This window comes from Aythya marila (genome assembly GCF_965140915.1).
Source record: "Aythya marila genome assembly, chromosome: 25".
Classification (NCBI taxonomy): domain Eukaryota; kingdom Metazoa; phylum Chordata; class Aves; order Anseriformes; family Anatidae; genus Aythya; species Aythya marila.
The window spans coordinates 2,932,666-3,412,347 of NC_139066.1; the positions used below are offsets into that span (position 1 = coordinate 2,932,666).

The 479,682-nt window shown below is 47.3% G+C and overlaps 7 protein-coding genes across 26 annotated transcripts in view; 6 read left to right on the forward strand and 1 right to left on the reverse strand.

Moving 5' to 3' along the window:
* The window catches only part of MRC2 (mannose receptor C-type 2), a 22,568-nt gene extending 967 nt beyond the window's left edge, over nt 1-21,601 (forward strand). The window contains exons 2-30 of the mRNA XM_082779035.1: nt 7,645-8,043; nt 8,732-8,905; nt 9,072-9,236; nt 9,451-9,564; nt 9,971-10,114; nt 10,528-10,716; nt 11,302-11,456; nt 11,680-11,787; nt 13,687-13,802; nt 13,913-14,061; nt 14,161-14,378; nt 14,556-14,698; nt 15,085-15,187; nt 15,402-15,540; nt 15,847-15,882; nt 16,381-16,541; nt 16,894-16,961; nt 17,221-17,321; nt 17,429-17,574; nt 17,725-17,839; nt 17,922-18,085; nt 18,384-18,492; nt 18,856-19,094; nt 19,183-19,351; nt 19,564-19,713; nt 19,978-20,097; nt 20,385-20,564; nt 20,782-20,808; nt 21,350-21,601. Of these exons, the coding sequence (XP_082635161.1) occupies nt 7,645-8,043; nt 8,732-8,905; nt 9,072-9,236; nt 9,451-9,564; nt 9,971-10,114; nt 10,528-10,716; nt 11,302-11,456; nt 11,680-11,787; nt 13,687-13,802; nt 13,913-14,061; nt 14,161-14,378; nt 14,556-14,698; nt 15,085-15,187; nt 15,402-15,540; nt 15,847-15,882; nt 16,381-16,541; nt 16,894-16,961; nt 17,221-17,321; nt 17,429-17,574; nt 17,725-17,839; nt 17,922-18,085; nt 18,384-18,492; nt 18,856-19,094; nt 19,183-19,351; nt 19,564-19,713; nt 19,978-20,097; nt 20,385-20,564; nt 20,782-20,808; nt 21,350-21,570 (4,322 nt within the window). The 3' untranslated portion in view covers nt 21,571-21,601. The remainder of the gene's footprint in view (nt 1-7,644; nt 8,044-8,731; nt 8,906-9,071; nt 9,237-9,450; nt 9,565-9,970; nt 10,115-10,527; nt 10,717-11,301; nt 11,457-11,679; nt 11,788-13,686; nt 13,803-13,912; nt 14,062-14,160; nt 14,379-14,555; nt 14,699-15,084; nt 15,188-15,401; nt 15,541-15,846; nt 15,883-16,380; nt 16,542-16,893; nt 16,962-17,220; nt 17,322-17,428; nt 17,575-17,724; nt 17,840-17,921; nt 18,086-18,383; nt 18,493-18,855; nt 19,095-19,182; nt 19,352-19,563; nt 19,714-19,977; nt 20,098-20,384; nt 20,565-20,781; nt 20,809-21,349) is intronic.
* A 44,039-nt stretch (nt 21,602-65,640) lies between these two features.
* On the forward strand, nt 65,641-345,625 carry TANC2 (tetratricopeptide repeat, ankyrin repeat and coiled-coil containing 2; the record flags this gene model as incomplete). Of its 17 annotated transcripts, XM_082779045.1 has the most annotated exons (32): nt 97,795-97,953; nt 98,991-99,095; nt 118,558-118,660; nt 118,772-118,878; nt 129,152-129,214; nt 136,877-136,976; nt 187,475-187,546; nt 193,471-193,650; nt 219,106-219,216; nt 236,689-236,837; nt 242,679-242,865; nt 254,445-254,708; nt 265,404-265,529; nt 275,070-275,351; nt 277,612-277,745; nt 288,833-289,064; nt 292,138-292,304; nt 294,337-294,944; nt 308,919-309,027; nt 313,738-313,860; nt 314,575-314,811; nt 316,452-316,637; nt 318,600-318,693; nt 324,810-324,943; nt 325,325-325,448; nt 329,289-329,464; nt 329,725-329,857; nt 330,389-330,418; nt 331,386-331,477; nt 333,121-333,267; nt 335,726-335,826; nt 337,905-345,625. In XM_082779045.1, exons 6-32 carry the CDS (start codon nt 136,910-136,912, stop codon nt 339,862-339,864), a joined length of 6,225 nt encoding a protein of 2,074 aa, XP_082635171.1. In that variant the 5' UTR covers nt 97,795-97,953; nt 98,991-99,095; nt 118,558-118,660; nt 118,772-118,878; nt 129,152-129,214; nt 136,877-136,909. The 17 variants fall into 17 exon arrangements, with proteins under 17 accessions (XP_082635174.1, XP_082635173.1, XP_082635172.1 ...); XM_082779047.1 differs by lacking the exons at nt 97,795-97,953; nt 118,558-118,660; nt 118,772-118,878 and adding an exon at nt 65,673-65,688; XM_082779046.1 differs by lacking the exons at nt 97,795-97,953; nt 118,558-118,660; nt 118,772-118,878 and adding an exon at nt 86,088-86,141.
* Nucleotides 345,626-345,794: 169 nt separating this feature from the next.
* On the reverse strand, nt 345,795-348,170 carry CYB561 (cytochrome b561). The gene is made up of 5 exons (XM_082778767.1): nt 347,913-348,170; nt 347,577-347,675; nt 347,391-347,494; nt 347,139-347,296; nt 345,795-346,449 (listed from the first exon to the last, which is right to left on the reverse strand). The coding sequence occupies exons 1-5, from the start codon at nt 348,112-348,114 to the stop codon at nt 346,254-346,256; spliced, it is 759 nt and encodes a 252-aa protein (XP_082634893.1). The 5' UTR covers nt 348,115-348,170; the 3' UTR covers nt 345,795-346,253.
* A 9,776-nt stretch (nt 348,171-357,946) lies between these two features.
* Nucleotides 357,947-377,235, forward strand: ACE (angiotensin I converting enzyme). The gene is made up of 25 exons (XM_082779203.1): nt 357,947-358,886; nt 361,760-361,927; nt 363,126-363,213; nt 363,494-363,637; nt 363,872-364,063; nt 364,190-364,287; nt 364,802-364,974; nt 365,227-365,450; nt 367,176-367,320; nt 367,612-367,710; nt 367,932-368,054; nt 368,546-368,757; nt 369,271-369,407; nt 369,680-369,838; nt 370,247-370,334; nt 370,536-370,679; nt 370,906-371,097; nt 371,318-371,415; nt 371,710-371,882; nt 372,342-372,565; nt 372,787-372,931; nt 373,138-373,236; nt 373,661-373,783; nt 374,324-374,511; nt 374,792-377,235. The coding sequence occupies exons 1-25, from the start codon at nt 358,674-358,676 to the stop codon at nt 374,989-374,991; spliced, it is 3,849 nt and encodes a 1,282-aa protein (XP_082635329.1). The 5' UTR covers nt 357,947-358,673; the 3' UTR covers nt 374,992-377,235.
* A 5,183-nt stretch (nt 377,236-382,418) lies between these two features.
* Nucleotides 382,419-413,394, forward strand: KCNH6 (potassium voltage-gated channel subfamily H member 6). 2 transcript variants are annotated; one of them, XM_082778910.1, is made up of 16 exons: nt 382,419-382,716; nt 385,585-385,815; nt 393,140-393,295; nt 395,827-395,936; nt 397,698-398,010; nt 399,499-399,710; nt 404,014-404,442; nt 405,223-405,622; nt 405,863-406,062; nt 407,744-407,996; nt 408,471-408,664; nt 409,099-409,198; nt 409,485-409,772; nt 410,155-410,335; nt 411,476-411,674; nt 412,037-413,394. In XM_082778910.1, the coding sequence occupies exons 1-16, from the start codon at nt 382,641-382,643 to the stop codon at nt 412,322-412,324; spliced, it is 3,630 nt and encodes a 1,209-aa protein (XP_082635036.1). In that variant the 5' UTR covers nt 382,419-382,640; the 3' UTR covers nt 412,325-413,394. The 2 variants fall into 2 exon arrangements, with proteins under 2 accessions (XP_082635036.1, XP_082635037.1); XM_082778911.1 differs by lacking the exons at nt 395,827-395,936; nt 397,698-398,010.
* Nucleotides 413,395-414,057: 663 nt separating this feature from the next.
* On the forward strand, nt 414,058-430,046 carry DCAF7 (DDB1 and CUL4 associated factor 7). 2 transcript variants are annotated; one of them, XR_014319065.1, is made up of 8 exons: nt 414,058-414,401; nt 419,477-419,635; nt 420,036-420,147; nt 421,220-421,338; nt 421,975-422,184; nt 422,773-422,890; nt 423,469-425,159; nt 428,322-430,046. XR_014319065.1 is itself a non-coding variant. In XM_082779184.1 (7 exons), exons 1-7 carry the CDS (start codon nt 414,264-414,266, stop codon nt 423,639-423,641), a joined length of 1,029 nt encoding a protein of 342 aa, XP_082635310.1. In that variant the 5' UTR covers nt 414,058-414,263; the 3' UTR covers nt 423,642-430,046. The 2 variants fall into 2 exon arrangements, 1 of the variants encoding a protein (XP_082635310.1); XM_082779184.1 differs by having other exon boundaries at nt 423,469-430,046.
* Nucleotides 430,047-436,739: 6,693 nt separating this feature from the next.
* Nucleotides 436,740-478,851, forward strand: MAP3K3 (mitogen-activated protein kinase kinase kinase 3). 2 transcript variants are annotated; one of them, XM_082779208.1, is made up of 17 exons: nt 436,740-436,897; nt 443,987-444,108; nt 444,458-444,547; nt 447,678-447,718; nt 452,491-452,590; nt 453,885-453,998; nt 457,466-457,586; nt 461,530-461,663; nt 462,325-462,398; nt 464,148-464,215; nt 464,477-464,569; nt 465,392-465,583; nt 467,429-467,577; nt 469,436-469,567; nt 470,441-470,570; nt 472,218-472,395; nt 474,840-478,851. In XM_082779208.1, exons 1-17 carry the CDS (start codon nt 436,894-436,896, stop codon nt 475,066-475,068), a joined length of 1,971 nt encoding a protein of 656 aa, XP_082635334.1. In that variant the 5' UTR covers nt 436,740-436,893; the 3' UTR covers nt 475,069-478,851. The 2 variants fall into 2 exon arrangements, with proteins under 2 accessions (XP_082635334.1, XP_082635335.1); XM_082779209.1 differs by having other exon boundaries at nt 462,325-462,386.
* Nucleotides 478,852-479,682: the final 831 nt, after the last annotated feature.

A 479,682-nucleotide genomic window follows, 5' to 3' on the forward strand; every position in this document is an offset into this window, starting at 1 on the left:
CCCGTTGGGTTGCTCCCTTCGCTTAATTTGTCTGTATCGAGAAAACTTTTTTTTTTCTCGTTTTTAAAAAATGAAAAAAATTCGAAATTGGCTACTTCTGCCCGAACAACAACAAACATAAACCCTTGGCCTATTTTATTAGAGTACGCTCAGCAAATCCAAAGCAGATTTGGAAATGGCAGGAGGGGAGGCGCTGCTGCCCTCCTCCCCCTGGCCCCCCGCTCTCCCCCGTGGCGTTTGCCAGCAGGGGACAAGGAGCAGGGACAGGGATGGGGGACAGGGAATGGGGACAGGGAGCTGCTACCTCAGCCAGGGGCAGAGCAGGGTTTTTGGTCCCGTTGTGGTGCAGTGTTTGGAGGCAGCTCGGTGCCAGGGGCAGGATTTGGCCCAGGAGCGTAAAAAAGAGGCACAGCTGGGAGAAACGGCCTAAAAACTGGGGAAAGGGACGGGGCGATGGGGAAGAGATCCTTGTAGTGCCGGAGCACTCAGTAGAGGTTCTGCTGCTGCGTGGGGACCATCTCCAAAGAACTTTCCTGAGCCGGATCCCCGTTAACGCTCCTCTTGTCCCCGCAGACGCCTTTTCTCGAGGTCGCGAATCCCTCCTTTTTGCAGTGTCCTGGGGGGGGGCTGCTGGATTTCTGCAGGGCTCAGCCACCCGTCGGGCCCGATCCCGGCCGCTTTGCCACTGGAAGCAGCCAGGTCTGGCGCGTTCCCTTCGCCCGCGTGACGCCGAGGACAGAGGCAGCTCTGTCCCTGCGGTCGGTGGGAGCGCAGCGAGGTGGGAGCGCGGCGGCGAGCGGCGGTCCCGCGCCGGGGCCGGGGAGGAACAAGGAGGCTTTGAGCTCCCCCAGGCCAGGTTTCGTTGCTGGTTGGACTGGGGTGCGAGGCTGCTGCGGGGCTGGGAACGCCATTTATTATTGTTTATTCTGTAGGGGATGGGATTTCAGGGCGTTTGCCGGTCCTCCAGGGAGCCCCGCAGAGCCTGCGGGTGCTGTTTGCCTTTCTGCACCTCTCTGTCCCTCCCTGCTCATTTTCCCTGGGGTCTCTCCATGCTCATTCAATTCCCTCCACCCTATTCCCTGTTTTCCCGCTGTCCTCCCCAGCATCTTTCCCCAGCTGGAACCTGGGATGGGGACAGGGGACGGCACTGACGGAGCTGCCACGTCCCAGGTGCCTGCTGCCTGCAGGCAGACACTGAGGTCTCCAGTGCTGAGCGTGCAGCTGGGAAGGAGCCTTGCTTGGGTTTGGGGATCAGTCCCTGATGTCCCCTTAGCGAGCTGCCTTTGGAAGGATGCTCTCCGCATCCAGGTCCTTGCTGGGGTCCTTGGGGACCTCGCTGGTTGCATCGCTTTTCCCCTGCTGGTGCAGAGCCTCCCCGTTGCACCGGGAAAGGCTGAAAAAAATGTAAATTTTGGGAAAACTTCTCCGCCCAGCCAAACCGCGCAGCTCCCCTGCATGGGGCCGAGTGCCTGTGGCTGAAGGCAGGGGCTGCCACGGCGGCTTCGCGGGGTGGGGAGGGGGCGGAAGGGACCCAGGGAAGAATTTACAGCCTTTAAAATAAACACGGCAGGCTTCGTGCGAAGTTCTCCCCGTTTTCCTCTTTGCAATGGAAATAGCTTATTGCACGGCCAGTGTGGCTCCGAGAAACGATAACCGGGATTATTTGGGAGCAGGAAGGGGGAACGGCGGTGTTGGATTTGGGGTAAAAGCCCCACAGCGTGGTGCTGGGCTGGGGGAAGCCGGGAGCTCGCCTGCAGCCTCAGCAGGCAGCCGGGCCGAGAGGAAGAGGCAGGCAGAAGAAGGGATTGCTTGCGCAAGAATTAAAAGAATGACAAGCAAACGAGATTTATTGCTTAATGCAAAGCTGCCCCCTGCCCCCGAAGCCACCCAGAACCATGCGATGCCCAGGGATGTTTCCCATGTGCTCGACGTGAAGGTGCTGCCCCCATCCTGGGCTGGCTCCCACGGCGAGGGTCGGGATCAGCATTTGGGGTGACCCCAACTTGCCCCACGCCTTCCTATGTGCAGCCGCATTTTTATTTTAACCCATAAACCGCAAGCAGACGTTCTCGAGCCGTTACAACGTAGCCTGGCCTCGCGGCTCCTTGTGCAGTCCTTCCCATTCAAGATTTCTCGGGGAAAAATGAGCCGTGAAATCAAAGCAAATGGCTGCTGATGGCTGGGATCGCTGCCGGGGGGATCCGCTTTTACAAACCCGTAGCAGCAGATCCCAGCTCTGATACCCTGTGTTGGCTGGGGAGGGGCAGCGGGCGCTGCTCAGGTCGGGTTTGGGGCGTGCAGCCAGCGACGATTTCGGGGTGGCGACACGGGCGCACGCGTGGCGGCCGCGCTCTGCTCTGGCGAGCCGCAGGATTCCTGCTGCTGCTCCTCACGTGCAGCCGGGGAGCAGGGTTTTAATTAATTTGAACCGTGCCGAGCCCGCGGAACATCACATTTTTCTCATTCTTCGGATTGCTTGGAGCCCAAAAGGGACCCACACAGATGCTCCTTTTCTTAAAGGACCCATCTTTAATTAATTAAGGGTTAGCAAATGATTAGTGGGTTGACTTGCAGATTCTTGAGCGAACTCTCGAGCCCGGGAGGGGAGGTTTGGGTGCTTGCAGGGGGCACGAGGCACTTTTCGGACCTGATGCTTCTCATGTCCCAGTCCCAGGGAGAGCTGAGTGCTGCGTTGTGCCTTGTGCTGTCACAACAGGAACACAAATGGGATTTTTCCTGTAAATCAGCATGTCTGCAGGATGGAGATGAAAATGGGAACAGGGAGATGGAGAGCTCCTGTGCTCCCTGCGTGAATCCCAACGCAGCGACTTTGTGCTCTGCAAAATGGCCCCATTAACCCCAGCACCCTCTGTGAGCATGGGACAAGCAAATAGAAGAAAAACTTCATTTCAACATCTTGTCCATTTAAAAAAAAAAAAAAAAGTAGATATTTCTTTGGGGCACCTGGAGCCTGATCTGTGCCGTGCAAGCACGCCTGGTTTTGCTAAAATGGAGGTTAATGGGCACTGGTGGCCCAGGTTGGGGTGTTAGCGTGAGGAATGATGCTGGAGAAGCAAGGAAGGAAATAATTGTGCATGACTATCAGTGTTTGTTATTATTGTGTTTAGTAGTGTTGAAAAAAAGTGTTACTTTTCAGGCAATTGCTACACCCCGTTTACGGGGATGTGCATCGGGGCTCTCTTGCCCGGCCCATTGCTGGAGCCTGGAGCCGAACTGGGGGAAATTTGGGGGGAAAATCCAGGTGCTAGGCACGGAGGGCTGATGCTGGGACTTGTCCCCTTCCACGGGTGGGTTAAGTCGCTTGGCCTGCCCACGGGCAGCATCCCCCAGGGAACAGGGTCCGAAGCTTTTGTCTGCATCCCCGGCCAGGTGCGGGGAGAACGGACCTAACGCCTGCATGGCCCTGATCCGACAGCTCCCCGAGGCAGCAGAAAATGAGCAGGGTGGTGGGTGGCCTCCTGGGGTCGCAGCCAAGTCCGGAGCTCGTCCCGGTGGGCTCCCACCCCATAAACCACCGGTGGCTGTTTGCACCGCCGCGGGCTCTGTGCCGCTACGGGTGCGGGTCCTGGTGCTGCACGCCCGCATCGCGAGCTTTGCTGTCATCCCTGTGACAAGGGACCTGGCCTCTGAGGTTTATTAGAATTTAAAAACCACCACCGGCAGCAACAGAACCCCTTTTTTATCCTGGTGCTTGGCTTTGAGCGCTCAGAGCTGCATGCTGCTGCGTCCCAGGGATGCCATGGGCCATGGGTACTGCAGCTGCGTTTGTCAATGCTGCATTCCCAGCCCTTGGAGGGCTCCTTCCTTGGGCTCCCTTTGGCCAAAAATTGCTCTTCATGACCATGTTTTTGCTCTTCTCCATGCTAAAACCTTGGGGATGTCTGCAGGGGATGGCAAACTATGGCAAAAGCTGGGCAAACTACTGGGGTGCAGACATGCTGGGCTTTTCTGGGGCTAACCCAAACCCACACAAATTAAGGTGGAGCTGGGGGCCCTCCTGTGCTACTACTGGAGTGCAGCTTTGGGATCCTGCATCCCTAAATGTCACTGGGGGTGGATTTGGGGACTGGGTCTCTCTCCTTGTGCCTGTGGTTCCCTCCCCTCCTGTGTGTCCGTGGGTCTGGGCACAGAGGTGTCACTGTTGGGTGAAACCTTCCTGTGTCTGATGAGAACAGTTTGGGGTTCTTCTTTTTTTTTTTTTCTTGGTTTTATTCCAGTGTTTTAGCTTCTCTGTTGGTTATCTGCCCCCTGGGCTGGGTACATCCCTGTGGATGTTACTGTGAAGGAGCTGCTGCTTCCCATGGCTTCTCCTCCAGGTTTGCACCCTGGGGTTCGGGGCCACTGCTCAGCTTTGGGCAGCAATAAAGGATGAAAAAGCAGCAGTTTGGAGAAGGGGGCTTGAGGGCTTCCATGCTGCTTCCCACTGGGACAGCAGGGGAACAGCATGTGAGCTGGGCTGGGCTCGCCAAGCCATCCGAAGCCTTCGGCCTCACCTGCATCCCCGGGGGGCTACGAGGGACCTGGCTCCTGGGGCTTGGAGCCGTGACCCAGCCCTGGTTGCTCCCACAGAGCCGATGTTAATCGTCAGCCCTGCTCAGGGCCACCTCCGTGGCCTCTCATCCTGTGCTGCCCACGTCCCCAAATTGCAGGTTGCGCTGCTTTCCTTAATTGCCCTGCGGTGGCAAAGCCGTCGTGGGAAGGGCTGCGCTGAGATCCTTCTGGTTCGGACTTTTTGGTGGCTAAAAGCTTTTAAAGAGGCAGAAAAACAAACAAACAGGAAAATGCCGCGGGCAGGCAGCAGGACAGGGCTGCTCTGAGCTGCCCCGCCAGGAGGATGCAGGATGAAGAGGCACAGGGGCAGCACCCAGCCCTGGCTGAATTTTGGCCGTTCCAGGCAGAGCGTCAAGCTGGTGCCCTGCTCTCCAGTTCCTTCATCTCCAAAACTGGGTGCAAAAACCCACAGAACATCACTGAAAGGAGTCATCTGTAGCTGCTCCGTTGCTGCTGAGGGTGGTGCTGGTGATTTTTGTGCACGGACTTGGAAGAGGTTTTGTCCCTGCAGTGTCCCTGTTGGACGGTGATTTAAGGGCACCGGGTGAAGTTGTGGTTTGCAGAAACCTTCAGTTCTGCTCAAGTTTTCCTGCAGCGTGGACCAGGCTGGGGTTTTACCCCAAGAGCATCGCTCCTCCAGGGCTGACCCCTGCGAGGGCCGGGTTTATCCCGCGGGATAACAGTGTGGGAGAAGGCGTTTGGCCGGACACCCACGCCCCATGCCCCAGGCACTCCGCCGGCAGCACCGCAGAGCGCCGGGCTCCTGCTGCAGTGCTCGGAGCACGCTGTGCTCCCGTGCCTCTGTACAGAACTCCCGTCGTCCTTCATAGAAACGCAGCTCCAGCAGCTCTATTTCCAAATCAGAGATTTCAAAAAATCAAAGATTTCAAATCAAAGATTTCAAATTTTTTTCCAAAACAAAGATTTCTGGCACCAGTGAAGCTCCCCGCTCCTCCTGCGAGCCTGGGCGTGAGCTCGTGCCCCAAACCAATGCCCCAGGAGGCAGCAGCTCGGCCAGAGCTCGCTCCCTGTTTTGCCCAGGTGAAAGCTCTCAGCAGCACACCCCGGGCCCATGGCTCTGAGCAGCTTCTTGCTGCACCTGTAGCATTGCTCTGGTGCCTCCAGGAGCTTGCTGAGGCCATCGCGGTGTCACTGGGACGAGCCTGATGCCAGCAGGTAACATCCTGTCCTTTCTTTAGCCCCAAAGCCTTAGGCTGTAATTTCCAAGCTCCACCTTGTCCATTTTTAGAGCTTTTTGGTGCCTTTCCGGCCCTGGGCTTTCCCTAGAGTCTGGACAGCTTCCTCCAAGCCCACGCAGTGCTGTGGGTGCAGCCTTGACAGGCACGGATCCAGCACCTGACAGCAATGGGGACGGGATCGTGGGGCGCTGAGCACCCCAACACCCCTTCCCGAGGGTTTTTTCCTCCTGCTGTGAATTTTCAGGGCAGCTTTTTGCAAAACCGGGTTAAGCAATAAGCAGAGGAGGGTGTCCCGTTGCTGACCCCTGCTGCTTACGGCTGCTGCGGGGCTCACGGCGCGGAGGATTTGTTCCCAGCACCAGCGTTCGGCTCCCCGCACAGTGCTGCAGCCACAGCCCATAACCCAGCCCCAGCAGAGCTTTTGCTTAGTTGGGAGCTTGCCGGGATTAAAAAATGTCTCCTGAGAAATGAACGGGCTTCTTCTTCTAGTCCTTGGCTTTTGGTATTGTGCGCGCACGGAGCCTGCGCCCCCCTCACCCCCTGAGAGCTGCGCGCGGGCAGGCTCCAGTTTTGTGTGTTTGGGGCCAGCCGTTCTCTGGAGCGAGGTCAAGGTGCACAAAGCTTTGTGCTGAGCCTCCCAAAAAGCCCTCTGATCGTTTTCTCCTCCTTCCTCCATTTCTTCCTCCTCGTGGAGACAAGTCAGCAGAGCTGGCTGAGCCCAGCCACTTGCCAGAGCTGCCTGGAGCAGCGTGGCTCCCCCAGGGCAGGGGGGAAGCTTTGGGTGGATAGGAAACGAAAACCTTCTCAGACCAAAAAATTCATATAGTGGCAAAAAAACAAAGCAAACAAAGCTAAATATAGCCAGGCCCGTGAGTAGGCTCTGACTTCTCGTGATGTTTGTAGTGAAAAAATTGGTTGAATTTAAAAAAAAAAAATAATTAAGGAACAGTTGTGTTCTCAACGTGCTGCTGGTCGCTGGGCCGTGGGGGCAAGAAGCAGGTGGAGGTTTTGGAAGCAAGGCATCAGCTGGAGCAGAGCTGCCTGGGGAGTCATGCCCCAGTGCAGATCCTGGTGGTTTTACTGGTTTATGTTGGTTTTGAGATGGGAAGGAATGAGGTGGCCTCGGAGATGGGTTCCTGCGAAGGATGGTGCAGGAAAATGCCAGGGGGTGGAAGTTCGGGCCATGGCGAGTGGGGATGGTGGTGTGGGGGTGCTGGAGGCCAGCATTCAGCACCCGGGCTGGGGTTTTGGAGGGTCCCAACACAAGGCTTCGTGTTTGCCCTTGGGGCTGTGCCTGTGCAAGCGTTGTCCATCGCGCCCTGCCCGAGCCGGGGGACACCTCCCTCCCAAACCTCGATTGCTCCGCGGTTTTTTAACACATCCCCAGGCACAGGTGAAGATGCTGGCTGTGCTCTCTATTTTCCTGCTCTTGTTTCCTTACCTGGAGCAGATGGCTGGTGCCAGAGCTGGTGGTTTGGCTCCTCTGGTGCTGGCACAGGGCTTGTTTTGAGCACCGTTGCCTTGGGGCGCTGCTGATGGGGTCTCAGTTTTGAACAGCCCTGAGTTCTTTGTGCTGGCTCTGATGCCCGAGAGCTGCTTGCTGGTGCTTTGTGGGGGTGCCAGGAGGCTTCAGCTCGGTGCAAATGCCTGTTGGGGCTCCCAGGGCACCCATCACCCCAGGGCAGGCACTGGGGCTATTCCTAGAGGGCAATGGTGTCCCGCAGCCTGCTGGGTGCTGTGCGCAGGGCTGCACCCCAAAACTTGCCGTGCATAGAAAGGGAACTGAGACGGGGGTGGGGGCGAAGCGCGGTGCCAACCCCTCGGCGGTGCTTTAACCCTTTCCCCACGCTTTTTCCTCTCTCTTTCCCCCCAGACTCCAAAGTCTTCCTCATCTACAACGCGGGCGCTCAGGGCTGCCTGGAGACCAAGGACTCGCTGGTGCGGCTCGCCAAGGGCTGCAACGCCAGCGCCCCAGCCCAGCAGTGGAAATGGGTCTCGCGCAACCGCCTCTTCAACGTGGGGGCCATGCAGTGCCTGGGGGTGTCGTGGCACGGGGCCAACGCCACGGCCGGGCTGCACCCCTTGGCCACCTACGAGTGCGACCGCGAGTCCGTCAACATGCGCTGGAGCTGCCGCAGCCTCGGCGAGCAGCTCTCGCAGCACCTCGGCGCCCGCCCGGGCAATTCCTCGCTGGACAGGGGGGACCAGGCACGCAGCTCGCAGTGGAGGACGTACGGCACCGAGGAGGATCTGTGCTCCGTGCCCTATTCCGGTAATGCCTCGCCGGGTGCCGGGCTCGCACTCTGCACCCTGGGTGCTTCCCAAGTCCCCTGCTCCTCGTCCCCGTTGCCTTGGTGCTCAGACCCAGGAGGTGTTAGCAGTAGGGTTAGCCCCTAAGCAAAAGCAGCCCCAAAATGGAGGGGAGGGGGAGCAGCCCCAAATCCTGATCTTGTCAGGCTCGCTGGGGCTGCAAAACCAGGCGGGAGCAGGGCGATGGGATCAGCCCCGCGGGTGGGATCATGCCCTGCCAGTCCCCGAGCAGCCGCCGTCTCCTTGTCAGCTGCCCCCTGTTTTATCGCTCAGTGTAACGCCACGTGTAGAGCATCCCTTGGGCCAGTCCGAGTCAGCTCTCCTGGCTTCATCCCCCCACCCAGCTCCCTGTGCACCCCCAGCCCCTCACTGGAGGGGCAGCACCCGAAGCGGTGACATCCTCGGCTCAATGTAAGCACCGCTCATCGACAGCCAAAGCATCGGGTGTTATCAGCGTTACTTTCCTCCTAAATCCCCCACACAACCCCATTCTAGCTGCTAGGAAGAAATTCACTATCCCCTCCAAAACCAGGACATCTGTGCATCCCAGGAGCCCCCCTAGAGGGGGAAAAACCCACACCCCTCACCCCGACCTCCCCCCAGCTGCCCCCTGGCCGCAGCCTCAGGAGGGGGCCCCTCTTGTCCCGCAGAGATCTACACCATCCAGGGCAACTCGCACGGGAAGCCCTGCACCATCCCCTTCAAGTACGACAACCAGTGGTTCCACGAGTGCACCAGCACGGGGCGGGAGGACGGCCACCTCTGGTGCGCCACCACCCAGGACTACGGCAAGGACGAGCGATGGGGTTTCTGTCCCATAAAGAGTAAGTGGGGGCAGCGCGTCCCCTCCCTTCTCCCGGTGATGCAGGAGCATCCCCAGGCTCCCCAGCACCTGGGTTTTGTGGGATATGGGGTTTTAGGTGGGTTTTTTTTTGAAGTTTGGGTGGGACGTGCTGGGTGCTCGCCCCTGCCAACTGCTTGTCCCCATAGGTAACGACTGCGAGACGTTTTGGGACAAGGACCACCTCACCAACAGCTGCTACCAGTTCAACTTCCAGTCCACGCTGTCGTGGCGGGAGGCTTGGAACAGCTGCGAGCAGCAAGGAGCCAACCTGCTCAGCATCACCGAGATCCACGAGCAGACCTACATCAACGGTGAGCGCGGTGGCCCCGCGATGGCACCCAGGCGCTGGCTGCCCCCATGTCCTCGCCACCCGGGGCAGAGCTGGTGGCCCCATGGCCATCCGTGGCCCCAGGTTGGGCTCCCTGTCCTGGCCAGGGGGTCTGGGGATGGTTTCGGGCTGGGGTTGAGCTTGGCCTCGCTGGAGCTGGGGGACTGATCCTGCTTCTCTCTCTGCCTTGGTGCCAGGGCTGCTGACGGGGTACAGCTCCACGCTCTGGATCGGGCTCAACGACCTGGACATCAACGGGGGCTGGCAGTGGTCGGACAACTCGCCGCTCAAGTACCTCAACTGGGAGAGCGGTGAGCTGGGGGGCTGCGTGCGGCCGGGGGGCTGCGGTGGGGCAGGACACGCGGCGTGGGGCAGGGAACGGGCAGGTAGCAGGAATTGGCCTGGGCTGCCCAGGGGACCGGGTGTCCTGGGCTGAGCATCCTTGTGCCACGGGGCACTGCAGGCCACTGATGGGCAGCTCGGTGCCGGAGCGTGACGGAGGACATAGGTGGTGTGAATTTCTCTGCATCCATCTCTAGCCCCAAAAGGGTGTTTGGGGGCAGGAGGACTTACTGCAAGGCATGCCCTGGCTCTGTCCAGTGCTGTCACCCAGAGGCACTTGTAAGGACAGAGATACCCCGGGAAGAGGGCTGGGGACAGCTGCACCCGCCCTGTGAACCCCCCATCACCCTGTCCCCCCCTTGGCCCCTTTTCCAGACCAGCCCGACAACCCCAGCGAGGAGAACTGCGGTGTGATCCGCACCGAGTCGTCCGGCGGCTGGCAGAACCGCGACTGCGGCATCGCCCTGCCCTACGTCTGCAAGAAGAAGCCCAACGCCACCGCTGACCCCTTCCTGACGGGTGAGCGGGGAGGCTGAGTGTCCCAGGGAGTAAATCCAGGGCGTCCCAGGGTGGGAACAGGTTTGGAAAATCCCAGAGCAGCCCCACCTCGGTGCTCGGTGCCGTCACAGGTTGGGTGTTAGGGGAGGGCTCAAGCGACACAGGAGCTCTGCGGTGCTTCCCCAGATCTCTGGGCTCTGCTCTTGCATCGAATCTGTGCAAACAGAAGGGATTTGGGATGGTTTCCAGAGCTCTAAAGCTACCGTTGCTTGCACCTTGCTTGGTTTTGGCCGTGGCTTTCCCACACCTTGGCCTCTTGTCCGGAGCACAAGGCGCTCTCTGAGCGCTCGAGCAGCCCCGTGGGACCGCGGTGCCCCGCAGAGGAGAGGGTTGGGGAGCGGGACGGGAGCCCTCAGCTGCTCTTCTCCTGCCAGACTCGTGGTCGGAGGTGAAGGTGGACTGCGAGCCCAGCTGGCAATCCTTCCAGTCCAACTGCTACCGCCTGGTGGGAGAGAAGAAGAGCTGGCAGGACGCGAAGAAGACCTGCCTGCGGAGCGGGGGGGACCTGGTCAGCATCCACACCCTCTCCGAGCTGGAGTTTGTCACCAAGCAGATCAAACAAGGTACGGGGAGCCCCGGCCCTGCCCAGGGGAACATTGGCATCCTTTAAGGTTTGCATTTTGCAGCACCAGAGCTTGTAGGTTTGCTCTTGGGGTATTTGGGAGAGCCAAATGTGGCCCCAGCTTCCACTCTGGTGCCCTGGGAGACGTTGGGCAGGACAGCACCTGTCCGATCTCTGCAGCCATGCAAAGCCACTTCTCTGTAATGGAAAATTAAAATTAATTAGTGGCAGTGAACGGTGTGGAGACCCCAGGCTGGGAAGTGGTGGGTTGCTCAGCCACATTCTCCATCCAGCAGATGTAAAAGCCATTCACAGGAGCCTGCAGCACCAGGGTGAAAATAACATGGCCCCATCACTAGTCCTCTTTGATTAATGCAGAAATAGGGGGAAAAATAAAAATTGCTGACAAATTTAGTTCTGTTTGTTCCTTTGTGGGGAGAGACATCCTTGCTCCTCCTGATGGCGTGGGGCTGAGCCCTGCAGCCCCTGCTGGGTAGGGGTTTCGGGAGGTGTTTTGAAGCCTTTTTGGGAGGGTTTCTGCAAGATTTCAGCCAGGCAGAAGGGATTTTGCCTCCTGTTTTGGCAGACGTGGAGGAGCTCTGGATCGGCCTCAACGACCTCAAGCTGCAGATGAACTTTGAGTGGTCGGACGGGACGCCCGTGAGGTTCACCTACTGGCACCCCTTCGAGCCCAACAATTTCCGTGACAGCCTGGAGGACTGCGTGACCATCTGGGGACCGGTGAGGGCATGGGGCTGGGGACGGATCCTGCACCTCCACAGCATCCCCATAGGGACAGGGATGGGGCACCCAGGGGAGCCTGGGTTGAACCTGGCTCGGGAAGGGTCCAGCACAGCCCTGGGGGCTGCTGCAGGGAAGGAAAAATGTATGGAGCATGGATTGAGCTGGGAAATTCCCCAGGCTGTCAGCTGGGCTCAATCCTGCTCTTCTTCACCCTTTCCAGGAAGGGAGGTGGAACGACAGCCCCTGCAACCAGACCCTGCCCTCTATCTGCAAAAAGCCCGGCCGGGTGAGCCAGGAGAAAGAGGAGGATGACCACGGGTGCCGAAAGGTGAGGGGGGCGCAGGGCTGTGCTTTCTTGGCCAATTCCTTGCAATTCCCAAACTGCAGCCCCAAAGCAGCCTTGGCATCCCCAGAGCTGTGGGTCTGTGCCCAGGGGGTGCCGAGCCCCTGCTTCCGGGGTTGTATGAGGCCATGGGAAGAAATTGGGGCAAAAAAATGCCTCCGCCATCCAAGATCCTCCCCCTTGGTCTGGCACGAGTTTCCAGCAAGGAAGTTTTATTTTTATTTTTTTCCTGCTTGCTCGCCTTGCCTCTCGGTGTGCCAAAAGGCTGCAGCAAAGCGGCTCCATGCAGGAGCAGGACGGGATGGGATGGAGGAACCTGGTGCATTGGTGCTGGTCGCCTTCACCCCATGGCCCTGGGCTCCTGGCAGCTCTCTGGGCTGGCATCGGGCTGCACCCAACGGCTCGAGGATAAAGGGAGCATCTTGGCTTTGAGATGCACAAAGCTCAGGGCTCCTGCAGGGGACCGTGGTGCTGCCATCATCAGGATGGGGCTGACTCTTCCTGGCCCTTATAACACCGTTCTCGCTGCAAAACTGGTGCTCTCGGTCTTGTTTTCCCCATGTCCACGGGGATGTTGGCATTTGGGACACACCGACGGCTGTGCCACCCCAGCGTCTCAGCCAGCTGCCTCAGTTTCCCCAGCTTGGCGGGGACGAGGCCTTGCAGCTCCTGAGCCTGCTGGAAGGGGTTTTTGTGCCTCAGCTTTCGCGCAGGGAGCCTGGCAGCGCTGCCACCCTTGAACTTCTCCCAGTGCTTCAGAGGCAGCGCTCGCTCACACCCAGCCCGGCAAACTGACCTCGAGGGGCTGCTGGGCTGTGCAGGTGGCTTCGCCCAGACCTTTCCTTCATCCCAGCAAAGACAAACCCCAGCAGATGGCTGGTATCTGCGAGGGCCCGGGGACAGGGTGGCAGCCAGGCAGGTTGGCACACCGGGCCAGGTCTGGTGGCACCGGAGCAGGAGGACCCCCAGTGTCAGCAGGAGCTGGGGACGAGGTGCTGGTGGCCACATGCCACCATGCTCAGCCCTGCCAGCTCCTGACCACATGCAGTTAGAGCACGAACCCTTTATTTTTGGAACGGCCTTACAGAGGGGCCATGCTTGGCTTTGCCAACTTTGGAGACAGGAACTCGGGACAAAAATGGGATTTGGAGTCATTTTCCTCCCAAAGGCACCCTCCCGCATCCCTCCCTCTGCTTCCTCCCCGCTGTGCCGATGGCACGTGTCCCCCAGTGTCACTGGGGACACGGATAAAACCCCGGTGATGCTTCCTACTGTATCAGAAAGGTTTCTGAGTTGAGGCCACCTACCTGCCCGGCCAAGCCCCTTCACCCTTCCCACCCTTTGCTTTCCCACCCCGTGCACATCCCCTGTCCCAGCGCAGCTGAGCCCCCGCGTCCCTCCCCGTGCTGCCGCCCCGCTCACTGCTCTGGCAGAAAACAGGCACTATTGTGTCTCCAGCCCCGGAGAGGCTCCAACATCAACAAGGCGAGCGATTAAAGCAGGCTGCGGTGGGACTCGCTCTCCGCTTGGCCCCGCCGCATAAGCAGAGGATTGTGCTCCCCTCCCCGCACCCCGGCGGGGCCGAACGCTGGCGGGGAGAGCGATTTCTGCTGCTTTGAAGCTGCCCCGGGTGTTTGTTTTCCTCGCAGCCCTCTCCTTTGCGAGAGCTCTGGAGCAGAGCCGGGGCACGCCGGGTCGGCCGGGGGCAGGAGACCTCCCAGGAAAAGGCGGAGGTGGCAGCAGGGGACGTGGGACCTTGCTCCCATCCCACATCTCCCACAGCGGGGAGCTCGGCCCCTGCCTTTGGGGTGGTTTCGTGGAGGAGGTGCAGGGACTGGCACGGAGCTGACCGGGTGACTGATGTCTGCTGCCTCCTGTCCCCAGGGCTGGAAGTGGCACAGCCCCTCCTGCTTCTGGCTGGGCGAGGACCGCGTCACCTACAGCGACGCCCGCAAGCTGTGCTCCGACTACGGCTCCACGCTGGTCACCATCACCAACAGGTCAGCCCCAGGAGCCAGCAGCCCAAGGACGGGGTTTGCTCCAGGGCAGGGTTTTTTTGTGTGGGATGGGAGGGGGCGAGGGGGCTCAGCCAGCAGCTTGTGCCCCCCAGGTTCGAGCAGGCGTACGTCAGCAGCCTCATCTACGGCTGGGACGGGGAGTATTTCTGGACGGCGCTGCAGGACATCAACGAGACGGGCGCTTTCCGCTGGCTGAGCGGCGACGAGGTCATGTACACCCACTGGAACCGCGACCAGCCCGGTAAGGGGACGGCGGCGGCGGGTGGGATGGGGACGTCCCCTTCCCTGCTGGCTCTGCCCCCGGGGAAGGGACCGGCAGTGACCCTGAGGCTGGCTCCAGGTTACAATAAGGGCGGCTGCGTGGCCCTGGCCACCGGCAGCTCCATGGGGCTGTGGGAGGTGAAGAACTGCAGCACCTTCAAGGCCAAGTACATCTGCCGGCAGAACCTGGGCACGCCGGTGAACCCCGAGCTGCCCAGCCCCTACCCCACGCCCAGCCTCACCGGCGCCTGCCCCCTCGGATGGAGCGCAGACCCCAAGCTGCGGCACTGCTACAAGGTGAGGGGTGCTGGGGGTTGCGGCGAGCCCTGGCTGTGCCCTCCCATCCTAGGAGCGTGCATTGGGGCTTGGGTGCGTGCAAAAGGCAGCCCGGACCCCGCTGTGGGCTGGTTAGGGGCTGGGGGGGGTCTCTGAGTGGGGTCCTGGGGCTGAGCCCCTCTGCTCCTCCCTCGCCAGGTGTTTAATTTTGACAAGCTGCAAGAGAAGAAGACGTGGATCGCGGCGCAGGAGTTCTGCCGGGAGCTGGGGGCTCAGCTGCTCAGCCTGGGCAGCTACGAGGAGGAGCACTTCATCGCCAACACCCTCAACAAGATTTTTGGGTGAGGGGCCAGCGCATCCCGCTGCGTGGATGTGCTCGGTGTGAACCCACGGGGATGGGGACCCAGCGGTGGGGTTGGCCTGTGCCCATGGCTCTGTGCCACCGTGTGTGCAGAAAATGCATCGTTTGGGGCCATCGTACCTTCTGTGTGATAGAAGTGCTTGAAATTTGGGGAGGGATTTGGATTTAAAACTGTTCCAGCCCTGAGCCTGCATGCACCAGGGAGTCTGTTACCTGGGGTCTTTCCTTTAGGCATCACGGGGACAGCAGGTTTAAAAAAATAAGCGTAAAAAGGGCCAAAATATAAATATATACCAATGTACACATATAAAAACCTCTGTTTTGGAGGCTGGGCATGTTCTCACCACTTCCCCCCGGCTCCCATAGCGAGTCGGAGCCAGAGATCCACGAGCAGCACTGGTTCTGGATTGGCCTCAACCGGCGGGACCCCGCGGGGGACCGGAGCTGGCGCTGGAGCGACGGGCTGGGGGTGAGTCGGCACAGGGCACCCCCTGCCTGGGTGCTGAGCCTGGTTCAAAGCTGAACCTCAGCAGCAGCACCACAGGCAGCAATTATTGCTGCCACGGGGGGGATTTTGGCAATGTACTGCCCCAGTTGGCAGTTGGGGTGCAGGGGACAAATCCAGCGCTGGTGGAAACCCAGCCTGGGAGCCCCAACCCCGCCTGTCTCTCTCGGCCCCCCAGTTCTTCTACCACAACTTTGACCGCAGCAACTACGACGACGACGACATCCGGAACTGCGCAGTGCTGGACCTGGCGTCCCTGCAGTGGATGCCGATGCAGTGCGAAGCCCAGCTGGACTGGATCTGCAAACTGCCCAAAGGTAGCGCCGGGCAGGGGCTGGGATTGCAGATACCTGGGGGCCAGGGAGCAGGGACGGCGCTGGAGCATCTTTTTGGAGCAGGAAGCTGTGCAAGAGGAGGGGAGGGTTGGTGGAGCTTGTGGGGGTGCGTCTCCTCTGCAAGCTGTGCTTTTGTGGCAGGATGAGCCTTAATTTGGTGGTTGGGGGGTGAAGGGAGCTGCTGCCAGGCCTGGAGGGATTTGGGGCATCTCTGCCCCATGCAGGTGGTGTCAGTGTGGAGCATCCCAGCCCCACATCCTGCTCACAGCCTCTCCTTTCCTTCCCCAGGTGCTGATGTGAAGGAGCCGGAGATCACAACCCAAGGTGCGTTAGCAGCTGTCTGTGGCCATGTGTCCGTCTGGGACACGCTGTCCTCCCCGGGCATCTCCCATCCTGTAGCAAGCACAAAGCGAGCTGCGGTCTCACAGGGCACCGGGAAGGGGCAGCGTTATCCAGAGGAGGAGGGACCCTGTGTAGGACCGTAGAAGGGGTGGGAGGTGGGATAGGAGCCAAGGTGTCCCCACAGCCGTGGCACTGCATGGTGTCCCCGTGCCAGGCAGAGCATGGAGGCCCCAAACCTGCCCTCACCTCCTTGTTGGATGCTCCATGGGGCCGGTCCCCCCGACTCAAGCTGAACAGCAAGGAGGAATTGCTGCCTGCAAATGCACGGCAGGATCAGGCCCCCAGTTGGAAGCTGGCCCCCTGCGCTTGCAGGGAGGAGCCCAGAGGCCAAACCCATGCAGGGCAAAGGGACAAAGGGACGGGGACGCGGTGGCAGCATGGGGGGGACGCTGCAGCATGGTGCCGGGTCCCCTCCTGCAGGCAGCAAAGAGTGGGTGAAGTACCAGGAGGCTGAGTACAAGTTCTTCGAGCACCACTCGACGTGGGTGCAGGCGCAGCGCATCTGCAGCTGGTTCCAGGCAGAGCTGGTGTCAGTGCACGGCGAGGCCGAGCTGCGCTTCCTGGGCCAGAACCTGAAGAAGGTAAGAGGTGGCGGTGACCTCCCTGGGTGCAGGCATGCTCGGCTGGGTGCCCCCTGCAGCTCTGTGCCCCCTGCAGCCCCTCCTGGCACGGCTTCTTCCGTCCTTTGCCTGAAGGACGTTATCTGGGGACAGCCTGGCTCCAAGCTGGTGGCCGGGTTTGGTGCTCAGTGGCTCCGTCGTGAAGCTCGTCACCAGCAAGGTGCCACCACGGGGCACTCCCAGAGCACTGCGAGCTGCAGGGGGGCTGCGCAGCCCCCACTGTCCTGCCCCATGCCCCAAGTGGCCGTGGCTGTCCCCAGGGAGATGCATACAGGGCCCTCCAGGCACTGACGTCTCTGCTCTGGTCCTGCAGTTCTCCAGGGGCCAGGAGCAGCACTGGTGGATCGGGCTGCACACCTACGAGAACGACGGGAGGTTCAAGTAAGTCAGGGTCAGGCTGAGCCCTCCGTGTCCCTGTGTGTCCCAATGCCACCAGCCCCAGCCTGGAGAGCACTGCAGCTCAGCGCTTGCTGCTCAGGTTGGGCCCATCCCGGGCTGGTGCTTTGGGATGGAGGCTGCTGGTTCCTCACCCAGGAGAGGGCAGTGGTGGTGCACGCTCCCAGTTCAGGCATGGGACTGGTCCCATTGCAGCCAGCTCGTAGCATTCACCAAGTCACTGCCCAGCCTCGTGCTTCCCCAGGTGGTCCGATGGGTCCCTCCTCAACTTCGTCTCCTGGGCACCCGGCAAGCCCCGTCCCATCAACAAGGACAAGAAGTGCGTCTACATGACGGCCAGCAGAGGTGAGGGGCTGGGTCCAGCGGCACCGGAGGGGCAGGGGGCTGCAGGCAGGGCTGAGGTACCCTGTCCTGGTGTGACGGGGGTGTCATTGGCCTGCCTGTCCCTGCAGAGGACTGGGGGGACCAGAAGTGCCTGACGGCGCTGCCCTACATCTGCAAGCGGAGTAATGCCACCGCCGTGAAGCCCTCCCCACCACCGATGCCCGCTCCCACAAGCGGGGGCTGTCCCCAAGGCTGGTTCCCCTTCCTCAGCAAGGTATGGTGGGGACAGACCCCGGGGAGAGGATCATTGGGGAAGGATGGGGCTGGGGAGGGTGTGGGAGGAGGTTGGGGGTTCTGGGACCGGGAGCGAGGCCTGTGGGGTGGGAGCACCCCCAGACCATCCCATGCCCTGCTGCCCGTGCAGTGTTTCAGCTTCAACGGCCGCGACAAAGCCGAGATCGTGAAGTGGCCGGAGGCGAAGCAGGCGTGCGAGAACCAGGGCGCCGTGCTGGCCACCATCTCCAACCCCCTGGAGCAGGGTAGGTCCCCCCGATCCACCACCACTGCCACCAGCCCCACAGCTGCTCGGGGTGGCCCTCAGCACCTCGCCATCCCTCACAGCTTTCATCACGTCCATGCTGCCGAACATCTCCTTCGACCTCTGGATCGGCCTCCACGACGCCAAGAAGGAGTTCCAGTGGGTGGAGGGCGAGCCGCTGCGGCATGTGAGCTGGGCGCCTGGTGAGCCCTCAGGGTGCAGCGCCTCCAGCCCCAGTGACAAGCCGGTGAGCCCCCCCTGCTGCCCCACACTCTGCCCCATAGCATTACCCTGCCCCATAGCATCGCCTTGCCCTGGGAAGGAGAGTGGTCAAGGCACCTGCCACCCTGAGAAGGCCTCAGCATGGTGTCCCACTGATGGTGGGCTGGAGGTTGTGGGGCTGAAGGTTGTAGGGTGTTGGGGGGGCTCTCTGAGGGCAGTGCAGGATCTGGTCCTGCAGCGTGGGGGTCCCTGGGCTCAGGGCGGGGGGTGTGGGATGGGACATGCGCTGGGGGCAGTGCTGATTTTGGGGCTTGGCTGTGCAGACCAACTGCGTGGTGGTGTGGCACGGCTCCCCCCCACACTTCACGGGGCGCTGGGACGACCGGAGCTGCGTGGAGGAGAAGCACGGCTACATCTGCCAGCGGAGCATAGGTAGGGGGGGGTGCGGGGGTGATGGGGCCCTCCCGAGCGGAGCTGGGGGCTGCCAGCCTTACCCCAGCACCCCACAGCAGGGGGGTGCCACAGCCAGGGAGACTGGGGCGATGGGGTCAGCTTGGAGGGAGCATGGGGCAGTGGGGAGGGGGCAGGAGGATGGGTTCGGCTTGGGGGGAGCACTTGGCCCCAGCGGTTTGTGGGGCACCCCCAAACCTGCGTGCATCAGCCTGGCTTCGTGAGTCCCCAGCCAGCTGCACGTGTCCCATGCATGCACAGCGCTGCCTCGTGGACACCCCAGCGAGGAGGCGACCCCCCCGATATGCAGGAGCAGCCTCTGACCGTGTCTCTTTACTCCCCCAGACCCGTTCCTGAGCCCCGCGCGGACGCCGTACCCCCCCTCGCCCACCGGCACCCTCTTTTACCACAACAGCACTTACCGCATCCTGCAGAAACCCCTCAGGTGGCACGAGGCCCTGCTGCTCTGCGAGACCCTCAACGCCACCCTGGCCACCATCCCCGACCCCTACAGCCAGGCCTTCCTCACCCAGGCCGTCAGCAGCCTGCGGGCCCCGCTCTGGATTGGGCTGGCCAACAACGAGGTGAGGGGACGGGGACAGCCCCCCCGGCTTGGGGGCCATTTGGGAGGGGGTCTCAGCAGCCCCCCAGCCTCTCCCCTTGGCTCTGCAGGGAGGCCGGAGCTACTCGTGGCTGACGGAGGAGAACCTCTTCTACGCCAACTGGCAGGACGGGGAGCCCCAGCAGGTCGCCGGCTGCTCCTACATGGATGCGGACGGGAGCTGGCGCACGGCCGGCTGTGACACCAAGCTGCAGGGCGGCATCTGCCAGCTCCGCTCAGGTACGAGGGGGGCGGCCGGGGGGGGCTCTGCAGGCCCCACAGCGGGAGCTGAGTGGTGTTGGAGGTGGCATCCCACCAGGAGCTCCGGTCCCGTCGCTGTGGGGCTGGGTGGCCCAGGGTGCTCCGACGTGCTGTGGGACCCCGAGCACCCTGTGCCCCCCACCCCAATGCATTGTGTGTGTGTGTGTGTGTGTGTGTGTGTGTGTCCCCAGGTGCCACCCGCACGCACAAGTGGAGCTACAGCGGCAGCTGCCCCAAGTCGCTGGAGGATTCATCCTGGATCCCCTTCCGGGACCACTGCTACACCTTCCACATGGAGATCACCCTGGGGCAGAAGGACGCCATGCGGAGGTGCCAGAAAGGTACGGGGAGGCTGCAGGAGAAGAGAGGTCCCAGGTTGCCCCTGGGTGCAGCACAACACCCTAAAATAGAGGCCCCGGCCCTGTACCAGGCCACCTCTGGTCAGTCCTCGTCTCTCCCCAGCGCTGCTTTGCGTTGGGGCTCCCCGTGCACCACAAGGTTCATGGTCAGCAGTGGTTCCTCGGCTTTGTCCTCGCTGTTGCTGCCACTCCCATGCTCCATCCTCCTGGCCCTGGGCTTCCCCCTCACCCCCCTTTCTTCCACAGTCGGAGGCACGGTGTTGTCCATCCAGGACGAGACGGAGAACGTCTTCGTGTGGGAGCATCTCCAGGCCTATGAGGGCCCATCCAAGGGCGCCTGGCTGGGCATGACCTTCAACCCCAAAGGTACAAAGGAAGGAGGGAGGCTTTAGACCCTCCCTGGGCAACCCCATGGGTTCCCACCAGGTCTGCATGGAGCAGAGGAAGCCCTCGGTGGTGGCACCATCTTGGGGGTGGTTGTGCTATGGTGTGACCAAGAGCATCTCAGGCTGTGCGGGATGTGCCACATGTGTCCTCCCCTGGCTTTGTGGGCCCTCCCCATCGCCCCCTCACGCCTCCCCCTGCTTTCAGAACCGGGGCACAGACAGGGCATCCCCTTCGGCCTCCCCAGACCCAGTTCTTCCACTTCTCAGGTGGCACCTTGGTCTGGCACGACAACACCGCCGTGAACTACTCCAACTGGGGCCAGCACGACACGGGGCCCAGCATGCTGAGCCAGAACAGCTGCTACTGGATCCAGAGCAGCAACGGCGTCTGGCGCCTGGGTTCCTGCACCAACGTCACCATGGGGGTCATCTGCAAGATCCCCCGAGGTAGGGACCCCCCTGCAGAGCCTGGGCTGGTGTGGGGTGAACCAGGAGTCTGGGCACGGTGCTGCAGGGCAGGGCTATGTCCTGCTGGCAGGGTTGGCCACGTTTTGGGGAATTCCAGTGCAGCGTGGTGGTGGTGGGGGGTCTGCAGGTCCCAGTGGGATGGTGGGAAGAGGGGAGAGTGTTGTCATGTACTCACCTCTCTGTGTTGCCATTGCAGTGGAGGAGAGCAGCTTTTCCAGGGCAGGTGAGTGGCACCATCAGCAGCATCACTTCGCACTGAGCCCAGCAGTGGGAGCATGACCTGGTCCTGTGGGCCCGTGCTGCAGCCGAAATTGCATGAATAACAAGAGGAATGGTGTTTGTGGGTGGGAAATCCCATCCCTGGGCAGCTTTCAGTCCTCCTCTGTGGAGAAATGTCTGGCCAGCCCTTTGTGGGGCTCCCTTGCCCCTTCTGGAGGGGTTTATCCAGAAGGTGCCACATCTTCTGGTGGGATCCTAAAGATCCAGCCCAGACAGCAGTGGATCCTAAAGATCCAGCCCAGGAGTTCACATTCCTGATGTGAATGTACATCAGGAACAACCCAGAGAGGCTGTCCTGCACCAGGAGCTCTGCCGTGGGCCTGACATCCCCAAAATGCTGCGGTTCTGTCCCTCCCTGACCCATCCTACCAACCCACCCATCCGGAGAGCCACCACCTGAAGCTCCTCATGCGCCAGGCTGGGGCTCGGGCAGGACATCAGGAAGTGGCAGCCTGCATTTCACCGGCCTTTCCCCCTCCCTGCAGCTCTGCCGGAGAACACAACGGCCATCGCGGTGGTGGTGCTGTCGACACTGGTGCTGTGCGCCCTGGTGGGCATCGCCATCTACCTGTACAAGCGTCGGAGGAGCTCGGAGCGAGGCGCCTTCGAGAGCGCCCGCTACAGCCGCACCACCTCCAACCCCAGCGAAGCCGCCGAGAAGAACATCCTGGTGTCGGACATGGAGATGAACGAGCAGCAAGACTAACGGCAGGAGGGACGCTGGGGACAGGGGGACAGGGAGGGGGGGATGGAGAGCATCACACAGACGATCCCCAGGGCGAGCACGGCAGGGGCAGCAGCGGGGCAGGGAGAGGGGCTGGGGTCGGGGTGTCCCAAGGGTCACTGCCACCAACTCCAGGCTCGTCCCCGGCTGCTGGGCGTTTGTCTGCAGCAGCCGCGGAGGCAGTTTCAGGGCTAAAAAGTTGAGGGGAAAATTGCCCCCTGCTTCAAGAGCTTTCCCTGAACAGGCTCCGAGACACCTTCCCCTTGGGAGAAGGCAAGTGCGGGCGTTCAGGGCCCTGCAGTGGGCTCTTTCCCCCCAGAAAATGAGCTGGTGTCTGAAGACATCCTCCTGGGCAAGAGGTCTCCAAAGCCAATCTACCTCCCCTTCCCGTGCGCGAGGAGGGCCAGCCCCACGGCCCGGTCGGTCCTCTCCTCCTCCTTGTCCTCATCTCCCACTTCCAGCAGCAGAGACGTCGCGGTGACCCCTGCAAGGACACCCCCGCCCCAACCCCGACAGCTCAGCGATGCGACCCCTTCTCCTCCCCGCTGCATCTCTCGGGCTGCGGCCGGCCGCGGCGAGGCAGCTGCTGCTGCTTCCTGCGGGCCGGTGGCACAATCCTGCCCCGCTCGCTGCTCCATTGGTCCCCATCCCAGTTAGCACAGAGCAAACCTCCCCGGCGGGAGCATCCTCGGCACCCCAGGTTTTGAGCAGATCAGAGAACTGGAAGCCCCAAGCATCCTCCTGTTGGTTAGGCGCAGCGCTGGTTGGCGGCCCCGCTCCCCGAGCCGCTCGGCACTCGGATCCCCCGAGAGATTTGGCCAGTTTCTGCCCGACTGCAAAGTGCGTGGAGGAAGGAGCAAAAAAATAAAGAAAAGGCTCGGGGCCGGGCGCTGAGAGCCGGAGCCGCCCTGCGTCCCCCGCGCCCACCCGCTCACCGCCCTTCCTTGCAGGGCAGGGACAGCGCAGGGCTGGTTTTGCTTGTTCGGGCCAGGAGGATGAGCGTGAGGGATGTAGGGTGGGCACCAATTTGGAATTTTTTTGGTGGTAATTTTGGAGGTTTCGTTGTTTTTTTTTTGGTTTTTGTTTTGTTTTGTTTTTTAAGGAAACGATAGCTTTTTTTGCTATACTGTATTGAGTGCGTGCTGAATATATACGTTCTTTCACACAGCTGGCTGGGGTGTGTGTGGTTGCCTGTTTTACGTGTCAGGTGTAGGTGAGGAGGAGGAAGGCGCTGCATGGCTGAGCCCCCTGCTCGCTGTCGAGCTGTGCAATAAGGAGCGCGCGTGTCCCGGGGCTGAGCCGTCCTGCTCCTGCAGCACCCCCTGCGCTGGGGTCGGGACAGAGGATGCCCAGAGACAGTGAGAGATGCTCAGGCCCTGTGGGGGGGGGTCCCTGCTGGGAACGGGACCCGAAAAAGCCCCCATAACCTCTGAAGCAAGGCGGCAGAACCCCCATAAAAAGACATTTTCACGTAGCCCTCTGCCTCGAAGGCTCACATTTTTTTTTTTGTTGTGAAGACGACGGGAACTAGCTAAGTTGTGTTACTCTCATTTTTGACACCTGTGTGGATTTTAAAATCTGTTGATTTCACTTAAGCTGGACATTAAGTGTTTAAGGAACTGTTGGGGGGTGGGACAGGGGAACAAGGGATCCTTTCATTTTGTTTACTTTTTGGCAACATCCAAAAGCCGCCACGACGTTTCAGGGCGAGAGCAAGCCTGGAGCTGCCCCGGGTCCAGTTCTCAGTCTTGGCTTTGTCCACATTCATTTCCTGAGGTCCTTTCTGGCTTGGAGCTGTTGGTTTTCTTTCCTGATGTGGGTGCTGGATCCTGGAGAGCTGAGCATGAGTCTGTCCCCATCCCCGTCCCCAGCAGGAGTTCAGCTCCTCCAGCACCTGGGCTTGTGGGGGATGCTGCGCTGCGTGTCCTCTGCGACTCCTCCCGCTGGTGGAAAGTCCCAAAGGAAAAGCTGAGGTCAGGTTTGGTGGGATGGAGTGGGGAAGAGCGGTGCTGAGGGCAAGAGGTGCAGCTGGGCAGGACTGGGCTCATTTAGGGAATTGCACAAAGCCCTGGGCTCAGCAGGGGCAGCGCGGCGCAGGGTTCTCTGTGCTCTGTGACTTTCACCCAGCCCTATCCAGGAACACTTTTTAAAAAGATTTTTCTTCTTATTTTTTTTTTATTAATTCCGTTCTTTATCCTCCTTCTTCTCTACCTTCAAGCAAAGAAGTCTGTACAATATAGGGGAAATTTTGTACAAGAATAATTTGTCAGCTCTCGGCAGTGATCAGGATTACAGGAAAACTGCATATACGGTTAAGTGGTATCGCCTATCACCATTAGAATAATGTGAAGAATTGCTTAAAAGGACCCTGTCAATTATATATATATATATATAATATATATATATAGTTTTGCATTTTTTTACTCTCTGTGGTTTGTAAGATCCTTTTAGAAGCTTGGAAATAAAATTTCCTTCCCCACCTATTTTCTTCCTTTTTTTTTTTTTTTTTTTTTTTTTCTCCTTCCATTTGGGGAAAACCAAAATTTGTCTTTCCGTGCGTTCCAAAGAAGCAAAGCTGAGGGTGAAACGGCACCTACCAGCCCCGGGCCAGGGGAGCAGGTAGGTGGGCGAGGGAGCATCATCATGCTGCACGTCCCTGGGCATGGTGGCTGGCCTTTGCTGGCTGTTTTTTGGGAAGAGTCAGCTGGAGAACGGACAACCTTCCCTTTTGGACACCCAGCCCTCCGGAGTTGGAGAGAGACCTCAGTTTGAACAGAGCCCTTTGAAAAGCGCTGAAATTTCTGTTTCTCACTAAGGCTCAGGCTGTAATCCAGCACTTTTGGAGCACTTCACACGAGAGGTGGAAGAGAAGCCGAGGAGCTGGCAGGAAGGTCAGAGGGGGCCGCTCTCGTTAATTGCAAACAGCAGTGGAAATAATTGTGCTCATTGCAGCAGCTCAGGGAGAGGACGCTCGAGTCACCCTTGCTCTGGTCTCAGGGTGCCTGGTCCCAAAGCCAGGTGGGCAGTTTGTTTTCAGAGGAAGCCCCGTAAAAGTTGCACTGCTGACTTTAGACCGTGAAGCCCACAATGTGCTTTATTATTTAATTTAAAAGAAATGGAGCCTTTGGGGAACGTAGCCGTCTGGAGTGACCGAAGGCCCTTTCTCATGGAGGCGAACGATCTCCGCCTTCTGTCAGCTTTTCCCAGCCTGAATCGAGCAAACCCATTTTAAGGGAGTCGTTACAAAATTCCATGATGTCTGGTTCAGGCTGGGCTCAACTGGAAAAGGATATGAAAGAGCCTTGTTATCTTAATCCCCTTTAATTTCCCTACTGACTCCTTACGTAGCAGTAGGAAGGCAACACCTCCTGGGGTGGCAACGGGGGCCGGCTACAATTAGTCAGCAGCCCCGTGCTTCTCACCAGCCCCTGCTCTGCGGATGAGGGGCAAAATTTTTGGAGAAGAACTTCAGCTTGACGTTCAGAAGCATTTCGCATCGGGAAGCCTTATGGTGCTGCTCGGGAGCCTTATGGTATGCCCCGGGCAGAAGTGGTCATCCTGTCCTGGCTTTGTTCTGCCTGCAGGCTATGGGGAGCAGCGCACAGCCAGGGTGCGGAGTTTGCTGGGCTGAGCTCTCTTCCCCAGGCGGCTCTGACACAGCTGCATTTGCAAAGGTCACAATTGAACATTAAATGATCAGGAAAAAGCAAGTTTTCAGTGGCCGCAGCGAATTGAGGACCGGGGATCCCTGGAGCTGCAGCACTCGTGCAACGCGCGGGGGCTGTGGCCAGCGGACGCTGCCCTTTTGAAGCAAACCACAGCTGGCAGCGGTTTTCATTTCACCCCATGGTAAAAACCGCTACTCTGAAAAGAACCAGTTTGTGCAAAACAAGCGACCACAAGATCTTTGTTTCCTCATTCCCAGAATCCAGCCCTAAGTCTGACTCAGAGGTTATTAATCTTTGCTGGATAAAGGAATGCAGCCTTCTGTGAATACAGTGTCTGCTTAGTAAGGAATTTTATTCCTGGATAATGACAAATCTGCTGGGTACTCCTCGCTGCAGGTGGTTATTGGTCATAGTATAATGCATGGTTCGTGTTTAATAATTCCCCCGTTTCATGCAGTTATACGTAGTTTATAAGGACCAACTTGGAGACGGGCGAGCACAGCCATGCGTCTGGGTCAGGTTTCCAGTGACCAACAATAACCAGCACGGGGGATATTAAGCGCCTTAAAACTTGCAAAATTATACCCTCTCATCACACACAATAAAAAGAATTACAATTTATTCAGTAATATATTTCATGTTTACGTGGAACTGAGAAGTTAGGAAACGTGTTAACCAGACAAGAATTCAGAAGGTTCCTGCACAAATCTGTGTATAGCTTAGAAGAATTTCTTCAGCAAACTTGTGCCAATCAGTCCAATATTTTGCTGAGCTACAGATACTCCAGGCTTCTTGCTGTACTGTACAGTGAAGCCTTCAGTCTCCTTATCTTCGCTTCCAAACAACAGCAGTATTTACTAGTTGCTTCAGGTGGATTCAGCATGGTATTTTTGCATGTCACCATTATACTCTAATTCAAGTCAAGATCTGAGTTAACTGTTTTTTTTGTTTGTTTTTGTTTTTGTTTTTGTTTTTTCATTCTCCCTTCTAAAATACAGAAGGACCCTCTTTGTTCAGGCTGTGCTATTTGCTAGAGAATATTAAATATTAGAACTTTACTGAAAGCTTTATTCCAGCTGAAGGCGATGCACTTGATGGTTCATTGTTACATGCCTTAAATCAACGGATAATAAAAACATGCTTTGGACCTTTTGGCTGTAAGCTGTGGATAGGATCACATCGCTTTATAAGCTTGAGCTCTAATCAGAAGAAAGCTCAGAAGCACCGAATGTCGGTATTATATGTGACTCACAACACACAGTAAAGGAACCACAGGCATCTCCATCACTTGTGATTTTAAAGGTTAAAGGAGGTCAGTTAAAAACACAACTTGCCAGCCAACTGTTTGCAATTAGGCGAGGCAGTTTTAGGACATAATCAGCAGAAATGCTATGTTGACATCACTACTAGTTACCTTGACCTGTGGTCTTTTAGAGCAATTAGCAGGCAGTGTTTGGACTTTTTAAGACATCAGATGGACTACAAAAAGGACTGTGTGACACAGACACTCTTGTTTTGGCTTTAATTAGAGTAGGACAGAATATAAGGGGTATAAAAGACAGGGACAAGGGTACAAAGGCTTCTTGGTGGACTTCCAAAGTCATGAGATTTTTTAATCTGATTTTCTCAGAATCTGCAAATGAAAAAAAAGAGTGTTTCAGGATACTTTTCTTCATCAAGAAAAAACAGTAACTGAATAGAACAAAGCAAAATGTCTTTGCTTTCTTTTAAATTTGGAAGTAGAGAACAATCACTGAATAATTATTTTGATTGCCTATTATCTGCACTACTAGCCTGCTCTCAAAACAGCAGTGCAGTGCTTTCTGAACTCAGTTTTGCTGCCCATCTGAAGAGAAAGTTTCTCCAACATTCAAAATAAATGTGTCATTCGATGCAGCCTTCAGATTTTCACCATTTTGGTTACCATGGGAAAGTATGGTAAGGCAGAAAGTACAATCCCTCCTTCTTGCACATAAACATCTTCTAAATGCTGTGGAAATCGTTTGAGCTCACTGCTTCAGCATCTTTTTTTCCTAGAATGAGATTTTTTTTGTGTTCCTTATAGCATTGTTGTGAAGTTTTAATAGGTGGAAGACGCGTTCAAGTCACTGGTTTTAAATTATGCAAAAGCTACTAAGTCCTGCTTTCTTAATTACCTTGGTAATTTATTTATTTCAATTTATTGAAAGTACAGCTGAAAATGCAGTTTTCTGTCCTGATGGGATTGTCAAACCTACAGTATTTGAATTATTGTTTAACTCTTACATATTATATAAGAAGTAAATCTATCCTGGTTAGCTAGCAGATGTGTTTCTTCTGGGGCATGAACTGCTGGCATAGCAGCCATATGGAGGATGATGCAAAATGTAGAAGGCATGCAAGAAGGTCTCCTTAGAAGTGATACTATATCACTAATTAATTAAAATGGATGATTCTAAGCATGATTTTATATTGCAAGGAGTGTGTCAGCATAAGCAAGTAATTGCTGCTTCTCAGTGGTTTAGACCATGCAGCTCTGAGCACTGGCTCCGGGAGGTGCTGGTAGCGCAAAATCCCTGCTGGGGATGAGGAATTTCTCACCGCTGGAGCCAATAGGCCAGATAGAGGCTGGATAAAAGCAGCAGGTCGCAGAAAACCTGAGCTGTAATTAGCAAAGCAGTTACTAGGTGTCACTGTAGCCCCAGCTGACAGAAGTGAAAGATCCCTCCTTGGCAAAAACCCACGGCAGGGGAAGCAAGTCCAACAAAGAAACTCAGCTCGCTCCAACTGCAAGAGGTTTGCTATGAGAATATTAGCTGTGTTATAAACACAGAGATCTGCAGTCTTCCTCTAGGATGAAATAACTCATTTGGCATTTAGCATTGTTCCCGGGCATTACAAGTCTTCAAAATCCTGTTTATATGTGGTATTTTTCCTGCAACTGAAACGTTGGGATTCAGAGAAACCTTTCTGCAGCAGCAGCATTATGATTTCATTGCTCATCAGCACCTCCTCAGTAAACTGATCTTCAAGACAACAAATACCTGTCATTCACTGGTAAAACATGCATTTAAAATATGCATTCTCATTTCTCTGTTCAGTAATCCTGGACAATGACATTGTAATAGAACTTAGAAGGTGAGGGTGAAGTGGCTGGCTTGGCCAACGAAGGCAATTTCACGTCTCTGGAGAATATTAACATGCCAAGGTTAATAAATGATTTGCCAGAGAAAACTTCCTTACCCTTTTATTTCCATTTTATTTCTACCGTTGAGACAAAAACAAGTCCTCCCTATTGGCTGGGGGAGAAGAGTCCCTGTTCTGTAACGGGATTCAACAAGCATTTACATCAGAAATGGGGAGTTAATCTCTTCTTAGCCCATAATCATTGTCTACACAACTTATCTAAATATGAAATGTACTTTGTTTAAATGCCCATTACACAATCAGAGTTTAAACAAAGCAAAATATCTTTGTAATGGAAAACGGATAAAATATTTTTGTAATAGATAGTATATCTTAGAGGTCAAAGACAAGGTTATAGCCAGACACTTTGGAGGCAGTACTTTTACAATTACAAGGTAAAGTACAAATGTAAACTGAATTACTCTCAGCTGTGTGAATTGAAAGATTTCCTAACTTACCAGGTGATAGCAAATAAATATCAACAAGCAAATAAGTTCAAATAAGTGTCTTAACTAGCTTTTAAAATTGTTCTTTACTTCTCATTAATTCATTAAAAAGAAAAAAAAAATGTTCACAGAAGATACCCTAGGGTAGAGCTTGCAATAAACTCAGCAGTACTGTGGACTGAAGAGGAATTTCATGATTTATTTTGACTAATGGTTGTATTTAGGAAACAGCTGCCAAGATGATATGGAGTTTGAAGGGGTCGGAGAAGGGGATACACTTTAGAAAACAGTTTTTGTCTCTGCTGAAGAACAAAACTGTTTCAGACTGCTGAAGATGGTGTTTTGTTTTTGTTTTTTTAATCATTAGTGCTAGCACCTCTTTAAAATTTCTGTCCGGAGTGTTTCGCTAAGATAAGAAAAATTTAACTTGGGAGTTTTTTTTTTTTTTTTCAGCTAGTCAGTAGAGTCCAAATTTCCTTCAGTTTCTGTTCTGATATCCTACGCTCAGCAGGGCTGGCCACCCAAAATCCGGTGTTATAATATGGTTCTAGACCTGGAACCCTGAAACAGCAGAAATAAATGCAGAAAGCTTGCTCGGAGGACTTGGCTTCATTTGCTGTTTGTTCAGACAGTGATCTGAGTCTGGAAAACAGCTTCAGGCTCCTCCTCAATATTTGATGTAGATGTACTCTTTGACATCACAGGGACCAGCTGCATGACTAAGCGCTCACTCTTCTAACCCATAAAATCCCAGATTATTTTGCAAGTAAAAGCAAAGCCTTTTCTTAGAGTTTGTGATTACATCTTAGCAAATAATCCGGTTCGTTGCCCTGTTTTACATCTGTCAGTGTCTCCCTCTTAGTGTTTCTCTGTTCAGACTGGATGGGTACGTCAAATTTCCTGATCGGCTCAAAGGGAAGAGAATGCTGTGACTATGCTAAAACTAAATGAAAACAAAGGCCTTATGAAACGAGTGGAGTCTTTAACCAGTAAGATGCCAACCTTCTTTTTGGATGTTTCCAGAAAGCTCATAAAAGTTCAGAAATTGCTCATAAATGCAATTTAAAATCTCATTGAATCAAATAAGGAGGAAGAGTGCTAGCACAGCACGGGTGCAACAAATCAGAGTTTTACAGCAATAGACTCTTAGAGAACCAAAGGACTAAAGCCCGCTGCCTGGACCTTGTACACTGTGGGTTTTTTTCTCTTCATATTTTATTGGGAGCTTCAGTTAAATATATCTACTGTACACTTGGTGTCATGTAAATTTTCCTAATTTCCAGAAGTTGTATTTCCTGAATTTTTTCCTCCCACTTTTTGATGTTTAATGTGTCTCTTATAACTGAGTCCCTCTTGCCAATACATGAGATCTTGCATATTTAATGAGAACAATTAAACAAGAATGTGGTAGAAGTGTTTTAAGCTCCAAAGCTTACTTTCATTTTCCCCTGCTCTAGGCTGCCTTGAGCACTAGGAGAAAGGCAACCAAGATTAATAAACCTTTTCTGTTTTGACACTGATTAGACATGCAATTTAATAACACTAGAGACAGCAAGGAGAATGCTTTTATTTAAAAAAAAAAAAAAAAAAAAAAAAAAAAAGCATGGAAATGCCTAAAAGCAAGAGAAGTAAGAAAATTACAGAATCATTTAATAGCTAGGGTTGGAAGGGAGCTCTGGAAATCATCTGGTCCAACCCCACTGCTCATGCAGGAACACCTAGAGCAGGCTGGTTTTTGAAGAGCTCCAAGGAAGGAGACACCACAGCACTAATGGGCCACCCAGACAGTAAAGAAGTGTTTCCTGATGTTTAATTTAAACAGAACCTCTTGTATTTCAGTCTGTGCTCATTGCCTTTTGTCGTGGCAGTGGGCACCACTGAAAATAGCATGGCTCCAACCTCACTGCACCCTTCCTTCAGGAAAGGTTTTTTGGTTGTCGACGAGGATGGGATTCGAACCCACGCGTGCAGAGCACAATGGATTAGCAGTCCATCGCCTTAACCACTCGGCCACCTCGTCTGTGGAGCTTTAATCTTTAAAATACAGCACAACTCTGAGTTAGTGTCAGTATGAAAACGATTGTAAATACACATGGCTGTCTGAACCTTTATTCAAGTTATCTATAGTATACTTTATTTTTAAAGACTTATTTTATTTATGCAGCTAGTCCTAAGACGAGTTTTAAAATTATCATTATTATCATTATTTCAGCACTATTGATAGCATTAAGAAAGTCTAAGGTTGTAGCTTTGTTTTATGGTTTCTGATTATATTTTTTAATGATTAAATCCATTTAAAGAGTTTTTATATGGATTTAATTAAATTTTGTGCTAATAACACTCCAAGTTTCAGAACTATGATTGAACTCAAGCCTAGGAGTAATACGTTTTTCTGGGATACATGGGGCAGAGAGTTCAGTATCTGGATTTGGTATTTTTCTTTTTCAAGTCCAATCCGAATTTAGACTTTAAAAGAGAAGAGATGCAGGAACACAGCATCTCACTGATGCAGCTCTGTGTGGTCACTTTAGCTAAATCTCCTTGGTCTCTTCATGACACCTAGATTATAGGAAAACCTATGAACCCTGTCCCTTTGAACTTGAGTGACACAGGGGAGGGAGCAGGATATTTTTTTTCAAAGCCCGAGGGTCTCACATAGCCAGAAGCTCATGTGTTGTTCCACTTGCTGTTCCCCATCCAAATTGTTTTAGTGCAGACCTGCATGGGAGGGAAGGTTAAACGATGGAAGCAGCCCTACAGCAGAATAGCATTGATGGCAATCATTGGAGAAAATAGCATCAAACATTTATTAATTGTCCATCACTGACGTAACATGTGCTACCTCTGAGCCACCTCTGGGGGACTGCTCCTTCAGTTTTCCGGCTCTGATCTATTTACTTCGAGCAGGCTGACTCAGCTATCGGAAAGCACACACACTTCAGAAATGAATATACGTGATTCTGTATCAAAATATTTGAGTGACTAACCCATGAATAGTAGTGAGAAGCTTCACTGAACTGCTCCCGTGGGTCTCTTGTTTTAATTCGGTATTCTCTCTGAAGTGTTTGTCTGAAAGTGGTTTCTCTTTCATGTTTGTCTGTCACTGATAGACTTCTTTATGAGCGCTTTTAACAAGGCCATCTGTAACCTCTGACTGCTGCAGCATTGTATTATTTGACACTAAAGCTGTCCCTTCAGGTCCTGAAGGTTTTAGGGAAATGATGGTAAATAAAAATTTTCAGCATTTTGGGCTATTTATCCTGCTTGCAGTAAATGTCCCACATCAGATGAGCTTGGCTTCTATTATAGGAGAGGGAGTTAGACTAATTTAGAGCACATTTGACCATGTAATGTTGGGCCATTAACAGATAATTGAGGTTGCTCAGAAACCAGAATCATTCCAGTTGTAATTCTGTCCTGCTGCTGCACCGTGCCACAGGGACATGCCCATGTTCTGCACCTTGTTGTCTCGCCTGTTACAAGATTTGGTATCTCGCACCTGAACCCAAGTTTTCAGAAATTGAAAATTCTGCCTATGGGTCTGCCAGTGTTGTTAAATGACTCTCTTTGACTCACTCTTCCAGTAATCAGCATGAACCACCTTGACTGTGGTCTGTCTGCTCCACTTCACAGCTGCACCCTAGGTATTTATATCCAACCCACTCATGCCTTTACAATCCAGAGAAAAGACAGAGGTCTGGAGAGTGAAGCTCGTGTGACCAGCTTCAGGCATCTTTCCCAAGGAAAGATGAACCAGATCTCAAAACTCGCCTTTTTCTCTACACAGACTGTAACAGGAGCATGGCCAGCTGCTTGAGATGTTCCCTTTGTACTGGGAATGCCTAAAATGAGCAGAAAGTAATCCCCCCCTCTTTTGCCTGAGTTTTCAAAGTGCTGAATTCTTCACCAACTTCAGCTGACAGTGCAGCTGCATCCAGCTTTCTGAATGTCAAACAGAAAGGGTTTTTTTTAATGATTCCTTACAATAGATATTCAAAATGAGAGGTAACCTGTGGAAATGCCAAGTCCTGATGCACAACAGACAGGTAGTTTATGTGCTACATCTGAAAGTATTTTTACGTTATGTTTTCTCATCCAGACTGATGATTTGTCAGGAGAAAACTGTGAGGTTACTCAGTTCTTTGGTTTGGGGTTTTCTGACTTCTTTTGTCTTGTCTTGTTTTTAATGATGTGCAGCCATAACTAAGCCAGAAATACCGACTAATTGTAAGGGTGAGCATGCCATAACAACAACAATAAAAGGCCAAGAATTATTCTTATCACTGTGTCAGTATTATTTGAGGCTGGACATTTCAAAATGGCAAGACTAGAAAGGAATCACAAGAATCCAGCATCCCATAGACTGGGTTCTAATTAAAATCCCTCCCAACCTCCAGAAAGTCAGGACTGAAAATCAGTATTCATTTGTACAGCTTCAAGACGACTGATGAAAGACTTCAGACAAACCACAAGAGGCCACAGGATCAGTTGATGTGACCTTTTTTTAGACCAGCTCAACTGCATTCATATTGCTCCAGTGAAATGATGTTCTGTGAATTTAAAAACATCAAAAATGTCATTCCAGAGAGCTTTGGAAGGTACAGAACACACGGATAGGTTCACGTAGAGATCGTGTGACAATTAACTGGAAAGTTGCATCTGCAGCTTTGCAATTCATAACAAGCACACCAAGACAAGGGAAACGCATTTTCATGTGACGTGTCCATAGTGCTGACTTGGTAGCAAATAGCAATACCACAAATGTATTCTGTTTTCTGGTCTGCCTACCTAAAATGGGTAGAATTATGAAGTATCTTTAAAGATGATGGCCACAGTATTTACCTACAGCCAAGAAAACCCTTCACATGGGTCTGGATGCTTACCATAAAGGAGTGTTTGCAAAAAGGCCTCATCAAAGCCCTTATTTTAACCCTTAGTTTAATTAAGATTCCCTAATCCATTACTAGCAAAACTACTCGAAGGAGTTGGTGACTAGTTAACATCAACCAGTGAAGCTGGTGGGGATACAGTTGTAATCATTTAAGTTAGTATTGCTGAAAAAGTTAGTTCTCATTCCAGGTGCATTTCCAGGCATCCAATCTCAATAGTGACTTAGGTTCTCTTCTAACCTTTTTTTTTTTTTAATGCTATGACTGATGAGCAGGGCATACACAGGTGTCTTCTGTGAAGCTGCCAAAAACACTGTGAAGATCATTTAAATAAGTGGAAGACAACAAGGAAATCAATCCCCTTGCATTAGGATGTTGAGGAGGATATGAGGATCAGGTGTGATTATAGTCTACACCTGAAAGGGAGCACGTAAGAGAAGTTTACTGGCTGGTTTTTGGAAAGGAAGGTGTGCTTGGAAATGCTCTTTTGGTTCTATGCAGATTGAAGAGCTTGAGGACAGAAAAAAAAAAAAAAAAAAAAAAAAAAGTATGTTAAGTTGTGCTGTAACTCTCAGAAGAAAGTAATGAGGGTAAGGCATAGTTACAAGGTAACTGGAAGCATTGCTGTTTTCAATACTTTTCTTACCCTGTTTTTGGTGACTAGGATGTCATTCAGTCTTATAAATTCTGCAGAATGGTCTTTGTAAAGACCATGTAGTCCAAGCTAGAGGCTTGAATCTGTTAGTTCACGTGGTGCCTATATGCTTACAAATCTGTATTTTTACTGAAGTGAATTCTAATGAACTTGGTAAATAGATCAAACTGCACAAAGATACTTCAACTTATTGTGGGTTTTGGCAATGTTACAGTAGTGATAAACTGTCTAGTGGCTGGGAAGGCTGTATAATTTTTTATGTCTACATTCCAGTGACTTCTCTTAAGCTACTTGACTGAAAAGCAGATGTCCTGCAGTTATGTGCTAAGTGTGCATGTAAGAAGTGCTGTGCAGGCTGACCTGCCTGATGGGCAGCTAGCCTGCTCCAGCAAGTGGTTGGAAAGGCACGATCAAAGGGAAGGCACTCCATTAAGGGTGTCTGAGTGACACCAAGTTATGGATGTGCATGGGTATTTCTGTCACAGCTCCGCATGCGTGGCATGATTTTGCTTTTTATGTCCAGTACTGTAATGGGAATGGACTATGAAAAAAGAGGTTAGGATGGAGGGGGCAACCAGAACAACTTATTTAATATGTTGCTATTCCTTATTGATGTCTGAGGGGTTTTCAGAAAGAAGGAAGCTTGCATATAATCTGTATTCACCTGGAAAAAAAAAAAAAAAAGTTATTTGTGGGTTGAGTATCTTGGATTTGCTGAATATAACTGACTTATTAAGTCTGGATTGTTTTCACAATTAGTGTTATATTTGCTAATCATTCTTACTAGCAGTGCTCGCAGCTGCATAGCCTGTTGTGAGGATTCAGCACTGGTACTAAGGGAGTTAGCTTAGATTTTTGAGTCCTAGCCTACAAAAATGCAGGGTTGCCAGTTTTGCTGAAAGGATATCCTGTTACAAAGGGAAAAAATGAAGGTTTTGAATGTAGGTAACTAAAAGGTCAACATTTAGTCTGGTCTCAGGAATAAAACAGCTAAGATGTAGCACTGTGTGAATGTTAGGACACGCATTAGCTTGTTCAGAATGTACTTTGAGTCCTAGTGGAAAAATGGGACGGATCCAGAGAACACTCATAAAGATTGGTAAACCTCACCAGGAAGAAAACAACGGTGAGGTACTGACTTGACACAAGCAATGGCAAATACCAAGCAGTAATTAAACGGGAAAAGGATAGTGCAATTAAAACCACAGATATACTATCCAGAGCTGTGGGGTGGGGGAAATGTTTCTAGGAGTAGGTGGCTATTTTCTTTTTTAATCTAGATAACGTAGGTAATCACCATTGGTATGAAAAACAGGGAGTGAATTTTCTGCCTTCCTAGTTAGAAGGTCTCTGAGGACAATCCTGGTATTGTGGGGAACCAGGTGCAGAACTAGATGGCATAACACATTCCTAAAACAGCTCCTGAAACAGGGATAACCTCAAAAAGTGTCAATTCTCAGTGAATTCAGCTAGAGATTTTGACCACCTGTAGGTATTGAAGACTTCATGGCGCTTGTACTGTCATAAACTAAAATGCAGGATCCTGGCTGCGTTCTGCTGAGGGTAATTGATTTTGCCTCCCCAAATTTCCATTTTATAGTTCTAATTGAATACATTTTTTTACAGTGAATCTAATCAACCCGCAGGACAAAACACTTATTTTGCTTCGCTCTTGACAAACAAGTGTTTTGTTTGCGTTTTGCATCTGTAATTAAAGTACCAGCTGCCAATGGTGAAAAGAACTATAGAAATTAATAATTATTTCCCCTGTAAATACACGGTACAATATTGCTGGCAGGGAAGAGTAGCCCTCATTCCAAGGCAGTATGGCTGTATTCCACTGATTAGAGACAAAAAAAAATAATAATAAAAAAATGATGTGCATATGTTAGTGTATTTGGGGGGGGATGGGGGTGGAGGAGAGTGGTAGAGGAGGGGAAGGGATAATTGTGTGTGCTTCCAGAATGTACATGCTGGATGTAAATCCACGCATGCCGTAAGCTGCCTCGGTAGTGTTGCTGAAAAGTACTGTCATCTCCTTCAGAAGTGTCAGCAGGAATAGGCAAGGACCAGCCAGCTTGTGAACAGAAAGAGCATTGTCCTTAACCTTAAACTGATCCTGCTCCTCAGAGCTTTTATCAAAATACCCACTTTGTTTACTTGTTTGTTTTGGGGCTGGGGGGTGTTGTAGATCAGCTGCTCTGGTATACCTGGGAAAGGCTGTGATTGGGTTGGAGTCACTTTGGTGCTACAGTATTATTGCTCTAGCATGTTTATAAATTCTCTTCAAACTGTTCTTTTAACTGTTGCATCTTTTTCCACCCTTTTCTCCTGCATTTCTATGTTCCTCTTAGAGATCAAGCCATGATGTTTTCCTTTAGGCTTCCAATAAGTGTATGACAGTCACGACAGTCTTAGTATAAGTAAAAGGCTTTACACTCACATCTACATACATGTATGTATAGATGTATGTGTTTTACAGCATAGTGCCAAATCAATCATTTAGACAATAGCTTGCTGATGAACGCTTCTGTCAAGGCATTCTGGGAAGTCATTTACTTTTTTTTTTTTTTTTTTTTTTTAAATGTGTTATTGAGGCCTGGAGGCATGCAGATGGGGAAATATACACTGTTTACTGCAAATAATTTGAGAGAGACTCTTCTACCAGATTGTACATCTTCTCCAAGTTGATAGGAAAGACTGGTGTGGTAAATTATTTATTTAGATTAGTAGAAACATTGAGAAGGGCATCTAACCATATGTTTTAGAAGCTTTTGGTACCCACTTCATTAGGTGGGCATTACAAATAATACCCTAAAAGTACAACAGTATAATATGATGTAAACCATCTCAAGGAAGCACTACAACCTATAATCTTGATTACTCTACACACTAGCAATTACCTTTGCAATTCATCCTATTTCTTTAAAATGCCGGGGGGAGGGAGGGGTACGACACACAATGAACTTGGCAGTTTCTCTTTGTGTGTAATGTGTAAGTATGATGAGCTGAATTATCAAACTAGACTCTGATACCACCATCAGTTCAAATTCTGCAGAGTACTTGAAAGCTTTAAGACTGAACTCTGTGTGTGTGGTGCACATGCAAGCCTTGTTCCTTGACGGCTAGTACCACAAAAGCTGTGTAGACTGGGGACTGAAACTCCTACCAGGCACTCGGAAGCAAGCCAAGACATTTGCAAGACTTCTGGAGAAGGCAACTTCTATTGTAATTAGCTAAAAGGCTGTGTCATAAGATCTTATTTACTTACAGCTTGCATAGTGGGGTTCTGTCTGCGACTTGAGCTCCCTAGGGTCATGGAAACTTGTCAATAACAATGAAGTAACAGAATTTGTGCATTAACATTCAAGAACAGTGTTTTGAAGTCTTACCAAGAAGATAGGCTTTGGTTGCTGAGGCATGTTAATCTCTTTCCTCAATGCTAGCAACATCTTATGATGAAATCAATACATCATGCTCTGGCACAATTAATTCCTCTGAAAACAGGGTATCCTTGGTTATCATTAAATTAGCAGGGCTCTCCGTTTCAGTATTTCTGACCCTCATTCCTGTATTTCTTGCTTTAAAAATGCATTTTTTTTTTTTTTTTGGGGGGGGGGGGGGGGCGGGGGGAGTGTAACAGATGTTAAATTATTCTGTTGCTTAGTTCACTAAATTTCTCATCTTATATAATATTGCGAAGGACAAACAATGAAATCCTTGGCTGCTCTCCCTCAATCTGATTCTCTACTGTAATGTTGTATCTACACAACAAACAATTTTTCCATTGCCATACTTAATTACAGGTTTTCTCTATGCAAAGCTTCCAGATATTGAGCAGTTCTGTGAAATGCTCTGGGATTATAAAATCTAAGCCAAAGATGAATAAAGTCTCTCTACATTTCTTGAAATCTGCATAAGTAAGCATATCTCTCTCACACAGTTTAGCAGGTTTCAGTTGATGTTGACATTTCACGACACACTGAAATATTGCAAGGCAGCAATACCAAAATAGGATTATGGACTCATCTGAAGTGATGCAGTTTCTTAACCATGACTTCTGGTGATTTCTGTAATATGCATTCACATTAAAATTGTCCGTATCAATTATCAGGTTCTGCTTGCACAGCTCAAAGGCTTTCACAGCCCCCAGATTAGCCCCTGCAATAAGACCAAAAAATTAAGCCTTTAGCTTTAAACTATGTTGTGCCTGTTATAAAACCAGAATGACATTTTTTATTATTATTACTTTCTTTAAAGCCATTTTCTACAGATCTTTGTCTTTGTATTGGAATTCTGAATCACTTGAAACTATGGATTTTTTTATAAGCACATGTAATAGCGGTGATAACTGAACAGTCTTCTGTTAAATTCTGTGTGGCGTGACTGCTCTGAATTTTTTGTTTGCTTTTAAACAATAAAATATGCAGCTTTTAGGGAATAAAACTGAATCACGAATGGTACTGATGTAAGATGGAGTAATTGATTTCATCCACAAGTTTCTGTCGAAGGTCTTATCAATAGCAATAGAGCCAATGAGTGCCTGGAATTGTTTATTAGCCATCTCCCCTTGCTATTTTTAAGACAACAATGAATATCATTTGAGTGCCATAAAATGAGTGGATATACTCCTACTCTATAAACCGATTCTGCTTTCTCTTTTCTTCTGAAGGATTATGTGGAATTAAAAAATGTTAGAGGAAAAAGCCCTGTTCTCTATGTGCACAGAGGGCTTATGTTTTAAAAAAAAAAAAAAAAACAAAAAAAAAAACCTCTCCTTACTCTTCAACAACCAGATGCATAAACCTCTGCTTCCTAAGGTGGATTTCTTGTCATACGTGCTTCTTGGGATACTGTGCCACTTCGTTCTTTCATTGCTTAACATACCACCTCTTGCTGGCTCCTGGACTCTCGAAGAAACTCTCTCCGAACACGATCACTTCCTTGTATTCAGTCAGCTAGCTCTGAGGGGAAACTTCAATTATTCTGAGGACAGGATTCAGGGAAGGTTTGGGAAATGTGACTCACTTCCCTAATCTGGGTGCAAGCCAGGAATCTAAATGAACAAGGCCTGGCAAGGAACCAAGTATGCAGGATTCAACTGATGTATCATCTGCCTTTTAAGACTGAAGAAACAAAGCTGGCACAAGCTATTATCTTCCCACGTATGGGATCAGCATTTTACACCATCTACACCAGGTTAGGGTGTGTGTATATGTCATAGACCCACTTACATCCTTTCTGGAGGTTAATTCTTTGGTTACTATCTGTTGGTGGCTTTTTTTCTTTGCGTTTAAGTGCTTACGTACAAGAAGTAAATTGGAAATTACATTATTCATTTAGGAACTTCAGAAGTCAGAATACATCCAAGTGCTTGACAAACACTGCAGAATGTATCTTAGAAGGTACCAAGCTGTGTTGTGATTACCTTCAATTTCTTAATAAAGATATAGCCCGTATTGTGAAAACATGCACTTACGTTGCTGTAAGTTTAGCTTATAACGTCACTGATAATTTCCGCTCAGAATGGAACCAGTACAACAAGAATAATACTTGTAGGAAAAAATGGGTGCTGACAGAAGTCAGGCTGAAATTGAAGCTCATGCAGCAGTGCTAGCAGGGCTCTCTTCTAGCTGGGAGTCACCTTCCCAAATGCTACAATCTGTCCTGCCAATATTTGTTCTCCCCTCCCCATCTGCATTCTTCTAGCACTTCACACATGTCACCTCTCTTTATGGATTTGTCTTTCAAACATTTTTCTTACCTGCTAGACTTGCATGTGCAGCTTATGATCCCTACAAAATTTGATGTTCATCTGATACTACTAATTGCTGTAGATTGGCTCATTAAATCTTTCAGCACTTGACATCAAGATCTTGTTTTAATCAAAACCAAGCACTAGAAAATTGTTTTTGGTCTTGGTGATCTGCTTGCTACATACCAGTGGCCTTGTCAAATACATGAATATCTACAGTTAATTTACTGAGAATTGTTGTGCTAAAGAAAAACACTGCCATGGTGATCAAGCTTTGAGTTAAAATTATCCTTTGAGTAAATTTAAAGATTTGACAGATTCCTCTATACTAATAGAATTAAACAAGATTAAGAGGTAAATCTGGTGAGGTATCTCAACCAAATGTTTGTGGGTTCAACCGAATATCTTGTGGGTTCCTCTCTCACCTGACTTTACTTCAGCTTTGAGCCTTTCTTTTAGATGTTCCTGCCAAAAAAACTGCGTGCTTCCCACGCAACCACATGGCCTCAGCAGTGGATTTGTAGAACCTCCACCAACTTGACAAATATGACATTGATCTTCCTTGTCTGAATCTTCTGCCAGAAGATGATTAAGACGTAACAGAAGAAATCAATAACTGTTCTTGGCGAAGTCTACAGCTGAATAATGGACAATATCTTTGCACTAATATTCTAGGATTTGGAGAGATTTTACTAAGGTTACCATCACGTGATAGAAATCCTGAAAGTGTAATATCCAACAGTTCAGAGTTAACGCGTACCTTAACGCTGATAACTGGGCAAAGGAAAAACCTTAGTCTCTAAATCTGTTGTTTTTTTTCCATGTAATCCCAATCCAATGTGCCGCTGGGAATTACACAGTCACTGTCCTTTAGGAAGAATTAGTGTGTCTCAATTCCACCTATAATGAATGTTAGGACGTATGCTTCTGTTGAATGTTCTTCTCCCTTGCCTGTGTTGGCACTGCGTGCATTTTAAATGTTTGTCTAAAGTGACTTGCTTTCTAGAAACCTTTCTAGATTTGCAGTGGTACATGGAAAGTTCATTTCTTGGTTAACTGGAATGAATTTTAACTAAACAGGAAAAAAGTAATGTTACGTAACAAAACACTTTAATGCTTTTCTATTTATGACTGACGGATGAAAACATGTTAAGTATTTACTGATTAACAACTAGTGCTCTTTGCGTGCCATCTGATGAGCAGATTGGGTTCCTGTTTAATAAATAGAATTCTAAACGAAAAACACTGAGACTTGGAATTGAACTCTAGATTAGCTAATACTGTAAAAATAAAAATCTGAAAATGAAAAAGCAATTTGTGAATCTATCACTTCACACATTCAAACTCAAACCACATGGATTTACATCTCTGGCCTTAATTTTGACTGCCTACAAATACCCCTAGATGCTACACATATAATGCCTCAGAAAACCAGACTCTTCTAATTAATGTCAGCAGCAGAATGTTTGTGTGTTTTTGTTTTGTGGTTTTCTCCTTCTTCCTTTTCCCATCCTCTTCTAGCTGTGGTTTGGTTTGCCTAAATGTTTTGTGTTAGGAAAGAAGGACAAGGCTTTTGCCTGAAAACAGGAATAAAATGAAACCTGATTACCCATAGAGCTTTTGGTTTATTTCTAATCTGCACTCTTATTCTTTCCTCCCATTTCTGGCAGTTCCACCCCCTGAACTTCTTGGACAAAACAGGTACTGTTACCAATTCCAACTAAGGTCAGCAGGAGACGGAGGAAACTCAAGAGAAGGGAGGCTTCCTGTTGGCATAGCAGGAAGATGAATATTTACAACCCTTCAACACAAGATAGGAAAAAACTCTGGATGTCCATGTTGTCCCTTAGTTCTGAATTTCCTTAATTTTTAAGGATAAAAGTTGAGTTTTGAAGCTTCTGTCTAGATGTCTACCATGTCCCCTGGGATAGATGACAAACTTCAAAATATAGACAGTTGGTTTATTTCCAGTGAAGCTGAGAGTAGAAATGTTTTTCTTGATGGCATCTCTGAATCTAATTGCTTAAGCAGTTTCTTGAGACAGAGTGAGCAGCTTGTTGATTACAATGAGCAGCAGGGAAACCTATTGCTCCTTCATTCTGCCTTTATTTGAAAGTCTCTGCAGTCAAAGATTTTACTGCATTTAGACCACAGATAGAAAATAGGACCAGCAAAAAATTAAAAATAGCTTTGACAAACAAAGCTGTGCCTCTTAAAAATTGAGCTTCTGATTATGTTTGGAATACATAAAGAAGTTGAGCTTAAAGGGCTCAGCACTGGTTAAATGGGATCTATCCCAAAGGGAAGCCTTATAAAGGAAAGAAAGGGCAAGTTTTATGACTGTGTTATGAGCCATGTATACCAGTGCTCAAAAAGCATGCTTGTGGATTGTGGTGGATGCTGTCATGCTGAAGAATCTTTTTTTTTTTTTTTTTTTTTTTTTTTTTTTACCTCCAACTCTGTAACAATAAAGCCCACAAATCCCCATCGTGTCATTGCCAAAGAAGGCTTGATTTAAGCTTCAGTGATATTAATTAATATTTAGGAATAAAGCAAGTGTGTGTGTGTGACTTGTAGAAGTTTCAGGCAGCAAACATCATCTCCTCGCTGAATGGCTTTCAGTGCCTCTAGTAGAACCTACTAAAAGTCACAGCTGCTGGAAGGTTAAGGAAGGAGATATAGATGGAAGAGCTACTAACTTATTTCAATATGCTTCCAAATGTAGAGGAAAACAGAGCCCTTTCTTTACAAAGCAAGTCAAATATCAAGTCATCCTATGACTTTAATAATGAAAAAACAACCACCTTTACACGTGTATTAACTATACCTTATATGTTGCTTAAGTTTCTCTTGATCTGCCTGCAGCCTCTTTCTTTCCTCTGTGCTTGTTTAATGAAAGACTCTGGTCTTTGATTTTGTACATACCAGGAAAGTGAATGGGAACTGATCACACAAAGCATAAGCCATACAGAGATCAAGAGAGAATCTTGTCTGAAAAAAAGATGGGTTGGAACAATTCGTTTTATTTTTATTTTTTTTTTAACTTTTCCCTGTCGCATGAGCTGCCACTGGAAGATGAAGTTTTGTTACTGATATTATCCTCCAGAAAGCTGCTGTCTTCGGATGTATTGTTGGTAGGCAGTGAAGGATTCTGGAGAATTCTGAGTTCTGGAGTAAAAAGCCCCTATAATGTGTAAGGAATAAGGCTGTATGCTTAATGGATGTTGACCTATTGTTCAAATCCGGCGTTTGTCGAAAACCTGTTGCTGAGCTCCAGCTTGTTGAGGTCTTAGGTTTATGTGCAAGCTGAGTTGAGGATCCTGGGCTACTGGGTGCAGAATGCAGCAGTGGCCTGGGAACTGCTGAACTAACGTAAGGAAGCCACCGTGACGCTTTTCATTGCAGAGAAAGGCATTCTTAGGAAAGCAATAAATGTGGGCACTAGCCCTGTCTCTGGAGTTAGCTTTACTATATTTTGAATAGATGAATTACTTGGCCTATTTTCAAGTTCAAAATGATCCCCATCTTCCATGCAACTCCCACATGGAGGGTACAACTTGTTACTGTCCTGAGATTCTCTGATGTAGTTCTCCATCAATGACTATTGTACTGTGTTCTCTTAATGTTCTCTTAAAGGCCAATGGGCAGATTTATGCCCTCTTGAAGATGCATTTTTATCATTTCCACCTTGCTTCAAGCTACATCACTCACTTTGTGCTAAATATAATTTACTAAACTTGTTCTGTCCCAGCATACTAGCAAACTGGCTAATGGTCTGGGAAAGACTTTTCTTTAACTGATTGTTATCTTCAGTATCTTCCATTTCTTCAAAAGAATCTTTGATAGTTAAACACTGGACAGGATAACAGCTTTTCCCTCTCGTCCTAAATGGGGCTATTTTATAGCACAGAACAGATGAACTGCTGAATTTGTTTGCTGTGTAGGAACCACTGGTTTCCCAGGAGGTCGTTGTGGATGACTGAATTAGAGAGGATTCAGCATGTGTGTGGACTGGAATAGTTCCTTTTTTTTTTTTTTTTTCCTCTCAAGACTTCTGCAATCTAGACTGAGATTGGAGGACTGTGTTAAACTCTTTCCTTGAGATCGCTTCCTATTCTCAAACACACTTTCACTTCATTTTCTTGCATAATGCTGTGGATCTCCAAGATGTGTGTCCAGTACAAAAAGCGACTATCAAAAAAAAAATTACTTTTGTGTTGAGTGTTTAGAATGTTTGGGGTGGCTTACAAATATTCTTTTGGTATTGATGTTATGGCACAGTCAGTTATTGGCAATTCTAGTTGTAGCACGCTTCTTGTTAACAATATGAATTTATTCATGAGCTTCGCTGGAACGCAGACAGAAAAATCAATATTGCTTGTCTGGTAGGACATGTGGAGGAATATGTGGCGAAAGCTAATAAATACTACTAAATGATGCAATGGTACCAGACAGCCAATTACTATTTACCTTTTCCCTGAAATGCATTCAGACCCACCTTTGCTTGCTTTGTTGAATATGTAGGGTCAGAAGAAACTGCCTCTATGTAAGCAACAGGAATTGCATTAGCAACTTTATTTTTTTATTATTATTATTATATAATGTAAATGATGGAGTTTTCAATTTCAAGAATTTTATCTTGCTCATTACACAGTAATATAAACTTCCAGTGAGTGCTTTGATCTGCCCCAGTTTGCAGCTCAGCTGATTTTTTAGTACGTACTCTGGGGGAGGCCTGCTGTTTGTTCTAATCCTCAAGGGCACCCTGCAACAGAATTCTCTGCCTGTTAACATTTATACACAAAACCATATGTTACAGTAACAAAAAAGAAAAGTAGCTTTAGAGATTCTAGTGATTATCTTGGGGAAAAAAAAAAAAAGTCACATAAAACATTAGGAATTTATTAAATTTCGTGTGATGACTGCAAGTCCTGCCTTTTTTGGTGCAAAAATATCAGTTGGCTGCATAAAAATCTTGAGCTATATTCATTCTTTGGCACCATGTGAGGACGGGAGGTGCTGAGAAAAGGTGCTCATAGCTCAAAATAGCCAGAAGGGATAGAGAATAGGGATTGGTTGACCTTTAGAAAAATAGGAAAAAATGTTTTTAAAATGCTATTACTAATCCATATGAAGAGAAGCTATGTGCTAATAAAACACATATAAAGACAGGCCTGGAAGTGTGAAGTCTCAGCAACAGAAACTTCTACTAATGACATTGCTTGATGTACCTTAGTTTCATAAAGGTGACCCAGCTAACAACAAACTTCACCACCTGATTGCAGCGAGTGACCCTGCTGGTGTACGACTAGCTCTGTGCCACCCTGCTGTAGCACACTGTGAATGTGACATGCATTGTGACCGATCAGAAATACAGAGTGTGACTGGGCTAGCGGTTGTGGAGCTGTCACTTCATGTCATTGTATGCTGTCTGCATGTCCAGATCAGACATGAGGGGTTTGTGTGTGTGCTCTGCTTTGTGACTGAGGCTTCACAGCAGTTGGATAGCAGCTAGCAGCTAATGGCTTAGCTAGAGATCTTTGTGCAAGGATATTATGAAAGAAGCAAATTTATAGGTGTAAATTGTAATACGTAAGGAAGATGAGCCTTTTAAGAATGATTAAATCAGAACGCTATTGGGCGCCTATAGGAAACTGAGTGATGAATGCCACTGTGTACTAACACTTCAGTCAGTGTCATGTGTAGATGAGGATCTTTGGTCCCATTTGACACCTTGCACAATGAAAGGAATTTGCACCCACGATAAAATTTTTAGGGCATTATGCTGAAGCAATTCAAAAAGTAACATGACTGAACCCAACGTATTCATATAGTATTGGTAACACCTGACTGCATGTGCTTCACAATAGACCACTGACTTATTAACAGTGTGTCTCCTTGTGGAATTGCCTTGTGCAGTACAATCTTTAAACCACTGGGAAGACTGGACACTTACAGGTAGAAGAAACAAGCTCTCTGTCAGACTGATTTAGCTGTGGGCTTGATCACTCAGACCTACCCTGGCAGACAGTCCTACTACACTTGCTGGTGTGGGGCCTATGGGGCTCTCCCAGCAGTGCTTCTAACCTTGTCTGTTAAATGCATGTTTGTTTTTTATCCCAAGGAGATGTTTGGACTGTTGCTCTGGTTGTCCTGTCTGCTCATTCATACAGCATATTTTTTAATTGCTTGGGGCTGCGTTATTGTATTTTTTTTTTTTTCTTGCTATGTGGGTGCACTTGAATGAGTTTATTTCCAATTGTAATGCACATTGAAAAATGTGTCCTCTACCTGTGGATGCCATTCCATTCTTTACTGTGGCAATGTCCTTCCTTGTGTCAAGTAACCTGCTTTTACTGTGAGACGCTGGGCAGGTTTTACTAAACTTAAGAGAAGCATAAGAATTCATTAAGACACGGTGCAGCAGGTAACATTACCCATTATATTTAATTTTTCTTGTACTATTTTGGTCTACTACATACTAAAATATGATCTAGATGACAAATATTTCAACTCTAACTCCAAGGCATAATTTAAAAATGAAATAAAAAATGTAAACTGGGGCCCTAGCAATCCCATTAGTTTTGAGAAGCTCGAGTATTTTCTTTTCCTTCTTCAAAACAAGATGTTTACTCTCTAGGTAGCAATTTGAGAGCTCCTGAAGTTGATGAAAGTAGTAATTCCAAGGTGGTGACATCAAAGAAAAAGCAATGGTTGTGTTATTTCACATAGCTGCTTTGTTGCCCATGGCCCCAGCAGAAACAGCTCTCCTAGCCTCAAAACAGAAAGTATAATCTGTAGTCAGGATCTTCGTACAAAAGATAAGATGTCTGGATTCAGTTTTGTGCTCTGCTAAAACTTATCCTATATAAATCACTTACTATGTCTTAGCTTCTCAAACATAAATAAACAAGCGCAAGGGTGCTGCGAAGATAAACTCATTGAAATGGTAGAAGACAGTCAAAAACAAATTGTGAGGGACAGATAAGTATGTGAAATAATCAGGCAAGCATGTCTGCATGCATGTTAAGGATATCAGAAATAAAAGATATTACATATTAGGAATGTGGTGGGGAAGTAGTAGAATATACCCTCAGTCTAATGTGGTATGAAGAGAACAGACAGGAGGGCCGCTGGGGTAGGGAGGCCTTTAAGATAAACTTCCCTTTGAACTACATGTTGCTGATAATTCAGAGGAAAGCTTGAGTTTTTTCCCCTACAGACAAACAGCAAGTTACATGCATAAAGATATGACATAGTAATGCTGCTCTCTATTTACTCATTTTTTTTCCTGGCTGGAAGGACAGGAGAAGAAGACTGGTCCTACTCTGTGAATGCCTGCCTGCTTTACTCAGGAGACCACCACACTGATACAAGTGAAGCTTTGAATGGAAATAAGATTTTTGTCCTTCTAAGATCAGTGCAGTAGTTAATTTTGACTATATTTTTTCCCCCAAATACCTGAGGCCTATTTTCTGCTCTAAATTAAGTCAGAGACATGAAATAACACTGATGTAAGGAGCATTACCTCAGACCTACATGAATGCATAATTGAATGGGTTTAACCTTAATTTTAAAATACTTATTTTTGCTGAATGATGTTTTCGAGTAAGAAAATGCTGTTAATATGTAATAAATCAGAATTAGCAATAGATCTATCCTATTTCTTCCCTAAGACTTGAAAGGAGAAAACACGTGCACACACAAAAACACACTTAGGAGTCCTGAATATGCAATGGTATTCTTGATTGTGTGGAGAGCCCTTGTGCAATCATACATGTCAAGAACAACATCAAAATAGCTTTATGGTTATGCAAGCTATTTCTACAATGATACAAAACTGCAAGGACAGTCAAACTGCTTCTCTGTCTGTATGGGCCTGGTTTTTGTCTCCAGAGATGTAGCTGTGTTCTCACAGTGCCTCTCAAGAAACGAGAAGCCATCCATCTGCTATGATATTTAGCGAATAATCTTTGTTCTATAAATATTTGAAGCTTTGTGCTCAAAAATGGAATATCACTTTAAAAAGCAACTTGCTGGCATACATGCTAGCTGACTTCACCGAAACAATAAACTGATTAGCTAATCCTGGCAAACTTCATATTGTTTTCTGAGAATTTACTCATACACATTGTTAGGTCGGAACTTGTTTAACGTCTGCTATTTAAATTATGGAGGATTTATTTGTCGTTTAGATACAATTAACAATGATAAGCAGAGGTAACTTCACTATTTTCTGTATTTTAAACTCAAATAATTTATTTTAAATTACCCGTCTTATCTCCACCAATTGCAAAGTTGGATGAAATAAAGACTTGATCCTGTGCTCATTAAAAGCCTTGTGAACATGCCTGCAAAACTTTGCCTGCGCCCTGGAGGAATAGGGAGATTAGAAGACATGCTTTATCTCTGGCCTTTGATCCCACATTTCTAAAAGGCATGTATGCATATTCTGTGATTCCTTATTCTAAAATTAATTTCAGGTGTGCTGAATAACACCACTGAGACATTTCATGTAGTTCTCAAAGTTTATCATTATAGGCGTAATTCCAGTTTAAAAATTTCCACTGTGTGACAGTTTAAAACCAACCAAAAATGTAAGTATGAGCTCTGCTTTGAAGGTACATTCTTATTAAACTAATGTGTTTGTATGAAAAAAATAAAGCAAATGTCTATTCACGGCAGTAATACAAGCGTGATTAACTTAGATTAACATCCATCCAGTTTGCAATGTCTAGCATCAGGACAAATGTCTCGATTCCATGTAGACAGTACTCACCTGAGGTGGCTTTATTTGGGTCATGCACCCCTTTCTCTTTTTTTTTTTTTCTATAGGTTATGTTGTGTTTCAACTTCTGCTTGACTGATAGGTTGTCTATAACAGGAAACTTAAGGCCATGTTTGTTTCTAGATTTGGTGACAGATCCACATTTCCTTCCATAACTGTTTTTTGAGGAGGTCTAGAAAAACAAAAGAGGTGACTGAACTTCACCTACTCTTAAGAAAACAAAAAAACACACAAAAAAACAACTGCAGTGCAAATTTATCTGTGTGCGAACACCAGAAAGAAAACAATCCTGAAAGCCCCTTTCTCCTCCTCCTCTTTGATCTTTCCCCTGAGTTGCATAGCATTCTGAAGACAGATATTTCAATAGTATGTTTTTTCAAATTTTCATTTGTATTTTATTCAGAGATCTTTTTTTGGACTATGTGACTCTTCCCTATACAAATCAAGTCCTTCTCTTCAAAATCTTTATTCTGTTTTACAGATAACTTGCCAGAGTGATCTCACTGTTACAAGAATAAGACTGAAAGCTGTGATTCTATTACCTAAGAAAGTACAAATGCAACATAAACAGCTATGAGTGACCGTTTCCAGTTAATCTATTAACTTGTAAGTCTAATTTGGACTTGTGACCTTTTGCATGTTAATATCACCAAGGGAACTACAATGTGAGCCATTCAAATCACATCATGGTTGCTCAATTATGAAACACTTTGTATGTTCCTATTCCACAAAACAATCCTGCCCTCTGTATTCTAGAGGACAGCCATGACCTTTGTCATTATGATGTTAGTATTTTTCTCTTATACATATCCATTTACCATTCACGCTCAAATTAATTCTAGTCTTTAGAAATTCCTTGCAAAGAGATAAAACATGGTGACTTTTTATGTTAATGGATGCTCAAATATGAATAAAAATATTGAGAGCTCAAGACTGAAAATTCTAATTCTCAAATTAGACATCCCAACAACACTTGCGTAGTTTAGAGAAGGAATATAACAAACTCTTAGAGATAATACAATTTAATTCTTGGAGTTGCTACACTTGAAGCATCAACTCTAGACTAATGTGTAAAGAAAAGCAGAGTAGCTAATTAACCAGACATTCAAATTTTGAATTTTAAAAGCTATGTTAATAAAAATGATATAAACTTGAAAATAATGTAGTAAACTTTCATGCATATCCAACTTTTTATCCCAATCACAGACAAAGATGGCTTAATATCTTTGGATGCACAGGGAAAAGCTGAAAGAAGAGACGTCACATGTTGAGACAAGGGCTTATTAGTGGAATTGTGTAAATATTTAGCAGATTACGTCTGATTACATTTACCTGCTTTGTGAGCATGACGCTTATTTGTTCACAAAAGCTCTTATAAAGGTAGTAACCTAACATTCTCCAATATAAGCATACTTAATCTAACTTATATTAATCAAATGCTACTGGGAAAACCTAAAGCCTTTTTTCTCATGCAGATTCAAAAAGTCCATGCATAGCACTGGTTAAAGCTTACATTTATATTCACTTCCTAAGTGATCATGGGTTTAAATAAAAATTTCTCTGATTGCATGTGTATGTGTGGGGAAAGAAGATCATAAAGACGACTCAATTACAGAAACTATGGTGTCAGTCTGAATTTTAAGGCAGTAAAGGGTTCCTTTCCCAACTTCTTTGAGATCTTTAGTACAGTGAGTTGGAATAAAACATCTAAGAGGGGGCTTGGGGTTTTGTTTATGTAGAGCGAGCCAAAGAAACGTAGCATGTACCAACAGATATATTAGTCACAGTCTGGCAACTTCTGTATAAATGTAATCTTTTTACATGGTATACAGAAAAGATTGCTGAACCTTCATTAGAAAGAAAGAAGGAAAACTTCCATGGAGGAAGAATAATGCCTAATGATATAGCTAGAAGGCAAGAGTATTAGCTGAGACTAATGACTAGAGAGAAACATCTTAGTGTTGGGCCGCCGTCAAAGTGGTGATAAGTACAAAGTAGTTGCAGAATGATAATCAATATTATTGTTAACTTTTCCTGAAGTACCGTCTCCTAAAACCTCTCTGAACTGATTCTGCCAAGTACTTTCCTGATTATAATTGTCTTCTGTACTAACTTGCACACTTTAAAGAAGATAATTTCATTAAGCTGTATCACAATGTTGTTGTACGTTCTACACGTTGCATCATCTGTTAGTAGTACAGCAACATTCAAAGTCAGAAATAGAAATATTTTGTCATCCAACTTAGTGAACTGTTTCTGGTATGTTTTCTGAAAATGATATGACACACTGCAAAGTTAATTTTACACGTTTAAAGTAAAAACAAAAACAAAAACAAACAAACAAAAAAAAAACCACCTGCAGTACAAAAGATTATAAAGCCAATATTGTTATGAAATTAGAAACTGAGACAAATGTATATGCTCTTTTAGTTTAACAATTTCCACCTCACTGTATCATTGACAGGAGATAATTCCAGTTTTCTTAATAATATTCAGATATTCCTCTTGGAGTGTTTGTTTCTCCTAATAATGAAGGGATATTATTTTATTCACCAGTTGCTGCTTGTGGGGAGGCAGCACGGCAATGGAGGAGTTGACCACCTAGTCTTCTGTCCCACAAAGCATCCATAGAGCTCAAAGCACTGCAGCTGAAAGCTGAAGGGACATGTTGAAAAATATCACTCTGTAATGACAGTAGAACGTAAATACAAAACCTGTTCAAAGTAAATGGTATTACTGCTATTGATTTCACAGTCGCTGCAGTCTAACTTTGCTTGTGGATAATTCACGTAGTATGGTGTTGCTTTGCTTGGACAATATTTTATTTATGTGGAGTTTCTGTGGTCTAAATACTCTAACTTAGCAAGATAGTCACGTCTTCATCACATACTCTGAAAGATGATGTGTTCACATTGTTAACAACTTATTCAACTATCAGGTGCCTATCATAAAAATTTCAATTTAGAAAAGAAAAAAAAAATTTTGTAAATTAAGCTTTCAACCAATGCTCTTTGCAAATAAAGAAGCTTATCTTTACTTAGGTTCTCCATAAACTGCCATGCTAATCACAGGATCAAGCCTGGTGTGTCAGGACCAGAGTAGGCCTTCAGTACATCCTACCATAGCTTCACTTTTCTTTTTAAACACCCTAGGAAGGTCTAGACTTACACAGGTGCTTGCTATTCTACTGTGGGACTGGAGGTCTCCTTCAGAGTGTTGGATGCTGTTTCAAAGCTCAGGACAGTGTAGCTGTATGATTGAACACTGCAATTTACTGTGCTGTACGGCAAATGAGGAGCAGAATAAGGATAAAAAAAAAAAAAAAAAATCCTGAAAGTTACATGTGCTCAGTTGCTATCTTGGAGTATAAGCTTTAAACAGTAAAGACAAATAATTATGTTCTGCATCCCCAGATTACAAAATATGAGCCACATTATTCAGTTTTAAAACAATTTAGGTTCTGTTCTTACAGGCATTATAGTTTCTTTTATTTTTAACCAGATATTTTTAATATTTACTTAGGCTGACACCATAAAGTGGGCGTAATGTTCTAATCTCACAGTCCATTGTAACATACTTAGTTCCACTGTTTTAATTCCATTTGGCTTTCAATTTAGGTTAAAGATCATAAACACTGTATTGCAGAATCTAAAAGCAAGACACCAAGATCTATCTTTGTGTTAGGGAGAGACTTATTCTAGTTTCAACTCCCTGTTGGCACCAAACAGAGCAGAACAAAAACTAGAGGGAGCTGTTGTTCACAAAAAAAAATCTTTAAATCTCCATTATCCTTTATTTTGAAATAAATCAGAAAGATACTCTTTTCACCTGATTTAAAGGAAGCATACATATTCCCTGTATCAGGGACAAAGAGAAGGAAGAAAACATGAGGATAAGCAAAACATGGAATTTGTCTGTCTTCTGGTTTAAATGTATAGATATATTTTCATTCAGTTAGCAATGCACAAAACAGTCTTATTTCACTTTTTAAACAAATACCTTGATATACTATACACTGAAAATTAAAAATATTACAGATTTGATGAAGAAATGATGAACTAGTAGATTCATTCATTATGAGGCTAGTGAATTAGCTCAGTAACTACTAAAAAAATTTTTAAAAAAAAAAGCTTATTAAACAAAAAGAAATGTTTCTTCTGGAAATAGCTATTAAATAATGCAAACAAACTGAATCCTCACCAAATAGTTTCAAAGTTAAATAAATCGAAATATCTGTAGGGTAAACTTGTTTTCATTAAAAGCTGCATGAATGTAAAAGAATTATCATGTAATATAATACATGACATATGTACAAGCCAAATATATTTGTTGGCACAAAAGTCATGTGGCAGATTGAAATAAAACACCCACATATTTTAGGGGCTGCCTGGTAAGACTGTTGTGAAACTTGTCAGTCATCAGATCATTTTGGACCACTGTCTTCATTCTATTCTAATTGTAAAACAACTGTGAATTTGCTCAGTTCACCACCCTTTCCTGTGAAAGACTGAGGAAACATAACATTGTATGTTGACACAGTCCTTTAGGAAAAATAGGCTCGAACTACCAGATACTCAGCCAAGGTGGTTTCACTTGCTTGTTTCCCTAGAACTAAGTTCAGTTACACTAGAATGCTTCTTTAAAGTTCTCAATCCATAGAACTCCACGAAATAGCATTTGCAAATATTTCTTTACTTCTTACTGGAGAATCAATCTTCATGGATCTGAAAGAGGCTTTAAAGAGATTAGTGGCCTAATTATGAAATTTGTATTTTATTAAATTGTAAAATTATCATATTTGAACATTTATGCATTAAATATCAATCTGGTTGTTGTCAGCATGTAAATAGAACAACAAACCTGCTGCATATCTCTTCTTTGTATGCAATGTGCACAGGGCTGAAAAATATTTCCAGTCAAGCTACATGAATAGATGATTGGTATTTAGCAAATAATTTACGCCATGAGTGATGTTTTCCTCAATGAGCTATTGTGTATTGTGTGCTAAACAGACAGGTGGCCTTAATCCGTCCTACACCCAAATGAATACCAGCAATACTGCTTTACTTGGGAACCACCCACGTGAATTTAAACAAAACTAAGGGGCTGACCAGTGGCAAGGAAAAATCATCTAGGTAAAGATTTGTCTTCAGTTGTCTTCAGTTTTTAATTGATTGTCGCTCAAACACACCTGTAAAAACAACAAAAGCTTTATCAAGTGCAGCTTAGGGGAGTCATTGAGAAGACAAAGGGTGCATCTGCAGTAGCATTTTGTCCAGGCTTAAGACTTGTACTTTTGGAACACTCCGTAGTCTCCACTAACTGTGGAGCAGACTGGGACAGCACATACTAAAATTCCTTTTGGATGAAGCTTGACTGGAAGACAGACTCCAGCTGGTAATTAGTATTCATCCATATGACCAGCCAAGCGATAGTCAGAAGTGGAACCTTCTAAAATGTGTATAATGTGGATGTCAGGTCCTTGGCTTCAACTCTTACTCTGCTTCTGTTGAGCTGCATTACTGTCTGATGAAGACGTTAGCCAGAGAGTAGTCTCAGATGGTATAATGAACTTCCAGGAAGCTAGGGCCCATCACAATCCCTTTACTGACCCAACAATAACACTTGAATGCACTTTTTTGACTTGGTCTTCTCTACTATGGATGTGTTGTACTACAGATTTTTTTTTTTCTTTTTTTTTTTTTTGGGGGGGGGGGGTGGGAAGGTAAAACCAAAGCATGCAGTGTGTTATTTTCTCACTGGAAAGATGATGGGGGAAAAAGATAGTCAAATAATGATTGTTCATTATTTTGTTCATGTAGTACACTGATGATGGCAGTATAACAACCAGAATAGATGTGAGGTTGGTAATTGAGCAGCATATTCAAATTACTATCAGAAATATGCATCGAAAACTGAATATAACTATTGCAAAAGCAGTGTCACTTGAAAGAAAAAGTGTATGGGAGAGGCGTGCACACACAGCCAAAACAGTCGCCCATTGCATGTTTTAATGTTTGCCAAGTTCATGGAAGATCACTTTGCTTTGTAGAATAGGAAAGCCTGAATGCAGCCAAGTCAAAGTAATATCCTCTGCATTTGCCAGTACTGTGCATGTTAGGGAAAGACTCTGACCTAAATGTAATGACCTGATTTGAGAACAAACCCAACCACATAAGAGAATGTTTACTCTATAGACTTAATTTCACATTGTAGAAGACAGATTTTTTTCCATATCTGAAACTCTGTGACTCACACTCTCTCTGGGGACATCCATATTTTCTCCTATAACACAGGAAGCATGGAAGCAACATCCCATCTTTTTACTAGTATTTAGAAAGTTCACTTATGCTGTAGGAGAACTGGATTTGTTTCCCCTCCATATGAATGCTCTAGCTACTAAACTATTGTCTTTAGTGGGAAGGTTCCTGAGGCTTTCTCACCTACAGCATTTACTTTGCATGAGTGTGAACAAATACTGGTGAGGAGGAAGTCCATGCAGTTGTGATCTTGCTGTTGGGGACTGGCAAAGTATCACAGGGATTTAAGTTCAGAACAGCTCTTAGTGAAGCAGACTGGAACCAAGATTTCCTCCAACTTTTTCTGCCTCATTGAAATTTCATCTTTGAAACTCCTTTACCCAGACGTGTAGGCTACGGGGAATATGTAATGTCTGTAGCTCTTGAGAGAGCTCAGGCACGAGTGAGAAATCTAACTGTACTCAGTGCCTGAGTTCCAGCTGGGCATGGCTAGTTTTGCTCTCCTGGGAACCTGACTAGAAAATTTAGCAGTTCTTGACTTTTATTCTCTGGATTCCTAGCTGGTAAATCAATAAATAAAATGTTGATTTCCTTTATTAAAAAAAAAAAAAAAAAAAAAAAAAAAAAACACAAAACAAACAAACAAAAAAAAATCACCAACAAAAAATAACACCTCCAAAAAACCACCTCCCTCTGTTAATATGCTTTGACTGTTTTTCTAATGCTTAAAGTGTATCACAGAACTTTTGGGGTATTTTGGATTAAGACAAGAGTTCAATGAAACTACCAAATGGTGTTTTGGAAAACAGATTAACCTTTGTGATGAGCCATGTCTGTTTTGAGAAATATCATACTCTGATGAGAGATGCAGCACTACATTTTCATGTTTAATACATTTTAACTCTGAGAATATCCTTATGGAGATGACAGCAAATGGAAAACAGACTATGAACAGCAATAAGCACAGATATCCTGATCTCAGCATATTAAAGTTATCTGGGAAATAGCACAACAATTGCAGCAGCAGACTCTGTTCTTATGATGTTCTTAGGAAATTGGGTACCTGGTGAGATACAGTCATCAGATGTGGTAGGTTGTAGCTGATCCTCCTACACGTGGATTAAGCAAGTGGAAGTTTTGGCTGAGGGAGAAGCAATTCAGTTGGCAACTCAACCCGTTTATGGCCATCAAATTTTGAGATGGCATTAACTTTTACTCATTGGGCTCCTTTGTGCATTTTCTAGCACTGGTATAAGATTTCCCTAGATTTTCTATAAGGTGAAGACTTTTCTGAGACCAGAGAATTTCCCTACCTTATTTTGAATCCTTAAGGAATCTATTTTTCTGTAATTTCTAGACTGTGAAATGTTATAAACTGGCTGGGAAGACTTGCACAAAACCTGCATTAATGCACTTCTGAGTTCAACAGCCCCCTCCACCCTCACTTGTTTTCAGTTACACTCAAACAAAAAAAGCTTGCTTTTCCTTTAGAGAGAGGCAAATATTAACACAGCTTAGTATGACATAATTATTGGTCTTTGTCACCTGGAAAACTCAAGAACAGTTTTTGGTGTGTGCTATACTGTTGAAGAACTTTGGATTTACTTTTTTTTTATTATTATTTTCTAACTACATTTATAAAGGAACCAGTCCTTGTGTGACCATAGTGTTTTCCTTAATGTCAATTCAGTCTTATTCCAACTTTTGTATTATGGATGAGCAATTGTATAGGGTAGAATATTCAAAATAATTAAATTTTGATGAGTGTTGTTCCAACAGATGGCTATGGATGACTGAAAATTCATTAAAACCACACAAACAGTAGAATATCTGAGTTATTGGTGTCTTACACTAAAAATAAGTTCAAGCAAAAACATAACCAAACTTCTTTTGATGATCAGTGAGATCTCATCCCATGATGCAGCTATTATGAACCGCAGTTCTGGTCTGCAAGACGGTGAACAACTATTGAGTGAATAACATAATTTGGGGAGCTCTGTATCACTGCTGAATTACTGTGGTCCCTTGGACTTCTGTGAATATACAAGCCATTACACAAGTACTTTTGCATCATGTAATGTACAACAGTTCCTTGTTTTACTGAGTATTAAGGGGTTTAAATGAATTTTATTTCTTCTTCATTCTGCTGTGGAAGCACAGTACAGCTTTGTCATGAACAAGAATCTGACCCCTCTAAGAAACTGAAAGATGCAGTGGGTGTAGGAACAGCTGAAAAATGTAGTTGTTAACTGAATTAATTTTTCTTAATTCAGTTCTTGTGGCTTTTTTATTCTTTTTCTTTTGGATTTTTAAGGCAGGCGCTGTAAAATGGAATCTTTTGCATTGGCAGCTCTGTATGACCACAATGTAGTTAGTTACCTGTGTGATGACTGGTAAGCTTGATGGCCACGGTGTGTCATAACAACCTGTAGCAAAGATGGAACTTCAGATTTCCTTGCTTTGTTTTTCCCTTGCGTGGAGTTTTTGTTTCTTTCAGCTTGTTCTCTGTTCCGTTTCTGTAGTTTCAGACTTGCCTAAGGAGCAAAACACATTATTTTCCTGGAATGAGAGAGATTTTTCTACGTTATGCACCTGGATGAGATGATCTCATGTCTGAGTGTTCAACATTCATATTCTTTGAGGTACATCACGTGATAAAAGAGTTAATCCACAGAATGACTAAACCCGCCACTGATGGGAATAATTATCTGACCTAGTAATGCAGTAATCTTGGTAAATGTAAACAAAAAAACACTTCAGTGATTTATTGCATTCAAGGATGCTCATTGTTAAACCTGAAGATAAAATCTGTAAAATGAGGGGGCTAATGTTTTCCATGGAGTTTTCTATTCCTTTCCTTACTTGTGTGGAAAACTCATCTTAGACAATAAAAAATGCTTTTATTTGTTTTCCAATTATTCTTACGCTGAAATGCTGCAGAAGTACTGCTATCAATGCAAGTGGTCTTGCTGTGCAACTACAGAGTGGTCTTGATGATCAGTCTGATTGCGCAGCTGTTTGTGTTTTTCTTTTTTCTTGTTTTTTGATTTTCCTATTCTAATGCTGTCATCATTAGTTTGAGCAGGTAGAATGGCCACAAACATTAGATTCACCTGCTTATGCCTATGAATAAAGGAATCCCTGGCTAATATCAGCATCATACAGCAGCCTCTATCCTCCACAAATTTGGCATACTGGAATAAAGGGGGATAAAAGCAGCAGTGCCTTGCTGATATACACTCTGCTGTGTATAAAGCTGTCAGAGTGGCCTATAAAACCGAACTGTTACGTGCCAGAATCAGAAGCGTTGTCCTGCCAACTGTAAAAGGTGTAAAGACACCTTCTGCTTCTGTCCTGTTAAACTTCCCCCAAGAGCTACTTGACCAGCCTGTAACACGTGACTGGAAATTCAGTGCCATACGTCCCTGCTTGACACTGAGCACACTGAGAATTTGCACAGTAAACAAACCCACACTTTCTCTATTACTGTGAGTATCCAACCAGAGTTAAATTTTAGTATAAAATTGCTAGAAAAAGTATTCTAGAAGTTAAAAAACACTGTTTCTACCAATAGTCATAAAGCTAAAATACTGCTTGACTTAGAAAGCAAGCAAATTCTCATGGTTTGGGTCTGAAAGACATATATTTGTATGATGCATAATTTGTTTAGCCTTTGGACTAGGAGGACTCGCAGCTGTATCCTAAAAGAAATGAATAAAAGAAAAAACTTTTTTTCTCAGCGGGTCTTTATTTTAATGTATGCAACAAAGTTTGCCCTTGTGGCATTTAGTCAGTAGTCTAGCTTCATCAGAACCAAGTGTTCCTGAAGTTAATGGAAACACTTAAATTTGATCTAAAGTCTTCAAGAAATGCTAATTCCTGCAACCCTTATTTACGTGCAAAACTTTCTGCCAAAAATTGTGCAATCAGACTCAGATTGCAAGTCCCTTAGAGATGAGCAATTGTTTGTGTAGAGTGAACAACCATAATGAAGTTGGTGGTAACAGGTACACCATCTCAAAAATATAAGTAATAGATTCGCAGTCTTGTCCATAAATATTACAGTTTACACCTGCTCAAGTGAGTAGACTTGCCTGCCAAAGAAACTATCTTAATTTATGGACTAGAGACAGATTGTATAGTGTGCTGTTTCTAACAAAAGCTCCTACGCTGCTCCGTTTTCCCCTCCTCCCCTTTAGGCTTTTAAATTATTGACAATAAGATAGCAGCTGCAAACAGATACATTTATTTCAGTATAGCAATATCATATTCCAGCAGTCTTTCTGGATGTTTCCTTTATTACTTTAGTTTTCCCATTTTAGTTAGTTTAAAAATCTATTAAATTGTAACAAGTCAATGGAGTGACTGTATGAACAGCTTTGCAGAGTTCTAAATTTACTTGCAGTGACTCCACATCAAACTGGCCCAATCTGCAAATCAACAGATGATATAACTGCCATCTTTACAAATTTCGTCTTGGCTCTAAAATTCATTATGTGATCTCTCTGCCTCTTACATAATTACCAGTAATAAAGACTAGCATTCAGAATTTAGCTGAGAATTATTCTGATGATGCATGAAGCAGAAGAGGCTCCAGATGCTCTCTTGAATAGCTATCGTTGCTTAGTAAGCAATTAGGAGTAGTCACAGTCTTCTACTGTATTTAAACAGCAAGTGGGCTACTGGGGCCTAAACCTTATAAAGGCTTGTAAGTGTTACTGAAATGTTAATAATATTCTAAAGCCAGGAGTAGAAATTCCACTTGTGGTAGTGCAGTAAGTAGACATGACTTAAGGATACATTTGAAACGTATGCTAAAATATTAAAATATTATTAAGCCCTGCAGAAAATAAATGCAGAACAAAGATGCTGATGGAAATGTTGCTGCATGACTCTTTTTTTTTTTTTTAAACTAATGATATAAACTAATGAAATAAAAGGTATGTAATTCAGAAATAGCAATTTTAGAAGAACTACTCTCAGACAATACAAAGAAAAAGTAGAAATAACGTTTAATATATGCTGCAGTCATCTCTTGCTTTTCTATGCTGCTTTCTGTCCTACCTGAGATTCTGAATCTGTCCTGTATGGCATCTTGCTCAAATATCGTGCATTGCTGATGAACTTCTGAGGCTGTGCTTCATATCTCCACCAGGTAACCAAAACCTGTACACAAAGCAAGTATGTTTTCTTTTTTTCTTAGAGTTGATTCTACTAAAATGTAATGTTGTTTTGCTATTGGTGGCAAATTAAAGCTTTGACTTACCAATTCCAACAACAGTTACAAAATTCCTTACTACTGTAAAAAAGTTTGGTCTATTCATTAATATGAAATTAGAGGCATTGGGATTCAACAGAGCATTAGTTTCATAGACAGGAAACTAGGAATCTGATCACAGGAAACTTCAGTAATATTGGGATATTGTCAGAATTTAAAGTACACTGTGGACAGTATTAGTGTTCTTTCCTGAGCAATCTCTAGGCCCTATGGTAATTCATCAAGTTTTTACTAAAATAATAAAACATTCTAGGATTAGTACACTAACAGATGTCTTCAGCCTTGCCACGGTAATACAGGGAGCAAGCTATGAGTACAGAGCCATAAAGTCCGCTTGCTTAGACTACTGTGTTCCTGCTTTATGGGATAATCCTACTTGTTTTTTTTTTTTTTTTTCTTCTTTTTTTTTTTTTTTTTCTCTTTACTCATTTTCACACTGTTCCTCTTCAGAGTGATAAACACAGCCTGGTATTTGTCATCCTGGACTGGATATAAAGATTGTTTTAAAAATATATTGTTATGCCAACACAATAATTTCTGCAGTTGGGTTTAATTCTAACCATAAAAGGAATATGTGTTCTGTGCCAAATACTATTGAAAGCTAAATCTTGTCTTAACATGTCTGAGGATGACATTACAAGGTAAGTACAATAACTGGATGACTCAATCTATGTAGAACAAACCATGTTTCTGCCTATAGGGAAGAGTGCGGAAGAGGAGAGAGAAGGTACTGCCAGACATTTTCCATGTGGTTGTTTGAACCCTACAGAAATAGTTTGGCAACTCCGTGGTTTCATATCATGACGTCACCTGTACAGGTTACAAAATTGGTTTTAATATCCCTGATTTAATTGGGATATTTTAAAGTTGCTAATACCAAAGCACTGTATTTTTAACTGAAAAATCTGATCAACCTTAGTGCTGCTCTACCCGGCTCTCTATTTGGAGCTGCATGTTAAAGAGAGAATCCATCTCTGTCTGCTTAGAAGCTCTCCGCACAGCTGCAGATTTATTTTCTCCCCCAAACAACATGTTTTGGGGAGCAAATACTACCTTCTGTACATATCCAGAAGGTTCTTCATTTGATTTCAACTAAATCTGAAACAAAGGAGAGGTAATGTGAGAGAAGATAAAGCAGCTTGATCCAAGGAGCAGTATGCAAATTTCTGGTGATCCAACTGGCCTGTAAAAATAGATGTGTTCCATGCACCAGAGGAGATAATGTGAGCTATATTCACAGAGAATTAGAGAGATAAATCAGAAGTGCTAAGAGCAAAGCTCATAGACTGTGGAGCACAAGGCAGTCTTTAAGAAAGTACCATGACAACATTTTTCTGAAAGAATCCAAGATATCTAAGGGGATGTCAAAATCAAAGTTTCTTAGATATGAAATAGATGTTCTGAGAATGTATTTCAGAAATTCTTATCACAAATTATCAAAGGAATTGAGAAAGGTGATAAAAACGTGCTAGCTACCATCCTGAACTACTTCTGATGTCTTAACTACTTAGCATCTGTCAAAGAAAGCAATGAATCTTGTTATAGCCAGTGCAAACTAGAGATGAAGAATAGTCAGGAATTTGATATCCAAAAATCTTATATAGATTTGCCAATAACTCAACAGATTGCCAGAGAGAGATTGTTATGGAAAATCAAGTTACTTATTTTCAGAGAGAGAGCAAGATGTGATTAAAAAAAAATAATAATAAAGGACATAGATACTGGATCATTAATGACATACCTGCAGCTCCTGCTGCATGAAAGTCATGATTTAGTCCTAACACCTCCTCTTTCACTGTATACAGCGATCACATGCAGTCTGTGAGAATATCTCAAACATCACAACCGGTGCAAGTTTTGCTTTCAAAATTTCTATCATAAAAACGCACAATGCACATTTGTATTTTCACTGTTCTCAAGCAATAAACTGCACCGTCACCCATGTAAAAGGCCAATGTAACATTGAAAATGTGTCAGCTAAGCAGTAGCAGACAAACAAAATACCTCTCCCTGTATGGCATAAATTGATTGTTGGCAATCTCAGGAAATGAAAACAATGATTAAGTGAGATGTGAAGAATGACCTTATGCTTTGCTTTTTATAACATGTTGGGAAGATAGCATGGGCAAAATTCCACTGATGCTGATCATGTCCTACATCTTTAGTAACAGAAGATTTGGTGTTTTCTGCAGGACTGATATTTAAATACAAATTAATGATGACTCTAGAATTAGAAAAATGGAAAGACCTGTTTCCACGAAATGAAAATCATGCTGTCTAATTGTAAATGTGTCATTTAGTGGTTATGCTGGCAATACATAACACTTATTTCTGCAATTCATCAACTTCTTTGTCAGAACAAAAAATGAATTCAGAGTTGTCCTTATTGCAGGTACTAGTCCATGATGGGATTACCTACCCCCTGTAAACCAGAAGATAGGCTTTATTTGCAAAGAAGAAAGTGAGGGAAGAGGTGAAGAAGGAAAAAAAGAAAGAGAACACAGGACGTTGGAGGCTCCATGGTTACTTAAGAGCAAGAGACTCTGAAGCCAGTAGCTATGATCCTTTCCTTACACACTGTTTACGTAGGCATTTTCAGTGACTTAGTATTTTAAGAACTGTGACACACCAACGCTTGAGTCTATTTTCCATATCAGATAGCGTAAGTCAACCTGCTAAAGTTATTCCCCAAGGGCCAAACTCTGTCCTGTTGCATCACTAAAACTCTGCTGTAGTCTGCATGCTGGTGTTAACGAAAGTGGGGTAGAGCTCAGAAAACACAAAGGCTTTCAATTTTTTCTCTTTTTTAAGCTGATGCTGAAGACTGCCTGGAATTTGAGAACTGTCCGTGTTTAGGCCACATCCTGCAAAACACTAAAGCATAACTTCATGATTTTAATTTGTGAACAACAGAATTAGAAACAAGTGTTTTGTGGGATTAAGGTCTTTAGTTAGGTTTTAATAATCTATAATCATATTTTTGTGGTATTTTAATAATATCAGCTCTTAATATTTAGCATAAGTCTTCAATATTTGGGATTTTTTATTAAAGCACCTTTTATTAAGGAAGCTTTCAGTAGCTGTTTAAAGCCTGCAAACAAGTTTGAAAATAGGTCCTAAGAATGTCATAAGTATATCTTTAAAGATCAGAAATCATCAAGCATCATAAAAAAATATAAAAATCTCTATTTTAATGTCACGGTTATAAAGACATTATTATGCTCATAGTACTGGGTATTTCCAACAACAACAACAAAAAACAAACAAACAAACAAGCTAGGTCTGTCAGTTGCCTATGGACTTAAATAACACTTTGTATTTATATTTTTCCTTATTTATCTATTGTATTATTTCTTACAAGTGTAAATCCCACAATCCTATATGCGCACCAGTACTGTACGTAGGGATAGAAATGAAACTACTCAACACCAGAAAATAAAACAGAAGAGAATGCAGATCGTATGGGTCATTTTCTCTCCCTCAAATGACTGTGAACTACTGGAATACGTGTTTCCACTATGCCCACTGCATGTCAAGCAGAGAATGAAGAGTGCTGTACTGAAAGAAATTAAAATCCTCTCTGTAATATGCTTCTACCTCAAAAAATAAACACAAAAACACTAAAATGAGTATCAATTAGTTTCCCCCTTCTCTTTTGCAGTGAGTTGGTGAGGACAAAAGGCGAGAGCACAATCTATCTGGTTTTCATCCCTTTTCTTAAGAAAGGATGTGGAAATAATAAAGTTCAAAGGAGGGCCACAGAAATGATCCAGGTCCTGGAAAACAAGCATTACTGATGTAAGGCTTAAGGAGCTTATCTTACTTAGCTTAATTGAAAAGAAGGTTAAGAGGTGACTTGATCACTGTGTGTATCTACACACACCTTTAAAAAGCACCTGATAGTGAATGGCTTTGCAACTGTAGTGACAAAAGCAGAACAAGATTTACTGCCTTGCAGAGTTGGCAGGCGAGTTTTCGAACAACCACAATCACACGATTACCCCAGTGCTGAGGAGAACTGGGCAGTGGAATAGCGTACCAAATGGTGAATTTGCCATCACCTGAAATATTCACAATTAGTTATCTGCTTAAAAGGCACTGTTCTGTCCAGCTTCTGAGCTAAATCGTGTAGTCTGTGAATGCAAGGAGATTGATTGGACTGGATGATTTTTGAAGCCCTTTCTGATCTCAAATCATGTGAATCTATTAGTTTTCCTGCTTGTCCTTTAATTCATGGATGTCATCAGGACAATGACATTGCCAGCAGCTGCAATCAATAGGCTCGTAACACTTGCAGCTTTGTATTAACACAATTCAAATCTCTTGTTTCAGAGCATCATCTGTTTAGCTATGGAGCTGAGCAAGATTTATGCTGGCCTCACCCTTTAACATGTGTTCCTAGGACGATTTCCCTTCTTCTTAAGCACCGAAGAGTGGCTAAAAATGAAGGGGTGGCGCAGGATGGGATGACAGAGCACAAGAAGTGGCAGGCCAACTCATCTTTTTTGATGTCTGGCTAATCTTCCCACTTTGTATGATTAAGGTCAAACTGATTACCCGGTTATTTTTCTTCAGGCAGATTATTGTAGGGAGGCTTTATTCTTCCCAGGAGCACAGGGCATGGTTTCCAAGCTGGGCTCATTGGGGTATTCTCCCTAGGGGATATTATCAGCACCCCCGGATGACTGTTTTATAACCTGTGAGGCGAATTTTCTGTAGGACTGAAGTGTTTAACTGTGATGATATGAGGAAAACATATTGTCGTGCAATATCCGCACGAGGGAACAAAGCAACTTCTGTTCACCTCAGCTTTGGGTACGGCCAACTCCAACGGGGCCGCGCCAACCATCACCTGTCCTGCTGCCAACTTCCCGCAGAGGTTCCTCGGCGTTAATTACCCTGTTTAATCACAGCCAGCTGTTACAACAGCCAGACATCGGTGGCAGTTCCTAGCAGGGGGGGCTCCCCACCCTACAGCAGCTCTACCTGCCTGGGGCCGGCGGGGGGGCTCAGGGAGCACCTGAGGCAACCACGGAGGAGGAGGAGAAGGTGAAGAGGAAGGAGGAGGAGAAGAAGAAGGAGGAGAAGGAGGCGCTCGTCTCCTGCCACTGGGGCTCTCCCAGCGCCGGGGAGCCGCGGGAGGAGTTACCTGGCCGAGCTGTGGAGGCCATTTCCCGGGGAGAAACGCGCCCGGGGGTGAGTGAGGGGGGTGCGGGTGGCTGGGTAGGAGCGAGGAGCGCTGCGGGGGTCGCCCTTTGGCCGCCCACCCCGCTGAGGGGAGCGGCCCCGGGCCGGCGGTGGCCGCCTGTTGCCGCGGTAGCCGGGGCCGCTGCCCCATCTCCCCCCCCCCGGCCCCGGCTCCTTCCCCTCCTCGCCGGCCCCTCGGGGCGGCGCCGTCCCTGAGGAGAGCGGGGGATGGAGGCGCCATGCCCGCGCCTCAGCACGGGCAGCCCCGCGCTATCCCCCCCGTTTTCTTCACCCCCCCAGTCTGTCCTTTCCTTCAGGCCCCGGGGCCGGGGGAAGGCTCCTGTAGGGTTTATGCTCCCCCTCTAGTCTCAAAGCCCAGCGGTCGCGGCGTTTCCCGGCGCTGAGGAGATGGCAGCGCCTCTCCCCTTAGGCGCTGAGCGAGGGGGAAAGTCCCTTCTTCGGGTCCCAGCCCTCCCACGGTGTTCGCAGGCTCTGTGGAGATGGCGGTCCCTCTCCTGTCAGGCACTGAGCTGGGGGGTGTCCCTTCTTCCCCCCCCCGGCATTGCCAGGCCCTAAGGAGATGGCAGGGTGGCTCTCCCCGTGGTGCCAGGGTCTGTTTTGGGGTGTTCCCAACCCCTTTCTCCATCCCTGGGGAGCACCCAAGGGCCGGTCCCTGGACCCTCACCTTACTCTGAGCTGCCCTGAGGGGCTTGGGCCTGCTGCAGCCCCAAGGGGTGTGTGAGGGGTGGGAAGCGGCATGTCCTTGGTGTCAGAGCCCATTTTAGTGCTCATTCAATACAGGAGCATGGTCATGTCATGGGATATTCCCATGATGAGCCTCCCCGAGGATGTTAGACACATCTACACCTGAGCAAAAAGCATCAGGTGCGACTGCTGTTCGTGTTTCAGGCATCACGTGTTGGGTGTTTTTGTTCCTGAAGAATGCTTCCTGCAAATTAGCCACACAGCCGCTGTGTTTTTAATTCTAACCCAGGCATAACTTTTGTTTGTTTGCTTTTCGTCTTGTTCATCTTCCAGAGGAAAGCAAACGTTCAGTGCAGCGTCAAGCTTGTGACATGCAAGCACGGATGGAACTACACATGTTCCCAAAGTCAGTGCATGTTATTATTTTGCAATCTAGAAAGGAATTTTATTAATATTTTGATATGCTTAAACTCTAGTGACAGCAACACAACTTCTCCAGTGTTTCTATACGTGTTACAGCATATGCACCAGAGATTGCTCTGGGACTCTGCCTGGCACATTCCAACAATTTGTGTTTCTGTCCTACTAACAAGGACAAAAAGAGTAAATGGACAAAACAGACACCAGCAAAGAATAATTATATTTAAAGCCTTTACTTTGCCCTTAGTTCACCCTCACTGTTCTTAATATTGTCAGGTTTCCAGAGCTCAGTGGTATCTCTTAATTTGGAATTTCCTTGTTTGTTGAGGTCAGGCTGCGAGGATTATTCTAATGATTTTCTTACTGTTCATGCAGTCTCTTATTGCAAACAGGAAAAAAACTTCAAAATGTTGGAAACTATTAATTAGAAAGACAGTGAATATTGCCCAAGAGTATCATGTTTCAGAGTAACAGAAATACCTTACTTGTGTCAGCATAGCCGTGGCTATTTCTTTCACTTAATGGGATCCTTATTCTGGTTTTGGTGCCTGTGCTGCATGTGAAACATATGAAAGTAAAGCAGTCATTGCCCTGAAGAAGTTAAAGACAGAACCTCGTGAGGATCTCCACCAGCTATTGTAATATAACCTAAATAAGGGGTGTAACCTTGTTCGGCATTTCTGTAGATCCCATGTGACATGTAGTAATATGCTTAAATCCCCAAATAGTGTTGTAAATCTGGCCCATAATCTATAGTGCACAAGCAGCAGGGATCTGGAAGCAACATCTGCTCAGAGTGCATATGAACTACATCTTAATATATTATGGTACTGAGTCAGGGCCCCACTCTTTTTTTTTTTTCTTTTTTTCCCCCCCCCACTGAAATCAGACTGGCTTTAGTAATGATTTAAGCAATCACAGACTCAGATCCATCGTGGATGTCGAACTGACCATTTAACCATTAATTCAGTGTGTTTGGCTTTTTAAAAATTGAATCTTCAGATGCTTTTTTTCTTTTTTCATTTGACCTTACCTTCCCCTTACTGTCTGTATTGTTTCAGGAATGATTTTTTTTCAGTGCTGACTTTCTTGCTAATATAGCAGTTGTGCTGGGCAAATGACAAAGGCAAAGAGCTAGCAGAAGATGAAAGCCAACTGGTGTTAGCCATATGATTTAAAGTTGCATTTTCTTTATGTAAACAACATGCCTGAGGTTGCTGCTTCAGCTTGCTTTATCCCACCAATGAATCTCTGGATTTACATGTCAGTCTGTGTTCTGCATTATATCTTTTTTTCCGTTTCTTTTTTTTTTTTTGGTATGTGTGTGATTCATTATAGTTTAGCATCATAAAAAGAATCTCTGGTGTACAACACATACAAGCCAGAGATACCATTATAAAATTGCTGTCCTGCAGTTCATGTAATCAGGGATATGCCCTGCGAGGAAGCTTTAGCTTCCCTAAGATGGTTTTAGAATTCTTGTGTGGCAACATTTCTCCTGCATGCCCCTGAGTGAGTGGTATCAAGTGATTTTTCAAAGCCTGGGTTCCTTGTTTTATGCAGTTTTATTTTAGGAATAAATACTGCAAAATCCAGCTCAGGGCTATGAAAATGGGAAGGTCTGAGCCTTATTGGCCCCTGTGGAGTGACATGGATTTAACATGTCATATCAGGATAACAGTTGTGAGACTCGTGACCTTGTCTGCAAGGGTGTCCTAAACAAACAGTCGGCAGCACCTCACAAACAGTTATAATTTTTGATTGTAAAGAGTTATCAAAGCAGTATAAAATCTTTCAGAATAGCAACAAACCTCACCTGGCTCACTGAAGAGTTACACTTGAGTTCAGATGGTTCCTGAAATTGAGTAGTCAGAGTAGTGTTTTTTGTTTTTTTTTTTTTCCCCAAAAAATTACAGTGTGGCCACGACAGGAACTTGAACAAAGCTGAGAACAGTGGTATTTGGGAAAACCAGAATATCGTGCTTTTTGCACGCCTGCAGACTGCCTAGGGGAGAAATCTGTTAAGAGCTAGACCTTCACATGGAGATCTGGTTCCTCCCCCCGCCACCATCTGGGAATTGATTATATTCTTAGAGGATCGTGAGTTGTTTGTTGTGTTCTAAAGATGGATCCTCTTGCATGAAAACTGAAGTACAGATACGTGTGAGAATAGACTGACTTCAGAAACAATGAAAATGAATGCTAAATTGAACAGTAACACTTTGGTGGAAGACACTTTTTGTTCTGCTGACTAAACAAAATTACATCTTGGTGGTTTCACTGTGCTACGCTTAAAAGTCAGAAACAAAGCAAAGAAAGAACAATCAGAATACAAGGCGCAGTCTTTGGAAACACACTTCATGTAGATCTCAAAATTCAGTAGCTCGAGTACTGATTCGCTTAAATTACATTATTGCAACAGTTTTTGTTTGTTTTGATGAATATATTAATGAAATGCCATCTAATTAAAATGTGGAAGTAGTCTAATGGAGGACAAAAGTATAGGTAGAAGAAGGGATGCTACAACTTAATAGACAATAGCTCCATCAGTTACTACTGAATAATACAATGGTCTTAATGTGCCACTCAGCTCAGGAAACCTAACTGGGTGTTGCCAGAAGCGAGGGTGGCAGACGAGGGGGAGAATCTTTCTGCACGCTGTAGGATCTCTGCTTTCTGCAGATGTCAGTAGCTTTTGCTGCTGGCCATAAACAGGGCAGCGGGCTAGGTGTGTGTGCAGGAGCCCCTCAGAGAAGCTGAAGTTGTCATAAACAGTCTTTATTTGCCAGCTCTGTATCCCTTTAGTGTAATAAATGCCATTTGCCTTAGTTTGATAACACAACTGTAGTATAACAAGATCGAAGAAGTGAGTTTTTTTTTGTTGTTGTTGTTATTTACAGCCAAAAAATGTATGTGCTTCAATTTAAATGGGTGACATCTGGCAGGTCTGAGTTACGCAGCTGGAGGAACTCCAGCATTCTCGGACTCCTAGATATGGGCTAGTAATTGCCTCCGGTCTGAAACTATTTTTTACCAGGCAAAGCACATAATTTGGTGCTGTTTATTATAAGCTATATTTTACTTGAAAACCACAACAATCCTTTGTCCTCTGAGGAATGTGAAGTTGCATTTGGGCCCTTTTGATGGGGTTTTCTGTTTTAGCCTCTGTTCTTGGATTTGCCGTGCAGGTTAATGTCTATTTTGTGAAGATGGGCTGGCCCCAAGCACCCAACGGCCCATATTTGTGTAAACCTGACATGGGATGAGGAATCCAGCTCAGACCTTCAGTCTGTCCTCTGGTTAAAGAAAAAAATATGTACGGTCAGCCCTCTGTAAGTAGCTATTACAACTGGAAACTGAAATGCAGAACCATCTCTACTTCTTCCATTCTCACTTGCCCTCATAGGGGTCAGATGGGAAGCAGAATTTCTTCAGAGGCCGTTTTCATCTCTACGCTGTTTGCTGTGATGAGAATCATTGATGCAAAGAAACATTGCTCTATAGGCCAGGACTTGAGTCTGGTGGGTACAGCAAGGCCCCATCAAGGAATTAAGGATGCTGATGGTGCAAGACCAAAGTGAACTTTTTTTTTCCTAAGGCCTTAACTTATGAATTACATATTCAGGATGTATATTTGAATGGCCTTGTTACCCTGCTCTGATCACTGGCAGATGCTCTACAGCTAATGGTGTCATTTCTGTTACTACATCAGTTGTTAACTGGGCCAGAAAACAGCCTTTAAGATTAAAGTTTAATCAATCCAAGTATTTGGAGAGTGAGCAAGTATAGCCTTTATTCTTCTCGAGAATTATGGTCTACTTCTTTGAAATCCCTGGCAGAGATAGAATGTTCTGTCAGAAAATGTCTCCAGTGAGAAATTGCAGGCAAAGAATATTTTCTGTGGGATGGCATGAGCAACCTTGTACTTTAAAGCTTGTATATTAATTGCTTGTTAATGGGCAGCTTTTGGCAGAATTTCTTTCTGCTATGGCCTCAAGAATTTTAATGGAGCATCAGTCAGTGCGTGGAGAAAATACACTTTAAAAACAATAAGCAGGGCTCTTGGTGGTTGTGTCAGTAGGTGACATTGGCTAAATCAGTCATGTTCTACTTCTGGTCAGTTGTAAACTCTGCGATAACTTCATTAGCAGGAGGAAGATGCGTTATATCCTTCCAACTCTGGCGCAGTAAGTTTTTCTGGAGCCCCCCTCCCCTGGCACCGCTGTTTTCAGAAGGGTTCCAAGTGTCAGACAGGAACGCTGAAGCCCCTGCAGATATTATGTTAAGGAGTGCATTTTTATGTGGCATGTTCAAAGGCTTCTGAAAGCGATTCCCCAAATGTTTTCAAGCTCGCTGAACGTTTCGTATGCGATGTTTTCACAAGCAGGGAGGCTCTTACAAGCATGAGCCTAATAGGTACACCAGCAGATATTTCCATATGTGTAAATATGCACACTATGTCCTCTGGGGATAAGAGAGGTCTGGTTTTCCTCTGCTCATGAAAAAAACAGTGCTGCTGAGGTGATTGAGCCTCTCAATTTTCATTCCTATGCTTCCTCTTCTTTTGGTGGTTATTAGTTGAAATTTCCCATAAATAGCGTGTATTTCCCAGAAAAAGGGGTATTCTTCCCAGCAAAAAAGGAAAAGACCTGTTTAACAACATAAAATTAAAACAGCCAAAGGTAACATGAAAACAATCCAGTGGGAAAACTGCAAAGTGCAGGAAGAGCCTTCAGCTTACACAGAGCGCGATCCTCGGTTTGAGAAGAGGAGTGTTGTGCACCTGAAAGGTTTTGTGTACCCGGTCGCTCCTTGTGGTGTCACCTCTCTTGTTCCTGGTCACCAGGTTTGACAGGAGGAAGGGGAATGCTGAACTGCCTAACCCTAACCCTGAACTGCCCCTCCTTGAATGAGCTTCACGTTCCACCTGACACACTGGCTGCAGTTTTGGGTAACTGAAAGGGAAGGGCATACAGCAAGCTCTCCTTCGCCATGGCCTGGCACGTTCCCTTTCTAGCTTGCTGAGCATCGTTCGCACACAAATTTTGGGAGGAACTCTCCCTGTCGAACAAAGGAGGGCTGGTTCTTCACTTTCCTCACCTTCTGTAGCTTTGCACCTCACTGCTTCTATTTCCAGGCAGTAGATGTAGTAGCAGTATGTCAATGGGGTGCGTGTTGTAACAGGGTTTGGCAAATTTCTCTGGGAGAGAGGAATGACTCCAGCCTGTCTTCCTTTCTTCTTGTTAGATGTGTTGTGAGAAACAACGGGAGCTTAGAGGCAGCCTCTTCTGGAGAGGGAAGATGGTACCTGTCACCTTACTGACGGTTTCTTGCGTTTCGTGGAAAGCAGGGTGTCCCTGCTGCTGGTAGGGTTCAATGGCAGCCCAAAAATGGGAGCTGTCGCCCCTCAGAGATGGGATTCTGCACTTCTCAGGTCCTAGTCCACCTTTCAAGGCCTTCCGTATCAATGCCAAAAACTACCACTCCTTTTTGGTCCCCTCAGTACAGCACAGAGCTTCACAGTATGGGATCAGTAGACAAAAAGGTAGTGGAGCCTTTAGGACTGCTGTATCCCAAGCACAGTGACAGTAGCAAGGAACTGGAGAGTTAAACGACTCAGCAGATCCTGCTTTTCACCCTTAAATACACACCTTATTGTATAAACATAAGTACTGTACACACAGCGTGCTCTGCAACCTTGATTCTGCCGTGTCTTTGTCGTTCTGGGGACCTGTAATTGCTGGGCTGTATTTTCTTTAAGGCCAGGACCTCTGCGTGCCTAGTACAGAAACGAGCTGTTGGAAGATCGGCTTTAACAAAGGTTTTCATGCAGAGTGGAGCTGAGAGGAGTTAACATCTTCAGGCAGCAAAGATAATGCTGTAGTCAAGGCCTTAATCTGTAACGGGGATACTGCGCCCCTTGAAGAGCCTTTGAGGTACGGCCATCAGCTGTGTGCGTATCCCACTCGTTCTGGGGGAGGGACACCATCAGGTTAGTGAATATACAAAATTAGTCATGCTTTTGCACAGGAGGCTTCCGTTAAAGCAGTCTGTCTGTGTGGCACACCAGCTTTCATTTAGGACGTGGAAAAATAACCTGAGAACAACCTGGAGCAGAATAAATCTGCTTGTTGCATTGTATCCGCCAAGGATCTTCTCTGTCTACGTTTAGTGCTTGGGAGATCTTCTTAAGTAGTGAAGAGTATGACAGGCAAGGCTAAATTTTAAAATTTTAGCTCAAAAATAATTCAAACACTTTAAGAAAGCAATGCAGAGAGGAGGCAAAACACAGAACCCCCCCCCCCCAAAAAAAAAAAAAAGTGGAAGTGAATCCTGTAAGACTAGCTGTATAAACCCAAACGGCCATGCTGCTGCTTTATTTCAAAGTCCCATTTAAGAGCATGGCTTTAAACTCCCGAGTCACTGTTGGGTATGTCTGTAATTCCAAATGCAAAGCATCTGCCAGCCGTGCCAGGGTTTGCTTCACTTGGGCACGATGCCTCTTGTGGGGCTTTTGTCACCACATTCAGGTTCTTGATCCGCTGCAACCTCTCTGAGGTGCATTGGGTGCTCTCTCCCAGCTCAGCACCCAACCTCTGTCAGTGGCCCAAGTCCCGTGCGCTTCATGATCCTCCAGGCCCCCCATGCACACACCCAGTGCTCGCTTTGTGCCTTTTCCTTTGTTCCGAGCCCTTCCATGTGCTTGGAATGGCTGTCCAGCCTGACTTCACAAAGCATCCTGTGTTTTCCTAAAAATGGTTCTGAAAATTGAAGGTATTTCTCACCCCTTTCCAACTCAGAATGCCACGCGTCCTCCTGTGTACGTTTTGTATTGATTTGTGTGCTCCTTTGGTGCCGTTAGACTGCAAATTTGTGGAGCTGACTCTTATCTGTGCAGAACGTTTTCACCTAGTGCGCATTGCTCGGCTCATCTAAAGCTCTATATAAATAATGAAAACGTACAGGGCTTGCTGGCACAAGTCAGTAGAGAGCTGCATTTCCTGAGGCTCTGCTTCAGAGCTCTGCTTTGTTTCTGGGAGCTCTGCTTTGTTTTTGGGTCTGTTGTGCAAGTATTTTACATAAAGCTTCATGCGAGGCTCGGCGCTGAGGCTCCTCCGTCTTCCACATGACGTAAGGAACACGCAGCCCTGTGTTGAACCAGTGTGCGCACAACGCACAGAAGGCGTAAAGCCAACTTCCTTTCCACTCCCAGCTCTCCCTCAAGTGCAGAAATAACCGAGAAACCTGCCTGGAGCATGGGAGTGAATGCTGCTGTCCCGAGAGCACGCTGAACTGCACGAGGAAGGTGCGTCACCGATCCACACAACGGCTGGGCTTGGCCAGTGGAGAACGCCACGGGAACGAGCTCCCCCCAAATACCTGCTTAGGATGACTGGGGTTTCAACTCCAGGATATCAAGTCAACATGGTTAGAAAAGGTGTACGGTGATTTAGGAACACCTTAGCCATACGGATAGTGTCTTAAGGTATGGTCAGTAGCAGTGGCCCTCCTGGGATTTTATTGAGTTATTTTTGCATTGTAAAGTGTCCCTGGATAATTTTTCTGAAGGGCGCTATATAAATGGAACAACTGCCTGATTGATTTAAAGCAAATCTCTTAGATTTTTGGCTTCCGTTTCTACAAATTGCACGTCTATATTTCCCTGCTTCAGAAATTAAAGCAGATATATCATGGGTGGAACGAGATCAATTTTATTACGCACAATAGTTCATTAGTGAAGTAGGAGCAATTTCATGTATTTATGCACAGCCTGCCCAGGTTTTTTTTTTTACTGCGGCTCTTTCAGATGTAAATAAAAATATAATGCTTGTCGAGTTCCTTATTAGACAGCATACAGGAATGGAAAGCGTTTGTGGGATTGCGCTGAGGGTTAGATTTTGAGATTTACAGCCTGCCACTGGCGTTGGAACCCACGAGTGATGGCTGACATTTTGGCCAGCAGCGTGGGTTGACCAGAATAATTCCAGAAGCAAAACATTGGCTCACAGAGTCAGAGAGAGGCTTGGGTTGGAAGGGGCCTCAAAGATCATCTAGTTCCAAGCCCAACTTGCTGCACCCTACATCCAGGCTCTGTAGCGTGCTGACAAATGCCTTGCACGCACCCTGCGGAAAGCAAAGGCTTGAAGTCGGTGCTGGAAACCCCAGGAATCCAAAGAGGAGCTGAGCTTTTGTAGCCACCAAGCACTGTGGGGGCTTCCAGAGCTGAAGGCACAGCTCTCTGTCTTTGTCTTGTGCTCAGGAACCAGCATTGGTACCCAGAAACTGCAGCAGGCTGGGTGCTGGATGCAGAGAACGTGGTGCTGCGTTAATTCACGCTGAGCGGTAGCCGTGTGTCCGTGCCTGCGTCCCGAAGCGTTTGCTGTTCGAGCTGCATGATGTTTATGTGCCTGCATCTGTTTTTGTCGAGTAGGTACCATATGTGAACACACTTTTTTTTTTTTGACGCCACAAGTAGCTTTGTACCCCAGTTTATTCCTACATACATAAAAGCAGCTGGCAGCTGGATGAGACTAGCAGACCTGTTAATGTCAATCCTGAGTCAGTCAGCAGGATCAATGTTATGAGGCAGTTCTTTCTCCCAGGTGGCTGATCACAGGAGCTGCACAGACATCTCTGCTTCTGGAACCGAATTCTTTTTTGTTATGCAGTAACATAATGTTGCAATACAATTAGAGGAGCTATTCCTAATCCTGCCTGCCTTTGCTCTTATTTTCAGATCGCTATCTGCTTGGTAATAAATACTTGTCGTCTTAAAAGACACGCAAATGGTGACGATGAAATTGTATATCTTCAGCTAATTACAGCACCAACCTGCACGGCTTTGTCTGGTTTGGTGCAGTTCTCATTCTGTTCTGCTCAGAACGGTTCTGACTCTGCAAGGTGACCTCTGAAGCAGTGCTGAGGCCATCAAACTCAAGCCATGTTCGGCCACGAAAGAAATTCATCTGTATGTTCAGATGTCATTACTGGTCCTGCTAATCCCTTTTGACTCAGTGGAACACTTCTGTAGGTCATTTATAAAGTTGATTATTTTCCTTTTTTTTTTTTTTTTTTTTTTTTTTAAAGTATATTTAAGGAATAAAGTGGACGTTATCTTCCTAAGAGATACAGCTAGGGAATGGTTAAGGCTTTTAATATCCCTAGGTGGGAATTAGGGAACAAGAATGGATGCTTTGTAAGGAATTGCTGGTTATTATTACAGACTTCTGAAAAACAGACGTGAAATTAACAGTTGTGTGTCATTTCATTACTGCTTTGGCAGTCTGCTTTCTTTTTCTTTAAGGGTAAGATGGTTGCTAGGGCTTTGTAGTGAATAACCTTTTTGTGTTCAGCTCAAGGCAGAGTATAATTATTTTATAATTTTGGTTTGTGAGGCCGTTTTAGACATTTTCAGGAAGAAAAAGAGCTCAGCTTCTGCGAGCCCCCCTCTTTCTCAGCTGCCCATCATTGGCATGTCACAGCACCAGGAAGGGAAGCTCTGCGTCTGCCCTCATCATCCCCACGAGGTGTTTGCCTGAGGACCTGGCCACCGCCAGTGAGATGAATGTGGCCTTGACATTGGTACAAGCTGGAGCTGATTGATTTTGAAAAGTGAAGTCCCCTGTCAAGGTATGTGTCTGCTGTCACGGCGTAATCACCGTGCCGAAAGGAGGTGGTGGGCAGCAGCTGCTGGAAGCGAAGGAGCAGTGCCTCAGGTTAAAGCTGATGTCTAACTCTTTGGCTTCAAGGGGCAAATTTGCTTTTAGGAGTCAACAAGCTTGCTTTTCCATGTGGTACCAGTGAACTTTGTCCCCATTGAGAATTTTTTTTTTAGGACTTGACAGGTTTTTAGTCTTTTGTGTCGGGCAGTCTGATACTGCCGCATGCAGCGGGATGCCGTAAGGACGGACTGGGGTCTGCAGGACCCAAAGGGGCATCAATAATACGGACATCTCTATCTGAGCCACCTCTCCTGGGTCGCTCCATAGTCCTGGAGAGCAAGTTCACAGTACACCACACAAAGCTGGGACGTGCCCCATCTGTCTGTCAGGCAACCCTTCTTGGAGAGCCAGGCCGTGCTCTGATCTCCGGGCCCTGTGGGCTGTCCTTCTGCAGGCTGGAGCCGTGGCAGCGCTGTGCTCGGATGGAGACAACTCACAGGGCAGATCCCTGAGGTTGGACAGATCCCACCCTGCGACCTGCCTGCAGCAGCACGGGTGAGCCTGCAGCACCGCTGCCCAAACCTGGCATTCCTGGACTCACAGCCCCACTGCTACCCATTCCCACGGCCTCGCTGCAGTCACGCCGTGAGACGCAGCACCCTCCTCTCTGCTTGTTAATGCACTGCGAGCGCACATACACGTCTGTGAACGTTTTACCTTCGTGTCTGAGGAACTGCTTGCAATTCAGTGCTGCAGTATCATCTTTTTTCCCTGCTAATTGCTTTGCTACATGTGCAAAGCCTCAAACGATGTGAACACCACCACCACCACCAAATATTAGCCTTGCTGGGAGCCATTTACAGTTGCACCCTCCGTGTGTTTAGGGGTTGGAAAATATTTAAAACGAGAGGAAACATATTCTTGCTTAAGGTGTGCCTCTAACTTGGGATCCATCACTTCTGCACGTTGCCCTGGCAACGCTGCAATAGCAAGGGAGTTCCTTTTATGGCTGATTTCCGAGCATGGCCGAGCTGGAGCCGGCAGCCTGGGTTACCAAGCAACCCCGGCCGGTGCTCCAGGAGCTGGGAAATGCAGCCACCGCTTTTGGATAGTGCCCGTGATCGTATGCTCATTCCGTCAACTTTGGTCTTTTTGCTGTGAAAATAATCGCTAGGGAGTCTGTCTGCATCCTGGTTCGTGGGGCTGCTTTCCCCCACTCTGCTTTCTCTCGCTTGAGCGTTCGATGTGGGAACGCTCAGAGGAAGGAGGATCCAACCGTCCATTTATTTGGGAAAAAATCAGAACGTTCCATTCAACGTCTGATGCTGAAGGGTAATTAAAGTGATGCCATCTGCACAGTGTGAAAAGAGAGGCATCCTTAGCTTCCCAGGTCTGCAGCTGATCAGACGTCATGTTTGAGGACAAGCCTCACGAAATGCAGGTGTTGAATTGCGTGGTGAAAGTTTCCTCCAATTCCTGCCCTGGTGCTGCTTTCTTCTGTGGTTTTATCTTCCCTCCACTTCAGAGGGCTTTTGATAATAAGCTGCCTTGTGGAGGAGGATGCGAATTAGGAGAGCTTAGGAAATCATTAAAAGACTTACGATGAAATAACAACGTAAAGTTGTTGTGTTAAATATTTATATTCCAGCCATATCCTACCTGCGGTTGCCTGTTGGCCCCCTGCTGATAAACAAACACCTTACAAAGGCCTGGCCCCTACTGCCAGGAACCTCGGCTCAAAAGGAGGGGAAGCTGTTTTTGCAAGGGTTGACCTGAAGCACACAACCCCTCCTACGGAAGCTGAAGGACCTAGGTGCGAGTTTCACGTTAACTTTCACCATTTTGTTTCAGCCCCCATGTCACCTCCCCTGTCGAGGGGCGGTGTGACGGGTGGCAGGTGTCACAGCAGGGGTCTCCCAGGACCCCACTGAAACGTGCCCACCAGAGGTGGGATCCCACAGACTGGGACGTGCAACATGGTTCAAAGCAGCACAACAGGGCTGAGCTGGCATCAGGAGAATCGCCTCGATTTACCACTTCTGAATAATTTTGCAGATTTCTGTGTATCTTGTGGATCTTCTCAGCGCTGGCAGCTGGAGAGGAGGACGAGCACATGGCGTGTCATCCACAGGGGCTGCGAGCTGCCAGCGTCTTGTTTTGAGTCAGCTCCTAAACAGCCACAGGAAGGCTGATTGCATGCTTCTTACAACTCCTTTCATATGGGATAATGCATTCCTCCTCTTTCGCAGGCAACCAGTGAGCGCATAGGATCTTGAAAGCCACAAGGGCCTGTATTGCAGCCTCTCGGTGAGGTTATTAAGCATGCGAGGTTCCAAGAAAGTAGTTAATGACCTATTGTGGTGGCAATTCTTTCCATCCTCTAAACGGGAAGAATGAGCAGCGAGGGCTTATTTGATGTATTTGGTGTTGCAGAGAACGTGTAGCTGCTCATCTCTGGTAACCTTCCTGTGATGTATTTCAGCAGACAGCACGGGGAGGTGTTCAGCGTGTGCTGCCATTTGGGTTGCGGGGTGTTTGTCACGGAGGTCAGAGGTAGTCTGTGAGCTGCTGGATCTGGCATCGTGGCCGTCTCTTCTGGTTTGCTTCCTCTGGCACTGGTCAGTGCTTTTAACTGGGGTGAAAACAGGCGTGCAAACTAAACCTAAAGCTAAAGCATCGGTTCCAGTTTTCAAGGGCAAACCCGCTCCTAGCTTTGGCTGCAGTCTTCATATACCCCAAACCTTGGGATTAATTTGTACTTGTACTTCTAGAAACGGAGGCAAACAGTTTTGGTTGCAGTTTTTATTGGTTTGGTTTTTATTTTATTTTAGACAATCCATAAGAATTAATCTGGATACAGTGAGACAAATTCCCAGGTAGCTTAATTTAGCATCACTCCAATGTCTTGAAATGGGCAGCACTAACTTGTTACACCAACTGTAAACATGGCCCTTCATGTCTTGTATCAATTTTCTTTTAAATAACAATCACACCAGCCCACAGTGATATTTAGCATTACTCAATCCTTGTAAAAATGACAAACTTTACCTCCCCGCGAAGTTGCCTGTGATTAGTCACACGTGGCAGTGTTAACAAGAGGCGACGCTGAGAAGTGCCCCGTGAGCTTCACTTAAATCTGGCTGTTATGTCAGGCTGTACCTGTGCTATCCCCCCGAACCCTTATTGTCAAGGGAAGCAATTTCACATCCTGCCTACTTAGTTAAGAGATTGTGAAAGTTATCTTTGTTGTTTTGAGAGAACAGAATTTATTCCCTTCAAAACAAGTGACCAGCATTGCCTTAATCAAGCGCACGTACCCAGCCTTCAGCGAGGCAGGCCAGAGCCGAAGCCTTTCTGTTTCATCCCGTTTCAATCCGGTGTGTTGTCAGCTGAAACTGGCTCTTTTTAATCTTTTGTAGTAAATGTCAGGTGAGGAACTGACAGTTGTGAAGGTAACAATTTTCCATTTATCCGCAGCCTGTGTAATACATGAGTGGATACTTACTGCCTGTGAATGACCATTGCTGTCAATCCAACTTAAAATCCGTTCTCTTCTGTGCTTCTGGAGGGACGCTGCCTGTGTAATTTGTCTGTAGCTTATAAAGGAGGGAGCAGCCGTGAATTGAAGTCAGCATTCAGTTTATTAGTTGTATTTTAAATATTTGATCACAGTGAGGCTAAAAATTCAACACCACTGTAATGTGGTATGATGCCTTAAAATGCCTGTAGTATTTGAGGTAGATCAGATGGAAAAAAATAATTGTTTGTGAGAAAATGATAATTGCACGTATATCGCACTTCAAGCCGAAATATCATATATTATTTACAGTCTGGGGAAGGAATGTGAGACTCCAGATAAGAGGGAGAGGAGAGATTAATTTCATCGCTTTGGTAAACACCCGCAGCAGCTGGGTGAGGCGTAAACGGGGGCCGTACCTGGCCAGAAGCAGCGCCTGCCGTGTGGACAGACGAGGGGTGGAGACGGCAGCTGGGATCTGCAGCAGAGAATCTGCACCTAGATGTGCACCTGCCTGCGTGGCTCTTCCTTCCCTGCGTGCTGCTGATGGGATGGCAACGGCCACGCTCTTGGAACACGAAGGTACAGCTCAGGGTTGCTCTTGTACATCAGGCTCTTCGGCTGCTGTCAGCTCTCCTTCACAAAACGAGGATTTTAACACTTAATTCCCTTTCTCGCTCACCTTTCTGCAGGTGTGTGAAGAAACAAAGCTGGAGTAAGGGCACGAAAAGGCATCCTGGGGGAAATAGGTCAGTCCTTTATTTACCGTAGTGCTTTAGCTCTGATTATGCAAGGAGCTTAATGCTGCTTCAGGTAGAGTGGGGCCTTGTATTTCTATGCAACACCTGCAGCGGCGGCGTGCTCTGCCATTCCTCTGCCCGCGTTCCCATTGAATAATAAGAACCAGGTTTTGGAAAGTACGCCAAACATCTGGTAAAATCAGGGCTCTACAAGTTTATTCGAAAATATTCGTGAGCGTCACAGATTTGCCAGGTGGTGAGCACTGTTGAAAATCTGTCCCTAATTTACTATGTAAATTAGGCCATTAGGTTAAATTGATCTGCTTGTAAGTTAGCGTGCTACCCAGTATGAGCTACGGGGGTAGAAGCCGTCCTGGTAAGACATACACATTTGACTAAATTGTATTTACATTCCCTGCTCTCTTTATGTGGTGGTCATCCCCCTGTGAGTCATCCCAATACGCTCCAGGTTATGTGGGAATCTCGTCGTGGCAAAATGTTGATTTAATGAGCTTGGAACAAGAGACACACAACATCAAAAGCTGGGACACCCAGGGAGTATGTGACTGGAAATGAGAGTACATCATCTTAAAAACAAAAACAAACAAACAAAAAACCAGGACAAATATTTATCTGCTGTTTTGTTAAAGGATTCCTCTTCTCAGACACGAAGAAATCACTGCAAGACAAACATGCTAGCAGCTACTGTCCATGTTAGCTCCTTTTTGTGCTCGGTATGTCAAGGAAAGAAAAAAAGATTTATGACTCATTGTTTTCCAAGGTTGCTGCTTCCTCTGCAGATATTTACAGGTTGGTTTTTAGAAAAACAGTTTACAAACTGCCCACTGAATTTCCATTTTTATTGCAGGGTCATATTATTACTGCCTAATCCATCATATATCACACAGGCTCTGCACTTAATGCTCGATTAGGGAAAAAAATGCATGGTTAGCTACTCGTAAATTATTGTGTCTTCTTACCATATATCTTCAAGATAATGCAGACGATACAACCTGTGTGTTGGTAAGGCTTGCGTTATTCAACCCCACTGCTCACTTGGGGACACTTTTCTCTAGGTGTTAACATCCCCTAGTGTAAACAGGCTTCTCTTTTCCCTTCTAGAAACACGGCTGTTGGTCTCAGAGAGCTCTAGAAGTCTTCTTTGGAGCAGGAACCTGAAATTTTGTAACCGTTTTTAAATAGCCTAAAAGCAGCCTCAGGGTCATACTGTCACTTTTTAAAATATCGCATTGAACATTTAACACCTGGTAAGTACTGAAAGTGTCACTTTGAAAACAGAAAGTTATTTTCATTTGGAGAATGTTCCAAAGCTTGACAGTGTTTCCCACACATTCGTACTGTCTTCCAACTGGAAAAACTTGGAAAATAGTAGTGAAGTGCATGTGTGGAAAGCTCATTCTTCAAAAGCCTGAAAACATGTTTGGAAGCAATCTTTTTCCAAGTACAGTTGAAATTAAACACTTATTTTTCTAATATAAAAAATACTTCTGTGAAAACTTCCTGACCTCTTCAAGTTCTCCTACCAATGATGAGACACAGAGGGGAGAGAAAAATCGCTTTTCCCATTTCCTCAAACAGCAAGCGAAAAGGCTATAGGAAGTGACATTAAAACAGTGAACGTTTCATTAGAATTGCAAAGACATGGATTTAAACAATAGGAAACGAGGGAACTGAGGCTCCCATTTCGTTTTATTCATCACTTATGCCTCAGCTGTCTTTGCCATGGGCCCCATTTTCTTTTGCATTGCCTATTGCACAGGTACTTACACCAAGGATAAGTATGTGTAAAATACATAAAACATTGCTGCTCTGCCTTAGAAGCATTTTAAGTTGACTGCAGAAGGGTGAGTAACTGCATAAATCTTAGGGAACAATGAGGTGGGCTCCTGTGTTCCAGCTGTTATTTTTTTTATTGTATTTTTAACTTGTTTGCCTGCAGTTGTGTGTTTACACCATGCTGTCAAAAGGCCCAGCAGTAGAGCGGTGACGTTCTCAATGGAGCTGTGGCAGACGTAGCTAAATTACCGGTGTCGAGAACTTTTTTGGCTTTTTACAGTACTGAATGCATTTGTCCTGAGCACTTAGCAAAAATAGCATCTGGGAGGCCAGTTGGAAGCAAGGAGGAAGGGGAGGACCTTTACTGCATGTGAATAAAATTGGTAGCTGAAAGGCAAAAATCACATCAGATTGGCAGCTCCCACCCTCCACGACTGTCCCAACAGCTCAGCGACGCTCGTCTGCCCAGCTCTGCTCCAGAAGCCGTGGTTTTGGGTCCTGTTGTTGCTGGTGAGGTTAATGTATGGTTGGTGGTAATGGGAAGTGAGCTCTTGAATGTTCCCCGGAAGGTTTAGCATTTGTTTTCAAAATAGAGGGAAAAACAAAAGGGAATGCTGCTAAAATTATCCCTTGTATTATAAACAAATGCAAACAGCTGTGGGAGCTCTCGCTGGCTTTGCTGGCTGGTCCTAGCTTCAAAAGCGGCCTCATTCGCTCCACCCTTGACTATAGGTGTCACTGCGGTGAGTTAAACAAGCTCCAGGAAATGTCAACAGCATCTGAACACACAAGCTGTGTTGGGAACAGTGTTTGCTGAATAAATGACTAATTTAATGGCATCCACTGGAGAATGGTTTTATTGGTAATGGTGATACTCCAGTATTGCAAATAAGTGGAGTTTAGGGCTGTAGTATTAGCATTTGTTGTCTTATGTTTTTTTCCTGTATTGAAAGGGAATATTGAAGAACCATTTTGATGCAGAACAATTACAAGGTGGTTTGCATGGCTGGGAGGCAGGTGATGGGGAGTGGATTTGCATGGTGTTGCCTTTATCATCTGAAAAAGGCAGAACCACGTTGGGAAGTCTGGTGCCTGACCGTAACCCATGGGGTCTCCGTCCCTCCTCCAGGAAAATCACCTCTGGGGTTTTGTGGCTGGCTGTAAATGTGGGTTTGAGAACTTACTTTAGAGAAATGTCCTTAATTTTTGCAACTTGCCTGTGGGGAAAGAAATGATCTTTTATTTTATTTAGTCATTATTAAGCCTATTTATAGGCTGGTCATTAAAGTACCCCTACCTGCTATCCAGTCGATGTTCTGAAAGCTAATTAGCTAAGTAACTAGAGCAAATCCACTATTAGGTATGCAGGGAAGGTAGCACTGACACAAACCAACAACAGGGGCCAACAATTAAGCAGATGGACAGTTCTCCAAATGACTCTGGAATTTATGGTGTGAAATGACCTTTGGAGGCAAGGGAGTTCTGCTGGTTATTTGAATGGCACCAGGATTTCGGCTTAGCTTCTGAGGCCAACAGGGGCCATGGACGTATCTAGAGATGGCTCTGGAAAAGCTGCAGGGTAGAAGAGCTCACCTGTGATACAACACCCACGGAGAGAAGAGTTCAGAGGATGCAAAGCCGGGAGACCGGGCTAAGGTAGTCAATGCTTCGGGTCACCCACCCTTTGTTCTTGGATGGTTTTCCTTGCTCCTGTCTGAGGGTGAGGGGAAGGTTATGCCCTGCCCTTACTGTAACGTGGCTGAAGCTACACGAGCTGTGGGAAAGGTTAATTTGAACACGATCATTCTTCTCTGCGCTGTGCTTTTTAAAGCTTAAACGCTTATTTTTAGGGTTGACAATACACAGCTCTCTTTATTGGCCCACAGAAGAGTAAAAATAGATGGATGGGGATCGTGCAGATGTATGTGAATAATTCTTGGCAAAACCTGTTATATATTCCTCAAATGCTAAATTTTAAGACATTTTATTCTTTCTCTTTTTTTCCCCTTTCATTTGCAGTTATACATTTTGCTGAATTTAATCTTTTTTTTTTTTTTTTTTTTTTTTTTTTTTTTTTAAATGAGATCATTATCAAATATGGCAGTTTGCAAATATTTTTCATGCTGCTGGGCCTTTTTCTTTTTTCCTTCTCTTTTCTAAAGCTTCTTGAATGTCATAAATATTATTTCTCTAGTTGAACATCAGATGGATTGCTAGGCTTAACGAGGTCTGTGTCCTCAGCCATTTGCTGCTGTTCTGCTGCTTCCGTACTGGTGGCCTGTGCAGAGCACGTTTGAGGAATGTTCTCTGCTTTAGCTTGCTCAGATATCTTTCTGTTCGTATACCCAGGTTTCATAGCTGAAACTTTGCAGCATGTTTTAAAGGCAGCCAAGAGGGAAGCGTAATGGCTCTCCTGGAAGTTGTTCAAAAGCCACTCCCATCGACTGCATCGGACACTTATATAAGGCGCCAAAAGCAATTTCCAGTCAAGTACAAGGTAAGGGAAACTAATTGGAATACTGTAGGCTGTAGTGAGAACACCTTTGGAAGCTGAGGTTAACACTTTCAAATGTATCTTTTTCCCATACAAGAAATGTGTCTAACTCATAAATTTTTTGGGGTCTGACACTCTTGTTCTTTTCTTTATTAGCTGGAGCTCCAGCACGTCCTGTACCCTGCTCTGGGGCTTGCCAGAAGTTCTGGTAGCCCAGCCATTAGTTTGGATAGTCCCTTTTCCCCAAAGTGTAAGAATTCAGTCTTACACTGAATTAATAATTAAAGAAATATTTTGAACTGCAGCAAAACTGGCCCTGGGCACCTCTCAACAAATCTCTTCTCTCCCGTAAATCCAGCTTGGGCTCTCTGTAGCTCCTGCCAGGGTCTCGCTGGTCCTCTTCCACCAAAGAAAAAAAGTCCTGCTGCATCAACAAATGACTAATTCCCATTAAAGCCGTTCAGACACTGAGGCTTTTTTTAACCTTTGTTTACTTTTCCTATTCTAATAATCCAACTTTGATCAATTTATCTCACCAAGCTACAAGGGTTCTCTATTTATTACCCACATGTAAGGCACAAAGCACAAATGGAGATAATCCTCCACCAGGGTATATTGAAATCACAGCTTATTCACACTAGGACAATTTGGTTCCTGCTCACATCTGAATTCTTAAGTGCTATTTCAGGCTTCTTCCCTTCAGGACTACTGTAACTTTGAACTCTTGAATGGTTTGATTTTTGGAACTGTAATTTCTCTTACGCAAATGTCTCTCACCTTTTATTTAACTTTCAATCTTCTGCACCCAAACTTTTCAGCACGCAAATCCTAAAGCTATTGTTCCAAAACCTGGCCTACAAGGTTACTTTTGCCTTCCAGGCCAGACTCTTTTGCAGGTTTATTAACAACACATCCTCAGGTACATTTAAGGAGTCAATCATTAACTTGATACTAGAACGTACGCTGCCTCTCCTGGAAATTACCGTCTGAGGGTAGACAGCCTAGGAGGTAGTACAGAGACAAACTTCAGTGGGGTTGCATGCTCTCAGATCTCTGGATGTAAGAACTCATCTCCAGTTTGGGGTGACCTTTGTCACCCACCAGCACACCTGCACATGTGATGTAATGTGAGTATTTGACATTTCCCTAATATGAGTAGTTGAAAAATTTCCTGTTTAACCTTACTTTGGTCTTGTCTTTCCCCTGGTTCCAGGTTCTGCCTCTGAGCTGACCATATTCTTGTTGTGGTCTTTCTTTTTTGTTCAGCCAACGCTACCCGAGCATCCTAATAGTGGGTATTTGTAGTAACAACTCAGACAGTCCTCCTGCCCTTAATACCACTTGCCTGGCTGCCGTATTTCATTCAGCAAAAGTGTGAATGCTCTCCATCTCCTATAAAAGTGAATAGAATTCAGGGTGTGGGGAAAGTGAATCTACAGGAAAAACAGGCTGTTTTCTTACTGTCTTTCTCCTGATTCTGACTAGAACAAACTAGTCAGGGGTGTTTCTTGTCTGCTTGAGCTTCAGATGAAGAAATGATGTTTATTCTCTCTTCACACACAGCTTAGTCAAGGGAAGTGTCTTACTCGGCAAATGGCAGAGCAAAGATAATATCTTCTCATTTTGCATACAAGGAGGATCCTTGGCAGAACAGGAATTGTTCCCTTGGATAATTTTCATCTCCGTGTGCTTAAAACTCCCTTTTACCATGTCTCATAGTCTACCCAACTCTACTGCTTCTGTGCTATATACCCTGTTGTTTGTGTCCTTTGCTGTGATTCTTACTATTCCAGTCTCATTTAGAAAATACTTCTTAAACTGAGAGGCCAGAATGCTGTTGCATGAGTGTTTTTTGCACCTCTGGAATGACCTCTTTGTGTCATGTGGGCTTCAAAATCCAAGAAAGCTCTTGATAATGCTTTGTGCTTGTGGTCTGTCTTTATAGACTTGTGGGGTATATTTGTGCTAGCTCTTTTTACAGCTCTCCATACCTTCCTGGTCTTCTACCGACATTCTCAAGATTTGTTTTTCCTCTCAGAGGCAAGAACTAAATAGATCTACAAACTGTGCTGACATTAAAAGAGGAAGTAAACACTGAGCACTTCTGAAAGTATGGCCTCTCCTCAGCACCTGTGTTGTTGCTATCCACTAACTGGTTCTTTCTTTCTTAAAAGTCTTTCTTCTTAAAAGAATTAAATCTGACTCCCTAAATTTGCTCTTTAAATCTTTAATAAATACGAAGAACTATTCAACACCACAAATTTTACAAGGAAGAAATTAATATAAGCAAGAAGTTGATTGACAATCTGTTGTTGGACTGTTGTTGAGTGTGGTATTTGCACCAGAAGAAGAGGTGGAAAAAGTACTGTGACTTTCTGCTGCAGTCCCATGGTGCCTGACTATAGAAACGTTCTTAAGGCCAAACTGGAGTGGATAAAACCAGCAGCTCCACTCACAGAGCTTCCTTGAGGGAAGCAGTTTGCAGTATGCCCTTTCACAGGAGAGGAGAAAACCAGGCCGGCATTAATTCACTCTTCCTAGGCACTGCATCCAGTCTCATTCCTTTAGCTTATGATATCTTTGGGCAAGGTCACTTACGCCATAGTGCATTAAAGGCATTGTATGAAGGATATTGCATTACCATATTATCACGAGTTTAGTGTGTTTTATTGCAGCATAGAGATTAAGGCAATTATTAGCAAGTTCTTAGGAAAACAACAGCTTCTGCTATATCAGGTCCAACTGACACAGTGGCAGTGTCCCTGTGGCTATGGCTGTAGTGGGAGCTATCAAATAATGGTGTCATTGTTTATGGTGTTTTTTTTAAATACCATCTTTTTTCCCGATCTTTCTTTCCCCCCCCCCCCCCCCCCCTTTCATACTGGCTCTGACAGACTGCCTACTTTCAAATGCTGTCAGAACATCCAGTGTAGCAACAGTTGTTATAGGTGTAGTGATCATCCTTGATCACAGCAGTGTGTTGGAGCTATGGGTTTTTTTATTTTAAATGCATGCTTGAAAATGGCTTGAGTCATCAGTATGCAGACTGCTGGCGGATCACTCATTTTTTTTATAACACCAATAAAGTAGTCGCTTCAGTTCCCCACAACACAAAAACATTTGCTGTTGCCTAAATTTCCTAAAGACATTTTGTTAGACAAAGTGTCCTCATGCTCTATATGCACTCTGATTAGAGCAGAGAGGTTTTGGACTCTCTATAATTTGTTGTCCGCTCCCAGAATGTTCCAGTGATTGTGCTAGTCCCTTGAGGAATGCCATGTAAGTAAACTGTTGTATATACAGGCTACTGCCTCCTATGGGCTAGCCAAATCCAGTAGCCCAGTAGTCAGGGCTGCTGCAGCTCCCTCTTCGCAGGTCTGGTAGCCTGGGAGGAGCAGGTCTGGGTACTCTGTTTCTCTGATTAGGTCACTGGGGTTGTCAGTTTTCCTCTGTTCTCCTTTGTATGTGTGTGGAGATGAGCGTTTTATCGCATGACCTAACTGTGGATATATGCCAAGCTTGTCAGTGTAAAGCAAAAGCACTTGCTTAGTTATTTTATTCAGTATTTAGGTGTCCATGGGCTGGAAGGACAACAGAAAATAACCACAGGTTGAAAACTGGACAGAGTTGTGCTGCCAGAAAGAGTTACTAATTATTGGCCTTTTTCAACTGCACAAGTTGTTATATAACCCCTAGTGGATCTCACCACCTTTCTGTTTAGTTATCTGATTACTTACTGAAAACACTTTGGGGAAGAAGATTTGGGAGCTGTATGTATAATTGCACATCCACCTAAATTTTTCGACAAAAGAGTTGTAGAGGTTAGAGTATCAATAGCAGCACCAAGTGCCCAAAGCTGACCGCACATTTTCTGTACTTTCCTTGCTGTGCTTTGCTTGATTAATCGGGACAATTCTCTGTTAGGCATAAAATTAAAATAAATGATTAGAATAAAGATGTGCTGAGCTACTTGACAAGACTTGAGTACAGGGTACAGAATCTGTGGGTGTTTGGCACAGCCCCAGCACTGCAGATATTTTAGCTCTTGCTTATTTTTGATTCAGTTCAAATATGACTTACCTTTAAAAAAAAAAAATAACTGTGATGTGTCTATGTTACACAACAGAGGCTCATAATGGAAGAAATCACATGGCAAAGCTATAGGCATGAGTTGTAGGGCACAAGTGCTGTTCTGAATTATCTCAGCTTCAGCTTATTTTGAAGCACTCAAGCAATAATTGGTTGCATACAGAATGGTTTGTTCTATCAAGTCACCCTCCTTCAGAGAAGAAACCCACAGGAAGGCTTCAGAGGCATGAGCCACGCAGCCACACTGTCACTGGTTCTGTTCACTTACAATCCTTTGTAGTTTCAGAAGCATCTGGGATGGGATGCTGAGGAAAGCAATCAAATAATATTTCTAGAGGGATTTACCCATGGAAGAAGCCCTTCCAAGGGACAAATCAGCAGAGCACCTCCAGTAGATCTCTTCCAGTGAAGAGCTCCCAGATTCCCTGCAGTCTTTCTAAGGATCCCTACAAGACAAAATAGCGATGCAAAAACTGCATTGTGTTTTTTTGCTGTTGAGGGTTGCATTTACTTTAGGTGAACACCTTTCACCCACTGACTCTGCTTCTGGCTAAAAGAGTGGTGAAGGGGACTGAGAGCTGTAGCACACAGCCCTTCCCATCCTGCCCTTCCCAGGATTTTTTTTTTTATGCAGATAGTTTGGAGAAATTCCTGGGATCCTTTGCCAGGAACAAGCAGACAGAGAAGCCAGTGGTAGAAGAAACAATCTGTAGCTTCCCAGGGTTGTCTAGTTAAGTTGTAAGTCCATTGTCAAACTTTGTTTCTCAGTCGCAGGTCTAGTCTGCAGGCATCACATCTGGACCAAGAAGAAATGACTCTCATGTGTGGGCTTCTGTTAACTATCAGTGCAAAAAACAATGTATAAGAAAGAGGCATGGGTTGGCACGATAACTGCTAGCAGACGGCTGGGATCAACTGAAGTAAGGAAACTGTTAAAAAGGAGTTGCAGCGTCAAAGCAGCATTTTTCACTTTGTAAATTCAGCTCGAGTATGTCTACAGTGTCATTTGTGCTGAAGATTTGGATTCCTGTGCTGTATCTAATATCTCTAGCAAAGCGATCTATCACTGAACTGCAGGCATCTCCAGGGTGTAAAACAACACCAGCTCGATGGCACACAGCAGCAGTTCACAGAAGTGCAAGAAAGAAGTTTCAGGAGAATAACAGAGCAGTTGGGAAAGACTGTAGGAAGAACGTACAAACAAAATGTAGCATAATAGGTCAAGCAAGGTACATTTTGGTCATTTCCTTGGCTTTAAGATATATGATTCTGAAAAAAAGTTGCTGTTTAAGTGTTATTAATAAGAAGCAGGCCCTCCTTCCCTTCTCTCTTCCCCCCCCCCCCCCAAAAAAAAAATAAAAAAAAAAAAAAAGGAAAAAAAAAAGGCAGTATTGTCCCCCAGATACCACTGCACAGCAGTAACTAACACACGAGTTTTGCAGATCTTTAGACCTATTACCTTGCGACAGGGAAGTGTCATGAGAAATGCAGTAATGGTTACAGTAGAAATGGAATAGGAACAGTGAAAATCATGATCATTTTCATGAAAGGAAAGACCCACACCCCCTTTCATAATAAGAAAATCTTTTGAGTGTAGCCCACACATGTTTCAGAGGCAGCTGCTTTACTGATTATTGCAAGCCAAAATGTTATATCAGAACACACCTACTTAACAATACCAGTTGGGTTAATTAAGAGAAGGTTACATTTTAGTTCATATGCCTTTTGAAAAATGGAATAAACAACAATCTTTATTCCCTTGGGATAAAAAAAAAAAAAAAAAAGGTGTAGATTCTGCCAACTGGTTTGTAATATGAGAGTGCTTTACATGATGTATTTTCACAGCTGTCTTATCAGTTTCCTAAAATGAATCAGGGTGGAGCAAACAGTTTAGGAATGTCATGAAAAAAGGATTTGGAGCTTTGCTGTGGTTCATGATAATGATGCCCTCTTGGAATAGTGTATCAGAGTCAGAAGATCCTACTGGGGATAGGGATAATGCTTTTAATATATTTTTGCACAAAAGTGAGCAATTATTGTCTCTAAACTTAGATGGAGGCATCCTCTTTGCTTTTTATGATAGTTTGACTTGAAACAAGTTTTGGACAGAAGGCATATGCAGTTAATTCTCTTGTGAGATTCAGTTTTCCAAAATTTTCCAAAATGGGGCAGTTTCTGCTATTGTAACTCATTTCAGTAGGGGCTGAGGGATCTTGGAACTTCATGGACCCAAGCATTTACCAGATCTTCGCTGAGTTCATCACCTCCATGCAAACCAACCAGTAAAGGTCAGGCCTTTCACCCACTGGCATGGTGGTAGAACCCAGACCGATTTCTCTGGGTTTTCAGCATCGTGCACTGAAAACTGGAAATCCAGAGGTGGAAGCGATTCAATGCTGGTATGTCTAGAAAGAGTTATTGTGCTGTTTCCCCTTCATCAGCGTTCAGTTAACAAAATACCTGCTCAGAACACTGCCCTCATGTACTGCTTTGGATTTTGGTGTAGGCAAGCAATGAAAAAAAATATCTATATAGATTTATTGTATGAATTGAGGAGGAGACATGGTCTGCTGGAGAAGAATCTGACGTTCTTTTAATACTGCTATGGGTTAATGGAGTGTATAGACTGTTTTAGCAGTTTCTCTAAATACCTGATATTCCATCTCCACTAAGAGTTACAGTTTATTTGACAGAAACAAATTGAGTGAACCAAAGCTTTTTCCTTTCGTTAAAATGACTTTGACTAAAATGGTGCTCTTTAAAATATAGCATATTAGATCAACTTATCAAACTTGTGACAGTTATTCTTTAAGTAGCCCTATTTATTTTGTTGGCTAGTAAAATACTTACTACTGCTCCAGAATTGATATTTTTCTGAAGTCTGATTGTGCAGGTGAGCAATGCTATCTTCGTTAAATATACCTCAGGTACTGGCTGCAAATTGTCTCAATCCCTACAAATGTCTGTCTGCTCAACAGAAAGTGTACGATTTCCATCAGCTTCAGAGTGTCCCAAGTTAAATGCTTTAATGATAAAATATGTGATCCTCTGGGAGAAATTTTTAGAGTTAATAATTTTCCATTTACCTGAAATGCTTAATATATGGTAATCTAGAAAACAGTAATTTGCAGCAGGCCTTGTGTCTTATTTCATCCTGTGTGCAAAATGCAACTGCTCCTATTCATACAATGCATCTGCTTCCATGGGCCTACTGTGAATTTCACAAGGAATCTAAGTCATTACTCTAGTGCACTAAGTCGGGCTCAACTGTACCTGTTTTACGATAAATGCTTACTATTGTTACTGGTCTCCATGGATGGAGACATCACAGTGTTTATACACAATCTATTTCAATGCTTAACAATCCCTGCAGTTAGAAATTATTCCTAATTTCCAGTCAGAATCATCCTTGCTGCATTTTAAGACTATTACCTCTTGTCCTGTTCATTTCAGTAATGGAGAACAAATGATTCCTTGCATTTCCTATTGACCTTATACACATATGAAGGTTGTTGTCATCTTTTCCTTAGGTTAAACATGCCAAATTGCTCATCCTCTCAGTGGATAAGAAGATAGGTGAATAAGTGGGATGGGCAGAAAATAACACAATAATTGGTGGTTTCTCCTGCACTTCAATTTGGACAAGGTTTCATTAGTAGAAGTCATTTTTTTAAGGCCGATTGGACTAATTAGAACCATAAAAACAAATGTTGGGAGTGTCCAACCCCTTTAACAGCAATCCTTGTCTGAACTCTGCAGAAGTAGCTGAGGATTAAAAAAAAATACAAAAACTTTTCCAAATTTCCCAACTATTCTAGTTGATCAGCCAGTTAATGTCCTGCCTGTGCATTTAAGCCATCGGGGTAAAGTACCAGTCCGCGCATAACATCCTTCCAGGATGCTGGAACGTAAATTGAAAAGGGCAATGTGTTGGAGGTTTCGACTAGTGAACACATACAGACTGAAAACGTGGTTTCTGGTTACTCTTGGTGTATCTTTATCACACGTAATTCAAAATTGGTACAGCAGTAACCACATATATTCTGTAAAGAGCTTGTGCCAAAGCTGTAGAAAATTGTGTAAAGCTTTTTCTACCCAAATGAATGTTCACCTGATTGCCAGCTGCAGTCATTAGCAATCGTCTCGTGAATTCTTAAATAGTGAGCTAAGTTGGTCCTGGCGTAATGGAATGGAGAAATAACAAAAGCTTGTGTCCTGGTTCGGTCTGGTGCGCACATGAATTCTGGTATCTTTTGTCTGTACACCAACTCTGTAACATTAACAGCTCAGAAGGTACAATTATGAAGACTTTGCTTACAACTGAGTGCTGTTTGCTGTCTGATAGGTGTACCCCAGTGTGCCAGAGGTGCATTATTTCAGTCAAGATGTTATCTTGAACACATGCAATCATTAAAGCTCCCGTGGTGCCTCTCAAGAGGAAAATGTTGAGATTGGTATTGTTGCCAAATTATGATCTGCATAAATACATCCTCTCTTTCAAAACTGCAATTACACTTTGCCATAGAATATTCTTCTTTTAATAATGGGCGTTTTCTGTTAAACAGACACAAGATTCTGGACTGAGGCACGTGTGTTTGGTTGGTAGGTTCAGGCATCTCCCTCAGGTACCTGTTTAAAAAAAAAAAAATAGAAGAAAGCATCAGGCATCATTGCAGCAATTTTAGAGCAGGAGGAAGCACTGGCTAGACAAGGGACCCATCATCCTACATGAAAGCTCTCTTTGCTTGCCGCCACCAAAACAGCGCTGTAACATCTCGTGTTCTGCCCTTCTTTCACAATGTCATTTTTTGCGGTGTTGTTCTCTCTGAACGTTTCTTGTGGACAAATGGGCAAGACCTTCCGCAAAGGGGCTCTGATCACACGGATTTAAATCCTTCTGGAGGTCAGTAATCGCCAGTTCTGACAGGCCTCCAGCACGCAGTGCAAGGCTCATCTCTTGGCCAAACACTTCTGAACTTTATCTAAGATTATGGCTTTTTTCCTTTTATTCCATCTGCTGCAGACGGGAAACAGGAATTGCTGTGATTTGCTTCCTGCTACAGCCAAGGACTGTTTGATGTAGGTTTAATATGCCGAGGTGTATGTCACCAGCCTTTTGTTTCTACATAGCCTTTAACGTTCTCTTTCTTGGTGTTCAGGGGAGTTTTGGGGCTTGGTTAGACTCATTTCTGAGGAGACGGCGCTTGGTGAGCAGAAAATGTTTTGTCTCTGTTGGTTTCTATTATTGGAAAAACTGCTGACTAGAACGAGCAGCTCTTGTATTAATTCCGAGATCTTCCAAATGTTGATCCTTCCTTGTCTGGTCATCTCGCTCCTGCGCAGGTGTATACAAGAAAATAAAGCTATTTTTATTCATCCTGTTACTTGTTTCTTCTCTGAAGTTCTGTTAGGAAGCCTCTATTGCAGCTGTTGCTCAGATGAAGGGTAATGTTGGTGTTAAAATGCAACACTGGTGGTAGGAGAAGGATCATAAAGCACATATTTACTTAGATTTAGACAAAATAGAGTCAGTTATCCACAGCTCAAGGTGCTCTTGCCAAAAATTGCAAAAATGAAAATGAAACAGCCAGAAAAACAGAAATCTCCCTTTCCTTCTGGAGAAAAAAAAAAAAAAAAAAAAGGCAAATCTATTTGAAATCTCCCCAGGCAACAGAAATAGATATGCCTTTCATTAGTTAGTGAAGGGATGGCAGAAGCCGTGTTCTTTTAGACTGCTGAAGTGTGAAGAAAATCAGTATCTCACATCTAGAGGATTACTCTAAACTATTTTCTCCATAGGCATATATTTCTTAGATAACAAATATTGTAAGCAATATTTATTTTTATATGGTCACACTTAATAGCATCCATCTAGGAGATTATCTGATGGTATATATGATTTGAAAGACCGAGTGTTTTTATATCTTACTGTAGGTATTCTGGCTATTTAGGGGACAACATCTTGTTTGTTACAGCCGTGTTATTCCTTTGCTGTTGTGCAAACTTCATGTCAGTTTGCAGTAAAAAAAAAAAAAAAAACTCACAAAACACAAAGAGTTGATTGAGATTTTTATGTGAATTTTTTTGGCTCCCTGGTTCACCAGAAAGATGTCTGAAGGAGCGGTTATAAGGCTCAGAGGCCAGACGCAATAAGGTGTGGATGTGACCAAAATGGAACTTGGACTGGATTTCTGGACCAAAGTCTGGAATTGGTGATCCTGAAAATTCCCCCCTCATCCCATGGCTAACCCTTGACCACTTTAAATGCCAGAGGCGTTTGCTGTTGATATTCTTTGAATACCTATAGTTGTGCTTCTGCGTAGGCACAGACCAGCTCAGTCTCCTAGGTCTGGGCAGTTTGGTGCTTCACTGAAGTACAGACTTGGTGTGTTCCAGTAGGATTTGTCTCCTGGGAAAATGCAAGGGAGGCTGTCCTGGGTGGAAAACAAGGATGCTTTCTTTTTTTCCCCTCTGCCTCAGGGACTCCAAACCCAAGTATTGACTTGAAGCAGTCCCTTGCCTTTTTGAGTTCTCAGTCAGAAGGCACCCAGCCTAAATTAGGACACTGTACACAGAGCCTGTGTGTGTAGCACAAATACTGAGGAATCACATGTGCCTCAGGAGGTCCTCAGGCCAGACTCGTTGTAGGCTGCCATAAGGCTTTGGGGAACCATTCTACATGCCTGCCTGTGCTGAAGCATCCCCTTTTGGCCACTGTTGAAGAGGATAGCGTGGAAAATGGACAGTGTATGACTGCTTGTAAATTCTCACGGGTGGCTAGCACAGCCTCTCTGGGTTGGACATAAATGACTAAATATTGAGACGCTGTGGCTCCTATGTTCCTATTTGGAGCTGCTCTTTCGCCATTATCTCATACCCTTTGACTTCTCAGCTCTATACTGGAAGTGTCAGATCCTCCCTCTCTTTCACAAACCCATGTCTTGAAATCTGTTTTCTTAGTAACGATATAGCTACATATATAAAGCAGTTGACATCAGTTCTGAGAATATTTTCTTGTAGGTGGAACTATTATATCCTTGGTGCTGTAACATGGAGTCAGTGATTTGCTATGCTAATAACTTGCTGAAGGAAAAATGGGAATTATTCTGACTATGTATTATTCCCCCCTAGTGTATGTGGTTTAAAAAGACTAAAGGGCAACAGAAGATAAGCAATTACAGAAGGCGCTTCTGCTGGAAGTAATGAAAGAGACAGGAGGCTACAGATTTAGATTAAAATATTTCTGGAATATTTCCTTACTATTTTTTTTTAAGTGCTTGTTGCTTTGTTTTATGTGTTGCCACTCTCTTATGAAAGAAAAAAAGAGAGGACTGCAGTGATCGATGACATATAACCACTTTGATCCATGCTTAATTCCAGAAACGTGGCGTCTGTATCCCTGCCCTGCTAACAAATATACAGCAAAACCAAACACGGGGCTACCTCCATTTTTCATTAGTGCTTCCTAGGCAGGATTTTGTCCATAGGAGTTTGTTTTGTACAAGTCATTTTCTTGACTCACACCTGAAGATTACCCCGCTGCTTAATTTCCGTGGTCATTCACCCGGCGCTGTGGGCAGATGTGATGAAGCTCTCAGCTGTCCTGGGGGCAGATGGAGGCGAGCAACCTGCACCCAGAAGGTTTAACAAGGCATCCGTCCCAAGGGAGTGGAGATCCTCGTAATTAATTTAATTAAAGGGAACACTTTGTACTGGGACTAAAAAGCTTATTTTGTTGAGTAAGGCCTAAATATTCGTTTTCTTAAAGGGAAATAACCAGATAAAATTATGTTTACCGTGTACTTTTTGCACAAAAATAGCTTGGATACGTGACATTTGATGAGAAACCCCAAATTTCCGTCAGTATTGTTTTTCATTCAGGGTGGCCTGTTCAGCAATGCCGGCACGCTGATTAGACTGCAGCGTGTATTTCTTGAGTAAAGAACACATTTCTTGTGTTTTTCTTGAGCTTTTTGGGTAAATAAATGTGCCTACGAGCATTAGAAGGTAGCACAGCTCTTCTTGTGTACGCCCTTTGCACCTGGTCTTCAACAGGCTGATGTTTTTGGAGGGAGAACTGAGCGAAACCCGTCGGATTTCGGCTTTTGCTCAATCCCCTCAGCGGGAGGCCGGGGGGGGGGCGTCCTCAGGGGGGAACCTGAGGCGGCGGCGGCCGCTTCACGCGAGCCGGGGCCGGCTTGGGCGGCTGCAGCGCCTCAGCCGAGGCTGTGCCGGAGGCCGGAGCCACCTGAGGGGGCCGCTGCGGGTCCCTCCTTGCGGGCAGAGCCCTGCCCGGAGCCGGCTGCCCCCGGCCGCGCGGGGCCGCCTCACGGCGGGGCCGCCACCGCCGCCGCCTCACGGGAGGAGCCCCCCCGCCCCCCGAGGAGGGCAGCGGCGCGTTTTGCATAGCCACGCCCCCCTCATGAATATGCAGCAGCCCCTCCCCGCTCACCTCCGAGCGCATCGCGCGCGAGCACAGGGAGGGAGGGAGGGAGGGAGCGAGCACGGGGGCGCGCACGCCGCTTTCCTTCCCCCTCCCCTCCCTTCCTCCCTCATCCCCTCCCCTCACGGCCGGGGGGCGAGCGCGGCCCCGCCCGCTTTCCCTGCCCCCCCCCCCCATCATCTCCGCGCGTGCACGCGGGGCGGCGGGGGCGCGCTGCGGGGGGGGGGCGCTGCGGGAGCCTCTGGGCGCCGAGCGAGGAGCGAGCAGCCGCAGCGGCCGCCCCCCGCCCCTCAGCCGTCCCCTCCCCGCCGGGAGCGCGCTCGGCTCGGCTCGGCTCGGCTCGTCCCGTCCGCCCGCCGCGGCGGTGTGGGGAGAGGGAGGCGGCCCCCGCGCCTCAGCCGCGGGCGGTGCGTGAGGGGGGCTGAGGGGGGTGTGTGTGTGTGTGGGGGGGGTCTATGTGGGGGGGGGTGGGGGTGTGAGGGCCGCCGCCGAGCCCCCCCCGCGCCAGGTAAGGGCCAAAGGGGTGCCCCCCCCTCCCCTCCTCCTCCTCCTCTCCTCACCCCGCGGCGACAGATCGGGGGGGCGGGGGGGGGGGGGGGGGAGGCGACGCCCCGCGACGCGGTGGTGGCCCCTCAGGGCCTCCCCTCACCCCCCCCCTCACCCTCCCTACACCCCCTCACCCCCCTCGCACACACCCCCTCACCCCCCCGCCATCCCCCTGCCCCCCACGCACCCCTCCTCGCTCCACCTCTCACCCCCCCAGTACCCCCTCCGTCACCTCATCCCTCCCTCATCCCCCCCGTTTCCCCCATACACCCCTCTTTACACCCCCTCACCCCCATTTTCACCCCTTTTACACCCCAGTAACCCCCATCCTCACCCCCCCATTGCTCTCCTCACGCCCCATCCCCCCCGCTGCCCCCATACACCTCCCTTACCCCCTATCCTCACCCCCACACGCCCCCCTTACACCCCCTTACCCCCATCCACACCACTTTACCCCCCCTCACACCCCAATAACCCCCATCCTCACACCCCCATTCCCTTCCTCGTGCCCCCACTACCCCTCATACACCTCCTCACATTCGCTTACCCCCATCCTCACCCCAATTCCCCCCCTTACCCCCATCCTCACCCCGTTACCCCCCCTTACACCCCATTAACCCCCATCCTCACCCCCCCCATTCCCCCCCTCACCCCCCCACTTTGGCCGGGGTTGCAGAGCTGAGGGGCGGCGGCCCCGGGGGGCTTTGGGGTGGTCGCAGGGCTCAGCCTGGCTCAGCCCAGCCGTGGATTTTGGGGGGCGCTGGGGGGGGGGGTTGGAGCCAGCTGGGGGGAGCACCTGGGCATGAGTGGGGCTGTGGGGATCCCAAGTGGGGATCCTGAGGTGGGATCGAGCCACGCAGGAGGGATCTGCCTAGCGAACGGCCTCTCTCCTTCACAGGCACCGGGCGGCAGAGAGGATGCCCGTGAGGAGCCCCCCGCAGCCCTGCCCGCTGCCTCTTGAGGAAAGCAGGGCTTGAAATCCTCCCTCCTCTTCCTCCCGGGGGTGAGTAAGGAGCGGGGAGGCTGATGACACGCAGCGGCTTTCTGTTCCAGGCGTGGGCTGGCTGTTGGGGGCTAAAATGTAAAGAAGAAAGGAGATACGGCGAGGCAGACGGCTGCGCTGGTGTGTGTGTTCTGCAGGGAAGAGACGGGCTCGTCCCCGTTTGTGTCTGGAAGTTGAGGAGCGTATGGCAGCCAGCGAGGTGGTCTAGGGAATGGTGCATCGCTGTGGAGCTTAGGCTTTTATACAGGTGGACGTGGCATAAGGGAGGAGAAATATCTGGAGAAGTTAAATCACGTTAATTGTAAAGGTTAATTAGCGCTGTTGTGGAGTGTAGCGTTGCTACAGGATAGTGAGCGCAGGCGAATGAATGCTGAAACGGGGAGAGGAGCGAGAAGAAATAGAGCAAACGTGCGATAGAGAACAACACGGCCATGAAACCCTGCTCGCAGCGTTTCTCAGGTGGGAGCTCGGAATGATCTCTTCAGAATGCTAAAGGTTGGCTGTCGCTGATTTCTCTTATTTAAACCTTAAACCTTAGAAACCAAAACCTGAAACTGAAAGCATCTGATCCTAGCATGTGGATTAAAGCCAATATATAGTAAAATAAGTGTGTTTTGGTGACGGTGTTTTGAGGAGAATTTGCTAGCTACAGTCACGTGAGGCTTTCTTACTGGAGTGGTGAGAGACACCTTAGATCATGGCTACTTTGTGTAGAGGTACGTTTAGCTATGAAATACGTGATGAATGTGCAATTAAACTGTGATAGTGCAATATATTGCATTTGCAGCTTGCCACAATCAAAATCCTTTCTTATTTGCTCAGTGAATGAACTACTGGGGGTAAAAAGCAGACAGCAGTGCTTAGGCAAGGAATATGTGAGCTGCTCGGGGTTTGTGGGCATTGTGACTCTGGGGCTTCTAAAAAAAAAAAAAAATAAATAAACAAAGTGCTCCTTAAGGAGTCATGCTGCTTTTTTGTAGTAACTTTTGCTAAGAGCATCATAAATGCAGAAGGCTGTGTGTGCTCCAGCCTTCCCACCAATTGCTCTGGCGTGGAGTGGAGCGGTAGGACCGTATCCTGTTTGGATCTAGATTGTGGTGGTGGTAGAACACCAAGACATCCTCGCCTGCAGATTTAGACGTGTAATTACAGCCTGGGTTACTGGCTAGGCGCTCAGTGAAACTGGATGACTGCTACATTGTCAGAAAATAACCAAATTGTCAGCATTGATTGCTCTGGAGCAATTTCTCCCTTGTTGTCATCTTTCCATCTTTTCCATTGCCTTGCCCACGATCCAATGTTTGCATGTTTTTTTTTTAACTAGAAATACATATTCTGAACAAAAAGGTGTTTTCTGAGTTGCCTAATGATTACCTTTCAACATTTCAAGTTACGTACCCTAGATTTACTTGCTATTGAACCTTTAGAATATGTGATATATGTTGCTGCTGAGAAATCCCCGAACGTAACCGTTACGTCCAGTGAATTTCTAACGGATTGGTTTTTATGCAGCAGTACAGATGAACATGCCTAACTTTCTGCTTGTAAATTCTCATTTATGAATATTAACGTGCGTAAATGCAGGCTGTATTAGGTCCAGATGTGCATCACTTCACATGTTGTCATGCACTCTGTACGCTGGATTCTGTAGGCCTTGGTTGGTTTGCTTGTAGCATATTTAAATTTTCTAGGTATGGAGTCTTGCTTTTTTTTTTAATTTCAGGATGCTCATTAACATCAGCAATAGCGTATTTTACTTTTTTGTTAAACAGCAAAAGGAAAACACTAAGAAGGCATCCAGTAAACTCTTAAAACCAAAACCCCACCACCAGCACCAAAAAAGCCTGGTACACTGAAAAAGAGCGATCTGCAGCCCTCCTTGTGCATGGTTTGTTTTGTTTAAAAAAAAAAGAAAAGAAAAAAATGACGTTCCTCCTTATGTTGTATGTAAATATTCCTTTTCTAGAAGTGATTGAACCTGTGATCAGCTGAGAGACTAGCAACACCTATTGCTCCACAGTCTGAAATAAAAGGAAAAAAAATCCTTTACAATTTTTTCAATAATTTCCTCATTTGTGTCTTTTTGATGTATAAAGCCCTGAGCATACATATTGATTCTTTTTGTTTAAACTTTTGAGCCTGAATTTTCTTTCCTGCAGCCTGATGAGGCGGGTTGGCTTCCTCTGCCATCCAGACGAGCAGATGACTCCAAGCGTAGGTTTTTGGTGAGATTAAGCTGATTTTAGGAACTGCTGCAAAGTCAGTGACCCCGTGTCTGCCCTTCTGGCAGCAGTGCTGTGGGTGGTGGCGCAGCCCCTCTCGGCTGCAAAGTTAAATGCTCGAGCAGCTGCCGGGTGGCTGACAGCTATTTCTTTCTGCAGAGTTCATTTCTAGCAGGATCAATGAACCGGACTTGTCGTGTGGAACATTGTGCGAGGAGGATGTGGGAGCATCACCCAGGAAAGAGGCTGGGCCTGCCCCTGTGGCAGCAGTGAGCTCTTGGAGTGGGTGCTGCTGGTTGCATGCCCGTGCCTGCAGTATTTGTGTGAAGCCTTAGAAAGGTCTCCAGGAATGGCACTGGTAGAGGTGTGGGGCTGCCTTTCAGTGAGGGTGCATTTGGTTTATGCTTAGTGCTCTGCAGAGAATACTTAGGGTCGTCCAGCCTTGTTGTGTACAGTCAGAGATTGGGGCCAGCTTGGTAATAAGGTTGCCTTGCACCTTCTGATACATTTACTGCAGAGGTGCCAACCTCTCAGAGCATCGTTCAGCGTCCTTTGAACACGCAAAAGCAGCGTGGTGGTGCAGGAGCTGGACGCAGGACCTGTGAGGCCCGTGGCAGGCTGCCACGCTTGGTGCTGAGAGCAGAATTGGGCCCGCTGGTGGTTTCTGATTCCTGCAATGTTAACTCTTTGTCTTGAAATGACGTGTTTGGTGTAGCTTCAAGGTGGAAAGTGTACCTGTTGCATTCACTGGAGACAAGTCTGTATTTAAAGCTCGCTGCATCTGCAAATATTTGCAGGGGTGGAGTGAACCGGATCGTTCATTTCTGGTTTATTTGCTAACTGGATTTTATGAGCTCTAAAAAACTAATTCTAGTCATGCTACTTAGAATTATTCCGGGCCCATTATTTTATGGGTCTGAAATACAGTCGTTTGTTTTACATTCATTTAAAAAGTAATTAAATACAAACCCTACGTTAATTAGAGAAGGCAGTGGCTTGTTTGGTGTGCTTAAGGAATGGACAAACTGGGGGCTTGGAGCCTGGTCTTGAAATTTTGGCTTTGTGCAGCCTCCCCATCTGATTTAGCTTGCTGAGGTTCAGTGTAGGAGGCCACAGCAAAAGGATCCAGTTCCAGGGTGAGGAAGAAGGCAAACTGGAGAGGAATTTGACTTGGTGTAGCCTGGAATTGGCTGTGGGATTCTGATGGGGGAGAGACATTGAGTCTTGGAGTTGGAGTGAAAGTGCAGTATGTTTTGGGTGCTCTGATAAGGGCACCGTGGTGTTTCAGGTCTTCAGGAGATCTTTGGAGCCACCCATAGCACTCACTGACGGTCTGGGTCTCCTGTTGGCAGCGTTACCTGTCTTCCTAATCGGTGTCAAACGAGTTAATTTATGCTGTGATGTGGGAGACTCCATCTTGTAAAACACTCTTTAGGAAGGCATCAGGAATGGTATGACAAAGTACAGCTTTCTTACTCGACGCAAGTTTGTGTTTGTGCCACGTTGTGTGATTGCTGGAGGAAATACTGCTCGGCGTGTTTAACGGATGGGCAACAGTTGGCTTTGCACATGTTCTGCGTAAAACAAGCCACGGGGTAAGACTTGCTTGGTCGTTTTTACATATTTTTATATACCTAGGTAAAGCTTTTTTCCTTGCTCCATGGGGAGCCCTTATTTGCTCAAACGTTGCTTTTTCGGCCTTTCAAATTGGAGCGCTTTCAATTTTTCCTCTTCCTTCCCCCCCACCTCCATTGATTCGTGTGAACAACGTCTGCTTTGCCACAGGCAGCCCAGCAGCGCTCAGTAGGTTTCCAACCTTAATGATTCTGTGCTCTTCATCAAACACAAGTGAAGTCCCTGACCCATGCTCCCTGTCCCCATCCATCCCCCGAAGGCTTCCTGCCCGAAGTCCCTCTGACCGGGGCCATCATGGGCGTTCCTGTGGCCAGGAGCAACCTCTGAAGAGCAGCATACGTAACGTGCACGTCAGCCTTTCGGCTGTTAGCGGTGCTTATCTCTTTCTCCTTTATGGAAGGAGCGTGTTGGTGACTGCAGGAATGTCTCCTGGAGTGCCCGGATAGCTCTGGTATGAAGGCTGCAGCTGCTTCTCCTTTTTCCTTTGGCCGGGGAGTGGTTTCTTGTTTTGTCAGAGGTCTTTCACTGTCTGAACATGGAAGTCTTGGAGCAACTTGCTGGTTGGTCACCGTTGGCTTGTCTTATTAAAGAACGCTGCGTGTCCAAGGTTAAGCTCCTGGTATGCCTGAATAACCCCTTTTAACCCCACAGCCACTTCCAGTCCTGCTGCCCCATTTCATGCAAGTTGTTGCGAAGTCATCTGATGAGCTTCTCCACCTCACTGTGCGGATCAAAGCAGGGCAGGCTCAAAGCTGCGTTTATTCCTGAGCTGAGCTGCAAGGGTACACAAACAGTGAATTTTTTTCTTCCTTTATCTAAAACTTTTCAAAGCTTGGGAGGATGGAGGCAGCCGTTCTTGCTTCTCTTTCCTCGAGGTGCTGGACCTGGAAGTTTGCACTCCCTTCTTTTAGAGCAGGTTGCGTGTGAGGCAGCAGAGGGGTGGCTGCGGGGAGTTAGCTGTCTTCACGTCCCCTTTTCCCTATCTTCATTTTTTTCCCATTACAAGAGGAGAGCTGGTTTTCAGCGATGCTTTGCAGGTTTCCATTGTGTAATACTTCAAACCTGCAGCTTGTATAAATACCTCGCTGGCTAATGAAGTTCAGCTGAAGAGTTGGACTGCCTCTTCTGCACTCGGCTGAATTGGAATAGCCCGACACAGCGGACGAGGTGAAATTCCCAACTAACAGCGGCTGGTGGTTTTTCTCCAAGCCCCTCACCTTTAATGGTGAATATTCTGTTGTCTAATTCTTACAAACATCGTCTTTAATCGCTAATTAGGCTTGAATTGTAACGATCTCAGTTTTGTAGCCTCCAGTTGAAAGGGTTACATTAATGGAAAAAGTATTTTGGGTGGTGAAGTCCTATTTGTAACAGCAGTCACACTGGGAATTTGCTATTAATTACTGAGGATGAGAAAAGAGAGAGGAAGGTGCCCCTATTGCACAGATACAAATTAACCGTTTACTCATTTTTAGATTTTTTTGGGGCTTTAGTTACTTCATTTTTCCCTTTGTGCCTGTCGGATTTCCAGGGCAGACAGAATACTGTTTTGGCAGATTGCAGCTATTTTTCTGCACTTAGGATATTTAAGTAAAATGTATTTTAAAGTGGCCAGTAGGAAACTTCACTGCAGGAACTTTTTTTTTTCAGTTGTCTTAATACGTGCATCCCCCTTATTTTAAGCACTTCTGGCTCTTGGCCTCCAAAATTAGTGTTTCTTTCTTAGTTTGCTCAGAAACTTACTGAATGCGCTTGAAGAAGAGAAACAGTTGGTGTGCATGAGAAGCATCAAAAGGAAAGACGATGCAAAATCTCTCTTCAGAACGTGAATATTTATAGAGCTCGTGGCTCCAGAAGGCAGCTGTGCATTGATTCCCATCTCTGAAAAGCACTGACTGATGTTCTCTGATGAACTTTAATGTGCTTAACCTGGAAACAATTTGGGATGGTAATCCGAAGTTCCTTGCAGGTGAATTTTCCGCCCTTGAATTGCCAAATATTAAACTGATTGAGCTCGATCCTGTGGGCGGTGTTTTAACGGGTGGCTTACATTTTGGTAGGCCATCTCTATGGGCAAAAAAATGGGAAAAATCCAATGAAGAGTTAGGTGAAAACTGTAAGGAGAAACAAATGTGCGTTACGTAGCTTCCTGCTCGTGTATCTGGACTAATAACCAGAGGGATAAATGTTAGAGGGTTTGGATTCTTTCTGCAGTTGTTAAATGGAAACTGGCTTATTGGTTTTACTGTTTTAGGGGAAAAATGAAAAAAAAAAAGGCTTGCTTCCTACTGCTCTTTGAAGGGTTTCCTACCTATCTGTGCCACCACCCAGCTGCTGCTCCCTCCCTGCTGAAAGCTGTCGGCCCCACAGTGCTCAGCTGCCTCTCAGGGGTGAGGTAAAGAAGAACAACCCCACTTGGCCATTTAGCCCCCAAATTGCTGCTGGGTGGGTGCGGCGAGCAGGCCCGTTGTGTCCTCCTGGCCTGGCCCAGCACGTTCTGGTGGTGGCTTGTTCCATCTATGAACGTGAGTTTCTGTCTTCTCAGACTGGGATCTGATGAAATCTGTGTTTTTTGTGGAGAAATATTAATAGAAAATAAAGGAACAAAGTGCAGGGACCAGTGAAGTGCCCATCTTTCCTTGTCTGGGTCTCAGTCCCCTCTTCCAGAGCACAGGTGTTTCCCTTTTTGCACATTTCCCGTTCTCTCCTGTGGGATTATGCTACGTCGGGAAGCTATTTTTGGTAGCAGCATGCTCTTTAATGTCCCAGGTAATGATTGGAAGAGCTCCAGTGACTACAAGGTGAAGGTACACAGCACTTCTGATGCGTTTTTAATGCGTGAGAGACGTCAGCTGGAAAGTTCACACCTTCTGGAGTTTGCCAGGAGTCACGGCGTCGTGGGAGGGAGGGATGGCAGCACGATGCTGGGGCCTGTAAATGGAGGAAGTCGGGCAAAATAGCCTTGTCCTTTCAGGCTGAAGCTCCCACTTGCTCTTCCTTTAGGTTTTCTTAATACTATGCAGATTTTTAGTTTCCTGGCTTGGCTCCCTGCTCAGTGGTGAGCACGGGGAGGTCGCTGGGATAGACCCGGGTGGGCTGTCTCTTGTAAGCACTGCAGAAGAAAGCCCTCAGCAAAGGGGAGATTAGGGGATGGATAAACAACTTGCTGTCCTCTGGAGATTGTAGGGAAGGGTTCTGAGAGAGGGAAAAACCATATAAAGTGTCACGAGGATGGGTTTTAGAAGTACTGAATGCTTGGAGAAAGGAGCCAGAAGGAAACATGCATCAAACGTTGATGGCAGCTGTAAAGCCAAACCAGGTGGAGGGATGGGAGTGTGAGTGGCTGCAGTGGTTGCAATGATCCCAGTCGGTGTTTGGGGGATTTTGCTGGTCAGCCCCAAGCTTACAGCCTGTAGTGTTCTTCCTCTGACTTTATTTGTAAGCGTACGTGCAGAGGGGCAGGGGTCCAGGCAGTAACTCTGTGCGTGTCGCTGTACCTTGCTTAATCTGTAGCTTTCTGTAGTTGCTTAAATCGGGATCTAATGCTTGTTATCTCTTTGAGCAGCTTTCATACTGCAAAGTATCTTGGTTTAATAGCTCATTTTCATTATATGAAAGGAGGAAATCTCCCACTTGCTTATTTAATAGGCTTTTTTTCCTGTTATTCAAATAGCTCTGTTTCGTTTTCAACAGAAGGTTTGTGTGGAGGACCCCAGCTCATTTTTCTGCTATTTCACACCGTCATTGGTATGAGCTACTCTGCTTCACAGGTACAACATCAGTGCTTGCTCCAAGTCTTTGTGAGCAGCTTTCCGTGGGCACCAACGGGTTTGGTTGTGCGTCGAGGCATCCATCCCTTGCTTCTTTGGCCTTCAGGATTGGGGATTTAGTCTTAACAGGCACCATGGAAGAAAGAAATATTGTTTGGTGAAGGCTACGTGTGCCCACCCGCTTTCTCTTCAGACTGGTAATATTATCCATGTCTCGATTTTAATTTTTTGTTAATGCAATGCTGACAGCAGGCAGTGCTCCTACACCTCCTCAGCAGAGGTGGAGTGTGCCATCTGTCACTACGTGGGTAGTAGTTATCCCAAAAAGTAATAACAGTGGGAGTTCTTGCCAGTTACAAGTTGTGATCACAAGCCAAATGGCGCAGTTCGGAATTAGCGTGCATTCCCAAAGAGAAAGGCACGCCTTTAGTTTTGCGGACCCACGAAGTATTTTCAGTCCCAGGGGGCTCGGCTGGGTCTCAGCTGCGAGCGCTTTAGCGCAAGTGAGAGGGGTGCAAGGCTGGAGCATGGGCTGCGATGCCCGCTAGCCCAGCTTCTAGGCAGGAACAAACTGGGATTTTTCCATGTTATGTAAGCCTCAAGTAGGTTATTACATGCAAGGCTGAAGCTGAGGAATTATTTTAGGAGAGCAGTAATGGAGTGGCATAGAGATTTGGTTTTGTCTTTGCCCAGTGGGAACGGAAAGATCCGGCTTCTTCATCCTTCGGTGCCACCAGCCTTGTACAACTCTCTGCTACCTGCTGGAAGAAGATGAGGAACACTTCTAGCTAGGTGAAAAACGTGAAGATCGCCTGTCTGGTTTTAGTAGCAGTTTTACTACCATGCTTTATGGCATTCTTGTGGGAAAGGTAGGACATAGCATGGTCAAAACTGGTGTGAGTGGGTGCAGAACTGGTTAGCATGCCACTGAGTAGCTCGGATGGTGGAATTGAGCGTACCAGCTGAAGCTGTGGGTGACAGCAGCTCCCAAGGGGCTGCAGGGATGGGAAGTCATGTCAATCGGGTGCTAGGGTGCTGAAAAAGGACTGAAAGGAATCGATCCCGGGTTAAATCTTTGGTCTGGCACACTCCTGCCTTGATCTGGTTTCCTTACAAGGCTGTGGAGGGTGACTGGGAGGACATTATGGATGGAGTAACGCTACTTGGTCGTACAGAACAGCTGAATTTGCCTCATCCTCGGTAATCTGTGAAGTCCTGACCGTGCACGAATGTCAGCACTGGCCAGTGGGGTGTTTGAGACGGGTGATGCTACAGGGTACGTGGTCAGCTTTAGGGCAAGCCACAAGAACATCTCTCGTGTAACTGCACCCTTCACCTTCTTAAATGTGTAATAAAACTCCTAGCACTTTAGAAAAATAGTTAAATCTATTTATCAATGGGCAGAATGCGTTTATCAGTTAGAATTGACTAACAGTCACGCTTAAATTAAGTTTTAATTAAAGAGAGACCAGACAGAAGATGTATCATAGGCAGACAGGAAGAATTGGAACTAATTTTTTTTTTTTTTTGTAATTACAAAATTAAAGTAACAGAACAGGTAAAGAGAGCTCAGTGGCAGGACAGGTAAAGACAGCACTGTACGTCTCCTTTGGCTCCCTTTCTCTCTATAAATTCGGATCCTGACTGAGGACAGCTATTGATTCAGCGTCACGGACAACAATGGAAGATGACAGTCATTGTTCTTCAGACAGAAACCTTTAGAGGTGGAAACATTAAAAAAAAAAAAAAAAAAAAAAAAGAATCAAACAACCAAACAAAAATAAAGCCAAGCCATGACAAGTAAAACATTTAAGATTATCCTTTCCCTGTATTTTCAGTACATAAACTGTGGTACAGGAAATTAATAGATCCTTGGTCCATACGGCCTAATCAAGTCAGTTCTGTAAGGAACCCCGTTTAGAAGTAAGCCTTGACATGGGTAAGTTTCTGTGAACAGTGCACCAAATGCAACAGATGAATTAATTCTGACTTAAGTGGAAAGGTCTGTTCAACTGTCCAGAGACGAATGTCACTTCTGTAATGTAGAAGGATGAAGGATTGGGGTAGGCAAGGCCTGCAGCTGAGGTTTTATCTCACTGACGTACCAATAACATGCACTGATATACTTAGAATGAGATGGCTCAGAAAAGTGGTATCTCTGACGAATTTGGTATTTAAGAGATGCCCATCTTTGGAAAGTGGAAGAATACCGCGTATGAATTAATCTGAGTAAAAGAGGGATACGGATAGCTACTCACAACAATTTATTTTGGAAGATGCCATCTGCATGAGAAAACAAAGTGCTGACTTGACATTTTCGAGCTGAACAGCTGATGTGTCTGAGACTTCTTCCAGTTTTTGAAAGAATGTTTCAACGTGAGCTCATCTGAAAGAGCAATTGATAACAGCGCAAGGAAATACCTACTTTGAGTTTGCTTGCAGGGGCTGTACACCATTACCTGTTTTCTCCTACTAATTAAGTCTCCTCTATCCAAAATCAGCTGTCTGAAAACAGGACCAGTAGGGTTCAGAATATGCAAAGCTCCGTGCAATGTAAAACAAACCAGAAGCAGCCACCCACCCTCCTCCAAATGTCACTTGGGTGTGTGCACACAGAGCATGGGAGGTTCAGAGTGAGTTGTGGATGTCAAATCATTCTCTGTGCGGTGGGGTGAACTGCTTGGACTGAAGGGTGGGCAAACAGGATGGGAAGAAGTGAAGACAGAAGACGAGATGCAAGTTATGTTTACTTGCAAAGAATGTCAATTCCTCTCTCCTTGTCCATACACATGTAGTTAACTAGGTTGGAGCCTCTCCTAGCAAGAACCCTGCTCAAAATTTCAGGATTTCTTTTTGCAGCTCTGGGTTGTTGGCACAGACCTGCTCACATCCTGGACATACCGCGTGTCAGTGCAGCCAATGGTGCATGGACACGGCTTTCACAGGGTGCTTCTGTTGTTCTGAAGTTACTTGGGCAGATGATTTAGCTGTGCTTGTGTCAGCATACAGGGTCTGTCTGCTAGGGGTCTTTGCCAGGATCTGTTTTTCCCCCGGCATAGCTGTAACTGCAGGGGTCCTCATAAAGCAGATAAGCTTTGCGTCTGGATCTTTTTTTTCTTTTTTTTTTTCCCCTGCTTCTGTCTCTTGTAAATGTCCATAAGACTGCCTAACAAATCTAGTCAATAAAGACTTTTTTTCAAGCCCACTGAACGTGGGCAGTGAGTTAGCTTTCTGTGGTGGGTCGCTGTGGTTAGGATCTTCTGCAAGGGAGCTCAGTGCTGAAGTTGGATGCGTCCACAAATTCTGAAGTGAGTTAATGAGTGTGCTTTAGCGAGCACTTGGATGTGCTTGTTTCATCTGTTTACCAGGCTATAGCTTAAGTGTAGCCTGAGATACATAGACTGATTAGAAATAGTTACCTCATTTAGATATTTTGTCAGAAGTTTCAGCGTTCATGTAAACTAAGCCATTATATGGTGTTTACCTAAGCCATTATATGGTTTTTACTTATCGGATGTATCAGTCCGCTTTGTATTCCCTTGTGTATCTTGCTTGCAACTAAAATTTCACATTAAACAAAGCTATGATGATTAACTTCGAGCTCCTGCGCTGCGTTTTTCCTTAGAGACAAACATTTTTTCTGCCTGAAAATGAGATAAGGCGCTGCTCTGGGCTGCATTTACCCCTCCTTGTGTGAACGCTTTTCTTGTGTGCCTAGTTCTGTGCTCGAGTTTTGTGCGCCCAGCTTTGTGCTTGAGTTTTTCTCTCTAGCACAAACCTTGCAATTCACCGCTGTGAATTAACCTCCATAAATTGCGGTGAATGAAAAATTTGTTCAGGTCTGGATAAAACCGTCTTCAAAGGGAGATTAGGTCATCTGACACAAGATTACTCAGCTCGTCATCGGTATCAGGAAACTGAGTAACTACAACTCTCCCAGGCGATGAGTGTGTCCGCGGTATCGTGCGTTACGTGAGCGCGGTTTGCCTTGGATTTGTTCAGTGATGTTGTATGCAGAGTAAATCTTGTATTCATTATTGCCCCTTCAGTTAAGGGGAGATTAGAGCCAACTCTGGCGTATGTGGGGATTTGCCCTCGTGAAGTCTCAGGCAGTACCACCTGTGGTCTTACTGAACGTCGTGGTGTTCCTCACTGACACCTGCAGTTTGGGAGATCGGGCCCCTTGAGCCTCTCCTTGCCAACTTGTAAATGCTCAGATCCCTGCCTGGTGCCTGTTTGCTCGAGGTCTGGGCTCCTGCTGGAGGAGTCGGGGCTGCTTGCATGTGGGACGTTGCCTTCTGTAATGCCTGAGGAGCTTGGGGCCAGGGGCAGGAGACCTGGCCCTGCTCTCCCCACTCTGGTTTTGGCCTCTCCAGACCCTGAAAAAAAACATAACCCATGAAAAGCCCTTGGCTGACTGATTGCTAAAGAAGTTCTGCAAGCAAATTTGATTAAATATTAATGTCATGTGTGAGAAATAACAGTGTGGCTGGTCCAGGGGGGCAGTTTGGAGAAGGGGCCTCATGTCAGGCCCCATGTTGCTGCTCTTCAGGGGTGGAAATACTGCCCGCCAGCTGGAGCAGCTCCCAGCTGTACACATAACGTGTGTGTAAATGTCTGCACCTCCTTGTGACAGCAGACAGGCTTTGTCATTTATCGTTTGTTGTCGCTAAGAATGTCTGATTTTTGCAGGGAATGTGGATCGAGGAACAGCTTTTCATTTGTAATCCTACCTCAGAATTTGGTAGGAGCAACACCTAAAATAATGCTTTTTAAAATAAAGACTTTATAAATATATACTTATAAAAATAAATATTTCTAAAGACTTTTAAATAAAGTTTGACTTCAATTGGTTTTTATATAAGGACTGTATAAAATTGCATAAAGGAAGAAACCCAAATCTTTTTGAAAGGGACTTACGAAAATGTCATTGCAACAGAATACTTCTTCCACGTCCAGGCTATTTTTGTTCTCTGAAGCTCCCCATCTGCAGTCGGTGGGCTAAACTTTCAGGTAGTTTCAGTGTCCTGGAATACTTTGGTGTGACACCAACATACCCTGAAAAACTGAGCTGGAGTTCATTTATTGTCTGCTTTCCTATCCCTAATGGAACTGGTTTACAATGATTTATTTAGGCGCTTTGACAGAAAAATGCTTATAAATGCCAAAGTTATAACTTGCCAGTGTTCAGCACTGATATATGCTGCGTGCTGGCAAAACACCCCCAATTTCATAAAGAACAGAGGATGAATTCTGGAGCCCTGCTTAATGGTGTGCAAGGGCACAGAATCCAGCTTCAAGACTTCAGTGTGTGGAACAACCAAGGTGGCTAGACCAGCTTCAGAAGAGTTTAAAAAATAAGTTGATAATATATATGAAGTTATACGTAAAAGGCTTGGACGCATCTTCACTGGGTTTAGGGGGAAGAGCTTTTAGTTTGATGTAGTAGGTGCTGGTGGACGTTAAGGCAAATAATGTTATTTTTGAGTTCTCTCTAGTGCCTGTGTAGGACTCAACGTTGGCTCAGTTGGGATTCAGAGGAATTACATGATCTGTTACGGAGGGGCTTCTTCTGTTTCTAAGATGCTCTGTGGCACATCGTTAAAACATTTAAAAAGCACAGCAGAAAGTGCCGTGTGTCCGTGCTTTCTGCTGGATAAAACCCAGCATCCGAGTTTACATTCCTTCATGTTTATTCATGCTCTCAGACTTGTTCCATATGAAATGCTCGAGCTAATAGAAGTTGACCTAATGCTTTTTTTTTTTTTTTTTTTTTTTTTAACTAAAACACATATAGGAAACTAAAAATACTTTTTAAAAATTAATTATTCTTTTAAGCTTCCAAATAAGGAACTACTTCAGTTGCAGATCACTTTCTTTATGTGTGCAACATGCCTCATTTGGTTGAGAGGTTTGATGTTGTCGCTGGTTGCTTTTTAGGTAAAGGAAAGCAGCCTCTAGGTTGCATTTTGTTTTGTTGTATACCTTTTTGTGAATTCATTGCTTTCCTTTAGGAAATGGCTTTACCTGACCGCAAGTTGCTAGCAGTTTTGCTAAGTGTTTAGAAATCCTGTAGGTAAAAAAATGAAATACTCTGGAAACATTGTAAGAAAGCTTGAAAGAGAACCTGGTATTTTTTCAAGTGTGTTTTGTTTGTTTTTGTCTACCAGAGTTGTTTACCTCTGGTATAGATGTCAGATGGTGAGATTTTGCATATTACTCATTATAGAAACATCAGGTTGGTTTTCCTTCCTTTATTTGTTCTCTTCCTCTTCCTCCTCCTCCTCCTCTTCCCCCCCCTCCCCTTCTCATCCTGCTGTTGTTTTATCTTTGCAGCAGTGTTAAATTTGCCTAGCAGGGCCAGGAATTGATCTCTCATCCCTGGAGCATACACGGGCTGTGTGCTGGCTTTCAGCAGAGCCTTGGGTAGGTCTGGTTCACAAACACCATTGATTTCTGCGCTGTTCGCATGTGGGGACTTGATGTGAGATGTTCTGAGATGAAACACGGAGGGTGAAATAGCTTTATACCCCCAAACCCTTTCCACACTTAAGGAATTTTTGAGATGCTTCTCATTAGCAAGGGATTAGCAAGATTTACTTAATGGTCATGTGCACAAACACTGCTTCCCGCTTCTCTTTTAGTTATATTTTCAGACTTTGTTCAAAAAATGCTTGCCTTATTTTGTATATCTGAATGTAGGTTGAAAGAATCAAAGATTGCAGTGGTGTAGAAACTCCCCAGCTCCATCAGTCTGGCACGAGTGCTTGGTGCCACAACTGCAGGAGACCACAGCTTTTACCCAAAGACACGATTTGGCCCCATTATTACATTTGCGACAAGCAATCTTGCCACGTGTATCACTTTCCTCCAGGTCTTTTCCTAATGGCTGAGCGCTTTTTGCTCAGGTTTCAGGTTTTAAGAGAAGGAAATATTTCTAGGCTTTCCTGGCCTTGACATATTGGACCTTTGGCAGTGCCAGGTAGGTTGGAAGGTTACTCGCTGCCTTCCAGGATCGCTTCTGTTTCTCAAAACTGGATTGTGAGGGTGAAGGAAGATGTGAAAATAAAGGACTGGAGGAAAGCTGAATGGGCAAAGGTGAAATTGAAAAACAGAGCAGCAGCAGCAAGATGTTTGTGAACGTGTAAATGCGCTTCCTGCATAGGTAATGGGATGGAAATGAGCATGCAGATCGGCTGGTGGGAAGAGTAACTGGGAGATGTTGAACTTGGTAATGTGTTTGGAAGAGCTGCTGTGAAAAAGGCCACCGATCTCGTAATGAAAAGGTTAGAGATAACAAAAGCTTATCTGAGGATTAAGACTGAGTTGGTTGAGTGGTTTAACAGGCAGACAGGATTTTGCCACGGTTATACCTGTGCGGCTGCGAGTGACAATCGGCGTCCTTCTGAACAGGACAGATAATGGCACTTCCACGGGCTGCTTCTCCGAAGATGGATGAGTGTGCAGCTGCCTTTTCTGCTTGGATGCATAGATTTGACCCTTTCGTGACAGCAAGGATTAAAAATTAAAAAAGTAATGATTTTTTTAATATGCCATTTAAGTATTTATATCACCAGCATTACGGATGGGTAAGGGGAATGGCAGCGTTAGCACTCACTGCCAGAACTGAGTATTTCAGAGGGCTTTAAGGAATGTTTGTGTACCGTTTGTTTCAGGTCAGTCAAATATTGGCTCCTATTACATGGGTACATTTATTTATCTGTGGGTTTGACAGACTCAAGGTTGAACTGGAAGGCAAAGTAGCCTTTTTGTAGAAATCCTGCAGTCAAGATTATGTAGAGCACTTCGCTCCAAGCAACGTCTGAGCAAGCCAGTTATTTTCAGTGGAATTTCATTTCTCTAATTGTTAGTGGTAAAACTTCCTGACTACTTTTTGCCAGTTGTTTTGAACTTCATGTGTTGTTCAGGTACACCTGCAGTAAGATCTGTAGGGACTCAGTGGCTGTGTTGGTTGCAAACATTAATACAGAATTTTACATGATTTCCTGCAAACTGTTCAGGGTTTTATATCTGTGGGTGTGTATGTCAGTATAGCCATCGTTCGTGTTTCACTGTAGCCTTGGACAATGTGGCAGGGGCACATCTAGAGAGGACTAAGTAGGACTTCTTAAATGGCTCCATAGAGTGAATTACCCTTCAGTGTTAGCACCAATCTGTCTAATTGCCGCCCGAGTTTCCGACACGTTTCAGAGCAAGCTAATAAAATGTACCCCAACACAAATATTTTTGTACAAACAAATATAAGAGTTAGAAGGAAGGGGTATCGCTAATAGCATTAAAATTCATTCCTCATCTTCCTCTGGTTTAATTGCTTCAGCGGTGTAGTTAGCTTAATTTGTGTAAGCAAAATTAAAATAACTGTTGAACTTTAAGCACTCCTACTGTACATGGCAGCAAAGCAGCTGTAGTTTGTAGCAGAAGCAACCTGTGAAGATACTTTTCCTGAACCTGCTGGTAATTCTTAGTTTTATTAATAAGAGCAGTGGCTTTATAGTCATAATTGCTTTCTAGCAAGATGAGAAGCTACAGATCTATTTCTGTGCTGTCAGATGCCCTAGAACTAACACCAGGTCTGCATTTCTTGCCTGTTGGTAAGCTCTTCCAAACTGCGCAGGGGAAATAGACTTCTAGGGGTTTGTTGGTGCTTGTGAACCCAGCCTATGCACATCTGATGCGAGCAGAAATGATTCAGAAGTTGATTTTGCTGTTGGATTTGGTGCTACGGTTAGAGCCTGTGTATAGAAGAATGCCTCCTTTGTCTCTTGCCAGCGAGATAACGCACCCGTCATGTATAAAGGCTTTGTTGTCTCCTTCCCGGGGCTGCTGCAAGTAATGTGATGTCCTGTGCCACGCTGCTGCTGAAGCTGCTGCATCCCAGCGTGTGCAGAGCTGGGCTGGTTCCAGGCTCCCCTCCTGCATGGCTGAAACATCAAGCGGCTTGTGTTACTTGGGAAAAGCTGACGGGCAGCTTTAAAGGTGTGCCTTCTAGGGTTTGGGTGGGATTCATGCACTAATGCAGTGACAAACTTCTGCAGGTGAATGGGGAGGGTTCCTTACAGATAGCTAGGTCAGAAAACAGGTCGCTGTATTAAAGGAGGAAGTGGCAATATGGGACCTTTAAAAACCAGACCGGGAAGCATTTGTCACGTTTTTGGGGCTGTACCATTTCTGAAACAAGCGCGCTGCCTGAATCTAAAGAACAGATAAACAGGACGTGAAAGAGAAACCTGTTTTAAAGCTCAGTGTATTTATTCCATTAGTCTTTTAACATCGTTCTGAATACTGCTTTGCTCATGCAGATAATATCTGCAGGGATGTTGTTGGAGGATCGCCTAAGAGGACAGGATGGTGCCTTGCTTTATTGTAAGCAGATGAAGCATCATGCAAACCTGACCCATGTCACAGTGCCTTTCTCAGGAGCTACCTCAGACGTGTGTCAGTCAGTCTTGGACATGAGAAAGGGAAGAAGTAAGCAGAACTGGATGATACAGAAGCCAGTATGTTTTTACATGCAAAATATCATTCGAATGGGTTTTCATTGTCACTTAAAAGAGCTGAACAGTGCGTCTGTACAGTCGATAGAAGAACAGAGGATGGTAGGCAGGCACCTCACATCTCCACACATCAGTCGGGATGGGCAGGGCTGCTACGAGTGGTTTGGTCATTGGAGCCTGGAGAATTGCGTTTTCTTGCTCTATGTGAAACGTTGTGGGCTCATATGATGAGGGACGGATGTGAAACGGGTTCCGTACGCTCAAGGAAAATGAGCGATGTGGTAGGGTTAGTGCTAAAAACCTCTGGGGGAGGACCTTGACCTTGCATCTGGTACTTGGATCTGGCTGACCTGGAGGCGTTTGGTGTGCAGAGGAGCCTCTGGCCGGGAATGCGCCTTTGGGACAGAAAAAGGCATGATTAGCGAAGCAGATAAGCAGCTTTATTTATATATTTGTGACCTGTCAGAAACATACCTCATTTCTTCCTGCCGTCAGCCCTCGGGGAGTGCCTCTGCGGGTCGCTTTCAACGAGAGGAGCTCTGCAGTGTGCTCACCATCAAGTAGGTAAAGCTGGGGAGTCCGATGGGGTTTTGTGGCAAGGAGAGGGGACTGGTGGCGGCTGACAGCATCACGCATCTCTGCAGCAGTTCTGGCGTGGTGTGGCCCCAATTTCCTGCTTGCCCTGGTAAATACCGCGTTGCCTTTGTTATCCCCTTCCCAAAGAAAGGGCTCGACGTAGCATTGTCGGGGATTTTATCGTGACGTCCATAGAACGCCGCAGCTGAGTGTTTTCTGCCTGATGTTTTGCCTCTGGAAAACAGGATATTCAACAAAGTGAGGAAACTTGAAACTTGTTGAAAACGCGAAGCCTGTTTGATAGCCTGAGTAAGCGTGATGCAGGCTCCCGGAGGGACCTGATGACTACCCGAGGTGGAGGAATCAAGCGGAGACTTGGAGAAGAGGAGCAATTAAAAAGGAAAAGCTGGGGAAATGGGTGCTGTAATGAGGTGGATACAGGTGCTGTTGGTGAGGAAGGTTATTTAAATTGGTTTAACGCATTACTTTTGTGTTCTCTTTAAAAAAGAAATGTTGATCTAAAAGTGTGTTACCCATGATGGTTAAACAATTGAATTGCAAAGGATGAAAACAAATAGAATGTTGTTGCACAGGTGAATTAAATTTAAAACTTGTTTTTAGGATATGTAACAACATTGCAAAATGGAACACCAACTACAGAGTCTGAATTTTTAATAGCTTTTATCTCAGATAGACAGTCGTTAGATTGAATGTTCAAATGCAACTTCAAAATCTAATATTTTTGAGTAATCTGAGTTTTTTAAAATAGGAAGTTACCCGCTGTGATTCTCAATATATCTGTGTGTTTTTTGTGCTAAAGAAAGCTGCGGTAGCATGGTGGTGGGTTTTGTTTTTAACGAGGAAGTAGTTTCTCTACTGAATTTAAAAAACAAACAAAGCAAAACAACAGCAAAAAAAAAACAGGACCATTCCTGGGGTTGCCCTGAACCTCTGGGGAAGGGGCCGCCCACCTAAGGACTGCCGGATCTCAGGAGCACTCTGCACTGTGTAAATGTTGAGGTTTGAGCTGTTTCATCTTTCGTCTTTAATGTGAGGGATTGCTCAGGAGGCCCGTTTGTTCTGCTGGAAGCGAGGCGAGCCGTGGTTTTCTTGAAGGCTGAGCACAGGGCCCACGCTGCAGCCTTGCCGTTTGTGCCTGCGCATGGTGTGTTAAAGGAATGAGCACACACAGTCACACACAAATGGAATAACCTTGCAACAGGAGAGACCTCATCTTGAAACTGAAAGAGTAGTTTGAGGTTCGGTGGTGATTCAGTTGGGCTTTTCTTCTTTTTCCTGTTCCCCGTGGCTGTGTGGATATCTCCTGTAAGCGGCTGGGAGAGCAGCGGAGGAAATGATCGGACTATACCCGGAAAACCAAACGCAAACACAGTCATCAGCTCTGCGAAGTAACTAGCTGGGAGAAGGAAGATTTCCTTTTTACAAGCCTTTTTATTAGAATTTCGACTGTCTGGATGGTGGGAGCGCTTTAAAGAGGAGAGGAATAATGTCTAAGCTGTCAGTTTTCCTGTGTTTTGTCTGATAATTTTGGTGGTTTCACCTCAACTTGATTTAGAAAAAAATCTGCGTTTGTATTTCAGATGAAACTGGGTGTGAGAGTTACATTTGGTTGCTTTCCTTTGGAAAACTAAAGCAGCTTGCACCCACCTGTGACATGTGAGAACCGTGCTTCCACGTGGATCTGACAGTGCTCAGGGTTTGCTTTTTGTGGGTTCCCCATCAGGTGGCACGAGGCATGGCAGGCACCACCAAAGCTCGGTGTGAGCCAGGAGGGAGGAGCTGGCTTGTTTGGGGTCTGAAGGACAGAGTACAGCTGGCTTCCCAGGGTGAGTGCTGTGCTCTGGATGGGGACAGGCAGAGGAGCTCGGTGCGAGCATCTTCTGCATGTCTCCTGGTGGAATTAAGCTTTTAAACCTCTTAACTGATTTTTTATCCAGGTGAAGACCTACGTTTTTGTAATCATAGCAGGTGCTGAGATACCAGCTGCAATTAGCTTCAGTCGTACTGCTCCCATCGCTCTGACTTGACTCACGCTGCATTACAGGTGGGGAGTGACTCCGGTGCTGCAGGCCCCAGCCCTGCGAGCAGCCAGCAGGACAGCGGGTGCTGCGGGTGCAGGGTTGAAAACAAATTTCTGTCTCTTTATAGGCAAGTGCTGAGAGCCTTAAAGAAATGATTCTGCATTTGTCAGGTTCTGCACGGGGTGACGTGCTCCTTAATGGACTCAAAAATGGAGTGGGCATGGATGTGAGCAGTCTTGCCGCTGATATACTTGCTCAGGGCAGGAAAAGCAAGGGATGACCAAACAGCTGTGGAAAGGCCTTGCCAGCCTTCTGCTGGTCAGCACCAGAATGAAATGCAGTGTAGGTGTCTCTCCTGCACACGCAGGGAATTAACACCAAGTTTGCAAAGGTAATGATGGGTTGAAGCTGGATGTTACTGCTGGGTAAGACCTGGCAGTTCTGACATCGGTGTGGTGTTGGGCAGCTGTTTAAAAAGAGAGCAGAATGTTAGGGATTAACGGGAAAGGAACAGTGAATAAAAAAGCATCAGAGCCACCTTAGGAGTTCGTGGGATCTTGCAGGCTGCTGCTTGGTCTGGCTTGGTCTGCTTGTTTTCTAAGCGCTACTTTAGAGCTGGGGAAGGTGCAGAGCAGGGCGACGAGGATGATGAGACACGGGATGATTTCTGAGGAACAGCGGCTGAGCAGAATGGAACTGCCTAGCAGGGGAAGGAGATGCCTTTTAGAAACAACTGCTTGGAAAAGAAACTCGATACAAATTTCGGATAAAATATAGGCAAATAGCATCTCTCAGAATGCCTCCCCAGGCGCCCTTAAATCCTCACTGGCACTCGGCCCTTTGAATCACTGCTGGAAACGCAGTGAGTGTCCCACGGCCAGCTGGTGAGTGCGTGCCCACCTTCCTGCCACGGCCGCCTTCCTGGGCGGTGTTGCTGAGGCAGGGAATTGCTTCGCTCGTGGGTTAATTGGGGATTGTGGGTTAATTGGGGATTTATTCGTCAGGCCTGTGATGTTTAAAGGCTAGTGTGTTAAATGAAGATATCCCCTAACCAGGCGATCGAGATTATGAATACCTCCTTAATAGCAGGGTGGCAAGAGGTTCCAAAAGCCGAAGCAGTGTTCATTTTCCTTGCGTGTGTTTATAGAACACCAGAACTTTTTGTGGCAGTTGAGGAAATTCGCCTTCTTTTGGGCTCATGGTAAGTACGTTCTTCAGTGGTTTCTGCAGTGCTGTTTGCATTATTTTGCTTAAAAAGCAGTAAACTTTGAAAAATGTGATATCCATGTCTAATTTAGACTTAAGATAATCCAATCTAGCTACAACACTGAATGTTAAACTATTTTGTCTTGTTCAGACTCAATCTTGTTAAAGAAGAAAGACTTCCTGATACGGGTGGTAATACAACAGCAGATGATATTGTGTTTGCTGTAACAGATCTTGATGTCATAAATGTTTTCCTACAGAACTTGCCCGAGGAAATTTCAGGCCATTGTTTCCTAATAAACGTTGTTTCAGAGTGTAATAAAGGTGAATCAGAGGCTGGCTTTGTGCTGCAGCGAGGATGAGGATATGCTGCTTTTTACACCCGGGATGAGAGAAGTGGGGATGTGTTGCAAGAGGGAGCGGTTTCCTCAACCCTGAACCCTGCCAACACTGGAGTTTGGTGGAAGTGGACTGTGTGTACGAGAGATATATGTGTATCTCGATATAATGTGTATATGCTGCTGTAGGATATATCCCCAAACTGAAACTGCTCTGGAAAGAGGAGCTCTGACCCCACGTTAACACATCCCAGTCCTCTTTGCAGGCGCTTGCTGTCAGGGTGGTGGCGTGGGGTGGGACGGTGCTGCAGCAGGGAGGAGGAGACGTGGGTAAGGGTAAGGCTTGGGTGTCCCTGCTCACACCAGCAGATCTACCTAACAGCCTGGGAGATCCAACAGTTTGAGGAGGTAGGTAAGGGTTATTTCGCAGCTGAGCTTTTCCCTTCTGTAAGGAATCTCCCGATGCTCACAGACTTGAGAAGGAAACCCACCCAGTTATAGCTTGTTCTTTTGCCAAAAACCAACAGAACCCAATGCTGCCGTACTCAGCTCTTTTGAGTTATCTTCGGCTTTGATGCACAGTTGTCCATACTCTGAGTGTCCGTGCCTGGTGGGTAGAGCATGTCCTGTCCCGAAACGAAGGGCAGCCACTCCACCCCAACCGCTCCAGCCCTACAGAGACTCCAAGGAGCAGCGGTGCCGTGGCAGTGCTGCCGTCCAGCTGTACGTGGCTCGCTGCAAAGCACAACTGACAGCAGGCAGAAGAGAAGGCAGAAGGGATACCTGATACCCTCTGAGCAGACCGAAGCAAATTTCAGCCAGGTTTTTCAGATGCTTTTGTGCCAGCCTTCTGAAGGGAGTTAAGTACACGTGAGCCAAAGGGAGTGGGTCGTGTGAGCTAATGTGTTTTATTTTGCAACTGGGCGAGGTTTAAGAGGATATTCAATATTCTCAGCTGGCAGGGGGGGCCTTCCCAAGCTGTGGTGACGGGGTAGATTTCAAGAGTCACATAGAGAGTAACTGAGCCATGGGCTTGGGGAATGCCTGCTCACTTTGGTACTGTAACTGTGGCTGGCTGCCTGCTGCTGTTCCTCTTCTCCTGGCCTGCTTTCTTTATGGACCTGTAACAGCCGGCCTCGGGTGAGCCAGGTTCTCCAGTTTAAAAATCTCATTGGGTTTTCAGCTCAAAAACCAGATCTGTAAATCTTCATATCTACATTTTTGCTGCCCATTACAGGATGAAATCAGAAACCTGAGTTCTTAGCTGACAAGGACCAGTAGGAAGCAGAGCTGGTAGATACACCAGTGAATTATTTTGAAGTATACTATACTCTGTAATTTCAAGAGTGCTCATACAATGGATTCATTTATAGCTGCTTGTAGTTTAAACACATTGTCTTAAGTACCCAGGCCTATTTTAAATACCACTTACATACTTCATAAAAGATAAAAGGTATATAAACATGCCCTTTCCTTCAAGTACTTGCTCGTGTGTGCTGCTGTGTGGGTGTGATGCACTAAGCAAGTGCTTTGCCCTTGCAGTTTTAGTGCAGTGTGGAAATTTCCCCTCATTTCTCATTTTGTGGTACTTTAAGGCTAACAGCTTTTGTTTTGTGTTGGAATGAACGAGAACTGCACGCATGGCCAGGTACTGGAGCTTAATTTGGAAGAGTTGATAAGGTGGGAAGTCTTTAAATGTCCTGATATGATGTTATCAAGTAGCTCTCACATCCTCAAACTTGATTTATTTTTTAATACTTCAGTGGTTTTTGCATTGCCTTGTGTTGGAAAGTTTGGAAAAGTGACTTAAAGCAGAACATCCACTCTTGCTAAGTCTCATTTTTCCTGCTTGGGATAGACATGGCCAGCTAACAAAGAAATGAAGGCTGAGGGGCACAAAGTAGCACTTACTTTCCCTTTTCGTTGCTGTTTTTAACTCAGAGTTTACGATATATTCTATGGATGTAGCAGATAAGTGAAAACAAAACAAAACAAAAAAACATAAAAAAATAAACATGACCACAAACTGCTGTTCTGTTGTTATGTAAGCATGGTTTGTAATTTGCGAGGTACATTTTTTTCTTTCCAACTTTCCTCTTGTATCCTAGAGTCCAGTCCATGTATGTTAACATTCATACGTCTTAATGTTGTAAGTTATACCAAGTTTAAAAAATGTTTGAAAAAGACCTGTGGCTATACAATCTCTGAGTAATTGACTTTTTTTAGGGACATACACCTCTCATGATGAAGACTGCTAGTAGGATGGTGGTTTTGTGCCATTCAGCTCTAGGTAATTCTGTCCTCAGACAATTTAAAAACAAATGAATTGAAATTAAATTTTCAAGCTACTTTCCTGTAATATATTTGTTTCAAACAAGCAAAACATGAAACAGAAAGCCTAGAATGCCTCATTCAGCGTTGTTATTGCTGATTCCCCCAGTTAAGTGTTCCCAGCCCATGTTTATGTCTCTTGCTTACAGCGCGAGGTTCCAGGCGTTGTGTTGGTGCATGCCCTGCACTCCGTGCATCACGGGGAAAGCATCGCGATGTTCCTTCTCTCAGTAGCTTTGTGCACTGAACGACAGAGCTGGAATTAGGGCAGCAGGGACAGCTCTTAGTGTCGTGTGCGGGAGCAGGAGCAGTTTTTCTGGGCTTTCTGACATGAAGCAGCACATCTGCAGCTCTCATGTGCCGTCTGGGTGGGAGAACCAGATGGTATTCCCCTGGTAGACGAAGTCCTGTGCACACGTGCATTTTAAACTCAGAAGTCAAAGGAGACCAACCCATGAAACGGAGCACGGTTCCACCAGGAATTACAGCACACCAAGAGGCAGCCAGTGGGCCTGGCCTCCTTCCCCAGCCCCTGCGCTGTGAGGGCTCGGCACGGGCACCGAGCAGCTGGAGTCCTGTGTTGGGTGGCCTGGAGCCGGGGGCGTTGCCAGAGTGCCCGGCCTGGTTTCAGTGCAATCCCTGGCAAAACTTCTGGCTGCACCGGGGAGAGCTTTGGGAGGCTCAAAACGACTGCTGCGTCCAGTGGTTTATCGGCGTCCTGCTCTCCGTGGGCTGAGAAGTGCTCACACCTATTAAAATGTCAGATAATTACACTAAGTCGCCTAACCTTGAATAACTCTGGGATGAAAATATTGTCCTTGGTGCGTGCTTCACATAACCTATCATTGCGTGGTCACCTTGGCATGTGTATCGTGAGCGCAGCACCCAAACCAAGTCGTTAATGAACAATGACCAACCTGTAGATAGAGCAGAGGAGGTGAACAAACAGGCTGTAGTTAATGTTATTAAACAGGTTCTGTTAATTAGCATCTGAGGGTGAGGGCTTTGCAGCAGTAATCGCTGCAACAAGACAAAGTGAGCTCCTGCCCCAAATCACTGCGCTAGTAGAGATGTTTGTACACGTTGATAAACGTTATTAGGATGCTGAAGAATGGGATACTCCGTTAATAGCTTGGAACTGTTTGTTTGTTAGGCAGGAAATGAAATGGAAGCTCATTATAATTTTCATATAAAACCAAGAGTCTGAGTTGTTAAGATAGCAGAATGTAAATGTAATCCGCATTTAACACCTTTTTTTTTTATTTTTTATTTTTTTAAGGCACATGAGGTGAGCAGAAAAATCTTAATTTAAAGCATGGGCAATTTTCTGATTTTTTTTTTTTTTTTCATAATTCTCTTGATGTCTGGACGCTTTCCCACAGTTATTTACAGTGATAATTATGAGGAAACTGTTGCCAACTTAGAATATGGTAGAGTGGATGCTTGCTTAATATTATTGAAAATCAGCCAGGCGGTGTCTAAATACGGACTGAAGTGCTCCGTCGTATGGCTGCGTGCGGCACTCCTGATTTATCAATGGGACACGATCCTGTGCAGTAATTGCGTGTAGTAACGTGATTCAAATGTTATTTCAGAGGAAGAAGTTGAAGTTGTACTCTTCATGGAGATGGAAACGTGACACTTGTTTTCCAGACGAGTCCCTGATACAGTTAGGTCAACTCTGCTGCCGTTGCTGTAATTTAAGGAACGTTGCCATTTGCCTCATCTTTGATTTGTTGGGTGGTGGCTGTCATTAAAACAAACACACAAAAAGTACATTTTGTTTAAAAACCGAGTTATGTGACTTTGAGCTGGAATCGAGGCTATTTTTCTGTCGGTGTGTGCTTTGTTTCCAACATGTATGTATGTGCAAAGAATTTAAACTGTGATTTTATTTGATTTTAGCATACCATCCAAGCTTACTCAATTTATCAGATGAATACCAGCTGGTGCAACTGACAGCCAAAACTAGAAAAATAACCTCGTTTAAGGATGGAAATCCCTATTCATGAGACCAGTTCAGAGAATTTCTTTCCAGCAGAACGGGTTGAGCAGCATGTTCTGATCATTGGTGTAGTGTATGGTTTTCAAAGACAGATGGTCATTGTGTTTAAAGTCTGTGTATTAATGCTCTGTTGATTAAAAAAAAAAAAAAAAAAAAAAAGTAGTATGAGTAAGTTGTTAATTTCTCTGGGAAAATATAATTAAACTGCTGAGATCAGGGTACATGTGACCTATTCTACGTTTGTTTTAGAGGCTTCAAATTCAATTAGCTTTGCAAAATTGCCGTGAAATTTTACCTGCTTAAATGCAATGTCTGCATAGATGATGGGGAAAAAGATTGCTTTGTTTGCTCTAGGATGAACAGAAAATTAGTCTTACGTTTCATCCTGTTGGAAGCTTGCTTAGTAGTGATGTTAAATATTTAAAAATATACAGTGGATGGCATTTATATCCACGTAACAAACTTCTTAAACTTGTTTCTGTGAAATCAAACCTTTCATGGCTTTAGTCAAGCAGCTACGGAAGGCTGCTTTTTGCTCGTTATCTCTAATCTTTAAGTCGTCTTCCTCTTGTGGATTTAGCTTGAAAGGAAGCCGTTGCAGCTGGAACCTGCATGGTTGTATCCCAACGCATTCATTCCTTGTCAGGTCCTTGTCTCATGGACTGGAGCAACAGGAGGGTGCTTGATTTTGTCAACTAAAAGTCTTGAAAATCTTGAGATTTTTCATAAACTCACCTCCCAACCTGTCCCCATCATTTTTTTGTTAACTGGAAGCCCTCCTGTTGGGCACTCGGGCCACTTGGCTTTTATTTCATCCTTTTGTTTGGTGCACTTGTGCATTAGAAATGCCTAGAAATCGAGTTAACATACGATCACATACCTGTATGTGTAGCAAGATTAGAAAAGCTGTCTGTTAGGGACTGATTTGAAGCTAGATGCTGGAACACGTGGTGACTGTGGGTCTTTGCTGTTTTACACCCTGCTTGTTCTTCAGTGTGCTCTTCTGCAGAAGGACTTAGAGCAGTTATTGCTTACACAGGTGTAGCCCAGAAAGTATCAGGGACTGTAAGGCTGCAGATGGGCTGCTTTGTGCTTGAATTATTTAATTATCTCATCCACTTCGCGTGCTAAACCTTGATCCTTGTATTCCTTAGCTTTTTGGTTACTTGGCTTTGCGACGTTTTAATAGTGTTTCCTTGTATTCTGGGCTTGGAAAGTACGTAATGTCCTTTCATTCAGTCCTGTAGGAGCAGCTCTGTTCACAAGGCGTTCATTCAGAAATTGTCTGAATCAGTGAAAAGGTCCAGGATGCAGAGAATGATCAGAACTGCTTCAAAGGGAGGATTGCTGTGATCCCGGATGAAGTGGCATAAAGCAGTGGATGTACTGGAGCACAGCTGGGGAAGCGTCGGGGCATCGGTGCTGCTCGGGGCTCGCGGTGGTTCAAAGGATCAGAACTCAACAGGTGGATGCCGTCGGTGGGCGAAGCAGGTTTTGGGGGTGTTTTGTGTCTTAGAACAGCTTTGTGAGCGTGTGTACGTTGTCTGTGTTGGTCCTCACAGCAATTACTTGATTCTGTGAGCAAAAAGCACTCCTTAGAAGGATTTTTTGGCATTGTGGAACTTAAAATATTCCTACCGTAGGTATATATTGATATAGCTGTGACATACCGTGAATCTGGTATATTTTGCAATGTGACCTATCATGGGTTATATTACAAATCTGCAAAGTTTGATGGCAGTTGGAAGGCACTGCTGTCAGCCAGCTAACTCTGCCTGGTTTCTAGCTGCAGAAATCCCAGTTGGCAGTAAGGGGCTGCTGCGTGGATGGCCAAAGGCAGGGTGAGTGTGAGCAGTGAAGGTCTGGGGTAGGTGGGATGGTGCCGGGCTCTTGGTGCCCTGTCCTGCAGATCCCCCCTGCTGCCTGTGGGGAGCACAGCAGTCATGGAAGAGCAGACAGCAGTCATTTATGTCGGGTGTGGGTGAGTAAGAGTTAAGTAGGACTGCTGCCATCTCTGCTGAGCCTAAGAGAACTGGCTTGGTGAAGCTGCACCAATGTAATAATCAAAAAAATCAGTTCTCTTATATTATGACTTGCAGCTGTAGCACAGGACACGGGTTTTAAACCCCCAAACTCCTAGAATATTTGGAGAAATCCAGACCATGTTGTTTGATTGAGACATGCCATCGGTGTGATTTATGTCTATAACCAAGAAGGGATAATTCTAAAATTGATTTTTTTGCCTATAACTGTATATTGCTCCCCAAATGTATTTGTTGTGATACAACATGTCAGAATTTATAACTTTCATGCAGTTAAATAGCAGAATTTACAAATATAATTAGGGGGTTAAAGGCATTAAAAGAATAAAAGCACTTTAATGACATTCAGTTTTTATTGACAACCCACTAATATCTGCTGCATTCACATCGAGATTTCTAATGTAATAATACGAGCAGATGAAAGCTCGGCTATTTAAAAGCTCAGTGCAGAGCATATTCATCACAGACGCTCCGTGAATGCAGATGGAAAGTTACCGAGCAGATTACGGGCAGTCAGCACTCATCTGCGGCTTATGCTGCACAAGCCATGTTCTGCTCTTTGTTTTTACAGGGGATCACATGAAGAGAGAGGAGTTAAGAAGATAGGTGGCAGCAAACCGAAATGCTTTTATTAGTTATTCCAAGCCTCTCTGCATGTTTTCAGCTTTCTAGAAATGGTAACGTCACTGCTGTGGAAGGGAGAAGTTTCTCTCCGCGCACTCACTGCGAGTCTTTTCCAGTCCCAGTTCTTGACCAGTTAAAAGAATTGTAAAAAATGGAAATCTATTTTTTTTTTTTCTTTTAAGATCCTTCCTCTTTTATTTCTCACGGCCCCAAGGAATAGAGCATTTTTTGTGAGGCAACATCTAATAAAAATATGTCTTGATTTGAACGTGTTTGAGTTTGGCCTCCATAAGGGCTCAGTTAAAACAAGTTCTGTAACTGTGGAACTTATTTTCCATTTATCTGCTGTGTACAGTTCAACACTCGGGGCTTTTTAGCTGGGTTTTCCTATTTTCCTAACAGCGCATTTCCTACAGAACATGGTTGCTCGGCTGGGAGGACCCAGCAAAGGATCCTCCCAGCCGGATCACCGAAGGGTGAACACTGCCGTGCAGGGTGGCGGAGGGCTGGGCATTTGCCAAAGGAGCTCCCGATTCCCTACCTGCATTTTTTACCCTGTCCCATGGAGGAAAGGTTAAAACCACCTTAGTCTTGAAGCTGTCAACACGTCACAGTGTTCTGGCACTTGCAGAGGTTGCAGATCTCCCTCCCTGCTGTGACACGACTTATTTTCGGTGCTGTGGGACGAGAGCAGCATTTGCATGTTCTCCTTGCCTGCCTGACTGAAGCAGCCACAATCCTGCTGAAAGCTGTGTGCTGCTTGCTATTTTTCCACGGAAGTGAAAACTTGAAAGCAGAGAGGTAATTGGCAACCCTGAGAAATAAGGTAGAGTCGCTTCATGAATTTATGGAGTGTCTGAGAGCTTTATGTACAAAATTATTCATAGAAGACCATCTAAGAAGTTCCTCCTGAGCTTCTGGAGAGCAGTGCAAACCCCAAGTTAAGCTGGCGATTTACTTTACTTTACTTCTTGCAGTAGAAGTAAAAAATAGTGAAGTGGTCAAATATTATTCTCTGCTTTACAACATGCAAACTTGAGGTGGTCTCAGTTTATTTTGCTTTTGTCGTTTTGCTTTGTTTTCCTTCATTTGTCAAACAAGATTTTCATAGACTAGATTGATGAAGCATGTAATGTGATATTGTCAGCACACAGGGACACCCATGGCAGTACCGAAGTAGGTGCTCTGGTCTTTTTCAGTGAGCAGTAAAATACATTCATTGTGGCTCTCTGCTGGTGAGCTTGGCCTGTGTACGTGGAGACAGAGCAAAGGGCTGAGCACCCAGCTCTTGATTTAGTGCTGAACACCTTCGTGGGAGTTGTGTTTATGTAAGGATTCAGCTGAAAAAAAAACTAAGAACGGGTTGTAGGATTTTAGCAGAAAGGCTCGATGGCTTGGAGGAGAAATACTGGAAAGCAGCGCTACCCCCTAGATGTTATACACTACGCGATGGGTATGAAAGGAACACGTGGTCTGATTTGCTTCTCTTATTTGAATGGAGCTGAGAGGGAAGAGTCAAGCGACCGAATGAGTATTGATTAACAGTGATCTGGAAGTGTGAACGTGAGCTCTCGAATGGTGTTGGTGCAGAGTGGAGGCTGATAGCTTACACAGTAACGCTCCGGGAGGAGCTGCGGGTTTATTCCTTGGATGAGATTCCTCCAGTTTAGCTCGTACAGCTAGACAGCACGGGGCGCGGTAGCGAGTTGAGAAGGTGCTACTAAATCATGTTGGTTTTTGTGTCTTGCAGGACTTCCGCTGCATGGAGGAAGACGCTTTTCACTAGAGATTTAACTTGCTTAAAGATATCAAGGTAGGAGATTTTTTTCCCCCTACATTTTCTTTACTGTATCTGTTTAAGTAGAATGGAAGTTGTGCTCTGTCCTGGTTTCTTTGTTAATCTTTGAACAGAGCATGGGCACTGTCTACCTATGTCAGTTTTGTCCATCTTTTAACCTGATTGTTTCTGTAGTTAGAGAAAAAAGTGTAATAGAATTTCATGTAGTCAAGTTTGATCATTCTGTGTATTTTCCTGCTGGAAATAATCAGCAGGAAAACAGTGATGTAATAAAAAATATTTATATAGGGTTCTATGCAATTTGTTTTTTTGAGATTATATATGTATATAAAAACTCATTCTAACTGCTTATTAAAACAGTTTATGCTTTTATTGTGAACAGGATGTATAATAGTGACACAGCCTTCTACATAAAAAAAAAAAAAATTCTGTTTTAATTTTTCAAGTTGTTCTTTCATTTGTAAAATCCAGAACCTTCAGTGTTCTGAGAAAGTTTTCAGGGCTTGCTAGTGGATTGAACTTCGGTCCCATATTGAATATTCTTGAAACTTGAGCAAGTTTGCAGCAGGTCTGTAGGTCTGTATTTCAGTGTTCTAGATCATTTAAAAATGAAGAAAATCATTCAAATTTCCTTTAATCTCTCAAAATAGCCTGGTGCTGTAACATTGCCTGCCATGTCATACACTGCCTACTTTTTGTTTTCATTTTCTGTCCTGCCATTGTATCTTCCAATTTAACGTAGGAGCATCTCAAAAGGGGCATGCCCTGTGCAGCTGTTTTTTGAGCAACAGCAAGACTTTTTGGCTACTCTGTGTCACAGCTAAAAGTTGAAGTTCCCGTGGTTGCTGCTGGAGCCCTCTGCACTTCTTTGGCCTTCTGGTGGTTTGGGGTGGAATCAGGATGGTTGGTCCTGGCACAGCGAGGCTTGTTGATGCCAGCTGTAGGAAGTGCCCTGAAATTTCTTCCAGTGTCTTGGTTTCCCGAGGCAGGCAGTTTAACTAGACTTGACTTTGACAAAACGGTTCCAAGTTTTGTTTCAGCCTAAATCCCTAGCTCATGGTTTTTGAGGAATGCACGATTGATACGCTGATACGATTTGCAACCAAAACAGTAATTTTAAGTGTTACAGGCAACACAGAAGAGATTAAAACCACTGAACACAAGTTGATGAAAGTCAAGTAATCATATTTGAAACTTTTCCTCAGTATCAGTTTTCTCAGAGGCGGCGTAACTGACATTGTATACGGAGAGCGTTAGTGTCCCTTATGAATTCAGTCCGTATCATTTTGTGTAACCTGGTTTCTAATTCTAGATTGATGATAAAGCCCCGTTCAAAATTAAATTTCCTGAATTTCAAGGTCACTACATTTCCATATTCCACAAAGAACGGTTCTGACTTTTGGCTTCCTTCTAGCGAGTGACTGCGTTGTTTCAGTAGTGTTTCCGATCTCATTTTAAATAGCTATCTAGTTTTTCTTCTGTTAAACCCGAACACTTAAAGATACTGGTGGAGATTCTGTTTTTTTTCCTCAGAGCAAATACAAGCCCTGAATGACAAGATCGGGTTGCAAAGTGCTTGTTGGTATTCTGTGATCAGCCAGCTTATCCTACCAGGGTCGGGGTGGTTTGGGAAAGTTGGGGTTAGCTAGATTCTGAGTAAACTGTCAGCTGTCTAGCAGTGGCAGCTCTCTGTTAGCAGGCATGCTATTATTTGCCATCCTTCTTACTAGAAGCATAAATTTTTGACAAAATAAGAGAGAAATGTCGTGCTGTTAATGAGGACAGGGGACTCAAGCCCACGCAGAGCACATCCGCGGGTAAGCGCACCTTTTGGGTGGTCTCCTCCTGCTGTGCCTCATGCTCCAGAAGCAAACAGCTGCCTCCATCTAGCACGGGTCTAGCAGGGTACCAGAGCGAGCTGCTACCCAGAAGAGGTTGGGTGGGCGTTTGTAATGCTCTTGTCTCATGGCTCGTGCTCTACCTGTATCCAGGTCAGCAGTGACGATAAACACCACAGGCTTGAAGTGAACGTAATCACCATGGGTTCATCAAGAAATATGTTTGGCCTCATTCATCCTAGGGCTGTTGTTGGGAACTTGTTTGTGGTGTTCTCGGAATTCCTTTCGGCTCCAGCATTGAAGGCTTCTTTATTTTGCAAAAATGAGAGCAGGGATTGAAGCTGACTCCTGCTTCCTCACGTTGAACTGCAGCACGCTTGCCCAACAGTGTGGATCCTCTTGGTTGTGTTTATGGATCTGAACTTGTCAAGGATAGCTGGAGAAGCAAAGGCATCGAGCATATCTAGCTGCACACAGGAGGAAGGGCCACGGCAAGTGCAGGAGTGTTGGAGTTATGGGGGCTGCTGGTAGGCCCTCGGGGAGGTGTAGGTGAGAGATCTCCAAGAATTCTGATGGGGAAGGGCTGGAGGTCATGGCCCTCAACTCGCTTGCCCTCATCACAACGATTAATGTTCGGGCTTTCCCGAGGAAAAGTGAAATTATTGATTCTTGGTCATATTCAGTTGTCCTAAATTCTTTTACAGGACTTTGTCCAATAAATTCTGTATTGCTTAAAAACCTGTGGCTGGTAGGTTTTGGTCTAATTATTTTTCTTTTTGTTTTCCTTTTTTCCGACCAGTCCTGGAAGTTCTCAACATATTTTGCTAGATTCCCACAAGAAAATTTTTATTCTTAAAGACCCTGGAAGTATTTCATACCAAATTTCTGCTCCTGTTTTCTTAACCATACACGGACCAGTCTTAGAAGTACACAGCTCTTTGACTTCGAAGAGATAAGCAGCTCTTCGCACTCCTCTTGCAAGTCGGAGCTGTTGTGTGAGGCAGGGACTTCAACACATCTGATTGTCAGGACGTTTGTGGAGCTCCTGACATAGCTCAGCGCTCAGTTAGGGCGTACGGCAGCCCGGCCTGGGCTCAGTGTGCTCTTGGGGCTGGCAGCCCTGGAGATAGGCTGTCTCTCAAAACATTCTCTTGAATTTCAGGGCAATTTAAAAGAAGAGGGTAGCTTAAACTTTGAATAATTTATTTGAGGAGCGTAGAAAGTTTCAGCCTAGCAGCTGTTAGAAGGGAGCGTGGAACAGATTTCTGTACACAATGTGTATTACACAGGGAATAAATGCTTGAAAGGCTGACTGTGGTGTGTGTTTTCCTTTTATTTTTCAATTTCTTTCATCTTGTGATAATTAGCTTTAGAAATCTGTCACTTTTGTAAAGAAAGGCCTTGATACCTGCTCCTTCTTGAAGCTGGAATGCTCTGAGGAAACAGTTCACAAATTTGTGAAAGCTTGGATTTTTTTTTTTTGTTCACAAAATGTTAAGTTAGTGTTTACATGTTGTTAAATCCTGAAAACTAATATTCAGAAAGAGTCTTGGTGTCTTAAAATACTCTTCTTATTATACACGCTTCTTAATTTCTAATATCACAAGTTCAGCTTTTCTTGTGACATGAGGTAGTCTGGTGCTACCGGGGGCTTCTAGAATGGAGTGGTTTAAGTGGTTTATGGGTTGTAACGGAGTGTTTGTTTTATGAAGCTTTGTTTCATCTTTGATGATCTCTTTGATCTCTTTCTATTCCAATAAAAATGAAGTGGGAAGAAACGCTTGCCTTCTGATGTACGTCAGAGTGCTCTCGGTGTTAGTGTTTGGGTGGGACTCCACCACTTTATGATATTGTAGTACTGCATCCACAGGCTGGCAACGTGTTGTGTGGAGACAGGGTGGCACGAGATTTCGTGATTACGAGATTTATCTTATGCCCTTTTTAATTTTGGAAGTGGTTGTCATTGCTAGAGGTACTGGTTTCCCATTGAAAATGCTTCTGGGTAGAAGTTTGCAAATGCTTTTTTTCCCTATCTATATGCATGAGTAAAAATATTCTGAACTTTTGACAAGATAGCGTTCATCAACTTTTGAAGAATATTGTGAAGGTTTTGGGAGTGAATTCTGCCTTTGAAATTTTCTGCAGTATGTGCTGGTGTTTGGGGCAGGAAGAACTTGCTTTGATATGGAAATTCCATTTCCAATGGACAATGACTTTCCCTCAGAGATACCACCCAAAGCATGAAGTATTTTTTGCAGGCTGTCTACAAACTGCCTTAAAATGAAGAAAACAAAGAAATAGACCTTAGTCATCTGGGAGGATTTACTGACAGTGCAGAATTGTTCAAGTTTAACATTTGGGGTAAAGATGCAGCTTTCAGCATTCAGTTTGCCTCTCTGCTCCCTTGCCTTTGTTTTTTCTTTTCTCTTTGTGCCTTACACTAAAACTTCCTGGTTCTCCAGAAACTCTGTGTACTTAATTGAAACCTAGCTTTGTTAGAAAACAAAACAACATGTGGCAGAGTCTCTTTAAAAAAAAAAAAAAAAAGCTACTTTTGTTAAGTACCATTGTTGCTATGAAACAAGGTTCATAGGGCTAATACCTTCTTACTTACCTACTGATACCATGTGGAGACTTCTGGTGCACATCTGCACTGCATCTGATAGAGAAAGTTACAGGTAGGGCCAATGACAAGTAAAATGTTGTAGCCCTTGGTCGCCTGGCTTGAAGACAGGAGCTCCCCTGGCACTGGGAGGAGTGTAAGGGATCCCCAGCTCAGCTCGGGGAGCAGCATCCTCCGTCTTCAGCTTGTGCTGACCCAGCTGCAGGGACTGGAGAAGAGAATTAACCTGGGCTGTAAGGTGCATCGAGTTCACTGGGGTATGGAGAAGGGCCTGATCCAGCTCCTCCTAATACTGTAAGGCCATTTGCTGGGTAATCCTAATTCCATGAACTAGTATGACCAACAGAATTTTTAATTGAGTCGTTGTTCGTATTATTTCTGGATTAGTATTAGCTAAGCAAAGGAAGAGCTGTGGCCATACTTACTTGAAGGTGCAAAATAACATGGTTGTGCATGCAAAATAAAAACAGGAGTTGTTTTTGGTGACCTGACCATTCTATTACTGTATATAGTGAAAACCTTGACTAATCAGGGTATAAATTCAGTGGGTATTTAGGCTTGGAATCCAACATTGTCTGTAAGGCACAGTGAGAAGCCACATCAGGAGTTGATGCTAAACTGAGCGTACTGCCAAAAGGCCTTGCTTGCCATCTCCCACCCACAAGGGTCACCAAAGATCTAGTGGTCTTCTGAGGCTTCAAGGTGAACTCTGAGTATGTGGAATTAGTCCTTAAGGCACCCCGGGGCTGGTAACTCGGGGTCATAGTGCAAGACATCACTTCTTTCTGTAGCACGTGGTTCTTCTGAGCAAATTCATGGAGCCCCCACACATACCCTGGGCAGACACTTAATCCAGTCTCGTTGGCAGTTTTGTCATGTGAAGGCTGCAGGTAAACATCGTTAGCACACTGTCACCCCCACCTTTGGCATTGTTCAGGCTCAGTCCTGTTGGCTCCTTCAGCATAATTAGGTTAATTAAGTTATTCCTCAGCGCTCCTGGCACACCTCCACTCATTTCTGGTCTGTGCAGAAGCCTACCTGGGGATAGGCCCTACGCCTCCTCAATCTGTAGGAGCTTTGAAGTTTGGGGCTGTCCACTGTTAGTACAAGAATTGTGAAGGTGAGTTGTCCTACCAGATCTAGGTGGGATTTCAAATGGATACCCGGAGAGCTGTCTTTTATATTAAAAGAGAAAAAAAAATACCTGTACTCTTCTTTAGGGGGATTTTAGTAGGGCATTTCTATTCTACCTAGGTCACAGAATGGCCAGGATGCTTCCTGGTGTCCGTGTGAAACCTTGTGCCCCAGTTTGTGCCCAGTGCCTCTTGTCCTAGCACTGGGTGCCACTGGAAAGAGAATTGCACCTTCCCTTCAGGTGTTGCAAAAAATCAATAACATCCTTTCTACATTCATCAGCTCTCCTTGTAAAAATGTTCTTTGGTCATAAGAAAAAAACTATAAACATAAGAATTTTGTCTTAAAGTTTTTGCTGCTGACTTGCTATATTTTGCCTTTTTCACATCCTCCTTTAACACATAAATTTTTCTGTGGTACATTTAGAATTAATCTAAAATCATTTTCAGACTTGAGCAGTTCCTCAGCTAGTAGCAGGAGGTGTTTACTGCCTTCTTGTTGTCTTGCTCAAAGCCGAGATAAATACATTGGGATTAGTGGGATGTTGGAGGGATTATAATATTACCATGTTCCAAAATAAATAACACTTTGAGTTCAGTTGCATTCTCTTTACATTTGATGTCTACATCATATTTTATCCTTCTGATGGTGCAAAGAGTGTGGCATATGAAAAAGTGTATTAATAAGGGTGATACAAACCCAGAGGCTTTCTGCCTATGCTGTGAGCTGGAACAGAACAGCCAGCTACAGAATTAAATGAGCAGAATCCAGATTGAAGACAATTGTGTTTGTGGCCAGACAATCTTTTTTCTGTAGTCCTGTAACAGTAGGATACTTGGAAGAGGGGCTTAGGCTTTGTTTGGGAGCCCTGGGAATAAGCCCAAATACTAGGTCTTTGTGCTCTTATGTCATTGTGCAAGGCTTCGGAAAGAAGCCAGGCAATATTTAAGCAATTAATAGATGCAAAGGAAATACTGGTACTGTATCCTCACTAATAATACTCACACGCAGACACCAAAATCTGCCGTTAAATGTCAGTATCTCCCAGTAAGTGAACAGGTCACATTAAAGGGACTTCCAGTGGCTTTAAATGCGTGTACAAAGCTTTTTGCATTAGGTATTAGGGATTGCTCTATGGGTATACTTCAGAATATTAGATAACAGTGAAGTAAGTTGAGGTAGCATTTACTGAGCATCCTCCAAAATGGATTTTACATTGATAAAGAGAAGATCATGATAGATTTCTATGAGATGAATGCATTACATTTGAAGTATGGAATACTGTATATACAATGGAAGCAAAATTGAGTTTTATTGTATGTGCTGATCAAAGACTCTTTACTATTCTTTTGGTCTAGTTTGGAGCTGCTTTTCGTGTTGTTTTGACGCTTTACCTACTTTAATAAGAGGATGTTCCACTAGAGCAAGCTGTCAGTGTGTCTGGTGAACCCCAAAGCTCATTCTTTTATCTTCAGCAGCACAGAGACTACTTTTTTGTTTGTTTGAGATGTACATAGCAAGAAAAATACATGGATAATGTTTGCTTGATTTTTTTTTTATCAGTTAGCTTTGGTTTGAGTTGCTTTCCTCCTCATGACAATTTATTCAATTCTGAGGAGAATCTGACAGTCAGCTAGCCTGGGAGCTAAAGACAGTATCGTCAGCAAGTTGTTGTTAGCAAGGCTGACTTTTTCAACACTGTGAAAGGTAGCAGCTCTTCCCAGCAGGTTTGGCCTTAATAGTAATGGGAAATGGAGGTAGAGTTGGCTAAATGCTGTATTTTTCTGAACTTAGAGTGAGGATAATTTGCTTAAACCCTCTGACAATGTAAGCACGTCTTGCTAGCAGTGCAGAGATTGTGTTGTCCTGGAGATGGTCTGGATGAAGGAAAGCCAACGAGATGGTAGGCTTTGTACGGATGCTTATTCCTCTTGCTAGGAAGCATGTTCCTAAAGCAGAATTATTCTTCATTCCAGGTTTTTAATCTCGTTTTTAACTCTTTCTTAGAGTTTGTGTAATGTTTTCTTGTTGACCAAATCAAAGTGTTATTTGCTACAAGTCGTGTTCTCCTAATTTACACAGGTTTTGGGATACACAAAGTGGAACAGGATCGCCATGTTTCGAAACAGTCTCAAGATGCTTCTTACAGGAGGGAAGTCAAACCGCAAAAACAGGTCCAGTGGTAAGTAAATGCTCCTCATGCATATGTTTTATTGACAGTTCTTGAAAGGATTCCTTTTATGTATTGTGCTTCGGTTTTCCTGGGTGTCTTTTTCTTATTAATGAATAGAAGTACTCAGTTGTTGATCTTGTAGACTAAAAACATCATCGTGGGTCATTACAATACTGTGCTGAGATTTAATATTAAAAATACTGGAAGTAAACCACATGCAATTTTCATTGTGGAGATAAGATGCAGAGAAAAATAATTAGTTGTGCAGTAGCAATACTTGTGGTAATATTAACATTTTTTTTATTTGAAAAACGAAGAGGGGGGGAGATGGAATTGAAGACAAATTGCCCAAGTTTACCCAGCACTTCTGGTAGTTGTTTTTTTTTTGCTGTCCCAGGACAATTGTTTGTAGTTCCGTCTGGTCCCTCTGTTCTGGCCTGTTTATTCCATGAAGGAGCCTCTAGGTGAGATTCTGACTGCAAAGCAAAATGTTGCAAAAATATTGCTGTGCTTTAAAAACATTTCTATTACACTTCCATAGTTACTTCCAAGAATGGAGTGCTGGCAGTGTAAGAACTTTTAATGAGCTATTTCATTTTTCTTTTTGAAGCCATCTGGCAGCACATTTTTGAGTATTTTGGGATAGATTGTTTATTTGTGCTTGTGTGTCCATGTAAACAGCGCATCTGTGTATTCCATGGGAAACCACAGTGAAGATGCAGAGATACAATGGCAATAATGCAACGGAAAATAAACTTTTCCCTTGGCTGAAGCAGGTTAATATGGATCTCTCTCAGTGCCAGAATAGTTCCTGGTTTAGTATCTTATTACCCAAGTTGTACTGGGGAAGGAGGGGTGTTGTGAAGCTGCACTGCTGAAAAACGTGTCCCCAAGTGGCCCGGTAGCAGCGCTGACTTCGTCACTTCGGTCCTTGCACATCAGCGAGCTGCGAGCCGGGCTGCAGGTGGGAGGCCCAGCGTGTGCTGCCTGACTCTTGAGGCATTTGTCATAGAAGCTGGAGCAGCGCGTCACGGTGTTGACTTCCTTGCATTTGTTATTGTAATTAGCACGTGTCTTGCAGGGGAAAAGTGTCTGTTTTGCAAAGTCTCCCTTAGTGCCGGAGCCCGAGGTGGCGGTTGTCAGTCCCCGGTTTGATGAAGCAGATTTTGTTTTCTTATCAACTCCTTGGTCGTTTGTTGTGAGAGGCAGGTACCCGCACACAAAGCCATGTGGGTTTTGGGCAGACACGCCGGCAGATGGCTCTTGTGATTCCGTATCTCTGAAGTACCGCGTTTTACAGTTTAAAGCCCAGGGATGTACAAATTGTCTCCTGATGAGACTCTCAACCTTTGGAAAACAGTACAGGAGACAAATAACCTCAAATTGTGGTTTCTGTACAAAGCCAGATCTCTGTCAGATGTTCTGTTATCATTCCTCTCCCTTTCTTTTGGCTTATCTCCCAAAGCAGTGCATTGTGTCTGCACGGCTCTGCAAGTGTGGGTTCCTTACTTTGTGAGTGAAAAGCGTCAGTTCTGAAATAACAAGATTTGATACGGCAGTACTGCTGGTTGCGAGCAGAACAGAAAAAGAAATGTGTTCTTGAGAAACAACGTGACGGTATTTTCTATTAGACAAAGTTTTCTCTTATGCCTAACAACTGTACTGGACATTGGATATTGCTTATTGCGATTCTGCCTTTGAAATAAGTTCCTTTACCAAGACATATTCTTTTTGGCTTTCCTTAAGGAAAGGGGAGAGAATTTAAAGGAAAAAAAGAGAAGTTTTGTTCTATTGACAAAGTCCAAATTGAAACCATTCCTCCACTGGAAGATAATTTTTCAGATGATAAGTATTAGCCTATCACAATATAACATAACCTTAGATTAATTCATTGCTGCCTAGATTTTTAATAAATGTATTTAATTCTGTAATTTCTTTGTAACGCAGGAAGGAGCAAATCAATAAATCGTTCATGCACAATTCTATATGGCATGGAGTATTATAAGCTTGAAATTTTATTTATTTGCTTTTCAGTTCTGGTGAAGTACAAAGTCAATGCTGTAAAAGTCGATAAAAAGGAGAGTACTTCTCTAATGCTGTACAAAAACGGATGTCGTCCTGTCACTGGCGATGAGGGAGCAGTCCCACACTGGTCTAAGCAATCTGACTTCACAGTCATCTTGCTCTGCTTGTCCTGGACTCCACGTTCCCTTTCTCTTCATCTTCCCTTCTTTCCCAGTCTCTCTGTAAGCTAAGGAAAGGATCTTGAGGAATGCCTCCATCGCCCTTAAACAAATGTACGCGTTTCACAACAAGAGCCAAGTGTTTCAGTTCACTAAGGCACACACTTAGCATGTATAAGTGTTCATCACCCACAGCGTTATTGCTTCCCAGGCCTTCAGCTTCGTGACTTTTTTGTGGAGGTATAGGTGGGAAGCTGGGAGTTCTGGATTTCTTTTTTTCCAGCCAAGTGCTTTAAAAAGATTAAGTATGTGATGTTAATAATGATATTTATCATTAATATGATTTGAAGTGTAAAACCACTGTTGGAGATGAAGCTTCCCCAGCCATTTTGGAGCTGTGATTTGCCTCCTGGTTCAGAAGCTTTTATCAGGGGTGAGGTCTGGAGGCAGAGTCAGGGTGAGTGAGCAGCTGAGGACACAGCAGCAGGCGGCTCTGAACGATCTGTGTTCACCAGCAAGCCCCATAGCAAGAGCTGCACCCATACCTGGGAACCTGGAGCAAACTGAGAACCCTGAGTCCTGCGTTGTGAAAGAGACTTCGGGTTTGCTTGCTGATTCACTTCCATGTAATGATTTTAATTGAGGTAGGTAGGTGAGAGCCCGCTCTGCTCCATGGTGTGTGGGTTTGGATGAAGTTGTGCTGTGTGTATCTGAATTTCCTCTACTCCAGTCTTGTGCCTTTCCAGTCTGGGAGTAACGCTTTGAAGCAGGGTGAAAGGTAGTGTTGGTTTTTGTTCCTTGTGGAATCCAGTGAACACACTGGCCTTTGAAATTACTTCTCTTTGCAATTCTTTCATTTGCAGTAATGCAGTTAGCAAACAGGGTCAGTCGAGTCAAGCTAACAATCCCTGTATGTTATGATGTGGTTTTGATCGTTCTTCATGATTAAAAGTACACCAGTAGCGGTAACAGTAAAATGCCTTCTTATTATTCCTCCTTCAGAAACTGCTGAGCAACTTCTCTGAAGAGCTGCGGTTAAAATTTATTTTGACTCAGCTGGGTTTTTTTTTTTCTTTGGTACTCTTTATGGTCTTGTGGTTCAGGAACACACAAAATATTTATAAAAGAAGACTACTAATTAAGTGTGTATGAACGTACAGTTACATGCAGTAATGCCAATTAAAATAAATGAATTTCTACTGCAGCATCAGATTTTGTAATCTCCTGTGGTTAATTGTGTGTGTGTGTACTTTTGGAGCTGCACTGATAGGGTTTCAGAGCAGCGCGCTGTGTGCAGTGCAGCTCTGGGCATGTCGTTGTGCACATATTGAATATCGTCCTAACAAAAATTCTCAGGTGACTCAAGGGCACTCGAAATATTTTACAGGAATGCCTTGAGGACACATCACGACTGCGGCAGTGTTTTGATTAGAACGTATTTGCTTCTGCCACAGGCTGGGATTCCACAAGGCTACCAGACAACGGCCTCTCTGAAGCTGAAATTTGGTCTGAGTACAGTTAAATATTACCTGTATTTTTCTACGCTAACTTACTTTGCAGAGTTACAGATGTCCTTACTCATAAGTTTGTATCCAGGGCTAAATTTATGTAGTTAAATATGTTCATTTTAAAGTGTAAAAGCATGGTGCCATGCTTCTGGCAGAAGGTCCAGCACGGTTCTTGTGGCCAGAAGCCCTAATGGCAGGGCAGTCACATTAGAAGCTGAAGGGAGGCATCCCTGCGGGCTGCTGCTTCCCAGAAATTTGATTTTCACAGCTCTGTCCCCTGAATTCAGCCCTCATGGGGCAATTCTGCTCTGTCATTTGAATCCAGAGACTACAAGGTACTCGTTTCTTTTTATCTGTTTTATCAAGGACCTGTCTTGTATTTATTTGTAGTTTGCTTGCTTATACTCACTGATCTGGGTGTGTTTACATAGATCAATCCACTGATGTATTCATGCAATATTTTGTTAGTGAAATGGGTCTACGTAATGGATCCAGGCTTTCCACCTATTATAATACCCTTGTTTTATTTCCGAGCAGGTGGACTACTTCCTTCTTATATCACTGCATTCAATTAATACTCCTCTAAGAGTTCAAATCCCCTTTGGATCCTGGTAAAATGCAACTATTCAGGTGTGAGCGTTTTACCTGTTTTTGTGCTTCTGTGCACTTCTTTGTGAAGCAGAAGCCCAGGAACTCAAACCTTGTATTTCTGAGGGAGGCTGTGGTAGGTTTTTAACGCACTTTTGTCTTTTTTTTTTGCATCTTAAATTTATCAGAGGTGTATAATCTTCGTTACTTTAGTAAAGCAGCCCAAAGGGCTGATTCTGACTTAGGAGCTGGATCTTATTTGTTCTTAACTGCTATGAGGCACACACCACTTACCCTGAGCATCTGAGCCGGGAGCTTGCCTGGGTTCGTCCCGGTTTTGCCGTAGATGTTCCAAAACCTGTTCTGCTTTCCTCGCTCACAGGAGAGCCAATTACTTCCAACTTCCAATGTATTTATGGGCTTTTTGGAACCTGCCACGTTATATTTTAATTCCAGGACCAAAAGAGCCCCTGTCAAAAGCTCTTCTTGTTTGATTCTTGCCGTTGTAAGATGAAAGGCGTTTTGATGAAGGTCTCATCACTGCCACGCCAGAGCCCCATGCAGTTCCTTATCTGTCTGATCTCTTGGAAATCTTAAGTGTGGTTTTTATCCCAAAAGAGCTTTAGGGGGTCGCAAATGCTGTTTGGATTTCATTTCTGAAAGAAATTGCTGAGTGATCAGGTCCAGCTGGTGGGCCCTAGAGATCGTGGGACAACGTCATTTAGGAAGGTATTGGAAACGAGACTGAAAGACCTATCAGAAGCATGGACTGTATTGTTGTACTGGATACTGACTGCTTCCATGTGGCCGAGGTAATCCATCCAAATAATAATTCAAACATTTTCTTCTACAAAAACCTCGCTAGCTGTTCATAAACTCCTTTTGAGACAAGTCTCGAGAATGTTGACACATCCACAGCCCCTCTGACTTCAGAGAAATCCCATCCTTGCATTTGTGAAGAAGGAGCTGACCCTTCCTGCGAGCTCTTGGTGCACCTACTGCTTTCATCCATGTAAGTTAGTGCATTGCTCAGGAGGAAGTACATCAGATACACGTGAGTACACGCACGCACACCCACGCACGTGTTTTTCTTACTAAGGAACGTCTTTGGTCAGCAGGTGTGTCTTTCATGTCCCGAGCTCTCTTCCCAGACAAACAAAAGATGTTTGGGCAATGAAGTTCCTGCTTCTTCCTTGCTTGGCTCTCCTGGAGAGAACTTTGGTGGCCAGTGCCCCCATCACTCTGACGTGGATTTCTTTACTTCTGGCCCACAAATAGATCTTTTGTAACAACACAAATATCAGCCTAACTTGCTTTATTGCCCATAAATCTTTTTTACGGGACAGATCTGTTCAGACCTCTGCTGTGTTTATAATTGTCTTAACTGACTCAACAGCTCCGCCAGAATTTATCAATGTGTGTTGTTTTGTGCTTCCGTGTGTGAGCGTTTTGGGGTGAGCAGGGGACAATCCAGCTCTGTCAGGCTGAGCCTTGCCAGTATTTTCATAAATCTGACCATCACCAGCTGTAACAACAAGCGTGTTGACGAAGACTGCCTCCATCCTGTTATGTGCAACAAGCAATGAATGTTCTCATCCCACCTTTTGTCTTTTCAGGGCCCTAAAAATGACTTTAACTGAAGCACCATTCAGCGAGCTGTGTTCCCACATCATCTTTGTGGATTTTTCCATGCTCTTGAGCTTTAATTTGTTGTTTTATTCTTTATCTTTTTTGCTTTCGTCAAATACAGACGTAATGCTAATCTTTTTCTGGAGGGCGATTTTTATTTCTTAGTGCTTCCTGCTTGTTGTCGCATGATGCTATGTGGCATTGTTCAATGATTTCTGTACCTGGAGTCTTCTGGAGACATGTTTAAAGCCTTGCTCCATGCCTCAACCTCCCTTCTACCTTCCCATATTGTACTACATGTATAAAACTTTTCTCTTTGCCCCCATTTTTAAACTGGGTTTACTTTCCTCCTTTTTTTCAGCATGTCAGTCCCCCAGATAACTGCATTATTTCTGAAATCTGGAATATTTCTACTACTTTTGCTTTCTCTCAGATAGGTTATCACACAGTATTCTGGTTTTCCTTCTCAGTCTTCCTTATTTTTTGTCTTTGTTTTCTGTGAGTGATTTGGAAGGATGAAGTGTGCTTATTAACATCTGATATTTTTGAAATACTGTATTTTGGACTCTTCAAGCCTCCTAAAATTTAAACCTCATAGTAAAATCTTCCTTATTTTTCCTGCTTTGGATGTTCTGCTCTATTCATTATGTAAAGATATGCTTGAAATGCAGGCCCTGTCTATCACGTACGTTTACTGTTTTGATACAGGTGCTGTTCCTATTACTTCATCCCTTTTCATTAAAGGAGCCTGTATTAAAAATGCTCATTCTTTCACTCCCCCCAACCAAAACAAATGCAAAAATGGAACAAGAGAATCTTTAGACTCTGCCCCATTTGTTCAAAGAAGTTAAAATTTAAAATTAGGGACGTGGGTCTGGGGAGGGGAGAGAGAAATGCTCGATGTTTCATCTCTGCTGATTGCATTTGTTCCAAGAGGGAGAGGAAGGCGTGCTCCGGGTACTGTACGGGGTCGTCCCCTTTACAGCTGCTGGGGGATGTTTTTCTTTTGCTGATTCCCCGTTTCTGATAGCTGTCATTGTATCTGCAAGCACTCCTGTTTCTTTTTGTTCCTCCAGTCATCCACGTTTTATTCTCAGATGTATTCCTCCTTGCTGGTTTTTATCCAAGACTTATCTCTAGGTCACTGAGCCTATTCTCAAGGTCTTCTATACGGGCTTCAGTCCTCCTCAAGCCGGTCCCTTCGTTAGCGATTCTACAGATCTGATTGCTGAGATGAATTCGCTGAAGTCCCTTCTAATAGCAGGGCCGATCTGTCTCCAGCTCTGCTTTGAATGCCGTTTCCATTACGGCATCCATCTCACTCTGCCCTCCTCACACGCTGCTCTGAGCTCCTTGACCTCCAGCGGGTTTATTCCAGGGAGGAGGAGAAGGCTTTTTAAAGGACCCTTTTTGCAGGCATCCATTCTGCAAACAAGGGAATTGATTTTTTTTTGAAATTAAAGGCCTCAGGGAGTGGTAACATTGGCCGGTTGTGCCATTTCCCCTTCAGAGCTCAGCCCAGAGGCAGTGGCCCGCCTGCTGGTGCTGCTCCACCAGCCTTGCTCCAGACCTGCCTGGAAGCCTTTTCAGGGCACGCTTGGTTTGGAGCCATCAGAAGCTACAGGAACAATTAATTATTTGCCTTTGGTTGTCTGTAGTGCTTTCTGTTGAGCATTGCACTGGCAGAAAGCAGTATTTGACCTGAGCTCCTGGAGTTCATTGCATCTTGTATGAGCTTTGCTCTCAGGCAGGGATGAGCAAGGAAATAAAACACAGAGAGCTGGGGTGGCTGCCTGGGGCTGGGAGCATCTCTGGGGGAGCTCCTGTTCCTCTGTGGGGACTGGAGGAGGTTTGGAAGAAAAGAGGGAAGCACGCTGTTGGGACAGCCTTGCTTGCTCCTATTACCTGGCGTTTGTTCCTGCTGCAGTTTTCAAGGATCTGCCTCGTGAACGCTGTGGGAAGTTGTTGAAATGTTTTTTAAACTTCCTTTTTTTGTCAACAAGGTATTTTTACAAACTAAACGGATCAGTGCTGTAACCTGGCTTCTTTAATGCCCACTGACTAGCTGCTGAATGCTGCTTACAGAGTACAACTGGCTTTCTACTGTCCTGGTGACTGCTGGTAAGCCTTTAAACGACGTTGAGCAGCCTCCTCACGCGAGGGCTATCTGCGGAGGTAGCGGTGTCCGAAAGCTGCAGTGAGGGTTTGAGTTGGGGCTCCCTGTCACTTGCCAGATGACTTTCACCAGAGCTCACCTCTGGCTTTCCCAAATCTTCCCAGGAGCATGTCAGAAGCTGGAAGGTACAAAGGTGCATGTCGAGGAGCAGCAAGGTCCCCGGGGGCTGGGAGAAGGCCAGCATGGAGGGGTCTGGGGACAAGCAGGCTGGGCAGACCCACCTTGAAAAATCCTGAAGACTTCTTTGAAGCCATTTCCAGGCACGAAAGACAAGGCCATCAGCTAAAACCAGCACAGATTTATCAAGTACAAGCTGTGCTCGGGCAGCCTGATGCCTTCAGTGATGAAATAACTGGCTCTGCGACCCAGTCAAGGGGCGATACTGGTGCCAGTACTACTTAGCAACTTTAGGAGCAACCTGGACCAGGGATGGAGCATGGCCTCCCTACGTTTGTGGGCAATGATTTCTTGGAGGCAGCAGGTGATGCCCTGCAGGGTAGGGCTGCTGGTCCAAGGGACCTCGGCGAGCTGGGGGAACCTGGCCAAGCCCAGCGTGGCATCGTGCTCGTAGGACAGGGAAACCCATGGATATGGGGTGTAAAGCAGTGTGGTGTCGGGGTTCTTGTCCTTTTCCTGGCAGGTACTTCGTTGTTGGATGCACAGAAATAAAAGCATGGCAGTAGAAGAAGACTGAGACTTTCTGAAGGAGTGGAGGATGGTCATTGCTCTTGGGTGTTTTATCTTCCCTGATTTGAGTGCCACAAACCGGTGAAAACCTTTTACATTTCCATTAGTGAAATGGGGACAATACCTCATCGCTCAGCCTTACGAGTGAGCAATCCGATTTTGTGAAACAGTTGGATGTAAAACATTCTGATGATGAATTCCGAGGAAGAGCTCACAGCGGTTAATAATTTTGTCTCAGAATTGCCTTCAGTGCGTGCAGTGTGAGTCAACACGGCGAGCTTCAAAATCAAACACTGAATAGGTGCTAAGCGAATCAAGCACCAAGCCTGTTATTAAATATAGCAGAAATTTTGGGGCTAAGGAAGAAATAGAGCATTATACTCTTACAATCAGTTTGTAGGTGTATAAAGGGGGCAGAAGAAAACATGTATATACTGTGTAATTTTGGATGTATCTGGGATTTCGTGGTGGTACAGGCACTAGTGTGGGGTTGGGATAACCACCTGGAATCGTCTTGCTCGTGGTGAGCCAGCAGAGGGAGCAGAAGTTTTCTGACAAATCATGGATCCAAGACGGCTGGAAACGTTGTGCTGATGGGCAAAGCTGCTAGGTACGTTGTCCATGGCAAGTGACGTTGTCTTCTCTGATTCCTTTAAAAAAAAAAATCTGATACATGATTCGAATGGAATGGGAACACATCAAAAGAGGATCACAGAGTTTGAGGGATTTGTTAAGCCTTATTGCTGGGTGAGTGGAATGGCCTGTCCAGGATTTCTAAGGAAACGTTAACAATTGGCATATTTATACTTGTTTTAAAACTTCATTATTTAATCTGTAAAAACAGTCAGAAAACACCAATGTCTAACAACAGATCTCTGTTGTTTTTTTTTTGTATCGAAACAAGCTGAGTCCCAGTACTTAGGTAAACAACAGACTTTTTTTGTTTTGTTTATATCTAAGGAGTCAATCTAATCTGTAAAAATGAATTTAGAGTTTTTACACAATCTAGAAGTAATGTTTTCCACTCTGGAAACTTACTGAATATCAAATATTTAGAAATAAATAGGTTTAAGATCAACACACAAGTGTTGAACACTTGTCATTTTACGTTATTGTGTTGAATACATTCTGTTTTTCTTGTAAGCACAACTTGGTGGGGCACAAAAATAAGCAAGTGTCTCCATGTGCAGTAAAGATAATTAAAAATACAGTGGAGGAAAGCTGAAGCTAAATTTAAAGCACTGTACTTTTGTTCTTTTCGGAAGTTGAAACTGCAATTTCTGTTTGCAGTGAAATGCTGCCTGCAAGGATTTCGAATAGATGTCAGTCATGGAAAACCTGAGGTAATTTCCTCTGCTAATTAGCTCCTGAATTTCCATACCACGTGGCTTGGCACCGTTTCAGTAAGATTTTCCAAGCAATAAATGACACCGATAGGTGAACCAAGCACTTCTGTCTCACTGGATGATGTGCTCCAGCAGGAGCGGGTGAATCTCTGGGGCAGGTGAGTTGGATTCATCTCCACAACAAATTCAGCTCCTCGGGAAAAGGCTCTTGCAAGGTGGCTTTTCACAGCTTGTCGTGCTAACAACAGCTAGCTTTTGGAAGTCCACATCATCAAGATATTCTCTTTTCTCTAACTAATCTGTAGGAGTTGGTTCGATGAGACTAAATGAGCATAAGATTTTAGCAACAACATGTAATATATTACAGTGTAGGTAAAACAAAAAATACAGAACAGCAGCTTTGAGTGCATGGAATGCAAATGTTACAACGTAAAAGTTGTGTTTTTTTCATTTTTGGCTGGGGGAAGTAAGGTTCTCCTAGGTATCCCTGGAATATGATAAAATAGTGTGGCAGGAAAACTAATTGCTGTGTGTAGAGGGGCTGTTTCAGAAGCAGCCTGTACTCCTAGGTGTAAAATCTCAGGATGCAGAGCATCCCTCTTGTCTGATGATTTCATTTTGTGTTTAAACTTCCAAGTTTGATGAGAAGAGTCAAGATGAGACTGTAACCGAAGGGTGGAAGGTGGCGTTAGCTTAAAACTTCATTATATTTCCTTTTCAATGTTTGATTTTCCAGCTATCCGGTTATAAAATAAGCAGCAAAGGATATAGAAAAAGATGGATGGGCTGTGCTGACAGTCAGGAGAGTTGGAGTTACTGCTCTGAGAGAAGCACTAGAATACTTCGTATGGCTGGGACCACCTTGAAGGGAGAGATTGATGAACTATTTGGCAACAAGGCAAGCAGGAGTTAGATCCCAAGGCTTTCCTAGTGCGATAGGATATGAAATGCACCTCAAAGAGCTGCTGTTGTGGCAGCAGCTCGAAGCAGCTTTAGAGCAGGTGCCTGAGATTGAAGAAGCTTCTTGGACTTCCCAGTCCTGCAGATTGTTCAGTTACATATTGCAATTAAATTTGAAAAGTCTGTAGCCTCATAACCTGTCCTAGGAAGGAAAGATTCGTATGAACCTTGATCAGAGACCGTGCAGCGACTCGGTGCTCCACGTGCCAAACACTCGGGGTATATGGGGCGCTCCCGTAGCGCTGGCAGCGTTCTCTCCTCCAGCAGGCTAGGAACAAAACGAAACACAGCCTACTTTGGGAATTATTTTTCACTTTGACAAGTGAAGCAACGTGTGCTCTAGGTCGTTGGCGTATGACTTGAGGCGAGCTCTGCCTGTTCTGGTGCGTGGCCGGGTGCGTTTTGAAGTCGGCTTTTCCTGCGTGCTGCCTCCAGACAGCCGAGCCCTTTGGCCTCCACGTCTGCCATCTCCATTGCCATCCCACTCCTCAGTCCTGCTGCTCTTAGTCCAGGCATATCTTAGCTTAAATTTTCCACCAAAGGTGGGGGATTTTTTCCCTACAACAGTTTTTTTTTTCAGTACCTAAAGATAAATATTATTAACATTCAGCGTGACTTAGCCATGGGAAGTGTTGATGGGGATTCTTGCATTTGTTTATTACATCGACAGATGTTGAAACCATCTCTCTCCATCCCAGAATTATATCCCAGGCATGATTCACGTTTTTATTTTTGAGTTTTGTTGTGTGCTAAGCATTGGCCAGCTTATATAAAACCTGATCAGTGACTTGCTCTGATGCCTGAAGTCCAGGAGTTGGACTCGATCCTTGTGGGTCCCCTCCAGCGTGGGATGTTCTGGAATCCTACGACATGAAATACAGCCCAGCCCTGTTCAGGAAGTCATAATTGCCTCCTCATGGGTCTTCTTCCCAGCCTCTGGGACTTTTGTGTGGCTTTGCAAGGGTCCCAGCTCAGCACTATGTGTGTGAAGTTACTGGTTCTGCAGACACGTTTCACTCCATTGCTGTAAGCATCTCTTTGATGCACAAAGTACCCATCACAAGTGGTGGCAAATCAGTCTGTAGTGTCATCGTTATATTTTTTATTGAAATTGTACTTGCTCTTCCTTGATCCTTTATTCCTTAAGAAAGACTAAGGAATAAAGTCTAGTAAAATCTAGTAGTTACTAACATTTTTAATGGGAAAATTATTTTTGTTTATAAGAGGAGTGATTTTTTTTTCAAGTTATCAACTTAGAATTTTCTCCTCTTAAGACTTTCTTTAGCATACATGCAATCTTCTTTCTCAACGTACATACGAAGACTTCTTTTTTAATATCGGATATATTTTCAGATAATTTAGATAATTTTTGCTAAAGCTTCCAATTTTAAGTGACCTACTTGATGGAATTGTGGAACTTGTTGCTGCAAGATTGCACTGATGTGGAAAGATTTATTTTTCCTTTTATATCACCATTTTCTTTTTGAGGATCTGATTAGTATAGAAACTGACCCAAATTCTAAGCGTGGCATAGACTTGTCTGTACGTCTCTGCCCCTCATCCCTCCCCTCCCAGTTAGTGTGTTCAGAAAAAAATCTTTACGAGTTTGGAACATGATTTGAATTTTCTCTTATTATGGTTAACAGTGAGAATTGAAACAGGAATTTCTTTTCTGGTGTTCATTTGTATTCGAACACTTTCTGTCACTGATAGTACAAGAATTAGTAGGACGTCGAAGTGATTTATTCCTTCTGGTGTTCTTGTCTGCTTTAAACAATTGACTCATCCGCTCTTTATTAAAGAAAAAAAACGAACTATTCCTTGTTCACATTTAGGTATCTCATTCTAATCACAGAGTTGCCAACACTGTTTTATTAAGAGGAATAAAAGGCTACAAAAAGTCGTCTTTGTTCTGTTTCTGCATTTTTTTTAGAAATTCAAGTTTAAAATGTCTATTTTTAATTAGCCTGAAGATGAACATTAGCATTAACATGAACAAAACTTGTTTGAAAGTTTAAAACAATTGTGTTATTCGATGCAGGGATCTAGGAAGACTTGGGTAGATCAAAGTTCTAAATGTAAGAAAAACCTGAATTTGTGGTGTCTAAACATTCCTGCTGCCTTTTGGTACTGTTGGCTGGTTCATGGCTGATCCACAGTCTTGGAAATGTTGCTCTGAAGGCTGACCTGCAAAATGATAACTCGCTGACCATTTATAAGCTGAATATCCTGCTATTTTCTGTCTTTCCCTTATTGACAGGGAACCTTATTATGGTTTAATAACCAGGCAGGAACCTTTTGCTCATCGCATACACCCGCGATGCTTCCTCGCCATGAGATGGAGACGTGCGTCTCTGGCTGCTCCTTGGAGAGGCTACAAAGTTGACCTCTTTTCTTGGTGCATTCCTGAGGGACCATCGTCGTCTTAAAGTGGATGCAAAACTGTAAAAAACTTTTTATTTTCTTTTCTGAAGCAGCCTGGGAGGGAGCGAACTGTTTGTTCCTACATGCCTGGCACCGCGCTCGGGAAGGGCGCAAGCAGGTTCACTGCAGTAGCTGCACCTGAAAGCACTTCAAGGAAATTAGGGCACAGTGAGACAAAAATCAGATGAAACAGAGGCTATGTAAGCACATAATGACACTGAAGCAGGCCTTTCTGTAATAATTTGCTTATTAATTCAAGTCAGTTTTCTTAATTTTCTTCCTGTTTCCCTGCGAAGCATTTCCCACGCTGCGGCGCTCCCAGCGGCGCGCTGAAGAGCACCGCGTGCTGCCCCGAGCTCCTGGTCCCCTGTGAATCCTTGGAGAGGGAGCATAAGTGACAATCAGCTCACTACAAATACTTCCTCAACCCGTATTTCACCAAAACCGGGGTGGTGGTTTTATTCACAGGGCAACAAGTTTAAACTGAAAGTGATTTTCAGTTTATCAAGTGAGTGGATCAAGTTTTTGATTGTGAACAGTGAATTCTCTGGATGTGGGCCGTTAAAAGGAAGTATTAATAACTTTACTTTTGTCAGACTTTCTAGGAGTTCTTAACTATTGAACAAGGAGCGCACAGGCTTCTCATCACCTCTGCAAGTCTACTGCCTGATCACCTGCTGTCTTAAGTGGCTGATGAGATGGAATGGAAATACGGCCTTCCACCCCCCTCCTTTTATTTTCAGTAGAGTACCAACAAAGAAAAGAGCATTCTGGAAAATTAAAAAGGTGCCTTGTTATGGAAGCATATTTAATATGTTCATCCTGTAATAGATTTGTTATCCAGTTGTTTTGGTTTTGTCAGTGGGTGTTTTGCTTGCAGGTTCTCAGGCATCATAGTTCACGGGAGGTCAAGAGACGTTAATGTCAATTTTGACTTTTTCTTTCTTTTTTTTTAAAGACAGAAAGCCTGTTAGGATTTTGTTAGTATACTTGGCAACAGCAGTGATTTATCACAGGGTCCTTTTTCCAAATGTGTCTCTTTAGGACACTGCCTGAAAGGAGCCCCAGCGGCTGGCCTTCCTCCAGCTCCTCCAGCAGAGAGGGTGAATAGCCCAGCAGCTCGGGGCCGGAGCGCCCCATTCATCTCCCGTGAAAGGAGGAGCGAGCTTGGGGGAGCTTGGGAGGGGAGAAGCCAGGGAGGAGGCGAGCGGAGTGTCCTTGTGGCTGGTGCTGCTGCTGGCACCGTTGCCTTGGCCATGTGCTGGTGATAAACCAGCGCTGACGGCTGAGAGGAAGGTTTGGCCATCGGCAGAGCCAGGGAATGCTGAAAGAGCTCCTGCCTTTTATTTTCTGATTGTAAAAGTCCTTTCAGAGTGCATGGGTAAGCTTCCTTGAGTAACGCAGTGTAGCATCAAAGATGTCCATAAATGTTGGCTGCGGATTTCATCGAGGACTAAAGAATTTCTTCTCCAAGCACGATTTCTTTGTGCTCATGCTTTACTTCCCACCTGTTTGCAGGCGAGCAGGGGAGGATCTTCTAAAGCCTGGCCATGAGCATCTTTAAGAGAATAGCTCCTTCTGATGTCCGGACTAGAAGCGTCTGGAGAAATCTGAATTTTTAAATATACAGAGAACTGGTTTGCAAGCAGCTCTATTCTGTGTCAGGGTTGTAATTAAGATGACAGTGGACCTGCTTAACTTCTACTGATGTGTGAATTAACTTCTTGTTAGGTATGAACAAAAAATATTCAAAGCTCTCGAATAACCCATACTTTCTTGACACAAAAGTTACTTTTTACATTGTTTTACCTTGCGTTTTACGTTATGATCTCCTTATGCTCTCAACTAGTGTTGATTCCGTCTTGATACAGTATTTAGCATATTTCTGTTACTTTAAGTTGCAACCAACATAAAGTAGCGCTGCAGAGTTCTCCAAAGTCTTAACACTTTTAATGAATTCTGATGAAATATCACTATTCTGAGCTCAAGTAAACTAATCTTAAACTTGGAGTGCTCCCATTAACCAACACGAGAAGCCTGTAACACTTCGTTGTGTTACCCGCTCGTGTCTGCTCATCATGTGCTCTATTTGTAGTACAAACGCTCGATCACATGAGCGGTTTTGGGGCTGGAACTGTTCTTGTGATCAGTGAGTGCTTTGTGCTCTGGTGCTGGGCTTTGGTTGGGCAGCAGTGGACAGTGTCCGTAAAACAATGGCAACAAAGAGACAAACCCGGATAAAGGATCCATTTCAGAAATGATAAAAAAAAAAAAATCACCAGAAATCCTCTCTGAAAATAAATCCCAACCCACATCTCCTAATTTAACCTTTACATCATAGAAAATCATGGGATGCTCGGATAGCAGCGTTGGCTGTAGGGCTGGGGGAATTCTGAAACCAGGAAACTTCTGCCACGAGTGCTTGGTGGGCTGCCAGCTGGTTTGTCCTCAAAGACCCCTGTTGTTTCCTGCCCTGTAGCGTTGTGTTGGAATGGCAGCGCTTGTTACGTGCAGCAGTGACACTGGGAACGTCCATAAAACATAAAAGGTGACTTCTGTAACTTCATGGAGGATAAATAAGGATTAAATAACATGGCGCTAGTGGTATCTTCATGTGGTGCCCCAGACCTCAGCAGCTGTTGAACAAATCTCCTCCGAGATGTTTGAGGCCATCAACCCATGTTAGCAGTGAAACCGATGGCAAGAGAAGGTGCCCTACAACCATAGGGGTGAGATCTGAAAAAGTTCCTGAGCTGCCAGCAGGTAAAGTGCTTAATAACTGAATATATCCGGAGACAGACCACTGGGATTATTTTTAAGTAGTAATTAAATCTGTAAATTTGCTAAACTTTGTCATAAAATTTGCAGTACTGCCAAGGTATTTTGTGGGTAGCAGTGATCAATCCACAAAGCAGATAACGTTAGGGTGGTAATCAAAACGTGATTGTTTATTAACGATTTTCAGCGCAGCAGTTCCATGGATACAATTTATTTTAAAAGGGGGTAATTGCAAGCAAATACATTCAGTAGGGAGGCTCCTACACATGTCAGTAAGAGCTGGGGGCTAACTTGCTGCCCAGGTGAGGGCCTGCCCTCCTGTTAGCTGCTAACTGGGGTTGGTACGAAAGGCAGCAGAGCTCTACGAGTTGGTTTCCATCAGAAGGAGGTACGGAGAGCTGCATTTTGTTCTCTGCACTGCTCACAGTGGCTTCGTTCCCATTTGAACCCAAGGATGTAGCGCAGTGAGTGCAGGGGTGCAGGGATGGCAGGAGCCTGCCCTGGGCCGATGGGCGCCGGGTGTTGCTCTGGGGCAGAAGGACGTGGTTTTATCTTTGATGTGAAGACTTCGGTGTCATAAGGGCCAAGGATCACCAAATAGTGGTTACAGGAGAGACACAGTCAATGTACGTTGACCTAAGTGACCATACGCCTAACGAGCAAAGCCAATGATTCTGATTCAATATCAAATTCTGGGATTCAGTGAGCAGCACCCACTAGGTTACCTCTAAAGCTGGGGGCAGAGATTTGTGTGTTGTGCATTTCCAGTAGGAAAGTTAAAGGCTGACCCACGCGCTCTGTTCATCAGTTCTTTGGCTGAGAAGAACAGAAAGCATCCCCGTGTGCCTGCTGCATGGACGGCTTTGAGAGGACGTGCGTCGGAAGCCCCCCGCTCTGATGCTGCTTCGTGATTGCAGAAGCTGTGAGCAGTTCTTGGCAGTTTTTGTTTTTCCCTGGTGCAACCCAGGAAGCTCTGTGCCCCTCGGTTTCCCATCCAGTTGTAGCAGCCTCTGCATTTGGACTTCATATGTAGAGAGCTTTTAGGTTCATGGATAAAATATGCTAGATAATTTCCAAATATTATTAACAACAATTTCTGACTCAAGGTGCTCATCTTGTCATCTTCCCACATCAAAAAAAAAAAAAAAGCAGCAAAGCAAAGGGTACAGTTTCTTATTAATATTCACTTTACACAGATGTCTCCAGCCAAAACAGTGATTTGCTATTAATAGAGAGAAATCAGGGTGCCACTTTTCCCACCCGAAGTAGGTGAGAAGAATTGTAGCCTAGCTTAGGCGTGCCTGTTTCTTGCCCGTGACAGTGTAAGGGTTGAGATGGTTAACGTGCACATCTCTGCCTAAAGTTAGTTAGGATTTGTTCTGTTCCAAAATACCCACATGTTGGTGTTTATGACTTACTGAGAAGTTCCTGCACATCTGTAAATGCGAGGAAGAAAGCACATTTAGTGTCTGACGTTCATGAGAAGTAACAGTGGCAGCGTGTCTGCGAAGAGCAGGACTTCAGCTAATAAATTTATCATGTCGAGGGTTTTTTCTTACTGTGTTTTCCTACAAGCTGCCAGCACAGTAGGACCCTAATTTCAATTCAGGCTTCCAAGTACTGCAGTAATAATAATAATAATAAAAAAAGAAGACAACAAAAACCCACAGCCAGACAGACTTGCCCAATAAAAAACTCGTCTTTAATTCTGCAGTGGCTCTTTGTGAGCCTCACAGCCTGAGCGAGGGATCAGTGATGGGGTTACTCCATCTAGGGCAGCTAACAAGTAGGCAGCACACCTTTACGTGTCGAGGTGAATTTAGGAAGTCTGTGTATTAGCAGCCGCAGTTGCAGCAAGTGTCATTTTTTTCCTCTTTCTGGCGGTGGGGCTGCAGTCAGGACGGATCCCATTAGCGCCGCGCTGGCCTCGCTGCGCTTTTCTAATGGAGCTCAAACTTCGCTGTGATCAATTCTGCTGGTAAGAGCGTTGAAATGTATCCACCATGCAAATGAACTCTGGCCAAGCTCCCAAAGAGGCAAAGTTGTTGTTAGAAAACCGGAGCAGGAGGAGGGACAAACCCCGAAGCTGCTGAAGGGCTCAGGGACGTGGAGCGGCGCCGGGGGCATGCTGCAGGTCCCCGGGGAAAGAAAGCGGAGCCGTAACCCCGAATGCCTTCCAGTGACCTTCCTCGGTAAGAGGAGCTTGGGTGATAAATGGGCAGACTTAAGCACGTTTATGAATTGCCAGGGCCTCTTAAGCCAAATTGCTATTTTGACTTCATTAATTAGAACGTCTCCATATTGCAAACGGGGCTGGTTTCACCCCCAGACAGATGGCTTGCTCCGTAGGAAAGCTAACAACGTGGAAACACCAAATGCGCTATCACTGATTAAAGTTTTACTTACGTTTGTACCCTGAATGAGTTTGCATCTCTTTTCCATTACCAAACAGGAAAAAAAAATGCATCTTTTTCAATAAGAGAAGCTCAAAGAAAGCACAACACGTGCAATAAACGCCCTGGAACGAATCCATAAGGTGAGATTTACCACCTTTAGTTAAAAAAAGCCACTTCCACCTTTGCTAATTCCCAAAATCGTGGCTTCCTGGGGCTGCAGGGCTGCGTGCAGCGGGGAGGGATCGGGCGCTGAGAGCCGAGGCAGCCTCTGCCTGCAGCTGGAGCTCTGCGGAGGCACCCGCGGGGTCCCCGCGCTGGAGCCACCGCCTGCGGCTGCCCCCGGCAGAAGGGTGCAGGAGGCTCCGAGCTGAGAAGGGGAGAACCCACGGCACAACTCGGAGGTGGGTTTGGGCAGCCGGGAGAGGGAAGAGGAGGGGAAGCCGCGGGGCTGTGGCTGGCGTAGGGTGTCTTTTGTTTCCCTGTTTGCTTCAGGATGCAGCGCCGGTGGTTGGAGCGCAGGTGTTTGCAGCGAAAAGCCGGGTGGCCCTTTTTCTTCTGAGCTTAAATGTCCATGAAAGCGTGCGTGCCTCTGTTTAAATATTTACAGAATTTCTTGTAGGAACGTTGATTTGCATTTAGAACAGACTTACCTTTTAAGTGATTAGTTATGGCAATCAAGTGCAAGGTTTTTTGCTTTTTACAATGAACTGGGCTCTGCACCTCTCTTCCTCCTCCTTTTCTCCACCTTTTTTCGCCTGTTAATTTGGTTTTGTGTGCATAATAATGCCAGAGAGTATTAATAGCGGAGCCTTAGCTGAGATGTGGAAAATCATAGGAATGAGCACTTCATATTTTATTGATAACCACCATACGCTGCTTAGTTTGCATTGTGAATAATAAGGCTTTCAATTATTCCTGGCTTGCTTTCTCAGTAAGATACTTATAAAAATGTCATTGCACAGCGTGAGGAAGGAAGTAGGGGCTGGGATGGGGGGGTCACGAGGATGCCAAGGACACCAAGGTACAAGGATTTAGGTAGAGCTGACTTTACATTGTGCTTTGCACATGTACCTATGTATATTTTAACTCTGTATTACTCAGATTGTTAAGCTGTGGTAGGAATAATGTTGCTATTAAACTTATTAACAGCAAAAGTAAACGTCTGTCTCTATTCTGCTGCCTTGGTAGGTCGCTTCTCACCTTGTGGCATTATCAGTGAGGGGCGTTTATTTCAGGAAGACCCAGATTTTTAAGGAGGATTTTGTATGTGGAGTGTTTGTGCTGATACATTGCTGATTCATGGGCTGTGGGCATGGGATGTTCGGAGCTGAGGGGTTCAGAGGGACGGCTCAATCCACGGGAGCAGCTGGGAGCTCCTCCGCAGGCTGAGATTGCTGCCATGCAGCCAAAATGTACAGAGCTGTTACTGCAAGCTGTAGTGCGTTATCAGGGGAGATGAGCTGCTGGATTTGACTTGTAAACTTGGGTTTCTAGTAGGAAAATGTGTTACCTCTCTAGCCAACGTGCAGGGACAAATATATTTTGGAAATGCTCTTCCATTTAGGCTCCTAAACTGAGCCTCTGCAAAGGGAATGGAAAGAGGACTGAGGGATTCGTGGCACAAGGGTTTGTGTGTGTTCATGAATGTAAATAATCAGAAGGGTTTTTGCAATGAAAATCTTCACTGTCTCTTAGGTCTGATGATAGCATGTTTAAATATTTTTGCTTAAGTTACTGGAGTATAATAATGCCTGTATTCAGTCAGTCAGTTAGGGTCTGTTTGGTTCATTTATCGTTCATACTCAATCCCCACCCCTTATTTATTGCAGTGTAAGCTACAGCTCAAGGAAGAAAACCTAAGTTTTAATTTAATAAAGCTGTATAGTGCGTATTTCTTTATTTCAATTAAATACTCCAAATAAAAGGATTGATGTCCCTGCTTCCTCTGTGTACCTCAACCATCGTATTTTCTAGATGCCACTTACTAGCAAGTGGCATAAAATTAGAATGATGCATCAGATCTATAGATGCTAAAAATAGTTGACAGTAATGGCAATACCTCTCTGAAGGTATCCTCTGCTGCTTGCCAGAGGTCTGCTTTCCCTTAGGCTCAGCCCCTCCACATCTCTTGTTTGCTGTAAAACTGAGATTTGCAGATGAGACAAACGAGGGCGAATTATCTCCATTGCCAAACACAGCCGGAGGAATGAGCTTTTCTCTCATTTTGAAGAAAAGGTAACGGCAGGGTTATGAATTGGCTGGTTTTGTCTTATTTAAGATCTGAGAGGAAGTGTGATGGTGATGACTGCAGGTAAGCATTGCCTTCAGACCATTCCACCTCCCAGTTCTCTCATTTTTCTCACCTGAAAGCGTCCTGAATATTTTCCCTGTAGCCCTCAGGCACACCCTGCACAACGCTGGCATGCTCTGCAGGACCGGGTTTCACTGGATATCTTCTGCAGGCTGGCTGGGGAAAGCAAAGATAAATGGGTTGAAATCTTGAAAGAAAAAAAAAAAAAGTTTGAAGTGAGCGTAGTAAATGTGAGAAGATCACAGCTCCTTGTAAGTGTGGGCTGGTGAAAAGCATTGCAGCAAAGACAGAAGGCTCCTGGAAACAGCTTTCACCATTAGTCTCAAATGTATTTAAATTTGGCTTCAGAAACTTGTCATTTTGGACTTCAGTGACACTGCCTAGGAGAACACTTTGTAATTGGCATCCAGACAGCGGGATGTGGCAGCCAAAACAGGTGAGGGATTGTTCTCGGGCTGCTCCCTGTTGTGGACACCCTTAAGAAAGAGAGGATATTACCTCTTCTTCGCCTTTACGTATTTATTATTCATGGTTAGAAGGTCCAGCAAAATACAGCTGTAATGACTTTATCCAATACGTGCCCTCTTCCCTTTAATTGAAAACACAAAAAATATGAATGTGCAGTGCGAGCGCTTTATGCGAGAGCATCGCTGGGTTTGAAACCACGGCGTTTCTGCCCTCTGCCTAATAGCTAACTGCACAGGAAGTGTGGAAATAGCCCAGGTACATTATCGAGGATGATTTAATAAGCAAAGAGAAATCATCTTGCTGAATCAAAGCCAGCAGAAGTGAATCAGAAGAATCAGGTAAGTCTTATCTGCACGAGTCTATCTGCCGTGATAAAGACCAGCCATTACTGCTACGTTCTGCTCCTGAGCTGATTTTTCTAAATTATCTGATATGCTAATAGAGAAGTAGGCTGGAGACAGCTGTTTCTTGGTGTTACAGGCTGAAAACAAAATGGCTGGTACATATTAGTGCTGCGAAATTGCAGATGAAGAGCTAGCTGCAATTAAGCTATTTCTATTGAATAGAAATTAGTCAAAATACAATGATTTTGACTGGTTGTTGGGCAGCTGTTATTGGGATGGAAGAAAGGGAAGCAGACTTAAATTAAGGAAATTTGCAAACAAGTCTGCAGTTACTACTGAAAAATAAAAGTTTTTCTATTCAGAAACAGATCCTAGATGTGTTTTCAGCTATGCAATTATGGAAAGTTATTTGTGTGCTTAAACTCGTGGTGACCGAGTCTTGGAGCTGGCTGTTCTCGCAAAGAGGCTGCATACAGTATGTAGAACGAAAGCTGCAACATCACTCTCCCTCGGATAATAATTATTTCCTTTTGTGAAGCCTATAATTAGATATTTGCATGGCCTTCTGCTGGAGAACTGATTGTTTCATCCGCTGGAACAGCGCAAGCATTACCGAGCTGCGATGCTGCGGGAATTGGATGAGTCGGGATTAATAACTTTGCAGTGCCTTTAATTGGAGGTCCGGGTCCGGGTCTGTCTGAGATGAATCTGCTTTGAAATAAGAGGAGAAATCTGTTTGTTAGTCGCGTGCTGGCTGCTGCAGCTGTGAGCTCTGTCCCATACGGAGAATTTTGGTTTGTAGAAAGGCAGAGTGGGGCTGTGCTGTTAGTGTGCAGCCCTGGGAGTGGCTGCGCAGAGAGCTCCATGTGAAGGCAGCAGCAGGTAAGCTCTTCTAGAAATACTCTGTGATGGGTTATATCTTTTTTTTTTTTTTTTTTTTTTTTGGGGTATTGTTACTCTTTCAAACAGCAATGGTGTTCTGCTATTTGACATTTTTTGCAAATACTGCATTTGTTAAGCATGGAAATGATTTGGTGCTTGTACACAAAACCGAGTGAGCGGAGGCTTTTCATCCTCTTCTGAAACCACACGCGTAGCTTCCCGAAGGAGAAATGGACCAAGGTGAGAGAGCCAGGGGTATGGCCACTGCAAAACACCAAGGGTGCGATGCTGTAGCTCTGAGGCTGAAGCGTTTCAAAGTCCAACAGTTTCAGAACAGGAATTGTGGTGAAACGTTTTTCTTTTAAGTTTGTTTTGCCCAAAACTCTGGGCACAAAATTTATGGGGCTGTGTAGTCACCAAAGACTGATTGAGACTTCTGTAATAACATTTGCTATAATGGGCCCCGTAACGTAAACTGTGGAAGTTCTCACGATGCCTTTGATATTTATCCCTTTTGATCTAAAAAGCACTGGCTGTGCAAAGAGTTTAAATTTCAAATGCTTTAATATGGCACGATCATAATATTGTAAGGTTGAATTTATTTACAAATCCTCCCAGGGCCGTGTGTGTTTACAGGAGACGCAGAGCTTGTTTGTACTGGGGTATGCTGGCATCTTCTGTGAGTTGTGAGACTATAGGATAGGTAGGGAAATGGGACGCAGTTCCTTGGTATTTCCCATGAAATATTTCAGCGCAGACCGTCAGCGCAGTAAAATCTCTGTACCTTCACTCTGAGGAGTTGATCTGCTTCTTTCTGCTCGTCAAACATTTACATTTTATATGGGCAATACTTCCGAATGGTAAGCGGTAAAATACAAAATAGAGATTTTTGAAAGCTTGGTGATGCGTAGTGAGAAATTCCAACAGGTAGGCTGCTCAGAAGGACGTCGATATTTAGTGTGAAAACACGGGACTGCACAGGACTGTCAGTGTAACGCTGGGTGAATATCCAAAAGGCTGACAAATAGGTTCTGAGGTCTAGCAGTAGAAGCCATTCTATGAATTTATTTTCTCTGGGAGATGCTGACTTAGTGGGATGTAAAGCCAAGAAACTCCAGTTTTGTTATAATAGTGCTGTTGCAGGGGTAAATCAAGCGTAAGTCATTAAAAATAATTGCTGGCTATACCCCAGTAACCGTAGTGTAAACATCCTGGTGCTTTGGTAGCAACTTGGTGGTTGTGAAATAATTGGCTAGAAAATAGCAAGACGCTCATTTTGGGTCTTAGATGTTAAAATCTATTTCTTTAGCTAGATTTTGTAGGAATAGTGTAGAATGTGTTCCTTTGAGAACTTCTGCTTTTTGAGGTTGTCTGATTTATCCGAGACCCAGAGAAAATGGATGCGCCTACTTGCTTTAGGAGTCCGAAGACTGTCCTAACATTAAAACTAAAGAAACACGGTCAGATGCTTTGTCAGGAAGTTTCTTAGCAGCTCTTTGAGCAGTGTAACATTTATTACTTGATGGAGAGTTGGCACTATATAGAGGTAATCTTTGAAATGAGAAATTTGCCACGTAGCGTTGTGCTCATAGACCGAAATGTCACCCGGCAGTGTGTCGTGTGCGAGCAAGGCTCTAACATTTCCGTGCAGATTAACCTTTAGCTGATTATTTCTTTATAACGCGTGTTCACCACTCGAGGTGACCTCTGCTTTTTTCTGACGTAGCTCCCCGGTGCCCACGTGGCTGTGACCGCTGGTGGCACCTCTGTGTCGTCACCCCGAAACCGCCCCGTGGTGCGGATGAACCACGGCGAGCTGGATTTGTTACTGAAATGCGCCTTGGTTTGAGGTCCTGTGGTGGCTGTGACTTTGTGGAAGCAGCATCCTAAGAACGAAGAACATTGGCTGCTTCTTTCTTAGCATCTGAAATGTGTTTTTGGAAAGTTTCTCTTGCATGCTTCCCTTGTTTCCATGCGAATGCTGTGAGGAACGTTTTGTAGATGGCCAGTCCAACCCCGTGGGCTGGGAGGTGGGGATGTTCCCATCAAAATAAAGCTTCACGTGCCCAGTAGGGCTGTAATTAGGGTCAGCTGGGATTCGGAACAGTTTGGTCTGTAGCCTGTGTTGCTCTGCCAGCTGCCTCAGCAGGAGGCTCACCCTACTCCTCTTCCCCGTGATGCCATCTGAGGGCACGGACCCGCAGCTGGCATCGGGGCACCCTCGGAACCCGTGGTGATCTTCTGGGAGCTGCCTTTGGTCAGTTCGGTTCATTCAGCACTGGGCAGAAATACAAAAAAAAAAAAAAAAAATGTTTTGCAAGGTCTCTTGAAAGGGGGCTCTGATCGAGATGCGATCAGGGCATGTGTAGGAGCATTACTGGAGAGCTATGGGTTTTATTTATCATGTTTTCTAATTGTGAGTTCATCATCCAGGTGAGAATTGAAGCTTTAGCGTGATGGTGGTGTTGTCAGTGCTGTGCTTTGTGCCTCAAACAAAGCTCCAGATCATCATTTGTCTCCCCAGAAGCGTGCCTTGGATTCATCTGCCTGGCAGTGCAAGCGCCTAGCTTGGATTTGGGATCTTGCTTCCCAGGGAGCGCGCCCAGATGTAGCGCCTCACTGATCCTCTGGGGTGGGCTTCAACATGAGGAGTGAATGAGGATCGTTGCCTGGATTTAACAAAGCTTTGGGTGAAGGGATTCCATCACTGACTTCATCTGCTGTCCCTGCATTTGGTCGGTTTACATATTTTGGCTCTTTGGGTTTCATGGCCGACCAAGAAGACAGCCTGCTTGCACTGCGATGCTGAGTTTTGCCTAAATTTTGTACAGACGGAGGTATTTTCTCTCTCAAGAAATTTTTGGGACTTGAGTTATTTTGTTTCTCTTGTGGGAAGATCAAATCTTTGCTGAGACTTCATATTTACAGCAAATCTTAATGTATGACTGCATTTGAGAACTCTGCAATCATCCAAACCCAAACCAAACCCAAGCTGGATGAGGACTTCCTAAAAAAGTAAGAAGTGCTGCTGAAATAAAGAAAAGCCCCTCTGTTGTTCCCTAGCGGCTGCTGGAAGCAAGGGCAGGCATCTGCTACAGCAAGAAGAGTCTCTGCTTTAATCCTGTGCACCAAAAGTCTGTGTTTTCAGGGTTATCACAGTCTTAAACAGCTGTTAGCCCACGTGGGGATATTGCATGTTCATTGCTCGCTGTGCATCATCGCGGTGGCCACACGAAGGAGACCGTACCCTAACAGCTGGGAAGCTCCTGCTGTGTCCCAGCCTGGGCGGTGCCTGTAGATAATTTTGATGCTTGTGTTTTGGAGGAGTTCAAGGTCTCAGCGGTCCACGTGTATTGCGTTCAGGATGACCTGCATCAGAAGAAAATGCCTGCGAAGGGCAGGAGAAGAGCTTCCTCCCCCATCATGGCGTTTCATAGCATGTCCAAGCAGGCAGCGAGCAGTGAGCCTATACAGCGGTGCTGTCTGGGGCTCAGGAGGATCTCTGGTAAGATCAGGCAATGCACACAAATAATTCACATCCATTTTCCTAAGCTGGCCACGTTGTCCAGCTCACAGGCTACCGTTTGGCCAGCACAAACAAAAGTGTGCAGTTTATTCTTGATGATCCTTGTGGGTCTCTTCCAACTTGGGATATTCTATGATTCTATGATTTTAATGAATATAAGAAAGGGAAAAGTGGAGGGGTGTTGAGAAACACTTGTGAAACACTTGTACCCTGTGTGTTAGCAGCAGCCAGGCTGGGGGAAAGGCTGGAGGCGACCACGCCGTGGCAGCTCGGAGCAGCAGCAGTGCTCCCCTTGGAAGGGAGGAAATGTGGGCAGCCACGCTGCTACAGCACAGCCAAAATCCCGATTATTTCTTGTAAAGAAGCAGGCCAAACAGAAACGCAGCAAGCTGATAAGAACAACAAAAAGAATCAACGATCTCAGCGGAACTTATACATATTTTATCTGCCCTCCAGCGTAAGACTTTCTGCATCGGTTGAAGTATTTTCTTCGATAGCTCCAAGTCTTGCAGCCATCTCTTTTCCTTCAGAAAAGAAGCGATCCTAAATAATAAAAAGCCTAAAAAGAAGCAAAGCCCTGAACCATAGCACGGCCGTATAAGTTCTTGAAATTCACCTACATATTTTAACAGGGGAATCTGGGTCTTCCCCGCTGCGGAGCCGTTCTCGCAGCGCAGATGTCTGCGCATGCTGTAGCCGTGATATATGGTGGTCAATTTTTCTTCTTTAAAAGAAATTCCCTTAAAGTAATTTATTTCAGAAAAGCCGTCTGGGCACATAGTTTTGCTGCTCTTTACGAAGATCCTCCTGCATGCCTGTGCTCTGGAGAGTATAAAAAGCATTTTTCTGGGGTGGCTGGGAGGGTGTGTGCGCACATGGACAACCACTGCGAGAGGTGAAAGTTCCTCGCAGTGCCTCCCTGCTTTTTCTCTTGTTCACAATTCTCACCTATTCCGATTCCAAAATCTGTTTCTTTTGGGTGGGGACCTCCATCTCGTGCAAACAATACATAAATACCAGGAGATAATTAACGGAAAATGTTGTTGCTTTAACCAGAACATTGCATTTTGCGTGGCGCTTTATAAACACAAGTGTGGTAGATGCACACAGCAGTCTGGGAGGAAGCTAACATGATTTCACGTCAAAGTTACAGCACAAGCACTCGCTGCACACAGTGCTTTGTGTGCAGCACCGAGTTGGCAAACATGCCTTTTAAATAATAAACCCTGGGATTGCAAATGCTGGTACCTGCAATATTTTGGAACAGCTGTGCAGACAATGATACGTATTTTTTTTCTTATGTGAGGTTCAGTTTAATATCTGTTAGCATCTCAGCCGTTAATTTCTTCCATCCATGCTCGTCAGGTGTGCCTGGGACTGCTGGGCTGCTTTTGGCACTGCGCTCAGTTACCTATTTCTGTTCTGAGGGCAGAAAAAGTGATTCCCTCTTGAAAGCTAAACATCTTCCTCAGCCAAACTACTTCTTGGGGATTTTTACAAGTAAATCCTTTAATTTTTTTTTAAACCCGGGCTTAGTTTAAAAGGTCATGTTCTGGTGGACACGGTGTTTATGCAGGACTTTCCTGTCCTATGAAGGCTTATGAATAAGCTCTCAGAAGCCCATGTTTTGTTTTTTTACTAGATTAAAATGAGTCGCAATTTTCAATATAGCTGTTAGAAAACAAATAATTACAATTAGGCTGTTTTATGGATAATCACTTGCTCTAGTCGTGTACCTGTGGTGGCTCAGGCACCAGCGCAGTGCGCGGTAGTGTCGGGTACTGCGCAGACCCCGAGGCATTTTACCTCTAGCAGGAAAATGCTCCTTTCATTTATGTTTTCTTTGACAAGTAGTCCACTGATGGGTTAGGAATGCAAAGATCTCTGTGCCTCTGGAGTTTCTTGAGCTGTGGAGTGTTGGAAGAGCGCTCTGAGAGATGCAGGAAATGCACCAGAAAGCAGCAAAAATGGAGAGGTGGTGCTGGTTGGTAGCTCTGAGCGTTGGTTTGCCTTCCCTTCAAGGTGGAGCTGAAAGAAATCTGAAAAGATGCCCACGGCAGGTTTAGTTAAAGCTAAGGGAAGAAGATCATCATGCTTTGCTATGTTTTGTTGGTGCATCATCTTTATTAAGAAACCAGCTTTAGGAAGGTTCTCTGCTAATTTGCCCTTTACATTTTAGAAAGGCAAAAGTCTACAAAACCTTAACCAAAAGGGAACTTGCTTGAGCTTGGAAATTTTTAAAACCCAAAACTGGTTATGTCATTTTTACAGATGTACAGTGTACTGGGGCAGGCTTGACACGTAGATTATCCCCGCTGACAGTTTCAAAGATGCATTATCACCTTTTAAACTTGGGGCTGGCTATTGATGTGAGCTCAGTTTACAATTAACTGCTATCCTTGCCTGTGTTCCTGCCATTAGTCATGACAAGTGACACAGAGTTACATCATGGGAACCGAAACCTTTCCTTTGAAATGGAAGTTTTCTTGGAATATAGATGAGTCCTTATTGATGGAATGCAGCTCACTTGCCCGGGGCTGGTGCGCTCTGACTCTGGCACGCTGCGGATTATTTTCTTGCTGTTGCTTCGTTGCAGGATTGGATTTGTGAAAGCCTTTGTGTTGCGTTCTGCCGTATGGATTTACCTCTGTTACATTTTCTTACCGACTTCATCCATAAAATGATAAGGGGGAATGGCAGGTGCCTACAAAATGCTGTGACTCCGTCTGCTTTATACCCGTTCAGTTCATTTTGCTGCAACTTCAGGCGTAGTTTGAAGCTTTACTTTCAGCTTTGGATGACCAAGATAAAGGTGAGTCAGACAGGTGACGGCGCGTGGTCTGTGCTGCTGGCTTACAGAAGGAGCAGCAGTGCCGAGAGCCTGGCCCTCGGTGCCCTGAGCTGCACTGGTGATGCTTTGGGTAGGGAGGGTTGGACCTGCTGCGCTCCACAGGTCCCAGCAGAGGTTGCTCTGTGCTTCTGCATCTGGAGCGGAGGACACACAGTCCTAAAAACTTGAGTTCAGCCAAAAAAAACATAAACTATCCCTCTTTAGGTTAAAACCAGCAGCAACAAGCATTTCTAAATTTTCCCAGTTGTGCCCCAAGGGAGGGTAAATAGTGGACTGCTCGACTAAAAGTGTTTTTTGCACCCTTAACTGTTTTTTGGTTTTGTTTTAACCATTTGAAGGCTGGAGGAGATCTTTAGAAAAGGATTCGGGGATTGATTTGTTCTTGCTATACTACCAGGAGTAATAAGGAATCTGTAGAGAGCTATGCAGCTGGTCAGGATCCCTCTGTCCTTTGATGGAGATGAATAAAGATAATTACTGGCCTGGTAATGCCAGATGTCAATTAAGAACAAAGGATTGGATTTGGTTGTGTAACAGATTTGACTGCTCGAGCTAACCTAAATAAAAGATGCAACTATTGGAAAGACTTTATTTTCATTAGTTGCTCGAGCAGCTGTGTGACTTTCCGACTGCAAGCAGAGTTAGGTATAAGGATGGTGCTATTTTTATATAAACAGATCGTACTAAGACTGAATGTCTCCGTATGGCTCATTTGTCCTTGTTATTTCCTCCCCTCCACCCCCCGAGGAGCTGCACTTGCTCAGCAGAATTAAACTTGGTGCAGAGTGTAGGAACAGGATGGAGCTTCCCAAACCACAGGGAAGGATTCTTCTGTCTTCAGAGAAGGAACAAGTGTGTTGTGAAGTGCACTTGTACCTGGGTAGTGCTATTTGTGCATGTTTTCTGCTAGCAGTATTTCGGCTGTGAACCGAATGTGCAGGACAGATGCTTCTGGAGCCCTTTGGGTGGAAGTCCAGCCAAGGTTACTGCAAGAACAGGCAGATTCCTGCACCTGAGTACCTGCAGGACCAGACTGTGGTCTCCAAGAGTGTGCTGGAAGAGAAGCACTCATTGCCTGCGAGGTGGTGGTCTTTCCCTGCTGCTGTTAAAGGTGAACCTCCGGTGTTGGTAGACTCTTAACCCGTGTTCTGACACTTCACAAGAGGGGCAAGACTGCTAAACTCACTTTGCTTCTTTCTTGTTGCTAATACAGAGCTGCAGAAGTAGCAGGACATTTGCTTTAAAAGGCTTCAGATAATATTGCCTCCGATTTGCTCACTGCAAAGCAAGCTCGGATGTGACCACGGCAGGTTTGCAGTGAGGCGAGGGAGGCGATCGGCGTTGTGCAAGCAGCTCAGCTCCACACAGCCGCGGGCTCTGCTTTGTCCAGAACAGTCGCTGCAGGATTAGGTGTGGGAGGTCTTATCTGGACAGCACCGAGCTCTCCCAGGCAAGCACTTGGACCGTATCGCTCCAGTAATGCAGCTGGATTATGGAACATGTTTACTGTAGAAGCAGTTTAGTTCCATTTAAAGGATTGGGATTTTTCTGTTGATTTGGGGAGAACAGCACATTTATCATTATTTGGGGCCATTTTATTTACTCGATATTTTGCCCAGCTTTTTGCCGCCGATGTCCACAAAGATCATGAAGTGGGTGAGTTTACGTTTTAGGAGCAAAAATGGCAGCGTGCTCATGCCTTACAGCATGAACTGCTTCAGCTTTGATGGTCCGATGCCTATTTAAATTCATGAACACCATGAAGGGCAGAAAAGCAAGGGTTTTATTTGTCAGCCTCTGCGTCTAAGCCCTGTGCGAAGAGATTGGGGATAACTCCAGCTCCCCCAGCCTTGCTTTTACCACGTCTCCCTTTTTTCCTTAGGTGCAGTTTGCCATTCAGCCTGCATCCTGACTAAATGTACATGTTTATCTGCAAAGCAGCGTGCCTGATGCTTTTAGCATGGCTGGAACTCCCTTTTTGGCTTAGGGGAAGGGGGACTTGTGGTGTCCCTGTGCTCTGTACAGGTGGTGGCTACCAGGGGGCCTTCAGTTAGGAAGGAAATCAAGGCTGATGCTGCACCCACCTATATTTATTCATGTATATAATTGCGTTTATATGGTGGTTAAAGTGTTATTCAAGCCATGGATGTAGTGCAAGTTGTTAACAGTTTACAGCTAAATATATTCGCTTCCCTCCACTTGCAACTTTTGCACATTGCTTTGAAGTGCCAGACTGCGTCCCTAGCATGCCGCACGTCGGGGTGCTGCAATCATCGGAAAAGTCAAGTCAGGAGCAGCTCCTGCCACCTGCATGAAGCACCTGGGAGAAAAATGCCTCAAAAAAACAATGGCTTCCTCATACATGCATGGGCTGAGTGACTTTTGGTGGTGGAGGAGTTCGGGGTTTAAGTTTTATTCAGAAAGATATTAAAATGAGCCACAGCCTGAATTTAAACTAATCTCTGCAAGTCAAAATTAATGCAAAGCCTGGCTGATTATCACATGCAGTGTTTCTGCTAGGGCTGGGTAGGGATATGATTTTGATAAAATTCACAGTTTTCGAAGATTCATAATGCTTGAGCGCAAGGGAAAATAAGTTAGGGACAGGGGCTGTGAACTATTTGATCAGAGTGGGATAATTAATGCTAGCTAATCAGATTCGAGGTCACACAGACAGCCATACGCACACACTTGCAAATGAGAAAATAATGTCTTGGGTAACAGTGGAGGCAAAAAGGTTGCATTTCCAGTTGCTCCTGTGACAGAAAGGGATATTAAAATATATGTGTGAGTGTGCAAGAAAATCTTATGGAGGGTGAGTGAGGAGGGTTTTTGATTTTTAAGTGAGACACCGGTGGGGTCAGGAGTGCAGTGCTACAGCCGGCGCTCACAGCAGCATTTCCAAAAAGAAAGACCTGGGGGGGACACAGAAAGCCACAGCGGGCCCCAAATGTGGGAGAGGCAGCATTCAACCCTGCAAGATCACGACGGGTTCTGGGGTGAAGCTTATCAGAAAGGGGGGAGCTAACTTAGCCATGCTATACAAATTTTTGGTGGTTTGAAAATACTGGGTATTTAAGTAGCCAGGAGGCTACGTAATCTTATGCAGGAATACCTAAAATGTGGTACCTAACCCAAGTTGAAAAGAGAATTGGAAGCGATGAAGAAAGGCAGTGTTTTAACAGCATGAATAACCAGTGAAGCTAACTGAATGGAAGTGATTTTTTGGCAGCAGAGAACCAGATAGCTTTAGTCAAACAGAAATAAATGAAATTATGTGGCCTGTATGCTGCAGGAAGTCAGGCCGAATCGTCTAATGGGCCTTCCTGGATTTTGAGCTTAATCTTATTTAAAAAAAAAAGATGAGTAATTCTGAAATAGAAAAACAGCAATGCATACCTGTGTACATACAGATATGTGCATACGCACAATATATATAGATATAAAAAAATACCAGTGGCTTACAAGGAACTGCTCCTGCAGCAAGCAGCTAGCATGACCTTAAGGTGCGTTACATGCTGGACTGCTGTGCCCTCTGGTTTTGAGAGGCTTGAAAATTGCTCTCAGAAAAGAAATACTTGTTTGCATTAGCTTTGTGGTCCTCCGTAGCTACGGGAAAATAAGGTGCAGTGTTTTCTAATATTTCTATTATGATGCATAAAGCACTCGAGTTGTTATGTGGTCTTTCTTTTAAATAAGCTGGACCTATGAAAGCCTGAATAGAATTAGATGGATGAATTTTTACCTGCCCTGAAAGCTGAAATACTTTGAAATACGATTTTGCCATTATGTATTCAGGTCAAGTTTTCCTCCTTTTGACTTCTACTCCATCTTTGCAGCAAACCTTTCATATTTATTACTGCTCTATGAAATCTTGTTTCATCTTTATGACTAGGCTAGCCTTAAACATGCATCGGTCTGTCTGGAGGCATTTCATTTTTTTTCTCTCAACCCTACAGTGTCAGCGTACAGGTCTCTGTGCTGATGGGTGACAATGCCCAGAGCTGAGGGGAGCCTGATACCATCTGCTTTTTTTTTTTTTTGAGCTTGAGAAGTAAATTGAGACAGTTGATTTATCTCCCCCTGACCCCTGACTTGTGACCTAATGTGAATTTGGAAAATGAAATACAAAGCTCGAAAACTACCTGTGCTTTGATTTCCTCAAGGACAGCTTTCTGTGCATTCCTAATTTGTGTGCTAGTGTATACTTGCTCATTTATATTTTCACATAAGCCAGAGTCACACATCATTAAATACTCTTTTTTCTAAAAACCTGTAGGTTACTTTGACACAAGTCCTGGTGTCAGGATTTCTTCTGTATTTTGCATTTGGATCTCCAAACAAATAGGTTTTATTTTTATTATTACTACAATTTTAATTACTCTTATTAATATTACTTGAGACTGAAAGTAGCAAATTGCTTTAATTCTCCTTATGATTTCACGTTTGTGTAACATGCCACGCACTTTTCTGCATTTTGTACCTTTTATGCAATTAGTCTTTCTAGCTTTTTAATAGCTGCCTGCTTGAGGAAGCTAACATGAGAACTTAGGCATAATTTATTTAATCATCAGAACATCTGTTTCACTGCAAACTTTCATTAATAAACTTCAAAGTTTGTCTATATAAATAGAATAATTTTAGCGCTAACAGGTTTCTCCATAATCTTCTGTATAGCACTAATTTTAAAAGTGTAATTATTTTACATAATGTAATGCCATGCAGAACTTGGCCTCATTAAATTAAATGCTCAACAATCTCAGTTTTAAATTGCCAAGCAAAACAAAGATAAGTGTAAACAATTTTTTAACAGATAATTTACACCTCGTCCAGGTACTAGGACAGCACGAGGGAAGCACAGCAGCTAACGATGTAGCAGCGCAGGGCCTGCCATGGGCAGGACTGCAGACATTTAGCAATATAAATCCACACACAAGTGAAACTCCTCTCTGTGTGTGTTCTTGGTTTAGTTTAATTCCTAATCTATCGATTTGGGTTGTGTTAATGCCTTTTCAGGGGAAAAATAGTTTGGCTGCTCAGCAGTAAATCAGGCATTACTGGCAAGCATAGCTACTCCTGCGGAAGGAGAATGTCTTCGGAAGGGTATCAGCAAAATTATTCTGGTGAAAAATTACGCCCTGTAGCCAATACAGTCATGCTGAAACCAAAGCTGGCTAGGCCTGGGATAAAAAAAAAAAAAAAAAAAAAAAAAAAAAAAAAAAAAGCTCCAGCAAGAGGAGGTTGCTGCTGGTCCTGTGTGCAGAAGTACAGCCAGGTAGTTCTGTACTTTGAGATTTAATCTCACTTCTGGCATTGAAAGGTGGTATCCTTAGCCAGTCTCACCTGAATTCTGAATTTTTTGGGGCTTCCCAAAACACTGCAGTTGATGTGTTGGATGGAAGCGTGCTGGGGCTGTGCTGAGGCTTTGCTGTGAGGAACCTGTGCTGGGCCTCACAGGGTGTGAGGGCCTGCCTCACAGCCCCTTCGTGCACGTAAATGTAGGGAGGTAACTTGAAGAAAAAATGGGAATTACTTAGCCTAACGAGCTCTCCCAGATGAAATCTTGGTGCCACCACCCTGTTCTTTCCACCTCCTAGCTCTGAGTGTGGAGCTGGGTGTGAAGGAGCAGGGGGAGCTTCAGCAGCAGGCATGGCAACACCCAGGGGGGTTTCCCAAGAGAAGTGCATCTCCAGTTATAGGCCTGCCATCTCTTATTAAACAGAATATGAAGCTCCAGCTAATATGAAGGTGCTGTTGGATGAGCTCAGAGGCCCCACCAGTCTTTAGATGTTCAGGCGTTGGTGGGCAGGTCATGCTTTCACCTCAAGGACTCTGGCCTGTCCGCCAGCCTCCTCCAGGGCTGTTGTCCAGACCCTTCTGTACCAGGGAGCGTGACATGTTACCACGCTGGGGGGCATTGCTTGCCTTGCTCCAGGTAGCGAGAAAGAAGGTCGGAAAAGAAGCAAAGGCAGAGAAATGTCCCATGGCCAATGGCTCTGGGTTGTCCTGTGCCATCTCCTGACTCTAAACCTTGTTTCCCATGTGAAAGGACAGCCAGAGTTTTGGATATTTGGTAGTTCTTCACCACATTGCATGTATTCAGGTTAAGTGTATTACTATTTATTCTTCACGCTATTTCAGAAGTTTGTTCATGATTCCTTATCCCTGCTGCCTGCCGGTGTGGCACTCAGGCCATGCGATTTCTTTGCCTTTTCCTTGCAGGGTTCCCTGACATGTAAGGAATTAGCGAGCCTCTGACCCGGGTTCTGGTTTTGAATTCTGTACCATCTGCTGTCATCAGATGCTTGCTTCCATGGTGGTAAAATAAGCACAGGCAGAACATATGAAAACAAAGCATCGGGCTGTTTTTATCAATTTTGTACAGATTTTTTTAAGAAGAAAAATTACAGTGTTTTTAACAAGAAGCAATTAATTTTTGCTTGCCACCATTTAAAAACCAATTTCCGTTCAGGCTATTAATTACTTACCATATAAATGCCTTCTTAATTGTTGCTGATTACATTATCCATCTCTAGGAGTCTTTTTTGTAGTTTTGTACCTTATCTGAAAATGAGAAGGGATTTTTTGTTGCTGTACGCATTAACAACAGTACACGATCAGGGTAAACCTTTGTTTCCTTTAGGTGCCAGGTTGGTTACTGATGTGTGCCGTGCATTTGTTTGAGGAGTGGATTTCTTCACAAAATGCTCTTTTGAATGGATAGTTTACGTAGCAGAAGTTGGACAGAATGTTAATGCAAGATAAGTTCTTTGTTTCTTAAATTGTTTCTTTGACTCTAGCAGCTTTCTGCCCTTCTGAATATTTGATTCTCTTTCAAAACCAGTGGAGAAGGGAATGTATTCTTACTTTCTAAGCTGTGAGTAATCCACGGTGTCATTTTAATTGGCAAAGCCTGTTTATAACCCATCATGTGTGATGTGCTAGAACCAGATTGATTGTACTGCCTGGCTGATAAATAAAAAAAATTGCTATAAAGAGCTTCTGTAATTGTATTAATTAGGGAGATTTATGTCTGATATCTATAAAGCAGTTTATGATGTTGCATACAACTCAATGGCAGCTTGCTTCGGCTGGTTCTGCAGTGACAAGCTGACACAGCATCCTCTGGCATGGGTAAACTTGTCCCTGGACAAACAGAGATGATGGACTGAGGCTTTGCTATTCCTCAGTTTCTTCATTTAGACATTGCACATTGGTGCAACGATTGCTATGGAAGTTCAGTGCCATCTAACATTATTGTAGGAATATATAGAAATAGTTCAGTAAATAGGAAATCTGGTAATGGTACAAAGTTATGCTACATATCATATATATCTATATTACTTTTTCTCCGCCTTTTATCTTTCATTCAGAATTTCTTGAATACTTGGTAAAAAGTCCTGTCTGTCTTTATTTGCAAAGCAAATATATTAACTGTTATTGAGTAGTAACTGGGAAATAATTATTAGAAATAATTACTCATTCTTCCGACTAAATAGAACTGTTAACCTCTTTTTATTTTACCGTATTATTGCTCTAATTAGGCCATAAATGATGACTCCATACCTCTGTGAAATTTCTTCTGCTACAGTAGAGCCAGAGGAGCCATAAGAAAGATGATTCTGGAGCACATTTGGGTTGCTTAAACACTAAAGTAGTAATACTGCAGAACTTTAAAAAATCTAGATATTTGGATTGCAGGAGGTAACGGACTGGAAGAAGGATTCTGGTTGCTTTAAGTGCCTTTGATTAAAAAGTTGTAATGTGTTTCTAAAAACATTGGTAGTGCATTCAGTGGAAATGAAATGGAAGAATTAATGCGGCTTCAACGTAAGACTGCAGAATGCAACAACAGCTGATGATGGAAAATTACACCCAGTGTTACATCTGTTTTAATAAGCAACAAAATGCTGAGAAATATCTTCCTGTATGCTTGGATGCTTCCTTCTGCTTGGGTTTAAATTTGGCATTTTGATTAAAGGTATAGGAAGGACACATTGGCCACAGTTCTGACTATGAAATAGGGGGTGCTAGCATTGTACAAGAAAACATGTTTGGTTTAAACATTTACAAGTACTTGAATTACTTTGCTAGTGAGTTGGTAGTCTGTGCTTCTGCTTCATTAGGGAAGTGCGTTCACGTCTGGGTTGCCTTCCTGATGCCATTGGTGCCTTCTGTCTCCAGGTGTTGCAAAACAGTGAGCATATGGGGAGCTTCACCTGCTGTGAGGGCACGTTGCTCTGGTCGATTCCCAGGAAAGGGACTTGGATGGCGTTTGGATTCCCATGTGTTCAGCCAAGGCTAAAATGATATTTCCAGAACGTCACATATGGGTTGGGGGAATTTCAGAGCCTTCCCCCTATGCACTTGGGCTTTAGATCTGTAATAAACCCATTTCACTTCACTCTTTGTGTCTTTGTCATTGTGCAGGGATTGCTGAGTGCTCACAGCAGACTGCCTGTTATCTCAATAACCTATTTTAAGCTCAGTCACTTGTACCAATTTCTCAACTAATTTTAGGATAGATGACCACTAAGTCATTCTAAAAATGCTGTTTCAACTTTCAATTAGAGGAACACACACGCACGCAAAGAAAATGTGCCCTGCAAAATAGGTAGCTGCCTACAAAATAGGTAACTCTTGTTCTAGCTATTACAAAAAGCATGTGTTGTATATAGTGTTAATTGCTTTTAGTTAATTACATTTTAACATATTCAGTCAATTGGAATAATTAGTATATCTGTCATGCTTTTTATTTGAAGATGAAAATACTTGTGGTTGCTAAAGGTCCCAGACAGCCTTATTAAAGTCTACAAGTATTTTATAATTTACAGATGGAGAGCAGAAGCAAGCTGAGTGGGTGATGACAGGGAGGGAATTCGGAAGTCGGGCACCACCGGCCCTTCTCCTGCCCTGTGCTTGTCCCTGCCACACATGCGCTTCCCTACCAAGCACCAGAAGGTCCCACAAACAGCACAGCGTAGTCCGACCTTGGAATAAGTTTTTTTTTTTAAAAAATGACTGTACTGAGTTGTTCTGAATCACCTTTTGAAAGATCCTGATAATTTTTCTCATATGTTTTCTACCTCCTTTTTCACCATTACATTTTTAGGTGTTACACTGAGGCAGATTGGAAGGTGTAACAATCCCGACACCATTCTGTTTGTGTGCGCTAACACCGGATTTAATCCTGTGAGAATTAAGATTGAAGCCCAAGATGGAGGAGAGTACATCTACATCTTTCAAATGGCTAGAATGGTATTTAGTTCTGGGGAGAAAAAAAAAAAAAAAAAAAAAAAGCGAGAGAGAGAAAAAAATAAAAAAGGAAGGAATTTGTGCTTGAGAGTAAATAAAATGTGGTGGGTTTCTTTGGGAGAGTGCAAGCAGGTTGCCTGGAAGGGGCTGTGCCTTCTTCTCCAAGCATTTCTGTAAATGAGTTTCCATTTCACTGTGTTGGAGATGAAGCAATAAGTGAGCAGCGGTACCTGGAGAGGGCACAGGGTCCCATCTCTGCTCTGCCCTGGGTAGTGGCCGTGTTACAGCTCTGCCAGCTGCCTGCTTCCTGCCAAACACCCAGCTCTGGACATCTTTGGTGACATTTCTTGTAACACTCAGTAATCCTGCCACAAGGAAGGAGGCACTGGTGTTAACACCTCGGTGCCTTTTCCCACCGGCGCTTGTGCACGGTGTCTGTGCGGCAGATGTGGCGAGGCTGGATTCCAGGGTGTGCTCCTCAGGTCGGAGTTGCATTTTTGTCATATGACATAATGCTCATTTACTAATGAAGAGCCTGTCGTTTTTGAAAGAGAAATGCTCAGGGAAGACCCCTTGGGCTTACAGAAATTGCTCAGTTGGTGGTGGTTTAGTTTTCCTTAAAAAAAGGAAAAGTCAGGGGGAGGACAGTGGGGGGTTACAGTACGAGGAGGCAACATCCCTCCTCCACCTGGAAACCTCCTTATCTGCTAGGAGTTGGGGTGTGTTAACAGTAGATCTTCAGCTACTTATTGGGACAAAAATAAAAAGGAGAAGTGAAATGCCACAAGATGCAATATTTTGTCATATAGTGCAATGGTGCGTTCGGGTTCGGCTGTGACTTGTGTGCCCTCTGGTTTTGATAGCAAAGCGGGTGTTTTGATTGTCTGAAATAAATACCTTACTGACCTTACAATCTCCCATGTATAAGGATAAAGATGCTGACATTGATTTTCTCCCAGAGCAGTTACCAAAATACTCTTCTAAGTATTTGCTCACAAATTCTCAGAAAGACTTCTATTTAGGTCTTGCATTCTAAAAAAAAATAATACTGCTTACATTTCATCCCACATCATTCTTACATGGTTCCGTAGCCTTTATTGAGTGGCTGGCTGCAATTCCATCCCGTGTACCCCATTTGTGCTTCCTTGCAATGGCTTCTGAAGAAGCGGTTGCTTCTTAATTTTCTCCTCTGTGACAGTTGTAACCGTGGCTCTTTTATCTGCTTATCCTGGGCGATTCTGCATTGCCCCCGTAGGAGCATGAAATGTAATTTCAGAAAAATAATTATAAGTTGATGCACGTAGATTGCTGCAAATTAGTACCTTTCTGATTCAGTGACAGTAAACATTACATTCAGCTGATTACTTCCTACACTGCCCCATTAACTTTTATGGAGTTTCCAAAAAGACCAACTTTACATTAATTTAAATAGTGAACAAGCGAGGCTACAGCTCTCCTTTTTTGTAACTACGACGATTGTTCATCAAAACAGTTTTGGCGACAAGTACTGAAAATGCGAGCGCTAAATCAAAAGAAAATATTAGAATTGAATTTTTTGAATTTTAGAAGCACCGATGTTATAGAATGTTATAAACCAACCCAAATCTCCCTGGCAGTGAAAGGAACATGAGGAGTCTGAATGAGTCCAATTCTTTTGGACAATTTACCTCACCGATCAAATTTTGTATCAAGTTTGCATCCTGTTATTTTTTTTTTCTTGGTTCTGTTTTTGAATGATTGTGCTCTTTTTAAGGAAGAAACTTGGTGTGTACTTGGCCCATTTGGGGATGTCTGTACTAGAGGACTGAAGATTTATGGAGAATTTTAAGTTTTATTCTACCTGAAAGATCAGGGACATTTCAGACTCTTCATAAAAAAAGTTATGGATAAAAAAGAAAAGACGTCACTGAAATCTTCAGTGTGAAAATACCTGCTGCCTACGTGCATTTTGGGTATCATTAGGAAACAAATGCACAAAATTACATGATTATACACAACTGAACGATGGCTTGCGATTTTCGAAGCAGGTTGAACAAACAGTGTTGAGATTATGAATTGAACAGGAGTAGGCTGCCTTCTGCGTGATCTTTTGTTTCCACCTTGACTATTCAGAGTCCCAGTATGCCTGCTTTTACGCCTTTTCACAGCCATTTGGACAAATTAAGGAATGATGTTTTCACTCCAGATTGCTTTCTGCTCCTTCGATTGTTCCTTAATGAGCTCAGATACAATGCAGGTACTGAGGTTAGCTAGCCTTTGTTTATAAATTTGGGTAATGTACTTATTAATGCCATTTTAAAGTGCATGAAGTATAAAAAGCAGTTACGAATAAAAATATGTAATGCAATTTCATAAGCTTTAATGGAATAACCACGCCAGCGTGTGGACCATGTCCTGGTCTGTAGGTGCACTAATCAAGTGCAGTGGCGCTGCGTTTCTGAACTCCATCATGCCCTGTTGCAGCCACGACTCCAGAAATAATTTGTAATGCTGCACATTTTATGATGTTCAAGGTTGCTTTGAACTGTGCACTCACTTGGACTCAGGCTGCATACCTCGTGTCAGCAGTGTCTCTGCTTACTGCACATCTATCCAGTGGGATTGTATTTAAAATACAACAAGGTAAAAACACTTATCTCTATTAAATGTATATTAATTTTTCCCTTAAAGTATTTCAGAACACACAGGCTGGCATTCCCATTTTTTAAAGTCTTAGCATTTTGTTCATATACAAAAAAAAAGACTCTTGCTGACCCACACATTAACAGTTCCAGACACAACCTTACATTTCTGAAAGCGTTCCCGTGATTTCCGTCTCCCGTTGCTTTGCATAATGAACTGTACGCAGTTGAAGAGCTGGTATTGTTTTCTTCGTGTCCGGGCAGTGATGTAATTGAGGTGTGCTTCTTCCCTTTCCACACTTTGAAATGTCTCTGCTCAGCTTGAAGCACGCTTGCTCTCGGTGCCTGTTCCTGACCGCTGGGTCTCGATCTGGTGATCTGGTGAGTGTGGAAGCGTGTGCACCTAGAGGAGCTTCAGTAATGATTTTTCTACCAGTAATTGCAGAACAAATAATTGTGTGCATTTTGTATTTTTCTACGACTTGAGTGAATTGTCAAGGCTGCTCAGAAGGGACTCAACATGTTGGAAAACGTAAAGGCTGGAGCTTTTTTTAATGGGGAATCCATCACTAAAGTGGGGCTGTTCGGTTAGTGAATTAATACACTTCTTAATAGCTTTTATCATAATAATTTTTGTGCTTGCCTTCTGAAGCAGAGAACCCCCTCACGAACCAGCTCGGGGAGATTTGTGGCTGAGCTGTTCCTTCTTCAAGTAAGGGCTCAGCCCGCTCCCCCCTGGCTCAGTTCTGGGGATGTTTTACCTCTTCGCGTCTGGGGTCACATCTGGGTCGACCCCAGGTGGGTGCATTTCACACGTGTCATTCCCGAGCCCGGCTGGGATCGGCCAGGATGGCAGAAAAGAGGATTTGCAGCTGGCTCCCCTCCGGGGCCGGGGGCCAGCAGCGATGCCCCGAGGGGGCCGTCCTGCAGCCATCGCGGGCTGGGAGCGGCGTTGTGGCATGGAGCGGGATGATTTTGGGGGCATTGATGAATCTGTTAGGGCAGAGCGCTCCGTTACATCCAATGCGGTGGGTTCCTGCAGCAGATTTCCCAGCATGCGTGCAGGAGATAGACCCACCCTTTTATTTCCCTGCCTTAAAAATCGCTTTGTCAGGCGAAAGCAAGAGGGAGACCTGGGAAGGCATTGAGACACATCGCGTGGCTTATGCACGCTTTAATCAAACGGGGGGGACGGGATTGTCAGGCTGCTGGTACTTAATTTATTTAAAACTTGTTGTCTTTGCCTTTAATGCGAGCACCTGGTGGCGAGGTGGTGCTGAGTGGGGCCGGACTGCAGGATGCTCCACTAATTGCTGTGCGGTGCTTTGGGCAGTGGGGTTAGTCGGGGGGGCTGCTAAAACCCATGGGATTTTCTGTTCCCTTTGGGAGCAGCGTGTTCAAAGCAACCACAGATTTGTTATCCGTTGTGTCGCTGCTTTTACACGGGGAGAGGAGCAGGCGGGGAAGGAAGGGGAGCTGGCGCTTCTCAGCCCCGTTTTGGTAGGGAAGGCTGCTTTTCTGAAGCTGTTACTAAGCGTGGTTATTGCAATTCCTTAATCTCTTTGTAACTGAGAGACAGACTCTAGGGCTCGTGTGCTGTGCTTGCCACGCAGGAGCTGCTCCGTGCCCTCCCCGGGAGCCTGACCCCGGTCCCGGGTACAACCGGGGGGCGTTCGCCCTCCGGTGCGACAGCGACTCATTGAAATTAAATAATGTGCAAGTCTTAATGGAACTTCTTAACACTGAGATATTTAAAAATACAGAATAACAAAAGCTTTCCTTCCTTTAATTGTTAGACAGGAGAGAATAGGGATCACTGACTCAGGCTTGTGGTGTGTCACTCGGTTCCCCCGGGGCACGAGCACAGATAACTGCTTTGTTCCTCCTGGTGACTTCTGCAGGAGGCCCTTCACCAGGTTTATCTCAGTTCTGATTTTTCTTTAAAACTCATATGGTGTTTCCTAGAATGGATTTCATACCCAATTTACTGGTGGTGACCTCTTTTAGAGGCTCTGTCAGTAAGGGTCGTGTTTTGCTGCCTCCAGAATCCGTGGGGCAGCCGAGCTGTTTGCACTCCCCTGAGCGAAACCACTGTGTGTGTGGTGGGTGATCCCTGCCTGCAGCTCCTAGGTGGTACCAATGCAAACACTCCCGGTTACCTGCCTGAAACCATCCTTAAATAAACACCTGACAGCGCGGTGTGAACAGCAGCAGCCTCCCAAGCACCAGAGGTGTGCGCTATCCAGACTGCGAACACGAGCACAAAGAAGTTAGGAAATGTGATGAATGTTCCCTTAGCCCCTTAATGACACTAATTGCCCCCCTCCCCCCTTTTTTTTTTGCACATATATTAAGATAACTCTTTAATTATTTGTATTAATAATTGTATGGTGTTGTTCCTCAGTAACCTCGCTGCACCCCTGCAGGGAACAGAGTGTGCTCAAAGTCTTGATTTGTAGCAGAGAGCAAGAGGAGATGCTTCCATCACTTAACCCTGAGCTGTGGGCTGCTGTTTCTCTTCTTGCCACCCTCTGCCTTTTCACTACACATCCGAAATCCTGCTGGTACCAGCCCTTTTCACGGGCTGACACTGGTTTGTTTGTATATACTTATATTTTTCTTTTAAGTATTGATCGTTTCGCAGTTCTGCCTCAGAGGGAGAAGGTGCCTGCCCTGCACAGGGAGCTTGCTGGGCTTCCTCTTGCCTTTACTTGGATGTACAGCAGCTGGCAGGGCTCAGCACACCGCGTGCTGAGTCACCACGTGTCTGGTAGCCCTCCTCAATCGACCCTGGAAGTTATTTTACGGTGATCTTTCTCCCCCCTTACTACACCGTGCAACTTGCAAATTACCTGAGAACTCTCCCAGTCAATGTTTTTTGTGGTTTTTGATGTTTTGTTTTTTTTTTTTGTGCAGCAGCTCCTGTTCTCAGATGTGTGGCTTTGGAAATCGGGTTGTCACCATTTTGCCTCCTGCTGTCGAGTGTTCAGGAGCAGTACCTCCAGCTCTGCCTGGCGTCACGCTGTGCTCTCCTGCTTAATGCTTATTCTCACATAGTGAGCGAGTCTGCCTTTGTTTTTGTTCCAAATATTGCTTTTGTTACGTCCAAGTGACTTCACAGGGGAGATACTGTCCTTCCAAATGATTTTAAATAGATTAATTCCTACTTATACATCCAGTGTTCCAGCAGTACTGCCTCTGGTTGGTTGGTGTTGCATCTCTTGTTATTTTTTGTGAAAGTACTGTGCTGAGAAAATACTTGCTGCCCTTCACTAGGGAAGCTGACTTCCCTGAGACCAAAGCCGCTCATTTGGGGCTAAAAGTTAGTTCTTTTAAAATGAAGAACTTGCTCGTTTGTTGGATTTATTCTGTTGTAGAAAACCCAAGGAGGGTTTGGATGCCTGGTAAAGGTGTTGGGTATGAGACTTCAAGCAGCACCTTGCATTTATTCCATACCGAAGTAGTGTCAGCTACCTTGTTGCTCCTGTTAAGGGGGAAGCCGAGTTTTGGAGCAGCTGCAAAACTCTCAGGATAAAATGCAGCAGATGTGTTGGTAGTGCTGTATCCCTATCGCTCTTTCTCACTTGCAGGGCAAGCAGGCGATCAGGCCCAGTCAGCATGGCTTTATGAAAGGCAGGTCCTGCTTGACGAACCTGATCTCCTTCTATGACAAAGTGACGCGCTGGGTGGATGAGGGAAAGGCTGTGGATGTGGTCTACCTTGACTTCAGCAAGGCTTTTGACACCGTCTCCCACAGCATTCTCCTCAAGAAACTGGCTGCCCTAGGCTTGGACTGGCGTACGCTTCGTTGGGTTAGAAACTGGCTGGATAGCCGGGCCCAAAGAGTCGTGGTAAATGGAGCCAAGTCCAGTTGGAGGCCAGTCACTAGTGGCGTCCCCCAGGGCTCGGTGCTGGGGCCGGTCCTCTTTAATATCTTCATCGATGATCTGGGCGAGGGCATTGAGTGCACCCTCAATAAGTTTGCAGATGACACCAAGTTAGGTGCGTGTGTCGATCTGCTTGAGGGTAGGAAAGCTCTGCAGGAGGATCTGGATAGGCTGCACCGATGGGCTGAGGTCAACTGCATGAAGTTCAACAAGGACAAGTGCCGGGTCCTGCACATGGGGCGCAATAACCCCAAGCAGAGCTACAGGCTGGGAGAGGAATGGTTGGAAAGCTGCCAGGCAGAGAAGGACCTGGGAGTGATGGTGGACAGTCGGCTGAATATGAGCCAGCAGTGTGCTCAGGTGGCCAAGAAGGCCAACGGCATACTGGCTTGTATCAGGAACAGTGTGACCAGCAGGGCTAGGGAGGTGATCGTCCCCCTGTACTCAGCTCTGGTGAGGCCGCACCTCGAGTACTGTGTTCAGTTTTGGGCCCCTCGCTACAAGAAGGACATCGAGGTGCTTGAGCGGGTGCAGAGAAGGGCAACGAAGCTGGTGAGGGGTCTGGAGAACAAGTCCTACGAGGAGCGGCTGAGGGAGCTGGGCTTGTTCAGCCTGGAGAAAAGGAGGCTCAGGGGCGACCTTATCGCTCTTTATAGGTACCTCAAGGGAGGCTGTAGCGAGGTGGGGGTTGGCCTGTTCTCCCACGTGCCTGGTGACAGGACGAGGGGGAACGGGCTTAAGTTGAGCCAGGGGAGTTTTAGGTTAGATGTTAGGAAGAACTTCTTCACTGAAAGGGTTGTGAGGCACTGGAACAGGCTGCCCAGGGAAGTGGTGGAGTCACCATCCCTGGAAGTCTTCAAAAGACGTTTAGATGTAGAGCTTAGGGAAATGGTTTAGTGGGGACTGCTAGCGTTAGGTCAGAGGTTGGACTCGATGATCTTGAGGTCTCTTCCAACCTAGAAATTCTGTGATTCTGTGATTCCTTTCAGAAAAGCAGGAGCCTCCCAGCTGTTCTTCCAGGCTCGGTCACTCCCCGGCGATGCTGGCTGTAGCTGCAGGGAGTGCTCCCAGGTCTGCAGTTTGCGATGTTTTATTTTTTGCTAATCCTCTGAATGCCTGAGAGGAGGAGAACGAGGATCGAGTCTGGCTGAGGTGAACAGCTCTGCAGCAGTGGAAACCCGGCTGGGTGAGGGGGGAGGAAAAATCCAGATTTGCGGGAGTGGGAATGGGGCTGAGCTGACACAGCACCATGCTGAGGACAGGAGGGCAGGGGGTGTGTTTTGAACCAGCCCAGTTGTACAAAAGAAACAAATTGCAGCGAGCACGGGGTCATGCTTGGTCTGTTCCTCCATCTTCAGGAGGAACATCTCCTCTCTTCCCTAGCAGCACTGGCAGGGGAGGTCATGCATCCCTCACTGTGATAGTGTTTTAAGTCCGATTTGGTCCTTTAATATTCTTTTTTCTTTACTTTCAAAACTCTTACATCTCTCTCAGGCATATACTAGAGTTTTAGGGTGTTGTATAGCTCTTTGAGATAAATTAGGGGAAGGGTATTCTAAAGTTAACTTGGAACGTCTGTTTGTGTTACTGAAAACGTGTTATTAGCACCATGAAGTATGAGCTGCCTTCGCTGCTCAGGAGCATTTAACTGAACCGAGAGTTAAGCTATTGTCTGAATCTTACTGCAAAGCACTATGGAAAAAGTGTATCCTGTGAATTCAAGACAATCTTACAAACCAGCTTCATGTCACCAAACATTCCTTGGTTTTACCATTGTGTTAAAAGCAAAATCACAGAATCGCAGAATCACCTAGGTTGGGAGAGACCTCCAAGGTTACCTAGTCCAACCTCTGACCTAACACTAACCAGTTCTCCACTAAACCATATCACTGAGCTCTACATCTAAACGTCTTTTCAAGACCTCCAGGGATGGTGACTCCACCACTTCCCTGGGCAGCCCATCCCAATGCCTAACAACCCTTTTGGTAAAGAAGTTCTTCCTAATATCCAACCTAAACCACAAACCACCCCTGGCGCAACTTTATCCCATTTCCCTCCCCAAAAAAGAAACACTCACACAACTCCTGAGAATTGGCAAGAGTTGTTTATTGCCAGGACATCTCACAGGCAAGCCTGCGAGATGTCTGTGGTGTTTGGTGGCTCCCAGCTAATGTTTGCGATGGAGCCTGAGCAATGAGTAGGGGGCTTGCCGGGCACTCCTGCGATGCTGCTGGTGCCCTCGGATGGCAGAGCACAAAGACACGCTGCGGGAGTCCCAGGTCTGTTCTGGCCGGGGTGGATCCACTTCCATCTGTTCCTCCATGTCTGGTGGATCCAGCTCCATTGGCTCCATGGTGTTAGGCAGGAGGCTAAGCCAGACTTTGCTTGGGACTGCCCAAATGGGATGCCTTCCGCCCGGCATGTTCTCTGGCCAGGGTGCTGAACCAGGGGCTCGTCCAGTCCCACGGCTTGGTCCCATGCCAGTCTCAGCTTGATTTTCATGCACAGGTCCATTGGTGCCGTCTGGTTTCTGGCCATTACCGCGTCCCGCACTGTGCTCCGGACTACGTGCACCCCTCTGCTCCCCGCAGCTGTCTCTCTGGTGCTCTCGCCTTTGCCCCATGTCACTGTTGCTCCTGTGGTAAGGCCCAGGCCCCCTGTTGCTGGATGTTTGAGGGGCCGGCCTGTTCCCCGCATTGCTGCGGTGCCAATGGTGTTGCCTGTATCTGTCGGTGGGCAGGGCGCCAGAGGTCCCTCGGGCACTGGTGTGTCTTGTGCCAACGGCGCTATTCCTCCACCCACGACACCTCTCCTGATCAGGTGCATTCCTTCTTGGTGCTTCTCCGGACCACATAGCTGTCCTCGCGCACCAAGAGGCCTGCTGCTCGCCTTGCTTTCCTGGTCTCCTTCCTGCAGCGCAAGCTGGCAGTTAGAGGGACGAGATGCTCAGCGAGTGGTGGCCAGCTGCCGAGGGGCCTCTTTTATAGGGCGCGCGGCAAAGGCAGGGCAGCGGTGGCCACTGTGACCTCAGCAAGCCTCTGTGATGGAGTGGCCCACGCGTGGCCAAAGGTGGCTGTGTTGGGACTGGCCTGGAAGATGTCCTCACGTGGACAAGAAGGAGGGTTGGGGGTGCTGAGGGCCCCTTTCCTGGGGCTGGCTCCCCCGGGCCATTTGGCTTGCCCTTGGCCACGGGGACTACCCTGCGCCTCCCATCCTGTGCCCTGGTTCCAGTAATACCAACATACTCAAGAATGTGTTGGAGGTTTAAGACTAGTAGATAAATAAAGTCATCTACTGGAGACTGCTACACGTGATCCAAATCTGTGTTCCTGCTGTGTGTGGTTTGCTTTGGCAGATTATGGTTAAGTCTTAAACCATTTCTCTTATTGTGTCACATCTTTCTGTCTTACCTAAAAAGAAAACGCGGTAGCTTCATTGCTTCTGCCTGATCAAGAAACCTGTCATGCACCTCTTGACAACTGGATGTTGTTTCATTTTTTCTTCCTCCGTAAAGCTAGGAAAGCTGCACAGTGTGTGTTTTGACGTCTTGTTTCAGAGGATTTCTAATGCAACTTCACCCAACCGTTGCCAGTTTTCCTGTCCACAGAGGACTCCTAGGTTGTCCTCGGGGTAGGACGGGGCCGTAGGGACCATCTCGGCCACTTGTCCCCACAGGGCGTGCAGCCTCCTGTTGGAAACATCTTGCAGAGGACGGTGCGAGCCGCTCCGTGCCCCTGGGGACAGGTTTGTTGGGACCGACCATGGCTTTGTGGGCAAGGCACTCATTTAGCAGCACTTGCAATGACTGTAGGGATAAAGGTTTAATTTCCTTTGGTAACAATGAGGTGGCTTTTACTAAATACAAGGTTTTCCTCCTGATTTTACTGCTGCGACTTTGGTTTTGTAGCTGTAGTCTTTTGAAACTTCCAGTCCTTCCAATTGCCTTGCGCTGTGTGTTTGTGGTCGCGACTTGAACTCGTTTTTATTTCCTTCGTTAACGTCGAGGTTGTCCGTGTGGGCATGCAGCTGGGGGGGCACAGAGATAATTCTGGTATCTGCGTGCTAGGCAGCGTTCAAAACCAGCACTGCGTCCTGCAACAGAAGCACAGAGACAGCAGCCTGTGCCCCTCCGTCACGCAGTGCTCGTGGGTGCCAGCCAGGCTGGAGGAAGGCTCCACGTAACGAACCCCAGGACGGCTCTAAGCTAACGAAGGTTCCTTGAATATGTCAAAATTGCAGTCATATTTCCAATATCACATCCTTCCTGCAGCCAGAGTAGCAAAGTGAGGGGGGGAAATGTCAAGGGCTGTGTCCTCCTCGACACCTGGCAATTACCGTGGCTTGTTGGGGCACGAGCAATTGATGGAAAATGGGCACTTTTCGGTTGCTTTAACTTGCTATAGGCTGACCTTTCTGTGCAGCTGTCGTATGACCAGGGAAAAAGGCAAAGGTGAGAGCAAATGGGTGCCAGCACCCATTCAGGATGCCTGAATGTGGCTTAGGTGGAACTGAGGGCCGGAAGGGTTTTGTGAAGGGAAAAGGACACAAGGAACCCCTCCTTAGCAGGGATGTGGTCCTGGTTTTAGGGGCACAGGAGGGGCTAGACGTAAATTTTGGGCCACCTGTTCAGTTCTGCAGGCGTGCTCCGGTACACAACTTACCTCTCAAGCGAGACCGATGTACTCACCTGCGATGGGAGTCAGTAAAGTTGAATTATCGGTGGGCACAGCAGCTGCCCCCTGTGTGCCTGGAGGCAGATTGGGGTGCAGCCCCTCCTAGTGTAACCCCAAAGCGTAAAGGCGGAAATCAGCTGTCGAGTTTTTAGGTAATACAGCTATTGAGCAATTCAGTTGTATCAAAACTAATTTCAGGCCTTGCAAAAGCTTCCCCTCCCCCTGCCATAAGCTTTAATAACCTCTGAAAAACATCCTGCATTGTGAAGGCTTGTTTTTGCTTGTTCACCATCTGCAGAGCTAGACTTCTTTCTGCCCGCACAGCCCCTGTGTACTCCAACATCTATATTGATGTGCGCATCTATTGTTTCTAATCTGGTCACTTGATCAATGAAGACCAGCATGTAATTAATTGTATAGTATTGTACACAATGTCCCTCTCTACATTTATCCAGATGGATTTGTTATTTGTTAACCGTAGCTGCTTAGAAGAGGATGTAATGAGCAGTGGTTTTGTTCCTCTCTGCCTTCCCAGTTTTTTTTTTTGCTGACAAATAGTTTTAATGGGAAACAATTTCAAAGAGCACTTCTTTTTTTTTTTTTTTTTTGTTTTCCTGGGCCTGTCTCATCATACACTTAATAATTTTTTTTAATGTTTTGATACAATGGTCCAAAGTGAAGGAGCTAACTGAAGATGCCCAACCTGGTTCCTATTCCATTCAAATTTCTCTGGGGTCCGTAGGAGAGTTTAAAAGCCTGCTTTTGTTCCTGAGGACCCTCTAGACTTCATTTGCAGCAATCAGGGGACAAAATTGAAGAACCAGCGGAGCAGTCAGCAGCAGGGTGCCCCAGCTCTCCTTTGCACCTTCCCGTCCCAGCCCTACCCATCGCACTGCGAGCGTCAGCTCCCGTTGAGCTGCCCCCACGGCTCGGGGATGGGGCTCAAGGAAAAGTTGCGTCTGCCTGACCTGTCCACTATGATGTTCTACTTCTGCTGTTTTGGTTCTCATGCAGATGGAGGGAACGAGGAGCCACCAGACCGAAGACAGGCAAGTGTAGACTTCCGTCAGAGCCGATCTGGGCAAGGTAAACGCTAGTGTTGTTCTCCCTCGGTGACTCGTTTCTCGTTTGTTCGCCTTCTCTGTATTTGTTTTCTGTTTTTCGCAGACTGTGTAATCTCTTGGAGTTATTGTAACCATCGCTGTTATTTGTACAGCTATGACTATTTGGTAATATTCACAAAACTGATGATCTTGTTACAGTTTGAAGGAGTTTAGGATAATTTGTGGCCCAGCGTAGGCGTGCCCGTGTTGCATCTGCATTTTGCAGACGGAGGGACCGAGCTTTGTGCAAGGGCTGTTGGCAGAGGTGTAGGGAGTCTTCAGCATGTACCAGCACAAATCTAAACACCGCTTGCTTCCCTCCCTGCTTGCAAAGGGGAGGGCCTGGCTGGTTCTCAATAACCAGTTTTTTCTCTCCCAAAACTCCCTGGATGTGAGTAGAGATGGGAAGTGGGCAATCCTGCACGGGGGGGCTCAGCAGCTGCTTCATATGTCTTTGTTGTGTTGCACCCTACAAGAACAGGGCGAAGGGTCCTATGAAGAAAGTGGTAAAAATAGTCTTTACATTATGTAAATAATGATTCTACAGCCTCTTTTGTTGAGTATCCATTATTCACAATAGGCTTGGTGGTTAAAACCAGTGCTGTGGCTGTGTAACAGGGATTGCTGTCGCTGACAGCAGCGGCTCTTATCTCTGTGCTGGCTTACATTTCCTTTGAAGTAGCTTACTTATAAGTTTTAAGCATTTGCTCATTTGTGAGGGTTGTGAAAATGCAGGTTATCTTTATGCAGCTCGTGAGATCAATTAAAAAGCATTTCGTGGAAGCATGACTCTGGTGGGTGCTATGTGTGTTGGCTTATTTTCTGTTTCAGATTGCAGCAATAATTTTCCTTTCATTTAGGTTCAAGTCTGTTGTTGTCATGGTGTCCTAATGACTTATTATGGAGGCATTTTCTCCGGAGCATTGTTCTTTTCTGGCAGCATTCCAGTGTTGCCCAGGCAAAATTGCTGCAAGTGATTGAAGCCCGCGATCAGGATGAGGGGGATTGGAATTTACAGTTAAAGCCACGAAGCCCTGTGAAACATCAGCAGCTGAAACCACTTTGTTAGCACAGGACCTTTGTCTTATCATTTTACAATTCTGTATTTTAAAATAGAGGAATTATCCATCCCCTTGTTAGCTGTAGGCACTCGGTGACAGCTTGCATACAAGCAGCATTTGGCTCTCTCGCTTTGTTGGAGAACACAGGACGAGTGGTAGTTCTCTCCCCAGCAGTTAGTTCAGCTCAAGTTGCTGTTGATGTTGCTTCTAAAGGCTGAGCCTTGCCCGCTTGCTTTTCTGTTGGTCTGTATGATGTTCTTTATTTGTTTGGGTTCTGTCTGTTGCCTTGTTTTTACAAGATACAGCAGCTTGGATGGAGCTGTTCGTTTCCAGGTTGCCTGCTGGATTTCGGCGCGCTTGTTCAGACACCGTGTTCTCCCAGGTTACACGTCTGCCCGTTCAGTCAACATCTTGGCTGCTGTGGAAAAGTACTGATATTGGGCAGAGGACAGGGGTGGTTTTTTTTTCCAAATTCCTGCTTGCCAAGGAACAACCGATCTATTTCTGTTTGCCTCCGAGTGCAGCGCTGTAAGCATGTACGAGCATTCACAAGGAGCTCCCTCGTGAGTAGCTGGAGCAGTGGATGCAGGTCTGGAGCAGCAGGCGGCCTCTGGTCTGTGTGCGTGAGCTGCTTGGCTGCCTGCACAATGCATTTCTCATCATCGTGGGTTAAGGGGTTTTATTATGCCTAGATAAACAGCTGACTGAAATAAGGAGGTCATCTTCCTGCTGGTTAAACTTCCACATTGCCATCCGTGATGCCCAAGTCTTAGAGTTGTTTATGAAGCTCTGTTATCTTGATATACTTCAAGAAATAATCTGTTAGTTCAATTAGTTCATATATACTTTATAGTAACATTTTATTTAAGTACAGCTAGTAGAGAAGCTGTCAAAGTTCTGGTTCAGCCGTGAATGTTCCCTTATCTCAGGGTTTGATAAAGCCCAGTACTCCTTCTGGCTGAAACAAATTTAAGTCTATTTCAGTGACCCTGTTTGCTTGTTGACTCTGGCCAGGGTACGAGAGGAACTCTGACGGTGTGGAATGAAAATAATAAGTTCTGGATATGTTCCGAGTGTGCTGGTTTTCTTTTAAAGCGTTTGAGAATTTTAAGAGGGAAAATATTCCTGAAAACTTGGTCAAGTTTCTGTCATTACTTTTTTCTACATAAGTTATTGCCCCCAGTTGCCTTCAATTTTAGGTAAGTGACAATCCTTGGTCAAAGATAACTTTGAACTTAAAGTGTAGTAATAAAGTGTGCACTGCCTTTTAGGTCTTCCCCAAAGCCTTAGGTATAGATTGATTTTGTTGATGTCAATGCCAATTTCGGCGCTAATGCCATTTGCCTCTCCTGGCACTCAGGGGTGATTTGGAGCAGGCTTGCAGAGTCAGCAGAGGTGTTCAGCTCAACAGCTCTGGAAAAAGCAAGGTCTTATGTCAAGTAAGCTATGTATGGAGCCAGTAACTTAAGTTGGCAGTACAACACTGGAAGATACTATTTTTTTAAAGGTATATTAACAGTATTATATCAAATTATGCCTTCCTCAAAAAAAGAAAAAATAGGCCCAACTCCATAATTAAGCATAGTCACTGCAACTTTTGGACAATTACCAGAAAAAAAACAAGGTGATGTTCATCAAAGTTCAGGTTTTGAGGTCTGCTGATCAGCTGCTGTCCCACACGCTGTGTGAGCGTGAGGCTTAGGCCTGCTCCTTAGAGCACGCCTGTCTGTCCTGTCGGCACAACGTGCTGCTTAGCATCCGATGGAAAGCGATCTGAGAAATGGTGACCTTCCACTTCTGAAGCTGTGGCTGTTGGGCCTTGCTGTGCTGGTCAAAGGTGTGAAAAATGCTGGTTACAGGTGGACGTTTGTGAGATGACTGCCTGCGTCTGCACCAAACACTGGTGCACTGCGTGGAGCCCAGGGCACGATTCCCTTCCTAAAGCAGAACCCAAACCTGTGTCATCTTGTCCTAAACTCCACTGAAATTCCGCTGAGGAGCACTTCTGGACAGCCTGCTCAGATGTAGGCACCTCCGTTGAGGGCACTAAAATGAGTTGAGAGAAAGGCAGTCTCAGCACACCAGAGCACTTCTTCCTGTGATTGAAGAGGAACGGTGCCGTGCCTGGAAGAGGTCCATAAGCACAGGCTCAATGCCTGGGAGAGAGTGGTGCTGGCGGCAGGTTTGTTGCAGTCACCCACAGCTGCTTCATAGAATCACTAAGGTTGGAAAAGACCTTCAGGATCATCTGGTCCAACCATCCCCCTACCACCACTGTCACCCACTAAACCATGTCCCTGAGCACCACGTCCAACCTCTCCTTGAACACCCCCAGGGACAGTGCCTCCACCACCTCCCTGGGCAACCCATTCCAATGCCTGACTGCTCTTTCTGAGAAGAAATGTCTCCTCATTTCCAACCTGAACCTCCCCTGGCACAACTTGAGGCCATTCCCTCTAGTTTTATCACTAGTTATCTAAGAAAAGAGGCTGACCCCCAGCTCCCCACACCTTTCAGGAGTTACAACAGAGGTCTCCCCTGAGTCTCCTCTTTTCCAGACTAAACACCCACAGTTCCCTCAGCTGCTCCTCACAGGACTTGTGTCCCAAGCCTTTCACCAGCTTCGTAGCCCTTCTCTGGACACTTCCAGGGCCTCGATGTCCTTCTTGTAGTGAGGGGCCCAAAGCTGACCACAGAACTTGAGGTGCGGCCTCACCAGAGCAGAGCACAGGGGGACAATCACCTGCTGGTGATCACCTCCCTTCACTCAGGCAGCTCAGGTGGGATGAGCATTAAGTGCAGTGGGAAGGTGGCCAGGCAGTCATTTGAGCTTTCTCTGACTACAGCCAAATATTTGATATTAAAATCTGTGTTAAAAAAAAAAAACACACACAAGATAATGTCAGCAGCATCATCTTTTAATACAAAATTAAAGATAAGAACAAACAATGATCCATTCTTCCCTTAAAGGGATGTACTCTGTTAGGGCGTTTGTGTGCACACTTAATTAAAGCAGCATGAAATGAATAGAAAAACATCAGTGTCTTGTTCGGTTTGTGGCAATAATGACAATCTCTAATGAATAAAACATAACAAACTATCATACTTCAGTGTACCGAAGTTAAAAAAGAAAAAAAAAAAAGAAAAAGATCTCCTCCATAAAGAGTAGGCCTTGAATGTTCAGTAAACTGTGGCAAATGCTCAGAAAGGAAGAGAGTAAAGTCGGAGTTTTGAACTGTCAGAACTAGCGTGTGGGTAACGTGTTTGTGTTTTTTGATTTCTTGTCATGAGTGGTACAAAAATGCTGAGAGAGGTTCTTGAAAGTTGGCATCAGCCGTGGATGGACTGTAACCACAGCGGTGCCACCTCGCAGTGTGCTGCAGGAGCTTGTCCAAGGCTTTAACGCTTCTTTCCACGTGGTCTTTCCTTCTGCTCATATATTGTGGTGTTCACGTTGTGCTTTGGCTGTTGAATGAAGTTAGTCTGTTGTCTCCTCTGCAATACCCCGTATTTGAAGGCATTCACCCTTTTGTCTTCTCCCCACTTTTGCCTGCCTGCCCACTCCCTAAGAGCTGTGCTTCATCTTCTAACCGTGCTCTTCAAGCCCCTGAGAACCACACGAGTGTCCAGTGGAAATCACATAATAATTGTCTTTCTGGAGGGAAAGCATCGTCAGGCACTAAAAGCTAAAACCCAGCTCTTAAAGGTGTGGCATGAGCATAATCTCGTTACGGTGTGTGTAATGAAATATTAAGGGCCTTAAGAGGCTTCTGCAGCTGAATTCTGAGCCGCCTCTATTAGGTTAACGGCCTGGCTGGCTGCGGGCAGGGAACCGGCTGCAGGCGATGGAGGTTTCCACTGGAGGAGCAGGCCCCGACTGCCTGCTGCTGTGTAACACCTGCGCTTCGGTTGTTGCTAATGTGCGTTGCAATAATGAGCAATATGTGCATTTATTGTCAAAGACGTTGTATCTCCACCTGTTGTTGTGTTACTTGGCTGTCTTCCATGGGGTCTGCAGGAACGCGGCCTCCATCCCGGCTTTAAAGGGCTTGGGGTCTGCGTGGTCGTTGTGGGAGAGCTGCAGGGGGCTGCCTTGGGAGGCTTTGTTCAGTCCTTGCTCTTTCTGCCAAAGGTCCTCCAGAACAGGCCTTTACTCCATCTACCCCAGCATCTTTTACATCCCTTGCTTTCAAGCTACTTTTGCCTTCCCTGACTGTTCCCCAAGATTGTGTCTGCCCGCTCTCAGATCTCCTAGTCCCGCCAGCCCGGCGTTTCCCCAGCACAACGTGCTGACCTCAACGGCCGCACTGCCCAGCACGTGGAAGGCCAGCGTGTTTGTGGGCTTGGAAGAAGTATGAAAGCTGTCTTAATCTGCAGGCCATATATAAATAAGGAATGTTAGCGAAATGTAAAGAGAAAATTTAATTCGACCCGAAGGATTTTTATTAGAAATCCACAATCTAAGCTCACAAAAAAAAAAAAAATAGAGTGAAAGATTTATTGGTTTCTCTGAATTAAATTCAAAACCGGTGACTCTAGGACTCTTAAAGACAAGTGAGAAAAATCAAAATAAATATTTCATGGCTATGCTGTTCATAATCTGAAGAGCTATGCTGAGATGCTGTTACAGAAACACAATTTCTTCAAGGGAAGCACCAAGATCGTGCCAGGCAAGCACAAAAAAGCAGCCGCCACTGCTATCTGCAGGGCTGAGAGAGACGTGCAGCGAAACGGCGCTCGCTCCGGCTGGGCTCGCCCTGAACCAGACAGTCCTCTGTCTGGGAATGATGAAAGCAGAAGCCTGCCTCTTCTAACCAGCTCTGTTTTCTCTTTATGTTCCTCTCAGGCACCTCCACAGAGAACGACTGTGCTTTTGAACCAGACTACGCTATTCCGCCACTCCCAGTGACCGAAGGTATGCAGCACATTCGGATTATGGAGGGCATGTCCCGCTCCCTTCCATCCTCCCCCTTACTCACACATCAGTCTATCAGTGTTCGGCTCCAACCTGTGAAGAAGTTAACTGGTAAGGACTTTAAATAAAGTTCAGTAGGGCTTTTAAGGTCCTTTGGTGCAAAAATCGCTAAGAAAACTTTGAACAAGCTTCTGTATGAAAGTCATCATTTGTTAATTATGGCTTCTACTTTGGTCAAAACCAGTAGTGTTTGCACAATCAGAGTGTTTAAAAGAACAGATTGGATTTCCCTCTGATGGAGAAGTCTCTCTGTTCTGAAAATGATCATTCTTTTTAACAAATATTCTCTGCTTTTCTGAGAAATGTCGAGTTTTTGGGAAATTTTATTTCCATTTTGTATTATGGTCTGTGCACAATGGAAACGTTACAGTAATTTTGAACTTTGCTGAAATTTTGAATGCTGAGAGAATTCATCAGAAAAACGATAAACTTGTGCAACAAATGATCTTTTTTTCACAGTTTGTTTATATTTTTAAACTTTTGTTTATCTAATCTCCCGGGATTTGGATTTGAACACCTAAGGATTTTGAAGTAGTTGGATTTTTGAAAGCAGTTGGCATCTAACAGCCGTGTAAAAGCCTGACATCATATTCCTACTGGTAGCAGTTTTGAGAAACTTGCTTCTTGCCTAAAATCTGACATACCTCCATGCCCATTTTTAAAAATGACCAGTCAGGGTGCTACATTTATATTGAGAGAAATCTCCAAACCCAATTTTTAGCTGCTATAATTTGACCTCTGCTTATAAAAGGCAAATCCAGTATGCTTAGTACCTTTGTTTTCCCTGCCCACTGGTGAAAGGAGAAATTGAAAAGGACTCAGAAGCGTGAGTTAAGTCCTGTGGTTTGGTTGAGCATGGTCTGTGTACCCGTGATGATGCGATGCTTCTGTGAAAGACAGGGTGAATAACTCCTTCCACCTGTGTTAAGTTGAACAGAATTTCTGTCCGTAATCGAAATCGCTCCTGTCGCTCTCGAGTCATCTCTGTGTCCTGATGGATGGGTAGAGTCTGATCTGCCATCCAGACTCTCTTGCTAGCAAGTCATTCCCCCTTTATAACATTTTAATCAATAGCAGTATTATCTCTGACAGGTAAATGCACCAAGAGAGAAATTCCTTGGCCGTAGGTACTGGTAAGAGGGTAGGGCACTGATGTGGGTCAATGCCTGCTCTGGGCTGAGTGCGTAGTCAGTGGAAGGAGCATAAAATCTATAGAGTTGTCTGCTTCCACTCTACATTCAGATAACCCAGCTCCCTAAGCTTGTAGTCAATGAAGCTTTTAATTTTCATAAGTAATTAGGTTTATTAATGTGTAACATTGCCAGCTTATTTGACATGACACGGAAGCAAGCAGTTTGCAAGTACATATGTAGCTTTATGCACGTACACTCACATCTTCCTTTAGGTTTTGAGTTACTTGCAGCAATTTTCTCTTTTGTGGTGTTTTAAAATTAACCAGTTCCATAAACCTAGTGTCTTTATCTCATTCAGTGCCTTTCTGTCACCCTCATTTGACTCCAGTCCGTTCTGTGTCATCCTATTGTACCTCTAAGCACCGTTAGATTTATACAACTGCCCCAACAGTTCCTTGCTGTCCTGTGGGATATGGCAGAGAGTTTGAGCTGTACCCTGTTGAGGAGGGAAGCTCGCTTGCCCCCCGGAGCTCCCTTCCAGCCTGCTGACGAGCCACCTTGGCGTGGAGCTGCCGGCCCCTGGCTTGGCAGCAGGCATCGGCCTCCCCCCGCTTCTCCGCGTGGCACCAGCCCAGCCAAGCAGATTAAGCTCCATATATTTATAATTATCTTTTTTTCCACGTGGAAACAGATCAGACTCCATCTCCCGGCTCAGAAAGCTTTTGTTGGGTTTGGCAGGGCTGCCGCTCGGAGAGTTTTACTGGCTCCTCAGAACAGCAGATACTGGAATTGCGGCAGTAGCTTTTGCAGGCAGTACTTCAAAGAAAAGGAGGGGGAACCACACGAACTTCCAGGGGGTCAGGCAGTGTCCCTGCTGCCATTCTGCTTGAAATTTGCTTTCTAGCACCGGCAAGGTTATTTTGTAGAACTACAACGTAGGCATTCAGCTGGTGAGAAGGCCTAGTCCCTGCCAGTCCTCTTTGGAAACTGTATGCATTGAACGTGTCTTCTGAACGTGTGTACACACCGGCATGACACCAAGACAATGCTGATAATTCTTATTACTTAAAAGTTAATGAAGAAAAGTATTGCCTTTTCTTTTTGTTCGGAGGTCCATTTTGGGGTCGCGCACAGGAATCTATTGGAAATTGATTGGGAAGATGATTTTCTTGGGCTTTTGCACTTTTCCTTTTCCATCTGTTTTAAATATCCTGTTCCAGCTAGACCCAGTCCAATACAGCATGAAAACACATGCTGATGTTTTGCACGTACGTGTCTTGATGACTTCAGTGGAGCTCCTGAAGTACTTAGAATTCAAAGTGTGTTTCAGTGCGTTGGTGGATTAGCATGATTTTAAAAATTATTAGTTTAATTTACTGTTGATATTGTAAAAGGGAGATGTTTATTTTACATCCTTGTGCAGTCATTATAGGAATTTGTTTGCTTTCATTAAGGTAAAATGTAAAGGAACTGGGAAAGTAGCATTGTTTCACTGGTTGTTATTCAGGGCATTTATCACATTTCTTCACCTATTTCTTATTGTCTGTGCCTCATGTTTACTATTAATCTGAGAGTTTTGAAAAGCAAAAAAATCCATCAGCCACAGAAAGAGGTGGTTGTTGAATATTTGACCATTTACTATATCAGTAAATTGTTTTTTAAATTTTATTTTATTTTACTGGTGGACATCAATTGGCAGTTTGTAAAGACCCTCCTCAGTTTTGTTCATTATTTTACATATAATGCTGTTTCCTTAAAAATACCTTAGAGTTAGTACTAGATTTGTGAAGACAAGTTCACAGCCTTGCACTATTTTTGATGCATTTCTCCCCATTTCTGTCCTTAATATTCCAGGAGACTTGCAAGTGCTCTTGTAGCACACTCAAAATCTGGTAGAATTGATTTAAATAAATAAATAAAAATGGGTTGAAGAATCCTCATGTGACTATAGGAGTTTACAGATGAAAGTAAATGGCCATTAGCCTGACAGTGAATGCACAGAGACATTTCCCCAAGTCTTGCTGGCTGGGATTCTGTTTGTTCTTTTACTTTGTCTCGTTCTTATTTCCAGTTGTTAATACTGCACAATAACAGCAGTGATTCCTTTTGGAAAAAGGATGAGGGTTATTCAGGGAAACCGGAGTATTACAAAGAGAGCCTTTTGTCCATCTGACAGTTGCCACATGGATTTTTCAAAGCGACCTTCAGAGCATAGAAAATTGTTGAGAAATTATCCAATTGTAGGGGCTTTTTCATGCTCTTTGCTTCTTACATACATTTGTGTGTGACTAACCCATTCATGTAATAATTTCCATATCTGTGGAGCGGTCGGATAGCGTAATGATACTATTCATTAGATAAAACACTTTGTTGTCTTTATTTTTTTTTCCCTAAAGATTTAATACCTAAGACCATTTGCAACAAGACTGTACCAAATTCCTGCTTTATGCTTTCTGGAGCTCTTCAGAAATGAAGATTTCAATATGAAGCACTTCTCTGGCTGTTCACTAGATGATGCGCTCATGTTTGAGGGCTGAAGTATCGTGGGTGGCTCAGGAACCGCACGCGTACGTTGTAGTACAGATAGGGTATATGCTGAGATATGCCCCGTGATGCCCTTGAAAAGGGGCCGCAGTTCATTTAGGTTTCAATTTAACCCTTTAAAAAGGAAAGGATGCCTGTATAGTGCAGAGAAATTGGCTCAGTAGAAACTGCAATGCTCTTTATTGATTTTTAATGTCATCTTTTAAAGTTCTTAGCTGATTTGTACACAGGTTGTCTTTGCTTTCCCAGAACAGTTAAAATTTCCATGCTTTTTTTTAGAAAGCATCATGTGGTGTGTTAGTTTTCTTTCCAGAGGAACTGAGGCTCCTTGCTGACATTTTGATATCTCTGTTTTCTGTATACAGAGACTTGGCTGGATTCGGGGGTTGATAAATATTCAGTACGGTTGCAATTTTCTCTCTGCTGAATGGTACGGTGATTAAGAAAAACTAAGGTCATTGTTGCTCCAAAGGGTGAAGTAATAGTGAGCATAAGTAATCAGCTCTCTCCCTCTCCTGCATGTACAACCTATTGTTCAGCAATGGCTGAGCACGTATTTTAGATCGGTGTGTTGAACCTCAGTTGCTGTATTTAATATATTTTTTATAACAGAAGCAGTTTATTAGCAAGCGTAACATGAAAAATACATTATAACAAACAAAACAAACCCAGACCTGCCAACCCAGGATAAGGATGTGGAAGACACCATTTGGATTTTTCTGGAGGGAAATTAGCACTTGAAAGTTACTGTGCTTGCTGCACAAAGAGAGGTCCCATTTCCGAAACCGTCGGGTGAAATATTCTACCCCACACCAGCGGCGTGTTATTGACGGCTGAATGGAAATAACGCGACTGCATCGTGCACCTCCATTCAGGAAGGCATCGCTTTTCAGGAGGGTGCTTATGGAGATGAATGTATCTGAGTGCTTTCCTGAATCGAAGCCAAAAATAGTAACTGGGCGGTGTACGAGGTTAAAATTGATGCTGGGCTGCAAGATTCAGCTCCTGATGCTTTATTCCCTCAGCGTGAACCCCCCGCGTGCAAAGTGTTTGCACGAAGCCCTGTGCCACACCTGACTCCTCCCCGGGAAAGGTTTCTAATTTACAGGCTGTAAATTTACACGCACAGGGATGATTTTATTCATCGCTGTACGAGGCTATTTTTAATTTTCTCATTGAATAACAGATTGGGAGCTTCAGAATTCTTTCAGAAAGTGCGTGTGCGAGTCCCCATGCACAGGGGGAGGAGGGGAGAGTGTTGTTAAGAAATTTAGGAATCAAATCCTGTTTTTTCTAGAAGTCGCTTAGGTATTTACGTGTAGGTCTGGATTCTCGGAGGCCTCATTCCTCCCATGTGCAGCGTGATGCTTCAGTGTCTTTGAAGACATGGGCCCGAGGAATCAGCTGCGTTGCAAAGCCTCCTGCTTTGAAAGCATTCTCCCTCGTGTTTTGGGAACGGAGGAACTTCCCCTAAGAATGCTCTTCACAGAAAGAAATAGGAGCATTCCTAGTTGTATTTAGGCAATTAATAACCTCCTCTTCCCCAACAAAAACGCAACACCCTTCAACTGGATCCTTAAAAGAAGCTGGGAGAGGAGCTGCAGCAGGAGGGAAACTCGCTTAGCCCTGGCGTGGCAATGAACCCACCAGTGCTGGTCCCGATACAGCCAGGCTGTGGGGACCCCTGGGACACCGTCATCCCCTCGCTGCTCGTGCTGGGGGATGGCAGAGCCAGGACTTCACCCTTCTCCCATGTCCTCCTTCCCCTCCACTGGGAGCAGATGGAGGAACACTGCGTCTTCCTGCGTCTTCAGCAAGTGGTCGAATGGTCTTGGTGCTCACTGCCAGTGTGGGACGAAACAAGCTGAGATTTCTACTTGAAATCTCTACTTGTTCCTTGTTGGATGGTGGCAAAACCAGATTAATAATCCCAGCCCTCTGGGACTGTGTATTCTCTCAAAACGAAGATGCTATCGCAGCTGGGTAGGGATGTGAGAGGTGTCAGAACAGCTGGCTGAGGTGTGGGTGCTGGGGAAGAGCTGTTTGGGCCCAGATGAATTTGTTCAGATAAAACAGGGTAAGAAGTGGACAGGATTTCTGAAAGTCTGGATTTTCTTTGCTAAGCAGAGACTTTAGGACTACATGTGGGGTCAGCTTTAGGTGAAACAGTTGCACCTCTCATGATGCCGGTACCTTGTCTGTCTGAGTGCATGCATCGAGTGGAAGGCATCTGACCATAGTGTAAACCAGTGTGATTTTCCCCTCAGAGCTGCAGAATGGAACAGAAACCTCGGTTGTCTGATACCTTGCTGGGACAGCCGTGTGTCCGGGTTGCCTTTCACTGCCCTGCTTTATCCGAAGATGCTTTAGGGCCCTGCCAGCCTTGGCGGCACAGCAGCGGCTGCGCTGCGGCTTGCTCTGGGGATGTGTTGCTGGCTCCAGGAGGAGTGGCTGCCTCCTGCTCGGTGCCGCTCGGGCTCTCAGCCACCTGATGGTGCTGCAGTTTGGTTCAGCTCCGGGAGCCGCTTACCTGCGCGGAGCTGTGCGCTCGCCACGGGTCTCGTCACCACCCTGCTTGGACACAGGCGCTACTTGGGGTCAGCGCTAGCTCCCTGCCGTTTTCCTCCTCGTTCCAAGCAGACCGTTTGCAAACGCTGAAAGTCGTCTCGTGCTGCTGGGGTTTGGTACCAGGCTCCCAATGCAAGCACGCCCTGGGTGGAGGCAGCCGTGCCCGCGCTGATTTGCACCGCCCGCTTCCATCCGGAGGGTGAAGGCGGGATGCAGACGGGGAGAAGGGGATGCTGCAGCTTTAAAGCATCCAAGGGCTTACAGCCTTTTCGTATAAATTGTTCCCAGAATCCATGTCACAACTCCTTATATGGTGCTGCTTTTTTTCTCCGAGTTGCCATGACAACAGCAGCACTGCACCATTCATCAGCTCTGGTCCTGGGCTGCATCGCCAGCCCTTCGGCTTACTCCAAAATGTTTAGGGGAGCATTGGGGAATCATTGACTCCGCTGTTCTGCGCCATTGTTTACCTATCCTTTCAGCAATTTGCTCTAAAAAAAAAGAGCAAATTAGATTGCGCCGGAGAAAGAAACTGTGTAAAAATACTTCATTTCCCCCCGAGGGAGGCGTACAGTCTACATTTGCTGCAGCCTTCTGGAAGGAGAGGCTCTTTAACGCCGAGAGGCTTAACGAGGAGAGAAGCCGTGCGTCTGGAAGCCTTCCCCAAATCATCCCGCAGCCTGTTCCCCGGGGACGCAGACGATGCTGAAGTGATGTTTGGCAGGGGCAGCAGGCACCGCAGGGAGAGCGGCGCTGTGCTTTTGGGAGCCGAGCTTGACATCAGCAGCGGGAGGTGGCACCTGTAACATCATCCTGACGTTGGGAGCAGCAATATGGAGCTGGCGCTAGGGAGAGGTGGGCACCAGAGCAGGATCCGGCCTGGGCTGCTGCTCTCGCGGCATCGCTACCTGTGAATTTGCAGGCTTTCGCCGGCTTCCTGCTGCAAGGCTGCATGCTCTCAGGTGGCGGGGAGTGAAAACAAAGCCTTGTGAGTATCTGGACAATTTGTCTTGCATGGACTTTGATTTAAATCGCGTTAGGCTTTTCTTGGCCTCTTTTAACTCTGCAGAAAATCAATGTAGAATGAGGGACTTGAATGCTTGTAGCTTACGAGGAAGCCATTAGGAGGTTTGTAGTGTAAGTAAAGATTATGCTGCTTTGGGTATTTTTCTTTCAGGTGTTGTTGCAATACTTTTACATAATCCCGAGTTTGTCTGCTGCTTGCAGAGATGTGCAGAATCGCATGCCCAAAATGTAAAATCAATGTGCAATGCAAAAAAATCCCACTTTTCCAGTAGTGCTGAAATAGAACAGATCTACCAAGGAGTGAGTTGAAAAATAGCCACAGATACCAAGAATGATTTTCTTTTTGATCTTAGAACAATAGGATGGAGATAAGATTTTTCTTCGATATTGCAGAGTGACCACAAATGAGATTTGAGTGGGTTATAGATCCCTTATGTGCTGGGAGGCAAAGATTTGCTTCCCGCTAAAAGAGTAAGTTTTAATTTGTGCTACTAGGAAAAATACCCAATATATAAATAATTGTTTTCAAGGCGTAGTTTGAGGAAAGCTGCTTGGGCGCCTGGTGTTCATGCTGCACTTGTTTTCGAGAGGTGTTGTGGTTAAAATTGTTGGTGTCAGTGTAGACTTTTCATCGTTTCTAGGTATTTTTATATCATACTGCTGGCAATATGTTCACATTTTCTTCTCTTGCTTTCTTTAACTGTCATTTTGTCAGCATGACATTGATCTAAAATTCATGTTTTTCGTGTAGGAGGGGAGGTGGGATTGGAGGCCCACTCCTGCTTGCATTTCTGAACCACACAGTGCCGACAAGGACTGAATTATCTGTAAAGTGTGCCATTAGATTCTGTTTTTTTCAGGATGTGTAATGTGTTTTTTTTCTGGCCATCACTCACTTTCCATTTAATTTTCCCTGATGCATGGCAGTCCGTGGCTATCTGGAGGTTTAACGCAACAAGCAAACTTACATAATGTCAGGAAGGAAAATTGAATCATCCCTTATAAAAAATGAAGTAGCACACCCACAGGCAACGTTTCTTTGTGATTTTGGTGCCTGCGTTTTCAGTCCTCTCTTGTACTCCGGTGTCAAACCTTCCTGCCTCCAGGAGCGAAACCTGCTGGAGAAGGAGGATCCTCTTTCATCTCCAGCAATGTATGCCGAATATTTGTTTCCTGTTGTGGCAGTTCTTACTATGCTTTTTTTTTTTTTTTTCGGATGCTTCATCCCTTGTTTTTGGGCTTGTGGTTTGACAGGCGTACAGTTGTACAGTTAAATGGAAACCAGTTGGGCTTGCACAGCTAAAATGGGCACATTTTTGTGCATCCTACCTGCGTGCCTCTACAGTTAGTAAACAAACACAGTTCTTTAGATGAAATTCGTGCATTTCCCACTTGTTTTTTTAGGTCTCCAAAACCGTTCCTAACATTTACATAGATAAGTACTGTGTCCATCTGCAGCTCTTGGAATTAAACCCATTGGTGTGTTGATGGCTTTTCTGTTGTTGGAGATCTGTCAAACTCGTGACATTTCTGCATTAATTTCCTGGTGGTCTGGATGTGGCTTTTATTTTATTTTCAGTGGAGGGAAGGAAAAATTGCCTTAACATATGCATTGGCTGCTGAAAGTCACAAACCAGTTTTAGCACAGATTTTCCAGAATGCTGTTCACAAGGCAAGAACCCTGTTCTGACTTCTTTTGACACACGACTGCCTTCCACATTAAGAGAAATCATAATGGAGTTGGGCACAAAATCCCACATGCTTTTTTTGATGTTTCCCCTGAGATTGCCTGCCTGCTGGGCCTGCAGAGCCTTTACAGTGTGCTCCTTCCCAGGATGTTTTGTGCAGAGGTAAACATGTCATCACAACACTGTGGCTGGGAAAAGGCACTAGTAACTTTTCATTTCAGGTCTGTTATACGTGTTTACACCTTTAGGTTCTCCCTTTGTTTGTGTTTAGTGCAGGTAACATTAAAAACAAAACAAACAAAAGAAACCCTACAAACCAAACCAGAAGAAAGGCAGAATAGCCCGAAGCCTCCGTGCCTTTTCGAAAGCTCTGAGCCAGAAGCCTGTCCTTATTTAACACTGGTGCTACACAAAATGGAGCATCTGTCACGATTACACTTCTGCTGCGTGAGAATTTTTACACATAGCTAGAAAGTTTCTGTAACCAGAGGAGGTGGTGTAGGAAGCCTTAACATGGGGTTGAACCAGGCCATCGTTTTCCCCTTTGCATCTTTCCTCCTTCTGCTCATAGAAAATTCCCCCAAAGCTGTTCTGTGGGCAGAGGGGCCTTCGCAGCACAGCTTGTGGAGCAATCCCCACCTCCAGCTGGGCTGGGGGGTTCTTACCCATTCCTACATCTATAACGATGAGTGAACCTGTGTTGTGAACTCTTCTTCCTCTGTCCTGCCCGGTTGTGTTGTGTTGGGTTATTTGCCCAAAGACCAACCTTTGCTTTTGCAGAAGTCATCTGTACCTGCTTGCCTGCGGTCAGGACAGACTTAGGGCAGGCTCGGCATGGCTTGCAGCGTTACAGCTAAGCCATGCACGCGGCTCTGCTCTGTGGTAGTGTCCCGCAGTGCCCAGCCGTGTGCCGGGTTTTCATCACGGATCCCCAACCCGTGCCCACGATGGACAAAGTTAAGGATTGAGGTTAATCCATGGCCCTGGACTGCTGCTTTGGCACTTGCTCTGCAGTGACCTCCCTTGGCTGGCTGCTGCTGGCGTGTAATCCCACTCCCCATACGGGATTTATTTAATTGCATGCATGCTATTTGGGGTTGTAGCAAGGATGCCTTTGGCCCAATATTCAAGCCGTATTCCTATATATATGCATACCTGCTGTTGACATAAACCTTCACCAATGGTTCTTGCACCTCAAAATCTGCACTAGCATGATCCATCCCTCTCCTGTGCACTCAGCTAAGGAATAATGCACTGGTTGTTACCAGGATACAGCTCATGATGATTTTTCCCCAGTAGATAATGTGTGCACGCGTTTCTAAACCAGCTTCTTTCTTCTTTCAGCATCAGCTTTTTGAATCGTTTAAAAAGGAGGCCTTTAAATATCTAGCTGGTGGTTGGACTGCAGGCACAGCTGCGTGGCCTAACGTTTTGTGTTGACGTGTGCTCCATGTGGAGATGGGCTTTTTTGGCAGCAAAGATGACACATCCTACAGCTAAATGAAATGGAAAGACAAATTATCTCGAGCTATTTTCACACGATACTTTGACAAAAGGGGATTGGGGTGGGGAATCCTAATTTCCAACATTTACTTGGTTGTGTACCTTTATTAAACAAGGTATTTAGAGTCCTGAAACATGCCGCGTTGTAACTGGCTGCTGCTTATCACAGCCTGATAATGTTCATCTCAGAAACTCCTTCATCACATCCCTTGGGATCCACGGGGCCGGTCCCTGTCTGTCCCTATATGGAGTCGGTAGGGGCTGACGAGGTTGCCCAGGTGTCCCTTTCCTGGGGTCTTGGTCCCACCCAGCTGTTAGAAGTGGGGAGCAGCTCAGCTGAAGATGACAGTAGATGTCTGGCTTCACAAGGGATTTAGCAAGGGTCACCGTTGGCTTGGTGCAAGGACTTGGTGTCTAACCACACCTGCAGATGTATGGAGCCTGGTGCCAGGCGTTACTTCAGGCCTTGATAGTCAGTACTTCAGGGCTTGTGAAACATCATCATTTCTTTATCCCCTCCTCAGAACCTTGTTTCTGAATCAGTTGGGTTGTTCGTGTCGGCCGTGCCTCTGAATGGCTGGAATGCCAATATTTCCTTTAGTTTGGCTTGGGAGAAGGGAGTTCTGCGGCCCAGGACCTGTTGGCACAGCTCTGGAGCAGAGACAGCTTCTTGCCGCCCACTGCACACGCAGGCAGGTTGCATAAGGGGGTGAGAATAGCTCCACATTGCCTTCTCGGGAAGGAACTGCTGCTACGCTTTATCTTGTACCATATTTGTTAAAAGTTTATATTTGGACAGGTATAAATACATTGTTGTGCTCTGTGATTGCCAAATACCCAGCTCAGCTGTGAAGTCACCATCTCAGCATTGCACACGGGTTTGTTTATACACACGAGGCTAAATTCCTGCTTTCATGTTTGCATCAAAGCGGTGCTTAATACATGGCAGTGTAAGCATTATTTCAGCGACTGCGCTGTGTTTCAGTACATGATAACCAGGCCTTCAGGACTCAGCTTCACATCAGGTTTGTTCTAACGCTGCGGTGTCCTTTGTTTTGCGTAGTCCAACCCCACAGAATTTAAAGCAGAGGAAATACATTGGTCAGCTTTGGTAAATGTGGGCTGGCAGACAGGGAGGAAACACAACATTATTCCCTCCCAGTGCTTTACAATTTCCCCCCTGAAGAAATCAGACCCATAAGTACCTTTGTTTTCAGCAGTGCGTGTTTGAGTATCCTGCTAGTTCATGCAGAGGGGAAGATCTGGGCTGTTGCTTGCTCTTCTTCATTCGTCTCCTTTTGACTGCTCTGTTCCTTATTCACAGCATTTCTGTGATTTCTCTCCATAAATGCAATGTAGACGAGTTTTCTCTACAAGATTCCTGTCTCCTTTATATATTTAAGAAGCAAGATTTGCTCTTTCTGTTCCATGGTGGCCTCTTTCAGTTCAACAGCTGATTAGACAAGTTGGGTATGTTCATTGTTTTTTGCTATTAGGGTCTCTGTTTTGCTGTTCAATGAGTATATGACTGCAGAGAATGATTGCTGAATGAATCTGAACTGCAACTTTTGTTTGCTTTTTGACAGTGGTTTACATTTTTGTTTCAATACATGAAGAAAAAACAGCACTAGGCAGTTTGCTTTCTGCAGTTCTTCCTGGGCATGCTTTGAAATTTCTAGAAAGTAGAAAAGGGCCGATAGTTTTGACGGGTAAATAAGCTTGTCCAGCCCTTAATTCATACTGCTGTTGCTCTTATGTAATCTAAAGGAGCTATATCAAGAAGACAGTAAAATCAGCCTCTTGCCAAGCTGAGCTTTTAATATAACCACGTATTTCTGAACAAAGCAGCTACTTTAAAAAACAAAGCAAAACAAAACAAAAAACTAATTATTTATGATGCAAAGAAAATCCAGCTTCAATGAAAATAAACGTCTGTCTCCCTCCAAAACCAACCCCCCAAACCCACCTGTAAATGAATTATGATAGGCACTGTCAATCTGTATGTTTAATTGTTAAATTAGTATTGGCAATGCTTTTGCTGTTGATGATGGTAATTACAGCAGGCTAGGGAAGCCTTCATGCTGCGATACCTAACCTGAAGTTTTTCAAGCAATGAATGCAGAAAGCACGAGGGAATTGCTGCAGCTAAGTGCCAGGACATTGCACCAGCTGACATTAATACGGAGAAAGCCAGCACTAATAGCGGTAAGGGACACGGTAAGGAGCAAAGCAAGGGTTTGATGGTGTCTCAGCAGAGGTTTTAGAGGTTTTGCATTGGATTTCTGTCTCTTGTCCTCTTTTCTGGTCCTGTGCATTTCAAATCTGCTTAGAAGGTCTGCAAGAGGACTCTCAAGGCAGCTCGTTGGCTTTCTTACCTCATTGAGATACGTCAGGCTCCTCAAATAGGCAGAGGGCAGAGGAGCAGTGGGGAGGTGGGGACTGGCTGGAAGCTGCAGGCATTGCCCAGGGGCAACACGGAAGGTGGGTAGGGAGAAAGGGTAGCTGTTAAAGCCAGCTTTAATTCCGAGGGGGAGAAAGGATAAAGGTAAAAATGGGGAGATAAGAGAATGGAAAATTTGGAGAAGATGGGAGGCAGGGAAGAGTTGGAATAAGGCAGTACTTCTGAGGCAGGTTACGAAATAAGTGCTTGCTCTGGGAGTTGCCTTTGAGGAAAATGGCATGCTAAAGAGCTTGCAGAGGAGCAAGTCTATCTTTGATCCTTCCATTGTAACATCCTATTTTAAAATTTCAGTGGCAGGGGGGAGGTTGCTCAGCAAAGGGAGGAGGAGCAGCAGCTCTTCAGCCCTCAGCGCTGCGCCAAGCACAGCTCTGGCGTCGCAGCCAGATTTTGGTTTCCCTGCTCTCAAAATCTTTTTGGTCTGATGGGCTTGATCCTTATCCGAGGCACACGGGTGGCACATCTGGGTGCATTGCGCAGGAGCAGCCAGCCGGCACGTGTGCTCGACGGATGGAGCAGTTGTGTAACACCGGTGGTCATGGTCCTGCCTGGGCAGCAATCAGAGCAGCTCTGGGGGATTTGACCACTTGCAGGTTATAGAAGGTTGAAACGTGGAATTTCTTCAAGATTTTCTCAGGAAAGATCAGGCCGAGCTTAGGAGAATGACTTTTTTCCAGTTATACTTCAGGTCTTTTTACCCTCTCCATCACAGAAGTAAATCTGCATGAGAAAATTGTTTCCTTTATTAATGAAAGAATCAGACAGAATGACGGGGTCATAGGGGTTGGAAGGGACCTCCAGAGATCATCGGGTCCAACCCCCCTGCCAAAGCAGGTTCCCTAGAGCCCAGGTAGGCGTCCAGACGGGCCTTGAATATCTCCAGAGAAGGAAACTCCACAACCTCCCTGGGCAGCCTGTCCCAGTGCTCCGTCACCCTCACCATGATGAAGTTCTTTTGCATGTTGGTGTGGAACTTCCTGTGCTCCATTTTGTGGCCATTGCCCCTTGTCCTGTCTCCACAAATGACTGAAAAGAGGTTGGCCAAATCCCTCTGTCTCCCACACCTCAGGTATTTATACACATTGATGAGATCCCCTCTCAGTCTTCTTTTCTCCAGGCTGAACAGACCCAGGTCTCTCAGCCTTTCCTCATAGGGGAGATGCTCCAGGCCCTGGATCATCTTTGTGGCCTTCCGCTGGACTCTTTCCAGGAGATCCCTGTCTCTTTGTACCGGGAAGTCAGAAGTCAGATCAGGTCGTTTCTTTCAGGGAGTGGTGTCTGGCCTGGTGCGCTGTGGCTGCCACTTCTTCAGCTTGGAAGTGGGCGCTGAGCAGCGCCTTCCCAGCAAAGGTAACGGCATTTTCAGTGACCAGGTCTGGGCCTGCTGTGGAGCATCTCGCTACTGTCACAGGATAAAAGTGCCCCAAAGGTCTGGCAGGGATCGCTGGGCCTTGCATCCAGTTATACTGGGAATGTCGCTCGTCTGTACCTGAGGCATCACTGGGAGAAGAAGGCCCAGTCTGTGGGCTCTAACTGCAAATAATCCCGTGGTCATGAGATATTTCAATTAAAGCATTTAGGCACGCCACATTTCCTTGTCCCTATTCCTCCGTGGAGGTAAAGGTTGGTGAGCAGTTCATCTCAGCTGCATGCAGAAAGTTCTAGAAGCTCATCTCCTTCTAGAAGTATTAAATGAAAAAAAAAAAGTCAAGAGCAAAGGATAAATCATTGAAAACTAAATGTGGTCAAATGGTAGCGATTTCCTTAGGTGAACAAACAAACATCGTAAACACAGCCTATACAATTTTTCCTAAAGTTTAACAAGTTCAGGTAATTCGGGCTTATATCACTTTTGCCTCATCGGGAGCTTCATTTTAGGCATAGAGGAGTCTGTGTAGCTGCTGCCAGCAAAGCAGTATGGACCCTAAACAGTTTGATATCAGCTGAAGAATTATGTGTGCACATCAGTGTAATTAGAGGTCTGCCTTTATCAGATATGCCACCTAAATTAGTTTCAGCATAGCAAAATGTGAATGACTGACACATATATAAAATCAAATCACCTTATCTATTAGCATATTTTAAGTTTTTTTTTAAATACTGTTTTCAAGTAATACATTAATATTGGCCCTTTTGCTGCACAGCCCCAGTTAAAGCCAGTGGTGCTGTAGTGTGCAGCTCTGGTCACCTGTGTGCTTTAACATGGGTTTACTTGGGCTGTGAATGGTGTTTTACAATTTGCCCTTATCTAACTGGTTACAATTTACAATTTGCCCTTATCTGACTGGTTACGATTTCTCAGCATGATCTTTAGGATATGGTGTGGCAATGAATTAGGCTTTGTTGCCATGCAGCTTAGCTTTGCTCCCAGCCTTGGCCCCTGCCACATCTGTTCACATGTTTTCTTTTAATTTGGCTATAATTTGATGCCTACCTTTGATCATTCCTGGCTTGTCATAAAATATTTAACTAACACACAAATAGTCATGCTTTCTTGCATCAGTGTCTAGAGTGAATGATTCCTTTTTCTGGTTGTTCTTCAGATCCCTTGCAAGATTAGTCCAGGCTTTACTTTTTTACTGCTGTGGTACTAGAGGAGCACAGGGATGCAGAGCAGCCCTCCCTTGCACACAGCCTCGGAAGAGGCAGCTGCTACGGGTGTTGTAGGAGCAGGCACCATGAAGAATGAGCAGCAGATCCGTGGGTCTGCCTCGCGTGGAGGTTGTGGTGGAGGGGGTTATAGAAACAGGCAAAATGAGTCATGGCAAAGCAGGAGGACCAGAAGGTACTGGAGGATGCTGAATTGCTCTCTGTGCTGTGTAGCCTCTCATGTATAACTTCCTTAACACCCACTGGCAGAACAGTGGCTGGTAGGGCACGGCTAAGTACCAACAAGGGCTCTAAGGGAGCCGATGCTCGCCTGGATAACAGAATGTATTAGCAGAAGTTCACCCGGGTATTGCTTAGTGGAGTTAGGCTCTGCCAACCTCTTGGGATTGCTTTGGCACAACCATGGCGTGCTGGGGGGGAACCAAGTCGATGGAGCTCATTTGGATTTTCAGAAAACAGAAAACAAACGCTTCCCGCATTTTTTCAGACTACAGGGCTCATTTGGAGGAAGCTGTGCTGCGAGGTGGTAAGAAAGCTTGATGCCTGTTTCAGAAGGTGACAGATAAATTAAGGGAAGATAAATTTGTTGGGGGCTTTGGGAGCTAAAGCCTGGCTCAGAAAATCCTTGTGTGGCAGCATGCTGGAGGCTGTGAAGGTTTGTGACTGTTCCCTTTTGCAAACTCTGCCCTAGGTATCTGGTGTCAACTGCTAGAGACGTGTCACTGAGCTGGACAAGCCGAATGCTTTCATCCTTCTGTGAAGGACAGCAATTTACAAAGTAATAACATTTCTTTAATTCTTCTGTAGCAGCTCAAGCTCTAGAACAAATGCTGCTGCAGTGAGAAGGTGCAGCAGTGATTCCAAACGCTTGCTGCTTTACTGCAGCTTTGCAGCTACACACTGTGATTCAGCTTTCCTGTAATCAAATCTCGGTGTAAATACAAACGGAAAGAAGGACTGTACAAAACAACAGAGGAAAACATTCTCTGTCAAGAAGAGTAGCCTTATTTTGGAAGCAGGCTACACTTCCTCATTTCTTCTCTGGAAAGAACCATCAGTTAAAATCTCCTCCTCCCCACAGTGACTTGACATATCTTAAGTTGCGTTAAATATTCAGGTAGGTCTCTACAGCCTGACTTGTTCAACATTTATAACTTAAAAAAAAAAAACATCCCTAAAACAAAAGTCCCTTGTTGGAGCACTGCAGTGACACATAACATTTGAAGAAGACAGGGGAATGCATTTGGAGAAAACTTTCAGGATCTAAGGACTGTTGCTGAATACGTTTTTTTTTTTCTTTTTCCTCTTTTTTTTTTTTTTTTCCCTACAGTCAGCTTCATACAGAAAAAGGGGAAAACGTATTTGCTTCAGTAGCTTTTTGGTTAGTTTCTGGTTTCTCTCATGCAAGTTTATCTGGAAATCTGAGCATTGTGTTTGGATGGTTCAGGCTGTAGGTTTAGAGAACAGTGAAGCGGTTTCTTTCCAAACAGTGAATTAACAGGATTACCCATAATTTGATTAAAGTGACCAAGCTCTTCGCTTCTTTCTTTAGAATAAATAGCCTTTACAGTACATCCAGGTTGTATTTGACAGTTCTGTATAGTGCCAGTGAAATGTTTGAGTCCCTGAATTGCTGTAAAAAGAAGCCTGGGATGGCAAGAGGCTGAATGGGAATAATGGTATCCAGCACTCGTGGTGTGGTGCATTCTCCTCTCATCTGTTTTAAGTTTAACATTTAATGAAATAAAACTGGTGGGAAAAGGGAAGTGAGGGAGGTGAGGAACGTTTTCATCGCCATTCTGGTTCTGCCATCCAGGAGAATTCTTTGGTTTGTTGAGCAGAACTTGTGTAGGCTCATAATGCTGACGGCGTGATTTCATCCTGTAGTCCCAGGCCGTCATTCACCCCATTTTTTTAGGTTAACCAAAGTCTGAAACTTGAAAAGGCAACTGAATGCAAGAGAAATGTCTGAAACCTGTCAGTGGGTGAGTTGCTTATTTTCCTAATAAGCTGATTTGGGAGGCTGAGGCAAGTGGCACTGGCTTCCTCCTCTTTCATCCTCCCCCCGTCTGCGCAGCAGTTTCTACCTTGAGTCACACACGAGGAATTTCTACTAAAAGAGGTAATTTTAAAAGACTTCAGAAGATGCTGAAAATGAGAATTTTAGATGGGAAATGACGTGGAAAACTCCTGTGACACAGCTCTGAGGAGTCAAACCCGATCTCCAAAGTTTAAATGGGGAGATGAAAGCCCCATACCCTGCTCCTGCCTGGTCTGGATGTTAAATAGGTAACTTGCTTCTCCTCAGAGCTATCTCCCCTATGGGGATAAAGGCTTTTTGGCAACCCACATTGCAAAAGAATTTATCAACAGGGTAAGAGAGATTTTTTTGTCTTTTCTGGGAGCTTTAATAGGAGCAACTTTCTTCCTAAAGGCTTGCCAGGGCTTTCAAGGCAGCAACAGCATCACAGCCCCATGCTTCAGCCCAGTATCGCTGAAGGCTGAAGCACTGGGGCAGACCAGGGAGGGGGGGCTGCATTGCTGTCACCCCAGCCCACCGAGAAGTTTGAGAACAAATTGCTGCTCCATTTGCTCCAGATGACAGCCAATAGTTGCATGGTAATAAGAAAAATGGAAGCTGAGTTACAATTCTGGAAGTGCAGAGTGGATATAAATTAGCATTTTAGGCAAAATTATTTTCTGCCTGAGTACCCCAATTTATTGCAAATATCTTTGAGCTAGTTGTTATTGAGCAGTTCCCACAGAAATCTGTTGGTTTATTTTTTCTGCATGTAATTACAATACAAGTCTTTTGGAAACAAGTTATTTTTTCCCTTGAAAGTTAATTAGGGGTGCCTATTCGTACAGAGGGAGGTTACGATCAATTATTTTTTTTTGAGAGAGGTTGTACAAGTTAAAATTTGATTTCATTTTAGAAGATCATACTCCTTTCTGATGTCATTGAACTTCCTCGTGTAATGTTACTGCTGTGGCTTGGTCTTCTTTCCCCTGCTTTCTGGAGATGAGTGGAGGGATGTAAATCTGGAGAACGTGGCTGATCTGGAGGGCAAGAGAGGCTGGGATAAGTTTCTAGCAGGGCCCTGTGGTCCCCCAGGAACACCAAACCCATTCCACAGGTTATTCCTCAGTTTTCCAAGAACAGTTTCAGAAGCAAGACTAGGCAGACCTTTCGTGTTACAGAGTTCTTACAGTTTAAAGAACGTTTTAATTGAGACAGTTTTTGACAGTTGTTTATTTTACCTCCCCTTTTCCGTTGCTGTTCTTCCCTTCCCAGCTTTCTGTGCTCTCTTCTGCTTCCTTGCTCGCTTCCCCTTTCCACTTTAATTTCCTTCCTTTTCCTTTCTTTCAGAACCTTATCTCCTAAACTAACCATGTTTGCTGAAAGTTTTGGAAGGAGAACAATGTTTCCAGGCAGCACATTGTTCTCACTTTTTGTATGCTCTGCCCTGCCCATGATGCTGCGATAACTGTGACGAAGGGAGACAGGCTTTTACATGTAATTTAAAAAGCTTTTATACTCCCAAATAACAGCATAGAAAAACAAAACAAAACCACCACCAACAAAAAAAAAAGTTACTGTTATACAGTGGTGTCTGTCAAATAATGCTGGGTTATCTAAAGAAGGATATTAACTTACAATTTCACTGTTTCAATCTTGATTTTTTTAAAATCTGCGCCTAAAAATCTTAATTATTGATAGCTGGTTTATTAGTTCCTCAGCAGAAATAATCAGGTGGTCTGTCGTTGTCTCTTTCTATGACTCTTAGCAAAATAAAGAGTCATTTGGGATCAGAGGAGGCATTGCAAGCTACGTGTCTCGTGTGTTGGGTGTAGTCCAGCTGTGTTGAGTCTGACAGTTACTCGTTCCAGGAGCTCCGTGGATCAATAGCACTGCAGCACTTAAAACATTTTAGTGCGAGGGAGACTTCAATAAAGTCCACTCGCTGCAGCATTACGTAGTGTTGGGCAGCTTCCAGCACGTGAATCAGCCCTTGGCACGGCATCTTCGTTATTAAGTAAAGATGGGGAATATCCGATGCGCGGAGCGGCCGCATGCAGCGCCCTAAATGTGAGGTTTGGAAGTTTGCTCTTCAGACCACTGTGCGGGCTCTTCCCGTCACAGACTCAGTTGGGCAATTTTTTGTAACGAGCCGGTGCATTTGGGGGATGGCCCACTCTCTATACATAATTTATGGAGTAATATTGTGCTCACATGTTTAAGTAATTCGGCCCTTCTTCAGCTGAATCGGGTGCAAGAGATGAGCCTGCAGCAAGCACGGATTTTCATCGTTCCTGGCAGTCTTTTGCCTCTTTCCCTAGCCTTTGATAAAACTGGTGTGTTTTTGTACAAATAAATATAACTTCCCTTCTAGTAGGGCAGAGGAGGGTTCAAAGCATTGCTGAAAATCAGCAGTTCTTGGTGTCTACGGAAGGGAGAGGACAAAAAGCTGAGTGGAGTTTGAGCCCCACCATGGTGGAGCAAAGCGAGTGAGCTTTGGCGTGTGGCTGCGTTGTGCTTGTATTCCTCCTGAATCCCGTGTGTGTGTCCCAGCAAGCCGTGGTGACTTGTGTCACCGGTCCCAGGAGAGGCTCCCAGCCTGGTCCTTGCTGCTCAGCCCACCCTTGATGCTGTGGAGGAGCAGTTGGCCATCCTCGAGCCTGGTGCCCAGACGGATCGGTTTGTTCTGACCCGTATGGGTGTCAGCGCACACACAGGGGCAGGTATCTGCACCGCAGGCAAACCGTGGAGTTAATTAGTTCAGATCCGCTGAAATGATCTGAAAAAGCGCCTGGAACACTTTGTTCAATCAGGTCAGAAGATGCTAAGAGCCCTTTTTTGTGTGCGCGCATGTGAAACATTCATTGCAGAGCTGAGCCTGAATTCGGTAGATGAAGCCTTTTGCTAATCCATGATAATTTCCTTTTATCAATGCTTTTTAATATAAAGGAACCCTTTTTTAATTAAAATGCTAACTCATCTATAAATTACATGACAATGAAGTGGTAACAGAGAGAATGCAATAGAATTAGGATGCTCGGTGGGCTGAAGTGGAAAACAATGCTAATAGAGATAAAATGATTACTCGGGAAGAATAAATGCACGCTGTTGGTTCTTTGTTGTATTTTTATTTGGTAGCAGATTGAATTCTTGACACTGTTCGCAGAGAGCAACAGAATTGATCCCAGTACTCATTGCAGCTGTGAAAAAGGACGAGCCATCAGCAGCTCCTGGTACCCGAAGTGTTTGTTGGGTGCGAGAGGAGCGTGTTGACAGCAGGCAGTGAGAGTGGCCGCGTTGGGCAGCTCTCCCCCGCCACTTACTCCAGCCCCAGCCCCCTGCTCCTTGGAGCTGACTTCCCCAGGTGCCCCACAGAGACCTAGTCTCCCAGTCCAAGCAGTATCACAGGAGATTTCTGTTCCTCAGGTGGGCATCCTTCAAGGTACTCTGAATTTTTAGAGTGACTTCTGTTGCATCCATCTTCAGCCTGCTCAGCTGCAGCCTCTAATAAAATATTTTGCCTAGAGTTAGTTTAAAAGTGCTCCACTCCAGTTCTGTGCTGGTTGTACATACGTTTGCTTATGTGTGCTTTTTCATTTCTATCAGAAGAGCAGTTTCAAACATTTTTCCAAAAATAAGTACACAATTTTTAAATTGAATTACAGCAGCAGGCTCATGTCTGCTATAAAGACTGATCTTCAGACGTCTGTGACAGCATTGTACTTACAGTGTCCTTGTGGATATTAAGGAGAATTAGCATGAAAACAGAAGGAAATAATTTCTGTCTTTTCCCCCTCTGGAAGACAGACCACCTGCTGCAGAAAGTGTCATAAATGAGCCATCTAATTAAACTTTCTGAATGCTTACCCTGGTAATTGTTTTGCATTCCGCGGTTAACTCCTATCCTAGAAGTACCATCGCTTCAAGACAAAAAATTCCTGTCAAAGTCGAATGAGAATTTGATTGGCACTGAAGGAAGGCTTTGCAGCTTTGCTCGACTGACTTGGGTACCGGTGGGGATTAATTGCACTGAGAACTGCAGGAACCGGCCTCGAAAATGTGCAGTATTTGTTTTAAATAACTTCCCTAGCTATTTACATCAGAGTTCCTACACCTGTAGTAGCAAGCCTGGTCCCATATGACACCAATGCTGCGTTTGTCACTGAGTCCTTGGGTGTAGGATGGGCCCGTGGAAGGTCCATACAGAGGCTGCTCTCCTCTGCTTCTGGACACAAACATTGGAGCCTGGCTGACCCAAATGAAGGTTTTTGCAACTGAGCTACCCGTCATTGGGAAGTGTTTCTGAATTAGATGTGCGTTTTGCTGTTCTGGAAGGACATCGTTAGTAACTCCCGAGCCCTTCACCTAATTTGGTATTACTTACGCTGCTCCCTGCTCAAAACATCCTTTGTGTGACCAGGAAAGCTGCTTCGATGCTCTTTAATGCCCAGGCTCAGTCTGGTTCTTACAGCAAATCTGATGGAAATAAGAGGCCTAATGGACAGAGGCAGGTGTAGCATACTTCGAATAATTTTTCCATGCTTCTGTTAGGATTTACCCTACGTGCTAAATGCTAATCCTGTGACTTTGATCACAAGATTTCACTGTGGTCATGGGAGCACGTTCAGGACATAGGCAAACTCTTGTGCACGTCACTTTGGCAAAAAAGGTCAAACACTTGACTAAACACTTTAACACTTGGCTAAAAAATGCCAAAACAGGTTTCTGAGATGATGGTGTTGCCATTTGCTATTTCTTCCAGTAGAAAAGTAATGCCCAGATCTGAGCCTGCCAGGGTAATCTTCCTTTGGACCGAAGACGGGAGCGCTCCACTCCTCTGCGGGGAAATCCTCCTTCGTGTAATCGGGTTACATATGAGTGAGGGCTTTATTTTTGGTCTTTTTAATGTTAAGAACATCTGAAATGAAAGGAACTAGTGTGCTGTGGCTCTTCCCTGGTACACAGTTACCCTGAGAAGATTTTATTGACTGGAGCCTTTTAAACGCAACTTGGTTTTGAGTCATGTTGACACAGCACATCTTGTCTTCTGGTACCATGCATTTTCAAGACTTATGTCACTGTTTTTAGGGAATAAAAACATAAATACTATAAATTGCCTTGTATGACTGAAGAAGTAGTACAGCAAGAAGCAATCATTTAGATAATAATAGGTTCCTCATTATCCTGGAAACTTAAAATGGTGGATGGGATCGGCTTGTAGGATTCGTGAGCTGATGGCTTATGCTGCCCTAGGTCAGGTGTTGACTCAAGGCAGGAATTAATGGGGTGAATGCTGGGCAGCCCGTTGGTGAGGGGCAGCAGAGACCCAGAGCAGATGCAGACGTGGGATGTGGGCGAGTTCCTTCTTGTGGATGGGCTGGAGCTGCCAGGCTGCGAGCAGAGGTGCAGGAGGGTGGGCTTCCATGGCAGGAAAGGTGGAGGTTTAATTATTTCCTAGGGATTACTAAAAAAAGACCAATCGTGAATCAACTGTATCTTAAAAAATGTACTTAATCTGAATAATTACAGCGTTGCCTTGCTTTCAGTGTTAAGGTTTTACGTACTTTTTGCCTGTTCTTCAGGATAAACACCCCAAGCATGCAGGTTGTGCACCTTTGGAAACCTTCAATTCATTTCTCTTCAGGTCCATGCAGTAAAGCAGAGTAGTTGGCATCGCCAGCCCTTCCTGTTTGTATATTTTTTCCTTCTTCTTTGGGTCAGTGACTCAAGTTTAGAGCAAAACCTTCTGGTGATGACCCCATTGCAGTCATTAACATTTTGACCTATGAGAACCAGCTACATTGGGTATTTTGGTATTTGTTTTGAGTTGAGCGTTGCTCGAGCATCCCATCAGATGGTCTGCGGTTCTAGCGTTAGCCAGAAACAATAAAGAAAGAAAAGATGAGCTATTTCCAGTTTATATTATAAAAATGACGGTTACTGGGGCGGTGATAAAACAACTGAAACAAACTTATCTGCTAGGATAATTGCAAATGAAATGCCAGTAAATCGGTCTGTGCAGAATTATTATTCCCAACAACTTTGGTGCCAGAGTCATAATCTTCCCACTATTGATGTGTTTTCATTACGTTGGTATCTGCTACAAGATCATCACAGCAAATAATTTTTCCACTGGCATTGGCCGATTTGCAAGCTGATAGGGTTTTTGTGCGTGCGTGCATGTTTGGTATTTATGGGTTTGGTTATAATCAGCGGGCTGGTGGTGGTGAGCAGCGGGTTGTGCTTGTGCAAGCCGGGCTGGGCTGAGCACCCCTGCTCCTGCCTCCAGCACCCTGCAGCCTCGGCGCCTTCGGTGCTGCGAGGGAGGCAGGGGCTGGGGGCCTCGGGGGGCTGCGAGCCCCCCTTATCTCCACCAGGCGCTTACATTCCTGCTGCCTGGCACGGCTCGTCTTACACCGGCCCCTGCAGAGCCTGGAGGGGAGCGTGCTTTAAATATACCTAATGGTCACGCCGTGTTTTCTCGTGCAAAGTGATAGCGTGGTGCCTCTTCTCACGTCGCATCGGGTCTCCCGGGAGCGGTGCTTAGGGGAAGGGGAGTCAGGAGGGTTGTTCAGCACCTATTTTGGTACAGGGAGTGGGATCTGATATATTTTGGTAGAGGGAGTGAGATCTGGATATATTCAGCCTCAGAGGGACTTCTGTTGACAAACCACACCATCAGCTCCATCTTCTTTTCCCCACCCTCTTTCTAAAAATCACCATGGTCACTCAGGTACCATCTCAGCAGGCGAGAGCAAGCGAGCTGTGCGCAGCCTCGCTGCTGCCCCATCGTCAGAATTGCGGATCCGTTTCCAGCTGCAGGGGACTGTTGGCTGTGTGCAGTCTCCTTAAAAGCCAGAGATTTATTGCTGCCTCAGAGGTCATCGCTTGACCTGTTGAGCTTTTATTGCAGGAGATGCATGAGAACAAACGTCCCCCCATCCTTAGGTTCAGATCCCAAATTTAATTTTCAGGACAGAGAACTATAAATATAAATTATGTAAATCGAGGCTATTATACTGAGAACCGCAGAGGCATGAAGCATACTGACCCATGATACAGTTTTTAGAGCAGCTTTTCAAATTAGCCTTTCACTTTAATGGGCATGTGAGTTTAACTTTGAAATGCAATACAATAATCTCTGCATATAACTTACTCCCCAGTTCTATTTCCTTGGTCTGGCAGGAATATCTGTTTAAAAACTTAGTAATAAAGGCATTTTAGAAGTTGTTATTTTATTGCAAAAGGTGCATAGAGCTTTCTTTCAGAATTCAGACCATTCAAACATGCAGAAAAATCACATTTCTCTAGCACTAGTGCTCAATGCTGGTTTGTTACAGACAGAGTTTTACCTTTCCCCTGCTCTTTCTTTAATTCTCTTGAATCTTTTCTGGATTTGCAAGGATAAAAGTGAAGCGCTTGGGTTTTGTCTTCTTGGGCAGCATTAGTTGTAGTCCAGTCACTCACATTGAATACCAAATCTGTTTGGTCAGACATTCAGGATGTTTCAAAATTGAAATTTTTTGTTCAGAGGAAACAATTACCGAAGCCAAAATTTGTGTATTCATTTTAGATATTTATAGTTAAATATCTGAAACCCTAACGGGCTCTGTTACCTCTCTGTGATCTTAGCCCTTCTGTAGTTGCTGAATGCAGGCCCATTTGCTTCCTATAAAAAATTTTATTAAACAAAGTAGGAAAGAAAAAAGGAAGTGTTTAAGAGTATCAAGAATGTGCCTCGATACTCGCACGCTTTAAAGACTGTGCAGTTTGAAAGTTTTAACAAGAGCCATCTCCTTTGTAAAGAATGCAGATAATTTTTTTTCTGGCAAAAAAAAAAAAAGGGTAACCTGATATGAGTCTGACAGTGTCGTTTAGTTAAGTGCTTCCATCTGTTGCTTGCTATTTCCCTTACTCATGACCTCTCTTTCTTTCTCCCCCCCTCCTTCTCCTTAGCCCCTTTGAGGAAAGCAAAGTTTGTTGAGAGCCCTCGAATCCCAGAATCTGAGCTTGGCTCACCAACACTTTCTTCAGCCCAGAAACTGGACGTTGATGCATACTGCCCTGGTAAGCCGCATGCGAAGGGTCTGTGTTGCGAGGGAGAGCCGGCACTTCCAGCCCAGGAGGCTTTTAAATGGCATACGGCTCCTTTTGGTAGCTGCTTGATTGGACCTGCCCCAGCCCAATTTTGGTGACTTGGAAACCCAAATAAGCGTTAGTTTCTAACTGATGCCCATTTACATTTGGTGCTTGTGGTCGTGTGCGCGTTCCAGGCTAGCCTTGTGGCCACTCTTAGAATAATGTAGAAGATCTAGAGAGTTGGATTTAAGTAGATAAAAATGATCCAATAAACACACTACTTTAAATTTAATTTTTAATTATGGTTTTCAGAGAGGTTGGGATAAAAACACGTTTCAGAGATACCGTTCTATCAATTGATGCGAAATGGTGTAACCTTGTTTACCTACGTGCAAAAAATACTGCTTTTCTGTTTTTTTAAGGAATAGCTTCCAATTTATGCATCCTGTAGTAATTGTTCTTAAAAGCATACGTCTTGGTGGAGGCCTCTGGAGAGCGCTGGTCGAAACATAAATAGAAGTGGGTCGTGGCTCTCCCTGGCTTAACCCCGTGTTCGTCTGGCTGCTCGGGCAGGCAGTTGCGTAAATATCATCAAGCCCAGACAGACCTCATGCAGATGTGCGAATGCCGTTAAATCTTTATTTAGCTGCGTCTTGCTGCGAGCTCGGTATCAAATCCCAAATTCTTCCTGGCTTGGCGAAGCGGTGGGGGAGGCTGGGGCAGAGGTGTCACACCTGGAGGAGGCCATGCCCAGAGCAGCGGGAGGAGGTTTTTAATTTTTTTGCTGAGTTCTGCCATTTCCTCTCCAGGCTTTCACTGGTTTATGAACCAAAGGGACTCGTGTTTTGCCATGGATAGAGGAAAAGGATGTCAAGTGTTTTGGGATGGAGTTGTAAATCCGTGAAATGTTCCTTTTTGGTCTGTAGCTGTGGTAGAGGAGGTTGTACGAATAAATGGTTCTCTGAAATCAGGGTATCGCTTCTGTCTGTGCATCCTGAGTCTGAAGAGTATTAGTATTCACAGTTGGAGGAATTAATTGAATGGTGTCCAGATTTTGAGTGCGGGCTTTCTTTAATGCGTTTTGTTTGAAAGAGGGGGTATCTTAGAAAAAAGGCAGTCCCTGTGCTTGAAAATACCTCCTTTGAGGCCAGGGTTGCTGTGAAAAGCTCTCTTTCTTTTCCAATGATCATGAATTACAATTAAAATTTTGCTGTTGCAGCCCTTTCTTCTTTTAACTGAATAGCTTCAACTGTCATGTTTGTAATCGTTAATAATTATAAACTTCTTATGATTGCATCCACAGAGAATTATAATTGAATTGTAAATTTGGCTTAAAAGCATAAATTCCACATTGCCCTATCTCGTCGTACGTCTTGCAGACGTGTGTGTGTGTGTGTGTGCCTCGCCTCCTGCCCCCGGCTTCCTTTGCCAGCATGGTTTGAAGGTGCAGGCATCCTCCCGAAGCCCACAGCCCAGCAGCAGGCGGTGACAGTGGCATCTGCTTTTTTTTGCCTTTTGATCTCCTCCTCTTGCTGACAGCGTAGTGATCTTAAAGGAAAAGTGGAGTTTCCTAGTGCCTTGAAGCGTCATTAAAGAAACATGAAGCATCATTAAGAAAAAAAGGAGAGAGCAAGAGAGCGACTTGCCGCAGTAGGTGCTGGTGAGCAACACGGACTTGGAGCAAAGGCAGAAATCTGGGCTTCCAGGAGGTTCCCCAAGGTGCCTGGGTGCCAGAGCGGCCTTGTGGAGCCTGGCCGCACAGTCCCTGTATGTTTGGCACTGAGCAGTGAAGCTGGCATTTGTCGAGGTCCAGAGGCTGCAGTTTCTGAAGCACCACGCCAGGCTGATGTTAGAGGTAACCGGCAGGTGAAGAGGGAAGAGAGGAGCCCGCTGGGGAAGGATTGCTGAAGCTGTTCATGGAGGAGGTTGGTGGGATGCACCGTTTCCTCTTGCAGTCCTGCAGATCGTTCCTTCTTCGCCATGCCCAGCGAGGAACCTGTGAGCAGTAACTCCATGCAGATTGGCCCTTTGCTGTGGAACAAACTGGAGGGAGCTCAGGGGATGAGATCCTCGAAGGAGGCAGGTGGCTGAGAAGGAGTCTTGTGTAAAGAAGGAAAGAAGCAACAAAGATCTGGATGAACCCGTGGGGACTTTGAGCACCGTCACAGTATCCAGCTCCTGATGGGAAGGGATGAATCCCACTCGGGACGGTGGTGAAGCCAACAGGCATTGCTTGTAATCAGCTTTCTAAGGAATTACAGCTCCTTTCCTCAAAGCTAGTCGTGCTGCAACCTTCTTCTGTGGGGTGTGTGTCCAGTGAAGGACATGAGCAGGCAGTGCTAAATGCTGAGTGTCTCCAGGAAAAAGAAGTTGGAGGAATGAAGCTCGAAGTTAAAACAAGAAAAAGAATAAAGTTGGAGATATGCTAGAGCCTAGCAATTGAGTGGAGGTGGAGTGGTTGTAAAGTGATCCCTGACAAGTAATGTAATTAATTATACACTTAAAGGCAGTTTAAAACACTAAATAGCAACGAAGAGAGAACATTATCTACTCTGCATATAGAAATGATTATTTCAATTTGAGATGCCTAGAGATGAAATTTTGCTCAATGCTAAAATGTTTATTTTAAGGCTCGAGGCACATTTCAGCACATTTCGGGGAGGTGGTTTCCTCAGCAACCATTGTTCCACCGCTTGGCCTCTCCTGCTGCTGCGGGGAATTATTTCTTTTGACATGTTGCAGTGTGAATCAGTGTACGAGATGATGCACGTTAGAGATTCAACACTCAAGGAAGGAGAGAGAATAATAAAGTGGCTGGTATTTTTGAGGGAACTTCTAGTAGAAAGGACATAGTAAAGATTTAAGCTTGTCATACGAGGTTTTAGAAAGCCATATTCTTTGGTGTGCCCAAAGAAGGCAATTCGATTCTGTAAGATGGATTTAATCTATTTACGTGAAAGCAGAAAGTGCCCCACATCTTGCGGTTGTTTGGTTTAAGATGATGTCAAAAAATTCATCTGTGACTTTGAGGAACACATTTATCTCAATTGTATTACTGTAGCTCATTTTGCAATCACGGCGGTCATTTAGAGTTGAACCCTGCCCGTTTTGACTTGGGGTAGGCAAGGTGGAGAAGTTGTTGCTTGTTTTTTTACTTAGCATTGACTCTGTAAGGAGAGCCTGAGAGGCGGTGGATCCGTCCGTCCTCCCTCCCTGTTCCTGCTCAGACCTGGCAGTACCTTTGGGCAGAGCAGCTCCCATTTTCCTTCTTGTCAAACATAGCGGCTGTGGCACCACACTCACAGCCATCGCCTCTCTGCAGGCAGGACAACGTGGCAGAGCAGGATCTGACCTTCAAACCTCTGTTACTCAGCAGTTCAGAACTTTTTTGTGATGGTCTGGTGATTCACAATTTAATCTGTAATATTTTTATCACATCTCACTCTGTAGAGGTGGCACAAGCAGGGGATGGTGCACTGGCTACCTGGTTCTGCTTCACTCTTCATCACAGGGCGTTTTTCTTTGTGCTGCTTTTTGTTTTAAGCATAGCATCTAAAACACGTGCGTGTTTTGACTTACAAGCGCTTAGGAAACCTACTGGAAGCAGTCTGAGATGGATGGTGCTTTCAGGTAATTGCTTTTTCTCTTAGATCCGCATTTGCAGTTGCATTTCATGTGATTTATTACCTTGCCATTACGTTTCAAAGGCTAAGTATGTTATGACATAATCTTTTACTGTGATTAAATTCTTCTTTGGAAATTTTGGGACACAAAACTGTCTGGTCAGTGGGTGTCTGCTTGTTCCACGCAAAGCTGGCAGGTGTCTGCTTCCATTCCTAAGGGAGTTAGGTACCACCTAACTAACTGCTGCCATCACAGCGCTGTTGTTTCCATTCATCTCATTGCTTCTTTTTCTCCCTCTTTGGTTAAAGTATCTCTGGGGTTGACATCTGCTTGCTTCCACTTCTTTCTTTTCATTGTGTAAAAATGTCTAGTTTTCATTTTACGCAAACCATGCACTTCTCTTAAACACCACCAGGACATTTTTCAGGTGTCAGAGAAAGCCCTTCAACAGGGAAGGGGTGAGGCAGAGCTGTGCTCACATTACTTGTGGTGAAAAGGCAACAAGCCAAAATAAAACATAAGAATAAGCCAAAAAGAAAACCCCCAAACAAAAAGTCATCTGGCAGGATCCTTGTCCAACCTCGGTCATATTAGCCAGTGCTGGGCTGGGAGGAAGGCCGGGGAATAATCAAACAAACCGTGGCCTGACAAATGGTTTTGCTGTTGAGTCTTGTGGCTGTCCCAGCGTTCTCAAGCCCACTGACCTGAAGGGAATGGGAAATCGTTGCGATCGGCCCTAATTGCAGCAGAACGGTGGCAATTCCCTGCGTCGGTTGCTATGGGAGCCATCGACTTCTCCGTGCTTCTTCTGGGAGCGCAGCGCTGTTCGGAGATGGAAACGGCCTCAAAATAAACCCGGCTGTGATCCTGAGTCTGTGATAAGAATAGCGACAGCATGGTTAGGGTTTGAGGAGTGTCTGCTTGGGATCAGCCCCAGGGCACTCGCTGTTATGTACAGATAGGCCTAGAGGGGCCTTCAGGCACGTGGGAGGCAGCAGCTTTGGGAAGAGGCCTGGGGTTGCACTTTGGGGTTTGTGGAGCCAGTCTCCTCATCATGGGGGCTCCAGTAGAGCTGGACATAACAGGAATTCCTTATACTATGTTTTAACTGTTCACTGAGTTCAGATAACACGGTATTCCTGAAGCTTCCTGATGTGATCTGCAAACTGTCAGCTTCCCCTTACAGCCTTGGATTTGCTTTCAGATATCTGGGGAAAAAAAAAAGGGGAAGGAAACAGCTTTAGGAGATCCAAAATCTGTTCTTATGAAGAACTGTCCAACTTCAGAGAGTTGCAGTGACTGCCAAAGCACCTTATCTACAAGGTGCTTGAAGTGTGTTTCACATCAGCTGCTCCAGCGGCGGGGTTCCCTGCAGCTCAGCACCTTGGGCTGGGCCCGTCTGGATGGATCAAACAAGTTGTTTCACCTCGTCAGCCAGGAGTGCTTCCCTTTCCTTCCTCTACTGGGAAATGGTAACTTCTTTGTGCTAACACTTCGGCTTAGTGAATATTTGTAGCTTTCTGTCTTGCCAGTAAGTAAATATGTACCCAAGCAAACTGGCCCTGTTGACTTTGAAGCCGTCGGCGATGGGCCTACAAGGATGTGTGTAAAAGCCTCCTCTTTTTCACATCTGAGCAGACATGACACTTAATATCACACTTTGCAGTATGCAGGGAGCATCAGAGACCTTCCCTGTACTGTGTTCTTAACCTATGCGTTGCTGATGGACAAAGGCAAGGTCAGGCTCTGCATAGAATGAGCGACTCCCTGCAGAGGAGTTTCCTCTTCTAGTATATTATTTCCTAAAACAAGGGACAAGGGCAGCCTGCACCGGTGCTCCCAAATACCACAACATGTGCAGAATGGCTGTGAACGTGTGATGGCCTGTGACGCAGAGACACCCGAGTTGTGTGGATTAGTTGGGAACAAGTCGTGTCAGGAGGCTGTCAGGTGTCCTCAGCAGCGTGGGCTGCTTGGTTTTGCTCCAGTGTTGTGTCCTGATGGCCACCCATGCTGCTGAGCTGTCTTTCGGTGTTGGGCATTGTGCCATAACTGCAAGTAAAACTGAGGATTCAATAAACTCGGATTGTTCCAGTGGGTGGTGTAGATGGGACAAGCGCAGGTCTCAGAGCCTCGACCCAGCATGGGTCTCCACACTGGCCCAGGAGTCCTTGCACGCTCAAATGCCCTCTTATCACATCATCTGCCCATGGCTCCGTCTTCAGCTCCATGGTTGGCCTGACACACACAGCTGTACAACAAAATTACCTCTTACAGATGGGACAAAGGCACAGCTAATAGTGACGTCCTCGTATATTTCAGGAGGGTCACGGCCCTTATAATGAGGGAGAACTTTTTCAGAATTTCAGCCTAAAGTAACTTCAGTTCTGGCTTAGATAAAAGGACACTGATTTAGCTCTAGCCTGACGTGTATGGCAAAGGTACAAAATATCCTGCCTCAAGTCAAAACGTCAGTCGTATTCAGAGGTTGGAGTGGAATTTTTTTTGCAGCGTAGGTAACAGGTAATGCAGGTCTCCATGCTTCTCTTCTGCTTAATCTCTTTTCGACTATTTTGTACACTTGGCCATCAGAGGGATCAGTTGCCTGTATCATCTTACTGGAAACGCGAGCTGGTTGCCCAGATCCTGCTCTAGGATCGCAGTTTTGCTGACAGCAGGTACGACGTGCCTTCTGAGCCTCCAGCGGGGTGCTGCTCTCTTGCTGCTGAAGATGTGGTTGTTGTCACTGCCCTCGTGAAGTGTCACAGGAGGCTGCTCACACTCTCACTTCTATAATTATCAGCCGTATCCAAACCAAAATCTTTATCCCCGGATTGTCCTTTCTTGGGCAGAAAAGACCCGTCGATACTTGCAGTTGTGGGAAGGCACTACATGTCAATTTAGATTTATGAAGCCATCTCAGCTTTTGTTCATCTTGTGGTAATTCCGATTCCACTCTGCATCTGTCAAACTGAATTAAATGCGCACTGCCATGTGTTCGGTGTTTGCCACGAGGGCAGTGTCTGCAGGTCCCAGGGCAGTGGCAGCCCTGACCCGTCTGTGACCGTGCTGTCCTGTGTCTTCAGGGCTCCCGCCTGCAATCTGTCGGTGTCGTTACACGAGCCTAATCCTTCATCTTAGCTCCTGAGCTGCCCGTTTCCTCAGGAGTTATTCAAGCTGTGGTTAATTTAGAGTTAGCCTCAACCTTTGGAGTTTATGCCTGTCATAAGTGGAAATACTGGGACCCTGAGAGGGAGGGAGGAAATAATGGTAGGTGGGCTTCTTGGTCATGACTGCCAATTAGTCGTCCCTTTTCCTTCTGACTTGGATATTTCTTCCCAAATACTCTGCAGTCTAGAAGAAGTGATCAATAATTCTACTCTCTTTGTTCCTGATGTCAGTTTTGAGGCAGTATTAGTTGGTTTCAACTTTTGTGGAGGCAAAAAGTGAATATTCGCTTTACCAGCTCCAAAGATAATAGGAGGGTAGATGTATTTGTGGAAAACTGCTCAATCCTTGTAAGAGCTTGGTTCCCATGTCATAATGGTTGCATGAATCCGATGGATGCTTTCTTTGTCCCTTAACCAAAAGGCACTTGAACTCCAGGGATGCTATGGAGAGCTTCTCATAAGGGAAAATATGCAGTGCTCTGAAAGCCACACCATTACTTCTGCTCTCTTACCAGTTGCCTTGACTTCCTATCACTCTTCGGGACTGCAGAACAAGGACTTCTTTATTCTTTTCCAGTGTGAATATTGTTCCCGTTGCTGTAATTTGTTTTGATCATCAGTATTCTCCCCATCCTATCTGTTCCTTTCTCTTGGTCAGCACAGCTGCACTTTTGTGCTGAAAAAAGGAGATCAATTTGCTCATAACCTCCCGCAACCACTGCCTGCAGGTGGATTGCCTACTGTATTAAGCAGACTTTTGGACATTTGATGTCACTAATTATTTGAACTTCTAATCGTTTGAAAGATAATTACTTTGAATCCAAACATGAAAAATTTGGGCCAGCTGCCAGCTGGAAAGGGCAGATAGCTCACGGCCTTGCTGGAAAGCATTGATTTTACCACTGCATCTTCAAGGCCCTCCAGAGGCCTGTCGCTTACTGCAGGCTCCAAAATGGTTGTCTTTGGTCTGAAATTGCAGCAGTCTTCCTCAAACTCCTCCATTTGTTCCCGAGTTTCCTGCTGGGTTCTCTTCTTGGCACCTGTTTTGGTTGCCTGACGGGAGGAGATGCAGCGATGTGCGAGGTTACGTGGGCGCTGTGGTTCTGCCTTCCCCTGTTAGCTAACTTCAGCGTTGGACTTCCACCCAAATGACCTGAGTAAAATTGCAGCTCTTGCCCTGTGTAACTTAACCATGCTGAGAGGATGGCTGGTGGATCGGATTCTGAGTTGTGTAAGGCCTTCATTGATATGGCTTACATTTTGGAGAAAAAACAAGTATTAAATGGATCTCATCAGAATGGGCAACGGGGTCTTACCGCTCTATTAGGTGCTGAAGGGTTGTTGATTAGAGACCCCAGGTATTGGTTGCATTTGAAAATAACACCAAAAAGCATGGAAAATTCTCTGTTGCATTTGCAGTTGTTCCTGAAATCATCTAGTTTTGTGAAAGTCCATGTGAGTACAGGAAGCAACAGAGGTGCTCGTTGCAGTAACGAATACAGAGCTGTATGATCAGCTCATTTTAGTAACTCACAGTTTACAATTCTGCCAACATGAGTAAGTACTAATAAGTCAGAATCATCCAATAATGTTTTTATACTTGATGCTCTAATAGCTGGTGATTGTAGATTATTCATCTCTGTCACAGCTTCTGTATCCAAACCTCACTTTTGAAATCCCAGGAATCTAATGGCAGTAGGTTTGGGAGACTGTTGTTTATGACCTAAAGGCTAAGGTCATGATTAGGTCTGATTTGCCTTGAATAACATTTATTCGGGAAAAGTGCTAACATATCAGCTGTAGGCAAAAGAAGGTCTTGGTGCCGTCCGTGTCTCCCCTCACTCTCACAAACCCACAGCCTCCCATTTAACAGCAGTCAGTGGCTGCAGCATCTCTCCTTGATGTAACTAAAGTTATAGCTCCCTGCACGCTGATTGTGTTTTGACCAGGCAGAGCTACCTCGCAAGAAGAAAGGACACCTGTAAAAGTCCTCTCTGCAATTTCTTTCTCCCCAAGGAATCAAATGCTGGGACCATGGCTGGATGCGACAGAATGGATTCTCAGTGGCCTCTGCCACTCTTGCAGCAGCCGAGGGCAGAAATGAGCATGGTTTTGGAGGTGAACACCTAGGTCAATTTTATGCAGTAGCAGCAATGTGTTCTGCACACACAAGTATGCTTCTGAAAGTTCCCTGCCGCCCTGCTTGTGCCACCCACGTGTGAGGCGCTGCTGGCCCCCGCCTGCTTCCCATGCAGGCATCGTTGTCGTGCTGGGAGCTGTGCATCTCCGCCATCCCTGCCAGAGCTGGGCAATTCCCCAAACGGCAGGAGGAGAGGATTTGTCCAGGCTTCTGCTGGAGCTGTGTGTAGTCCAGTTGACTGTTGGCACCATTAGCTTATTTGTGCTTCATCCCCAAAATAAAGCTTCTTACCAAAGCTGCCAGATAGCAAAGCCAGCTACTGCTGTTCGTTTGCTTCCCAGCAGTGGCGTGTAACGTGCGTTCGTGAGGTTTGTGTCAGATTTACCACGTGAAAAATTGTAAGAGAAGAGAATATGAGAGGTTTTGGGAAGCAGTTGCGGAAATTCAAAAAGTATTTTGGGTGGATTGTGAGAAACATGCCTAATGTAGCAAAATAAATACACAGAATAATATTGGATTATATTGCTCAGATTTTAGCAAACATAATATTCAAAGGGAGTGGTTGTTCTTTTTTGATTGTGAATCTTAAAAAGGAAAAACAAAAAGCAAACAAAAGCCCCCAACCAACCCAGGACATCTCTTTATTAATAGGAGTATAAGAGCTCATCCCCAAATATGGCTGGAATAAAAGGTCAGCTCAGAGAGCTAAAAGATAAATAGTAAATAACTGTATTTAGGGGTCAAGGCCTTTCTTCAGACAGTGCTCGATGAGAGGGTCTGTGTTCGGAGATGGGAGAGCAGAGCCACGTTTAGGATCAGGTGATGTGCCCAAGATAATATGCCAAAACTGTGAGGGACGGACGAATTGCATCTCTGCTCTGCATCGGCGGAGGGCTTGCTGCCTCTGTCATTTTGTCTTTGCTGTTTTAAAGAGCTCGGGAACCTGTTCAGAGAGCTAAATGTAATCTTGCTTTTAGGAAATGTTCCGTATACCCAGGATCCCATTTATGGTAATTGTGGCCTTTTTAAAAGGATGTTTAGTGATTGATTGAGTGTCCTCTTATTTCCTCCATTCTCTTTTCTTCAGGAGGTAAATGAGAGCTGAAATCCAAGGAAATTCTCCCCCAAATAGGAGTACAGAGGGTTTTTTTCAAATCTAGAACACGAAATACATTGAAATAGATTTGATGATAGCATTGAAATTGCATTTGTTGCCTGTCTGTGGCTCGGTAGGGCTTCTGCTTAAAAAAATGACTGTCTTTCTGGCAGTGTGCTTGAAGGAACACACAAGGACATCCATAGCAGTGGGGAGAGCTGGTTAGGAAGCAGTTCTTGTACGTGGTGCCGAGGAGAATTTCTCGTTTAAATTTCTCAGAGCAGACATCTGTGGAACTTGTGCAAGTCGTAATGGTGGGAAGTAACGGTGAGAACTGCAGCAAAGGAGAAAGGCAGCTTGTTACGGGAAGGCTGGCAACAAGCAGCAAGCCCCTGAAGCTGCAGAGGCAGAGCAGGGCACGGAGGCTGCGGGTTGGGGCAGAGCTGCACTTGGAGCACTTCTCTACTTCAAAGGCAGGGGTTTTGGCCAGCCGGAGGTCACAGCTGAAGAGCAAGATAGATTTATAGTCCTAATTACAGAGTTATCGATTCCAGCGCAGATTTTGGTTGCCTGTTTGCTCTGTTGCATTGCAACTTGTGATGAACCAGCACAGAGGGACAGACAGACTTCGCCTGGCGCCTGGCTGGGTACGATTTTGTTGGTGGGAATGTTTCCCCTTGCTCTTTCAGAAATAAAACTAAGTATGAAAAGAGCAGCAGCATGAAAATATGCATTAAAGCAATGCATCTGATGCAGTCTTCATCCCGTATTGGTTACATTTTGAAAAATCTCTTCTCGATGTAAGCAAGAGTAATGAAAAAGCCTTTCCTTTAATACCGAGATTAGGGGAATATGCAGAAATGGTCAAGGGCATTTGCCAAATATAGCTCAAGTATATCCAGAATAACTTAAAGCAGATGTACATAATAATGGGACAGATTTGGGTCACATGGAGAAAGGCAAGTCTTTGGATAACACTCTATGGTTATGTAATTGAAGATCAAAATCGTAAATGGCATCGTTTATTTCTGGCAGTCCATAGGTGCTCAGTCTTTGCATGCAACTGTTCTATTTTTTTCCTTGCTAATTTTGAGGATTTTTGATTGTTAAAACAAATCATTCATATTCAGGCAAATTCTGTGATGGGTGCCACTAGGCGAGCTGTTACCCAGTGCTTCTCATTAGACACTCGCTGAAGAAGACTTCAGATGTAATTTCAATTATTTTCAGTCTACTTTTGGAATGAAAAGTGTAACCAGTACAGCAAAACCATTCTGTGGAGCAAAGACATGGTTAGTTTCTTGCAAGGGTGCTACCCTCTGTCATTCATCTGCAAGATTAGACAATGGTAGCTATCAAACAAGGCACAGAATTGCAAAATAGATCATAAAGAAATTTCATTTGGTTTTAAGGAATTGCAGCTGAAATGTGTAAATGTGTGGCAGATTTCATTACAGGAATTGAAAGAACTAAACAGAAACAGTATTTTAGAATGATAATGTTCAGAGCCGTGCATTTTGAATGCTTTCTTGAAAAGAGCAAACCTAATACACTGTGCTTATGAGATTGTAGATTTGATTTCCAAGGAAATGTTGTGAACATTTATGAACACTTATGAACCCTCCCTGGAGAGAAAAAAAAAAAAAAAAAAAAGACAAAAAAAAATAACAAGAAGCAAGCTGAACGCCCCTGCTTTTGTCAGGGATGCTTCCCAAGATCAACTGTGGCCAGGGTGGTAGCAGGGATCTGCCAGGATCCATGCAATTGCTGCTGAAGGGTCTAAATCAGGCAGGTCCTGGCGTGGATCGCAGAGGTCCTGAGACATAGATGAGATGGCTCGAATTGTTTGAAAGGAAGAATTGGAGGTGTTAAATTGCTTGACAAGCTCAGGTTATAAAGTTTTTGCAGTTCAGTAAAATAATTTATTAACTCGAAGGGATGGCAGAAGTAGCTGGAGAGGATGGAGATGTGCACTTCTGAGGTTTGGTAGAACTCTGGAAGCTGAATTATTAAAGAAAAAAAAGCTGTGCGCGCGCCTTAGGTACCTACGCTCTTTTTGAAGCATCTAAATCATTGAGGGCTGGGTTTAATTATTTATTATTGTTAATTGCTTGGGTGTAATAGTTGAAAATGGTTCTCACGCTGTCAAAGCAGTTAAGAGCCCTTTGCCAGACGTGTCCCCGATGGTTGCTCAGTCTCCTCGTATGGCCTCAGCTCCTTCTCTGCCCTTTCCCTCGATGCCCCGGGGGCTCTTGGTGACCTTGCTGCTGCGGCCATCGATCGCGGAGCCTGGTGCTCCATCCTCGGCCTCCCCGGCCTCTGCTGCCCCAACCTCGCTCCTGGCCTCCACAAGGGTCAACGCTGAAGCCCAGCGACCTTCCGGAGCCCTCATCTAATGAGCCTGCTGTTTGTCTCTTGGCCCATCTGATCCTCTTTTGGCATCCCTTCCAGTATAATGCAATCCAGAAGTAAAATAAATAATAGTTTAATATATAGACACACATATAGATGGATATATAAAAATAATATAAATAAATAAATCACAGCGTGCTCTTCATGGGCTAGAGATGACGAAAAGCACAACTTCCATTCTCATTTCTTGTTTCTTTTACTTTGTTTTCTGGTCTCAGAGTAATTAAGCCACAATTATGTTGGATTTTCAATCTTTTCTCCGGTACCGTTAAGTCCAGACTTAGCAGCGTAGCAGGGTTAACTGGAATGTGTACTGTGTGTGTGTGTGGCTGGTACTGGTTTGGGATTTTTCCCCTTCCCTGTGGCTTTATTGGTAAGGAATTGGAAGTTGTTGCTGGGCTGATTTAATATTTTTTTCCTGTTCTTTTCCACTTCTGAATCGCTGTGCATTCAGCAGTGTTAAGACTGCAGCACTGTGATTTATGGTTTTCAGCATTCTTCCAAGCCGAGAGATAAAAATGCCAGATAGCCTAAACACGTGTAGTATTTTAATCTAAAAGGACAAACTGTTTCACATCTCTGTGTAGGAGCCTTTATTTATTTCTGTCATATAATGCTGCCGTTACCTGTCTCTTCCGAAGATTAAGGATTAAGAGAAAGCAGTCTCCTTCAGTCTGTTTTTTTGTTGTTGTTGTTGCTTTACTGAAAATTGGATTGCCTATTTCATGTGGCCTTCCGAATATTCTTCCTTTGCTTTCTGTTTTGAAGATATCTTTTATTTATGGAAAGGTCACTATGAAAGAATCTGAATGTCTTATTTTCGACTTCATTTATTTTTGCAGTGTAAAGTAAGGCAGTTTGCTTACATTTTTCTTCCCCAAAACAATCCCCGTGCTGTTTGGACAAATTACCTCTCCTTCCAACTAGGCTACAGCTTTTGAGACTAATCTATCTCGGAGCTGAGGGTGTTCATGGATTTTTATTTATGTTATTAGAAATAAGCAATTCACCGCAGTGTGTTTTGCTCCGTGGGCTGCATCTGTGATTAAAGTCCTTGGACCAGCGGCACACATCAGTAAATCTCTCTTGGTTTTGACTCTGATTTCAGTACCTGAAATGCTGACTCCGAGCTTGGAGCACTTGTTTTAAAATTACCCGTGACAAAATCCAAGTGGGTAAAAGTTGCTCTATTAAGTTCCAGGCTGCAGAGGGAAATCATTTTTAGTAAGATTCTGGAAAATCATTTATCGTGTGGGGATCTGCCAATGCAACAGTGTGTGCAAAGACAACGTAATCAGGAGGAATCTCGTGTCCAGCTAAACTCCAATACAGGTGAGGAGGCTCGGGTTAGCCAAGCACGTGCCGGTTGCAGTGGGTCCCCCTGCCTTGGACCCACGGCCAGCTCAGTGCAGCTGGGCTGAACAAGAAAAGCCTCTTGCTTAAAACCAAACAAGAAATAAACGACTCAACCAGCTAACCGAAGATGTCAGCTGTCATAAAAATGCGAGTTTCGCCGTCTGATGGCCGCTGGGAGACCAGCGGGGGCCCAGGCAGGTAGGAAGAGGCAGCTGAGGAGCGCGGCAGCAGCCCAGCTCACCCCATTCCCTGCAAAAAAGCTTTCCTTTGTTATTTGTGTGTGTATGTATATATATCTACGTGTATATACATGAATACCCACCTTCTGTTGAACAAGGACACCAAGGTGCAGTCCCTCAAACTCCTTCGAACACTTCGGCACGTCCAATGAAGCAGGGAGTTAAGATTTTTTTACTTGTTGAAAATTCCTGGCGTTGAGCATTTCAGGAAGGCTTTTAACATGACTTAATGTTTATGCAGAAGCGTACGACTTGATGTAGCCCAACGCAGCGGCCCCAGACCACGAACCACACTGTGATCTCTCGAATCCGCTCCCTGATTGCCTTCAGGTTGGCGTGTGCGCAGCCCAGCACCTCGCTTCTGGGCACTGAGACGCTCGCAGTCGTGTGTTGGAGCTGGCTGTAGGGCTTGGTTTGAGCTGCTGCAGTTCATTACAGCAGCACGGTGTCAGAAGAGCTAAAAATACCGTGGGCCAATTCTGCTCTCGACTGTGCGCTCAGATTTCCCCAGTGAGGTCGGGGAACCAAATGCGCTCAAGTGTGCCTAAAATGTGGCTGCAGCATTAGCTGGATAGCGCGCGGTGCGGGGAAGAAGTTATGCCCTCTCTTTGAACTTGGAGAGCGAGTATTAGCTCTTACTGTCAACTTTGCAAGGCAACTTACAGCTTCTTTCCATAATACCCATTCACAGGCCTCTTGGAGCGGCTCTGTCTCTTCTTTGACACTCAATTAAACAACTGCACTTATTTTTAAAGTCCTAAAACCAAAAGGCATAATAATCCGGTACAGTGGTGCTTTGCTGAAGTTCAAAGTTATCTGCACTTTGAAAGCCCCATTATAATAAAATAATTGATAGTTCTGCACTAAGTGGGATGCTCTCAGAGCTCAGCTCCTTCAGCTGCTGCTCTCTGTCTTGTGTCTGGCCGGGGAATTAGGGCTGCAGTCACGGCTGCTGCCTCTGCATGACGCTGCACCTTTTCGTGCAGGGACCTGAGATGAGCATATAATTTTATTTTAGAGGTAAAAGACAGCTTGTGCCCCTTGGAGATGCTTTAGGGATGGTGCGGACATGGTTAAACCCAGCCTCACAGGAGCAAATTGTGCTGTTTGTTTTGAGAGCGGTTCCTGACACTGAGCAGAATTCGGCTGACTCTGCCCAGCCGGCCCCGATGTAGCCTGTAAATAAATCGCTCTCGAGTCTGAAATAACACATTTCAAACTGAAGACTTCAGTCTTGCTTGCTGGCCTGCTGGACCCGTTCCCTGCGAGTGGCCTGGCCTGGCACAAGCCCGCACGGCGCGTCCTTGGCAAGCAGCGCAGCTCGGCCGCCTCTTCGTGAGCACCATTCCAGAAACTTGGTTTTCTTCATAAGCTTCACAGAATGAAAGTATGGCTGAGGTTGGAAGGGACCTCTGGAGATCACCTGCTCCAACCCCATGCCAAGCAGGGTCCCCTGGAGCATGCTGCACAGGATCCCAGCGGTGGCTTAGACGCAGGAACCTGGACTGAGCGCTTTTCCCCATGCCTCACTGCAGTGGTCCCATGTGAAGGATTTACAGTCAGCTCTTCCCTAATTTTAGACCAGTACTGCAGGAAATTGGAGGTCCCACCAGGTGCTGTACAGAGCAGAAGGAAGCTCTCAGACGTGCACAGCTCTTGCTCTGACCTTTTACTTTCTGAGGAGCAAAAGTGAGCATGGTTTGAGGATCGTTAATGTGCTCTGAAACCAGCATGGGGGATGCACAAGAAACTTTCAGTAATTACAAACTGAGCCATATCCTACATATAGATATCTAGGATAAATTCCAAAGCCGACTTTTTTTTTTTTTTTAAAGCAAAAATAACCTTGGAAATCAGAGTCCATATACTTTTCATTTTACGTAAATGTATCTGTTCTGAATTTGACTCCCCAGGATGGTAAATGCCCACAGATTGAATGTGGGTGGTCAGCAGTTCAGAAAAATTGGGCCATCCATCTAAATTTGTCTCTATCTTAAACCTATCCTATTCACGTCAGCGTTGTATAAAGCAGTACAATAGGGATTCAGTAACTTAGAAGCCAACTTCTGTTATCATGCTCCATAATCCACTTTCATAATGGTGAAGTCACCGTTTAAGGACTGCTTTGGATGCTGATCTGCCAAAGCTGGCGGCGTTTCTGGATGCTGACTGTCGTGTGAGATGCTCCAGGGTTTCTGATGTGCCGTGGTATGGGTGAGACACCAAGAAATTGCTGTAAGCTTCTGTGAGATGCACATTTGGAGGCTAAATGGGAATTTCTGGAAGCAGCTGGCTTGAATTTACTGAGGTCTTGTACGTATCCCAGATTCTGTGATTTGTGGTTTTCAGTTACAGTTATCAAAAAGTTATATTTAAAGCAACATCTTTCTGCTGTAGCTCCAGGCTGAGTGCTGGAGCACCCCCAAGCCAGGACAGAGCTGGGAAGCAGAGATCGGCTCTTTTCCAGATTGTACATTATCAGATGAATAATTAACTGTAGACTAATTGCAAATCCTAATTAGTCTCCTACAACTGCGCTAAACACAGTATTGCTTCAGTGTAACATGGAAAGAACTTGACCTTCAGGCTTTAATGATAACACTGCTGCCGTGCGGGCAGCGAGGAACTTGACTTTCAGAACCTGACTTACCTTGGGATGCTACGGATCAAAAAACCTCCAACGTTTTTTGACAGAGAAACTTCTGGAAAAAAATCATCTGGAATTCTGCTTTTTAACTTATTTTTTGTACGTGGTGGGGATTTGACAGGTGGATTTTATGTTGTGTTGTAGCCCATACTGTGGCTGCACAAGGAGGCTTGGTCTGTGGAGCCCCGTGCTTTCCACATAACCTTGAGCACGTCAGAGCCAGCGATGATAATGGTCGATGCACGTGGGTTTTCTGTCCCGTTCTTTGCCATTAACCACTCGGTAGCGTGGGTTTGCTGCTGAGCATCTCGTTTAGTGCTGTGGGAACAGGAGAATGAGATGGCACGTGCAGTGTTGAATTCACTGCGGGTAACTGGAGGCAGCTTCTGTGTGAGAGGAAAGGGGGAGCGCTCTCCTTCTCGATTGTTCTTTCCAGGAAATCTCAGTTCCTGGCTGGCTGTGTTACTGCTGGTGCAGGGAAAGAGAGATGAATGTGCTTGCTTCCATATCAGGTACTACAAATACAACGAGCAATGAGAGGAGAACTAACAGCCAGAGTTAGAAGAAACATGTATTGATAGTTGGAGCAATGCAAAACCTAAAATTAATGATCAATAAATAACATTAAGACAGACTTGAATGATGTGAATAACCTCGAAACCCGGGTGCAGAAGTTACAGTGTGAAAAGTTAGCTGTGTTTTTTTGCTAAAAACACTGAACAATAGCCAAGAGCAACAGTTCCTGTCTAAATCCGTGTGTTCCTCTTCCTGTTTAGGTGACGCTGAGCAGGAGCTGGGACCCCCTCCATCCGTAGATGAGGCAGCAAACACACTCATGACTCGCCTGGGCTTCCTCCTCGGAGAGAAAGTCACGGAGGTACAGCCAGGGCCCCAGTACAGCATGGAGGTGCAGGACGAGAACCAGGTACAGCAGCTCCTCCGCTCTTCCTCGGTTTTACAGCAGTAACTGGCTGGGCTCTGATCAGAATGCAGCATGGGAGATAGTGGTTATTTTCTAATTATATGGCAGCTGAGTGTCTCATAATGGTGAAATGATTGTTGTGAGGTAGAAGGTTGTATCTCCTTGTTAAACAATGAATCATCATTACACTGCAGCAGTACATGTTTCAGGGATCAGCTGCTCCTGTGTGAAACAGCTTCTGTTGTTTTTCTGTTTCTGCAAATGTTGTAGGAGTGGGCAGCGTTTCTAATCAGATTACAGTGATCAAAATAATCTGTACTTCCATGGCATCTTGTGTGCAATATTTCAAAAGCATTTTAGCAGTGTTGCATAAAGACTCACTATGTCTCTAGGAAGTACAGGTAAGTAATAATATTATTTTACAGATAGTCACAGATTTTGCTCTTTTCTTGCCTAGCAAGATGAGTTCATGCTTGAAAATCGATAGAGAAAGCAGATCATAAAACCTTTGTTGTGATTGAACTTGCTACATCCTCTTTGGTGGCTGCAAAGCAGAACAGCAAAAAGGTCAGGGTCATGGCTACAATGTCAATTTTGTGGAATCTGCCTGAGTTTCTTCCTGCCCCTCCTCAGCCTTGGGCAATACGCCCACTTCCATCAGCGTTGATAAAATGAGAATGAAACTAGGGGACAGTTTTTTGGTTTGATTTTTCCGTCAGCTAGAAGGACAGTCCAGCGTGTGGTGCAACAAGGCAAAACTCAGGAGCCCAGCTGCAATTCTCTCTCCTTTTACCAGTCTTTGTGTGACTCTGCATGACTCCATCTCTGTTTTAGATATCCAACATAGGCACATTTCAGAGGATCCAACTGACAGTCCTGAATTCCCTAAAAGAGTCAATAACAAGTGGCAGCCATAAAGGTAGTCCTGGCATTAAAGCTCGATGCCCGTCATGGCCATAGGAAGCTTGGTGCCCCTCGGCAGGAGGCAAAGGGCTCCCCCAAGCCCAGCACAAGAGCCGGGGGTGCTCCTGGTGCAGGAGGCTCTAGGTCCTATGCCCCAGACTGAACCAAGTGATTTTTGGTCTTCCATCACCTACATGGCCCAAGGGATTAATATGTAAGATGCTTGAACGCCAAGAAATGAGTTCTTGTATTTTTTTTTTTCCTTTAACACATTCATTAAGCTTTTAATGATTTCATTCAATTTTTTATGCAAGTTTGGTGGATTTGAAATGTACTTTACTATACATTGTGCTAGAAAATGTACTTTTAACAGGCACCTATTTGAACTGAATACTTCAAAGCCCAGCAGAGCTTTCTACTATAAATGGCTCCTTTTGTTGTTGCCTTTTGACAAAAATTAAAATCCCATCTTTTCTCTAAAGTAAAAGATGTCTTTGGAGAATAAATAAAAGAAAAATCTAAAGAGAAACAGCGGAGAGTTGTCCTCTAAAATAGATTGATATCTTGGGCTGTGTGCTAATTTTTGCATGAAAAAGTTTTGCAAGGCCTTTGAATGCTATTCATGTGCTGGAGAAGATAAAGAGAGGCCGGTTCCTCAATTACCGAGTTAATTCTTTTTCTTTCTTTGTGAGCCTCTCCTGCTGCCAGCACTCGCCTTGAATGGCACAGCACTTGAGGTTGGCAGTGACCTCTGGAGGGCATCGCATCTTGCCGCCCGCTCCCACCGGGCTGGCTTCAAAGCCGCACCGTGCTGCTCGGGGCTTGTCCAGCCGAGGCTCAACAATCTCCATGGATGGAGACTCGACGAGCTCTCAGGGCAACCTGTTCCAGTCCTTGATGCCTCCAGCTGTGAAGGGCTTTTTTCTTCTAGCTGGTAGAAAATTTCCTTGCTACAACCTGCGGCTGTAGTCTGTTGTCCTTCGCAGTTCAGAGAAGAACGGGGCTGTCTTCTCTCTAACCCCCTGCTGACCGTGGAGGTTTTCAGCTCTCCCCAGGTGCAATTTGGCCTTCTCCAGGCTGAAGAAACCCAGCTCCTTCGGCCTCTCCTTCAAACCTCTCCGACTCCTTCCCAAATTGATTTCTTCAGCCACCACGCTTCAAGGGGTGTTGAAAATCATGCAGAAAGACGTTTATGGGATTTGCAAAGATTAATTCTTCCAGTAATCATTGATTAATTAAAACCTGATTGACTACTAGTTTGCACTTGAATTTAAAAATGAGAACAATTTTCTAGGTTTTCATGCATTAATTTACATGGCCTGGGCAAAGAAATGTTCTTTGTATAAAAAGCTGGGACTTGGCTGCTGCTTGTTATTCTAACCATGCTTTGCCTTCTGAAGCGAGAAAATAATTATTTGCAATCTCACCGGTGCTGAGCTAAAGTGAAGATACGGAGTAGAGGTGTTTTCACTAAAACTGCCCCAATCTGTAAATCGGCGCATTCCATTTTCATTCAATTGCCTTATTTTGAATATGTCAAAGGATATATTCTCTAATCCAGATTGCTATGAAATTGCATGTCTTATGGGCTGTCTCTTTCTTAATCACGCTTTCCTTAATGAGAGATCACAAATGCCAAAGAATAAATCCTTTTTCTCCTACTTTTTGGGAAACTATTTTTTAACTGTACTGGCTGCCAGAGAAGCACAAAGGACAATGGGCCTATGACAGAACAGTTTAATTTTTCAAAGCTTAGTGAAAACGTGACAGATGAAACAGCAGCAATAATAATAATAATACGGAATGTTCTGTCAATGGAAATTTATATTTAAAACTAGCACAGAGGAGCATTCTTCTATATCAATACAAAAATAAAACATGTCAATCAATGCCAAGTGATATGCCGTGTTATTTAGTAATTTCCAGTTGCAAGTAGCTTGCTCCTAAGGAGCTGCATTGATAATACTGCAAATAAAAGAGCTTATAAGAATATCACTTTTGGCATTTCATGAAACAATGATGTTATCAGCTGCAGGAAAGATGATTGTACCCCTCTTGGACTGAATTTTAATTTGAAGAGTAAATTTTCTGTGTTTTAAGGTTAGTGGATGTTATTTTGCTAGCACTGAGATAAGTTTCAGCAAGGATTTGTTTAAAATACTGCTTGAAACGGGCATAGAAAAACCTTGCCATAAACAATTCATAGTAGTAATCATGCTTTGCATTCTGAAAGATCCCAAACGTGAACTGATAAAATTTTTAGATGCTGTAGTATCGTTGAGGCTAGGAGCAGTGAAAGGAGCTGAATCACAGAGCTGGAGAACAGCTGAGGCTGAAGGCACTTCTGGAGATGTTTAACCCAACCCTCTGCCCGAGGCAGGCTCAGCTCAGAGCAGGTTGCTCAGGGCTGTCCCTAGCTGGGTTTTGAACATTTCCCTGTCTTCTGTGTCGGGGGCACGGTGGTCCTTTGGCCTATCTCCAGTCTGCTCATCTTGAATGGGGGAGCCCCATCAATGCTGCTTCTTTCACTGCCTGAACCTCAGAAGTAATGCTACCTTATACCCGACGGAGTTTATTGTACTGTCAGTGAGTTAAAGGAAATCAACATTGGAAAACATTAACTTAATAGCTCGGGTATACCAGTGGGGTCTGATCAGCTGCAATAAATCCGAAGAGACAGTCCCACGGTAGCGGGTAGCTCAGTGCAAGCACCTGCTTGATTCACGAGCAGCAATCCCAAAAGTGCCCCATGTAGGTTGCGTTAAGAAAGACACACACCCCAGCAATTCTAAGTGGCAGAAAATAATGGAATATTTTCATTGAATACTGGCACAGAAGTATTTTTTAATTTCATCACTAGAATTAATTAGTTAGAAATAGTTTTGGAAAATTAAAAATAAATTTACAGAAATCATGCCAGCATTTAGACATCTGAAGATTGCAGCAAGGGAAAATGAAAAAGGGTCACTGAGAGGAGGCACGTGGCAGGTGCTACAATGGATGCGTGCAACCAGAATGCCCAGGGAGCCAGGATTTATAGAGCAGCCAGCTTGCTGTCGGTTCCTAGAAGGCTACTGGGGGAAAAGAAAGATCTATTTATAAGTGCCTCGAACATAAAAGAAGGGAAAATAACAATAACCATGATCCACTAGTGGCTCTGCAAATTGGATGGGGAGAGGGGAGCGTTGCTTTGTTTCTCCTGAGGACTTCAAAGGCTGGTCTGGTGGCAGCCGTCTCGCTCGCTGGCGGGATGTTTTATACGGGTACCGAAGGGAGATGATAAATTTCTGGAAATACCGACACGGTTCATTTTCTATCATGATTCAGTCTCAATGTTTAATACAAAAACGGGACGCGGAGCCATCAGGTCAGCGCTCCAGCCCTGATGTACCAACGTGCTCCTTCATGTCAGTTGAGCACAGTTACACTGGTGCAAGAGCAGAGGCACGGGGAGGTGCAGGAGGGTTGGGGCATCCACATGGTGCTGCCCCAGAAGCCCACCCATGGCACTGGGTGCCCCTTTTTTGCCCCACAAGCCTGGGGATGATGCTCTGAGTAAGGGTTCTTACCAGCTACGTTGGGATTTCTTGGCCAAATTAGATTTCTTCCCAGTAGCTACACGTGGGATCTGGCTTCTAATTTAAAAACCAGTGAATTCTCCACATGTTGTACTTAAAAAAAGTCCACTCCAGACACCATTTGAGCTTCAAGTATAGAATAGTGAGAAGGAAAAAAAATAATCAGACTTCAAACACATTGTGCAGTTTGTAAGCGTGATGCTTTCTGTGATCACCCTGGGTTCAAATGCTGTGAAAAAGGGAACAGGAATCTGCCTGACTATTGGGGAAGCATTCACATGGAGAACAAGAAATCTCAGGCACGTTCCAGGTAGGGAATTAACCTCTGCTGATCCTTCCTTGGGACTGGAACCATTTTGCGACAGTGGAAAAAAAACACCAACCTGTAGGCAGAGGCGAAAAGGGCTTTGTTTTGTGAAAGGGAAGTAAAAAGTTGCATGTTTGGTAAGCTATTTTGGGATGGCTGCTCTAAAGTACAGGGTAACGTTGATGAAGTTGCTGTGTTAGGTAGACAGGAGCACCTACCAGTGTCAGCGGGTTTGTTGCTTACAGATATTGCAGGATGGATCTCCAGGAGGAGCTTTTGCCAGGGAAGATTGTGTATCCAGCAGCCTGCGGTTAGAACAAGGGATCTGTGTTGTATCACAGCTTGTTTCAAATCAAATTCAGGAATAATTTTGTTTTCTTAATAAACTGATCTCTGTGCTCAGCATCAGATGTACAAGTTTCTTGCACACAGTTTCAGATGGGTTCATTCCAAAAAAACTTTTAAAACACCAGTCTTTTTTGTGCTGCTGCGTTTTCTGTTTTGTTCTGCCTTTGGAGAGCAACCTTTTCACTGGTACGGGTTGGCTTTTGGCTTTCTTTTTTTTTTTTTTTAAATAAAAAAATAATAAAAAAAAAACTTTCTATGGTAGGGAAAGCATGCCGGTCCAGGGAAGGGCAGTCTCATATCTAGATAAGGGATTTTGAACTTCCTCTTTGCAAGGGTGTGAAACCATTGTTGCTTTTCTTGAATGAAGGAAACATTTACAGGGCAAAATAAAAATTGCAGTCCCGCTGAGATTTCTGAGCAGATGTAAATGGCACCGAGGTCTTTGTAGGATTTCCTGCATATAATGTTTCTTGCTGTAAGTGAAGGTGAGATCATGCTGTATACTTATGACCCTCAAGATTGCTACTTAAACAGAGTCACAGACTTTATCTCACTTTATTGTGCTAGTTTATTTCTTAACTTTCAGTTCCACGTTAACAGACTGCTCAGCATTTTAATGAAGCGTGCAGTCATGTTGCTAAATGCCACTTGCTGGATGTTTCCCGCATTGCCCGTTGAATGAGGAAGCTGGAACTTGCTCTTTTCCAGACCTCCGCAGGAACGCAGCGCATAAGCCCCTGCTCCACGCTGACCAGCAGCACGGCCTCGCCGCCCGCCAGCAGCCCCTGCTCCACCCTGCCACCCGTCAGCACCAGCGTCACCACCAAGGACTGCACCTATGGGGCCGTCACCAGCCCCACGTCCACGCTGGAGAGCAGAGACAGCGGTATCATAGGTGAGCGTGCCATCTCTCTCCTCCTTGCTCTCAGTTAGTTCCCCTAATGCTAAGCCAGGCAGTCATTGAGGGCTTAACGAGCTTTAGTTTGGATAATATATGTGTGTTTGATAATGAACGGGGTGTTTCCACGTTATTCGTGTTAATGTTTCAGTAACCGAGGTGAATTACACCTCTCTGTCTTCAGCTCCTGATAAAGAAATTCATGTAGAGTTGCTGGGAATTGGGAAGAATGTGAGCATACACTGTTTGATGCAAAGTTTTGGGAGTTGTTTAATGGTAAAAGGCAGAGTTTGCCTACCTCATTCTATTTTTGCTTCCCATGTGCCCCCCACCTTTGCTGATTCACACACTTAGTGCAATGTTTTCTTCCCAACTTTTTCTTCCCTCCTTTAATTCTAGTGAGGTTATTTTTTCTGCCAAGTTTTTCTATTGTTCTCTCATCTCCCTCAACTTGCTGTCCGTGCCCATTTATGAGTGTGGAGATGCTAATTTAGAGAGATGCAAACTTTTTGGCCCAAGAAGTGGGACAGGGATGGGCAGTGCCAGGCAGTGGCTGCTGCTTGGGGCTGCCATCTTCTCCTGCTACCTCGAGTGATTTGAGAGTGATTTGATCTGTTTTTTCAACGTTTTCCTTGTGTTAAGTCCCTAGCCACTCTTCTTTTCTGTTAGGGGAAGGAGAGTGGATGATGCTATTACCTTCGTAGTTCAAAGGCTGTTGGGTTTTCTGTAAAACTATTTGGTGGGGAGGAGACTGTGAAATGTGTTCTTGTGTTACATGTGCAGTAAGTAGTTTCTCTGACTTCTACCATAGCACTGTTGAACTCATAATTTTAGAGGATTAATGAGAATAATTTTAGATTCTCGCTAGGCTCCACCTCTTCCTAATTGCCAGCGTAAAGGATCTCGAGCAAATAGCATACACAGATTAATTTGTGCTCACTGGCTGTGAAAGCACAATGGGAGGAAAGAAATTGCTGTGTAATATCAGGCAGAATGGCCCTAGCATGGGTGTCCTCACCAGGATTTTATGTTGAGTGTTTCTCCAGCTACGAATACTCTACTTTGCCAATGGTTTATATAGTGCTTAAAGAAGGAGGGAAAACGAAAAAGGCAGGTTGATAATTCAGGGAGGTTAGTTGTACTGGTGATTAATATTTTGCTTGGCTGATCAGGAAATCTGGGCTTAGTTCAGCTCCTGTATGCCACAGAAACCTTTGTAGCACTTCTGCCTGCATGATCTTAAAATGCAAATATGTAAGCTATTCTGAGCTGCATACCACAGTAGGCTAATGGATTCTGGGAGAGCTCTTTGCGGTGTCACACACCCTTCGGTCTCTGTTTGCGATGCCCCCTGAGCTGGGCTTCCTTCCCTCCGGCCGGCAACAGCCCCGCGAAGCCTGGTTGGGTTGGAGAATGGTGGTGAGTAGAAGTGGGCGTTTGGTTTCAGCTGGGTCCTGCCTCTCAGCACACCTGTGAATTAGGTCTAAGACTGAACGAAGCCTGAAGTGCAGCAGCAGAGGTTGCGAAAATGCGTGTGCTCTGCTTTCATGAGCTGCTGTTACTGCTGCGGTCTGGTGGTGTGCTGGGCTGTCAGGTTGAGTTCATCCCCACCTCGTGGTGGGCCCTCCCCTGCCACCACAGGGCCGTGAGGCTGAGGGTTCCTGCAGGTAGGTTTCGTCTGGACCTTCTGGTCCAGGGGAAAGGCCGAGAGGTGCGGGTGGTCTCAGCGGCAACCCCATGTGTCCGAGAAGAGTCAGCACGATGCTGACTCCTGGTGGGATCAGTTGTTGAAGCTTTTTGCTCAGACTCTCTACCATACCCTTCTGTCAGTAGGTCTGTACTGGCATTTTTTTAGTCGAGAACATTTTTCCCCCCTGACAAGGAAGATTCTCTTAGCAATTTCTTTCAGGAGCACAGATTTTTTTTGCATGGAAAATCTGGGAAGTGAAAGAAGGTGGCTTATCCCAAGGCTATGTTAATGTATCCCAGATGGAAAAGTCATGTAAAAATATGTGTATGGAGTAGGGGAAGCACTGTTCAAGGCTCCCAAAAAGCAGTGCTTTCCTCTTCTTGTGTCAGCACTCAAAGGAGAACAGGAGACTTTCTCCCCTTCGTTGCCCCCCCTTCACTTTGACAATAGTAATTTCAACACCTCCTTATTCCAGCCTTTCATAGAAGCTGGGCAGCTGTAACAAATTGTGGGGGAAACGGTCTTCTCCAGTCACACTTTCCAGCAGCAAAAAAAAGAAAAAGGGGATTTTTTTAGCCAAGCCTGTTAGCCTGTTTCCATCCCTCTGCTGTCTTCTGCAAGGCTCAAGGGCAGCACAAGCTGGGGGAGGCAGCTTCCCCGGGGGACATGGATGTGGGGTTTTGTCATTCTGGCACTGTTTGGCTGTGAGCTGGGCGTGCAGTGATTTTGTAAGGTGCTCTCTGCACAACAGCAATTCCCTGGGATTATTTTCACTGCAGAGTACAGCAGCCACGTTGCCCACACGCGGAAGGCAAACCAAAGCTCAGGCGGGCTCTGCTCTCCCTTTTAGTAACACATCAGCTCCTTTGTTTCTGGAGGGTCAGGGATCAGGTTTCCCTCCCTTGCATTCCTGCTTTATTGGATACAGATCTTCTTGTGTGCATTTCCCTCTGTCGTGTTTGCTCTCGGCAACGAGGACTGAACTGACATGGCTTTTGGGCTGAGGGGCTTTACGTGGTACCTTAAAAGTGTAAAGCTCTTGGAGATTTCCATGACAAAGCCACTTGGATTTTTTTTTTTCGTTGCCATTTTTGTGGAGAGAAAGATTAAACATTTCCCTGGTGTTTTATGTTTCCTGAGCTATGATCCCTCCTGCTCCTCTCAAGTGATGTGAACTGTTAGCTCGTGCACCTCCGCAAAGGTGCATTTTTCTGATAGATGAGAAATGGTGAAATGAGTGATAAAAGTTACAGGTATGGGGAGATCTCCTGATCTCCGTCTCCTGTCTGTCAGTCCTCAGCTGCAGCAGGCATCACCTCCAAATCTCAGTCGTGAATCACCACCAGTTTGTATTTTGAGAACAGAGGCTTTAAAGTGTGTCCCAGGTCAGTGTGCTCTGTGTGCAGTATTTGAGAATTAGCGAAGGCCAGAAAACAGATAATTAATAAAACAGTTAATTAAAGTGGGAAGGCAATGCTTACACCATAACTGCATTTCCCCATGTGTTTTTGCTTAACATAAAATGTTTTTGTACATTTTAAGCTCATTTTACATACCCATGTTGCTAGACACAGCACAAACTTGCACGGCCAAACTAGAATGGGCATTTTTGTGCTTAAACATGCATGTGAAGCCCACGTTCCTTAAAGAGGACAAACTGAGCTAAAGAAAGCACACTTGTGCGTGTCACCTGTTCCTTAATTTCAGTTATCACCAGAGAACAGACGTGTCTTATCTTTAATCTGCATGGCACTGGTACCATGTCACGCTTAGTGACCACTTCAATAAATGCACCACTTGGGTTGCAACAGCCTTATTTTAATTTTTAAAGCCCTTTGTAGCAAAGGAAAGTTATTTCTACTTAGTTGAAAGAGTAGCGACGTTACAAGCTCCAAATCTTCAGATTCACACACACATCACCTTTCCCAGCACAAACTTCTTGCAAACTGTGTTGGGTTTTCTTTATCTCAAAGGCTCAAACTGGGTTTAGAAGCACAGTCCAAAGCAGGAGGACAGACAAGGGGAATGAAGGCAGCTGAAGGAAAGATAAAAGGAAATTGTATGAAAAAGGGTTAGTATTTTTTAGCTTTTATATTAGTTGCATTTTGTTATAGCAGCTATCAAAAGCAGTAATAAATGTAATCGTTAACGTGCAAAAAAAAAAAAAAAAGGGGGGGGGGCAGGGTAGGAAAGGGGAGGTGAGCCAAAAGGAGAGATAGGAGCAAGTCAGCCCTTTCTCCTCGAAGCCACTAAATCGTTTTTGTATAAAGCAGAATGGCTGGTGAAAATGCTGACCTGATTTTAACCTCTGAATAGCTTCCAGGATTTTTTGGCTCCCACTGTATAAAAGCAGCCAACTGTTAATGTTCAAAATCTGCTACTGAAAAGAAAACTGGTCAAGGCACCACGTGCTCCTGCAGCGAGACTTTGTGCTTCTCATCCCGACAGAAGTGGGCTTCTAAAGTTTTGCTGCTTGGATGCAGCAGAAAACACAAAAAGAAATCTCCAACAGTCTTAGGCAAGTCTTAAAATAAAGCAGAGAACATTTCTTGCCAGAACGGGAAGATCACCCAAGTGCTTGTGATGTTTGAGTAGCACTTCGTATCATTTAGTAGCAGTCCCAAGGGTATTAAGTGAGCGGCTGCGTTCCTGTGTTGAATCTTCCTGCAGAAGTGACATTTGCAGTGCTGTGATTTACTCCCTGACGAAACGGGGCCGCGCTCCTCCTTTATGTAAACTTCTGTGCTAATCTGCGACGTGTTCCCTGCTTAATGATCAGGGGATCTGAGTGAGGAAACACAGGTGTGATGCTGAGGCAGCTGGAAGGAAAGCCAGTGAGCGGTGTAAATCCTCTTGCACCACTGCTGCAGTGATGTAGGTAGGTCTAATAACACATGGACCAGTTGGCTTCACTTAAATTTTGTGGATTTTACAAAGACGACACATAAAGGGTCCCTGTCCCCTCCTGGAAATCTGCCCGGTAGCTTTTTTCATGTTTTCCCCTCCTTGATGCTTTTTGTTCCTCACTCTGACTCCTGACTTTTTATCAAGTTGCTGCTTTCTACAGATTTATGCATACGTTGGTTGAAAACAGGATTGTTAATAAATTCATCTAGGCTGCGTGTGAGGCAGAATAGACACTGCTGACAATAAAACAAGATACATTTGTTTGCAAGTTTAACTGTTTTGAGAAGGGAACAAAGAGCAGCTCAAAAAGCACTTCAAGATAAATTTAACTCAGGTTAAATATTTTTGTGATCTTACAGCTGCTGCATTTGAATTCTGACAATCTCATCAGTATTATGAAATGTTCTGGTTAATAATGAATAAGATTTCTAACAATTGCAGTTTTTTCTTAGTCTACCCAGCTTCCATTTGGGTTCATTCCCCAAAGGAGGAGCTCCCTGAAAAATGTCTGCCGTTGATGATGATGAGCTTTTGTTCGTTAATGTATCTGCTTATTGTAGGTGATTGGGCTGACAGTCAGAGATGAAAAGGGAGGCTATTTATCAGGCACGTCAGCAGCTGTTGAGCAAAATTGGTGGGATCACAGAATCTCAACCACATCGAGTACAAAAAAATATCATTTCTGGATCCTGATTAATTTTTTCTTAATTTCCTTAAAAAGGACAAATTGAGCAAAAGTAAACACGTGCACATGTGAAGCAATTCATGGTCAGGGTGAGGAGTGAGGAACCCAACCAGGCATGAAACAACATTTCTGCCTCCCCCCAGAGAAGGCTCCGAGGCATCAAGGGCTGTGTTTGCTACCAAAATCTGGCCCTTAAATATTGGATAGGTAATAGGTTGGCGACAGGTGGTTGTTATGTTTTTTTTTGGGAAAAAAAAAAGGTGGAGGTGAGAAAGAAGAGTGTTTAAAGATAAAAGCAGAAGGAAGCAGCCCAGAACACGTGTTACATTAGAACTGTGAAATCTGCTCTGGTTTACTGTCCAGCCTGGTAGATGGAAAAAGAAATGGAGTGAAAAATTGAAAGAAAGACTACACTGAAAAAAATGAGCAGGAGATAGCTAGAGGAAAATTCAAGTTGTTGCTTATATATTAGATTTGGAACCTTTTTACCAGATTTCTTTAATATTCACAATAGAGGACTGTGAAAAATACTCACCACCTTGCTTCAGCAAGTGACGAACTAAGGTTTAGAGAGGAAAGATTTGCTGCTAAGTTTAGTTTCCTGAGCTCAGTATTTGCAGTAACTTGTGCTGTGATGCGGGGAGCGTCCCCGTGCTCTAATCCTGCTTTACCCTTACGCTTCTAGTCTGCAGAGCAAGCAGGTACGAGCCCTTTCTGGCTTGGAGGCATTCATGCCATTCTTCATCCTGCCTGTCAGCCATTGCAGCAGGGAATTCAGATTTAGAACAGCAAGAATATAGGGTCAGCATGATGCTACTGTCAAGGTATTTCTCATTACGTTTCAAGACCTTTTGTGTGCTTACTGTGATTTATAGTAGCTTGAGGCTTGGAGCAGAAATTGGTTTACCTGGTTAATCTCTGTCTTTTCATAGGATTGTTTATGCAAATTAGACCAATTATTTCCCCCCCCCCCCCCTATTTGAGACCACTGTTGTAAGAGAAGTTAAACTTAGGAAGAACAAGGTGGATTTTGACCTCAGAACCAGGGCTGGTTTAAGGTTGTGGTTTGGTGGTTGGTGGTTTTTTGGTTTTTGTTTTTTTTTTTCTTGGATAAGCCTTAAACTTTCTGTCTGATGGTGTCCAGCAGAGAATAACTCCCCGTCTTTCTCTAAAAGCACCCAGTGCTCCAGAGGCCAGCCATGTAGCGCAGTGCCCAAGGCTGCCTCCATCCCTGGGGAAGGATTTGGGCTTCTGGTTTGTGCCAGCCCAGCTTTTCTGCTTGGCAGCCAAGCTCCTGGGGGCAGTCTGGGGCGACTTGGCTATATTGAGGTGTATCTTTCTGCGGCTGAGTTTATGAAGGCTTATGTAAATTGGGGTAAAAAAAATTATTTTACTCCTTGTCAAGTCATACATTTTAGCTAGGACATCTCTGATGTGATAGGGCAAGTTGTATTTTATTGTGTTACTGGATGAGAGTGAAATGAGGTTAACCTGCAGTGGCTCCACGAGTGCTTCTAGTATTCAGTTTCAGGGCAACATATGAGGCTCGCTGCTCTGCTGCAGTTACTCTGTAAGGCAACAAAATCCCTGTTTCCTATTTGAGATGCATTATAAATCTCTACATACAATTAATATCGGAGCTGTTGCTCGTCATAAAAAGGTAGCTGTAGGAAAGTGCTTTTTTCTTCAGCTCCATCTGCAACGTGAGCATGAAGGTTGACATTTTCCAGGCATGATCTCTGCCTCGAGGAGAATTGGATGGGATGCTAAAAATCCCCTCACGTGTTTGACTCAAGACAAATGCAGTTGAAAGCCTCGTGCTCCGGGGCACAGGCCAACCTGCAACTACATTAGAAATAATATTTGCTGTCCTGTAAATACAGGATATTTCTTAGGGATGTGTAGCACTGGCTTCAGTGACGTCTGGGATGCTCTCTCAGATGCACCTTGGATGCAGTTCTGTTCTTTCCCAAAGAAATAAAAATATTTTAAAACATGCTCTTGGTAAAAAGTTCTAACCACGATGTTTCGCCAAAGGAAAGGAGCCACGTCAGGGTTCGAAATAAAAAGCTTGACGCAGGCAAAGCATCAAATCCTCTGCTGAGGTAAAAGGCAAGTGTGAGTCTCGAATGCTAAAAGCAAGATGGGATTGTAAAAGGGCCGCTGGTGCATCTCTGGGGTGTCTCCCTGCCCGGCATCAAAGCACACATCCTCAAAGAAGCCGAGGCAGCGCCGCTCTCGCCGATACCGTTGGTGCTGTTACAGAGGGTGGTGTTAAAATCTTGCAGGCAGAGATAGGGCAAATCCCCCAGGAGCCGTGGTGATTGCACAGGGGTGCCTCCGCGCCTTGATCCTGCAGTGAGAGGGTCTGCAATGAGCAGTGCGGCGCTCTGATGCTTCACATGCCTCAAATTCTGTCCTCGGATTAAACACGGTGTGAACTGCACGCCGGCTGATTCACAGGGGATATGATCTGTATAAGCACCCATATTTATCTACACGTGCCATCACTGGGGTGCTGCGGAGAACCACACACGTTTCTCCCTGCCTCTCGGGTCTCTCCTGTTCAGCACAAGGCTCCCTTGGGTGCCCCCGTCCTCCTCTGTCCCTGCATGAATCCCTCCCGTAAAAAAATTCCCAGCAGTGTCTGAACGCCTCTTTGGATCTTTTATAACCCTTTCATTAAGAAAGGATTAATTCCGTCATCTCCATCAGTGTGACATCTGCATTGTCATTTCCCAGTTTGCCAATTTCTGACTTTGTGGTGCTGTGGACCACCCACAGGGACACTGACCCTCTTCATCCCCAGGCTGTGACATCCCACATCCTTCAAAGCCCTGAATGTGTCCCACACAGCTGAAGCGTTGCCAGCAATGAAAACTTCAAATACTGGGTTTTTGGTGGGCCAGGCCATAAATGTCCCTGCAGCCCCTTTTAGCGCTGGCACAATTCCAACACTGTAATGCCAGGTTTTGGTCTGTTGGGATCGTTCACCATTAGGGCCTCCTTTTCTCAGCCCAGCAGCTGGGTTAGTGCCATAGTCAGGAATTACAGAGCCACGAAATCTCCACGGATTAGTGCTAGATACTTGCAGGTGATTTAGCTCTTTAATCTAACCGAAGTAGTATCAGCAGGAATTTCAACACGAGAGTCAGTTTTTAGCATAATCTGATGTTCTGATGGTCTCCTTATAGCTCTGTACACCAAAATCTGCTTGAGGATGGAAACATGGCCAGCGGTGTCGTGGTGCTGGTGCACGGTTCCTCGCCAGACAGCCTCACCCCACCCTCTCCCCAGCACTAAACTGCTTTAAGCTGCAGAATATTTTTATCATGTAGGTAGAGTTCAGGTACATTAATGACACAACAGCAGCCCTCTTGTGAATTTGGGCAGGATTCAGCCCAGGGGTGGCTCCTCTTTCCCCACGCAACCATCCGAAGAGCTCATTCCTGGAGAGCACAGTTAATCCCCTGCAGGGAAATTAAGAGGTCGTGGGGACACCTGCTCGCACACCCAAATGTCTCAAGGCAGCCTCTGTTCTAGAATCCCCTCTGCAGCTCTGTTCTTTGGAAAATTTGGGGTGTGAAAATGGCAAACCTGCAGAAATAATAATAATTCGCAGCTTTTCTTCTGGCAACAGGTGTTTATGGGCTTGATCCTGCCTGCAACTTAAATGAAGTTCTTTCTACCCAAAAAGTCTTTGCACTTTTTTTGTACCTAAACCTCACCTTTTGCCCCTGGTTATCGCACTGAAACAACCTGAGTTGGTGCACGTAAATTTGTGAGATTCAGTGTTGCTCACCCAAAAGTCTGTGGCAAGGTGGTGGTTGCTGAGCTCCAGGAGCCAGGGACAAGCCCAGCTCTGGGGTGGTGCTGGTGGCTCACGTTGCTGACTTATAGATAGCCTCACGCTTTTGCCTTTTAAATAAAATGAAAATTGTTTTGGTTTAAAATAGCTCATAGAAGAGATTAACTCCGTAGTATAATCGCTTCCAGCCTGTGTAGCCGTGCTTGTATCATCCCGGGCTGTTCAGGAGGTAAATTGATCTGCAGGGAGCAATCCGAAATACCTGATTCAATGAAGAGTTTGCACATAAACAGCCTTAGTGTAAAACAGTGAAAATCATGTTTACAATGAGCACAAATTGACAATTAGAAAAGAGACCAGCAGGGTTTATTATCATTTTTTTGTCACTTCATTAAGAGAAATCTTATTTTGACGCATGGTTATTTTGTTTTGTCCTCAGTTTAATGTATGAAGATGACTGCTTTCAGCTGCTGACGCGTCTCTACCGAGATTAATTAGAAATATACTGGGGTTGTATAAATTAATGATTTTTTTTTCTGTAAATGGACGGCACAGCATGCTTAGCACCTCAGAGCCAGACTTCTGAAATGGAGTTTTTCTGGGAAACAGTAAAAAAATCTGTTTATTGATATTAAGCAGTTTAAGGGAGCAAAAGAAATCTGTGAACATCTGCTTCTTGTTTTTATCTTATTTTATCACGTTAACGTGTAAATGTGTTCACCTGACAGCGCGCTGTGTTTAAATGCCAACATTTGTGAAGATACCGGTTCTTATCTGTTACCTGCGTTGGTTTTAAGTTTTAAACAATGATGCAAACAGCTACATTTTGGAAACCTTGATGAGGTACAAAAGCATTGATCTCACTTTATGGATGGGAAGCACAACCCTGAGAAATAAATAGGTCCAAAAGGTAAAGGCGAAGCCGCACGGGCTGTGTTGGGATGGACACAGATCAGGCACTTCTTGCACGTCTTCGTGTTTTTTTTTTGGTGATTTTGTGCCTTCAGATGAAAGCTTTAACTCTGGTTCACGTTATAGTGACATTTAGTGTGTATAATTAATGCAGATTGATCCTTGGACATTGAAATGAATGGTTTTGCACTGGGGAGAGAGTCAAGCAGCCGGCTTGGCACTTATGGAAGGAGACCACCATCGGCCCTGATTTTAAGTGCCTGAGGCTGCCTGTTTTGTCAGAGGGGACAGGGCAGCTCTGGAGGGGTATTTCTGAGTCCAATCGGATGCCTATCATCAGGCGACACCCATCATGTGAACAACCAACTTAAATATGTAGTTCTCCTCTCCCAAATGAATTTGGAAAAACAAACAAAAGAACCCTTACCCACGTGCAATTAAACAGCAGCCTCCTTTAGGTGCTCTTTGCCTGGAGCCTCTTCTTTAGGCTGCTTGCCTTCAAAAAGTAGCCAAAGCTTGGCAAGGCTTTAGCCTAAACACACGTGAATCTTAGGAGTAATTAGCTGTTCGCATTCATCAAGACAAAAATAAACGCGGGGCTGGTTGTCAATGAGGCAGCAGAGCTGCAGGACTGAGCTGTTGTGCGGGCAAGGAAGGCTGCCCCTGAGGAAGCCTAACAGTGGGGTTTGTGCTGCAAAAAGAGGAGATGCTGCTGTGCCCAGGGACAGATGGCAGAGAAATTAGCGGAGAATTTGGGCCTGGAGTGGTATTTACCATGGCTAAGTGAAAATGACGTATTTCAGTGGATTTATGTGATAAGTATTAGCGAGTACATCCACAAGCACAGCGCGCCTGGGGCTCAGGAGTAGGCAGGATGGAGTTGTGTTTCAGGGTTTGGAATAGCAGTAGGAATCTGCACAGTTGTGGCAAGTGAGAGGATAGTGAGTTATATGTTAATATATCAACAGTCCTACTCTTTCAAGTCAAGCAGTATGAGGGAAAATGTATGGATTGCATTTAAAGCTTGATATAAACAGCTGTAAATCAAACGAGACACCGAGTTCAGTTTCTGAACCAAATGAATCCATAAGAATTAATTGTTCGTGCAAGTCAGGTGTGATATGTGATATTTTATGTGATATTTCATTGTTAAACCGTGTTTGTAAATTATATTGCTAAGTTTATAAATTTCTGAAATTATTCTCTGAAAAGGTTGTAACTGTGATGCAAATCGAAAGATATTTGGAGCACTGATAAAGTTTCTTCCTTAATCATTTCTAGTCTTTCTGGAATTGCATATTCTAATACAACATTGTACATAATTTTTAATACTCTTTATAATTATAAATGGCTTTTAACAGTATGAGCCAAGACATTATAGCTTAAATGTTCTTTTAGAAGTAGTAAGCAGAAGTAGTATCATTAAACTAAATTCCATCTCTGATTTATGTGCATGTGGAAAATATGATGAGCATCAGTTTTGGCACTTGCATTGCACAACTTCGTGTATAGCAGCATGTATGCAAGCAATTCTTTCTTTGTTAGTCATTTTGTTTGTAATTTCTTCCTTCAAGCTACTTTGACAAGCTACTCAGAAAATGTGGAACGCACAAAGTATGGAGGGGAGAGCAGTAAAGAGCTTGGATCTGGAGGAAACCTGAAACCCTGGCAGTCCCAGAAGTCCAGCATGGACTCCTGCTTGTATCGCGTGGATGAGAACATGACGGCCTCAACCTACAGCTTGAACAAGATCCCGGAAAGGAACCTGGAGACGGTCTTGTCCCAGTCAGTGCAGTCTATTCCTCTTTACCTTATGCCACGGCCAAATTCAGTAGCAGGTAAGAAATAAACATTTTTGCGTTTATGTCATTATTGAAATCAGAGACACAGCATATACATACCGCAGCCTTTTTCATGTTATCATTACCCACAGAGGAGTCTCCTTTTTGTAGTCGTTATCATTAAGTGTGACAAAAATTGTCTGTCCGTTTGACTTATTACTTCTACATGGAAAATTCCTGTGGGGAAAACTGTTTCTGATGTAGTTTAACGGTTATTTCAGTAATCTGTGGTGTCATTTTTACAAAATTGTGCAACTGTAAGATTAGTGGAGAGTATATTTATTAAAATAAAAGTAATTCTTTTTTATCATTACAATGCAAATATAAATATAAAATGCTCAGGTTTAAAGTACTGCATAATTCCAGGACAGTCATTTATACTCTTTCGAAGGAATCTTTGTAAGAAAAATCAGGTGTCTGATCTCTGATGATCACAAGAACTTCAGAGTTAAGAGAATTATGAAAAGTTTCCTGCAGAAAAGTTGCTGTGGATCCAATCTCTTGATGGGACTTTGTGCTGCCTGCATTAGTACACGTGTGCATCCACTAAATCAGCTTTTGCAGCATCTGGGATTTGCTTATGACTGAGCTTTTTCTTTTGGCACAGCATCAAAATTTTCTTCATTTAATTTCATAGCCACTATTTGAAAGATCCTTAAATGATGCTGTGACATAGCTTGGTAATGTCTTAACAATCTGCTAAGTTCATCCCTCAAGTTGGTAACAGCAGGAACAAGAGATAGGATCAAAAATACTAAAGCTTTACTGAAAAGCTTCTTGCCTGGAATTATTTTTCCTTGCTCAGCTATTTTTTTCTTCCTGGGTAACTTTTTGGGGGTTAAAAATTACATTCAGATGGTCTGCATGTCTGGCTATATAGACATGTGGAGAAACCTTTATCTTTTTGTAGAGTCCCGGAAGGATTCTCCTTAGAAATATTAGTCCAAAAATTCTGAACTGCAAAGAGCCCAGGAGACTGTTGGTTAAAATAGCATTGCTGGTCCACCCAGGCTGTGTTGCATAACTAGATTAAATTTCCTTTTTAATCCCACTTTGGAAAATCAAAGGCCTGAAAGCAATTCAGAAATGAGGTTTTTTAGATGCTGAAATGCGAAGCCCCTAAGCGTGGTGGTTAAACAACACGTGCCATGTGCTTAAACCTGAAAGACTAAACGCATGGGATTTCAGATCAGAAAGAGATGATAAAAATGAAAGCAGGAAACTCCACTTGCGAAGCTTCATTGCTTAGGCTTTGGGTTCACTTCTTAGAAGTGATGTGCCGACACCTGCAGAAGAAACCAGGGCTGGTTACTATACACTTAAATACCTGGGTTTCAGTAGAAAACCATTTAGCAAAGTTCAGGAACGCCCTTTCCTTCTGTATCTTTGCGCTTTTTAAAATATGTCAGCTAGCACACATACCCCAGAATAAACAGTTGTAGGAATAGCTATGGAAAAGAGGACAAGATTTGGCTGAACCTTTTGTCATTGACTGCCCAAATGTTATTTTCTCTAATTTTACTGCCCGAAGAGTCAACCTGCTCTGTCTGCAAACTCCACCATCCTGCGTGAGCGCCTCACGTTGTGCAGCCAGGTGATGGCCATGGCCAGCAGACTAATCTGACTGAAAATGAACCCTCCAGAAAACACACACATTAATTTTGAGCCACAGGTTCATTAGTGTGGGGGCTGAAGGCAGAGCACCTGGCAGCGGATGGAGCGGAGAGCAGCCTGTAGGTGGTTGTAGCAGGGTGGTTTTCCACACTGTAAGCTAAGGATGAAGCCACACCTTTGCTAGCACTCACTGTTCTTCTTTGTTGGTGTTTTGCAACACAGCCAAACAGTCTATTTATACACAAACAGTCTGTTCCATTGCACGGCAGCACTTACACCTTGTGCCTTTTTTCTTTTTTTTCTGCAGTTTTCTTAAACTGCTCCTTGTATATCTTCCAAAATGGAACAAAAACGTTCATTTCTATGCCGGGCTTACAAATGCAGTCAGTGTCGTGTATGAATCCCTCCAGCTCACAAATGGAAGCCGTTCTCCCAACATGTATTGATCCAGTCTTGCACTTAGTTGCATAATACGTCTTCAGAAGCAATTAAAAGCAATTTATTGCAAACACTTTCTCTTGGAAAAACCCTGGAGTACCTTAAAATGCCAAAGCAGGATGTTTGTAGAGATGGGAGGTTTGGTAGAGCACTTCTGGGTCTTGGTAAATCACTCCGATCCCTGGGTTGCTGTGTATTGGATGTGATTTTTTTAAGTTGTGGGAACAGTGGGAGCACTTCCTTTGCGTGAGCTCAGTTGGGGCACATATGGTGACCACCACTCAGTGAATTACTGCACGGAGCATAAAAGTTGCTGGGCAATTTTATGGTTTGAAGCCAGAAGCAGCTGTGAAGGGCACCGCTGTTGTGCTGGGCAGCCAGCATTTCACAGTACTTAATTGAAAGAGAAAGGAGAGCTGGGGTGCGAGAGGGAGGGGGCAAATTGTCCTGAGCTCAGTCGTGGGAGAGCTGAAAGGGCTCGGGGTCACACACAACTCACAGACAATAAATTGCTCGCAGCTTGGCTACGAGTTAAAATACCACTAATAAATTAGAAGAAAATTAAACAAAACGTGAGCATGGAGTCATAGCATTAATACCATGCTTGCAGGGGGAAAAAAAAGCTAAGGAAATTCAGGGACCAGAGCTGCTGATTCTTTTCTCTTAATATCAGACATTAACAGCTCTTAGTTATGTTTTAATTATTGCCACCATACCCCAGAGCCCTGCACCGTCAGCTGGTGCGGTCCAGCCACCAGCCAGTCCTCCCTGCCTTCTGCTTCCACCAAGTCTTCTCAGAGCTAAATATGCAGCTCAGCTCCTAAAATTGTTTTCCTGCACCATTCTCAAACAAATGTGGAGAGAAACCCAGCTCTGCCTCCAGAAAGTCTCAGTATTCCTATTTTCTGCTAACAAATACCTCTGTGATATGGCTCAAACCCACTAAAATATATTTTGTTTGTTTGGCTGACGTGGTATTATGCTGTATTAAATTAATGTTAAAAAAATAAGAGAAAAGCCAATTAAAAATGTTCTTTGTTGTAATTAGGGAAAGCCCCTTCACTTCCTACATAGAGGGAAGCTCCCCTATAGGGAGCATTTTGAGAGGTACCAGTACCTCTCCAGAGCATGACCTTGCAGTACAAAGCAACCTGCCTCCATTCTTCCAGTATTAACAGCAATTTTTCTAGCTGTGTGGCATTCACAAAGCATAATTGAGTAATCACCAGTTCTAATTGAAACCCCAAATCTCAAAGCTAAAATGAAAAAAAAAAAGAAGAAGAAGAAGGAAAGGAACAGAGTGGAGCCGTGTACAGAACCAGTTCAAGGTAACGAGTGAGCACGTTAGGGGTGATAAGATGGAAAAATTTCTGTTCATTGCCAAAGGATACAAAGCTGATCTGGTTATCCTTTGTGATCAGAGTGCTGACAGCAACAGCAAATTGCCAAGGAAGTGATTGTAATCCCCTTTTCTGCTGTGTTTACCTGCTCTGTAAAGTGCTCTTCACTTCTGTACGGTGCGGAGCACTTTGCCCATCTGCAGAGATTGTGTGCTCTGTTTTACTGTGGGAAATGGGAAAGGGCTGCAAGCATTCAGAGGTTGGGATCCAAGAAAAACACGTATAAAAATAATCCCAGGTCTTCCAACAATTCTTTAAAACTCAGTTTTACAGTTCAGAGCCATGTGAATCCATTGGCTTTGCAGTTTTATTGTTCCCAGAAACTGAAAGCTGCAACTGTATTTTCTTCCTACCCTCTTCCAGGCAAATAAGCACAATAACTCATTTTATATGCTTCCAACATTTCTAACAGTAATCATCAGAAGACACTTGACATTGGCACTGGGCATTCAGGTTTCTGAATGAACACAAAGGCCTCAGCACCGTTTGCAGCTCATGTACACGACAAGCGTCTCATTCTGCTTCCATTACCCGTGAAATGAAACATGAAATCTTGAGTTCTGCAGACCCCGCGTGTGGTTTATAAGGTCTGTTTCAGTGTTAACAGGGAATTAAAATGACCTTTTATAATACTAGTTCCTCTCTTTTTCCTCTCGGAGAATATAAAATAACAGCAAATATATTATTAGCTATTAGCTTAAGCTTTCTAACAGATAAGGAATTTAATCTGTAAAGGTGAGGGCAGGGTTTGCGTAAACGCCCGTCCGTGAGGTCTGTGAGAGCACAGCGAGCGGTGGTTATCTCAGGAAGCATCCTGTGTCTGGCAGCTGCTCCTCTTGGGATGCTTCTGGCAGAGATGTGAGCGCACAGCAGCCCTGCCTGCGCCACGAGGGGGAAAAGCACAAACCAGGGGCACGGGAAAGTCATAAAAGCTGACTTAAATGTTTCTTAACATTGAAATACATTCGTGTTTTCCTCTGTCCTGTGCTGTCCCTGGAGGAGGCCAGAGAGGTCTCACGAGCAGGGCGAGCGTGATGCTTGGAGGGTCTGCAAAACCTCAGCCAGACCCTGGGAGACCACACTCAGGAAGAAGCACAGCAGAAACTTTTTAAGAATACCTCTTGCTCCACCCAAGGGAAAGAATTGATACCAAAAGGACTGAGAAAGAAGGCAACATGCTGCAACACAGGGAAAGGAAGCTCTAATTAGATCTGCTGTAGTGTGCTTGCTTTTCCACAAGCCCTGCAATGTGTTGCACTATAGCAAAAATTTGTGCTTTTTTTACTTTTGTTATTGGGTTGGTATTCTCTGAATTAGATACAACTCTTCCTATAAATCATTCCAAAGAGAGAGATGAAACAAAGATGCCTTGGATAAAACCCCAAACTTCGTGTTATCCTAATTGTGCTTGACTGCTTCTTGATAACTTAGGCCAGATATCTAGCCAAAAATGATGTCATTTATTCTGAAGCAAATTTATTAGTACAGCTGAAAGGAAACTGAATTTGGGGTAAATGGAGAGGACCTTACCTTGCAGCAGTGCACCCTGACATCAGCCACAGCAAGCTGAGCCCCTTGACTCAGCTGGGAGCAGCGGTTCCCTCCCACTCTCCCTTTTTCCCCAAAAAGACCCAATCCTCGAAGTCCACCAGGCATCTGGGCTGCCAAGTAGCACTTCCAAGTCAGGTTGCCTTCTGTTTATTAGTCAAAAAGTTCAGTTAAGCTGAATTGTCTTCCACTAGTTGTGTGCCACTTCCTTGGAAGAATTGCATCAGCAGCACGCTGAGGACTTTTGCTTTTTTCTCCCTTGTGTCCTTGTATCTGCAATCATTCTGTCTTATTGCACCGAAGAAACCTCACAATCGAGGGAAGCTTTCAAGAGTTTAATATGATATTTTATAAGTTCAATTTATCTTGCATAATTTTTTGATGTACTGAAGCATATTCTCTAGAAAAATGACTTCTCGTTTCTCTGGCCGTAGGCCTCTTTAATTATTCCTCAGTTCTAAATCAGAGGGATAAATCTCAGTTCATCGGCGGGGTGGTTGGACTGACACTTACAAGAAGGAGCCACGGTAAAGCCTGAAATGGATGTGGTGTTTAACCACCACTTGTAGCGTGTGAGTCTCTTTGGAGGTGGCTGTAGAGAATGATGATGGTGAAGGTAGGACAGAGCCTGGCTTGGGCTGCCGAGGAGGAACCCCCCAGTTCTCGTAGGAGCAGCAGTAAATCGGGCAGTTAGCTCTTCTCTGGCAGCGCACAGCACTTAGCATCTGGGCTTCACTTGTCTCTTAATCGCCATTTCACAGACAGGATAGAGGCTGAAATGCAGACTCCCTAGATAAATAAAACAATAAACCATGCCAGCTGGCATGCTGTTCTCCCCAGGAGATGGAACAACTGTTCTTCCAGGGAGCTGCGCGCCTATTGCAGTGCCTCAAAGCGCGCAGTTGTTTGCTGCAGAAGCTCCTTGCTGCCCATCGGGGCACGAGGAACACCGTGGAGCAGTGTCCTGGTGTGGGGCAAACTCAGGAGAAGGTCTCCTGATTCACAGTGAAAGACCGGTAACCGTGTTTGTACAGACCTGAGTTACTGGATGAGGAACGACTGGATAGACCCAAAGTCTTCTAACCAAGATCCACATCCTAGAAAAAGAATGCAACTTTTAAAGATTTTCAGTTCTTTGCCTTAAAAAAGCTTTTTAATTACACAAGTCAGTAAGTGCTGGCACAGTTATGTCAGAAACCATCCAAATCCCAACGTGGCTAACCATCCTTTTAGCTGCTAGCTGGTGTGATCGGAGGCCAGAAACCGCTGTGAAGGGATGTCTGTCTCCCAAATCAGGCTCTGCGTTAACAACTGGGGGGAGCAGTTGCCCCTAATACAGGCTCCAAAAACCTGGCTTCATGTTGAAAACCATTTCCTATATTTAAGAAAGAAAATCCTACAGCCCAGAAGTAAGCTGTAAGGAAAGGATGGGCCTGATGTGTGTGAGACACTTGGCTCTTTATCTAATAACTGTGGCTTTTATGTAGGAGATGAAATATCACCAAATTCCATTCATCTGAAGCTATGCTAAAAGCGATTATTGAGGACTTAAAAAGGAGGAGAAAAAAAAAAAAAAAAAGAAAAAAGATGAACAACAGAAACCCTTAAAAGCAGCCTTTTCAGAACAACAAAAAACCTAAAACTGTCAATATGGCAAAGTAAAAACTATAGCAATGCTGGTTTTTAGCCTCTGTTTTACAAAAAGCAATGTGTCGAGCAGGGAGATGCTGTGCTTGGTTAGACCAGCTGATACCATTTGGAAAACTGGGCTTGACAACCTGTGCGTACTCTCAAGAATTTTCTCTTGAAGTTTTAGATGATCACTGTGATTAATGATTTAAATCTGCACATGAGCTACGAAGCTGAGTCTAGTTGACACTTCTGAAACAATCGACTAAAACCAGTTCTAAAAATGTTGTGAGTCAAGTACGATTCGGGCAATACAGATTGTGTAAGGCATATGTTATGTGCCTCTTGAGAATAACAATTTGGCATTTGAAATCCTGTACAATTAGCAGGAGGCTCTATACTGTGTTAGCATTGCAAGTCTCAGTTCTTGGCCATGCAACATGTTTATAGTGTAGGATTTTCTCAGCGTGCACAAGATGGGCTTGTATGAGGGTGTTTTCCTGGAGACTGCAAGTCAAAAATAATTGCTGATAACCATATTATGACACTGATTCTCAGTTTGAAGAGAAATGTGAATTTTCAAAGGGAAAGTTGATTTTTTTGTTGTTGTTGATGAATAATTGGAGAGAAAATGGTTGTTGGTTTTAAGTCATCACATAAATCGAAAAAAGGAGCTTTTATCAGTGTGTTGCTACATCGAATGATCTTGTATAAAGAAATGAAATTACCAGGAAGACGAGTGTTTCTGGCTATCCATGATGGCTCAGTGCTCGGTAGAACAAATGTGAGACCGGCACAGGGCTGGATACAGGATTTGGAGGGCGGACGTGCTGTTCTTTGGCAGCTGCTGTCCGTACGTATGTAAGAGTAGAAGGAGTTGGTGGTGAAGCACACGCACAGTTGTGCTCGCTGCAGGTGCCCCGATCCCCTCGCATCACGTCCCAGTGGGGTAATTTTATTTTCCTTCCCTTTTCTTTTCATTCTCCCGCCTGCCCCCAAGGAACAGGAGCAGCTTCAACAGGGTAACTTGAACTGAATTCATGAGAATGTTTAGCAGAATTTGGTAAAGGAAAAGCTTGATGCCTTCACAAAGAAACAGAGGTTCTTTCAGCCAGCGAGTTTGTTTATTGTATGTGCTGGAGCCTTGGTGCAGCAAAACTGCTGAGCTGCGTGTGTAAGGCATTAATAACTCCCATTCAAGTGTGGAAGATATGCCTGGGCAGGATGATAATCCTTAACTCAATTTAGTGGTCTGCATAAGCTTAATGCAGTGTCATTTACAAATATAAAAGAAAAGCATTCAGACTTTGATTATTTTTTATTAAAAAAAAAAAGTCTCCTTTGCCTGAATATTGCCTTTCTCAGTTCTCTCAGGATCAACCAGGGTTGTTCCCGGTGTGGTTTTTCAGCACATCCGAAATGTACAAGTCAGTCTGAGTCAAGGCCAGCTGGTTTTTGTCTTCTTGTTTGACAAGTGACTGAAGTGAAAAGAGCCTTTTATTTGGAAAGGAAGGATTACGTGCTCAGGCCCTGCCTTGCGATAGCACAGGCCGCACAGCGGTGTGGAGGATGAAGGCCGGGGTTGCCTCAGGTTTGCCTTTGGCTCCTGTGGTAGCATCTGCTGTTCCCCTATAGCCACCCTGGCTCATTTACACTGCAAAAAGTGGGCATTAAGGACACATTTTCATCCCAAAGGCATGTTCTGCTGGCTTGTGGGCCTTAGCACAAGTGGGGCTTGAACCTGCAAGCAGGTGGCGGTGGGTTCGGTGCTTACAGCACATCACTGGTGTCTGCTCCAAATCCACGTCTCCTAAATGCTCAGCTTCAGCTCTAATTAATGCCCCACAGGGAGCTCCTAACCAACTTTAGAGGGGTAAAAGGGCACTAAGGATTTCTAAAACTGGACTCTGATGCTTCAGCTCCTCGTTTTTTATCATTCCTGTTGTTTACCTTTTGTCCTCTCTGTCTCTTTTATTTTATTTTTTTTTAAATCTGTAAGCAGAGTTATAAGAGTTATAATCTAGAAATAGAATTATAAATAATAGAGTATTATTTTAAAAACAGCATTTAAAATCACTGGCCCTTCTCTCTACCCTGTTACAATCTCTCAATCTTAGTTTTTGACTGCAGCAAGACCCTGTAAAGATAGGCATGTGGTAATTAGGGATTGTGTGGAAAAGATGCTTCTCCTCACTTAGAAATATTCTGCCTTTTGGTTTCGTTCAGTTGGTGCATCTTGTGTCACAAGGAGGAAGGATTCAAAGTCCGGTGCTGAGCACTGCTCTAGAGAGCGATATCAAAATATTTACTCACTTCACAGCAAAGAATTCACATCAGCTTCACAGGCAGTCTTTGAAGAAGTCATTCAATTAATTATTTCAATTTAAAATAGTAATCTTGTTCTGGTAAGTGACCAAATACTAAAGAAGTGAATGAAATGTAAGTTGCAGTTGTTTCATTTATCGTTCACTTATTCCCACTGAGACCTTCTTTCTGCTACAAAACCCTAATGAAATTATCAAAAAAGAAAAAATAAAAGGGATCAGATACAGAGTGCTGAACAACTGAGTATTGAGCAGAGTGATTGCCTTTGGTAAGTGTTTATTGGGAATTTTGGAAGTGGTTATCAGAACAAGGACAGACCTGCTGGTCTGCAAAGGCTTTTTTATTTCTATCTAAGTTTTCTGGTTATAAATGCACATCATATTCCCTTGCAGTGGAGTTCTCATTCCTTCATTTTATAATATTCTGTAAATTACTTGACTGAAAAGTGCTGTGACATGGCAAAACGCTTTCTAAATAGTAGGTAAATTCATGTGCAAATGTTCTAATTTTGTTTTGTTTAAAGCACGTTTTCTCCTGTCTTCCAATCATCACGTATCCCTGTATAAAAAAGCAATTACTGTTTCTTGTACTGATTAATGCAGCTCGGTGGCAAATGTAATGTGAGATGTTCCCCTCTGATAAGGTCCAGAAGCATTTCTCATCAATCCGCGAGATTCCCTTCCTATTTCTTCTCATATTGAAATTTTGAAAACATTTGTAGTCATTGAGAAAAAGTGTTATGTCAGGAACAGATCTGTGAAATGATCGCTGTGAAAGTCACATATTGATAGGAAATGCTGTAGGTGAGGTCATGCTCGAATCCAGGGGATTGGGAGCTAAATACCTGCAAAATCAGTTTGTACCCAGTTCTTCTCACCATTTGCTGGGTTTCCACGTAATGCCCTGGGGGTCACTGCCTGTAGCCGTGTCCCACAGCAGCAGCCCAGCCACCCAGAGGTGTGTGCCCAGCTGGCATGGGGACAACCTGTCTGCAGTGCTTGGGCTGAAAAATGGAAGAAAAAATCCCTTGCACTGTGTTATCTGCCAGTTTCCAAGAGGAACAGATAAAGTTTCTAGCTGCCATTTCTCTTCCTTATTCATGTAGTGATGGCACCTTCAGCAGAGACCAATAAATTATTCCTGTTTAATCTAACATTGTACAGAAAGCTAAATTCTCCCATGAGCAAATAACTTTGGAAGAGTAAAGTTATCTTCTTTAGTTCAGATAACATTTTTCTCATTTACTTGTGTGTTTTTGCTGGTCTGTTGAAGGTTTAATTTTTCCTCCACTCATTCTGGCTTTATGAACACCTAGATGTTAATATCCTAACTAAGAAGCTCTGAAATAACTGAGGGTTGTGGACTGTGGCATAAAATGCATTATTGAGTCGTCTTTTATGCAGTAGGAAATGCTGACTACCTTTGTCAAAGTTTGTAGACATGCAGTTGAGTAAGTTTTGTGATTGGGTGAGCTTAGATCCAATATAAGCATCTCCACTTGTCTTTTTTGTTTATGAACCTCAACAGGAGACCAAACCAGAGCAAACCCCAATGGGGCGTGAGAAAACGTTACCAAAACACTTCTTTATTCGCAGCTATGGGAAATTAGGCTTGCCTCATCGCAGCTTCATTGACTCGATGTAGATACAACTGTGTGTGATTGGCTTAAAGGAAAAATGAGTGGGGCAGGTGGGATCTCAAAGCTGGGTGTGATGGAGTCCTTTGCTTTCTCGTGCAGCCACCAGCTCGGCCCACCTGGAGGACCTGGCGTACCTGGACGAGCAGAGGCACACTCCCCTGCGGACGTCCCTCCGCATGCCGCGGCAGAGCGTGGCCGGCGCCCGTGCACAGCAGGACCTGCGAGGTAGGAGCGGGCCGGAGCCTCCATGGGGGCTCTGGGGGGGAGATCTCATGTTGCAGCTGCGGGATTCAATGGTTTGCAAGCGAAAACGTCAGAGTGGGGCTCTCCTGCAGTGTCCTCTTCTGTGGTGTGGCCAAATCAGGAAGAAAAATGTGTAGCAAACTAAGTACTCGTGTCTTGTGTCTGGCGGTGGTTGGCTGGATGCTGCCTTGCTGTTCCTGAAACAGTGCCACAATCTGAAGTGCCGCTGGAGGAACGTTTTGAGGGTGTTTTTCTGGGCTGAGTAGATGCCTGGTTTGCCAGATACACGCTTCGTGTAGTCTTGCTCTAAAGATGCATCCCCCACCGCTGTCCAGCAAACACTGATGACAGAGGTCCATCCCGCCCGCCCCAGACATTTCTCTAATTGTCCTTTCTGGAAGAGCATGTGCTTTGATTTTGGAGCCCTGAACTGTGTTTCAGTTGGAAATCCAGTTGGCATCCCCCAATCTGCGTTACCCTATGCATTTAATGCTGTATCACATATGGGGATTCCTGCAAAATGTCTCCAGATTCCTCTCTCTGATTGCTCCCCTAACAGCGCTCCCTGTCGCTGAGCACTGGGGCTAACACAGAGCTTTGATAGTTTTTGAAAAATGAGAAAGCTTGATGGAATACTTCTATTATTCTTTATTTCTTGAACAAAGGCACAAGCTGCAGCCCCCCTTTGCAATTTAGGGTGTGCCCGTGCAGCGGGAGCCCAGTGCAGTGCGTGGAGCCACCACCCCAAAGCATCCCTGCTACGGCCACTCACAATGCTGCCATTCAGGCGGTCCTCTCACTGCTGAAAGGCCTTTTGAGAGGGGAAAGTTTTGCGGTTCTTCCTGGCAAATTCCACAGAAAGACATTAGCAATGAGAAGAAGCACCAGGGCTGACATTTGGGGATTTTATTTCCAGACCACTCCGGTCAGATCTGGCACTGCCATAGCACTGTATGTCCTTGAGGCTTCATCCCACCACACAGCTTCCATCCCTCTTTTAATCTGAGCACTTCCATTGGTTTTTATCCTCAAACAGTTGTTCTGGTAATGGTGGTGGCTCTGCACGTGCAGCAAATCACCTGGTTAAGGCTTCATCCCCATCAGTAAATGGCCAAGAGAGCTCAGGGCTCCTCTCTGACCCCCTTGTCTTCTGGTGGTCTGAGGATGAAACTGTAAATCCTATTCCTGGCTCTTTTGGGAGAATTTTGGGTTGCAGCTGTGCCTGGGAGGCAGGGAGAGCGGTTTCTTTTGGCAGTCCGTGCAGCTCCCCCTTTCTTTGGGTCTCCTTTGGGAACACGGCCACCGTCCTTGGGTGAGGACACGGGAGGCAGCAGGCTGGGTTTAGCTCAGCAGCACCGCAGGCAGGACCTGGGGTAGAGTTGGGATTTCTACAAAGCACGTAAGCCCCTGACTGCAAGAAAAAAAGTGTTGTGTTTTTTGATTTTTGATTTTTTTTTTTTTTGTCGTTTTGGATCGCAGTCTGTAATGAAATCACATTGGCTGGTGAGGCAGTTATAAAAATGTATTAGCAGGCAGTAAGTGAAGAAAGCAAACTTTGACAGACAAAATTTCCATATGTTCAAGCAGAAGAGCTTGCCAAGCCTTCGTAATTTGCAGTGATTGCATCCAAAACATTAAAGTTTATTGTAGGAACAGAATCAAATTGTTTTCCAGACACACTTTTGAAAAACATGTAGCACTACATATTTTCTTTCTCCTTTTCTTATTTTTTTTCCTTTTTTTTGCTAAGGTTGCATGAGAATAGCAGCAGCGTGTCAGGTTTTTGGAACTTGTTGCTGATGCTAGTTGAGGAGCTGTGCTATTTTTAAAAAGAGGTGGGGAGGGAGAGAAGAGGATGTGAAAAAAAAATCAAGGCATCACTATTTGGAAATATTTTCATTTCAATGAATATCTGTGCCCCCTCACCCAGTACTCAGTGGTCCAGATATTATTGTGAAATTGCATTGATCTGGGCTGTTAGAATCACCAGCACTTTGTTCCAACTGGAAATGCTAAACTTGGGCTTAACTTTAATATCTCTGGTCTTGGCACTCTGTTGAAATAATGAAGCAATTACTGGCCCAGGATCTGGTGGCATAGATTACAGCCCACTTATTTTGTTCCTGGTGTTTAAGAATCCCAGTGCAGAGCAATTAAATGGGGGACTGTCCTAGCTATTTGCGCCTGTTAAATCAGTTATTTTAACCAGGTGAGGAATTTTGAGGTGTAATCCCAAAAGCTAAGAGCATTACAAGCACTTTTACTGGTGGCAGGTTTTTAATAGGATGGCGAATGCTCGTCTTGGTTTTACTATTTCGAGCCATCAGAATCTGAAGCCATTCTGGGTTGTTGTAACCTGAAGTACAAGATGATAGTTATGATGTACCTTGGAGCAGAAGCCAGATGGCAACCAAATTACATGGGATTAGAACATCCCAACTGTTGCCATCAGGATTTATTTATTTTTTCCTCCAAGAGGAAAGTGTCTGTGCTGATGCGGTAGGAGAAGAATCTTGTTGGGTAGGGGAGGAGAGGCTGGTGAAAGTGTTCAAACCCAACCACTACAATGGAAAAGGACTGTTGGCTAATGTAGGCCATATGGCAATAGCATGTTTTCCTTAAAATTTCTTTTATAATTTTCTGTGTTGTTGTGTTTTTTTTTTGTTTGTTTGTTTTTTTCCTCTTGGTGTCTCTTTCATGCTGTAGCCTTTTGGGTAAGTTAAAAAATAGTTTAGCCTTTTCAGGCACGCAGTCCATGAAAAATAGGCACTGCTTTCGTGGTGATGGATGTAGACACTTAAGATGACACTTGGAAGAAGCTGCAGTCTGAAGCAAGGAAAGGAAATAAACATTTGACTAATTTATGGGTTCCTATTTAACGAAGGGCACGGTAGATGCTGATTGATACCGTGTTATTCAGAACCGCATTTCATTGTAATAAATAGTGAAGCACTTCTTGCCTGGGCTTCCTCTCCACATATTGGCGATATCCACGCCATGCATCTTCGTCCTGGATGGGCTTTCTTTGGACAGCAAGATACATCTTCCACTGGGGAAAGTAACATGAGAACAGAAATGCTTCTAGAGCAAAATATCAAAGTAGTGAGCTGTGGATGCCGATTGCCAATGTAGCTGAGAAAAAATCCTGGTTAAAGAGAGAAGAGTCTGTAAAAAGACGTAATTTCTGAACAGGCAGTTGAGATTCTTTCAACAAGCTAAGATAAGTAAAAATTCACATGGTGTAGCAGAGAATGACCTGTGTGTTAAAGCAGGATGGGCCTTTGTCTGACTTTGTCCTGCTTGTCTTCAGCCCAGTGGCTTCTTTAAATCGTGCCCATAATACAGCCAACCTCACTGGGATTTAATTGATGCTTTCAGATGCAAAAAAGAGCCAGGACAGGTATGGTAGACAGCGTTTGAGCTTGGGGTTAGAATATATTGTTCGGGCTGTACCAAAGCTTGCACAGCATTTTATCAGCTCTATTATATGGTGAGAAAATTCCACACTGCCAGACCTTGCACTGCGTTCCTCTACACACATCTATAGGAGTAGGGCTTTAATTTACCTTAAGATGTTATCTGAAGTTCTGGGTATTTCTGCGATACTCTGGCTTAAGTTCTATTAAAATATTTGATTAAAAATGAATATAAATCCCAGCAAGTTTTAGGGATGAAAAGGCAGCTTATTCACAAGTGCCTCAATACTGTTTCAATAAATTGCCTCAGACACTTTCAATGAGTGCCTCAATAAAGCCAAGTGCCTCAATACAGTTTGTCCAGAATATGTGCACACATCCTCACCCAATATTTCTGAACCATCTTCTCCTCTTTTATAGAGTCCTCTTTATGGGTTTATCCTTTACTCAAGGTCTGCCCCGAATGCTGAGGCTACAGTGCAGCCCCCCTTCTCTCTGCATTTCCTTCCCTCGTGATCCATGACATGTTTCTTTACCAGTCTTTACTTTATTCATTCCTTCATTAGAAGCCGAGCTTTTAAGATGAAAGAATTGTTTATTCTTTTACGAAGTGGAGCCGGTCGAGGTCACGCTTGGGAGCTCAGCAGAGCCCCACATTTCATCCCCTGGGAGCTGCACAGCCCGAAAGGAGCACGGCCACGTGCCTCTGCCTCGTCCTCTGCCCGGGGACCGCCGGCTGCTGAGGCTCGTAAAATAAATAGTAACAGGGGGGGAGGGTTTTGGAGCGGCTCAGCAGACAGCATCAGGAATTAATGAGGATCTGGCGCATAGCTTGCAATTAGTCAATGACAGTTTTAAATAATTCATAACCCTTTTAGACGATCCAGCTAGGAAAATGTTGATGCTGCTTTCTTCTTTCAAAGCAAATGCGTTGGCTGGAAGGAGCGGTTTGAAGCAGGTATTTGCAGGGCAGCAGCTTGAAGGAATGTGCACGGCAGCGCTGAGAGCCGCCAACCCTGCTCCACGATGCAGCTCAGCACAGTCAGACAAAATATCTGGGTCTTCTCCTGGCATGTGGGCTTGATTTTGGTGGCTGGTGGCACAGGAAGCGTATTCTCAGCACTGATGTGCAAAGGAACCTGGCGCCGAGTGTTTAGTTAATGGCAAGAGGCTTACCAACATCCCTGCCTTCCATCAGCCCCGCGATTGTGAAGCCTGGGAGTGATAAAGGTCTCGCCAGGCTGCCTGAAGGAGTTTGCTCCCCTGTGGTCAGCAATCAGTGGTGTTGGGAGGTCTGCAGGAAAGTTGGATATTGGCAGATGAGTGGGTATGTCTCTTCTCTGGCTTTTGTTAAGCCTGTTTTAGGACTGCATATACCAGGTGACATCCAAGGTGTATATATGCACGTCCAATCTTTAGGATGCCCTTTGTCTGTTTGGGGTGTAGTGGTCGAAGGTGTAGTCGTCACCCAGCCTCATACCCATTCTTACCTCTGGAAAGAAATCAAGATTTGAATCTGTTTCCACCGTGTACAGCAGGAGCCTGTTGGATCCCACAGCTTACATATTTACTCAGTCTTGTCTTTGCATTACCCCTGGGACCGTTTGGTACCTGTTAGACATCTGCTTTCAGAAGAAATTATCATGTATTACCGCTCTCTAACACAACACACCGCGTATACACGCACACGTGAGGTAAAGCTGTAGCTTAGCAAGCACAAGTCTTAGCTCGATGTTTTTTAAGAGGAATCTCGATTATTATTTTTATTTCATCTCCTATATATAGCATCGGTGGTGGAAGGCGAACAAAAATCTCTCCCATCAGAGGCAATGCTGAAACAGGTCCTTTACATCAGCCAGCCCCCTTCACCTGGTGCTCCTGGCCCCGTGCAGCATTGCCATTGCCCCTGCACTGTGCCATTACCCCTGCATCGTGCCACCCCCTGGCATTGAGCCCCCCAGCCCGGAGCTGGGGCCGAGCCGTGGGGTCCCACCAGCTCCAGCCACCCACTGGCTCGTCCCCTGCCAGCACCAGGAGCTCCCTTCTCCAGCACCCTCTGTGCCAGCGCGTCCCGCTGCGCTCGCGTGCCAGCCCCGGAGCTCCCCCCGCTCCCAAACCATCCCCACCCCAACACAACAAATCTCCGCGTTTCCTCGCTGACGTAAACTTCAAGCACGCTCGTTGCTTGCAAGTGGGAATAAAAATACAACTCCTGCCTGCAGTATTAAAAAAAATAAAAATAAATCCAAATGCTTAACAACTTAACCACAAGCTGTTTTCCATAAGGGGGTGGGTCTGAGGAGCGGGTGGGATGGGAGCGGGGGCGAGCTGTCGGGGTGCTGGGGCAGAGGCTGCAGGGTGCGAAGGCAGAGCCTCGCAGGATGGGCAGCAGGTCCTGTGCTGCTGAAACGTGGGAGGAGGAAGGGGAGGGATGAGTCGGGGGATTCTCGAGGCAGCGGGCGCTTGGGTCATTCATAGCTTGCAGAGCAGAGCGTGGCACAGCCTGGGGGAGGATCGCACATCGGAGCACGAGGCTTGCTGCAGAGCCCCCAGTTGGTCAAAACCCAGGTTTGTATTTACAGCGAGAGCTTCAGGGTGGTAGCACAGCTCTCACCTCTCCCCGTGTAGATGAAATACCCCGCTGCTGTACCATGATACGTAATTTTCAATGAGTTCAGCCTTTGGAGCTCGTTTCTCACTACAGGGACGGGGGTGGGAGCGCCCTGCACCACCGAGTGCCTTTGGGACAGCCCTGGGGCTCTGCAGGGCTTTGAACCCTTCCATGCAGGAGGCAAGCTGCTGAAGGAATGCCCGACCTCAGCAGATGCTGAACCAAGCATGGGCTTTTCTGAAGTAGCTGGGGGCTCCAAGACTTCAAAGAAACCCAACGGCCCCTACTGGAAGCTGCTCCTGTAAGTGATGGGAGTGGGACTGTGCCAAGAGAGAGCTCTCAGCAAAGCAAGTGCTTTGCTTAAATCCTTCTGCAGCTCTGCTCCGGGACTCCCCCTCTGCAGCTTCACAGGGTTTGGTTTAAAATAGGCTGGGAGGACATCTAGAAGTTGTATGGTGGGCCAGTTTATCTCAAAACAAATTGAGGTCAGCTTCCTGAACCACAGCTCAAATTTGCCACAGCTCTCTGCGTTCGCTTAAATCTCTGCATCGTATGAAAAGCTGCACGGCTGGGAGGTGCTCGGGGCTCACACCCAGCTCTGGGGCTGAACTCATGTCCTGCTGTTGCAGCTGCGGCCCCTTCAGTTAGCCCTGACTTGAAGGAATCATGCCTCAAATAAAGAGTTTGCAGGTGAGAAGTTACCTGGTGGGCGGTCCTGATTCCCACTGCTGTTTGGGGGCTGTGAGGTGCGGGTATGGGTATTCAGGAGTGGGAGCCCAAATTCCCCATCCCAGCAGGTGCCAGCCCCCAGGATGAGGATGAGGATGAGGATGAGGACAAAAGCCACATCAGTCACGCTGTGACACCATCCCCTCCCTGGGCAGCAATCGCCTGCTGCCTTTGTGGCCACTTTCTGAAAGCTTTTCATTAAGAAATGGTCTCAGCAATAAAGAAATTAAAATAAGCTGCTGCTGTGAAGAAGCAGCAACTGTCCCTGCCAGCACAAAGAGCTTCCAGCAGTTTGTTTCTTCCGATTTCTGTGTCCCACCTCCCAGTAACGGGTCTTCCAGGCAGAATGAGCCGTGTGAGTTAATCTTCCTAAGACCAGGTTTGCACCAGATCTGTGTGTAGTTGTTACTCTTTGTAGGTGTGCGTTCCCTAGATAGCTTGTGCCAAATGGAAAGAACGGCAGATACCTTCTCCCTCCACCCCCAAATGTTCCTGAAGCGTTTTTGAGGCTGCTTTGGTCTTAGTTTTGCTTTTTATTATAACCCAAAGGTGGAATAAATCCAAACCGTAGAGTTGAGCATTTCAGTGGCAGGAAGCACACAGCAATCCCTGCGAATCCCTGAAGTCTTCAGGGGAGGGGAAATCGTCTTCTAGGTAAGTTACATTCCTGAGGAGTGATGCTGACCTGTCTGCTTTGAATGGCTTCACGTTTTTGACACACACCAGTAGCACAGACCGGGCTGCCGGGCAGCCGTGCCCCTTGGAGCATCCTTGTGCCTCCCTCAAGGCTCCGAAGGTGAGGCTGGAAAGGCAAAGGCAGGGGGACACAGCAAACGAGCTCGTCCTCCTGAATAAGATAAGAAATGCTTATTTTTTGTCTTCTGTGGCAAAAGGACGTGGTGCAGGGCCGTAGTACACAACATGGAGGCTCCTTAGGTTAGAAGTCAGGATGGGGGACCAGCAGGATAGAAATAAAGCTTTTAGCTCTGACTTGTGATGTTATTTTCTGAGGATTCAAAAATAACATCTCGGTGCTTCCTGTGAAATACCAATGATGTGCAGCATTTTCTGTGGTCAGTATTGTATCAGGTTGTAATTTGGGATATGTTATAACGCTACCAGACATAAAAGAAAGCAGTAAGTTGGGGTTTCAGGGATGAAGCCTCTGTTTAGGCTCCTTAGCCCTAAGTCTGCTCTTCAGGGGGTCTTAGCAAACGTCCTTGGTGCCTGGGTGCCCCCAGGCCAAACAGCCAGGTACACCTTGTAAATTGTGTTTTCTGTAGGGGAACAAGGTCTTGGATTAAAGGAGAAGATGTGCAAATGTGAAAACTCTAGAAATGATCAAAAAGGCAGAGGTGTCCTGACCTCCGTCCTAATTGGGAGACAAGGGATCATTACTGTCAATACCTTTCCCTCGTTTTTTTTTTTTGCTCTTCTGTAATTGATTCTCTGTACAAAAGGTAGCAATTACTGCATTGCTGGTGTGGCTGTAGCCTGCAGTGGGATATGGCATATCTTCTGCTAGGAATCTGGGTTTGCTGGTGTAATGAAGGTGGCTTGGGATTTGTAACCTTTGTGATGAGAAGCCATTGGGAAGCTACCAGAAAAGGATGCTCATATAGATTAAAGTGAAGTCACAGCTCTCCATCTCACATATGTTTCATGTTTCAGCAAATTGTCATATCTTTTATTTCTTGACATCATATAATTCCAGTTTTAGAGGCTGAGAGATGTATTCCAGCCTGGCACAGACAGAAAAATGTGAAGAAAGAGGAGCTAGGGTAAGCAGACCTGCCGACTCGAGGGCAGCTGTCTCTGGCTGCCTTGATTTTCAGGAGGCTCTGGGAGCCTATAGCATCCCAAGATACAAGATACAAAATGCCTGTAACACTGCTTAGGGTTTGCTTTTGCATCTCCCACGTGAAGCAAAATGCACTTAAATGTATCTAAATTGGGATCATGCATAGCCCAATTTCACCAGGCTCCTGCCCTGATATAACTCTTCCCTGCCTGGGATGTGACAGGTAGATCTGCTGGGGCAGAGCTCGATGGGGCTACTGTAGGAGTAGGTGGAAGGGTTTTTCTGTATTAAGAGGTGCCATAAGCAAATATTTGAAGCTGTATTTCTATTTATATTGACTTGTGCCGCTTTAATTTTTGCCAATTACCAGTGCTGCAGATGGTGAAGCCTGCCAGTAGAGCTTTAAAATCAGTCTGCCTTTTTAAAACATTTTCTGCGTAAGGAGATGGAGTTAAATTTGGGATTTTCCTCATGAAAAGATAAATGTTCTAATTGTCATACAGGAAAATTACGGTTTTATTTATAGATGGGGGAAGAGTTGGGATAGCTTTGCTTAGGTTGATTGACCGCTTGTAGGATTTTTGTGCTCGTTGTATTGAACAGGTGACGTTGGGCATGCAGTTCTGTGTCACAAGGGGACGGGGACAGCTGCCTTGCAGAGCTTTCTGCCCTGTGGCAGGGCCTTTAATTATGGTGACCTTGAACAAGAAATTTCATTTCTCCAGCTCCACTTTCCCCAGTTGTAAACTACTTTCTCCTGTAAAATTCCCTGAACTCCTTTGATGGAAAATGCTGGGAAAGAGCCAGTACTTTTAACAGCAAACCTGTGGGCAATAAACAAGCTTGTATTCTTTTCACCTTTTGCGATGAAAAGATTCCTAAGGAAGATTAAATAGCGGCTTCAGATCTATCGTTTTACTCTGGTGCCATGAACGCTTACATTCTGTCCCTGTGTTTCCTTACAGTACGCTTTGCACCTTACCGACCTCCTGACATCTCTCTGAAACCACTGCTCTTCGAGGTTCCCAGCATCACCACCGAGTCCGTCTTCGTTGGCCGCGACTGGGTGTTCCACGAGATCGATGCTCAGCTGCAGAGCTCCAACGCCAGCGTTAACCGAGGAGTGGTGATCGTTGGCAACATAGGCTTTGGGAAGACGGCCATCATCTCCAGGCTGGTTGCGCTCAGCTGCCACGGCACTCGGATGAGACAGATCGCTTCAGATAGCCCGCACGCCTCCCCGAAACGTAAGTTCAACAGCATGCACGTCTTCCAAACTCACAGACCTTTTCCATCAACTTTTCTAATGTTTTTGCTGCAAAGATCCCTTTCCTCTTCAGACCCAAGAACTCAGTTAAACCTTTGTTGCCAAGCGAAGGAAGCACCTGCCAGCATTATTTATACTACTTGTGCTCCAAAGCTATGGTTTGAAGAGTCAGGATAATTTCTCTGCTTTCCCTGGCTTAGAAACATCACAGATTGTCTCTGATCAGGAAGGCTCCAGTTTTAATTGCTCAAATTATTTTAATACAAATCCCTCCTGATGCATTCTCCTTCCCATACAGTTGGTTTATCTCAGTTTGTCTTGGTATAAAAGTTTAGGGTAGGTCACAAGCCCGTGTGGGCTTGGCAGCAAGGCTAGCTCTGCCTCCTGTGGGTCCCCTCCAGTTCACATCACTCTGCCCTGACATGTTTGCAGGTGGGGATGACAACATTTTAAAATCACTCTGCTCCCAGTAAGTGGATAAGACAGGACTAAAAATACTGAGTTAGATACCTAAAGGTATCTTTAAGGATCTAGGTCACTGTATCTCAGAGAAACTGTAGTCGAATCTATTTACTGGAATCCAGCGCTCTTAGCCATGTAGAAATATCTGAAATGTCACCGAATGCTGGCATGTTGAGTAGTGTCACTTGTCAGAGCTAAATGAACAATGTGTAGTGAAAGGCAGGGCTTGTTTCTATATTTTAACTGTAACTCTGCAGTGCACCAACTGCATGTCTCCCCAGCCTGCTTAGAGGGATTGTGGAGATTAGCAGTCTACTGTACTTAACTGTTTCCAGACTAAAGGCTTGGATATTGAGAAAGCTCCCTGTACCTTTCATGCACAGAAGAAAAAGATCCTTGGTCACCTTCATTTTAGTTCATGCTCTGGTGTATCCATGAAGTTGAAAGTGAAATGATTCCTTGGTGTTAGTTGTTGGGGTGGAGACCCTAGAATCAATCAACAGATTTTATTTCCTAAAGACTTGAAAAGTCCTAGTCTAGCTATAGAAGATAATAACTGTTTTACTAATTTCGCATGCTGGAAAAGTCTACAATGCTTACTAAAATCTATGTTTAATAATAAATGCTAATTAGGTGACCTGACAATTCTACAGCAGTTGTGTTATCAGCATTAGCAAACTGGAATAAATAAAGCCTCAAACTTTTTATTCTTGGCACGGAAAAAACAACGCAGGTGAAGGGGGTGGTGTATGCTCAAAACCAAGAATGTGCATCATTGCTAATACAGTCAGGATTTAATTATGTAGGCAGTAGTCATCCTCCGTTGCTGTTTACCATTAAATGGGTCATTGTTTCTGTTATGATTTCAAGTCAATCTCAAGGATGCATTGCTGCAATCTATCCAGGACAACCTTCTGCTAGTAGAGTCTGTTGCTTTTAAAGCGTTTCTGAAATAAAGAAAACGGCAATTGGGCATCATCAAGTACTGCATGTCTTTATGTCATTCAATAATACTCTGTTTGAGTACCTATGGGTGTAAAAATGAGTGGTTTGAAAATCTTAACCACAAAGGTCTGGTGAACAGACTCTTGTACTGGTAAAGCTGATTTCTTCTTTGCCAGGCTAAAGAAATGCAATAGAAACACAGTTAAATTTGACAGAGATGATTGCAGTATAATTCATTAGTTGCTTTCAAGCCTGTTCCAGATCCTGGTGCTACTCCTGCTTCTTTCTCTCTGATAGCGTTAATGGGCTCCAGATAGATATGTTAGCTGTGGCTCTCCATTTTTATATGTTATAAAATGGGTACATAATTCAGAAAAATTGTCTTTCTCCACTGAAGAAGGACTCTGAACTAAATTAACGAGCAATGGGTCATAACGAAGGAAGATCTATTGGCAGAACTGCAGAGCCCAGGGAGCACTGCACTAAAATACACCAAACTTGAAGACAGAGCGTGCTTTCAGGAACGCACAATTCACTCAATTATTGTGATTACTTTAAATCAATGGAAGTACTGTGGAGAAGACGAATAAGACAAGTTTAAAGCTTTATCTTAGCAATCCTTCCCGTGCTGCTTCCAAAAGGAAGTTCTTCAGGAGCCTCTGTCCTGGCTGGCTGGTGTCACCTTGTCCCACTGCCTGAAGTCCTGAACAAATACTCGTGGAAAGTGTAACTGCCACGAATGAACTGCTAGAAAATGTCATCTGTGTAGTAGGTAATAATAACGTGGGTCGTGCTTGTCCCATAGCCACTCATAACCTCTTTCCTCGGGACAGATGTGGATGCAAACAGAGAGCTGCCCTTAACCCAGCCGCCGTCTGCTCACTCTTCGATCGCCAGCGGGAGCTGCCCCGGGACTCCCGAAATGCGCCGGCGCCAGGAAGAGGCCATGCGGAGACTCGCTTCACAGGTACGGAAACATTTGGGATTTTTTTAGGCCTTGGAAACCTGTTGGTTTTAATGGACTCACTTGGAAGGCTTTCTGTCTTGCATCGCTTTGTGCACTGGAAAATGTGCACGTTCAAAAGCTTACTGAGAGAGTACAGAGGATAAATTTCTGGAACAAGTTTTATTACCCTAGGAAAGTTATTTCTGTAAAATGAAATTCCCATTATATCAGATACATGTGCTTTTAACTCCGAGAGTGTATCTTTTCCAGCCATCCTACTTTATCATTCCACCGGTGGAAGTGTAACGAGATGACACAGCTACCAGAATCATTGTTGGTTTTTTTCAGCAGTGAAAAGGAAATTGCCAAGTGACCGGTGTTTCGTTTTGAGAGGAGCAGGTAGCATACAGCAGGTGAAGGAGCAGGCTGTGAGCATTACTGCTGGGTGGTGCACTTGGATGGTTTTGGGGGAAAGTCTACAAAACAGATCACAGCCTTTTGAGCAATACACGGATCGTTTGCTGTTACAAGAGTGGATTGTGTACAGCAGTATTGCTTACTGTTGGTAAGCTTTCCAGCTTGAGCTTTATTGTATTACCGAGACTCACTCCTACTTTTGTGATAGTGGGAAGGTGCCATTATATTGCTTTGAAATCTGAGGAGCTTGCTCTTCCTACGCATTTTGAGAGGATATGAGCAGTTTATGCTTTCCTGTTGCCTGCTCCTACTATGGGGAGGAAAATATCTAGCAGTGTCTTTGTTCTAAATTACTGCCAGGACGTGTTTTGCTTGGCTTTTTGTACCAGATACTGTCTTGTCCTATCTGCTTTCTGCTGCACCCAGATGGCAAAGCAGAGAGCGTGTGATAGCTGTGTAAATAAATATTAAGACTTGATTTTCTTCTCTTCCACATGGAGCTCTTGAAAGGAATGCAGTGGCCAGGCCTGCTTCCATTCAGAACACATTAGTCATCGTGCTCCTTGTAAATCTTCAGCATTACAGACTACCAGAAATGCCAGTAAGCGTGCTATCTCTGCTTAAAATGCCTCATCTATCTCGACTTTCTTGCCTTGAGTGCTTCAGTAATCCTGCTGGATACGTAATTGATAAATGGACACAATTTTAGCTTCAGTTTCCTCATGAAAAAGGTAAGAGAGATGGCTTCTTCAAGCAGCGCGTCACATTCAGCGCACAGATGATGCACTGAAGCTTTTTTGCATCTCTGGTTGCTGGACCAGTAAGAAAATAACAAAAAATGCTCATAGCCAAAAAGTAAGGTTAAAATGGGGTGTTATACCTACAATACCTGTAATACCTTGGCTGCACACCCCTTTAGGAAAGGGCTCTAAAGCCCCATTCATCCCATAGCTGAAAGTTTTTGTGAAACCAATCCCGTGCTTTGCTGTCAGAGCATAACAAATGAGTTAGGAAGATGTAGTACCTCTTGTGCTAGCAGCACGGTTACAGATTTTTGGTGGGATTGTTGATCTCCCAATAAATCTCAACTGCCATAAATGCAGACAGATTCCAGAAATAACTGTCACTGGCTTCCAAACACGAGGCCTTCCCAAAAAGATCGATGCCAAGGCTGATGAGTTGACCTTCGTGTTCTTGGAATCGCTTCTTTTACTCGAGTAGCTGACACAGCATGCAAAACTTCTAAAAAGCTTCACAGTGTTTAGCAAACAGTTATGGGATGAGTCAGAGCAGCAGCAGCAGGGCTTGATTCAGCACTCAGAGACCTTGGGTCTATTCCCAGCTTTGCCGTTAGCCTTGCTGGGCTCCTTGGAGATCAGCATCTCATCCGCCTGCCTGTTTCCCTCCCTATTAATAGCAGAGTGATCCATGCAGCTAATGGTCCTTGGGTGTCTGACGCTGGAAGGATACGTAACGGGGAGGTGGTTGGTGTTCCCAGTTCTAAAAAGCAGTTGTCTTCCAGGTATGTCCTTAATGAAGCTGTGCACTGAAATGAAGCACGTGCTTAAATCCTGATTCAGAGCATCACTTCCTTTCACAAAGGGACCTTTTACTGGAAGTGTAGGACCTTTTTTGTTTTGGTTGTGTTTTTTTCAGCTCCATGTTCCTGCTGATGGTACTTGATCAAAAGCAACAATTTGGTTTCATTGCATCAGACCCTTTTCCAGAACAGCATGTTACAAACAGTAAGCTTGATGGATTATCCAGCCTCAGGAAGGGAAATAAAGGCAAATAAAATGGGTTAGGATGTTTGTCAAATTGATAGCTGGAAGTCGTGTGCCTAGTGCACTCTTAGTAACCTCCTGAGTAGCACAGCTCAGCATCGCCACTGATGAATACTTGCTGTCAACAGCAGATAAATTGATTTGCTTAGAAAGAGCTGTGCCGTATGATGTCCTCCTAGATAAAACAAACACTGACTATTCCAACCCAGCTGTGGTTTTTGAAGTCTCTGAGTGACATTGGGAGCAAAAGGATTACTGACCTGGCAACGTAATTGAAAATCCATTAAAATAACAGTTGGGAGCTCTTTGTGCTGCACAGGATCACTTCATTCAGAAACTCAATCACATGTCTATAACTTGCTTTTGAGAAATCAGGGAAATTTGTTGTTCATTTGAGGCTTTGAAGGTGTTGAAATCTTAAGAAGAGCTACTACACTGAGTGGTCTCAGTAGACAATAGTGAAGCTAGTCAGTTAAAATAATTTAGCTGCCTAATGTGAGTGTCTGATGCCACGCACTGCAGCAGGCTTTCTGGGGGACAGTGTCAGAAAACCCTCACATGGGTAAACTAAAGGTTGCCCAAAGTCTAATCTAAAAAAGAAAAAGGAATATCCCTTGCAGGAGGAAGGGAGAGAAGACCATATTCCTGTATCAGTAGCTGTGGAATAAAAAAAAAAACAATTCCTAATGGCCTACTTAAAAAAGTTTTTGTTTGACTGGCTGCAGAAAAAAGAGCCCAACGAAATGACAGAAAGCCTGACCCTTGGGTTGGTCTGGTTGGAAAAATTGTTCTTGGACGTGTGTGTTCAGTAGTTGCATTAAGGCTGGAGGCAGAACTGAAGCAGGGAAGAAAGCGTTGACAGTGACGGACAACCACAATTGTCAGGGATATTTTGGGAGATACAAAACATATGTGAGGAGACAGAGAAAGCCACGTACAGATACTCCACCTCTGCTTGCACTGAAGGGAGAAGGATGTTCTGGGGTTGTGCTGTGGTCATTGTGAGACAGAAACGCAGATCGTTATGAAAGTGGATTAATAATATACTAAAAGGCTTAAGTAATTGTTGGCACGGGCTCCAGAACGCCAGTGGGAAGCACGCCGTCCCTCTCACCCACTCCGTTCCTGCTGAAAATGTCACTTACCCCAAACTCAGAAGCCGTGTGTTTATGATGACAGAAATGAAAGGTGAACAGTTGCTTTTCCTCCTCTGGATTACTCAGGGTTGTACTTCTCTGTCTATTTTTCATGCAGTAAGTTCGTTGGGGCAAGGGTTGCTTTTAGCTCTTGTTGTCAGAGATGAGCAAATCGTTAATTTTAAAAATAAATGACTGAAGGCTGCCTAGCAGGAGCGCTGCTCAGGCTGTCTTTTCAGCTCCCTTGCCATGCTGGAAAAGAGCATTATTTTATTGTATTCGTAGAGTAGATTGAAGTTATCTGTGATTTCTAGTTCAGTGTCCATCGGCAAACTATTGGAGAAGAAAAATGCTTAGAAATGAGCCAATTTAGAAAACCGGTATCAGGTGTACTTTTTTGTCCTGCAAAAGCTGTGCAAGGAAACAATCTGTGTCCAGCTTGTTCAGGAGTCACCTGACGTTATGCTCGCCATGGACCCTAGGAGGACAAAAACATCACAAGCGGGCAGAATTCTCTTCCTCCCAGAGGCTGGTGGGCAACCACTGAGGTTTGTGGTGTCTCAGTCCCCCTCTGATGGGAAACGGAGCCTTTTGTCATGTGAAAAGTGGTCATGGTAGGAAAGGTTGGACACTCCTCAAGGTTTGCAGTGAAGGAAAGAAAGCAAGGAGCTTAAACTTGAGGCTGCTCTCTTCCTTTTGTCATTTCTCCTCCTAACAGCCCGTCTGACTAAGGTTTTGTAAGCGGCAGCAGGGTGATTACTGCCTTGAAGGATTAGCAGAGAAAATACTGGCGGTACAATGATGCCATCGTGTAACATCACCCAGGTCTGTTCTGGCTGCCCTCCTCTCCCAGCTCCCAGTGAGAAGTTTGGGTGTTGACAGAGAGAAGATTTTCAAAAGGGAAAGTTCACTCTTGCTGTCATTCCAGGGTCGCATTCAGGGTTGTGGTTGGCATCGTGTTGAGTGCTGTTGTGTAGACAGGAATGAAGAAGTGTGCCAGGAAACTAGAAGCATCAAGTGCTAAATGACTTGCCATCCATTTCCTCGCAAGGAAAATATGAAGTACATGGCAATTTTAATTGCTGCTTAGCAGAGATTTCTGTGAATCAATTTCCTAATTTATTTTTTTTAAAGGTAACAATCTAGCTTTCAGGAATGGAGCTGGCAAAATCCCCTTTTTCCTTTTAACTTGTAGGCTTCTCCTGCCTCAGAAGAAGAGGTGAGGCAGCGGAGCTGAGAAATGCCCTGTTGGTTGTGGTTTGTGGGACCCCAGCTCCCAGCAGAGCCATCCTTGCTGGGGAAGTTCCCCTTCCATTTTCCTTCCACCCCCTGTCATCTGTAGGAGTTTGTAGCACAGAGAGGCCTGCAGGGAAGAAGAACAAGAGGGATTGTCTTGCCAGATCTGGCAAACCCTCCGAAGTCATGAATAAAGCTTCTCAAATTGCAACACCCATCTTGACACTTGCAAATAAAACATTAGCATTTCTGGCAGGGTGCGTTTGGTTAGCCTTTTGTTTTAATCTGTACGCATGTATTATGGAAATCAGTTTACAGGATTCCTGACTGTATTTCAAGTCAGCCCTCTGACAAAGAGCAGGCTGCCAGTTCTTCAGCAGTGCCAGTGAGTCAAGCTTCAGCTCGGCTCCTTCCCTGCAGTAGGTGCATGCCAGGTTCCTGGTGAGCTAGCCACGGGCAGCTGAGTGCAGAGCTTCGTGTAACTGCTAAACTCATGTGCTGGTACTGGGTGCTTGTAAACATACTGCCTGGGACCACAGAATGACTGGAAGGTGCAACTGAAAAAAAAAAAAAAGTTGTGAATATGAACAGCAGGGTTTTTCAAGCTAAGATCCCATGCAAAAGAGCACTCAGCACCTCTGCCATGTTGTGCCGTGTTTTTTCTTCCTTTTTTCTATTTATTCTTTCACCCCTTGCAATACCCTTTGACTTAACTTCCTCTGAGCAGGGCTGGTGAGCGGCATGGCCAAGTCACCACCACATTGCTGTCCTTGCCGTGCTGCTTTCCTGTCTCCAAATGTTCCCGGATAATGTATAACTTGGGCTGATGCCTCTCAGCTGGAGCGTGACCTTGCTTGTCCAGCACTGGTCCTTCACCTCAGCAAAACAAACCAAGAGGCGTTCCCACCGGTACGGAAAAATACAGAGTCACAGACATGTCCTGGGTGACCTTTGCATCTCAGCGAGGGCCACCAGCACCCCCGGGAGGTGAGAGAGCCCAAGGTGAGATGGATTCAGCTCAAGGGAAGAAGCCCAAACCAGGTGTCCCTTCTGGTTAGGATCACCTTTGCTGTTTTCCCTGGAGGTATTCTGTGTTACTCACCCAGGATTTTTAATGGATGTGATACACGGTTTAAATAAGCCACTGAACAGCTCTGTTCCTTGGCTTTCTGGCTGTGTCTGGCTGCTCGTGGTAGCAGCACTTAAACAAATGAGCCTGAAAGCCAGTTCAGCAGCACTAATGGGTTGTACCCTACACAGAGCAGCTGGTTTGGGAGCTGTGCTTCCATGGCATTAGCTCACTCAGCTGGTGCTGAGCACTGCTGCTGACTTCAGAGGCTCTTCCCCCATCCTTCAAGCCACAAGACAAAGCGTCACTGCCATTGCTGCGGGCGTATAAAAAGAACAGGAGTCCTCCTACCTTATGCAGAGGTGGAAGGCTTCGTTACTTCAGAGCCCTGATGCCCTGCGACACTAATGAGTTTCAGAGGGCATCTTCTGGCAAACTCAGCTGTGTAAAAGTAACGAATGTTCCTGATAAACTGGGTCTCCACATCTGCGCACGGTCATGTGCAGTGAATAAAACCCGGCAGTGCTGATTTCCATTCACGTTATTGCAACCAGCGCTGTGCCTGGCAGATGGCCTTCTGGCAGGTAAAAGCACGGCACTGAATTTACGTGAAGCTATTTTGTATGGCTCAAAAAGAGAGGAATCTTACCAGGTGCAGAAATAGGGTTAAAATGCAATGCCTCCTTGTCCGGCACTGCAGAAGGAAGCTGAGACGTGTCACACCAGAGGCATGATGTCAGAGGAATGCCTCTTAGATGGAGGATATTATTTTTCACAAATAGTGGTGCCAGAGAACTGCTTAAAATTGGCCTGGCCTATTAAGTAAAAATAACTCCTTTCCCTTGAGTCATCTGCAGCCCCTTTCTCCTTCGATGTGCGCGCTGTCCTGCCGGTCTTGCTCCTGTTCCTGGCTGTTACCTCCTGCCCCCCTGGCCTGCCCTCTGCCCCTCCCAAGCTCAGTCTCTTTTCCCCCTCTGCACTTCCAGGTGATGCCCCACAGTCCCTTACGTTTCCCCCACTCTGTGCCCTTTCTGCCCTCTTCCCCCTGCTGCTCTCACGCGGCTCTCCCCCTCCTGTTTCTCACTGTGCTGGGGAGAGCCGCTTTGCTTTTAGCACACACGTGTCGCCCTTTTTCTTCCAGCAGCTGCTTTCGTAGATCTGATCTATATGAGGAAATCTCCCTTTTTTTTTTCCTGATTGCCCGGAATTCTTCCTTGCTTTTCTCAGCCAGAGCCAAATCCCTTTCAAATCAGGCCGAGAACCAGTCAGCTGCAATGGGTGGCTTAGCCTGGAGGTGTAGGGACACACAGCTCTGCTGCCAAGCCTGGCGTTCCAGAAAGGGTGGATGGGGCCGTGACACAGGATGGAAGGGCAGAAGAGGAGGCAGCATGAACAGTGCTGGTTTTATGAGGCTGAATAATGAGATTTGAGAAGTGGTTGTGGTGGGAAGGAGAGAGCAGGACGGCTGGCGGCAGAAAGCTTGGGAGAAGAGGCTTCAGGAGGCATGCTGGGTGTACCACCTAAAGAATATCTGACCAAATTCTTTCATAATTCTGCTTCAGCACTTAGGGAGACGAGCCACTGTCATTTATAGGGAGGTTCAGTGCGCCCTGACCCCACTGCAGGAGGGGATGGGGCCGTGCGCGCACCGAGCACTGGCCGCAGGCTGTGAGAGGCGACGCTCTGCAATCTGCGTCTGGTATTGCTCAAGCCTTGTAACACATAATTAATATTTAAAAAAAAAATAAGTTGTCACAAAGCTCACGATAACTGTGTTTCTTTGGTATGCAGCCAGCCAGCTAGACTCTCCAAATTATTTTAGGAACGTAGGCCTTACAGGCCAAGTCCTTTATTTTTCCTAAGAGGTGCACGAGATAAGCTGTTGTTTTGGCGCTAAGTGGGGCAGAAGCAGCTTTGTGTTCAAAAGAGAAGAATCTCAGTCCTCAGAACCCACATTTGGCGTGGAGTCGCTTGCAAGTGATTTCTCCTTGCCAACTTGCAAGAGTTTTTTACACATTTGCACATTGGGGAGGAGCACGAGGAGCACTGGCTGTGCAGCTGGCACGTGAGGCTGCCTGCTTGCGTGACCCCATCCGTGCTCTAGCATGTGGGATCAGTTGAGGTAAAACATGCATGATACAAGTGTGAATTACTTTTGAAGGTCTCTTGCAAGCAAGAGAGGAAATGATACAAGTTTGTGACTTTTGGCATTTGATATTTAATAGAAACAGCAAAAAAGCCTTGGGTTCTCAGTGTAGAGGCATTCAGCTTGCTGAAATTGCATTCTCAGCCCTTTCAGAAATGGCATAAACATGTACATTGAATGGTTCTCTTTATTTAGGTGTTACTTTCCCCATCCCTTGTAGGAATCCACGCCTTTTGCATTCGGATTGCTTACAGGCATTGTGTACCCCGTGTTTGGGAAGATTTCAGTTTAATAGAACTCCAGAGCAAGGAACTTCTCAGCTTCCAGCTTTGTAAACATCATTTAACAAACAACGAGAGCTGAAATAATGGTTTAAAAGTATGGGAAGGCCAATCTAGTGTTTATGGTGTTTCGTGCTACGTGATGACAAAGTTCAAATTGAAAATATGATCAGAAAAACTACGCCTTAAATTGTATCAGACAAAAATAGCGCTTACTGGTGACAACAGCCAGGCATGCCCGTATCTTTGGAAGAGCAGGCTGTCCCCTGATGATTTCCTTCATTGTAACACTTCCTAGATGAAATGAAATGTTTCACTCAAGGATTTAGTTTATGATGAGAGCTGCTTGGAACTTTCTCAACAATAGAGCAAAGCTTTTTAAAGCAAAGAAATTCAACTTTTGGAAAATGAAGCTTTTACTGAGAGCACACCTTGTTCGATGCAATGTTCAATTCCAGCCTGAACAGGTTCTTATTTTTCATTTCTTGGATGTACTTCTTGGCTTGTCCAGGTGAGCAAGAGGAGGAGGGACTAATAACACCCTGAATTACGGCTAGTCTGAGGAGTGTTATTTCAGATGTAGAGCAAGATCTGGACGTGATCTCCCACATCTTAGCAAGGTATCCTAAGCAGTGAGATGGTGCTAAAGGCATTCACCTACTGTGGGGAGAAAGAGCAGGGTTTGAACCTGGGAATGAGCCCCTTCCACAGCAGCCCCCCTGTTGTCCTGAAGTCTCCTCCTTTCTTTTTCCATGTGAAACCTGGCCCCATTCCCGAAGGCGGAGCCAGGGAACGATTTGAGACCTTTGAAAGTTTTATAGGATGAGAAAACCGTTTCCCACCCAACTCTGGTTATATAAGCAAAAGCCTGGTTTCTAACACCAGATTCAGCTTCCAGCGCTAGCTTTTGGCAGCGTCTTTTTGATTTGAAAATTGAGAAAATGTCATGGAGAATAAATAACATCAAGATGAAATTCTGGCGCAGTTGCACTTGTGAGAACATCGTAGTGCCTTTCCTTTAGTTGCCTTTCCAAAGTCTTCCTTGCTTACTGGTTTGTCTTCAGATCCATCTATTAAGCACTACATCTATCATACTGCTCAGGCTCTGCCAATATGTGAATAAATCCAGCCCAAGTATCAAAAACGTATGTGAAGGGGCTTCAACGAGCTGAGATGTAACTGCACGTATATTCCAGAAGAAGGAAGTGTGTCCCTATAAGTAGCGGTGGCCGTTCTCTGCAGGGGTACTGGCTGCGTCCCCTTTTCCATGACTTGGCTCTTTAGGTTCCTGGAAGAAGTCACTAAGCCTCTCCTAAAGAGGAGGCCTTATTTTTGTGCCTCTATACGTTGTGTGTTGGAAGTAAGAGCTCTGCATGTATAGCAGTTTGGTTTCTGTTAGCAGGAACGTGCTACATCAAAGGAAGGCTGCTCAGGACCTTAGTGGTGTGGGATCCCCAAGTTCTAATCCCCAGATAAATGATACTGCAGAAAAGAAATCACTGCCTTTATTATGACTTTACCCGGTGCTGTTCTCTAAGGGGATACATTATATTTTAACTGGCTGGTAGCAAAAATTACGTTATGAATTTGGAGATATCCATTAAAGTTTAAGCACATGTTTTAGGACTTGATGCTCCAAATTGCAGCCTAGCTTTATCATCGCTGCATGCATCACACCTTGTTTTCACTCCAGAAGGAAATTATTTCATTATATCCCATTGGTAATTTCATAGATTTCTATTTAAAATGAAAAAAATAGTGCTGAGCCAGCAATGTTTGAGGACCCCCAGCCTTATGTTTTGCTTTCTCAGTGCCATCTTCTGCAGCCACATGGTCCAGAGACCGATGGATCCAGCCAGCAGCCAGCAGCCCTGGCCTCATTGCAGAGCTCACACAGCATCCAGAGATACCCAGCAGTATCAGATACAGTTATCAGATACAGAGAGACCACACAAATCAGGTCCTTGGTTAAAAAGCCCACTGTCCCCAAGTTCAGAAATGTGTTTTATTTTGCAATATTAGTGCGCTGTGCTGCAGCAATGGACAGCACAGGCTTCTTTTCCAGGGCAATGGTGGCAAACTGCCTCTGCCTGCTTCACTCTGATATTTTTGGATACTGTCAGTGGCATTTGAAAAGGCAGTGAATGGGAGCAGCACTGGAGAAAAGCTTTTTTTTGACCTGGCCGACGCTGGCACCAAATGGCCAGGCTGGCACCGAGGATGCTGCTCCCTGCGAGGGACGGGGGGAGCTGCTCAGCAGGGTGGGACTGGAGCAGTCTGCTGAGGGCTCAGCAAGCCAAGAGAGGTCTGGGGGTGTTTTCTTATATTTAAAAAGAAACCAAGAGAATTGTCAGATCAGAGTGCGAAGATAGCACTGCTTTTCTGCAGATTTGAAAAGGCGGGCAGGATTTGGTGGGTGCTGGCAGACTTGGGAAAAGCAGGTGCCCTCAGAAAAGAGGAAGGTTTCATTTTTATTTTTTTTTCTTGACTTGGTTTTGTGAATGAAGAGTTCTATCGCAGTGGATGAGTAATGTATAGTAAACCTGGCATTCCCTGTTGTTCATGGGAATCTGTCACTTGCAGATGCTACCTTGCTGCAAGGTACTCTCTTCCAGCTAGTGCCGCATGTCTGCGTCTACAGAGCTTGACGTTTGCAAGCAGCAACTAAAAAGTAAGTTTAAGAAAACAATCACAAGTTATTATTGATGCCAAGTCCTTCCATAGAGCTCGGAGCACAATCCTATCGCTCAGTGCTGTGCTTCTGAGATGTCAGCTACTGTCACTGTCCGTCTCCATGAGCAGCTACAGCATAATTTCATTTATTCCCCGAGTGGCAGGTCCAGTCACTTTTCAGGATCAGTGCCTGTTTTCACCAGCCGATTCATCTGGATCCTTGTCACGGGTGCTTAACGCTTGGTGTTCTCAAAGACTTCGCCTGCCAGAACACATCAGAGCTGCCGGACGCAAAACGCTGCTTTTAACAACTCACCCGCCTCGTGTCTGACGAAGGTGCGCCCTTGTTCCTTTCCTCTCTGCCAGGTCGTCGCCTATCACTACTGCCAAGCAGACAATGCCTACACCTGCCTGGTGCCCGAGTTCGTGCACAACGTGGCCGCGCTGCTCTGCCGCTCGCCGCAGTTCGTCGCCTACAGGGAGCAGCTCCTGCGAGAGCCCCACCTGCAGAGCATGCTCAGCCTGAGGTCCTGCGTCCAAGACCCCATGGCCTCCTTTCGGAGGGGAGTCCTGGAGCCCTTGGAGAATCTGCACAAAGGTATTGTGATGACACCTTTCCCATAGCTCCCACTGCACCTTTTTTTTTTTAATATTGTGCTTAGATGCATCTGAGCATTTAAACAAAGCAATAAATTAATCCATCTGTGTCGCAGTCCAAGAGCTGCAGGCAAGAGGTGAGACCTAGAAAAGCTGAGATTATGCCATCATCCATATTTGGAAGCAAAGGGTTAATCCCTCTTCTCCTGGTGTGCAATTCAGGGCCACAAATGAAATGTTAATGACAACGTGCATTTGACTTTGCTTTCTCGGTTTCTTCCCCATCCCAAATGTGGCCTCGCAGCTCTGAAGGTGAAAACAAGCAACAATTTCCATGCACAGCTCTGCTTATGGCAATGTGTTTTGATTTACTTACTTAGGGGGTGAGTGTTTTTCCCTTTCCCTGTCATTATTTAGTGGGCTCTTGAGAATTTGAAGCTTTCAGCCAAAGAGCTGATACCATAAAAGTCTATAGACACCCTGTCTAAAGCTTCTAGGGCAACTGGTAACAGGCCATATCCTGATTACTGATTTCAGAGCTTTTTCCAATGCAGCATTGATTTTGTCTCCTTTTCTTTCAAGATGCAACTAATTCGTTGTGACAATCGCTACCTTTAAGATCTCCGCTCGTTGCCATGAAAACTGGCAGAGGGTTGCAGAGTTCATGGCTGTGTTGTCCTGCAAAATTGCCTTTATCAAAGTGGCACACTCTTGAGTCGTCAGCCACAAAAATAGTTGAGATAATTTTCTGTTATGACCCTGCATATATCCCAGTGTCTGAACCGACGTGAAATAGGTGCAGCCTCTACCAGATTCAAAGCCCTGCTGTTCAGATGAGCTCTTCTGAACAAAGCGTCCAAGCCCTGAGCTGCTGAGTCCAACTCGCGTGGTTCTACCAGGCACAAGAACACCCCGAGCCAGCACAGCTCGACAGCAGTTGATTTTCCTGGCATGGAGAAATGTCACTGTAGGAGTAGTGTGGCTACCCTTTCCTACCAACACTCCTGGCAGAGAAAGGACACGTTTAGGAACCGCTGCTCTAAAGGAAAATAATCTGTGGTTATTGCAGTAACTCCTTGGGAGGCGTTCCAGCTCTTGATTTTAAAGGGTTTCAGAGGATGCTTATTTTTCCTGCCAAGCAGGTTGGCCCTCAGCTGGTCCCAAGTTCTTGGGGGGTGGAAAATTTTTCTATAAAAGTTCTGTTTGCTTTTGGGCTCGGCATTCGACGCAGCTCTGATGGAGCCAGTGATTGGGGCTCTCATCTTTCAACGTTGCTGATGGAGAGTGCTGGCAAGCTGATTTGTACCAAGTGTTTTGTGACAAAATGAACAGTGTCTGGAAATTGGTTTTAAAATATATAACATTTAAGACTCTGTAAATATATCAGCAGGTCTTTTACAAGGTGCTGTTGAAGCTTTAATGCTACTGGGGCAAACTTATTGCATAACCATTAATGGTGAATGTCACTGAGAAACTCAGATTCATGTTTCTCAAATACATTTTTTTGAATCACCAGGAATCTAAATAATACATAGGAGAACAAAGTTCTGATTCTTCCCCTCTCCCTGCCTTCTCCCCTCTCCCTCAGGCTTTATGAGAAACATGAGATATGAGCATAAAACTCGTGCTCCATATTCACTCCAGGATTTCAGAGAGTCATAAAGTGTAGTTTCAAGTATATCCAATAAGCTTACTGAAAAGTTAACTGAAAAAGGATCCCTGGCGAATTTAATGCAAAATATGTGTTCTTCGTATGGATATTAACAGCACATTTAGAAATAAATGCAACTTGGTAGCATAAGGCAAGGACAAGATGGGATTTTGGTGTTCAGCGCTACTGAAAGCAAGGTGTTTACGCGTTTCTGCCCTCCCTGGAATACCACAGACGGCTCGTGTTGCCGATGAACAGTTTGTGCTGGATTTTTATAGAAAATTTCCTGATGCACTTTACAATCAAAGAGAAAAGCTGATCAGCTGTCAGGAATACTGAGCTTTTTTGTTAGCCGGGCTTATCCCTGGTACTTTACAAAGGAGAGACAACATTATACCGATTAGAACCTGTAGTACGTCAGTAGCTTATGCCAACAGTAGCCTCGGATGTCCTATTTCCCACCCATTACTACGTTTATTAGACAAGATTACCTTTGAGAAGATATCACTTGAGCTTAAGATCCCAGTTCACAAGGATATATATCATTAGTTCCAAAGCTCTACTCAGCTCTCAGCATCCGACCTAGAAACACTGGCTTCATTGTATGCATCACTTTGGTTACTGCATTCACCCACAGCAAAAAAAAAAAAAAAAAAAAAAAAAAAAAAAAAGGTTTAAAAAGATCATGACTTGCTTTTTGTGGGATCTGGTTATTCCCCCCAGCTTGTTTATAAAAGTGGTTTTGACTGCACAGTTCTGATCAAACTCCTTTACATTGCTGGAAACAGCCAATGTAACCTTCAAAATGTTGTACAGCCAGCCCCACACCTGCAGAGTGATGGCTTACGCTCCTCAAATAATTGTTTTGCCTGTGAATCGGGTTTGCTTTCATTTCAAAACACTTGTCCAGACCTTACTTGATCAATAAGATGAAGTGCAAAAATAAATAAAATAAATAAAGTGCAGACATCAGAATCAGCATAGTGTGGAGGTGTTGGGGAAGTGACTTTCTTGGTGAGCCTTCAAAAATTAAGACAGGCTGACATCAGGTGTGAGCTTAATACCGAAACTACAGAGAACTTCTGATAATGTGCTTATTAAAACTTATCAGAAGGACCTTGATTCACATCAAATAACATCAGACTTTGTGGAAGTGGTAGTTTTTTAAGGATATCTGTTTTACTTGTAGAATATTACATTTTGTATGTCAGAAATAAAATATGTATTTTGGAAGAATGGAAATTGTTTATGTGAGAACCTACCTAGGAATTAGTGTATCGTAAGAGAGGTGCTGCTGCTGCATTTGTATTTCTTCTTTAGCAGTATTTGATGACACTTCAGAACAATGCAGTGACTTTACAGTATATTGTAGGCACATGTTTAGCCTTTTAAATTAATGCCTTTTTTCTTTCTCTTATCTCAGAGAGGAAGATCCCTGATGAAGATTTCATCATATTAATTGATGGCTTAAATGAGGCAGAATTTCACAAGCCAGATTATGGAGACACCATAGTATCATTCCTCAGCAAAATGATTGGGAAGTTCCCTTCCTGGCTGAAGCTGGTGGTGACAGTCAGGACAAGTCTACAGGTACACTGAGTCCAGTAACTCTGATAAACTGTTCCGTTGTCATGATGGGTGTTGATAAAGATTGTCTTAGTGTATATAAGGATTTGTTTAAGACCCTATATTTTAGGTTATCCCTTTGGCCTTTTTACACTTGGATTTGCATTTCTGTCCCAGACTTTACGGAGTTGGAAGGGTCTAATCTGGCTTCACTTGTTTATGCCCATAGATGTTCATCATGTTCAAATGAAATGAATTCATTCAAGTTCATTTCATGTAAACTAAACTCATGTGAAAAGGGGCTACTTAATCACCAAGCATATTAGGAGACTGCTTGAAAACGTCCTCTCCTCGTTGTGGAAGGGCCAAGGATTGTGCATCTTCATACCACTTTGTGCAACTGCGTTGGAAGGAGTCAATGTTGGTACAAGTCATTATTCAGCTCAGTTAAGAATATCTTGAGTAGGCGCTGAAGCTCTAGGCTGAATGTTGTTTGGGTTATCCATAAGTATTTTCATTTTAGTTTGCAGCTGAGCAGGTTTTCTTTTTTTTTGTTATTATTTTTTACCTTCATCCTAGCCTTAGCTATCATCACCACTCCCTTAGCACAGGATTAAGCCGCCCTTGGTTTGTTGGCTCATCTGAATGGAGCAAGCTGAGAAGCAAACAAAATGACCCAGTTAGGACAGATCTGCTATTTCAACTGTTTCAAAGCAGAGCTGGTTGATTTGCAGCATCAGTTGTGGGAACACTCACACTGAGCCTTTGAGCCAGGAGCCCGGAGGAGACAGACGTCAGAGGGATGAGATGCGCTTGGGATGAGAGCTGCTCATCAGCTGGCCCAGCTGCTCCAGGGAGAAGGACGTGTCTGCGGCTCTACCTGACGCAGAACAGCACCCATTTCTTCATGATTAGCCACTTTTCATTAGCATGGGGCTGTGCAGTTCATTTGTACCAAGGTCCATTAGGCAGTTTTACCGACATCCGCTAATATTTACCGAGCTCCGCAGGTTGATTTACTGTGGTCTGCCTGGCAGGGAGCTGAGCGCTGGCTCCAGCTCCATCCAGGCAGCCAGCTGCTGCTCGCTGCCTTCGGAGCCGGGAACTGCAGCTGCTCCCTGAGACACTGGGAGGGTAGGGGCTATCTGCTCTTCTGTGCCATGCTTCTGGGCCACTTGCTAGTGGAGTAAATTAAACATATTTTCAAAGAAATCTTTTTATAATGGTAGGTAAATTGCATCTCGATGGCTTGAATTCCTCATTTAATTAGGGCTCTTGCAGCCCTACAGTCTTCATGGTGAGCTTTAGTTTTGCACCGTGTTCACCCTTTGTATTATTTTGGAGAGTTGGTTGCTGCTCCTGAAACTGCCTTGTCCAGCTCCATCACGTCATTTCTCTCCCCACTTTGCAGTGACAGAGCCCATGACATGAGAACTCCTTTGGAGAGGCCTTCAGTGATTTTGAGGCCATCAAAAACCCAAAGCATTGGTGAGCTTAGCAGATGAGAGATACCCTGGACATGGTATCTTGCAGCAGATAGACGTATTTATTTTGCACTGGAAAGCATTCACTGTTATCTGCCCTCACGTTTTGGTGCATTTCCCTGTTGATAGCAGCAGAGTAGCACAGGAGGAGGTGCTTTGCTCGGCTTCAGCAACGTTTGTTTTGGCCTCAGATCTGTCATCTGTCTGTTCACAGGTCGTTCCTTCTATTGGGCTTCTGAAATGACAGCAGGAGGGATGGCATCTCGGTGCTTGGATGGGGTAGGGCAGGAGTAACAAGGGCACTGCTCCGGGGGATTTTTCTAGACCTTTCCAGGGATGAGGTGTTAGGAACCGTGTCCTTCATTTTGATTTCAGTCATGTCTCACACAGAAAGTACTTGATTATAGATGAGATCGTGAGGTCCTGAAGGCACAAACTGCCATTTTGTGTGCTTGCCCTGATGGAGAAGGTCTTGAAGGAGTCTCAAAGGTGCTACTGTAATATGAATTAAGTTTACTTAATGAATAATAAACGTTCCCAGCATGAATATACTTCTTTTTCTTTCTTTGTAGGAAATAATTAAGCTGTTGCCCTTCCATAGAATATTTTTGGACAGACTGGAAGAGAATGAAGCCATAGACCAGGACCTGCAGGCGTACATCCTTCATCGGATACACAGCAGCTCGGAGATCCAGAACAACATCTCGCTGAATGGCAAAATGGACAACACTACGTTTGGCAAGCTCAGTTCTCACCTCAAGACTTTGAGCCAAGGGTCCTACCTGTACCTAAAACTCACTTTTGATCTCATAGAGAAAGGATACCTAGTACTAAAAAGCTCCAGCTACAAAGTAGTGCCAGTGTCTCTGTCAGAAGTTTACCTGTTACAGTGCAATATGAAGTTCCCAACGCAGTCTTCCTTTGATCGGGTTATGCCTCTCTTGAATGTGGCAGTGGCATCTCTGCATCCATTAACAGATGAACATATTTTTCAGGCCATTAATGCAGGTAACATTGAGGGCACTTTGGAGTGGGATGACTTTCAGCAGAGGATGGAGAACCTTTCTATGTTTCTTATCAAACGTAGAGATATGACGCGAATGTTTGTTCATCCCTCTTTTCGAGAATGGCTTATTTGGAGAGAAGAAGGTGAAAAGACCAAGTTTCTCTGTGATCCTAGGTAAGCAGATGCTCTGAGGAATCAGAGCTTCCACGTGTGTTCGTCTCAAAAGCGTTTCGTGCTGTTATCTGAATCATTTCATTTTACAAGGTTGCACATGGAATGAGATTCATCTCACCTGACTTTGATGTGTCTGCTCTGTACATAACTCCAGCTGTACTGGTCTCCTTACAACTTTGTATTGTCCGTGGAAAGAAGTAAGTGCTCCCTGGGCACAAAACTGACCCGGCAAATGTAACAGTATTCTTTAGACTGAGATGAGCTGTTCTTCAGAAGGTCCCAGTTGACTAGCTCAGATACAGGCATCTGAGTCATGCTAGGGGTGGCTGCATTTTGGCAGATTAATCCTGCCAGCTCAGTCTGGAGAGGGGAATCATCCTCTGTTTCCTCAAAGGTAGCGAAACCATGTGAAGCGGAGGATAAGGAGATGAAAGATGAACAGTGTGGGTACGTCTTTTGCAGTTGGCTTCTTTTTGAAGTCTTGTTCCTCGTAGTCCTGCTATAAATGCATTTTTGAAAGCAAAACAAGGAACGGAATCAGGCTCTTCACAATTTTGGACTGTAAATGCATACGTAATCTCCGTACTGATAGCAGCTGAGTTCCTGGCTTAGCTCACAGAGAACAGAATTTAATCATGGTTAGATTTATATTCTCTAAACCCAGTGATCACTATTAACAATGTTATCTTTGTTTCTGCTGAAGAGTGGAAACAGACACTGACTGTAATTCTAGTAGTTTATCCCCGTAAGCTCTGCTCCGTTTTGCTTGCCCATCTCTTAAAATACGATTACAAAAATCAGGGAAACACTCAGATGCTCAGCTGTATCAGGGCATCTCCTGGATCCTGCGACCAGCCTAAAGAAATACGGCAGTATCTGCTGGAACCACATAGCTGATTAGAGCAGACATAGCTGCTAGCACTCTCGTTGTAATTTACCACTTTAAATTTTGTCACAAACAGGCTACAGTAGAAAAATATTATATAGCTCCTCCCAGTGGGAATCTTGGCTGGTTTAGTGGGTTCTGCGCGATAGTCCTATCAAGTGAACCCTCTGTAAAACATCTTACAGCAGCAGGTGTCTTTATATCAATCAGTGCTGGTTATTTAATATCCTCCCGTGGAGTCATGAAGTGCTCGTCACTGGGTGATGCTTTTCCACCCTGTTTGCAACGCGGACACGTCAATTATGCCGATGGAGCTGAGAGCAGCCCCCCTTTCTGGCCACTTGTCACCAAGGTGGTTACGGGCTTCCTACAAGCTCTCAGAATACCAACCTCAGAATGAAACTCAAAAGTGCTCCATTTTTAGATGATTTTGCACTGAAGCCATGCTTGCCACTGCACGTGGTTTTTGCAGGAAGTCACAGATCAGCCCTTGTTCACTCGATGAGATAAACCATGGGATGGATCTCTGCTCGGGGTTCAAGGACATCATGACCACGTTGCGCTGCCCTCAGAGCTGTAGTTTGAGCAGGGCTTGGTCTGTAGCTGTCTTGCCAAGCTGAGAGTGGGCACAGCGCTGTCCTGGAGAGGAAACCGTGCGAGCTGCGCGCTCACCTGCCTGCGGAGCTGGAGCCGGGTCCTTTGCTCTTCCACTTCTCTGTGCCAAACAATTTGTCACACACTTTGGGAGGCTCTTGGCCGTCACTCGAGTCCCGTATGTGCCATTTCACCTGGAATATTAATGCTGGCTTTAACCATAGGGGGAAATCTTGTGCTCTTTGCAAGAACAAAACCCCTGTGGGATTTCTGACGCTAACCAGACTCAGCTCCTCGCCAGGGGCAAGCAAAGTTGCAATGCATGTAATGGGCTCCCAGTGCCTCGAGTGCAAGTCTATACGTATTGAAGGGCTAATAAATATCTCTAATGTATAATGCACACTAATTGCATTACACTCCGATGGTAGATAATGAAACAGGATACATTTTGGTGATTAATAGAGAGGACCCTCTGAGATTCTGCTATTGTGCTCCTCAAAATCCTCCTGTCCAGCTCTCAGGGAAGCGCCGATATTGCAATGTTGAGCTCTGAGCACGGTAAACCCTTAGCAACGATTAAGATAAGTAATGATTTTTCATTTTATTCCTCTAAAAGAAGCACAGCTTGCCACTGACTGAGCTAATAGGAGTAACCTATGAAAATTTGCCTGCCGTTGGTTTGTTTGCAACAACTTTGATTTCCTTTCTGCTCACTTGGGAATTGGGAAGATGTTATAACCGTACGGACCGCTCATTGTCTGCTGGGGCAGAAACGTGCTGTTAATGCAAAGCTCGTTGACTTCCCCGTGTCGATACAGCCAAGAGTCAGGTTGCTGAGGCTGATTTTTCATAGGAGAAGAGCTTTGGAGTGAAGTGTGGTTTTGTGAAGCTGCTCTTAATTGACTTACCCTGACAGGGCGTCCAGGTGTAAGGATGTTACGAAAGAAATTGGGATAATGGGCCTTGTGTCTGCACACTGCAGCTGGGGTAATCTTCCTCATTTCATTAATGAGAGCGAGTTCCTGTGTTCTGGGGAGTATGGAGAAGAGGGGAGAGGAAGAACACAGTGTCCAGAAATTACCACGTTTTCCTAGGCCTTTATGATAAGCGGCAAATCTCCATCCTCCAGATTTTTCTGTGAGCCTGGTGAGTTGCTAACCCTTGTCCTTGGATGCTCACTGTGAGTTTTCTGTCTCAAGCAAGGGCTGCCTGGCATTGAGGGGAACACAATCACCATAACCTCTCTCGCAAGAGACCCCCCAGCATCCATTTAATAACAGGGCACCAACAAAGCATTTGTCAGAGCTGAACCAGCATCGGAGTAATGACTTCCCCTGCCTGTCAGCGTAACGCTATTAACTCAGTGCCTTAGTTGACAAATAACATCAAACATCTTAGGGGAAAGACCCAATCCTTTGTGACTGGTGCATGGAGAAAGTGGTGATTATTGAGTGTTTGCTCTTACACTTGTATTTCTTAACGTAAATTCTTCTCTGATGCCGTGCTGTGTTTTGCCTAGACTTAATCAGAAACTTCCATGCAATTATCTTGAAAGCTTTTACAACGCTAATAAAACGTTTTATCCCTGGGCTGCTGCTGAAGGAACTGTGAGGGAGACAGACGTGATTTGCCCTGGTGAGGCAGTAAAAGAGCTGCAGCCAGATACAGACCCCCAAAGTGAAATTACTCTGTCCAGATTTAAGTATCAACATCTGCGTGGCTTGTCTAGACTTGCTTTATAGTCAGAGGAGGGAAATAAGGATGATTCATTTCATCATGAGCTAAAAGGCTAAAATAGGTCAGATGAAGAGTGCCTTGCAAGTGTCTCCTCCTGTCGATTTATAAAGGAGCTCAGGGTTTTGGGCTCACCGGGAGATGTCTCCAGTACTGACGGTCTGCTCTGCTAACCGGTACGCAGGTTTTGGGGGTAGATCTGCAGGTGTCCTTTTCTTGCTCAGAAAACAAAGGAAGTAAAAAGCTGCTCTTTATGCCGTTGCCAGCATATGGCTCTCGTAACAGGGGCTTTTGCTTCTCAGGGTGGCACACGCACAAGCTGCTGGTGTGTCCCCTGTCATCGCTGAGCAAAGTGGCTCTTTGTAGCACGGCTCAGGGACCTTCCAATGGCAGTGGCACCTCAGCAAAACGAAGCACCGAGATCTCCACTCGCAGCATGGAGTCACCTCACCTAGCCTCTGGTGCTCGCAGTGCACGTATCTGGACTGGGGTGAGTGGGAGGGCAGCAGGCACTGGTGTAGCAATGGGGGAGGACAGCTCCTCCTAGGAGGAATATTCTGCTGGGAATCCATCTGGGAATATCCCAGATGCAGCGTTAGTCTGAAATCCTGAACATCTGTGGTCAGGCTTCCAGAAAAGCTGGATGCTCAGGTCTGAAGAGAGCCCCTACAGGCACGGGGAATCATTCAAAACCCAGTTCCTGGTGCCTGGGTCAGGAGCCAGCAGTGACACCGCTGGGGTGGTTTAGGGGTGATGCTCAAGCTCAGAAATCACAGAATCCTAGAATTACTAAGGATGGAAAAGCCCTCCAAGACCACCTGGTCCAACCATCCCCCTACCACCAATGTCATCAGTAAACCATGTCCCCAAGCACCACGTCCAACCTCTCTTGAACACCCCCAGGGACGGTGCTGCCACAACTCCCTGGGCAACCCGTCCCAGTGCCTGACTGCTCTTTCTGAGAAGAAATGTCTCTTCATTTCCAACCTAAACCTCCAAATGCTAAACCTAAACCTAAACAAATGCCGTATGAGGAACCAATATTCTGCAGTAGATGTTCTTCAGTGCACCAACAATAGATCAGGGGCAGTTCCTCCTGCTCGTTGCCTGAATTAGAAGATGCCTAACAATATGGGATATCGCTTAAAAAAAAAGGCAGAAGTGCTGGTGTCTCTGGAGCTGGGGGCGAGGGCAGCTCCTCATCTACCCCCTCGTGTTCCACATCACGAACCAAATCTGTTCCTGTCCCTGCAGCCCTAAATAAAGGCACCTTGTGTGGCTCGGGGTGCAGCAGTGATCCAAGCAGGAGCACGCAGCTCCAACGCAGCCCGCCGAGTTGCCATGGTTTCCTGCAGAGCTGTCCTGGAATACAATACAGTGTAGGTATTTTGCATTTTCCTTTCTCTCTCGGGAGGCAAGCTGCAAGTGGAGACTTTTCCTACACAGAGTTAATGTTTTTACTTATTACCCAGCGGACTGAGAGATTGTGAATTAGAAACAAATAAGTGTTTTTTGCACTTAATCTCACTGACAAATCAAATTAAGCTTAATCTGATCGACAAATAACAATCCCCAGTCAAAAGGGAATAAATTTAGAAAGTTTGGAGGAAAAGAAGTCAGTGAAAATCATAAAAATTCAGTGATAGAGCAAACACTTAAATGGGAGGGGGGCTTTATATTACGCATCAGCTTCTTAAAACTTGTCTACAATTAACTCCTAAGTATTTCACGTCATTATAGTGCATAGTTAGTTAACTTTTTGTTTTCATCTTTTATATGCTGAGATTCTGGAAAGCTCTTAAAATATACTCAGATTTATTGTTAGCTTGAAAAAAAGCATTCACCAAAAGCCAGGCTGTGTCTTAAGTGTTCTCTCTGCATTCACGCGGGATGGATTTCACTCCATGAAGCAATGGTGCTATTTGAACTCAAGGTGAAGCAAAATAATGGGTTTTATTTATTTGAATCCTTTACTTATGCAGAAAAAATAAAAATAATGCAGTGCCCAGTAGCACCTTGTGGGGAGGGAGATGGAACAAGGAGGTTTTCGCGAGTGTTCAGCAGCGACCTCAGCTCTGGAGGTGCAGCAGGGAGCTGAGCGCTGCTTCTTCCATTCTTATTTTGCATTACTTTGCTGCTTGAATTGCCTTTCTGAAAGTGTTTTTTTTTGGAGTGCCCCCAGGTGTGGGTCCGTGGCGAGCACCTGGTGGTTCAGCAGGACCCCGAGGGACGGGTGGTGTTTTGTTCATTGCGCTGTGCCAGCTGCGTGCTGCGTGCCACATGTCACCGAAATACACGAGGTCAACTCGTTCCCTAGCCAGCCTGCTGTCCGGGCATCTGCACTTGTGCAAAGCCTGTGCTGAGTTAGTGTAATTAATTACCAAATCACCGGGGGATTTGGTGTTTTATCATCATTCCTGCAGCTCTAATTCTGGCGGGACTGCGGAGCGGGGAGGAAGCGGTGGTTTACCTGTGGTTTGGAGCAGGGATTCCTCTACACCCCTAGCATAAGAATGGCAGTCAAACATTTCTTGCTGGTTTAATTTCCTCATCACAAGGAATGCAGCTGAGTTCCGTATTTTTGGGTCACAAAGATGTATCCATCATGATGTCCTCCACTTCACCGAATGGGCAAACACAAGCTGCTCACCAGGCAGTGGAGATCTGATGGATTGCTGACACTGAGTGTACAACTTCCAGGCTTCCAGAGTAAAGTTTTCTGATCCCTGACTTGTAAATGGTGTATTTTGAAATGTAAAAAGAATGGGCAATAGCTCAACCAAATGAATCTAGGAGACTCTTCTATATGTGAGCATCCACGTTGCCAACGTTTCTAGGTGTTAACTCTAAGCTCCTGCAGAAACACTGAGCTAAAAATGAATGATTAAAGCCATGGGTAGCAAATCAGGCAGCTGTAATGGGACTTCTCTGAATGTCAGAAGCCAAGGTTTGTGCAATGTGGACTTTGGGACTGGGTAGAGAGAAGGATCTGTTGGTGGATGTAGAGGAGAGGGAGGCTTGAGCTCATTCACGTGGTGGCTCTACATCTAACGAAGAGCCCAAGTGCCTGAGTTGCAGGTTTTTCCTCGGAAACTTGGACAGGGCTGCAGGTGTGGTGTCGATTGGAAGAGAAGAAATGGGAGACAGATTACAAATCATGACTGATGAGATGAGATGAAGAGCAGATGTGATTGCTGCCACCATAAAGGACATCAGCAGAGCAGCTTGCTTTAACTGGCTCATTAGACATGCAACCTAAGCATTCAGATGCAAGTTTTTTTTTAAATATATTTTGTCTTGAGTTACTGTCCTCATAAAATCTTTTTTTTTTTTTTTTTCTGGACTGCAAACTTCTGTACGCTGTACCATTTTTACATCTAAATGGAAGAAAATATTCACTGAGTAATCCATTCTGTGGCACTGAGCCACTAAAAAGAGAGAAGTGGAATTAATTGGAAGCAATATGTGTGCTTACTGAAGAAAGAAATGTTGCTTAATTTGTTCTTCTTATTTCATTCCTCAAATCTTAAGACTCGCTCACTGAGCAGAAACATCTTCCAGTGGTGTACTAGGGAGTAGCCCCAGCTTTATTCCACCTTGCTTCTTACAAGTTCATTTACTCCCAGTTAAATGGAAGTAGAGCACTTCCAAGTCACATTGCCCATTCTTTTATTATCCTGCTTATTTGAAATTACTCAGGTGAAATGAGAACAGGAGGTGCATCACCATTTATCTTTCGAGTTCTTGTCTGCATGTTGACAATATAGTCACCGGAGAGCTTACTGAGAGATGGTTTTTATTCATTTTACCCACCTAACATGTTTATTAAATATGCCAGCAGTCTTTTCACACTGCTCTTGGACATCACTTATTTACTCTGAATACGAAGTAATCTGTTCCTGGCAACCAGCAGATTTTCTGAACGGCCTTATGAACTGAACTGAGATGAGGGAATTTCATCGTTACTCCCTGGATCTAGTTTTTTTAATCTCATTAAGTCAGGCTCTGTAAGGGTTCAGAAATGGTTTATTCTCTCCTTTATTGTTCTGTATTTTTAAATTATTGCAAATATGTTTTGTTACCTTAAACCTGAAGGGTGCCATCAGAGTTACCTGTTTTTCCTCTGCTGCTTCTCTGGGCAGTTCCTGGCACCCAACTGCCATTATTTCATGCAATTTAGTGGAGAGCTGCTCCAGGACAAAGTCCCAATAAGGGTTCAGCTGTATTATCCCAGATTAATTGCAGATGAACTCTTTCTCTGTGATAGCCAAGTATGTAACATAATCTCTGGCTTTTACTCTCCATACTTGATAAAATATGGGAGCAGCACAGTTAGTACCTATGGAATTTATAACAGACAGCCTAGAGAATGAAAAATGACAGCAGCATCACTAGCAGATCTTCAGCATAATTCTGCTTTCAGCTGAGCTGCATCAGTGAGATCATTGCTATTAGACCTGTCAAACTTACCTGAATAAACCAGTGACTTCCCACCTGAATGATGACGTTAATACCATGTTGGGGGGCACAGAGCTTCCCACTTCCTTCAAAGTTCGGAATCATTAAGCACAAGATGCTCCAAGACATCTCTCAGCGCTGAAGATGCTGTTAACTACTGTTTGGCTCCGTCTCACACACGCTCAATCAGCCTGCCCTTCCTGCAGTGTATTAAGGACGTGGTGCAAGACAGCACTGGCTGTATGTGGAGGCTCTGCTCCTTGATCACATCCCCCTGATGTGCACCATATTGTAGCATTGCGGGTGGTATTGGTTTTACTGGTGTTCAGTCGCACCCCAGCAATGAAGAGACATCCAGTGAGCCTATTGATTTGAAGTCTGCCATCACCAAGACACACTTAAATCAGAATTTCTTTAGGGATAGGCCGGGTGCTGTTAAGTGATTCCATTTCTGCTGCTTCCAGTGGTCACAGAGTGGTTCGTGCAATTCTTCAGGTCTCCTTTACACCAAGCACAGCTTTGCTGCTTTTACTGCTTAGACTACAAATAAGGCAGTGGGGAAGGTTACATACAAAGGGATGAAGCACTAAGAGTTGGGATGATGTCTGGATGCAGATTTTTGTGCAGTGCTTTGTCTCTGGTAAGCCAGAACTCATCAGCCAAGCACTTGTAGCTGGTGGCATTGGGTGAAGTATTAAATCATGGTCATATGTCTTAGAGAGACCCGCTGCAGTGAGACCAGGGGTGTTGGACTTTGTGTGCATCTGATGGGTTGAACCTTATCATCTGTGCTACAAAAAAGCAAGATTATATAATCACAGATAGCCCCTTTTAGCCGGGAAATGGCATGTTTAGCACCTGGAACAGTGGGTTCCTGGTTTATGATTGGGGCCATTAGGTGTACCTGCTGTATAAGAATGGCCAGTGGTGATTATGGTATGAGCAAGCCATTGTGAATAAGACAATTGTTGGGTGAAGAAAACAACCCGAAACCATGGTGGCGAAGGTTTCTCATCCTGCTAATCAGGATTATCTCTACAGTTTCATAGAGCAGCAGGAACTGGTAGTGCCCTGCTGCTGTGTTCTCCGTTACTTGTAGGCAGGTGACGCTTTCTGATCAGGTGTCTCATCCTTCATCTCTGTGCAATGAAACGTGACTTAAAAGATGGAAAGATTTATTTTTTTTTCTTGGCTGTGAACTCTGCTGTCCCAGTTAGCTTAGCAAATTAAAGCAGTGTTTAATTCTGCGGGAAATAATGCTGCATATTTAAGAACATTCCCTGTTTTGAATTGTTTCTTGTATAACATTAATTCCTCCTAAGTTAATTCACAATTATAACATCAGAGGGAAACTATGCTACAAAAATCAATAAATCACTGTTGGTGATTAAGTGATCCTTCAGCAGGAGCTGACTGTGAGCTGAGCTCGGCCTTTCCTGCAGTCTGCTGCGCTGGACAGACGTCCTTTGGAAAGCAAAGGAGGCTCCGGTCTTCGTCAGAGCAGACATTATTCTCTGCACTGAAGTTATAAAATTGCCCTCTGCAGAGCTGAATAAAATATGAATACACGTCTGCTGGAAGACCAGATTCACTGGGCACCGTGTCAGATGTCTGGGTTTTGGAATGGTTTCATGGGATTAGCTGGAAGAAGGGAGACGTGGATGTAAATCAGGAAATTTGGATGTTGGTAGGTTCAGAAGTAAAAGGGACTGATTCTCACTTTGTTTTTTGCCTGTCTTCTGTTTCATTGGTTCAGTGCCTTAAAAATCAAGTAACTTTATACCCTTTTAAATCTCCTTTGCTTTGTCTGAAGGATAAAAGAGTGTAGATGAGGCACATATGCAGAAGCTTTTAGTATTTTCTTCTGTGTTTCCCCATGCTGCACCACAGCTCTTCAGTCATGCTAGGATTTTGTTAGTGCTGCATTGTCCCTTTCCATCTGTGGCACAAGGGATGGGGACAAAATGAGGAATGTGCTCGAGGTACCAGTTCCCTGCATTGGCTTGTTCTGCTCCCACAGCTCCGCATGCTGTAGCTTTGGGTGAATAAGAGAGCAGCCTACAGCACATACCCCATAAGTAGCCTTCACTTACAGCTGCTATACGTCTGTACCAGTTCATGCTATGCAAGGAGCAAGGCTCTCATCTTTATATATACGTATGTGTGCATCCCTGGGCACAGCCCTCACCATTATGGGAGCCTGCATTTTGGAGCTGGCTTGCACTGCCACACACAATCTGCGAGTGCAAACAAAGGCTTCCAGAGCTGAGCTGGCAGCGCTATTAATTTTTCACAAAAAGAAATCTTGCATTAAAAATAGAAAATCTCTGATGATAAACTCTGCAGTAGTGAAATTCAAAGCAAATCATTTCACTGAGCTCCTTGATGTAGAAATCATTACTGCCATCCTCTGCTGTATTAGAAAAAAGAAAAAAAAGCCCATGCTGTTCGAGTCTGTTTTAGCATGCAATTAACGTTGACAGAACAAGTGACTGCAAGTATTTATCAACAAGCCCAAAGCCAAGGTCTGGGAAACATTGCAGAGGTAATGCATTACTCATGAATACTGTACTTTATTCCGGAATAGTTCGTACATGCCTTATTCATAACAGCCAAAGTCATGCATATAATTAAATTTAGGTAAATACCCTACCAGCTGCAGCTGAAAAGCAATTTAGGAGCTAAGCATGGACCTTGGGCTTGCGTGTCAGACAGGAGCTGCACTTCATCTCTCACTGCAAAGAGAAGGCATGTCAGAAGTTTCTGGATCTTCAGTCCACGCTCAGTATTAATGCAGTTACAGCTCTGTTCTGAGCCTTCCCAAACATTTTTGAAGAGTTTCCGATCAGCCGTGTTCAACAAGCAAACAAGTGGCATTATTTCCTCTTCTTCGATGGGCAAAACAGAGGTAGAGAGGGTAGCTACAGCATCCCTTTGTGAGCTTGCTATCAGATCGTGGAACAGAAAGCTGCTGTTAATTATTTCCATCCCAATGCATGACTCTCCCCAGCAAGGAAATGAGCTGATGTCTCTGAATGAATGCGCACCACCAACCTTTTAGTTGAGGTAAACGCGTTGGCTGTTGTCCAAAATGTAAGCGTAGCAACGTGAGGCTGAGGAGCCATTGAGATGTATTGAGAATATTAGAGTGATTATAGGTTTTCGTAATCTGGCTGAACGGGGATGGGTAAAATCTAGCAGTTGCTGCACTCCTTGACTTGCAGCTGTATCTTTATGGTTTTGTGATCACGCGAAACTCAAGCTGTGTTGCATAGTCATTTGTTTTCATCTGCTCTGTTTCTTCTTTCCGTGGGCCTTCCTAGAGTTTAGCTGGTGTAATGAGCAAAAGCATTTGACTGTCTCCTTCGAAAGGGTGTGAACTGGTGGGTATCTCCTCCTGCTCCAAAGGTGTGGAGCAAAGAGGGGAAGAGCAAAAGGAAAGAAATGCAGTAGGCCTTAGATAACTCAGGGTGCTACAACCACTCCCAAATCCCTTCTGTTTTGCCATCTTTTTAAGTTTTGTCCCTTCTGTTAGTTGCTTTGTGGAAAGCTGGCCCAGTGCAGCCACATGTCAAGGGAGGCACTGCCCAGTGCACAGCGGTGTCCTGTCATTTCAAGCAGCCCACCATGGCACCTGAGCACCTCAGTCACCGTCTGGAGGAGCTTCTCCTTCCTCCCCTTGTGGTGAGGGAGCCACAAGGTTGCAGGCGCCCACCACAGGTTGCTCGGTATGGTGGGACAAGCCTGGGTCGGGGCAGGGAGCGAAGAGGAATGTGACAGGAGCTTCTCTTCAGGTTCTTCGTCAGCTCAAGACACCCAAAGCGCAATGGGCACCATCAACCAACCAAGCATTTAGACAACAGCCTGTTATTTGCATTTGCCTGAGCATGAGCCAGCAGTGTGCCCAGGTGGCCAAGAAGGCCAACGGCATCCTGGCTTGTGTCAGGAATAGTGTAGCCAGCAGGAGCAGGAAGGTGATTTTCCCCTTGTATTCTGCACCTTGAGTACTGCGTTCAGTTTTGGGCCCCTCAGTACAAGAAGGATATCAAGGCCCTAGAGCATGTCCAGAGAAGGGCTGTGAAGCTGGGGAAGGGTCTGGGACAAAACTCCTGTGAGGAGCGGCTGAGATCACTGGGGTTGTTTAGTCTGGAGAAGAGGAGGCTCAGGGGAGACCTTATGGCTTTCTACAACTCCTGAAAGGAAGTTGTGGGGAGCTGGGGGTCGGCCTCTTCTCATGGGTAACTAGTGATAGGACAAGAGGGAATGGCCTTAAGTTGTGCCAGGGGAGGTTCAGGTTGGAAATGAGGAAACATTTCTTCTCAGAAAGAGCAGTCAGGCATTGGGACGGGCTGCCCAGGGAGGTGGTGGAGTCACCGTCCCTGGAGGGGAGCCCAAGGAGAGGCTGGATGTGGTGCTCAGGGACATGGTTTAGTGGGTGACATTGATGGTAGGGAGATGGTTGGACCAGGTGCTCTTGGAGGGCTTTTCCAATGTTTATGATTCTGTGAGGTCACCCTTATAAATTTCCTTGGCTTTTTGAGAGGCCCGATGGAGTTGCTCACTAGGGGAAGACATTATTTTAATACATGGGGAAGATCACCACATCACATTTTCCTAGGGCCACATTTACCTGGGGCCTCAAGGCCTGCCTTACAACACAAAGGCATTTTGTTCATCCTGCTCTTTTTTGGGCACACGTCCAACATCCTACAAGTACCATGTAGGCTGGCAAAGCGTCACTGGGCTCTGCTAAAATGAATCCGAGCATTATCAGTCCAGAAGGAGGTTTGTTGGCAGGGCCTGGGAGAGACCTTACCAAACACCTGGCTGTGGCACACAAGTCTTCCACTTTCCTTCTGGACTTCAGCAAAAGAAGGAGCCTGGCTTTCCTTTGAGACGGGGCTAAGCATTCTCCCTGGATGGAGATCCTCACCCTTGTGAAAACATCCATCTTTTGTAATATTTACTTGCCTTTTTGTCATGCTAAGTGCTTTTCTGCTTTACCAAATAGTGATGAGCTAATAACATTCCCTGTCCTTAAAAGCCCTTGTAAAGCCACAATTTATATCATGTTTGGTTTTGTTTGGCTCGAGGGGTTTTGATTGCTTTTATGTGTAGTCACATTTTTATTTAGTTCCAGAAATGAAATGGGTTAAAAAGGGCTCCCTTGAGAGTATCCAAAGGCTTACGGAAGAATCTGAACTTCCCTTTTACTCTGCCCTCAGTGTCAAGGCAAGCAGTTGCTTTGCTTGTAGCATGCATACTTGGCTGCAGTGTAATTGTTTGTTTTTCTTTTTTTGATCTGATACACTTGGGAGACTTTGAAAAAGCCTCATTTGTTCCTAGTTCGTTGCAAGCAGCAACAATGTCTGCGTTAGTGATCTGCATCTCCAGTTGGCAGAGGCCATCTCCTCTTGGTTTGCTTCCTTCAGAAAATCTAACATATGGAAGGGTACACAAAGAGCGTATTTGTAGGCAACACGAAGAAAACTGCCTGCAAGGACAAATACTGGCCATTCTCACCCCAGAACAATTGGCATTGCTTCACTTCTTCACACCGCATGTCGTCTGTGCACGTACAGAGAATAAGCTGCTTGAGTCAAGACACAGCCATCTTAAACTTCCACTGTTTTGAGTTGGAAGTTCAAAAACCTTTAAGTACCTTTAGAAATGTCAGCGAAGACCACTGTTAGCAAAGGAAGTCAATGTCTTTTATTGTGTTTCAGGTTAAATGGGGCTCTGCATGTTGCTCAGCTACGTTGTTTGGGTTGTCAACCTGGTAGGTCATTTGCCAGAAGCATCTTTGTTACTCGAAAAGCTGGAGAATGTGTTTTACGTGGAAATAAAGTTGCTTTAGTCTTCCCAGGAAATGTCACAGGGTGGAGAATGCAGTTGTCATTTAAAGGCCATTTTTCAAACTGTGGATATTTGGAATGTGTCATTTTCTAATGACTTCAACATCGATGGCATGCTTTCAAAGTGGAGTTGTGCTCTGCAAAATAACTACAAAAATAGCACCTCGTCTCTCATGAAATTGTACCTCTACTGTTTCTGAATTTACCTCTGTTTATAGAGAATGTATCATTTCATTTTTATCTTCTAATGATCTTTTTTCAGTGATAAGTGGTCACCAATAATAAATGATATGCAATGAGTTGGTGGTTTACAAATAAGAGCTAGTCCAGCTTAGTTTCCCCAAAGCTGGATTAGGTTGAAGGCTTAGCAAAAGCAAAAATTGTTTTCAAAATTTCTTCTGTTGGTGTAACAGGCAAATACTAACATGCTCCTCCTTCTCTTTTTAGGAGTGGCCACACATTACTTGCCTTCTGGTTTTCCCGTCAAGAAGGAAAACTAAATCGACAGCAAACTATTGAACTGGGACATCACATTCTCAAAGCACATATTTTTAAGGTAACAAAAATTAAAATGAAGACTCATGCCAACCTCATCCCCGTCGTGTATAATCTGCCAACGCTGGCAACGTTCAGTCTCTTCTTGTTTTAGGGCTGCTGTGAGAAGTGTGATTGCTGCAGGCTGCTGAAACATGTAGAAGTTAGCTTTACAAAATTGGCAATGGTATATAAGAAATTCTTGAAATTAAACCATCCTTCAGACTGTAAATTCAAGAAAGAGCCTCTTACCTAAAATCCCTCTCTTACCGTAAGAGGTTTCTTCCCATCTAAGATGAGTTCCTGTAACAACATCTAGGAAAAATAAATCTTAAAGAATTCAAAGGCTTTGAAGAACTCAACCCAGAGTTTAGGTTGTAAAAGGAAGAGGCATTAAAATCTGGTGGTTGATTCATTTTACTTCTCAGACAGACGTTTAACGCCTGAATAATTAAAAGGCAAGCTTGGTCACGAACAGCAATGTGACCCATAAATTAAATGTTGTTCTTCTGCCTGCTGGCCCTCATACCAGGAGATGGAAATGAAAGAATGGATTTGTAAGGTCATAGGAAATACAGAATTTCTTAAAAGTTTTAGGACCTGTGTGTTTGCTTACCACTGATAAAAATGAGACTGTATTTTCATCTGGTCTGTGTATGATTTTACAGACTTAAGAACTTACGTAGTTCTATTAGTATTTTTGGGTCAAACATTTCTGTCCTGTGTCAGTTCTGTATTTATTTGTTGGTTTCCCTCTGCTGGATTCATGATCAAGTATAGTAATGAAGTCGCCTTGTATGGGAAAACAATGGCTAGAGCCAAAGGGAAGAACCCCAGGTCAAAGCATTATCCAATTAGTGTATAATTTTCAAATTTTGGGATACAATCCCAAGGCCCAATTTAGCAGTGAATTTAGTATTCAGCTGTATTTTACTTTAAAACTGATTCCAAATCTTTTTTGTTTCACACTCCTCCGGTAGAAACAAATGGGGCTTCAGGAGCTAAACACATGACAATTTTCATTAAGTGGAAAAGTTGCCTGTAGATTCCACATTTAATTGAGCAATATTTACAATAGTAGAAAATGCCTATTAGCATATGAAAAATGTCAGTACTGCCTTCTGTTTCTAATCACTCGGCAAAATCCCTGTTTTTGCAATGCTGCAGCAATAGCATGTCCCGGTGACAGATAAGCATAACAGTGTGTCATTTAAAAGTACTGTAAAGTTTTGAAAGGCTTTGGATTAGCTGGATTAGAAACACTGTAAAACTTGGTCTTTTGGTTTTCCTTGAATAGATTTATTTTTATTCCTTGTTTTTAACGAATGTTTACCAAGGATTTGTGTGTTTACTGAGTGAAACAATAGATGCATTAGTTTTTGAAAGGAGACATTAAACTGGAGTATTGCAGAGCGTTTTTAAGATCTTGAACATTCTTTTAAGAAAATATTTCAGACAATACGTATGCACATTCCTGCTGTTTCTGACCATATTTGCTTCTAAACAAGCATTTTTTCCACTCAAGCCTTTCATTCTGCCTGATTTTTTAGTGAAGTCATTACAAGTAAGATGGGTTTTCTGCCAGGAGAGGAGCGTGTCAGGTCATAAATTCAGAGTGTTTTTCCTGAAGTGTCTCATGTTATAGCAGCAGCTTTCTGCAGACACAAAGATTCTGATTTTGAAGGTATTTATCGAGGCTCAATATCATTTTATTTCCAGTTCATTTACCCATCATAAAGCTTGACAAGGATTAAAACAGGTTTAAAGCATTTTGTCCAGCCAGGTAGAAATGAGGGTTAGCTATAGAGTCAAAACTATGATTAAACAGGGAGGAAAACATGTTTATCTGATCCCTGTCACTTCACATCCACCAGCAGTTGTGCAAAATAACGAGGGGCCACTTGGAACGGCCGGGTGCAGCAGATGAGCGAAACGCAGCCGCGAGGAGCTGGCCTGGCAGCTGGGTGCAAGGAAGCTTCTTTGCTCGGTGGCTGAGATCTGCTGGTGCTCTTTCTTAGACACAAACATCCTCAAACAGTTTGGGAAAAAAAAGTACAAATGTTTTAGTCTTTTAAAGCAATTACCAGTCTTAACAGGAGCATATGGAAACCCAGCTTGGGAAGCCTGGCATGGAATGAAAGGGCAAGAAGAGAAATGTGCAGTAATGATACAAGAAGACCTAAACTTCGAGCTAACGTATGTTTTACAAATCAACCAAAGAGAAGTCTTTAACTTGATCTTAAATTAGTTAGCTGAAATGTCAGTAATCCAGAAGTGGGTGTCCCTCTTCTCCAGACTGAGCGTGTAATGGCAATTACAGGCTGAAACACACGCTGTGACAGCTAAAGGTATGTAAAGGTGTCTGAAGGTGTCTGATGTTCCTTGAAAAACAACCTTACAAGGAGCTCGTGTTGGATTTTGCGTCAAATCCTTGACTCTGTCATAGGCCACAGACAGCATTGGGTTTCATTTCTGTTCTTGGTTTTCTGTACACGTGTCACAGCAGTCGTTGTGTCACGGTGCGGCTGAGACAAAGCCTTAGGGCTGTAGCAAGGTATGGATACAAGAGGAACCGATGGCCAAATAGCAGAGGAAGCAGTACGTTAGAAATGAAGGATGCTGACAGCTGCAGACAAGAGTGCAGGACGAAAAAAAAAAAAACTAAGCCTGTTTGAAAATCAGGATTTTGTGGGCTTGGCAAGGTTGTTTGAATGAAACGTGCACGGTCAGGCCATGCCTTCGTCCTGCCAGATGGTCTCAGCGAAATGGAAACCACTCATCCTATTTCAGTTTGATGTTGTGTCAGGCTGGGATTTGCTTTCGCTGAAGGATTCAACCTGCTTTACAGAGAAGGGAAACAGAGAGTCAGGAAGATATTACCTGCAAAATGAGAAATAGTGCAGATTTGTTTCTGCAATGCTAACGGTGTCAAGTGTATTTATTCCACAAAGGATAAATGTCATCTTTTATGCATTGCACTAATATCTAAGTATATATGTTCTAATAGTGGTTGAGATTTTTATAGCGTGTGTGATTATCTTCAGATGGCTATTTAGAAAGTACATACTCTTTCCCTCCATCCTGGTGGTGACTCAAACAGCTTATTTATGGGTTTGGTAGTATCATAACTATTTTTGAATTATTTTAACTGTTTATTATAAAATGGTTTTCCATTTGTCAAATGATACTGTACCGAGTTCACTGAAATTTAATATTGACCTCCAGTGTCCTGTGTTGTGTCGTCTCAAAAGCAACATTTACCAGCGCTGAAATTCCTGAGTTCCTTTTCTGCCTCAAGCAGGAGCAGCTATTTTTCTCTTCAGTTCCCTGAATTATGAAGAAAACAAGCTCATGCAGTTGTTTGTTATTTATAAGAGCTTGTGTAATCTTCTAGCTTTTTTTTTTTTTTTTAATTTGTGGTAAAACTGTTTTAAGTGACAAATCCACCGATGGCTGGTGCAAAGCTTCTGAGCACCTTTCACACCTGTGTGGCAGAGGTCTGTAATGTAGCCCAGCAGTGGGTTCAGACAGTGGTTCCTGCACTGTGAGCATCTTCCTTGAGGTGAAACAAATCCCATCGCCTGCTGCTGGTCCTCTTCCCACAGCCCCACACCACGTGTGTCAGTCCCTCGCTGCAAAGGGGACCAGAAGTCTTTCCCAAATGTGATCCTGCCACTCTGAGCAGGTACAAACGGCTACACAGCAAGTGAGGAGGTAGGAATCGGGTTTTGCATATCAAAACAGAATTAAAGATGTCTGTACAGTTTCCGTGGAAACAGCAGACTTAATGGTAAATCAATAGCAGAACAGCTACATATAGGCTATATCCACAGCGCACGGCGGAGCACAACCAGCAGCAAAGCTGGCATTTGCTTGCTGGAGGTGAAAACCCTTCCATCCCTCTGGTCTTCGGCTGGACCATTGCTAACTTCTACAAAGCTTTTGTCCCTTCAAAGCATTTGTCCCTTCGGTAGCAAGGGGAAGCTTGCTTAACAGTGCCATGGTCTGATCCTTAGCGTTGCTGAAGGAAGATGTCACAGCTCCTGTGCATTGCACGTAGCCTACTCACACACACCAACTGGAAAGGTTGGAGACAGTCTGGTATTAGATATGGAAATGCTGTTCGAGCTCGTGGTTAAGACTTCCTTAATTTATCTTGCTGTGCTCGGGTATTGTCATCCAGTTTAAGCCTGTGAATAATAAGGAAACTTTGTGAATCGCTTCTGCCAAAATAACATGTACTGTATTCAAAAAGAAGAAAAGAGGCATGCTGTGCTCCTCGGCATAACGTTTTCTGGGGGAGGTGAATGGATTCAGGTTGCTCACGGTTTAATCCTGCCTTTCTTAGACTTTGGAGATGTCTGCAGAAACTTTGCAAGTTATTTCCTACAAGCTTATTAATTCGGTGCAAAGGTCAGATGTGGCAAATGATCGTGTTATCTTGTGAATAAACATTAGTGTCCTGAAACTGTTTGAAGTCCTTAGACCCAGGAGGGTCTGCCCAGTGTCATTCGACGTACCTATAAGCAATCCTCCCGTGCTGCCACTGTTTTGGAGATAAAAGTTGAGTTTGAGTGAGTGTGGTTACTGAGCTAATCCTGGACTATCAGCCTGGGTTTCTACTGTATGAAAGAAAGCATAATAATTTGTGAAGTGCTTTTACTAATCTTTTCACCCAGTAGCGAAATGAATACACAGGGCTTGGATCAAAGTCATCTTTTCTGTTTCACAGGGGCTGAGTAAAAAAGTTGGTGTTTCTTCCTCCATCCTCCAAGGGCTTTGGATCTCCTACAGTACCGAAGGCCTTTCCATGGCATTGGCATCACTGAGAAACCTCTATACCCCAAACATCAAGGTACTGGAGGGAGAGGAGAGCTGGAGGGGTTCAGAGCTCACACAAGAAGCTTCCACTGCCACGTAGTCAACAAGTCCAGGACATTCCCTGAAGCTGCCTGGCAGTGACAGCTTTCTTACACTGGCAGCAGCTGGCTGGGTACTGAGCAGGCATTGGTATAACTTGCTGAGCTGTCTGAAACAGTATTTGCCCCCAGATTTGCCCTGTGTTCTCACCCCTGTGTGAACAAGGAGAGCATGGGGTCCATCTCCACGTCGTGTCCCTGCCATACTCTGCACCTTTGGGTGTAGCATTTCCACTGCTGCCACGTGCAGAGGGAGGGGAGCAAGCCAGGGAGCAGAGCAGGATAACCAAAGGCAGCACTAGAAGCGGATCCCATGGGAAGGAGAAGTTTTTCTCTTCATGTGTTTAAATTTCACACCCTCACATAAGAGGGACTGTGTCCCCAGCTCTTGTGACCGGCTGTAGTGACTTCGGTCTGGTAGGAAGTGAAGCTGCACCGTTCAGAGCGCATTCTTTCAGGTGAAAGCTTAAATCCTGCTACCTAAAATGGGACCGTATATTTGGCAAGTGTTTATACTGGGCATTTTATGCCTTCACTATTTGCTTTGAAATGTGCAAAGGGACTTGGTTTAAATTTTTGTGTTGCCTTGACGATAAGCTCATGGCTCTCCACAAAATGCAGCTAACGGGAGCTTTGCTTTTTCCCTGCAGGTCAGTCGGCTGCTGATTCTAGGAGGTGCAAATGTGAATTACCGGACAGAAGTTCTGAACAACGCCCCAATTTTGTGTGTCCAGTCTCACCTGGGGTACACGGAGATGGTGGCTCTGCTCTTGGAGTTTGGTGCCAATGTAGATGCTGCTTCTGAAAGCGGCCTGACCCCCCTTGGATATGCTGCTGCTGCTGGATTTCTAAGTATTGTTGTGCTGCTGTGCAAGAAACGGGCCAAGGTAAGGTGATTATGTTCCTCCAACAGCTGACAACATATTCCACGCTTAGGCGAGGCAGAGCAGGAGCTGCAGGAGGGATATCTTGCACTTGCTAAAGAATATCCCCTATCAGATGAACACAGGATGCTGCTGCAGAGGGATTGCTTTCCTGTAAAAAGGTAGCAGCTTTCAAAATCTCACGTTAAAACCAAAGGCAAGTAACTCTGGAGAGTCTGTAATTAGTATTCTGGAATTCAGGTCTGGTGCAGGAACTGCCTAATCATGCTGCACTAATGGCCTGCTGAAGTATGTTCTGGAGAAGTCCTTGAACCTCACAATGTTAAAATGGCAACGTCGCTTTTGCAGCGCAGAGTGTTCTTTAAATATCTCGTTGAGACACATTTTCCAAAAATTTCTATCAGACTTGTCCTAGAAAAATACCCTTTGTTTAGCTTTGTGGTAAGTGTTTGGAGTTTTAATTGTATGTAATGAGTCAAGTTTAAATATTTTGATGAAGAAGAAAATCGTACTGATATTTGAAGTGAAGCCTCCTGGAAACAATTTGTGGTTTCTCTATATGTTTAGCTTCAGTTCAAAAAGCAAAATAGGGGTTTGTGTAGTTGTGGTATGAATGTCAGGATGACTGAGGGACCATTCAGGTCTTGCCGAGTTGTCTGTAATAATGCCAGGACAGTAAGAAGCAAAAAAAGAATGCTGCTTTTACGGGGATATTTTGAGAGTTGGGTGAGTCCCTGTCACTTGGTGAATCTGCTCCCTCAGAGGGAATATTTGGGATTCAAACTGCAATGCAAAAGGCTCACTACCCAGGCTTTCCTTCAATATCCCTACCGTTATCAAGGAGGTGCTCAACACCCCAATACCAGCTGGGTTTAGTTTGGAGGCTGAGATGTTTAATGATGGCAAGCAGAAATGAAACACTGCTGTGTGAGTTTGCAAATGACAAATAATGCTTTGTGGAGCACGGAAGTGGTTAATTGGCAGGAGGATGGATGGTAGCTGGTCTGCCCGTCCTGTTCTCACCAAGTTACTGCTTTTGTGACAGGACCCAGAAATCCCAGTCGATGTATTCAGACATCAAGTGAAAACTATGTCGTGTCCTGAAAAGCCTACCAAATAAGTTCCTGCGGGGCTGCCAAATGAAATCTCTGTTTCCTATTGACTTCTGCTTGCATTGGTTTCACATTAGGGTGTTAGACTACAAGCTGAGGCACTGCTGTCTCTCTTGAAAGAATCATGAAATGATATCTGGGAAACAAGCTGTTTTTCCTTTTGTGGATTTGGGTAAAGGAGACGCCACCACGAGTATGATTTCAGTCCTCAAGAAAACATCGTCGCTGTATTTCAGGACACAAAGGGAAAAACGGTTTTGCAGCCTTTGAGCCTGAAGAAAACTGAAGCTTAAAAAAAAAAAAAAGCGACCTACCCAAAGCAAACACTTGTGGCCAAGAGGATGCCTAAGCCTGGGGCAGAGTTTCTCTGGGAATAGCTGTTTTCTTGTCGTGGAAGGGATAGTTTACCAGAAATATGCACATCTTGCACACGTGGCATTATTTTGAAACCGGGGCTGGAAACTCTGAAGAAAGGAAGACGCTTTGCCCAAGATGTGGCTTAATTGTGTTTTGTCGTCTTCTCTTTTCAAGGTGGATCACTTGGACAAAAACGGTCAGTGCGCTCTGGTTCACGCTGCTCTCAGGGGACACTTGGAAGTGGTGAAGTTTCTGATCCAATGCGACTGGACCATGGCTGGGCAGCAGCAGGGAGTGTTTAAAAAGAGCCACGCCATCCAGCAGGCACTGATCGCTGCAGCCAGCATGGGGTACACGGAGGTAAGTCTCACCAGCCCATCACTGCCTCCGTGGGGTTTCGGGGAAGCCATACGTTAACGACATTTCCTAGGCAAAACATCGAGCAAAGGGGGGCTGGGAGGTGGAGGCAGTGCCCCTTCTCTTCTTCCCCTTCCCATCCAAGGGTTCACAGATCCCTTGGCAAAGCCTGTGGTCTGGGCAGGCTTCCAAGAGAGGACATGCAACGAGCCTGTGAGTTGTTGGAATAAACCTTGAAGGAAGGGTGGATAAACAGCGTGTTGCTTACGCCACTCCTCCAAGTGCTCAGGGGAACGTGAGACCACGCAGCTTCGGTCTGTTTGCTGGGGGGAGAAGAGCTGAAGAGCTTGCTCCTATCGCAGTGCTTATGATTTGCTGATACGATAAATGTGCGTTTTCCTTCCGAGAACCTGTATGCGAGGATTTCTGAATTGGTTGATTTCTTTGCTAAATTGAGCTCCTCTCATTTACTTGACTTGAGACTTTGCTTTTGTTAAGTGTAATCCATGAAAACATAGGTAATGTGCTCAGATCAGAGGAGCTAATTAAAGAAAGCTGGGAAATTCCTATTAGCTAAGTGACTGTGAGCTGAACCGATTAGAAGCAGATGTGACTTCAAAACCAGAAAGATCTGCACGCTGAGGACATAATTTGTAACAGGGCACAGCAATTTTTGAATGAGAATTTCCCCACAAATCATACCAGTCACCGTGATAAAAAGCAGTTTAATATTTGTGTTGTACCCTACATGTACATGGTTGCTTACAGAAAATCCTCCAGCTCCTTGTTTTGAGGTGCTTGTAGCCCTAGATGTAAGCTGATGATTAATTTGCTGTTTTTTCTCCAACCTCAGTGATGAAACAAGTATTTTGCATGTTTATAAAGTGATCTTAATCACTGGTGGAGCCACACTGGAGTCCTTGCTGGGATTATACTCTAGTGTAACCAGACTGAACTTTAAGCTTTAGTCAGGCAACACAAAGTCCACTAAGTATAACCCTCATGCCGCTGTCATTCCTGATGTCCCACGGTGCACGAGAGCAGCTGGAAGACAGCGGTTGTCCCCCAAATCCCTGCCCCTCTAACACAGACAGCCTGTGTCCACAGGCAGCTGCACTCAGCAGAGCAGGCACAGCTTCCTCGCAAGCACTCAGCAAATGCTCCTCCTAGCCCAGACCCCAGCAGATAATTGTTTCTCCTAGACTGAGAAAAATGGTTTTGTCCTTCAGTCACGAAAGTAAAATCTCAATTTTCTTCTTAGCCTCTCGTTTTCTCTTGTCATGTGCTTCAAACGCTGAAATTGCCTGCCAGTTTTCAGTCAATTAAATCCTTTAATTTACCCCTGTAAAGAAGTTAGCTTGCTTCTTTGAGGTTTCAAGCATCCACAGCTGGAAGAAAAACATAGTGGAAGTCTTTTTAATGGTCTGCTTAAAGATGGTACTTAATAGAAAGGAGCTAATAGTTTCTGGAAGTAACTTCATCTTGGCTGTAGCTTAATGTAATGAAGAGGCTAATGACTATAACTGCACCATTGCGTCAGTTGCCTGTCACTCGGTTTTCCCAGCAGGAAAAGTGAATGGTCCCACTCATCGCACCCCACCAGGTGAGTGAGGGGCAGTACAGATGGGCAAACAGCATTTTGGCACTGGCTGCAGCATCTGTAGCTCAACCCACAGCAGTGGTGCATCCGCTGCGTGCCTCGTCTGTAGCAGAGCAGACACCAATACAAGGAGCTGGCATTACAGAGGCTCATCGTGTGCAGTCCTCTCGAGACACTTTGGGGTTCTTTTTCTTTTATGGGGCAGCAGGTTCAGTGACTGATCTCCGGAAGAGTATTTACTTGAGCTAAGGGTGCCAGGTAGCGACTTTGTTCGTTTTCCTTCGTGTGTGTAGCTCATGTTCAAATGTCAGTCGTTTATATATAACGCACCGAAGTTCGTGAGCTGACATGTCATTTTGTTTTAGATTGTCTCCTACCTGCTCGATCTTCCAGAAAAAGATGAAGAGGAGGTGGAGCGAGCACAAATCAACAGCTTTGACAGTCTTTGGGGAGAGACAGGTGATTTCTGTAGATGCTGTAGCTTTCCCTGCATGTTTGTATTTATGGTCTCCTGCCACCTGACACATCCCTCATCCCTGCCTTTGTTTTGATGAAGGGAAAAAGATCAGCTTTTGATTTGATGATTTGATTTCAGGTGATTTGATTTCAGGTGATTTACAGATGCCAAGGTTCGGTTTGCACTCTGCTTGAGTAAAGGGTTTGGCTTTGGAAAATCCCGAGCTTCTGCAGCTCCTGGCAGTAATTTCTCTGAAACATCTCGTCTTAATTTAGATGGGGTCGCGTGGTGGGTGGGAGGCCCCCGCGGATCTAACCCTAATCAGCTCTGGGGATCCCGGCTGCCGGGGGCCCCCCGCCCGGCCCCCCGCTGCTCCCACACCCTCAGGCCGTGCTCGGCCAGCCTCGCCTGGTCCCTGCTGCCACGAAGAGCTCGCCTCTGTCAGCCCGGGTGGTGGCATGGGGGGCGCAGGGCCGGGGGGTCCCCAGCCCCCAGCCGCCAGGATGGCCCCAGCAGAACAAAAAGGGAACGGTGGTGGCTTTTCTGCAACCCCTCCGCTGTGGGGTGCACAGCCAGCCATGCTCCAACACCACCGAGGGTTGGGGCCGGTCCTCTTTAATATCTTCATCAATGATCTGGACGAGGGCATCGAGTGCACCCTCAGTAAGTTCGCAGATGACACCAAGTTAGGTTCATGTGTCGATCTGCTCGAGGGTAGGAAAGCTCTGCAGGAGGATCTGGACAGGCTGCACCGATGGGCTGAGGTCAACTGCATGAAGTTCAACAAGGCCAAGTGCCGGGTCCTGCACCTGGGGCGCAATAACCCCAAGCAGAGCTACAGGCTGGGAGAGGAATGGTTGGAGAGCTGCCAGGCAGAGAAGGACCTGGGAGTATTGGTGGACAGTCGGCTGAATATGAGCCAGCAGTGTGCTCAGGTGGCCAAGAAGGCCAACGGCATCCTGGCTTGTATCAGAAGCAGTGTGACCAGCAGGGCTAGGGAGGTGATCGTCCCCCTGTACTCGGCTCTGGTGAGGCCGCACCTCGAGTACTGTGTTCAGTTTTGGGCCCCTCGCTACAAGAAGGACATGGAGGTGCTTGAGCGGGTCCAGAGAAGGGCAACGAAGCTGGTGAGGGGCCTGGAGGGCAAGTCTTATGAGGAGCGGCTGAGGGAGCTGGGCTTGTTCAGCCTGGAGAAAAGAAGGCTCAGGGGCGACCTCATTGCTCTCTACAGGTACCTTAAAGGAGGCTGTAGCGAGGTGGGGGTTGGCCTGTTCTCCCACGTGCCTGGTGACAGGACGAGGGGGAATGGGCTTAAGTTGCGCCAGGGGAGATTTAGGTTGGATGTTAGGAAGAACTTCTTTACCAACAGGGTTGTTAGACACTGGAACAGGCTGCCCAGGGAAGTGGTGGAGTCACCATCCCTGGAAGTCTTTAAAAGACTTTTAGATGTAGAGCTTAGGGATATGGTTTAGTGGAGGACTGTTAGCGTTAGGTCAGAGGTTGGACTCGCTGGTCTTGAGGTCTCTTCCAACCTAGAAATTGATTCTGTGATTCTGTGAGATTTATACAAAATTCCGCTCTTCCTCTCCTGATATTTGGCATATTTATCCAAAACATTTTCCTATTTCACTCTCTCTTTCCTTGTAACATGTAGCACTGACTATTAACTTATCCATTGATTCTCTGAAAACTCATCATTATTTAGCACCTGGTAATTAAAGAAAAAGTCCTTTTTGTGCAACACTTCTTTTTTGTATTGATGAATATAATGCAGAAGCCCTACCCTTCTAACTTCTACCAAGCAAAAGCAACCATTCACCCCTTTTACTTCACTTATTGCACTATCATCTCCATTTCTTGAGATATTCAGACTTGGAGTTTCTAGCTTTTAACCCCAATGACCTCCTAAATATTATCCACCGTCTATTGTACTCAACTCACTAATCTACTTGTATCATTGGTAATGTTCCTGTCAACTTAATACACCAAGGTAATGTTCCTGTCTGGGTAACAGAGCACTGATTTTGATTCTGTCAGCTTTGTTTAAAAGTGACATGATCCAAGGGTACAGAGACTGGCTGGCGTCAGCTTTGTGCGTGGCCAGGATGTCTCTGGTCTGAAGACCGAAGAGCTGGGTTACGTGTTGAGCTGATTTCTATGCTGTAGGATTGAAAATGTAGCCTTATTATGGTGTTGTAATGAATGGAGCCTACCAGAAACTATTCCTTCTGAGCAACCTCAGCTTTAAATGACTTTGGGAGAGAGGAATGAAGCGTCCCAGCATGGAGCTGGTCCCAGCAGGGCTGCTCTGGGCCATTTGCAAGGCATTAGGAAAAGCAGCGGCTCGCTGCACCCACCGGGACGGAGCAGAGCAGCAAGGGCATGGTGCCATTATTGGTGGAAATAAGGCCAACATGTACAAACGGGCGATTTAAAAGTGCCCCTAGGGTATCACAGGAGAAAGAAGAAATTGGATATAGAATTATTCAAATGAAATGACGGAGTATTGGTAATTGGTAATAGGACAGTGGCATTTTTACCAGCCAGCCAGGTCATAACGCCAGGTCAGAGACCGCTTATTTAAAACATGCTCTGGTATTTGGCTCCTGAGGAAAGAGTCCTGCTGCAGAATAGCAGTGGAATAGCAGAATGGAAGGTGGTCCAGATGTCTTCAGAGTTTGATCAAAAGCCACGGAGATGATGTCTTCCTGCAGTGTAACCTCAGAAGCAGCATCGGCTACTGCAGATTCTCTTCTCTTCTTGGGTTTGGACAGTCCTGGGTTGTCTGGATTAACCTGGCACACCCTGGTATGAAGCCATGCACATTTTCTCAGCCTGTTGTGTGACTCTTCTCTTCCCTGGAGCTCTGCCTTCACAGGTCACAGCTCCCATCCTCCTCTCTCCTGGTCAGCTCTGCTCTCTGGGCTGAGCTCTATGGTCTTCTCCATGAAAAATCCCAGCTCATCTTTGTCCTCTTTCCTCCTGTCCTGGGCAGCGCTGCTGATCCCGACCTGCCTGTTGCCTCAAGGACTCTTCAGCAGAAAACGTTTCCCTCTCTGTCACTCTTCCTCCCATACCTTTCCTCACTGATGCCAAAAGCTGGACTCACACAGACATCGAGAAGTTCTGGGTTTCTGAGGGGATAGCTGGGAATGCAGACTTGTGATTTGCAAATTGCACGCAAACTGAGGAGGTAAGATGGGAAAACGAGCAAAACTGAGCCAACCACCAAATTCTGCAGCATTTTCTCCCATCACGGGCAAGACAGGTTTATATGGATCACAAGACTCCCTTGCACGTTGTTTTATTTTTATTTTCCCAAAAGCAAATAGCAAGTTTAGATACATTTGAAGAGAAATTCTGGTTCCAACCTAAAAATAGCAATCTGTTCTAAAAATCTGAATCACGTCTTTTCTCTTTGTTGATACTTGTTGCTCATGTGTCTAATCTTCCATAGAGCAGAGCTGACTGCCTGGCTTAGTGATATCAGCCTGATATCATCCAAACGGCAGTGCCAAGTTACATCATAAGTTCAGGAATTGCTGACAGCACAACTCCAGATGGATTATTTACCCCTGGGACAAGGCTAATAGCAAAACCCAGCCCAAAAGTATCTGAGTCACTTGCAATAACTCCACCAGGGCTGGAGGTGCAAATGCAGCAAGAGCGACTACATCAGAAAGCGTTTGTCCTGCTGCCAGCCCGTGGAACAGACACACGCGCCATATAGGAGCCAGGAGCACGCTGCAATTTCATGATTCCTTCTCCAGATAAAGTTGTTGTGTTTGGTTTTTTATTTTTTTTTTTCTTTAAGAAAACAGACACGCTTTGCACAACAGGCAGGGGCAGAATGTGCCTTAGCAAATCCCTTCCGCTTGTCTGACGTCCTCCCCGGTGCAGGGGTGCACGTCCATGCCTGCAGCTTGTCTGGGGTTTCGTTGAGCTGGGACTTGAGAACTGCAGCAAGTCTTTTATGGCATTTATGCCAAGACTTTGTTATTACAGGGTGAGTTGTTCTCATGGCACCAGTCCTCATAGAAGAGTTGCAACTTGAACATTGACGTTTTCCAGCTCTGGTGGCTGCTCCTTGGCTGGGCTTGGTGGATTCGTGTTCTTCACACTGGGCCATGAGCTCTCTGGCAGACAGTAGAACTTCAAACGTAACCGTTTCCATTTCTCTCATTTCCTCTATCACCTTCCCTTGACTTTTCCAGTCCTCTTTGGGCAGACGAAGGCAGCCTGGGGGAAGCCTTACCTTGGGCTGTGGGTTTTGTGGTGACTAGCAGCTCCTGCTGGCACATCAGAAACCATGAGGTGATGTCAGGAGCAGGCTGATAAGAGCACCTCAGGAGTGCTGGAAGGCCTAAATAAGCTGAACTTCTAGAAGTTTTCCTGAAGCCATTTAATTGAGCTTTGGGGCTTGGACGGATGGACACAGCTGGCACCACAGGACAGGTTTGTCTCGCAGCAGGCAGCAAGCCCAGGTTGTCAGCAGGGGACCTTCCTGAAGCAGCTCGGTAGCACAGAAGCTTTTAAGCTTCTCATGAGTTGGAGCTGCGAAGGACGGGCTGGAGCCACATACTCACGGCACTTGTTTGGACCCCAAGAAGTGAAGAACATCAAGGTACATCAATGCCAGTAGCCAGCAAAGCAGAGAGGAAGAGGGGATGGCCTGGATCAAATCATCCTTTTCCTGTGAAGTCTTTTCCAAAGTACATTTCATGGTGAACACCAAAATACTGAGGTGACTTACAGTATCTTCATTGTTGCAACCATAAGTCATTTTGACGTGAAATACCTCAAATTAACCTGCAACATTTCAAGTGCAGGCAAGTTAGAAATAGAAGCCAAAAGCCCTGCATGCCGATCCCTCTGCCGTGAACATTAGACACAGTCCTCCTTCTATATTTGTAGCTTACGTTTAAAACCCACATGGAGCTGATTATAGATTTTGCAGTATGTTCTGCTTGTGGCAGGGAGATGATTTTTCTTTTAACTCTTGGTGTCTCAACTCCAAGAGAAGAAAACTCGACCATAATGTGGAACAGAATAGAGAATTAATTAAATCCCCCACCATTAACAGTGTTGCAGTTGGAAACCCATCAACACCTCGTAATCAGCCATCCCACAGAAATGTACTTCAAAGAAAAAAACAAGCTACGTCAGTTAGAAATAGACTCCCACCTTCTGCTCCAACTCCTACCAGAAGCAGCAGAGCCAGAGGAGCCGTGCTGAAGTGCACAGAAAGTTGGGGAGAGGAGGGAGGAACTGAAAAGTCTAAAATTAATACCAAAGACGAGCCAAAGGCAGGTCCTGCCCTTGGAACTATTTTCAGGCTGAAGGTGTCGTTCCTAACCCAACGGTACTGGGAGTTAGCAGAGCCTATTTTGACAGGGGGAGGGGTGTCAGGTGTTCCTTTTTCCCAGAGCACCTGGAATACTGAAGCTGAGGGGTAATTGGGGTTTTGCACAAAGACCCTTGCAGGTGGGATCGGTCCTGGCCAAAACAAGGGCTGGAATTGGGGTTGTGCCTCGAGAATGTGTGAGCACACACGTGCAGCTCTGGCTTTCTGGTTGTTTCAAAGGTGCACAGGTTAAAGTGGGATATTGCAAATAGAAATCCTCCATCTCAGGGATGCTGCTCTGTGCTAATTCTGACAGGTAAAAGCCCCAAAGCCCCCTGACTTCCCATGGCAGGCAGGAATCTGCCCGTGCCTCCAGCTCAGTCCTGCACTTCATCTACATCTACAGCTCTACATCTAAACATCCTTTAAAGGCCTCCAGGGATGGTGACTCCACCACTTCCCTGGGCAGCCCATTCCAGTGCCTAACAACCCTTTTGGTAAAGAAGTTCTTCCTAATACCCAACCTAAACCTCCCCTGGCTTTCACAAGGATCTCACGTAGTCAGGATCTTGGTGAAAATAGTCAAGGGCAGGTTGTGAAAGGTCTTGCCAAGCAGGCACGTAGCCAAAGATCTGTGTTTTCTCGAAAAAAAGTTGCTCTGACCAGTCCCATTTTCTTAGTTTGTTTTTCCTCTTGGGGTGGGCAGGCGGGGACGTCTGGTGTTTTGGGCACCCTCACGTTGCTGTCCGCTCACCCCTCTCCTCTCCCCTGCAGCTCTGACGGCGGCGGCAGGCCGAGGGAAGCTGGACGTCTGCCGGCTGCTCCTGGAGCAGGGCGCCGCCGTGGCGCAGCCCAACCGGCGCGGGGTGGTCCCGCTCTTCAGCGCGGTCAGACAGGGCCACTGGCAGGTGAGCTGGCCTCGCGCGGCTTCTAACCGACCCCTGATGAAGCAGAGAAGAAAACACAGCTCTTCTGGGGATTATAATAATGAAAAGAAGAGCTTTTGCCGTTTTAAACACCCCGAGCTCTTGCTTTCTGCAGACAGCTTTTGTTTATGTGCTGTGTTATCGCACCGTTTGGCACATAAACGGGATGCACTTGACTTAAAGGGTTTTTTTTCCCTTTACCTGTCTTGCTTCTTCCATGCCCTAACGCTGCAGCAGTAATCCCAGAGGGTGACACGCAACTCAGGGGTGCGATTTCAAGATGCGGGGATCCCCCTGCTCCTTCTCAGCCCTCATTTCTCTCCGGCAGCCTCTCTAGGTGTGTCCCCGCTTTGTGTGTTGCAGATCGTAGATCTCTTACTCACCCACGGTGCTGATGTGAACATGGCAGACAAGCAGGGGCGGACGCCGCTGATGATGGCTGCATCCGAGGGACACCTGGGCACAGTGGAGTTCCTGCTTGCACAAGGTCAGTGCTTGGAAGTATGGTGGAGGCTGGCCACGGCGAGCCCTGCCGCTGTGTCCTGCACAGCTGGAGTTCGTAGTGTCAGGGGGGATCGTGACCCCGTTGCTGGATGGGGCACTGGGAGAGGTTCTCAACACCTTATCCGGCTTTATGGAGAGCAAGGTTGGAGGAGGCAGAGTATTCATCTTGGCTATCCGCTTTGTTTTCTCTTGGATGCTCACAGCCTCAAAACACCACATTTGGGTTAGTAATTAACACGGCAGCGTAGGACAGGTGCTTTGAGCACTGAGTGAAGAATATGTTCTAGAACAATCAACAGGACAAAAATCAACAAGTGCTGCAACTGAACCACAAACACTATGGACCAGACAAGTGAGAATCAACCCCGGGTCCAGGGTTTGGGGCACATTTTAACACTCCCATTTTTAGCACTAGTATTGTTACCCACAGTTTTGACACCTACATCAGCAGGAAGGTAAGGCCCTGACACGGGCAAGGATTTGGTATAGTGGGTGAAAACAATACAGGATTGTTTCAAAAATAGTCTGCCCTTCAGTCTTGCACTCACAGATTCACTTTGCTCGGTACTTTCAGTGTCTCATAACTCCTCTTCACTACAAGTTACTCAGTCAACAAGAATGTCTTCCAATTTTACTCATTTCTGATGTAAATGTTTGAGGTGAGTCAGAACAACACAGTCTGCAACCTGTGCAAACATGATTATTACTTATTCTGTAGCTCCTTAGATCCTTTTTTTTTTTTTTGACTGATAGCCAATGTTTGGTTGGTTTGTTTGGGTAATTTTCCATTATTTTTGGCTAGACATAACATTTAATTCTTGTATCGTTATTTGATATTTTTATTTCAGGTAAGATCCCTGTTTGGGAAAGGGATATTTTCTTCATATCGTAAGTGACTGTGTCTGATCTCATAGCCAAAACGCGAGACACTTGAACATTTTACATAGTAGTTGTAAAAACATTCTTTTTTTCCGCTGTAGAATTGTCAGGCTTCCAAGTACAAGTTTCCCTCCGCCTGTCCATCCTGAGCCACAGGCCTGCAGGGTCCTTGCTGTTCAGGGCTGTAACCTGCAAAGGGATGTGACAAAGATCAGTTTGAGGCATTGAGTTTTCTATGAATTAATTCAATTAATTCTCCTCTGTTTTGCTTTAAGAAAAAAAAAAAAATCAAATTATGCTGTCTCTGGATGTTTGAGCTGTACCATGGCCCTTTGCACTTTGCCTGAATATGTGTAAAATGATTAAAATAAGTGAGTTTTGGCAAAGTTGAGAACTGTGCACGTTGCTAAAGACTGGCTCAGTGGAGGATGAAGATAGCAGATAATCTGATCCTGGCTTTGGGTGGCCAACAAATGTGCGTAATGCTTCCCTGGCTGTTTGGACACCAAGGGCCCAAGAAGTCAAATCCATGAAAATCTTTTCATTTGAAAAGGACCATCCTTCTAAATAGCTCAATAAACTTCGCTGAATATGCTCTAACACATGGTCCTGAAAAGTTAGCTCAAGCCTGGGCAGAGTACAGTGATATATGGTGGATTTTAATTAAAATGGCTTTGACAATCCTGCTCAATGTTTCATTAAAATCAAAGTGTGTGAATCATAAGCCATAAGCATTAATTAGTGTGTTGCAAAGCAAATCTCATTTGACTGTACTTGATTAACACAGTCAGCGTTTGTAAACACTTTTTATTAACAGAGTTGCAGTCATCAATCAATTTGAAATCCAAATTTCTGGAGGTACCTGTTGCTCTCGCTTAGTGCCCAGAAGGAACGGACATGTGAACCCTGAATTAAAACTTCCCTGGCTGCAAATCTGCCAAAGCGGGTATTTGTACAAATCCATGTCAGACAAAGCAAATAGGTCTTGATAAGTGTTCACTTGGGAGAAACCTTGATTCTCAATCTCATTTCCCTGCAAAAACCCATCCTGGAAGCTGTTTTCCCCAGACAAAATCTTTCCCGCTGCAGCAGGGATCGGTCCCACGAGCTCACCTTAAGCCACTTGCCCTCCAAGCCATCACTTGTTTCACGTCCAACTGCCTTGGTCCTAAGGAGGCTGGAGAAGCCCTGAGGAGCACGGGATGCCTGGTGGTGCAGTCACAGAGAGGTTCTGGGAGCCACAGCTGCAAAGGGACCTTGGCTCTTCTGTGATCATCGTGCCCTGCACACACAGAAGCAGTGGTTTGGCATTTTTGAAGCAGTTTGCGTTGTCCTCTCATGGAGACCTTCGGCTTGCATTGCTGCCCTGAGACCCTGAAGTCTTCATGTGTCAGCCTGAGGTGTGGTGGCCCTTCCACTGGACTGGGAAAGGAGTGGGAAGGCTGAGCAATGAGGAGGCTTTCCAGGCTTCCCTCTTTCTGCGGGACCTTTCTCACCTGCTCCAGAAGAGTCGGGAAAAAGCCACGAGAAGACTTTGACTGCAAGAAAGGAACAAATAAGAAGGGACGAAATGAGGTTTGTCCTCTTTTACTGAGCAGAAGGCGGCCTCATTTAGCTGAGGGTCATCTCGAGAGCTTTCAGAGAGCTTCAGAAGGGTTCCTGGGTGCCACGTGGGGCACCATTAGAGGAGTTTGTCGTAGATTTGAGCTGTCCTGCAGCCAGCGTCCCACCTCGGCACGCCAGATCGCCCCAGCCACTTGCTTGCCACCCGCCTCGCTGGCCTCTGCACTGCTGTTTGGAGGCAAGCAGCAGGCAGGATGCCGTGGCTGTGCTGAAAGCTCTAGATGCAACTTTCTGAACATTATCTCCAGCAAATATTCCTGTGTTCTGCTCCTCCGCAAACAAGAAGTTGTGCAAGCTGGAAGACATCGCAGCTCGCTATCGCCTTGGTAATGTGTGCTAACCAGGGGATGTGTCAGCTGGGATGAATGGGAAGGTTCAGGAAATTCACATTACTCCCCCACTTGCTAAGCTTTCTGGAGCCAGTGAAGAACACACGCTGGGTGGTTTCGAGTTTACCTGCAGGAGGAGAATACTGCAGCAGCAATTCAGCCCAGCCTGCTGGCAGGAGCATCCCGCAGGTAGCCACAATCCCTCGGAGGAGCAGAGCTGATACACATCTCTTCTGCACACTCCAGAGCGAGAGCCCTGCCTGTGCCATGGCAACAGGACTTGTCTTCATGCCACGAAGAGGAGTGTTCACTTAATGCTGCTGTGCAGATCTCGTATGCGCACCCATATGCCGTATGAAGCAACACTGACCCGTTGGTATGGCAGCGCGATTTCTTCATCCAAGAAAATGTCAAGTCCCCCTTTCCTTGGCTTGCAGTTGGCAGTAGTTTATCCCACAACGTTGTATTTATGTTGGGTAAAGTTCAGGGAGAAATACTGCTGGAAATTGTGTCGATTCGGGTAAAGGGGAGGGAGTGAGGAGGGGGAAATATGTGCCTTTTTAGAAGAAATAAGCTGAGTTGACTTAGTTCCCCTGGTACACTGCGGCCTGCTGAAACAGCAGAATGATCCTCATCCCTGACTCACACAGGCTGGAATGGGTTTAGATGAAAAACAGTTAAAAAGGAAGATTGATGTCTCAGATGAGGGATGTCAAATCTACCCTGCTGCTCAGAAGATGTTTGCCAGGACAGCCTACGGAGCCACATGTGAAAAAGTTTGCAGCTTGGCGTGAATAAACTCGCTTGCCACAGTTCCTATCAGCACATTTGAAGTAGTGATGGAGGGTGGGATACACGGTGGGAGAAATGTTAATAAAGTAATTAATAATCGTACACATAGCACTCTGAGCTGTCATTGCCATGTGGATGGTTCGTTGAATCTTACTGCTCAATGACAGAGCTCCCAGGCGAACTGACGCTTGTTCTTCCAGGTGCCTCCATCTCTCTGATGGACAAGGAGGGCTTGACGGCGCTCAGCTGGGCTTGCCTGAAGGGCCACCTGTCCGTGGTGCGTTCCCTGGTGGAGAACGGGGCTGCCACTGACCACGCCGATAAAAACGGACGCACCCCGCTGGACCTGGCTGCTTTTTACGGCGACGCGGAGGTGGTAAGTGGCCTGTGGTGCATGCAGAACAAAAAATGCTACAGAACGGTACAGCGCAGCTCGATGCAGCAACAAGCATCGTGCTTCCCCTCTGCACGTGCTTCCACAGGGGCAGTGCGTGAGAGGGATGAAAGCTCAGCCCCGCAGAGGTGGTTTTGGCACAAGCAGTGGAGCAGAGCAAGCTTTGGCTGCTCAGACTTCACACCAGCAGCACACTGAGGTCCCTCCCGGAGCAGAACTGACTGTCGCCTTTGCTGTTGCAGGTTCAGTTTCTGGTGGACCATGGGGCCATGATCGAGCACGTCGACTACAGCGGGATGCGGCCCCTCGACAGGGCGGTGGGGTGCCGCAACACCTCGGTGGTCGTCACCCTCCTGAAGAAAGGAGCAAAGATAGGTAGGGACCAGGGGCGGACGCGCTGTCGGCTCTGTACTCAGGCAGGACTCGGAGCAGGGGCTTCCTAGTGAGCAGAAACCTAACGCAGAGGTAGCCCCAGCCCCAGCTGCTGTTTCGTACACCGAAAGCAGCCGGCGAGTCATGACTGCCGTGACCTCTTGATTAAGTTGGGATTGTTTTTGCTGTCGTATTACTTAGAGAAAGTTAATAAACAACTGTTTCTTTGGCAAGGTCTTTCCTCCGGTAAAGCTTTTTCTATCTTTACTAGTCTGAGTCGACCAATGTACTATGTTCATGCATTGCTGTGAGCTGCTGCATTCACTTGCTCTGTGTATGCTTTCAGATTTTAGTGTTACCTGCACTGCGCCACACAGCCGCTCACGTTACGTTTTCCTGTGAAAGGGGATTTTGCTGGTGCATTGGCTTCTTTGCTGCCTGCCTCTCACAGCTGCTTTTTTCCTTTCTTTTTTTCACCTTCATCCATTTTTTCCCCTCTCTCCTACAACTTTTTGTTTTCTCCTTTCTTTGAAGGTTGTCAGACGTTACCGAGTCGCCCACGAGGTATATCTCATTGCTGTCAGCATCAGCCTCGATCTGATAGCTTTGTCAGCCTTGCTTTCTCCTGTTTGATTTAGCCTGCATGCGTCCCCAACACCTCTAATCTTTTAATTTACCTCACCTTCAAATAATTTTTTTAATGACTGTTGCAGAGAATAACTTGAACTCAAAAACTAACCCCCTCCCCCCAAAACGTACTGAATCTACTTACGCAGTGTTGTTGACTTATTCTTCCCCCACACTAATGAGTTGTCCCCAAATTTTTGCTGCCCCTGCCTCTCAAGTATCAGGCCTTGAGCTAACAACTGGCTCTGCACGGGTGGACCCTGCTCTGGCCAAAGCCAGACGCTGCTGTCCTGCAGCACTCACCTGCCCAGAGCCAAGGTTGTCCCCAGCCCAGCACGGATCCTTCGGCACGAGCCCTGCTGAGCCACGGCCTTGCCTTCGTTACATCCTCCAACTATTTGGATTTTCTGCTCTCGTATTTCACACCTTGCAAAGTTGGAAATCAAAATCCAATTAAAAGCAAAATGCCTACCGACAGTCAAACTGCAGATTTCCTAGGACACCATAGATATTTTAATTTACAAGTGCTCTTTACGTAACCGCTTTGATTTTCCTTTCAAACCCGGCTTAGTTCCCGACCACGCTGCCTTCCCCCCTCCCAGCTGGTTCTGCAAACAGCACTGCCCTCTCGTGGAAATGGCTCCCAGCATTTCCCTGATACGGTGGTGGTGGTGATTAGCCTTAGCCTTAATGACTACCAAGGAAAAACGTTGCAATGTGGATGACGTTCACTTAAGTGCGAGAGGAACTGTCAGCTCAATCCTTTGGAGCACTCTGCTCTTTGACCATGCCAAGTTGTTCTCTCCAGCAGAAATTCCCACCCCAGGATATTTTTTCCACCCAGCTTCCTACCACCCTTGCATTGTATGAGTTTTTTACCCATCATGCATCCTGTACACTACAGGTCCAGCAACATGGGCGATGGCAACCTCCAAACCAGACATCATGATCATCCTGTTGAGCAAGCTGATGGAAGAGGGAGACATGTTTTATAAGGTGAGAAGAGCTTTTTAAGAGAAAATGAAAAAATGACGCTTACAACAAACATTTCTACAAGGTTTTGGTCTTCCTTTGGTAGCTCAGTGAGTAACGCTGCTGCCTTAAGCCATGGCAAGTAAACAGTACTGCTAGAGGGATCCCACGTGTCGCAAACTGTTTGGTTTTGGTTAGTGGGGTTGGGGAAGGGGGCGGGGTTGATTGCCAAAATCTGTAACAAGGCTGAGGCACAGCCAAGTCTGTCTGCATGCTGGCTTTCAGCCAACACTTCATTTCCTCCTTGGAAACACCAGGACCCAAGTGTTTTGCAGAGATCCTCGATGGCATTGCGTCAGATCTGGCAGTGTTGTCATTACCTAGCTGGCTCTCTGCTGTGAAGTGAGGCAACGAGACGGTATAGCCCAGGAAAACTAGTGAAAGAAAGTTTTCGTAATGAAAACAGATTGTCAGGACACAGATGGCTTTGTCATGTCCTTTAGCCCATGGGAGATGTTCCACCACTACAGTTAGAGTCTTTTTCGCTCCGTGTTTATTTTAAGCCAATCTTTAAAACCTGGAGATTTGCACACACACACAAAAATGTGCAAGTACAACAATGATTCACTGTTAGGCTCCAAGGGTGAAGCAGAAAATATGCAAAGCTGGCATTGTAACTGGAGTTATCTGCCAGAGATACGTGATACAACTGAGAAACCTGAGTCTGAAAGGTTTTAAAGCTTACTGTTCATAAGCTGCAAAATTTATGTCTGGGTCGTCGTGAATTGCACACGTCCTAGATCCCATTTTGCCCTCTTTCTTTCACCCTAGCTGCCATGGCTGCCCCCCTCCAGGGCGCAGATCATCCCATCCCAAAAATAGGTGCCCAAAATAGCAAGGCTGAGTCACCCTTTGAAGGTGACTGTTGCGTCCCAATAACTATAAAAGGAACCCAGTTGACAGCCCTAGAGGTAGACACCTAATTTCTAGACATCTAAAGTCCAGGGAGATGAATCCCAATCCATTTGTCCAACTTCAGAGCCACATCGGTGCCACGGTGCTGATCCTTGCTATTGTAGAGGCTTCTTGGAGCCCCAGGATCTCCACCCAAAGCCCAAAGCTTTGTATTTCTCACCCTCCCTAGTGCTTCTTAAGCTTTGAGTTAGCCTTAAATGATGTGAAATGCTCATTGCCAGAGACCAGCTCCTCAGCACGGCCCGTGGAGTCACGCTGCAAGTGCACACTGTGTGCTGCTGGGGCTTGCACAGGATCAGCCCCTGAGCTGTTAGCAGGGTGTGAAGGCTGCACCTTCCCATGGGAGGGATGTGGGGTCCTCTCCAGGAATGGGGGATGGATCACCCAGATCAAAAGACCATCTACCCAGACACCAGGTGGAGTTGTATCGAGTCCATTTAACAATTTCTGCTGTTTCCCACTGTAACTTGACAACTCTGTGTGACGTGAGAGAGCTCAGCTTGCACAAAGCAGCTGCATTCCCTGATCAAATGTTCCCTTGGTCAAATGGTCCGGCTTTCCTTCCTAGAAAAGAACTAAATAGTGATGTCATGTTACCTTAACCACACAAAGCATTCTTGGGGCTGGCGAGTTCTCTGCGGTAAAGTAAACTCAACCAAAGGATGTGTTTTGACCCGTTCTCCTTCTATTAGAAAGGTAAAGTGAAAGAGGCTGCCCAGCGCTACCAGTACGCTCTCAAGAAGTTCCCCAGGGAAGGATTTGGAGAAGACCTGAAAACTTTCCGTGAGCTGAAGGTGTCGCTCCTTCTCAACCTCTCCCGATGTCGAAGGAAAATGAATGTAAGTCTCCCCGCTCTCCACGGCCTTATGAGCAAGCTGCCAGCTTCCTGCCTGTGCATAAAGACCTGTCCATCCTGTAATTGTGCTTTGACCTCTGGGATCTCCCCTCTGGGTAACCTGGTTGTCCTTCACAGCGCACTGCCATTTTATAATTCAAAAGAAGTAATGATTTAATATGCATTTCTGGTGATTAAAAATTCATTGCTATGTTTATAGCTTTTTGAATTTTTTATTACTCCCTTTTGATGATGATGTGAATTGGGGGTGGAGGCATTTTCCAGATTTCTAGGGCAGTGGTGAGGGAGGAGCCAGGAGATGTGCTCCTTTGAATACTAATTAATTTAAAATGAAGGAGCATATGCTTAGGGGGCTAGCACTTCCCCAGGGCAGTGACTCATCCAGAAACACCCCCACATCCTCCCTCTCCTCCCAGAACTGCCATATCACTGTCACTCTCCCTGCTCCAAACTAGCAGCATCTAGCAACAAACTTCTGCAGCATGTCTGTTCTTCCAGCAGACAAGTGCCACCTCCCCCTTGCTCTGCGTTCAGAGACTTTCACCTCTACAACTTTTAAAGTCTCCGTAGGCTCAAAAAAGTGAAATCCTCTGCCAAGGCTATGAGCCGGCAATGATTACACTGGAAGGGAGGGTGGGATTTTGTGACACGTTCATTTTTTTTTTTTTAATCTATGAAGGAGACAGATGAAAAGCAGTGGAAATATAATCTTAACACTGGTGAACAAACAGCACAGTTTTCAGAAAAAGTGTGAATCTTTTCCTTAAACAAGCCAACTTCCTGCTAAGTCTGCACTTTAAGGACAAGATTCCCAGCTCACTGTTAGCAGGGGAATCCCAGGTGTTGTGATAGGGAATCTCAGGGGGCTGTAGTTGCTTCTGCAGTTTTTGCACCTATAAGGTAGACCGTAAAGGTAGCTACCACTTGACTACGATTAGTTTAGTTTATCAGACAGTCTCTCTTCAGTAGCTGCCTCTGAAGATACAAACAAAAGTATTTGCCTACACACGACTTACAAATTTTCCCCTTTAGATTCAGAAGCAAAAAACTTCTTACTGAAGACTTTTGCATACTTAAAACAAATTTCTATTAAACTGCAACGTGGCAGGTTATGGCACACGCCTGAGAATTTGACAAAATCACCCCAGGACGAGGCACAGTGCTGTTCTGTGGCCTTTTGAGCTTTGGAGGCGTTGCCTGGCCCTCCTCCATCTCCCAGTGGGAGTCCAAGCGGAGGCAGTGCCAGGTAGCTCCCACCCACGTAGCACCCAGGGAGCTGCAGGCAGTGCAGTCCTCGCTGCAATTCATCTCTTCCTACAGCAGACACCGCAGTTTGCTCGGATGAATCACTCTGAGAGCTGTTCCAGGCAGGGTGTCCAGACAGCAAACTCCATCACGGGCACCTTAGGGGAGATTAAACCTCACCCGGGGTTTTGCTGGGTTATGGATGACCTTACTTGTTCCTGCACAGCTGCTCGGTGCAGGCCAAGTGGCCATGGTGCGCTCATAAACTTCGCTTCTAGCCTGGTGGAGTTTGCTTCCTAAGTTTGTGAATGAATAAGGAATATTTTAGGTGCTTTAACCCTGAGCAGTTCTGGTAGAGAGCCCAAGTCAAGCAGTCCAAAGCTGTGAGTATTTGGATGGGAAATGAAAACCCTTCCACTGGGAGATCTCCTTTGCAGGTGAGAGCTGAGCTCAGCAGTACGAGTAGCATTCGGGATGAGGGCAAGGGAGGACAGTTGGCATGGTTTGAACCATAGCTGCTGGCCTGACCTCATGGCACTGCCACTCAACAGCACCCGAAGGAGTCTCCCAAAGCAATCTCCATCCCATGCTGTCACCCTCTTCCTCCCCACTCCAAACAAATCTCCCAAGTGTAGGCAAGAGGCAAGGGAACTGTGAAATGTGTGGCAGAGTTAGGAGACCTTTGCCAGGCAAGTCCTGTTCGTAGCTACCAAGGTATCGATAGTCTCATGTAGAGTTTTATTCAGCCCCTCTGAAGTATGTCAGTGTTGCAGAGTGGGAAGCAGAGGGCGTGGGAAAGGTTTCCTATTGCTTTTGACTGTGGAAAAAAATCCTTCATGAGATTACATTCCAGACTCTGCAAGACCAGATGTTTCCTCAAGACTGGAGGCTGTTGGACAGGGATTGCATGCACTTGTTGGGGACACAATCAATGAGAACAGAGCCGGTGGCACACTGGCCTCCGGTGGGTGCTGACAGCATCTGGTGTTACAGAGAGAGCTTTGAGTCTTTGGGCATGCCATCATAGCACGCTGTTTGTAAATGATTTGGAAACAGTGTGAAACATTCCAGTACCATCAAGTTTTCCAAGTTATTGTGCAAAAAAAAGTCCACATTAAGTTTGTTTTCTTCCCAGATTGTATGTATTTTTATTTCTATTATTCAATTACTTATCTCCACACCTATTGTAATGACAGGATTTTGGAATGGCGGAGGAATTTGCCACTAAAGCACTGGAGCTGAAACCGAAATCTTACGAAGCTTACTATGCAAGAGCGAGGGCCAAGCGCAGCAGCAGGTGAGGAGAGGGAGAGAGCCGAGTGAGAGGGGCTGGGCTCTTCACACCTGGCCACACCGCTGTGGGCATTCACCGGGCAATTCTGTGCAAATGTCCTTGTGTGAAGAAGTGGCAAAGAAACATTCATTAATAAGATTACAAAACTCCAAAGTAATACCCTAATTCGGTAATTTCAGCTGAGTGTGAATGTTTCTAAACTGTTCATCCTAGCTGAACCTTGTCTGAACACCTTACTGCACTGGAAATCTTTACACCAAGATTGGGTTTTCATTTAAAAATACCCTTTATTTCGACCACAGTGTGGACTTGAAGCAAGATATGATTCATGGACGCCCTGTGGCCTGTGCTGTGCACGAGGGCAGGCTCTGTTCATCACAGTGATTTCTTCTGGCCTTAAAATCTGTGAATCTCTCTGTCGTGTAGCACACGTTGCAGGGCAGTGCTGCTGACTAGCCGTGTGGTGCCTGTGCAGGCCATGCCAGCCACCGTGCTTCCAGCCATAGTTTGGGCTCAGAGCACAGCAGGCAGCTCCTGGGGCGATGCAGTGCTGGCATTTCTCTGCAGCTCAGACTGAGCCCAGGGGGGTGCCCTCATTCAGTGCCCCGAAAGCTGAAAATGGGAGATTTTATCCATTTCAAAACCGATCAATGCCATTCCTAAATGAGACGGAGGGCTTGCCTTTGAGTCCTGCCCTCGAGGGCTGGGCACGCTGTCATTGCACAAGTCCTGGTTTTAAATGGGATGCCTTGCACAGCAGTGCAGAGATTCACAGCAGCTGGCGGTTTGTGAAGCCCACCTGTGTACACACAGCCCAGCGGGCAAGGCCATGGTTCGACCTTCCATGCTGGAGCCAACGCGTGTAACGGGGCTGCTGGCCGAGCTGAGGCCACGCTGCTGGGTCCAGCGGGTCTTGGTGTGGGAGGTGAAGCCGTGACCTTGTGTTCTGCAGAGAAGCCCTGCTGGCTGAGCCGCACTGACCTCATGCCTTTCCTTTAATGGTTTTCCTCTCCATTGTTTCCAAATTGCTTTAAGGAAGCGTAAAAACTGGGTCGCTTTCCAGATGATATCAGTCTCCATACATACAAGCGGCCTTTTCTCCCCAGATCTGTCCAACAGAAACCGTTATCACTTTGGCCTTTCTTATTTATTTCCCTGTTTGTGCACAGCAGCACCCCTGAGGTCAGCGCAGTCGGGGGAACGAGGCTTTTCCTTTTTGCCCAGGGTTTTGAAAGGGTTGTGCAAAAGCTTGGGCTGGTGTTGGGAGGTGCTGGGGAGTTTTTCTTTGTGGCAGAGCAGCAAAGCAGGGTGTCTGCACGTTCAGCCCAAGGTGGGGGATCATCCCCCAGATCACGCTCACGTACAGATGGTTTTGTTTAGAAGTGAGCAGTGTCCCTGTAAATGACAGCCCCCCTCCCTGAATCCCCACCTCCCATTACTCCTCACAGGCTAGCCTTGCCATTGCAAAGCCGTCCCAAGGGGGCTTGCAGGCTTGCTAGCATTGCTTGGCTCCTTTGTTCTGAAGAAGTTAGCCAAATCCCTTTGCAAAATTGCAGAGACAGCCTTGCCTAAAGTGCTGACCCACGGGAACCCCGGCTCCTGGAGCCAGCCGTGACGCTGTGTGGTCTTGGCAGCAGTCACAAGCTAAATTTTCACTGCCGTAAGCAGTTGCAACGAAAGCTGCACTTGTTTACAGCAATGGTGAGCTGGGCTGCTAGTTACTGGTGTGTTGGTTTCCCCTTTACTAACGCAAGGGCAGAGCTCACAGTGGTGCTGTGAGGAGTAATTAAGAAGCCCGTATCACGCACTGCACAGGACAGGCATTTTTGCTAGTCTGGGTTGTGCCATCTCAGAACTGTACTCCCCTTTTCTCCCAGAATGGCTGGTGGTATTTTCCTTCAGTTTGGCTAAAATAAATCCGAGGGAGGCACATAAGGCAGGGTTGGAGAGAGGCAGCCAGCTGTAGCGGCCGCAGTCTCCCTCAGTAAAACAGACAAGCCACTTAACCCTCGGTAGCCTCCGAGAACGGCTCTGTTCAAATCCAGAGTAATTTCAGTTCTCATTTCTGTCCCTTTGTCAAGCAGGCAGTTTTCAGCAGCCCTGGAGGACCTGAACGAGGCCATCAAGCTGTGTCCAAACAACCGTGAGATCCAGCGGCTGCTGATGCGGGTGGAAGAGGAGTGCAGGCAGGTGCAGCAGCAGCAGCAGCAGCAGCAGCAGCCGCCGCTCCCGGTGGAGCCCGAACCCGAAGCCCAGCACGAAGAGCTGTATTCCGTGCAGGATATCTTTGAGGAGGAATACCTTGAGCAGGATGTCGAAAACGTTTCCATTGGCCTGCAGACAGAGTCCAGGCCAAACCAAGGGCTGCCCATCATCCAGAGCCCACCGCCGTCCCCTGCTCACAGGGACTCCGCCTATATTTCTGGCTCGCCTCTTGGCTCTCATCAGGTCTTTGATTTCAGGTCCAACAGCTCTGTGGGTTCGCCGACCAGGCAAGGGTACCAGTCCACATCTCCTGCTCTGTCTCCGACACACCAAAACTCCCATTACAGACCTAGTCCTCCGCACACTTCTCCTGCGCACCAGGGCTCCTCTTACCGCTTCAGCCCGCCTCCGTCTGGAAGCCAAGGGAAGGAATATCAAAGCCCACCACCTTCTCCTCTCCGCAGAGGCCCTCAGTACCGCGCCAGCCCCCCTGCAGAAAGCATGAGCGTCTACAGGTCCCAGTCGGGTTCCCCGGTCCGTTATCAGCAAGAACCTAGCAGCGTCAGCCAGCTCCCCGGTCGGCCAAAGTCTCCCTTGTCCAAAATGACCCAGCGATCCTTCCAGATGCCCCAGCTGCCCGTGGCGGTGCCGCAGCAGGGGCTGAGGCTGCAGCCAGCAAAGGCCCAGATCGTCCGGAGCAACCAGCCCAGCTCTGCCGTGCATTCGAGTACTGTAATTCCGACCGGTGCTTACAGCCAGGTGGCCCACTCCATGGCCAGCAAGTACCAGTCGGCGTCGGGGGAGATGGGGGTTAGTCAGAGCAGGTTGGTCTACCAGGGCTCCATCGGGGGGATCGTGGGGGACAGCAGACCCGTGCAGCACGTTCAGGCCAGTCTCAGCGCGGGAGCCATCTGTCAGCACGGAGGCCTGGCTAAAGAAGATCTTCCCCAGAGGCCGTCCTCGGCTTACAGGGGGGGGATGAGATACAGCCAGACGCCCCAAATTGGGCGAAGTCAGTCCGCTTCCTACTACCCGGTGTGTCACTCGAAGCTGGACCTGGAGCGGACCTCCCTCCCCGCCAGCCAGCTTGGCTCTCCGGATGTGTCTCACCTCATTAGAAGGCCCATTACGGTTAACCCCAGTGAAATCAAGCCTCACCCGCCGACTCCGAGGCCGCTGCTTCATTCCCAAAGCGTTGGCCTCCGCTTCTCTCCTTCCAGCAATAGCATTTCATCCACCTCCAACCTGACTCCCAACTTCCGCCCGTCTGCTTCGATCCAGCAAATGGAGATCCCTCTCAAGCCAGCCTACGACAGGTCGTGCGATGAACTTTCTCCGGTCTCTCCCACGCAGGGGGGCTACCCCAGCGAGCCAGCGCGTTCCCGGACCACGCCGTTCATGGGAATCATAGATAAAACCGCTCGGACTCAGCAGTACCCCCACCTCCATCAGCAGAACCGGACCTGGGCCGTGTCGTCCGTGGATACTGTAATTAGTCCTACGTCTCCTGGCAACCTCCCCCAGCCAGAATCATTTAGCCCACCTTCGTCGATCAGCAACATTGCCTTTTATAACAAAACCAACAATGCACAGAATGGCCATTTGCTAGAGGAAGACTATTACAGCCCCCATGGGATGCTGGCCAATGGGTCCCGGGGAGACCTCCTGGAGAGAGTCACCCAAGCCTCCTCGTACCCCGACGTCAAGGTGGCAAGGACACTGCCTGTAGCGCAGGCCTACCAGGACAACCTGTACAGGCAGCTCTCCAGGGACTCCAGGCAAGGGCAGACGTCCCCAATCAAACCAAAGAGACCATTTGTGGAGTCTAATGTGTAAAAGACGCTTGTTGGAGTAAGACCCTTATGTTTTCAGCACACACTTCCAAGCTTGATTTCCATGCATATTATTATTATTATTATTTTTGTTTCTCTTTGGTAGCTACATGACCAAGTTTCTCCGGTACTTTCTGTGTGGTGGTCAGACAGCCATGCACGTGCTCCAGCCCTTCTGTTACCCAGCTGACTGTGAAGCCAACATCAGCCAAGCCAGTATCATTTGCCCAATTCCAGCTAAGTTCCCTCAGTTTTCAGCTGTCAACCAGGATATTTTAGTACATGGTGTGGGGTAGTCCAGAAATATCCCCTGCGCAGTGGGAGGTAACCAGCTCTTTTTCAAGAGACAATTGCGTTTCAATTTAAATTGGTTTCTTTTTGTCTCAATGAGCTCTTACACAATTCTGATGAAAATTCCTAGTGGGAACAGAGCAGGGATCCCAGGAGCCTTTTCAGAGGCCGCGGCCGCAGGTCCCCGTGCCAGCCGGGTCGTTTCTCTGCCCGCTTGTCTCTTTGCCCACGAAGAGCGAATGATCCGCACAGAGCAGGGCGTCGTTTGCTTGATCGCGAAGTAGCTATGCAGTCACCATCCTGCTTCACCCGGTTTGTAGAATTTTAATCGGAATTGTATCTGTTATTTCACCGCGTAAATCTGCCCCGAGGGGTGGGGATCCCGAGATGCGTTGCTACTTTGCAGTTTACCTTCCAGGTGCCCCGACGTTGATGTGCTCTGGGGGCATTTCACAGGTTTGCAGAGATTAAAGCTGGCCCTTCGCACGCGTTTTGAGCAGCCAAGGGAATTGGCTGGAAGCCTCTCGTGGACTGGGATTGCAACAACTTCGTCGCACCAGTAGCAGATGACTGCACCTCACACATACGACACCGCGTTTTCACCAGGACAGTTTTAACGTGGGGGTTTCCGTTTGGTTTTGGTGTTTTTTTGTGGGGTTTCGGTTTGTTTGGTTTTAGTTTGGGGGAATATTTTGGCTCACGAGGGGAAAAAAAAATGCTTAGGAAATCCTGTTCGAGGAGGAAAACTGCAGTTTATTTTCCTGTGTCGATGGGATGCGTAACATGGCATCGTGGCTCCCGAGACGGGAAGGGTCCGAGGAGGTAACGGTGCCCAAGTCCTTCGGCAGCATCGCTTCCCCTCCGCCTGCTCCTGCTCCGGGACGCCGTGCCGGAGGGGGGCTGCGCCCCTCTAAGGGAAATGCTGCTTCCTTAGAGCTGCAGGATCCGTTCCCAAGATCCTGGAAAGCGATTGCCCTGTTCCGTACCTGCAAGTGGTACAGACAATGTTTTGCTGGACCTGTAGTTGAAAGAGAGAGATTTATAATTTATTTATGCACTCTGTTTCAGGACATTTGGGGGTTGGCTGGTTTTCTCTTATTTGTTTTAAATCGAATGCAAATCACGTCAAGACAGCGTGAAAAGCAGGGGACGCTTCCAAAAGCCTTTTTACCGAATTTTTCAATTATTTTCTGGAATTTTTGGGGGGGGCTGGAGGGATTTCTTTCCAAACACTTCATTTACTGCTGGTTGTTTTGTAATCTGCCTTTTTCAGTTACCGAGGGCGAACGGTCGGACGAGCTGGGGGGGGGGGAGAGCGATAAACGTGTAGCTTGTTTTAAAGCGAAAATAGTGCCTGTTGCCCAATGCTGAATCTCACCCATATCAACTCCTAACAGCAAAAGGGATTTGGTGCTGAGCAGGAAGAGCGAGCGATACCTTTCAGTGTTTCCAAAGGGCTATGCAAATCCAGCCGTAGGTTGAAAAATTCCTCGAACCAACCCGCAGAGCCCAGCCTCAGCTGGTGTAGACGAGCCACGCCGATTTACACCAGCTGAGGACGTGGCTCGAAGCTCTAAGCAAACCCTGGCTGTGGTGGGGCTGTCCTGCGCGTGGCTCAGCACATCTCGGCGTTATCTCACCGCATCACTCGCTCAGACCAACCCGGGACGCGCGTACCTTGGGATGACGGGGCCCTGTGTCTCATAGACACGTTGAGAGTATTCAGAGGGGGGTTTCCTCTACAGGCTGTGGAGATGCTTGCGCTGTTGTGGCTATTTTGTATTTGTCCAAGCCAGTATTTGTATTGAGGTTGGCGTTTTCCTTCTCGAGTGCGGCTCGGCTCTGACCTTTGCTTTCTTACAGGGCTGTAGAGCAGGCTGTAGACTCAGAGACCCCTCAGGAGCGCGGGTCCCGCGGCCGTGCCACTGGTGCACGCCCCGCTGCTCTCCTTGGAAGGGGTGCGATGGTTTTTGTTCCTCTTTTGGAAGTGGTGTGTTCTGCTTTGCAAGGAATAACTGCTTTCTTTCCCTCTACGTACAGCACGCCTAGCTAGCTAGCAACACGCATCCGTGGGTCTGCAGCAGCATCAGTCATTTTGCTCAAAGCCTCGCTGCCTCTGCTTTCCCAAAGAGTGAGTGGCTTTCTGCCTTGAGTTGCTTCTTTGCAAGGGAAAAGTAACCAAATTCAGCCCTGTTGCTCTTTTATACGGTGGAGTGAGACGTGCCACGGCCATAAGCCGGTGTTCTCAGCTGAGACGCCAGCGGGACGGTCCGTGTTGAGGAGAGCGTTGTAAGAACTGCCTGTGCTTTGCTTTGCTATTCACTGCCATGTGGTTCCAGTACTGTACTCCCGAGATGTCCCCTAGCAGCACTTCTGTGTGTAACTTTGGGTTCGTGAAGGTGTTTTAAGGGAACAACGAAACAGCTCACACTTTTACCACTAACACCGAGATGAACGAATGCTGAAATACTGCAGCATGCAGGTTTTTTCACAAGACCACGTGTTACATTTTCACAGGATTCTTGCACTAATGGTTTACCATCTGTTCTCTCTGTAAATGGGTGCACTTTACTGTTTGAATTTGTTACTATGATAAATACTGGATATTTAAGCGTGAGTAGTGTCTTCATTAGAAAATAGCAAAACAACTCTTGTCTCTTAGTGTATTTTTCAAAAAAGAAAAAAAAAAAAGAAAAAAAGCAATGAATCATAACATTTATAGCACAAGAACTGACTCTTGTATATAAGCATCAACAGATGGAGTAATTTTTAAACACAAAATTATTTGCAGTGGTTTTAAAGCGCTTCCCCAGCAATTCTCTTAGGGACAGCTGAGGCGTGATTGCTGCTGCAGTCGCTGGGCGGGCGAGGAGCACACCTCTCCCTGGAAAAGCTTTTCCTTACTCAGTCCTGTGTGTCCTCAACGTCACGATTCGGGTTTGGCATGGACAAAAGCAGAGGTCATTTCATATTTGCAGTCGTGCGTGGTCGTGTTGTAAAGTGCCCTGATTTCACCTGACATCACTTCGCTGTGTCACCTTAGGCGTAGACCTTAAAGACACTGCGCTGTATCGGCTGTCCGTGCTATGCCTTCAGCCTCTTTGAATAATTAACACTTGGGACGCTGCTGCCAGTCGGTGCCTCCATCCCCTCCCCTGGCTGCCCTGGTGCCACCCGTGAGCCCCTGCCTTGGCAGCGAGTGGGACTCATCGGGTGCACCAAGTAAACCAGATTCTTGGTGACTGAAAACCTCTGGATTTGGTTCTTGGGGCGTATTCGGTAGGCGATGCTGGAGCAAACACCTGTATTTAGCCGCAGTACCCACCAGATGTCCCTCGCACTCTGCACGCGGTTGCTCGGTGCTGGATGTGCCGCAGAGCTGAAATATCTGCCAGCTCGGGGCATCGGTGTCTGCTGCATCGCGGCGTGGCTTCTCCGGTTCTGGTTTGTCCCAGGGGAAGGACACTCCTGTCCTGGAGGCGGGGAGCCCTGCTGGGTGGGGAGCTTGTGCTGCTCTCCGTACCATCCAGCTGAGGAATGGCATTAAGGGCTTTGAAAATAGTCGAGAGCTCATTATAAAGTGCTTGGAAAAGGAAAACTTTTCCAAAGATGAGGCCCTTGGAGGCTGTCTCCGAAGGTAAAGGCGCAGTGCAGGCGGTGCCACCGCCTCGGTGCTGCTGCTTTGATTTGATGCGCGGGAGGGTGAAGGCTGCGGCAGCTCCCAAAACGCCCGGGGTCGGGCTGCCACCGGGCACCCGCGGTGCAGGGGTTTCATCCAAGCACTGACCTTTGTGTTCTTCTTTAGCGTGGCTGTAAAGAAAACTGCTTAGCTCGTGTAAACGTGTGTGTGTGCATATAACAAATACCTAAGCCATAGTTGGGTTAGGTCCTGAACCAGGGTGGCTACGAAATTTGCAGCGATTCGGTCCCCTCGTACCAAGGTTGTTGTCTATTCAGGGTTACCCAGAAGAAGTCTAGCTAAAACCCAAGTGCCAGCTCCGCCTTATCTCGAGAAACAAGCAAGCCAGCGTGCCTGCTCGTGCTCCACCTTCGTTGCAAAGGTGGGTCCTGGGTCATCTGTTGCAAGGTCTTTGGTGGTTGTACTTTGATTCGTCTTTGGGGGGGTTCCAGGCGACTCCTCTGCTGGGATCAACAGTGTTTAAACAAGGGCTTAGGGTAAGAGCTATCGTCCCTGCTGCGGCACGGCGCGGCGCGGGGACCTCTGCAGATAAATGCCTTCGCTCCCTTCTGGTTGCTCGACGCGAAGTCTGGTGGGGTGCATTTGGACACAAGCACAACGGTGAAAGTCAATCTGCTTTTTTCAGATTTGCTTGGATAATTGCTGGATTTTCACTCAATCAAACTCTTTTTCTAATTCTAAACCACTAAGGGCTCAATTATTTAGCAAGATGCGTTCGTGTCCAACTCCTGACTGCAGCTGGATCTCACTGGGACTGTTACAGATCCACCCAAGAGAACACAAAGCTAACACGATCGTCACCACTAAAGCGAACGGACACCAAACAGATCCGCCGTACCCTTCCCTCCTGCTAAGTTTCTAGCTGTTGCGGTACTGGGGAGTCAGCAGCCGGGTCCCGTCCGCCACCATTGCGTCCTGGTCTCTGTAGTCCCGCAAGCTTTGCAAGAAAGACTTTGTCCCTTCTGGGTGACGCTCTCCGGGGAGGCAGGTAGGCTCCGGGTGGTCTCCCCCGGAGGTTTAGCACGCGGGGGCTCGTTCGGTTGGGTGGGGAAGCCTCAGGCCCAGGAAATTCGCTCGCTTCACCTTTGCCTTGCCGTGTGCACCGATTTGCCAGACACCATCCGCAAGCCGAGAGCCGCGCCGTGTGCGTTACGTCCATTCTGTCGCTGCACCGCTAGCCCAGAGACTCGTGTGGACTCTTCCAGCACCGCAGGTGTCATTCCTGTCCGGCGTTTTCTTTCCCATGGTGTTGCATTCAGCATTTTGTCTCTGTTCTGTCTTCACTTCCAAGAGGATCTGAGTTGGTACAAACATGTACAGTATACACACTTTGTGATTTGTACAATTCCCTGGTTGCCATCCTTGAAGACACTTGCTGGGAAGATCTTTAAGACACTTAATTTTCCTTTAGCTTTTCTATAATTCCGATGTAAAGGACTTTCTCTGTACAGTATATTATTCAATGCATGTTCTGTTCTCTCTACTGATATATTGAACACCACACAGTTGTGATATTGTGCAGTGGGGAGAGCAACCCCTGCCGACAGCGGAGGCCTTCGCCTCTCATGTAAAAGGAAAGAAGAAAACATATTTTTTCCTTTGCTGTATTTGCTTGAGCAGAGTTTTCTTGTCTGTACATGTGAGCTGTGAGATAGATGTGAAAAGTTCAAAAGAATGCATTTCCCCCCCGCCCCAATGTATACAGATTGTAATCTGTACAATGAAAACTGTATGTATGAAAAAAAAAATGTACTTATTTATAAATGGTTAACACTTGGAAGCAGCCTGTGGACTGGTGTTTTTCCCACCCTGCTGCCTGAAATGTCTCAGCCTCGCAGCTCCCAGGGGGCAGAGGGGCTGATCCAGCACCCCGGGGTACCCGAAATGATGAGCACAGATGGGAGCCGGGCAGGGTTAGCTGCAAATATTTATTAGGATAAATATATGTCTGCAGACAACACATTGCACGAGAGGGGAAAACATTTCAAACACAAACCCATTAAAGTTGCACCGACATTGCTCAGGGAACCTTTGGTGGCCGCAGCCCCGACACGTGGCCGCGCCGGAGGGGTGCGGGCTGAAAACAAGTAGAAAATCTTCGTGATCGGCACCGTCCGATCCATTTGGCATAAAGAAATGGGGGTGGGCTTTGGGCTTTGGAGCCTTGCGGCAGGGAAATGCAGGCTGTGAGCCTGAGGTCACCAGGGCAGAGCCTGTGGACCCCGTGTGCAGCAGCACCTCCATCCCCACGCGGGTCGGGGGATGCTCAGGGTGCACGAGGGGGTCCCTGGGGGCTGCCTGGAGCCCCAAGCAAAGGCTCTGCTGCCGGCACCAGGCACAAAGATGGGGGGCACAGGGACATCCAACACCCACCCCTGCTGGGGACTGGGGAGCCGGGGGTGTCACTGGCTGCCACCGGGGCTCTCGCCCTCCGTGAGGGTCTTGAAGTCCATGGAGAGGGCCAGCTCCTCAGCCAGCGGCGGGCGCTTCCACTCGTCCCGTGTCAGCACGTAGCCCACCACCAGCCCGAAGGCCACCAGCAGCAGCCCCACGGTGTTGGCCAGAACGCCCTCGGGCACGAATTGGCTGTAGGAGTCCCTGCGGGCACAGAGAGGGATGCTCAAGCCATGGGACGTGGGTGGCCTGGCCCTGCCCTGGCTGGGGACCCTCTCATCCTCATCCTCATCCTCCTGGAGGAAGGTGAGGTGGCCCCACAGCTGGGCACAGCCCCCAGAAATGTCCCCTGCCCCCAGATCCAGCAAGAAGTGAGGCTGCTGCTTTCTTTGATAGCAGGGAGAAGGGGTGGGGGGCACGGTCCTACAGACCCAGCCATGGGCAGCCCAGCGCCCCCCCGCCAGCTGAGCTCCCCCAGCCACAGGGAGGGGGCTCCTGGGGGTACCCTGTGGCCGTGTCCCCACAGTGCTGGGGCAAGGGGGGCCCCCAGCCTGCAGCCCGATGGGCAGTGAGCTTTCAGGGGACAGGGACATCCCCGTGTCCTCCAGCCGAGCTTCCCAGGGGGTCCTGCAAACAGCTGGCAGCAGTGAGGCGGCGGCACTTGCTGCGTTCCCCACCAGGAGCAAAGAAGAAGCTGAGCAGGATGCGGCCCCCGTGAAGCATCATCTGGAAGTGACTCAGCAGCGGCAGAACTGAAACCCTCAGGAGGGAGCAGAGCCACAGAACCTCAGCCTGGGCAGGGGCCAGGCTCTGCCCTGCAGGGCTAGGGCTGGAGCAGCACTTTTCGGGGGGCTGGGGGGTATTAATCCTCCCCCCCCAAGTCGTTCACCCACCTGATGTTGAAGAGCAGCATCTCGGTGATGCCCAGCAAGCAGGTGGCGATGGAGAGGGCAAAGAGGGCGATGCCGACGAAGATGTGCTGGGGCTTGTAGCGGCTGCGCAGCGAGAAGGACGCGCCGGGGGCCAGGAAGAAACCGCACCCCAGGAGCCACTGCGGGGCGCAGGGGTGTCAGGGGGTGCTGGGGGCCCTGTCCCTGTGTCCTGTCCCCCCCCACCCAGGGGTGCTGGGGCTCCCCAGCCCTCACCTGCACAAGGTAGAGCACGAAGGCGGCCATCCCGCACCAGCTGTGCAGGCTGTACATGTCGGTGATGCCCTTGGCGTGGTGGGACTCGAAGACCGCCACGATGCCTGCGGAGAGGAGCCCGTTAACCCCCCGGGGACGGATCCTGCCCCCCCCCCCCCAGCCATCACCCCCAGCCCCAGCACCCACCCACGAGGGCGATCACCAGCGCCAGGCCGTGGAGCAGAGCGTGCAGCATCTTGGTGGAGCGCTTGGCTTCGTTCCTGAACACCCGGTAGACCAGAAGAGCTGATGGGGAGAGGGTGGGTGAGCGCTGGGGCAGCACCTGGGGGTCCCCCCAACCTCCCTGGGACCCCCCCATCTCCCTGGGGTGCCACACACGGGTGCAGGGCTGGCCGGAGCTTCTCCCCAACTTCATTTACCACCACTCTGCCCCTTCACCGCCCATCCTGGTGGCACTGGGGGGGCTGCACCTCAGGGGGGGCTTTGAAGGCTGCCAGGAGGATGAGGGTGGCCCCTGCTCACCGTCACCTTGGAGGAAAACCATGCCCAGCACCATGCAGAGCGGGTGGACGTTGAATTGCAGCTGGCCCTGCCAGGCCACCCCGCCCCGGTAGCGGCCCAGCCACGCTCCGGTGGCCGCCAGCAGCGTCAGGCCCAGCAGCTGCGACACGGCCACGTACGCCGAGAGCCCGGCGGGGCTGGCGGGCGGCGGAGCCCCGTCCATGCCGGCCTGCGGGGACAGAGAGAGGGAAGGCAGCGAAGCCACCGGGCCGGTGGCCGCGGTGCCAACCCCGGTGCCGTGGTGCCCACCCCACCCAGCCCTCACCTGCCACAGGGCCCCCGACGCTTCCTGGTGCCGCTGCGTCACCTGGCCCGGGGGTGGCTCCCAGCCGCCGCGGCACGCCCGGCCCTGAGTTGCTGGATCCAGTCCCCTCCTGTCCCCTCCTGTCCTCTCCTGTCCCCTCCTGTCCCCTCCTGCTGCCCTCCTGGCCTTCAGCCCCTGTCCCTGCTCTCCCGTCCCCTCCCTGCGCTCCCAGCCCCGCTCCTGCCCCAGCCCCCCTGGCCCTGCACGTCTGCTCCTGCCCCACAGAGTCCCTGTCCTCATGCCCCATCCGTTCTGCCCCCTTTCTCCTGCCATAGAACTTCAGCTGTACTGTCCCTCCCACCCCATCCCCAATCCTACATCCCCGTCCCTCTCACCCCCATCCCATGCTTCCATCCCCATCTCCACAACCCCATCCTTCCATCCCCATCGCCCCATCCCCATCCCTCCCCCCATTTCCCTATCCCTCCATCCACATCCTCCCTCCATCCCTCCCTCCCCATCTCCCCATCACCATCCTTTCACTCTCCCCATCCCTCCATCCCCATCCTTCCCCCATCTCCCTATTCCTCCATCCACATCCTCCCCCCAATCCCTCTCTCCCTATCTCCCCATCCTTCCCATCTCCCCATCCCTCCATCCCCATCTCCCCAACCCCATCCTTCCCCTTATCTCTCCATCCCCAACTTTTCCCCCCATCCCCCTCTCCCCATCCTTCCCCCACCCTCCATCCTTCCCCCATCTCCCCACCCTCCATCCCCATCTCAGCACCCTCCCAAACCTATTACACAAAAGCAGCCCAGGTTCAAGCGATGCTGCTCAGGGGCCCCACAGGCCACCAAAGCGGTGACCCTTGGGGACAGGAGGCTGAGCAAGCCCCGGTGTTGGGGGACACCACAGGTCTACCCCCCAGACCCCCATGACCCACCTGCACCCTCTTTGTCTTGGGTTATCCCAGGGGGATCCGAGCCTCTTCCAGCAGCACGGCCACCGCTCCCGCAGCCCCAGGGCCACCTCTGTCCCCGTCCCCGCTGCCACTGCCTCTGGGGGCCGGGCTGCGACAGAGAGCACTGCCAGGACCAGGGGCGCAGTTGGGGGGACGGAGGCGGGGGGGGATGCATTAAGACCACGCACACACTTTATTCCCAGCCACCTTTATTGGATCAGCCGGCTAAGTGGGTTAGGGGAATTGGTTTATCCCATTAAGGTTTCACTGCAAATGTCGCCTGCCTGCGTCCAGCCCCAGCGCCCGGGGCCACCGAGGTTCTGGGGGACGCGCCAGGGAGCAGGGCAGGGTGGGGGGGGGACAACAGGAGGTAGGGCCCCCTCCCTGCCACACAGTGGGACCCCAAAATCCTCACCACTGCCGGTGGCACCCTTGGGACCCCGTCCTGCCCCGTTTGGCTCTGAGGCTGGCAGAGGAGCACCCGCGTCCTGGCACAACCCCGAGCGCCAGCCCCCAGTGTCGGGGGGCTGCTGGCACGCTGCAAGGGGACAGCCCCGTCCCCAACCACCCCGGGACCAGCAGCGGCCCCTTAGCCCCCAAAATGACGGCTCCTAAGACGCCAAATCCCCCCCCCCCAAGCATTGGCAGAGCCAGAGGTGAGCAGCCCCCCCCCCCCCCGGCAGAGCAACAGGTCAGTGGCACGGCAGATAACGCCCCCCCCCCAAAATGCTGCCCCCTCCCTATGTCCTCCCCCCCGTGGTGGGGACCTGCCTGTCCCCCTGCCACCGTGTCCCCTCACAGCCACCCGGGGCAGCCCCCAATCCTCCCCCAAAGCCCCCTTATTCGGGGGGGGGGGGGGGTCTTTGCTTAACCCCCCCATGGTGTACGGGGTTGGGGGGGGCATCTCACAGCCCAGCAGCCCCTCACCGTGACCTCTTGGCTGAGGTCCCCCCAAAATCCTTGTTGGGGTGGGGAGGAGTCCCCACAGCAGTGCCACGCAGGGGAGGGATGAGTGATGCTTTGGGGTAGGTTTCTGGGGGGAGACACCCCCACTGCACGGCACATCCCACCCCCTTTTATGCCGCCCCCCCCCCCCCAAGCCCTACCTGCGGGTGCTGCCAGGCCCGGCGGTGCCAGCGGCTGAGCAGGGACAAGGCCAGCAGCGCGTTGGCAAGGCAACGGAGCGATGGCAAGGCGAGGGGGGGCTCCCCACCACTGCCCCCCCCTCATCCCAGCATGGCTGCAGAAGGAGGGTGCCGTAGGGGCTGGGGAGGCTGCAGGAATTTTTTTGGGGGGGCTGCAAAATGGTGGAGACGGTCCCCAAGGCTCGGAGCCACAGCCGGGGGGGTGCTGGTGGTTGCGTGCTCCCCCCATGAGCTGTACCAGGCCCTGTGTCCCCCCCACATTGCTCCCCAGGTGATGCAGACACCCCTGGGGAACCCCCAAATGGCCCCCCAAAAAAATCTGAGACCCCCTCCCAAACCCCCAGCCCCCCCAGCATGGTGCCAGCCCCCACCCCAGCTTTATGGCCGTCGTTTTTTTAATTCGAGCAGCGCTAATGAGGGACTTGATGTAATTAACTCCCGCTAATCACTTGCGCCCACATCAGCAGCATCAGGGGGATGTTTAGGGGCCTGTGGCTTTGGGTGATGGTAGGGGGGGGACGTGTCCCTGTGTCCCTGAGCCCCCCTCCTCCCTCCCCCGGGATCCCCTTGGGCACAAGTGGCCGCATCCTGCGGTCCCCATGGGACACCCCCGGGAGAGAAAAGCCCTGGGAGGGGAGAGGCAGTGGGGTGGGGTGATGGTATGGGGGGGGGCGCATCCCAAAACTCCCCCCAGCCCCATTTCTGTGTGGGGTGTGCGTGTGTCACACGGTGCCACTAGGTGTCACCAGGAGCCCGCGGTGCGCTGCGCCCTGGGACCTGGGGCCGCTGCTGAGACCTGGAGCACCCCTGGGACGTGGAGCAGCCTTGGGACATGGAGAACCTCTGGGACATGGAGCATCCTGCACCCCTGGAGCACCCCAGGGACATGGAGCACCCCTGGCACATGGAGCACCCTGGAGCACCTTCAGATCTGGAGCACCCTGGAGCACCTCAGGATGTGGAACACCCATGGGAGCCAGAGCACCCCGGGACCTGCAGTAGCTGGTGGGACCCAGAGCACCCCTGGGACATGGAGCACCCTGGGCACTGGAGCACCCCAGGAGCTGGAGCACCCACCTGGGGCATGCCAGGTCCTGGAGCAGCCTGTGGGCCAGCTCAGGGCAGGGCTGTCCCACACAAGCTCCTTCCCTCAGAAAGGGACTTTGGGTTCCTTGAGGGCTGTTCCTGCCCACCCAGCCTGCAAAGACCCCCCCCCGGAGCCCCCAGCTCCACTCCAGCCTCTCCCTCCCACCGGGCACTCACCTGGGGCAGTGCCAGCCCCCATCACCACCAAGAGAAATCCCCGTCCCTGGTGGAAACCCAGAACCACAACAGCCAAGTCTGGTCCCTGCACCACAGCAGTGCCCCAGGTGCAGCAGCCCCAAACCCTCATCCCTGCAGAAATGCAGCCGCGGAGCTGCTGCGACCTTCGAGCAGGCGCTGTCACAGCCAAATTCCTGCTGATAGAATCGACCGGGTCAGCTGGAAGATCACCGGGTCCCTACAAAGATCACCGGATCCTACTGATGCAAACTTCAGGGCAAACCAACAGCCAGAGCCCATTATCTCGAATACTTATCTTGAACACTGGCGGTCACAGGGCACCAACTGCTTTGCTAGGCAGCCTGTGCCCATGTCTCGCCGCCCTCACCGTGTAGATATTTTTCCTACAGTCTGGGCTGACCCTGCCTGGTGCGGTCTTGTGCCAGTCCCATGTGCCCTGTTATCGGTGACGAGGGAGCAGAGATTGGTGACAAGGGGGCAGAGATTGGTGATGGGGCAGAGAACAGTGACAAGGTGTCAGAAACTGGTGACAAAGGGGCAGAGACCGATGACAAGGGGGCAAAAACCGACCCCTGCCCCCATTTTCCCTCCCCAGGGAGCAGCGAGGGCTCCTCGCAGCCCCCTTTTCCCCAGGCTGGCCAGCCCAAGCAGCCTCAGCCCCTCCTTGCAGGATGCACCCTCGCACCAGCGTTGTTGCCCTCCTCTGGACCCTTTCAAGTCCCTTCACACCCTTTTTGTATTGTGGAAGCCCGAGCTGGAGGCAATATTCAGTTCACGTTGAATATTCAAGAGGGAGAATCCCCTCTTCTGACTGCCCGGGGCGTCCTGCACCCCAGCACAGCGTTTGTCCCCTTGGGTGCCAGGGCACCCAGGTCCCCCCTTGAGCCCCATCGCTCCTCACCCGCCTGTCTCACAGCGGGGCCATGTGTCCAGAAGGATGCTGCGAGGGACGGTACCAAAAACCTCACTGAAATCCCCAAATCCAGCCCCATTGCACCCACCTCCTGCCCTCCATCCACCACGGGGGTGACTTTGTCATGGACAGAGAGAAAATTGCTCAGGCAGGACCTTCCCCTCCCTGTCTATGCCTGCCAAGATCTTTGTTGTCTAAATGCCTCCTGCTATCCCCAAGGACCATTTTCTGCACAACTTTTCCAGGGGCTGGGGCAGGGTAACAGGTCTGCAGCTCCCTGGGTCTTGTCTCGTGCCCTCTTTGTGGCTGGGCACAGCCCTGGCTCGCCTCCAGCTGGCTGGAAACTGCCCGAACTCCCAAGACCTTTGGTAAATTGTTTGGTAAATGGTTTACCAGAGCTAATCTAAGCCATAAAACCTGCCATAAATTGCGAACCTTTAGCCACTGGGCTGCACACCATGGCAGGGGTCAGCCGGCCTTGAGGGCAGAGCAGAGAGAGGATTTCCCCCTCTGCGGCTGGGCTGAGACCCTTAGAAAAGCCTCCAAGGGGACGAGCCTGGGGTCTTCCTTTAGGATATTTGCAAACATTTACCAACGGGCCCCTGAACCTGCTGGGCACAAGGGGATGCGGTGGTGGCTGATGTGGGGACACCCCAGACCCTGCCACCACGGCCGGCACGCTCCCCTCCTCAGGGCTAGCCAGCGATTTGTAACCAGCTCTTTAATTAGCGACGTTGCCGGGGACATAATGGGTTTATTAAATCTGCCTGTGGCCGGCGGTAATGAAATCCTCCCCGTGATGCTGGGAGCAGAGCCGCTGCTGGCCGTGGCCGTCCCCAGCTGTCCCCTCTGCGTAGCCCCCCCGGCTCTCCTGGGGCTGCTCCAGGTTTTTTCTGGGGGTCCTGGCACATCCCCGGGATGCTGAGCACCCACAGACCCACAGGAGCCCCCTAAATCGGTAATCCCTCACAAAACCAGCAGCTCCAGCCCTTCCCCAGCTGCTGGCCCCTTCCCCTGCCTCTCCCTGAGCTTATCAAATTACCATTCTGCTGATCTAACCCATCACTTGTGTGTTGGTTTTTTGTTTTTTTCCTTTTTCCCCCTAAATGAAGTTTTCATTTCTAAGAAATGCTCATTTGCAGGATGCCTCCCCAGAGGAGCGTTTCAAGAGCCCAGCTGGCAAAGTCAGGCTCATTGGGGGTCCAAATGCAAGGGAAAAAAAAGCTCAGCTTGAGGGCTCTGTTGCTGCTGTTGGGTGCAGCTTAGGGCCCCCAGGGATGCTCACTTTGCTCACACCCCTGGCTGATTCCCCCAGCAGGGATTTGTTTTTTCAGGGGCTGCAGCACCCCCAGCACGGCTGGATCCAGCCCCGTCCCTGTGCCAAAGGCAGCACCCAGGGCCCCAGTTGCCCCATGGTTGGTCCCAGTTGCCCCAGGGTTGGTCCCAGTTGCCTGGGATCCCACAAAGGCTGGATGAGGGGTGATTCCCATTGGGATGAACCCATCCCAGCCGGGTTCCCCCAGAGCAGGGATCGGAGCAGCCCAGTTGGCAAAGGGCACTGCTCCCTGTTTTTCTCCTGGCACCAATTAATCTGCCTTCTCCTCCTGGCCGGGAACAGAGCTCAGCTGAGGAGGGCTGCCGATAAGATCGGCGCAGCAAGCGCAAACACTTCATCACTTTCCGAAGAGGCTGAAGGCTCATTTATGGCCATTTTAATAGCTGCTTGGATAAACACCAGCAATAACCTGCACTGGACTTGCAGCAGATGATTAATGCACCCACAGCAGTCACGCTCGCTCGCCTTGGGGCTGGGATTATTTTCTGTTATTAAGGAAGGGAAAATAAATAAATAAATACAAGGAAGAACGTGGACTTTGCCACATATCTGGGGGTTGATGCATGGTTGCGGAGAGAACATGCTGGGCTCTTCCATCATCCTGCAGCAGCTGGAGAGGAAGGGTGGGTGGAAGGGGAGGAATGGGGGATGGAGGACATGGGATGAGGGATGGAGGACAAGGGATGAGGGATGGAGGACAAGGGGTAAGTGATGGAGGACAAGGGATGATTTCTTGCTCTCACTTCTCCCCTCTGATGCTCCTGGCCCCGTGCCCTGTGCTGGTCTCATCTCCTGCACTGCAGCCAGGGAACTCCCCAGGGGCTAACCTCTGGGGTCTTACTTTTATTTACAACCCTCCCAAGACACTGCCATCACTTAGGGGCCCTGCGTGCTGCTTTCTGGGGACTTGCAATGTCACAGCGCATCCTCGGGCTGTTGGCGCTGCTCCCAGACAGAGCTGGAGGAGCTCCCATGGTGAAAGCCCATCTCCATCCCTTTCCCATCTCCATCCCTTTCCCATCTCCATCTCCTTCCCATCTCCACCCAGCCCCACTGACCTGCTCAGTGCCACGAGGGCAGGGACACAGGCAGTCACGCTGGCATGTCCCCTTCTCCTGCCACTGGCCATAAACCCCTGTCCTGTGGCTCTGTGAGGGGCGTTACCCAGGGCAGGGCCGAAATCTTGCCGATAAGGAGCATTTCTGCTGCTTCAGCCCCAGCAAGAGCTGAGTGTGCTCTTTTGGTGATAAGCAGGTGCTAAGGGGTGGCTTTAACCATGGGGCAAGCAACCTGCCACCCACTGCACCCCAGACCTGGAGAGGGGCTTTAAATGGCACTTTTAGGCAAGAAATGGCCAAAAAACAAACAAACAAACAAACAAACAAACAAACAAAACTCAATGGATCTTTTTTTAATTTTAATTTTTATTTTAATTTTTATTTTAATTTTTATTTTTATTTTTATTTTTATTTTTTATTTTATTTTATTTTTATTTTTATTTTTTTTTAGCCAGCAGTGCACTGAGTGAGAGCTCCTGTCCCCAAGCCCAGGTGACAGAGGGGGCTGCACGGTCACCCCATGCCACCGCACCCACTCAAATCCCACTGAACTGGGTTTACTCCTATTGCTGTTGTTGCTGCCTTGCACCGGTCACAGCAGTTGTTCTAATAGTTTGCAATTATTTTTGCACCTGCAGGTCTGAAACGAACCGCCACGTTGCTTGGGTTGCTTCATTTCTCTTTTTTTTTTTTTTTTTTTTTTTTTTTTTAGGATTAGAAAAGAGCTGTTTAGATGAAAAATTTGGAGTGGAGACATGTTTTCCTCTCCCTCATGGCAACGTCACAGCATCTGGGAAAGCAGCTTAGTGAATTATGTGCTATGATAATTGATTGAATTCATCAGCAAATAAAGCAGCATCATTTAGAATCGCAGTCCAGAGAGCGAGGAAAAATTCCCCATGCAGGGATTTTACGAGCTGGTGCAGGAGCCATTGTGCCCACAAAACCACAGCAATGGGGAAAATTAACAGATGAGGGGGCAGACTGTCCCCCAAAAAAGCTCTTTTTGTAGGATAAACCCTCAGCAAACCCTTTCTCTTGTCTCCAGAAGCTCCTTAGTTGCTCAAAGAGAGAGATGGGTCAGGCAGGAGTTTTGAAGCACCCTTGAACGTTTTGAGAAATAAGATGGGAATGTTAAAATGTGGATTTTAATGAAAGAAAGGGAAAACTGGCTCGAGCATTCCCAGCCAGAGGGAAGGCTGTAAGGTGAGTTTACAACTGGCAAAAACCCCAAATCTTCCCCTCTGGCACTGGGGTCTAAATAATCTGCTCCATCACACACCTCCCTGCTCACCTTAAGCCCTCTCCCATCACACCACTGTCACGGCAAATACCTTACAAATCTCCTGAGAATTATTTGCTGTTAAACTCCTTATTTCTGCCTGATTTGGGGGTCTCAGGGTCCAGAGACTCATCTCCCATGTCCTTCACCCTGTGGGGCCACGGGCTGGGAGATTTGTTGAGTCTGGCAAGCCAAAGAGCTTGTTAAAGACAAGGAAAGCAAACTGCACTTCACAAGCGGCGTCCTGCCACGGGCATCCTTTCTGCAGGACATTTGGGGTTTATCCCAGCAGTTCTGGTCCCTTTTTTTTTCCATTGGGCTCCAGGGCTCTCCCCTCTCCCTCTGATGCCAGGAGCTGGCTGTGGTGACTCCGGCACGGCACACGTGTCCGCGCACACGCGCTCCGGCGGGGGGGAGGCTGTTTTCATGCAGCTTTTGATGGAAATGCGAGCGGATGGGAAGCATCCTCCCGGCCGGGGCAGCCGCCGGGGACACCACGGCTCACCCAGGAGCCCACGTCACCCCGCAGCCCCGCGGCCGCTCTCGGTTCAGCATCCGTCTCCGTGGCAACGCATCCTTCATCCTTCTTGCCTTCATCCTTGTTGCATCGCCGGCAGCCCCGGGTACCCCCCAACTGGGTCCTCTGCCCTATATCACCCACTCCAGCACCCCCAAATTGCATTGTATGGGGAGAGGGGAGTGTGGGGACCGGTTGGTTTTGCACCCATGGATGTCTCTGGGCCCATCCTTGGGAGGTGTTTGGGGACAGAATGGCTTTGGGGCAGCACAGAGGCACCAACGCGCGTCTTCAGGCTTGCAGATATCTCACCTGCCTTCCTGGACCTCAGCTGCTTCACCTGACAGCACTGTCCCATATGTAGGTGGCTTTTCTGTCTGCTCCCAGCTGGGGATTTTCAGGACGGGATGCCACCAAGCTGCTGGCACCACCGAGAGGGCCCCTGCCCAACGCAAAGTCCCGCAGCACCATCAGCGCCTTGGAGGATGCTCAGGTACATCGACCGTGGGCACCCCAGTCCGCTGTTCCCCTTGGAAAAGGGCCCCAAACTGCCCTCATTGGGGTCACCGTGTACCAGCACCACGCTGAGATCGCAGAGCCCATTTTGGCCACGCTGATCTCCTGAGACCCTGGCCCAGAAGCCGGGAAAACCCCTCCCCCAGGAGCAGCTGGGAACACGGGGCTGGCGCTCCGCAGGAAATCTCCATTCATTGGCCCTTGGTCGCTGGCCAAATTGGAGCCAAACCAACCATTTTTGCAACTTCCCAAGGAAGTTTCCAGGGTCCTGAGGCTGGTGGGGAGAGGGGATGACAAGGGGGTGCCGTGGTGTCCGGGTTTGGAAGCATTGCTGGTGCTGTTTACAATTGGGTATGTGTTCAGTGCGGGGCGGGAAGGTTTTTTTTGGGTGTTCCTGCTAGGAGCACGCCCTGATAGGATGTGTTGTGGGAAGCTGTGATTTTTTTTGGGGGGGGAATTAATTGATGTTAGGAGATTGTAGGCTCTTAAATGCCTCCTTTCTCTTCTGGAAATGGTTCTCTGCACCCTGTAGGGTTCCCAGCCCTACTGGGAGGACTTGTTCCTTGCCGGGGGCTGTGTTGTCCCATGTGCTCACACCATGGGGCCATGGCAGTGCCCAGCTGTGCTGCAAAGCAAACAAGTCAAGGGATTTCCCCTATCCTCCACCCTAAAAAAGCGCACACAGCCCATGTCCCCATGGGTTGTTTTTGGGGATGACAGGGCCAGCAGGACGTGGTGAACCCTGAGCCTGAGCTCAGCCCGGGCACAGCTCCCAAGGCTGGGGCGGGCCCCTGGGGAAAAGAGATCTATTTAATTAAAAAACCAAAACAAAACACAAAAGGAGCTATCAAGCCCACCAAAACGAGTCTGGTTTTCATTTGGAAGGAACTTTTTGTTGCTCATTTGTCATCAGACCAATTCCTCAAAGTCCAGACACTTTGTGGGACAGGATGGGGTTTCCTTCCCCACCAGAAGGAACGCGCCGTTTCCCTGAAAAACGAATTATGCCCAGGGGCACGACTGTGCTGAGAAGCTGCAGGACGTGTCGGGGACATCCTGCCTGGTGCGATGGGGTCCCCCTGCCACCGAGCCAGGAGGGGACCGGGGACAGAGCCCAGCATGGGACAAGTCCTGTGGCCGCCCACCCCACACTCCCAGCCTTCCTCCTGCTGAAGGAATTTCTTTTTCCGCCCTTCCCTCGATTCTTCTCCTTTTTTCCCTCCCTCCCTTCCCAGCCCTTTCCCCTTCCCTCGCGGCGCAGCCAGGCACCGAGGGGACTTTGCCCCCCCAAGGCTGAGCTTTCTCCCCGCAGCCTGGAGCAGCTGAAGGATGAGCGAAAACGCTCTTATCTGCGAGGGGAGGCAGGCGCTGTGGGCAGGGTTTGCGCGAAGGCTGCTGGCTTATAAGCAGCCGGCCGCGGAGGGAAGCTCCCTCGCGAGGCTCCGAGCGCAGCTCCCACCGCGATGCCCGTGGCGCTGGGGCTGCTGCTGCTGGTGCTGAGCCCGGTGGGCGCCCTGGAGCCGGGGCTTGAGCCCCCCAATTACGATGCCACCGAGGCGGGGGCCGCCCTCTTCGCCGATGCCTACAACAGAACGGCCGAGATCGTCCTCTTCAAGAGCGTCTCGGCCAGCTGGGATTACTACACCAACCTGACGGCCACCAACGGTGCCCTGCAGGTGGGTGCTGGCACGGGGTGCTGCTGGGGGGGCTCCGGCAGGGTGGGGAGGGCTGGCGGGGTCCCCTTCGTCCCCACGGGTTCCTTTTGAAGCACCCCAAGGTGCTGTCCCGGGACTCGGATGCTTGGCTTGGGAATGGTTTTGTCCCCAAAACTGGCTCTCCGGAGAGCCCCTGCCCCAGTGCAGCAGCCCTGGCCCCGCAGCAGAGCCTGGGTTTATTTTTAGAGGTGTTTCCCTCTGCCCAGAACCTTCCACTTTCCTTCCCCCCCTTCCCAGGCTGGGGTCAGGTGTCGAGTGTCCCCATCCCTGCCCGGCACCACGTCCCCAGCACTGTGCCATGCCCCAGCCCCACGGGAGCCCCAGACGTGAAGGAGCAGCAGGGTGGCACCGGGGCACTCCAGCACATGGGGACAAGCTGGCTGGGGGGGAGGTTGTACGTTTCGGCGTGGGCTGGAGCTGCTCTCAGTTGCACGAGCTTGGCCCCTGCCCTGCATGGACGCTCCCCCAGATCTTGTCATACCTGGGGGGCTGCCACAGCCACGGCGTGGGGACATGTCCATGGGGACACGGACACGGCGCTGTGTGCAGCTCGAAGCCATACATCCCTCCCCATGTAGCTTATGGGGTCAGCACAACAAATATGTGACCAGCATGTGTTTGGGAACCTGAGTGTTACCTCCACACCTCAAATAATGTCACGCAACGCCCCAGAGCCCAGCCAGAAGCCCGTGGGCAGGAGGCACATGGTGTGCTGCACGTCTGTCTGTGTGGGACACAGCAGTGAGTCGCTGGGGTGGCGGGGGACGAACACTGCCAACTTGGCAGGACACCTGGTGTGCCCCTCCAGCCTTTTTCGGCCAGCTAGCGCTGTCCAGGCACGCACCCAGCCGCTGTCTGGCAGATGTTGTGGTGGGGCTGGGGACCTTTGGGTGCCGCGGGGGCATCCCGGCTTCAGCAGGCTGCAAGGAGGGGCTGGGGAGCACCTTGTGTGGATTTTGCTTGGGGACATTCCCAGACCAGCCCACTTTCCCATGTTAATAAATACCTGAGGATCACGGCCGAGTGCTCCCTGTGATCTCAAGGCTTATCGGGCCACCCTGTTCCCCTCCCAGTAGCTCCCAGATAGTTTTGGGGACAAGAGGGGAAAACAGACAGGACTTTTCTGGCTGCTCTGCCCAAAGCTGTGCCCACTCTGAGAAATGCTCAGAGCACCCTGCAGAGCTAAAAACACCCTGGTGGTGCCCAGCACACTATTTGCCTGAGCCTGACACAGATGGAGAGGGAGAGGAGGGGATCTGGCCCCTGAAATCAGCCCTTCAAAGGGGCAGCAGAGACGCGTGTTGTGCAATGGGGAGGCACTGAGAACTAAAGGGTTAACAGGGCTCGAGGTGGACGGCAGGACCCGAAAGGCAGAATTTGGGGGATTTGGTGAACCTTTGGGCCAGGCAAACCCTGCTCAGGTCTAGAGCACAGAGGAGCTGAGCCAGGCCAGCCCAGAGGTGTGGGCTCCCCCGGGACCTGTCCCCAAAGACGTGGCCAGGGGACAAAGTGACATGGGGGGGCATCAGGCTAAATGCAGGGCAGCAGCCCCTGGCCTTGTGGGGATGGACAGAGGGACACTGGAATGACAGACAGGCAGGGACGGCCGTGGCAAGGGGTCTGGGGCAGAGCCTCTGGCCTCAGCTCGCTCCACCGGAGCTGTCAGGAGAGTTTAGGGCACAAATCGCCTGACCTAACACAGGCGTCTGTTCAAGAAGGAGATGAAACACAGCTGGACTCTGCCTCCTACAGCTCCCTGGCTCAGAAACGGGGTCTGGGAAGGGATAAAACATCCCTCATGAGCCTCCACACTTCGTGGGTGACTCCCATTGATACAAGGGCATCTTGCTCCAGGGTGGGGGCTGTCGCGTCCCGGTGGGATGGGGAGCCGGGGCCGGATGGTACCGGGGTGAGGGTGGAGGTGCTGGGATGCCCAAGGGGGGAGGTGGGCACCCAGCTCTGCTTTTAGGCATCTCCCCTCTCTGTCCCCGAGCAACCTCTGGCCACACCACGCTGTAACTCCCTTCCCTCCCGAGAGAATGTGATGATTAAAATAAAACAACCCAGGCTTGTTGGAACCAGGCTGGAAACGCCACGAATTACGGCTAATGAGCTCCATAAATCACACTGGGACAGCACGGGCAGCAAGCAGGCGTTCTGCATGTTCTCACTGCTCACTGCCCGGGCTGATGCACTCCCAAAAAATCAGCATTTCCACGCTGGCCATGTGGATGCTACCGCCCGCGATGCGCCTCGTCCCAAAATCGTGGCTGCCGGCTGCAGCTCCAGCTGCCTAAATAACCCCTGCAGCGCAGGCTGCTCCCGCTGTCCCACGGCCTTGGGAAGCGAGGTCAGGGCTGGCAGTGCTGGATAAGGGTAATGGGGTACCCAAAACCAGGGGCATCTCCAGGGGGTTGCATCTCTGCAAGGCAAAACCCAGAGATGGGGCTTATAGGGCACAGAGCAGGGGGATGCAGCTAAACGTTGCTCGAGCACGGATATAATGATGCTGGCACAATGGCCCACAAGCATCCAACACCCTGCCCACGGCACATGGACCCCCCGTCCTAATATCCCCATCCCACCCAGGGCACAACACCACTTCCAAAACAACCTCAAAATCTACTCCTTGGGTGCTCTGCGAGGCAAGCGGGGGCTGCAGATGTTGCCTCTTCGGCTGGAAACTGTTGTCTCTTTCTATAAATGTCACGGCTCAGGGACAGCCCTGCCTGCCACCGCGTGTCCCCTGCCCTCTGGCTCGCTCAAACCCCGTGACTCTGAGCGCGGTGTCACGTCCCGGCGCTGGTCCCCACGTCCCCTCTCTCACCGCGCAGGTCGAGGCATCACTGGAGGAGCAAAACTTCACAGAGGCATGGGGCAAGAAAGCCAAGGAGCTCTATGGCGACATCTGGAGCAACTTCAGTGACACCCAGCTGAAGAAAATCATCGGCTCCATCCAGACCCTGGGGCCCTCCAACCTGCCCCTGGACAAGCGACAGCAGGTAGGCAAGGCTGTGGTGAAGCCCTGGGAGATGCTTGGGTGCTGCGATTCCCCCTCAAAGCCTTTTTTCCTGAGCGTGCAGAGTCTGCTGCTGGCCCCTCAGCTGCATTTTGTAGGGTCTCCTGGAGGCTGAAAACTGGGGAAAAGTGATGGAAGGGGGGAGATGGGAGCTGGGGTCCCACCTCGGGGAGGTCACACAGCCAGGATCTGTCCCTAACGTCAGTTTGGAGCTACCTGCAAGCAGGGGCTGGAGATTTCCTGCTTACATTGAGCAGCCTTGGGCGTTCCCTGGACGCTGGCCAGGCTGTGCCCATGGCTGGGGCCAGCTGGCTTGAGCGCCCGCAGACACAGCCCAGCAAACAGGAGGGCTGTGGCAGCCACCTGGCTCCCTGTGCACCCGGAGCGGCTGTGACCAGTGGCACAGACCAGCAGCAGTGACATCAGGACAGCCTTCCCCATCACAGCCCCGAGCTTGCGGGGTCCTTTAATTAAATGCAAGTAAAATACTCGAGGCAGCGATTCCTGCACATCTCCAGTGGCTCCCGGGGCACCTCCCCACCGAAACCCTGCTTGGCTTGCAAGCCCAGTAATACAATCCTCACTGGAGCAGCGTCAGCCCCAGTTCCTTCCCGGAAACCTGTCCCTGATAACAGAAAGGATCCCATCTCCCTGCACATCACCCACGTTTCTCCCCGCCCGCAGCCACCGCCGTCCCCTCCGGAGCAGAGGAATGGGAGCAGAGAGAGGGGGACGGCGCGGGGGAATTTCCGTCCCTGGGAATGGGCTCCCCGAGCAGGTTCCAGGAAACCTCCCGTTGCTATTGTTTGCTGTTGTTGAAGCTCACAGAAATAAATACCCTCCCCTCCTCCTGTGGTTTTTCTTTTTTTTTTTTTTTTTTTTTTTTTTGCCCGCTTAGATAAACAGCCTGTGCCGCAGCCCTTCTGACGAAGGGCGTTATAAATAGCCGTGCTCCGGGACACGGAGGGGGCTCGGTGAGCGGCCGTGCGTGGGCTGTCTGTCCCAAAGTGCAGAAACAACGGGTGACAACACACACCTCACCCCAAAAAAAGCACTGTATAAACACCCCGATCCTCCTTCGGACACACACACGCGCTCTGGAGATGGGAAGTCTTTGTAAATCCCTCCTCAACAGCCCTTCCCACCCTCTTCCAGCCCCAATGCCTTTTCCCTCCCCGCAGTACAACACCATCCTGAGCGACATGGACAAAATCTACTCCACGGCCAAGGTGTGCCCGGCCAACGATACCTGCTGGGAGCTGGAGCCAGGTACGGTCCTGTCCCCAACCCCGTCCCCATCCCCATCCCCATCCCAGTCCCCATCCTCATCTCCGTCCCCTGCTTAGGGTCTGCTCCTGATGAGCACCCCCAGGCTCTGACTTCTCCCTGGTCCCAAATTCCCATTGGGATGGGGTTGGCAGGGTCCTGGTCCACATTCATAGGGCTGTCCTGGGGTGCGGATGGCTCGATTTGGGTCGATTTTGTGCCCCACTCCCGCACGTCCTTCCCGCTTGGATCTCTCATGTCCCGTGTGTCCCTTTTGTCTCAGACCTCTCGGACATCATGGCCACGTCCCGCAGCTACAAGAAGCTCCTGTACGCCTGGGAGGGCTGGCACAACGCCGCAGGAAACCCGCTGCGTGCCAAGTACGAGGAGTTCGTGCAGCTGAGCAACGAGGCGTACCGGGTGGACGGTGCGAGCGGGATGGGGACGTGGTGGGTCAGGGAGTGGGGTGGGAAGAGGGGCAACACAGTGTCCTGCTCTCCCCATCCCACTTCATCCAGCCTCCATTTCACTTCTGTCCTGGTGTTCACACCCTGGGGAAGGTGCAAAAATCCTACTGGTGCCCAACAGGCCCAGCTCTTGGGGCTGGATGTGGGGCAGCCCCTTGGGGATGGAGCTGGGGGTCATCACTGCCTCCCTGCAGGCTTCGAGGACACGGGCAGCTACTGGCGCTCCTGGTACGACTCAGCCTCCTTCGAGGATGACCTGGAGCATCTCTACCACCAGCTGGAGCCACTCTACCTCAACCTGCACGCCTTTGTCCGGAGGAAACTGTATGACCGCTACGGCCCCAAATACGTCAACCTGAAGGGTCCCATCCCTGCCCACCTCCTGGGTAAGAGCCAGGGGTCCTGGTGGGACTGCAGAGCCGTGGTGGGATGGCGGGTGGTCCCACTTATTGCTGTGTTTCTCTTCCTTCTGACCCACCCCTGGGTCTGCTCTGTCTGCCTTCTCTCCTCAGGCAACATGTGGGCTCAGCAGTGGAACAACATCTATGACCTGATGGTCCCCTACCCTGAGAAGCCCAACCTCGATGTGACGAGCACCATGGTGGATCAGGTAATGGGCTGAGGGACCTGCTAGGGCACCACTGGGAAAAAAGGGGGGATACGTTGGCCAGGGCTTCCCCATAACTTTGATCCTATGGAAGTGGTTGCCCATATCTGCATATGGGACAGTAGAAAAAACAGGTTTGGGAGGGGTAGGGACAGAGAAATGGCCCCGCGCCCACTCCAGCAATAGCCAGAGAGGCAGCAGGTGGGAAAAGAGGCAGGCTGGTGTGGTGGGAGCAGTGCTGGTCCTTACGCTGGGGGCTGCATCCCCACCATCACTCATCTCCAAGCCCTCCTGAGACACCTGTCCTGCTCCTATCTCCTGTCCGTTCTGGGCACCAGCACTGCTGCTTGGTGCTGTTTAGGGATGCTCACCCCATTTCTGGGGATGGAGCTTCCCATCAGGGTGAGAGGGGCAGGAGCCTTCCTCCTCCCTGTGGTGCTGTGGGAGTATCAGAGGTGATGCCCGAGGCATGGGCAGTCCTTTCCTTGGCCATAACCTGCTGCCTCCTGCCCTCCAGGGCTGGAATGCCACCCACATGTTCCGGGTCTCGGAGGAGTTCTTCACCTCCCTGGGGCTGTTGGAGATGCCCCCTGAGTTTTGGGACAAGTCCATGCTGGAGAAGCCGACGGACGGGCGGGAGGTGGTGTGTCACGCCTCGGCCTGGGACTTCTACAACCGCAAGGACTTCAGGTGTGTGGGGCCACGCAGGGGCCCAGGGCTATGGGACAAGAGCTTCTTCCACCCCCTTGGTGGTCACTATTTTGGGTACCCCATCACCATCTGGGGTAAGGTTTCAGGGCACCACATAGCTGTGCCTTCCCCTCTACTGGGTTTTTCCTCTTTCCCATGGGGTGCTGCCACCCTCTAAGGGTCCTTCCCACTGGGGATGTGCGTGGGCAGACCAGGGACCCTCACCGAGCTCAGGCATCGCTCCTTTCACAGGATCAAGCAGTGCACAACGGTGACCATGGAGCAGCTGTTCACAGTGCACCACGAGATGGGCCACGTGCAGTACTACCTGCAGTACAAGGACCAGCCCGTCTCCTTCCGCAGCGGGGCCAACCCCGGCTTCCACGAGGCCATCGGTGATGTCATGTCCCTGTCCGTCTCCACCCCCAGCCACCTCAAGAAAATCGGACTCCTCAGCAGTGCCACCGAGGACGCGGGTATGGCAGCTGCCCTAGGACCAGGAGGGTTCATGGGACACTGACCATGGCACCAGGAAGGGTTTGGGATGTGCCAGGGCAGGCTGCAGCCTGGCAATGCAGCCCTGAGCAGGACAGACCCCGTGGTTGACACAAACCTTTCAACCATCCTTAGTTCGACGGACCTTTACTCTACAATTACCCTAAAGGAGGCTGTAGCGAGATGGGAATCGGTCTCTCCTCCAAGTGCCAAGTGATAAGACAAGAGGAAGTGGGCTTAATTTGTATCAGGGGAGGCTTAGGTCAGATATTAGGAAAAATTTCTTCACTGAAAGGGTTGTGAAATGTTGGAACTGGCTGTCCAAGACAGTAGATGAGTCACTATCACTCCTCCCGGAAGGTCTTCAAAAAACTTAGATATGTAGAGCTTAGTGGTTGAACGGTGGGCTTGGCAGTGCTAGGTTAAAGGTTGGACGAGATGATCTTGGAAATCTTTTCCAACTTAAATGATTCCATAATCCTGGTTCTTGTTGCCATGGGTCCATGCATATACACCTCCTTGGGTCCATGCATGACCCCTTCTGGGCTCTGTGGACAACTTCTTGGCTCCATCCTCTTCACCACCACAAGCAGCAGCAATGCTCCCTGGAGCCTTGTCTGTTCCCTTCCCCTCCCCAGCAGAGACTCAAACCGAAAGCAGCATCTATGGTGTTTATTGGTTTTGACATTTCCAGTGTCTCCCCTTCCTGTCCACCCGGGAGCTCACCACGTAGCTCTGCGGAGGCGGCATCGAGTGCTCGCTCAGACAACCCACCCGGTCACAAGGACAGGCAGCGGGTGACACATCCGCCTGCCAGCCAGTGCAGAGGAGGAGGACTTGTCGCTGCAGGACGTTTCCCAGCTTGGCAAGGGTCTGCACACCCCCCCACACCTCCCAGCCAACACGTCAAACCAGACAGCAGCAGAGGAAACCAAGCGTTCGCAGAGCCCTGCCGCAGGCGGCTGCTTTGCGGAGGAGGGCCAGTCCCGGGTCCTCCTGCCTTGTCGTTAAATCTGTTTCATGATGGGGAAGCCGTCACAGCAGCCAAAATTGTTGGGCTGATGCTGCACAAACATCACGGAGCAGATGGTCGCTGCCTCAAGGCATCGTTGCCTGACTTGGCGGCCGCGCCACCACCGTGGTGGCAGCCAGCAGCCCGTCGGGGCAGTGCTGCCAACCCCTTCCCGACCCTACAGCTGCAGCTGGGTCTCCTGCTGGTCCTTCTTTAGTCTTCTTTTGCTCAAGGTGAAGGGGAAAGCAGATGTCACCATCACCTGTGCTCCGTGTGGTATGGTGGTGACTGCCCCAGGTCTGGATCCAAACTATGGCAGCCTTTGCTTTGGTGTGCCAGCCCTGGGGACCAAATCCCTTTCACCCTGAAGCCCCTGTAGGGTGAACGTGTTAACAGGGAGCCCTTAGAGTTACCCTCACCAGAGACTTCTCCAGGCTTCAGGCAAGGGGACACCAGGCTTGTCACTCCCATTGCTCCCATTCAGTAGAAAGACAAGTTGCCCCAAGCAGGAGCTGCAGTCAGAAAAACATCCTGTGTCCTGTGCACAAATTTCTAAGGATCACAATTATATGTTGAAATGTTGTTCCGACTTCTCATCCATCTCTCCTCACCCCACTGCCAACAAAAACCCAGTGACCATAGTGCCGCCCACCAGGGCTCCTTCCCGACCTCATTTGGGCTCTGTTTCATGCAGAGAGCAACATCAACTACCTGCTGAAGATGGCCTTGGAGAAGATCGCCTTCCTGCCCTTTGGCTACCTCATCGACCAGTGGCGCTGGAACGTGTTCAATGGCCACACGCCCCCCAGTCGTTACAACTATGACTGGTGGTATCTGAGGTAGGGGACAGTGGCAGAGGGTGGATACATGCATGGAAGCTGAGGGTGTGCAAGGATGGAGGGTGGGCAGAAAGGAAGAAGGGGCCATGGAGATGGCTGGAGAAAGATGGGTGGAGGGGTGGAGGGGTGGGAGGGAGAAATGCATAGGAGGGTGGGTTGAGGATCGGGAAGACATGGAAGGACACAAATTGTGCAGATCTCTTCAGCATTGTGCCTTCATTTCCTGTTCCCTGCCTTGGTTCCTCTGGCTCCCTCTTTCCAGCTCATGTTCTTGTTCTTTGTTGCCTACAGAACTAAATACCAGGGTATTTGTGCTCCAATTTCGAGGAACGAAAGCAACTTCGACCCTGGGGCAAAGTACCACATCCCTGGGAACACCCCTTACATCAGGTAGAGGAGGTGCTGGGAAGGGGATGGAGGCTTGGGGCAGGGGGTGTGGGGACCCCAACTCTTCAGGCAGGGGCTGGGATGCATTGCTCAAGACACAGACACCATCCAACACTTGGGAGCACAAATGGTGGGGAGCAGATGTGTGGCAAGGTGCCTTCAGCCATGCCCTGGGACTCACCTGCTTTGTCCCTGGTGCTCACCTTCACGGGCTTCCTCAACAGGTACTTTGTGAGCTTCATCCTCCAGTTCCAGTTTCACAAGGCGCTGTGCCAGGCGGCCAACCACACTGGTCCCCTACACACCTGTGACATCTACGAGTCCAAAGAGGCTGGAGCCAAACTCAGGTGGGGACAGAGAAGGGTCGGGACAATCGCCATGGGCAGATGTGTGCGTGGAAGCTGATGGTGTGCAAGGAAGAAAGGAAGGAAAGAAGAAAGGAAGGAAGGAAAAAGTGGCCATGGAGATGGCTGGAGAAATAGCTTTGCAGATGGATGGATGGATAGATGGAAATACAAGGAAGCACTGGGGTGGGGTGAGTGGTCCTCACCAGAGTCCTGCTATTGTCCCTGTCACTAGCTCCCACCCAGACAAGAGGTCACTAAAGCATGTTTGGTTCCTGTAGACTCCCTGGGCGTTAATGAATGCATGAGAATGTGGCGGAAAGTCTTCAGACCCCAAGCACAGGATAGCTGGGGGGCTTCAGAGGCAGTTTCCAGGCTCACATCCTTCTCAGGAATAGCATCTTCAACCCATGTGAAGCAGAGACACCACCACTGCTTTTCTCCCGTCCATCCTCCGACCTAATGCTGGCTCTTGCTGCCCCACTCCTCTGCAGGGAGGTGCTGAAAGCTGGGTCTTCCAAGTCATGGCAGGAAATCCTGTTCGACCTCACTGGCACGGATAAGATGGACGCTGGGGCCCTCCTGGAGTACTTCAGCCCTGTCACCACCTGGCTTGAGGAGCAGAACAACAAGACCAATGAGGTGCTGGGCTGGCCAGAGTTCGACTGGCGTCCCCCTGTCCCCGAAGGCTACCCCGAAGGCATCGGTAAGGCTGCGGCCCCAGGAGGGACAGGAAAAGTTCTCCCAAGTGCCACCACCAACCCCTAGGCAGGACAGTTCTGGGGGAGATCTCTGCTGTAGATGGGTGAGGTCTCCATGCCAGGAAACAGAGGAATAACCACCTCCATGTGCAGTCCCACAGGGTCCCATTTTGTGGGTGGTCACATCTTGCTTTGAAGCAGGTGCCATATTCCAGCCCCTTGACGTACCGTTGTGCAGAGCTGTGGCCCTGCCACTGTAGTAATGCCATCAGTCCTGGTGTGACAGGTCATCTGCTTTCAGCTGCATCCTTTCTGCCCAGCTGGAAGGGTTTAGGGCAGGCAACTTGTCCTGCGATCCCATCCCCTCTCCCGTGGACAACCTCCACCTTCAGCATGCTCCCAGACATCTTTCAGCAGACCTGCAACTCTGGGACGTGTTCAAGCCTGGTGGAGAAACCTCTTGAAAGACCTCTTGCAAAAAGGACTTCCCTTCTCTTTCCTCTTATCTCTTCCTCTAGACAAAATAGCAGACGAGGCACAAGCTAAAGAGTTCTTGTCTGAGTACAACAGGACGGCCGAGGAGGTGTGGAACGCCTACACTGAGGCGTCCTGGACCTACAACACCAACATCACCGACTACAACAAAGAGATCATGGTATGGAAACGACCCAGGCAACAGCCACGGCAGGCAGCTGGTTCCCATTGCAAATGAGCTCTGAAAGCCAGGACAACCTCTGCCCCTAGCAGAGCTGTAGATGAGAACCCCATTCTCATCCAGAAGGTGACTTGTCCATGAAAAGTCATGCCATGAGGTACCCCCAGGGAAGCCACGGGGAGGTTGTCAGCCATGGCAGGGCAGGTGGTGCTTGTGGTGAAGGCCTGAGTCTCAGGGAGCTCCCTCAGGTAACTCCTCTCCTGCCTTTGCAGCTGGAGAAGAACTTGGCCATGTCCAAGCACACCCTCGAGTATGGGATGAGAGCCAGGCAGTTCGACGCCTCCGACTTCCAGGACCAAACTGTCACACGCATCCTCAAGAAGCTGAGCATCATCGAGAGGGCAGCCCTGCCTGAGGATGAGCTGAAGGAGGTGAGCTGCAAGGGGACAGGGCAGGACGGGCTGTCCTTTGCCACTACCCTGTGGGAAGACACAGGCTTTGCCCAGCTTTTAGGAAATGGCCCTGGGCAGCTGCCCCTGCCCCTGCAGAAGGTGATAGTTTGGTACCTTCTGCACAAAAGCAAGACCCTCACCTCCAGGATTTCTCACCCAAAGGTTGCCTGCCCCAGCCTGCTGTGGGTGCAGCTGCTTGTGTGGTAATGGCACATTGCATGCTGGCCCCATACTTGCCATAGTAACTCAGCTTTGATTCCTTCTGGGGTCATACTTGACCTGCCAGGACAGTGTGGAAGGGGCCAGGGGAACATCCTAATGGGCTGTGTTGTTCCCCAAGAGCAGGAGCAAAGTTAACAAGCTCACATGATTCGATTTCCTTTGCAGTACAACACCCTTCTCTCAGATATGGAGACCACATACAGCGTAGCCAAGGTCTGCAGGGAGAACAAAACCTGTCACCCCCTGGACCCTGGTAAGACCTGGCAGGGTGCTCAGCGAGTCATCTGCAGCAGGCCCAGGAAGGAGGGCTTCTTCATAGGGACATGGAGAAGGGTCAGGAAGGGGCCTTTCCACCTTCTCGGTGATGGCCCCTGAGCAGTATATTGGGTCTAGCATCGTTGCATCAGGCTAGCCCAGCCAACGCCATCATCTGGCTTCACTGCTCTCTCTTTAGACCTCACGGACATCCTGGCCAAGTCACAGGACTATGATGAGCTCCTCTTTGTCTGGAAGGGCTGGCGGGATGCTTCTGGGAAGAAAATGAGGAACAACTACAAGCGATACGTGGAACTGAGCAACAAGGCAGCTGTGCTCAACGGTCAGTGTCCTGCTCCTTCAGAGACCCACCAATGTCTCAGCACCCCGCGAGCAGAGAATTGAGTTGATCATCCAACTCAAAGCCAATATCTTGAGGGCATAGAGGTCCCACCAACTGTCATTAGGTCCCCTGTCCCATAGGCATGGAGGGACCTGGGGTGTCAGTGGCAAGACAGACTCTTACCTAAGAAGGGAAGTGTCTGACAGCTCCTCTTGCCCTACCTCAGGCTACACAGACAATGGGGCTTACTGGAGATCCCTGTATGAGACATCCACCTTCGAGGAAGATCTGGAGAAGTTGTACCTGCAGCTGCAGCCCCTGTACCTCAACCTGCATGCCTATGTACGCCGGGCCCTATACAAAAAGTATGGAGCTGAGCACATAAACTTGAAGGGTCCTATTCCTGCTCACCTGCTAGGTAAGGGCTTTGCGGAGGCCTTGAGCAGAGCTGTGTCTCCCACCAGGCATAAATTGCTGCAAATCATGCCAGGACCTCATGCTTGCATTGTCCTCGTGCAGGCGGTGCAGGGACTGGTGACTGTGCAACCTGGCCACAGACAGGGTAGCCCATCCTGAAAAGTGGGGAGTAACAAGTTGTCTTTGTTCTTCTCCCTCCATCTTCCTCCTGCTCTTCCCAGGCAACATGTGGGCCCAGTCATGGTCCAACATTTTCAACCTGGTGGTGCCCTACCCAGATGCCACCAAGGTGGATGCCACCCCAGCCATGAAGCAACAGGTCAGTGCTTTTACAGTCTGCTCTGGAGATGTCCCCTGGGACCCATCACCCTCTGGCCGCTGGCAACACCCCCATTGCTGAATGCTTTGATGCTGCCAAAAGTTTCCATGACATGCCCCTATTCCTTCCCCATCCAGAAATACCAAGGGCTGGACCCAACAGTAGTTGCCATCAAAGACCTCCCAAGCCCAGAGGGACAAGACTGTCCCCAGCCTCCCATCCTTCCCACAGCCTCCAGCACCCACAGGATCCCCCATTGCCCCTCACCAAATCCTCCATCTGCTCTCTCCCCAGGGCTGGACACCCAAAATGATGTTTGAAGAGTCGGACCGTTTCTTTACCTCCCTGGGCCTCATCCCCATGCCGCAGGAGTTCTGGGACAAATCCATGATCGAGAAGCCGACGGACGGGCGGGAGGTGGTGTGTCACGCCTCAGCATGGGACTTCTACAACCGCAAGGACTTCAGGTGCCTGCAGGGAGCGAGTGGTGCCCCTGGCTCCTATGGTGCTGGGGCAGCATCTTGGTGGGATAAGGGCACACGGGATGGTGCCACCGCGGTGTCTCTTGCTCAGCAGCTGTGGCAGCCCCTCTCTGGCACTGCCACTGGTACCCAAGATGCTGGCATTGATGGCAGGAGTCCCCATAGCAGGGGGAGGGCAACTTATACCTTCCCTGAGCTGCCCAGAAGATGGAAAAGCTGACAAACATGGACAGGGAATGGGCAGGGGCAGCAGGAGAGGCAGAAAGACAGTCAGGGACCAACCCCATGGAGCAGGACCAGCATTAGACCTGGGGAGGGGACACGTGGAAAGAGACCAGAGGGAAACATAGGTGGTTATGGTACCGCAATGGGGTACAGTCGTTCTTGGAGACTTTCACCCCAGCTCTGCCCTTTCTTTTCTCCCCACCCCACGTCCTCATCCAGGATCAAGCAGTGCACTGTGGTGAACATGGATGACCTGATCACGGTGCACCACGAGATGGGCCACGTCCAGTACTTCCTGCAGTACATGGACCAGCCCATCTCATTCCGCGATGGAGCCAACCCTGGCTTCCACGAGGCTATTGGGGACGTTATGGCCTTGTCTGTCTCCACCCCCAAACATCTGCACAGCATCAAGCTGCTGGACCAAGTCACAGAAAACGAAGGTGAGTTGGCATGGGGGCACCCCACGGCACAGGTGGGGGCAGCTGGGGATGCAGAGGGCCAGGATGGGCTGGGCAAGGTAGAAGGGGACACGCACGGTGGCTCGGTATGCAGGGAAGAGACAGGATCTGATGGGGACCCTCTGCCCCCGGGCAGAATGACCCACACAGGGTGGAGAGGTGGGCACAGTACCCCCTTGCTCACACCTTCCCACTCTGGACAGAAAGTGACATTAACTACCTGATGAGCGTCGCCCTGGACAAAATCGCCTTCCTGCCCTTCGGGTACCTCATGGACCAGTGGCGCTGGAAGGTGTTTGATGGGCGCATCAAGGAGGACGAGTACAACCAGCAGTGGTGGAACCTCAGGTGTGCTCGAGCTCAGACCTCTCTTTGGTGCAAGGTCCTTGGCCATCGTCCCACTTAGTGTTTTCTCCCTGTGGCCCAGGTGGCTGCAGTGGGACATGATGGGATAACACAACCCCTTACCCTGTCCCCACACCCCGCTGTGTCCCCTCCTGGCTTACCCTACCTTCTCCTCCCCAAACTGAGCTAATTCTCCCTCTCTGGCCCAGGCTGAAGTACCAGGGCTTGTGCCCACCAACACCAAGGTCTGAAGATGACTTTGACCCTGGAGCAAAGTTTCACATCCCTGCCAATGTCCCCTACATCAGGTGAGTGAGCTGGGCTGGGAGGGACACCGCTGGGACAGGTGAGCCCATGCAGAAGCAGGGACCTCTGATTCAGGTGCTAGCAATGGCACCTTGTTTCATGGCTGGAGGGACACCTGGTGGTGCCCATCCCAAAATACCGGGTATATATCAACAGAACCTTAGAGGGAAAGGCTGGATCTAGGGGAAATTTCTCCTTGTCCAAGGGAGGTGGGCTCAGCCACACAGGCAGCTATAAAGTGCACACTAAAAGGAAAAAATGGCATCAGCACATTGGACCAAACTGATGCAGGTGGAGATCCAAAGCCAGTGATACTCCTCCAGGCTGGGATTCTGCACCTGGAGGATAAGGGGGAGCGCATCCTCCCCCTGCACAGCCACTAGCAGGGTCTGTCCCCGTGTCCTCACCCCTCTGTGGCCCCTCCAGGTACTTTGTCAGCTTCGTGATCCAGTTCCAGTTCCACCAGGCTCTCTGTAACGCAGCTGGGCACACGGGGCCCCTGCACAAGTGTGACATCTACCAGTCCAAGGAGGCCGGGAATCTCTTGGGGTAAGTGCGGGCAGGGCAGAGCCAAGACCTTTATGACCCCAAATACCTTAAAGTCAGGCCACAGCTCTGCGGGACAGCAGAGCCCCTGGTGCTCCATCCTCTCCCTGCCCCAGCAATGCTCCGGTCCCTGGCCCTGGGACATGGGGGACCCTGGGCTGGGTGCTGCAGCTGTGATTGCAAAAGCAGCCACTAGATGGTAGCTGGGCCACTGGCAGGTGGAAGGCTCCCTCCCTCCTCCTCTTCCTCCTCCGCAGCCCCCAGTTCCTTAGGGAAAAGAGCCCCCTTGCTTCAAGGGAAGCACCTGTAAAATTAACCCTTTCACCCATAAACTGATCTGCATCAGTCCGGGCTCTCTGGAAGGCTTTAGGCATGTAAAGCCCCATATCCCACATGCAAAACCTTATCCCCCATGCTCTGAGCTCACAGATACCAGAAAGCAGAGACCGTGCCCCAGGGCTGCTGGCACCAAGAGCCCTGAAGGCAAGGGCTGGTGCCAAAAGGGCAATGGGGAACCCACTGGAGCCGATTTTTCCCTCGCAGGGAGGCCATGAAGCTGGGTTTCAGCAAGCCGTGGCCTGAAGCCATGCAGCTCATCACGGGGCAGCCCAACATGTCGGCCGAGGCCCTGATGAGCTACTTCCAGCCCCTCATGACGTGGCTGGTGAAGGAGAACGAGAAGAACGGGGAAGTCCTGGGCTGGCCCGAGTACGACTGGACTCCTTACACGGGTATGTGGGAATGGGCTGAACAAGGTGGGTCCATGACGGGGGAGAGTTTGGTCCTCTCCAGGGTGGGGATGGGGCTCCCAGCAGAGATGGAGCTGCCCTGGTGCCCCTTGGCCACCCCAAAAACCACAGGGGTTTTGGATGCTCCTCCTCAACTTTCCAGCAAGCCGAGTCTAAAGGAGACAAGTCACCCAAGAGACCAGCAAAGGAGAAGCTGGTGACCCACCACAGCCAGCCCAGAGCCACCAGCACTAACCATGTCCCTCATTTCTCCATTTTCCAGCCGCTCAAAGCCAAGCTGGCTCCTCCGACCGTACTGATTTCCTGGGCATGTCCCTGAGCAGCAAAGAAGCCACAGCAGGTGGCTGGGTCCTACTCGCCCTGGCACTCGTCTTCGTGATCACCACCATCTTCCTGGGCGTCAAGTTGTCCTTAGCAAGGAGAAAGGCCTTCAAATCCAGCTCAGAAATGGAACTGAAATAAGGCGGACACCGATGGGGGAGCACAGACAGGGTACGAGCGCAGGCACTCGGGCAGGCTGGTGGCAATGCTGCGGGCACGTTCGCCCACGAAGCCATGGGTTTCCACAGCCCAGGACTCCTCTCTCCAATCAGGTTGGACTTTTTTTTCCACTATGCAAGAGCCAAAGCAGAAAAGACCTATTTATTTGTCAGCGTCTGCATAAGGGGGAGAGAAATTCAGGCACCGGCAGGCACGGAGCCATCACGGGCTGCCCCCATGCCTGGGGGGCGCAGGTCCAGCCCAGGCACCCACCATCTATCTCCAACCCCTATGCCAGGGTGGCCAAAGCCATGGGGGCTTCAAGTGACAGAGGGCAGGCTTGGGAAGGACAGAGCATGTTTGTGTTCTCTGTCCATCCCTGGTTTGCCCACTGCTGGGCTGTTCGCTTGCATGGATGAAAAATAAACCCATGTCTTGTTACCCCCAGCGCAGCAGCTCGGCTCCTCCTTGTGGGTGGTATCTCCGTGGGATGCTGGGCTGGTGAGAATACAATTTCCTAGGGGTCAATGTGGCTTTTGGGGTCTCCTCCGTCCCCATCATGAAAGCTCAGCATCCCTTTATAGCAGCACCATCACCCCCTAAACATTGGCTCCCGTTGCAGCTGCTGTCTCAGGGTTTCTCCGTAGGGCACAGACCTAACGGAGGGGCTGCATTAGGGCCAGAAAACCCCAGCTGAGAGGTGGGTTTCCAGAAAAGTCCAAGCCTGAGCTGTAATGAGGGTTGAGGGTCACCAAGTCCAAGCAGGGACAGGGCTCGAGCTCGCGGCTCCAGCACAGGGACGATGCGCGTTTACGTAAGGGCCGGGGAGGCTCTGAGGTCAGCGATCGCCTCCTGCTCCCCAGCTCTGATTATCTTGGGATCAGCCGTGCTTGAGGCTTTTTTTCCCCGTCTTTCTTCTGCTTCTGTAAATAAAACTTCGTATTTGTTCTGCGGTGATTAGGTGCAAAACTAATCCCAGGCCAGGGATTATTGCAGCCTTAAAGAGCCGCGATCTGCTGCAGCCCCAAGCAGGAAGGGAAATGAGGGGACGCAGGGCAGATCATGCCATCCCTCTCACCCGATGGCCTCCACCCTCAGTCCTGTCTTACAGGGGGAAACAGAGACCCGAGAGGAGCAGAAGGCAGGTGTCTGCCCGCCCACGCTCGGGTTTGTGTTTGTTTGCTTCCATCTCCTACGCCCACGGGGAGGCGAAGCCGCCGGTCGCGCGTCTTCCCGTTGCAATCCCAGGGCTGGGGGAGCAGCTGCCCCAGATGCCCGCACCCCACAGCAGCACCATCCCTGCCCCTCCTTCCCAGCCACGCGATGCCCGTGGAGCAGAGACCTTGCAAAGTGAGAGCTGGGTTGGAAGCCAAGTTTGCTTTCAGCCCCAGAAGGCAGGCTGCTGCAGGTGTGCTCCGTCGAGCTCAGCTCCCCGCTGGTAATTTTTAGCCCTGTGGCTGCTTTCTGCACCATTAACGGAGGTCTCCAAGGTCATCAAGGTCTTGCCAGCTTCAGGAAGATTGCTTTCTGGAGAGAAGAGAGCCACACTGAGCACTCTGCTCAGGGACTGTAATACACGCTCAGCTCTAACTCCCCATCAGAGCCCACACGGGAGCTGCCGGTGTCCTGGAAGAGGCCACGACTAAGTGGTGGGTGATGGAAACACAGAGCTGCAGCCTCCTGCTCGGGGACAGAGAGGCAACACAAGCCAAAGGTCCATCCAGGAGGTGCAGGAGGACACCAGGTTACCTCCAGCACAGGTCCAAAGCCCTTTCAAGGGATGATGCAGGACACGAGGTTACCTCCAGCACAGCTCCGAGCTCCCACCAGGAGCAGGACAGGGCACGCAGCTACCTCCAGGCCAGCTCAAGATGAAATGAAGGTCCTGAGCTGAGCTTAACTGGAGCTGCTGAGCCGTGGGTGGGGGCACAGGTGAAGCTTTCCAGGGCAATTAAGACCCTCTGGTGCCCTCAGGGCTCTGCTAACCATCACCAGCGTTTTACAAGTTACCTTTAAAATGAGGATGCTTCACCTCCCCTGTTGTGATAACATCTGGAGAGATTTTGCTGCCTTCTGGCTTCTGCATCACGCTTCCTGCTGAAATTAGGAGGCTTAGCAAAATTACTCCCTAGGAAAAAGGAATTAAAAAAAAAAAAAAAAGGAAAAGAGAAAGAGCAGAGAAAGAGGAGATTCCCTTTCAATTCACAGAGCCCCTCCAAGGGGAGCTCAGAAAGCAGCACCCCAGGCCTGCGGGGGCTGTGCTGGGGATGCCTGCACACAATGCTCCTAGAGAGCAGATTTGCTTCGAAACCACGCACATCAAAAGCAAGAACCACGCTGGGTTCCCTTCACCAGCCTGGAGACCCTTTGGGCACAGCGAAACCTATTTTCCTTTTTTTTTTTTTTATTTTTTTTTAATGCTCATTATCCTCACTCACCGTGCTGGGGGAAGGTGACTGGCGGGGGGGACCCCACGTCCCCAGCGGCTGGCGGGGGCCCGGCCAAGCCGGGTCTATTCTTAGCTGGTAGGTGGCCGGGCGGGAGCAGGCAGGGCGCGCGGGGCCGCGTTCCTCGCATTCCCCTTCCCCGGGGACAAGGAGCGCCTGGAAAAATGCAGCCGCAGCTTGGCAGCACCCGGCACCCAGGGGCCAGAAGCAGGGGCCAACCCCAAGCAGGGGTCATCAAGGGGGGGGGGATATGGCACGGAGGGCATCCTGCGGGTGCGGTGGGCTAAGATGGGGTCGGCAGACCCCAAATCCTTGACCCCTGCATGCCCACCCTCCTTATGCCCCCTCCGTCAGCCATCGAGCAGGGACTTGCTTCGCCCAGGGTGGCCCCTGAGGGTGTTCCCCCTAATTCTGGGGTGCTGCTTTCTGTCCCCTTCCCTCCCGGGGAGCAGCAGTGCCACTGTGGGCTCAGGTCAGGGATGGCACAAGTAGGTGGGCCCTAGGAGCCCAGGGAGGCAGCCAGAGATGAAGGAAAGCACCGGGCACCCACACGGGTACCCCACGCCTGGAGGCACCTCCATGGGGCTGAGCGGTGCTGACCCCTTGCCCCATCCATCCTCCCACTCTCCCCATCCATCCTCCCAACCCCAAAGACGGTGGGGGAGTCACGAGCCTGCCCCGTGCCTCAGTTTCTCCTTCTGTGCAGCGTGGATGTGCCACATCCTGGAGCTGAGCTCCCTTGTTTTTTCATCCCTCTGCTGAACGGGATTTGGCCCCTGTTGGGAAATAACCCCCCAGGACTCAGTTTAGTGTCACTGAGACCTTCCTGGGTTTCTGGCCTCCCCCAGGATGGCACTGGGGAGAGCGCAGGGTTAATTTTGGCTGCACATCCAACTGGTTTTGTGGTTTATTTTTTGTACTTAGCTAACAAACAGTGTCACTGTGAAAGCTTGGGAAAAAAAAAAAAAAAAAGATTTGGAGGGGTGAGGTGGAGGAGGTCGAGGATGACCCCAAATCCACCCATGCCCCTTCCCCAGCTGTCCTCAGGGGCCACGACTCCGGCTCCATCTCCTCCCTCCAGAGCTTCTTCCAAAAACCAAGGGCACGAGGGGTGCCGGGCAGGGGGTCCCCGGCGCCTGTTTGGGGACAGCCCCGATGGCCGCCAGCAGCTTTGGGGACTGCGGAAGTCCCATATCTCTGTCCTCAGCCTCGCTCTCCCACTGTGCCTGCAGCCCAGCTCTGATTACCGAAAGGTGGAGGAACGCCGGCTCGCGGCTGGCAAACATTTCTCCCGGCAGGCGACAGCCGGCGGCTGATGGTTTGGGATCTGGGTGGGTGCCGAGCCCCTCGTCCCCACCCAACCACCCCAAATCCGCAGCCCCTTCCGCGGCCGTATTTCCCCCTTCCAACACAGCCGCCCTTGTCTGACGGCCGCGGGTGGGTTATAATTCCCTGCACAGCGCAAATATTTTACTTCCTGGCCTTATCCCGCGGAGTCCCCCGGTTCCCCACCTGCCCGGCAAAAACCAAACATGCCCCGGTTGAACCCGAGCTCGGCAGGCACAGATGGCTCGTGGAGAAATGATATGGAGGTGCCAGGAAGGGAGGGCACCCCTGGGAGCACCCGGCACATTGTTTTTTTTCCCCTGGAAATCGGGTGCTTTCCCATTGATTGCCTGGGGTGTGGGAAGGAAGGAACGAAGGGGAAAGGAGCAAAACCTCCAAAAGGCTCCCTGAGGGGGAGGAAAGAATTGAGCGAGGGAGGAGGAGGAGGAGGGGAGCAGGGCAGGGAGGGGATTACTGCTCGCTGAATTAGAGGGAGCCCTTCAGCTGCCTTGAACAGCAGGAGAATTTGCCCGGAGACCCCAATTCTTCCTATTTGGGATAGGCTGTAAGCACGGGATTAACTGCAAGCATATGCTTAAGTCCCGGAGAAGCCAAGGGAATTGAAAGGAGTCTGGGCACAGGGCACTCCTCAGGAGGGCACAGACACAGCCTCACGGAGCAGCCAGCTCTGCTGGGATGCTCTGGGGGCACTGGGAGAGCCATGGGGCACTGGGAGAGCTATGGGAACACTGGGAGAGCTATGGGTGCACTGGAAGAGCCACGTGGAGATTGGGAGAGCCATGGGGGCACTGGGAGAGGCCTAGGGGGCACTGGAAGAGCTATGGGGGCGCTGGAAGAGCTGTAGGGGAATTGGAAGAGCCATGGGGCACTGGGGTAGGCCATGGGGGCATTGGGAGAGCCATGGGGGCACTGGGAGGGCCCTGAAGCTCAGTCCAGAGAAAGGGGGACTGAAGCTGCCCCACTGCCATGGCCGGAGGGGACAAGGCTTCCTGGGCTCGCCCCACAGACCCCAGCTTCACAGTGGGGCCAGAGGGGCTGGTCCTGTGCCCTGCCCCATGCCCAGAGCCCCCCCTCCAGTGACCCTGCACTCCCCTCTGGGGACCCGATCAGCTCCGGCGAGGGCTGGGAGCCGTCACGCGCCCACAGCACCGGGCACATCCGCAGCCACGTGCCGTGCCCATGAACAGCCCGGGCTGATTTATGGGATGAGAGGAAGGCAGGAGGCCAACCTTAAATCCTGACTGCCCGGTGATTAATAATCATAATTATCATCATATTAGCCATAATAATAATAGTTTTCTTTTCCCCGCGGAGCTGGACATCCAGGAATCTCGCGGCGGTTTCGTAAGGCAGAGTGACCGACGTCCCTATTTTCTGGCGAGGAAATTGCGGCACAGAGCTGTCTCCCTCGAGTCACCCAGTATATCAACAAGAAAACAGAGAAGGCAGGAGCCTGGACTCTGTGTCCCTCTCCCTCCCCCATGCTATTAAGCTGCATCTGTGTAATATAGAGCAAAATATCCTCCGCGACTCGCAGTAAATCACGGCAGAGGCAGCGTGCGGAGTGGATGGGGGGGAAGATAATGGGTTTTTCACCCTCTTCAACAATGGAATAAGTTTTTCTCTGCTGGGGGAAGGCTGACTTCTCTGACAGGTGGAGATAAAAGCAGCGGCAGGGCTCTGAAATGGGCTCTTTGAGCACCTGCCGTTGCCCACCCACTCTTGGTGCCGGCCCCGGGGGCAGGAGGCAGCCCCGGTGGGTGCCACTGCGGGTCGGGTGCCCCCCGGGCAGGGCCAGGTCCCCATAAGTATTCCTGAGGTGCGCTGGAATATTAATTGAAAACCCCAGCAAAACACTCCTGCTAATGCTAATGGCCCATAATCCTCTTAGTCCAATTTCATGCCTGAAAAATTGTGCGTGGCGAACTCACAACGGAGAGCCCCTCGGTGGGCGCTGCCCTGAGCCGTGGTGGGCTGGGAGAAAAGGGGCAAGGACCCCTTGGAGGCACGGAGAGGTGGCAGGATTGGTGCTGAGCCTGGGGCTCTGTCTGAGCATCTCCTCTACCAGGGCAGCCTGAGCCCCCCAGCCCACCTTGTCCCGCCCCCCCGGCCCCCCAGCCCCATGGGGCCGGATGACCCGGAGCCCAAGCGTGACCCCAAAGCCCCTCGCCCCCCTTGGACCCTCCACGTCCCATGGAGTCCCCGTGTCCCCCGTGCCCCCCAGGCCCCAAAGGTGCCTCCCCAGTGCCGAGCCCCCCCCCGAGCCCGGCCCTTCAGCACCGCGCGGGTGGACAGCGCCGGGCGCGGGGCCCCGCCCGCCCCAGGAACCCCCCGGACCCCCCCTCCTGGGATCCCTCGGGAACCCCCCGACACCTTCCCTGCACCCCCAGCCTTGCCTCCATCCCCCTGCCTCCCTGCACCCCACGTCCCACCACTCCCCCCCCCCCCCAGCTCTCCAGCTCCCTCTCCCCTTTTTTCGGGCACCCCAAAGCCCCCCCTTGCACCCCACACTTCTCGCCCCCCCCCCGGCTCTGCCCCCGCACCCTTGCAGCCCTACAATTCCTCCTCTGCCCCTGCGCCCCCCCCTCCACCCCCTGCATCCCCTCCTCCACCACCCCCAGCACTCCAGCGCCCACCATCACCCCCCCCGCCACCCCCTGCACCCCATCACCACCTCCTGCACCCTCCCCAGCCCCCAGCCCCCCCCAGCACCTCCTCCTCCACCAGTCCCGTGCCTCAGCACCCCCAGCACCCAGCACCCACACTCCCACCAACCCCCCCACCTCCAGCACACCCTATTCCAACACCCCAATCACCCAGCGCCCCCCTGCCTCAGCACCCCAAGAACCCCACGTCCAGCACCCTCCAGGCCCCCCCTGTCCCATCACCCCAAGGACTCCATCCCCACCATCCCTTTCCCAGCACCCCAAGGACCTCACCTCCAGCACCCCCCAGCATCCCCCTGCCCCAGCACCCCGAGGATTTGGCACCCAGCACCCTGCAGCCCTCCAAGGACCCCACCTCCAGCACCCCCATCACCCCCAGCACCCCACCTCCAGCACCCCAAGGACCTCACATCCAACACCCTCCAGCACCCCAAAGACCCCACCTCCACCCCCTCCAGCACCCCAGGGACCCTCCTCCAGCACCCCAGCACCCCGAAGGACCCCACCTCCAGCACCCCAGCACCCCCCCGCTCCCCCCACCCCAGCACTCCATCCCGGAGCCCACCGGGGCTGCGGGGCTGCTGCCGGCAAGCGCTGTGCCGGGGGCACCGGGGGGCACCGGGGGGCACCGTGGGGGGACCAAGGGGGGCCGGGGGGGGGGGGCAGCTCCCCACCTTCCCTCTGGTGCTGTCGACAGCCACCCGGGAACCTCCCGGCGGGCCGGGACAGCGGTGACTAAGCACTTTGGGGATTTCTACTCTTCGAATTTTATTCTTTTCTTTTCTCCCCCTTTCCAGCGGAGCCTCCCCCCTTCCTCCACACACACACACACACACACACACACACATCCACCCCCTCCACCTCCCACCCCCCTCCTCCTCCTCCTCCTCCTCCTCCTCCCCTCCATCCTCATCCTCCCCGGCCGCCCCCGCCCGGGGCCGGGCGCGGCAGGGCGGGCGGTGGGGTTCCCCCTTCCGGCCGCCGGGAGCACGGGAGCCCCGGGCCGGCTCGGCTCCAGAGCTCGGCCAGCCCTGGGGTGAGGCGGAGCGGGGCCGTGCCGTGCCGTGCCGGGCCGTGCCGTGCCCAACCGAGCCGCTCCGGGCCGGGCCGAGCTCCCCGCCGCCCCCGTGGGAAGTTGCGCTGCGCCCAGGGCGCACCGGGCGGCGGGGAGATGCCGGTGCGCAGGGGCCATGTGGCCCCCCAAAACACCTACCTGGACACCATCATCCGCAAATTTGAAGGGCAAAGTGAGTACCGTAACCCCCCCAAACCCTCCACCCCGCCCCGCTCCCCGCTCCCGCTCTCGGTACCGGTCCCCGTCCCCCCCCCGCGGCCCCCAAACTTCGGGGCGCGGCGAGGAGCAGAGGGGGGGACAGGAGGGAGGCCACCGGCAGGGTGTCCCCCGGGGAAATAAAGGCTCCTCCGTGACCCCCCCGGGGAGGGGGGGGGGCGGAGGGGTGGGCGACAGCCAGGCACTGTCCCCGCGGGTATTTATAGACAGGGCGACACCAGGGGACGAGCGGTGCCGGGGGAGGGGGACACCGGGGACCCCCGCGCCCCCCCCCCGGGCTGGGAGGGGGTCCCGGGGGTGGCGGGGAGGGGGCCCGGCCGGCAGCCGGGTGTCCGGCGGCACAGACGGGCTCGCTGCTTGTTTGCCTTCAACTCCGCGCTGCTCCGAGGCAGCCGTCCCTGGTGAAATGTTGCCATTTGCTGTTGCTCCGAGTAATCCCTTTATATGAATTTTTTTTGGGCTGCTTTTCGTGTCAAATATAGCAAAGAGTTCGGGCTCCTCGGGGAGCTCGGGGGTTTGCACGCCGTCGGTCGGGGGCCACGGCCGGGGGGGGGGAGGCAGCGGGGGGCTGCGCTCACCTTGTCCAGGCACCCCGACGGGGCCGCTTTGTCCCTATGGGGCTGGGGACAAGGGGAGGGGAGCGGGATTCCCCCCCCCCCCGCCCAAGTTATATTTGGGTCTCTGCGGTGGGGTGCTGGGGCCGTGCACCCCCTCCGTCAGCACCCCATCTCCCTGCGCTTTGTCCCTGGTGTCGGAGTTTTCCGGCTGGGCGACCGTCCCTGCGGGATCTGCTGTGGCAGTGAGTGACGTGACCCCGGGGACGGGAAGCAAGAAAAACTGTCCCTGGATCCTATCAGCCCCCGCTGGGACGCGGCGGCTGGGGGGCAGCGGGGGCAGGCGGCGAGGCGTGCCAGCGGGGAGGCAGCCAGGCCCCCTCGGCCCCGCGGGCTCCCTGCCTGCGCGCTGCCAGCCACACTCCAAAATATTCCCCTGGGGCAGCTCAGAGTGTAACAGGTGTTGGGGGAGACCGAAATGAGCCCCCCCTGGGGCACTTCACCCTCCTTTGTTTGTGGGTGCCCTCACCCTACCCCGCAGCCCTCATGGGTGCTGCAGCACCCAGAGCTGGAGAGCCCGGGGCACCCTCCCAGGCGAGCACAAGGGCAAGGGCAAACCTGCAGGTGTGAGCAGGGCAGAAAGCAAATTTTGGGGCAAAAACACCCTCAAGGAGAGCTGGCTCCCCAGCTTGTCCCCACGCTGGCCTTGGGCATATCCCTGTGCTCGGTGCGGCGCGCTGCCAGCGCCATCAATTCTGTCCTGCGCCAGCACGGCCCCGATCCGGCCCACGGGGCTGGCACTGCATGGGAGATGTTTATCGCGGGTGGTGCGCAGGGTTTGGGGGGATCCCTTCCCTGTGCTGCCAGAGCGATTGGGGCAGAGCGGGATGGGGCAGGGGAGGCAACTTGGGAACGCCTGGATGTGGGTTTTGCGCTCTTTGCGGTGAAAACCCCGAGGGTGGGAGCCCCCCACGAGGGGCCACCGAGGGCTGACGCAGGAGACCACGGAGCCGGCATCCCCGCTCCCCCAGGGACTCCAGAGGTGACATTAAGGGGAGCCCCGATGTGCTGGGAGGGGGCCCCCACCCCGCCAGGTCCCGGTGCCGCAGCCGTGCCGAGGTTTCTCCGCGTTGGAGTGAAGCCGGCGCTCGGCTCGGGAGAGCAGCGGGGCTCTGGAGCGCGCGCACGCTGCAGATGCCATTCCTGGGTAATCCGGGAGATTAATTGGGGTCTGGGCCGGGAGGCAGCCTCCAAAGGGACCCTCTGCTCTGACCTGCCTCCGGCTCCAGCCCGGGAGGATGCCAAAGGCTGGGGGAGTGCCGCAGGGGGGGACGCAGCCTTTTCCATCAGTGCACATAGACCCCGCTGCCACAGCCCAGCAAAGCCTCTCCTGGTGCTCAGCACCCCCCGATCTTGTGGAAAAGCAAAAAAAAAACAAAAACAAAAAATGAAAAATCAAAGCGTGAGGCTGGGTCTCCCCCAGAAAAAGGGGTGAAGGGGCTCCATCCAGGCTGGACACCCCAGGCTCGGCGGCGCTGCGAGTCACCACAGCGTGACACCAGCTTGGCCCCAGCCCAGCGATGCGGATGTGCCGCTCCCTGCCTCAGTTTCCCCCTTCCTCCACCTGAGCCCCGGCCTTCTCGAGCACGTGGGCCACGCAGCGCAGCGGGGTCTGCGTTTCAGCTCCAGCCCGAAGGCACAATTATCCCATAAAACATTCGGAGGATCATTAGTGCGGCAGGTTTCAGCCTGGCTTCCCGCAGAAGCCGAGCTCACGCCTCCTCTTACCTCTTGCCTGACTTGAGTCAAATCTGAGCAAGGGTGGGAAGTGTCTGAGATATCTCGGGTCCCCGATGAGCTCCTGGGCTGAGAGAGGCTCTGCTGCTCTTCCCCATGGCTGCTGGGGACAGATTGCCCATGTTTTAGACAGCAGCGAGTCCTCGTGCGTTAGCAGGGAGAGGTGGCTCAGGGCACTGCGGTGGCATTTTAGCAGGGACCCTTGTTCGGGGGTCCCCACAGCCACCGATTTGGAGGAAATGAGGGGGATTTTCTCTCTCTGAAGAGCAGGGCAGCACCCAGAGTGCTGTGGGCTGGTGCCAGCAATCGTCCTAAGCACCTCTCACTGGTGGCACTGGGGAGCCCAGCCCTGCACAAGCCCGGGGTGCCCTACAGCGGGTGGCACCAAAAAGCCCCAGCACCCCCCATCCAGCCAGGTCCCCCCGCGTGTCCCCACGTCCCCCTAAGCCCCGCGCTCTGCTGCGTCCCCGCAGACCGCAAGTTCCTCATCGCCAACGCCCAGATGGAGAACTGCGCCATCATCTACTGCAACGACGGCTTCTGCGAGATGTTCGGCTACTCGCGGGTGGAGGTGATGCAGCGGCCCTGCACCTGCGACTTCCTCACCGGCCCCGATACCACCAAGAGCTCCATTGCGCAGCTCACGCAGGCGCTGCTCGGCTCCGAGGAGTGCAAGCTGGAGATCCTCTACTACCGCAAAGACAGTAAGAGATGCTTTCGGCACGTGCGGGGTGAACCGGTGTCCCTAGGTGGGGACCGTGGTCGTGGTGGTGTCACCCGTCTGGGCTTGAGATGAACCACAGCACAGGGTGGGGTGGGAGGGACCCTAAAGCTTGTCCTATTCTACCCCCTGCCATGGGCAGGGACCCTTCCCACCAGCCTTTTGGTTGCCCAAAGCCCCGTCCAGCTTGGCCTTGGGCACCTGCAGGGATGGGGCACCCCCAGCTTCTCGTCTTCTTTCAGCTCTTTGAAGCTGGGGCTGGGTGGCAAAGGGAGTCTGATGGCACCGGGGCTTTGGGATTGCACCCGGGACCAGGGCTTTGCCACGGGAGGTGGGAGCAGGGTGACCCCATGGTGGGTCCCAGCTGGATGGACCCAGCTCGGCCAGAATTTGGGCTGTGGTGGTGGCGGCACCTCAAGCAACAGAAAGGAGCTGCCGGAATATTTGGGAATGGGGTTTGCAAGCCCTCGGTGACAGCTCAGAGCCATGGGACCACTCACAGCATCCCTATGGCACGAACAAGGATCCCATGGGGTGCCCACGGAGGAGATGGGGTGGGACTGCGGCCCCGTGTGGGGTGATTCTGCCACCCCTCACCCCAAAGCCGGCTGGTACGGCATCGGAGCCGCCCCTCCGGCCAGCAGGATGTGGCTGCGTGCGCACAGATGGAATTACACTAAGATGAAAATGAAGCTTTGATGGAAAATACTAGTGATTAGTTCTAATACTGCAGGAAGTTAAATAAATATTTAGTGCTCGATGCTGCCAAGCGGCGTTGGCCGGGACTGGCAGAAGTGGGGGGAATTCAGGAGATCAGGCGCTCGCTAGAGGTAGAAAACATTAAGTATTTCCTTTTTTTTTTTTTTTCAACCTGCGGCGCCTTCCCATCGCTTCAGATTATATTGCTGGGGGCTGGGCTTGAGAAAGGGGCTGCACCTCGCTGCTGGCAGCTCCGAGCGTGCCGGGATGGAGGAGAAACAACCGGGAAGGGAACATGGAGGCAGGAGCCTTGGCTCCCGGCCCGCACCCTATCTCCCGGGCAGGGACCCGGGTGTCCTGGCCTCCCTCCCAGCCCCTATCTCCTGGGCTGGCATCCAGGTGGGGCTGTGTGCCCCCCCCCCCCGAGCCACCATGGGTTGAAGGGGTCTGGCCGGAGCCCAGCGTGGCTGGGAAGGCACGAGGAGGAGCGGGCACACGCCGTCCCCCTGCTCCCTGCAGCGTGTGGCCGTGGCAAGGACAGGGCGAGCGGCTCCACGTCCCCTCCCCGGGATGGGGACGGTGGCACAGGATGAGCAGGGAGAGAAAGCAGCCCCCAAAACCCAGCGCCGAAAAACTGGGGGCAATCCTGGCCCCCGTGGTCACGGGGACCTGGAGGTGGCGGCTTCCCAAGGGCCGTTTGGGATCTTGGTCCCCCAGGGACCGCTCGGTCCCCGCTGGCAGCAGGATCCAGCCCCATCCTCCCCTGCTTGAAGAGCTCCCGACAGCTCGTGGGATGCTCACCACTCTCCGCAGAGCCCTGCTCTACCTCAAGCCACGGAAACGCTCCGAGCTGCTTTCTTCTCTTTTTTATTAAAAAAAAAAAAAAGGGGTAAAAAAAAAAAAAACCACACGCACACACACAACAAAGCCTAGAAGAAAGCCCTTCGTGGCTATTTTTAAACCCCAGCCCCACCAGCAACACGCTCGCCAATTGTCTCCCCCCAGCACTCAGCCTGCGATCGCTCAGCCCATTATAAATGGGCCTTATCGGCGAAGAAAAGGCCCTCGCATTACGGGGAGCTGCTGCTTAATTAGACCGCGGAGGCTCCGAACCCGCCCGTCCTCCTTTTCATCGCGGCGGCTCCAATCTCCAGGCTCGACCTGCTGTTTATTACTGCGGTACTCCCGGCTCTGCAGCTCGCCTGGTTCTTTCCTGGCTTTTGTGGTTTGCCGGAGCTGATGTTCTCCCCCCAAAATCTGCCTGCCCGAGCCCCCCAGCAAGGTTACAGGGGGATGAACGGAGGGGATGAGGGGGGACAGGGTGTCCAGGGCACCCATGGGTGTCAGGGCGGGTGGCTGTGCCCACGTCCAGGCAGGTTCCCATGGGGGTTGGTGCTTTGGGGCCAGTACGTCCCTGGGGACAACACACCCATGCTGGCGTTAGCGTGCAGCTGATTATAAAAGATTTCCTCGCAAGACACTGCTGAGCTGGACCTGCCCGAGGCCGGGATCAGCCCCACATCAATGAGGGGCTGGGGTCCCCCAAAGGTGGCCGGTGAGAGCCCCCAGAGCCCCCCCCCCCGAGCGGTGCCGGTGGCCGCAGGTGCTGGGCACGGTGGCGCTGGCACAGGCGGCGCGGCGGCAGCTGGCACCGAGCGCTGGGCTCTAAATCTGCGTGGATGTGATGGCTGCGAGACAGCAAGGGGAGACGTGCGGACGAGACAGCTGGAGGGACAGCCACCTGCCGGCAGCCCCTCTGTCCCCGTCCCTGTCACCCCCTGGGGACAGTGTCCAGAGCCTGGGTTTTGTCCCCCCAAAGGTTAGGGGCAGGGGTGAGCCCCGCAGATGCCTCGCGCCGTGCCGTGGGCTGGGATTTCCCCAAGGGCTCAGGAGGTCGCAAGGCCATCGATGTCCCCCACAGCTCCCCGTGGGGCTGGTGGCTGCGGGGTGTCCCCTCTGGCGCCGTGTCCCCTCCTTCCCCATTTGGGGCACGTTTGCAGCACAGCCACAGGCTTCTCTCCATCAGCTGCTGCCAGAAGCCCACGAGAAAGGCAGACGGGGACGGATCCGGCCACATTTACTCCTCACAACCATACAGATGGCAACGTGCAGCGTGCTGCCCGTGGTGAGGAGCAGGCAGGACCCAAGGGACCTCGTGGGTGGCAGGGGACAGCAGGGAGGCACGGCAGGCTGACAGAGCCCAACCCCAGCTCGATCCGTCGGCTTTTCCAAAAACTTGCGGCTTTTGCGCCGAGCCAGGGCAGCTCGCCCCGTGTTTCTTTAAGGGTCAGGCTTGGCAGAGCTGAGCCCTGACCTCGGGAAGGGGACAGCCACCGCCGCCCGACTCCAGATGGGGACTTGTAAACATCCCCGGCTCGCAATGACAAACACTCCGCTGCCGGGGGTCTGGCACTGCAGGGCCGCGGCCGTCCTCCTTGGCACGGCCGTGCTGCGCCTCCGGCTCTGCCCTGGGGACAGCATGATCAGGGGACGGGGCTGGAAGGGACACATCTCCACCCTCTGCAGCTCCCTGGGTGCTGTGCGCCTGGACCAGACATCCCAGGAATGGAGAGACAGGCCCAGAGCATCCCCAGCACCCCAGGGGTGCTTTCCATGGAGGGTTTTCCTGACACCCCTGCCCTGGCACCGATTCTCTAATCCCTAATCCCCCCCAACCCTCACCGACTGCTGTGTCCCCGGTGGGAGGTGGCACCGTGTGGCACCAGGACAGAGCCCTCGGGGTGCCCGGACAGCCCCGGGAGATGTCGGCGCTGCAGCTTTGGCTGCACAGCCCCGTGCTAAGCTGGACTAATTCCTGTGGCCAGCAGGGATTTAGTGAGGGAAGGGCCACCCGCACCCCAAAACGCCCCACCAGGCTGGGTGGGATCCTCACGGCCACCTCGTGCTGGCAGCTCCCCGGTGCCCCCAGCTGCTCCGTGCTCCTGCTCCTTCCCCTCCTGTCGTCCCCAGCCCATGAGCAGAAATCCCCGGTGTGCTGCATCGTCCCACCTCCCTTAATGAGGTCGTTTGGGTTGTAGGGGCTTGCCCCATGCAGTATTTTTGCTGGTCCCATGTCACAGCCAGTTTCAGTAGGGTAGGAACAGGCATCCCCAGCACCATCCTCCTGGTGCACATGGGGCCAGGGGGCCACCCATAGCCACCCCCCAGCAGCCAGACCCTATGGGACACCCACATCCCAAGAGCTCAGCCTCCCAGCATTTTCCACCCCGCCTCGACGGCTTGATTTAGGGTCTCGGAGCAATCTGCACAGCTCTTTGAAGTTTCCACCAGGGCCCTAGTGCTGATTTCTCCCCAGACGGGAGCAAGGCTCAGCCCTGTGCATGTCTTGGGGGCGCGAGACGGCCCCGTCCCCTCCGTGCCCTTCCCACCCTTTTTCCTCCTCTCCGTTATATAATGCCACTATAGATTTAGCCACTCTGCCATGAGACCCTGCAGATTAAATCTGCCGGCCGGGGGAGGGAAGGACTGGGTAAGAGCTCCCAGGGCAGATTAATAGCTTGCTTTTTTAATATTCATAACAATACAGTTTTGTGTCCGGCTCCCGGAAACCCCCGTGTCCCGTTGATTAGTTTAATGCCGATGATACGGGCAAACAGTCACCGCTCGTGGCTGCAGAGGATAAGAGGGCCGGGGAGGGAGGGGCCCCACGATGACATTTTTAATGTTATTAAGTGCTCGCTTTCATCAAGGTCAGGAGATGAGATGGGTCAGAAAGCACAAAGCCTCCGACCTCTTGGCTCTGGGGAGATGCTGGGTGACGGGAGGATGAACCCAGCCTGGGGTTTGGGGAACGAGCTGTTTTCCAGCCTGTGCAGACCCATCAAATCTTGGAGGATGAGTGTGGGACTCCCCAAAGCAGCACCCTCATTGCCAACACCAAGACCGGTGCAGGGAAACCCCCCGGTGCTGGTTCACCCCCCATTTTCCAGGAGAGCCCTCGCTGACACCCCAGGGACCGCTCGGCTGCCAGGCAGGAGGGAAGATGCCAAAAGCCTGCGCTGGGGAAGGGAAAAGAAATTCCAGCAGAGTCCCCAAGGCCACCACTCCCTGCCCCAGCCCACCGGGAGCCACTCGGTCCCGTTCCCGTGCCGCGTCCCCCCCCCTCCACCCCTTTTTGTGGGCAGCCCCACGGGCGGGGGCGAAGCGCAGAGAGGTTGCAAATGCCCCCAGGACTCCTCCAGGAGATCATTTGGCGGCTAGATAAAATTAGACGGATGGAGACAGATTAGCTGAACAGCTGAAGGGAAGAGACGGGCAGATGGATGGGGACAGGCGATCGAGGAACAAGGACGGCAGCGCAGGGCTGGGGGCTCAGCCCACCCGCACCGGGCACCGCAGCAGCCCTGGGGTGCCCAGGTACCCCACACCCCGCTGCCCAAAACCCCAAATCTTTGAGGATTTGGCTGCATCTCGAGGGAAGGTGCTGAGCCATCCTCTCCATCCCCGATGTCCTCCCATCTAATGCACGGGTCCAAGCCAGGCACTGAGCTCCCTGCACGCAGGAGGGATCCTGCCCCAGCCAGGGCAATTCCCCGGGGACCAGAGGGGGGTATCGGAGCAGCAGCCGGATTTGTGGGATCACAGCAGGTGCCAGCTGCTTCCCAGCCCCAACCCGAGCCCCAGCTGCTCCTCACGTCCCCAATTTTCAGCTGTTTGACATCAGCCTGGGATTAACCCTTCGGGTGCATGCAGGCCCTGCTAGGATCCGGCCCCCACAAGGTGTGCAGTGGCTCAGAGGCTCCCAGCACCACGGAGGAGCTTAGGAAGGAAAAAAAAAATGAAGCCGTGAAAGGGAAGCGTGCAGCAGGGCAGAGCACGTGAGCCAGGATCAGGCCATCTGGATCGGGATGCCCTCGCATGGGAAAGCACAGAGCTGACGGCTGCCACGCTAACCTGCCAGCTCTCTGGTCCTGTGGAAGTTGGGGATGCTTCAAAATAACCTGCAGGGGTATAATAATAATAATAATAATAATAATAATAATAATAATAATAATAATAATAATAATAAATTTTATAACACAGAGAAGGAGAAAGCATCCCGCAGCCAACCCTACCACTCACACGCATGTGCCAGCAGAGCTGCAGCATCCCAGGGCTGGCACCGCATCCTCCGTGCCCGTGCCACCACCTAAGGACACCCGCTCGCCTCTCAGGCCCTACAGAAATACCTACAAAAGGTGGAAAAAAGGGTTCATTTCTCTCCATGCCCAGTATCACGGCACGCGGGTCGGCGCAGCGTGCCCGTGCGTCCCTTCCAAATGACTTTATCTGCTGAAAATCCCCCCCTCCCCGACCGCCTCCTCCCCACCTCCTGCTTTTAAGTGGATTTCCCCTCCGTGTGGTGAACAACGATGAAATCAAGAAAGGAAAGGAATAATCCCGGCGGCCGGGCCCTTTAAACGGATTTCACCCTATCCATTTCTTTCCCCTTCTTGTGCATGTGTGTGTGTGTGCGCCACTGACGTCAGGGCAGATTTGGAAGTTGCCCGATGCCGGCCATCTGCTCCTGATTACGAGAGGCCCTGAGCTCTTTAAAATTACACGCAGAAAGGCCGACGGGCCCCGAGCGTGGCCGCGCATCCCCGCGCTGCCGGCCCCGCTAATCCCCCGCTCGCAGGGCGCCAGCCCCTTTAATCACCGTGGCCAGGGACGGAGGGAAGGTTTGGGTGGTTTTGCAGGGGCTGGTGCTTGTTGAAATGGCCCAAATTGCCCCAAAGTGATGAGGGGGTTGTCCTGTCACCCAGCAGGTACCTCTGCAGTGCTACCCCGCTGCCCTGTCGCTTCTAGGAGGCTTGGGGGGATTTTCGGGGGGATTTCAGCAGCAGGGATGCGGTCGGTGCCAAAGCAACAGGAGGCGGCTCAAGGAAGGGCTCCGCACTGATTGCACCCTTGGGAATGGCTTTTTTTAGGATTATCGTGGGAATGAAGGGTGGTGGGAAGCCCTCTGCGTCCCCCCATCGGGGAAAGGGCTGCAGGGAATTTGGGGATCCCCTGCTGCAGGCTGGCACCTGCCCGCAGCTCAAGCAGGACCATGGGGTCGTCGTGCATCCAGCGGGTAAATCCGCGTGGCCCCATGCTCCGTGACCACACTGGGGTCTTCCCTACAGCCCCCCTGCTCCCAGGTCACTGCGCCCACCCCTATGTCCCCCCCGTGCCTCAGTTTCCCCAGGGTGTTGCCCTCGCCCACAGCCTGGACCTGGGATGGGAGAAGGCCGAAACGAGTCCCCCCCAAACTGGTTGGTGACTGCAGGGCAATTAGCGGCGGCTTGATTGCAAGCAGCACACTTAATGAGGTTGAACTGCTACCTGGAAATTTTCGGAGTTCTTAATTACCCACGCCGTAATTGCTAGTCTAAAGTACATTAATATAAATGACTGTCTGGGACAAAAAAAAAAAAAAAAAAGAATAAAAAATAAAGGCAGGATGCGGTCTGCAGGAGCTGGGGTGTGGCAGGGCCCTCCAAATCCGCCTCGGAAATTGCATCCCTTAAAAAATACGGTTCTGCTAAAAACATTTTATGGCATGGGGGGGGGGCTGGGGAAGAGCCCCCCGCGTACCCTCTTAACCTCTCCATCTCTCCGCTCAGCCTCGTGTTTTCGGTGCCTGGTGGACGTGGTGCCAGTGAAGAACGAGGACGGTGTGGTCATCATGTTCATCCTCAACTTCGAGGACCTGGCGCAGCTCATCGCCAAGAGCGCCGGCCGGAGCCTGCACCAGCGGCTGTCGCAGAGCTGGCGCTCAGGTGGGTGGCACTGGGGACACTGGGGACACCGGGGGGAGAGGCAGGGCTGCATCCTCCAGGGGCTGCGTTTCTGCAAAGCCGCAGCTCCAACGGGTCGGGGAATTGAGCCACTTGAAAAGAAAATGTGTGGAAAAAGGGCTTTTTTGGCCCTTTGTGTGCACCCCCAGGCACGCCGTGTGCTGTGCACCTCCTGATCCAGCTGGGGACCTCGGGACAGGGTGGGGACAGACCCTGGGAACAGGAGGGTGCAGATTTAAGGAGGGGGCATCTCGCCCACACACTCCCTGCTTTGCTGCCAGCCCTTCGATGTTTCATGCTGGGAGGGGTTTGTGGCAGCCCCTCGGGTCCCTGCTGCGGGCAGGCAGCACTGCGTTGGTCGGGACAGAGGGCGCTGGCATGGGACAGGAGCCACGTGCGGATGTTTTGGGACAGCTGGGGGATATTTGGTGTCACCAACAGCAGGGCTGTGCCACGGGGATGTCACCGCACGAGGGATGCATTGGGATGGCCCTGAACTTGCTCCAGCTTTGGGCTGTTTCCCACAGTCCCAGGCTCATCCCAGGGTTTTGCAGGGCTTTTGGGGGGCAGTGGAAAATCCGATAGCAATTTTTGGGGGAGGCTGGAGCAAAGGGAGAGCCGTGGCGAGGCTCTGCAGGGGGTGTGGGTACCAAACGATACCGAAGTTGGACCAGACCATGGGAAGCAGAGGTGGAGCTTCCAAATACCCTCCTGCTTTTGGGTCCACTGTGCCAGCCACCTGTATTTTAAACGGGTGAACAATCTTACATAGATCTTCCTATAAACACTACCTGGGGTGCGGGGCACTACAGGGAGGCTTGCGTCAGGACATTTGGGGACCAGGCTAAAGCTGTGGGAGCAGCCTGGGTCTGTTCCCCCATGGCACTGGGGGTGGCACAGTGGGATTGGGAGCACAGCCAGGGCTGGGGCTGCACTGAGGACTGACGGGGCCCCTTGACGCTGCCCTTTGTGTAGTGTAACGTGTTTTTAATGCAGTCACGCTCGGTGCACGGACACAGCCCCAGTGCCACGAAGGGGTTTGCGTGCGTGGCTGCAGGTCCCGGTGGGGATGCTGTGTGTGGTTTTGGGTTTTGTGCATCCTCGGGCCAAGCATACGCAGAGGGGACAAGCAGAGCTATGCGGTGGGTGTGTGTATATCCTGCTATGCCTGTGAAGTGGCGAGGTTTATAGGTTTATATTTCTGGTGCATCGCGACAAGAGCAGTTAGCCTCCGTGCATGAACTGCTGCGGACGTCCTAAATACCAGCACCGGTGTTGCCTCCTAGCTCTCATATGTCCATCTCGACATATGACGCGTTCCCGTCCTGTTGAACATCCCCTGAGGTCTGGGTTTGGCTGCGGAAGGTGCCCAAACAGAGCCAGCACCGAGTGATTCCCTGCGCTCCCCAAGGAGCCTTGTCGGGAGAGGCGGGTGCCAGCCCGGACCAGCCCCTTGTGCGTGGGTTTTCTGGCACCGAGCAGCTCGGCAGTGCTTTGGGGTTAAGTGAGGGGAGGCGAATTGTGCCAAAACCCATCAGCTCCACACTATGCTGCTTTCTCCCAGAGGACGGTGCCTTTCTGGAGCTTATTTTGCATCCCGCGTCCCTCTGCCAAGAGGTATTGCCGCTAGTGGAGGGATGAGACGCAGGGAAAGTCAGCCAGAGGCTCATCTAATGGTGATTTAGGCTGCTTTGTTTTTAATGTAGGGTGAAGCCAAGCTGGTCCAAGCCTTGCCCAGCTCCTGGCCCTGCTGACAGGGTTTGCCCAGGGAAGGTTTTGGTCCGGGACGTGAATTTGGTCCTGAGGGTCATGGTCTGCTCTGCGGAGCAGCCACAGAGGAGGACGAGTGATTTTGTGCTGGGCATCACTACCAGGGACATCGGGTCCTGCTGTGGCTGCTGCTGGTCCCTCTCTGCATCCACCCTTTCCCTTCTTCACCCTCTTCTGCTGCTCCTTGCAGCCCCAGCTGCTCTCACCTTGGTCCTGGGCTCCAGCGAGGCAGTGCTCTTGTCCCCAGGGGCAACCCCAACACTTTGGTCCAGCACTGGACAAAATGGCTGGAAGTACTTTTCCTATTTGTTAACTTGTAGGATTTTTTTGCACGTTGTGTTTTTGTTTTTGTTGCTTTTGTGTTTTTTTTTTTTCTTTTTTCTTTTTTTTTTTTTTCCCCTGGGTCCCACCAAGGAGATTTAGAGGCTCGATTTCCTCCAGGTCCAAATCCCCTAAGTGGCTTTAAGCAGCTTAGAGACGCTCCGTACCTTTCCCGTCTTGCATCCTCAGTGGCCGGGGTCTCCTGCAGCCCCGCCGTGCTCAGGGTCTGCCCTGAGCTCACGTTGCTGCGGGATTAGTGAGCGCCGCAGGAGGAAGGCCCACGCATGTCCCCCAAAACCACCCGAAATCCTTCGCAGCCCGCTCCCCCGCCACCGCCCCGACCTGCCTCGCTGCGGCCATCCCGTGCAGCTAGGTTACATCTGTGTCTCTTGTGTTTTGTCTGTGTTTTTCTTTTTAACAAGGTCAAGGTAGGCGGTTGAAGTTTAGTCTCCCGTCCCTGCGGCGACTCAAAGTCCAGCGGAAATCTCTGCCCACCAGTGAGTTTGATGGAGTAGCCATTGACTATGGAAAGGTAACCGCAGCCTTTGTCTGATACGAGCCCGTGCCTCAGGCCAGGACCCAGCGCTCTTCCTCGCTCTCCCCATCCCCGCTCCCCCTCGGCTGCTGTGGCTCGGGCCGTACCCGGTGCTGGGGGGCTCCGGCCCCGGCGGCGTTGCTTCGGTGGCATGGGACCGTGCTGCTCCGCAGGGCCAGCCGTGGCTCACGGGGGGAGCGGGAGCTGTGCCGAGCTGGGAGGAAGGTCCGGCTCCGTAGGGCAAGTTGTTTGGGATGGCAGAGGTTGGGGGAGATGTCCCCTCTGCGGAGATGCTGGTGGCAGCTGGAGAAGGTGTGGCGTGAGCAGGGAGCACAGCTGGCAGGGCTTGCAGGCAAAAACCTCGAAACGGCACATTTCCCCCCGTTTTCCTGGCCGGGACCAGCCCAGGCAGCTCTGGCTTCTCAGTCCTCCTGCAAAGACCGTGATGGAGGGTGATGCTGTCACTGCCGATCTGATGAGATTGGGGAGGTACCGGAGGAACCTCTTTAGAGCTTGCTCTTCTCAGTGTCTTCTTGGCTGTCGGAAGTGCTCGAGGTACCTCTGGGCAAAGGCGTGTTGTTTGCTGAAACCCTCCAGCTCGAGGCACAGGGCTGTGGGCAGGAGGCTTTCGCTCTGCTGAGGCATCCCCAGGCACGAGGTGGTTGCTGCGCTGGGTGTATCCGGACAGCCTGGATACAGCTGCTTCCCAAAATCACAGCTTGGGGAAGGCGGGAGGTGCATGTCTTCTCTCAGGTTGTGCTTGTGGCGAGCTGAAGGCATCCGTAGTGCTGTCAGCTGCTCTGGGTACGTTGGTCCCACACCCGCCAGTGCTGCTAAAGGCTCTGGGCGCCCCACGGTGAAGCCGCGTGGTGCACTGCAGCATTTCGGGGGCACACGCGTGGAAGATGCGCCCTGAGGACATCCTGACGATCCAGCGCTCTGGTGGAGCCTGGTCCAAGTGGGGAGAGCCTGGAAGGAGCAGGGACAGCCAGCCCCACTGGTCACCACGTCCTACAACCTGCAGTAAGGCCCTTGGGGACGGTGAGGAGTGCTGCACCGTGCCTCGGGCACGCGCTCAAAGCCCCAGTCCCAGCCACGGGCATGGCTGCATAGACCCGAAGGATTCTGCCCCAAAGGGTGGTGGCTTTGTGCTCCTCGCTGCAGAGGCCGTTAAAGGCTGGAAGCTCTTCAGGTCCCCAGGGAGCAACCTTTAGCAATGGCTGAGGGGCTCTGGAGGAGAGGGAGGACCTCATAGGGCTGAATTTGCAAACCCAGCAGCATCTCCAGGGCTTCCCGGTGCAGAGCACATCCCTTCCCCGGGACGGACAGCAGCACAGGACCCCGGGCACCCACCCGCCGTGGTGGCCTGAGCTCCTGCAAGGGGCAAGGGAAAGGCAGGACCGGTGGTGGGACACGGGGACACCTCAGGAAAGAGCGCTGCAGGGCAGGTGCTCCAGGCAAACCCACCCTTAGGGTCTCCTCTTCTCTTCTTGCTCTGCCTGCTTCCAGCTACGCCTTGCAAACAGCCCCGTGGCCGTGCGAGCCGGCTCCTGGCACCGTCCCGGGGCTGCCACGTCCCCGAGGGCTTGGTCACCCCCACCGCAAAGCACCCTCGGTTCTGGTCCAAGCTGGAGCTGAACGGGGGAACCGCAGCGCTTCCCGGCCCCCTGCCCCTCCTCTTACCTCCCCAGCTCCCTCCTTCCCCCCAGCACGCGAGGACTCCTTCTAATAAAACCCTTTCTCCCGGCTGTCTTAAAGCCCGGTGGCGACTCCCTGATTTTGAGGGACTTGAAGACATCGCCCAAGGAGAACTGTGTGCAGTCAGAGACCGAATCCCTCCTGGAAAAGGAGAGGAGGCCGAGCCTGGAGGCCGACCCCACCTTACAACACTCGTCCCCGAAACAAGAGCCTCCCTCGCTGGGCCCGCGAGGGCCGTACTCTGCGTGGGGTTTCATTCGGTCTCGCCCCGGGGGCAGCTTCCACAGCCTCCGCAGGGTCTCCTCCTTGGACAACTTTGAGGCTGCGAGGTCTGAGTTCCAGAGAAAATTCAGGGAAAGGAGGGCAAACTCAGGTAGGGGAAAAACCCCGGAGTTTTCGGTCCTACTGCGGGAGCGACGGCCCCAGGGGCCACTGGCACGTCTCGGGGGGGGAGGTCTCTTACCTTGCACTGCTTTTTCCTCTGCAAAGTGGAGATTAAGTGGGGTCTCCTCCCTCAAACCCGCTGATCTCAGCGTGCTTCCCTGCGTAGGCAGGTCGTAGAGCATCGGTGGCGTCACGCGCATGGGCCATAGACTGTGTAAGGTTGCGTTTGGCTGCCCTGGGTGAGAGGCATCTCGATGCCATCCCACCTGGCCAGGAGGGAGGGAAGGGGTCGGCAGGCAGTGTGATGGCCCCGTGAGTGATGTCCCTGCGTTGGAGGTGGAGGGGACAGCAGCCAGGCCACCTCTATAGGGAGGGAGGAAACGCGCCTCCACCCCATGTTCACGTTCGGACCTCTTGTTCTCGTAGAGACGTGATGCTAAATAAGGTGGAGGGCAGGCAAGGGAAGCTTCAATAATTGGGGATGGGGAGAGATCAGCATGCGGTGTTTGGCTTGAGGAAACGGGGTGGGGGATCGTGGTCCTCAAATAGTCACAAGTTACAGACCTCAGGAGGGGGCACGGCACAGAGGGGCTGAGCGGGCAGGAGGAGGGTGGCAGCAGGAGGGCACCTTCACGGGGTCTTCGGCACCTCCTGCCCATGACACCTCTTGGGGTGATGTCAGAATGTAGGGGATCGAAGGGGTAAAAAACTGAAAAAATAACCCAGCCCTGCCCGTAGGAGATGGAGGGGGTGGGACAGACTGGTTGTGGTGTTGGGGATGTTCCCGAACCCCCGGGTGTGGGCACGAGAACCTCTGTGGGTACACACTGCCATGAGCCAGACCAAGCTGGTGCCTCCAGGACTTCCTCCCTGGTCCTGCACCAGGGTGAGGCAGGGAGGAAAACCAGGTGGGATCAAGCCCCCGCAGCACGGTGACCCCAACCCCACCACAGCTCTTCTTCGGGAGAACTGAGGGAGGAGGAGGTGTCTGGGTGGGGACATTGCCCATCTCCTGGCTTGCTTTGGTGGCCACGAGCCAAGGCGAGGAACTGAGGAGCTGTGTGGGTCATGCTGGAGTATGCAGGGGTGGAGGACGCCCACCTTCCCCTTCATCTGCTTTCATACCAGCTCCTGACATCCCTCCCTGGTGGGTCTCGGTGGGACCGGTCCCGAACCCACCACGATCTTCAGGGGTAGCACAGCACGTTGGGTGCCTCCGCATTTTGGCATCCCATCCGAGCCCCCTGAAGAAGGTTTAATGGTGAGAAGATGGGTGATGTGCCTGAAAAACAGCCCCCCTCGGGTGTCTTGGGTTGGGCATCCCACGTCAGAAGCCACCCCAAAGAAGCCAAGCCTTTATGGCCTGGTCAGTGCCTTCTGGTGGCACCCCGTGGTGGTCCCGCACCGAGGTTAGAGCTCTGCAAATCTGCTCCTGCCCTCGCCACCCTCCTCAACGCTCCTCTCCATCCTGTTTCAGAGGCTTCCCACGTCAAACCCAACCCCCCGAACTCCACCTCGGACTCGGACCTGATGAAGTACCGGACCATCAGCCAGATCCCGCAGTTCACGCTCAACTTCGTGGAGTTCAACCTGGAGAAGCACCGCTCGGGCTCCACCACCGAGATCGAGATCATCGCGCCCCACAAGGTGATGGAGCGCACGCAGAATGTCACCGAGAAGGTCACGCAGGTACGTGGGCACTGAGATGGCACTGGGATGGTGGCACTGCCACCAGGACGTGGTCACAGCCATTCCAGTGGCTTTGGGAGGAGAGGGCAGTGATACCTGGAGTTTCCACCCTGGGCAGCATCTCAGTATTTGATTTTCATCTTTTCCTCTGAATGTTTTAATATATATATATTTTTTTTCCTGAATCACTTTTTATGGGTAATTTGTGCCCAGAGGGACACGGATATGATGGTGGCCGTGAAGGGGACACACGCATGTGCCTGCATGTGCCCGTGGTTCATTTGCAGGGGAGGCTCTGGCTGTCCCCAGGACACCGGTGGCCTTCGTGTGCTCAGCTGGGGACCCCACGGATCCCCTGGGAGACAGCAGGTGGCACTGCACTGTCACCGAACCAGGCACACGTGGCACTGCGCTGTCACCAACACGTGTGATGCTGCGCTGTCACTGCAGGGGACACGCATGACGCCGCGCTGTCACCGTGGCGAACACACATGGCATCACCCTGTCACCACAGGGGACACGTGTGTCCCCGGACTGTCACCACAAGGCAAACACACGGCGCTGCCCTGTCCCCAGAAGGGCCAAGCTCCCTGCTGGCCCTGGCCGTGGGACGTGGTGGCACGGGTGTGAGGAGGAACAGGACGCCAAGTGGCGAGGGCCGACCCTGCTGTCACCTGCCCACAGTGCTGTAACCCATAGCTGCCTGCCCTCCTATGCACAGGAAGGGAATTATTTTTAAATCCCCATGGGGAAATAATGACGTTGGGGCAGCGAGTTAATTAAAAGGCCAGGGAGATGCCGAGCCACGGTGTGAGCAGGGAAAGAGGCGTTTTGGTGCACGTGGGAGGTGCTGCTGCGTCCCACAGCCCTGGTCAGGATCTGTTACCAGTTGGGAAACTGAGGCACGGGGGAGCCATGGTGTGCAAAATACATCCAAGGGCACCTCCCACCACTGCTAGGAGCAGCCAAGAGCAAATTTAATGAAAATGCAGCCATCTGAGCCCAAAAATGCCCCAGGGTTTGGCAGTTTGCTCCTTCAGAGCAGATCTTCCCTTCCAGGAGCTTGGTGCCAGGAAACTTTCCACCTCGTGTCCTCCATGCGGGGCGGACGGGCTCTCCCCAAACAGCACGGGATGGTTTTTAGGTTTGTTCCCTGTTTTCCCTGCTTTGGCTTGATCCTGTCAGCCAGCACCCCTCCGATCCGGGGGTGACCACAGAGACCTGGGGACCAGCCCTGAAGGCTGCAGCAGGACGGCGAGTGGCCTCCGTGTCGGGATGGGATGGGATGGGATGGGATGGGACGGGACGGGACGGGACGGGACGGGACAGACCTCTCCTCCCATTACATCTCCCTGTGGCTTCAGGGGACCCAAGCATCCTGCCCATCCTCACCCCATGCCTCCCACCACGCCACAGCTCCTTGCTCCTGCCCTCTAAATAATTCACAGCGAGGCAGAGACAGAGGCGAGACGTGGCTGACAGCATCTAAAAATACCGGCTGGCAGCAGGGAGAGGCAGGCAGTGGCTGCTCGGGGCAGGCAGGAGGGTCAGTCACAAGTGCAATGAGTGCGCCGGGCTCAGCCTACGTGGCTGGAGGCGCTCGGGTGCTGAGGGGTCAGTGCCACCAGCTTGGGGTCTTGTTTTGTGGGTGGCACCTCTCCGGGTCCCCAGGGAAGGGGGAAGGATGTGGAGGTGGTCAGGGGGTGATGGGGAACAGGGGTGGAGGTGCTGAGTGGTGTCAGGATTTGCACCAGAGGGTAAAGAGCAGAGAGGGGGGGAAGGCCAGTGCCTGCCTGCAGCCAGCACCATGGGCCTGATCCTGCCCTGTCCCTTTGCTTGAGGGTCTCCTGGTGGCTCTGGTGTGTCCCCCTCCCCAGCTTGGTGTCCCCCTCCTCATCCCCATCCCCCTGCATGGGGCAAAGAAAGAAGGGGGGGCTACACCTGCTCTGCCCTGAGCCCCACGGGGAGCAAGCAGTGGCCTGGGTCATCCGGGGCCATCAGGGCCCCCCCTCCATCACCCACAGCCCACACGCACCCTGCTCCCTCCTCCCTCCTCCTCCTCCTCCCTCCCACGGCCACCTCTCGCACCCAGCACCAGCACCCTGCACCCCCAGCATGAGCCTGCGGCTGCAGCTGAAGCCGGTAAGTGCAGGGGAAAGGGGACGGGGGAAGGCGCACCCGGTGGAGTCACCATGGGGGACACCCAGAACTGCCACCCTTGGACACTCCCTGAGCCACCCAGGCCACTGAGGGGTGCAACCCACAGCCCTCGGGGACAAGGCTGAAGGCATTCCCTACCTCTGGGTTGCTTTAGTTGCACTTTTGCCGGTTGTTTCTTTTCCCTTTTCTGCCTCAAATCTTTGTGGTTGTCCTTTTTTTATTAATCCCTGCCTGGAAACTAAGGGGGCTCGACCCACTCTTGCTCCAGCTGCAGGAGCCAGGTGCCAGGAGCAGGGGCGCACAGCAGGCATCTGAGCACAGGGAACAACACTCGAGGTGCTCAGATTTGGGACTGGCCTCACCAAGCTGCTCCCAGCCAGGCAGGGCAGGACAATTAGGGTACAAGGGTGGCAGCATCGCCGGCTTTCCCAGACACAAGGCGTAGGAGCCTGTTTGGGGTCTACAGGACACATCTCAGCTTGGGGACCAAAAATTCCAGCAGCACCGCTTTGTCCCCACGGGAACCATTCCCCAAGCCCACCCGGTGCCTCACTCCCCTCCGCAACGATTGCATTTCAGTCACTTTTCCTATCCCTCCCTCTCCATCCGCCGGCCACGTCGGCAGCTCCCGCGGCCCCATTGGCGCTCTCGTCCCCACGGGGGCCCCAGCATCGATCGGGTTTGATTAATCCACGCCGGGCTCCCGAATGCCCTTCGCAGCCGCATGCCTCCCGCCCGCCCAGCTGAGCGCGTGCGTGCCTGCGCGGGCGATGCCGCGGTCCCGGTCCTGCGCCCCCCGCGCCGGTCGCTGCGTGGGCGCATGGGGCTGGGGACCCCCATGGGGGACACCCGGACCTCACCGCGGGTCAGCTGCCACCCAGGGCGCCGGGCAAGCCGCAGGCAGGTAGGAGCTGAGGACGTGGTGGGAAGGGGCTGTGGGGCCAGATCTGTGCGGGGTCACAGCAGCAGGAGCCCTCGGGTAGCCTTGAAGGATCCAGCCCTTCCTCCGGAGCTGTTGGCAGAGTCGTGGTGGTGCCCATCACCACCTCAGGGTATATGGGGCTGCTGGTGGGATGTGGGATCGGCATGGGTCCTACTCTCTCCTCGGGGACAGATATTGTAGGCTGGCACCTAATCGCACCTGTTTTGCTGGGGCCTCCATGCGGGGATGCCCCTTGTTCTCCTCTATGGGTGGCACGGGTGGTGGGCACTGTGGGGACACCCAAGGGACAACAGAGTGTAAAGGACAGGCAGGGAGGATCTGGCTGCCCCCAACTCCAAATAACCCCCTTCATGCCACCGTCTCAGCATCCAAAGTAGGACAGCCCCATCCCTCTCGGTCCCCAAAACCTTGTGTTGTGTCCCCAAGGTGGCTTCAGAGCCCACCAGGAGCTGGTGGTGGGCCTGGAGGGGGAAACTGGGACATGGGGGGACTCACCGGTGCTGTGGGATTGTGTCCCCAGGAGGAAAGACAAATCCAGGGCGTGTGACAATGCGGCAGGCTGGCTGTGCGTGTGCAATGGTGTGTGCCCCTCGGTGGTCACAGGTTGTCCCCTCCCTGAGGATGCTCAGATGGGAAATGGACACTGCCCAAGGCCAGGTTTTGCTGTGGGTGGCCCCAGCTGTCCCCTGTGTCCCAGAGGGACATTGAGAGGAAGGTCCTGCTGTGACCAAGAAAGGCATCACACGAGGCTTGCAGGATGCTTAATGTGCCATCACCCTTGGGGGCACAGCCATGGGACTGCATCTCCAGGCTTGTTGTCTCCTGTGGTGGGGACACCCAGCAGCTCCTGGGCTGGTGGCACTGAGCTGAGGGCACAAGGAGGCATGATAGGAGGCACTGTCCTCCCTGCCAGTGTGGGTCTCAAGGGTGTAAATTGGAAAAATGCCTGCCCCGAGGGTCCTCCAGCCATCAGAGCTGGCCAAGGAGCCAGGCAGACCTTGGTGCCAGCCACAGCGGTCACCTCACCTTGTGGCCTCCTGGTCAGACACACATGAAGGCAACTGAAGTGAAATAGATGTAGAAACCCCACTGCATGCTCCCTGCTGCCCTACCAGCACAAGGGAAACCCTCACTGGGCTTCCGGCCTTGTCCAACCTCCCTCCTGGTCTCCATGTCCTTCTCATGCCCATCTCCTGGCAGGTGCTGTCCTTGGGGGCCGACGTCCTCCCTGAGTACAAGCTACAGGCACCGCGCATCCACCGATGGACCATCCTGCACTACAGTCCCTTCAAGGCCGTGTGGGACTGGCTCATCCTGCTGCTGGTCATCTACACGGCCGTCTTCACCCCCTACTCGGCCGCCTTTCTGCTCAACGAGGAGCAGGTGGAGGAGAAGCACTGGAACTGCAGCTACTCCTGCGACCCGCTCAACATCATCGACCTCATCGTGGACATCATGTTCATCGTGGACATTGTCATCAACTTCCGCACCACCTACGTCAACATCAACGACGAGGTGGTGAGCCACCCCGGCAAGATCGCCATCCACTACTTCAAGGGCTGGTTCCTCATCGACATGGTGGCCGCCATCCCCTTCGACCTGCTCATCTTCCGCTCCGGCTCTGATGAGGTGAGGAGAGGACTCGTGGAGGGACGGGGAGAGGGATTTTAGGGGAGAGAACGAGAGGGGTATGGATGGGTTAATGCAAGCAGTGGGAGGATAGGTTGTACTGGGTCTGGTGGTTTTACTGTACTGGGTCTTCTGCAAGGAGATGGTCAGAGGGATGAGCAAGGATGTTTAACAGGTTTTTATTAAGCAGCTGGAAGCTGGGTTTTTATTTGCAAAGGGTCAGGCAGCCATGCAGACCCTACTATAAGCTAAGATAATGTCCAACTGGACCTGCTCTCCTTGCAGGGGAGACAGCCCGGGGCTCACCCAGCACAGCAGGCCACGAGCTCAGTTTAGGGACCAGCCTCACACACCAGCAAGGATGAATTTGAGCTTGCATTTCAAGCCAGACTCAAAATGTAGGCAGTGGGATGGGTCTGTTGTTACTGTGCTACCTGGAGGCCCCACCATGTCTCAGAGCCCATGGGATGGGGTGAAAGGCAGTCATTCTGGGATCTACAAAAAGTGAGGACCCATCAAGAAACATGAGATTGGCCTTGGCTCCTCTCACTTGCTCGCCTGTAATCCCAGGGCTCCTTCCCTGCCCAGTCAGCAGAGGGAGGCCGTCCATTTTGTGGCACGATTCACCTAGCCTCTCTCAGGTGTCACCTCCAGGACAAGTGATTCATGCTCTCAAAGTGCCTTTTTAGCCTTCAAAGCCAGCATGGATAGACTGGAGACACGCCTTTGGCCACATTTATCCCCTGCTTGTCCCTGAGCAGTCTCTGCTCTGCCCCGCAGACCACCACCCTCATCGGCCTCCTGAAGACCGCCCGGCTGCTGCGCCTGGTCCGCGTGGCCCGCAAGCTGGACCGCTACTCGGAGTACGGGGCGGCCGTGCTCTTCCTGCTCATGTGTACCTTCGCCCTCATCGCCCACTGGCTGGCCTGCATCTGGTACGCCATCGGCAACGTGGAGCGGCCCTACATGGAGCACAAGATCGGCTGGCTGGACAACCTGGGCGACCAAATCGGCAAACGCTACAACGACAGCGACCTCTCCTCCGGCCCGTCCATCAAGGATAAATACGTCACTGCCCTCTACTTCACCTTCAGCAGCCTCACCAGCGTGGGTTTTGGCAACGTCTCGCCCAACACCAACTCGGAGAAGATCTTCTCCATCTGCGTCATGCTCATCGGCTGTGAGTACCTGGCCCTGGCCCTGCCCCGGGGCTTGGAGGGGCTGCTGTGGGGTGATGTGGGGGGACAGCCACCAGGCTGTGGCACGTGGGGTTTTGGAGAGGATCCCCCTCTGCCCGTGCCTCTTGTGCACAGAGGATGAGGGAATAGAAATAGGGGATTTGGGAACCTGCTGCTTGCAGTCTGTGGTGGTTGGGTATGCATCTCCCCATAGCCCCCTGAGTCCTGCCCTCTCGTTGCAGCTCTGATGTACGCCAGCATCTTCGGCAACGTCTCCGCCATCATCCAGCGGCTGTACTCGGGCACGGCCCGCTACCACACGCAGATGCTGCGGGTGAAGGAGTTCATCCGCTTCCACCAGATCCCCAACCCCCTCCGCCAGCGCCTGGAGGAGTATTTCCAGCACGCCTGGTCCTACACCAACGGCATCGACATGAACGCGGTGAGTGCGGCAGGGGGAGGCCCCCGATTCATGCAGCACCTCATCCTGATTCTGGGAGCCCACCAAAACGTGTCCACCTTTTTGATCAGGGTAGAGAGGAGGCAGGAGATTTGGGAGGCTGAAGGGAGTCTGTCAGCCCTCTTTCCCTATTTTTCCCCTTTCTCCTTTTGCCCCCCATCTATCCATCCCTCCATTCCAGGCCCACGATAACATTTCTCGGCTGGAGGGCTGCTTTGGTGCCAGCGAGGAGCTCAGAGCCCCCGTCGGCGCCAAGCGCTTTCAGGACAGTGTCTGCTGGTGCCGCAGAGCCGGGATCGATCCAGCTCCTCTCCACGCTGCCGGTTGCTAAGCAAAGTGCATCCCGCTCTCAGCGGCAGGGAAAGGAGGGCATTTAAATAAACCTCAATCCATTTTAATTAGAGCCCAGAGAGGCAGCTGTTTGTTAGCAAAGGGGGGATCAATGGGGGAGCCACGCTGGAGAGGCGCCGGGGCTCGGAGCCTGGTGGGAAGGCTTGGGTGGCACCAAGGCACCGTGGGGTTGCAGGGGGGGCTCAGCCCAGGGTGGTCTCGGGGTGGTCTCGGGGTGGAAGGACTCAGCTCTTGGCCATGGGGTCCTGTGCACAAACGTGCTGGCTCAGCCAGCTGCAAGGCAGAGAGGAATGAGAAGGGGCAAGGCGAGGAGAGAGGTGGCACCTGGTGCTCCCCAACTTTCAGCCCTCACCAGGCTGCTAACCCGCTCGTTCCCAGCTCATCCTCCTTTTTTTTTTCTAAGACTTGATCCTCCTCCATCCTTGAGCACTACCAGGGGACAGATTTGCATTAATTCAACAGCTGCTGCCTCAATAAACTGGGCAGCGCTGGGAGCTTTGCTGCTGGGAGAGCCTGAGGTTATCCCTCTCCCATGGAGGGAACACCCTGAGCTGGACGTCTGTGGCAGTAACTGGAAATGAAGCCACAGCACCCCACAAAGCTCAGGGCCTGGCACAAATCCCCTGCGATGAGCTGAGCTTGGACGTGCCACCGCTCACACCAGCTCCTGCTGGATGCTGCTAAGACACGATACACTCTGATCAATCATCCCACGTCCCGATCGAAGCGTCCGCCCCCAATTTCCCAGTAGGGAAACTAAGGCATCCTAACCACACATCCAAACCAAGGCATCCAGAGCAGGCATTCAAAGCCCTCGGTGGCAGCGACTTTCTCCGTGTCGCGAGTTTTACCTTGATTTCACCTTCAGGTTCAGCTTTTGCTCGAGGAGAGGTGTTTGCCACGGGTATATTCAGCTGTTGCTGCACACAACTGGCCTGTGCTGCTCCTTGGCGTTCAGGCAGGTGCTGTTTAATTAGGACAGCACCTCGTTACCAGTTTGCGCTCTCATTCAGCCAAGATCAGTGGGTGGAGAGATGAAAGGGGGATATGCCACCAGTGGGTATAAATAGATTCATTTGGTTATTATTATTATTTATTGCTCAGGAGTGCTTTCATCCCTGGCACAGGTGGTACAAGCCAGGGGCAGCAGGCGTCCACCAAGGGGAGCTCAGAAGATGTCCCCAGCTTTGGGATTTGGCTTTTTGGGGGCTCCCCGTTTGGCCACAACATGCAGCACCCCGGGATGGGCAGGACCGTGGCCGTCCTTCCTGGGGACAGGGGTGTGAGGGCATCTCTGCCTCGCTCTCTGCAGGTGCTGAAGGGCTTCCCCGACTGCCTGCAGGCAGACATCTGCCTCCACCTCAACCGCACGCTGCTGCAGAACTGCAAGGCTTTCCGAGGGGCCAGCAAAGGCTGCCTGCGAGCCCTGGCCATGAAGTTCAAGACGACCCACGCGCCGCCCGGAGACACCCTGGTGCACTACGGGGACGTCCTCACCACGCTCTACTTCATCTCCCGGGGCTCCATTGAGATCCTGAGGGAAGACATTGTGGTGGCCATCCTAGGTGGAGAAATCCTTCCTTCTGGGAGAGCGAGGGGCGCTGGGCGAGGGGCGAAGGGTGATGGGTGAAGGGCAATGGACAAAAAATGCGAGGTAAAGGGTGATGAGCGATGGACAAAGGGTGGCAGGTGAGGAGCAGTGGGCTTCTCCAAGTCCTGGAGAAGGAAAGGCTGTTCCTCATCATCCAGCTGGTCACCATACCAGTGGATGGAGGATGGAGGATTGCCTGGAGATGCTGGGGAGAGGCCCCAAAGGACTGAAGACAGATAGCAGGGTTCAGCAGTCCCCAGCTCTTACTGCTGGCTTGGTCTCCCCATCAGTGGTGGTATCATGGTATCATGGTGTAATCTCCACATCCACAGTCAGGATTGGGGTTTCTGGGCACCCCCTTGTCCCCAAGCCCCTAAGTGAGGTATCCTGGTCCAGCAGAGCTGGGGTGGGCCCCCACCTCTCCCTAACGAGCTGTCTATTGGCACAGGGAAGAACGACATCTTCGGGGAGCCCATCAGCCTCTATGCCCGCCCAGGGAAGTCGAATGCCGACGTGAGGGCCCTGACCTACTGCGACTTGCACAAGATCCAGCGGGAGGACCTGCTGGAGGTTTTGGACATGTACCCGGCCTTCTCCGACAACTTCTGGAGCAACTTAGAGATCACCTTCAACCTGCGAGATGTGAGTGCCAGGGGTGTCCCAGGGATGGGCCAGTCAATGCCTTCAATTTGGCCAGTCGGAGGGATGAAGTGAGGACGTCAGCCTGTGCTCCTCGCTCAGTCTCTGAGCTCTCAGGCCAGCCTTTAGGGTCCTTTGAGCTCTGCCACCAGCCCAGGAATTGCTGTGTGGGATGGGGAAGTGAAGAAGAGACAGAGGTGGCTGGAGACCAGGCCTAGAAGGATGGTGGTTGGGCAGTGGCACCTATGGATGGGACCTAGCACCCATAGATGGGACATAGCACCCATGGAGGGACTGTGACACCCATGGATGGACTGTGACACCCATGGATGGACTGTGACACCCACAGATGGGCCCTGGCACCCACAGATGGGCTGCAGAACCCATGGGTGGGCCATGGCACCTTGTCCTGGTGACCAGCCCCTCTTGTCCCTTAGGCAGACAGCGTTCCCCGCACACCGCTCAGCGAGGAGTACGACTGCACCTACCGGCGCGTGCGCCGACGCAAGCACTCCCTTTGCCAGCCCAACAAGCCCGGTGAGTCCCCTGCCTCCCTCGCCATGCCCCGGCCATCCCCGGCCCCGTGCCAGCTCTGCAGCCCGAAGCACTGGCAGAGCCAGGGAGTGGGATTTGCCATTCAGTCACTGCCCTGGCAGGCACCCCAAAGTGGTGCATCTGTCCCTCTACGTCCCCACACTGACATCCACGCTGCCTTCCCTCCTTCTCCATAGGATGCCCCGGCCCTACAGGCATTCCAGAGGGGACGGGGGCTGATTTTACCACTGTGCCACCCCCCAAATTAACCTGTTGTGCTGCCCCACAGACCCAGACGCGGGCACCTCTGATGCTGAGCAGTATCACACCTACTCAGAGCTCACCAACCCGCAGGACCCGCTGAGTAAGGACCAGTGGGATGACCTGGGCAGCAGCACCACCCCCTGCTCCCAGACCAGCGACGACGAGGCCAAGCCCAGCAGCCCCACGAAAGCTGAGCCCTTCCCCGCATCCAAAAAGGATGATTTTGCTCTGCCCACGCTCAGCCTCATCACTGCCAACGCCAGCAGCACGGAGGTCGGCAAGCAGGCGGCGGAGAGCAGCCAGTCCTACACAGGTAGCAAATCTGCGGCTGGTAGGAGGGTGGAAGAAAGGATGTTAGGAGAAACTCCGGTGCCATGGGGTTTCTCCTAGCACCCAGGGACCCCTCTGGAGCTGTCCCAAGGGGCCAGATCTGTGCTGGGCCACACAGGAGGTAGCAGCTTCCATAAGTGTGGTGGGTGCCACTGTGGTGGACTGCTCATGAGCACCTTGGGTGCCCAGGGTGATGGATCCCCATAAGCACCTCAGCTGCCAGGGTGCTGGACTCCCCCTGAGCACCATGTATGTCGGGGGGTGGCTTTCCATGAGCACGCTGGGTGCTGGGCCCTGGAGCATCTCCATGCCAGGGAGCTGGGGGACGCAAATCAGAGGTGCTGAGGGGTCTCCTCTCCTTCCAGCCACCCCCCTGGACATCCCCAACATGTTCACCTTCTGGGAAGACCGAAGGCCGAACCACCACCCGGAGCCCCTGCAGCACGTCTCCCTGGTGCACAGCTCAAGGGACATCCCCCTGCACAGCGACTACAGGCCAGGGCAGATCGAGTCCAGGCTGGAGCTCCTGCAGGCTCAGCTCAGCAGGTGGGCAGGGCACAGGGTTGGAGAGCACCTGGGGAGGGGGAAATCCAGGTCATCACCTTCTCCTCTTCTCCAAGGGTGGCTGCACCAGGCTCTGTGTGCAGCAGATGCCACCTCCTGACCCTCTGGGACTCTGCAGTCCTTGGGGAAGAGGTGGAGGTGATTTGTAAATGCAGCAACTTCTCAACTACAAGTCTCAGCCTGGGCTGCAGCCCAGCACCTTGTCTCTGCTGTCCCATCACTCCTGGCATCCGCTGCTCTGCCACTGCCTCCAGGCTTGATGCAACCACAGACATGAAAACATCCCCAGGCTCACAGCCTGAGCCCTTTGCAGGCCTCCTCTTCCTCTTGCAAAGAGCTGCAAAACTCCTCATGCACATCATTGCCTTCTAAATAAGAAAAAGGACAAGATTTTTGAATAAAAAGGAGGAGGCTGCACTGGAAACATGGGTTTAAAGGCCCCAGGCAGCACCCACACGAGCAGCCAGCTCTCCCATCCACAGTGCTGCACATGTTAATCTCACTTCACCCCAGTGCCTGTGCACATATTTCGGTGTCTCACCAAGGTGCCAGCCCCAGCAGCAGGAGCCAGACCTCCCATCTGCTCTGATAGCACTACCAGGGCTACTGCCTGCAAGGAGTGCTGTGCCCACGGCTGCCGGTGTTGCTCGTTTCACCTAGGGTTAGGACAAGGCAGAAGGAAGGGGCTTATTCTACTTTTCCTTTTCCCTCCATTACTCCATTCAGAAAGGTTGGCACCAACCCATCTTGCTCCCATTTGTCAGCACAGGCAGCTGGCCTGCAGAATTGATCCAGGTTAAAACTAACCACTACGTTTTTTCCCCCCCTCCGGGATAGTTTTAACTTTGCTCAGTTCCCTGCTCCAGATCCCGGTTTGGCTCCGCAAAAAAATAAAACCAGGCAGAGGAAAATTGAGCGTGGCAGGAGAGAGGCGGCAGGACCGACCTCTCTGTGGCAGCACTGGTTTGACGCTCTGCTAAAAATCTCCCCAAGCAGCACCAGGCAGAGCAGCAGCACCCGCAGGCAGCCGAATCAGCACCTCCTCCCCGCCCCACCGCGGGTCCTGCTCTGACAGGGTGCAGCAGGACGCACTGAGCTAACGCTGGGCTGCTCTGTCCCCAGGCTGGAGTCCAGGATGTCGTCAGACATTAATATAATCCTCCAGCTCCTGCAGCGCCAGCTGTCCCAAGTGCCGCCCGCCTACAGCCCCATCTCGCCGTCCTCGCACAACCTGGCCATGTACGGCGTCGTCCCGCGGAGCCTGGAGCCGCTCGCCCCCTGCGCACCCCTGGAGGATGAGGAGCAGACGGCCCTGGGGCAGGTAAGGCCACCCCGTCCTGGCTCAGCACCCACCGAGCTTCCTGCTGCCCCCAGAGGATGGGCCCCGGAGGGCCAGCAGTTCTCTCCTGCATGCAGAACACAGCTAAGTTTGCTGGGATCCAGGCAAAGCCCAGGGGTCCTGACACCAGAGAAGATCGACTTGGGGATGCTTCTGCCCCTGATTTGTGGGCGCAGCACTTCCAGGTTTCCCAGTCAGTAGGGAATGGGGTGGGTTCCTCTGCTCTTAGGCTTCCCCAAGCCCAAAATAACATTTTGAAGGGGTTGAGACCTGATGGGGTGAGGAGAAAGCATGACTATGTTTTGCTTTTGCTATAACCCACCTGGTTCCTCCTTTCCCACCAGAACCCGAGCTACACGGAGGTGGAAAAGTTCCACTTGAAATCCAGGGACTCCTTGTCGAGCGGGATGCACCTCACCGTGGCGTCCGATGAAACCATGACGGTCTACTCCGAACAGGAGCACCATTCCCCACCTCTCCCCAACCCAGAGCCTCCCCACCAAAGGGCACCAAACACCCAGGGACTCTTGCGGGGCTCTCGGTTCCCTTCCCTCCCTGAGCACTTGGAGGCATCTTCCGAGCACCAGGACATTCAGAGACACCTCTCCGACCCAGTGCTTCCTGGAAGTTAGAGATGTGGGGGCTGCGAAGCAAGTCAAGAGGAACCTCAACTGTGAGCTCGGTCAGTTGATGTTGATTTTGACTGCAGGGGTAAGACGGAGGACAATGCCGTTGGCTCAGGGGTATCATTTGTAGCTGTCTTCTGCCACCGTGAAAGGAAGAGTAGAGTGGCTGGCTTCCAAGATCAACGTTTTCCAGTGGTTTCCATAGAGTAGATTTCATTTGCACATTATAGCGAACCCAGAGCAGTTCTTTCTGACGGCCACCAACAGGCTGGCTAGGCCAAGCAGCACCCACCGCCTCTTCCTTGCCAAGGCTTCCTCTCGAGAGCAGCACAAAGCCGAGTGAGCCACAGCGACTGGAGGGGAGCAAATCCGTGGCTCTCAGCTGCGAGGGCGCTTTGCTGTCAGCTCTTCGGAGCCGGGACCATTGCATTGGTACTGGGCTCAGCCCAGCGGAGCCTGTGGGCACCACAAAATAAAGGGGAGTCAACCAGAGGAGGAGGAGATCTCCACAGCGCGGTACTGGGGGGAGCTGCAGGTGGGAAGCCCAGGACAAGGACAGAGGACAGAAGCTATCCCTGTCCTACCTGATGGCCACCGAGACACTGAGAGCCAACAACCCCCGCCACTTCAGCACGCTTCAGCACGAGTCCTAGGGCACTGACTTCTCCAGCAAGGCCAACCGCGCCTTGCAAACCCCAACACGCATCTCACCAATCCCTGTAGGAACCCAGCTGGTCACCGGCCTGGCCATAAAGCACAAAACTCAAAAGCACAATCCCAGAAAGCCGAAAAGTCCCAGACACCTCATCTCCAGCCCGTCCTCCCAGCTTCTCTCTTTTGATAAAGGTTTGATAGATGCTTCCTCCTCCTCAGCCCTGTCCCTGGCAGACTCCCACAGCGTCCCCCGTAGGAGAAGCCCACTTAGCACTGCCGCCTCGCTGTTCGGTTAGATGCTGTGACAGTCCTAGGCCGCCTGCTCAAGTAACGTATTGAGCTCCCTTTGAGAGTAGTCAAACTGTGAGCGTCTCTTTCTCTGGAGTTTTAGTGTACACTTTGCTAATAAAGATGTTTTTGGCACCTAACGAGGATTGCAGCTGTGTTTGTTGGGAGTACGTGTAAATTCACCAATGGGGAGCACCCAAGGGAGCAGCACCCAAGGGAGCACCCAGACCCGCACCCAGTGCTGGGTCCCCAGGCACCACCTGCCCCGCCATGAGGGGCTGAAGCCAGGCACTGTGCCCCAGCCTGCCCGGCTCCAGCCAGGAGCTTCCTAAGAAGCCGGGCTGCTTGGTATTCCTGGCAGTAAAGCCCCGTAATTAACCCTGGGCTAATTACAGCCCAACCCCCCCCACCCCCCGCCCGCCTCTCGGCGGAGAAGGGATTCGAACTCGCGACCCCAGGGAGCGCCCGAAGCGGGCCTCGGGCTGGGGTGACGGACAGCGCTTCCAGCCAATCGGCTGTCAAGAAGAGCTCGAGAGCCCGCCTCGCGCCACTGCGACCCCTTGCAGCCAATGCGCTGCCGAGAACGAGCGCGGCCTCCCTCTAGGGCGGGACCACTCTCCGCGGTAGGTTCTCCCGGCAAGGGAAGGGCAAACCGACCAATAGAATACCGCGCGGCGCCAAACGGGCGTGCGTTCCACCCAATAGCCGCCCGCCTGGCTAATGGACAGCAGAGCCGCCCAACCCGCGCTCAGAGGGCGGGCCTCCGCGCGCGGCTTCCGCTCCCGTTGTGTGAGGGGCCCGAATCCCAACCGGCCGCCGCCGGGCGTCTGAGGCCGGGCCTGGGGGCGCCGCGGCCTCGCCCCGCTCCCCGCCGCCTCCGAGGCCGGGCCCAGCGCCTGCCCCGGGCCCTTCCCCTCAGCAGGGCCCAGCCCAGCCCGGGGTCCCGCTCCCGGTCCCGTCCCGGTTCGTTTTTCCCCCCTCCCGTCGCCCCCCCGGCCCCGCCATGTCGCTGCACGGCAAGCGGAAGGAGATCTACAAGTACGAGGCGCCATGGACCGTGTACGCCATGAACTGGAGCGTGCGGCCCGACAAACGGTTCCGCCTGGCGCTGGGCAGCTTCGTGGAGGAGTACAACAACAAGGTGGGCACGGGCACGGCCCCCCCCCCAAAAAAAAAAAGGGCCCGGGTTTTTTTTTTGGGGTCCCCTCCCCCCCGTTGGGCCCTTCCCTGTGGGGTTTGGGGGGCTGGGGGGGGTCTGTGGGGGGGTGCTGCTCGCAGAGAGGTCTCCTCAGTGGTCTCAATCCCCCTCGGCGTGTCTGGGTTTTGTGGGGAAAGTTTTCGGCCAGGACTCGAGGCTGGGAGCGTGTGAGCTGGGCTGAGGCTGTGTCAGCAGCGTTACGCCTGTTGTACTGTTCGTTCTCCTCGTGGAAGGTTGCTGGGGGGGCTTTTTCATGAGGCTGTAAGCCCTCAGCGCCTTTACTTCTGAGAGCAACGCTGATGTGAAATGTGTGGTTGGATCCTCAGCATTTCCTCGGCATCAAAGCAGGGCACCTTGTGCAGGTAGCAGAGAGGTGGCCGGCTCTTCAAATTAAACCCTTCGTTTCTCGACAGCCTTTAATGCATTGGTCTGGGTGATGAATGCATACGAGCAGAGGAGGGATGAGGAAATAAACCCAGCTGTAGAGCATGCAGAAAGTTGTGTGACACTGAAGCTGTTGCAAATAGAGCTCTGTGTTTATCGCATGGTGCTTTGTCGAGCCACTTAATGGAGAAAATAAGGCCAAAAGTTGGCGTTGGGAATTGGGCATTGGGCAGGGATGTCACGAGGGGTGATCCGAAGGCAGGTGACACCTCTGGGAGCGGTTCAGTTACTGCACCTGCAGCAGGCCTGGCGGGATGCTCACAGCACGCTGCAGCCCGGTCAGTGACCAGCTACAAATGAGTTGAGCCCCATCGGGGTGTTGGGGGTGGCAGCTCGCTGAGCTCCAAAACTTCCCTTTTCTTTAAAGGCCAAATCACCAACCTGTGAATATTTTGTTTAGAAGTGGTGGAGTTGGCTAATAAGGGACACGTTTCTGGTGCTTTTCACTTTGGGTCATTCCCTGGGGATTATTGTTCCCGATCACAGCGTTATCAAGTCTGCTTTTCAGCTCAGGCTTCCACCATAAAGGCAGTTGAGTCAGCCACTTTTTTTTATCCTTTACACTTAGTTGGTGCAGACAAGCTCTGTAGGGCTGTGTAAATGACCCGTCTGTAAATATTCCCCAGAGCTTCTCCTGACCTCAGTGACTCAGGACTCACAATCCTGATGACTCCAGTCCCTCCGAGCACCTCATTCTGTATTTATGCAGTGCAGTGTGAACAGCAGGAGAGTAATTGTGCGAGGCTGAGTTGCCGGGCTGGAAGTACAGAAAATGGGTGATTAAAAATTCAGTTTGTACAACAACACGGCGAAACGTGGCCTTCGGTTTGTTGAGGTGGTTTGCTGTGATCCTTAAAGGATGCTGGGTTTTTTGTGTGGTGAGGAGTGGGGTTTGGGGTTTTTTAAGGTGTTTTCAGTAGAGCCTTCTGCTGTAGGTAGGTGATGACAGGTAGAGCCCTCCTGGATAAAGGCAAGTGGTGTTGTTGCTCAGAGCACTGGTGGTGTCTTCCCTTTGGAGACCAGAGGGAGCTTGGGAGTGCTCAGTGATTTGCACGCTCTTCGTGGTGTCTCTCCAAGGCTCTCAGCACTTTGCCGAAACTTTTAGGGGATGCTCAAACCCTCGGGGAACAGCTTCAGGCTCCAGGTTGGGACAGACCCTGCGTGGGTGTGCTGGGGGCACGCTCGCTGTGAGTTCTCTCAGCTCCAGCCTCTGTCCGTGGGAGTGGTAAAACTGAGGTAACACAGGGAAAGGACTGAAGGTGTCCCAAGTAGCCCAAAATGTGCTTAGAGCAGTTTTTTTTCAACCCGAGTTCTGAGATAAGTGGGAATTTAAGTCTTGTCAGGCACGTGTGGGAGCTTTGTCCTCTTGCCGAAGCCGCCCTGCACGGTTGAGACGTTTTACGTTGCCAAATTCTGACATCAAAATACCCTTGCAGGTGGAACCAATCAAAAGGCTAACGAAAACTCACTTTCATTTCAGCTTTCTCTTTGCACTCGGATACCTTTGGAGGCTTTTGACAATCACCAAACATTTCTGTTCCTGTTGCTGCAGTGTTTTGTTCTAAATAACCGACTTCCTTCCTTCCTTCCCCCTGGTGCACCAAAGCCCAGACTGGAATAGCAATTCTAGCTTGCTGAAAACGTAACCAAATAGGTCAATATAGTTTTTCCTTGTTACTCTCCTGTTTTATTTATATTTTTTAAGGTGTTTTAAAAAAGATTTAGTGCACCAAGCATTTGTGGTAGCAGCGTTTTCTGTTGGGGCTGGGAAAGGAAGAGGACAGATTCTTGTCCCCTTCATTTTGGGGACTTTCCATTTCTGTAGTAATTACCGGAGCTCTAAGTACGTGCGGCTACATGCACAAAAGCTCTCTTTGCACCTCTCATTTGTGGGGGATTCAGTTCTACTGGCTGCAGAACCCCAATCTCCTGCTGTCCCCAATTCCCAGACTCTCCTAACCGCTTTAATTCCCCTACGACTAACAAGCTGGAGGGCACAGGAGGGAGCTGATTGCCAGGATCTCTCTGAACCCCCAGGGGAGTTCTGCTTCAGCTCCTACACCTGCACCGATCGTTCCCTGGTAGAAGGACACAGTGGGAAGAGCTGAAATTATTTAGGCTGGCTTTTCCTGAATGCCTTGGATTAGCAAACTGCTGCTAGGCTTTAGAACACCTCACAGATTGCTGGTGCGATGGGAGGCAGCTGCAGGCTCCTGAGCGTGGTTTCGGGGATCAGGAGTGATCTGTGGAAAGGAGCAGGCAGGCTGATTGCAGGCTGTACCTGGAGGACAGAGGTGCCACCTTCTCCTGCACGGTGCCTCAGATCAGGGAGCGTTTGGTGTGGTTGCTTTACCAGGGGGCTGTGGTTTTTATTTTTCTGTAAGGTTTAGGGTTGCAAAGACAAGTCGATCACAGCGACTTGATGGACAGCGGTAGGAAAACACATCCAATTGCAGCATATCGTGATCTATGGGAGAAATGAAATAATTACACAGCATTCCTGGCTGCCATCGCAGCGTAATTGCAAAGCTCATGGAGGTTGAACCCCCCTTGTCCTCCTTTCCCCACCGGGACGAGTGACAGGTAGATGCAGAACGGCTCAGATTGTCTCCTGCCTGACCATTACTTTGGTTTTAGCATCTCCTCAGGCTTTTCTGGTCTCAGCTTCAGGCACTGCTTCGTGCAGTAGTTGACAGCAGCAGATCTCTCCCTCCTCCAAGAGAGGTGAGACGGGGCTCTTGTATGGGCAACATCCCGAAAATAAACCCCATCGTTCTCTGCAGCCTGCACCGAGAGCATGGCTGGAGGGGTTCTGTAGTCCCTGCTTGTGATCGGGTCCGAGGAGAAGAGTCAGACCTCTGAACGTGCTGAGCTAGGAGAGAGCAGAGCTGCTCCAGCGGTGTTTGCTGCTGCTGGGTCCCACAGTCAGCGGCAGGTGCCAGGAGGTCTCGTGTCCTCGGTGGGCTTCTTGTTCTCCAACCTGGCCTGCGCCGAAAAACGTCAAAGGTCACCAAGGGGTTGGCTGGCACTGCTCTTTCTGCAGAGGGGTTAAACGTGATCATGCAGGGTGGGGATCTGTCAGTTCGCACCAGGAAAGCGAGTCCTCTGCTGTCTGAGATCTGCCTCTGGTTGGGGAATGTTGATTGCTTCGGACCGGCTTAATGCCCGCACATTGAGCTGCAAACAGCATAAGCAAAGGGAAAGAAATGATTACAAGTCGTTTGTCTTCTGATTCTGACCTTGCCGCAAGATTTTCTGTGACCAAGGACAATTTGCTTCCTTTGTGAAATCCGCTTAGCATTCCTGAGCCCTAAAGGAGTTGGAGCTTTCTGTCAATCGCTTCAGAAGACCGGGAGATGCGGGGCTGGTTCGTGGTGGGCTGTGAAGTGGAGCAGCTGCAGTGAGGGGAGTGCAAGGCAGACATGGCCTGGTTTTAGAGGCTTGGTTTGACGTCTTCTAGGGTCTCTTACAGGGTGGAAGGGATGGATCTTCAGTTTGACAAGCGGCAAGGGTCGCATTTGTTAGGAGCATCCCTAAATGGACTCGTAACTGGACTGTGGAGGTGTGCTGTTGTGTGTCTGGGGGGAAATGCAGTGATTTCCAGCCTACTTCAAATGTCTAGTTCATGAACTGAATTGCATATGCCAGAATATTTAGGAATTGTGCAGATAAACATCTTAGAATAAGTCTATTAAGCCACGGTTTCCAGGAGGAAGCTGCAGTGTGGAAAGTATTAGGAAGTTCCCACTGTGAGCAGCTTACAAACTGCTTGCAATGAGTCGTCCTCGCAGTGTTTGTGTTCGAGCAGCGCTCAGCACAGTGGGGCTCTCATCCTGTTTAGGTCTTGTAGGCACTGCTAGGTAAACACCTCCTCCCAGCACCGTATTGTTCTCTGAGCGCTTTCTGACATGTCAATATTTTTCTAATAACATCATGTCTGGGACTACCAGCATTATTTCAGGTGCTGTCATGACCGAGCTATGTGGAGATAGCTTCTTGTCTGCCCTTCCCTCTATCACATTACCATGGGAAGAAAAATACTAATTCGGAGATCAGCTGCCTAAAATCTTTCAGCAGGCCCTTTCTTGGTCTTTTCACACAAAACACTAGAATAATTTTGTTGATGTTTTCTCTTCCCCCTCCTTTTTTTCCCAAGTTTGAATTCTCTTTGCTTTCTGACACCAGGTGGGATTAATCCGTGTTCTCCTTTGGTGCAGCTGTGGCAGGCTGTGTTAGCTCCTGTGACACTGAGAGTTGGCTGGTGGGATCTGGTGCAGTGTGTGGAAGAGAAGGGTGGGCTTCAGTCCTTGGGGCTGGGATTTTGCTTCACTTAAGATCACGTCTTCCAAGTACAGCACTGTGGTGAGGATGGGTACTTCACTTTGCTTCCCAGCTGGGCATATAAGCACAGCTTTGAAGATTTCTCATTCCATTGCCATGATTAATTGTCTTTTGTAATTGTCCTTGAGGTTCCAGAAAGCATCCTTCTGAAATACGCTGTCCTAATGCACTAATTATAAATGATTCTTCTGTTAAAAATGCTTTCTCTTTCTTTTGAATGTGGCTTCTTACAGGTGCAGCTTGTTGGTTTGGATGAAGAGAGCTCGGAGTTCATTTGCAGGAACACCTTTGATCACCCCTACCCCACCACAAAGCTGATGTGGATCCCGGACACCAAGGGAGTCTACCCAGACCTGCTGGCAACCAGCGGTGACTACCTGCGTGTGTGGAGAGTGAGTAAATCCTCCCCGGGGAGAGACCTCTGATACTGACTGCTGCGGAGTTATCTCCTTTTGTACTTGAGACCAGATTTTTGACTTTCCTTTCATGGTGTCTTGTGCTTGCTGCAGTGTGAAGGTGAAGACACAAAATGAAGGCAGAGCACTGAATAAGTTTTTCTTAGCTGCAGTAATAATGCTACTAAATACAAAGACTGTAGGAAAGGCAGAATTACGGTGGTAATTGCTGTTTTAATCACCTGATTGAAGACAGAGGTGGTGATTGTGTTTTCCAGACAGTTAGGCTGTAAAGCTGAGGGAAAGAAAGCCGGGATTAGCGCTCTGTGTTGGAAGTACAAGTGGAACGAGTCGCGTGATGTTTCTATTTCAGTCAGATGTTTTGCTTTTCCTAAAGGTGGGTGAAACAGAGACCCGGCTGGAGTGTTTGCTGAACAATAACAAGAACTCTGATTTCTGTGCTCCGCTAACATCGTTTGATTGGAATGAAGTGGATCCGTACCTCCTAGGTGAGACTGACAAAACGCTGCAGCTGTTGGTGTGAAAGACACGCTTCTGAATCCAGGCTGGTGAAATCCCAGATGTGCCTGACTGCTGTCATTGCAATCAGCACTCTGGTAACTAACAAGCAGACAAATTTGTATGTTGGAGAAACTGCCATTGTCTTGGGTTTTGAAAAAAGAAGAAAAAAAAAGACAGCTCTTGGAGACTTTTTTTTATGTTGAAAGGTGGCCCCTCCTCTGCGGAGGTTGGGTTAGGGGCGTTCCTTTGCTGCCTCAGTTGTTCCTACCTTGCAGATAGGAGCTATCAGCCTTCGGGGCTGGTGTTCCAGTGCTGAGTAAAAGTGGATGTGAACTCCTGTGACTTACCCAGTGTGTTCTGGAGTGGTTAGAAAACTCCATACCAAGCTTTTTATTTCTGAAAATCATTTCAATGGCAGGAGCCCTTAATTCAGTTGGAGAAGGGGGCTGAATGCTTAAGGCTTAATTTTAGCCTTTGGGAGAAATTGTCAATCCATGATGACTGATTCAGCAGAGGTTTGTTTTCCAGCAGAGGACAGCCGTTCATGTCAGGGGGATTTGCCCAGAGATTAACACTGATAATGTGTCTTAGTAATTACTTACTACATGATTTATTTTTTCTGTGTTGCATTGCTCCTCTCTTAAGAGCTTTACTGCTAGCCCCACCTTCAGTCCACAGAAGCAATCAGTTAATAACGATGTGCTATTGCAATTCTAGGATTAGGCTTTGGTTTTGACATGTGCATGAGACTTAAAGGATGGGGAAGTTCATCCCAGATCTGCATCAGGCTTCTGCATAGATTGAAGCAGACATGAGCTATTTACACTTTATTCCTGTGTGAAAGACTCTTTCCGCAGCTAAAAGGTTTGGGTCATTTAAATGCATGGCAGATTGCTGGCTGGTTGGCGTTCTTGATTTTAATTGTATGCTGCTCTTGCAGCTATTCTGATCTGTAGATGTCAGAGGCTATTACACTAATGGAGCAAGTCATTAGCAAAATTCTCACAAATTATCGTATTAAGAATATTCATTTTGCTAACAGAAGCCTTTTTGTTTCAGGTACTTCTAGTATTGACACGACCTGCACTATCTGGGGTCTGGAGACAGGGCAGGTTCTTGGAAGAGTAAATCTGGTCTCTGGCCATGTTAAGACCCAACTTATTGCGCATGACAAAGAGGTGATGGCTTCATTTGGTTGTTTACATTGCATATATTTAAAGCAGCAGACAAGGAAAAGGGCTTTTCTGTGTTTTTTGTTTTTTCTTGAGAAATCTGATTATCCAAAAATTTAATGTTTTAAATTTAAAATTTAAGATGTATGGCTTTGATATGCATTAGTTATAGCTCAGATATACAGGTTTTATACGTTACAAACTGATTAAAGCTGTTCTGTTGGCTACTGCTCTGTTTACTCGTCATCAAATCTGGGCTTGAGAATATGTTTGTCTTACTAGATTATGCTCTAGAATATTTTAGAAAAATGAGATAAAGCACCAAACTGGAATTGTAATCAACTGGATATCAAAGGCAATAAACAGCTTACAGGATTCTTTCATTTTAACAAAATCTGAGTCTGGAAAACAAATATGTTCTGTTTCAGTGAATAATCCTGTAATGACGTGACTAGTTGTTTTTTCCCCCTTCCCTTTGGCAAACATAGTGACTTAAAAACTAGCTAGGAAGCTCAAGCATTTAACAGAAAATGTCACTACTAGTTCTGCTATTCATACGGAAAATCCATTTTGCTGTGAATTAGGGGGCAGTGCACTGACTAAAACTGACATTGTGTTTTTCTCTGCCCTGGTGCCGAGCAGGTGTATGACATAGCATTTAGCCGTGCAGGTGGTGGAAGAGATATGTTCGCTTCAGTTGGTGCAGATGGCTCGGTGAGGATGTTCGATCTCCGTCATCTGGAACACAGCACCATCATTTATGAAGACCCACAGCACCATCCATTGCTGCGTCTTTGTTGGAACAAGCAGGATCCCAACTATCTTGCTACGATGGCCATGGATGGCATGGAGGTGAGGCACTAGCTCTCCTGGGGGTGCTACTGGCTGGGATTTTTGGAAGGTTGCTTTGCCCTTAATTTCTTAACTTTTGAAGGAAGAGGTCAATGTTGTTATGTGGAGTATGATTAAGGATCACTTCTTATTTTAGTAATTTCAGTAGGAGTTAAAAGTAACTGGCATTATAAACTTGGAGATCTCTGGGGCTCCTAAATATTTCAGCTGATTTTTTTAAGAGGGGTCCGTGAGCCAGTTGGGCAACAGCTTTCCCATAAAATCATAAATGCAAGTACTGTAGTCATCCTGTTCTTTCTCAGTTCATTGCATAAGGCAGTGTACCTTAGTTTGTCACCTGTGCTGCTTCAGGGAAGCATAATTCATTTGCCATGTTCTCATACCTCACAAGCCCTCCTGGTGAGGCCTGACTCTTCTTGAGATGCACACAATTTGCTGACCAGCTAGAAACTATTCTGTGAGAACAGTGTGTGCTTGCCAGGTGCACCCTTTGGGGAAAGTCTTCACAGCCTTAGTTCAAATCTTTTTCTTTTCTGGAGGAAAAAATAAAAAATGCCAATTATGAACTTTGTTGTTTTGTTTCTGAAGGTTGTGATTCTAGATGTCAGAGTTCCCTGCACTCCTGTCGCCAGGTTAAACAACCACAGAGCGTGTGTAAATGGAATTGCTTGGGCGCCTCATTCTTCCTGCCATATTTGTACAGCAGGTAGGTGTGGAAAGAGATTCCAGATCGATCTCTCACCGTCTGCATTAGTGAATCTCTGCTTGGGAGCTTTCCATTACATTTGCAAAATCCTTTCTTCCAAAAAGTTAATGCACTTCTCTTACTGCCTTTTGCTAAAGATTATAAGTGATTTAGAAGTCCTTTATTAGAGACTTTCCTAAAAAGCTTATGGAAATAGATGCCTGCTTATTGGATGGCAATAGTGAGCACAGTGCCCAAACTGTGCATCTCTGTTGGCTAAGCTATTCTATTTTCCATGCTTTTTAAAGTGTTTTTTTTTTTGGTTTTTTTTTTTTTTGCAAGCTACTTCTTAAATATTTTCAATTGGAGTTCCACTGATTGTTTGGTTTATAACTGTCCTGGATAACACGTAATTATCCAAAGAGGTGTGCTGGTTTTGTTGGAGAACAGCTGCACCACTGTACCTCCATCTTGATTTCTTATCTGGACTGCAACAGCCATATTCTATCTAGCTGCTTCTACTACACCCATATTAGGGAGATCCCATGTAGGGAGATTCCATAATGCTTTGATTCTACTTATTTTGTTTTCTTGTGCAGCGGATGACCATCAGGCTCTCATCTGGGACATCCAGCAAATGCCTCGTGCCATTGAGGACCCTATCTTGGCCTATACAGCAGAGGGAGAAATCAACAATGTACAGTGGGCATCGACTCAGCCAGACTGGATAGCTATCTGCTACAACAACTGCCTGGAGATTTTGAGAGTGTAACGTTACTGCTTCATGCCAAATTGAGGCAAGGCCGTATAATTTCCCCTCCCCTCTAAAGTAAGAACAACACGAGTCAAGTGGCCAGTATCTGTTGTTGCTTTGCATCTACTGTTCCAAGAAACTGTTACAAGAATCAAGGACAGGTGTTCCCTGTCCCCAAGACTCTAAAATGCAGAGACATGCTGAGCCTCTTGGACCTTTTGGGTTCTGGTTTTCTTTTTTTTTTTTTTTTTTCTTCAGTTAAAGTTCTGTATATTTGTTTGACTGTGTTAATAAGCTTGCAGGCTTTCAGTTGCTGCGTATGTCCACGTGTTTGTCAGCCAGCTGGGGCAGCACATCTAACTAGTTCGATAGATGCAAGTGCAAAACAAGGTGGGGAAAAAGACGGTGATGTTAACAGCCACCTTGGCAGGAATCTATCATTCCTGTTGTTGCTGCCTCTCAACTGTTTAAACATTTGTATGTTTTTTATATATTGGGCTAACTTTCTATTGAGTAAGGCTTTTCTCCCGAATTCTTACTTTTGATATGTGATCCACTTCCACAGGCCCAAAGCAGGATATATTTGTTGATAGAAGTCACGATAACACTGCAGGCTCCCTGGCAGTAAAGGCCTGCCAGAATTAACCGTTGCCTTGGCTCCCAATACCTGGTTACCTGGGCAGAATTTTCTGGTGCTGTGAAGTACAAGTACTTGTTGCACAATTTCCTTACACTTTTCTGATGCTAGAGGCAGTTGCTACTATGGTAGGCCTTATTTTTAAATTATAACTGAATTTATTGTGTGTCTCCTGCAGTTGTGTTAGCTAACAGAATGGTAATAGGTTTCAGAAAGAAGATACTTGCATGACTTGAGCTCCCTCTGAGGTAAATGACTTCTCAAAAAATGTTATTTGTAATGGACTTTGGAGTGACATTTCCAATGAAATGATTTCCCCTTAGAGGGCTTACTATCTGAACCAAAATAAAATGGTTTCACACTTTGTAGCTTGCTTGATTGGCAAATAATATGACCAAGATTTTGTGGTTAACCTGCACCTTGGAGCTTCTTTGCATTTGGCCTGTGTTCCTGGGAGTTCTTGAAAGGAGTGCAAAGCAATCTTTTTTTCCTAAATGTATTTGCTTTGTACTGTCAGGTCTTGTTGAACAAGGAGATGAGTTGGAAGAGCTGGTCTGCTATCCAAATGAAAGCTGTTTCTCTGAAAGAAAGAATTCCCTAATGCAATGCACAGAAGATGGGTTTCAAATGAAAGAAACAGTGCCACAGAGGCTATGATTTGGCACTTGTCATCCTCATGTCTTTTTGGGATGTGTCCAGGGGCATCTGTTCCTGTTTTGAATAGTGGAACGCTCTACAGTAATACTTTGCAATCAAAGCTGAGTGGATTAGGCAAGATAAAAATCTTCAGCGAAGTCTTAATATAACACAGCTATTCAGATCGATGTTCCACAGTGCTCTCCCAATGAAGACATGACAACCGTAGCAGTGCTCTGAGGCTGTACCAGCTGAGTTTTGATGTAAGTGTCAGAAATTATCAAAATCATCCTTCCACCTAACGTACATTCACCTACAACTACAGGCAGCATTATAAATAGTAGGACGCTGCCAAACTTGAATTGTGATGGTTTATGCAGCAAAGGCGAGCTGGGAAAAGAGATTGCTGAGAACCAGTAAAACTGATGCTGAAAGTGCTGTCAAGTAGAGAACAGACTCTGAAAAGTTTTGTCATTCTGGACATGGGGAAATATTCTACAGATTACTTTTCAACATGAGCTCAGAAAAGCACTGCCTTGCGAATTTGTTTGCAATTCATTAGAAACAGCATTATTATTCCATCACCCCTTTTAATTTCAGAGCCAAGAAACTAACATGGTTTAAGCTCGTGGTTTGTCAATGGCGTTCTGTATTCAGCTGTGGGTTTTTTTTTGACAGAAAGCTCTATTTGACTTGAAGGTCAGTTTTGCTTACTAGCTATGGTGCTGAGGGTAGTGTGTTCCACAGATTTGATTGAGGTATCAGAACAGTGTTAGCCAAACAGTTGGGTTACAACTTTTTTTAAACAGTGCTTCATCTTAAGTTGGAAAATACTCAGAATTAAGTGAAAATTAGGATTTTCTTAGTAGCAGCGTATAACTACGTGCAGAGCTTTAGAAACTCATCAAAATGTGCACATACTTGTAATGTGCTGCTTAATTACAAGCAGTGGATATTATGTGCTGTGTCACTAAGGGATTTTAACTTTGGCTTGGAGTGCAAAGTCAGTTGTTACCAGACAAGCTTTTAATTTAAGTTGTGGTTTGGGGAATGGCAGGAACTACCTGTAACGTTAGTACTTCCAGAAGTCCCCTCTGTGCTTTGAAGTCTCATTCTTAGATAGATGGCGTGAGTCAAGGATGAATGTGCCTGTTGCTTAGCTTAACAAATCTTTTGCAACTGCCGAATTGTGCTTTAAAAAAAGACATAAGCTAATTTATTTGAAAATAAAGTCACTGAGAGACTCCATAGGCTATACTAAATGACAAATACAGCCTGCTTCTCTAGGAATAGAATCTCTGTTTGTACCAAGATGATGAAAAGAGCACCTGTGAAGGGGCTAACAGACAAATAACCAGGTAGCTTTTGCTAGTGTTAGAGTAAAATTCTGTTGTGAACCTAAAGTGTCAGCCCTTCCATCCATAAAACCGATGGAAGTTTGCCTGTGGTATTGGGTTCTCATTCCAAACTCTTCAAAGGCAAGTGAAGGAATTTTGTGGACTCCAGTGGATTCTAAATAAAACTCATATCCTGTTTGTGTAGCCAGTTGGGCTACCTTCTAGGTCTATAACATGTTGCTTTGGGCATAATCTGTTGTCATTCTTCTTCTGAAATTACATTCAGAATCACCAGAGGCTGTTTTGGAACAGGGAAATGCTACTTAAAATAGCTTCTTTTCAAAGAAGTCACTTGAAAGGTTAATGACTGAAAAGACATGAAAATCCTCATGGGTGAGATGTTCTGTAGTGCAAATGGCACTTCCATCCAGAGAGGAAGTGAGAGACTTCGGTGCCCTTTTGCCAGCACCTGCTGACACAGTGGCAGCAAACTAACTGTCTACTTGCTGGTTCAAGTTTGTTTGCAAGATAAAATAAAACCCTGAGACTTGCCACTGTACCCTGTGAATCAGAAGATAGAGTTTATCACATTTTACTGGCGTAACATTCAATTATGTTGGGTATGAAACCTTCATAAGCATTATTTTTTTCCAAAGTTCATGGATATAAATACTTCAGCATTTGATCTTGATTATTTTGTGCTTGCTGGAGGGTGCAGAGCAACTGCTTTCAAATGCCTCGTATCCCTTGAGTATGCAGTAACATTAAGGGAAAAGTCTGAGCATCAGTGAGGTTAGAAAAGCAGAAAATCGCAGGCTATTTTGGTACAGGCAAGGCCTTGATTCTGGTACGGAGATGTCATTTTTCTCTGGCTTCGGTAGTTGTGCAGCACTCCAGTTGATTAATTCCAGATATTATGCTATTGTCTGGTTGTTATGTTCCCTTTAAACCAAGCTTTCCACAGATTTCTGCTGTTATGTGGGCAACCGGTTGCTAGTATATGGGCTTCAACCAGGAGATTTCGATTGTGTAATACCTCGTTAGTGAGGGGAAAGCATCCAGAATACAAGTTGGATGTTGAATTAGCATGCAGTGTGCTAACCCTTCATCGTCTAACTGAAACGGCCTATGGTAGGTTGCGTGTACTGGACTTGTGCTTCTGCATGCAGGGATTTAAAAGGCAAGGATGTGAGTGCTTTGACAATCTATTTAGAAAGGAAACGGTGGTTTCAAAGAGCGATATGACAGGAGACTGATAATACAAGTTGTTCCGTATGGAACCTTGAAATGTACTTAAAAGGGGGAGGCATTGCCTCTCATAAGTCAAAGTTAATGATCCTTTCAAAACTTAGCTGTAATTACTCTCCTGAATGTTCTGGATAATAGTAAAAGGATCTATTTTTGCCTGGTGTCGCAATGAGAAAGCTGCATCAGGCTCAACTATAGATCATTGCCTACCAGGGACTAGGTGAGGGGAGAAGTCCAATATATTGGAATTCTTCACACAGATGCTCTTGTGCTTGTTTTAAATGTAAATCAAGAAAGCTGAGTGTGTCTGTTTTGTTCTCTTGCAGATGGCACTTTAACAAGTATATTTTTGGTAAGATTAGGAGGAGAGTCATCTTTTCCTCAGTCTTTTTATGGTAGGCGTTTGTCTGTGTTTTGTGTGAAATGTTAAATCCATCAGTCACTGAAATCCTCAACTGGCTACGGTTGTCAGTATCTAGTGGACCCTCATCTGTTTCTACTAAACACCCAAACCATGAGCACTTGACAATGCTGTTTGTGTTAAACTGAAGCTCTCTATTCAGAGAATGACACAACCTTGCAAGGTCACCCCAAGTAATTTAGCGCAGCTTGTCACCCAGAGAGTCCCTCTTGCTTTATTTAGGAGCTTGGCAGTGTCTGGCAATCTCTCCTCTACTGCTTGGCGGCAGTAGTGGCAGGTTGGTGGTGCACAGCTGTAGCTGGATTCTTTGGGTAACGTTTTTGTGATAGAAAAATTGCTGCTGCTGTCTGTAAATTCACACAACCTAAATTCTGGAGCTTGTCAGTTCCTCGTGCTTAATGGTGTTTTGTCTCTTTCAGAACATCCTCAAAAGGATGAATGGCAGCAAGGGTAAGCTGTTGGCTCAGTGGATTGCAGAGTTACAGTTCCATCCAAATAGTGGACTGGTTTGTCTTCCCGTTGCTGGTTAGCAAAATGGCCCTACCCCCTCACATCCATTCTGTTACCTTATCAATTAATACAGGTTATCTCTACACATTTACTGCTTTCTACTGTCAGACCAGTATTCCAGAGCAGGCCTGTATTTATTAGACAGTGGACATTCAAACCGAGGTGTCCAAGACCTGTTCTGGAATGGGCAAGGTACTGTCAGCTGTGTCCCTGTTTCTCTTGATCTTTGTGGAGAATCCAGGGATTTATTTGTATGTGGCACTTAACGAGCACTTTTTCATGCTTAGAGAGGCAGCTGTACTTCACCCTTCTTACCTGAGAAGAGTCAGAAATGTTTTATTGTTGGGGATATTGAGAGGAATACAGCATGCCCCAGCTCTTCTTTTAGGAAGAGATTTCCAGAACTTTTGATCAGCAGCATTCACCAGCACTAAAAAGCAGTAATTAAAAATGCAGCTAAACACCAGTTACTGAATGCTCATCATTTGTGGCAGACTCCAGAGACAAAGGCACTTGTGAGACTTGCTCGCTGCTGTCTAATTTCGGAAGATAACTTTGGCTGCCATGTGTCTCAGTAGCCTTTTGTGCAGCCTTTGGTACTCAGCATCAAGCTAGGATTTTCATACTCATAAAAACAAATCTGGATGACTTCTATCGAATTTATTCCTCCTCAGAAAATCTAACAAAAAGACTTTCCTGAAAATTATTGCTGCAAAGGGTAGCTGTAAGCCCATATTCCAGCGCTCATTGATAGCCACAAGTCAACATCCCTTGGAGTTTGCTCTCAGGATTGTAAGACGCGTGACTCTCAAGTCTCCTCTGTTAGAGACGACGATCGGTCTGTCGAATCTGAACCAAGGCAGAAATGCGAGAACTAGTGAAAGTCATAGTACAGCTGTGAAGCAATGTGTTGCTTTTCTGACAACCTGGTGCATATGAGTTATGAAATCTACTATTTAAAAGGAACCTTTTTTTAAACTTGGGTTGCTAGCAGTGTAAGATGTAATTTAAATCTGTTGCGCCGAAGCATTTTTGTTACCGATAGTCAGTAGGAGATGTTTACTTTTTGTGTGTTTTTTCCCTTCTGCTCTTTCCATTCACAGTCCCGTTGTGGTAATTTCCTGAAGGTGTAATCTTTGTAGCATGATTGTACAAACATTCATATGAAACTCTGACTTCTTGTTCTCACTAAACTATGTTAAAGCAATAGTAGTTTTACTTCTGTCCTTCTTTTCTCCACCTTCCATATTGAGATTTGCAACTTTGCTACTATACTGTCCTAGAGGAATCCTGGTATCCTGCTATTCAACAGACATATGTTGTTGACATGGATAACTGCAGTGTCCCTATACTCCTTTATTTTTATGGAGAAAATGCAAAAGGTTTTGTTACAATGGATTTTAACACCTGAGTCATGGAACCATACTGTTGAAACTCTGTAAATTTTAAGGCAATTTTCTGAAGTCGCTTGAAAGTGGAATGTTGCATCCTTTTATGCTATTTCCTGCTTCCTATGTAGTTTTATTCAGATTTTTTAACCTTCTTTCTAAGTTTCAGCCTCCTGTGTATTAGGTACAGTATTTTCTGCCTTTCATACTTTGTAATAAAAATGGAACATTTGTAGATTGACTGCAGTTCACTGTGTGGTGAGTTGAAACTGGTACCCGTGGGACTTGCAGGGAAATATTTTTAAATAGGTTTCATGTATCCTGCGTGAAGTTCATTGCTGTGGAAGGGAGGGTGATTGCTTTATCTCGTCTCTGCTGTACAAAGCTGGTGAGATGTATTAATTGCTTATCCTACTAATAATGAAACTAACTTCATATTTCTAGCTACAATAAGTTACAGGTTGATCCAAATTATATCGTTAGGAAGCCAGTCACAAGGGAACTTGAACAGAATGGTTAATATTTAAAGTACACCCACATTTACTTTTTTTTTTTTTTTTTGAAACAAATGTACCACGTGGTGTCTGTGCTCATGTTTTCTGACTTCCTTGCACAGTGCTTCTTCCCTACAGAACAAATAGTAATTATCTGCCTGCGTGTTTCTGCTACTTAAGATGAGGGGAAGAGGGATTTTCTAATACAAATAATTGGTCTCTAAGGCTTTTTGAATACAGGCAAATTGAAGACAAAGCAATTAGGCCCTTATTTAGTTCCTAAGCCTTATGTATAGGTGACCTCTGTTAAAGGGCATTTTCTTTACAGGCTCTGTCACTGGTAGCATTGTTGCTGCAATGGGGACCTAAAAGGGAGTAGGGTGGCAGAACTTGGAAATCTGTTTTTAACCTTAAAAATTGGTGAGCAGGACTGATGATTGCAGTAAGTATTTAGATTATCTCTGGTTCAACTAAACTGTTGTCTGAAAACTAGTGTACTTTTGGATTCTTCTCTAATTCTTTGTGTACTGGCTTTGAAATGAAAGCTTTTTAAGCTTCGTGACCACAGTGGAAAGAGTTGCCTATAAAGATGCACTGTGTAAGCTATATATGGACTTTGTTCCAGTAATCCATATTTGGAAAAGATGCCTTCCTTCTAAGAATTGTGTCTTTACCCTAGAAATATATTTACATCCTCCTAGATTCTTTTTCCTGGATCTGTGCTTCAGAATTCTCCAAAGAAGGTTTCTCCGCTTCCATTCTAGTGGAAGAAGGCAAGAAATTTAAATTTCTGTATGCTAAATCCCAGCAACTGTTTTCAATATTGAGACATACCGCAGCAGCTTCCCACTTGGAGAACGTGCTTTCTTCTTTGTAAAGGTAAATAACAATATGTATTCAAATAGCATCACACTTGCATTTGCTACAAATCAATTTATGCAGAAATCTGAAGTGACAATCTCAAGCGGCAAATATTTAACGCCAGAATTCAAAGATGCCAAGCACTACCTGTCATATTTTTAGTAACTTTCAACTGAGAAGAAAATCCCCATCTCTGTAGGGAAGCAACTAAAACAGAGAAGTAAAAAACAGAAAAGTAACGTTCATTGTGAAGCCAAATTACTGTTCTTTTGGTTAACTTTGCAATCTAAATTAAATCTGTCCTTTCCATTTGGCATAACTGAATTTTAAACTTCTTACCCAGTATGGTATTGTGGGGAATGCAACAAAAATAGGACCAGTGCTATCGGAGGTAGGTCACCTTCCAGCTGAGGGAGCTCAACCTGTCTTCCCATGTTTTCCCTTCATTAGGGACCGGTAGGATGCAGAAATGTGTAGGTTGGGTAGGATGTGGAGGCTAGCTCAGCAATAACCAAACAAATCTACCTGTTTCTCTGGGCGTCCTGTCTCTCTGGTGATAAAGACTAGAAGTCTATAAAATACAGCTGGAAGCAACCGGTTTGTGCCCTAATTAAGTCCTGTGGGAAAGACTGTGATGACAACTTCTGCAAATTGGACCTACTAGTGCAAAAAGTCAGGAGCTGGTAGATGATGAGAGAAACAGACTGCTTGTCAGTGTAGCAAAACAAGTGCCATTACGTCCTGCAGAGGAATATGCGCAGAAAAAGAAACAGCAAGAGGTTCTCTGCCCTTTGTAAATATTAAGGAACAGCTGACATCTGCTGTGGCTGGCCAGCTCGCTTGCTGTGTGACCCTGGGAAAGTCACTACTTTCATAGCAGCCGTAAGTGGAAAGCATGTAATTCATCACTGATCAGTAAGTGGCTGGAAAATACTTGAAAGTTAAAGCTGTCCAGCAGTAATGCACACTAGTTACAGTAATGCAGTGACAGTAACAAACTTGGGCTTTAATCTTGGGCTTTTTTTTTTTGGTGCCGCTCCATAAGTGGTCCAGATTGCCAGCTCAGAAGCAAGTAATGATCTAAAAGCACACGATACTTCTAACGTCCTTCCTCCTCTTCCTTCTCTTCAGTTCAGCCCACTACAAGCAGGAGAATGGCTCCTATTTTTTTTAACCAGACAGCTTCAGAGCCCCCTCTGCTGGAGTGCTGACAGCAGCAGGCCAGAGTGTGGCCAGCAGGACAGGACAGGTACCAGCTGCTCTTCTGAGGCTGGGGAGTAAATGCTGCACTCGTCCTTTTTAAGGATGCATTTCACATGGTTGATGCACTCTGTTGGTAATGAGGTAAGGTTTTGGGCCCTTTTGTGTTGTGCCACACTCTCCTGAAGCTGGATTACGATGACAGTCCTGTCAGTTCTCCATCGAAAAACCTGCCTGGAGTGTTAAAGCTGAGAACACCAAGAGAGTGTTCACAGAGCCAGAACTGCCTGGAACCAGTGTAACTGCTCTTCTCAGATCTGCAGAAGAGAGTGCAGAACGCTTCCATGCATCGTCTGAAGATTTATGGAGTTTCTTCTGCGCTACCCACCCCCTTTCCCCAGGTTTTTTTCTTTGCACAGCTCCCAGTTCAGTGTCTCTGGCTGTGTGGCCTGAGAGGTTGAATAAGGAAGTTTTGGCATGGGACAAGGCTCAGCCTGGAGACTGCTAAGCTCCCCAGGAAGGATGTGTGTACCTAAACAAGAAGGGAAACAGGAAGGAAAGAAGAAATAGTACATCTGATAGCAAGGAGAAGAGGCTCTTTGAGTCAGACAGGTATGCTTCAGAAAACGGAAATACTACCAGAATAGAAAATATGATGGCATAGCAATTAAGAGACTGGGAAAAGATGCCAGGAGTTAAAATCCCAAAGGCCTACTCCAGACTTCCTGTGTAACTTTTAACAAGTCACTGGCTCTCTGTGCAACGCTCTTTAATCCCTAAAATAGGGATTACATTTCCTTTTCTTGCTTCATGCTGTGTGACGGCATTAAACAATTAGGCCTCTGTAAAGTTCCTTTAAAACAAATGAGCTGACTATAAGCACAGTAGCTCCTGTAGAGTCTTGGTGAATATCTGTACTGATGATTTTACATAAAACGGCTTCAAACAATCTGAATAGCTTGAAGCTGAAGTGTGAAGTATGTTTTATCGTTGTTATTTACAGAAATGCTGCTGCTTTTCTGGAAAGCAGCAGCTTTAAAAGGATGTGGGCAATCAGGGTGGAAACCCACAGAATATCAGTTGGTATCATAGTGTTTTTAGTAAAATGAATAACCTCATTCTTTTGTTCAAAATTAGTGCATCACTAAGTAGATGGTAAAAGTGGAAAAAAATGTATATTCTTTTTCCCCTGAAGATATATGAAATAGGGTCATCTGCTAAATTTTCATGGTAGAAACTGTAACTGCAGTCCAGGAAGGGTGTACCAGCTTGTCTAGAAAATAAAATATCAGGCGGGAAGTCTACAATGGGCCAAAAAAAGGTCTAATGCCACTGGTGTATAAACAGGGTCATGATAATGTCTCCAAAAGAGCACAGAACTGCAAATCAGCAGACACAACTTGCTGTCTTGCACATCAGGCTTGATAGGTGCGTGAAGTAATGAACCATCAAGGACAAATCATTTGTTTTCAAAGGAGGAACAAGAAAAAACTTCAGTGAAATCCAGGCTTTCTGGGCACTTGGAGATGGAAAGAGCACGTTTAACCAGGATGGCTGTCTCCTACCATCTGCTGGGGGCTCCTCATTCATTGTCAGAATTGATGATTAGCAAGTCTGGTGTCTCTTCGGTTTAAATAAGTCCACTTTCTACACAAAGGACTTGTAATAGCTTTCATGTAACAGGACTTCAACTGAGAATTTCATTCAAAACCACGTAAGAACTGGAAGAGAGACAAAAATACCAAAGGGTGAGGTGACAGTGTTTTGACATCAGAGCTGGCACAGTGGGGAATTAATGCTGAATTTCTTCAGTTTTAGTCCCAGGAGCAATCTCATTAAAACCTTCCTATAATGTCCTTGGCACAAAAAGCAAGTATGATAATTAAATTTGGTGATGAACAAAAGTTGGAGGCTTCAATAATAGGAGGGAACTAGAATATCTTAGAGAATTGATGACTTTGAAGAGTGAGAGGTAGACATGAGATGAAATGTAGCTGTGGAAAGTGCAAAGCTGTGAATTTAGGGGCGAGGAGAAATTTGCAAAGGATGCTAATGGTTTATTACTTGGAAATTAGTGCAGAAAGGAAGTTGGTTTTACTAGTTGATAAAGGATAGCGATGAGCTACTTGAAGCTGTGAAAATGCATGAGGAAAGTTGGTCTGGTGGCGATGAAGATACTGTCATCGAGAGAGAAGAATCAAATTGGAACGGGGGCAGAAAAGGCTGCCAGGAAGATACCACAAATACAAAGCTTGTATTATAAGAGTTAGAGTGGCTTACTCATCTATTAAAATGAAGCCTGGAAGGGGATATGATTATCTTCTCGAAGTATTTAGAGAGAAAACACCAGGGAAGAGGAAAGGATTATTTAAGTAAAAGGATAATCTTGACATGAAAACAAATGGCTATAAGCTGGGCGTGAATATGAGACGGAATATACAGGAAAAGCAATTCAAGAGATACTAAAAAGCCTAAACACTGAGAGCATTAGACTTGGTTTTGGGTGGGAACTTCAAGGTGAGATCTGGGGAAGCCATCTAGCCCAATCGCCTGCTCAAAGCAGGCTGGCTTCAAAGTGAGATTATTGGCTTTGTGCAGAGCTTCGTGCCCTAGAGAGGCCAGATCTGTTGATCTAAGCATTCCTTTACTGATTAATGTGTCTATCTAGTATGGCATTGCAAGATCTTTTTATTACCCCAAGTAGTTTACCAAAAAAAAAAAAAAAAAAAAAAAAGTAATGACATCACAGATATTGTCATCATGCTTCGGCTAAATCCAAAATTCCTCCTGGTGTGTGGGGTCTGGATTCCTGCACTTGTCCACACTTCTTAAGAAACTTTCTTTTCCAGTCTGGTTTTCTTTGCGTGGCTTATCCAGTGGATGCAACCCCTTTGACATTGCCATGTTGGTTGTGAGCAAAAACGTTTAGAAAACGATGCACTTGCTGCTAGATGTCTGCCAGACTGAGAAGCAGCTGCTGGCACCATCTGCTCGAGGTGGGTTTCCCAGCAGCGGGGTGGCCAGTGCAGCAACAGGGAAGGAGAGCTGTACTTGCTCATAAAAATAAAATAAAATAAAATAACCACACCCCCCGCTGTCCCTTGTGCAGAAAAAAAAAAAAGGCACTATCAAAATATCATCCCACAGGTGGAATGGAGACAGAAGCAAGGAAGGAGCAGCTGAAGCCTGGACGTCATTTCAAAAGTATGAGTTGATTTATGAAGTTTGAGAGGGAATTATTGGTTAGATGGGACAGCTGCAGTAGTCCTCCTTTGCCCTAAAACCTCTGCAATTGGATTGTGTGATGTCTGCTTTGTTTTGGGGTGATCCCCCTCAAAGCTTCTTATGTTTTGTGGCACTGAGCTTTTCAGCAAGGACGTGTTCTGCTTCTGGGCCGTCTGTTTGAGGTGGCCTGGCAGATAAGGATGCCAGAACGGGAGGAGGAAGAAATTGTCATCGAGTCTACAGGTGAGCAGTTCCACCACCAAAAACACTTCTTGTTAAGTCAGACTGCTAAATAAAAAGCAGGAAATGCTGAGCTTCAAATCCCCTAGGCTAGAGTTCACTCCTGGGCATGAAATCCAGGTGAATTTGCTTCCACGTCGAGTATCTTTAATAAATACGTGATGACCTAGAGGCATTGTGGTGTTGTGGAGAGTAAGAAATTGCTTTTGCGGGCTTAACAAATGAGGGAATTAAGCTGTTACTCTGACACTTGTCCCTCACTGCACCCTGTGGGGTACCTGTGGGGCTCAGGGGACGCGGGCACAGATTGGGGTTACGGCAGCCCCTGGGCCAGGGCTCTTCCCACAGGTGGCCTTGGGGGGTACTTGGGGTAAGTACCCAATGCTTTTTTTTTTTTTTCCTTTGAAACCCCCCAAAAATCCCATTTTTGCGGCTTTGAGGCTCTATTCCATAACGGAACCGTATTCTTTTTCAAGAAAAAGAAGCCCTTTTGAAAAATAAAAGGAGGGTTTCTGAGCAGGGCCTTCACCTCGCTGCCACCCTCCCCCTGTGCCGGGGGGGGGGCTCTAGGACCCAGCGCCGAGTCCAGGGCGGCGGGGGGCGGGCCCCGCGTGCCGCCCGTCACGCTGATTGGCAGCCAGCTGCGGGCGGGCTCCCCGCTCACCCCCCTTGTGGCGAGCCGGAGGGGCGGGCCCACCACCATCCCCATCCCTCTCCTTGGCGCGCTGATTGGCGGGCCGAGCCGTCCGTTGGCGAGCCGCGCCGCCCCCATTGGCTGCCGCCGGCGGGCCGGCCCCTGTGATTGGCAGGCGGCGGCGGGTGCGCGGCGGCGGCCGAGCCGTTTGTTTTGCTCCCGGCGGCGGCGGCGGCGGGGAACGATCGGCACCGCCCCAACCCCCCCCCCTCCCCCTCCCTTCCCCCGGTTCCCCCCCCCCTCCCCCTTTCCCTCCCCTCACGGGGCCGCCGGAAGGAGCCCGGCAATGTGGCGGCCCTGAGCCCTCCCCCCTCGGCCCGGCCGCCATGGAGCCGCGGCGGTGACAGCCCCGGAGAGCAGCCCGCAGCCCCCCGCCGCCATGGGTGAGACACGGGGGGGAACCGGGGGGGGCCTGGACCGCGTTATGGGGCTGGGGGTGGAGCCTGAGGGGGAGATGGGGGCACCGGGGGGGCTGGGGGGGACCGAGGGGCCTGGGGGGGGCCGAGGGAAACCGGGAGGGGACGAGGCAGGAGGGGACCGGGGGCTGGGGGGGGGCCCGGGGGGTGTGGGGGGCCCCGCGGGACCCGTCCCGGTCCCTGGGTTTTGCTTCGGGGCCCTCTGGCAAAGAGCGAGGCCGCCGGGCAGCACGCACAGCCCGTGCTTGCCAGGCTCTTTTTTTTTTAATAATTATTATTTTTTTTTATTTTTTTCATCAAAAAATCGGGGTGGTGGGGCCGAACGTGGGCGCGTCGGCGGGTGGTGTGGGGTAAATTGGGTGGGGGGCAGCACGGGGCTGCTCGGGGGGTGGCTGCCGGTGGCCTCCAGCTGGGCTGGGGGGCCAGTGAGGTGGCTGTGGGGTCGGTGAGGTGGCCGTGGGGCCAGCAGGGTGTCTGTGGGGCCAGTGAGGTGGCTGTGGGGCCCGCAGGGTGTTTGTCCGTCACGTTGGTCCCAGGCCTGTCAAGGCACCGCTTCCTCCAGGAGCTTCCATTGAAGCTTGCTGGCTGCGTTTAACTCCGAGGATCACGCACAAAAACACCTAAAGGAGTTCGGTGAACTCTTTCCAGACTAAAAAGTTGGTCTCCAAAGCTGGCAGCACCGAATTTGAATGATTAACATGTGTTTTCTTGAAGTTATGCCTTCTGTAAAGAACTGGTTACGTTCTTGGGTTTTGTTTTTGTTTGTTTGTTTTGTTGCCTCATTTCCTTTTTAGTTTAAAGAGATGTCTCTTATGTAAGAGAATAAAAAAATTGACTTCTCTAAACCCGAATTTACCCCCCCTTACGTGCTGGCAGGGGAATTACCCCATGTAACGTGCTCTGGGCCACTCTGCTTGGGCAGGGAGGTCAGACTGGACGGTTCCTGGCGGCCCCCTGCAGCCTCCCCCGTTCTGTGACTTTCTGAGCAGATCCTGTGAATTTCTGCTTTTCTAATTGCCGTGCCTTGTGGGCTGCAGCTTGTTCCCTTCCTCCAGCTAGGTTTGCTGTTCTGAGGCTCACCTGCATTATTTAGTCCTTGCTCATAACCAGGTCTATGCTGTAGCTTCATAAAGCATTGCAAACCTTGCTCAAAGCTGAAGTAAAGCAAGTTCCCTTCCTCCGTGGCCCTGGACAATCCTAGCTATAGGAGCACTTACCTCAAACAAGCTTGTAACTTGCTCTGATTTTGTAAATACAACAAAAGTGCTCATCCACAAGGAGGTTTCTGTGTTATAAAGGAAGGTGCAGGATTGCTTGGTCTGTATCTTCCCCGGAGGAACCAACCTGCTGGTACCTGGCAGACTTAAAATAGTTGAGAAGGACGGGGCTGGGTTTCCACAGAAGTGTTTTCCAGCAGCTTTGGGATGCCCGTTTGCAAGCAGCTGGGTGCAGAACGACAACGAGCAGTTCATGGAGCGCTCCTCCATAGCGCTGCACGGAGCAATTATGGGACAGCTGCGAGCAGATTGCTCCTGATAGGAAAGTGATAGGAAAGGTCTTATCTAAATTAACGCGGCACTCATTATCGAGTCTTAACAAGACTGGTGGATAACGGGCTGCGTGCTGCTCTAGTTTGCTTCCCTCGTGTTTTTCGGAGGCTGGTCTGAGGTAAGCAGAGGGGATGGTGACCAGAGGTCAGTGTCACAGGTTTGGGGCTCCGTGGATGCAGCCGAGGCTCGCTGACGGTGGATCAAAGACGGGACTACAGCTGAGGCTGATTTCCCAACGGGGAGCTCCTCAGCAGCATTTCAAGTAAATACATGCATAACCAGTTCTTTTATTGATGTCGTAACTTCACAAAGCATTGCGAGCGTTGCTCAAAGCCAAAGCAGAGCAAGTTCATCTCACAAGTTTGCCTTTCGTAGTGAATCTGGGGCTACTCGCTGCTCACCCAGAGAAATGCACGTGGACGTGGGACAGGGGAGAGCAGCCTTTGGGCCGAGTGGCCTGTGCAGGGCCTAGGATGAAATGCTCGTCGCAGGCCCAGCTGCAGTTGAGTCTTTCCCTCGATCTGCTCTTTTTTTCCTGCCTGTGTCACTTCCTTCCCTTGGCTCACAGCTTGCCCGTAGCCAGCTCCTGGGTTTCGCTGCGGTGACAGCCCCTGCGGCGGCGGGGGGGGGAAGGGAGGGGGCCAAGCCTGCAGGTCAGGGCCGAATCCTGCCGGGGGGCTCTGTCGGTGAGGAGGGGGACCCCAAACACACCTCGCATGCGTCAGGTTCGTGGACGTGCTCTGATTTCTCTTTTAAAGTACAAACCAAGCCACTCGTGATTTCCAACAAAAACCTGGCAAAGCAGCATTTTGCTGGGACAGTGTGGCAGAATACCCAGCACTACAATCAGCGCAGTGCTGCGAGGGGCTCAGCATCCAAACTTCCCAAAAAAATGCTTGAAAGCTCTGCAGACACGCACAATTTCTCTCCCTAACTTGTGATCCTTACTCACTGCCCCTGCATCTGCTGATCGTTTGTGCAAGCAATTGGCTTTGCTATTGTTGGGGGGAGATAACAAACAACCCCTTATTTGTTCGATTTTCTTCTTTTTTTTTTTCCTAAACAGCTGCAGCATCGTGCTTTGTGTTATCACACTGTATAAAGCAGCATCTTGGTTTATAGGGGTTTACAGACTTCCTGTTTTCACCAGTGTGCAGATACTTTTACTCTGTTTGAACTTTGTGATTTTTTTTTTTCAAAACTCTTTCTATTTTCTGCCATTGCGAACACGCTGACTTGCTCGGGCCCGTGCAGTAAGCCGTGTGTGAGCTGAAATAAACGCTTTATGCAGAGGAACAGCTTTCTCCGTGAGCAGCAGTTCCCCTTTATCGATGTTATAAAAATCCTTGAGTGTAGTTTTTAAAACATGAAAAGCATTTCCTGGACAACATCTTTCCCGCACAAAGCAGAACTGTGTTTCCCAGACCTAGTGGAGACCTAGCAAAACAGGGGCTCTCAGTGAGCTTCAAAAATTGCTTATTTTTCATTTGTAATAACTTTTGCATTGTGTGATTAATGCGATGCTGCTCGTGCTTCCTTAAAGCCAGCCGCTGGAAATCAGCTATTTTGATGGAAATAAAGAAGTATTCATGCTCCTCAACGCTAAATCCATCACAAGGCTGTCCGAAATGGAAACATTTTTTCCATGCATTACATTCAAATCAATATTTGGCCTTGGTTTTATGTTAGGAAATGGATTGTTTCTCTTTTTATCTCACCAACATAGGGATGAATTATAGGATATGTTTTGGTACTGGGGTCCTAACCCGAACCCAACCCTAGTTCCTAGGGGTCTGACAGCCTGCTATGAGCCTACTAAAACGTAATTGCATCAGACTCAGATTCACCTGCAGTTGTTCCATCAGCCTGCCCCGTTCCAGCGTGTTCCTCTCTGCCTGGATGGAAGCTTTCAGCATTAGAGATGAAGCCCAGACCGCAGTAAGCGTTGCGCAGCCCTCGCAGCGCACCAGCCAGAGTTTAGCTGCCGCCCTTAGGAGCTTAACATCTTTCCTGTGAATCCACAGGTTGAATTATCATCTACATCAAGAGATGGAGAAGTGATTAAATGCCCATACTCCTTGCCCAAATAAGAGGCAGAAAATCAGCTGGGGTCTTGGCACCCGACGCCCCCATACAGTGATCCCCTTGTACCTGCTGCTCTTGGTTTCTGAGTGATGTGTCGTGCTGTTTAGATGCAACTCCTCATTCACTGATGGGTTCCTTGATTGATTTGATTTCTTGTCATGAGTGCTCAGTTCTGAGCCGTTCTTGTAGCTGTTTTGCTTGCCCAAAGGAGCCCTGACCAGCTGCCAAGATGAGCGCTTCTTCCTCCTCCTGGTATCTGGCCAAACCCCAAGTGCACTGTAGTGGAAAACTCGTGTCCCTGCTCCTCACGCCGTGCTTTGGGTGGCAGGCACTCCAGGGACGTGCCAGTCCCTAATTTGCAGCATCTTGTGCAGAGTCCCAGTCTTCGTTGGCCAGGTTACTCAGAGGTTATGCTTAACATCAACCAAGATTCAAGAAGAAGAGCAAACTGGAGACGCTCCAGTAAGGTAAAAGGTTAAACATTCAGTGTAGAGTTGGAAACAATTTTAAAAAGGAGCTGTGCTGTCAGCTACCTGCAACTTGAACTTCATTCACTTGTTTTTTTCACATTTTCCTCGCACAAAGGTTTACTGAGTACTGAGATAGGGATAGGAATCAGTTCCCTTAGCCGTGCACTTCTCAGAAAGCACCCTCTTGCTTTGGGTGGGTTACTGATCGCCTGGTTCCTTGAGCATGCAGATGGAAATTAAAGGAACAGTACCACAGTGTAGTTATCTCATCCAGCTTGCCTTGGAAAATTGTGATTTGGTGCATTTTATTTTTTTTTAACTTTGTTTGCTGTGCTCTGCTTTAATTTGAAAGGTTTTATTCAAAGTTAACGCCTCCTGCAAGTGACGTGGGGAGAGCTCCTTCCCTTCCCCTCTCTTGCCTGGCCGAGGCGTAATGATTCTGTTTCACTTACAACACTGGATCAGATTTATGTCTTAATAAGTGACACAACACCTCATTAAAATCCAAATAATCCTTTTCTTGGTGGTGCTGGGACAGCAATGGGATGAAAGCACGATCTGAGAGCGGGATGCTAACCCTCCAAAATTGCCCTCAAGCTACCGGAGGAGCTCCGTGTTGCATTTACCGATTCTTGATGCAATCAAAATCCTGGAAACAATTAATTTGTTTGTCAGTGGCTCTTAGCAAACACCCAAGCTGAGTAACCTTGGTAGGAAATGCCCCTGGTTGTTTGCAGAGCACCTGCTCCACGCGTTGAAGGACTGCCGAGGTCTATGGCTATTGACTGGGTTTAAATGAACTGGAAAAAGTTTAATGGGAATATGATCCAGATTGTGTAGTGGTTAACCCATCGCTCTTGTTTTGGCGGGGTGCATAAAGCTGCCTCTCAGGAAAAAATAGTAAAACGAGAGCTTCCATCGCCTTACCAGCAAAGTATTTCTGGAAGTACTTCTGCTCTACCTCTCCATCCTGCCAGGGAGGCGAAACAGAACTGGGCAGGAACCAGGGGCTGGAACAAAGGCAGTGGTAGTGTGGCTTCTGTTCCGACTGGGGCTGGTTTAGATGCTGCCCCCGTACACGTAGGTGTGTTTTCATCCTTTTTGCTCCTAAGTGTTGGTGGTGTTTGTTCCCTGCGTGCTTTAGGAGCTGGACGTGTCCCGCATCTGTCAGCTTTAAGCACTGCAAAAATGTGTTGTTGAGGCACTGCTTAATTCTGAACGCAGTCTCCTGCATAAAACATCAGGCAGCTTTATGGAGAGACACCCCTGGATGAAAGCATAACGTGAAGCTGAAGAAATGATTGCTCCCAGAGAGTCCCCTTCCCAGGGAAATGCAGGTGCACCCCAGCCTGTCACTTAACCTACAGCTGGTCCCAGGGCACCAATTCCCAATGTAAGCCTGCACCCATCTGAATCAGCACCTTGGCGTGTGAGTAAAGGTGGAGCCCTGCTGGAATTAGGAAAGAACTTCTCGGTTATTTACACATCAGCCTCAGAAACTCTCGTTTCAGTTCAGTCGTGTCAAACCCATGTTTCAGGAACTTGGGGAGAAAGGAGGAACCTGAGATATTCAAACCTGCCTACCTGACACACTTCGTGCAAGGGTGGGTGTCATCTGTGCCTGTGTTGTGTAACAGCACTTCCAAATGTTCCTACCCAAAAAAAAAAAAAGCCCCTAAAGCATAGCTTTGCACCCAGAATTGCTGGTAAAGTCCAACTAGACCCTTAGACAGGGCAGATTGTCCTTCTGGGCATGCTTAGAGCTGATCTGATCACTGGTTCATGTTTCATGCATCTATTATTCCTCAATATCAGGAAGGATTGAACTGGACACGTTATTTGCCAAGGAAACAAGGCTTTATCCCCCAAAACACCAAGTCCGTACGTGAAACCGCAGCCCAGCAATGCGGTAGGCATGAGCATGCCATTAGTGGATCATCTCGGTGGTGGCATCTGATGCTGCTTTGTTGCACAGATGGCACGGACCTAGGAGCAAAGACACTAGCCCAGTCCCATTTTGAACCAAACTTCAACTTTTTTTTTTTTTTTTCCCCTTTTACAATGCATCGAGTAATTTAGGATTGTTATGCTTGCAGAAGCAAAGGGTTCTTTCCAGTAGCTGCTAAACACCTTCCTTTGTGCTGGCATCCATCACAGCCCGGCTGCTGTGCGTTCCTCAAGAGAACACCTGAAATCGGTCACATCAGGAGTCTTAGCATCAGAAAAGCTTTAGTCTAGTGTACGTAAGAAATATTTCTCTGTGTCTTTTTATTTTTATGCATTTGCAAGAAGCCTTGACGAGAATCTGCTGCACTGTGTGCTGGCAGCAGGGAGTTCTTAGTGCTGGTCAGTTTGGATCTGTTCAGTAGGTCTTGAAGTCTCCTAAGATGTTTTGAGCTCTCTTCTTTGGGGGAAGAGAGAACGGTTTGGGGAGGTACCAGTACAAATGGATCTGAATTGAGATGTCCTAAGCTGGCTCACCGGCCAGATCTTCGTTTTCTTTCTGCTGGCTGCGGTTTGCTCCACTGGCAAGCAAGAGTTGTAAGGTAACAGGATATAGGATTGGGAGGAAGAGATTCTTACTGGGTTTTCCTTGGCAGGAGCACGTCAGTTTGCTCTTCCGAAGTGACCTGTGGTGATGCAGCAAATCTTTCCAAGTCGTGCTGTTTGTTCTGAAGCCATCTTAACAGAACCAGAGGCTGGGATGTTTGTTCCGAGCCTTCCTATGGCCAGATCCTCTGTGACATTGGGCAAGAGACTTCAAACTTGTCTGTTTGCTACCTTGTGATATTAGGTTGAGTTTGGGCTTTTATGACTGGATGAAATGTCAGTGTATTTACAGAGATCTCTCAAAGGGTTGCATTTCTGTGATCCAGCAGAAAACAGGTGCAGAAGCGTCAGAGCTGATGCTCACTCAGGCAACTCACTGCTAAAATTCTCCTCCATGGCAGACGAACAAGAGGCCTTGAACTCCATCATGAAGGACCTGGTAGCACTCCAGATGAGCCGACGGCACAGGCTGACTGGATTTGATACCATGAAGAACAAAGACACCGCTCACTCCAACAAACAGGTAATAATAGGCTGGGCAACGGGTACCCGAAATTGCTGCCTGGACTCAGGAGGGGTGCGTGGGGTTGACAGTGGGTCTGCTGCCTGTCTTCTGTCCTGTGCTTCTGGCCTGGCAGCTGAAGCATCACCACTGGATTAGCTCCCTGTGTTTTTTTCACTTGCTGACCTTCATGGACCAAGGAGGGTGCAGTTTGGGTACCTCAGCACTCCATCTTCCTCCCACGTGTGTTTTTGATGGTATTTGATCTGTGTAGAATAGCTTAAAAGTTTACCAAGTGGTTTTCTTGTTTTGCAGTCCATATTGCCTTTTTTTTTTTTAATTACTTTTTTTTTTTTTATCATTCTTAAAGAAAAAACACAATGCCAGCAGTCCACCCCTCTTGGGCAGCCCTGCAATAACAAACCAGTGTGCCTCTGCAGTGGAAGAAAAAAAAATTCCGGTAAGAGCTTGCGTCCTATTCAGTGTTAACAATTACGAATTAGGAGCATGTTTTTAAATTGTGCGTGGCAGCATTTACAGAATTCACTTAAGCAGGTGTGGGAGGCCAGGAGAGCTTTTCATTACTAACTCTGTCATATGGCAGTAGCGTGTACTTCTCCTTGTAGTGGAAATAATCCTTAAATTCAGAGGGAAGCAGAGAACGGAGAAGCAGTAATGATGAAAAGGAAACAAGTATTTCAATTTCTGATTCAAAAGAAGGTCACTGAAGTTCACAGTTGCATAAAGCAGTCTGTTGGGTAATGAACTAATGCTGGTCTTAATCTTCACATGATTCAGACTGCGTATGAATACAGGATGAGGATCCTGATGAAAGTGAGTCAAACTGAAGTTGGTTCAAGTACAGTGAAGGGGATTATCTGAAAGGGCTGGCTTTAGTGAAACTGTAATAAATCTTGCCTCTGTGAAAGAGGAAACAGCCATTTACAGGTGTCTGAATGCAGCCAGCATCCTTCGTGGGGAGGCTTGGCTGGAGTTACCCATCCTATGTCACATGAAGAGGGGAATGAAGCTCATCCTTATTTGAGTATGGGGATGTAAAATCCATTTTACAAATGAAATACTTTTCCCAAGGTAATAAGTGGCAGGGTCAATACTTTAGAATTTCTCTCTCGTGTTGCTAGAAGCTTTTTTTTCTTTTTTGAGAAAACTATTGCATTGACTTTCTGGTAGAAAGAAAGGACAGAGTAATGTAGCTCTGGCACTGTATGCTGCGTATCATGTAAATGAAATACTTCAGTGCAGAATTAACAGTTTCAGTCCAGAACTGTTTGTCCACTACTGTCTTAAAGAATTAAATCAAGTTCCTCATAATTAGATTGGAGTTAACATGAGAAGTTGTTGATACTGGTAAAATCACTCTTTCCAGTTATATGCTTGTTACAGACATAAGCTTGCTGGAGCAGGCTTTAAAGTTCATGTCTGTCTCTTCCTTGTGCTTTGGCTGCTCATAATCTACTTGTTCAGCTGGGATCTGGGATTTCTTTGAATGTCTGGACAAATCCATAGATGGAGCAGTACAGAACCCTTTCCAAATCATTCTGAAATGTAAATTCAGTGAAGTCTTAAATCACAATCTGTAATCAGTCTTTATGATACCACATCACAGAGCTGGAACACTAAAGCCCCAAACTTGGATTTGTTTTCTTACTCTTCTCTTAGGACAGTTTATGTGAGTCACTTTGAAAAGCAGTTTGTATAGGAGATAAGTTTGCTGTACTTTCAAAGGAAATGAGAAGTGCTATAGTTTAACTCTTCTAAGTTCTCCCTGAAACACTAAGATGACTTTGAATTCCTTGAAACAGACAGTGTCTGATCCTTTTGGAAAAATTATCAGGAGGTAAATGCCAAATTATGTCAGTACCCATGATCGCTTTTCCCCTTTCTTTTTGTTACAAATTACAAATTTGAAATTACAAACTAATTTCAAATTAGTTTGAAAGGGTACAGCAGAGTTGAGAAGATATTTTTTTTTCAGGTAACAGCAAGTTGAAGAACAATTTCTGCAAAGCCCTGAAGATTATTTTTTTTTTTTAGTTCTTTCTAGTTAAAATAATGAAACCTAAAATGTCTAAACCCAGAATTCATCTTGGGGTCAGAAACTTAATCTATACAACTACTGTCACATAATTTCATCCAATTGGTCCTATTTAACTCACTTAGACTGGATTACCTAGAATTGTATAGAAAAAAAAACCTAGAGCCTTCCTTCCCAGAAAATCATAATATTAAGAGCTCATTCCTCTATCCATCAGTATCCATCTGTTTCATCAATAGTTAGCTGGTGGACCTCTTTTATAGCTTGTTATTCTTACGCTGTTTGTTGCATTTTTCTTTTACTGTTCTGTTAAAATGATTTCTCTATAATGTGCTTTGTTTTGGTGTCTTTCTAGGGTAAATTCCTTTTCTTCCCACATCTAAGAAACTGTCTTTGGTAAAGCTGATGCGTAAATTACCCACCTGCAGATTATTGTTGCTGTGATTGGGAAGCTCAATTCGGATCAATTATGTACCTACAGTAGTGCTGCAGGAATACCGTGTACTCGCAGTGATTGCATGGGTCCCTTTGAACTGCATTCTTGACCACTAGGCCTGCCAGATATTTCCTCTAGCTAAAGAGCATTTCCTGGCCACATTTTTTTTGAAGTTCCTAGATGTATGATTGCCTATTGTCTAAGGCTTTCACAGATGGCTTAATCTACTCCAATCACATAAATTGTGCAGCAGAAATTATGGAGGCTTATCAGAGCAGATTTTTCCCTTTTATTTTTATCTTTGTGACCTAAATTGGGATTTGAACTTTGATCTCCAGAGTTGAAAGTTCAGCATGTTGACTCTTCCGTGTCATCCAGCATCTTCTGAGTTTACAGGGAAATGCACAGGTTGTGCAGGCAGGGCTATTAACCATCTGCCAGATATGGATGATAACCCTGTGCACTTTCAAAGGTGACATAATAGTTAACTTGTTTTTATTCTCATAGTTTGAGTTTCAGGGACTGATTTTTTTTGCAAAAGCAGAGACTTTGTCTGTGTCTGAAGAGTGAAAAATGTGGTGTGTTCTCTGTGTGCCTCTTTTCTACCATGAAGAAATGCTTTGAGGATTCATAAAATCAGCTTCAGTTCCCATGAATATGCAGTTGGACACCATTTCAGGCTTCTGCCATGCAATATTAAAGATGGATTAATTTTCTTTATAATTAAATGTGTCCTCTGTTTAAATGGCAATTAATACATTTAAATTAAATAAAATAAATTAACTATTTAATACAGATTACAACTTAGTTTTTACCCCCTTTCCTTCTCTTTCTCCCTTAGCAATTTCTCCATTCCACATGGTGCTGTGCTCACATGCCACCCTCTTAATTGTCTACAGTTGACTTTCTCCATGGAAGCTGACGCCCTCAGATTTGTTGTGTTCTGGTTAGCCTTTTAGGAGTTGGTGCCTCCTGCAGTCACAGAATCACCTGCTTTGTGTTTGGGCCTTAAAATCCTTATGTGCTCCATTCATTTGCTTTATTCTGTGTATGTCAGAGTTCTCATTGTGAACTAAGTTTTTGTTCTTTTTTATGCAGAATGATGTAAGGATAAAGTTTGAATATCATGGAGAAAGGCGGTGAGTCTGTCTTCGCTACTTTAATATTTTGCCTAGCAGAATACTTTAGTCAGGTTAAATATCTTGTTGGCTTCACTCTCCTTGATGCTGAGTGAAAAACACACACAGTAGTGAGAAATGTTGTCATTAAAGACAGATTATACACAACTTATTTTTTTAGAAAATAACTTTCCTCTTATTTATTTCCATAATATCTATTTGTAAGTGAATTGCGGTAATATTAAGTAAGCTTCCAGCCTGTCTTTTTATCTCAGATATGTTTCACTTTTGTTTCATTTAACTAAAACCAAATGAAGCTAATCAAACTAGCTTCATTCTTCTCTAGTTTGTCACTTCCTGATGACCTATCACTATTGCTGTCCTGCTGTGACTGAACAACATACACAGCAAGGGAAGGTGTTTCATTGGTCTCTGTTTCCTTGTTATTTCCTCTGATGCATGGTATTGAGATGTTTTCTTAAAAAAAAAAAAAAAAAAAAACACAACTGAATGGACATTTTTTGTTCGCAATGTTGTGTCCAGCGGGTAAAATTTAGTCAGGTCTTTCATTCCCTGCTCTTCTGCATATATGAGTTTTTCTTGCTGAAAGAAAATTTCTCACACGAGTAAATTTTACTCGTTTTGTAAATCTTGTGACTTTGTGTATGCAGAAGGTCATTACTGAGGTTTAAGACCACCTTACACATACTCTTAAGATACTAGTGCATCATATAATCCCTTCATTTTTCTTGTCAGAGGAGCTCAGGTGTGATTAGTACACACTTTCTCTGTCACAAGTTGATTTTGCACTGTTCATGCTCATTGTTAAAGGATCACTAACTGTTGCTTTTCAGAGGAAGTTATTGGTATGTTCTTTGGCACTTTGGGCTCCTGTTTTGTTTGTTGCAGGAGGTTATAAAATACACCTTAATTTTGGAGAACCTGACAACCTGCATCGGTTGATTACACACATTGTTGATGTGCCAGTCAAACATTCACAGAGGTCTTGTAAAAATGCATCTTGTGCTTATGCATGCACCAAAAAGGGTTTAGAGATAAGGATGTATCTAGTTTAGTAAATCAAGTTAAACCTTGACTGCTCATAGCGTCTGGATATAAAATAATAAAGCAATCAACGCATTGTTAATTATGGCTTAAAGCTTTCCCCTGTTGTTCATAGTTCATTTTTCACATCGAGGCCTCAATTTAAGATTATTTTAATGAACATTCTCCTGATGCTCTGTGTTTGGTCCAGTTTGGACCATGATGCTGGAGCTGGTTATAGCTCAGTGTATTGGAGCAGCCAACAGAGTGCAAATGCTGTACCAGTGGGAGCTCCTGGAAGCTGTAACGGTTGCCTCGAACTTTCAAAAGCTGGTCTCAAAAAGGCCCTAAATTGTCTCATATTTGAGAGGACCTCTCGATACCGTCATAGCTGGTCAGAGGCCATGTGAATGTACAGGAAGGCTCCAGGCTTGCTTGCAGCCTCTTTGAGGGTCCTCTTGGGCCTCCACTGAGGTCGAAAAGGGATCATGATGTTATTTATGTTCCAGTTTCCTTTTTCTGAAGAAATCAATTGGATTGTAAGCATGAATTTGTACGCTACTCCTTACAGGCATCCTATAGAAATCCTTTGGTTCCTTCCATTGCAGGCAGTATATTTTCAACATGAAGCAGTTCATGATTTGATGGTAAAACACAAATTTAATAAAACATCTTTATATGTTTGATAGTACCTCAGTACATGTTATGTACAGAGATCCTAACGGCCTGTTACTAGCAAAGGTTATCGACTGGGCTGCTTAAACTCTTCCTCAAGTGTTGTCCTTTGTCGAATGTAGGTATTTTTGTTAAAATAGGAAAACAATTTTTGTTGATAAAGCAAACCGTAAAGAATAACTTAATTTTTTCCTCAAAAAATTGAACAGTAACATTCGCCTAAGTCCTGTATGGTGAATTTTATGACTAAAAAAACGATTTTGGACACTCTGCTCTGTCAGAGTCATTGTGGGGACTGTGACAGAGCCGCTGTGCAAGGTGTCACAGCTTGTCGCGATAGCGTGTCATGACAAGGCACCTCGGAAGCGAACTCCTGTCACCACAGTCCCGTCACCTTCTGTGTCTCCTGCCTGAGTGCATTTAGGATGGCACAGAGCTCGGGGAGAAGGAAGGTTTTCCTGAAGTAACATTAAAATGAAAAGGTTGATTGTGTGTTAGTCTAATTATGCAGTTACGCTTGCCTGAATTCCCCATTCCCAGAGCGGTATGCAGTTACAGACAGCGAGCTCGCCCCGAGAATGTAAGTGTGTGTGCTGGGTTTCAGAGGAGCTGCCAGAGCTGACCACAAATATTTAAGGTGGTGAGGCAGGAATGGGCTCCTTAAACCATGCAGTCCATGATTTTGTGTTAGAAGAGTGCATGGAGTTTTTTACACTAATAGAATTTGTGGCACCTGAGAACAGCTCTGCTTTTCAATGCCGTGAGCACAGAATGGAAGCCTTCATAAGGGGCTTCAGTTCAGCTGAGAGCTAAATTACATTTCTACGGTGCCAGAGTGCTATAATTTCATGGACGGCTTTCTTAGTAATATGTAGAAAATGTTATTGTGGGCTGTGTTTTTAACAAGGACAATTATTTCTAAATTGCTGAACGTTGTAGGTCTGGTAGCGAGATGAACCCTTCCTGGGAAGTGGCTGAGGAAGCCAACTAACACTAGAACTATTTAAAACAAAGGCTGCATGTAGAGAAAGGACACTGAGTGTTGGCAAAGCGTGCTGGATGGACTTTCTGGAAGTTGGGCCTTCTGTCCTGAGGTCAGGTTCAGCACAAAGCTGTGTGATTGCCCCCAGGGATTCAGGGTTTCACCAAGCTGCGAGCAAGATGGATCTCGAGCATCCGTGGTCCGTTCAGGTAGTCTGTGCTCTTCTTGATGGCAGAGTTGCCAAGCAGTGCCATGTTTATATAAATAACCACATTTTTTGTGCCAATATTTCAGCTCAGCAGAGCTGAAATTGCAATCTCAGAGCTTTCTGATAGCTCCCCGCACGGCAGTGCCACATCCCTAGAGCTGTTGGACCTGCAGTCAGGAGGCAGCCTGGTCTTGTGGCCTGTGGCAGCAGATGGCGAGGAGTCTGCTTGCAGGAGCCCGAAGGCAGGAGCAACCACCTAAATGGATTTCTGGGCGGTCAGCATCCTTGGTTCACTAAAATAAGGTCTGACGAGTTGTAAGCTATAGTTTACATTTGAGTCCTCCAGTTCTTGACCCAGCACATTTTACTGGCTGATTATTCTTCCGAGAGAGGCAAAATCGTCTTTTTCCATGGCCGTCAAGGTAGCAACTTTCTGAGTACTTGGCAACTTCCTGCAGGAGAACGTTCCAGCAAAATAAACAGTTTTAGGTGCTTTGCTGGAACTTCGTTTTACTGCTATGCCTAAAGCATTATCGCTTCTATCCTCATGGAGGCAAAATGGTAATAAATACCTAACAAAGAAATCTATACTGCGCTTTTCTTAAAAGCATGCCTGTGCTGTGGTGTGCACCAGGGTTCCCCTAGGACAGTTGTACCTGTTGCCATTTCAGCTTTCTTGAGGCCATTGATGTGTTATTGGCCTAGGACGCTCTGCCACTCAGCTGGCAAGGAAACGGCTGGATGTCAGGACAAGGATTTTAGTGGGCCACAAAGTCTGGGCTCACAGATAGCGATCAGAAAAAATTATATCTCTGTGTATTTTAATTGTCAGTCCGTTGGTGGATATGCCCAGAGTTGCATTACATGTAAGCACACAAGAATAATACTTACATGTATTTTATTTAAATCTGTCTCTTTTACTAAAGTAGGGAGGACACATGAGATTATGATGAGATTGAGATTGATCTGCTGTATATAAATATTTTGAATTACTATAAGTCAGATGTTGTTACAGCTGAAGCAGTATTTAAGTTTTGATATATTACACCTCTGTAATTAAAAGAGAGAGAGAAAAACCAAAATTAAAAGAAAAAAAGCCACGAGTGACCAACAGTTGCACGTGAGTTAGGTTTGTCTTCAACTCCTGAGGAAAAGCTGCTGCTTGTTGGGTTCGAGGTAGAACTACAGAAACAGGGTGGTGAGTCTGTGTTTCGGGTGTTTGGAGTTTGACTTGAATTTGCAGAGGGCAAATGTGGAGCTCATGTCCCCGATCACCTTTGGGATTGAGGGCTTTGAGGTTCCTTTGTGTCTGCCTGCCGATACCTTCCTTCAGGAGTCCAGGCCTAACTTGCTGTGGGAAAGTTTGCTGAAACCTTTCAGTTGGAACACATTTTGGAAAATATTAAGAACTGAGTTTTTTTGTTCAGATATCAGAGTATTTAAACCAAAATGCCTTTTTGTTCTTTGGGCCTTTTGCTGCATAAATCTCACTAAATGTATTTGTGTGTGTCTAGTGCCTGAGGCGGTATTCTTTAAGCCAACATACATAGTAGATTTGTGTCCTCTTATGTGGAAGAAATTTATTCAGTAAAGGATACTTTTCTATCCAGGAGCAAGGGCATTCTATTTGAAGTCTTCAGCTGAATAATTCTGAGGTTGCATTTTGCATTTTGGTGAACCAATTTGCAAATGCACCAGAGATTAACAATTCCTTGCTAAAATAAATAATATTAATTCAAGCTTAAAAAGATAATTACCGATTTGAGGATGAAAGTAAAACATTTGTGTTCTGTTTCTGTTTTTTAATGATTCAACCATCTAATTTGATTGCATTATCAGGTATATGTCTGAATTCAATAAGTAATTTTCTTGTTGTTTTTCCAGAATTATCCCATTTGTCCGTCCTGTGCGCTATGAAGATGTGCAACAGAAAGTGAAAACAGCCTTTGGCCAGCCCCTGGACCTCCACTACATGAACAATGAGGTACAGAGCATTCTTATCAGTGTCCAAAAAAATGCAACAATCTCTCTAGATGATGCCTCCTTTTTCCATCCCAAATTGTGTGCCTTTAAATTTAATTTTTAATTTTTCCCTCTAATATGGACCCATGATTGAATCTCTCTGCTCCAGAGGAAGATGTGCTGATACAGACAGAACATGACACTGATGTCTGTATTGTAGACATCATCATCTTGCGTCTTCCTACTGGTGTTATTTGGGAGACTTTCTTGGGGAAGTAAAAGCAAGTTAATTGAAGTATTTTGGCTATTGAAACCAACTATCACAGGCCAGTAGATACGCAGTCTGCAGACTACAGGCAGTCCCCACATCATTTCTTTAGCTGTCCAGGAACAGATTTAGAAGTGTCTAGTTTGCCATCCAGGCATTTGTAACACATTTACTTCTTGCTGGCTGTGACCCTTCTGCACATTGCTCAGCTCGCAGGCAAACAACATGAGTGAGGGTACAGGGAATGCTATCGAGTGGTTGTGAGGGATTATGGGCACCGTAGTTGATAAAAGAAAGTGACCTGGGGAGTATGCATTTGTCTCTGAGGAACTGGGTAGTCTGTGTTAACAATTTAAGTATTTTTTGGCTTTCTCCTGGCTTTTCCTGTTTTTTTGTTGTTGTTTGTTTGTTTTGTTGTTGTAGTGTTGCCTTTGTGTTGTTAGAGACTGCATTCCTATGAAAGAGATGTAAAACCCCATTCACCAGTAGAAGTCAAACAAAATGAAAGTATTTCTTCAGTGTTAATAACATCCACGTATCTAGATGTGAATTGGCTGTGGAATAGAAGGTGTCTGAGGGTAATTTAATGGGGTTTTACCAGCAAGTTTTTAAAATCTTATTTGATTCCCTCTTTCAGAGCGTAAATCTTCCCTGTGTTCATCTCTTAGCTGAAACCTAGTTTTTGTTTGATTGTTAGGTCTGGATTCATAAATATTCAGAGACAATGTTCTCATCAGGGAGTCAGCCTGTCTCTGACTTGTTCTTAGCAAGCAATGAATTCAGGTAGCAATTAGTATTTTGTGGATGTTGCCTTAGGGAAATTTGCATGAGGTCAACCACTTTTCTGATGGTATGGAAGGAAAGCTCTGTATAAAAGGACAGTAAGACAATATTGTGATGAAAACTTGTGGCATAATTGAGCAATCAGAATCCTATTCTATATTCTGATCTTACTTTTATTTTTTACGTCTTGTTTAAATTCCTGTTGCAGAAGTAGACTCTTTTTTCTGTTCTTTCTAATGATTCTTTTATGTTCTGTATTTTGCAGCTATCGATTCCTCTGAAAAACCAAGATGACCTGGATAAAGCAGTAGATCTCTTAGACCGAAGCTCTAATGTGAAAAGCCTTAGAATATTACTGCTGTCTCCAGACAGAAACCATGTACGTAACAACTTCTGTGACTGCAGCAAAATGTAGTCGTAATGGTGATTTTATCCAAGCATAATAGGAATTAGTAAGATTTTTCTGCTTCAGAGACACACATGAATATGTTTATTCTCTTTGTTTTGGCTTTACCTATGGGGGAGTTTGTTTTGTTGTTCTTTTTTTTTTTTCTTTTTCTTTTTTTTCTGGCTGCAGCAGGTGTTTAGGGACTAAACTATTGAAAAGATGTTTTCAAGCTGTAATTATGAAGGATGTTTTATGTGGAGTACCCAATGACTGTATGCAGAAAACTCTTGATGAGTTTGATTCATAGAGAGCTTTTTTAAGTTTCAATTAGTAGCACAGTGTCAAAACTGCACGTAATTATCTTGTCTTTAAGAAAGCACAAGTTGTTCTTGAAGACAAGCTATTAGCAATTTTTTTTTTTTTTCTGGATGAAACGCCTCAGGATATACCTGATGCTTTTCCAGTTCTGTGGCTTAACTGCTTTGAATCCAGTCTTGCTGTGTAGGAACTGAGTTGCTTTTAGCTGATAATACACACCTAAGATGAATTTGACTGTCTCGGTTCACTGTCCATCATAAGGGGCTGTGGCAGTCAGTGACTATCAGAGCAGTTTGCACTTTTCATCAGAAAAGACTGTAACATAAGAAGTAAGTCAAATTCCCAAATATGCCTATTTTAGGCAGTGAATTGAAATATGAACTGAGGAGGGCATAAAATGTCCCAAGTTTCTTATACTGCTGGTCTGCACGTGAACTCTCTTCACTCAGGCTGTTAAACCAGTGCTTTTGGGGTGATTTTTTTTTTGGTGATTTTTTTTTCTTTTATTTTTAGAATAAAAGTCATCCAGCTTTTAAAGCCAAAGACCCCTGGTAGCTTAGATATCTGATTTGCAAATTACTAAATTTTCTTGAACAGCATGACACAAAAAGCTACCCTGTCTTGAAATCTCTGTTGATCGTAGCTTGTCAATCTTGAATGTTCATCCTTGTGCAAGTTCTGCAGGCTGTGAGCTCCAGCTCTTGGAATAATCACTCCTCTAATTCTTAGAGCTGTTAGGGGAATTAAATACACTTTGTACTATTTTTGAAATTGATGATCTATGCTAATAGACAAATAAACACCATCAGGTGTATTAACAGCAGCTTCTCAAACATGCCAAAAGCTGGAAGGGTACTGGGGGAACGATGATGTTCTTTGTCCTATGCCCTGTCCCTAAGCATTTGTTACTGGCCGCTCTGAAGACAATACTTGGCAAGAAGGCCTTTGGTCTGACCTAGTGTAGTCAGACTTTGTTCTGTGTGGTCAGGAAATGGTCTGGGAAAGGTGGCCTCTACTTTTGGTATTATCCAGTAAAACAATCGTCTTTTACAGCCCTCTTAATTCCAGTGTCTTGAGGCTACAAACCAGATGTTATATGATACTATCTAAACTTTACGTAAGCCCCCAAGACCTTCCTACAGTAAATACTCAAGTAAGTCTCATCCCTACACCAGCCAGTAGCCAGTACTGTGGTGGTGTCCTTTTATTAGCTGTTTTTTCCTCTTTTGCTCAAAGCAGAAACAAACAGCAAAGTCTTCAGTAAGTGCCACTGTTTCCCCCCTCTCCTCTGACTTCCTCTTCATCTCTTGAGTTGCCTGACAGGAGAGCCCTACATGTGATAAAGCAAAAGCCCACGAGCCTGAAGGAGGTTTCTTGGCTGCATGATCTCATCCCACTGAGGGAGCGGGAAGCATTATTTTTCCTGAAGTACAGGATGCAGATTTTGTTTTAGTTGTGCTCTTTTTCTGGGGATGGAAAGGTAATGCCGTGACTTTGGCACTAATATGTGTATAAAACAACTTTCCAGTGACTAGTACTGTGAGCCTGTCTTTGTTTTTATTAATTTCCTTATGCCTCTTACTGTGGCTCACTTGTGCTCTTTCTTATAGCAAGAAACTCGCTCCTGTCATCCTTTCTTTCTCTTCAGAAACTAATGGGAAGAACTGGTTAAGTTGAACACCTAGAGTACTAAAGGGAGACTGTCCACATAACTGGTGTGACCTTTGCATCTGTTATTCAGCTCCCATGAATGTATTCATGACGGAGTTTCTGCAGTTTAAACCAGGCTCCCTCCTTGCTTGGTGCAAAGGATTTTCCTTTTTAAATGACCAGCTGTTTGATGGTTTTACTTTTTGGATTCTACAGCCTCACACCTTGTTTGTCAGTCCTATTCAAGTAAAATTCAAAAGAGAGGATTCATTTCCTTGGGGTCTCTTTGGTTCTGTTTGTCTCAGTAAAATAAGTGCTTCAGAAACATTCAATTCTGTAACAGATGAGAGAAAGGGCATATCCTATCCTCTTGTAAAACTAGGTACTTTAGGACAATTGAAATCAAAAATCCCCTGGTCTTGAGCACCTGCTTGGTCATGCATAATATCTCATTTACTCGGGGGAGGTTGCCAATCCACAGTATTTCAAATATTCGGACCCTGCTGCAGCATCCTCACACAACTGGTGCCCAGGATCAGTATTCACAGCAAAGCTCAGTTCTATGGTAAAAGCCCACGTTACCTGTGCAGTCCTCAGGGAGTGTGCAGAGGGGTTTACTCCCTGGAGTTCCACAAGTGAGCACGTTAAAGAGTCTGGTTTCAGCATTTAAGCCTTGCAGTTTCTCTGAGAGAGCTCTGTGTAACTGTCACACAAGGAGGACAACAAATTTCCTGGGCAGCTTCTTACTGTAGTGAATTGCAAAACCACCCTGTGGTTTCTCTTTCTACAAAGCATACTCGAGTTACCCCTTCTGTCTTCCTCAGCAAATGCAGGAGAAGTCCTGTGGCACGTCTCCTTTCACTGCTCTTTCTGCTTTGAATGAAAGGAAGGCACTGTGGAAAAAGGATCTTTAATTCGATTACATCCATGTAAGTGCAGGGAAGGATGAGTGAAAGCAACGCAGGCAGCATTCATCTTGTAATCTCCCAAGTCTTTGTGCTTTCAAAGTCTAGGATTTATTTTTGCCTAGGCTGATCAGTCAGCTCTCTTAAAAAATGTGGGGAATCAAGTTGCTAGCTTTCTGAAAGAGTGCAAGATTCATAATTTACTGCTGCTGGCCAAAGTGGCTGGCAAAACTGCAGCTTCTTCCGTGGTCTGATATCAGAGGGTGATCTGAGCCCCTTTCCTGTTAGCTTCACAGGTAGCTGCTAAAGGAAGACAAACACTGAGACCGGTAAATCCTGCGTGTGATTTGAGGCTGGAGGGAAGCATGCTCTAGTTGTTTGACTCCTGTTCTACAGAATAATTGCAAAGCTTCCTCTTTTGCTGCCTTTATTGTTTGTGTTCTTTGAAGTAATAAGACATCAGGCTGTAGGGCTGGTTTTCAGCTACTTTCTTGCTACTAAACGTAATGTTTTTGAAACTGTGGCCAGATTGCTTGAGCTCCTCAGTCTCATTTTGTTCTATTTCACTTTCATTTTACCCAACAGACAAGTTCTTCACCCCATTCTGGACTGCCCAAACAAGTCAGGATTAAAACCTCCCAATCTGTGGGGGATGTGAACACACCCTATCAGCAGCCAGAACCCAGAAGTAGGCATCTGTCTGTCAGTGAGTATTTTTGCCACTTCTGCTTGTCTTTATTTTGTGAAAATTACCTTTTGGGCACTAGGATTTATGGTATAGTGTTTATGAAAGCCATGAGAAATTGAAAGGTTATTCTAGGACAAGGCTGTTCATTTTCAAAAGCTCTTAATATGTTTATAATAGAATGTTTCAAAGTTCCTTACTAAGTTGTTGAACAGCTGAGGAGCTGCTAAAAGGGATGTGTTAAAGCCAGATTCGTTGAGGTTAGAAGTTTGGAAAGCTTACGTGAGTCCATTAAGCTTTTTTATTTAGATTGGCAATTTCACTTCATGAAATCTAGATTTGATTTTTTATTTTTTTTTATGTTGAGTTTTGGAATTGGTGCTTGGTCCTGTAATCAAGCATTTTATGAGTATCACAGGAATTGCCACGGCGTATCTAACCGCTGCCCTACATACAGAGTTCCCTTACTTTCCACTCTCCTAATTACCTATGGGTAGAGCACAGGCAAATACGGTAGGTGAGTGGCACAGCTGCACAGAAAATAATTTTAAAAATTCAATGTAATATGTAACTTTGTCTCATTTCCTTTGTGTTTGTTAGCTTAGTGAATACATACTCAGTGAGAAGGTCCACGTAAGACTCCAGTAATGCAAATAATCTAAACCTGTACGTTGCCAAGTACTATCAATTCTCATAACTTCTAAAAGTTAGTGTGCAGAGTTTTAGAGAAAGAACTCACTGACTGTGTGTACATGTTGCAGAACGTATGATGTACCATAGTGCGTTGATTTACATCCACAAGCATGCATTTCATCTGCATGGTTTCTACCTGTGGTAGGTTTGGCTGAGTCGTCCCAGTTTCTCGTGATATCCCCCTGTATAACTGTAAAGTACTGTTGAAAGATGCTCAAAGCTGCTAAGATTTTTATATTAAAAAAATAAAAGTAAGTGTCTGAAGTTCCTTCAAAGATTTTTGGGTCAAAACAAAAAGCTCCGTGGTTTAGAATCTGTGTCCTCTGTGTGAAACCTCAGTGAGCTGTGAAAGAGCAGGAAGAAGGTGAAGGTGATAATAGGGATCTGCAGCCTGAGATGGTGTTCTGTGTAAATGACTTTTGCTTTAAAAGTGAGAAAAGCTGAAATTTGCAGGAAACAGAAGCAGAGGATAGTTGTGTTTGCTTTAACAACTATTTTAGGGCTTGTCAGGCCCAATGCTTCAGCTGACAGGTGCTGCAAATCACAAGGGCAGCACTAGGAGCTGGGAATGTCAGTGTTGTTCTGTTTCCAAGTTCTAAACCAGCTCTCTCTGTGGAAGAGGAGTGCTTCAGGTTCATTAAGTGTAAACTTGAGGCGTAATCTTAACCATATTTTGTTTAACAGTATTTGCAAAGCAATCCTGGTGTCAAATAACAAATCTGATTAAATTAGTACAGACAGTCCCATACTGGGGGCCCTAAACCAGAGTCAGATTCACACTGCTCTGACCAAAGTTAATTGGGAGAGGAAGCTCAGTAGAGAAGGACTTGAGAACTGGACCAGCAGTTCTCTAAATTAGACTAATTTAGCAAGTCTTCTGTATCTTTTCTGGAGTCTGCTGATCCCCTTTTACACAGTTTGCTTTTGTGAAGTAGCAAACAAGAACAAAGAAGTGCTATAAGCTGAAGTACGTCTGGGACTGGTACAGAAAGGGTTTACCCATCCATTCTAGTTTGAAGTTAACATGCATAAAAAGAGCAGCATTCCTTGGTCCTATAAGGCAAGCAGTGATATCCATGCTTGTCTGAACACCACGTTTCTTTTTTTTTTCAGACAGATTTGATGCCAAAAATATTTGATTTTTAAAAATCTTTCTCTTTTGTTGGCATTCGAAGGTATCCAAATCATGATGCCAAAGCTAACAGACTGTACCGCGTGTCTGTCATGGGGAAGCGGTACGGTACTAAGGGGCCCCTTCTGTAACCCTATTACACAGACTCTCTCCTCTTATCCTGGCTTATGAACATTTTCTGATTAGCCTGTCATCAATCATAAAGGCACTAGTTTTATTTTCTGAACATGTCAAAGTTTCAGGCTGCTACCTTATTAAGAGGTCCAGAAGGATTCCAGTTTTTCAGGAGGTCTGATAGTAAGTTGGCAATAGCTTAGCATTAAATCTGCTCCCTCTTCCTCCTCTTTTCCTATCTTTGATTTTGGAAAAAGAGCGTACCCTTGTTAGCTAGCATTCCAGGCACAGAAACTTCCCTGTTCATGACATGTCGTGAGATGGAAGTCGAAGGCAGAATAGAACAGAAGGTGTTTGCAGGAGATCCATCCGTGTAGTTCCTGTCTTCTGAAACAGCCATGCCTCGAGCCCGCTGTCACCAATTCAGAGGAAGTAAAGATAAGTTTTATTAAAAAAAAAAAAAAAAGAAAAAAAAAGAGAGAGAAAAAAAAGTTGCTAAGCATTCTGGCAGCACTTGTGTTTTTTCCACTCACTTCCTTTGGTACGCATTGATTTAGTGCCGACTTCCCTTTCCTGCCCAGCGCTGGTGGCCGGTCCACAATAGCGGCTGGGCTGCTGCCAGCAGGACTGGGGCTGCCTTCGGCCAGCCGTGGTGGCATTGTCTCGGAAAGAGTGAAAGTGTGCTCCCGTGACTCACTCGGTGCAGCCACAAAGCACACTCGCTTGTTTATCCCTGCTGCAGTTGGCTCGTGCCATCACGTGAGCTCCGCAGAGCTGCTTGGAAAATCAGGTAGTAGCTCAGCAGATTTTTGTGCATGCAGTCCACCTCCCCGCCGCCTGCTCTGAACCATGCCAGCAGAGGGTTTTTTTTCCGCTCCGCAGCCCTCTGAAAGGTGTACATGCTGGTTTTCGGCTAGCTTCTGCCAATGTTTGCCTTCACTCTTTATTACAATAATTTCTGTAGAAAATATTTTCCTTGGGAGAGGATTTGCTGATCTTCACCCATCTTTCGTAGCACCTGAGTACACACAGTTAATTAAAGACAGTGTTGTGAGGAGCACAGCTTGAGAGCTGATCTTAAAACGCTGTCTCTGACTTCATGGGTGACCTTGGGCAGATCGGCTGGACCACGGCATTTCTTGGAGCTCACGACTTAACGTGGTGGGAGCCGCAGGTGGATGGGTTACTGCAGAAAAGGGTTTTATTCCTTCCTGTTTCTCAAGTATCGTCTTTGAGATCAGCAAAGAAAAAGCAAATCCCAGGGGCTGAGCTTTTCTGAGAGGCACAACAGAAACTCCTTAGGCAGTACCATAACAGATGAGTAAAATGTTTTTCTCATTGTTTTCTTTTGGCCCCTAAACATACACGCTCTGACCATTTACCTGTCTCATAAATGAAAATTGCAGAATTGACCTCTGTGTGTTTTTGCCCATGCTAACTGTACAACTTCAATTTCACACAGCAGGACAAATTTTGGGGTCATTTACAAAGTTACTGGTCTTCCCATGGAGCACTTTAATTGCTCGGTATCGGTACGATCAGCTGATGATAGCTAGCAGGGATGGTGTTCTCACTCAAAGGAGATGACACTAACTGAGGCAAAGTTACAGCCAAGGCAGAAGATCGATTGCTCTGACCAGAGTTTTGTCTAGTGATTAGCAGTGTAGTGAAGTTTGTGCCCCTGTTAGAAAGCCAGGAAGTCCTGAAGTCCTCTGCCTTCCCCAGGATAATGAAGTTATGCTCAGAGGATTGAGCAGAAGAGGTGAGAGACAGGTGACATCCCCTTTAGGAGCTTTGCCAGCAATTTTCTTGTAGCAGCTTAAATGGAGCCACAGGAGCTCACTCACCAATTTGCTTTTTTACATCACACCTCCTGGTCCCACTCCAGACTGTAAGGCTTACTCCAGCATTGCTGTGATCAGAGAGATCTAACGTTAGAGGTGAATATTCAGGTTTTGTGTGCGTGCACGTGCTGTCTCATTTCAGTAAGCGTCAGTCTCAAAGATGTCCTTCTCTCTGGCTCAGGTTCCCAGAACACAGGCCGAAGTTCACCGCCCCCTGGGTACGTTCCAGAGAGGCAGCAGCGCATTGCTCGGCAGGGTTCCTACACCAGCATCAACAGCGAAGGCGAATTCATCCCGGAAACCAATGAACAATGTGTGAGTATGAACATCGGGGTAACAAAAAGGAAGCCCAGCAGTTAAGGAATTGCTGCTGCTGTCTGGGCCCTCTCTTTCACTCCAGAATAATCAGTAGTTGTAGCTGTGTTAGCAGCTACTGGTGTTGCCTTGTTCATTCAAGCCATGCTTCAAACCTCAGTGCCTTTGTTGGACTACCAGAAGCTGTTGCATTGGTTATTGGGCACGGTCTCTCCACCTCCGAATGAACCCTGCAGTTCTGGTGGCATTACACATGTATGCTCAGGTTTCCTATGGACCCTCTTGCATTTGAAACTGCGGTTTCCATTGAAAAAAGTAGGAAGTAAGGCCAAAGGGCAACCTGCAGGTGGGGACAGCAATGCAGTAGCACCAGCAAAGACTGTTTCTGAAATTACTTGTGCTCAAACCCAGCACGCTGGTCGATTTACTTTAATCGTCACAGCAAAGTCCTTCATCACCCAAAGCAAAGCCGTGGCTCAAATTCAGTATGTGCTTAACAGTTTATGTGGGAGTTGTAGGAAAAACATACGCTCCAAATAGCTTTAGACTCTCCTCTTCCTCTGGATATCCTCCAGGCGAGCAGTAGCGGACTCTGATTCTCTTGTGCAGCCTCTTTTAGGCATCAGACTGACGTTGCTGTGTGACTTCTTTTGTGTTGCAGATGCTGGACCCTTTAAGCAGTGCTGAGAACTCGGTGTCAGGAAGCTGTCAGTCCTTGGACAGGTCAGCAGACAGGTATAGGCTGGTAGGAACTTACGTGCTCAAATCAAAATACCAGTTGTACTTCTACAAAAGGCTATTTTCCATCTCAAATTTTCTTGGAGAGAACTAGGAATTTATTTCCTACCTATATCCCAATATATTTCTTAGAGAGAATTAACTGCATCTTAAGGCTGTTTTATTTTCTGGCAAAACCATACACCAACAACCTGGTGCTTCAGTAGCTCTGTGTTAGAAATACAAAGTTCTAAAGTCTGCCGTCTGCGTGGAGCCTGGGCTCAGAACATCTGGCTGCGGGGTATTTAAATCTTTTAGACAAGGCTCTACTTGTTCATTTGAAAAAAGAAAAAACAACAACCTATTCTAAGGTTACACAAATATATCATTACACCAGATTCCTGTGCCCTGCAAGATACTCTATTAATTCCTCAGGTAAATGGGGGGGGGGGGCTCTTCTTTTGGTGAAGTTAGTCACAGTCTGATGGTCTAGATCTTTCTCTTCCCTTCCTTTGCTGGTGGTGGTGCCCATCTCCTGCAGGTATTAGGATCAGTGCTGCCTTTGAACATCTAAAGTGTGCGTGAAAAAGGCTGAGAATTTTTAAGTGCTTCCCATGTAAAATCAATAATTCGAAATAACCTAAAAATCATAAACTGAAATGCCCCACTTAAGGTTATATACGGGCCCTCCTAGAAAGAATATTTTTTTTATAAAGACAAGTCCTTTTCTTAATTCAAGGAATCTAGAAGCTACAAAATTAATTTCTTCCCCATCAGGCTTTGATTTGGGGGAGAAGGAAAGGCGCACATGCCTTGGGGTGTCAATAGGCAACAACTGTAGGTCCTATTAACCTGAATAGCAACTATGGCTTCCCATATGGGCTTCACCTTGTTTCTAAGGTTCTTCTGAGCTGGTTCCTATAGGTAGTGTAAGCCTCTATGTTGACGTTGGGTTTTGTGTCCATCTGCTTCTTCCACACAGTTTGAGTCACAAAGAAGCAGTTAAATTAACCTCTCTGTGTGCACACATTTACATTTATTTATTTAGTTAGTTTGGGTTTTCTTACCTGTCCTTCTCTCCTCTTGTCCTTTGCTGGTGTGGGTATCATCTGGGGAAGCTGTTTTTCTCCTTGTACACTGGTTTAAAAATAAAAAAAGTGTAGGTAACACGGCTTTGGTACAGATTAAGTTTGTGTAATCTCTTTAGAGGTGTTAGAGGCCTTCTGCCAAGCAAGGAGCTGCATTTAGGCTTGCTTTGAGGAGTCCTGCTTATTGGGGAGAGCTGTGAGGTATCGTTGCTGTAAGCAATGTTTGTGGTTGGGCTCATCTGCTGCTGGTAGAGAGGAAAGGGAACAGAAGTTTTCAGGACAGGAACTCTTAAAACTCACAATGAACCTCTTAGGGCGGTGGTCCCCTTTCTCTCCTGCCCTGTGAGCAGTGTGCTACAAGCAGTGTCCTTTTTTGCTCTTCCTCTCAGCCTTGGATTTAACCTTCCATTTCACGTAGCTGCAGGAAGCATTAGGTTTCAAACCATGGGCTGGGGAACCACTGAATGAGTGACACAAACTGAACAGAAAGGATGCCTGCCCATGCTGGGAAACAGTCTGGGGCTAAGCCTGACTTCGTTTTAGCATGAAATTATTGTAGGGACACCAGCTTGAGAATCACTGTTACCGATGTGCAAATACATTAGCTTATATTTTAAAGTCCTTGTAGGTGTCTCTCCAGCTGCTAGCAAAACTTACTCTTGCCTTCTTTCTTTAATAGTCCTTCTTTTCGGAAGTCACGGATGTCAAGGGCACAAAGCTTTCCTGATAATAGACAGGAGTTCTCAGGTATGTCAGCGTCCAGTATAAAGAGTTCTTGATCCAGACATTTCTGCTGTTTGCTGGCTAGCCTCCGTGTTTGCTGGGATGATAAAAATAGAGGAACTGGGGATATGTTGATTGAAAAGTGCTGAAGTTATTTATTTCCTACATCTTCCTAAAAAAAAAAAAAAAAAAATCAAAAAAATCTGCTGTATCAGGAAAATTCTGTCCTTAGAAAACGTGTGCTTTTTGAAGGACCCTCACTTCTCTCTTGGCATCTACTTCCAGACCGCGAGAATCAGATTTATGACAAAGCCGGGAAAGGTGGAACCTACCCTCGGCGCTACAACGTCTCCATGCAGCACAAAGACTACAACGATGGTGAGTGGTGTTCACATCTTCGTTCCAGACTTAAAAAAGAAACTGAAGCATTGGCAACCTCCAGGGACCAGCAAAACTTTTCAGGAGTCTCTGAATACCCCGCTCCGTGCAGTTAGTGCCCGAGTTGCTGCTATTGTGCATGATGCTGCACATGATGCTTGTCCCTTTCCAAAGGGACACAATATTTCTTTGATTATTTTGTCCTTTCTGCATATATCCAGGCTGATCTGTGAGTGGTAAGGTTGAGCATTGGACATATTTATTCCTACCTGAAGGATTCATCATGCTTCACTAGTTCACAATGCAAACTTGGTGCTGTGTATTTTAAAACAAGATACCAGGGACACAGGCACAGCTCTGCTAGGCAGGCTTTAAGGAAATTAATTTCTCCAAGTTCCATAAGAGGCGCAAATTCTCGTAATCCTTGTGTGTGTTTTTCATTTGCAAGTCCAGGCACGTTATTTAGAAAGTCATTCTGTCTGTGTGGTTGTTAACAAGCTTTGGAGCTTGTGCGGTAGCTTGTAAACCAAATTTTGCTTTGGAAGGCAAGTTCTGTTTAGATCTTGATAGAAGCACAACAGCTCCGAGGACGTTACAAAGTGTTCTCTCCCCTCTGCCTTGGGAGTCATCCAAAGCTGTGCTGAACTCAACATCAGCCCTGCGCTGTTACATTTTTGCATATTGTCTGTTTGGTAGTAGGTTGTATTTCATGGGAAAAGAACACAACGTGTTTTTTCAGTCCCTTCTCTTCAGTGCTTAACTTCCAGCCGTTACCTCCCAGATGTAAGGATGTCATTCAGAAATTTTACCATTTTTCTCCAGGTCGGAGGACGTTTCCCCGGATACGGCGTCACCAAGGGAATCTTTTCACTTTGGTGCCTTCAAGTCGTTCCCTAAGCACTAACGGGGAGAACCTGGGCCTGGCATTGCAGTACCTGGACCCCCGGGGGCGCCTGCGGAGTGCTGACAGTGAAAATGCCCTCGCTGTGCAGGAGAGGAACATTCCCACTAAATGTAAGTGGTCACTTTGATGCTGGAGAAAGGCTTCCTGAGGTTACAAGCAGGCAGGGCTGTTAGAGATGAACTCCAGATCCAGTTTAGACTATAGCTTGATTTTTAACAAGCCATTCCAAACCACATAATCACGTGGCTGTGTTTTGCCACCAGTCTGTCTCACCAATGAGAGGTCCTTTCTTTCCCTCAGTTGAGCTGGTTTAGAAGCTGGTGATAATCTTTGGTCAAACAACAGTCCAGGAAGGCAAGTGCTGCTTGTAAAGCATTTTTAGATCTGTATAACCAGCTGTTTTCTACTGCCTCCTATTTTGGTAGTAAGGTTTAGCAAGCCATATTATAGTCCACAGTAACATGATCGTGTAAGAAAGATTTTAGGAGTTTGCTGGGCTTGAAAAAATTCAGTAGTTGTTAAGTAAAAATATGTAGGCTTGCATGTGAGATGGCTTTTCCTTTAGAAAGCGTTGGAAATTCAGCTAAGAAATTAAAAAAAAAAAAAAAAAAAGTTGATTGGATCTAGATGATGTACAGGATTCTTAAACCAGGCAGACAAGCTTATTTTCTTGATACATTAACATTTATACTCAGGCTTGTGGATTACAGTTATTTTACAGTTAAGGACTATTTATTTCACTTGCTCCTTAGTAGAAAGATGTACTTCTGTATTTATAACATCCCCGAGTTTTTTTTTTTTTGGGAACATTTTATTATTGTTTTAAAAAAGGGGAAAGAGAGCATCAATCATTAGTAATGAACTTCAGCGATCCCATACAGTAATTTAGGGATCAAAATAAAGACATTAAGCCAGCAGAGCAAGCAACACTAAAACACCGACTGGCAGTAAATCTGATTAAATTAGACATGGCAAAGCTAATCTCTGAGCTCTTCTGTATTTTCACACTGTCCAGATGGCTGGTTCCTGTCTGTGTTTTTACAATTTCTTGTTAGATGCAGCATAATTGGAAGCATCGCGCTGCATGTGTCTGGTAGTGTCCTTCTTAAAGTTTGAGTTAAAGCACTGCTCTCTGAGTAATGTGCTGTGGTGTTAAGTGCAATCTGGAAAACTGGGCTCAGGACTTTCTGGGTCAGGAGGCTGCCACTTGTACAGTGAGCTGGCCAGTACAGCAGAACAAAGAGAACTCGTAATTCCCTGCTGACGTAACCTCCTGCTGCTTTAGCTGGTTCTCATGTGTGTTTTTTAGAGTCTTAATTGTTCAGCAGGTGACGAAGATACCTTCACTGTTCTTAGGTTATGTTCCCTACCATACACATTTCTAGTAGGGAATTCTTCTGTTGTAGAGATAGCCTTGCAGTAAAATCCTTCATGCAGGAGAAGGAACCCCAAAATAACGAGTAGTTGGCAAAGAACTCAGAAATTGTGTCCTTCACATTGTCCCAGAAGCTTAGCAGTCATTCTTAGACAGGTGGGATTGATTTAGCAAGGCTGAACCAGCTCTTCTTCATCTGATGTGTGTAGTACATACATATCAAGGGTCGGAAGGTCCTGTTTAGTTGCTGCCCCATCTCTTAAGATCATGGTGTTGTAGAATCCACCCTGCTGGCAGAACGAAATTCCACCAGCCTCATTTAAAACTTGTCTATAGCGTATCTTTGTGAAATGTTGCACAGTTTCCCTCTGATGGGATGCTGTGGCCTGGGAGTCTGGATGGTTGAATTCTGTTCAGAGCTCTGCCACTAACTGATGCTCTGAGAGTCCCTTTCGTGTCTGTTTCTTCATCTGCAAAATACCTGCTTCGGTCTTGCTATGATGGGAATCGATCTTTGAGAAGCTCACCATTATCTATAAATAGCACAGCCAAAAAGGAGAATTTTTCTGCTGTTTTTTAGCTCCGAGTGCTCCAATAAACTGGCGACGAGGAAAACTGCTGGGCCAGGGTGCCTTTGGCCGTGTGTATTTGTGCTACGATGTGGACACGGGCAGAGAGCTCGCAGCTAAGCAGGTCCAGTTTGACCCAGAGAGTCCTGAAACGAGCAAGGTAATTGTTTTTGCAGCTACTAAACTTTGCCATGCAGACTTTGAGATCCTGTAATTTGCCTATATCTGTCTGCCCTCAAAAGCTGGTATCATTATTTAGTTTGTACTAGGGTTTCAAATCATGTGGAGAGGAATAGGAGTCATTTAAAAATTGCTTTTCCGTATTATTAACTTCAGTCTGAAACTAAAATCCATTTTCTGGCTTCATTTTTGGCTGTCTATTCGCAACTTTTTGGTTTGTTGCCAGGTTACTTGAGGAATACTAGACTGCCCTGTGTTCCTGGTTAGACACGGATGTGAGTGAAACTAGACCCCAAAAGAGCAGGACTTTTTTTTTTTTTTTAATTAAGAGAAGAAAAAAAACTTCACACACTTGCAAAACCCATTTTCTGGGCTTTTATGGCTTTCTGGGCCCTATATCAAGCGTATTAATTAATAGTTGCCTGTTTCCACTGCTGAATTCTCTTTGTCCTCAAGAAAGACTGAACTGTGGTGTGTAAATTAAGCAAGAACATGGTGTGACAACACAGTAGAGATTGTGGTGATGGGAAGGTGTACCTTGAAACTGTACAATAGCAAATGATTCCATCACAGTGAATGCAGATGGATTGACTGTGAGATTTTTGCTACTATTTGAACAAAGAACTGATTTCCCAATATTAAACAAATCCACTCTGAGCTGAAATAACTGATCCATGAAGATTTAATTATTCTGACTTTATGTGAAACGTTGATGCCAAGAGCAGGCCTAACTTGGTACGTTGTAAGTTGTACCATGTCTCTGCTGTAAATCAGACAGTAAAGCTGAGCCGAGGAAGATCAGGCTGGAACAGATTTTGGAGGCACTGAAACTCCAAACCTTGAACTATCAGTTGGCCCCATTGAGCTCCTTCCTCTGGTTCCATGCATCTCTGCAGCAGCCAGGTCTCTGCTCTCGGAGAGCTGTATCCTCTCCTAAAGTGAGAGGAGCAAATCTGGCAGCTTCCAGCAGCAGGGGAGGAGAGAGTTAAGTAGGACTAATTTGGGGGAAATCGTCATTCCTTTTTCCATAAGTCCTCGTGCTCCAGTGCCTTTGATGTTCAGCCTGTTTGTTCCCTGGATTCAGCAAGAAGCTGATACTTTTCCTGGACAACAAACATCTCCGATTCAGTCTGAAGCTGTTGGATAGCCTTTTTGCCTCTGCACTACGATACCCTGTTGTTTGTGGCAGACATAAAGCAGAGAATTAGTTTCACGTGCATAGCTGCAGATTCCTTGAAGTAAATAAGAGGAAACTTTCTAAGGTTGATCCAAGTAAAATCATCAACGTGAACCATAGCAGGACTACATGAGAAAAGAAGTCGGGAACTTTTAGCTCCTGTAATCTAGCTATCTAATGGACTGGGGTTCTTGCAGAAAGATTCCTGGCTATTCTGTAGCAATGTGTTCAGACCTTTTTCGTAATTAAAATTAAAGCTCACTGCCATCAACTTAGTGCTGAGGAGTAAGGCTGTTGCTGTATTGTGTGCAAATCTTTCCATCAACTTAGCTGGAGCTATTGAATAAATAGGTGACAGAATCAAGGCAACAGTGGTTTTTGTTTTGTTTGTTGTTTTTTTTTTTTTTTTTCTGGTACTAAACTCATATATGATACTTCTGTTCTATTTCTAACATCTGCACTGCTACTACCAACTACACAGGAAGGACTGACTTGAGGCATTGGTGAATGTTTGCCTTTCCCAAGAGCTAGTTGAGCCAATGCCATGGATTAGACTGCATCAGTGTAGTAGTGGTCTCATCCTGACAGTGATAAGGAAGGATTTATGAGGATGGAATATTCCTTGAAGCCAAAACTTTATTTTCTCCTTCAACATCCGTAGGAAGTGAGTGCCCTGGAGTGTGAAATTCAGCTGCTGAAGAACCTCCAGCACGAGCGTATTGTTCAGTATTACGGCTGCCTACGGGATCGGGCAGAGAAGACCTTGACCATCTTCATGGAGTACATGCCAGGGGTAAGAGCTGGAACAAATCGAGAGGGATGGTTTTGTTGATTTGTAGTAAGCTTTTGCTTCATCTGTGTAATCCATCAAACACTGGAACAGGCTTTCTAGTGAGGTGATTGATGCCCTTATGCCTGTCAGTGTTCAAGAGGCATTTGGATAATGCTCCTAATAATACACTTTATCTGTTGGTTAGCCCTAAAGTGGTCTGGCAGCTGAACTTGGTGATGTTTGTAGGTCCCTTCCAGCTGAAATATTGTATATTTCTATGTTGTGTCCTGTTAGGTATGTTCCCTTCTCATAAGGTGTTACAGTGCCACTGACTGCTTGCTTTTTATTCATGCCCAAATCACCTCTTTTGTTTTTTTTTTTCCTAACATGTCTTGTAGTTGAAATACGTTCTGTTCATTCATCACTAAAGCTAATTCTTTCCTTCAGTCTAAATTTGTTCTGCCAAAGTACTTGAAAGAACTTGGGCCAACTTGTAAATTGGGCTAACTGAATTAGCAGAGTCATACAGTGCAGCAAATTAGCTTAAAAATGACCCTGCAAAAAGGGAAACCTTTGACCCGGATCTGTCTGCTGAACTAGTTTATTGCTTGTGTCCACAGACAGTTGTATCAACACAGTGAGAGGATGGAGGAAGCGTGAAGAACCTTCTCAAGCTATTTCTGCTGTAAAGCCAGCTCCTTGCTTTTCTCAAAATGGGCTTCATAGGGCAAGAAGTTCTGAGAGCCTCACAAAAGGGCTTTAGAAGAGGCTAGAATTCATTACTTGTGCTGGTTGGGTATATAACACAGTCGCAGCTCTGGGAATTGAATGGAGACTGCAAGATTTGTGGTTTGTCATTTCTTTGCCAATCTGTTCCGTTTGTTTTTGGTGCAGGGGTCAGTGAAAGACCAGCTGAAGGCGTATGGTGCTCTCACGGAAAACGTAACCCGGAAATACACTCGCCAGATTCTCGAAGGAGTCTCGTACCTTCACAGCAACATGATTGTGCACAGGGACATAAAGGGTGAGATGAGCTGGTGATTTATATATATAGCACATGCTAACGGAATTCGGGGGAAAAGAAGCCAAATGTTAAATATTCGGTATCCTGGTTGTGGCTTCTTACTATCGCTTTGCTCAGATATCCCTTTTTGTCTTATATCCTGTCCAGGTCTTAGGGATGGAGATATTCTGGGCTGGGCGAGGGAAGTTGGGCTGTTCTCTCTACAGGACCTGGGAGCGTGGCAGTTGGTCTTTGTAGTAAGGAAGACTGGAAGCCTCTAATTCTTAGGACTACTCAGCTGCAACTCCACCCCAGTAAAATGAGGTTAAGTTGCCACCTGACTTTCACTGCCCCCATAACACAAGTACATTTCCCTGTTGATTCCCCTCTAATTTCCTCTCTGACCAAAGTGCCATTTCTCAGCTGTTAAGCATACCACTTGCTGTCAGAGCTCAATGCCTGCTTTTGACAATCCTGCTTACCTCAGGCTCTTGTGACTTGTCTTTCCTGCTCCATGCAAGGAACCTCTCTAACTTTGCATATGAAACTTGCGTGATCGGTCCTTAGTTGTCCTCTTCCCAATATAACCTCATGGAGCCAGGCAGTCTCCTTAAGAGTTAATGTCAACAGATGTGGCAGACACCACACACATTTTTCTGTGCTCCAGAGGGACGGGAGTATTGCTCGCTGTAAGAAAAATATCTTCTTGTTCCTGCCTATAAATCTTCATTGCCTCCCCTGTAGGCTTGGCAAAGGGAAATGAGGTGCTGATTCTTGAATAACACCTTGTATATTGCTCGTGTGGTGCTCTTTACCAAATTATTTCCTACCAATGGATTATTCACTAGTCTGCACCCATCTTCCAGACCAAACTGTTCATTTGTCCCTAGGATGCTGGATCACCAGACTTGCTATTCCAAATTCAGCTCTCCCACTGGGGAAGAGGAGTGGTAAAGCCATCTCACAGCACAAATGCATTTTACTGGGGGGCAGGAGGAGTTCACCTGGGTATATACCAAATAATGGCAACAAAGGGTTCTTGAGCTTATTGCAGCTTTGGAGGAAGAATTGTTTTTGGTGTCTAAGCCTTAGTTTGTGTCCACACACAAGCTATCCTCTAAGTTTGCTTTTTTTTTCCTCTGTGTTTCATGTTCAGGACCTCTGACCAAGTGAAGTGGAGATTGACTTGTTTATTGTAGGAGTTCAAAGTGGTTTAATTAGGTACATCTGTTAACCATTGCTTTCTGGTCAGCTGGGTATATTCACCAAAGTAGTATCCAAATAAAATCCTTTTCTACACAGCCATGAACTATCTAAGCCATTGGCCTAGGGGCCCTGTATAGGCTGTCTGCGCTGTTTACAGGCAGTGTTAACAATGACAGTGCTGACTCAGCTCTCGTTTCCCCTCCCCCTTTGCTTCCTTGTGTTTTTCCCCTGAAGTTTTTCCCATTTGCAGCCATTAGCAGTTGGCTTGTCTACAGCCTGAAATAAAGAAATGATGTTTAGCAGGTCACCTGAGGCTTAACAGGGTTGAAAGCCATACCATGAGCATGGGTATTTCTGGGCTGGATATCAGCTTCGTAGGCTGCAGATCCAACAGCTGGATTGCATGAAAACATCTGTCTCGATTCTTTCTTTTTTTTTTTCCCCCTTCTTTCTTTTGTCCAGGAGCCAATATTCTCCGTGACTCTGCTGGGAATGTGAAGCTTGGGGACTTTGGGGCCAGCAAACGGCTGCAGACAATCTGTATGTCTGGAACAGGCATCCGCTCTGTCACTGGCACACCGTACTGGATGAGCCCAGAGGTGATCAGCGGAGAGGGCTATGGAAGAAAAGCAGACGTATGGTGAGGGATCGACTTTCTTTCTGTCAATCAATTTAGAGCTTTTCTGGAGTGAGATTATAGAGATATATACCTTATCCCTAAGATAATAGGCATACACATCCTGTTATCCCTATATATCCAAATTCAGATTTCATCTGGATCAAAAGTGCGAGCAGTTTAAGGTGAACTTAAGAAGTTGGTTTGAACTTAAGACATGACCTGCTGCAGGCTGAGCTGTGCAATGTCAACACACAAGTGCCCATTTAGTGTTTCCATAACAATTTCCATTCGTTCCTCCCTCGAACTGATAGCCAGTTCCCTAACTTTCTGGTGCGAGGTTTCCACCCTTCTTATATCCCTTATGTTGATAAGAGACCGAAGTTTGTTTGGGGAGAGTCCATTCATTTTGTTTTAAAATGAGAGGTATGCTTATAACCCTGGAATTGAACAGAATTTGAGTATGTTGACAAAGCTTTAAAGGAAAGATGCCCGAACCTGGAATAACACACAAGGTACAGGTCAGATCAGAGGTGATCTGAAGCATGCATGAGTGGAAACTGTAGCCATGCTATTATTGGCATAGCCAAGAAACGGCCTTTTTCGAAAGGCAAAAGAAAATGGTCCTGTGTCAAAATGTTAGTTTTGGAGGCTTTAAAAAGGTGAGATTATAAAACCAAGCTAAACGACAGCAACAAAAAGTAAGTTTGTGTCTCAACAGTAAAGCAAGGCCTGTGCTATTTCCCATACAAGCAGCGAGTGGAAACAGAGCTGAAATTTTCTCATATGCAAAGAGTTAAGTTCTGCATAGTCTCCCAGTTGGGATGCTTTGGGAGAGAACGGAGCACGTGCCCTTCCCCCTGGATTGCTGCAGTTGTGGATTTCCTCTTGGTGCTGACATCGGTCCATTCCCATCAAAGAGACGCTGCCGTTGGCTGGGCTCCAGTTCCTACAATCCCCATCGTTATTTAGGGGGGTCAGAATTTTCCAGCGCAATGTTAGTCCCAGGGTGGATGCGTATGGCCAAGAGGCTCAAAGACGTAACAAATCTAGCCACCTGGCTTTCTGCCACTGCTGCAGGCCCCTCTCCAATTTTCTTTTTCCTAAATAGCAGAATATGTGAGCTATTTGTTATTGCTGGAGTGACTTGACATGAAAAACATTCCTGCTGTTTGCTGAATATCTTAAAGAAACCGGATCTGCTTAAACGGTATAAATCAGTCTAAACAATAATATATCCCTGCTTGCTCTTGAGCAAACCCCCAGCACTTCAGCACACATGGTTTGCATTTTCTGTACTCTCTTCAAGTAAGTCTTAAATGGCTGGAAACCAGTGTAAAATTTTCACGTTGGAGTTTTAAACCTTGTCAAGAAGTCGTTTCTTGCATATTCACTGGGTTTAATTCCTTTCCTTCCTTGTCTTGGCAATTGTTGCAGGTCTGCCTCTGAAAATGTCTTTTCTTTGCATTTCACTTCAAAAGAAGGTGTAGTTTAAAGGTAGAAGAAGCAATTTTGCTTTTTTAATGGAACAGTGTGATCAGAACACAAAACTGCATGTTCGATGTTCATTAGCTGCCTTTCCTTAATCTGTGGCCTTGAGGAAGCAATCAGTCCTTTTTGTACAAAAAAAAAGGGTCACTGCTGTACTACAGAAACCTGTGAAAGTATCGGTGTCACACTCACTTCAGAAAGGTGGCTAAGCCGTGTCTGTCCTCATAATCACGTTCTTCCCTTGAATCACTGCACAGAGCCCCATTATAACTTCACTCGTTGTTTTTCCCTAACGTATCGATGCATCTGCCCTACTGGCATCTTAATTCGCTGCCTTTTCAGTTTGGAGCTGTTAAGATTTTAATTACTTTTTGACTGTGGCAGATGCTTGGTGTCTTACGGAGATGTGAGCTTTCTCATGTGGGTATTCTGAGGAAGAGCAATGAAAAGGGGTTTTGCCAAAATGGCTTTGTGGGGTCAACCAGCTGTGATTCACTGGACCTTAGCTCAAAGTCAGTTTTCTGCCCTGCAACCCAGCAAGTGCGTTTGAGATAGCAGCAGCAGCACCTGAAATACCACTGAGGTCCAACAACAGCTTCAGGGGCATTTTGTGTGCACCTCTTGTCCCCCGTTGTTAATACAAATGTTTCCTGAGAGTAGAATTTGGGCGAAGGAGAGCCGGACAGATGGCGCTTCGCAGTTCTCAGAGCAGCAAGAACCCAGAGGAAACCAGGCTCCCTGTCTCAGCACTTTATTGCTAGGCTGCCAGCGGTAAAAGCAGCGATGCTGGCAGATCTGGCTGTGGATCTGTGCACACATGGCGTTTGCTGAGCACAAAGCCATTTTATAGCATTTTCAGGGCAGAGCTGTACCTTGGTACAGCCTGTTTGGAAGTTCTCTCTGAACACTGAGCGTTATTGTGGCAGTTGGTTCTCACTTCTTTTTTTTTTTTTTTTTTTTCCTGTCTGCCTTTCCAGGAGCCTCGCTTGTACTGTTGTGGAAATGCTGACGGAGAAACCACCCTGGGCAGAGTACGAAGCCATGGCAGCCATCTTCAAGATTGCCACCCAGCCAACCAACCCCCAGCTCCCTTCCCACATATCAGAACATTGCCGGGACTTTCTAAAGCAAATCTTTGTGGAAGCCAGGCACAGACCCTCTGCTGAAGAGCTGCTCAGACACCAGTTTGCACAGCTCCAGTACTGAATTACCTCCCTCGCTCGCAGCTCCTGCTGGGCTTTCGGTGCCCCGCCTGGTCTAGTTGCAACTGCCCGTCGTGGTGCTGCATCTTCAAAATGCCAACTCAGCTGTCCTAGTCCTTTGGGGAATTTATGCCAGGGAACCTAGGGTCTGCCCTCGTGCCTGATACCTTTGTTTGCTGGACTAATGTTTGTTCTACCGACAGCTGTCCGAACAGAGCTGCATTTTTGCCCTAGTTACCTTGATGTGAAGCTGTAGCTGGCTGCATGTTTTCTGCAGGCCCAAGAGTGGGAATCTACGAAGTGTCTCGCCGGTTGAACCTAGAAGAAATCTGAACCAAAGTGGGAACTGGAAGAGCTACACTGTTCAGAAACGTGCAATGGCTACCCAGACCAGCTTTCTCCAAGTGGCTCCTCGTGTGGGTCACTGCTTTCCAGACTTCTGGGGCTTTAGAGGCATCTATAGTACATGAATCCAGCAAAAAGCCATGTGTCATTGAGCATGCGCTCACTATATTATATATTTTTCTCCTTAAGTATTCAGCATCTGAAGGTGTTCAGAAAATATTGATTCAAAAGTATGTGAATAGTGTTATTTTATAATGAAACCATGGATTTGGGGGTGGGGGTGAGGGAGGTCTTTCTAGCTAAATGTCAGGATAATCAGAAAAGTTTCAGCAGAATGCAATCACTCTAGGGCCTAAGGCAAGGGCTCTCCCACTGACGTTAGAAAAATCCGGAGCTTGATTTCCAAGGCTTGATCTGTCCTAGCATTCAGGCAGTGCTGGTAAGCTTGTGTCCTCGTAGCCAACAAATCTGTGTCCCTGGTTCATCTCCCTGAGACTGTTGGGTCTAAACAAATCCCTTGTGGAAGGGAGATGTGCAGAACAGCTTTGTGTTGTACCTATCTTTTTGGCTGGTAACTTTTTACCATCCCTTAAACCAAAGATAGTTTACCTGGTGTCCAGGAATGTACTTCAGGAAAAGCTTACGAGTTTCTTTGATGGCCTGGCCCAATGGAAAATTAAGAAAATAGGTTGCTGTTTTTTCACGGGGAGAATTTGCTGGACACTAGTTTTACTTGTGCACAGTAAGCTAGAGTCGAGGTGAACCCTTCAGTGAGTGTTTTGTTTTACAGGTGTGCAAGTGTTCATTTAAGGTTTCCATAAAATATTTTGGTCCTATTTAAGTAAGTTTTTGTACAAATTAAGTAAACGGTGAAACAAAGAGAACACTTGTAATGGTAGCATATTTGTGAAACCAGACAAGAGAGTTGCAGAGATCCCCAGACAGGTACCAGCAAGATCTATCCAAGTCATTCTGCATTTGAAGTGTTCTACATCTCTGGTAGCAGATTTCCTGATGGGGCACCCACAGTCCTTATTTCATGTAGAAGAGCAGCAGTTTTTAAGTGCTGGGGATTCTTGGTTAATTAATATGTTTTCAGTGTGAAATGAAACTAAGAGAAGAAAGCACACTGCTAGCTCAAATATTGCTTTATAGAGCAACATCAGAGGTGTTCTGCTCTTGTATTGGAAACCACATTATCGGTCCACATGCCTCCCCCTCCCCTCCTTAAAAAAAAAAAAAAAAGAACATCACTTTCCTAATGAAGTAAAATTAACAGGAGTTCATTTTAAGTGAAAGCTCTTAGCAGGATAAGGCAAGTTTTAATGAAACCAAGCTCCTTAAACACTCAACAAATAATATGTGAAATTAGAAGAGGGAACTAAAAAGAAGAAAAGCCCTGAAAGGCTTTAACAATCTGACGTGGTTTTTCTGTGCCGAACTCAGAGCAATGTGTAATCAGTGAAAGAAAGCTAGTGTTGGTTTCCCTTTTGGCTCTCCTGCACCACTACAAGGATGCACTGTTTAGGGTGCAGGCACTTAGGGGGATTTATTTTTTTTTTTTAAATGAAAGCCCTTGTTCTATAATTTATTTAATTCTAGTGAGAGCACTTCTATTGATCTCTTTAAAATCTGGATCTTGACTCCAAATTGTCCAGACACATGGCCTGACTTTTGGCCTGCACTTCACTGTCGCTTGCACCAGAGGAAGGTGAGGGCGTAACACTACTGTTCTGTTCGGGGGAGCCTTTTTCACCACTTTGCTGTGGCGTAAATGGCTGCGTATGCTGCAGAGGGATGTGAAATCCTTCCCGTAGTCTCGACAGAAGTAGGGTGGTCAGCACTCCTGTGGGGCCCGGTAGCACTCTTCAAGCCTTGCAACTAGCACCTGAACGTACCAAAGATTGGAATCTTTTATTTTTCACACTTGAACCCGCAGGCGTAAAGCAGCGACCTAGACTGCAGTGATGCTGTCCGTGTAGGTTTCTCTGTACCCTCGGCTTGTCCTCACCAAATCGAGACCTCCTTCCATGGTCTTTCCTTGCCATCCCACGCATCGTGTCTTGGGAGAATAGGGCATGAGGAAACGGTGTCACTTTTAATGTTTCGAAGCAACTAAATCCTCAGGATCTGTTGTGGCTTTTACCTCATACGCGGCATGGAAGGCTGTGCCAGAGCAGAGCAAAGAGCGTCGTGGGCTGATGGGCTCAGTCCTTTCCCCGCCAGAGCTTCTGGGCCTTCCCACCACCTATGCTGAGATGTGCCTACTCTGTATACACTTGTATTCCAGTCTGTAGGAAGGGAAGTCAATAGCAATTGTACAGTGACAAGAGAACATGGGGTGCCAGCTTGGACTTCTTGTATTCCAGTACCTGACCCAATGCCACCCGTTCGGCACAGGAACAAGCCAAAGCATTACTTGTATGTTTGGAGATGCACTTTTATGAATGTAGTTTATATCGCTCTTTTTTAGCTCTTTTTACATCATGTAAACGGTGATGCCTCATACTTTTTTTTTTTTATTTATATCGTAAAAGATCATATTTGGTGATTTTTATATATATCGACTCGACTGTTACGGGGTAGGGGGGAGGATGGGAAATTAATTTGACGCCTTTATGAATTTAAAAAGGAAAAAAAAGCAGCTGGTTTTGCAGAGAATTTGCTGATGGTTTATAACAAGTAGAGCCAAGCCAAAATGCGTTCTTTGTTTCCTCACAGCTTTCTTGATTATGGAAAAGGAAGATCACGATTCCTAAGTCCACAGCTATAGCAAATAAACACGGAGCCAGCATTTATACTGTGGTCTCCTTATACAGCCCCAACATCAAAAAAGTTTCAAGTGGACATAAATGTAATTATACCTCTAAATTGAATCACATCTGGCCTCTTTATCCTGGCAGAATTGGAAAAAAAAAATGGGGATAAACTTGTTTAGGGGAGAGCAGAGGAGGGAGTGCCAGGCTAACAAAAAGCTGTTGTGTCCATTTCAAATGTCATTTTGTGTTTTCAGCTCTTCCTTCCTGGGAGGCAGATACAGTGAATATTTAGTATCGCAATTCTTGATGGAAGGTGCTGCAAAAGTGGAGAAAATTCTGTGTAAAATAATATAGGAGTGTTACTATCCTGAAATAGTTGTGAGTCTGAGCAGGAAAATGTCTGATTCCCATCAGAGAGGAGCTTGAGGGAATGGGGACTGTGGCTATCCGTGAGCTTGTTAGGAAGCAAACTATTGGCATTTTGGTCTTGGTGTGACGATTCTGTGCATTCCAGGTTACCAGCTTCTTCTCCACTACATCTGGTCTTTGCCTATTCTAATTGCTGTAGGTTGCAGCACTTTGGATTTTTTCACATTTTTGGAGTTGTATTCCAAAGAACTTGAAGATGCTCCAAAGAGGTTCCTTTGCCATTAATTACCAAAACAAATCAACCCAAAGGGAAATTGGTACCTGCTCAGGTGTCACATGTTATTTCCAAGTGCCAAGAGAGCCAGGATAACTTGTGAAACCTCAGTAACTCTATCCCTGCTGTACAGGCTTTCACTGGTAGGCAGAGGCACATTTAAAGCTGTGCAGGGACAGCTGAATGAGATCCCAGTGACTGGTTATTAGGTTCATAGCTGCTGGGTGGAAAGGTTTTATGTATTTGAATATGTACAGGCCTGTGGCTGTCACCTTGGTACCTGCCCTTGGAGCTGGGAGTATTCAGTCTGTCTAATATTCAGAGGAAAGATTGGTGTTGTCTGTGGTTTAATGGTGTTTGGGCTTCAGCCCTCTAAACCCCAACCTTGTTCAGGAGCAAATCTCACAAAACAGCTCTGAATTCCCCAGTTAGAAAAGGCAGATGCCTAGGAGGCAGGTTCGAAAAGGACATTGTTGTGTGTTAACACCCGTCTGACACAAACCATGCAGAGCAGGGAGAAATTGCTTTAACCTGGATTGTGCAGAAGACCTTGAACCAGTAGTCTATATATACCGACCGGGGGCTTGCAGTGCAAAGCCAGGCCAATGTATCGTTTTATTTACAATAAAATTATCATTTATATGAAAGTCTTTTTGGTGGTTATTTGCAGTGTAGCGTCTGTTGCTTCCCATGTAAATGATGCTTCTGGATAAGTAAATAAGGTAACAAGTTTTCCTCCTAACCAAGGACCTTAACTGAAGGAAGAAATCTTTCATTTCAGGAATTTATATTGTGACAGATGGAGAAGTGTCCTATTTATGAAGTATTGCTTCTTGGATCGGGTAAGTGTCTGTCATCTGCAAGGCTGCCT

Excerpts from the sequence above, each read along its gene's own strand:
- DCAF7 (XM_082779184.1), top strand. The coding sequence starts at position 414,264 with ATGTCGCTGCACGGCAAGCGGAAGGAGATCTACAAGTACGAGGCGCCA. Across the intron at positions 414,402-419,476 it reads TGGAGGAGTACAACAACAAG|GTGCAGCTTGTTGGTTTGGA; the intron begins GTGGGCACGGGC and ends GGCTTCTTACAG. Across the intron at positions 419,636-420,035 it reads ACTACCTGCGTGTGTGGAGA|GTGGGTGAAACAGAGACCCG; the intron begins GTGAGTAAATCC and ends CTTTTCCTAAAG.
- MAP3K3 (XM_082779208.1), top strand. Across the intron at positions 444,109-444,457 it reads CCGCTCACTCCAACAAACAG|AAAAAACACAATGCCAGCAG; the intron begins GTAATAATAGGC and ends TCATTCTTAAAG. Across the intron at positions 447,719-452,490 it reads GAATATCATGGAGAAAGGCG|AATTATCCCATTTGTCCGTC; the intron begins GTGAGTCTGTCT and ends TTGTTTTTCCAG.
- ACE (XM_082779203.1), top strand. The coding sequence starts at position 358,674 with ATGCCCGTGGCGCTGGGGCTGCTGCTGCTGGTGCTGAGCCCGGTGGGC. Across the intron at positions 369,408-369,679 it reads ACTACAACAAAGAGATCATG|CTGGAGAAGAACTTGGCCAT; the intron begins GTATGGAAACGA and ends CTGCCTTTGCAG. Across the intron at positions 370,680-370,905 it reads CAAGGCAGCTGTGCTCAACG|GCTACACAGACAATGGGGCT; the intron begins GTCAGTGTCCTG and ends GCCCTACCTCAG.
- CYB561 (XM_082778767.1), bottom strand. The coding sequence starts at position 348,114 with ATGGACGGGGCTCCGCCGCCCGCCAGCCCCGCCGGGCTCTCGGCGTAC. Across the intron at positions 347,676-347,912 it reads GGTTTTCCTCCAAGGTGACG|CTCTTCTGGTCTACCGGGTG; the intron begins GTGAGCAGGGGC and ends TCTCCCCATCAG. Across the intron at positions 347,297-347,390 it reads TCGTGCTCTACCTTGTGCAG|TGGCTCCTGGGGTGCGGTTT; the intron begins GTGAGGGCTGGG and ends TGCGCCCCGCAG.
- KCNH6 (XM_082778910.1), top strand. The coding sequence starts at position 382,641 with ATGCCGGTGCGCAGGGGCCATGTGGCCCCCCAAAACACCTACCTGGAC. Across the intron at positions 398,011-399,498 it reads GGAAAGGAGGGCAAACTCAG|AGGCTTCCCACGTCAAACCC; the intron begins GTAGGGGAAAAA and ends ATCCTGTTTCAG. Across the intron at positions 408,665-409,098 it reads TCACCTTCAACCTGCGAGAT|GCAGACAGCGTTCCCCGCAC; the intron begins GTGAGTGCCAGG and ends CTTGTCCCTTAG.